Consider the following 576,716-nt stretch of genomic DNA (forward strand, 5'->3'; position numbering starts at 1 on the left):
GGCTTGACAGCACACTGAAATCATAAAGCTTTCTTACAAGGATTTATTTCAAGTATTAGAAAATATAACATCCAATCCTTATTTCTATCCTCCTGAGACATCATATTAATAGAGCATCAAATGTACCTCAAGTATTCAATTTACTGCTAGCTATGGATGTATGCTGGCATTTCTTTAACTAGATCATTGTTTTCTAAGGGCAACAGAGAGAGACATTATTGGACATGTATTAATTTCATTTTCCTAATGGCATAAAAATAAGCAATGCTGGAACACAGCTATCCTAAAGTGTCTGGCACCATAATACTAAACCAAGAATGAATACAGCAGTTACTAGCAAAATTTCCATTGACATCCACAGAATTAGTATAGAGATAAGCATGGGGATGTTTTTTTCACCAAAATGAAGTTTTCTCTGCTTTCTCTTCAGTGCCTAGTGATTCATTCCTAACACTAAGATTTATGTTGTTTCTATATCTGAACCAAAAAAAAAAAAAAAAAGATTAAAAAAAGTAATTTTGCTTCTTGCTACCACAAAAACAATGCTGAAAAGTATTTTGATAGAAGAATAAAGAATTGCACAGTGACATTTGAAATTTGCATAGGCATAATAAAGGGCTGCATGCTTACATATACTTTTTTATTAAATGAGCCAAAGCTGTTGAGTCACTATGGCTTATGAATTGTCATGCATCAGTTGAGCCTCAAGGCATACCTGCCTCAATTACACCACCTCTGAAGTGAGGAAAAACCACACAATTTAAGGCTCAGCATAGGCTTACTTGCATTGTGCCTGTGGCAACATGATTCTGCTTTACACCTGCCATGCTTGGATGTGTCAAAGACAGTAATTTGAGACTGGTTTTGAGGACACTGTCTTTGAAAATGCAAACTTTCAACAAGAGTTCATTTGAAGATTCTACCCAGAGTCTGATATTGTCCGTAAGGATATTTTAGAATTCATTCACCCATTTACTGAGAACTTCCTTCCTTCCTTCCTTCCTTCCTTCCTTCCTTCCTTCCTTCCTTCCTTCCTTCCTTCCTTCCTTCCTTCCTTCCTTCCTTCCTTCCTTCCTTCCTTCCTTCCTTCCTTCCTTCCTTCCTCCCTCCCTCCCTCCCTCCCTCCCTCCCTCCCTTCCTCCCTTCCTCTCTTTCTAACACTCAAGTTTTGCTGTTTAGCTATTCATGAGGTTTGTTGTTGAAATTATGAGTACGACATACTTTCAGGAATATGGGTCTTTCATTTACTGGTATGAGAAAATGGCCTGAAATTGTGCCAGGGGAGGTTGAGATGGGATATAAGGAAAAATTTCTTTACTAAAAGAATTGTCAGGCATTGGAATAGGTTTCCCATGGACGTGGAGGAGTCTCTGTCCCTGGAGGCATTCAAGAAATGTGTGGACATGTTACTTTAGGACATGGTTTAATGGCTATGGTGATCTTAGGCTGAAGGTTGGACTCAATGATCCATCCAAAACAGTCCTATGATTTTATGTTGCTATGTCTTGTTGGATAAGCCTGAAAAAAAATGGTTATTTTTTGTTAATGATATATCAGTTTGTAGAAGGAAATAAGAAAGCTGTATAGAACATATTTCACAATTAAGTGCATTTTAAAATATCAATTTTAAATTATTGATATTGTAACTCTCATCTGAGAATAAATGCTGCCAAATGTAACGTGTGTGATATACAGAACAGTGACTTCAAGCTGACAAAAGCTAAGTAGATTTCCTACTGTGCTTGAAGCCAGCAAGGCACTCTCTTTGAGCTGGCTTTGCAGTGTTTCTGCCTGGGGTGGATTGGCATTCAAATCAAAAGGATGGTGTGGCATATTCACTTTTTGACACAAGGGCAGGGATTACTTCTGCCTCATCAACAGGCAACATTATAATTATCTGATTCCTAATGTACTTTTTTCCAAGTTAGCATCACAAATACTTTCTTCTAAAACCAGAGATTAGTTTTCCCAACTGCTACATCTCAGGAAAATATTTTTTCACCCTTTCCTCTTTCTACTTTGCATACAAATCTTTACATACAGGTCACATAGTCCCTTAAAGAAGAAGGACTGATTCTGATCCTCAAGTATACTTTACTGATTTTTTTGGCTGCTGATATCATTGGCTCAGGAAGGGAAAATTATAAAGTCATTAGGAAAATAAAAAGTTTTTTTCATAAATTATCTGTTTTCATTATTACATTATACTGTGTTTCAATTTTTTCCTGTACTTTGCCTAATGTGACTAACCAGACAAGGCTTGAGAATAAACTACACAGCAAACAAAGAAGAGACATTCTTGTTTAACAGTTGTTGCAATGATAACCTCCCTCTACTCCTTCAAAGTATGGAAGCTTAAAAGGATATTTTAAGCCAAATTGGCTGTTTAACTTGAAGCAGAGTAAGTTCTTCTGTCTTCTTTTGTTCTGGCAGAACTGAAAATTGGGACACTTCCAGTATACAGCAGTAGCCAAGCAGCTAGAGAAGCTCAGTCTTGTCTTTGATCACTCCTACTGAATTTATATGAAGACATAAAGTCATGAATTTTGAAAAGATACTTATGTAGAAAAAAAAAGATGTCTTTTGTACTCTTCCTAAGTATATTCAGCATGTTGCTTGTTCTTCATTAAGGTATGTTGTCTGGGTATGATTTGCAAAAGGTGGTGGTTACTTAATCCAGTAGCCCAATGGAGGTGAGGCTGTTGAAGCTCAGTGCTCCTAGGTCCAGCTGGAAGTGAAGCAGAGAAAGTTAATACCAATATGCATACACAAACACACATACACTCACACCATACCATACACGTAGGAACACTTTATAATCTTTTAAAATAGAAAACACAGATTAAAATTAAATAGTTGACCTTAGAATTGTAAAAGGATCCTTGATGTTAGAGTCTGAAAGTTGCATGTACAAAATTTGGCCAGCTGAAGATGTAATCTTCCAGATTGCAGTGTAGAACGTAGCTTATATTATTTTGACCTGAATTTTGAGGGAATAGCTTCTACATTCTGTCCTGGTAATTCTTTTTAAGGGCTATCTGGAAAAGCTACTTAGTGAAATAAGTCTTCCCCCCACCTGCTGCTGGGAAACCTATATGAAAGTTTTATATTTCCAGGAAGAAATTAGTACTTAATTGTTCTGAAGTATGTAACTCTACTGTGACTTGACGCAGTGTGAAACACCACCTAAACATGTAAAAGTATACAGAATGATTTCCAAAGGTAAAAATAAAACCATTATTACTTTAAGGCAGCAGATGTTCTGACAGAAGTGTGTATTTTTAAATGGCTGCTAAGTGCTAGCACATAATTTCCCCCTTGGTGTGGACATCAAACAGCCCTTGTCTCTGGCTCTTCTTTTTTATTGTTGCATATTCAGTCATATATGGAGTACAGCAACATTTTGGAAGCTGGGATACTATAGTCAAAGTAGTATTATTTTGTCATGATTAATTCTATCATAAAAATCAATAAACTCTTAGACTTGCAGGGAAAAAATAATGACTAGCAAACTATTATAGTGCTGAAATAAAAAGAAATTAATTTTCCCTTCAGTAATTCAAGGAAAGGACCACTTCCGTTATATTTTCTTCACTACCTGGTCTTCATCATGGCATAATCTCATATTTCATGTTCTCAATTTCCTTCTTGTCCTTCAACATTCCTTATTCCTTCTTCCTTCTTCCTTTAACATTCTGCCGATCACAATTAGTAGCTACACCTCCTCTTTGCTTTTGCATTCTTACCTCACAGTGACCCATACTAAATGTCCTGCAATAGAAGACAGTTCAACAACAGAAGCTAAGACAGTTAGTACCAGAATAGCATTTAGATAGTCCAGGTTAAATTGCATATTTGGGATAAGAACCAAAGCATGCAATATTTTGAGATTACAGTGTGAAAAACATTGCAGCCTCACAGATACCACAAAAGTGTGTACATAGGTTTCATGTGATTGAAAGGTAGAATTTTCCTTTCCTGAATGTCATTCTTCCCTTCCACACATTCTTCCCTTCCAACTGTGCAAGTATCATCTACAGTTTGATACATAACATTCCTACAGGATTTAGGTATCCCATCCACCTATTACACACTGGATTACTTCAGAGGAATTTGTAACAAGGATAATTCAGTACTTTTTAAAATAATTGAGTATCTCACTGTGTATGTCAAAAGATTTTACATTTCAGTATAAGACCATTATGAAGAAATGCAATAAAAGAATAGATTCTCAGAGGTGCCCAGCTATTTGTGTGTGTGTGTGTAATTGATTTGTACAATTTTCTTTAAAGTCTGGTGGTTTTGAGATAAATAAGAAGCACTAGATACCAATTTTCACAGATCTGAATTTCTTGCAGAACAATCACAATAATTTTATCAAGTATTTATCTTAAGAAATAAAGTGGAATAAAATGATGAGGCAATTTCTACATCAGCTTGTTCCATTTTATTATTTAAAAGGTATCCTGAGTTGAGTTACACAACAAAAAGGATGGAAAATATAAAAGTAACCTAAATAATTGAGTTCACTGTTAATACTATCACTCTTCTATCTATCCTCAACAACCCTTATTCCAGTGTTTTGCTGCTCAGTTTATTATGTCCTTTTTGGGATGACTTAGGAAATGTTTATCCTGCAAAAAGATTCTTCTGAATACTCTCGTAAGTCATAATCATTGCTTCTTAAAGTAAAGAAGTAAACTTATTAAGTTGTGCTATTCTTACAACAAAGATATTTTTTCCCCTATATCATAGAATTAACCTTAAAGGTTTGTCTGTTCTCTTTCATAAATTTCAAATCTTTGTTGAAGATTTCCAACCTATGAGAATATTTCCATTAACACCATGAAGAGCTGACTGCAACCCTGAAACTGTGAAGGTAATTACTTTAAAAAGCCTTTGACCCCAGGACTCTAGTCACGAACAGCTAGTTTGCATTCACTTCTCTTTCCTCATTCCACACATTTTCTCCACAGAGAGCAGTCTATTTGCATAGAAATTGCCAAAATAACCTTTTATGAATGTAGCACTTAGTGTCTGCTTTATTTGTGCCATTCTCCCTCACAGGTCTTGTGAAGGATGAACATTACAACAATGCATACATATTCATAGAGCAATATTGTAGGCTAATTCTCACAAGCTTGTTATTGTTCACAACTTATAAATGATTTATTAATAGCCACCCAAATCTATAAATAATCATCATGTAGTAGGCTTAGTTGCTGCAATTTAGTAACTTAACTGCAATGCAATGAAGAATACGAAGAACTTAATATAAAAGGTACTTCAACACAGAATTGAAAGAAAATTATAGCATCAGCCAAAACTTTTACTTGATGTGGGACAATGTAACAGTATCTTATGTGTTAAATATCGTCCATAAACTTACATCTTACTACCACATTGTAGTGGACATGGTATGTTGCTCCTGAGCAATAAAGGACTTGGCTGACCAAATCCAGAGCTCAGGGTAAAACAGCTACAACACATCATGGTTTGTATTCATTGTGATCTCAGTAAGAAAGATATTCAGACTGTATTTATTTAAATTTCAGGGCTATATTGAGCAAACACTATAAAGAAAAAGAAGATGGATAATCTTACATAATCTTACTCTGGTGCTAAAGGGGAGCTATTTACTACTATATTAAAATTAGCCAGCTAGGTTTAGTCAGGGCTCAAGACAGGATGATTACAGTTAGTCATTCGAAGTTCCTTAAAACATAGGAGAGAAATTGTCAGCTTTACACAGTGCTTCATTTTATAATGAAGCAGAAGTCTTAAACAGGTCAGATTAACTCTGGTCAGAATTACTTTTCTTTTAAAAGGGAGCCCAGAATCCGCACCTTTGTCCATGACAGGGACAGTAGGATTGAATGCACCTTCAGCACGTTTGCCTGTGACAGATGACAAGTGTGTGGTGGTGTTGATGTGCTGGAATGGGCCCCAAAGATGATCAGGGATCTGGAGTACCTTCTCTGTCAAGAGGAGAAATTTGGAGCTGTTTAGCCTAGAAAAGACAAGACTCCAGGGACACCTTATAGCAGCTTTCCAATAGTTAAAGGGGGACAACAGAAAAGATGAGAAGGGACTCACTATCGGGTAGCATAGTAACAAAACAAGGGGAAATGGTTTCAAAATGGAAGAGTAGATTTAGATTAGATATAGACAAGAAATTCATTACTGTAAGGCACTAGAGCAATTTGCCCAGCAAAATTGTGGATGTACCTTTCCTGGAAGTGTTCAGTACCAGGTTGGATGGTGCTCTGAGCAACATGGTCCCTACCCATGACATGATCTTTAAGGTCACTTCCAACTCAAATCATTCTATGATTCTGTTATTAATGGAGGTGCTTGATTGCCTCCTTTAATCATGAGCATTACATGTCACAGTATACAAAATCACCAGGTGTAGTACTGAATAAGATTGTCGTAAGGACTAAACTCTACAGGTTTGTGGATTTAAAAAAATGGACAAACACAGTATAAACATTTAACAAGATAAATATCATGAGGGGGAAATATGCATTATATGTAGAGTGATTGTAAGCTTTAGTTTGTTTGATTTAAAAAAAAAAAAAAGGTAAAAATTCTAGTAGACATATGCTATAACTCCTGGAAAAAACAGTCTTAGACCTAATCCTGCTACAGAAGCAGTGCCTCAGGCTAAGCCTACGCTTAGGGTTAAGGTTTGGGTTGAAAGGAAAACTTTTTTACTGCAGATTTACTGCAGAGCCAGGAAGGCACTACAAAAGAGAAAAATAACCTTCAAGGACCCCTGGACTGTGTGAGTTTCTTCCCTGGCATCATGGCTGAGGTCCTTTCTCTAAGGCTCAAGGGAAATTTTGAGGTTAGAGTTAGGGTTGAGAGAAAGAGAAAACCTCTCTTTTTTTCTCTTACAAAATCTGTAAGTAACTTGGTGACTCGTTAGTGGTCTACTATCTTCAGTTCTGTGACCTTTCTTTGTTCTTATTTAGGTAGCATTTTCCAGCAGAGCCCACTTTTGCTTTTGAGTGCTCATGCTGCTAGTCTCAAGAGTTCTTTTTTTCCCCTCAGCCTCACGCACCCATTTACTTAGATTTTGTTATTTTGATGTGTTTGTGTGGGAAATACATAGTAGTGTCAGAGTCACTTTCCTCACTTCCTTTCTGTCTTTTTTTTTTTTTCCCTTTTTTTGAACTTTGGCTTATATTAAAGAAATTAAATAATAATTCTCAAGATTTGATACTACAATTGGTATTCTATTACATAATGGTATTGTTAACAGAAAGTCAGCAGCCAATCACCATACTGTATTTCAGTTAGCACCATATTTCAGTTAGTGCTAAGAAGATCATTAATATTCACAACCAATAGGGAAATTATGCTACTCTTTATGGAAAGTCTATAGAACTAGAGTTAAAGCACAACACCAGCAACAACAAAGCAAACAACAAACCTCCTTATTTGCTATTCCTTTCATAATGAATAGTCCTCAAGCAGATAATTAGAATAGAATAGAATAGACCAGACCAGGTTGGAAGAGACCTTCGAGATCATTGTGTCCAACCCATCATCCAACACTATCTAATCAACTAAACCATGGCACCAAGCACCCCATCAAGTCTCCTCCTGAACACCTCCAGTGATGGTGACTCCAAACAAATGTGCTTCTATTCCACATGAGCTTCCACCTTTGCTGGGAAGTTCTGCTAAAATTAAGTACATCTGAGTGCCCACAATTAAAAACAACAACAACAACAATAAAACAACCAAGAGAGAGAGAGAAAAAAATCCAAATTTAAAGCTCTTTTTATTTTTAACAATATGTGTGTTAAAACATTTAACCAACCTGGAGTCCATTCCATTTCCCTAAGTTAAAAGGAAATGTTAAATTACCTTTTTGTAGGCTTCATCTTTCTGATCTACAATGGCCTGATCAAAGGTCATTTGAAAACCATTAGAAATGCTGTGTTGATGTTACAGGTGCATGTACAATTTTGCATGCAAGCTACTATTTCTCAGATGCCAAAAAAAAAGGAAGTCCATATTAAAATTCACTTTATAATTTCTCTATATTTTTCATATAGACAGCAATACAGGGTATACTGATTTGCAGTTTGCTTGATGGGTTCTATTTGCTCATTTCTTTTTCTATTGCAGATCTGCAATTACAGTATACCTTCTTGAAGGCCTTGGTAAATCTGACATGATGTGTTTGTGAAATTTCCCAGTGATACATTCTCAATAGAGAAAAAAAAAAAAGTAAAATTACTTCAATTATGTTCAGACCCTTGAATATTGTCTGCTACTTAAAAGAAGTTCAGTACAGTGTAAGGATCTGAAGGTTTTTATTGCTTGTCTTCATGGACAGGGTGTTTTAGTTTTTCCTTCTGTAATTAGAATCTTACAGGAGCTCTCTAAAGTGAAACACAGCAGTAAAATAAAGATCATAATAATGTTCTCAATGGAGATTTTTAACATCCTGTACTTTTCTGTGTATATCAAGAATGACTCAGAATGTCTGCTTATTTTTAGGGTCAAGGCCAACTTTTTCACACAGCAGTATAGATGTCCACTGAAATAAGTCAAGACAATTACATCTATTTAAATCAAGAGGTATTCATAATCAGAATTAAGTTCTTCTGCGTACATAATAAAGATTAACTAAGGGAAAGTCAATTTGGCAGCATTTAGGAGAAGAATGACACCCTGAAAAATGTATCAGACCTCTATCAGGATTTTATCAGGAGCTTTAGACCTTTGAATGAAAAAAACAAAACCCAGCAGAGGGGTGAAAAATGTTGGTTTTGTAAATGCTCCGTGGAAAAGTTTCATCAAAAGGCAATTTGTTTCATACAAGTGAAAAAATGCCAACTCTGAATAAAGAATTTTCAGCTTTGTGGTTGCAAGTTTTTAATTCAACTGCATTGCAGTTCTTGGGATTGCTACATACCATAATATGTAACAGCCTGTTGGTTGGGTTTTTTTAATTCCTTGTTAACATTCTCTGAAAGTTGTTGAGAATCATACACTTTTAAAAAGCTCTACTTAATTTTACCTGTGTAATAGTATAAACACCTTCAAAAATTACTGGTTTCCTATTTCTTGGGGGTGAGGAGGGAAATATTAAATAATCATCATTTAGCTTTTAACCTCATAATTGGATACAATTTAACCAAAACTTTTGAGACTGACATCCCCCTGAGACTTTCCTATTTTCCATAATTTCATTTATTTGGATCACCATTTTATTCTAAACTAAAAAAAAAAAACAACAAACACACAGTTTGTTAAATGCTAAATTATTTTTTAAAAGAGTTTACTTCATTTACTTGCTAATAAACTGCTTGGCTTACAAATGTGTCTTGCAACTTAGACCTTGATTAAGTATTAGAGCTATTAAATTAGTTAATTTATTCATTATGTCTGAGTAGACATAGTAACAAAGTAATGAGTACTCAAAGTAAGATGAGGATAATTATTGACCATTTTGCTGCAAGGTAAAGCATTTTCTTTTTAATTTCTTTATTAAAACATGCAGGGTGTGTTCTCTAATAAAACATGCATTAGTCAGAGTACCTAATAGAAGCAAGTGAAGCTGCTTTCAAAAATGCAGAATAATTTTCTTATGGTTTAGCTATGCAGCAACTTCAAAAATTTTGATACATGGTTTGGATGCCCTTAGTCACATAGATCAATTCATTCACCAAACAATTAATACTATTTAAAAGAGCATTTGACTTTGTCATATATCAAGGGTTTGTGAGCTTTCAGGAAGGTATAGGGAAAGTTTCCAGGAAAGCCTTTGTCACCATGCCATCTGCCCAACAGCCATGGGATTTGACTGCAAGGACTGATATTTATTCTCCATCTGCATTACAAGTAAGGTATACATGGGCTTTCCCCACTGAGATATATCAGGGACTCATGGCTTCTACCTGCTGACTCTTCAGCTGTTCTACAGTGATAAGATCTGCCAAGAGGTGCATTTGTTTTGGAGCATGATCAAGCACTCAAAAAAGCCATCTAAACCCAGGATGTATGTTTTCTAAAGTGATCTATATGTGGGCTGCTAGTCAAAGGGCAATCAGTGATCAGCTTTTTGTCAGGGACAAGGAACTTGAATGCAAGATAATCCAAACAGAAAAATAAGAAAAACCAACATCTCTAGTGAATAATACTTGGAGTTTGACATTTTGACCTGTAAATTAGTACTTCATGAGACAGTTTAATTGCATGTATTTAGTTTCTAATTTCTTTCGGCATACCTCTAGTAAAACTCATACAGTTCAAATATACTTCCTCAACACTCTTTCCTAATTCATATGCTCTAAAAAGCAAGAAAATAAAAATTTGTTTTATTTTTCTTGTGGTTGGCTTATGTTTCTGATGGCAACACATTAGACAACCAGTTTAGAGACACTCAAGAAAGAAATTGATAAAGTGGTTCAACTGCCAAGATGGTTGGGAACTGCAAAATTTGCTGGTTTTATTTAGCCTGGAGAAAAGACAACTTTGTCATCATGTCATTCTCTCAGTACCTGTGAGGAAGGTCTCAAGAAGGTAAGAGTAAAAATCTTTGTAGTGATACATGACAGAAAGGTAATAAATAACACACAAAATCCGTAAGGCAGTGGCTCCAAATTAACACAGAGAAAAACATTTCCCCCATGAAGACATTCAGATAATGAAGTTACTACGGAAGGTTGCTCAGTTTCCATTCATGGAGATACTTCTGACCCAATTGGATAAATCCCTGAGCTCCTGTAAATCTAAGCTTGAGAATGAATTACTTCAGTGCTTACTTTGAAACTTTTTTCCTACACCATTGTCATATTCCTGGCTATGATAACTGCAAGTTTCTGTTACTGCAAAACAGTCAAGAAGAGTTTAAGCTAGAAGCTGAGAAAATGGACTAGAAGGAAAGACTGTTTAAAATGCATATTTCAGTTCTGAGAACATATAATTTTGTTTCTATGTCTAACATGAGTTATATAGCCCTTTCTCCTCAACAGAGAAATGACTGGTAGAGATAGTAAAAACACTTTTACAAACCATTTTTTTTCCCCCAGACTTTGTTGCTCTGTCAAAATAGAATTATTTCATGAAGATAGTTTAAATGGCAGCACAGTACTTCCAGAAACCTGTTGTCCTTCATTTATTGCTTAGAGTCTCAGCTAGCACATTCTAGAAGTCAAGGGTGAAGGTATTTGTGAACAAGTGTTCTCAGGAGAGTGTAATTGTTCTCACACAGTGTAATTCTAGCTGGAGACATCTCTTCACTTGTAAACACTACACAAGCCGCTGAACTTTCAAAACTCTTCACAGAATGGAGCAAAGTGTTTTCTTTGTGACTTTGATGGTCCTTTCTATGACCAGTCAATCTGCTTCCCTTTTGGATCCTTATCACTTATAAATATTACATGGAACTCCCAGAACTCTTCCATTTTACTCTTGTTACATATCAGCATAGAATCATAGACTCATAGAATCATTTAGGTTGGAAAACACCTTTAAGATCATAAAGTTCAACAGAAGATGTATTTCTATTCATTCTTTAAGAATCTCAGCTAGGGAAAGATTACATTGTTGTTAACTGTTGTCAAAAATCCTTTAATCTTTTAGTTCTTCAGCTTTTGTGCTCACTAAGGAAGCAGCAGTTAAAAGAACTGTAAAGAGACTAAACTGTAAAGAGACTAATGCCTTCTCATTAAGAACTATATTCTGCCATCTCTGTACATGAAGAGGAAAATGATCTAGTTTTCTCTTCTGATAACTGTTGAAAGTTGGAAAAGAACAGACAAAAGAAGGCATGTAGTACATTACTTTCTGTTGCATCACGCTTCTGCACTTCATGAGAGTGAGGTTCAGATCTCTTGTATCTTTCTTAGATGTAATACTAATTGACAAGATAAAGTTAGCTATGCCATGTTCATGATATCCCACCTAGGCAGGTACCCAGGTCTTACACAGAGGTAATGAGAACCATGATAAAGGACAGAGTTACATGTAACTGATTATTATTACTGTCTCATAATGAAAGTATTTTACAGCTTGATCCGGTTGGAGGTGTCCCTGCTCACTGCAGGGGAATTGGACAAGATGACATTTGAGGGTCCCTTCCCAGTGCAATCTGTGAATCTCTGAATTAAGGCATGAAGCATAGAATTTTGTTACTGGACTGAAGAGTTCTTTAAAATTATATAAAGGTTTTTGTTTCTGTTTTTAAATATGAGGATAATAATGACGAAGTGTCTATTAACATCAGGGAACTTGATGCAGTACTGTTTTCTACTATTTATGGTGTATTTACAAAATTTCCCTGAACATTGCATGAGATCACAGCTTTAGTTTTCAGTCTTTAACACTGCTTAATTCCACTTCAGCCTCAAGTGTTAGTTACACTGCATTGGTTCCTAATTCTGCCAATAATGGAGGAAAGTTACTACCACATTTTCTAATTCTACCACCTCTCTCTCTGTGTGTATATATATATATATATAAAATCTTGCCCTATTTTTATGATAAAGTTTATAATCCCTATATTTTTAAAAATTAGTTGAGTCTTCTCAGTATAGCAAAACTCTTTTTCTTTTTTTTTTTTTTCCTAGACAACTACAGCTTACCTTCCATATAAGTTAAGGCACAAGTCATACTTTATATTTGTAGACCTTTAACAACAAAAATATCCAGCGTGTTACAACAGATATTAGATACTCCTATTTTGCAGGTTTTTCTGCAGTTATGGTTCAATAGGTAGTAAATATACTTCAGTCTGAAACCATAAACACTTTATGAGGATCTATTACTTGCAAAATTGATAACCACGTAAGGAAATGAATATATGAGTGTGTATATATATGTATCACGGAATTGTCAGGGTTGGAAGTGACCTCAAGCATCATCTAGTTCCAGCCCCACTGCCATGGTTGCTCAGAGTCACATCCAGCCTGGCCTTAAAAACATCCAGGAATGGGGCTTCTACCACCTCACTGGGCAAGTTGTTGTCTCACCACCATTACATTGAAGATCTTCTTTCTAACATCTAATTTAAATATACCATCCTCTAGTCCCATCACTACTTGACACCCTAGAAGTCCCTCACCAGCTGTCTTGTAGCCCTCCATCAGATACAATAAGCATACAATAAGGACTCTTCAGAGCGTTCTATTCTCCAAACTGAAAAACACCAACTCTCTCAGCCTGTCCTCAGAGGAGAAGTGCTTCAGCCCTCTGATCATCCTCATGGCCCTTCTCTGGACCTGTTCCAGCACGTCCAGACCTTTCCTGTAACAGGGGCTCTAGAACTGGACACAGTACTCCAGGTGGGTCTCATATATACATACCTCTACATATTATAAATATATATTATACTACACACAACATACAACCTCTGTATTATATACATACATAATGTTATACATAGTAGTATGGCATTTATACATAGTGTGTGTGTATAGTACATATTTTACATATTTTGTTTTTCTATTCAAAATACAAGGAAACTTTTACCATCACTGGCTTGATTTTACATTAGATGTGTGCATGGATATATAGTAGTTCTTTATTTATTGCATAGTATATATACACTCTCAGTGTATATGTATGTATGTATATATATATATATATATACACACACACACAGAGAATCACCAATGTTGGAAGAGACTTCAAAGATCACCAAGTCCAACCTGTCACCACAGACCTCATGACTAAACATGTGTGTGTGTGTATATATTTATATGTATATATGTGTGTGTGTGTGTGTGTGTGTGTATCCTCTGGGCATGCTTAAAAATTATATGAGACATCTGTCTTAACTGTGCCAGCTATCAGCTCCTTAGCTTCCTTAATTGATTTTGTCACTTTGCATTATTTTCTGGAGCCTGTGGCACTGGTGAGGACAGCTGCCTATTCTCCTGAATTTTTCTTGTGCTATATAATCTCTTTCTCGAAGAAAAATTGACAGCTCATCTTAGCTCATTAAGATCCAGTAACCATCAGTTTCTTCATTTACAGGAAAGGTCTGTACTCCAGGCCAAATATATTATTTTTGCTTTTCATTGTAGACAAAGTCCATCATCATCTTATTTTAGAATCACAGACATGACTGATACTGCACAATTAGCCAATTTTAGATTTGGTTAGAGGCAATCTATATCACATTGACATAATTTCAGCATCCAGAGATGAGCAGTGAGAGGTTTTCATTCATTTTCTCATGGTCCACCACCTTAGAGATTAGTATTGTATTCTACACAACACTGACAGCAGCAGATTGTCATAACTCTATATATGCCACATAAAACTAACTTTCACAGATAAAATCCAAAGTATGAATTTACAAGTCTCAAAATATTTTTAATATTTGAGGTTATTTTAAGAGCTATAATATTTCTATTTCAATAAAAAAATAATCCCCAGAAGCGATAACCAAAAGCATGTTAATTGTACATTTCAGTAGGTCCTCAAAATAAGATGGATGCTGTTCACAACAGCTCCCTATGAGGAGAGGCTGAGGGAGCTGGGGTTGTTTACCGTGGAGAAGAGGAGGTTCAGGGGAGACCTTATTGCTCTCTACAACTACCTGAAGGGAGGTTGTAGCCAGGTGGGGCTTGGCCTCTTCTCTCAGGCAACCAGCAACAGAAGAAGAGGACACAGTCTCAAGCTGCACCAGGGGAAGTTTAGGCTCAAGGTGAGGAGAAAGTTCTTCCCGGAAAGAGTAATTGGCCATTGGAATGCACTGCCCAGGGAGGTGGTGGAGTCACCGTCCCTGGAGGTGTTCGTGGCACTTGAAGCCATGGTTTAGCTGTCATGAGGTGTTAGGTATTAGGTAATAAGTTGATGATCTCTGAGGTCTTTTCCAACCTGGCTGATTCTGTGATTCTGTAATTATGACCCTGATAAACATTATGTATATTCTTAGAAATGTAGACATGTAGCTAAAGCATAAAAGTCCAGATATTAGTTAACATAGTTCAAGATCTTACCTTAATACGGATGTGCAGCTCATTTGAAGGAAGTCACCATCTCCAGTTTGTTTGGTAGCTAGAGCACTTTCTACAAATGTGTTTTCAATATACTTCAGACATAAAAGTGTTTTGAACTAATTAATCTAATCTGTTTGATTTGGCATGATTCTGCATACTGCAAAGTATGGACTGTGGCAGATATTTACTGGATACCTGACTAATGGCTAAAGAATGATACATGTCTTCAATGCTCATAATTTTTCACAGAGTGATGGGACCTACTTTTCAGAACTACTACTACCCTTTCCCCTGGTTGAGCAAGTCAGGAGACTATGTTGCCATAGTTTCAGCATCAAGAAGATAATAAATGGGGACCATAGATACCTTGATGGAATATTTTTTTGTGTGATAAAATTTTCACTTTATATTAATCCTGCTTAATATTTGACACTACAAAATCTTATTCAAAATTACTTGCCCAAGCTATTAATCACTGTACTTATTTTGCTATATAAGGAAATCAAATTATGAATAATTTTTCCATTGTCCTAGCTGTCACTTAGGACAGCAGTACAAAGCAGATGAACAAAATGATCAAACAGTGGGAGGTTTAGTCTGGAACTAAAGATAAATCCAACATAGTGCAGAAATGACAGGCCTTCATTTGTTTAAAAAATGCCAGCTGGGATAACACAAAGATTTTGGGAAATAAATGGATAGATATATAGTGCAGAACTACCACATCCAAATTAATTCCTAAATGTTATATCATCCTCCCCTCATACAAATATTCTCTTCCATGGCAATTAATTATTTCACAGAAAATGATATAAAAGGAGCAAAGAATAACATGTTTAATTGCTAACCAGTAAGACAGCTTTTGATAACTTTCAAACTAACCCACTACATATGAGGGGAGCTCTGGATTTTGGTTGCTGAATTTACCATTGCTTGGATGACTCTCTCAGAGTTCCTCCTCTCCAGTCCAATGTCATTAAAAGGCATGGGGGTCTTTAATGCCACAAACCACTGTGTGCAGTGGCAATACTTCTTAATACATATATCCTGTACAGTTCTGCAGAAAGGTAGCAAAATTAATGTGCAAAGTAGGAACACTAAGGTGTGGGTTTTTTTTTTTTTGGGGGGGGTTGTTTTGTTTTGTTTTTTAAAGTAAGAAAATGAAGTTTTTCTGTGCTTTGCAGTGACTTGACCAGTATAGGCCTTTTTTTTGAGTGTAACTCTGCTACTTCAGTGTAAACAGAAAACACACTTTAGTAAATAGCAAAAGTAAAACCCTTACATATTGTGTCCATTAGTTCTTTTTGAAAATAATTTGTATCCTGGTACATCACCTAAGGCTCACAGGAAGACTCAGATAAAACAACATGATTTGAAGACCCTCCCCAAAAGCCCAAATTTGAATTGTTAATTGGGTTATTTTCCTGCCTTCACAAGTGAAATGGATTTAAAGCCCATCTTCCAAAGAAGAAACGTGGTTAAAAAAAGCAATTGTCCATTTTTATTTTGTTTACATTGCACTGAAAATTTACATCATACTTTTACAAATCCTTTTTTCATAAAAATATACTTCTTTACAAAAGTGTATGCATTAATATAAGAGGAGTAGCCAGTTGCAGAAGAAACATTTTAAACGATCTCAAATGTATTAACCTTAACATTAATGAATGAATCATAGTTATTGCAGTCATTGGAATAAACAAGAATAAATAACAACCAATGGTATAAAATATAAAACAGCATCCTTTTAGTAGAATACAGTTTGACAGAGTTGTATGAATCTTCAAAACAAAGTGTTGTAAAATGGTTTATAAGAAATTCATCAAACATTGTAGAAATCCAAGCAGCAGTCCTGGGTACAATGATTTTTGGTAGGCACTCTCTATTACGGTAATAAAAAGTTCAGATTTTCACAGAATTATTAATGTCAGAAAGGGATAATAACAGATAATTCACACTGGCTAACACACAGAATTTGTGAGTCATGCTATGAATGGAAGACAATGACCTATGGCAAATAAATTACTGCGTTGCCATTGAATACTTCTGATGTGAGTTCTGAAACTGTGAAACTCAAAGCTCTGTGTCTTTAGAAGTGATTCTGGAACATCTAAAACTTGGATCTGAGGACTGTAGAATCTGAATTGTCCCTAAAATGAATGGATTGTCCTTATTCAGATAATGGCTTTATATATATTTATTTTTAATAATTTTGTTTTCATTGCACTACGGTAATATACGCAGTTTTAAATCATTAGCTGTAAGGATTTATTTCCCTAACAATATATAGATAAAAAGGATGTGAAAAGACAGTATTTCCAAATTTTACCTCCTTTTTGCCTTGCAGGTCTGATTAAGAGTTCATTGAAGTTTGTTGGAATGCATCAACTTGCAATGGGATTTTGTCAGGCTTTCTGCATGCATTTTAAAATCATAGTAAAGGAATAAACTGATGTGATATGGCCTAGCTTCAACTAGCATGGATTGAAAAATGGACTCTTAAATTTTAATTATATGGATCTGATTACTAATGTTACTGTAAACTTCACTTTTTAATTGGAAATATCTTTATATTTTCACATCTGAAGAAAATGTAAGATGGTCACTCTTCTGAATGATCATCAACAGTAAGGAACACAGCCACATGACAAAGCTCAGTTCATACTAAATTCTTGATTGCAAAGTTTGTCTGGTTGTATGATGGACAAAGGAAACGTAGAAACATTACCATTTGTGATATTATTAGTGGAAACAGACAAAGGAGCTTGACCAGGAAATTGGAAAGGAAGAAGATATCAAGGAAGGAAGGAAATTCAGTAAATAAGAACATAGCATTGTAATTTTTCTTCTGTGATTTGAAAAGGGTAGGTTGCACTTGCTGATTTCTAGATACTACATCCTGGACTTTAAAAAAATAAAACAAAACAAAGAAAACCAAACCAAAAATGAACAACAAACAAACAAAACCTAAACTGATTGAACAAATGAAAAAAAAAAAGGTACAAACTCATGAGAAAGATGTAGCATGTGACTGTTAAGGAGATGTCAGTGACCTATTGTCTCCTGTAAGTATAGCTCTTATTTTCTACCTATATCTTCTTTTTAACCCAGTCCCTCTATTATAATTTTTATAAAGCACAGAAACACTGATAGTGGATGCTCCTCCAATATATGCAAATATGTTTTATGTTTTAGAATAACCTCCTTTTTTAAAAAAGCAAATAAACTGTGAGTAGCACTCATGGAGTGCAGCAAATGTTTTTAAAATGCTCCGTGGCGTACACGAAGAAGAATTCTGATCCAGTTTATGAAAACCAAAATCAAAACAAAATAACCATTATCCATTCTTGTCTATCATCCTCAGGAAAAGGTGACCCAGTATATCCTGAAAAGTGTGCTTTAATTTTTTTTTTCATTGTTTTTTTCTTTTAATCAGTGAACTGTGTGTGCACTGTGTGGTGTGTCAATTGCCAGACTTTCAAGATATATCTGTACCGCATTATACCATTGTGCAAACGGTGTTCAGGTTGGGGTCAAATCGTACGGCTTTCCCTTCCACGGACTTTGCATTTGTGTCATACATGGGGTTTTCAAAAGCAGCTTGTCCATTATTATTTTCATGTACAGAGCATCCTGTATACTGTGTTTTAGGTGCAGTCCTGTAGAAGAAAGAAAGTATTTGTAACTGCAGTTTTCCTCATTCCCCATGACTTGGATGTCATTTAAGAATCCAAAAAGAATTTAGCTTCCAGGTCCAGTTGTGGGAGCTAAATGCAACATCTCAATTTCATATATAATTCTTCTATTCTCAGTTTTTCTTTCTGTGCTAAGAATTGATATTCTATCACAATTTAAGGGATTTACAATTCATTTAAAATGTTGTTCAATTAAAAGCTTAGTTAAAAATCTGAGAAAAGGTAGGTATTTCCACCTGGATGATCAGATGATAAATAGTTAAGAGCACAACAAAACCTTATAAAGACGCAATCATTCCCCAGCCAGATGACTGAGATTTTCTGTTCCCTTTGGAGACTCAACAAGTTTGTTAAGACTGAATTTATAGGTGAAAGATCTTCATTTATAGTAAATAATTCAAAATACCAAAGTTCAATCCCTTGCAAATATTTAATCTATACTGTTATGCAAAATGAATATTGTATTGTACAGCAACAATATAAAGTGCAAAGACAAGTGCTTACAGAATGCACTTAATAACAAATGTCTAATAAATTATAAGAGTATATTTTCACCTTCTGAAGCAGTTTAAAAATGATGGCACATGTTTTAAACTAATGTTAACCTGCAGGATATATTGCTGTCTATTATTGTCAGGTAGATACCACCATTTTGATAGGCAGTAGGCAAAGAATTGCCTACAAAGAATTGTCATAGAAGTGATTAAATTTTCTTTAGTCATTGAATGATTTAAAGCTATAGGAAGACTACTTGACACTAAATCCAAAGAAGGAATACCAGCCTTGCTAACATGAACAAAATTCTTGAACTTAAACTAATGAAACTGAGAAGACTGGTGGGTATGTAAAGTAATTGCATATGAACTAATTATTTCAGATGTAGAAACAGTTTCATAATGAAATCTCTCAATGACATAATAGTTGTACAAGCTAATAAACAGAGCAGGCATTAAAATACATTTCTCCAGATATGCCTCATAATTCTGTCACATAAAAAAACCCAACTACAATGCAAGCAATCTACAGCAAGTGCACACTAACTCTATCCATTATATTATTCCCTATAGGCCAATCATTTATAGTACCCATTTTGTTATCATAAAGAGTGAAATTTATAACCTTTTAAATAGGTAGGAATAGGTAGTAGAGCATACTACAATAAACTGATCTCTCAGTTGTTGTGCCAGATCTTAATGGAGGTAGGAAAAACTGCCTGCATGCATATTTTGCAAACATCTTGTGGTTTTACAGAATATTTTCTTCACTCTAGCAAAGTCTGAAGGCAATAGAAACACCAAATGATTTGTACTTACCTTTGTTTATAAAGATAAAAGCCAAAACCAGCAAATATAAGGGCAAAGAAAGGCACAAGGATAGCAATGGCCACTGAACTACTATTTGTACCATGTGGTTGATTAGAAGAATTTGAACCTTCAGACATGTTAAGACCTAAAAAGAATAATAAGACAAAATAAATATCGTATTTATTATCCTGTGCACATACTACTCAGTAACTTCAGAATTCAGTAACACTTTGTCATCATTGGTGAGGGACTTTTCAGGGTGTCAGGACTAGGGGGAATGGAGCAAAAATAGAAATGGGTAGATTCAGACTTGATGTTAAGAAGTTCTTCACCATGAGGGTGGTGAGACACTGGAACAGCTTGCCCAGGGAGGTGGTAGAAGCCCCATCCCTGGAGGTTTTTAAGGCCAGGCTGGATGTGGATCTGAGCAACCTGATCTAGTGTGAGGTGTTCTTGGCCATGGCACAGGGCTTGGAACTAGATGATGTTTGAGGTCCCTTTCAACCCTAACGATTCTGTGATTCTATGATTATAAAATGTTCAGCTGTATACATAAAGCTGTAAGCTGAGATCTGGAAAGTAAATGTAGATATCATATTGTGGTTAGTAAGCGGATGCAACATGTTGGGAGAACAATACCTACACTCTTATGTAACAAATATCTTATTGCACAATTCTGTATGTGATTGAAGTTTTGAACATTATTAACCCACGTTAATGTAATACATTACCAAAGAAAAAATATAATAATGTGCATGTTAGATTGATAATATTACTAATATTTGTATTATTTCAGAAAACAAACATGATTTCAAGGAAAGGGCAAATCACCTGAACAGACAAACTGAAATTTCACCATGTTGATTTCATTAGGCACTGCTATTGATAAGCAGAGTGAAAGAGGTAGGAACTATTGTGAAGAGCTAAAGCCAGTTAGAGGTGAAAATTAAAAGTATGATGTGCTGCATGTTTGAAGAAAACAAGATATACACCTTTATCAGAAAAGGAATAGCAATACAGCTTCAAAGTTAATTGTTAGAGCTTTGATCTCATAGAATCATAGAATCAACCAGGTTGGAAAAGACCTCAGAGGTCACCAAGACCAACCTATTACCTTATACCCAACACCTCCTGACAACTAAACCATGGCTTCAATTGCCACATCCAATCCTTTTATGAACACCTCCAGGGATGGTGACTCCACCACCTCCCTGGCAGCACATTCCAATGGCAAATCACTCTGAGTTTCTTGATCTTACAAGGCAATACATAGAAATTAAAACAAACAAGCAAATAGAAATAAATATTAACATAACCATGTGCTAAAGTAAGGAAAAATAAGTATTCACAAAATTAAATGTTGTGAGGAAAACTGTATGGGAATTTCACCTGAAGATAAGAACTCTAAGGAGTAAATTAGAAATAAATTAAGTAAAAGTAAATTAAAGTATTTTTATTAAATAGTGCAACAGAATGATATTACAAAGCTCTGTTACCAAAGCTGTCTTCTCCAAGAAAGAATAAAAATTAGTAGTTTGGTGCAAAATAGAACCAAGAAGTCAATTTTTAAGAAATAAATGTTTATCAAGCATTTTTTTTCTTCTTAAGAGGAATATAAAGATTTAATTGGAAAGTTAGCCTTTTCACTCTTCTAGAAAATATTTAGGTGAAATGTGTTTCAGCAACACGAGTAAGAGATAAGGTTTGCAAAACATTCTGTGGCATGGGTTTTCTAAATAGTGACTAAATGCATTTTACACATATTCATAGAAAATCTTTGCTCAAAAGATTGCAGATGTATAGCTGTACTAAGTAGTATCTTGTTAGGCATCAATAACTGCTGACAACTTCTGGCAAAACACTCTTTCTAACTATTACTTAAATATATTGATATCTCAGTATTCCATGAAAGGCCAATACTAAGCATCCTGTAGATATCCTAATACCACTGGGCATAATAAAACAGGATATGGAACAATGAACAGGCAAAAGCTTAGAATTTGCTGAATACCTAATCTTTGAAGTCCAAATTGTCCATAATCTTTACCCTGGATGAATCCTTGAAAAACATATGTTGCTCCATCAGGTTCAGCAGACACCTGCAGACAAAAAGTACTCTGAACTAAATGGGGAAAAGTTTGTTGCAAGTAGGTATTTGGAAGAGAGATATCCTAAAATGTTTGACTGTCAGTTTTATTCTGTATTAAAAAACATCAAAGCATCCTTTTTTTTTTTCCCCTTTCCCTAGGCAATTCAATATTAAAGACAGAACTTAATATTAAAGCAACAACTTATTTATGGTGGTTTAAGGTCACATAGTATTACTTTTCACTACATTATCTATTAAAACCAAGAGAACTTGAAAGTTTCTGGTAATTGAAGATGTCAGTATGTCAAAGGATCTTACATACTTCCTAATTACATGATTTGTTTGGGAAGTAAATGACAAAAGTCATATTGCTGGTAATCCTAAGCATGAGAGTATTGAGGTTTTAATGATTACTTAAAAAGTAAATAAAAAAAGACTGCATTCAATTGATCTTTCACTGTTCTTATCCCAATAATTACTTAATTATACCACTGCAGACCAGAAGAATATTGAATGAGAACTTGCTACAAGAGCAAAATATGCTTTAATAAGCTAAAAGACTTGTGGGAGGGAGGAAAGGGTGGAAATTCTATTAATAACTCCTTTATAGGGTAAGTACATTCTAAACTAACATCTCTTATTCAAATTTACAGGTACTTGCTTCCCAAGATAATTATTAGGTTTAAATTCAGGGTGCTCAGACAGTTGTTTTTTTTCCAAGTTTTCCCTTAAGCTTCCCTTTCTCAAGGCAACAGTACATCTTCAGAAATGACCTGAAGCTACTTTTTTTTCCTGAAGAAAGGGGGTGTTTCTCAGATTAATATCTTACTTTGGGCTAAAGTAGCCTGACTTATTCCAAGATTAAAAAATAAATTAAATTAAAAAGAAAAAAGAAGTTAAAAAGAACAATATGTAAATAGCCTATGGAATGCCAGGACTCTTCTGTATACTTTTACACATTTAGAAGTGTGAAAGTAAATTTCTTGCTTTTACCATATCCTTTTCACCTGAGGAGCATACTCATGAAGCCTAAAGTTTGCACAAACCAAGGAAGTTTAGACCTTTTACAAGTATATATAGCATTTAAGCGGGTTAGGGTTTTTTCCTCTGGTTTTGGTTTTACACCTTTTTAAGAATTATTATGGAAGTAGTGCCACAAGTTATACATTTATGCATACACTTCACTGTACACCTCTGCTCTTCTATTGGCATGTGCACCCATACTGGTTTCCCTGTAGTGCTTTACCAGTATGTGAAACGTAAGAAAACAGACTCCTTGAAAAATAAGACAGTGTAATAGGGATGTATGAGTGTTCATCATAATCCAAATTATGATAAGCTCTTTCTTCTCTGAAAAAAAAAATATTTTCTTCTCTGCTAAATAAAGTGTCTGAGACCCCTAACATACTCAGCTTTTTACAGGCTTAAGCACTATCTTGGGCATTGTTTGTTTTTCCTGCCTGTTCTCTGGAGGGATTTCCTTCTCATGTTTTAAACACATCCCAGCCATCTGGGCTGTTACTTCTTTTTACTCCTTGCATTCACCTCTCCTCTTCTCCTCTCTTTCAAAGAATAGGCTCAGACCCAGAACCTCTAAGGAATTTAATGCTTAATTGGAGCATTTTATTTGGTTTTCCCTGTACACATAACATTTCAGCTTTCTCATGGCATTTCTTAAAATATCACCAAAAAAATAAAATATTACTTCTGGTCTAATGAGAAACATTTGTATTATATTATTGTCACATATATTGTGTCATTATAAATTGATAAAATGTCTCAATATATTGAAATGAAATTCAAAGAGAAGGAAAAGAAAGGCTTCTGTGTTAACATGCAATATAATTGTGCCTATCAGTCCCTCAGACTGATCTCCTGTATCTTGTAAGGAAATTTTCATTTCATTTAACAAATCAGCATTCAGAAACAAGACTCTTTTTGGTCTGTCTCAGCATTTTTTGGGGTGTAGAACAACAGCATGTTTACAAATAAAACCAATCTTTCTCTTTTGTAGCAGAAAGATACTCACAAAACCATCCATAGCCCATTTTTCCTCTTTCAACTTGCTCACGGATGTATGGGAAGGGGCTTTAATGAGATATATGTGGAGCATTAGCCGAGCTTCCTGGCTTTTATACACTCCTGTAGAAGACGGTGTTAAAAATTTTTATTTATGTTAACCAGAGGAACAATTTCATCTTTAAGCATTTAATCTATTGCTTTAGAAAGGGAAAGTGGTAAAAATAGGCAGCCCTGTTACCAACACTGCAATTTAGTAAGATGCATTCTTTTGTGAAATTATTTCAGTTATCACAGGATCTCAATAGAAATGGTTTTTAGCTTAGCCTGTAGAGAGGACAGAAGGGAAACCATATACACACAGCTGTTACTTAACAGTTATGGTAGCAAGTCTTAGACAGAAAAAATATTGACAACATTTATAACCATTGATAAAATGCCATCTCAGCCTTCTCCAGGATAAGCAGCCCCAGGTCTGTCAGCCTTTCCTTGTAAGATGGATGTTCTCTGCATATTTTCATAGCCCTTCACTGGACACTCTCAAATTCTTCCTAGTCACTCTAGAACTGGGGAGTCCAGAACTGGACACAGTATTCCAGATGTGGCCTTATTAAGACAGAGCACAGAGGGAAGAGAACCTCCCTCGACCTCTTCTTAATGCACCACAGGATACCATCAGCCTTCTTGCTCACAGGGGCACCATTACTGACACATCACTGGCCCATGATTGTTATCCACCAGAATTCCAAGGTCCTTCTCTGCAGAAATGCTTTTCAGCAGGTCAACCCCTAACATGTACTGGAGCATTCCTCTCTAGGGGAGGAATAACCTCTTAGAGATTACATAGCTGAAACCAGATGGACACCACATGATAGAATAAATTCACTCAGACAGTCAGAATGAAAACAGTTACAAGACAGAAAGTATTTTATGTATCATTCAGTCCATCTATGGTTTGGCTCTTCAAAGGACACCTACAAAAATCTCTTCAACAGACAAATCTATTGACAAAACCTGACCATTCTGCTAGAAACTAGAAACTAAGAGCACTTCTTTGTCCCATCACATTCTTCCTGCAGACCACCTCTCCCAGAAATACATGGGTTGAACGTTTCCTCCTTTTTTCCCCAACAATTTAATGTTCTGTCACTTCTGTCCTTGCTAACAACTCTGGGATAAAACGTGGTGTTAAACTACTTCAGAGAAAAAAGTCCTTAAATGATGAACAAGATTAAAACCAGCAGTGTTCAGTCAGCATATAACTGTGATTTTTAGGCTTCTTCAGTCCTTGTAAAAATATTGTAGTTTTAATAAGCTAAATTTTGAGTGATAATATGCTTATTCATACCCTTGTGCCATAACCTGCCACTCCTCTGGTATGACTGGCCTGTGTGGCTGTGATCTCTCAATATTAAGAATGAAACAGTTTGAAAAATCAACAAAAACTATAAACTCAAATATTTTTTTAATTGTATTTTTGGTTTGCTTGCCTGTAAAGCCTCATCTGCAGTTTCTGCTAATGGTTCACAGCATAGAAAACTGTGCATATTGTGCCAACGTAATTATAGCAACAGTGCTCGGTGTGGCAGGAACTGGAATATCACAAACCAAGAGCGCATGAAAAGGCTTCCTCTGAAAACACAGCATGAGAATCAGGGCAGTTCTTTCACTCCTTATTGACTATTAACTCAAAATATAATAGAAATGGTGAGAGAAAGAAAAGGTGGAAGAATCCCTACCTTTGAAAACAAACTGAAATAGAATGAAAATTTATTTGATAAGGTAAGGAAGTTTCCAGATGTTAGCAACTTTAGTGCTATGCAGGGAACCAATGCATATAAGGCATAAAAAAAATAAATAGAAATGAATTTTTCTTATTGCATACCTGATAGTAGCAATTCCATATTGCTGTTTGTAAGTGTTGCATTTACTCTTCCTGAAGTTGCATTGAAACTGGTGACTGTCAAAGTCATGGGCTGCTTCTTGTTTTTATAATTGTAAGATCCTTTCCATATATAATTTTGGGCAAATACATCATCAGGAACTATACAGACATCAAACATATTTCAAAGCATATTATAATATTTCATATTTATGAAGTCAAGCATCCAACATGATATATGACAAATATTAGCATTTTCTCTACTTCACCATTTCTATTTTAAAGTCTATTAGGCGTAATCTTCATCTATAAAGCACAGAAACCTGGCATGAATATTTATGAAAGAGATGTATTTGTTCTGAAGTACACAACCACAACTCCACCCTCATTTGCTCCTTTAGGCAAATACAGACATGTCCTACACTTAAACCAACTTCACAAAATCTAATTTAACAGCTGTAAACAGCTGCAGAATATTTTGTATGCCAGCACAGACAGTCAGGGACATTCAGCTAGGATTAAATTTTGCAGAAAGCTCTCATCACATAACAGTTAGAAATTGTGTGTATGGATATAAAAAAATACCATATAGTTTAGATGGATTTAAGCATTGAGGAATAATTTAATTAATTAGGGGGTTGCTCTGTTAATGTAATACCTAATCTAACACCCTTTTATTTGTTCTAATCCATTCAGTGCAGTCTCATAGATTCTCATCTTTTCTACAGAGATTCTTCAAAACAACATATACCTCAAAGTACTTACCACTTAGTTTGGGACTTGGTGTTCCCAAAGCTGGCCTGGGATCTTTCACTAATATTTTGGAACCAGCTGTTAGAAAGAATGCATGACAAAAAGACAAATTAATAGCAAATATATTACATGGAAACCAAGAAATTAATTTCTATAATGAATTTTATTTGTTATAAAGGATATAAGATAAAGTTTCAAACTCAGATATGAATGAGATTTCAGTCATTATCAAGCCTTAGAATCATAGGTGCACATGCCCACCAATTTATTCCATTAACATGTTTTCCTCTAAGTTAGTCACCTGGATGCTACCAAATTTATTTACAATACTTAAGCAACTTACACTTCAGAATCTGTGTTTCAGAATTCACAGCCTTGGTACTTAATATGTGAGGTGTCCTCTAACACAGCTAAGGCAAGTTAGATCATTTAAACTGACATCCACATGAAACAGCACTGAGATTAGTGTTTTGAACCTAAGTAATGTAACACCAAACAGTGAAGAGGTACATTACAAGGGTGTTTAAAAATACGTTACTCTCTAAGACTTAATAATCTTCAACAGTAGTGAGTGAGACATCTTGTGTTCAAGATTGAAAACCCAAAGATACATGCTTAATCCCTTAACAGCGGGGGAGGGGGAAAGTCCCTGTTTCTTTAAAGAATAACAACAGAAAGAAAGAAACAAATGAGACTGTCCACAGTACCTCCAACTACTCAGGTGATTTGAGCACTGGAATTTGGAGAATTTAATTTCTTCTCTGCTTAGCAGGAACTCTCCCAACACTGAAGATGAAGAACTAAATGCAATGGGACAGTGTCATTTCCTGCAGCTGAAGCTATTTTATTTTGCAGAAACTAATTTGGATTCACCAGACTATAAAGAGGACATATAATTCTGTCTCCTAATGTAGAATACTCTCATGCAGCACTGCACTCCATTCCTTGCTTCAGTAGTTACTTCAGTATTTTGGATCTTGGCTTTGAACCCAGACCTTTTCTCTCTGATCTATCCTCTAGAGAAAAATACACAAGAAAAGGAACTTCTTTCTCCCTGAGTGAAGCACTTTCTGCATTGAAAGGAAACTTTATCAAGATGTACTGAGAATATATTTTTTTTTAAATTGAGAATAACTTTTAGGTTATTACAGAAGACTTGCTCTTGTTATATAGATTTTAACTGGTGAGAAACAAGGGCAGAGGTTGGAATTCAGTCTGAAGTTCTCATGCTTGTTACTACTGAATGATTAATCTCCATTTTCTCTCTATTTTGAAAGAAACCTACTGAACTTCACTGAACATGGTTGACCTGGAGGGCTTGCTTCAATAGCATATGCTTTCTGACTACATCAAGCTCAGGTTGGAAATATCTGGATCATATTTTCCAAAGGATTTTAGTATAAAAAGTTGCTGAGTCAATCAGTCACTTCTCAAAGTGAACACATTTCTAGACAAGTTCCACACTAAAAAAAAAATAAATATAATTCTTAACCTGTTTAAGTTGTGGGTTTGTGTTTAGGGAGTTCAGGTTTGTAGATCCATGTATTTTCTCAATATGACTTACAAGATTGCAGGTTTTTTAAAGGACCACGTTCCAGTTTAATTTCCCTACAAATTCTTTCAGAGCACTCAGCTCCAAATACTTTATTCCTTTTCATACATGTTTTGCAGTTCACAATCACAGATGAACAACCTAACCTGGTTCTCTTCTCCCTTGCATAGAAGAGCGCTGTTTCATCCATTTGTGATAGGCAAATTTAAATATATTTAAGAGATATTTTACTTCACCTAATTAGACTTAATACTTTACAATATATTGCTCACTTTTCACTTTCTGCACTGCTAAACAGACCTCTGATGCTAATCTTTTTTTGTATTTCTGTAACATTGCTTCAGGACATTGGGAAACTAAGTTATATGATGAGATAGATACACTCATAATTGCCATCTAATACTTTAAAAAAAATTCCAATAAAAGTTTCTCATAATCAGATAGGACAGCTAATACTACTGGTTTCTATATCATCAGCAAAAAATTATTGGATCAAAATACAACCCATGAATTACACTTGGCCCTGCCAAAACAACTCCTTAGCGCTGAACAAGTCATAAGCTTCCTGGCAGCTTGCTTTCTAACACTTTCCCAAAGCTCTGTTCAGTTCTCCCCCAGCACTTGCCTGGCATGTAATGCCAGGACATCTGGGTTTTTTTTAGTAATACAAAATATTCATTTCCTATTTCCCTTTCAAGTAACAGTGTTCAGCTATATAGCCTTTGAAAGAGCCCTGGGGATAACCATCTGAAACATTAGGTATCAGTGATCTGAAGGTGCTTTAATTATTCAGGGAATAAAATTCCAAACAGTTTTTATACTTGAGGATGTTTCTGATTTCACATGAAAAACACCAGTTTTGCTAGGAGATTCTTCATGCTCTGCCATGACAACGTGCATCACTACATCACTGACAAAATAGAGACATTTGTCTGCAAGTATATTGTTGCTTACACACAAATAAAAAATTATATTCAATCCTATGGATTAATTCCATGCAATGATTCAGATGTCTACTTGGACTTTACATACCTTCTCAAGTACTAGAACAGAGTAATATTTAGGTTGGAAAAGAACTTTGAGATCATTGAGTCCAAACATAACCTAACACTGCCAAGTCCAGCACTATACCACATCCCTAAGCATCACATCTCCAGGGATGGTAACTGAACTGCTTTCCCGGATAGCCTGTTTCAATGCTTGACAGCCCTTTTGGTAAAGACATTTTTTTCTAATATCCAGTCTAAACCTGCCCTAGGGCAATTTGACTTCATTTCTTCTCATCTTTTGATTTGTTACTTTGGGAGAACAGACCAACCCCAGACTTGCTATGGCCTCCTTTCACACAGTTAGAGTGATAAGGTCTCCCTTTATTCTCTTTAGACCTTTTACCAGCTTTATTGCTCTTCTCTGGACACAGAGCTCATCAGTATACTTGTAATGAGGGGCCCAAAACTGAACTCAGTATTCAAAATGCATCTTCATCAGTGCTGAGTACAGGGGGAAAATTATTTCCCTAGCTCTGCTGGCCAAACTCTTTCTGATATGAGCCAGGATGTTATTTGCCTTCTTATCCCATGGGCACACAGCTGGCTCACATTCAGCTGACTGACAACCAACACTTCTAGGTCTTGTTCTATCAGGCAGCTTTCCAGTGACTCTTCCAGCACTCTGTAGTGCTGCACAGGGTTGTAGTGACCTAAATGAATTACCTGTCACTTGGCCTTGTTGAATCTCACACAACTGACCTCAGTTGAAGCAGATTGGTACCTGCACCTGAGCTGATGTCACCTTCCCAAGCACTAAGGGCAGACTGACAAGTCTGTAGTTCCCCAGATCCTTCTTCTGTCCCTTCTTATAAATGGCCATAACATTTGTTAACTTCCATTCAGTTGGCACCGCCTCAGTTAACTAGGACTGCTGGTAAATGATTGGTGAACACTAATGCCAGCTCCCTCAGTACCGTTAGGTGGATGCCATCCCATACTGTCTTTAAAGGCAACTATCCAAATTAATTTCTCCCTATATAACCTCATCCTTTTAGTCCTCCTGAGTTGCCTGCCCTTTTTTCCAATGGTCATAAACTACCCTCCCTCTTTTTTTTTTTTTTTTCTCCTCCTTCTCCTGTACCTTTTTGATTTCCTTCTTGAGGAATGCTCAGCCTTCTTGAACTACTTTGCCCTTCAGGGCTGCCCCTCAAAGGACTCTTTCAACTGGTCTCCTAAACATGCCAAAGCCCTTCAGAAGCCCAAGGTAGCAGTTCAGCTTGCCCTCCTCCTTACTTATCCAAGAATCAAAAACCATATCATTTTAGACTAGACTAGACTAGACTAGAATTAACCAGGTTGGAAGAGACCTTTGAGATCATCGAGTCCAACCTATCATCCAACACTATCTAATTTTGTGATCTTTATGGTCAAGATATCCTCCAACTATTTTACCATCCACAAGTCCTTCTCTGTTCACAATAAACAGGTCCAGAAGGACACCTTCTCTAGCTGGTACACTCACCAGCTATGTCAGGAAGTCATGATCCACACATCCAGAAACCTCCTGAACTGTTTCATTCTGTTGTATTGTATTTCTAACAGACATCTGGTGAGTTGAAGGCCTTCATGAGGACAAGGGACAGCAATTGTAAGACTACATGAAAGTACATGTCCCATTAAACACAACTGGCAATTAGTTACCCTCTCAGGTGTTCTCTTTGACATTCTGTCTTATGTTGATTAGATGGTGTTGGATGATAGGTTGGACTTGATGATCTTGAAGGTCTTTTCCAACCTGGTTAGTTTCATATTCTGTATTCCATATTCCATGTTATTAGACTGCAAGTAAAGAAAATCACTGAAATACAAGAGATGCAGTGGGAAACAGAAGAGCTTACCTTCACAAACTGGAACTTTCCCAGTCCATGTGCCATCAGACCTACAGGCTCTATGTTCTGATCCTCCTGCCAGGAAGAAGCCTGGCTGACAAGTATAAATCAATGTGTAACCAAGTGAGGGAAGGTCCATTCCTGCAACATTGGCGTGGATTGGAGTTTCTGGTTGTTTACAGCTGTGAGCTGCAAAGAAAAGAGAAAATATCCTTTAATCAAAATAGGGAAAACATTTCTTAAAAAAATAATCAATACTTGTTCCAACAGATAATTAACAAAAATAACATATTACTATGTTTTAAATTCACATTCAAAATGACTATATAGTCTATAAATTATTGATCAGAGCATTTTAGAATATCCCCTTTGATTTCAAGGGATCAAGAACCAACTTAAATACACATGCACAACAAAAATTACTTATCTGCATATGTGAACATAAACAGCACAAAGCTTACAACAGTTAAAAGCAAGCCTGGCTTGTGACTTTCATGACTTATGATATCTATGTGGCATTGAATAACAGTAAATAAACAGATCATTTGGAAAACTCTGTGGAAGGTGAACAGTAGGTGAGGCCAGCATAAACATCAGGCAAAAATATTAATTACCTAATCTCATGCGTAGTGTCTTGTATCAGACTCTGTCTTATGTTGTCCCAAAACCATTACACCCTCAAGAGCAGAGCTCATCTTTCAACATACTGATTTGCTGTTTGCTTAGGGGGAATGCTAGCACCAACTGAAACACTAATGCATTTTTGTTTCTTTTTTTTCCTGTGGATATGCTTTCCATACATTCAAGTGATTCTATAATATCAGACTTCATGAGGTGAGAATATTTCCAGAAAAATTCAGCTGGATAGCTGGAAAACTAGAAAGATTAACCATGATGCTATGGCTTCAGTAAATCAGCACTGTTTGTTGAAATGAAAAAGATCTGAGAAATTAAGTGCTACTTCCTGCATGCAAATAAGATTCTCCCCATTTCAAAATCTAAAAAAAAAAATCCAATTACAATCCCTTTTAATCTGTCTTAACATACCCTAAAAACACTACTAAGTTGGGAAAAAGATCAAACTCTTTTAACTCATTGTAACAATCCGCTCTGGTACAAGTTGGAGTTGTCCTCACCACCTCCTCTCTTCATTGGAAGGACTGCATTTTCATAGGTAGAAATTTGCTATTTTCAGGATCTCTCTAGATAAGAAGCTGTTATTCTCAACATTTTTTTTTTTTTTCAATGTATAAACTGTTGTAGAAAAATGTAAGCACAAATGATAAACCAAGAATCTAACACTGACTTACGTATACACTCTGGCTGGACTCCACTCCATGTAAGATCAGGAAGGCAAGTTCGTGTTGTTGAGCCGTGGAGCAGGTGTCCTTTTTTACACTGAAATTGCACGATATTTCCTACCTGTTGAAAGGTAGACAACACAATAATATTGTTCTGAGGAAGTACTAGTTGGGATTTTTTTTTTCTCCAAAATTCTATAGGAAACTCCTTCACATAACACAGGCTTGATAAACTGTGATGGTCTTTCTGTAGAAAATAAATTAATTTAATGAAACATTTTCATATGGAATAAATATTTGCTTCATTGCCATCTTTCCCCAAACTGAAATCCTCCATGGAATAGAATTGAAAGAATAGAATGGAATAGAATAGAATAGAATAGAATAGAATAGAATAGAATAGAATTAACCAGGTTGGAAAAGGTCATTGAGATCATCGAGCCCAACCTATCATCCAACAATACCTAATCAACTAAACCATGGCACCAAGAGCCCCTGGTACCAAGGAAGACAATACTTCAACACTGTCTTCAACACTGTCTTTAAAACCAGGACCCATTCAATCTTGCTCACACAAAAAATCCAACCAAAACCAAACTTCCCCTTAAGTGTTAAATGCAGTTTCTTAATATACATGTGATTAGGAACTTCATTTTTCTTCCCATTTTATTCTTTCAAAATTGACTCCTGCTCATTTAAAGGGGAAAAAAAATTACAAGCAACGTGTGAATGTGTGATTATCGCAAATAAAAATTTCAGCAAATTAATTAAAAAAATGACTTTGGGGGAAGCCCATTCTGCAGTGCTGTTACGGCAAGGGCAGCAGGTGGCGCTCCAATACAGCCGTCGCCGGGCTTTAAAATTCGCTGCCTCGAGATGTTCTGATTTGTTGGAATCTTTGGTTATATAGCGTGCATACAGGCACTAGTGGGGATAGCTGATCAAACAGATGAAATATCTTTGTTCACCGTACTGGGTTTAGGGAAGAACTGTTCTATGTGCAACAGTGTTTGCATCCATCCAGAAAGAAAAAAAGGTTTCCATGTATACTGCTTAAGCATCTCTGTTCCATGGCTACCTTTTTGACACTGTCATTTGTGGTTTAGATATTCCCCAAATCACTACCACTTACTTTTCCTTTGGCTAAGAACCAAAGGTCATATGTTTGCTATTCTCTAAGAGGAGAAAGAACAATCTCAGGAAAAAAGAAAAAGGAAAAGGGAAAGGGGAAAAGGGAAAGGGGAAAAGGGAAAGGGAAAAAGGGAAAGGGGAAAGGGGAAAAGGGAAAGGGAAAAAAGGAAAGTGAAAGGGAAAGGGAAAGGGAAAAAAGGAAAGTGAAAGGGAAAGGGAAAGGGAAAAAATGAAAGGGAAAGGGAAAGAAGAAAAAGAAAAAGAAAAAGAAAAAGAAAAAGAAAAAGAAAAAGAAAAAGAAAAAGAGAAAAAGAAAAAGAGAAAAAGAAAAAACAACACCCAACCCCCCCAAAAAACACAACCTGAATCCATTTATAAAGTGTAAGTATTATAGATATTTTTCCACTAAAATAATGTAATAATAATATATAATATCAATAAAGAATAAATCATTATCCTTTTAATTTCCTAAGTTGCTTAGAAGAATATATTTATAGCTGTCATGAGTTATTCCACAATGAATTTTTTTAGACTTCAGTTCCCCAGAGAACACAAAGATAAACTAACAAGCTTCTCTATCCCTTGCAATTCATGACAAAGGATCAAAAGGTCAGCAGAGTATCAGTTATTTTTTCATACTAATTTTAGAATCATGGTTTAGGTGAATGACAATGCAACTCATTAAGTCTTTGCTGGATCTATAGCTTGGTAGCCCAATAATACAGTAACAGGCTGAGGAGTTTGCAAGACCTATGGGCAGAGGCTTGCCAAGCTTCCTTTGTCTTGAGCTATCTAGAGTTTTATTGGTCTTTTTTAAAAACATGTTTTAACTGTAACATCCAACTGTCTTGTGTTCAAGTGGCTATGACTAACAGCTTTATATCCATAGCAGAAACAAAAAGCTATTATGTGCAGAAGAAACTATGTGATCACCAGTGTGATGCAGGAATACAGGCCTGGCACTGCAATGATAGCGAAGGCCCTGAAAAGTGAGATACAGGATACCATGAAGAGGACCACAGTGTGGGTATGATAAGAGACATAACACAGGCTCAGCACTAGACATCTCACTGCTGTGAACAACCCACCCATTCATGGTCAGTTAAAGAAATGCAGACTTGGACAGAATGGAGTTTCAGGGGTAAAAAAGAATAAATATTTAATACAGGTGAAATGTGCCTTACAGAGTAGATTGGAATATAATGTGAAGTTGCAGTGGGATAAAAGTATATCAGAAACAGTATAAATAACCCCAGGTAAATCAAGAGTGACAAAGACAAAAAGATACCCAAACCCGCTCTGAAAAAAACGATGGTAACACAAACAAGCATACACCCCAAACCAAAACAACAACAACCAACCCAACCAAACTAAACCATAATTCCAACAAGAAACCACAAACCAACCAAACCAACAACCCCCAAACCCAGGACACCAAAGTAAGCAAGTAGAATAGACTCAACATAGTAGAATAGACTAGACCAGGTTGAAAGAGACCTTCAAGATCATCACGTTCAACCTATCACCACCTAATCAACTAAAAAAGTAAACAAACCCTGTCCCCTCCCCTCCCCACAAAAAAGAGAGAGAAGGAAAAATCAGTCACATTAACATTCCTGTCAGTTACGCACTCCAGATTCTGACACTAAGATGTCCTGCTGACCTGGCTGAAGACACAGACCTCAGGATTCTGAGAAGCAGGAGGAACCAGGAAAATTACATGGTGTCTGACAAGGCTTAAATTACATTTCCATTGATGCAGTGATGGTGCTAGCTGGGTCAATGGAGACAGCTATACTGTGATAGTGAAGCATTACTATTGGAATTTCCTCCTACAATCCAATCAACACTAAAGTTTCTATAATCATTATATTCACAGGAGGAGTTTATTTGCAATACCATTCCACATCTGCAGATCAAGTTTGATATGGCATTTCATAAAATGAAACCCAAGAGCTAACACAGTACAACCACTACTGCAATGTGGCTATTTTCCTTCCAAAATTCAGACTGCCCTTTGGTTCCCTTCAGGCTTTGATGTAGGGGAAAATAGCTGAATTTCTACAAAAACATGTGTTGGAAAAGTATGAGAAGTAATAAATCTTACATGGATGACTGATTGGTCTAAGGAGTCCTAAAATGTTCCTTTGATTCAGGAGTATCTTGTGTTACAACTGCTTACAGTGAAAGTGCTATAAGCAATTTTCTATGTTCCTAGCAATATATCTGAAGAAACATTTCAAAACCACCATTTCTTTCCAAGGAGTAATGTATTTTCCAGATTACAGATGAAGTCAGTAGTGACTAAGTTCTGTTTTGTCTTCATTGTAACACACTGTTAAGGTGGATCTGTCAAACCCAAAATACTCAGATGAAAAGCAAATATCCTGGAAGTACATATTCGTAACAATTAAAGCAAGTGATGCTACTTATTTGGATGCTATGTCTGGTATCTAAGCAGAACTAAACTGGCATTTTTATGTTATTAGAATGAAGAACCTGAACTGCTTCTGCCTGATGAATTCAATACCAAACAACAAAACCTACACAAAATTATGTTACCTCTTCATTACAAAGCTCCTATTTAACTGTTGCATAAGCTCTATTTGCCTGTTGTTTAAAATAGTAGATAAGGGATCTATCAGACAAAAGAAAATGAAGACCGTGTAATCTTCAGTGTTTTGCTATGGATGGAAGCAAAATCAAAGAATCATAGACACACAGACTTATCTCAGATGGAAAACACCTTTAAGGTCATCAAGTCTAGACATTAACTAACTCTACCAAGTTTGTTGCTAAACCATGTCCCATAGCACAACATCCATGCATCTTTTAAACACCTGCAGGGACAGAGCTTCAACCACCTCTCTGGGGAGCCTACTCCAGTGAAGATGTTTCTTCTAATACCTGATTTAAACCTCTTAGCGCAACTGGAGGCCACTTCCTCTTGTCCTACCACTTGTTACTTGGGGGACTGACACCCACCTTGCTACAACCTCCTTTCAGTTGTAGAGAGTGAGAAGGTCTCCCCTGAACCTTCTTTTCTCCAGAATCCTAGTTCCTTCAGCCACTCCTTACAAAACCTCTTCTCCAGACCCTCCACCAGCTTCATCACCTTTCTATGGATCCCCTCCAGCATCTCCAAGTCTTTCTTGTAATGAAAGCCCCAAAACTGAATGCAGTACTTATTATCCCATTTATATAGGAAGTTAATTATAGTATAATAGAAGTTAATTTATAATATGTTGGTGGTTTAAATTAGTCATAGCATTATTGAATATATGGTAATGTAATATTTCTTTCCAGGATCTACAGAGAATAACTTGTTTAAAACTGATAATTTTCACAGTTGTTTCCACTCAATAAAGAGCTAAACTCAGCTTCATCTGTACTATTAATACTCCTACCCTGTTCTGTACTAACTAAGCAACCATACTTAAAGTAACCAGAAACTGCAAGCAGACATTTGGTTACAATATAAAGCCAAATTTAGTGCATAGGTGTAAGTGTAAGTTGCTGGCTAGGAAACTATAGCTTATACAGTTTAAATCTGGTAGACACTAACCTTACAACTGTGGGATCAAGGTTATAAATCCTGCCAGCAGTTACAATCCTTTTAGAAATTATTTATCAGCTGACATTATGCCTGGTTATTTTGACAGTTCCTTGTTAGCTGTGAGTGATGCTTTCATCCACAACTACAACAACTACATCACAAATGAGAAATTCTGCATTGGCCTCTTCAGTGATAGAAAAGCCATTAATATGCCAGAGAAACTGTGAAAATAAAATTGTAGAAAATGGTCATTGCAATGATTCATTTCTTACACAGTTGAATAAAGAGTTGCCCTCTAGCATAACACTGTATTGCACCAAAAGGAAGCTAGCGCAAAGACTGCCTGTGGCCGTTTGACGCTGTGCCTTTAAGAAAGGCACAAACCACCACACTGCCCCTGTAAATTCTCTCTTGGCATGAGACAGTACACCATCCTCTGGAGAAAATGGAGAGAATTATATTACCACTTGCCTATGATTGTTACCTAGCACAATCTGAAAACCTGAAGACTGCTAAAACAACTACTAAGCAGGAATAATGCCAGCAAATGGCAACTCAAAGAAATTTTTGGCCGTGAAACTATACAAATTCTTTGCTTTCAAAAACTAACTTCACTTTGTAAACCTACTCAAACTTCAATCAACCTTTCATCACATTTCTGGCAATCAGCAATTTTCATTTAACTCCTTGTACTAGTCAGGCACCACATAAAATTTGGGAGCTGCTAGTTACTGTTATGCCTGGTTGTCTTCTTGTGTCTGGAGCTTTCAACCCAGACACAAAACATAGATGTAGTATGATAGTTTAGACTCTCTCTCGGTTTGTAGCTGCCTTATCAAATTATCTCCTAGAAAATTACAGGACACACTTTTGCATGTGCATACCCTGCACCCATGAAAACATCTCACAGATGTCACTGCCTTTTGTGATGCAGAAAATCAGAAATTCAGAAACATTTTCGCTTTCATAATTGTACGAGAAGCGTATACAAACGCCATTTGTCACAACACATTTTTGTAGAAAGGCAGCCAACAGCCTCCTGGGCTGCATCAGGCAGATCATACCCCTCAGACAGAGAGAGGTGATTCTTTCCCTCTTTTCAGCATCTCTGAGGCATAAATGGGTGCCAAGTCCACCCAGGCTTCCAGTGCAAGAGAGACAGGGATACTGAGACAAATGATGGCCATAAAGGTGACAAAGAGACTACAGCATCTGAAATACAAAGAGTGGCTCAAAGAGCTCGGATTATCCAGTCTTCAAAGGAAAAGATCCAAGGGGAATCTTATCAGTGTATATTAAAACTTACTGAGTGCAGGAAAGGCTACAGAGATGGACTTTTTCAGTGATGCTTAGTGACAGAGTAAGAGGAAAAAGATATAAATTGAAACAGGAAATTCTGTTTATGAAAAATAGGTTTCCCTGCAACAGTGATCAACTTGAAACAGGTTTCCAAGAATGTCTCCATCTCTCGAATTATTCAAAGCCACCTGGACACAGACCTGATCAACCTGCTCTAGCTGACCCTGCTTTGAGAAGGAGAGTTGAAGTTCTCCTGAGATGCCTGACACTCTCTGTTAGGCCATATAATTTCCAAATGTAGCAACAGAATTGCTCTCAGTAAAAAAAAAAAAAAAGAAAAGTAAATTTTAAAATCCACTGGTTTTTAGTGTGTGTCCACACTAGCAGTTTGGCACACAGAAAAAAGAAAGTCCATGTGATAAAAAGTATGTATCATAGAAACACAGAATTAACAAGGTTGGAAAAGACCTCAGAGATCATCAAGTCCAACCTGTCACCCAACACCTCAGGAATACTAAACCATGGCACCAAGTGTCACGCCCAATCCCCTCTTGAACACCTCCAGGGATGGTGGCTCCACCACCTCCCTGGGCAGCACATTCCAACAGCTAACAACTCTCTCTATGAAGAACTTTCTCCTCACCTTGAGCCTAAACTTCCCCTGGTGCAGTTTGAGACCGTGTCCTCTTGTTCTGGTGTTGGGAGAAGAGACCAACCCCCTCCTGGCTACAACCTCCCTTCAGGTAGTTATAGACAGCAATAAGGTTTCCCCTGAGCCTCCTCTTCTCCATGCTAGGGGTGATGAGATGCTAAACTCCTTCAACTTGTTCACCAGTGTTTCACAGAGTATATTGCTAATAGGGCCACAAGGTCAATGCAATCCAACCACCAGAAATAAGGAAACAGAGCAACACTGCATGCAAGCAACCAGGTCTTGAGCAATTTATGGACCTCTAATCAGAAGCTTGTAGACTTTGAGGTATTCTGAAAAAAATTTAATATGCAAGTTAATTAAAAATAGCATACTTTACCTGGTAGCCAAATGTGTTGTTTTGCGACCCATGCCTTGGGACCCCCGGATTTTCACATGCTGTGCGAGTAGGTTCTTAAAAACAAATGACAACAAGTTAAAGGCAAACCAAATTACAGTATCTTACTGAAACACAGGAATGTATCACAACACTGAGCATATTCAACAACAGGCAGTAAGTCAACATGAAAAATAAAAATAAAGTTACTTGATTCTTCCAGGGTATAGAGTAACACCAGGATAATTCAAAAGGGCTGAAAACTCCTGGATTGCTTTAGCAAGAAAATTAATGATGAGTATTTCAATAATATGAGTGTGTGGTGGTTTGGCCCAGGCTGGGGGCCAGATGCCTTACCTATACATCGAGGAGAAGAACCACTCCACATGCCATCTGCTTGGCAAATCCTGGTGCTGGAGCCAACCAAAATAAAAGGAAGATTGCAGCTGAAAGAGACTTCTGACTGATAGATGAAGCTTTTTCCTTCTCTTTTCCCTTGAGCAGGTACTCCAGGGTCACCACAAAACTTCGCTGTGGGAAAAGAGTCATAGAAACAGAATGTAAACAAAAATACCACCTGAACTCAGTCAAGCAGTTAGTCCAAATTCCTTTATACACAAGTCAAGTGTGAAAATATTTAATAGGAACTAAAAGAGAGAGTAGACAGCCAATCTTTGGACTGCTTCGGTTTGCAGTAGTTTTGCTAGCTATTCAAAATGCCTACACAGTACCTCGTAGTTGACTCTCAAGTTTACACAACACATTTTAATAAGGTCCAAATATTCACAGCTCACTGCTTCCCAAATTACACAGCTCTGCAAATCCTCCTAAAGAGAGTAATCAGAGAGTGTACCCGACCTTCATGTCAATTTCTTCTCCTCTCTGCCACCTACCCGGTGCTCAATATTTTTGTATGACTAAAGAATTTGTCAGATATATTTTATGGATCCTAAATTCTTAATTACTTCCTCATCCTAAGAAGATCTATGAATTTTGGACAGTGTCACACAGTGAACCTCACTATGTGGTTGACAGATTATGGTTGCAATCTAGATTTTCATTAGAAAATTCTGTGGAAGTCTTAATTTGGAAATACATGAAACTTACAAACTTTCAACACAGAGGTTTGAAATTGTCTCCTGAACAGTTTGTTGTTTTTTGTGGGTGTTTTGTTGTGTTGTTTTTTTAATACCAACAAAGTAGTAACCACTACTTTGGTTTGGGGTGGGGGGGTGGGGGGGTGGAATCTTCACATTAAAAAAGGAGGTTTTAGAAAATTAGTTATTACTTTATAAAACAAGGTAAACTCCACTGTGTAGTTGTCATTCAACTTTACCCAACTGTTGAATAGTTACTGAATATCTGCACTCTATATAGGTAACCATGGAAACCAGGGAGCATGGCAAAATACAACAGCTTTCCTCTGCTGTGAGAACAAGGGAGTATAGAACAAACTACAGCTGCAGTAAACTGGAATCTCTGGGAGTACTCCCACTCCATGGAAATATTTTCCTAAGGACTCTGAAAGCCTTTAACACAGAGAGGACTATGGAGCTCCAGCACTAAGTCTATGATGCTAATCTCATTGTTTAAAGACATTTGATTGCTAAACTGCAAGTTTTATCCATATAGGAATTTTCAGGCATAGGTCTATGTATTTTTTTGCCATTTCTTGCCAAGCTTATAAAACCAGCAGTCCTTTACTCAAATTACTGCATGAGTAATTCAGCAGACAAATCTATTAGGTCGAGGATGACAAATACTCAACCAAAGACATGATCATATTCCATTCTGAATACTTATTTCATATTATAACTATATCTTGCTTATCTTCAGCTACAGGCTCCGTGGAACCAAGCTGGGAACTAAATATCTGATGTCAAGAACTGCTTAAAGATTGCTCATTGAAAATGACTTTCACCAGCTCCCTTCCATTTATGCCAGATGGCAGCCAGTTTAAGCATTTTGACAAGCACTGGCTGCCTGTTGATTTCTCTTGCAAGCCAATGGATAACCACTGCATAATAACATTCAGGTAATGTAATCCCTGCATGCAACAAACTTTAATTTCTAGGCAGCTGCATTCCATGTTAACTATGACTTCTAAACAGCTTTAAGGTGAGCCCTTCTTTTCAGACTACATTGCAGTATTGACTATTTCAACCTCTAAGGTGACAAATAGCTTGTGGTATCCAAAAATTAATATCTCAACAATATATCAACCAAGAACAATTAAAAGTGGTTTTATATGGTCTTTGATATCCATAATATACTGGACTGTAGAAGAGCTACATCAGATAACTTAAACAACAAATGGTAGGGATTTTTCCTTCCAGAAACAATGCCTTCCACCATGTTCCAGCTCTGGCACATACAGGTTCGGCAGCACTATGCAACTCTGCTGAAAATACGAGACTATCATTGAGGAAAAGAAAATAAAAGGAAAAGACATCTATATGATATGTTTTCATAGTAATAGGTTAAACCTGAAACAGAGAATGTTTTTCGTAGGGAGAGATGAAGAATGCAAAAAAATAGTAAAAGAATTGAGAACTGCATTTTGCAACATTCAACAAGCTCAACTTCTTGGCAAGCTTGAATTAAACTTCAGAAACTGTAAAGCCAACAGGATTAAATTATCCTCTTCCAGTTAGACTCCTTGCTTAAGACCATTATGGAGTTCCAGTGGTATAGATTATTCTAAAACTAACTACAGAGCCTCCTTCTTCAGTGAAATCACTTGAGTATCTCTTGGAAGCATCACAGTCACTTATTTAAAAAGATTTTGTAAATAATGAGTGGAATGACACTAACCTAAAGACAAAGCCATATTTACTAGTGTAATGACATTTGCAGCAATATAACCGGTTATAACTTTCAGGTTAACAAAATTTCCTGCACCGAGCATATAACTTCATTTAGTGTAGGGGGAAAAAATAGCCAACTGTCAAGGAACTACCCTGGGGTCCAGCCAGCATTAAAAACAGAATGAAATCTCTGTTTAGGATGAGTAATGAAAAGAGATTAAAATGAAGCCTCCCATAGTCTATATGTAGCTGTATTTGAAAACAAGATAGCACATCTTCATCTTGTTTTGTCTTGGATCATTTGGTACACATTGCCTGTAATATTTTGTGTGTGTATTTGTATTCGAAGCTTCCTATATGTTCCCATAGGAGAGGTTTTTGTGTCCTCTTCAATGTATAAATTATGTTACAGTTTAGAAAATACAGAAGGATTGTATTTGTCCCAGGTTTGAGATGAACTGAGCCACTGCTAAAAAAAAAGAAAATAAGAAAGGGGGGGAAAAAAAGGGGTGTAGGGATGGGGAGAGGGGAGGGGAGAGGGGACAAAAAATTAAAGAGGGAAAAACCAGTATAGGTGAACAAAGAAGAGGACTCTAAGGTAAATACATACGCAAGCACTGAGGTACTTCACCACTCCATGTTCCATTACCAACGCAAGTCAAAACAGCAGGAAAAGAGAGTTCATATCCTGGTGAGCACACATAGCTAACGCTAAATCCCCAGTCCAAGTTTGTTCCTTCCAACCTTCCATTAGAGATCAGCGGAGGAGTTGGGCAGGTAACAGCTGCAATAATATTCAAAATAATTAGGCCCAGCTGCTGTAAATATTCCCCATGTCCATAATTACTAGAAGAACCATATGTGGTAATTTCACCTTTTTTAGAGGACAATACAGTCAGGACATGCTATCTTCCTCACTGTATTCTTGCCACATTTCCTGAAGTTAGTACTTCTGGTTTCCTCCATTTAGGAGAAAATGGCTGATTGAAGAAGTGTCTTAAATAAAACAAGATGCTGCATCAAACCAAATAGGAAGACTACCTAAAAATCAGTATGGAGGCTAAGATGCCTATAACATTTAAAATAAGTCTGGTACTATACAAATCTTGTTTGTCTATTTAGACATCATAGAGTACAACATAGAGTCAGATACTTTCTTCCTGTTAACCATCTTAGACATTAATTAGATACTAATGCCCAGAGATAAAATTCCAGGACAGTTATTCCAAAATATGTCTTGAAAACCTGTTTCTAAGAACCATAATTTGGATAGCATTTGATTAAAGAATAGCTCCTTGATGAAAAACGTGTAGCTTCTCCTAGAGGGAGAAAATCTAAGGGTTTGAAATCTCTTGAAATTGTTAGTGTTGTTACTTCTAAAAAGACCAACAAGAAATATTTCAGTATAGTTTCTCATTTCCAGGCATCCTATGAAAGTACAGAAACATCTACTCAGCTGTGAGAAAGAGGACTGAAAAACACTGCAGGCGGACATGCAGAGAGAACTGTGGTGATTAAAATAAAAGTGTTGCTCACTGGATAACATGGTAGTAAAAGGCAACTGCTAATTGAGATTTGAAGGAAAAAGGGTATAAAAGACATGAAAGAGAAAGGTCTGAATCAAAAAGAGAAAAAGGGAGAAAAACTATGGTAGCAAAAGAGAAAGAAACAGTAAATGAAAATAAATGCTGACTAAAAATTAAGCAGATAACATGTTACAAGAATGGAGAGAATTAAATGCTGCTGCACTCATAACCTTTACACTTATGTTTAGACAGCTGTCATCTTGCAAGCTCAGAAGAATCAGAGGCAGTAGATCAGTTGTACTGTATATTTGAATGTGATATGCAGAATGTTCACCATGTACCATTTCTTCATTCTTATTATACTCTTGAGTGAGAGAATCTCAAGTATTTACACACAAAGATGTTCTTTAGTCATCACTCATAGCTGTTTGAGAATGCTGGATGAAAGTAGTACTATTATCAAACAATCCTTTGCCAACCAGCAAACCAAATCTACATTTGCAGCCCCTCTTTTTAATGTTTCTCTTGCTGATTTGTATTATAAAAAATAAAATAAAATAAAGCCACACACACACAAAAAAAAAACCACAAAAGCAAAGCAAACCAAAACAATAACAACACAACCAACCAGACCAGACAGTGTTATTGTCACACTTTCATGATGCTTTAACAAGAGTAAATTAAATAAATGCTCCAAGCAACAAATCTGTGCCCATTCTTAAGAGCTTCAAGACTAGTCCTTTTGAAAAAGATCTTTGTTGTAGTTTCTCAGCTGAGTAACAAAGGAAGACATACCCAACAATAATTAGGAAATGAGATAGAAGAAGTGACATGAAAATAGCTGCAATATCAGAATTTTGGGGGGAACACAAAAAGCAAACCAATGCCCAGCAGCAAGGCCAAATGTCTGTCTAAATATTTTGTAAAGAGTTTTAACCATAAACTTGTGTAACAACATTTCTCAATTTAAGAGCTGAAAGTATATTACACACACAAGTCTGCAGTCCTTGCATAGTTGAGTGTTTAGTTGCAGATGAACATGCATCCTTTTCCAACTAGGCAGAGCCAGAGAACTATTTATATCTTCTGTTTGAATGGCACGGTGACAATTACACATACATTTTCTGCCCAGTTAATTTTTCAATTATTTTAAGTAAATGGTACCAGAGGATCCTGGCAGTTCTTCCTGACAGTAAGCACTAATTGTCATACATTTCAAATACAATATGGCATATTGTATATTACTCCTAATTACACAAAGAAGTGGGGGTTAGTAACTTACCCAGTGCACTCACACAAACCTGTGTGGAGTAGAACAAAATCTTGAAAACACTAGAGATTCTGCACATGAGTCTTATTATTTAGGATTTATACAAGTCATAAATATGTATGACCTCAACCCAGAAACACTCAAAAATTCAAAGCCAAACTTGATAGTCTAAATCCTTCATTGTGTGATTCTGCTTGAATCAAATCAGAGTTATATCTCTGATTAGGTGCCCTGTAGTCCTTAAGGACTTCAAGATGGAAGGTTATATCACAAATGCTTGTTATATGTTATGCTTACAGCCATTCTTGGGAGACAGACAGTGTCTTGGTATGACCCTTCTTCTGTTCTTAAAATCAGTTTTGTAATTGAAGCTGAGGCTGGCTAAGAGCACAATACAAACGGGGGGTGGGGGGGGGATATTGAAAAAAAATTACTTGTTAAGAGGACCTTGAAGTTTGACATCCTCATGAAAATGCAGGGAGAATAACTTTAAAAATTCACTGTCAAAGGTGAATTACAATTAAACTGGACTTGGAAAGATATTGAGCAAATTGTATTCAGAGAGGAAAGTAATTACAACTGAGGTAGACATTTGAAATCTTTTGGATCTGTTCTCTTGAATAAATTCAAGGGAGGAAGATGAGAACTGTTGAGCAGGTATGTAACCATAATGTCTAAAGTCAAAGCAGAAGGAAGATTTATTATTTTTTTTTATGAGGGTAGTGAACCACTGGAACAGATTGCCTAGAGAGGGGGTGGAAGCTCCATTCAAAGTTAGACTGGGTACGGCTTTGAGCAACCTGACCTAGTTAAAGATGTCCCTGCTTATTGTTGGATTAGATGACCTTTAAAGGCTGCTTCCAACATACAGCATTCTATGATTCTATGATTTTATGGGTGAGAACAAAGTAAATATGAACTTACCTGACTACATTTTAAAATAACAGAGAACAAACACAGGTAGTGTGAACTCAAGAAAACCCTACCAAAATAGTAATGCTGCTTCTCTACAGTTGTGGTATCAGGAAGAATGAGAAAAATTACTCTAGATAGAATAGAATTTCGGGTTTAGCAAGCTAGAAAGTCAGTTTTTCACAGAAAACTGTTTTGATGGCATAGATAAGGTGGTCTTTCGGTAACAGATTTTTGCTGTTTAAATTTAAACAAAGAACATAAAAATATTCCAACAAACCAGAAAATCAGGAATGCAATTAGTAAAAGAGAGAAAAGGAAGGTCAATGCATCACAGTGACCTCTGATGAAGGAGGGATCAGAGAAAAATCTTAGTATTATGGATAAGATAACCCAGAACAATTTGCCTTTGAAAAAGCTGAGTTATATATACACAGACCTTTGCCAGAGTTGTCTATCATGTGCTTGAGTGTTTTTTTTTCATAAAGACAAGGACATACATAAGGTAATTTTTGGTATGACATGTTAAGCTCAACAAATATACAAACAAATCTAAACCATCAGTTCATATTGGCTAATTCAGTTTAGCAGCAAAGTAGTTAACATGTTCTATAAAGCTACAAAAAAATGTTGAACATACTGTGCTGATGTGAAAAATAAAAGGGGAAAGAATTGAAGGATGAAATCACCATTCATGCAGCCAAAAAATCAGCTCAATGCAGTCACACTAAGTTTTGATTTATGTGGAAATATTTGGCTGACTCATTGTAATAAACAGTAAATGTAAGTGCCATAGGAGAAACAGTTGACAAATAAATGCTGTACCTTTGCATGTTGGTATTACTCCGCTCCACGTGCCATTACTGGTACAAGTGCGAGTTAAGGAGCCATTTGATTCCATTGTATAACCAGGTTGGCACATATAAGTGACGTTTTGGCCAACAACATAGTCATCACCATATCTCATGCCATTGGCTGGAACTCCTGGATCTCCACAACTGATAACTGCAATTAAATAGTTGAGGAACAGATTTTAAAACCTAAATGTGATTTACTTATATGTGAGGGGAAAACACGTAAGGCAAAACTAGGAATTCACAGGGGGTGGGGGGAGGGAAGGAGAAGGAATTTCATCTCCATCAAGAGAAAATAAACATCTATGTCACCTGAATTAGCTGCCAAACACAACATGGAGAGCTGTGTACCAGTTGTATTTGGAGAACATCAATAGATCAAAGTATAATTAATGGACAGTACAATTTTATTCAGTAAAATTTCAAGATTACGAAATGAAAGAAAGCAGCAAGAAATAACCCATACATCACTAGCACCCTTTCATATCCTCAGTTTTTCCTGACAGTTCAGATTTTCATTATTAAAGAAGCAGACACCTATTGTTTAGCTTTCCTTAGGTGCATTCCAAACAGAAACAATCTGGAAAATTTAATAGATACATCTGAATACAGCACTCACTTTGTAAATGCACGCAAGTTTATTATGTACATAAACAGATGAGAATACTCAGGTATACCCCAAACATGGTCCGTGGTTTATATCAAAAATAGGCCTATATTATTTTAATAAGAGTGATTGTAAAACCTCTTGTGACTGCTATTGCCAGGAGACAATTTGATCTCCATATGAGATTAAATATTCATCAAGTGTTAATAAAGAGTTATATCAATATAATCCTAGAGTTTCTCTCAGATATGATCAACTGAATCTGTCAATTTATGGAACAGTTTTCAGACTAAAAAATCTTCAGTGGCTATGATAAAAAGTTTTGTTCAGAAATCAAACAAACACTGGGGGAAAAAATCTAGTTCATACAAAATATAGCACTCATGTCTTAGTTTATCTTAAACTTGAAAATCCCTCTACAGCATATTATTCCTGCTGAAAATTTGTAGGAGGCAGTTTCTTAGGCAGAAAGTACATCCTGGCCACTTCAAAATCAATACCAAAGCATGATCAATGTGAATGGAGCCCTTTCTGTGTCCTGGTTTACAAACAAACAAAAACAACACAAGAAAAGTACATGTTGGTAGGTTATTCTGGCCAGGTCCCTCGACCTATATAATTAGGGAACTCAGAATCCAAGATATATGCTATGCCTACTCTAGAATTTATCACAGTCCAGTGAGCAAACACTAATCAAGCTGCATGATTAAAATAGTTAAAAAAAAAAAAAAAGCTTAAAAAAGTCTCACTTAATTGTTGCATATTATCTCACTTAATCTAGAGGTATCTGGTGCGGTGATAAACAAAATTGGGTATCAGCCTATTTTATTTTACCTGGTAGCATGGTTCGGGTTTGTCTCTGGGTGTTGTTTTTTTTTTAGCTTAACAAGTCACAGATTTTTCTTTGTCATTCTTTAAAAATTATAAGGCTGTGAAAGACAGAAGTGTTTCTCTGGGTCTCTCTTACATGAGTAAGAGTATTTACTCTACACATTCTACAATTTTTTATTTGACATATTCCATTTACTATCCTTAATACTGCAAATTCAACTAAAATTATCCATGACTTTTTTTCCAGGTACAGTCTGGTTTTGACTGGTTACAGCACAATGCTTATATCCTTATGTTTTTTTCCTAATCTTTATTTAATCTCTTTAGATTTTCCTGCGTGAAGAATATTTTAAGCCATTGCCTTACACATCTAGGAACGTGTAAATACTATACACTACACATGATCAAACAGATCCACAAACCATCCATTTATTTTATACTGAAAACTATTTTCATTGCTTGTGTAAATCCAACCAAAACTGTATGTAATTATTGTTACTAACATTTTTAACATTGTTTTAGTAGATCTCTAGAGTGTCCTTCTCAAAATTCCCACCTTTCTACCACTGACTTTTCAAGACATATTTCAAACAAAACATGCAAACAAAACAAACAACAAAAACATCCTAATCCAGACCTGATTTTCTATGTTTTTGCTGTCCTGTACTTAGTAGTCTTGATCTTACTCAAGGAAAGAGTTTCATGAAAGAAAAGACTTAGGGGATAAAAAAAGTCAGTCCTCATATTGTAACATTAGAACAGCTCATAGATGTGATTAGAAGCAGCATTTGACTTTCAAAGAAAGCAAAAATAGTTATAAGGTGACCTAGATTTCACTGTGTTTTGTCATAAACATAGGAATAAAGCTTTAACTAAAAGAAGCAGTTAGTAGCTACTTAGAAAACTCAGTGGCATTTTCTGAAGTTCATAGATTCAGACAACAAATCATAAAATGGGGAGGTTTGAAGGGACCTCTGGAATTTGTCTTGTCCAACTCCCCAGCTCAGGCAGCCCACACAATGACCACCTACACTTCAATCGCTATGGTAGGCAAAACCATCCTAAATTGTTGTAGTGATCCTGACCAGAAGATCACTGTACATTGAGCAGTCAGTGATCCATGATACAGTTAACCTGAGGGACACAAGACATGTGCTGCATTGTGCTGCACACCCAGCATAACCTTAAGAATTATGCTGAGCCACAGAGATCCCTCGGCCAGGGCACAACCTCAAGCAGTTTATTGCAACAGAGGAACTGCAGACAGCTCTACTCAGTAAGCTATTCCATGTCCTTGCTTTGTGCCTTGCAGTGCAGCAAGAAACTCTCAGGATAACATTGTTTCTGTTTGACTTGATAAACGATAGAGGTGTTTCCTGGTAAGAATATCCTGTAATAGCTTGAACAACGGGAAGAGGACAATCTTTGCTGTGGACAAGGCCTACATGACATGCTGCATGTGAGTCAGAGTCCAGTTATGAAAAATATGGCTTAAAACCTGACCTGTCAGCAAAGTCTGTTGACACTGCCTATTCTACTGATTTGGATACACTTTGAAATCATAATGAGAAAATTGTTCCCGCACAACAGATAATCTTCTTCAAGCATATTTTACAGACCTAGAGATAAAACTACCCTGATCTGCTAACTAGCTTTTTAATTAATATTATCCATTAGCTCTTCATAGCTATCTGTTAGTCATTTAAAATGTATGTATTGTCATAAGAAAGAATAAAGCAAGTATGATAAAGCTTAATATGTATTTAATATTTAGATGTGCTAGAGCAATGGAAAATTAAAGATCTGTAGAAGGGACACAGACTGGACACACCTCTGAGCAACTGGCTCTAGCTGATCCTGCCACAAGCAGAGACGTTGAACTAGACAACTTCCAAAGGGAACTTCTGACCTCAGCTATTCTGCAGTGCTGTAAAATGCCTCTCCATTTACAGGTACTTTAGAGCTGCTGTTAGTACCAGCATCAGCTTAGATCCAAATTGTAGCACGCAGTAGCAGTTTGCTGTATGGATGATGATGATATGTTTCCTTAAAATGATAGGTAGTCTCCTGTCATATAAATGTAACATTTTCATAAATGTTACCAGAAGATGAACCAGGGCATGAAATAAAGCAGAAAAGATGGGCTTGAAAATAATCTGTTGCAAAATGCTTATTATGAATGTGAGAGAAGCTGAAATAGCTTCTTTTAGCTGAGTAACCAAAGCAAGTATAAGGTTAGTGATAGGAGTTAAGGCCAGATGGAAGATATAAAGTGACAGCAGGACAACGTTTTTGAACTGACAGTCACCAGAAAAAAAAAAAAATTCTCAAGCAAGGTTTTTATTTTCTGCACTCTGGAAGGCCAGAAAATTATGCTGCTAAGTTTTCATGATGGAAAAAAAACCCAAAATAAAACAAAACAACAATTACATGAATAATGTCTGAATATACCACAAAACATAAACAACACTAAAACTATATACTAGGGAAGAATTAAAGCAGGTAGATCATGTAACCATATAATTCTTTTTAAACTGTAGCAGTCTATATAGTTTACTACGCTGTATCTGTCTTTCAAAAAAAATATTCTTGCTTCTCACATAGCACTACACAATTTTAAAGGATTTTATGTCAAAATTATCATGAACTAGTGTTGACAATTTATTTGCCTCCTACTTCTATAGTTGTTTTATTGTCTTTCAGAGGAGAGCAAAACAAAGACTTTTCATTACAGAAGTGTCTTACTTGTGCAGTTTGGCAAAGATCCAGACCATGTTCCATTGGCAGTGCATTGTCTTACAGATGATCCAGAAAGTATGTATCCTTCCATACATGAATATATAACTGAATTGGAGAATGTAGTTCCATCAATACGAAACACTTTTCCATTAGCAGTTGTTCCTGGATTACCACACTGCACAGCTATAAAATAAAATGTTAAAATACCTTTAAAATGTAGTAAAGATAATTTTGGAAATAGTAATGTCTAAGTACGTTCCTGCTGCCAGCACTGCCAGCAGCGTTATGTGGTAGAAATCCATGCTTTTGTCCTGAAAAACGTAAGTTTCACCATCTACTTAATGCATTTTGCACAATAAACACCTGTTTACATTAGTTATTTGGTCTTACCCATTTGTATGTAGTGAAACACAGCCTATGAATTTAATTGTAAAATCCAAGTTAAAGGAAAACTACTTTAGCAACAAGATGAACTCCCAATTTTAAGAAAATGCCTGATCCACAGCAAGGATAAGATAAACGAACAGCAGAAAGTTCAGCTGGGTTAAGCATATCCCTTCACATAAAATAAAACAAAAAAATCACATAAACCTATTCATATATACAAATATGTATTTACATTGTGCAAGGGTGGCAATCATTCATCATAAAGGGCATCATGAAACAAGCTTGTGAAATAAATTGTTTAAATGATGAGACTGTTTCATACAGATAACACAGGCAACAGTGATGAAGTAGAAAACAAGAGTACAGGTCCTAAAATTATTTCCTATTATTTAGGAAGCTTTACTTTGAAGAAGAATCCTTTGGGAATTAGTTCCTATTTTTGAGTCAAGATAATTAAGGCCATAAATGATTCTCTGTATCCATCCTGTTAAAACTTCTTTTTATGACACTGCATCTAACTTGAAATGGCAATTTATTTTTTTTTTTAATAAACTTATTTCAGCATTTTATTTGCTGTTGAAAATTAATAATGAGGCCAACAGTATTAGTAAATAAAAATTTTAAGCCAATCATTTATGACAAAGAACTATCTAATGAAATCCTGACATAGATAATTTCCAAAACCTCAGTTGTTTGTTCTGGAATTCAGATGTATAAGCATTTTAATTGAAGTCCAGGTGATGGTGAGAGATGTTTAAGAGAAAAAAGAGTTCCTGAAGCCTTTTATTCCCCACTTTTTTATTTTCTTTACTTTTAGTACCACATAGCACACACAGTTACACTGATGTGACATTGAGAAGAAATAATCAGATTAATATACTCTTCTTCTCAACACTCATGTTGTTTCAAGTGTACCAGGAAATGATTTCAAATTTGTCGCCTGATGCCAAGTTATTGCTGTACTGTAACAATTTCTTTGAGGAAATGCAATGGTCAATCCAAAATCAACTGTATACCATTCACAATGCAAAACTGGCAGTGCATAATGGCTTTTCTGATTGGCATTTTAAACAAGACTATTTTAAACCGGAGTGATTACTGCGATTTACCTTTGCACTCAGGTTGTCTTCCTGTCCAACTTCCATTTGCCAAACATGTCCTTTCTTCTGATCCATGGAGGATATAGCCAACATCACAGCTGAAATGGACTGTGCTTTTAATTTTAAAATTGTTTTCTTCTCTAGACCCATGACCTGGGATACCTGGATCACCACAGGAGCCAGCTGTATCACCTAGAATTTAGAGTGTAAAACTTGAAATAAATGTGAAATATTGTTATGCTACTGCATTTTAAGTATATGCTTCTATGTATTTACAAATATTTTTGTATTTTTAGAAAAAAAAACCCAACCAAACACAAATATCTTAATGGATGTGAGTAAAGAAAAGGTGTAATTTATTTTCAAATAATTTCTTTTTACTTATTTTGAGTAAGTGTAGAACAGCAGTTATAATTGTGTAAAAAATCCTGTTAGACCATAAAATTTTGGTGACAGAATCATCAAACAACATTAGGGAAAAAGAAGAAAGCCAGAACACCTTTGTAATTTCTCAATTAAAATCAGGAATTCAGAGAAAAAAACAACTAAGGTCCTGATTGTAAAAAAATCATTTTGTCTGCCTGTAAGAAGCATTCATAAAATGCTTCCTTGTTTTTTTTTTGATATTGTTGCAGTTGTAAGAGTTTTACCATTCAACAAAAGCTCTAGTCAACAATTTTGCATATATCCGACAGGAAGCTTTTCCCTCAGTTAGAAATGTTTGAGGAAATTATAGCATAGAGGAGGATGAAGGGGGAGGGAGAAGGAGAGAGGAAGAGAAGGGAGAAGTAGGAGGGATGAGGAGTAGGAAGGATGAAGAGGAATATACTTTCTGTATTAAAACCATACTATCCTGATATATATCAAAGTTTAAATAGTAGTAACAAGAGAAGATCTTACACAGTAGTAGTAAGTTAGTCGGCTACTCCAAATGCCCAGAATACCAAAATTGATAAACTCATTTATTTAGGGATTCTACGAGAAGTTAGGACCCAGGAGTTGAAGATGAAAACAGAGCTTCCCTTGTCTTAGTTGGCACTGTATGTATGTAAACTATACTACTGGAGTGACTGGTCAAACATACCTCTTTACTAAGAGAAGCATATACAGAACTGAATAATGGAAGGAAGAAAAGAAATTGTGAACAGTAAGTAAAATAATTTCAAAATACATCATGTTCAAGCTACTTAGGTGACATAACATCCCTCTAGTTTGCAAATAGCCTGCTACAAATTTTTATTAATTAAAAAAATCCCCAGGATCAATATTTTTTTTGCTATTTTTGGGATCTGCATCTTACATTTGCCAGTATAATTCATTTGGACTGTGAGGAATTTGGGACAGGGTCTTACCATTATTCTGCACTTGTAAATTTTCTACATTGAGAACTCTGTTTTCAGCAGGTTGCTTGACATTATGCCTCAAATAATATTATAATTAAAAAATGAAAATATTTTTTTTTCCTATGCAGAGTATAAACTACATATTCCTCTTGTAAATGAAATCATGTGGTCTTTCCTAATGCCTAATTATTAATGTGAATTATTACTCCTTTAATCTTAGAGAAGTTAACCTCCAGCTCATTTGATTGAAGGTTACAGAAATAATTTTTCTAAATGACTAATCACATCAGGAAGTGACAGTGATATAATCAATGATATCATAACATAATGTATTTTTATTACCTCATGCAGAGATTCAACTAAGTGATTTTCGCAGTCAGCTATGAGCCATCCTTCACCTACACGTGTAACAAATTCTCAACTGACATTTAATCTTAATGAAAAAAGAGGGTATTTAGACCACTTAAGTAAGTACACAGCCATTGGTGCACTTATGAAGAGTTCTGAGTTGCTGTACATTTCTGACTCCAGGTGATAGCCGTGTGATGACTGAAATCTATTTCTGAATGCCAATAGATAAAAATGACATAATAGATAAAATTATCCTTGTTTGCAACCACTTCTTAAAAGTTTGCTGTGGAAAGTTCAGACACTAAAAATTTCTTCCAATCCTTTTGAATTTAGTACAAGATTTTAACCAAGAAGAACTATTTTAATATTTCTTATTAATTTTTAATCATTGTTGTGCCATGAGCTGTAAAAAAAAGAAAGCATATTCTGAAACTCTAGCTGATATAATCAGTTTATAGCTGAATACACTAGGGAGATGAATACAGGAGGAAAAAAGAAAAATTATTGGAATGTGTGAGACTACAAGTGAAATACTGTATCTAGTTCTGCAGTCCCCAGTACAAAAAGCACATGAGTCTGCTAGAGCAGGTCCAGAGAAAAGTCACAATAATTATCAGTGATGGAACACCTCTTCTATGCAAAAAAGCTGAGAGTTAGGGTTGTTCAACCTGGAGAGGCTTCCAGGAGACATTACTGCAGCCTTTCAACATCTAAAGAATAGAAGATACAGAGACACTTTTATCAAGTCCTGCAGTGACAGGACAAGGGGCAATGGTTTTAATCTCAGAGGGTACCTTAAGAACTCATTTCCAAACCAAAATGTTCTGTGATTCTATAGCTCTAGTGGAAGTTGTTCCTGCCTACGGCTGTAGGAATGGCCTAGGTAACTTTTTTAAGTCCCTTCTGACGCAAGTCATTCTGTCATTCTTTGATTTACTATTTTGCAGCGTTAAACTGGTATAGTAGTACTGTCAGATTTGAGTATCAATTATTTTTCACCTCTTCATTTTGCCCTAGCTGTAACCCAACAACAACAACAAAAATATGTCTCTTGTTCTTTTCCTATTTTCTGCCTTTGGAGATTTCTAAGTGATCTGAATTACATAGGTTTGAATAAATTCCCAAACCACAATAATTTCTTAAAAACCATGCAATGAAAACATGAGGGTGGCAAGAAAGAGTCTCCCCACCCCCCAGTATTTAGTGAGAATTAAAACTGATAAAACTCTGCCACAATCTGTGTTTACATACTCTAAGATAAGAAATGGGATACAGCCAAATCCCAAATTAGTGTGTGATTCATACTTTTGGTTTTCACTTAATCACTACTATTAAAATGAATCAAACTGAAGCTGTGAAACAGAGCATTCCTATGCAGTAAGCTGTTGTGAAAACATATCTGAGCTTCAGTGAGGGCTAATCTATTACAGGGATTAGATGGTGTTGCCTCAAAACCGGAGTGTCCTATTATGAAATTATGTGAAACCCTCTTGGCCTTATTATAATGATGTATGAATTATGCAATTAAGACATATATGAGATGACATTTTGCAAGTAAAAAAAAAACTAAATTAAAAAAAAACATTCATTTGAAGAAATAGTGATGCAAGATCTTCCTGTGGAAATTAATACTCTTACCAGAATTCACAAAGAAAACATTTCCAAAGCAAACTGGTTCCTTTAACACTGTATTGAATGCACAATTTCCCATTCATATTAAGGTGGCATTCTTCTTACATTTTTTTTTTTTCTCGTCAATAGAATCATAGAATTGTTAGGTTTGGAAGGCACCTCGAGGATCATCTAGTTCCAACCCACCTGCCGTGGGCAGGGACCCCTCACACTAGATCAGGTTGCTCAGAGCCACATCCAGCCTGGCCTTAAAAACCTCCAGGGATGGGGCTTCTACCTTTCTATTTATTTTGCTTTGACTTTGTCACTTCTCCCTAGACAGTACTTCAGTTGCATGCACGATTTTCCAGATACTAAAATGGCTTTCTGATAAAATAAAAAAACAATATCAGGATATTTATGTTAGTTAAAAAAAAAAAATATTACCTGAGCAATGAGGAAGAGATCCACTCCAGTGTCCATTTAACTGACAGGTCCGAGATGACTGCCCTAACAGCGATCGTCTACCTGTGCAAGAGTAATGCACGGTTGACCCAAACGTATATTTATCTCCGGACAGGACCGCGTTAGGAGGAACGCCAGGATGGCCACAGTCAACCACTACAATGCATAATTATTGGAGATAAAAAAAGGTTATTATCACTGATCAAACACACTGTAGCTACCACTTTTCATAACTCCACACATAAATTTGGTGAAAATGCTGGCCTTTTCAGGCTCTGGATCTTTAGGGATTGTGATTAGAACTGTACCTTATAATTGAGTTATGCCACCAAGGAAAGTAACAAGTTCCAGAAGCAAAGAGTTTAACAGTAATATGAAATAAAATTTCAGATGTAATTTACTGTGTCCAGTTCTGGGCCTCTCAATTTAAGAAGGACATTGAGACTCTTGAATGTGTCCAGAGAAGGGCAACAGGGCTGGGGAGAGGCCTCGAGCACAAGCCCTATGAGGAGAAGATGAGGGAGCTGGGATTGTTTAGCCTGGGGAAGAGGAGGCTCAGGAGAGACCTTATTGCTCTCTACAACTACCTGAAGGGAGGTTGCAGCCAGGAGGGGGTTGGTCTCTTCCCCCAGGCAACCAGCACCAGAACAAGAGAACACAGTCTTAAGCTGCACCAGGGGAAGTTTAGGCTTGGGGTGAGGAGAAAGTTCTTCCCAGAGAGAGTTGTTAGCCATTGGAATGTGCTGCCCAGGGAGGTGGTGGAGTCACTGTCCCTGGAGGTGTTCAAGAGGGGACTGGACGTGGCACTTGGTGCCACGGTTTAGTAGCCATGAGGTGTTGGGTGACAGGCTGGACTTGATGATCTTTGAGGTCTTTTCCAACCTATGATTCTTTTTAAGAGAGAGAATAGCAGAACTGGAGTAACCTTAGTTAAGGAAAACTAATAAAGGTGGAGCTGAGAACTACTATCTACAATATTGCAAATATTGGTTCATGACTCCTCAATAAGGACTAACTTGATCCACTCGCCTTTGTGGATAGGTTGCATATTACTATGACTTCAGGTACATCTGGTAGTTTGCTAAGTTGGCAGCATGACCCAGAGGACACTTTTGGTGCTCTACAGTGCCATTGCTATTTGCTTACTGCCTTCATAGATAGTCTGAACTTACTGCTGTCCCAAGAGAAGTCTAGAAAGTACTATAGTGGCATAAATCAATAACTAGGTACTATAGTTTTTAACTTTTGGTGTGATTATATCTTTTGTGGACATTGGAGGCCAAGCATCGACAGATTCAATCGATATGTTTTCACCTTCTGTCACTACTATCAGAGAACACTGTGTTGAAGCACTCAAGAGAGGCTTGTTTCAGTTATTGCATTTCCCAAGGATTCTGTTATTTGCTACATACAATGACAACAAAAACTACACTACTTCAGCTACTTTGGAGACCTTCCATCATTACTGCAGACACACAAATGTTATACAAATATGTTTATTCTAATTATTGTCATGAGACTGATGGAAATGTTATGTAAAATAGTACCTACTCTAGTCTGCATTCTTTGTAGAAACATACACATTATCTACTTACTAATGCATTCAGGTAGAGGTTTGTCCCAGTGGCCATTTGGTTGACAAATTAAAACTGAAGAGCCAAATAAAAAATATCCAGGATTACAGTCATAAAACACCACTGTGCCATAGGTGAAATTTCCATGTTCAATTTTACTTTCTCTTATAGAATTTGCAGGAATTCCAGGATCAGAACAATTGACCACTGAAAAGAAAAAAAATGCATAGATTCGAGTCATATAAATACAGCCTAATGAAAATGCCTTTAAATGATCTCTTATCCTTTGTATGAAAAAATTCCAGTGTGTTGCCACCCCAATTTTACATACTCTGCTTCTATATATAATATAGAGTTTACACCTCTGGTCGATTCAACATGTTCTTCACCTACTTAAAGTTACCTTAGAAAGATACAGTTCATGTAAAAATTACTGTTTCCATATCCTCAAAATCAATTGCATGTTTATATCCATACATGTGTATATACACCTGTGTGCAATTATGTAATAAATCTCTGTGTGTATGTGCATCATGCTGCATACATAAAAATATCAAAATATGCTGGAAAGCTTTCTAATCTAGAATGAAAAAAGCTATGGCCACAGGTAATTTAAGATATTTTTTTTTCTACATACATCACTCAGTGTAGTTATTTTACAGCTCTCCTGCTTCTTTCTAATCATTACCCTAAATCTTGGTGTCTGCTTGTGTGAACAGTGAACACTTGAAAGAACATACAAGAAGCTTTGATCATTTAGGTAGTTCTCCAGTATTACTATAGTTGATTAGGAAACTAGCTGTTTAGCAAAGTTGTAGACAGTATAACAGCAGCTACATTGCTGAATTTATATGATTATTGCAAATTCAGCCTTCACAAGGGAGTCAGCCCTTCCTATTATATTGCACTTTAGGCAGTTTCCAAATATGCAAAAGAATTTTTTTTTTCTTTTTTAATTTAACTTCAAAGCAGATAGAATAATTTCTCACATTAAAGAGAATTTATTTCAATGCATGTTACAGACAACACTAATAATATTCTACACAAAGCTGATACTTCTTATTTTTAAAGTCTGTTCTAAAACCAACAGAAGATTTCAGGACTGTAAAAATCTCAAAGAAGAACCTGATCAACTTATTGATTGATCCCTACAGGCCAATAAAATACCAGAGTTTTGCACATCACTCTGCAACACCAGAACACTGAGGTGATTTATAGCAACTGTACTGAAAATAAGATTGATTTATAGTAACTGTACTGAAAATAAGATTGTATTTAGTATTGTAAGTTTTAAAAATAAAAATAGTATCTTCTCATCAACACGAAATTCCATGGAAATTCAAGTTCAGTAAACATTTGGCAGTATTGTTTAAGGTAAAGTGATTAAAGAAATGTGAAGAACACATGTGGAAGGAAAACAGAGCCAATAAATTTATTATAAATGCATAACCTGACTTAGGCTGTCAGATAATCCACAGAAGCTGCCTGGAAGATACTGAAAAAGAATCAATACAGTTTCTGCATATGTACAAGCAGGCTACAGAAAACAAAAGTACATATTTCTAAATGAGAAAAATTAAAACATTCTAAAAGCGCACAACAACAGACTTAAAAAGGACAGAGGTAATAAAATGGTCCTAGAAGTGCCTATGAAAACTTGGACAGAACCAAAATAATAATCTTTTATTTTAAATATAATGCCCAGAAGTGTTGAGAACCAATCCAAAAGGATTATACTAATCAAATTAGAGTGAAAATTTTAAATTCAAAATGAGCAGTCAGATCGATAGACATATAAAAAGGAGGGGGGAAAGCATGTTATCTTATGCATCTATTAGAACTATATTGGCTAAAAACGGGGAGAATATTGTTGTAACTTGTAGAAAACATTTTTAAAAATCAATTCTACCTACACATAAAAACATTTCTCTGTAACAGTTATCCTGGCAACCAGAATATAGAACAGGTCGAACAGAAAAATCAGAGGATCACAAAACTATGAATCTTGCTGTTTAATAAAATGATGCCTATTAGTAACAGAGGCATTGTTTTGTCTTAGAGGGTGCTTGGGTGCTTTTAGCTTCAGTTTATTTTTCAACTTTAATTAGAAATCTGTAAATGTTTCCCTTCTTACCTTTGCATATTGGCGGTGGGTGGCTCCACTGCCTGTTAGCCTGACACTGCGCTTTGGTTGGTCCTTGCATAACATATCCAGTATTACAAGAGAATGTCACAACATCATTGAAGTTGAAACCATTTCCACTTGTTCTTCCATAAATAGGACTACCAGGGTGACCACAGCTAACGGCTAGTATAGTACAAAGTAAAGAAACAAAAAAGCAAGTTCCATATTCATATGTAAATGAGAGGTATCTAGTAACCAAAGATGCAATGGACAATAGGTATCTAGTAACCAAAGATGCAATGGAAATATTGAGTGACAACAAATTTAAGGCGGGCACAACATTTTCATAAACTGCTTTAAATCTTTTTATTTGGTTGTTGGGTTTTTTTGATCATGAATACTAAGTTCCAAAGGCACTGCTCATCTTGTATGTCAGACATCCCTGCAGTATAAATCAGTATGTGTTGCCATGCTTACTTACGCACACAGGATGGAAGCTGACCAGACCAGTTGTGATCCTGTTGACATATTCGTACAGAAGAGCCAATCAACCGAAACCCAGGACTACACTGGTATACAACTGTGTCTCTATATCCATAATTTTCTCCAATTACTTGACCATTGACTATAAGATCTGGAATACCACAATGACCAGCTACATTTATCAAAGTAAATACAAAAAAAAAAGGGAAAAAAGAGGGAAAAAAGAGATCAGTAACTATACAAGAAAAAAAAATTAAATAAACCTCCTATATTTAACAAAAAATATTTAAAAAAATATGTGCAGATGTGGTGCTTAGAGGCATCTTTTATCAGCAGACTTGCTAGTGTTAGGCTAAGAGATTCATTATCTTAGTCTTTTCCAACCTAATTGATTCCATGTTTGGGTTAAAGGTAGTCAGTGCAAATACATCCAAATGTCCTGCAGACAAAAACCTTTCCATATCTTGATCTAATCTTCTACTCTGTATTCTCAAAATGCAACAAATATTTTATTTACACTATGAAGTCACAAACAGACATTTAATCTAGAGAGAGGTTGGGAAAAAGAATGAATCAGTAAATAATATTGCAGTGGAAAATTCTCTGAGAGTTGTTGACCTCGTGGAAACTGTGACATATAGCAGGGAACTCACTGCAGAAACAAGTAAGGCAAGCAAGAAAAATGAACAGTGATTCTGCTAGTACCTTAGTGACAAAAAAACCCCAACAAACAAACAAACAACTCAGCCACCCAAGCCATTCTGCTCTCCTTTTATAATCTATTTTTGTTAAAAAAAAATCCAAAACCAAAACAACAACCCCCAAACCCCCAAAACATGAGGCTCCTAATAAGCACCAATATTTAGAAGCAATATACTTTGCTTTGTTTTTCTTTTTTCTTAGAACTATCAAGTTTTCATAATATAGATGATAATAATGAATTAAAAAGAAACCCTGAAATTGTGTCACTGAAATCACATGTTCATTGTAATCATAAAAGATTCAGGGACTGGTGTTTGAATATTTTAAGTAAGTGAAGATGCCTAAACATGCACAACCAAAGGCTATCAAATTCTAGAAATTGTGTGAGGATAGTGATTTTCTGTCAGAAGTAAGGGTGCAGTGCTCCTTTCAAAGTTTCCACAATCAATGATTATTATTTTCTTTGTATGCTTACTTTTGTCTGCTAAGGAGAGAGAATAGGCAAGCCATGTCAGTAGTATTCATACCTAAACATCTGGTCTCAATTCCACTCCAGAGTCCCGAAGACAGACATTCCCTCACTGCCGACCCAACTAGCATGTATCCTGAATCACAAGTAAATATAGCTGTAGATCCATAAGTAATTTGAGTTCCAATCTTATTCCCATTTGGAGGTGTAGGAAGCTCTCCACAAGAAATAACTTTATGGCAAAACCAAAACAGAATAGAAAGGTACAGCTAATTACCACTGACACACAATAACATAAATACTTATCAACTAGTGATAATTGTCAACCAGAAAAACAAATTTCACAGCTAGAAGTATTTTACTCCTTAAAATAATTAAATCAAAAGTACAGCATATGAAGGCTCTTCCTTCCCCAGAAATAACACTTTAAGAAGGAGGTGGGAAAAAATAACCTTTATATTTTTTTAGGAAGATACAATTTTTTTGTTTCCTAGTTCATAATGAAATGGTTGCCGTAGCACTCACACAATGTATTCTCATAACGAGTGAGCAATGTACATGGAATTCCTCAATATTTCTTTACAAATGAAAACATCTTTTGACTCAAAATCATAACTATTCTTTAGTAATTTCATTTTAAGAATTATCAGAATCAACTTTATTAGTGTTTTAAAGTGTAAATACAGAATAAAAAGATTTTGCATTTTTATAGACTATACAACATTCTTGACCTAGAAAGATATATAGGATAATGATTTCTGTCATTTACTTGTGCATTTATAGATTTAAGGACCTTTAAAATCCAAAAGAATGCTGAAAGACATTTCCTTGACACTAAATATAATGGACTATATTTGTAAATAATGGCCTTTAGGATACTTAGAATTTCCAGCCAGGAAACTTTTTTGTTGTTGTTGTTTTTTAATTGGCTAACACCAATATTTAATTAGTTAATTTCTAAGTAAGCCAAATGAAATAATTTTATCTGAAGTTTGTACAGCAGATGCAGAGGCAACATATACTCACTTTGACAGTAGGGTCGCTCATTTCTCCAACTCCAGGTGCCATTAGCAAGGCACTCAATTGATGCTGGTCCCAAACCATAATACCCTGGATCACAGTTGAAAACTACTTTTGTTTTGTACTCATAATGTGAACCGTTCACTATTCTCCATCTTCCATGCTCCAGTGTAAAAGAATTGATGCTTGGACACGTAACAACTTCCAAAATAACAAAAGCACATAGTTATTTGTGGTTTAGTACAGACAAATTAGGAAAGTCTGTACCATTATTAATTCAGAGATGTATTTTAAACATAGTGACATAATATTTGAAGAGCAAGTCTGTACTTGAAATTGCCTATGGCTAGCAGGTACAGGTTCTCTCATTTAATTAATAACAATCAATGGTCCAGTCAGAAAAGTGACTGCATGCAGAGCTACACAGTTGATGTATATAGAATCAATGTACCACAGTTGAATTCACTGTAGATTCGTTATCCTAGAACTCTTGTGACACTTTAGCTCAGACACCAGAATCTTTACTGAAATGTTAGCTACATTTCAGTGTAGGAATTATTTTTCTACACATGTAAATTCTATGAGTTATTAAAGACTCATAGACTTTGGAGAGGCTGCACACTGGCAACAGATAACATAATATCCATGTCCAAGACGTTTTTTTCAGCAGCTATGCATTTCTAGCTAATGTCTTAATTTTACATGTTCTTCCTACAAATACCCTCTAGAACCATCATGTAATAGAAAAAGATTAACAAACATAACACTTCTCTTTTTTTTTTTTCCATAATTGAAAAGCAGAGAGGAAAATCTTTGCTGGATACTACATTCCTTCCATTTATAATTCTTTTGATAGAGCAAAATATGTGAGAGAATACAATTCACAAGAAAATAGGTGGAGGGGAGGAAAAGAAAACAAAACTCCTGAAAGTTATTCTAGGATATATTTTCTATTCTTTCTAAAATTAATTGATTGGAGCAATCCAACTGATATCATGCATACAACACTGACATTTCTGTAACAGTCTTGCAATCACCTGGGATTGCATACCCCATTTATAACTTCTCTTGGGGACTGAGCATGCATTTTCTCTTCAGTGATGTTCCCCCAAGTTTAGATGGTGTTAGTTTATAACAACAGAATGAATATAAACAATAAGCAGCAGTTATGAATATGTAACCCAGAGCACCAGAGACTTACTGCGAATAGGATTTGTTAACAGTATATGAACTGTGCAACTCTCACTGAAGGATGTCTTTTGTGTAAATCTCTGCAAACATTGACTTTAATTTAGCTGTAAATTAATTATTAGTCTGAATGTATTCTATCATGAATTCTCTAGTGTTATTTCTTCTGTTGTCAAAGAATGTTTCAATATATATATCTCACCTATATACATCTCAAATACCTATTTCACAATAATGTAATGCCAGCAATAATTCACAGAATCAAATAATCTGAGGATGAAAGTTTAAGTAATGTGACAATTTGCGTCCTGGAGAAATAAATAAAATGTACAGCCTGGTTCTTACTCACTGGAGAGGCTTCTCAGGTTACTTACCTACACAGCGAGGTGTTTTATTGTGATTGCTCCAGGTACCATCTGGCTGGCAGACTGCAGTAGTAAGTTCCTTGGCTGATAGTCTATATCCATCATTGCAAAAATATGTAACTCGGGTGCCAACTAAGTAATCTGTAGTTAATATCCCACCATTTAATGGAGCTTTAGGAATTCCACAAGATATTGCTGAGTAAAGTGAAAGACAGAGTTGTTTTGTATCTTCTTCATTATAAGATTCCACTCATCAACTCATATATGCATTGTAATATTAAGAGTTTTTAATTCAGAAAAATAAACTTTTAACATATTAATGTGCATTTTAAGCTTACAAATAAATGCCCTTAAAATTTTAGGGAAATAAGTCTCAGGAATTTTTTTATCTTTTTGATGGAGAAGGTTAAAAACAAGAACAATGGTTTGTAACTCTGGAGATACGCAATCAAAACACAGAAGATAATCGAAGAAGAAAGAATGGAGAATATCTGGGGGGAAAAAATATGACCAAAAGGAATAAAATATTAAGACAAGATCTGACTCTAAATAATGCTGTCTGGGGAATAAAATCAAAAAGGCTTAGCACTTAACTCTTAAGTATCTGACTTTGAAGTGGAATCTCAAACCCTACGAAATCACCTCTCCTGCCTACACAGAGATATGGTAAGTTAACCCTCTCAAACTATGCATAAACAGTTGATACAAAAAAACCCCCCAAAACTGGTAATTTATTTTTTTTCCTATTGTGAGCTGATCTAACATGAGACAGATAAGGTTCATGAGCAATATAACAACAATGTGGCACAGTACCAAAGCTAATAATCACAGCAGAGACACAGGTAATGTACTAATGCTGTCACGACTTGCAGAAAAGAGGCAGTAGGATCAATGTTAAAATATACATCCATCACCATAAAAAGAACGTGAACATGACATGTAATTTTTCAAATTTTGTTTTTTAAAGGATAAGATCACAGAAAATGATTAATTTGATTGCGTCATCTGGGTAACCATAAAAAAGCATGTATGTTAGGGCTATCGTAGTATCTGCTGGCAACTAGAGACAAACACACACTTTGAAGAAAATAAGAAAACAGTGATTAGGAGACAGTGAAGACCTCAAAAGAGTTATTGAATTCTGTCTTCCAGAGGTATGATCCTAGAGGGATAAAAAGTGACAGGTTAACTGAACCAGAATGTCCATCTTCCACTTCTTACTAAATCTTGGACAAAGGTGTACTGTCACCTCATACGACCAAAGAAGCTGACACTAAAATGAAAACATGTGAGCAAACTGGTGTTTACTACATCTGAAACAACCCAGGTATTTATTTTCCATCACATTTAATTTTTATTATTTTTTTTTTACTGTCAGTGAATTCCATTGAAATACTCTTTTTAAATAATACATTAGCTTCTGTACATTTTACCAGGCAGAAAAAAACAAAACCACCTGCTATTCAGACAAATGGTAGCTTACATTGGAAAAAGAAAGTTTTTTATGGTGCATTATTTTATAATGAAAGAATTTACCTTGACAAGCTGGTACTGGAACGTCCCATGAGTAATAACCATGTGGAGACTTTCTGCATACAGCAGTACTTTTCCCAACGAGACGAAAACCTCGATCACAAGCCCAGCGAACCATACTGTTGAGCTGTCCGCCTGTCTGACTGACAATGAAACCATGTGGAGGGGACTCTGGAGTACTACAGTAGAGAGCTTTAAACATGAATATTGAATAAACAAAAGATGTATTTAGAATCCAGATGACAACTCTTGACAAATTCTTGTTGATTTCAGCAGAAAGTTAACCGATAACAAGCTGAGAAAATGTCACTAAATGTTGTTTTATTTTTGTGCATGAATCAAGCAATTTAGCTAAGTATAAATGTGAAAGAATAGGGATTTATAGATGCTTCAGATTTTAGTAGTCTCAAAGCAAATGCAGTGATCACTTGTGTAACAGGTTTTCTTAATAATTTTCTTTCTTTTTCCCACCAAGTAAGCTAGAGAATTTTAGTTCATGATGAAATGTATTGCAATCTTATACATTTCAGCAGTATACACCCAAAAAAAAACCCCAAACACAACAAAATAACCCAAACAAACAACAAAATAACCCTACCACACTTCAGAAGTCTTTCTGAGAGAAAAATGATCTTCAATAGCTGTAGCTGTTACAGTCTAAAGGATTTAGATACATTGCCTCTGACACTAAAGATTGCTTACCTGTTATACTGTCATTACACTTGCTTTTCTTTTAACTTACTTGTTCAATGTGTCTATGAGTACAGAGTCACTTGATTTTAACTACCTTACCAGAGGACTGGTGCAGAAGTGACTTACAACCTGGCAACCAGGTTAGGATACATATTGTTTGTTTATGAATTTCCTTTGAATGGGCCATTAATGTTAGAAATTATAGTGCCCTTTTCACATAAATAAATGTTTCATATTGAAATTGTATACACATTAAAGAAAGTTAGATTTACATACCTATGTATCTTATCCTGAAACCTTTTTTATTGGTGCCATGGTCTGCTGACCAGCGGAGAAATACTTCATGGCCATTGCTGGTTATATTTAGAGAAGACGAATAGTCCCCACTGAGAGAAATGAGCAATGGGCTGTGACTATTTGGTCCTTGATGTAAGAAAGAAGAAAACCAAACCAAACCAAAACAAAAACAACCAAACAAACAAAAAAACAAAGGGAGTTACAAAGTTTTTAAAAAAGCATACCATAAATTTTACAAATATAATTAATATTCGTAAAAAACATCAAACAAGCAAATGGTAAATTATTCTGAATTAAAGAAAGAAGTGGATACTGCATGGTGAACACTAGAGTACATATTTTTTTCAGACAAAAATTATTTCTAAACATAATTATTGCAGTGCAATCTTGGAACACAGTAACACAACAGTTCTTTTTAACTCAAAAAATGCAAAGACTTTCTTATTCAATGTTTGTTGTTTTTATGCTGACAAATTACGGTTTAGAGAAGCAATACTGATTACGCAGATGCACTATAAAAATGCACACATAGAGAGAAAATGCATAATCCAAATTTGTGCATCCTATAGTTACCATCAAACACCTCAAGTATATCAAATTCCTTTTCTGTCTGGAAGAATTCGAAGAACATGCTGATATTATAACCCTTTTCCACTGTAATGGTCCATGCACACATCTGGAGATTTGGATAGCTGTCAGGATATCCAGGACTGAGTATTACTCCTGTTGAATCCAGACGCATTTCATTGGCTGGACAGAGCACTGGGAAACAGAAAGACTGGTAAAAAAAAAATAAATCTAAAGCTCACTATTTCTATTTGATGTGATTGAAAGATTTTCCTGAGTTGCAAAGAAAACCAACCAACCAAAAATCCTAAAGTAATCTTTATCTTGCAAATAAACCCTGTAACCTTCAGAACTTATCCCTTCATGACACTTTTTAAAATGTTCTTGTGGGCTGTGCACTGAATTGCTTCATTGTTTAAAAAGTGAAACATAGAACTTTTATTTTTCCTCAGATTACTATTACTGTTAGCAGTCATTCCAGGTGAATTTTCACACTAAAAGAAGAACTTGAAAATACTATGGTTTTTCGCCTGCCAGATTCTAAATAATGAATAATGTACCCCTGCCACAATCGGTGGAAGTTTTGAGATCCTCAATCAACTTCCAAGAATATTGATGTGCCTACACACAATGTAAGCACTTTTCAGACATTGTGCTTTGGTATAGAAAATAAAAGACATGCTTCAGGCCAATATTTTGTTGCTTGGCAGGAATAATTAGACAAGATATCATTTGTTGTTTAGATTCATAGAAACATAAGAAAATGATAGCTTATTACCTTCACATGGAAACAAATCCACCTGAAATCCTACTTTTCCTTCAGCACATGTAAATATAGTCCTATTTCTTTTCTCTCCCTTACCAAAAGAAACAGCAAAGAGTCCTTAAAATGAAAGCCTATGACTAGCACTCAAGATGCTAATGTAACAATCCTAAATGAGCCAAAGAATCTCAGGCTGACTTTTGGCAATTCATCTAACAGCTCCTCCTTTTAAAAGGCACAACAGTTCACTGTAATACAAGCATTTTCTCAGGAAACAAAGATCAAATTAGGAGAAAGAAAAAATACAGGTGATTCCACCCCACATAAAAGGAAAGATCCAACTATCACACTGGTATATCTGCATATTTTACATTCATATTGGACCTGTATCTACACAGAACTTTATTTTAATTAAATCTGCATATGAGAAGTTTATGATTATACATTCACATTTGTAGTGAACTCTTGAGTTCAGACAATTGGATCATCTCTTCTTTCTAACACACAGACATATTAGCATTCTGATGAGCAGATATAAGTTAGCTGAAGAAGAAATTATAAAAATCTGAAGTTCTTAATTGCTGACAGTCTTTTCCCTAGATTTAATGCTGGAAAATAAGAAAGGGAATGTGCTTTTACTCTTTCTCAAAAATATTGCTGGGAGAGGCTAGACCACACAACATGAAAGTGTTTTCTGCGGGGATAAAAGATGACACCTGCTGCATCCCTGATGACTTATTCATCAGGTATTACTTACCACATCTTCACCCCACTGTAAAGAATTTTTTTATATATATATCCCATATCATATTCTGAAGTTAGTAATTTTCCCCTTACAGTTGTACTGGGAAAAACCAACAGCTCTAGATATTCCTAATTGTCATCGTTTCAGGAGAGGGAGTGAATGCTAGCAGTGCAGCCTGCACAATTAAAGTATGGAAGTTTATACATGAACTAGTATAGTACACTAAGATCATGAAAAACATACATTTTAGCAATATAATTTTGCTGCCTCTAGATTTCACAAATCTCTACTAATCTGGGTTTCAATACATATTGCTGTTTCCAAACATACAGATTATATGAATACATACAAAAGAAAATTCTATTGATGCTTACTCTAGTGGTCAGTTTGAAAGGTCATTTTAAACATGTTTTAACTAAGTGCTTTGAATTTTTTGTTCTATTTCTTTTTCCCAAATCTGCTAACTAAAGATTTTGTTAATATCATTCAGCTTTAGACTGCAACAATAAGAGCACTGATTTGATATTTAGCATTTCTATGTGACAAAGAAAAGATTATCTATGCTAACTGAAATTATATTCCCTGAGTTTTTGTCTTGTGTCTTGAAATTAATAGAAATATGCCTTCAGCAACACGTCCGCAGAGGGAATGCCTCAGGATCAACACATATGTCTGTGTTTGTCCTGTCTATTACTAAATCATTTTAATCTTTAAACAAGTGGCCAGAAGTTACTATGGTTTCCCAGCCATTAAATGCAGTAAGTCTGCTAAATTAGGATTCTAATTTAAACTGGAGTATTGGAAGCTATTCCTAGACACATTCATACCTAAATTAAGGCATGAATTTTCAGAAACTATCAGTGTTAAAGTTCTTTTACAACACAATTCGAGATCACTTTGCATTTTTAAGAGCTAGACCGATAGGTATTATTTTGCATAGTTTTGTACATAGAACCAGGGGAAAATGGGATATTCAGCAGTGGTAGCTGACCCTTCTGGATTTCCAGGAATGCAAGAAAAAAGGTACAAGGCAGCAATTTTTCAACTCAGCTAAAAACTGGGTTGAACATTACAGTCATAATTAAGTTCTAAGTATTACTGTACTGATGTTTAAATGCATAACAAGCAAATTGTGCACCAGGGTGACTCTTTAGAATTTACGAAGAAATGGTTAAATACTAAAGCTTTACTTGTAAAAGTAGTAGATTTATTCAGAATTAATTTACTATTTGCAAATAAATCTTTCATCATGAGTGTTTTATAGATATGCTAATTAATTAAAATTGCTGGGGAAAAAAACAACAACGAACATCTGATTGGTGGAAACCCAGATGGCAGTATTTTTCATTTAATATAAATGTAAATCAGCTGTGTTATTATGACTGATCTGGGAAAGTATTTTAATCTTGCCGTTGATGTTAGAATATTAAGCTCAGGAGTAGATGGATCATGAAGGAGTATCACAACTGTCAGGGTTCAAAGTCGCTTTTGTTTCCAAAAATTATACTTTTATGCAGTCATGATTCTTTTGTGTGGGTTTGTTTGTTTGATTGATTGATTGTTTTTGGTTTGGGATTTTTTGTTTGGTTGGGTTTTTTTCCTTGAAATGTCTTATCATACATGATATAGGTAAGAAGTTAGAACTGTATTTTCATATTTGTTCTTCTCAAAATAAATGGAAAAATTAGTAAGAAAACATAAACATAAGGTGTCAGAACTGTATTTTCATATTTATCTTTCTGGAAATATATGGAAAAACTAGAAGGAAAACATAAACTTGGGCCTTTCCTTTAAATCCCTCAAATTAATTAAAACATTGCTAATCATTTTGCATTAATATTTGACAGATAGTCACCATAACAGCATGAAAATATTGGGAATAGCATCAAAAAGACCAAAATATTTTAAATGTGCCATCTTATGTAAAGAGACAGCAGTGGGGATTTAAGGAATCGGAATTCAGCTGGTCTGGCAGAAGGAAAAGGAAAAAAATAGAGAAAAAAAAACCTTGACAGGTAGGTGGTGCTCCATCCATCTGAAGCCTTTCGCCTAGTCGACATGTCAGAATCTCATTACCAACTAATGTAAAGCCTGGTTGACACTGGTATCTTATTATGTCTCCTGTTTGGGAAAAAGAAAGAAGACAAAACACAAATAAACAAAAGAGACATTAAAAAACAATTAACCAGGACTTTTAGCTTTGAAAACATTATTGATTAATGAAGTTTCTTGCAGCCATATATAATGGCTTAAATGACCTCTGGCATCAACAACTTTGATTAGTCTAAGAAATGCAGTAAATGAGCATTGTGTTACACACTATGCTTCATCTATCACTGCTTTACACCACACTATTAGCTGGAGAGTTCACTAATTTGTCTGAGTTTGATGCTGTGTGAACCACGTGCTCACAAAGTCTTAAGCAATATAATTTTTTGGATAATGACTATGAAATTAAATAAAGACATAAGATCAAGGTAGTAACCCATACAATCCTGTGTGTAGAAAAAAATAAAAAATAAAATAAAGAAGGAAAAACCCAAACCAAACAAACCAAAAAAAAAGGCAAACAAACAAAACAAAACCAAGCAGCAATTGGATTATCTAAATGTGGCATGCTGGGAACAAGAAACAGACATTTTTAAAGTAAGAGATTAAAAATTCATATGGTTTTATGTGCCAATAAAATTGAAAATTCATGTATCCCATCAGTTCTTCTGTTCTTCTTGGCCCAGGTTTGGGGTGGGTTTTTTGCTAAAATGTGAGGAAAATTAGCTGATCAGATGTCTGACATAGGACAGGTTTATAGGACAGGTGGCTAAGTAATATTATTATCAAGTATTAGAGCATCAGGATGTCATCCTCTTCTCAGAACCTCTTAATTTTTACAAACTTGATTTTACTGTTCAGGCCACAGAATATGCCATTGGCTACGTGGGCAGCTCTGTGGGTTTTGTGTGTTTCAGTATAAGACTATGTTTTATATCAAATATTATGAAAAACAAATTAAATTGAAGATAATTAAAATATTACATGTAGGATTTGCCTCCTGAAAAGCACTCAATTTCTATTCAGAGCAGTCATTTTGTTTGAAACACTGCATTTATTTTCTGTCACATTACCTATTTCAAATTCATCATCCTCAGTTAGAATTTCAGCATTTGGTATATTTGTTGGAGGCTGGCAGACTCGGAGCTGGTAGGCTACAAACAGGGAAAAAACACAGTTGACATTCCCATACTTAGTTAACACAACAGGAAGCATAAGAACATCAATATTCATAAAAAATTGGAAGTTGCATCTGTGTTCTTTATTAGTAATTTGAAGCCCTCTTCAAAAATACAATTTTGCTGCTGAACTCCTCCACTTTGAAACTGTAAGGAGTTTTAGAATCCAAAAGATTCTTCCCAGAGGCAGCACAACTGATGGACAGAAACATTTTGAATGTGAAATTTCCCAGTAGATGGGAACACCTCTCACCTGCAGATAGGGTCAGAGAAAATTTTACTTTCAAACTTCTCATTTAAAGTCTTACATGAAATAACTTTTTGAGTTTTAACATATGTATACAACAGCCAGGCAAAATAGGTGAAAAAAAATGATAAAAAAGACAAGTATGTGGAGTGTGCAAAAGCTATACAGCTTTATGATTTTATGGAGATCCAGTGGAGGTGGGCTTGTGTTTGGACACATTAAAAAAATTCCCTTTGGTCTGAATGCAAATAGGACAAGAATCCAGCCAAAGGAATTACACTGAGGAATTATACTGGCAGCATAGTCTTCCCCATTTTTCAGGTGTACACTCAGGTTGATCAATGAGTCATGTATGTCTGCTTTTCACTGATAATTACATTTTCATACAGCACTGTTTTATAACATCTCACATTAGCTAGGAAACATGATGTACTTATGGCACTTGATGATTCAGTGTCAGTTATACTTCCTCTGCTTGGATACTTTAATAATCAAATTAGTCAAAATTTTGTCATTTGCAAAATTTCTATTTTATCCAGCTACGAATTTTTGTTGCTACTGAGTTACCTATATTTGACATCTTCCTGCTCCACTGCTTTTCTGTTGATCACATACTGAAGAGCCAATTAAATCAGTGAGTCAGCAAGCTAACATCTTTCCTTAGGATAAAGTAATTTAAAAGAAACCATACCAATTAAACAAAGAATAGTTGTACTATTTGCATTTTTTTTCAGATCACCAAAGTAATTTAAAAATCGATTCAATAAATTAACCTCAAATGTCTCACTGCCTTGCCTTTATTGCTATGAATTATACACAGCTGATATGAGGAACCACAGACATAAGGATACTGTGAGATTCATTTATCTTGCAACATCAAACAAAAAAGTGATTTAAGTTCCTTCATGAATAATCATTTGTGCTACTCAGTTTCCAGCTTTGTTGCACATTGGACCCCACACTTGAGGAATGACAATTTCCATAACAACAAAAGAAGGGCTTTGAGTTATTTAGAGACACTCTATTACTAGATATGACCATTTTGCATGACCCTAGTGGTGGCCAGTCAGTAATAGCAACTCTTCTTATGAAAGGTAATTTATTTAATGAGGTTTTTTCCCTCAACAATCAGTATAGACAGTGAAATGGTGTAATTTGCCACACTTACCATGGTAACTAAGTACAAAGAAGCCACTGGTAGTAAAGTCACTGTGGAACTTGATCAGAACCTGATTGGAAGTGCTGTAGACTGATTCTAGTGCAGTGTTGCCACTAAATTGACCAATTTGAGGAGAAGTTTGATCTGGTCCATCCCTAAGAAGAAACATACCAAAATATTTTTTTATCCCAAATAAATAATTCATTTCCTCCCAGTTTAAATACATTGTAGTAAAATTTATCTAGATTTGTCTAAAGTAATGAATTATCTAAAATCAGATAAAATAGACATTAAGGGCTGAAAGTCTTTTGAAATTCTATATGTGGATCAAAGAATAATAAGCAGTAGCCTAGAGGTTCATCAAAATTTACTTTTCAAAGCAATATTCTTATTTTTAAATAAGAATAGCCACAAGCTCAAAATGATTGAATTTGTAATAGTGCTTCATCTTCCTGACACAAATTGTTTACTTTTTATAACCTATGCTTTCAAGTGTGTCTATTGGAAAATTGATGAATCTAATACTGATCATCTCCCACATTTGCTGGAATTTGGGCATTTCTAGGAAAAAAAAAAAAAGAGATGAATAGTATTTTTTTTTTTAAGAGTGAATATTGTCTTCAATAAAACCAAAATGCTTATACTCTACTGAATACACTGTTGAAATGTCAGAAGACTGTTAACAGTTTCAAGATTACAGTTGGTTACAGCCTCCTGCCTTTATCAGCTTTGCCTCAGGTATGTAGAGGATGGAATTTGTTTGCAGCTATGATTAGCTCTATTTTGTTGTTGTTGTTGTTCTTCAGAGTCAAATACACATATAGTCTCTCCTTTTATATACCCTTAACAGTTCAAAAGAAGACAGCTTGGAAGAAATAAAGCATTGCTGTAGTGTCTTGTATTAACACTGTAAAACATGATAATACAAATAAACTTCTTATCATCACTTCTTTGTAAGTACTGGTTCTCTTAGTTGCTGTTAAGCTGTCATACTATACTTTCAAATTGTCTTCATTGAGAAATGAAACCACACTACTATTGTGTTTGAATTCTTAAGACAAAGACTATGAAACTTCATGTCCAGTGCTACCCAGAGAGAAAGGTGCGTTGGAAAACATGGGTTACTGCAAATCACTCATTTCCCCTGAGGAGAATACCAGTGTCAAGGGAGAAAATCACAAATACACACTTTAATATATGCTTTGTTGCACTGTTTCACATGAAGGTTACAAAAAATGTTGAAAGTGTCTCCTTACCAGACAGTAATGAAATCATATATTGGCTCTGTTTGGAGAACTGTGAAATTGATATAGATTCCATTACCAGGTGGTACTCTTACAAGCCAGAAGCAGTCTTGGAAATTTGGATATTCATCAGGGTATCCTGGAGAGTATATGGTGCCATTCATTGCAGTTATATTTCCTCCACATAGGGCTATAAGAAGAGATTTGTTTTTAAAAGATTTTACATGTTTCTTGCACACTTAAACATGTTTGGTACACTATAACTAGATAATGTAAAACCATTGCTGAATATAGAAAATAGATTTTACTGATGTTTTTGTGGAGTCAGAAATCTGTTTGATACTATTGGTCAAATAAGAAAACAGAAAAAACAGAAAAAAATAGTATTTTAGATGTCATAAATACTAACAGAATTGGAATTAAAGAAATACTTAGACCTTAGGTTAAATTATTCCCAGCACAACCGAAACCCAATTATTACAGCTTTATGTAAACACCAGCCACAAATTTGCAGCAAAACACTTTAATCACTTCAATTCATTGACTCAAGAAAGTAGAAAAACAAAATTAGCAGGTTAGAGAAGAGATAGGTTAAGTTGATGGAGGATGGATGGGGGTGGAAATTAAAGGGGAATTTTTTAAAATTAAATATTCTATGCATGAACTTCAACTTTGAATTTCCTGAGGTAACTTCTCCTAGACAAAGTAAGTCCTGTCTATAATTCTTGTTAAAGTGCACAAATTTTAGACATCAGTACAATGCAAGACTGACTACACAGCTTTCTAACTATGCATTTTAGTCCAAAATACATGATTTTCTCCACAGACATTCGGAGGCATGTTGAATATTACACCACTTTGTTATCACAGAAAAGAATTTATGCTACAGAACACTAGTTCTGAAAAACTGAGCAAAAGCTAAAATGCTTTCATTTGGTTTATTTTTATTGCATTCCTCCCCCCTCCACCCAAAATGGGCAACCCATGGTCCCCAAAATAGACTTCAGAACCTCTAACCAGAAAACAAGTTACTGGAAATACAAGTTTGGCATACAGAGATTGTGTATTGCTTGTATTAAGGTAAGGCACATGTTATAGTTTATATATAGATATACTTTGGTGCTGAACTGTAGAGTAAGGAGACTTTCAGAGTCACACCTCACCCATTCTGACTCAACAGCAGCTATATTGTTTTTCTTCAGCTTTTAGCTTCATAGTCTCAAGGGGTTTTGAGCAGTGCAGACAGAATTGATTTTGCAGCAGGGTCTTAGGGGAGTGAGGACATGGTCTGATAACTGTCAGGTAATGAGATTTCCTTGAAAAGGATAGGGAATAGATTCCAAAAGGATGAAGCTGAGGGATATGAGTAAAGAAGGGTCAGAAAGGTTAGATGGTGCTGAGCACAGGTTAGAGGAATTTTAGGTGCATAAGGACTCAAGGATAAGAAAATAAAACTGTTTAAAGAGCAACCACATTTAGTGATATTTAATTCAGACTGCCTGCTTCAAGAAGTCTGCAGTGTTAAACAAGCCTTAGTCTGTGCTGCCTTACAATACAGGTATTTAAACAAATATAGATGTAGGCATATCTATTTCAGGTGCTAGCCATATACAAAGAAAACCCAATTCCTTTCAGTGCTTTTGAACGCAAGGTCTTTATCTCAAATGAAGCACAACTAGAAGATACCCAATTAGCTTTTTTACTTCAACAGTAAGGAATACCAACCAAACAAAACAAACTCAAAAATATCAGTAATACATAAAAAAGTCAAAATCTCTTTACTGAAAATACTGTGGAAAATATTTTCACCAAATCCCATGTAATATTTTTTTTTCCCCTGGGATTTGAGTAATGTTGGCAGTCTGTAGTCATGCAGCACAGCTTACACACTAGATCTCCATTACAAATCAGGTTGAATTTTATCTGCATCTTTACATATCACATGAAGGAGGAAACAAAGAACTTCCATTCACTGTTCAGGAACTTTATCAAAAGCAATATTTGGAACAGGAACACACTTTGGACATCTTAGAATTTACTAATTAAATTATTAATTCTAATAATGTAATTCAATGAAACAGTATCACTCTGTTCAGTAAATTAGTTGTCTTGATTCTGAGGCACAAAATATTCAGCTAGAAGTAAGTAGCAGGGGAAAACTAAGCTGTCTGGCAGTTAAGACACGAACTTTTACTATTCCCTCAGGATCCAGAAAATGCATGATGAATTCAGTTGTGATGAATTAACTTCTTCCACTTTCAAAAGACAGTGTAGCTGTCATCTCTCTTTCACAAGATATGGCTTCTCCTTATGAATTCAGTATCAGATGTGTCTTAATTCAGCTGCCACATCCCCCAGAAATGCCTGTGGCTCACTGACCCCAGAAGGAATTTTGGGTAAGCATCTTAATTTAGGTAGATAATTCAGAGTATAATGCAAAAATCCAGGTGTTTTGCTTTTTTAATTTTTTTTTTCCACCTCAGCATGTTCAGTATTGTGGTTTGCATTCTTTATGCTGAGCTTTTAGCATTCAATACAGAGAAATCAGACTTTTAACTCAGGTCTTGAATATACCTCCTGAAACTGTGGAGAGTCTTTATGGTATATGAAGGTGAGCATTCAAAACCTTATACAGATCTCATACTTGTGGAAATCTATGTTTAGGCACATAGAGAACTTGTCAGTAACTTAATTGCTAACTGTGTATAGATCTTTTGGTCTCAATAGTACAGGACTCGGAGATGGCAGTTCTGAATATGAAGTAGTGTCACTGTATCTGTACTTCTAGGAACCTACCTTTGCTGCCTCAATGTTGACACAGTCGCAACAAACATAGATGTTCCAGGAACAAGCAACTATTTCATATGGAAGAAAATCCAGCCCTCAGTTCCACAAACAGATTTTGCTGTGCACAGACATTCTTCAAAGAGATTTCTATGTTACCACCATTTTCTGTTTCATAGTCTGATGACACTGGATGACAGACCTTTGGCCTGCTGCTTAAGTACAAGCTCATTTCAGCATAGTTAAGGCTAAGATAAATACCTCTGCAGGATCACCATACACATTCATTCCATCTTGTTAAAATTTCAGCTATGTAGAAGTCACAGTTCCTTGTATCTCCTTGCTTGTTGCAAGTGTAGAAATATGCAAAAGGTTAAAAAATACCTTTTTTTAAAATTCACATTCAAATTAATATATGTAGTAATGACTGATTGGAGGACAACTGCACTTTGTGCCATGTTAGACATTTCTTTTTGACTGGTAAGACACAACATGAGTGGTTAAATTTGGAAAGTCAGTTTTTGAACACTTTTTTTCTTGATGCAGTGCATAGCCTTTACTCTGTAGTGCCAGATAGATTAAAAAGGAATACAGATGCCCATACTCCAGACCTTAAGCCTAACCTTCCAAAATTAAACTTATTCACATTCCCATGAAACATTCCAGCTTCTCTGCAAACATTTTGACATGGAAAATTGAAGACTTGATCTGCAAGACCATAATGTAGAAAGACAGGTCTCTACAAACTGAAAAGCTGAAATAATCTTAGTTAACAGTCCTTAGGAAAACTCACAAATAATGAAGGGTTCCAGTGTCACCAAGAACATACCTTCACATCTGGGCAGAGGATGGTTCCAGTTACGGCTGATGCCATGAAGACAAGTGAGAGCTGAATTTCCAATTAATGTGTAGCCAGGAAAACATTCAAAAGAAATTGTTTGTCCTACAGTAAAATCATTCCCAATAACGAAACCATTGCGAAAAGGTCGAGGATCAGGACAGCTTTGCAGCTGATATGCTAAAATAAATAAATAAGTAAACACAATGGAACAAAATAAGTAAAATACAGATTCTCATTACTTCACAAATAAAAGCTTTTCATTAGAATAACATTTTTAAAAAATCAAACACCCCATATGTCTTAAATTTCATCAAGGTAACAATCAAAATCATTCCACACCAGGAGGACTTTCTGGAAAAGAAATTATACAAAACCTAAGTTATGCAGATTGGAATCTGCTAATTGACACTACTTTAAAAGACTAAGTGAAACAACTACTATTCAGAATTAAAAAAAAAAAAAACACCACAAAATGGGTTCAGAAAATCTGTGTGACTCGGCAGGAAAGTTAAAGCAGCTACTAGAGGAAGGACTGACATTTAAATAATCAAACTGTCTTTCCAAAAATGTCATAAAAAATAACAGGTTAAATTTAAATTTAAAAAATAAAAAAGAGCAAAAATAATTTGAAAACAGGAACACATTGTTTTCACCCAGAAGAGATGTTGAACCAAGATGTGTATTGTATAATTTCAAGATCTGATCTAGAGGTAGGGTGTTGTCCCAGTGAAAATCTATCATATCAGTGAATCTGACTTCTATACGAAGTAATAAGATACAGCCTGTGATGATGAATTACATTACTGAGCACATGGTTCATTGGGAAAGGGATTGGGAGTGATACAACTGAAGTTCACAAAAACCATGAAGACAGTGGAGAGACTGAATAATGATATGGCATAAAATCCCACCGTAATTTAATTATGAATTTTCAGGGATAAATCTGAAAGAAACTAGTTAGGTTTCTGTGCTGCTAAGTAGCTTCAATTTTCCTATTAGGGAACACCATAGTGGTTTTCTGTTTCTACATTCTTATGCTTAAAGGAGAGAAAAATGTATCCATCTAGAATTTTACTTGGTTTTCTCAGAAGAATTAAAGGACACTATGATGAATTATGAAATATTATTTTATACTAGACAAATGAGATCTGAAAATAAACTTCTCTCCCATTTTTGTGGCCTTTTCAAAGATTTGAAGCATTGGCTTTTTATTACAGAACTGAGAAAAAAATATGCTGAGACAACAGTTCAAAAGAAATTTTTTTCTCTCTTATGTGGTTAAAAAATACAGGACCTTTTTAAAAATTCCTGGACATATACATCACCAAATTGATTGCAATTACTGCTATTAATAGTATACACTCTTCAGTCTTTCACTGCCCTCTTAGCAGCAGATTTTAAAGTTCTGTTACTACTACAAATTGTGACATATACCAAATGAGAAGCAAGTAAAATCTTACTAGGCAATTTAAAGGTCATTAAGTGACTTATCCTTTAAATGCTAGCACTTTTTACAGAGGTTTAATTCCAGAATGTTACATAGAGTTCAAGTCAATTTGGAATTAATACTATTGAAAGAGTAAGAGGAGATTTCTCTGAAGAAAAATTCCTTAAATCATCCTTTGAGGTTATTCATATCAGGAAAATATGTTTAAAATATATATTTGACTTTTTTTTTCTTCTGGTGACCAGAGAGCACCTAATCCCTTTTAAATGAATCTGCAATTATGTAAATAGAACTATGATCTTGCAGTCTTCAACTGCTCAGCATGACCTATTTGGGTACAACAGAACAAGAATCTTCCATTGATATAGGCAACTATAAAACGGATTCAGAGATTTCTGAGCTGGTATTAGTCTTTACTAGCCTATAAGGACACAGTACTCTAAAACAATATTTAGATCTTCCCTTTCCAGAACCCAAGACACAAAATCAAGATTCCTATGCTTATACAAGTCAACCAATAGAGGTGCTTACTTTGTAAGCCATATAATGTAAAGTAATATTCCAGCCAAATTCAGATATGGGAAATTATCTGTTTGCATACATTTGAACTGCCTTTTAGAGAGAATAGACAATTATCTTTCCTTTTTCATTTTAAATTTCTGCATTCTTCTGTTTGAACATGATGCATAACAGTTTGGTTTGGAATAAACAAAATCTTTTATTTCATGTGTACCTTTTAGGAATGCTAAAAGAGGAAATAACCTTCAACAACCACCTTGTTGTCACATAAGAATGTCAAAGTCTCACCTTGGTATACAATATGAAATCCTTGTTTGTTCTGTGAATAGTCACTGTGAAAGTATAAACTGGTTTCATGAGTTGTGCTGAACAGCGAGGCTGGTAGTTGAGGGCCACTTAGTCTCCCAATAACACTGCTAGTTTCTGTAGATCCACTTCTAACTTCTAAATAATCATGTATGGTTTCCGTTGAGAAATTCACAAATTGCAAATGGACACCTGAAAAACATCATCAGTCAATAAAAGCCACCAGCATCAATACCAGGAGGGAAAATCACATATGTACATCTTACACTGATGATATCAGAAAATAATGTGACCAATGGAAATGTATGTGTTACTCTCCCAGATGCAATTCATAGAATTCAATTTAAAGCACTCTTTGTCCTCATGCATTACTAATCCTGAATGTCTCTCAAGGTAAGAAATACTGACACTGAAATATCAATAAGATCTAAGACACTGATCTGTTGTAGGTTACATACATGCCACTTTTGGCAAGGTTTGTTCTTTGTGCATTTAGGGCAAATTTCAGTTCTAAGGATTGAACATGTTTAATATAATTAAATCTTTCTTGCTTTCAGTTGCAGAAAATAGTCCCCAGTTCTATTAAAAACTGCTTTTTTTGTGCCACACTTGGGAAAAAACCCAACGAAACAAACAAAAAACAGGGACACAAACCTGGGGAAGGCAGTGGTGAGTACCAAACCTGGTCAGTCCCACTAACTGATCAGGTTGAGTGAGAGTGTGAGAATGTTTATTCCAGTGACACTATCTGACCAGGGATGTCCTATCAATGTGAAAAAACAATGTGAATGGGGAGAACCAGAAACCAAAATATCCAAAGAGACAGACCTGACAAAACAAACATGGAGTCAATGGAGCCAATGACAGGATATAAAACTTGTCAGTCACATTAACTGATGGGCTGTCAGGAAAATACATCTACAACTTCCAGGAGCATCACTAAACATGCAGTTCAATTACTTAATTAACATACATACACTGTCATGTAATGATCTTCCTGGCAGAAACTTCTGACTATTCAATTCTTTAAGGTACAGATGGGTATCTTACTATCCATTAAAAAGTTATCTTTTCTAACCAGATGTAGAAGGACAAGAAGAAAATGCCCAGCAGCTCAGTAGTTATAAGGCTCTTTAAATATTTTCCTGTTTATATGTTGTTGGTTTTTTATATGTTAAAGTAAAATTTGTGTTTTGTCTGGAGTTACTGCAACTGTGGAATGATAACAGAGTACTTTCACTATGGAGATGATTTGAGTCCCATTGGTGTTTCTGGCAAAGACAATCAACATCATTTCACATAAAATTGAAAAGAAAAGATATAATGTTAGATTAATTATTGAAAAGTCATGAATAATTTTTTAACTGTAATAGTTAAATACTGCTTGTCATCGTTTTTGAGAGCTTTCTCCCTAGATATCATGTAAAGTTTATGAATGGTCTTCTGAAGCATGTAACATGTTATGCGCTACAGGAAAAAAAGGTTAATGCATAATTAAATCACTTTTATCTTGATTTTTGTCTCTCTTTATCTGAAGATAGTCTGTATGTGATAAGAAAGCTTCTGCTTTATATGTCATTCTTTTCTTTTGCCAGGCTTCCAAATATCTCCTACACAGAGAATCCACATAGATCCAAGATTTTCTCTATGTCTGATATTTGTGAGCTTGGCCTTTTATTTCATCTTGTGAAACAAATACTCATCCAAAATTCCAGCTGTCATTAATAACTGCCAGCTCATGCTATTTTACTGTTTGTTGGTTGTTTTTTTTTTTTCTCTTTCATTCACTTTGTTCAATATACAATCTGCTCTGCTTTAATTTTGCCCATCATTCTATCTCTATTCTCTACCATCTTTCACTACAAGTTCCTGAACCCTATGAATTTTCCAAAGTATTAAACCTTTTCTCAGCCTGTGCACTTGCCTTTGTTTCTCTGTGACTTCTGCTTTTTAGACCTTTTGTTTGGTTTTGTATCTTCCATATTTTTTGCAGTCTGGACACCCCTCCTGAAGGAGTATTTCATATATTTACATATAAAATCTAACCATAAATACCAGAAATATCAGCAAATCTTACGAAGTAGCCTTGCAAGTTGATTGCAATCATCATATTGCCATTGGTTTATTTCATGCCATTAGCTAACATGACATGGAAAATCTTATGATGCATTACTTATAATCAAGAAAAAAAATCTTATTAAAAATACTTAAACAAGTTAAATAAGTGAAAATCTGCAGAAGGTTCATATGATGATGTTTTTGAGTCTTTCTATTTACTACTTAGATGACCTAGATATGCATGCCTCCACTGGGCTAGAACCACAGCATCACTAAGATTAGTTTTAGCTAACATTTTATCAAGTAATATTTTTCACTTTTTAAATGAAATTTTACTTTATTTTTAAATTTGGGGTTAATCATGTCCTGTTTAGAAATGCTCAAAAATGTCAAGCACGTTTCTGTTTGCTTCAATTGTAGTTTTCCCATACATTAACTGAAAAAAACTAGTAGGGATCTGCATAGGATATACAGTCTAGAAAACATGATTACAAAAAGAAAAAAAAAAAAATCAAGATAAAACACTTGAAGCTATCATATCAAGCTGTCTAAAGTATAATTTCTATGACTTGATACAGGAGCTTGCAGTGTTCACTGTCTTCATGAGGAACCTGAATAATGAAAACACATTCTCAACAAATGGCACAACTTCTGTCCACAGAAACACTGTTTTTGTAAACAAACCCTCCTTAATGGTCTGCGTAAGAAATTGTGGTAGCGAGAAAGTTCAATTCTCCCCGCCCCCCACAAACCACAGCTAACTCAGTCGGAGAAGCCATGAAAAACGCTTTTTTACAAGCAGAATGAAATGCAATGAATATATACAAAATATACAATATTTACAGCATATACAAAAATATACAGGAAAGAATGTAACACAGAAACTCCCTCTGGAGAAGAATCCCCTTTCGGGTCCTCCCCAAAACCCCTTTTCTCCCTTCCTCCCTTTTTCCCAAAAAAGATTAGAGAGAAAATGGATATTAAGAGAATTTTTTTTAGTTCAAGGCAGCTGTTAAGGAAAAAAAAAAAAGTTAGTTTTCTTATCTTATTAGTCCAAGGTCTGCACTGCCAGGAACAGAAGAAAGAAAACAGCTTCCCAGCACAGAAACAGACGAGCAGACCGAACTGAAACTAAAATCCTTAAAAGTTACATTTCTACTGATCTGCCAATGAAATTAGTTTAGAATTATCTTTGTTTTCCTTTTCTTACACCAAAACATTCAGCTAGAGAATTCTGTAGCTGTCTTTTCTTAAAGGCACAGCCTAAAACTGTCACAGAAGTGCAAAGTTCTGTATCTGGAGCACAACATCCTTATCTTGATTCTGTGATCATCTGGTGCAGATTGGGAACTGAAGTGAGTAGCAGTCCTGCTGAGCATCTGTCAGTTGTAGTGGTCGCGACCTAACGTTACTGGCAAATTTACTAGAGTGGGAAGTTTGACAGCTCTTAAGTGGGAAGTTTCTAGAGGTTACTCCCAATTTTCTCCTAGGATATGCTAAGAAGTTTAATGATAAAATAATTAATTGAAATGCAGCCTTAGCAGCTTCTAAACTGATACTGATGGTTTAAAATATTTGTGATAACTATTTATTTTCCTGAGTTTATGATGTCACAAAGAGAAATTATATCTGTTCAGTTAGAAAATCATACTTAATTCTAATTAAACAACTATGTCTTTATCAGAAAACTGTAATAAATATTAAATGAAAAAATCAAGAACCTTGTAGCTTTTCTATTCTACACTTTTCTTTTAAAGCTTTGGTAATTTTTAAAAATAAACTACAATTTCTACCTTATTTTTTTTCCTCCAGGATAAATATAATGATATTTTAAATCTATTCAGTGTTTTGAATCCATAAAAACCTCAACAATTTTAATATATGAACATACCAAACCCAATAGGCAGCTTTATTGTCCATGTACAATCCAGACTGCTAGGATAATTGCCAGGAAACCCGGGGCTGAGGATCACTCCACTGAAGTCTGACATGGCACCACCACATTGTGCTAAAAAACCAAACGAAACCAGAACAAAGAAAAAACATTTTATTAAAGGAGCACAATGATACCAAAATTAATCCAGAACAATGAAGATATTTCCAACATTAATAATACAATAACAACTAAGTTTATTTAAAAAATAAAGAAATACACAGACCATTATATAGATGCACTTTATCTATAAATACATGCAACAAAGTAATTTAGAAGTAGGTGTTTTAAACATAAATATTTACTTTGCATTGACTAGACTTTAGTTTTGGGGACAAACATGCACCTGGAAGGAGAAAACAGGTGTCTACTCTGCACTCTATCTGCATGAACTACCCTTGTGAACAAAGAAGTGGCTCACATCAGCTCTGAGCAAAATTGACAATTCCACATTGGTTTGTAAAGGAGCATCTGAATAATACTGTATTTTTAAAGCATTTTAAAAGGCTTTTTAAAAACTGCATTTGTATCCTGCTGTTCTAAAAATGAGATAAAATAAACAGACTTATAAAATGGATGCACACACCTATTTCCAGAAATTGAACTAAATCCATATTTGAACCTAATTTTATTTTTGTTCAAGCATGTCATCAGTGAATAAAGTAACTTATACTTCAATATTAGATTTTAAGGTCTTATTTCTTGTAAATAAAGTTTTGTTTAACAGTTTTGCCCAATGAACAGTTGCTGCATTCTTTGAAACAGTTAAAAATCCTTACCAGCAAAAAAGAAAGGAAAAGAAAGGAAAATAACCTTCCAAAATTTCAGTGAGCGTCGTTGTCGTCAGAATTTACCACAGAGCATTGTGATTATCATAGCATGTATGTTAATCCATAATGATAGAAACTGAAGACTAACACTTAAAAAATGGATATCTGAATCTTGCTGAATATTTATAAATTCTAAGCTGAGGGAGCTCAGTACCTCACGGGAGGTTTTTAATGCCTCACAGGATTAGGAACAGGATTACGTGAAGCAGCTCAAGAGGATATATAATCTGTCTTGAAGAAAAGCAAAGTATAAAATCTTTAATGAGATCTGCAGCATCCTGCTTTCCCTACATTTAAGATTACAAAGATAGATAATTTTTACTGTTAGGGAACCCAAACAAAAAGGCATTTCTATTCATGGAAAGAGACTTTAGACAGCAAGTGGTTTATATCCTCCACATTTATTCATTATACAAGAATAATATATTTAAATTCTCTGCAGATGTTTCATTTGGGCTTCTGGCAGGATTCTAGTGCTTCTTCCAATAATATTAACATGGTTATATATGCAGTTTAATTTGAAAAAAAAAAAAAAAAGTATCTTCTTAAATTGAGCCAACATGCCTTATGTTGATCTTATTAGAGATGAAAATGTAATGCTATTTCTATTTTAGTATTTTCTATAATAGTCATCTCTCTGCTGTAGAAATGATTCATAAATAACTATGTTTGTAAGGGTCTCTGGAGGTCTCATCACTGGTAGTGAATTGATAGTATATTCTGACTACAACGTATTTCATTCCTTCTCCTTTGAAAACTTTGCCAAAATAAGTGTGAAGTGTACTTTGAAAGTTTTCTGTCTGACTATTTTCACTTTGAAGTTCTTCAGTTCTAGTTCTCCCTATTCTTTCCCCTATATGCATCACTTATTTTTGAGTCTTCTGGCTTTTTTGTTCTGCAATATTTAAGAAAGTTCACTTTGAACATACCTAAACATATTGGGATTGGATAATTCCATCTTCTTACTGGTCCAGGCATACAGGTGATATGTGAATGACCCTAGAATGACAAAATATTTGCTAAATAATATTAATAGAATAAAAAATACAATATATGACACATGATTAGAATCTCAACAAAAAGAATAATTGAAAGCATCATCAAAATATATAAAACTGATAATGTGAATTGTATCATGCTGCCATTATAACAGAGAAGACTGTGTGACTGGCAGCCAACAAGAGAATTGTGTCTATACCCTCAACTTTATTTCTATCAATATAACAGTATTCAGTTGAATTCTATAATATTAGCATTAGTGTAAGCCAAGGGTCTAGAAACTTAAGGTCTAATTTAAGTACCGTTTACATAGTATGGATTTGCATCATTTGTGGAACATGAGAAAGTTGCAAACTCTACACACTGTACACTAATGACTTCACATCTTAAATCCACAGTACCTATTCTAAATGCAGTCCTTACTCTTGGCTTAAGCTGCAAAAACCTGAGATATTTAAGGAATATCTCTTCTACAACAGATGAGGTGTTATGGTTTCAAAGCAATCTCTTACAGACACGTGAAAGTGACCCTCTATGTTGTTCATCAGCCTCTTACAATTGTAATTGCCATATGAAAAAGAAAAATCTTAAGAGAGATTTGTGCTTGGGATATCTTGCAAAACCCTATAGTATGCATTTTAAGATGACCTAGTGGGGGAAAAAAAAAATCATGTCTCTTTTAACCTTCAACATGAAAAGTTAGCTTTTCATGTTAAATCTCCTTATCGATTCAGAGCCTTGAAGGACACTTGACACTTGAAGGAAGCAAGTATCTCTATATAAAGCATCCAGAGTAACTCTGAACAGTTCATTCATCAGTGTACCACCCATTCTCTTTCAGAAAAAAATAAGCACACTTTTTCCATAGTGCAAGTTGGCCTATCTCCTCATTGCTAGAAGAAATAAAATCTAAAGTGGCAAAGTCAGCCAGAAAAGTAAGCCAGAAAAACAACAGAGAGGGAAAAGGTTTTATATGTGTTTGCAGTCCACGCTCCAGTATTGTTAAGTTTTAATTATTTTTTTTTACTTCAGTTATTTGTTGATTCTTATCTGCTCAAATATTTGTATTCAAATCTGAAATTAAAAGAAAGAAGAAAAAAAAAGAATGTCAGATTGCTCCCAAGAATTGCCAACTAAAATCAGGCAGCCTCAATAGTCATTGTCAGAGCTGCAATCACAGAACATTTCAGTTATTCCTGAAATGCTAGAAGGCTGCAGACATAACTAGGAACTCAGTTTTCAAGACAAAACTGGGATATGGGTCCCAAATCCAAAGGGCAGTCAAGATCTGGAAGCAGACAAGTTTAGTTTCTATCACAATACATAAACTGCAACTTCTAAAGATGCAATTTTTAGTTAAAAAAAATAAATCTATTATTGATGCAGTACACATAATGCCATGATTTGAGTCTTCACAGAATTAAATAAAAAACAAATTTTGAAATTATTAGCATTTTTAAAACTCCACTTCAGGAAGTTAGTCCTGATACTCATCAGTGTGTTACAGGCCAGACTGATTTTACTTAAGAAAGAGTGGTAGCCAAGCTATCTTTTTGCTATTTTACTCCAAAGGTGTCAATAACTCCATTAGTGGTTAATCATTAGAGAACCTTTTCTTTCTTTAAGACTTTCCTTTTTACTGTGGACAGATACTGTGATTGTTTCTGCTCTTTTTGCACTCTCAAATAGCTAGATAAAGTGGATAGTGCAGCCTGCAGAGTCACAAATAAGAAAAATAAACCAAAAAATACTTGATGAAAACAGTAACTCCTCAGTTGGAAACTGAGTCCTTTCAGGGGGTGTCTCAAGAGGACAGAATCCTTAGTTTTGGATTTGATTCTATAATATAACTGCACAAATTTAAAAAAAAAATCATTTCAAGACCTTTCAGATAGATTCCTACTGATTATATACACTAAGAACTGAAAGTGGCTAATTAGTCACAGTTTACAATCACTGCACTGCTCCCAGCTACACTTTTTGCTGATGCAAGAGCATAGCAAATTTGTGTGGTAAAAATACACACAGATATCAAAAACCTTTTTTTGGTAGAACCCTGAGAAATTACTGAAACTAAATAACAGACTGTCAGATTCACTAAGAAAAAAAGCATTTATTTCCCTCATCGTTGTTCTTATTATCCCTCTTCACTTTCTTTTCCCTCTGGTACATAAAGAACTATTAATAATTACTAATTGAGTGATTTAATTTGTCAACATTGCATAGCTTAGTTATGAATAACAAAGATGGTATCAATAGTAGATTATCACTAATACAGAGGAAGCACATAGCCATATATGTCTGATGGAATAGTTGGATAGTTGCTAATTTAATATTAGGCAGAAAAGCCTACCAGTCCTGCAAACTTATCATGTGTTCCCAACATTCAGGGTCCATTTCATACTGATAAACTCAAACATAACTCTGTTAAAAAATTGAACATGATGGTGAATGGAGATAAATCCAGTTGGCAGCTAGTCACAAGTCCTGTTCTTCCTCAGGGCTCTCTGTATTTGGGCCAGTTCTCATTAATATCTTTATCAATGATCTGGATGAGGGGATTGAGTACACCCTTCAATATCTTGGCCAATGACAGTAAGCCAGGAAGAAGTGTTGATCTGCTTGAAGATAGGAAGGAGGGTAGGTCACAACCACCATGCAACTCTCTAGTCTTGGGGAAGAGTGACTGGAAAGCTGCTCAGCAGGGAAAGACCTGGGGGTGTAGAATGTCATCTGGCTGAGTATGAGCCATCAGTGTGGACAGGTGGCCAAGAAGGCCAACAGCATCCTGGCCTGTATGAGGAATGGTGTGACAAGAGGCAAAAAGGAAGCGATTGTCCCCAGCACTGTGAAACTGTACTCAGCCCCGGTGAGGCCACACTGGGGGCTGGGTTCAGTTTTGGGCCTTTCACTGCAACAAAGACACTATGGTGATGGAGTGGGTCCAGGGAAAGGCAAAAAAGCTGGTGAAGGATCCAGAGAACAGGTCTTGTGAGGAGCAGGTGAGAGAGCTGAAATTGTCTAGCCTGAAGAAAAAAGAGGCTGAGGGAAGACCTTATTGCTGTCTGGAATGATCTGAAAGGAGGCTGGAGTGAGGTAGGTGTTGGTCTCCTCTCCCTAGGACAAGAGGAAATGACCTCAGGTTGCACCAGGGAAGGTGTAGATTGGGCATTAGAAGAAATTCTCACTGAAAGGGTATGCAAATGCTAGAATAGTATCCCCAGGGAGGTGGTTGAAGCCCCATACCTGGAGGGTATGGGGCTGTGTTAGAGGACACAGACTTGGTACAGTTATATAAAGGTTGCACTCGATGACCTTAAAGCTCTTTTCCAACCAAATGATTCTACAATTCTGAAAGGCACCATTTGAAATTGGAAATTTAGCTCACCTGAAGAGAATAACCCTGATCACACTGAAAAGACACCACATCTCCAACCATGTATCTGTCTCCAATTTTGATCCCATTGCTCGGCGTCTGTGGTTCAGGACAAGAGTCCAAACCTATAGCTGTGAAAATTGAGAAGTTTAGATTTTCTAAGGAGCATAAAATCTGGTTTTAGATTCACATGAAAATTCTGTGTACACTGCACATAAGCACACTGTATTGATATGTTTTAGGGAGATCCTGGATACAAGTAGTTTGTCTGTGTATAAGCAAGTGACATATTGGTTTTGAATAGCTGCTACAAACTACTTTCCCCAGTAAAGGAAAAGGAGACAAATAACCAGTGGCAACAAACACTTCCAAATAATCTGCAACCTCAACTCAATGCCTCCCCTAAATTTCCATTATATCATTGCTCAGACTCATTGATTTCCACCTACAGTGTCACTGTCAAGTTATAGCTCACCTAATTCAAATGGGATAATCCCTATTTTCCTTTCCCATCATTTGATCCAGGAGATGCCGAGAAATACCACATCAAGTGCAAAACACAGGAGAAACAGTGCAAAGTACTGTTCAACTGCATTCCCAGCTCAGACTCTACTCTTCCATTCATGTAAGTAAATCTTTAAATCAAGTTTCACCTAATCTGCTATTTTTAATTAAGTATCCACAGAGTTACAAGACTAATATTTCAAATTTCTGATTATTCTATAAGCTAGTTTGCAAAGAGACTCTATGCTTTTTTCCATGATAAACAAAATAGAGAAACAAACAAAGAACCCATAAATCAAATCATAAAACTTTCCTCTAAGCCACAGGTAACAGACACTATGTAATTCTTAGTGAATATTGAGGCGTTATAGTCATGAATCTATGAACTGCAACAGCTGGTGCCTCAAGATCCACAGAAAGTACCAAACTAAAGTTTTTATTATTATCAGATATAGGTAGTCTGGTCCATTTGTGCCTGAAGGCATTAGCTGAGATGTCAAAATACACACTCCCATTTAGTTTTGCATGACAGGAATCCAGACTGCATGATCTGAAACTATGCTTTAATTCTGAGCTGTGAGCCAGAGAGTGGTAAATAAACAAGGATGCCTAATGTTTTATATTTTTCCATATTTATTCTACAAAATCATGTCATTATTTTTCCATTTGCAGTATAGAAATTTAGTTACAATGTACCTCTGTTTTAACTTTCAAAATAATCTTGTTGGCATTTTCTATTATATTTTTTCTTATATATTACCAATTTATAGCTTGTGTATTCAACAGCTTTTATGGAATTATTATAGTCACTTAATCCTATTCTCTACTTTGACTATCATCAATTTTACTTCATTAACTTCAACAAAAGCACACTAATTTAAGTTTACTTTAGAGCATGTATTTATAAAATACATCACAAACCACACAAAATCTTCATTCAGAACCCACATTGTACTCCCCAACTGTAATCCCTTACTTGCTACAAGATTTTTGCCCTTAAGGTTCACATTTGTTTCCAATAAAGATATAGGTTTAGACATTGCTTTGCCTGGTCTAGTGGAAGATGTCTCTCCCCATGGACAGAAGGTTGGAACTAGGTGATCTCTAAGGTTGCTCCCTATTCAAAACATTCAATAAAATACAAATGCATTTGCACTGGATTTAATCTCATTTTACCTTCTCCCCCTCCCTAATTCCTGCAGTTTTCCTCCTCCAAAGTTGTAAGCATCTGAGACAATATCCGCATTTCCAGGAATCATTCTAACCTATAATTAATGTTTAGTTATAGACAAGCGATCAAGCAGCAATTTTGCAAGGCCATGTTCTCTGACTGGGTAATCAGACAAGCAGAGCATGAGATTTGCATACTGTAAAACTGACAAGAAACAACCATGACACAATCATGCAGATCAGACACCAGAATCAATATGAGCATAGGAAACTGCACAGCTGGAAAGAAAATAAATAAATAAAACCTGCAACAAAATATTAGTGATTGCCAGAATTCCTGTCAGTCAGCTAAGGCAATCTTATTGAGACAGAAAGTATGCTTATAATTATAGCCTTTTCTGCTGATGAGGTACTCAGCAACAAGAAAAACATTTGAAATCATTCTGCTGTGTTCTTACTAACCTATGAGTATTTGACACTTAGCTAAGAGCACAGCTACCATTTCCAATTTATTTATTCTCTCATTTTCACTGAGTGATTAATTTTCTGTCTTACACATATAGATAGAACACATACTACACAGTACACATATTATTGCATTGGCCATATTTTGAAGGTAATGGCAGCAGGTAATAGGGTGTGGGGCTGCAGGGGTGACATATGTGAGAAGAGACAAATGGCTTGCACTGGAAACAGATGATTCCATCTGGTTTCAGCCAGCTTCAACAACCCAGCACAGAACACAGTTGCAAGTCAGATATGCTTCTGTTAATATATCCTGAAGAAAAGGCAGTAAGCACCAAAAGAATGAACAGAAAGGCCAGATGAGGAGGAGGAATGGGACTTCACCACAGGAGGGTGGAAAGAAAAACCTTACTAGGCAGATTCTGCAGCACCTGGTTAAGATGAGGCTGGAGTCCAACTGCCAACTAAGGCAGGCACTGACAGGTGAGACCATAAAGGAACCACAGGAAGCACAGAATACTGACCCAATTCGCTGAAGTGCCTTTGTCTTACCAAAGGGATAAAGTGTAGTGTTTGACAAGAACAAAAAAGTGTGTGCAGGTGTCCAGTGGGAAATAAAGGAATTTTTCCTGAGGGTTTGTTTGTAATCACTTTTCTTCAATCAGTAATTGTTAATTGTCAAAAAGTTACATTTAAATCCCCCACATCAGTACACTTACTGTGTCTGCAACAGTTATATAAATATGTTATATTCTGGGATTAGCATTGTCACATGAGCATCTCTGCAAGAGGAACTAAATGTTCCAGACCATACATTAGAGGTTGAAAGCCTGATCTTGCTCGCTTGGAATTTAATGAGGAATTTACCACTGTCTTTAAAGTAAACTTGTGTGGCTCATTATGTGCAATGAGACTGATTATTCCTCTTCCATATATCTTAGGTAGACCTCATGTCTGGAACCAGCAAGAACTCTTAATTAATTGAACATTTCTGCATTACCTGTATACTCAAGATGAAATCCAGCAGCTGAAACACTGATATCAGACTGAAAATTTAGGTACAGATTGTTTGATGTGCTGTTGAGAAGTGGAGGTATGGTTGTTCCTGAAAAGAGAAATAAAAATATTATTGAAATGCATAGAAACTGAACTAGATACATACATAAAAATACAGGTATACATAAAAAGATAGAAAGATAAAGAGGAAGAGAGAGGAGAGGGAGAAAGGTTGCATAACCAATTCCGCCATGCTGTGCCATCATAGGTGCTATCAAATATCTGTCCCTATAAAAGTTGGTTACATTTTCAGTGCATCACAGTATCAGAGACATGAACTGTAGAGTGAAGCAAGGTCTAGTATGAATTTATTCTACATGCTTTCATACACAGAGAAATGCCCAGTAGAATCTTAACAAAAGCACGAACAAATCCTTTAACTGGAATAACTTAAAATACGATAGTCACATATATCAAATGGCAGTGAACAGAAATGTGATGATTTGTGTTTCAGCACAAGACAAGGCAACAATCTTATTGTCTGTGATCTCATTCCACACACAAGAATAAATGAAAAGAAAACTAGAAAATGTAAGGCAAACACAACTGTGTCATTTATTTAACATAAAGATAATGAACAGATTCTTCAGTCATGTACAGCTTCAGAAGGCATCTCTTTTAGAGTTTTGTATTACTGGACCCTCCTATAAGAGGGGGCAAAAAATGACATTAGTAGATATCTAGTGTGAGAGCCTCTGAATGTTATTTTTTTTCTAACATTTTCAAATATTCAACTTTATTAAATTCTTCTAATAAATTACTGATTGAAAGAGAAATTAATTTATAAGAGAAATTAATTATAGGGAAAGAAACATACACACACATGAACACATGCAAAGAACTAGAAAGAGCTGTGTCTTTCCAATAGACCTGAAACTGTGAAACACTTACTGTAAAATCTTATCAATTACCTGAATAACTTCCAAGCCTTGGAGCATTGTTGTCAGCACCATCATAAAAGTCTAAGGAATCCCAGTTGTGTTCTGTGGCAAAACTCACCACTTGCACCTATGAACAAAAACGTGTGGTAAAGAATGTAAACTTCTTCCTTTCTGTACTCGAGGACAACGTAAACTGTAGCCCATGCTGCTTTCAATCATGAAAAGTTGTGTCTTTCTGTCATTGTCAAATGATTTTAATTGGAAAAATGGCATTAATTGAATAAAATTGCATTGCAACATTTTTCTTTTATTTAATTGCCAATTCAGACTTCTATAACCTCTAGGGACAACCACATACTACCTCTGACAAGTCACACAGCTGCGAAAATCAGCTGGATATAGAACATGATCCTTTTGATTGGTGGACAGAGAGGGGAAGACAGACGTGGTATGGTCAATTACCACAGTGTCTTTGTGACTCTCTAGTTTATCCAGGGCTAAATACAGTCCCAGAGCAATGCATGCTGCTTCATCTGTCTTGCTGTGTTCAATTCTGCCTTCAGGTTAAAAGCAACTTCCTGTGTTTGGTTACCTTTATCACCAACTCATAGCCAGAGGAGAGGAAATCACTAGCATGCTACAAATAAAAGGCAGAATATTCCCTTCAGTCCTTCTAGAGGTGACCACGCTCAAAAGGACACACAAGCTGGTAAGCAGACTGCAAGAGGGAGGATGTATCTGCTTTCATACAGTGAAAGTGCTCCCCAAGGAGTACAGAAATGCCAGGTTCCTTGTTTCTATTTTGGAGGGGAGAGGGTCTAGTGTGTTTTTTGTTTTGTTTTGTTTTACTGAGATAACTGTTTAATGAAACACATTTAAAGAGGGACAGAAGAAGAGTTTCTTCTCATGCACATGGGTTTCTTGATATACATTTTGCTAGGAAGTTATTCAGATAATGCATAAAAATCCAATCTTTTAAACTCAACTGCCTTTCCAACAACCAGACTTCTGTCAGTTCCTTTAGTGAACTACAAAGAGTGAGGTAAGTGTGACTTAGCTTAATGGGCACATTTCTGCTGTGTGTTCCATGAAGTTCTTAATCTAAATCTTAGTAAATGAGAATTCTGATAATATCTAAAAGGATCAATTCCCATCTTATGTTGAAACATACTGAAGTGTTATTATAAATAACAGTTTCTAGAAAAATATACTATATATCTAGTTTGTGGAAGCAACTCACTCTACTTCACTCTGTTAGGGGAGATCCATACATTTTGGGACAAAAAGTTACAATCATATCTTTTAAGATCTAATTCTCATAACTTTTACCACCTTTGTAAATAAAAAGTTGTGCAATAAATTCCATTGTGAGAATCATTACTGAGATAGAAAAATATATCAATAAATTATATTTTTTCATGCTCTTCAATCAGGAAGAGTCTTAAACACAATAACAAGCACACAGCAAGTATACTTACTTGAATCCCAGCTCCCTCAGGTACTGTAATCTTCCATACACAATTCAGATTGTTGTCATAAGGCTCAGGGTAGCCAGGAGACAAAATGGTCCCTTTGCGCTTTGTTAAAATTCCACCACAGGGCACTGAAGGGGAAATGCATAAGGCAAGAAAGAAATACAGAGCTTCAGAAGTGAGAAAAGTTGCCACAAAAACTTAAACAATGTTCAGCACATGACTGAAAACTTTTGTAAATTTGTGCTACATGAAAAAATTCATATTAATCTCATGTGAATAAAATTTTGTGCCTCAAGAACCATTTATAAATCACCAAAAAATAAAGGAAAATTAGAATTATGTCATTTTTCTACCTGACAGAATCATGCTTATATTACTCTAGTTTATTTGCCCTTTAGCAAAGTGAAACCCATTCCACTGTGTTCTAGTAATCTTACAAAAATAAGCATTCTTTTTAGAACTTAGGAATGAAATTTGAACAGTTATGTATTGTTTTAGTGCAAAAGATAAAAGCATGTCATAAAAAGGATATATTATTATTAATATTGCTACTTTGTTGTTGTCTAAATAATTAATCGTGCCAGTTCCCTGACTGTTCTCTTTGCCTATGTGATTTATCCCATTACAGACTATGGATCTATCACATTAGTAAAGAAATTGATAAATGGTTGCAAGTCTGCACTCATCATAACCATGCCCATGGTTTAATAAAAGTGCTATTCATTAAATAGGACAGCGGCATTCAGTGTCACCAAGTTTCTCTTTCGAATGTCCAACTTGGATGTATCTCATCTAGATCACTAGGAGTTCTAACAGGGACACAGAATATTACATCTTAATTTAGATACAGACATTCTGGTGGTATTTATGAGGCTGGAGAAAAAGATTGATGAGATGGCTTATCAAAACCATTAGAAGCAAATATATCACTTCTTTACAACACTACAAAGTTCTGAACAGATTTCATTAGATATGAAAAAGAGGATTTAGAAAGATAATTTGGAGAATTTGGAGAATGCAACTTATCTTAATTATGAATGTTGTAGCTACATTTTGTGTGGCATATAATTTATAGAATCTATTGGGAACTACATGGATAAACCAAAGGACAGTGTCACTTAGTGTGTTTAAATAATTACTCATAAAAGGATGAACAGGCAGAATGATTGATGTTGACTATGTGTAGGGAAAGATTCAGGCATTCACTAGAGTTGAGTTAAGTTAATACAATATGTTCCTGTCTACCACTTCAATTATTAAACTGATTTAGTTTTAGCAATTTTCACCTTATGTATTTTACCAGCTTTATTATCACAATGATTTTCATACATAAGGTGGTCTATAACCCTTTCTTAGTTCAACTTGGCTAGAGATAGATAGCTTTCTCTTCCACAGACTAGATCATAAGTAAGATATTATAATCAATGGCCCAAATAATGATTTCAAGATTTTGTTGTTATATCTGAAACACAAGGGAATACCTTTCAAGGAGCTAAATAGTACAATTACACTGATGAAATTGTAATCACTGAGAATAAATGAAATACAGCTTATATATTTCAGGTTCTTATTAATATATAAATTGTTGCTACATTCCCATAATGGAAACAGTCTAAATAAATGTTATTTTTGTATAACAGATGGTTAATCATATTTTGTTTTACTGAAAACAACTCAAATTCTACTATACATCATCATCTGATTAGCACAGAAGACTCAAAATTAAACAAATTAGAAATGTCTCCTGTTTTGCTTTCATCCATGTACATTGCTTATGCACTTCTCAGTAACAGAGGCAATATCATGATGTGGGTTTTGCAAGAGGTTAAGAGATTTTTTATGAAAAAGCTATTCTCTCTTAAGTAACTTCAACTCATACATATACTGACTGTTTTGGTTGAAGATTGAGTTCTTCAGATGTTTTCATCCCCAAAATGACTATTTTTCAAGGTATGCAACTTTACAAAACACTAATGTATAATACAGTCTGTACTGCAGCAGATGTTACATGTGGAAAACCTTGATGGCATTGCAAAAACAGTTGTGCAACTGATAACAATTTTTATTTACAAACAACTATTTTTTTCCCCACATAAATAATCAAGCAAAACTGTGATAAAACATAGTATGTAAATGTCATATTTGTCCTTGACATAAACCTATGGAACAATGTACTGTTAGAATTTTAACTCTTTACTGGGGGGCTTTTCAGCACAATCGCTAGATTTCTAATTGGTGCAATTCAGCTTTATAAATGGCAATGGATGCACATCAATGTAAGAATTTAATTCCTATAGTTTATTTTTGTATGGCTACAGCTTGATAAAATATATTTTTTGACCTGATTTTTTTAGTTGGTTTTTTTTTTCCCCTGACAAGTATTGAGATATTAGCACACAAATTGCTAAATCTTTAATGTAGTAGTGTTCTTTCCAATAGCTTGCAATAGCTTGTTAGAGATGTGCAAGTGGAGAGCACAGTCTCACAAGGAGTCAGGACACAAAATGGTATTTCTGAGTCTTGATTAATGGACAGACAGGGATGTAAAATTTATAGCAGCACTGTATGTTCATGAAACTCATGAAATGTCACAGCAAGGTTAGAACAGAAAGGGGAAAAAAATCTTAACACTGAATGAAGAAGAAAGTGAATAAAAGTAAGTAAGAATAAAATACTGTACAGTTGACAAAGAAGGAACATATTCAGCTAAAGAGAATGGTTACATTTTAGACAGTAATTAGTTCTATTACAAAGCCTTAAGAACTCACCAACACATGTAGGGAGTGAATCATTCCACTGTGCCAATGCATTTGGTACTGTATCACATCTAATTGCTGTTGACCCATGGAGGATATAGCCTGGATTACACTCAAAGAGAACCAATGACCCAACTGCAAATTCATTTCCAATCCTTTTTCCAAATCTTGGTTCAGGCACAGAGCTACACTGTGTTGCACTTGTTCTTGGAACAGCTGCAAGGATACAAACAATTGTGGATTCTTACTTTTAGATTTGGTGAATACAAATTTTAAACCAGAAATATGCAGAAAGAAGAAACATTCAGTTATTAGCTGGTGAAGAACATTTTCATAATCCCCAAATACATGTTCAGAATACAGGCTGCACATTTTTGATCTCTGGGTTACCACACAGAAAAGCAGAGCACTGGCATCAGTGGCAATATTAAAAGTAACTCATAAAAATCAAACTAAAATCTCTCAAAAATAGCACTGAAAAAGAGTATTACTATGAAATATTCAGCTAATATATAGTTTCAAAATAACATATCTGTGTCAGAGAGATATTTACATTTATTTCTGGGGGTTTCTAAATATTTATGCTGTCAGTCAGATCAGGATTTAAATTTAAGGAAAGAACAAATTGTAGTTGCAAGTACTGATGTATAATCATTTCTGTGTCTTACCCATAATAAGGTAAATACTGCAAACCTAGAGAAGCATCTTAATAACACAAATAATGACACTTTGAGTTATCAATTTTTAAATTGAGAAATAAACCAGTTAGAGCAAGCAGATGGATCTAACATTAGTCAATCAGATTAGCAAATAGAAATAGCTGGTTCCTCCTTAAATTTGGAACCTCTCTTATTAAATATTTGAGTTAAGCTTTAAAATACACATAAATGAGGAAAAAAATACTAAACACTTTTCAAAGCATACAGAAATAATGAACCATTATACTGCTAACAGGCTACTACTTTCCTCCATACTGTCAGTATGTTCCCCTCTGGTGATTTACATTTTGTGATAAAAAGAATAAATGCTCACATTTTTACCAGGTTGTCTCACCTTGATAAACAAAATGAAATCCTTTAGCTGTTATTGGTCCAACTGAAGTAAATCTGACTGTGATCTGGTTACCTGAGCTCAATGGAAGGGATTCACCTACTCAAAGAAAACACACAGCTATCATAACCACTTTTTACTACAAAAGTACTTAAAAGAACTGTCTACATCTTTGTAACTAGAAACAACCCTCCCCAAACCCTGTTCTGCTTCAGTAAATTTTTCAAGACACTTGCAATTCTGACATTTTACATTGATAGTATTATGTTGGTCTAGAAAAGAAGGACTAAAACTAGTTATTAGGAATACTTGTTGGTTTACTCCCTTTAACCAAAATAAACTCAACCCCCCACCTCTCTTTTGAGTCAATGTACACACAATATATACAATCTATACAAATTACTTTTGATACAAATGTATCCTGCTTTCCCTTCAAAAAAATGTAATACCCATTTCAGATTGTCACTAGATAAATATCATTAAGGCACAGAGTAAGAGACCTAAAACATTTTTATGTTTGTTTATGTAATGGACTATGGTATCTTCCTAGATTCATACCAAATAAGCAACAGCTTAATTCTGTTAAGTTAGTTCTGTTAAAGGATACCTGAATGAGATCCTGAGAGAGAGGATAATAAAGATGACTGCAGAGTTGGGCCATCATATACTTCAACTACATCATGTAGTGATGTCTGGAAAAACACAAACTGGCCAAAAACAACTGACCAAAGAGGAAGGAGAAAAAGGAAAAGGGGGACATGATAAATTTTAACAAAAAGCAAAGGAAAGAGAAAGAGAAAGACAAAAAATACATTAATTTTTAAAAAAATATTTAAATAAACAAAATGTTTGTTCATTGATTTTTATTTTTTTTTTATCACTTAATTAGCATTTCTGGCTTTTAAAGCTTGTTCACACCGTTACAGCAGTAAATGGATGCACATGTCATTCTCTGCATATAAAAGAGACAAAGAATGTACACAAGCCATACACACACTTGTCAAAAGATTGCAGTAATGAGGGAACAAAATAATATTTTTGCTTTTAACAGGCTTTAAAATTTTCTGTTCTCCCCCACCCAACACATCTACATTCTCAGTGCTGTACCTTCTTCTATAATTCTTGGCATATTGCTATAGTATTGTGATTTATTATTTTTATTGATAAGGCTCTGAAAGCTTTACTTACTTTGGAATGCATTGTTTTTCTTAAGAAGGTTAACATTCAATGCATATTTGCCTTTGTGTATTAAATAACTGATTCAAAGCAACAAACACTTTTCAGAATATCTATACAGAATCACAAAAATAACTATATTTCCAAGCCATGCTAGTAGAATACCTCAAGTAAAGACTAATACTTTTGTACTGAATTCAAAAGTCACTGCAGCACACTCAAGTCACAGGTGTTTGCACTTTCCATATTAGTAAGCAGTGAAAAGAAAACAGAGTTTCTGGGATTAATTCTAGCCCACGTAACTACAAAACAATTACATCCTAATTTTATCACCGTTACTAGCAATGGAGAGGGAAACATCTTAAGGACTAGGAAAGTAAAAATGTGGAAATATTAAATATTTGTAGGTACTGTAGAACGAAACAGAACTGATTCTGGTTCATTATCCAGGTTAGACATTTTGGGATAAATATTCCAAAGTGTTGTTACTAAATAATATTTGTTTGCCATATGTTATATAATATCTTTATTTGGCATATTTTGGTAGAAAAAGTTATCCAAAGAAGCCTTTCTCTTGGAATTTTTATAGTTACAACAAGAATTTTGTTATTATAAACAAAATTGCAGCAACAACAAAATTCTAAGATTTTATACTTTTCTACTTCCATGTTTTAAATTATTTTTTTCCTGTCAAAATGCCAGGCAAAACATGTCCAGAGAATGGCAACAAAGTTGGTGAGGGGTTTGGAGCACAAGCCCTATGAGGAGAGGCTGAGGGAGCTGGGGTTGCTTAGCCTGGAGAGGAGGCAGCTCAAAGGAGACCTTATTGCAGTCTACAGCTACCTGAAGGGAGGTTGCAGCCAGGTGGGGCTTGGTCTCTTCTCCCAGGCAACCAGCACCAGAACAAGAGGACACAGTCTCAAGCTGCACCAGGGGAGGTTTAGGCTGGATGTTAGGAAGAAGTTCTTCATAGAAAGAATGATTGGCCATTGGAATGGGCTGCCCAGGGAGGTGGTGGAGTTGCCAACACTGGTGGTGTTTAGGAAGAGACTGGATGGGGTGCTTGGTGCCATGGTTTAGTTGATTAGATGGTGTTGGGTGATAGGTTGGAATCCATGATCTCAAAGGTCTCTTCCAACCTGGTTAATTCTATTCTATTCATTTGGAAAATTGAGGAAATCCATTAATTCAAAATACATTGATACCTGCATGGTCCCTTTTAACCAGGCTAGAGAACAGAACTTTCCATGCCTCTCAACATCTAGATGTTTCCATGGTTTTCATTACTATAACATCTGGATACCCATAGTGAGTTTGGAAAGCATCTAGCAACAGATGGAACTGGCACAATATAGTTGACTGGTTAAAAATGTTGTCAAAGAGATTTTTGGGTTAATTTTTGAAAGTGAGAAATAAACATGTACAGAATGAAAAAAACAACAACAACAACAACAAAACAACAACAACAACAAAAACAAACCCAAACACAAAACACTAAGAAAAAATACCGGTATAATTCAAATATTGTTAGGTTAATTAGCAATATTCTCAGTATCATTTAAATCACAAAACCAGATCATAATTGAGGCTAGAATTCCCTTGATATCATCTAGTCTAGTCCTCCTGCTCAGAGAATGGTCATTTAGAGTAGATTGATCAGGCTATGTTTCTGGTGTTGGAAACATCAGCACTGAATGTGCCACCCTAAATGCATGTCAGCAGTGCTGAATAGAAGGATCACATCCCTTAAGCTCTTGACAATGGCTTTGTTTTATGCATCCTAGGGCACATTGCTGGCTCATGTTCAACTTGGTACCTACAAGGAGCCACAAAGACCTTTTCTGCAAACCTGATTTTCAGCTAGAAGGCCCCAGTATGTCTCAGTGCACAGGGTCATTCCTTGGCAGCAGAATCTGTACTTCCTTTTGTTCAACTTCACCAGCATTGTATCTCTCATTTCTCTTCGTTTTTGAAGTCCTTGTGAATGGCAGCACAACCATATGGTGTATCAAACACTCATCCAGTTTTTTATCATCTACACACTTAATAAGAGTGCACTCTGTCCCATCATGTAGGTAATTTATGAAGTACTGGCTGCAATATTGATCCCTGGGATATAGCATTACTGACTGACTGCCAGCTGTCCTTCATGCTGTTGACCATAACCCTTTCATGTTGGCAGTTCATCCAGTTTTCAATTCATCTCACTGTCTGCTTTTCTAGTTGGTACTTCATCGATTTTCAATAAGGATGTTATGAGAGAGTGTTGAAAGGCTTGCTAAAGCTAAACAACATCCAGTTCTCTCCACTCAGCCACAAAGCTAGTCATATTGTAGAGAGCTATTATGTCTGTCAGGACTGACTTACCTTTTGTAAGTCAGTGGTGACTACTTTCAATGCTCTTCTTGTCAATATATTTGGAGAAGGTGACCAGCACTATTTGGTCTATCATATTTCCAAGTACAGAGGTGAGGCCAACTAGTGTATAGTTCCCCTGATCCTTCTTTTTCTCTTGAAGATATGAGTGATACCTGTCTTCTTCCAGCCCTTGGAAACCATTCAAAGCTATCTGACCTCCTTCAGCACTCATGGATACATCCCATCAAGTCCCATGGGTTTGTGTTATGTCCAATTTCTTCAAGCGTTCCCTCACATGGTCCTGTTCTAAGTCATACTTATTCTGTACCTTTATCCTGATATCAGGGGTCTGGGATTGCTTTAAGGCTAGCTTACCAGTAAAGACTGAAGCAAAGAAGTAATTTAGTAACAGTCTTCTTTGCATCCATTTTCACCAGCATTCAAAAAAATGGACCCATATATTTCCTTCAGTTTGCTTCAAGTATTTAGCTGAATGATGGTATTTTAAAGCGATATTCTTACAGCACTCATTCATATAGAAATGCTGCTTTCAGAAAGGAAACTTAATAAAAAGAAATAAAATTGACCAGCTCACATTAAAAAAACAACAATAACCCAAACCCAACAACAACAAAAACACCCAGAAGATGATCTATTCTTGTACTGTTAGTGGAATACTTCAGTTTGAAATAGCAATAAATGAGTTAACATCTGGGTTAGCATTTAGTTTTAATATGAAAATAGTAACAGAGGTGACATTTATTCAAATGTTTCTCCTCTTACATTTCCAAACATTTGGTTCTGTGCCAGTTACAGTTAAAACTTTCAGTCTACTCTGTGTCTGTAGCAATAATCTTTAGTGATACCTGTTAGATTTCTCTGTAATGGTTGACACTTTTTAACATATGTTATAACAGGAAAAAATATTGTTTGTGAATACAAAGTAGAGTCCTTATGAGTGGTATCCTGTTGGGTAAATCTCATTTCATTTCAAAGCAAGTTCCAGAATAAAAGAGCTGTCTGGTGTTCTTGAACTTGGAAGCAGTAAAAATTAATTCTAACAGTGTAAGCCTCTTAGGAGCACTGCAGACTAGACATCAAAATAAGGCTAGTGATGAGTTTATATGTAAACCACTAGAAGAGGTATTCTTGCTGACGTGTCAGGGTAGAGAACCGCTTCTTTGAAACAGATAATTATTAATAAGAATGACTAAGCAAATGAAACTGAATGGAGATGATACAAGAGTGTTACAAAAAATAATCACAGACAAAAAAAAAAAAAAAAAGGGGGAAAATGATAAAAAACCTGGGAGATACTAGTGCTGTCAAAATGTAACAGGAGTGCATATATATACACACACACATAATGATAAATACAATTACATAATTATAAACATTTTCTATAGCTACTGAAAATACAGATTGTCCTTACACAAATATCTCAGTGCATACAGATATACCTCTAAACCACAGAACTACACTATACACAAACCTACAGATCTACTCTCAAATAGAAAGGAATTTTGCTTCAATATCATCTTATATGTAGCACAAATTTACTGCTATCAGAAAATTAAATACAACTGAATAAGATTGCACTTAATATCAATGGTCAATATAAATGTCATGGAGATTTGTGTGCTAACAGTATTGGACAGGGCAGATTTATGTGAATTTATATTAGTTCTTCACATTCACAACTGTCCAACTTTTTAGTGTGTGGAAAAAAATCTTTGCTGAACTATCTGTCTTTCATTGCAATGTATCAGTGTTCTATGGGTAGTCTCAACTGTTAACTCAGGTGGCATCCTCTGTTTCCTGGCAGGACGTACAGAAGATTGGAGAGATGAAGCTAGAATAAAAGATTCTCACTGCAAACAAGGAACAGGTAAGGAAGGCAGAAAGAGTTCCATTTTTTAAAACTCTGAGGTGTTCTTTTCCTTCCCCACATGAAAAAGAAGAGATTATCTGTTCTATCATCTGAAAGACACAAAAAGCAGGATTGCACAGATCCAGGTCTGAGCTGTAAACTATCCTCTGCTCTTCCTGTGTTGTTTTTCCTGTATAAAGAAAGTGTTGACTGAAAACATGCTCCTCTTCTTTCTCGTTACTATATCCTGAACTTCCAGACTAGGAGAGAAAGAAGGAGATAGGAAGTGCTGCATATGGTCACGTTTGAGAAAAGTAACTGTTTATCTGATTATATGAAAAGACAATGATAATGTGTTTAGGAAGAGAGACGGGTGGTAGAAACACTAGAAGAATGAGGAAGCCAAGTTGCTCTCCAATGTTTATGTAGGGACCACAGGGACACTAACCTCTTAATGCATATAATAGAAAAAATAAACAATTTTAATTCTGGAATAACAATGACACCAACACCAACACCACCACCACCACAATAATAATGAATCAATAATAATACAATATTACTTTATTTGAGGCACAATTAAGGGGAAAATCTTATTAAGATACCACATTTCATTTAAGGGATCTTATTATTCAAGTAATAAAGATTCTAAATTTAATGGAAAAGTCATTTTGAAAAAGCTGTTTGGTTCTTCAATCACCTATCAGCTAATTTAGAGTTACTAATTAGAAGAACATCTTTCTGAATATAATAATTATCTTTTATTATCCTACTAGTAAATGTTATTCTTTAAATCAGATGATTCATCAGTTCATTCATCTGAAACAAATTATCACTTCAGCTTACTGAATCATATGGATGAAATTAATACTCAAACAATTAATATTTTTTTCCACTACTAGGCAAAACCAAAACAACTCTCAGTGCAAAATAATAGAATAAAATTATGAAAGATTAAAAAAAAAATCCTTCATATCAATTATCAAAAGGTAAAAATCTGTAAAAGAAAGAAAAATAAAATCCAGCCATTCAACTGCTGTAAATAGGGGCAACAGCACTTCAATATGATTCCCAAAGTAAAGGAAACCATTTATCTGTTTCCAGCCTGGCAACAGATGCGTTGCCAGTTTGTCTGTGTGTATAGCTGAAATGTGAAATCAAAACTCAGGGAATTTTTCGAAGTTAAATATTTCAAGACCTAAATGGGAATATTTTGTTTGAGGGGAAATCCAGTCTTGCAGAACTGTAAGCTCGCCATTTTATTTTTAGAAGAACCTCAGCAGAGAAATGATAGAGAACGCATTTTAAACATAAGAATGTTATTACTGAGTCTTTTATTTTCTTGAAATTATCATCATTTTCTTCCTCTTAATTAGTAAGTGTTATAACAATGCATTGAAATAATATTACAAAGCTGTAGAATTCCTTTACTTAATCCATGTTAGTTGTTCTGCTTTATCAAAGTGGTGTGAGTGAAAATTGTTTATAATCCTGAGTGACTAGTGGAAATTGCCTTCATCTACAGCCAATACATTAATGAAAGTTGGCTTTCAGCTGAGGATTTTACCCTAAATTTCAGTACATGCATTAATTATTCAAAATTTCAATATAAACATTTTCCCTTGTGAACAAAATAGGTAATATATATTTTTCAGGCTCAGTATCACAGCACTCCTTTAGTCTGTATTTTCTAGTGCACTTCCTATTTCAGTTCAGAGTCTGATCTTTTAAACTATCATCGAAGTCCTTAAGTGCTAAAATTTAGACACCTCCTTCACCCATGAAATCAAAAGAAAACTTTCTGTCTTTAGATACAATTTAAAGATGTTAAATCTTAGCATGAGCTAAGAGTTTTCAGATGTAGTTTTGGACAGTATGACAGAAACAACCAGAGGAATAAGACTCAAAATCTCTCCGATACTATGACATAACATTATGCTGCAATTATACCAAAGCTTTCAGTTGTACACACTCAAAAATAAAAAGCCAACTAAAAAACCCAAAAAAACTCAATCAACCAATAAAAACCCCCAAACCAACCAACCAGTTCAACTCTATTTCAAGTTTTAACTAGACTATTATGTTTTAAATTACTATAAATAAATACAAACAGCAAACAGCTGAAAAACCCAGCCTTTCTTCAATAATACAGATTGCTCAGAGATTCTGTTTTACTAGTATGGAATAATCACCCATTTCTGCAGTCAGGACTGCAATTGGAAGGAGCACAAAACAAAGTTCAGTGAGGATTGCAAACACTTTTTAATTTGTTTTCTAAACAAGAGTCGTGACAGGGAAATCACTGAGAGAAATCCTGACTCTTTCTGAAGACTGTATCTGGGTAAACAGCAGTAAACACAAACAGCTGAGTCAATACAGATAAGATTGCTTTAGAGAGGAATGGTTTATATGTAGAATAATATAATGAAGAGGCAAAGTGAGATCACAGAATCAACAAGGTTGGAAAAGACCTCAGAGATCATCAGGTCCAACCTATTACCTAACACCACATGACAACTAAACCACAGCTCCAAGTGCCACATCCAATCCCTTTTTGAACACCTCCATGGACAGGGACTCCACCACCTCCCTGGGCAGCACATTCCAATGGCAAATTACTCTTTCTGTGAAGAACTTTCTCCTCACCTCCAGCCTAAACTTTCCCTGGTGCAGCTTGAGACTATGTCCTCTTGTTCTGGCACTGGTTGCTTGGGAGAAGAGACCAACCCCCACCTGTTTACAATCTCTTTTCAGGTAGTTGTAGAGAGCAATAACGTCTCCCCTGAGCCGCCTCTTCTCCAGGCATGGAGATGTATGGATATCAACTACAGGAGCAGATCCTAATACTAAAAAGTTTTATAAGTAAAACATTTTATTTAAACTTTTTTTTTTTTTTTAAATTTCCTTGATTCCAGCCTGATTCTAGCAAACCCCTTCCTGAAACACACCAGAATACTTCAAGAAACTTAACAATGGTCACTCATGAATTCCCAGGCCAGTTTTCTCTGCCTCTTACTGATAACCAGTGAAGATTCTGTTCTGATATTTCTGACAGCTAAGTAATGATGATTAATGATTCCTTTTATGAAGCCAGGAAAAATTATATCCAGAACTTAGTGTCTGAGTCTACCAATATCCCTAGTAGAACATAACTTGCTTAGATGAAGTTGACTGGTTTGTGTTGCTGGTGTGATTTGCATTTTTCATAACTTTGAATAGCCCATAATTAAGGAACTAGATGATTAGATGAATAGAGTTATAGATTTTCTTTAGCCAGAAGGAAAGTGAAGCCTCATTTATTTCTGAGAAGCATACTATATCAGACAAATTATATCTTGTTCTAGATAGAAGCAGTATTAGTCTTTCCAGTTGTCTGGGATTTTAAGTAGGCATATAAGCAAAACCAATGTTTCTAGAAGACTCATCAGGAAAAACTGATGTAACCACTTCCTTTTGAGTATTTTGTTATCTGTCACAAAATACTCTGTTCCTTGGTCTGAAGAACAGAACTATAAATTTCCACAGCCTGGCCAATCCTTGAAGAAGCAGGCTTTCCAGAGAGCTTATCTGCTCTCTTCCTGGCTTCATATGTAGGCAGGTGAATTCTGAGGTAGACCATGGCCTTGTCCCAGTAGGAGGAAAGAGAAGTGCTCCCATATATTGCAGATGTTTGTTGGCAGGGACAGGCTGGATAGTCCTAAGTTTCAGAAGTCTGCTGATCAGAATTAAGCAATTTTGCACCACCTAATCAACCTCATGCTGGTCAGACTTAAGAGAGAGCAAGCAGGTTTTTCTCACTCATATAGAGGCTGTGAATAAAAATTATACCTTTTTTTTATTAATGCAACTTTATGTTCAAAGGGCCTAATCAATGGTGATGCAAGCTTTTGTTATTGTGATGCTAAAGTACTTCAATCCTGTCCTAAGAAGTGACTCTAACAAAAAAACCAGAGTTGTTTAGAAAATCTGCCACCACTTAATCTTCTCCTCAGGATAGTAACATCTATTGGAAAGCATTTAAGTGACAAATGTAATGTAGTCTGTCCTCTGTCATTTGGAACCAGGAACTCAGACTAATTTCAGCTGTTTAAGTAACAGCCTTTTCTGTGAACAAGGTTTGATAATTAAATATCTGGAACAGCCTGAGTTGTGCTACTCAGGAAAATAAAACCACAAAACTTCTTTAGAAATCTTTCATCAATTCATTGGCATTATAGTCAAATTATTATACTTATTATGAAGCCATTAATTTCTTCAAAGACCACAGATGTGGTCTTATCACCATTCCACTTTTTTATAAGGCTATTAAAAAGACAGACATACTGTTGCCATATCTTCATTGCCAAACTCAATAGCTTACGCTATTTAGTGATTTGTATTAAATAGGTCATTAAATTGGTCATATTGTAAAGCATCATTAATGTTTGAGCCAAAATTAATCATTTTTGTTGAAAGAATCTAAAAGCAGTGTTGAAAATTGATTTCAAAGCATATTAAGCAACTAAAATAGTAAGCATCTTCAAATTTCATCTCAAGAATGTGTTAAATAGTTTGAACTCCTTTAAAAGTCCCCCAGTGGTTACTCGTATTGGCATCTGCTCACTTGGCAAGCACATTAAGCACTGAACCTGTGAATGAAATACTCCCCAGCTGTGAGTCTGTATGTATAAAACCCACCAGTCCTTTCTCTCATATACCTAGAGATTCATAGGTAAGTGGAAAGTGATGACCCTCTAATACTTCTTTAAATTACATAGATAGCATTTGAATGACACAAACGTTGCCTTCCACTGGAAAAGCAAACCAGAAAAAGTTATACAAATGAAGTTCACGTCTGTTCCTCCAAAACCTTAGACTGAAAGCTCCAGGTATTCTATGGAGAGCCAGTAGCAGAGTAATTCATACATACTTCAAACTACAATAAAAAAAGGTATTCACTATCTACCAGGTATTTTCAATGTACAATATATTGTTACTAGCCTATCCATATCTGAATTAAGTAGCTGTCTTGGGCTAATACAGCCTGCTCTCACAAGCCCCTCTCCCACAACAACAGCGAAAATACCACAAAAAAAAAAAAACACCTCAGTATTGAGGTACAGAATTTTACTGGAATTATCCAAAATTACCTTAGCCTCTTTGTAGAAAACATGCAGCAAAATGCAGAAGCAGCAGCTGAAACCAGCAATAAAATGGTTGCCCCAATCCAAGCATGCAGCACACACCCAGTGCCAAAGACTAACATAACAAAACTGGAAACAAAAAGCAGCAGCTGGAACAGGAAGCTTCTCATGTTACAGTCTGAACTTCAAGTCTCATGATACCTTGCTCCAGAGAGCAGTTTGTTTTGAAGCGGCTGTAACAACTCCATGGTATTGAGTATCAGCAGCAAATTCAACTAAACCTATGACTCTGTGCTTGCTTTATAACAAAAAATAAAGATCTTTGACACAACCTTTTTAAAACTTGCCAAATATTCTTCAGAGAAATCATCTTTAACGTCAATGGGAAAATATTTTTCTAGTTTGCACATGTAACCTAAATTTTTGCATTAAAATGCATTTCTTAGCAAACTCTAGAAAAAATTATGTAACATTTTAAGGTACATTTAGTATACATTCTGAAGACTAAAATATTTAATAGTTACATTAAAAAAAACAATGCAAAACAAATCAAAATTACTACTACTAATAAAAACCCAACCAAAAAAACAACCCAAAACTAAATAAAACCAAAACCAACTAGTAAAATTAACATAAAGGAGCATTTACACCACTGTTGCAAATATTTCCTTTCACTACTAATAACACCTCATTAAAAAAAAAAAAAACAACAAAACTTAACCAACCAACCAACCAAAACCCCCAGCTCTGCCAGTTGTATGTCTGATTGCATATGACCTTAGTTAGGCTTGTCTCTGGGATGAAAACCACTTCTGTGTCTGCTTGACATCCTTTGCACAATGATGTCTCAGTTCAATTCTAGCACAGATATCAGTGCTGGTTATGTACTTTTGAATGAATCTTTGTTAGCTGACTGAAGAAAACTGAAGAAAAGGATTTACATACACAAATACTGAGCTCTCCAAGCTCAGTCTGAAGAATTCGCTAAACTCCAATATTTTCAGATGCTAGCACAAGATCCTTTGAAAATTTTGCATAAATAGAGTGGTGTTAAAAAGAGAGATGACAATAGGGCAACAAAGTTGAAAGAATGACAAGTTAAAAAAAAGAGATGTGAACTTTCTATCTGCTATTTGTTCTAGTCATACAAGAAATAGATCTTCCTATTGTTATATTTTTAAGTACATCCTCGGTACTGTATGATGTTCACTCTGTACTTCAGAACACTGAGGAAATAAATCAGATAACTGAAATACTATACTCATTATCAAATTAGTTGTCATGTTCAATTAGAATTTCATTCCATTTTTAGATTAAGTGATTCTTTTTAAAATACTTTCACCTTACATATGAAGTCCTGTCTTTATGACAAATCTTGCAAGCACATGCAAAAGCAGAAAATGCTATCTCACAAAATAGGTTTATGATTAAATGGGGGGAAAAAATCATGTAAATAATGGTCAATTTTCTTGGAAGTCATATGATTTTGAAGTCATATTCTTTTAGGAAAGGAAAGGTGAGCTGATTGACTTGTTAAAAAAACACATGGTAGAGGCTTGTCTCCTGAAATTAATGTCATGACCTGGTCACTCAAATATTTGGAGCAGGTAATTTTGCTTACAAGTAATCATTGCTTGGGTGATGCAGTCCCACTGACTTTGAATTAGTTGCATGTATGAAATAGGAGTAAGATTCTTGCCTCCAATAGCAGTTTAATATTCCAGATAATCCTGTATCATCTCTACCTCCCATTCACTGTATTACCAATTTAATAATTACTTCATGGTTAAAAATATCAAAACTAGATATTCAGTGAATCAAATTTCACCCATTTTAATTTAAGATGGAGAGTTCAGTCCTCCACATTTAAAAAATGACAGTCCAAACACGTCTGTCACATTTCTTAAAAGAGGGTAAGATGTACAACAGTAATGATGGATTCAAGCTATTAAAATCAAAAGCTTTATTTTAATGCAGCTAAGTAATATCATAATACCATTTGGTTCTTATTTCCTCTAGATGTTCTCTTTCAGGACATTCTGGAATTTATAATCTGTCCTTTCCTATTTTTTTGTTTGGTTGGGGTTTTTTTGTTATTTGTTTGTCTGGGTTTTTTTTTTTCCAAATGTAAATGGAGTTTGAAAACAAATCAAACCACTGAAATAACTCTAATGTGACACTGCTTTTAAGCTGTCTAAGAATTCTGTATGCTGCAAGCTGTTTAACAAAAAACACGCTGACAATATTGCTTGCTGTGTGCTTTCACTGGCAGAATTAAAGTTGTATAAGTGTCTTCCAGTATCTGCAAAACCCCCTATTCTTTGAAAGATATAATAATATGAAGGGTATTATTATTTGTAGTAGTAGTAGTGCTAGTAGTAGCAGTAATATTAGTAGTACTGTGGCAGTTGTTATTATTATTTTTACTATTTTTATTGCTATTACTATTAATTCCAAAGCTCTGCTGCTTGGTTTTGTTTGTTTCTTCTCTCTGATGCTTATTCAGAATAATTCAGGGCTATCTCACAACACAGAAATTCAACACAAGGCTCAGAGAAAAGCTGAAAATGGTATAACTCTATGATAAAAAAGTGTCTGTGAATACACGCCAGTTATTCAAGAATTAAAAAGAATGAATTTTAATTTCTCTATTTATAGTGCGGAAACTAGTCCTACTTCCATTGCCAAAATTCTAAGAAATCTCATCCCCAAATGTCATGCTTATCAATAAAGCTCTTGTCTATTTTTTTTTCTGTTTAAATATTGTGGTTTGCTGTAAATGCAAAACAAATGTACAGTCTCCATGGAAACTAGACATTTTCCCAATTATATACATGAGGTTTAGCTTCTTTATAAGAAAAAAAAAAAAAAAAAGAAAAGGAAGAAAGAAAAAGCTCTGATTTGAATTTCATATTTTTGATGGCCACTGAGAATCAGTACTTAATTTTCTGATGTCATGGTTCATAAACCACACTTACATACCTTACTGTATATGTTCAAGCTATCTGTTTGCTCTAACAGTAAGGCAAGTCATTTACTGAGGCAAGATCATGCAAAATTTATTTTACTGCTAAAAATATTAATTTAACCAGAAGTATTGACAGCACTGTGATGCAGAATATGGCATGCAAACTAATTCATGGGCATTAGGAAAATGAAATGGGATCTGCCTCTCTATCTTAATTGCAGCTACTGCTGGATTTCAGAGCCGAACGATTAACAATCATTACACCATTTGAAAATATCAGTGGGAGAGTGTCAAAGAAGATGAGACTTCCATGTTTACAAGAGTTTTTGCCTGTGGCATACTGTGTGCCTTTGTGAATCATTTATCTTCTAGCTTAAACCTGTCATGGTATGAAATATTGCAACTGTGATTCTGCATGACAGAATAATAAAACAGTGAAAAAAGTCCATATTTCAATGACCTTTCCACAGAATTTTGGACTTCAGAACCTGAAAATCTGCACATGAAATAGTTTTTCTTTTTTTTCCCTCCATCAAAAACTAATCAAAGCCAATAAATTCTCCTCTACACACTGAATATGCTATTTCATTGTTTGTGTTTTGTTTTGTTTTTTCTGTACCAACCTGGTTTAACTTTTGTTAAAACTGTGATCTATTATGGAATGGAATGGAATGGAATGGAATGGAATGGAATGGAATGGAATGGAATGGAATGGAATGGAATGGAATGGAATGGAATGGAATGGAATGGAATGGAATAGACCAGACCAGGTTGGAAGAGAACTTCGAGATCATTGTGTCCAACATATCATCCAACTCTATCTGATAAGTCTAAGCTAGTTGGTTTAGTTGATTAGGTGGTGTTGGATGATAGGTTGAACACGATGATCTTGAAGGTCTCTTCCAACCTGGTTTATTCTATTTTATAAAGAAAACACTAAACCATGGCACCAAGCACCCCATCTAGTCTCCTCCTAAACACCTCCAGTGACGGTAACTCCACCACCTCCCTGGGCAGCCCATTCCAATGGGCAATCACTCTTTCTATGAAGAACTTCCAGCCTAAACCTCCCCTGGCACATCTTGAGACTGTGTCCTCTTGTCCTGGTGCTGGTTGCCTGGGAGAAGAGACCTGCCCCCACCTGGCTACAACCTTCCATCAGGTAGGTGTAGACAGCAATAAGGTCTCCCCTGAGCCTCCTCTTCTCCAGGCTAAGCAACCCCTGCTCCCTCAGCCTCTCCTCATAGGGCTTGTGCTCCAAACCCCTCACCAACTTTGTTGCCCTTCTCTGGACACGTTCCAGCAACTCAACATCTTTCCTAAATGGAGGGGCCCAGAACTGGACACAGGACTCAAGGTGTGATCTAACCAGTGCTGAGTACAGGGGCAGAATGACCTCCCTGCTCCTGCTAGTCACACTATTCCTGATGGAGGCCAGGATGCCATTGACCTTCTTGGCCACCTGGGCACACTCCTGGCTCATGTTCAGCCTACCATCAACCAGTAACCCCAGGTCCCTTTCTGCCTGGCCTCATGTACAGTATTGGATGCCATCACAGTTCCATTCAGCAAATACCCAAATGTTATTTCTAACTGAAAACTGAAGGGAAGATGGAAGACTTTTGAAGGAAAGAAGGAATTTTCTGAAGGAAAATCTTATGCACTGCTGGAGTACCCCTTCATTCTTCAAAATGTTTGCTTTGACTCTGTTGTTGCGAGCAATCTCCAAGAAATCTGTATGTCATGATGCAAATTAACAAATGAATTCAAGGTCACAAAGGCCAGAATTTTTGGGGCACCATCTTGTCAGAGAATGATCCCTACACAATCAATATCAAGTATGTTTCTTAGTGCATTTTCTTCTATCAGGACCAAACACAAAACTTATATGTAGCAATTTCCTAAAATTTATCTTATGAAGTTCAGTATAAAAATGGATGGCTATCCTTCTGTACAGCAGTACTAGAACATATTGTGAAGAGACAGAGAAGAAAGCTGTCAGCTAAAACACATTTTTTACATAAATATATGAAACTTCAGACCAAGACAAAGAATTATCTGGAGTGTAGAAAACTTAGGTTAAAAATACTTTGACTTTCTTAATGGTTGTTCCTGGAAATACTGAGGTGACAGATGAGAGAAGTGTGAGTCAGAAAAAAATACATTAATAGGTTATCAAAAACATACATGACTTTATAATTCAGGCAAAATTTCATGTACTTTTGTGTGCAAGGAATTCTGCTTTCTATTACTGTAGGAGTGTCACTGAAAAAGGAAGCTAAAAGGAAATTTTTTTTTTGGCCTGCTTGAAGTGTCATGTCATCCTTATTTTTTCATGGCTACTGCCAGGTATATTTTCTAATATTTCTTTCAACACACAAACATTTATATCATTTATATTCACACAAGTGTGGTAAGCATTTCTGTGATATATTCCACAGGTAGCTCAAGAGAAATTATAGATATTCTATCACAATCATGTCCTTGATACATCATTGAATTCTTGAATGCCAGGATAAGTCTATCTATGCCATGATTTTCCTTCTTTGTATCAGCATCTTTTTAAATAGGCATTGTGAAAGGATCAGACAGAATTAATTGATACTGTTCTTAGCATGATCAGTGTGCAAAGAAAATCCATATTTGCCAAACTGTTCCATGAAACTATGAAGAACAGTAGGATTTTCCCCCACAATCATGTCTTTTTGGGGGGGAATTCTGTCTTTATTTCCAGAAATCACAAATCACATTTTCATCCACAATTTCAGAGGTACAAGGTGCAGAGCATTAATATTTCAAATCTTTTATCATAGCAATTTTAACTCTTTACATGTTGACAGTTCTATCATAAAGTAAGTATCAGACCTGATGGAAATGGGAGGATATAATCTTCTGGTTCCTCTCAAACAAATTAGCTAGGTCAAAAGCATGTGCTTGTAACAGCTAGAAATAAACCAAGACTTCTGCAAATGTGTACAATTTTAGATGAATGTTCTAGAGGAATAAATAGAGATTCCCCAGGCGTAGGAGACGATACTTCAAAAAATCTATTTTGTACTATCCTATGCACCACTATGCTATACATAAGATCAAATTAAGTGGATGTGAAAAGAATTCAGTCATCGTGAGTATGGCAGATGGATACACAGCAGTTCAAATATTAAGGACAATTTGGAAAAAATGATTACAGAATCACCATGGAGGTTAATAAATGCCCATCCCTGCTAATTGACAGACTGAAATATGAGCAGTGGGTGAGGATAAAGTCTTACTTATCCAAGTATAAATCTGAAGCATGAATATTTAAAGAATTATATTCAATATGTTGGCATACTGCTTACAGAGGATTCAAAATGAACAAACTGTCAGCTGTCACCATAGGCATTGTTTAATAAAGTGAGATAAATTAATTCATAATCCCAGAGAGATAAAACAACACTGTAAAAGTCATGTCTTGTTGTGGGAGAGAAAACATCTTTAAAACATTCATCAGAAAAAAAGTTTGGATGGGTGTGAAGCTTTGAGGGAAGAACTGGGAATCTACAAACACCAAATGGATGCTGCTGTAATTTCATTCATCAGGAAGGACTATGCTATTGCCTCATGATGTAGAGAAGCCAAGGAAAGCAATATTAGTTTCTTTCCCTGCCTACATGGAATTACTGAAGCTACAGTTTCTAGAAGGTAGGCACGTGATCTTGGGTGGAAAGAAACTTTAACTGGTACCACACAGCATCACAGCAATATTCTAAGTTACACATTGATTGTCACAGTGAGACAAAAATAAATGAAAGATAATGGTAAATACAAGCATTTTGAGAAAACAGTGCACTACAAACATGATGAAAAGTATAAACAAAATATCAGTCAAAACAACTTTGTTTAATCTAAAAGCAATCATACAAGTCACCCAAAATTTTTGAACGTACCCAGGCAACAAAAAGATATGAAAGCGATCAGATCTACTCACCAAATTCCTTAGGAACAGTGATAGAATAAACACAGTTGTGACCAACACTATAGTTCTTGGGGTAGTTTGGTGATAATACAGTGCCTTCAGAGCCAGTTGACCGACTTCCACAGGGTGCTAAAAAATAAGTATAATGAGTATTTAAGAATATAATCTAAGAAGAAAAAAATAAAAGTGATTTGTTATGTGTTGATATATGCTATTAAAATAAATTTTATTACACTTCTAGACTGGATTAAATGTGTGTAACCTGTGAAGTATTGAGTTTGCAGAACTTTCTCATATATCAAAAGAGAATTGATTGGACTCTGGAGTTTCCTAGATCAGTTCTTGTTTTTGTCTACCATTTATGAACCATCCTAATAAAACAATAATGTGCTTTGTACACAGTAAACTATAATTCACAGCATCCAAAACTATTATTCATTTCTATGATGCTTTATACTCCGATAAAACCATAGATTATGCAGCCCTTCTGCATACTAGTAAATTCTTGCTCATGCCAATAGATTCATAATTCAAAATAACATATATTACAACTAAACCAAGAAAGTCAGGATTCCTTGACCAAACACTTATTTATTTCTCAATTATTTATAACATTATATATAAAAAAATACTGAGCACACACTTTATCACACAAAGACCATGTTTATTCTACCATTAACAGCTATAATACTTGATAAAATGGCAGATAAATAAGAATGCTATTTACTCCAACAATGTATTTTTCTAAGGTTAACAATATAAGTAAACATTTGGCATTATTCAAAATTGTCAAGCAAGAAACAGTGGGTTGTTTTTTTCCTTACTTTTCTTCATCATTTATATGAAACAGTCAAAAGTGTTAATGATTTCCTGTGTCTACTACCTGCTTCTCATACACACTTTACAACTAAGTGATTTAATCTATTGTCAAGATTATGGTATCTGTTTGAAATAACTCTTCCCGTTTTGGACTATAAAACATTTTTACTGAGTTTAATCTTAATAGTTATTTAACAAATTTGTTTCCTCTGTTAAGTATTTATTTCTAAAATAAATACTACACAATGTTTCATTTACTAAACACACACACACAGAAAACCATCAGGCTTTTATGATATAGTCTCCAGTTTGAAGCCATCAACCCTCATCCTGTCACTCTCTGCCACTACCAAAAGTCCCACTCCAAGATTGTGGAATGAACAGAATATTCTGGAAATATGAGCTCAGCAAAGCTCTCTCTAGTCAAAGGCATAGGGTTGGGTGGGGAAAGACCAAACCAAATATGGGTCTTCACCTCCTGTTGAGGGGTCAGATCCTGCAGCATGCCTATTCCTCCTCCACCTAAGAGGGACTGCAGCCACCTGGGAAACCACAGCTTTCACCCCATACCTGTGTCTGACAGAGCTGCTGTTCAGCCTGGAGAAGACTCTGGTCTAGTGGAAGGGGTCCCTTCCCATGGCAGAGGGCTTGAGATGATTCTTAACGTCCCTTCCAAAGTAAACCATTCTATGAATCTACAAATCTTAATTTCTTCTTTTCCCAGGTTTCTATTTTTAATACTGAACATGGCCTGGGAGCAGTTGTGGTGAGAGAGATTGAATTTTGGGTGTCTGAGGAGTACAAGACTTGGAAGTTCACTCATTTAAACCTGTATCAGAATTTTCCAGAGCAGGTTTTTCTTGTTCAAATGGAACCAGCTGTGATTTTTACTTGGCTTAGAGCAGAACTCAGGGAAAAAGTCCTTAGAAGTGGCCAAAGCTCCTTTCAGGTAGCAGGAGGGGGGTAGATTAAGGAACCCAGAGCTCAGTGCTGCAGACCTACACCTTCAGCTTGACTCTTTTGAAGCTATTTTGCTTCCTTCTGCCTTTGTTCTTCATTTCCGAGTCAAGCACAGCCCCACTGTGGGACACAGAGTGGAGGGAACACAGCCTGGTCACCTCCTCAAAGGTTACAAAGGGCCAAGCCAGCTGGACTGTGTGCTTCATGCTGCCACCACTGTGCCTTGAGGAGGGAGGGGAAAAGGCTGAGATGTGATGAGCGTCAGCAGGGTGAAGCACAAGACCTAGCCATCTCGGGCCTTTGCTACCCCTGGGGAGTTGCAAAAATAAGGCTCAAAAAATATATATATCAAAGTTTATGTAGCTTAAACTATTTCTCCTTCTTTCTAACATACCCTTCACTAAACTATACATTTAAAAAATTGGCAGCAGATTTAGTTCAACAGAAGATGAAATACCTGGTTTTATGGTGCACTCTATTTAACTAATCCCTTAAATACCTTGGAAATTTGGATTCTCTGGCAGTCGATTTTAATGAGGTCATTGTAATTAACTGCTATTCTTCATTTCTTATGCTTTATTTACCATTATATTACATGAGTACTTCTTAAATGAAAGCTTAGAATAATTACACACATCATTTATTATTCAATGGATATTGTAAAACCATATAATGAATTCCAAATGTATATGCAAAAGGTCAGACACTCCAAGTAATACTTGGTGTGGGTATATGCATATGGCTGTATTTGCTGTATTTATTTTTAATTGTTTTCTGGACTTTCTAGAACTATTAACCTTCATAGGTCATCACAATAGCGTTCTCAAAATCTCTCTGATATTAAGAGAAGAACAACTGCAGGAAAAGTTGAGATTTAACTTAATCACATTTTTCAAAAGCTGGGGGGTTTTCAGCAAAATACCTGTTCTCTGCATAGTCACATAGAAAGATTTTATTTTGCTCCCTATTCCCAAAAGCACTTATGTATTCTACACTAAACAGTCAGTGGTCGGTCATAGGAAAAATAATCCCAGAATCTCCAAGAAGTATATACTGCTAACCAACTCTCTGCTTAATTATGAAAAATCCAATAGTTGAATGCTAATATTTTTTGTTTGTTTGTTTGTTTTGTGGCTTGATAATTTTTGGTGTACAATGGTCTGCTTTCCATGGAGGAGGAATAAGAGTGTTCATATAGGAAAATCAGTGTAGTGTGAGGGTTGTAGTTTAAGGTATACTGAGACCAAGATACCAACTCTTTTACTTTCTCAGGAATCTTCCAAGTGCTGAATTTCTACACACACACACACACAAAATAACCCTACAATTGTTCAAAAATAGTGTTTGTTGTATGCTTTAATATCAAGAGGCATTGCTTCCCCAGAGTTTATTCAGATATCTCACTATCTCTGGTATTTCCTACGTTGCAGCTCTAAGTCATGCTCTGCTGAGCATGCAAGCACAGTAAATCCTGTGCATGCAGTCTAGATGCAAATGGAAGAATATACAATCCTAACAAGCTCTTTCAATCCCCTTTGGTGACCTTTAAAGAAAACAATCTTTCTCCACAAACTGTTTTGGGAAGAAGGCTCAAAATGGTACAGTAACAGGAATATATTTGTAAAATATGGGCAGTGGTAGCTTGGGAACAAAAATCTCATACTGAGGAGATTCAGTCACAATAAAATAAAATCCTTATTTTTTCCAAATATGCTTCAACTTTCTTTTCAAATCTAGCTAGTAAGAACTAAACTTTCATAGTACATACCATCTGAGTAGTATTTTACATATTTGAAACACATTCCTAATGGATTTAAATTCTACCTTGAACTACTGAGGTCATGGCCTGTGTGATTCTATAAAAGAGGTTATTGTGAGCAAAAAGTAATCAACATATGACAACTTTAAATGGAGCATGCTGCTTAAGCAGTTCGATGAACATTACTTTGGAACTATAAAAAAAAGTACAGTCTGATTCACAGTACCATTCAGCTTCATTAGCCGCAAGAATACTCTGTGCCTTCTGCAACTGTCTCTTTTATTACATGTTTTCAAACCCTGAAATAGATTAAAGTGACCCTTCATACTGTGACTTCAAAATTACACACCTTTTTATCACTGGTGGATCAAAACAAAACCACTGATGCCCTTGTAGTATAAAAAATAACTGCTGAAGAATTTCCAAGCATAGCCTCACCTGCATGACAGCCTTAATTTTGTAACTTGTCACTGTTTGGGTTTTCAGTCTTAACACATCCAAGTGCTGGGTTTTACACATTGGCCACAACAACCCCATGCAGTGCTAGAGGCTGGGGTCAAAGTGGGTGGAGAGCAGCCAGGCAGAAAGGGACCTGGGGATACTGGTCAATAGTAGGCTGAACATGAGCCAGTAGTGTGCCCAGGTGGCCAAGAAAGCCAATGGCATCCTGGCCTGCATCAGGAATGGTGTGGCAAGCAGGATCAGAGAAGTCATTCTGCCCCTGTACTCAGCACTGGTTAGACCACACCTTGAGTCCTGTGTCCAGTTCTGGGCCCCTCAGTTTAGGAAAGATGTTGGAACGTGTCCAGAGAAGGGCAACAAAGCTGGTAAGGGGTTTGGAGCACAAGCCCTATGAGGAGAGGCTGAGGGAGCAGGGGTTGCTTAGTCTGGAGAAAAAGAGGCTCAGGGGAGACCTTATTGCTCTCTACAACAACCTGAAGGAAGGTTGTGGACAGGTGGGGGCAGGTCTCTTCTCCCGGGTGGCCAGCACCACAACAAGAGAATACAGTCTCAAGCTGCACCAGGGGAGGTTTAGGCTGGATGTTAGGAAGAAGTTCTCCATGGAAAGAGTAATTGCCCATTGGAATGTGCTGCCCAGGGAGGTGGTGGAGTCACCGTCACTGGAGGTGTTTAGGAAGAGACTGGATGGGGTGCTTGGTGCCATGGTTTAGTAGATTAGGTGGTGTTGGATGGCAGGTTGGACTCGATGATCTTGAAGGGCTTTTTCAACCTGGTTAATTCTATTCTATTCTACTCTATTTCCTCCTTTTTAAAAAAAAAAAAACACCACCACAAATATCACATCAGTTTATTGCTTGTAATAGCTTAATACTTTTCCATACATAATTATTAATATTTTAAACTACATCCATGCTATACTGTACTCTCTAATAATTTTTTTTTTTTTTTGTTAAAGGATACATTTTCCCTGACTACACACTTCATCACCTCTCATCTCATTTCTTTCTGCAATACGTGAAACACAAATATAGGCATTTAATTGGTGACATTTCACAGCATGATAAACACAGTCACCCCAGGAACCAATACTGGTTTTACAGATTTTATAAAGAAAGATTTAAGGGAACTATGGAGTAGTTTTAAAATAAAAGCACCAGCCTTGTCTTCTTGTTTGGTTGTGTAAATGTCATGAAGTTGAATTCTTTGTCTACTCAAAGAGGTTGTGCAACCACGATAGTGCACGTTAAAAGACAAAAGATGAGAAAAATCACGATTACGCTCTGTACAAATGAGCAGCCTGATCTAGTGGAAGGTATCCCTGGCCATGCATGGCACAGGGGCTGGAACTAGATGATATTTAAGGTCCCTTTCAACTTGAATAATTCTATGATTCCATGTTTTGATCACCTTATTTAATTTCCTTTTAAACAAAAGACAAACAGTACATAGGAATATTCTGAATAGGGATGCTTTTATTAAAAATAAAAAGTGAATTAGTCATAGGAAATTCATTACAATATTGGGGATTGTTAGATAAATCATATGGAGAGATTTTGTTGCCTCAATTCAAACCTTTTGAAGGATAAAGCGTCAGACTATAATGAAATGTAACAATATTTTTGAGTTATCAATAAATTGTTTTCTCTGCTAGGAACAAGGTTTTGACACTCAGTCTTAAACATGATTTTCCACTATAGGACTTTTGGTTCTTCTTTGCTACCAATAATTTAACATTAACTATACTTGGTGAAGCAAAGAGTAACCATTAATCATAATTTCTGTCATAGTAATATTGCATCTGCATGTGTTAATTACATCCTGTTCTTAACATCCACCATGAAATGCCAAATAATTTAGCATATTAGTCTGCATAGACTTTGCATGTGTTCAAAAAAGAATGAAGCCAATGATTTGGTTCACTTCCCACACTTATTAGAGAGGCTCAAAGTCATATTTAATAATTATTTCAACCAAATGCAAGTCCTGCCTAATGCACATAGGACTAGGTCATAAAAAATATTTGGTGCATAAAGGTAAACTGCAAAGCCAGGAGCTTCATAGACTGAATATATTGTTGAAAATTAGTCCACTATGATCCTTAAAGCCTCTGTTCAGCTTTTATCTAACTCCAAAATCATCAGTTATTAACTTTCAGGGTCTGTAGACACCAGCTTTGTACATTGCCAGGAAAGTAGGGTTTGACAAACTGAACAATTCGGCAGCCAGTTCACAATGTGTTCCTCAACAAAGATTGCCCATGGCGTTTGAAGTACCAGACATTTTCAGAAGAAGCTTAAATCTATCCCAAATAGTTGTCCTTCCAACATAATGCATCCATAGACTTCATTTTCTTTTTAATTCCAAACTGAGAATGCTTTTATCCCATATGTTATCTAAAAGGCTAGACTTTAGAACAAGTAAAACCCCATGAGTCTTTTCTAAATGTGGACCATTCAAATCTATCTTTCAGGACTATATTTTAAGTTAAGTCAAATTATTCAGAGTGAGTATAGAGACGCTGTTCTTCTGAGATTCTACTATTCAGTGGAAATATCCATATTTATTGCAACAAAAAGTTTTTTTACTTAATGGGGTCTGACTCTGGACTACAGTATCATTTCCACCCTATGCTATTCATACTATTTATCTGATCATTTTCTTCATGGAAATAATCAGATATTGCTGACATAAACTCTCTTAGAAGAGAAAAAGCTTTTCTGTGTCGTTTGACTTACATGGTTTACAAATACAATTTTATACATTGTAAAAGCATGTTCTCAAAAGCAAGAGAGCCATCTGTAGTGTTGAAACTTCTCCCTTCCTCTTCTATGGCTTATTTAGATCCAAACACGACCAAAATGAGAACACTAATTTGTAATATTTTTCTTTGGCACATTCTGAGATGCCTCACTCTTCCTATAAAAGTATAAGACTATTCCCCTGAAGCCTGTAATGGTTTTGGTGGATATTGAAAATATTGAAGGTCTTCAAATGTTATAAAAATAGCATTTCTTTATAGTTGGCAATTTTAATTTTTAAAATTTTTCTCTCTTGGTTTGCCATCTACTTTGCAAAATAAATTTAAGTACACACCAAAGAAAATTCATATTCTATTTAAATTAATTATATTCAAATTAGACATGCATTTAACAGCTTTTTTTTTAATCTTCTGATCATTAAAATTAATTGAAATTACCATAATGAAGGGATTTTATTGTAACGTGACATTTTGTTGCTGTTTGTTGCTATGCTGTTGGATACATGGGAGAAGCTTTTTTCTCAATCTTATTAAAGTGAAAAGATTTTGGCATTAGAATAGCATAGAAGAGAATAAACCAGGTTGGAAGATACCTTCAAGATCATTGCATCCAACCCACCAACCAATCCAACCCACCTAAACAACTAAACCATGGCACCAAGCACCCCATCCAGTCTCCTCCTGAACACCTCCAATGACGGTGACTCCACCACCTCCCTGGGCAGCCCATTCCAATGGGCAATCATTCTCTCTGTATAGAACTTCTTCCTAACATCCAACCTAAATCTCCCCTGGCACAGCCTGAGACTGTGTCCTCTTGTTCTGGTGCTGGCTGCCTGGGAGAAGAGACCAACATCCGCCTGTCTTACAACCTCCCTTCAGGTAGTTGTAGAGAGCAATAAGGTCATCCCTGAGTCTCCTCTTCTCCAGGCTAAGCAACCCCAGCTCCCTCATATTGTAGATATCTCTATGCTGTAAATTTGCTAATTCAAGAATATAGGTTGACATTAAGGATGACATTACAATAAACCTCCATTCATAGTAATAACTTGTAGTACTATTAAAGCAAAGTTATTATAAACTTGAAACAATATTTATCTGTAGTTATTAAATATGTAATTAAAAAGCAAAAAATCTATCATCAAAAAGGGCTTTGACCTAAAAGGGTAAGTTCATTGGAATTACATCCTCTGATTTTGTACCTGTTTCTTCCATATGACAAAGCAAGACTAAGAACATGAATTACAATACATTAAAAAATTCTCTTACCATGACAACTGGGCAGGGCTCTGTTCCATCCAGGTCTTCCATCATCTCCCATGATACATGTCAGTGTAGAATATCCTTGAAGAACATAACCCGCGTCGCAGTAATATGTGACCGTTGACCCCAGTTTATAATCGGTTCCAAGTCTTGTTCCATTCATTATATTTCCAGGATCAAAACAAGACTCACGAAGTTTTGCTATAGAGGAAAAAAATGCAAAGACAATTTTGAATAGAATCTAAAACATTATATATATTTTCTTGATACTCTTAAGGTCATCTTGAGTGCCCTCTAGACACATGATGTAGTTTTGTTTGGTTTTATGATCCATTCTACATTAAATATGCTCTCTTCATTTTAAAGACTACACAGATTGCTGTACAATAACAACTCTGTTCCAGAGTTCATTGTGACCAATGATATAATTAATAATCCCCATACAAATATCTATATCTGTGAATATGATAGGCTGATATCTTTTCATACAGCTGCTCCCCCCACACACTCCCCCACCCTTACAGGAGTACAAAAGATTTAAACATTCTTTGAATTTATCTTGCTGTTGTTATTTATTTCTAGGTATATGTTTCAAAAACTTGAAATAAATTCAAATATATGCATATACTCTTATCTTTGCTTCCATCTTCCTTCTATAAGATGAATACCAGTGTTTTTAATATCCAAGACATAACACAGTGCACAAAAATAACCACTTGATACTTGTAATTAATAACATTATCATGCAGTGGGGGCAAAAAGGTTTAGGGAAGATTTTGGGGAAAAAATTGCAAACCAAGAAGACAGAAATTTCAACATTTCTCCTTTATCATTTAAAGGTGTTGTGGAGAAGATGAATAGGGAACTCTTATTCACTTTCCACAAGGTCAGTGGCAGCTTTCTAATGCATCAAAAGAAGTGGTTTTGTACCAGGCACATTTGCACTGTGGAACTTTCTACTACAGGTAGGAAGAGTTTCTAAAAGACTCCACAAGCTTTAAAATTCCTGGAAAGCTACTTAAGAGCTTCAAATACAAAGACACCTTATCTGATTCTGGCAGTACCCAAGTGAAGTTTCTGAAAACTAAGAGATAACAAGGAGAAATTAATATATGTTTGACTTTTCTATACTTTAGCTACATATCAGCCATTAGTCACTACCAGAGACAAGCTAATGAATTAAGTAGGTTGTTGGTTTGATCTCATTTTCATAGTGCAAAACCATGAAAGTACATTTACAATTGAAGCTGGAAACACAGCATATTTCTTTTGAAATTTCAACTTCACATCTTCCAAAAGAACATGAGCACCTCCTAATGTGATTAATAATTTACTAGGATTTACATGTCTAATCTGCAGAGCATGCTTCTGATTTGAGAAACAGTACAATAACAAGTAATAGTTACATCACAGTTAATTACTAATGACAAGTATTTGATATCCACACTGATATATTTAGGTAGTTGCAGTGCTGTGTGTATTACATCTGTCTCTGTTCTGACTGCTGAGGATTCAAAATACAATGCAACTTTACAAAAAGAAAGGCTAAAACTTTTCCTACACTCATTAAAAAATCAGGATAGACAATCAAAAGTTAAAAGATACAATTCACTAGAAAAAAACTGTAAGATATCACATAGATATTAATAATTATTATTAAGCCTACTACACTGTCACTTGAGAAGTCTGGCAGATCTTAGGGGAAACTGAAAATTCTTTAAAGTCCAAATGATGAAATTATAAACAAACTAAAAAGCCTAACAAACCAACAAAATCAAACAAAACAGCAGCAAAACCAGTATAATTTAAGATTACTACTAACATTTTGACAACAATGAGACAACAGTAGATTTTCCTCTTACTGAACCAATGTTGATATATTTGTACTGATATACAGCTGATACTCTGAGATCACTATTCTTGAGTTTATAGTTTATGATGAGAAATTCATGTTTCATAATTCTAGCAGATCCTTGGATATAGATTAATATCATATGAGAAGATTAAAAAAATGAAAAAGATGATAAAACAGTCTATTATGTCTGGTGCATAAATCAAAAAAAGAAACGACATGATCTGTCACAGCAAAAATTTTCGCTAGGGAAATACTGCAGCCCTGTAATTTTCTTTTCCCCAAAGTTACAGTTGTGACAGACTCCTGAAGTTGCTGACTAAACAATAACAATGTCACTATTGAAACACAATTTCTTAATAACTGTTCTGGAAATTAAACCTGAAATACTTAGCACCTTCAAGCTACTTTTGCAAATTGGAAGCATTTATTAAATGATATGTAAAGAGAGTATACTATGCTACCATAGATGAAGAATGAAGTCAAATGTGGCAGAGGATTCACCATGTGTTACTGAGAACCAGAGATCGTTTACAAAACCAAAATGGTGCTCCCAAGAGAATGGGGAAAAGTCCTTCAGCATCAATATCATATTGCTCCAATTTAAGAATTCAAGACATTGACTTCTCCTGTACCCATTCCCCTTTCTTTCCCACAAATTCTTAGTCTCTTCTCCCAGGCAACCAGCACCACAACAAGAGGACACAGTCCCAAGCTGCACCAGGGGAGGTTTAGGCTGGAGGTGAGGAGAAAGTTCTTCACAGAGAGAGTTGTTAGCTGTTGGAATGGGCTGCCCAGGGAGGTGGTGGAGTGACCATCCCTGGAGGTGTTCAAGAGGGGATTGGACGTGGCACTTGGTGCCATGGTTGAGTAGTCATGAGGTCTGTGGTGACAGGTTGGTCTTGATGATCTTTGAGGTCTTTTCCAACCTTATTGATTCTATGATTCTAAATACTAGTATCAGTAAGCTGAAAACAGAAGGGCATTTGCAGGTTCAGTAGAACGCCAGAAAAAGTGCTGGAGAGTAATTGTGTTACATTTTCAGTTGTATTATTATGAAGACATTTTTCTGGAGTTGTAAAATTGTTTTCTGTTATAATCAGATATGGACTGAAAATAATTGTTTCATTATACAGTTAAGTTTTGAGTTGCATTAACATTATATTCTTGGCTGTGCATACCATGTGTAAATTTTTTTTTGCCCTTAACAAAATTTTGCAGCAAGCTTCAAGTAAAACAGCAATTACATCTCCGCTAACTTTGGCATACCACTGGATCAATTAAGGCTTCTGAAATACAGGCTGGAAACAGGTAGTAATATGTGCTGCAGCATTCTCAAGTTCAATAAGGAAGTCTCTGTTGACTAACGTATGGTAATGATGCCAAAACCCTCTACAAAGCTAGTATCTGAGAGCATGGAAAAACAGCATCAAAAGCCAAGAGAAGCAGGTGTTTTGTCCAGAACTTGATGAGTTACTACTCCATCCCTAAGTCTCAAAGAAAACAAAGCCATAATAAGCTTCTTAGAAAGAATATTACAGACTTAACTATAGCAAACATTCCATAATTATTCTCCAGAGCACTTAGTAGAACTAATAAGCTGCTCCTCCATTATACAACAGAAATGAAGAGAAGAAGGAATAAAAGAACAAAACTCCATTAGGAAGAGGATTACGGACCAGACCTGAGACACAGGTTGTGACTGAGATTTGTATCTGAAAGATATGGCCAGACAATGAAGCACAACTTGAGTACTACTGCCACACAAAATACACAATGTACACACGGGACACAAATGCAGCTACTACAATTTGTGTGAAAAACTGTCATCTAATGCAAACAATTTTGGTGAGAGGAGGTGTAGCACAAACCCCATGCAAAGCAGGGCCAATTTGATTAGATTGCTTTTGTCCAGTCCAGTTATGATTTCATTAGTTAGTTGAAGAAAACCCAGTTCCTTCAGACTCTCTTTCTGTGCTATATGCTTCACCCTCCTAATCATCGTGGTTACTCACCATTGGCCTGGACTTCTGTATGTAAATTTTTTTCAGTATCAGTGAACTCTCAGAAGAATCAGAGAGAAGAATCACTTGCCTGGAGCTGTTGATTCCACCCTTGCTTCAGGTGTTCCACTTTCAGCCCAGAAGGCCAATGGCCTTCTTGACCACAAGAATAGAATTCTGGCTCATGGTCAATTTGTACACAAGGCCCTCCAGATCCTTTACCGCAGAATTTTACCCTATCCCACCAGCTCTCAGCCTTTACTGTTGAATGGGGTTATTCTATCGAAGATGCAGGTCTTTACACCAGGCTTTGTGTCCTGCTTTCAGATGGGACAGTTATTTTCTTCCTAGTAGCTGTTAGAATGCTGTGGTTTGGATACAAGATGAGATTATGTCGATAACTCATTTTGAAGCTGGCATGATGGCAGCATGGTATTGAATATCAGCAGCAGATTTAACTCAACCCATTCTATTACAGGTATTGTGCTCCACATCCTAAAGGCTCTAATTGCTTGGCTTGCTTAATTGCAGCACATATTTCTCATCTTTGGATAACCCATGCACAAGTGTCCATGGTCAAGTCCACTCCTCAGTCATGGACCTATCTGCATGTTCCATCTCTTCCTTGGTGGGCTGAGGTATCAAGGGCCCTCTGAGGTATAAATAAACCACCCATATATTGCCAATCCAGATCCACCTGGCCCACTTCAGTTTTAGCACCCTGATCAACCTGCTGGTTGATACTCCAAAATCTTTGCCTTCTGGTCAGTCCATGGTTACTTCCAAGATTTCTGGGCAACTGTTTGAGCCTGTTCTGTGATTAGTGTGACTCACTTATTCCACACAGAATCAGTTGCATAATGTGCAAAGGAGACCCTTTCTTTGAACATCCACTTTATCATGATCGGTCAGAGAGCCAGGAGGAACTGTGCATCACTACCAACCACTCCTAATGCACCTTGAACCCCTTCATACACTGCCAATATATCTTTTTCAGTTGAAGTATACTGGGCCTTGGATGCTCTGTATCCTTGACTCCAAAGCTCTAGGAGTTAACATCAAATCCAGACATGTGCTCTATACCAGAAGCTCCAAGTATGACTGTTTTTACCAGTTGCAGTATATACCATATTTTGTACATCTGTCTGGACTGGCCTGAGGGTTATTGTTCAAAGGGTTCAGGGCCCCATTTAAAATGGTTCTTCTTCATAGTCAATTGATAAAAAGGGCTTACAATCAACTGTAGTTTGGAAAATCCACTCTCCAAAAATCCACATCATCTAAGAAAGCCTATGTTTGCTATTTACGACTCAATGGGTACACAGCTGCTCTCTTGTTAATCACATCTATCAGGATCCAGAAAAAAAACATCTTTCCATTTTATTCCTGAAAATTGGATCTTCTGTGCAGGTCCTTTGACCTTACTTTGGTTTATGGCAAAACTGGTTTTCAGAAAGATTTGGACTATTTTCTTATTTTTCTCAAAACCACTTTCTGCTGTGTCATGACAAACAATTATGTCATCAATATATTGCAGGTGTTCCAGAGTTCCACCCTGTTCCAGTGCAGTCTGGATCTGTTCATGGCAGATGATAAGGCTGTACTGGATGCCGTTCCAACTGCAGGCAAATTCTGGCCTGCTGTCTGCTGCCAATGGGAACCAGAAAAATGTAATGGCAATATCAGTTATGGCATACTACTTGGCTGCCTTTGACTCCGGTTCATACTGAATTTCTGTCATTGTAACTCTCATCAGTGACATGACTTCGCTCAGGCCACAACAGTCTACCATCAGTCTCCACTCTCCACTAGACTTTCTAACTGGCCATAAGCAACTATTAAAAGGTAAGTAAGTCTTACTGATTACTCCCCTTGGGAGTATTAGTTGGTGCAATATTGTCACCAGTACAACACTGTGGAAGTTATTAGCACCCACTGGTCTTCAGCCCTCAGCAACACCACCACAGAAGGGTCTTCTGAGAGACCAGGCAAGGTAAACTTGTTTCATTTCCTCTGTCTTCAAGGCAGCTATACCAAAGGCTCACTGGTATCCTTTTGGATCCTTGAAATACCCTATCCTGAAGAAGTCTATGCCAAGGGTGCATGAAGCTTCTGAGCCAGCCTCAATTGTGTGTCTATGTCACTCATTCCCTCTTAGGCACACTTTGCCTTCCAATACAATTAGATGTTGAGATGCCTTTGCCACTCAAGAAATAAAGACAGGTTCTGTCCCTTCATAGTTTGATGGCATTGGTACTCATTGTGCACTGGTGTCCACCAATTTCTTATAGTTCTGTGAGTCTGATGTATCAAGCATCAGAGACATGCAGGCCAATAAACTGTGTGATCCCCTTTTTCCACCTGCCTGGAGGCAGGGCACCTCTAGTACTGGTCATGGTGCTCATTACTGACTTCTTGTAAAGAAGAATCACAAGTCCCTGATTTGGTGATATTCTACAGTGAGGATACAGCATTGGTGAATGAGGGAAGAGCAACTGATATCATCTACCTGGGTTTGAGAAAAGCATTTGACATTGATCTGCATGACAGCTTTGCCTCTAAAATGAAGAGACATGGATTTGATGGATGGAGCACTTAGAGGATGAGGAAGAAGAAAGAATGAAGAAAAAATTGCAAGTATGTATTTTGGTCTTTGGTGTGTTATGACCTCAATCAGATCTGACTGAGACAGGTAGACAAATCTACCATGGCCTATCATACTAGTCAAAATATTTTTACTTTTCATTATGATCTCCTAGATTCTGGAACATTATTTCACCTTACAGGATCTCAAATACACATATGCCAACATACCTTATTGTGGTAAAGGAAAACAAAAATTAAATTGTATTCTGGGAAAAAAAATTAAACCATGTGTATATGCTGTTAACTTTTGTCACTGTATCATTATTTTTGAAGCCTACAAGATGCTATGTGCAATTATTTTCATTGGACTCATGCATCTAACATTATCATTTATCAACTAGAAGCTTGGTTTTACATTAGTAAACTTGTAACATAGCTTGCACGTATAGATAATGTATGTTATCATACTCATGGACAACCCCAAAACTTTACCAGAAAGAAAACTACAAGAAATTAAATCAGATTAAAATTTACAGTCATGCACTGGACATTTTTACTAGAAAAGAAAAATAATTTTATTTACCTTTGTACTCCAGATGGAATCCAGTAAAACTAACAGATCCATCACTCCGAAAAGCCAGATGCATGGTGTTTGAACTGCTTTCTATCCTCTCTGGCAGCTTGCTATCTTGAAAGCTCCCAATCAGTGGGCTATTACCATCTGGCCCATCGTAGATATAAAGAAAATCATAATTTGGTTCTATACTGAAACTGTAGAACAAAAAAAGGGAGAAATTTTAGATGGAATATGTTTTGTGCAACACTTTCACTCATATTAAATAAAAGTTTACTATCACTGCCTTCATGAAAGCAGAAAAAAACCTCCAATGTCAGAATAATGATTTGTAGAAGCATTTTATTAGAAAGAAACAGAAATACTAGAATTTTTTTTCTCTGCTTAATAGCAGTACTTTGATGTGATGCAGGGAAAAAAAAGGATAAAGGAAAAAGAACACCATTTCTAAAGCTGTAGAGAAATAAACAACATAGATTCACTGAAATCCTTGGCAGAAATGCTTTATGATATAATGCAGTCAGCTGCAAAGAACAGTGCATACAGATTCCAGTCAGAATGAATAGTTTCAGACCACCAGGAGATGATCTTCCAGGAACTTCAAGAGCGAGAAGCATTTTGCCTATAATCAGTTTAAATTAAAAGATATAGTATTGAAACCTCATCTTTTCTTCTGAACTTAGATTGCTAATTAGAATAATAATAATAATTAATTTAGTAAATTATTCAGCTACATTTAATTAACTAACATAATCAGTCATTTCTGAATTTTAGTTAGGGGCAGAGAGTTAATCAAAATTGTTTATAAGACTGCCTCTGTACAAAAAAAAAGTTTTTAAAAAACATTGATAGTAAAAGAATCAAAAATCTAACCACTAGAATTATTTTGTCTTTACTTGACACTAGCTCCCAGTTAAAATAAATGTAGGCATTGAAGACATGATACAGATTCTTCAGGGCAAAACAGCTTCAATTTTTAAAGTAACAGTTTGCCCTGCATTTAAAAGGGTTAGCTGGAGTAGGTCCCACACAAAAGCATATTTAACAACACTTAGTGGAGTATCCAGTATTTAGTTTATGCAGGAAGGGGTTATTTCTCACTCTGGAACAGGCTGTGTGTCATTAGGGAAGCAAGTATCAGTAAGTATGCAGTCAGACCAAGAGTGAGATTGACAGGTTCTGTCAAAAATCATAGTAATTGCCTGAATTTTAAGAACAGCTATCTATAAACTGTACAGTGTAAAAAGTCACACCGTAAAATATCAATTTTATTGTAAAATGAAGGATCCCATATATCTAAATGTACAATTAGAGAGTAGAATATCATTAAATATTTTGATCCCATGATGTTTCACCAAACCAGAAGAAGTGCTACTGCACAGTATAAAGTTCCTTACCAACTTACAGCATTCTGAAATCACCAAATTAATTATTAAATTATTAATTATGGATACATAGTTGAGCGATTAATTTTCTTGGAAAGAATTCTTCAAAACACACACTGCATCACCAAGCACCAAGAATGGACAACTACATTGTCTGCATCACTAAACAAGTCATTTTATCACTGATCAAAACCACCATAGAATGGTAGGAGTTGGAAGTGACCTCTGAAGATCACCGAGTCCAACCCTCTTGCCAAAGCAGGATCACCCAGGGCAGGTCAAAGAGGATTGAATTGAGATGGGACTTGTAATAAAACCATTATTGTAGAACAACCAGCATAAGAAAGACTTAAATTGGACGTGATAGTACAAGTAAAACCTTTAATTTTTCTGTGACATCATGATATACCCCAGAGGGAGGTTTATTTTTCACACATAATATGCATATGAATTTACTTTATGGATTGTATACAATGCAGACAGGAAAAGCTCCTCTGTGGATTCCATTCGGCTTAATTTATTCTTACACAGTGATAAGAGAGAGTGCTAAAATAATTCATTTTAATAATCAGAATAACAAGACATATTTTGGTGCAGTATTCTGAAATAATGCACACTAATAAAACTAAATGTAAGGACTACTTTTGAAACTTTGCTTAAATAGCAGGTGGCTGTCTCATATAAAGTATGATGAATAAGTAAGCTTCGTCATTTAAGAAAATCCTTCTGGGCTGGGGTCAGTTCAGTAAGTTATACCATGCTGCTTTCTCAGGCCGAGCATCTTGGCAAATAGAGCACCATCCACTTCCACACTAGATAGTGTAAACTGAGATTGCAGTGAAAAACAGAAGTAATGAGCTCCCAAGCTCCATCTCTGTGTGTACTGAGTAACACACTGGATATGACTGCTACCAGAACACCCAATTATTAATCACTTTGACAGTTATGTTAAGTATACATGCAGAGCTACATATAGTATACATACATCAGTATACACACAGACCTTCAAAGCTCTGAACCCATAAAAAAAAAAAGTTACAAACATAACTTTAAAAATGATAAGCAAATAGCAGTTTACCTGATGAATGCCAATGATATAACGTAATCATTATTAACAGTGATAGTCCAATCACAGTCTCTGCTGTGGGGATAAGGATGAGGGAAATTTGGTGAAAGTATAAAACCTGATGAGCCAGTCAAGTTTCCTCCACAGGGAGCTGTGAATAAAAATAAATTGGAATTAAAGAAAGAAGGCAAGAGAAAAAGAATCAAACACCAGCAATCTGTTCAGTGGCATTTAATGTCCTCCAAAATTTAAACAAGAAACAAGTCAAGTATTTACAAAGCTTTAATCAAAATAAAAAATGTATCCACACTTCTCCTTAAACAAATAGTAATACTACTAAGTGAAGGACTTGTTTCTGAACTCTCTGTCCTTTTATTTGCTTGCATAATATTATGTCAAGTCTTTTCTGAAAATACTCTGAATTTGAAAAATGCTCTGGTGCAGACATAAAAAAAACTTGACTGGATAAGCTTTCCACTTTCTACCTCTTGTTAAAAGAAAGTCTTAGGCTATGAAGTATGGTTCTTACATTATGAAATATGATTTACTTATACCAATAATGCAATTACTACATTATCACCAGAAAACACTGATTAGGATCTCAGATCAGGATAGTAATACTATAAATTAAATTCAACAAAAACATACTAGTAATTGCAGTTTTCAGACAAAGAAATAAAGAAAATATCTTCCAAGCACACATAGAATAGAAAAAAATCTTAGTTCTCCCTGTGATTTTGAGGTTCCTACACATGGTGTGTTTGTGGTCTAGAAATGCATATAGTTAATATGAAGAATGAAAGTATCACTATTTTCAAGACATTTTATAGCTCAACATTCCTCAACCGAGGTTTCATTGATGAACAAGAGAACAAGAATGTTTTGCAAAGATCATTTTTGGACAGGCTGCCCAGAGAGGTTGTGGAGTCTCCTTCACTGGAGACATTCAAAACCTGCCTGGTTGAGTTCCCGTGTAACCTACACTAGGTGATCCTGCTCTAGCAGGAGGGTTGGACTAGATGATTTTTTGAGGTCCATTCCAACCCCTAACATTCTGTGATTCTGTTATCTCAAATATAGAATCATAGAACAGGTTGGGTTGAAGGGCACCTCTAAAGGTCAACTAGTCCAACCTCCTTGCAATAAGCAGGGACATTTTCAACCAGATTAAGTTTCTCAAAGCTCTGTGGAGTCTGACGTTGACTGTTTCCAGACAAGGGACACCTAAACCATCTCTGGGAAAACTTTCCAGTGTTTAACCATACTTACTGAAAAAAACAAAACAAAACAAAACAAAAACCCCCCAACCTTTCTTGCATCTATTCTGAAGACACATTTAAAGAATTGTAATTCAGTATGAACTAAATGATGACATTTTTCTTTGCATTAGCATTATACATATCCCATTTTGAGGAAAACCCTGCTTCGATTCATTGTTTACAAAACTTTTCCATTGACATAAAATGGAAACTAAGAACCTTGCTTAAAACAGAACAGTAGAACAAAACAAAAAAAAACCAAAATTACAATTAAAGAAAAAAAAAAACCACACATTTTTTCCTGTTGCACCCTGCTTAAGCCCTTACATAATTGCACCTCATGTATAATTTACTAGGTCACCTGCCTGCTATTTTATGCATGTATTATGTACACACAGGCATATCAACTTCAACCAAAATCTCCAGGTGTATTACTCTTTTTAAAATTTTAAGGTAAAGTTAATAGTGCCATTGACATTGACTTTCTCGTTATCTCTGTCACAGATATCAAACTATAAATTATACAGCCTTGAGAGGGAAACAATGAGAAGTGTTAGAATAGAATTAACCAGGTTGGAAAAGACCTTCCAGATCATCGAGTCCATCCTATCACCCAACACCATCTAATTAACTAAACCATGGCACCAAGCACCCCATCCAGTCTATTCTTAAACACCTTCAGTGATGGTGACTCCACCACCTCCCTGGGCAGCACATTCCAATGGCCAGTCACTCTTTCTATGAAGAACTTCTTCCTAACATCCAGCCTAAACCTCCCCTGGTGTAGCTTGAGACTGTGTCCTCTTGTTCTGGTGCTGGTTGCCTGAGAGAAGAGACCAACCCCCACCTGGCTACAACCTCCCTTCAGGTAGCTGTAGACAGCAATAAGGTCTGCCCTGAGCCTCCTCTTCTCCAGGCTAAGCAACCCCAGGTCCCTCAGCTTCTCCTTATAGGGCTGTGCTCCAAACCTCTCCCCAGCTTTGCTGCCCTTCTCTGGACATGTTCCAGCAACTCAACATCTTTCCTAAACTAACAACTGCAGAATTTAATACAGAATAATGTATCAGATGGGCAGTACTTGTATGTATTTATTCTTCAACAAGAGTTCCTAGAGCAGTGTGGTTCATTACACTAGAATTTCAAAATGTTAGGAAACCATTCTCTATATTTTTTTCTGCATACCTATACAGACTGGTGGGTTGGGTTGCCAGAAGTACCGATTTTCTACCTGAATGCAGGTTATTCTCTCATCTCCTTGCAATTCATAGCCAGGGTCACACTGAAAAATGACAGTGTCTCCAGGTTCTCTTCCATCCCCATTTCTCGTTCCATTCATGGGGACACCAGGATCACGGCAAGCAGTGGCTACAGAGCCTGGCAGAGAAGGGGAAAACAAATAAAATTGAATTAAAAGTCAGATTTTCAATGAAGTTTTGCTTCACTACACTTTTCCAATCATGAAACTCTGTATATCCAAAATATTCCTACTGACTTTTAAAATATTAAGAAATCACCCAACAATCTGCTGTTTTTTTACATTTTGTTATCTACTTTAATTATTAAAAGTACCTTTTTTGTTTTTAATTTTATTTTAATCTGTGGACTGTTGCAATTAAAAAGAAAAAAAGTAGAGCATTTCATAGTACCCAGAAAACCCAGCACATCTTGACTTCATGAAAATTTTAATATAAGCCATATTTGGACACATCTTCAGTCATTAAATGTATGTATGCTGTAATGTTTAGTAGTGAATTTGGAAGTGAATTTCTTTGATTGCTCCTATCTATATCCTTGCACACAACATATATGATGTGCTAGGTTTTTCTATTAACATTAAAGACATCACCTACACAAAAAGGGGCACATTCATTCAATCTGAGAGAATATACAACTACTGAGAGAATAGACAACAATAAATAACACATAAGTATAGATTATTGCTAAGATGACACAAAAGTGCAATGACTGCAAGAGAAACATGAGAGATTTAGAAGTATTTTTTCCCCAGATTTAACACATTATGAGTAACTATTATGACCCCAAGTGTGTAGGGCTATGTGCAAAATAACCAGATCAATGTTTCTGTAAGTAAAATTTATTTTCTATTTATATTGTAGAACTGTAGCATGTTATATGTATTACAAATAAATAACAAATGTCAAGAGCTGCCTGTGGAACTAGTCCCACTGAGCTCAGTAATCTGTGTAACATAAACACAAAGTGGCAGTAGTAAGATTTAATTCAGATGCCCTCTTTCTGGGGAGCTAATACCAGCAGACAGTAATGTATTCAGATGAAATGTGTATAGCTTGTATATTTACTATGTTTATGAGGAAGAAATCTTGGTTTAAAAAAGGTTATTTCCCTAAAAATACAAGCATCTTGCTTTTCAGGGCATAATAAAAGAAGTAAAAGAATTAGGTCTATAAAGTTATGGGGTGTTTTATAGGGCTGTTTTTCCATATAAGAAGTCCTGATCAATTAACTCTGATCAGAATTTTTTTTACTGATTATTCCTTGAAGATTGAATAAATATTTATTTGAACTTTAAAGTGTTGCAGAATAAATGAAAGACAGTTACTTTTTATATGTAATCATAGAAGTTTATAAAAATGCTGCTTGAGGCACAATGATCAGGACTCTATATCTTCAAGCTGCTGCATTCTAATTTAGGAAATATAGGATTACTAAATTTCAGTGCTCTATACTAGTAGATCTTGTAAATGTTTCATACAAAAGAATAAGATGTTGGAGGATACAGGAACAGAATTCCATCAGATATGAAAAGGTTCATGTATTAACCCAGGTCAGAAACAATAAAGAAGTCTTTAAGGTACACTTAGGCTGAAGCAAGGGAAAAATCAGGCATATATTATTTTTCATCTTCTGAGAAGCCAGAATATACTGTATCCTTTGGTTGGTATTGGAGAGAAATTGTGTTCTGCCCACTTAAATGCTACCCGCCTTGAATCCTGTCATAAACAAGAGAAACACTTCCGTGCCTTATCTGAAACACGATGAAATCAATTCTTGAAGAAAAGAGACTGATAGCCACCAAGTCATTTTGCTGCCCAAAGCCATAGATCAGTACTTATCTTGCACACAGCAAGGACCATGCCCCCATATCTCTCTAACTTTCTGAATCTTTCCCCCTTACACTAAGTACTGATGAAATGCATCCTAGCCCCAGGCCTGGTACTGCATATCAGAACAGGAAATGAATGACTGAAATAGTTTTTACATTATCCCCAATAGCCCTCCATGGGGACTTTCCTTGTTGCCTCTGAATTCGCAGAATCCACAGCATCTGCTAAGCACAAAAAAGGGTGTGTAACAGAGTTTGAAGGTCCCCATACCCCAACTGTCCTGTGTACTTTCCTTTGCAAGCATGAAATTGTCAAACATTAGTTGCATGCATGCTATTCTCAGAAGAAAGCTTAATTAAGTAGATTGTTCTGTCCTGAAAAAGAAGTTCATTAAGTGAGTTATAGACTCGCATTTGTTTATCTGTGTAGTTCCTTAGTGGGGATTTCACTGGCTGTCCCCGGGCTCATAGAAACAGGCAAGGCACAACTTGTAGAATTGCATGAAAAATTGCACATGGGCAAGTTCTGCAAAGTCCTGTTCAAGGTATGGTTCTTTTAATTTTTTTTCTTTCCCTGTTTCCCAGTGTCTAACAAATAAAATTCATTTTTGGTAATATTACCTTGATAACAAACAACCAGTAAGGTTTTTCTGTCATATTGTTCTCTAAACTTCTACTGAATTATATGCGCACACCCATGTATAAATAAAGCTTTTATGTGAGCTTTCTGAGAGATCCCAACCCAGAAAAAAAGCATCAAAGGAGACCCTGACTAGCCATCTGTGAGAACAATTATTGCCAAAAATGCAGAGAGTAAAGCCATGCCTTGTATACCTAGAGCATGGCATGCTCTAGGTATACATTTGACAAGATGAGAACTGGATGAGTTTTGGGGAAAAACATCTACTGCCTGAAAAATTACTACCAAACCAGGCAAAATAGTCCAGAGATATGACTGACTAGCTTCCAGTCTATCCAGGAGCCATGGTCTGTGTAGTAGCCAAGCTCCTCACAGTGGAGGTACAAGGAGCTGGAGACCAGCATTCCTACACCATTGCTTGGGAGATTTGTGCTGAGCTGAAATGGGGCTTCTAAGCAGGGGCTAAGTGTCACTGTGGGGTGCAGGGTGGCACCCACAGCAACGAAGATAGAATTCAAGCAGTGTATAGCAAGAGCCCAGATTGAGAGCTCCTGCCCAATGCAGCAAGCCCATGAGACTCACAACTGCCCTCATGCAGCTTGCATTCGTAGCTCTCCTCCTGGTGTGGCTGCAGGGGATTGGTTAATGACCTTTTCTTCTGCTAGGTAGTGATACTTATTAAGGTAGCACAGCTGGCTCTTATCTATTGGAGTTACTTGTTAAGCTGCTGCAGGTAGTTCCCATTTCATCTCCTCTTGCAGTTTATTATCTTCAACCATTCAGTCCGGGGGACACAATCCCCCACAGGCAAGTGTATTCAAAGATAAGGCAACTCAGGACCAGTAACACCAGTTTAGTTCACTCAGGACCCTAACACAAGAAGAAATTAATCATTTTGGAAAAACCACCTATCAAACAAAATCAACCTAGAAACACCCCAAATGAAAAAAAATAATAAAAAATTGGCATGGGGCTAGTCCATGCCTATTGAGCCCTTCTCATCACTGTTCAGAGTGCAAAGGGACAACTGAAGGTTTCTGGGCCAACAGACCAACAGGCATAACAGCTTAACCAGAGAACCAGCCTGTGCCAGCATCAGCTGCCCCTATATGGAAAAAGAAGCATACAAGGAAAGCAGCTCATCTAGTAAAGGATGAGGATCAATCAAGGTCATCACTGGAACAGGAGGAAGAGCTAAGAGTGGTCACTTGGTCTTTACCTCTGGCCTTGGAATATAGCCAAGGACAAACAGTGGATTGAACAACTAGCAGGCTCCAGCAATGCACCCACATACTTGTGAATGACAAGAAAACTCTGCCCAAGTTTCCAGTGCAAAATCACCCAAAATGAGCAGAAGAACGAATACTGATTCCGGTCCTGTTGGAGGGACTGGTATGACCAGTAATGATAAATTTTAGAATGCCTACCTGATAATTCAAGTCAGAAAACACAGACTTCCTCACCAGCTGTATTCTTCAATATTATTTTGGTGCTATTATATTTGGGATCTGTATTCAGACTATTTTATGCACTGTACTGATTATCAATGAAAATTATTTAGTAGCAATTGCTCAGTGAACTTGTTTTTAAAGTCTTGTTTACATTTTAGCCTGGTATAGTCTCATACATTTTTTTGTGGGGGAAACAGTGGAGATCATGTTTGTTCTTAATGGCCCTTAGCAGGTTTTACTGTCAGATACACTTCTTAGGGAGACACAGGTTTAATAGTATAAGCTAACTTTCTTTTTTTCTTACTGGTTTTGTTGTTGTCAATTTATATTAGTTGTTAAAATGCATTTTGTTAAAGCCATTTGAAGTACTACATTGCTTTTACCACATTTTACTGGAGAAAGTTAGGAGCTTTTTTTCACAGTTTGTAAGTAGATTTTTCCCCCCCCACCATAAATAAGAACTCTTCAGATCTGAACATCTATTATCCCTTAAGCATTTGCTCATAGTTTTGGCAGTGAGTATAAAACCCAGCCCCAAAAAATTAATTGACATATGGTTTCAGATAATTGCTGGAACTCGGCATAAAATGGATACTGTGACAATATGTAATCATGCTGGCAACACATTCCAGCTGGGGAAAAGTGTTTTGAAAATCTTGATTTCATTTGGATTGCATGTTTTGGGGGTTGAGGGGTTTTTGGGAACTACAGGGATTTTTAAGCTTTTTATACCAGATTTATCCCTATTTCATATGACATATTTCATTATGCATGCATATGAATACAGGGAGATAGAAATAGCTTCTCAGAAATAAGCAATCACCAGATCTTGGACTACACACATGAACTGAAAAATCTTACCAATAATCACTCCTGTTTTAATACCATTCCTACTGAAAAGATTACTAAGATAATCTGAATGAAAATACATATATTTCATTTTATTCTTTATAGAACGGTGTGCAACCTGTTCTGTTGCACATGTTAAGGATACAGTTGTGGAAGAGAGAACATCACTGCTGATTTGCTTTGCCCTTACCTTTGCACTGTGGGTGAACTGAAATCCTCCAAAGAGAGGAATGATTGTTCCTGTCTTAAAAGTTAAATTTTCTCTTTTGTCTGAGGTATTAGCTTTTGATTACTTCTTCCTTTTTTTTTTTTTTTTTTTGGTACTATAATTGCAGTTTGGAACAGATACAGAACTGTCATCATTAATTGGTAACACTTTGTCCATACACTTGAGTATCATTGCTCTTACCTTTGTCAAGGTAACTAAAATTTATTACATAGGAAAGCATTATACTATGGTAACAAATTACAGAACACTCTCATGAAACAGCTTCTGGTTTGTTTGGTGGTTGTTGTTTGGTTTTTTCCTAGTCTCATGTAGATTAACTTTCCAAAAACAACAATGGGAATATAAAGAAGTAAAAAGATCTGATTCTTATTTTCATCTTCTTTTGAAACATTTTAAAATTCCTGTAAGTAAATGAATTATATGTCAGACTGTGGGACTGAATATGTCCAGCCAGCAACTGAAGTCACCAGTCCATAAATAATTTTTTCACAGTCACATAGAGAAGACTGAAAGATGAGCATTCCTTCAGTGAAATGCTTTCATATGTAATCTGGCATCTTACTGGAATGCTTTTAAGGAAAAAAATCTATGGCAATAAAATAGCAGCACAAATCTCCCTTAAAATGCACTATGTTACAAAATATGCAGTCCTAGACATGAATGGGGAAACAGGGAAAGTAGGAACAGACAATGAGTTGACAAACTTGAAGTAACTGCCATGTTATCTCTTCTCAAACCTGAAGAAGATGCAGATGGGATTCAAAAAATCCATATAGAGAGTGTGAAAAAATTGCAGCTTGAGAAAAAGGATGTGTGTGTGTAAACAGAAGATAAATCTCAAGACAGCTCTCCTTCCTCTACATTTATGCATTCTGTTGTAATTAGAGCATAGAAAAAAATGGTAACGCACCTGAAGATGTATCTGTACTTGCAGGAAAGAATCCCATCACATGTGTGTGTATGTATGTGTGCATGCATGTATGCCTGTGCTTGTGTATATATGTAAAGGATAGCACATGAATCATAAATAAAGACAATTAGTGATGCTGGAAACACCATCCAGAAAATTCATCTGCAAAGTATCATTAATACAATATCAGAATTTGTCAGTGAAAAAAGACAGCAGAAAAATTATGACATCTTATTTGTTTGCCATGGAAAAATGCTTTTCCCAGTCAGATGATTGTATGTCAGTTCCATATTTACTTTCTTCTGTGTTTTGTATCAAATATTTGATACCTTTTCAGAGAATATCGAAACAAAACAGGTCAAAACTACTCTCCTACATGAAAAACATATTGCAAGAGGTATTTCAATGAGGCAAGATGAAGTTGCATTTAAAGGTACAAAACTTTTACATGGTTTCACCAAAATAATTCATGTAAATATCAGCAAATATACCAATCACACTGCAGTTTGCTTGTAGTTTTGCATAAGACTGCAAGAAGAGGACTGCTGAATAATTAATGTAGATACTAATTTTCAGGGTGAAAACACCATGGGAGATGCTTCTTCATACTCTTCTTCATTCTCTTCTCCCAGGCAACCAGCACCAGAACAAGGGGACACAGTCTCAAGCTGTGCCAGGGGAGGTTTAGACTCGAGGTGAGGAAAAAGTTCTTCACTGAGCGAGTCATTCGTCATTGGAATGGGCTGCCCAGGGAGGTGGTGGAGTCGCCGTCCCTGGAGGTGTTCAAGGGGAGATTGGACGTGGCACTTGGTGCCATGATCTAGTTGTGAGGTCTGTTGGAACAGGTTGGACTTGATGATCCTTGGGGTCTCTTCCAACCTTAGTTACTGTGATACTGTGATACTGTGATACATAGAAGACAAAAAGTAGCAAGCCCTGGACTCATGCAGTTTTGCTCACTTTTTGATAATTATGGAAGTGCAAGGAAGGGAAAAGCTTCATTGAAATTATATTCCTCATGTGGTCAATCAGGGCTCATAATTCTGGTCCCAAAGGAGCCTCAAGAGGCAAATAGTATCATTAAGTATAGGATATTAATGATCAGGCCTCTTTATCCTCTCATTCCAAGATTTGCTACTGTGACTAAATCATACAATTGTGTATCAAACTGTAATGCTCTTCTATTGGTATATTAGGAAGACAGCTGTTACACAAAATAGTGTAAGCCATATACATTTCACTATATTTTTACTGACTAACACACACACAATGTAATGGGAAATAAAACACATGCCTCTAATTATCTTCAAATTACCTTAGCCAGAAGAGTTTCAAACATTTGTACAAATATACTGCTACAGAAACATTTTGCTGTCTTGTGCACTATTTCAACCACAGAATCACAGAATTGTCAGGCTTGGAAGGGACTTAAAAAATCGTCCAGTTCCAAACCCCCTGCTACAAGCAGGGTTCCCTCACACTAGATATCAATCAATAGTTAACTTTAAAGAATGTAAACTAAAGGGAAAAAAATGGTTAGGAAGTTAGAGAATCTTTTCTGAAATAGAAAAGTGTTTTTCTTTGTAACACGTGATTCTACATAAAGACATCTTTGCACTTCCAAATGTATTTTGTTTATACAGACAGTCACAAAGGTCTGTATTAGATTTTGTTTGCAAGTAAAATGACATACCACCAGAATGACAACTTTATCTGAGAAACCTAAAGTATAGTGTCAAATTTTGCTGTGCTTTAATAGGAAACACATCAGCAGGTTTCTCAGATTCAAAGAATAGACTTCACACATATGAAATTGAAATATGAACATAAAACATTAATCTGAAACGCATGACATTCCCAAATTGGAACTAAATCAGCTTGAGTTCTCTGTAATGCCATATCATAAGTCAGACAAAGTCTATTTTAAACTCTAAATCTGTAAATTTAGGGCAAGTAGGCTTTGCAGTGATGTAAGTCACAAGTGTTTGGCCAAGCTGTGTTGCACGCGATTCAAAGCAAGGGAGTTCAAACCTTGATATGATTAAGAGAAGGGAATTTTTTGGTGACATGACAAAGAGGAGCACTTACTCATCATTTCAAAAGTACTTCTAAATTAATCTATTACATTCAATACTTCTTTTCTGCTTTCAGCTAGCCATACCATAACTTCAGGTCATCCTAGGTACAACCCATTACTAAGGCACTTTACATGGAAACATTAACTGGTAACATTTGCTTACAGAAAATACACGTGTACTATTGAACTAAGAAATACCAGCTACTGTGCAGTTAAGGTAATTTAGAAACCTGCATTAGGAATGATGTTTTTGTCATTGAAAAGTCTCCTAAGTTAGGAAGTTAATCTTTCACTAACATCTGTTACTTAGAAGAAAGGCAACAGCTGATAGAAGAAAAACAACTTGTTTAACAGTTTCTCTCTCTTAAGCTTCTTGATGATAAAAGCAAACAATGGCAAAAAACCCCAAGCAAATATAAAACAAACATACCCACACACATACACAAAGAAAAGGAAAAGAATTAAAAAAAAAAAGAAAAGAAGGAAGACACACCATGCCAACACTACCTTCGGCAATACCACAACAGAAACATTGGGCTAAATTTAGAAGTGTAAGCATTCGCAGTTATTTGTGATAGGAAAATAGTCATCCTGAAACCTCTAAATCCAAAGGACTCCTCTCAGACTTGAAAGAAGTCAGCAAACCAGGGTATGAAAACATTTAAGATGAAAAGCTGGTTCTGCTATGGAACAACTGACATGAGGAAGAATAAATCCTATCACACATCAGAAAAATGAAGAAGTTATGTCAGAGAGCGATCCCTATACAAGGTGTAAACAATACTGTGAGAAAGAAGAGAGATGAATTCCATAAATCCATTCTCAAAATACCTGTCTTTGAACAAAACTAAATTCCAAATAAATTAACAACACCTCAACAAAAACAAACAAAAGACCAAACAAAGGAAATTTAGAAGACAGTGTGATGATAAAACATAAATACAGAAAGCTGACTTGTATTCATTTAATCACTAAATATAACCAAAATAAACAATGTCATAGAATCATAGAAACATTCAGGTTGGAAAAGACCCTCAGGATCACCAAGTCCAATCAAGAACCCTCTTCTACAAAGTTCACCCCTTAAAACATATCCCCAAGCAACCACATCCAAACGAACTGTAAACACATCCAGGGTTGGGGACTCAACCACCTCCCTGGACAGTTGATTCCTATTCCTGAAATATCATACATTATAATTCAAGATTAGAAATTAATATTGTCAAACTTAAGTTACCCAGGTAGGCATTTGGCACAAGTTTTCTAGGCCTTTTCAGAGGCAAGTAACTCCAAAGGACTGTTCACCCAATCTCAAAATACGGAGGGATAATTGTATTTTGATGACAGGGTAATTTCAAACACTTTAAGGTATATCCTGTTATATATGAAATTGCTGTCACATGATATGGAGTACTACTACAGTATCTATTTCCAAAACCCCTCTCAAATACTCAAAACACATTTACAGGTTAGTTGTGCACTGGCTGCCTTGTAATTCTTCATATTGTGTGCTGTTTGATTAGTCAGAAATGTGACTGCACACTTAGGTCCAAGCAGAATGCAGCCTGTAATGCTGAATGACTCAGTAGAGCAGCTATTAATGATGAAATAATGGCCTATGAGAGAGGAATACAGATCCTTTCTTTCTGCATAAATGAGAGATGGCACTTGAACTGTAAAGCCAGACGAGAGGAAGCTTTTTTGAAATACCAGATTCAAAGGCCCTTGAAATCTAGGGAAATAATCTCATCAACTTCAGTAGGATCTGATCTGATATTATACACTTCATGCATATTAAAGAGATAAAAAGAAAGATTATTTTAAGCACAGATGATTATTATCACCCATTTTCTACCCTTTATTGCAGACACTTAACTCTTTTTCAGTAATCTTTGTCTTTTCCTCTTTCAGCTACTACTTTCAGCTTGGTGACATGAAGCAGTATCAACTGAAGAAAATGTATTAATAAGCTTATCACTTCTGTGTGACCCTAAAACATACAGTTCATGTCACTGGCATACGCACATTTGTTCCCTTTTCTTCCTTGTTCACCTTTCTTGAAAGCTTCATTTCCCACTTTATGCAGAATTTACTGACCAAATGAAGTTGCTGCTGCTTTCATTGGTGTTTTTCCAGTATGTATTTGATTCTTTATTCTTTGGCTCTGACAGTTCAGAGAAAATGTGCAGCAACAGGTCCTTCCTGTTCATGTATTGCTTGTGGCCTGTTGTCAACCTTTCACTCTTCTCTTAAGGGAAGACAGATGCCACTTGTTTCTAGTTACACTGCTCAATCTGTTCATCCCATTCAGACATTTTTCCAAAATCATGACACTGGTAGCACAGAAGCCTGAGCAGGCTGAGCTCCTTTATTTCATCCTAAATCACTCATTTTCACTTCTGCCTCTCAGAGTAACACACAGTTCTATTAACACAGAAAGTTTATCTTAGACAATAATAAAAATTTCTGCAATATTCCTCAGAAATTTAGCATTAAAAAAATTAGTTTCCTTCTTATTAACTATATACAGAAAGAGTCTAAAAATGCAGCAACCATGGAAATAATTCTACCATTTCAGATAACGGCATCTCGCCTTTTTTCTTCAAAGAAAGCCAGGCAAACAAAAAGAAACAGAACACACTAATTGAGGCAAAGGACAAGAAAATTTTATGTTGTTTCTCTTCTCCTTCCCATTCTCCTAATGTTGCAAAATTATTTGCAATTTCAATGCCATGTAAAAGATTCTTTTGAGCAGCCCTAGATAGAGACAATTTTAATAGTACCACCTGTAATACATAACACTGATTAAATTATAATGTTCTTTCTACTATTTATATAACATTTCAGCTTCTCTAGGTTTTCTGTCTACCACTCCTTCACTCCCCTTTAATATGGTGAGGAACCTGTTCTTTATGAGATACAAATTAATTTTCTGTATATACTTGATTATTTGTAAAGGAGTAGCATTCAAATTCTACTACGCTATCAATGGTGAACATGTTATCTCATTAAATAAATGATAGATGCAAAACTGTGTATAAGCAGTTGACAAAATGAGATTTAAAAAGCTATAAGAAAATTATAAGACCTTTAATCCACAAGAAACTTATAAGACCTTTGATCCACTTTTTAGAGACATTTTTAGTTTAAAGCTGAAGAAAATAATAATAATAAACAACACATAAAGCATTCAGAGTCTTATAAAGGTTTGAACATAAAATATCTGATATCATTGAATAACATTCCTCTTGAAGTAAAAGATCTAAATAACCTAGTTAAATAATCATATCCAATTTCATGAAGTGGCAAGGGAAAGGAAAAGCAGATACCTCCCTTGTGAGAGCTTTCTGTTTGTTAATTACATTGTAGGTAAAGTATGCAGATACCATCTGTTTCACTCAGGTTATATACTCAAAGAAAGTATATGAAAGCTTGAAACAAAGTCTAACAGAATTATATTTCTCTTTCTCCCGTCCCCTCAAATATATTTATTTTCTAGTTAGTAAAATACTATGTCCATCAGCAATAGTATAATTCAAGTTGTGTAGCTATTTATGTCTTTAAAAAAAATTATCTTAATTTAGGGGGGAAAGAAACAACAACCACCGAACACCAGCTCCTCCCCAAAATAACCCCCCCCCCACACACACACAAACAAACCAAACCAAACCAACAAAACAGAGAAAAAACCCAACCCAACAGGAAAAACAAACAAAGAAAAAAAACCACAAACAAAACAAAAAAAAAAACAAACCAACGAAACACTCTGTCACTCTAATTAGGATTATATACCCAAACAGTGCAATATCAAGTATTTGAGAAGAATCACAGTGATTCTGGACAGAAGACTAAAAGAAATGCTGAAATGCAGTAACACTCCATGGATCCCTTAAATTGTTATTAGATCTCAATGGACTGCAAGAGCATGGAGAATTAAATAAAATATCTCTCCTTTCAGATAAAATTCTAAAACCTCTTTTCAGATACCACACTGGAAGTACATCAGTAGCTGCTTTATGATTTTACTCCCACGTTCCATCCATTTTTCCTTGCAACTTCATTCTTAAGCTACATCAATCTCTTTTTCCACTCACCCTAAATAACTACCTGAATAAGTTCAGTGGATAATGCTCTCCCCATGTTCTTTTTGGCCTCAGCATTAAAAAAAGGAGATATGTGAGACTGCCAAACAGGCTCTGAAGGGTTTGACACTGATAAAAGGTAAAAATATCTTAGAGCTAAGGAATGAATAACATGAATAGCATTATTTTGGTACACATTAAACACCTTTTTACTTTGTCTTCACATTCGCATACTTCATTCTCCATTCAAATTACTGTGTGCCCACAGTATGTGTCATACACATAGAAAGAATGCAGGTAGGGAAAAACAAGGGCTGAATACAGTCACCAAAAAAAAGTAAAGAATCATAAAATCATAGAATTGTTAGGGTTGGAAGGGACCTCGAGGATCATCTAGTTCCAACCCCCCAGCCATGGGCAGGGATACCTCACACTAGATCAGGATGCTCAGTGGCACATCCAGCCTGGCCTTAAAAACCTCTAGGGATGGAGCTTCTACCACAAATATTATCAATATTAGGAATGTCTGTGTCAACTAATGTTAGAAACGTCGCTACTTCTAGACAAAATGATGATATTAGAACAGGTCTTGCTAATCTTGAACAAATACATATAAATTTCACTGACCAGAAAAAAAAAATCAAAACAGACCTTACCCAATAATTTATTCTGTATCAGCTCTAAAAATGTCTAAAGAGATTTAATAGCAGTTAAGTCACTGTTTAGACTTGTCATCATGCTGCCCGTAACAAGATGAAATAGCGCTAGAAGGCAAAAGGGAGGACACTGCTGTTCTCATTGTGCTATTTCCTGTTTCATCCTATATGAGAACAGCAGGAAAGAAAACTGCACAGATGTCTGTGAAGGCAGAAACTTTAGAAAGGGATGAAGCCTTCAACACGCCTACATCACCACCTTTGGAAAAAAACACTAGTCATAATTATGAGCATTCTGTCAACGCCAAAACTGCCCTTGAAACAAAGACAAATTAGCAAAGGACATGAATTTCCAATTTAGTTTTATTTTTAATATTATTTGAAATAAAAATATAATTTCACAACAAAGATATATCCATGAAGATATATCCATGAAGGCTGGGCCAGTTCTTTCCCTAAAACCATCAGAAGTGTTTTCACTGATTACAAGTGTTTCCAGCACTGCAATTATCTGTGAGTGAAGTACGTTATTAAATAAATAAATAAATAAATACATTTATCAACTTACTTGAAAACTGTATGGCAAATCCAGATTTGCTGATATAAAAATCTGTGTCAAACTGGATAGTTACTATGTTGAGTGTACTGTGAATGCCTTCAGGAACAAGTGAGCCGCTAATTTCTTTGAGTAACATCTCATTTTCAGGTGGACCATCCCAAACTCGTAGAATGTCATGGGATGCCTCAGTATCAAATGCAAGAAATTGGAGGCTGTAAGAACACCAACAAGCACATAAACTTTGATTTACAAGAGCAATTTTCTATATTTTGCAGCTTTACTTTTGTATACATAAAAGCCCAATACAGAAGTATATTTGAAAGAAAGAAATTTTATGATGTTTGATGTCTACCATGAAATAATGTGTTACCTCAATCATTCAAATAATCTGCAAGTACCCACAGAATCTTCTCAGAAAATAGGTTTGGATCACATTCTCATCAAAACAAATTAAATGGAACTGCAAACATGCAATTAGTGATATAGTGTGAATAACTATCTAACTGAAGTATCTATCAAAATACAGGGGTTTTAAAAAAACATGTAGAATATTCTACTAAACAATTCTGCTATCTTCAGTACTTTTTATTTATAGAATGGGTGAGGTTGGAAGGACCTTAGAAACTATCTTGTTCCAACCCTCTGACATGGGCAGGGACACCTTCTACAAAGATCAGACTGCTCAAAGCCTCATCTAACCTGGCTTTGAACACTTACTTCCAGGAAGGGGGAATCCACAGCTTCTCTGAACAATCTGTTCCTGTTCCTAGCCACCCTCACAGCAAAGCATTTCTATTCTAGATCTACCCTCTTTCACTTTAAAGCCATTACTCCTTGTTCTATCACTACGCTCTCTGCTGAAGAGTCCCTCACCATCTTTACTATAGGCACCCTTTAACTACTGGAAAGCTACTGTAAGGTGTCTCTTGAGCCTTCTCTAAGCTGAAAAACTTCCACTCTCTCAGCCTGTCCTCAAGGGGAGGTGTTCCAGATCTCTGATTATTTTCATGCCCTTTGTGGAAAGGACTGATCAAGCAAGTCCATGTCTTTCTTGTTCTGGGGGCCTCAGAGCTAAATGCAGTACTCCAGGTGGGGTCTCATGAGAATAGACTAGAGGGGAAGCATCACCTCTCTTGACCTGCTGGCCATGTTTCTTTTATCGCAGCTCAGGATGTGTTTGCTTTCTGGGCTGCAAGCAGACATTGCTAACTTATTTGGTTTTTCATCTACTCACAGCTCCAAGTCCATCTCCACATGGCTGCTCTCAATAACTTTGGCATTAAAATAGTGTTCACATTAGATATTTTTTAATCAGACTTCTAGTTAACAGTTCTACTCTATAAATATGATGGCATACATATCCTTAATTAACAATTGTTTTAAGTTTCATCAATATTTCACAAAAATATAACTAACTATAAATCTTGATCTTCACCAAGCAATGTTCATTGTCAAATAGACAAGTTTCAACACAAACCTACATATTCAAACTTAGCATGTCAAAACTACTGGCCTTGAGCTGCTCATTTTAAATCCTACAATCCTTTTATTTATTTATTTTTTAATCTAATATACAGGTATTGATTTGGTTATTATATAAGGAAAAAATTATAATATTTGTTTCCATTACCTGACAATATTTCCTGGGTCTACTTCAATTACCCACATGCAACGAAGATTGTTGTCATAGGGAAAAGGATAGCCAGGAGACAAGATTCTTCCTGATGATTCTCCTTTAAAACGGCCTCCACATTCAGCTAACAAAAAACCCATTACATAATAGATTACTTTTAATTCATTACAGATGGTCTTCCAGCTAATTATCTGAGTAATCCATTTATACATCTACTTTCTTGCTGAATAAGTAACACAACTAAACTGACGATGCCTTAAGATTGCAAGACAGCACCATAAGGACTTGAAGTACCTTGGCAAAGGAATTTGTAATTGTGGTTCTCTTTGAACCTGATTGCATTTAACTTTGACATCTATATTTTTCTAATCATCAGACAACATCCCATTATATAATGAAAGGAGCATGGATTGTTATTTAAATAAAACCAAACCACTGTCACCCCAAAGTAGGAGAATTAAATTAGCTGAATGATTACATTTTTCTTTTTTTGTCTTTGTTTGCTTGTTCTTAAGAAAAAGAGAATGAAATATATCAAATAAGATCAGGTTATTCAGAGAGAGTATCAGCCTTTCAGCCTAGGGGAAAAAAAAACCCATGTTACATGACTTATTACCCAAAACTTGTCCTCACAGTGAAGTTACAGTATTTCTCAGAGGATGACAGATGGTAAGTAGCTCCCTCTTAGATGGTCTCAGCCAGCCATTAGGCAAAACTAGGTATTTAATATCTTAATACCTAATCTTTGAGAAAACCTCATTTTTTTAATGTAGATCCCAGAGGCCTTTAAAGCCTTCCTATTTCGCTTGCCTTCCTTTAAAAGTCCCTCTAATGCTTTCTCTTTTATGAAGTGCAAAGCCAAAATAATACTTTGATTAGATCCCTTGGTATAGTTAAGATGAAGTTTTATTTTGATTTAACATCACATAAAATATTTAGTTGTGAGATTTATGGCCTTATGATCTGTGAGTTCCGTGATAAAATATAATTGAAATGCTACTCTTGATGGATTGTCTGACATAATAAAAGCAAATTTGCAGAGACAGGTGGCCTTTCATTTATTTTTTTTTAAGCACTCTGCCAATCTGTTAATTCCTAAATACTCTTTGAATAAAAAATATTTCATAATTGTTCAATTCAGAGGACAGCATAGTCTACTATTCTTCAAAGTGATTAAGGATATAAAGAAAAAAATGCTGACAAACTGAATGGAATATAAAACAAATTACATTTCATCCAGGACCACTGAATTAACTACAATTTAAAAATTACTGATTTTCAGAGAGGATAATAGGTTTGGGTTTTTATTCTGATTTTTGAAGTTAGCCTTTCTCTCCTTAGGGGCTTATTTCTGTGTCTTCAGGAAGGTTCCAGCTCCTCGGTTTTGCTGGCTGCTGAATCAGCTATGCAAGTGGTGATATCCCAGAAAGCAGCATTCTCTCAGGTTGCAGTCAAGAGTAACACAGCAAAGCCCTTTTTATCTTACATCTCCAGATTGCTTACTATGAAGATCTTAATTAAGAATCTTAATTTTGCCTCCAACTGTCAACACTATGGATTCTTCTAAGGATGTCAAGTTAAAGGAAATACACAATACACTACATTTATTCCTGCAATTTCCACAGATAGTATGCTGAATTGAAATACTAACTATATGTTTAAGATTTATGATTACTACAACTGCTTGGAAATAGTTTCACTGTTCTCTTGTCAGAACAGTGGTAGTTTTAAGCCAATTTCTGATAATAGCAGCAAATTAAAGTGTCTCTTGACTTACATTGCTCATAAATATCCAGAGAAATAATTTTATTTGTATATGACAACCTGAAATATTCCATGCAAAGCATCACTGTTTTCAGAGAGTCTCAAGATTTGCCTGAGCAACCTGTAAGCCTTAAACGATCTTGTTCTTGTTAAAGACAAACCTTGAGTGCATACGGCTACCTGACTCGTACACAAGTACTCTGGAAATACAGAGCATCAGTGTTGCAAAAGCAATATTTTTCAAGTATTTGTAATTTAGTACCCATGAATATCTAAAAATTATTATCCTTTTTTTTAACCTTAAAAAGCCAACCCCACTCACTCTATGTGTAAACAGCTCTCCATACATACAGATAAGATTTCACATAGATCTAGCAATTCTTAACAGTTTTTTTCCCCTTTCTTATACTCAGAAAATAGTTTAAGTAAATAAAAATTAAAAGTGTCTATTACCAATACACGATGGCAGAGGATAGTCCCATGCCCTTCTTTCTCCAGTCATACACTTTAGAAGGCTACTTCCATGGAGTGTGTAGCCTGGATTACATCCATAGATTATAGTGCTTCCAGCAAAATGGCCTTGGTCACTGATTTTGTATCCAAACTGTGGCACACCAGGGTCCTCACAATGTGAAAGCTCAAAACCTGTGGTAGGAGTAAAACATTGCAATTGCAAAATCAAACAGGTATATACATTAATGGAATTAATACTTCCTATTTCCCAGTAGAAATTAAACCTTTTCAGAACTCATGTAATGACATATTTAAGACTGCTTCTCTGTTTTCAAATGGTCTAAGTAGGATAACTGTCTATATCCCTCACTTAGAGCATGCAAATTGAACTGTCATAACACCATTTTTCTTAAGAACCCAATTAAAGACTGAGAAGGAAATCCATTATCATTATCAATCACTTCTAAAATGATATGATAAGTTACAGAATGGCAGTTAAAGTGACTGTCCATTTACTTTTATGACAGTCTAGTTTGTGAATAGACTTTTAAAGGCTCAGAAACAAAACAGCACAGCAGATTTTTTTTGTTGTTGTTGCTGTTATTGTGCAGTTACACCAATGGCACAACAGCCGCTATGGCACCAAAGCAATAATGTTATATTCATCAATCCCTACCATAATCCCGCATTCAGTAGTTTGTAAATTAAAAGTCTACAAGCAGGAATCAATAATAATGATGATACAGAGAATTCAATCCAATCAGCTTGTTTATTTTGAAAATTAAGAGACATGCAGCAAGAAGGAAACAAGATGACCTAGGTATTAGAGAAAAACAGGGAATCATATTAACATTTTGGGGAAAAAATAAACTCTAACTTGGTGAAAAGATTTTCTTCCAAATAAGGGTTTCTATTACTATCTGTGAAACAACTTTAAATCTCCCTTTGTTCAAAACTAAATGTATTCACTCGATATCACACAGCTCAAATGCTTCATGGGTAAAAAAGGCAGTTTGTGTCAGATTGCTACTCCTGTATGTAGGTGACATAGGAGCAAATGAAGGAGTGAGAAGGAACATCCTCCACTAGATCAGGTTGCTCAGAGCCTTGTAGCTCCAGACCTTGAATATTTCCAGGGATGGGGCCTCAAGTACCTCCCTACAAATTTATCTGCTTGAGGTTAGTTAAGGTTTTTTGCTCATATAAGAAGAAGAAAAAAAAAAGAATAGGTCAAATGCTGTCGTGCCAGTTATTCCTTCAGCTATTTTAATGTGTCACTGAAAATGGCTCATCTCCTCAAATGCCTCTACAACCTCTGAGATGAATTTTTTTCATTCCTAGCTAAACTATTTTTTTCTCAACACACTGCATTACATAAGCTCTAAAGAAGGCTAATATGAATAGGAAATGAAGACAAATTTTTGGAGTGTTTTTTGTTTTCATTTGTTTTGGGGTTTTTGGGTTGGTTTTTTTTGTTGTTGTTGTTTTTGTTTTTTGGGTTTTTTTTTTGTTAAATATATATTCCCAGTCTGGATACTTTATTGTTTAATTTTGTCAGTCTACATAAAAGTACAATGTTTTTTATTAGGAATTTTTGTTTATCACTCTGGATCTCAATTGGATTATCCTAAGCTGGTGAGGGGTTTGGAGCACAAACCATATGAGGAGAGGCTGAGGGAGCTGGGGTTGCTTAGCCTGGAGAAGAGAAGGCTCAGGGGAGACCTTATTGCTGTCTACAACTACCTGAAGGGAGGTTGTAGATAGGCAGGGGCTGGTCTCTTCTCCCATACAATCAGCACTAGAACAAGATGACACAGTCTCAAGCTGCACCAGGGGAGGCTCAGACTGGATGTTAGGAGGAAATTCTACACAGTGTGATGGGCCATTGGAATGTGCTGCCCAGGGAGGTGGTGGAGTCACCATCATTGGAGGTGTTTGGGAGGAGACTGGATGGGGTGCTTGGTTGCATGGTTTAGTCGATTAGGTGGTGTTGGATGATAGGTTGGATGCGATGATTTTGAAGGTCTCTTCCAACCTGGTGTGGTGTGGTGTGGTGTGGTGTGGTGTGGTCTATTCTATTCTATTCTATTCTATTCTATTCTATTCTATTCTATTCTATTCTATTCTAACTCAAAAGTTACTGGTCTAACACAAAGTATTGAACATGAGTCTTAAGATGGAGGACATCTTTTTTTTTTTCTTTCACTTACAAATCATCACTTTGATCATTAGGTTACGATAAAGAAATGTGAACTGTTTAAAATTTAATGCATTTAAAACTACTCATATACTTAGATATTTTTATGTGCCACAATTAACTGCATTTTTTAATATCCTTTTCAAGACTGAAAAAAAGTGCAAAATAACTCTCAAAAAAAAAAGACAATATTTTAAGTGTCAGATTACAAAAACTGCTAGATGTTTTGGGGGGTTGGTGGTAAAAATTATGAAACTACATTATTTTGATTAGCAATGAGTGATCTGATATTGATTTTATTGTTTATATTTTGATTGCATTTTCATTATATGAGCAAAGAATATTCATTCATTTAAAATCATAAATCTCTTACTGCTGTTTTCACAAATACTTACTGGTATACACAAGCTGAAAGCCTTCATCAGTTCCCTCCATGTCTGAGTTAAATTCCAGCCACAAATGATTTGAAGTACTACTTAACGTCAGTCCTCTTAGTGATGCTCCAGTATATGCACCCAGCAGGTGAGCAGTGTTATCTTTGCCATCATAGATCTGTAAAATATATGTGAGTTTTAAAATTATCTAAACAAAAAATTAAAAAACAATGTACTATTATAAATAATATATAAATAATGGACTATTTAATTTACAACATAGTTCTGTAAATTTCCATTAAGAGGAAGGACAGCTCTGTCAAGGGGTATATATTGCCAATCTGAAGTACTATTTGGGTGTGCTGTTTGCCTCTCTTAATTTGACTAAACTGTGTAGTCTTTTCAAATGGACAATTTAAAATACATCAGTTCCTTTTTGAAGAGGGAATAGGTTTCTCATATATTTAAACCTCTATGTTTTCCCTTTCACTGACAGCAGTGTAGTGCTGGTCACTGGCTATTAGTAAACACCCATTTCCTGTAGCTGTGTTCGCCTCAAGTCACTGAGGTGGAATAACAGAAATGCTCACATGCTCCTAACTCAAACTTTTTAAATAAACCTCTGATTTTTTGATTTATTTTTCTAGGCAAATAAAGGTTCATATATAGAACTGCTTCTGTAAGTTGAAAGGGTAATGTAATCTATATGTAAATTGGAGTACAAGGCTTTTATTATTTATTTTTCTTCAAGAGCTGTTTTTTTCCCCATATTTGAAACAGAAACTTATATCAGACTACTAAATATATTTTAAAAAAATCTCTTAGTAATTCTGCAAAGTTGCTTGCAAGCTTGATTGCTTTAAAACATCACAGGTTGCTGTTGTACTCCTATTATTAATAAAAATGATTACATTATAACTTCACAGTAGTTGTTAACCCATCCGCTACACCCTATGTGATTTATTTAGTGATTTGTATCATAATGGAATCTTTGATAAATGGGGTTTAAGAAAAATTTCACTTGCAAATCAGCCAATTCAGCTATAAATAATTTTCAAACTGCAATATAGGGAAATTCCAAAGGTTTAATAAAAAACAGGGAATTATCTCCAGTTGTAAGAAAGATCTAAACAAGTACATCAATAGTAATAAATGTAAGCAACAAAGTTCTGAAATAATGCTGTGAAACTTTATGATGCCTGTTCCCCATATGTGAGATTTTGCAGAAATGTCTCCTGTAATAACAAAACTGCTGAAATAAAACATGTAATTTTGATCCATAGCTAATGAATAAATAATTAATAGTACAGCAGTTTAAGAAGCACAGCGATAGGACTCAATATATTTCCCCGGTTTTTACTGGAAAAAAAAAACAAATAAAATCCAAGCAAACTTAACATTTAAATAGCAATGTCATTAAATAGAGTGAAAATAAGAAAGACAGAAAGTACAATTAATATTTATCAACAAAAAAGTAATTAAAAATGTAATAGTATTTAAATAGATTAATTACTTTTATACAAGACTTTAAGACCTTAAAGCTATATTGACATCAGTAAACAAGTCAGAAAAATAACTGAAAATTAATTATGAAATATATTTAATTTTATTCTGGTAACTGAAAGAAAAAACATACATTCCAGGTGAAGTAATACTATTGAAATCATGACAGACTTAAACAAAACCTATCTTGAATTTGATGCAATTTCTCCTCATCTCTCCAAGCTACTTAGAACCAATAATGCCTAAGGATATAAATCTAACACAAATCTAACTCCTGTGATGTGTATATCACCAATAATCTACCAAAGAGAGCTATTAATAAGTTTTATCAGCTGCTCACAAACCACTTCATGATACAAATTTTCCCCAGGTTACACTTCTCCATACACATACTTTGTAACTGTCTACTGCATTAAACCTTTCACACTGGTACACTGATATCTCTCTAGAGCTGACACTAATTCTACTTTACAGCCTAACTATCACTCTGACTACATAATGCTTCTAAGCCTATATAATTTCCTTGAAGCAAGAAAATTTAAAGGACCCTAATACTTCTAAAATTCTGATGCTTTGAGTAGGAGAACTGTGTTTGTGCAAAGCAAGGGTGTGATTACTTTGAGCATGAAATTGAAATACATTTTTTTCTTTTGCTTACCAACTTTCAAATATTCAAAATAATATACATCCCCTTTCTAGAGATAGTGGAGTCTCCCTTAGGACAATAAATGGATGTATATTTTGCAATATAATTCTCAATTTAAGTCACTTTAGCTCATTTTGTGCTTCATCCAAGTTAAACATAAATTCATAGATTTCAATGACACAGAGTAAATTGCAAAGAAAGTGGAAACATCCTACAATCTCTTGCAAGATTTTCAGAAGTAGCATTTTATTTCTACGCTTCCTAAAATAGGTGGAAATGTTGGCGAAAGACTTTGAATGAGTTAGCAATTCATCTTCAGAATTTGATCTAGAAGATGAGATTTTATGTGAATTAAGGTAGCATCACGATTTTTAATATAGGAATATGCTTTCTTATTGGCCTTGCCAGCATATCTGTATTTATATCATTAGGATGCTAAGTGTATGGCCAAGAACGAGCATTGTGAACATATTATTTGGTTGCATTCATCTTTCTTAAAGTCATCCTGTAGCATTAATGCAAAGATAATTGATTCATGACTGTATAATGCTTGAATATGCCAGTGATAAGCTAGTTGGAAAACAGATCCATCTTTATCAGCTATTTAAAAGCCTGATATGTTAAATGATTAATTCATTAAAAGGAGAAACGGCACTGAAAATTACATTCACGTTCTTCTTATCACAGTGATACTGTGAGGAGCTATCGGGAAGGATGCTAATAGTGAATACTGTTTAAATAAATATATTGTTAATCAACAAATATAGTGTTTAAACTGGGGGGGGGGGAAGGGTTATATTTATAATTACAGTGTAAAAACCCCCAACTTCCTAAGTGTCATGGATGAGAGCTTTAAATGATGTAAATCACTTGTGGAATCCTGATTTCAGATCCTGCCAACTACATCAGTTTGTCAGGAAGAGAGCAGAGAACTTAAAGTCACTTAAGAATCAATGTCAAAAATATTAGGGGGAAAAAAAGTGATTTTAATATAAATTTATAGAAAGCATTACTTAAGTTCACTCTATTGCTATATGGAAGGAAAATCTAACGATTGAATTTGAGTTGTGATTTACAGAAGGGTTGGGAAAAATTATTTATACAGAGTTAGGGGAGATCAAGTCAGGATCGAGTTGTAATGATTCTTGTGTTATTTTGGAATAACAGCAAGTTGAGATTCACTAACACTATTATAACAAATCACAAAATTAGATATATGATTTTCTAGCAACATTTAATTAGTCAATAAACATCAATTTGTTACAAGAGAAAACAACCATTTAATTAAAGATTCAACAAAGTTTGCAAATAAAATGGTGCACACACACAGAGGGGTTAATTTATGATTAAGATGTTTCATCCTCTGCAGAATATAGTAAAATGCTGTACTTGATAATGCTTGAATGTCATGAGATCAAACTATGGTGAAGCTCACCCTTCCAACTGAATGTTGCAAAATCAAATTATACTAAATTACTCAAATTATACTAAATTACTCTGTTCCTTCACTGCTGTGAATCTATGTTTTGAAATACAGGTTAACAGCCTGCTGCAATCCCAGAGATCTAAAGGGCCTCCCTTTGATATTTACTTTGATAGTTTGGTCAGTATTTTGCCACTGTGGCTGCAATTCTTGTCAGGTGATCTTAATAACTTTCAGAGTGGGCTTATGATCCAGGCAAGAAGCTTAGGCAGTGGAAGTTCCAGGTGTGGAATTTAGGAATTAGGGAGGGCCTAATCATCCCAACTCACAATATTTTCTTCAGGACAAGGAGGTATCAGATTGTCTCAACACACTGGCCCAGTAGGCAAGGTCAGACAACGCCTGACTGCCCCAGCCTACTACACTCACAACTGAAACAAGAATAAAGTAACTAAAGCAAGAACAATGACAGCTGGTGTTGACACAGCAAAGCTGCCTTGGGGTAGGGGCTTGGACTTCCACACTAAGCTCTCAAAGGTGTCTATTTAAAAAAAAAAAAAAATAGAGCAGAAAAAAAAAATAGGGGAAAAAAAAAAGGAAATGAATGGCCTTTTTTCTTCTAATTGATTTAACTCCACAACATTTTAGCAAGGAATTAGTATAAAGTGAATGTATTTAATTCATGCATTTCAATCAAACTATTTTTAAGAATTGCCTTTGGAACATAAAAGGCATATGGATATGAAGATCTGTGCCTTTATATAAAGAAGAAATAACATAAAATCAGCAGCTCAGAGCTGAGACTGTCAACACCCTGTCAAATGTATCATTTATATCACATACAAATAGAAACACTAATATAAAGACAGAAAAGGACCCATATGTTTGGGGTTTTTTTCTGTCCCCCTACATTTATTGCCTATTTCTCACTTATGTTTTCAGGAAGCGATTCCTAAAAGGATTATGATAGCAGATGTTGAGACTCTTAAGACAAAGATTAGCCAAAGGTCCCAAAGGGCACCTCCTTTCTAATTCTTTGCACAAAATCCCTCAAAAGCTGAGTCACATCCACACATTTTAATCTGTCTCACAGGTGAGAGTAAACAAATGAAGTAAAATTTACTCCTTCATATTTTGAAGGAGCATAGAGTAGTGAGCCAAGCACAGAGGAAGAAACCCTTGATGTCATTTCTTCTATTTGCTTTGCTGACTGATTTTGTAGGATAGAGCAAGACTGCTTCACTACAGTATAAAAATAATAGTTTATTTTGTTTTTCTGCATAGGTGCAATCTCATCTGTTACATCAGCTTTCACTCCGCATACTGCCAAGCACATAACCAACTACAAATACAATACTACAAATCATCCCCATAAGAAATGGACATTCTGTTTCTACCTTGGTCTTTTTCATACTTAGTATTCCTTTCTCCTTTGGTTTAGGTTCACATTTGCCTGTAGGACTTTTTTGGGGTAGGGGGTTAGGCTTTTTGAAGCTTAAAGGAAATTATTCATTAATTAGCACCATGTATAGGTACGTTTTATTCATGTTAAAATCTACTTAGAGAATTTGTTTAAGCTTCAATTTTAGTAAAGGCTACCTTTCCTCCACTAAATCATGAAAGTGTATGAAAAAATCTTTTACATAAATGAATACATATATACTCAGCTGATTTCAGTACAAAGTGTTCATACAAAGTGTAGTTGATATGGTTATCATTTTGCAGATGTTTCATACCACACACGAGTAGAATTATTAAAAGGGTAGATCTCATGCTCAAAATATAGTATGTAGACAGTGCATTAAATTAAGCTTCTGGGCGTAATGTTTATTATGTTTATATCACAGATCAAGCTATGAAGATACTGAGGAAGAAAACAAAATTTACAAAAGATGCAGCAGACTAAAATTCAACACTAAGAACAGAACATAAACACAGATTAAGGAAACATTTGGTAAGAAATACACATGTTTTAAGAAACAGATTATGGAAGCTTCTCAAGTTGCCTTATTTTTAACACATTAGAAATGGAACTGGTTTACATACATATATTTCTAGGAGATGGTTAATATAAAATTTAACATGTTGCAATTCAAATTTAGAAATAGCAGATACTTTTTTTTGTGCTTACATACCTTAAGAACATCTCCTTGGGCTAAGTGAAATGTTCTGGCAGAAATATTTATTCCTTTCCCTGCTTGTACCTGAATGCTATAAATGCATTCATGATTGTTTTCATAGTTAAGAGGATAATTGGGGGACAGTAAGATGCCTTCGTTATTTGTTGTGGATGCTCCACATTCAGCTGCAATTAAAAGAAAATATTAAGGTATATTTTAATAGAAAACATAAACACGTTCAGTAATGGTAATAATGGGAATGTTAATGCAACCTAGTTCAACACCATTAACATTTATTGGTATCTAAGATTTATATCTAAATATATGTTAATGAGAGTGAATGAAGGCTACAGGAATATCTCTAAAGAGCAATACTTTAATAAAAGTATGTTATATGATATGAAGAGTTATAATCATAATAATGATACATTCCATGATTATAATGCCTTAAAGGATCCTTATCGAACTTTGTTTTGAAGGAAACATATTTGTTTTTATTTTTCCAGTACAGAAATCCACAAAGAATTTCAAAGAAAGTCAATATAATCTAGGAGTTTATATGCTTATGAATTTATTTATACATGCAAATGCACAGATTTTAATACGGACCAATGAAAAAAGGTAATTTTCCTACAATATTCATTCACTAAAATAAACAACAGGGTCAATTGGATGAATTATAGTAGAGAACTGTGTTATAACTAAAATCTAAACAATAGAAAATATATTCCCTAAAGAGGCAGCAAAATTTCCAAGGGGGAAACAAACAAACAGAAAAAGTAATAAAACAGATTTATGATTAAGAGTTAAAACTAACAAATGGGAAAGTATTTCCAAGTAATACTGTTATTATTCCTAAAAAGAAGCCTTATAATTAAGGACTTTAATTACAAAAAAATTCCAAAAGCATAAAACCTTGTGGCAATCCTACATTAGCTATTCATCACTAACTCTCATTTACTAGCATATTTTGGACTTCTTACATAGTTTTAATTAAGACATTTTCAGCATGGTGTTTTACCAGACATTTTACCAGGACACTGAAAAACTGCTACAATTCTTTCCCCCTATTTTTATTTAGTCTTGACATTATAGCCTTGCATTATAGTGCAAAGAAAAGAGCATTTCCTCTGTCTTCAACAGATTTGTACTAAGTGTTACACTGGGTTTTCTGGGTTTATGTTTGTTTTCAGGATCACTTCAATATTCTTGGTCTCACAAGAATGTGCCTCGGTTACTTCGGCATGAGAAATTAGTTTATGTCATAGAATAAGAATTTGTACTGTGAAGAGCTCTGTGGTGCATTTAATGGCTTGAAAAGATATTTAAATAACCAATGGTACTTGAGAGCTCTCGCTGATTGTTAACATCATTGTAATTCCTACGCCAGGCTTGTTTGTGCAAAATATAGAATATTGAAATATACATTTTGAATACAAAGTTTATAAACAAACAAACAAAAAATCTTTATATGATTAAAAAAAAAAAGGTTAGTAATTCTCTCTGCATGTAGCTAAACCAAACATTGTTCAGAAAGCTAATCAGATACAGATAAAAGCAGACAAAATGTTTGATGGTTATCTTTAACTCAACAGCAATACAGAACAAATACCCAAATAATTCAGATATCATCACTTTTCTCAGAACAGTTGGATACACAATCTAGACAGAAGGGAAAGACCTTGTAGTCCACATGATCATGTTTATCCTTTTATTTCATTCCAAAATAAGTAGTTACTTGCAGTCTGAAGATGCACAGGTCAGTTTTTACAACACATAGGAGTAAGATAATTGTAATTTCAAGTTTGTGGGATACCCATTCCCAATCCAGAGAAAAAGGAAAGTCAAAAGGCACAAAGTAATTGTGGTATTAATTTAATCCAAAGACTCTGTTTTTGTTCAAGCTATAATTCAAAACAAATTTTTAAATCTGAACACAACAGTGAGCCAACTGTTAGGACACTTTTAACGAATAGTTGAGAACCATGCCACATTGTGGATGCCTTGCTTGGAAAGGTTCAAGGTGAGGTAGAATTGGGAACTGAGCAACCTGTTCTCGTGGAAGTTTTCCCTGCCTGTGGTAGGTCTCTTCCAGCCCAAACTTATTCCAGCAAGTGACAGAAAAAAGAGACTGAAGAGACACGCGAGGGTAAAATTTAGTGAAAGTTTGCAGAGGGACATATAGAAGAGACAAAATAAAGGACAAAACACTATTTTTTGCGTAAAATGAAAATCATAAAGGAACTGAAAGCCTGTGATGATCCTTTAAAAACATACTTAGAGCTGTTACAAACATTTCTGCAGTCTTAATATTTCATTTTAATAACGTTCCCTACACAATAGAAATGAAGCTCAGGTTAGTTTGATGCAAGGGTTTTAAACAGTAAATCCACTTATTTCAGCTGAAACTATGTTTCCACAAACACTTTAATTCAGCTTTCTATAAATTACAAGGATGTAACACACAGAGTGAAGTAAATCACTGTTTCTGGATTTATAAGCTCACCAGAGGTTTTCCAAGCGGTTTGGGTAACCTGAAAGACTTAAGTACAATGAACCCTATGCTGACTGAGAAAATGAAAGGCACACTGTCTCCTTCAACCAGCAAGAATAATGCTTTTTAGCTTTTATTTTATATTTCCTGTCATAATGCTCCAAAAGATCAGACACACAAACATGATTTTCTGTATCATGTAAACTAAATAGCAATATTTTTTTCCTCATTTATGTTTCTGCACGAGTTCTTCTTTACTGGTAATTTACTAATTCATTTTCAGTATACTACTGCTTGCAGAAATTTATTACTAAAATTTAACCTCTCTTCACAACTGCATGCATTCGTTATTATTCTTATGGTTAAAAATTCATCAGCCACAGCACAAAAATATTTTTTATTCATGCATTACACTAACTCAGCTTCTAAACCATAATGCTCCTTCTGCATATGTGAAATTCAGAACATTTGTTATACCAAGAGAAGCATAGGAATAGTTTGGAAATTAAAATCATCATAAACCAACTAACGTTAGGTAGGAGGAAGCAGATAATCAATCAAGAGCTATTATACAATCAAATTATGAAAGAAACTTGTGTTTTAATATGCAACTCCATATAAAAAATTGAAATATTTCAATTGCATCTTGATAGAGGTATTTTCATACAGAAGCTTTTCCATATACCATATATTCTTGAATAATTAAAAGGAAAAAAATGCAGGCAGCTAAGTAACTATTTCAATTTTTTAGGGCTTTTGTTAATAGTTTCAAAAGAACAGAAAATCAAGGTGATAAGGAAGAATTCAGCTCAGACAAGGTTAGCATTAAAAGTTCAATTTCTAGTCAATGCTACCTCTACCAGAAAATGGTTCCTGTTGGTTATCTTAGCTATCATTCTAAAAACTGGACAACAATATTGAGGATGTTTGGAGGATATGGTTCTCTAACTTTCAGAGGAAGCCTGGGTTGAACTTAGTTTAAGTGCTCTAACTACATTTACAAAATTTTGTAATACTAATATCCATCAGAAGATTGTATGGCGGAGGAGGAAGGCAATTATTAGGCATTTGAACTGCTAAATGCTGATTTAAGTTTATACACAATTTTCCTAACATATTAATCAAAATAAGAGGAGTTAACATTGTGCCCTCAATGTGAAATGTCTTCAGGTGTAAGCTACGAAGTCCACTACTAGTTCCAATACTAAATATCTTTTGAAAAGATTGAATAAAATGGCTAAGGAGATATGGAGAATGTGAGTACACTAATAAGTATAAGGTGAATTACCATGCTTTTCCATGCTGTAAATCTGCAAATCCATGGACAATGACTACACATACAAGCAAATGAAAGCAGCTGACCACGTACCCACACACCTTGGCAGAGGTGCACTCCATACTCGTCGGCCACCACCAAGACAAATAACTTCTGAAGCTCCTTCTAAACGATATCCAGCTGAACAGGAGAATGTCAGAATATCTCCCACTCCAAAATTAAATCCTGCTCTGTTACCAAATTGAGGGATCCCCGGATCTTCACAAGGTTCAAGATTATACTCTGGGAACAAGAGAGCAAGTCAGTTTGCATGAGTGAAAAGATCATTTTTGCTATCAGTCACATTTCTAATCTCACAGTTCAGTAATTTCCACTTGACCAACAATGCAGATTTTAGATTTAAAACCAAAATGAACATGTGAATGTTAAAGTGGTAATTATACTACATTAAAAAGTAAGAGTAATGAATGCATTCACAGCATTTTAAAGATGCATAACATAACATGCTTTATCATTCTTGTAAGAGGCATAAATGTACCAGGTACATAAAACAATGGCACAGCATAAAAGCCTAAATAATTGACACTTGGACTGAAATTTCACTAAAAAAAATTAGATTAGTTTTGTTTCTTCCCCCTCGATTTTACAGCTTACTGCCATCTTATTTATCATGTAGCAGAAATGTCTCTACAGAGGCATGGAGGTTTGCTTGCTTTGATATTATTGTGCTTAGGAAATAACTTATGTAATTTTATGATTCAGTATATACATTCATCAAAATCACTTCAATTTAATTATTTTTTTTTCTCTTTATACAAAATGCTTAAAAAAAACCATTTTTTTTTCTTTTTTTTTTTTTTTTTTTTTTCCCCCAGGAGTCAGGTATTACAGGTATTTCCTTACCAGAGAAAGAAATATTAAATCCTTCATATGATATTGAAAAATCTGAAATAAAGCGCAGCTGAGCCCTGAAATTTCCATAGAGGCCAGCATTGATTGGTGAAGGAAGCTCTGAGCCTGTAAGACGTGCTAATGGCTGTGTGAAACTGCCATTCTCTGTTATTAGTAAGTAGTCATGATGATCCTCCAAATGAAATGTGTAGAAGGTGAACTGTACTCCTGTTAGAAAAAGTAGAATTAGATTTACATATCACACCATTAACATCAATTTAATTAAGTCAAGTATTAATTAATTTCAATATAAAAAATCATGGTTCAGGAAATGAAGATACTCTATTAAAAAAAATGTATCCTGATTTTTAGTATTAAAATATCTTTTTGGCAGGTCTTTGAGGTTTGACAGTACCTTTCACTTTTGCCTTTGTCTGCAAAATGTGGATCACAGTATCACAGTATCACTAAGGCTGGAAGAGATCTCAAAGATCATCGAGTCCAACCTGTCACCACAGACCTCATGACTAGACCACGGCACCAAGTGCCATGTCCAATCCCCTCTTGAACACCTCCAGGGATGGTGACTCCACCACCTCCCTGGGCAGCCTGTTCCAATGACAAATTACTCTCTCGGTGAAGAACTTTCTCCTCATGATGCTTGATTTGTGGAATTAAAAAACATATACTACCAATTTTATGTAAAATCCAGTGATGGACTACAGGTATAGAAAATGAAAAAACATTTTATGGCAGAATGGGAAAGGTAAACATTCTGTGCGTCCTGTGCCAAATTCTATGGTCCTGCTCTGTCAGGGGGGTTGGACTCGATGATCTTGGGATGTCCCTTCCAATCCCTAACATCCTGTGATCCTGTGATTATTTCTTACAGTTACCAGTATCTTCATATAGCAGCAGTAAAGGACAGGTTATAAAATGTATGACATATTTTAATGGCACACAGAGTAACAACAGCACTTCCTCTCCATAACATGTGGCATACATCAACAGCATGGATTTTTGCAAACCATGAGACATTTAGAAAAGAAGATATGTTCTGAAACACATTAACAATAAAAAGACTTAAAGGTCAAGACTGGCAATTAAATTATTCTTTTTCTGCATTTCTGTAATTAAGAGTCAGACCATGATGTTTGGGTAGAATGCACAGAAAAGTCAACAAAAAGAAGCAGGAGAAGACATTAGCTAATTCATGGGATTATTGAGACCTTTAGTGTAATAACATTTTCAGGGTTATCATCTATTAGAAGCCAATGATTCAGATTCTGTAAAATATAGCCAATGATGTAATGCTTAGAAAGATCCATTCATGTGATTGAAGGTTAACATAGTATATGAAGATTAATGATCTTACTGTCACAGACAACAGACTTTTAATAGCAGACATAATTTAATAAAGAAGCAAATAAATACCTCCCCTCCCTAGTTCCTCTGCCTCCCCCCAACAACATCATAAACAGGGCATCAAAATCCAACACTGAAGCTACTGTGCTTGACCCAGCTGTCTAAACATAGGAACCATGAGCCCCTTTAGGTGTTGGGGATTATCTTTTCCAGAGTTCACATGCAGCTTTAGAAGGTATTGTAAGGGTATCTGTAATGTAATGACAGTTTATAACAGTGCCTAGTCAAGGACCTTTCAGTATAGAAAGCAAAACCAATAAACAAGAGAAGGAATAAATTATATACATATAAGCTTTAATGAACAGGATTTAGTGGAGACACTAAAACCAGAACTCTTATGTTTCTGACTGATGGGCCACTGAATATATCAGTGTAATCTTGTAGCAGTTCAACGGGAACTTAGTAACTGATTAGAATAGAGGAAAGAAGATTATCTTAGGTCTCATGGAAATTAGAAATTTACAGTGGAGCATTTAAGGGAATTCATGAGATTATGTAAAATCTAATATGAGATTTTTAAATAGTATTTGAAGGCTTCAAAAGTTTGTGGGGGGATGTTTAGAGTCAAAGACAGGTAAGGGGAGAGATCATAGTGGATAAGGGAGAAAAAAAGTGCAGGAAGATGAAAAGTGTTAAGCTTCTCTTACTAATCCATGCACCTAACCACTGGATCCTCTTTAATATTTTTAAAACTCCATTCCTAACTATTTAGTATTAAGGTGTGTCCTCTACCCAGACTGTGAGCACACATGTGACCACTAGTGAAATTTATTATGGATTACCTGGTAGTCAGGATGAGTTCAGGGGCCAACAACTGGAAAAAGGGCCACTGGTCACACAGGGGCAGCACCTGGAGGGAGTGGGATCAGGGGGTCAGCCCCTGGGCCAGAACTTGGAATGTTGTGGAAGCATCTGCATGTGCAAGTCTGTGTTACTCCTAGCAAACTCCTGCTCCCAACAGCCCAGCTACAGAAAAATGATTTGGCTGCCTGTTGTTGCTTATGGTATTTCAGTGCTGCTGGTGCTTGCATGCAGAGAAAACACGTGTCATTGTCCACATTAGTTTGTGTGACCAGCTCGCTCTGTTAGTTGGACAAAAGTGGGAGCAACAAGAGAAATCCTTTGTATCTTAGACAACTCTAGAATGTGCTTCCTTTTAAAGAAGCCACAGAAATAGATAATCCAGTGAATCTATTCTGCATTTTTAAACACCTGAGAAAAGCTAATAATCTGCTTTAACATGCCTATTTATTTTTCTAGATGATGTGACAATAAAGCAGTAAAAATTACATACTGAATTTTGGTATCAAAGTCAGTTTACATGTCCTTTGAGCTAATTCAGCTTTGGGATTGATAAACTCTTCAGTGTGTTTTTGTTTGGTTGGTTTTTGTTGTTGTTGTTTTTGTTGGTTTTTTTTTAATTGTAGTTTTACATAGAAGACAGTGTTGATGACAAGAAAAAGAAAGCTCTTAAAAGAAAAATGTGGTATTAGCAGAATGAGGCTGACATTCATGCTATAGTTGCTGCATTTGCTTCACTCCAAATTAATTTTTGCCATTTTTATGCATGCATATATACAGCAACACCAAAATCAGAAATGCCAAAGAAATTTGTGGTAGTGACCCAAAATAATGTGATTGCAGCAAAATCAAAGCTGGGATTCACTGAGTATTGTTCAAACACCGAACTCAAGGTTTAATTCAAATGAATGTTTCAATCAATTTTCCTGAGTACCAATTTTACCAAATTACCCCACAGAATTCTGCCGCTACAAATGGGTTTTTTGTTAGTCTCACACTGAACTATCAAACTTTGTCTGAAAAAAAAGTTTAAAGAAAACTGGTTTTTAAAAGTCATATTGCTAGTTAACAGCCAGTAGAAGCCATCTCTTGAAGACTCCAAATACGATTTCAAGAACAAAACAGAAAAAAGGAATCACAGGTCAGCACAATTGTTTGTGAGGGGAAGTCTTTTTCATGTTATCAACAAGTGTCATCAGTATACTTTGTCACATTTTTCACACCTTCACAGAGGCAACTGATGAAATTCACAATTGAACATGTCCTCCTTCTCCCTCTCATTCTTTCTCCATATTCTTTCCAGTGTTACAGATGCTTTTTTTTTTAATTCATATCTTATCCTACTTATATTCAATTTATGACACCTATCTCTATTTCTCTCATTCAGTTAATGTTTAATTCTTATGCTTCTCTAGCTTTTTGACTCATTGTACTATGCAATCACTCCCACATTTAAAATAAAATATCAACAATCTTTTAAACAACTCATTAACTTCATTCTTTTTGTATGCCATAATTTGAATATCTTCACTTAGGTTTTCACTGCAGATTCTTCTGTTGATACAAAGTCTAAATATGAATTATTGCTTCAAGCTAACAGCTCTCTGTCATTTCCTCAGTAACAGAGAAAGTATGAACCTTCTTTCACATGTGTGAATTAATGTGCATGTATCCAACTGCCTGTTACTTGGACTGTAAACAACCTAAGGATTTTCTGTTCTGTGGAAAGCATTAGGGTCTGGTGCACTTCTGGAATTCTAGGAATTACTGCAACAAAAAGAATCACAAAATCAGCAGTCCAGTTCCTATTTTATTGATGATAACTTAGATCCAGAACACTGGACTTACATGTTTATTCATCTAGAAGGGGGGGGGAGGGCGTTATTTTTTTACCTTTTCCATGGGTGACATCCACAGTCCATGTACAATTGAGTGAATTTGGATACAGATCAGGATAACCAGGTGACAAAATTGTTCCACTGGGTCCTCTAACGTCTCCACCACATAAGGCTGGAAATAATACAGAAAATTAATAATTAACTAAGAGATAAGAGAAAACAAGAACCTTGTATAAGCTTTTGAAATACTAAGTTGAGCAACATTTAGTAATAAAAAGGCTCTCATACCTTAGAATTATCTGGATTAAAACTCAGTACCAAGTAGAGTTATTGAATCATAGTTCTCTGAATACAGGTTATCTCAGAAAGGCATAAATTATAAAGCAAATCTTAATTTTTACTCCCCCCCCCCATTGTTTCAAGATTAAAAACATCAATTCTTTTTATTGTACATTTTCTTTTCTAGTTACCTGCATTACCAAAAATTTCAGTCGTGCTCCAGGGTTCAAAACCAACACAGTGAACTGTTACTGCCACCAGATTGAAATGCTTTAGGAAGATTGATTGCAGTTCTTCATATGAGAAGCTTTTCCAAAGTAATTAGCACAAACTCTCCCTTTTCAGCCTTAAGCAGTCAAGCTCTCAATCAGTGTCCTTTCAGAACTTTCATTGGTATCAGCAGTAGTTTGAGCCCACAGCTTAATCTAAGCCAATATTCAGCAAATCCATTTTTAACAATAAGGTTTTCTGTTTAGCAAACACTAATGCTGTTGGTATGGATATGGAGAAGGCAGAGGATTTCAGTGACTACTTTGCCTCCTTGTTCACCAACAAGGGCTCTAGCTGTATCCTCCAAGCTCCAGAGAACACAGATGGGGAGTGGGAAAGGAAGATCTACCCACTGTAAGCACAGAGCAGGTTCGAGACTATCTAAAGAACCTGAAGGTGCACAAGTCCATGAGACCCAACCACATCTACCCACAGGTCCTGAGGGAAATGGCTGATGAAGTTGCTAAACCACTGTCCATCATATTCGAAAGGTCACGGCAGGACAAGCCATGCAGCAAATCGAGAGAATAACTAGACTGTACCTTCTGTCTTACCCTGTACCTAAGCAGACATTTGGCTCAAAGAAAAACATGCATTTTTCAGACATTTCAGCAGCACTGTGGAATATTTTCATAAACATCACAAAGTTTTGACAGTGATGTTACTGCATTGCTTGCCATCACTATCTTTAAGGCACTGAATGAAGAGAAATGTACATTTAATTACATTTTTCTTATAAATCAGAAATAGAAATTCATCCTATATCCTACAATTAAGATCACTTTATTTTGCTCATATACATTTGTTTGATTGTTTGAGCTAACCGTATTTCTGCTTTAAATGTAGATATATCAGGGTAACCTAATGATTTCTCTCTGTGTGCTATTTCCTTTGCCAACTTTAGACTTTTTGGTCTAGTGGAAATTCACAGACTTGGTATCATAGGTTGAGACAAGACATTCTAGGACCATGCTTGCCCAATCTCATAACTGTTGCCACAGAGCAATAATCTCCCAACATAATAAATGTCCTCCTCACTTCTCTGATTGATAGACAATGAAGGTAAGTACTGTTCACTTATCAGCAGATCTTGCTGTATTTAGACATTAGTAAAATAGAATTAGGGTCATAACATGTTATTGGAGCTATGGTAACTAGCTACTTTGTCTATACCTTAGATCAATTTTGTTGCAAAGAAGATGCAATCAGTTTTTATCATCACAGGAAACAACTCAGATAAATAATGCATTTTAGAATGGGTATTTGGAAAACTTTTCAGGAATGCAAATGGTGACAAAACATCTATGGCATGCCATCAGGCACTTGGTGCAGCTCTGTGAAGGCTAACAGATGGCAAAAAAAAAAAAAAAAAGAAAAGGCAGCAAGGGCCCAGCATTTTATAAAACTGAGCCAAGTTGACAGATCTGAAATATAAAATGTGCACTGGTCCTGATAAGATGGCAAACAGCCCAAGCATATAATATCACTACTAGTATATACCATTTTTTACACAGTGCAAAAGAAAACAGAAACACATGAAAATAAAACCAGTCAAATAGAATCTTCACACATTTTTCCACATACTCCCTCCCTTAACTCTCTCCTCCTTTGTACTGAATGTGATGCTCATGGCATGGGATACACCTGTGAGCCAACTCAAGTCATTTGTTCTGGCTGACTCAGAACTGCAAATGGCCTGCAGCCCGTGGCTGGCCTGTGATTCTGTCCCAGCAAAACCAGGACAGTATTACAAATAGTTTCAAGCACTAACAACATATGCAAGTTCAGAAAGAACCATGGAGTGAAAAGAAGGTAAATCTATTAATACATAGAATACATAGAATAGAATACATAGAATAAACCAGGTTGGAAGAGACCTTCAAGATCACCACGTCCAACCCATCAACCAATCAAACACCACCCAAACAACTAACCCACGGCACCAAGCACCCCATATACTACACAGATGTGCTTGTGTATATATAAATCTAAATAAAATACACGTGAACAAGCACACAGAGGCTAAACTACTTTCATTTGCTCAATTAACTCTAGCTTCCAAGTAATAAAAGGAGACTTGTACTTACTGTGAAATTTGATAATAAAAAAGAAATATAAATATAGTTAGCAACTACTGAAACAATGAATTAGAATTTGTGCTTCACAGAAAAAGAAATTTTGGCATCTCTCTTCCCTAATTACAGAAGACATAATATGTCTTAAAATGGGATACAGTTAAGTAGTAACAACCAAATAACAATACAGAATCATAGAATTGTTAGGGTTGGAAAGGACCTGAAGGATCATCTAGTTCCAACACCCCTGTCATGGGCAGGGACACCTCACACTAGATCAGGTTGCTCAGAGCCACATCCAGCCTGGCCTTTAAAACCTCCAGGGATGAGGCTTCCACCACCTCCCTGGGCAACCTGTTCCAATGTCTCACCACCCTCATGGGGAAGAACTTCTTCCTAACATCCAATCTAAACCTACCCATTTCTATTATTTTTTAACATTCCCCTTAGCCCTATCACTCCCTGACACCCTAAAAAGTCCCTCACCAGGTTTCTTACACGCCCCTTAAGATATTGGAAGGCCACAATTAGATCAAATTATTATAATCATCAGGAGTTGAGGTATATCACACAAGCAACTAACTTAATAGAAACTAGGATACTGTAGATTACTCATAACATAAACTTTTATTTTTACCATCTTATTTAAAACTTAAAGGGAAATACTACCTATTTCCAGCTCTGGCATCCACCACGGTGAATATTTGCATCAGGATTTTAACTGTTTTATTTTTATAAATGCATGGACTTTAGCTTAGAGATAACATTTCTGCTGTGTGTCCTGGATGTGGCACAAGTCATGTTTGGCAATTCATTTGGACAGCTAGGTGTTTTCAATATAAATATGGAATATTTTCCATCTTTCTTGAACATTTTACTTGCTTTTTGTTAACTTTCTTAAGCAAATTAATTCAAGTGGAATGACAATATTTATTTTTAATTCAAATCATGAATATGAGTTGTTATGTATTAACATACAATTTCGTGTTATAATGAAGGAAAGAAAAATCACTTTGTAGTCTTAATTAGGTATCTAACTTTTACATTCATTTTCCTACCATTTTAATGGAATGAATATAACATTTCATGTATTGGGTAGAATAGGTTTTCTAACACATATTCAAAGCTTAAAAGCAAAATTTTATCATAATATTCATATAGAAAGGACATGATGGAGCAACATTTTGCCTTATTTGTTAAGAATTGAGAGATTACAGTCAAAAAGTTCAAGGCTGTCCAGACAGATAAGTGCACAGTAAATCACACGGTACAGTTAGATAGGAACGGTGTAAATGTAATATAAGTAATATCTTCTAAGCAAAGCTCAAAATAACCTTTTCTATCTCTCTTAAATTTGGCTGTTTTCCAAAAGCTTGTGTAACATTCTCATTTGAAAAGAATGATTGTTGTTTACTGCATGTCTATTTGTGTGTTTATGGTGTATGAACCAAATCACCTCCTCAGATGAACTATTGCAAAACTAATAAAGGTACACAGTAACATAAGTTGCTTTTCCCTGTGGATTAAAAAAAACCTGTTAACCCATGAACCAAAGTAGTAACAAAAATAATTAAAAAATCAAAAGTCTAGGCCCTGATCAGTGCCATCCCTTTTGAAAAGAAAAAAACCCTAGTATTTTGTAAGACAGAAATTGGTCATATGTAACAACTCTACAGCATGCTTAACTGTATCTTTCTAACAATCTACAGACTAATTAATTTCTTCAAAGGAGAATGACAGTTTGATAAAGCTCATAGGTTTTACTTCTCATTCTTTGAAGCAGCTTTACTGTTATGGTTGTATATTTTTTTTAACAAAGTACAGTTGGTACCCTAAAAATCATAAAGCAGTTCAAGTACTGTATAAATTCAAGTAACTTTTCAACAAAGTGAAAGGTTGAGAGGTAATGAATGTAATTGGAATATTGGAAGGTCTCAGTGGACATTAAGACTATCTATTGTGTGTCCAAACAATAGCACAAGTAACTCAGAGAAGAAATGGCATTTTCATCCCTGGAGATAAAACAGTTGCATACAGTCCTGAGCAACCTGATCTAACATCCAAAGTGGACCTGATTTGTAGGATACAGGTTTGAACGAGATGATATTCTGACATTCCTTTCAACTGCAACTGTTCTATGATGCTGCTGAAAATATTTTTCTTAAAATGTTTATCGTTACAGAGGAAAATTAGACTCTACTCAAAGGCCAGAGAGCTCTAAAATTATTGGGGGTATTTTTGTTGTTTCTTTGCTTGTTTGTTTTTCAGAAATATTTTGCTGTAGTTCTGTATATGTAAGACTATGGTCACATATGTTTGTGTACAGACATACACAGAGAATATATGTGCTAAGAAATCACAAGTGAAGAAAATATGAAATTGTTCATGCCTATCAATTATTCAAATATGAATGAGTTATACAACCTGTCATAATCACTCCCCCTCAGGCCATTCTTCAGGGAAGGAGATGGTTTGCTCACTTTTGAACCATCACTCTCAGCATTATCTAAATGTTCCTGTAAATAATGAATTGTGTCTTCCCTGATGAGCTTTTGGTGATACTTATCTGTTTTAACAGTCAAACACGTAATGAAAGTATTATATTCCTTCAAAGAACAGAATTTCAGTCAACACAATCTTCTACTCTGAGGAAGAACTGCTTCTAAGAAGTTTTTGTTTGGTTGGTTTTCTTTTCCTACACTCTTCTCTTCCCAAACATTCGTATTCGTGATTCTTCTGCACAATTATCATGGCCTGTCTACATCTCAAAAAGTTGTGCAATTATAAAAAAGAACAATTAAGAAAGGATGTTGCTCCTCTGAAAATGTCAGTGTTGAATGACCAGGAATGGTGACCAATGTGTTTATTAGTGGTGCAATTAAGATAAACCCATACTTGCAGTTCATGTAAAGAACAGTCCATTTAGAAAATGCCTTTTTTTGCCCCTGGGGATGCAAGGACTCTAGACTCCTGTTTAAAAATATTTCACCAGAGAAGAAAGTCAGCAATGAAATTAAAATTAGTTCAACCATGAATTGATTAAATTTACTAGAATAAATGTACTTAATCCTGCCTCTAGAGCATATTTATTTAATGGACAATTGCCATTTAGCAGTGTGCTCTGGAGAAAAAAAAAACACAAAATCTCATTTACTTAATGAAATGCATGCTAGCTCAGCATCTTGAGGAAGACATTTCTCACAGCAGAGCACAGTATTCATAGGGAGTGTGTTAATACTGTTTGTTTTACATGGTTACCATCTAGTGCCTATCACCATAAGAAAACAGATTGCATGTTTATGGCCTACTCGATAAAATATTGTCCCCTTGTCTGTGAGCTGTGGGAACCCCACAATTCTTCATTCCAAGAACCTAACCAAAAGGAGAATCCTTTAGGAAATGAGCTTGCTGAACCAGAGAGTGTTGTTTTCAGGAAAGTGCTGATTCACATCCCTTTCTCCAACCACAAATATACTGACATGTTTATCCTACTTAAACACAAAGCCATTTGTTTGTATTTGCTACCCAAACAAGCAAAAAGCCAAGAAAGGCCCCTGAAATTTTTTAAAGAAAGAAGTACACTGAAAATTAATATATTTCCATATAGTAAATCACATGACTCAGAAAGCTTTTTGCTCAAATTTAGTTTTTTTCTAAGTGTGCTGAAACACTGAGAACTGTTTTAGATAAATATATTGTGTGAATTATGTTGCTCATTAAAGTTCAGTAGATAACTTTTTTTTGTTAAATACTACTCTAGAATTAAGTAGACACATTATTTCTGATAGCATTTGTATCATCAGACAGGCATGTAACATGTCAAAGGAAAAATAGCTATTCTGAGAGGACATATATCTCAACACAACTGGGAAACCATTAAGCTATGTATAATATATATATATATAAAAATATATATATTCAATATAATTGATATTACTGTAACTGAGAAAATGGATTACAATGAACAATTCAGATAACAAGAGATGACTGAAACTGTTTGATATTTTTTGCCTTTTTAGTGGTATACTGGAGAGTTCAAAATGTACACCCCTGGTACTCATTACAATTTTTGTCTGGTTTAACAGTCATATGCTTAATCATCAGGTATGATGTGGCATTAATCATTTCCTACTGTGATTTTGTCAAGATCTGCTAACAAGCTAGGAACATGATGATCAACAGGAAATGGGAGAAAATGCAGATTTTGTGTCAAGTATAAATAAATCTCACCTCAGGTTTTGTATGTCAGTACACCTGTGTTGATAAAAGAATATCCAATCACAAATATACGTAGCCAGCAATAAGAGCTTTACAAGCTGATATACATTAACCTTGCGTGCCATGAACTAATTGGTAATCAGTTAGTCCATGGTATCACATGTTCAGATATACATACTTTCAATAATCTGCTAATTTAAAGAATATACTACACTCTACACTCTTATGATTAAATATCTCATCACTCTCTAAATCTAGAGTTTTTATAAGCTTACTTAACTTATTTTGACTAACAGTTTGGCAAAAAGTTTATAAGTTAAGGTACTTTGTATTTTATCCATTCATCCTTACCATCACAAGTTGGGAGTGGGTGACTCCACCAGTGATTTTTTTCACATAGCAAAGGCTCCTCATGACTCAGCCTATAACCTGGATCACAACCAAATGAGACAGTGGAACCTATAGAGAAGTCATGTCCATAACGACGTCCATGCACTGGTATGCCAGGATCCAAGCAAGAGTAAGTATTAACAGTTACACCTGGATAAATAAATAAATAAATAGTTAAATAAACATCTCCTACATATATTTTTTGTCAATTAATACACTTTACTGTGAGTGAGAATAAGGGGGAAAGAACACTTCTATATGTCAGAACAAATGACACATGCAGGTATTTAAATCCCTGAAAATCCACAGTCAAAAAATTCCATATGTTGATTTTCAGCCTGTTATTGCAAATTGCATTTGCCATTACCTTCAGCAAGAGCTGCAGGGCAACAATTCAGATATTTGTTTTTATTTTCATAATCTTCATGATCTCATGCATCTTATATACACAAAACCACACTGTATGAAAGATAAGACTAGCAAGACACAGACACAACACACATTCCCATCTCCTGATTCTTAAAGCATGAAGCAGAAAAGCAATAACATCAAATTAACTGAAATTACTGATAATTCCTCTTGCAGTTTAACTCACTAAATCTTTCCCTGTTTGAGAAATAACAGGAATTTAACAAAGGTAATATCTGTGCACCTTTATATATTTCTGACTAGGATAAGCATTGAGTGGGGAATTGAATGGGAAATTCAGAATGACTTACTTTCATAATGAATTTTGAATCCATTGTTAGAGCGACTGTTGTCCGTTGTAAAGAGAAGGTAAATGAAATTGCTACTGCTGAATAGGAATTGTGGGACCTGTGTACCATTGTAAGAGCCCAGAAGTGGAGATAACAAATTGGGTCCATCATGAACTTCCAAAACATCATAATTGAGTTCTGTCTGAAATCTGGAGTCGAGGAAACATGCAGAGGCACAAATATAAGAAGCAGTTAAATTACATTCAATAAACCCACACAAAGTAAGCCATATTTAAACACTCTGCTCCTTTCCTCATAAGATGATTTTTTTTCACCAAAAATCTACTTTGCAATATCAATATAATAGTATTAATTTTCCTATGTGATTAATAAAATAATCAGATTTCAAGTTAGTGCCTTAGTAAGTTGAGAAATAAGTTTAAATTCCTTGTATGGCAGGAAAGAAGAGTCAGAAACAGTGTTTTTTAGTAAAAATTAATCTTATTTGCATACACGATTTTATAGTACAAAATAGTTGTGTTTTTTTTAAGGCAAATTGTATAGAGGGTATGCTGATTCACTCTTTTATTGTACCCATTTCATTTGGCACAAATATCATGAAGGTACTTTATATTATCAAATAATCATACTCTGAGTTTCTACCCTACAAATTGGCTACAAGCAGATATAGAATTGTTTGCTTGCTGTGAGACTCCACTGTCTTTGTGCTAGTTGAGGCTCAGTTCAAGTTGTGGCTTAAGTTATGGCAAAAAAACATTTTGAAAAACCCTATTAGAAAGCACTATAAAGCAAAATGCCTGTTTAGAGACAGTGTGTGTTCTTTCTCTGTCAAGGAAAAGCTGGTTGTGACAGTGCTGCTAGGCATCTTGCTTTAGAGGCCTAGATGGTATTGGCGGTACTAAACACCTGTTTGGTATTTTGACAGTGATTTCTTTCTTGCTATGACAGACTTTACATCAATCACACTGCTTTAATGGATTTTCTGATTGGATTATTGAAAAACCCTTTCAGAATTAAAAGGAAACAATTAACAGCAGGATCCTACAAAGACCCCTCAGATATTCCTAATTCTCTCTCTGATTCTTAGATGCTTAATTCAGCTTTGTGAAATCCATTCAGGGAACAGCATGACTAATACCAATGTACTGAGGAACTCTGTACTTCAGTATTTATGTCCCATGGGTTTGAGCCTAAAGATCTAAAGGAGTCTGGTGAAAGACAAGAAGACAAATTAAACCTTCAAAACATGTTCTCTTTTATCCATGTCCTACTCCTAGGAAATAACATAGAAAAGAGTACAGGAAATAAAGTGCTAGAGAATTATAGAAATTAAATAGGATAAGCCTAGAAGGATGAGAACTGAAATTATTTTTTTTTTTATAGTTCCCACATGAACTCACAATATGTTACTAAAAAGCTACTGAGCAATAACTTCCTTTTTCCAGTGTTTACTTTTTCCTATTTATCTGTGTAAAACAGCAGAAATCTTGGAAAGAGATCATTTAGTCTTGCTCTGCTTTCGTAGTTTCTTTATCAAAAGCATGCTTGAGACAGAAAGTGTAAAAAGGCATTGCTCTCAGAAATGCAAAGCAACTCTCAGGCCAGAAAAGATATGAGGAAATTGAGTCTCTGAAGACATGACAGAAATCCTCTCATAAATACTTGTTGCTGAAGGATTACATACAACACTACAAACAGCAGAAAAATAAAGAGATGGAAAAAAAAAAAAAATTGGTAGGCACCAAAGGAGAAAAAAAAAACAAACAACAAACCCAAAAGAAACATCAAAACAAAACCAAAAAAAAAAAAAGGAACAGTATTTAGTGAGGTGAGCTGAAAGAAATTTGAAGGACCAATTGTGTACAATACCTTTACTTGATCTTTTGGCTCACAACGGTGATCAATTTAAATTTAATTGATATGGGTAGTGTTTATATAATTTTTCCTTGAATACTTTTCCTCTTCATGCTCAACTTATCTGATGTATTTACCTACAACCTCATTATTCTCTGGTGTGAAAAAAGAACTAAGGGATTCATAGAAGAATAAAGGAAAAGTACTTTGGGCATGTGTAAGACAACTACAGTGTTCTTTCCTACTTAACTAGTCACTATCCTTAAATTAACCTGGATGGTTTTCTTGTTATGTGAGGTCTGTTCTTAGAGAGGACTCCCAAAAATTCATTCAAAGAGGCTGCAGCAAAACAAACTTTAATACAGCAGGTGACACACATGTATCTTATTTGAACAGATGAAGCTGTTTAATATTTACAATATGCATCTTTGTTTTTAAGAGACACCCTATCAACCTAATGCAGTTCCAGGATATAAGCAAACTGCCCTGTTGCACAGTGTATACTCATTAGTCAAGTGTGACTAGTATGTCAATCAGCAGTTTGCCAATTAACATTCCTAGCATTTAAATACTTATAATTAGGCTTAATGATAAACACCTCATTACAATGAAGAATGGTACTCATATTTCTCACTTCTGTAATTTCAACTCAGTCTAAAAAGGTACTGATTTCTAACAAAAATCCAACAGATTACATACAGTGGCTGTGCTTGTGCAATGGGAATAAACTTTATACACACAACCTCTGAAATAGCAAAAGTTAATTCTTATTATTTACTTTGCCTGTAGATGTCTTTTCACTTCTGTCTCTGGCTGCATGATGCAGGAACACTTTAGCACAGTCATAGAATGCAGTACCTCACACATGGGCAATGACATAAGAGAGAAGTCATAGGAAGATGGGAGATTAAAAGGAAATCACTGGGCAGGTGATGAACTGGTGTAATGTTAAGGTTTCATTCTGCAGGCAGTATCTATTAGCAAGAAATGTTCCTTCCCTCTTAGGAAACCAAAATGAAAGGATATAATGATCCTGGACATACTATAAATATATTATCCTGAGTGAAAAAATTTAAAATATTTCAAATAATGAATAGAATAGAATAGAATCAAGTCTTACTACTTGCACCAAGAAAGGCTATAAAGAGTTGGGCTTTTTTCAAGACAAAGTTGAAATGTAAAGAACTAGGCAATTTTTATTATTTATTTTTTTTTTTAATCATATAGGGAATCCACTTGACTATAGTTTTGAAAGTATGTATTTCAGCAAAGTTAACTTTCTCTGTTAAGAAAGTCCAGCTGGAGAAGCAGAAGCAGCACAACAAAAGCAGGCAGAATAGAGTAAGCTTGTGAAAAGAAGCCACTGTGTGACCGCCTCAGAATTTAAATACACATTATGTGAAAAATACTGTAGAAGAAAACAAACTTCACAAAAAATGTTTTCCTTCAGAACACCCTAAAAATTTAGTTCATTATGTCTTCTTTAAATCCAACATGTAATTATGCAGCTAAGAGCATTTGCATGAGTATATCTCAACGTATTTTTCAAATGTGATCCTTCACAGAAACATAAGCACAAACAAACCTGTTGCCTCTCTGCATGGCTGCATCTGAGCAACATGCCAATTTACGGCAAGCAACAAGAGTGTCAGAAATGAGCAGCAATGAAGTGTCCTAATGTCATTATGGCATTAAGTTATAAGAGGGGAGGAGCTCTCTGTGAACTGAAAGGATCACATCTTCCTGTTATTGCTCTTACCTACAAGAGTAGTAGAGGTTGTGCAATTTTATGACACGGTGTTTAGACATTACAAAGCAAAAGTGTACACAAGAACTGTCAGATTTAATGAAACCCATGTGCAGAGTAAGAAAATTCAGCTGGCCTAGAATTTTGCAAATAAAAAGATAAAATTATTTGGCTTTGACATTACTGTTCAGATCAGATGTGTAGTTGAAAATTAAATGTTGAATTAAAAATAAATTATTTGAAACTATATTTATTTTCCTTAAAAGAAAAGGAAAAAAAACCAAAACAACCAACAAGTAATGGACTTTTATTTTTCATTTTGTTTTACAAGACAATAAAGAAAACTAATAATTTGCTTTTAATTTTGAACTAATATCAGTCTTACTAATTTCTACAAGACGGAGTTACTTCTCTTTGGCATTTTAATTAGAAACAAAAATGGTAAAGCTACATTTTTGAGTTGAAGTACAGCACTAGTGATTTTGGAAGACTAGCTTTCATTTACTAGTAAGATTTGGAAATACCTTTGAAGTGTTCATGTTACCTCATCCCTGATTATGTATAGTGATCACGTGGAAGCTTTATTGTAGCATATGGTATAGTGCTCAAAAAAAAAAACCCCTTTAAAATAACTTTGTCACAGGGAGAAATTTTGGTAAGATGAAATGATAATTTTAACACCTTGCTAAATAGAAGTTTTGAATTGCATTATAATGAAGCTTCTAAGCTGAGTGTGACCAGAAGTAGTCAAAATATGCTGCATTGACAGCAACTGAAAAGTACTTGCATGGTATTTGTGCACTTCAGCTTTCATTGTCAAAGGCCCCCTTTTACCCTGGATCATCATCTAACTGTATTAGTATATACAATATCTTTGAAAATATGGAGAATGTAGCTTTTTTTTTCTTTACATTTTCTAGTTTGCTTTCTTGTAATGAGCTTAAATGAAATGTCCACGTCTTGCTACCATGAGAAATTTAAGGTCCTCAGTACATTTCTGGCCTGAATCAGGAAGGGACCCAAGTAACTGAGAGTAATGTGCAATGCTGCAATACTTTGGAGAAACTGTAATTCCATCATGAGAGCATACAGCCCTTTCACAAAAATGGATCATCTGATTTGATTGTTAAATATCAAAGATGGATTAAAATAGGAATGCATTTTCACAATTGTTTCAGATTTTAACAGTTGAAATTTAATGAGTTTGAGAGAGAAAAACAAATTCATAGGTATAATTCCTTGGTATTATTCATCATACCAACACAGTTAATGAGCAAGTGAAACATACTAATGTTTAAAAACAGGCAACATTTATAACTGGGACAGAAAGGTTTAAACATATGCAAGAGGGTAGGAATTTCAAAAGCTTTCAGTGCACCAAAGTAGAAATTATACTGAAGAGAAAACTTCTATCTGAAGGTACTACGGTGCTTTGGAAAATCCTACCTGGTAACACAATTGGTTGATTTTAGTGTATATTAATATTATGACAAAGATAATAAACTTCTGCTTCTGGGTAAACAGCTGGAAAATAATAAGTAAGAAAAACATTAGCCAAGACCTTTCAAATGTAATTTTGATAGAGTGTCCTGGTTCAGCTTCTATCACCCACTCACAATTCAAGGAATCTTTATAATACCCTGGCCAGCCTGGAGAGAGGATCACTCCACTGGGAGATGAGAAATGCCCACCACATGGAGCTAGAAATGAAACAAAGAGAAAGGTATGATAACACAGACTTACATGTAATTCACAGTTATCAGTTTCAACATTGAACATCCATAATGAATATATTAAAAAAAAAACTTGTTGCAGAAGACATAATTAGGCTTTGAAGCTGACAGACTCTTTGGGCTTCATAATTAGATGGAGACAACTGAACTAATACCTTAAAGAGATAAAATGAACTGTTGAATAACTTCTGACAAAGCTTTTTATACCAAATTCTTACAGATGCAATCTGTTTTCCTGTAATAAATCATAGAATGCACTGGGATAGAAGGGACTTGTAGAGGTCATCTAGCCCAAAATCTCTGCAGAAAGGAGGGACGTCCCCAAGTAAATCAGATTGCTCAGATGCCCATCAAGCCTATTCTTGAATGTCTCCAGGGATGGGGCCTCCACCATCTTCCATGGCAACCTGTTCCAGTGTTCCACCACCCTTGTAGTAAAGAGCTTCTTCCTAATGTCCAATCTAAATCTACGCTTCTCCAATTTAAAACCATTGTCCCTTGTCCCAGTGCTACATGCCTTTGTAAATAGTCTCTCTCCAGCTTTCTTGTAGGCCTTCTTGAGGTATTGGAAGGCTGCTATAAGGTCTCACCAGACTTTTCTGAACATCATGAGGTTCGCCTGGGCCCACTTCTCCATCTTATCCAGGTCTTTCTGGATGATATCCAGTACCTCTGGCATACCAACCACACCACTTAGATTGGTATAATCTGCAAAATTGCTGAGGGTGTACTCAGTTCCACTGTCTATGTAACTGACAAGGATATTGAACAGCATTAGTCTCCGTATGGACCCCTGAGGGACATCCTTTGTCACCGGTCTCTAGCTGGCTATCGAGGCATGGATTTTCTGGATGCAACCATCCAGCCAATTCATTATCCACTGAAAAGTCCAATGATTGAATCCATATCAAACGTTGTTGTGGGACACTGTGTCAAGGGCAGACAGAGAGCATGCATTGCCCTTCCCTTGTCCACTGATGAAGTCACTCCATTGTAGAAAGCCACTAGACAGGTTAGGAAAGACTTGTCCTTAGTAAAACCATGTTGGCTGTCTGAAATCACCTCCATGTCTTCCACATGCCTTATCAAGTCTTCTAGGGGGTATCTCTTCCGTGATCTTCCTAGGCATAAAGGTGAAGCTGACAGGTCAGTAGTTCCTAGAATCCTCATTTCTACCCTTCTTAAAAAAGGGGTTTCCCTTCTTCCAGTCACCAGGAACTGCCATGACTTTTCAAATATCATGGAGAGTGGGCATGGCAACCACACTGGTCAATTCCCTCAGGACTCTGGGCTACATCTTATCAGATCCCATATCCAGGTTCCTCACAAACCTTTTCTGCCCTTACAGTGGAAGAGACATTGTCCCCCAGGTCCTCATCTTGTGGTCCTTCAGTTCAGAAGGTGTGAAGAGAGAGGTTGCTAGGGAAGGCCGAGGGGAAAAAAAAGAGTTGTTGAGAGCCTCAGCCTCCTCCTCATCTGTTGTTACAAATTGGCAATTCTTGCTCATCACAGTGGGGGTACACTTTCTTTAACTTTCCTTTTCCCATTGACATCCACTATAATATCACAGATATTTTGCTTATGATAGCAGTTCAAATTCCTCATTCATGAAGAAGACATACTCACCATTCTCACAGAAGGTTTGTTGTTGTTGTTTTATTTGTTTGGGGGTTTTGTTTATGTTTTTAAGGAGATACTAGCTCATCTTTCTCTTACTGTACCAGGAAAAAAAAAAAAAGCGTTTCTAAAAGCCATATAAGTTGAGCATTGAATGTGTTGCAACCATTCCTAAATATGAAGATTGTGAGTTCCGCTCTCCCCCTCTCCCCAATATTACAGTCAGCAAACAGTAACAGACAAACAATAAGATATTTAAATTCATATTACCATCAGGAACTAGAAGGTTAACACTTCAGCATTCATCACCCCTACATTTTATTGTGTATAACCACTTGCAAGTATTCATAATACATATGGAGCCTATTAACTGCAAGAACAGGAATACCATATGGCCTTGTTCTGAGCCAGTATACTACGATAGTTGGAATATAGTACTGCTAAACTTGTGCAAAGCTTCATTTTCTCACAAACTGTACATGAAATGTTTAAAGACTATCTCTGGAATACCAAAAAAAAAAAAAAAAAAAAAAAGCAACTTTCTTACAAAAATACTCCTAGGGATATTACATTCAAAATAATGCCCAAAGAGGACTGCCTAAATTCAGAGTATTTTCTGTTTCTATTTGGGATCGGACAATAGCAGACTGTTTTGAGTTTGGGTTTTTGTGTTGCCTTGTTTTGTTTTTTTAAAAGATAATCTTTCTTGCTCTTCCCCTGGCTATAGTTCTTCCTGGTGACTTCAGTGCAAGATACAGTACAATTTTTTATTTGACTTTCACCATCACATGCTGATTTCTTAGTCCTTTCCTTCAGTGACTGGGATTATCCTGAAGAGCCTTGAAATAAAACTCTCCAGTCATCTTCCCAAAAGACCTGTTGTTTTTGGTTTGGTATGTTTTTAATACTCATTTTCAGCCCCTATTCTTTCTTTTTTTTCTCTTTGCTGGTTATCTGGCAGATTCTACTTACTGTCAGTGTGTTAAAGACAAAACACTAGAAATATCACTGGAAGTCATCATCAGCCAAAATCTCACTGCTGAACACTGAAAGCTTGATCTGAGAAATCTCACAAAGTTTTTCTTTTTTATTTCTTTGTGTCATGGGGTACAGGGGTTGAGGAAAGAAATAAAACAAGCTTGGAGGATGACAGGCTTATTACTGAACACCTTGCAGATTCATAGTTTTAGATTCTGTTTTTGTCAAGAACTTATCACCTATGCTACAGAACAGTAGGGTACTAAGCATCACAGAATTATGCAGGAACACCAGGGTTAGAACTGCAGCATAGGTACAACAGGTAGTACTACAAGAGACTGTGGAATAAATCCTCCATTTAGCCCTCATACAGGAAGGTTAGAAAGCACAGGAACAGGAATCCCAGTTTCAAATGCATCAGGGAACAGCAAAAGCAGGGCTGCTTCTCTAGAGAAAAGAAGACAGGAGCCAAGGATGATCACACATAGAGGCAGAGTTAGTGCCTCTATAGAGAGAACATCATCAAACTCCACCTGAGCAAGGTAAACAGGATTAGATTGCAGCACTCAAGTGATCATCAGATGAATGAAATTTGATGGCATAAGTCTGAGGTCAAACCAGGATGTCCCATGAGAATGTTGAAGTCAATAGAGGATAAGGCTTTAGAACAGTGTCACTGGCTCAGGGACTGACAGCTCCAGATTGAGCTGAAATGGGATCCTGGGCCATGGTCAGGCCTGTGTTGGTAGATTGCTAGCACTGAAGATTGTTGCTTTAAACATTTTCTCAACTGAATAAATGCATGCTTTAGAAGTAATAAAAAAGAGAAAAAGGCAGGAGCGATCTTTTCAAGCGTAAAATGCCTTTGTGAAATTGCAGTTCAACCAGTGCCAAATGAGAGCTATCTGAGAGTATGAATAGTGTAAACTACTCCCATTCCAGTCCTAATAAGTTTCTCAGATGAGCATTCATTGTTAGAGGTTATATAGCAGTGCTTACATCACTGATGTTTATGCCTATTTTTTCTTATAGCAGTTATGAGAAAAATTCACTCCTGCAGACAGGTTCATAATAAAAGATCATGCCTCACTAGACTCCTTTATTAAAGACTAGGTTTACAGGAGCTCTGTGCTATCTGTTTGCAAAAGCTGAACTTCATTTGGTGACAACTTAAAAGACATCACACCAAGCTCTCCTGAAGAAAAAAGAAATATTTTACATACCTCCACACTTTGGAATAGGGCCACTCCACATCACTTTCCCATCCATTAACATGCAAGTAATTGTTTCAGTCCCTTGTGTTTTAATAAATCCTTCCTCACATATAACAGATATTGAGCTCCCCAGCTGAAAGTTGTCACCAAAACGTCGTGCGTTGATGGGCACTCCAGGATCAGGGCATTCGTTATGTCCAAATGCTTTTCAAAAGAAAGAGGAAATAGTGTGACAACTCTTGCAAGTAAGATGACAAGTAAGATGTAAGGAAACAATAAGAAATAAGAGCCTGAACAAAAGTAGAAAATGCATACTAAAAAAATTACAAAAAATATGATAAGTTATACCAATGGGAATCTTAATTTGGCCAGATGGGCATTGGTAGGTTTCAATGATGGTTAAGTTTTCCTCTCCACCAGCTCATCCTACCCAATGCTACAGTGGGCCAAAAGCATTCATTAGAAAGGCAGGGCAAGCAACTATGATATAATATCTTTAGTCACCTTTTGTATTTTCAATTCATCATCACAACCATTCAAGCCATACTGATAGCAGTGTGTCTGATCTTGCCATAGTCTATTTTGTCTCTATTGAGAGCCCGTGAACAGCTGAAAAAAGGGTGATGTTGGCAACAGAAAGAAAACCTCAAACTTTGACTGTACTATTACATTTAAAATGAAAGAAATTTCTAGTATGTACAAATCCTGAAATTTTAAGTTTGTGGGCAAATGAAAAAATAGTAATTTACCTGCAAATATCTACACATTGTAAGAATGGTCATGTATATCAGTACAGAATGCAACTTAGAATGGGAGAGCAAACTCATCTTCCTAGCAGTACTGCATAACATTATCTATAGTAATATTATTAAAAGTCATTAAATGTTTTATATATTAAGAATAGAATCATAGAATCGAATCATAGAATCAACCAGGTTGGAAAAGACCTCAGAGATCATCAAGTCCAACCTATTACCTATTACCTAACACCTCATGACTAACTAACCATGACTTCAAGTGCCACATCCAATCCCTTTTTGAACACCTCCATGAACAGGGACTCCACCAGCTCCCTGGGCAGTATGTTCCAATAGCCAATTACTCTTTCTGTGAAGAACTTTCTCCTCACCTCAAGCCTAAACTTCCCCTGGCACAGCCAGAGACAGTGTCCTCTTGTTCTGGTGCTGGTTGCCTGGGAGAAGAGAGCAACCCCCACCTGTCTACAACCTCCTGTTGTCATCTACAACTACCTGAAGAGCATATTCTCTATGAATTTTTTTCCAAAGGTATATTTTATTAACTTAACAGAAAAGTTTCTCAGATACTGCATTACAGAAGTATTAAGAATCATAGCACCAGAAAAGAGAAAACAATGTATTGACAATGTGAATTAGGAAATGCTACATATATTGGAATGAAATTAGTGCTTTCATTGAATAGCTGTTTACTATTTGAGTATGGGGTTTATAAATGATGTAATCCCATACTTTTTCATAGGGATTACCAAAAAAAAAAAAAAAAAAAAAAAGTGTTCAATACTTTGTGCACAATTGTCACTTTTAGTGAAGGAATTGATTGTCCAGCTTTAGACAACACAGAGATAGATTTTCAACACAGTTATCTGTAAATGTAGATAAATGTTGACCTCAGGTATAGCTTGCTTGGTGTACGACACCAGTTTATTAAGGCAGCAAAACTGGTTTATTGCTCTGTATTTCAGCTCAGAGTCTGAGTGGCGGCTGCTTACTGCTGCTTCTATGAAATTGCATACAACAGCTATGGAAGGCAAGAGAAGGAAAAGCAACCTTTCCCTACAATGGTAGTCACTTTCTTAACCTAGACCGCAATTACGTTACTTGAAGAGTAAAGTTCAGTCTGCCTGTAACTCTGAAAAGCTTCGTGCTGGAGCTGTAATAGTACATACAAACATTACCCATCATCAATAAATCAAAGAACTTTGGAAAAGATATTTATGTAATATTATACATAAGGAGGCTGTGTAGTCATCAACTATCATGGTTACACTGGTATTTGAAGTCGTATGTAGAAAAAAGGTTGGGACAATGATAGCACAGGGTGATAGTGAAGTTATTTCAGTTCTCAGAAGGATGTGAAAACCATTCAGCATCAGAAAAACGTGAAAAGAAGGAACTGGAGACATCTCAAGAGATAGGAAGGCAAGTATGAAATTAACCATAATTCATCTGCCCTGCTCTGAAAGGTCCTAGGAAATAGGACCACAGTGGTCCACTGGTGTGATAAATTGTTTTGGTAGATTGCCCTACTGTCATGGGTTTAGCCAATTAAATCTACTGATGAGTATTTAGTATCATGCTGTTGCCATGCCAGCTTTAAAATGAAAGTGCTGGCTGGAGCAAAGTATCATGGGGCTTGAAGTTCAGACTATAACATGAGAGGCTTTCATGTTTCTGGTTGCTGCGTCTGGTTTGGGGTGCTGGTCTTTTTCGACTGTGTTGGCTGCAGATCGGGTAGTGAGGGAGGTTTTTTTATTTTTAATCTTTCCTCACCATTAGATTTAGGCTTGACACCGAGGAGCACACTAGAGTGAAGACTAAGTAGAACTCTTATAAATGTTAAAACAATTAAAAAAAAAAAAAAAAAAAAAAAAAAGAGAGAGAGAAACCAAATGTTGCAATTTCATTTTCATCATAACTGATTTTATAGAAGTGACCAAGCCCAAACTTTCCAATATTTAGTTACAGCACCTAGCTACAGCTCAAAACTTTACTTTGCAATGATGGCTGGTAACTATAGAGACAAATAAGAAGAAACCCCATTTTCTTCATGCTTACATTCTGCCTTTGTGAGAAATGACCTGAGGATGAAGCAGCTAAAATAGAGGGCTGAGAGCTGAAACAGAATACAATATCAGAAAAAGAATGTTCACACAGTAATCTGATGTCATCTTATCTTTTCTGTTCAGACAGCAATGTTCAAGGTAATTCTTAAGAGATACTTCTCTGAAAGATGGACAACCTAAACCAAACCAAAACAAAGAAATAGCGAAAAAAAAAATATGGAGACGTGTACTGTGATGCAAGTAGAGAAAGTAGAGAGACACAGGAGAATTCAATCCTTGCAATGCTATGAAAATGTTACTAATTATTAACAATCCTTGGAGCAAAATGTGGAATCTGAGTCTCTCAAAAACCAAGCTCACTTTATCTCATTTCCTCTTTGTTTTAAGGGATCTTTTTTTTTGTTTTATTCAGAATAAAATATCGTCAGCCAGCATTTTTTCTGTGAAGGCAGAAGATTCACTTACATTCCATGTAAACCTCTGGAATTATCATACTCTTAAGATATCAGGAAGAAAGACAGGAATGGGAACAGTTAGTCCTGACATTGGACTTTTGGGAATATAAAAATGTCCTTTGTCTTTTGCCTATTTTGTCCACCTGTTGGCATGCAAAACTGCTCTGTTACCTCTACCTTCAGAAAGGAAAACAACAAACCAAACACCACAATCAAATAAAAACAAGCAAACCAACCAACCCAAACAAAACCCCCAAAACCCCCAAATACATGAGGTAGGGCAGCTCTGAGTGGAAGATACAACAATCCACAGAACATCCACTATATTATCTCCACCGTCCTCTTTAGTTATTTCCTCTTCCAATTTTCTTCTAACTCAACAAAAGGAACGTCCTGGCTAAACACAGTCCTTCTCACTTCATTGCTGGGGTAATGAAATTTAATTTTACATATGAGGAAAGCCTCATGCTATACTTTAGTGTCAGTTATGCTATGAGCTTACATCATTCCCCAGGAATGACAATGCAGCTGGTAATATATCCTGTCTGGATTTTGATGTGGGATAAATGCCAAATTGTTTGACAGCAATACAACATAGCCAGTTCTTCATATGTCCTTCAGAAGAAATGTAATGATTTTGGCAGCAAAAAGTGAAGTGTTAATTGCATTTAGTACTGGAAAAGATATTAAAAGTCACCTTCAACCATTATGTTTTCAGTAAAATCAGTGCCAAGTAGTAAATGTGGAGCTATTTATGGGTTTTGGGTGGTTTCAGTATTACCTCAGAAAGGACAGAAGCAAGCAAAATACAGAGATCTCCATTTTCATGTGAAACTCTGTTTCTGTGCAGCTCATAAACTCAATACAAAAGGTGACAGAAGATGCTAGTTTGCCTTCCAAAAACTACAAATATGCACAATTCAGAGCACTTGAGAGGAGGCTGAGTAGAATTTACTCCAGTTGCTCTGAATAGCAATCTAGCAATTTGTCTCTCCATGGTTGTTACATCTGTTAGATAAAAGTGTATATATTTAATATGAACTTACCTTCAGCCTATATATAAGCACATCAAAATAGAATAAATAAGAACAGTATATAAGTGTTGTTTTTAACTCTAAAGGTGTAGTCAGGCACAACATACAAGTCTTTTATATAAGAATGTGAGTAACTTGTTCACCAAAACAGCAAAGATAAAGGGATGTAGTTGCACACAGAAGGCATCTAAGTAGAAGACAAATTATAAACAAAAGACAAGATAAGCACAAGGGACTGCAAACAGGCCAGACATCCTCCTGAACACACAAGGATGACTGGCAAGACAGAAAAGAACAAGGTAAGTGGTACCAGAAGAACTGGAGTCCTTTGCTGGGAGTGAGAAAAGTAGTTTTAAATCATCAGCCATAAGAAAGGCAAAACAGAAGACAAGATACCTATTGTGGTTTGACTTCTCTTACAAAGAGATCCTATGGCTACCACATTGAATGCAGTAACTGGAAGCTAGCATGGATTGGGGTTATCATATGGACTCCAGGTTATCATATGCATTCACCATTAAACCAACACATGACTGTAGAAGAGTGAAAGTTTTGTATATGCAGTGATGGTGATTGACATTATAGGATTTAATCAGCAACACAAAATGTGCTGCTAACAAATGTATTAAAGTTCTATTTTACAATTTGAAATTTACTTGATTTGTTAGTTTTCTAAGCACTCCCTTCACAATGATCTCTAAGGCTGTAAAACACAAACATATGCACATTTTCAGCCCCAACACTGTATTTGAAAGACAATCTAAACACCTAAATGAGGTGTCTGTACCTATCTAGGATACATTTGAATACGTATTACCCTAATGTCATTTTTACATACTTACACATATCTCATAAAGCGCGTGGTGAAAACAAACCACATAAACATACCTAAAAAAATACTGTTACTTACTGTTGTAACTGATGTTAAATCCACGCCCCGACATTGAATGATCAGCTTGGAATTCCAGACGCAATATATGACCATTACTGGTAAGGTGGGAAGGAACTTCAGCACCAGTAAATGTTCCTATTATGGGGGAATCTGGAGAGTCACCATCTTTAACTGCAAGGAAGTCAAACTGAGATTCTAAGTCAAAGTCATTAAAAGAGAGATGGATGCGACTTCCAGGTTCTGAAATTATTGTCCAGATACAGTTTAAATTATTCCCATATCCCTCCGGATAATCGGGTGAAAGAACTGTTCCCATTGGTGCAGTGAAATTGGAAAGGCAAGGAACTGTCAAAAGAGAAGGAAATTAGGTAATAGAATAAAACATATCAATAAGGATTTATTTTATTACTGAGTTAGTGTAAGAGATCATTAAACTTGTTGATTAACGCAAATGAATAATTATTTGTAATGACCTGTGAAGTCACAAAGAGGGGTCTTTATTTTAAAATCTTCTACTTCTCTTCCCCTCAGTAAAACTACATCCTAAGTAGAGCCCTCGGGTAGTAAACATCCTATGGCATTGGTAGTCTACAGCAGTCCCTACAACGAACCCATGTTCAACAAAATCATTTGGTATCACTTATTTTCTCCTTCAGGAAATTGTTTGGATGAGCAGACCTCTCACTGAGCACATTAAAGCAGCAGAAAGTCAATAACACCCTTATCATTTGTTCACACAGAAGCACAAGAAATTAACTAGCCTCAAAGAGACAACAGAGTTATTTTGCTGTTATCAGGATAATATTTTATATTAAGCCAATTCAGTTAAGCCATATTAAATTGAGTTGCAGGGATGAAAGCAATTGATTGCATTCTGAATAAATTTGACCTGTATTATTTCAGTGGAAAAGTTAAGAAAGGTGTTACCACAAGTATGTATCACAACATTGGGTTTACTTACTTTGGATAATAAAACTGGAAGTAAGCTATATATGTCTACATCGAAAAGATACTGATATATAATACATGGGGGGAAATGTAAATAATTTAAACCATTAATTACAATTCAGCAACCTCTAGTCTAAGGTAATACATTAACTAAGGAGAATAGGTATAAAAAGCCTATCGTACATATCGAAATCTACAAAATCCCACAAAAAAATACCACCACCCCCCAAAAGAAAAAATTCCCAACAAATCCAAACATATCAAATCACAGAAAGACAATTGTTTTAATAGCTGCTGGGAAAAGAAACTAAATATTTTAGCATTTCTAGAAACACAATCGGACACAATCATTAGGCAAACTACTGATCAAAAGTAAATTCATCCTGTCAGAAGTATTTCAGTGTGCTAATTCTGTAACTAATCACATAATCTTCTACATATAAGAAAAAAATATATATCATATAATCATAAAATTACATATTAAAATAATGAGATAAAAAATACTTGATACATACAAATACAGATTGGTATGTTTGCAGACCACTGGTTGTTTTCTTGGCAAATGATAGATTTCTCTCCAATTAATTCAAATCCAAACTGACATTCAAACCTTAAAACGTCCCGGTTAGAAAATCCATCCCCTTCTCTGATACCATACAGTGGTGTGCCAGGATCCCCACAGCTTTCCTTTTCAATTTCTGTTGAAATAAATAAGAAAAATATTTCTAAAATAATTTTTTCAAAATCAAATTAAACAAAAATAAATCCCTGTGGCTATATCCTCATGCCTAGAAAATAACTATAGGTTATTATAAGCAAATGAACATAATCCACATAATAACAGTTGCTGAAACACACCACTGAGTCTGATTCTGTACTCCAGCCTTTTAAGGAGTCTTAAGAATCTGTGTAAGATTCTTATAAAAATCAGAGCTCATTGTGTTAATAGAAGATGTCAAATGGAAAGGATATAAGGAAAAGTATTCATACTTTATTTTGCCTTGTAGAATTTTAGGCATTAGTAGTTTTAAGTAAAACATCACTCATAGTACATGAGCACTTAAATATAGCAACAGAGACCTGCATCCCATAGTGTTCACGCTGTCCATTTTCCAATACAGCTTAAATTGATAAACTAAACACATGGAGAAAATGAAAATGCAGTAGGTGTATTATTTATACAATAAATATCTTGAAAAAGTCAAAAGTAATCTTACTGATTAAGCACAGTTTTGTATATACTTTGGTTACTTTGTAGTTTTACTTTTCAATTTCCGTTCTTTTTTTATGATTTATTCTGTTTCTGCAGATGTCAAGTTCATGTTAGTTACAATGAGAGATGGCTAGGATTAAATTTTTCTTTTCCTATGGTCACTACCACTGACTTATAAATCTGTGATCCAAAAGATGATGTTATTTGTGCCTAAGGAAAAAAAAAGGGGGGAGTGGGCATTTATGCTAATATTATGTCCATTAGGTAGTCCTTTCATTCTTTGTAGTCTCATTAAAATAAACAAACAAACCAACCACCTGTAAGCATACACAGTTTGCTAGAATCAGGCATGATCTCTTGAGGTTTAAGGCTTTTGAGAAGGAAACTACTTTAGAAATTATTTCATATAGAAGAACACGGACACTAAAAGGAGACATGATTTCTGTTGATTTTAGAGATCTAACTTTTTTTAAAGACTAAATTCTTTGGAGACAGGATATTAATTACTTTCGAAGCATGGTCAAACAAAACAGACAATTTTGTGGTCACAGTGCACTGAATAAAACTTATAAATGCCAACATGTTTTCTGACAAGAAATTTCTAGAAAACCTTATACAGGAAACCTTATACAGCAAAATAGAAAATTAAGATCAGAATTTCATTCTTTTAAATTATACTTTTGTTATTTTTATGCATCATACTGAAGGGTTCTGTAGATTTACAATCAGTGGTGCACTGCAGTGAAAGCCCACAGTTACAGGATCTACCAGTATAGGGGCTACCAGGATATGACTGTTCTTTGTCTCTTATCCTCTGTCTTTGTGAAGGACAGGCATATTCTGGAGGTGACTAAATGGGCCTTGGGGAAAAGAAATGGTCACTTACTACATAAATGCATTTTGACAGAGTTTCACTGGATTTAGGGCTTGAAGAGGTAACTTGTCTATCTTTTCCCTCCTGTAACTCAAGGGAAAACAAAAGATAAGAATGTGATTCTTAGGAGGGAAAACATCATTGAAAGAAAAGAGATCACTGTGGAAAACTACAATAATGAAGACTTGCCATCATTTCAGCAGTTTCAAATTCTATAGCACTTCAGAGAGATACCAGGAAAATACTAATCACTCTTTAAGAGCATTTTAGAGTAATACCAATTTGTTTGTTTGTTTGTTTCCTGACCACATCAATAGAAAGATGAGAAATAACTAGGTTTTTCAGGTTTTTGTTTAGTTTGCTTTGGGTTTTTTTTCTTTGTAAAATCACATTTGAATTTATTACACACTATTTGTTACAATGAAGCATACTGGATTAACTAAATTCTAGTTTGTGAAAAGAAATGAAGTTTCAGTGTGTAACTCAAAGAGAATGGAGTTGGCTCTTTTATGTTTGAATTTGCTGTGCCAAAAACTACAAGAATTCACTATCTTATATTGGCACATTGACATTTTGTAAGATAATACAGAGAGAAAAAAAAAATCATCTGTATAATCCCACTTCAAAACATGAAAGTATGTGCAATTTATATATACATTACTGACTTCACATTTCATATCTAATTTGGTTGCTAATTTGCCGTGCCAGTGTTTCCAATGCAGGACTTTGCTCATTGATCAAGAGCTAGGAAAAGATACCATTATATATTTGTACAACTTTTGTACACAAAGCACAAGGAACCAGCAGCAGTACAATCATTTGTCTTGTCTCAGAAAGCAATAAGCAGGAAAATAAAAACTAATAACTTATGAATCAAGCACATATATTTCTTTGTGTCAATTAGGATGAAACAAACAAACGAACAACAAACCCCACACAACTGGTTAACTATGCCATAGGTCTTCACAGTATAGTCAAGAAAAAGTATCTTAAAGATACATACCAGACAAATATTTATGGACCAATTTCAGCAAGATCTTAGGTTAGGTTTACCAGCTTGCTCAGAAAATTGGAGGTTTGGTCACATTTGCATGCAATAGGGTTTAGGTATTGCTATGATCAGTTACCAAAACAGAAAGCAATTTGAATATCCTAACAGATGATACCATATCCTAAACATAACTATTTCATATGTATCTTCAAATAAAGGAAATGGGTTTGCCTATTAAATTTTACTGTTATAGCATGAGGGTTTTTACAAACAAAATATGGGATTTCATTTTCAAAAGAACAGAGTCCAGTGTTATTTGCTTCATTTTCATCTGCAGATTCCATATCTTGAGAATTCCTGGTACATGAACAAATTTTTACCTTAACCACTATTCTTACTCAGAACAACTGTTGTGATTTATTTAGCCTCAGTTCTGATCACAATACATTTTAGGTTTTGTTTATCTGCTTGCTTTCCTAGAAGAACAGAAAAAAATCCCTCCTGTGTGACATGGCTATTTTTCTAGCAAATATTAAGTGTGAAAATAAGGAGAGAATCTTGCATTGAGTGCAGATGCAAACAGGCTGGAACAATGTCTCTATCAAACACATGTGAAGGTGCACTTCATAGGACCTCCAGCTGCTCCTGACTGCACCAGGTGAGAGATCCATCAGAGTGTGTTGCATCAACTTCTTTGTGCTCCTAAGTCCCCTTACCCAAGAAACAGGTGAGGAAAGGAGGCTGACTTATGCGTACAGTCAAGTCTTGTCCCTGTATGAATTTGCAAGATATTTAGTGTATAATGTGTTATACATCCAAGGGTATAGAGTCAGTGAGTGAATTTCTAGAGGGAAAAAAAAAAAAAAAACTATAAAGAAGCAGCTGTTCCTTCCCTGCTATGTAGGCAGTGATAACCTTCCACATCCTTGCTGAATTGTGCCGATTGTCATGGTATTTCTGATCACATAAATTGACAAGCCAGAATGTGAACATGTCACAAAGAATAAAAGCATAATTAATTGAGGGAAAGCAATGGGGCTAAGGTCACTTATGGGAAAGTCAGATGAGGTTCTTCTGAGAATGCAGTGAGAAATAATAGCAGCTACTATTGAAAGTAATATTTTATGTATACCAGAAGTTCCCAACTTTTCCACTATAAGGAAAAAGTAGTCACAGACATTAGCCATGATAACAGATTTTTCAGAGGGACCACAGTTACATCCACAGGACTTCTATTCTGCAATTAATCTAATTATTTTTACTGTAAGTATAAAATATTTCATAAGCTCCACTACATGTTGCAGGTACTTACAGACTTCATGGATATACATACATTCTGCTTTTCCTATTCAGTGCCAAGTTCTGTCTTTTAAAGTTGAGTTATTTACTGCTCAGTCAGCAATAAACTGGCCCAGCTAATGAATGAATGAGCCCTGTGGGGCTCTAAATAATAATTGCACCTCCAGTTACATAAGTTACTCTCTTAATTTAGTTTTAGAAAATTAACTCTTCTGTGGAACTCTATGCTCACAAAGAGTTTAATGGCACCATGAGACTTCCCATTCATGTAAACATTCACAACAGCTTGGGTTCAAGCACATATATTTTGAAAAAGAAATAGCAAATAGCTGTACATGCAAACTTAAATAGAAGCACTGGTTCAAAAAAGTAAATTACACAGTATCACAGTATCACAGTAACTAAGGTTGGAAGAGACCCCAAGGATCATCAAGTCCAACCTGTTCCAACAGACCTCACAACTAGATCATGGCACCAAGTGCCACGTCCAATCTCCCCTTGAACACCTCCAGGGACGGCGACTCCACCACCTCCCTGGGCAGCCCATTCCAATGACGAATGACTCGCTCAGTGAAGAACTTTTTCCTCACCTCGAGTCTAAACCTCCCCTGGCACAACTTGAGACTGTGTCCCCTTGTTCTGGTGCTGGTTGCCTGGGAGAAGAGACCAACCCCCTCCTGTCTACAACCACCTTTCAGGTAGTTGTAGAGGGCAATGAGGTCGCCTCTGATCCTTCTCTTCTCCAGGCTAAACAATCCCAGCTCCCTCAGCCTCTCCTCATAGGGCTTGTGCTCAAGGCGTCTCACCAGCCTTGTTGCCCTTCTCTGGACACGTTCAAGTGTCTCGATGTCCTTCTTAAACTGAGGGGCCCAGAACTGGACACAGTACTCAAATGCTTTCAATTTTAAGTGGTATCTTTCTTCCCTTTATGGAATTGTTTATATAATTTTATTCAGGATGATATTTTTTTCCCCACAACTCTATAAAAAGTATTAAAATTTACAGACACCAGTCTTTAGGATAATTTAAAAATTCTGGCAGCATAATATTATTCATTAAGGTTTTAATGTCTTTTTTATAGCATTCTAACATGTATTACCTTGCTGGCATCACCTATTATTCACTTTGATTAAAAGCCATTTAGAATGTTCAAAAGTCCACTGAGTTAAACAGCTGGGGCATTAAGTCTAATTTCAACCAAAAGCATGAACAGAATAATTTAAACTATAAAAGAAGGATAGAAGAAATATTAGTTTATATGTTGAGATTCAGAAGCATGCTTAGCAGCCTCCAGAACTCCAGAATACCAGAATACTCTTAACAATTTTGAGTCCTATTTTACAGGAGCATGTAAGAATACTTTTATCTTTGAGTATGTGCTTTGGGACTGTACATTTAAAGTACCACCCATAACAGAAACACTATCTGATTTTATGCCTGAACTAATGAGACAAAAAAAAAATTAAATAGGCCCAGAACTCCCAAGATGACTCTCATCTAATCTGTTACCCTACATAGCATAGTCTGTCAAATATATTTTACCTAATCAACACTATTTTCAAGTTCTTCATATAAAATTCAGCCACCTTTACTGCCTCAAAAACCAAAACATAAGGAAATAATTAGCAGCTCCAGGACAATATTTATTTAGTAGAGTATCTGGCTGCATTAAAGCAATTTAGTTTTAGAGCATTGTGTAATTTATTCAAACATAAAGTTAATGCAAAACTTTATCACTTTTTTGGTTTACTGATTTTGTTCATGAATTTTACAGATTATGACACTTCCCAAATTTCAATGGAATTAATATGAATGGATTCAATTCAACAAATATTCAAGACACCTCAGTCTGTCTTTATGTTCAAAGCTACCTTTGTGTTTGAGGATGAGCCTATTCATTCACCTTAGGGAATCATAGACTCCTACAGAACTCTCCTGTATACTTTTGTTTGTTCTTTTTCATTGCATTAGCCATTTTGTCATAAATATAGTTGCAAGATGTTCTTAAGGTTATACAGGGCAGCTGGAACATATTTAGCACAGAAATTTCAACACACAAAGGTTGTAAAACAAAGAGCAAAACTTTCAATGTGCAAAGCTTGTGAAATAAAGACCACATTGTAGGCTTAATACTTAAATACTCTGAAGTCAATGGCAAAGCCATCACTGACATGGGAAGATTCATTTTCACTTCTTAAGTTTATGCTCGAATAAAAAAAAGAACATACAAAAAAGAAAGAGGTAATCATTATAATATATAGAATGGAATAGAATTAAGCAGGTTGGAAAAGACCTTTGAGATCAAGTCCAACCTATCATCCAACACTATCTAATCAACTAAACCATGGCACCAAGCGCCCCATCCAGTCTCTTCCTAAACACCTCCAGTGATGTACATATATAAGTATTAAAATGAACATTAATTCTGTAATTTCTGTGTCTGAATCCTCTTTATTTAAGTGGATAGGGGTTTTCTCATTTTAAGGTAAGAATTATTTTCTTCCATAGACTAAATAATTTGATTTCAACAAGAAAAATATATGCATGGTGTTAATCACCATAAAGAGACTGAAGCTGCTGAGAATGTCATCCTCTAATGTTTATAAAAATATTAAAAGATGATGAAAACATGCAATATACTATTATACTAATAAAAGCAGCAGGAAACTCATTTGTGTCATTGCTGATTTGACTAAGGTATTTAACTCCTATCTTTAGAAAATCTTCAGGAAAATAGAACGTTTCAGTAAGTTTAATGGTGTCAATTCTATCTCTCAGTATGCGTTTGAAGATCATGCAAATGAAAATGAACTATTTCAGGGGATTTTTTTTGACTGTGAGTCAGCATATAAGAACAAAAAGGACATCACTATTCAGAACCTAAGGGTCAAAAGGCTTTTTTCTTTTTATATGCTTAATGTGTCCAGATATAAGTCCAAATCCAAGATCATGAAGGCTATCATCCACAGTTTATCTCTTGACACATCCAGAGTTTGTGTTGACAACTGTGAATTTATTTGCATCTAGTATTTCATCTGTAGAACTTTTCAAATCTGTTGATGTTGTTTTTACTGACAATACCAAGGTAATGTTTTCACTTGCAAGCACTCTGCAACTCATCTTTAATGACAATCAGCAGCTATGGGAAATTATGTGACAAGAGACTGACAATTACCATTTATTGTTCCTGTGGTGGGTTAAGTTTCTCAGTAGCAACTTTCATTTTAGTTGCATCTGTCTATTGTCTGTTGACATTTTCCCAAGAGACTAAGGATATTGATGCAAAATATTTGCTTATTTGGGGGTTTATACCAGCAAAATCCTGTGACTTGTGTTACACACTCTAGCTGCTATTACTCTATTATATGATAAATGCTACTATAATATTAATATGTTGTATCACCACTGCTGCTCATGTCATATTCTTTATATGGGGATATGTCACTTATCATAGTGGTAAAACCCTTCCTCTCCACTGCTATTTCAGAAAGGCTTCTATTTGTACATAGAGCTTTGTCTTCAGATGGCTTTAGACTGTGTGTGCAGCTTGCTTTTTTACTCAGGGTTCTGTTCTTATATTTCCTCATTCTGCTCCTTCCTAGTCTAGTCATTCATTCCCTTCTGGAAAGAGGAAACTAAGGCAGACTAAAAAGAAAACCAAAATCTCATAAAAACCCATTCTCAAAACACTGCCTTTCCCCCAAGGGAGTGGAGGGATGCTTTTTGTTTTATTTCTCACCATCATACTTCATTTTTACTTGGCAATACATCAAATTAATATTTCCCCAGTTGAGTCTGTTTTGCCTGTGACAATAACCACTGAGAGCTCCCTCTATCCCTATCTCAGTTCATGGATTTTCTTCATTGTATTTTGTTACCCTGTCCTGCTGAGGAGCAGGAATGAGTGCAGCTTGATGCACATCTGAGAGCCAACCGAGGTTAACCACCAGACATCTACATCTAAATTTCATCTAAAGGTAGTTGTTGAACGTAGATTTATTTCAAGTAACCAATGGAGTGCTTTCACCCTCCCACCCCTCTCCCCAAAAAGAAGGGAAAGAAGCATTGCTAGAAGCTCTGATTAGACTACAGCTTGGACTAAGCTCTTGGGGATTTTAGTTTCTATAATCTAATCCTCTTAAACAAGTGAGTAAGCCTATGCAAATTGGAATTTCACAAACTGAATCTAGTTAGATATTCATCCCCTTGCCAAATTTTGGGTCACTGATCCAATATGCAAGAACGCTGGAACTTATTAATAAGGTTGCCAGATTATTTATTTTTTTTTTTTTAAAAAAGGCTACAAAACAGTGTAGTTTCCTAAAGCTGCTGAGGTGTTCTACTTCAATTTGCTCATGAGTACTTTCAGTGAGACAGTCATTCACATCACAGATAATTTCAGACCAAACAGCTAAAGTTCTGAATTTCTAAATGGTAAAATAAAGAATAATTAAACTGTTTCTTATCTCACTTAGGAAATGATTATTCAATGTCAAAGTAGTGCATCAGCTTTGCCAATAACATGCTTTATTGTTTCACTCTCTATTATGGTTAAAATATACAAATTAGAGATAAAAGATCATTTGCATATGGATGGGAGAAGATTAAGTAAAATAATTAAAACCCCCCTTCCTCAGTATGTCTAATACTTTGCAAGATCACTACTTACTTTGACTGTGTCTGAGCTGTTGGTAAGACATTTTAAATATTAGAGATATGTCAATGCGATGATGGGAGCAAATTTTCCAATCCATGTATTGAAGTAAATATCAGTCTATAAAATGCATAATTGATCTGATTTTACTGTACAGCTGAACATGAGAAACACTTAAAAATATCTAGAGCGTGAAACAAAGATATAAAATTCCAAATTATATCTACATCCAATCTCATATTAAATGTTTTAAAAACTAAAATGCATAATTGACTGGAACAAAAAGTGTGCCTTCTAAATTACAAAGATATTTCACTGATAATTGAATGCCATTTAAAGGAATCTGTTCTAGATTAACTACAGGCCTCTGAAGGTAAACATCTAAAATGTACAGAAGCACATGAGTTTTCCCCATCATTTTCCTTCTCATTCACTGCCTTATTCCCTCTCTGTACTGAACTGTACAAACAATTAATAAAATTTATAAGTTAATAAAACTTATAAGCAATTATTTTATGTATTAAGGTAGAAATATATATAAAAAAATTAAGATCACTGGAAACAAGAGCATTATATCTAGGTCACAACAAATCAACACTCTTAGACCATAACAGCAGGTCTGCAGCAATAACCTTCAATGCCAGAGCTAGACATTCAACAAGATAACAAAAATTGCTGTTTACTTTCCAATCTCAGTGACTGCATTGCTTTTGCAGTCTGCTGCCCTTACCCTATTAATATTTTTAGACAGCTTTTAACTGGTATTGTGGAACCACTTGATTATGCAACACGCTTTTTGCCTTGCCATAAATGGTTCTAAGTGGCATTCTACTGCTTCTTCATCTGCTACTCTGGTTCCTAGCACTATTCCACCAACCCCACAAAAAGCCCATTAGATAGCTAGCAATGATTCAAATGTCACCTCCTTAGAATCTGGAAGCTTTCTGAAAAGGAGAGCTGTTCCAGCAGAACGTCACTACATTACAATCAAGATAATACAGAAACTTAAAACCTCACAGGAAATGTGAAACAAAGCTTACAAAATGGTACTCAGAAGGAACAGCTTGAAAGACATTCACTACAATTTTTCGTTGGTGTTCTACTTTGTCATAGGCTGCCTGTTAAATTACATGTAGGAATTCCTTCTACCACTAGGAAAAAAATATTTTAGTCAAGAAATATTTCTGTGTTAGCAGAGATAATTTAAAAAATGTACTAAATGATTAATAAAGGTGAATAATATTTTCTTCCATCCTTAAAATTCAATCACAGAGGAGTAAAGGAGTTAGACTGCCAAAGGCCAGCATATCCATCTTAGGTAAAGCAGTAAAAGAGCAGTAATACAAAGGCAAAATTAAAGGTGTGCATATCAGGGTAAATTTAGTGCAGGTATCCACAGCAAAATGTTATTCTGACATAATACAAAGACTGTCAAGTAAGTTTTAGGATGGGCTTCTGTTCATTAAGTGCTAGAAGACGATAAAGGACACTTTAAAATTCCTTAGGTTTTTGTTTGGTTTTGGGAGGGGAGGTTTGCTGATTTATTTATTTTTTTTGTGCTGCTTTTTGGTTGTTCTGTTTGTTTGATGCTTTTTGTTTGCTTGTTTTTAATAAAGCATAATTGCATGATTTACTTTATTTTGCTCTTCTGTAAGACACACATCAGAAGATGATTTGTTTCTCCCAAGACTTGCACTTCCCAGAGTGATGAAAATTTTGCCTGTACATCTCTATTCTAGGAAGAAATTAAATCCTCTCTTAACTATCACTTTGATGCACATACTCCAAAGAGAATGTAACTTGGGACAACTGCTATTTTTCAGTGCATCAGAATAAAGTATTCCCAGTTTTGGCATGGGAAAATCTCACAAGAAAACCATGCAAGATAGACATTCTATGCAAAAAATAAGTGATATAATAAAGTGTATTGGGTCTGGCTTGGAGAGAGTCAGCTTTCCCCATAGCAGCCCTCAAAATGCTGTGCTTTGTGTTTGTAGCTAGAACATTGTTGATAACACACAAATGTTCTGGCTGCTGCAGTGCAGCGCTTGCACAGTTTGATGTCCCTCCAACCTCTCCTCTGCAGTGAAGGACAGGAGGCTCAGGGTGGACCAGAGAACAATCTTCAACAGCTTGGTGAGGACCAACCAGAGGTCCAGACCTGAGATGGTCTAATAACAGTAATGAAATTTGTATGAGCCTTTCTTACTCTGAAGTGGTGAACTTATTAACATAAATTGTAACCACAGACAGCTTAGAGTCAGATACTAATGACAATATCTAGGATAAGATGCTGAATAAATTTTTCTTCTTTGAGACTTTTTGTTTCCTTAAGAAAATTGACTGAATATTAAGTGCATTTTTATCACATTATGTTTCCCCACTAATCTGATGTGTGACTAATCAACATGCTATTAAGTGTATGGAAATAAGTTTAAGATGATGTGCTACTTTCAGATGTAGCTTTAAGGTCATTTTGAGAAGTGAGCATGCAGGCAAATTAACACACTAAAAAGCAGAAAACATAACTCCTTAAGAGATAATGCTAGGCAGGGAGAATAGTATATTTACAATTAAAAGTTAAATCTGCTAAACAAAACAACTCACAAAGCATTACTGTAGAGAAAAATGTTGATGGACTACTTTATTAGCAGCAGTTGCTCAAACACTGGTTTTATGGGTGACATTAGTTCTAATTGTCAGCTACTCTAGCTCAAAAAGTTGGACTTTGTTTACAAATAATCTTGAGATGTCAATTATTGAAATCAACAGAGAAGAGAAAGGAATAAGAGTAAACTATCAGCTGAAATACTGAAGACAAGAATATGCTTTGCAGTTAGATATATGATAAGAGAAATCTAAAATGTTGCAGTTGTGACATGTTATATATTGTAGTCTCATTAGATGGATGATTACAATTAATGTATATGCCCAGAGAGAATGAAAACCTACAGTTTTAGCATCTGTCCACTTCCCATATGAGTTTCATTTCTGGACTGTCTATGTGGAGATCTTGGCATCTAACAAGTCAAAAATGTGAGCAGAAATATCAGGAAAATAAATGAGACATGCAATACATCAGCTCAGCCATCACCTGAGACTGATACCTCATTAGTAATCATAAAGTCCCAGTTGTGTATCATGATGTAAGAAGTTCCAGGAGCAGTTTTGCCACTTTCACCACATGTAACACTCGGATGATAATGTGTTGTGGGTATTTTTTTTGTGGGTTTTTTTTGTTTTTAATGTTTAAACAAAAGAAAACCCATTACATTCTTTGTTAATGATTAAAAAAATAAGATCATATATATACTAAAACTGAGATATAATAATTGTGTCTTTGTTGTGGGTTTTAATGAGTGTACAGTAAATAGTCAAAGGCCCACTCTTGAATGATGGGGTTAAAAACATTAACCAGCTGCTACATCTCCCAGGCACCATTCATCCAATGCAAGGAACAAGTAGGAAGCCTAAGGGAAATACTGGGTGACTGTGTAATTAAAGACTGTATGATAACAAATGCGTGCACAGAAGCTGAATTATGCTTTCATATGTGGTAAATTACATTCTGAAGCTTTCTTATGTTTTAATAACTGACTTTGCAAAAAGACTACCCTCCAGAAAAAAAAAATCTCACCCCACAGTGCTTGAAATCAATCCATTCCATACAAAAAATTACAACATATTATTTAGATAAACTTTTCACAGCATAATATTATATTTCATTAGTAATTTCTGAAAATGAACTACTTCAACAAAGGCTGAACCACAGATCCAATATTGAAAAGCTTCTGGAGAAATCCTAATTCCAGCACAAGGGAAAAGGACCACTGGGACCTATGCCAGTGCTCCTTCAAACAACATCCATCCACCCAGATGCCAAAATACAATACAAATCTGGAGAGACTGAACAGGTTCCTGATTCATGATTTCCATTCTACATAAACAGCTCTCAGTATGTGAGCTTGCTCTTCTCTACAATTATAAGGTCACCTCAAATACCTCAACCCTGTAACTGTGGACTCAGAACTATTAAAAAAAAAAAAAAAATGAGAGATACACTCCCTTTTCATTTAGAAAAATCTAAATACTGAGAAGGAATACACAGCCAAACCCATTTACTCCCTTACATTTAAAAGTAGATGTTTTCCTTATGACAATTATTTAATGAAGAAATTGTCTTGCTTTCAAACCACTTATTTTTGATTAGGTTTGCTTTTGTTCTTATAATAGGTGCTATACAGTTATTTAATAAGAGCTGCAAAAGAATGATATTCAGATAAAAATCAATCTTTGGGGGTTTTATATGCATTTCATGGTCCAGACCTTATCCAATATTCTTATCAAAACTAAGTATTAAAGATTATAAGTATCTGAGAGAAATTTAAGCAATTGTCATATAAAGTCCACTTAGCTTTCATAGCTACAATTCTGTTATGTGGCAGGCTATTAGCAATTAAGACATTAGTAATTTCAAAGGGTTTGGGGGAGAAAGCAGACATCAAAGCTACTGCCAGAATATTTATTGCTACTTTAACTTGTGCTGCTGAGATGTGGTATTTATGTGCATAATGTGGTACATGAAGTCTCTTCCATCACGTATAAAATGTTTGTTATGACAGAACAGAAACTCCCTTCTGAGAGTGTTTTTTGAATGCAGACTGATTAAAAATAAAGTAACTTGCTTTTAAATGGTAGACAGAATTCAGTTATTCATTCTATTCAGAATTCTCAAATTTTGCCAAAAAGGCTGGCAAGCAAGGCTATTACCATGCCTTCTGCCCTTCTACTCCACATTCTTTAATTTCTCCTTGGTTTCATGGAACTTGGCTAGAGTAATTGATCATTTAGGACATGGGAGGTAATTTGCAGCTTATTCAGCCTACAAATCTTCTTTGTTTGCTAGAAGAATTACATAATCATGGATCATACATTTTTCAAAACAAAAACTAAATCAAAATTGTGTCCTTCATTTGGGAAAAAAAAAAAAAGAAAGAAAAAAGAAGAAGAAGGAGGAGATGCTGTATAACAGAAAAATCAGTTGGAGCTATACTAGGGATGATTTAAAAAAAACAAAAGTAGGTGACATAATTAGCTCTACATCATTCCTACAATTTCAAAGTCAGATTGTTAACATTTACCCCAGTCATGGTGAAGAAAACAGAAGCAGAGAACTGCCTTGATGATAAAGTATGAGAAAGAGTATATCATCTTCCTGGCAAGACTAGTCCCCTTATGACCACCAAGAAACACATTTAAATTTAGATACTCTCACTCTTTTAAATGCTTACTTTCTTTTAAATGCAGTTACAGTTTCTAATGGTAGCCAGCACATGCATGGCAAACATTTAAACCAAAATAACCAGCCAGAAAACAGTGGCATTTATTTAGTGGCAGCTCCTTACAGTTTCTAGGTATACAAGTTAAACTGAGATTCCTAATTCTCATTGAATTCAATTCACTAATTCAAGAGGCTGAATTTAAATTGTGCTTGCTATATGTTGGGAGATTAATAAGATGCATATGTCCACTGTTATCTAAAGGAAGCCAGGAAATCAACTAAAAAAAAAAAATAAGAAATGAATGAGTTGTGAGATAGAAGACATAATATTATCATAAATTGCTCTTCAATATCACTTACAAATTTTGTCAAGACATAATTCCACTCCCTATGCAAAGGAAAAAAAGATATCTAACAAGACATGTGTTTTAAGGATGTTGTCAAAGGAAATATCCTTTGTTCAAGGGAACGTGTAGACAAAGAAGAATCAAAGCTGGGAGTCTGAGTTCTACAACTTGAAACTGTTTTGTCTGCTAGAAAACTGACAGGTATTAGAAAAAAAGGTAATAATCAGGTAAATAATGACAAATGCTGGTTACTCAAAAGCATATTCAAGAAAACTTGCAGGCAAAAGTAGTGAGTGTTAAAGGCAAACTCACGATGGCAGTAATGAAAAGGCTAAGCTTTTACCTTAAAACACTGTCTAATGTAAATGACAATGGAAGCTCCAACAAGATCTTGAACTACTTTGCAAGAAAAATAAAGGTTTGCTTCATCAATAACCAGCTCATTGCCACTACTGAAAGTGGTGGTGTAAGTGGTGCTTTAAAGTAGGAAAGTGATGAAAATGATATAACAGTAGAAAGCATGAAAAATGAGACCTCTGAAGAGTGACATTTATTCTTGGTTAATTTCAGATGAGATCTCATGGGACATTAACTACACAATTTATTTCACTTAAAACACCCAGTAAATTGTTTCAGTTACGCAAGACAGGTGGACATGAAACACTGTACAACATGTGTTGTGATCTGCTTTTCACTGATAATTCACCTTGTGTCTAACAATTTCCCTTTCACAAACTCAGCACGATTTGGAGAGGGGAAAAAAAAACACCAAAATTCCAGGTATCAGTCAGCTGAGTAATATGGTCATATCAGAGCCAATTAATTTTATAAACTTCAATAAATTGTTGAAGAGATCAAAACTGGCAAACTTCCAGCCTTCACAGTACATCGTTGCAAGACTATTTCTAACCTACAACAGCATTTTGGATAAATAAATAGAGTAAAAAAATAATAAAAATAATAAGGACCAAACCAAACAAAAACAAACTCCAAACCAACCAAACAAACAAAACCAATCAACCAAACCAACCAAACAAGCAAACAAAACCCCAAACAAACATAAAAACCCCCAATCAACAACAACAAAAAAAGACCCAAACCAAACCCACAATAAACTCCAAGCAAACAATCAAAAGCTTGTAGTAGCAAATCCACAAAAAACCCCCAACAAACAACCAACCCCCTCAGCTTTAAGAATTCAATTTAAAAAAAAAAAAAAGGGTGAGGCAGTGAGGAGAAGGGGCAAAGGGTCAGTGGGATGGAGACAGACTCCTTTCAGTGATGAACAGTGCCAGGGAAAGGGGGCAAAACAGGCAAGCTGGAACACAGGAGGTTCCACATAAACAGAAGGAAAAGAATCTTCAATTTGAAGGTGGCAGAGCATTGGAACAGGCTGTCTAAAGAGGCTGAGGAGTCTCCATCTCTGGAGGGGTTCAAAATTCACCTGGACAGGTTCCTGTGTGGTTTACTCTACATGATCCTGCTCTAGCAGGGTGTTGGACCAGATAAGCTTGAGAGATCCCTTCCACCCCGTACCATCCTGTGACTCTGAGTCTGAAAAAATACATTGATGATATTTTTAAACTCCCCATTGGCTAGTAAAAGCATACAAAAAAAAATAAATAAAAAATCTGTGGGACCTAAAACTGTTGAAAGTGAATAAAATTTGACCTGCCATCTGTTTTGACCTGCCATCTGTTTTTCTCAAAACTAGACAATTAACAATATCATTGACTTGGCACACTATATATTACAGTACATATGTCACACTAGATTAAGTGATTTGGTTTCTACAGAGTGGTAGAAAGGGTGCCTTGAAGTTTGTGGAATATTCTTATTTCTTGGTTGGTGCATTTTAGAGACCTTTTTTTTATTTTGACAGAAACTACTCCCTGGCCTTAAATTCTCCCATGTAGAGCTTTTAATTTTACCTAAATGTAGTGCTAAAGTAGGAAACAATGAACCATACTGCTATGCCAAATGTTACACATTAGTTATTACACTTTTATTTTATGAAGCCTGAAGCTGGAATGCCAGATTTCAAGTATGCTTTAAGCCGATACAAAAAGTTACCAGTAGGGATAGTTATGTTAACAGAATACATAGTAAGTTCCTACTGCCCAAGTCTAAGAATAATTGCTTGAGAAGACCCAAAGGAGAAGGAAACCCTACTGTGAACACCATACTCTTCCAGTACTGACCTCAGGATGCTGATAAGTTGTAGTACATTCATCTCCACTCCCCTCTCCATGAGGAAGGCAGGTGTTAATGTCAGGACACAAAGAGACACTAGAAAGGTGAGCAGAGCTCCCAGAACAAGGAATAGATACTAGAAAGGGCATGTACCAACTTATCTGCATTGTTACTAAGCTTTCTCTGTGTTAATTAAATAATCTGAACATTAGGCTTAAAACATGAATTGGATAAGAAGAAATATTTAATTATTTTTTACATTTTGTTCCCTTTTGCTTGTAACTAACCTGAATGTAACAACTGATTTGCAAGTTACATCTCTTTCTTTAGCTATGTCTTTGGCAACGAACTCAATATCCTAATCTCTTCAGACCACCTCTCTGAAATGCCTTCTCAAAGAGTAAGAAGTTCATGCACAACTTTCTGGATTTTCAGAAGATTTTAGGGATCAGGTGCTCAAAATTCCATGAAGGATACATTTTCAAAATTCCTACTTTAATTTTTGAATAAGCTTGCCTTCCAAGAATTGAGATCACTCTGATGCAACATCATCAATAGATCTTATACTAATTCTATTTATTATTATTAGCATAAAAGTTCACCTCCTAGGCTTTATTCTGTATGGCTTGTGAACTCATTTGTTTAATGTCATCTAATTAATTCCATCAGGTTAACTTCTGTATTTGCTCAGTAACTTACATTAATATTCAGATAAGGTTGTCATAATCTCCCTTTAATTATCATTTAATAAGGTTATTGGCTATGGTACTTATTTAGTAAAGATCATTTTCCTCACAAATTGGTCTCTGTAACATCCAAACAACTCAAGTGAAAATTCCTAAGCGGCTAACAAAAGCAATCATCAAGAATAGTTACTTTGCAGACATATGCTCACATCTCTTCATTTTCTCAAGTCATTTAAAATGCAGACTAAATTGATATTCTACCTTCTGATTCCATAAAATCATTTAAAATCAATACCAAAGGACAAACAACTAAACAAAAAATACTCCCCAAAATAAAAACCTACTATCTAATGCCTCTCCAGTTTCATTTGAAAAGAAAAGAAAAAGTACAAATGGCAGAAATTAAAAAAGCAACCTTTCTGTCACACTGAAGTTTCTTGAAACGACTTTAAATTTCCAGGACACTAATCTTAAAGGCTTCTCTTCTAAGGCCCTGTTAAAAATAGTTTTTCCACAGTCAGCTTAGCTGACAAGTCAGCTGTGGACTTCTTTTATTAACTGTCTATATCACTTGTCAATCAATGTTATAAAGTATTGGCTATAGAATCAGCAACTTCATGCAGCTGTACTGTCATGATGCAGTTGTACCTTCATGTAAGTACATTCCAGGAAATGGCTCCAAAGCACTCAACCCAGGAAAAAAGTCACATTCAATCTGCCAAACAAGTGAACTGAGACATTTAATTGAAAACATATAGATGTAATTCTTCCAGACTATTCAGCTGAAAAAGATGTCTGCTTATGACATTTTATACTTTTTCTTTTTTTCTCTCTCTTTTTTTTTTTTTTTTAATATTGAAAGGTGTTCTAAATTGAGAGAATTTAGTTAGGTGTCAGGCTATTGGCAATAAAGATATTAATCCTTTTAATGGTTTATGGGGAGAAGGAAGCAATTGCATTTAGTGTTATTATGTATAATTTTCTATGAAATGCAATGTTTAATTTCCAGACTGTCAGTCAGGGTTCGTTTTTATTTTTTAAATATAAAGTCACAATTGTTCAGATTCTTATGATCTTACAAAAATGGGTTTCTAATCTTTGAAGATTATGCTGTATTTGTATTAGCTTATCTTGTATTTTGTGCAGCTCTTCCTCCCGCCAGCTGTAGATGAACCGCATAAGACCCTCAATGGGAAGATCATGAGTTCAAGCCTGCAGTGGGCAGTAGTGTCCTCCCTACTCTAGTCATGAGGTCTGTGGTGACAGGTTGGACTTGATGATCTTTGAGGTCTCTTCCAACCTTAGTGATACTGATACTGACTACTGAATATCCAATTTCAGTGTTTAAATATGTTGGAAATTGTTTCTCCACAACTGTTTGAATAGAACTTCTCTCCTCTTTTCCATGGCTTTGGGATATACTGTGACAGTATGGCACCATTTCCTGAAATACCAAATGGTGCAAAGTACTCATGCAGCTTGTGATCAGTAATAACTATTAATTTCTATCTTCCTATATTAAATTTTATTAGTAAAAGATGTGCCTTCTATCTCACACCTTGAGCAAGTAGCCCATTTTGTAGGACAGTGGGTAAAGAGCACTAGGTAATGACATCCCACAGCCTTCTGTTCCTCTCATCATATTCCATGTAGCATTCAGAAAAATCTGTATTCTTGAAAATGCCTGCCAGACTCAGACTTAAATGTCAAGTAAATTGAAGAAGAATCTTGATGGGACAAGGCACACATATCTCCACTACCTCTGCAGTTAGGGAGAGTATCAGGATGCACAGAAGCAGATATTTAGGCATCAAAAACATTTTAGTGGGAAATTATTTTAGCTATTACCAAATACTTTTATCAAGTACAAGTACTGTTACCAAGTAATTAACTCTGACATAAGCAAGTCTGTAAAGTGAACCAATAGAAGATACAGTATCCCCGCTATCTGTAAGGAATTCATCATGCTTTAGTGGTTTTACTTTGGACAGGATTTATCAGGTCCTAATAAATATGCATTAGGAGTTAAAGTACACGAAGTATGCTATTCCCAATGCTATTCAAGTGTATCTTATGAATTACCTTAAAGGAATAGAACTTGTGCCTTTCAAGACTGCTCTGTGATGAAAACTATAGCAGGGGAAGCGGGAGTGATCAGAAGACGATTCAGTTCAAAAACCACATTACTGGATCTGATCTAATCTAAAATGCAATGTAGTTGTATCTTTTATGTAAGCAGAAGCTTGCAAGCTAAATATATGAGACATATAAATAGATACAATTCCAGCCAAGTCAGGTGTCTAGTTGGATAATAGGAGATTGTGATGTGAAAAGGAACAAGTTATAGGAATAGAACCTGATCCAGTCCATTAAAGAGAAATATAAGTTGGGCATACATTCTTTATAATTCAGATAATCACTTAAAATAAAATGGCCTCTGATCCTGAGTCCTAGAAATCACAATACTCTCAAGCAATTCCAAATATTTTGCAGAGAAAAGTTGGAAATATTTGCTTATATTAAAGAAGTCAGTGAGAAGTTAAAGCCTTGAATGCATTTTCTAATTCAATTACTCAGTTTACCTCATTGGACTTTCTCTCAACTTCCAATTTGTAAGTTCCAAAACTTTAATTACAAAATAGCTGCTTAACCAAAATATTGTATAATTAGATTCCTCTTCTCAGAGCCTACCATCATTAACACAAAGGTTTTAAACACAAAGAAACACCCTCCCCCCCAAAAAAACAAAAAACAAACCACAACCAAAACACAACCCTTCCCCAACCTAATTCCTCCTCCCTTCCCTTCCCACTGGATTTAAAGGAACATTGCCTCATTTCTGGAATCTCTAATGAATGCATATTCTTAGAGATCAAATCAAAAGCAAGAGATATACAAAATTTAACCCATGCTCTAGATTGGGGAGCAAAATGAAAAACAAAATAAAGTGCCACACAATGGCTATCCATTGAATGCTTGACACATTCAAATGCTAGTTAGTAAGCTACAGTAAAGTACCAATGTAAGGCAAGAGAGAAATACATATTCACTATCTAGGTGTGCAATCACAAAGCTGATTATATGGAGATGAGACTGTGAATGTTCACCCTTTTTATCCTCTTCTACCTATTCATATTCGATTAATTTTATTCTTGTAGAACTATAGCTTCTAAGAATAAATGTAACTCATGAATAAAACAAGATATAGTGGCACATTATAAGACACAGATGATAATCCTCTGCCTTCTGCAAGCTAAAATTGTTGTAAGCAAAAATTAATTATATCACTAAAGGATCCTGTAAATAATGGAAACCACCTGATGAACTGTGGACATTGAGATCCAATCTAAAAATCTTCCTTTTCCTCTGAACTATGGTTCAAGTTTTGCCACATTAACAAATTATTTAAATAAACCAGGTTGGAAAAGATCTTTGAGATCATCGAGTCCAACCTATCACCCAACACTAATCGACTAAACCAAGGCACCAAGTGCCCCATCCAGTCACTTCCTAAACACCTCCAGTGATGGTGACTCCACCACCCCCCTGGGCAGTCCATTCCAATGGCCAATCACTCTTTCTAAGAAGAACTTCTTTCTTACACCCAGTCTAAACCTCCCCTGGCACAGCTTGAGACTGTGTCCTCATGTTCTGGTGCCCTATTCAACAGCTGGAATGCCAAAATCCTGAGCCATAATAAGTACCAAACAACAGAGTAAGATCTTTCTTAGTCTCCATACAACTACCAAGAGCGCACAAGGACACTCCTTCCATACCACTACAGACCTCAATACACATCAGCAGCCAGAAGAGAGTTATGAACAGAAATAAACAGCAAGTCAAAATTGTGTTTACTCTCAGAATGGTTATTTGCTCCATCTGCCCATCCTCAGCAACATCAGTTCCATGTCTAATATACATGGATGTTGGTTTAACTTTTGCCTTTCCTCTCTCCTCTTGATGAATAATTTTGATGAATAATCATACTTTCTGGTTTTACTAAAAGTCATGAAAAATGCAACTTAGAAATTTATGGCAAGAAACACACGCAGCTGTGTTAAATCTAATATAAAAATAAGATCTATAATTCTGTAATAATACAACAGTGCAAATACGTTGTTCCTAAGGTTTTGGTTGATTCTGCTGTTTGTGCTATATGAAAACTCTATGTTCTCCAGTAGCATCAAAGAGCAACAGCATTTTTTGTTAGGCATTACAGATCATGCACATTTTTAATACCATAAATAAGGTATGTTTTTCTTTGCCTTAGTATATAATTCATCAGTAATTCAAATTCTTTGCTTAGGATGGTTTCTTTCTGTTACAGTAGGTGTGATTGATTTTCAAAAGAATGCAGGAAGTATTCGTTTTCTTTTTTGCATTTGGGTTTAAAAAAATCATACAATTCTTTCATTTTAATATTTTCCAATATGAAATAATGGCAAATAAATGTAAAACTATAGGCCAAAAGTCCACTGCTATAAAAAAAACCCAAAAAAAACAAAAAAAAAAAAAACCCAAATAACAACAACAACAAAAAGTATCCAGTTTTAACATAAGACCTTTAAAGAGAATTAATTTATACTTTTATTATGTTTTTCAGCTCAGCTTACTTTTTTTTTTATTTTATATCTGACAGAACTCAAAATAGAAATCATCTCCTAATATGAAAGCAAAAAAGATTTTGGTACACCATTAAATTCACTTCCAATAATATGTTGTTACCTTTGTAGTTAACCTTGAAACCAATTGAGCCAACACTTTCATCTGTTTGAAGGTGCAACCACATCTGATTGCTCATGCTCACAATTAAGTCTGGTACAAAGCTCCCAGTTAACCTATAGATACAAAAATAAAATTAAAAAAAAAAATCATAAAGCCATTTAATATTAAGTAATTAGATTACTTTTTGTTTTGTTTTACTGAGAATTCTAAATTTTTTTTTTATTCATTGCATTCAACACACAGCAAACTGATTACCTCCTGGCTGCTTGACCTTTATAGCTCTCAAAGTTCCAATGACTGCAGATTGGATAGCAGTCTAGAAACACAAGCAACTACTGTTTGTGTTGTACTGAAATAGCTCACCTCACTTTCAGTTGCTGGTCCAGAAAGACATACATCTCACCTAGTCATGAACCTTACCTGGAAGCCCTGTGTGCATGATCCAGGTGCATGCAGGCATATCAAATGACACTAAAAGGCCCTAATGAGGCACTACATTTAGTCTTCAAAAAAAGTATTTCTCTGGTATAAAGTCACCACCCCTCCAACCTTCCAACTGTCCTTATTCTTAAACAATAACACTATTATGAAGGTCCATGTGTTCTCTGACCTTTCTCATCTCCTGTCATCAACCTTTACACAATGGAAGAAAGTGACACAGCTCTTGATAGACTCAGCTGATATTCATTCCTTCATTAGCAAAACCACTACATGTCAGAAATGTAAAAAGTTTTGGTTTGTTTTAATTTTCATGTTGCTTGCAGAAAACCTTAAGTCAATGAAAAACTCAATGATTGTTCTGTTTGCTGAATGAAATATTGTGAAAGTAGTAAGGCACTACAAGAGCAGCAGCTCTATGTTATATTGCACTTTTCCCCTAACAATTGTCTCTCAAATTTGGTAAGAATTTGTCAGGTAAAAAGGAGTGGTGGAAAGTGCCAAAACATTTTCCATTCTTGTATAATGGATCATAAGCATAAGACTGTGTAAGAGCAAAAACTGTTGTTTTTAGGTTTTGGTTTTTGTTTTTTTTTCAGTTGTAACCATTCTTTAAAGCTAGCTGAAGCTTCAAGTAGACTATTTTGAATATATTTTGCAGCTAATTTTAGTTCTCCCTTCTGGTCTTTTTTAGCTTATTTCTGTATGAAATACTCTGCTGTGGGAGAAATTCATGTCTATTTCCCACATCTGTGTTCACAGATGGAGCTACTACAAAGACTCCTGCCAGAATAGAACAAGTAAACGCCTGGCTAACATAGTGTACGAACTGCACATTCCCACACTAAGAGAAAGTGTTTTCAGTGAGTTCAGTCCTTGCCAAATTAGTGGATTAACAGGATGTTTCTCAGAAACAACAGTGATGTAATGGCTAACAGAGTTTTCTAATTATCAGTGGTGACTGACAGTACCTTTTGAGAATATTAAAACCATTGGGAATATTAATCTCTTTGTTTTGTGAGAGAGAATTATTCCTGTGATAAACAGCAATTAGTTTTTTTACTGCTTCTGTTTTCTGAAATCTGTTATAAATACATTTTTAAAGTACATACAGTTTTCAGAGATAATATTTCTTAATTAAATAGTGGGGGGAAGTGCCATTAAAAAATGCACATTCTCAGGGACTGAAGTGAAAACCAGAGGGTCTTATAATTTCCTGGGTCCTCTGTTAAACCCTTTTTGTAGATAGGGGTGAAAGGAGCCTTCTTCCAGTGTTTTGGGATTTCCTCTGATCTCCACAACATCTCAAAGATTATGGAAAGCAATCTTGCAATGATATCAGCCAGTTCTCATAACAGTCTTGGGTAAATAACTTCTGAATCCATGGATTTGTAAGAGTCAAGCTCCTGTAAGTGTTTACATACCAACTCTTCCTTCACTGACAGTGGTGGTTCTGTGCTTGCATACACACACACACACACATATATATATATATATATATATAAAAATATTTAAGAGTTCACATGTCCTAAAAGAATACTAACAGATTATAAAATCCTATTAAATATCCAGTGCTGTCTGATTTGTACTCATACATGGTTTAGGTAATATTCTACCCAGGTATTCTGTGTAGTAAGTTTTTCACTATGCTAACTCATTTTTTGAGTCACCTACAACAGTCACTAAGCGCTTAAAGATCAAGATCTAATAGTACATCTTTTGTTGTAATAAGCTTGCTAGGAGATTGTCAAAGTTTATGCATAAGTCATCCATTTATGTATTTTCAATTGTGTTCTTACATATTTAATTTGAGAACACATGTCTAAAAGAACAATACACCCTAAAAATGTATGTTTACACAGGAATATAGACTGTCTTTCAAGATTTCTGACTTTAGTTTATGTTTCTATTCTGATGTCTAGATCATCTCTTTCTGACTTTAGAAAAGATATAGTCATGTATTTAAACTGTCACCTTCAATAATTATAGACAAATCAGTAAGATTAATTTCCTTTTGTTGAGATTTATCAGATTCTAATCACTGCGTGCTTTCATAAAAAAACACATTAAAGGTATTCTGTAATGCATACAAACTGTTAGTGCAAAAGACTTACACTTGAAGCACAGTTTTAGGATCACCCACTTCTCCTCCATCACCAATTGTCAGTGTGTCATAGCCAATCTCCAGATCAAATTCTTCAAAATTGATCTGAATAACCTAGAAAATAAAATAAGTAAATAAATTTTTTTCAATAAGGAAATGTACTTGAAAGAGGAGTCTGAAAATAAAAGATATTTTCCAATTAATAATTACTTGTAACTTCAGCCTAATTACAATAAATTACTGTAATTAACCCAACAAATTTTGTTTATTAAATATGAATTACAATAAGCTATCCTTACTCTGCTGACCTCCTCAAAGCACCATCATTTCTATTAGTTATGGGGTTGTTACATGTTTCAAACATTCCAGATAAATGCTTTACATTTTGATTAAGATATACCCAAACCCTGACACAACTAATTACACTTTCTGCAGTGCAATTGTCTTCACATAAAAACTGAATAACTGTACTTCATTGAGCAAACGCAGTCAATGTAATTTGCTCCTGACATCTATTATGTGGCTCAAGGAAGATAAAGCTAGATCAAAGCCAAAAGTAATTTTCTTATTTCACAAGCAAAACACAGCTATCAGGAGCATGGGAATTTTTTATATCCTGTCATTTAAACCCTAATACCCATATTTAGTACTGAAGGGTAAAAAATTCACTTCCATTTTATGAATACAATGTAATTTTTACATAGAGCAAAATTTAACGATATTAGAAAATAAAGCATACTGTTCCCACCTATGTATCAATCATGTTAACTCTGGCTTTATGAAAACAATAGAAGTTCCTCAATCTTCATATAGAAAAAAAAAATGACAGATTACTCATGTGTAGGAATTGTTAATACTTATGTCTGTAATGAATGGTCTTCATTTATTGTTATAATTGAGACCTGAGAATGTTTGTGTTTAAAAGCTGTGGAAGTCATGCTGACGGATGAATATCATGTCCTTGAAAGCTCTTATTACTTTGTTACACTGAGCTTGTCTGTTTGAAGAAGAGGTTCTATCAACAAAAGCCAGTACAGGCAAATTGGAGAAACTGATGTATGTTCTGAGGATTGTAATCCTACAATCAGTTATTTATAAAGGTCATTTAGAATTATTCACTTTGGTGCCACAATAATTCAAACAAAATATATAGTCCTTCCTTAGACTGAGAACAAATACTAAGGGAAAGCCTTAAAATGGAAGGATAACACATTAAAATAACAGCATGAAGAGATTCTGTTTTGATTTTTCAAGTTATGGTTTTCTGTTTGCATGGAAGTATGACCTATATTGTGTTGGCTTGTAATTACAAGAAGGGTCTCCAAAGTTGATTAATCAGAGGAATACAGTATCAACATTACTAAACCTATGAAGGCCCAATAAATGTAGTACTCTAAAAAAGTAAATAAAACTTGTAAGTAGGACCTTCTACAAAGCAACAAAAAGAAATAATAATGAAACATTTTAATTAAACTACCAAATCACAAAAGGAAATAAAGGAGGGCAAAATAAATCATTAAACAAACACATTGTCTCAAATTAGTATCTTTTCCAACTATACAAATTATTATGTAACTTCTACCTTGTGAAACAGAATATTGTCTTGTGGGTTTGGGTATTTTAGTTTTTTTTTACCTCTAAGTCATTATTTCACTTTTTGTTTTTTTTTTTTTTTAGTCATATTTTATTATATCAAATACCTCAACATTTGCAAATGCTGTCCCATTTTATTTCTAAGAATTGCTAGTGAGTGTATGGAAAATTAGATTCATTTCACTCATTTTTATTAAGCTACTAGAAAAGAAGACATCAACACTGAAGGAAATGCTTGGTAGCAGCTTCTTTGATATGGCACACCTGAGAACAGAGTAAGTAAATTATGTACATTTATATCTGGTGGTAGAAGTTAATGAAATGCTGCTGTCTGATTGGTAGGTTTACCTCCACAATTTTCCATAGAATCACATGTCCTTTCATCAAAATAATTGTGTTATCATATATTTAATTATAGAAGAATAATTTTAGTAGGAAAATATACTGATCTATCACTTATTATAAGAGTGAGGCATAATTTTATTTAAATTATTCATGCTGAGGTATAATTTTATTTAACATTAATACTACCATGGAACAGTTAATCCTGGAAACCATTTCCAGGAACATTAAAGGCAAGAAAATCAGCAGCAGCACTCAATATGTCTTTACCAAAGGAAAGTCAAGGCTGGCCAACTTCAATAAGATTCTACAATGAAATTACTCTTGTGGTAGATGGGTAGAGTGTCTGCCTAGAGTTTACACAAGCCTTTGGCGTTATTTCCCATAAGATATTTAAAGACAATCTGTTGGCTGTGTTAACAAACAGAGACGCAGATTCAAAACTGGATGAAAGTCTGGGCCCAGGGAGTGGTGATCAGCAGCACAAAGTCCAGTTGGAAGCCAGCAAGTGTCTCCAAAGGAGTCAGTAATGGGACAAGTCCTGTTTAACATATTAATTGGCAGTGTGGGTGATGGGGCACAAGTTTGCGACAATATTAAAGTGGGAGCATTGGCTAATATGCCAGAGGGTCATGCTGCCATCAAGAGGAACCTCAACAAGCTGGAGAAATGGACCAACAGGATGCTCAACAAGTTCAGCAAGGGGTAATGCAAGTACATACACATACCTTCTAACTCCCATTTATCACATTCAAGAGTCGATTCTTTTCCCTCACAGTTGAACTCATTAACTCCTACTCTTAGAAACAAACAGATTGCTTCCGATGTTCTCACTCTGCTGAGACAATCTTCCCTCCCTCCATTTATATATATATATATATATATATATATAATTACAGTATACATATAGGACTGGGTCAAAATGTTCATGATCAATATGGAAGAATAGTGCAGTTAACTCTAGAAAGAAACTGAATGTGTCCTGAACAGAACTGAAGTACTTTTGACACTTCCTAGTTTTATATAGAACAAAACTGTATCTGCCATTGATAAATACATTATTAGGTTTTTTTAACCTGTATGGATGAAAATCAGGATTGTGATTAAAACATACATTTAAGAGTGAGCTCATATTTTCAAGTCATTTAGCTGACTGTAACATAGACAGTATATCTTCAAAACTGGCATAGGAGGAGTCATGCTGCAGACATTAGCTTGTAAACAGAGCTGCAGTGTGGTTTATTTCAACAGGCCTGACCAAAACAGACATCATGTAAAAGAGTGTTTGAATTCATGCTGAAGTACCCAGCTTGCTTGAGATTTATACTGTTAATGTGAATAAATATGTTTAGGCTTGACAGCAAGTTTAGGAAATGTTCCACTGACAGTTTTGACATGGTTAACAAAATAACACAGCTGTGGAACACTGAATGTAAACAGTCAGCTTTTTGCTGAATTTGTTTGGCTTATTTTTGGCTAAGCCTAAAATTCACAAAAACTCAGAAACAAAAGATAAAAGATTTGCAAGAGGAAAACAGCAACATCATGACATAATGAAGGCAGAAATGAAGAAAAGTATATAAGATTTTTTTTTTTTTTTAAAGAATAAGAACTAAAATTTAAAACATATTAATATCAAGGACAAGGAGCAATGGATATCAGCTGCAGCACAGGGAGTTCCACCTCAACACATGGAGGAGCTTCTTTATTGTAAGGATCACAGACCACTGGATCAGGCTCCCCAGAGAGGTTGTGGAGTCTCCTTCTCTGGGGGCTTTCAAGGCCCATATGGAAGCATTCCTGTGTGACCTGAGCTAGATTGTACACTCCTGCTTTGGCAGGGGGTTTGGACTCGATGATCTTTTTGGGTCCCTTCCAACTCCTGACATCCTGTGATCAGTTCAGTAATAGCTGCAAGTTACTGTTTCCATAAACTTCTTCAGACTTGCAGAATAACATGGAAGGATTTTTCCTGATATTTTGAACGATTGCAAGTTTCTCAGAAAGTTAAGGACTAGAGGAGTTGAAGACAGATGTCATAAATTTTCAGTAGGCTCTACTACTGTGACAAAATTCAGATTACAGATTTCCTACAAATATTTTGCATCCTCAAAAAAAAAAAACATATCCTTAGTAAGAGTAGTAATTTTACATGAAGTTCCTTAGCACTGGGGTAAATTTACTCTCTTAACTAAACAAGAGAGACACTACAAAATAGTATTATTGAAAACAATATGGAAAATTTGTAATATTTTCATTAAGAATGAAATAATTAAATTCACCATTCTTCTTTGGCAAAATGATTAGGGCATTTGAAGTACCATCATTTAAGAATGCCTACACAAAGAACTGCCATATCATTTTACTCAACTCCTCTAGTAGGTCATTTGCAGATTTATAATCTACAAATTGACATGCTTTTCAGTTTAATTATCATTGGGGTTTGTTTTGTTTGTTTTGTTCTGGGGTTGGTTGGTTTGGTTTGGGGTTTTTTTGTTCTTATGATGTGCATACAGTGTAACAGACTTCTTTCCCTAACTCTTAGGGAACCATTAGTTCCCCAAGTTATCAAGTGTTATGATTCATTCAGTGACTTAAAATTAACAACAAAGATTTTCTGAGAAAGGTCAAGGAACAACTGCAGAATTTGTCACCTATGGGACAAAGACAAAGACTCAGCATATTTTTGATGATGTATAAATTGGATTAGCAGTTCTTGGAACAAGGATAAAAGAACCAGCCCTCCCTCAGACTGCCTTCTCTCTCCCCTATCTCCCCTATCTACTGTTTTCATACTGTTTTAACCACTTGATTATGTATCTTTTTTCCTTCTTCCAAATTTAAAAAAAAAAAAAAAGAGAGAAAGAGAGAGAGAAGGAGAGAAAGAGAGAGAGAAGGAGAGAAAGAAAGAGAGAAAGAGAGAGAGAAAAGAAGAGAGAGAGAGAAAAGAAAGGAAAGAGAGAGAGGAAAGAAAGGAAAGAAAGGAAGGAAAGGAAGGAAAGGAAAGAAAGGAAAGAAAGGAAAGAAAGGAAAGAAAGGAAAGAAAGGAAAGAAAGGAAAGAAAGGAAAGAAAGGAAAGAAAGGAAGGAAAGGAAGGAAAGGAAGGAAAGGAAGGAAAGGAAGGAAAGGAAGGAAAGGAAGGAAAGGAAGGAAAGGAAGGAAAGGAAGGAAAGAAAGAAAGAAAGAAAGAAAGAAAGAAAGAAAGAAAGAAAGAAAGAAAGAAAGAAAGAAAGAAAGAAAGAAAGAAAGAAAGAAAGAAAGAAAGAAAGAAAGAAAGAAAGATGAATTCCACACTGAATTTTGTAAGATTAGAAGGAAAAATGCATCAATTCATCTGAGATATAATCAAGTTTTAACTGAATCTTCTGATTAACTCAGGTGTTAAGTCTTCTAGGTCTCTCTGATCAGTTAATGAGGCATGATGCAGATGGCAATATAAAACAGAAATTAGGAGATAGAATATATCCCCCTACCAGAAAACACAGATGTTGATAGCCCTTTATAAAAAATTCCTGAGCTGCACAGTTATTTTTTATTACATCTAAATAAGTTTATTATGCTCAGTTCAGATAAAATGACACACCTGGAAACAGAATATAGCCATTGCTGCCATGTGCCTAGCTCCTGAATTTAAAGACAACTGGTGCCATTACTTAGCTTTATTGCTCTACTTTGACTCATCTGGCATTATCAGGATTCCTAGTACTTTTACTCTACAGTGCAAGCATAAATTATATGAGTTTTAATATAGTTGTTCAGGCAATGAAATAAATGACACAACTTCAGAACAATCCTTCATGAACTAAAAGTGAACTGATGAACTTCAGTGATTTTTCAAGTAGTCTAAGACAAAGCATGATACATACAAAAAAGTCCTTTACTGATTATAGGACAGTATTAGTGGACCCATGACATAGCTTCATACTATTGGGTAGTTGCTTCTGGGAATTCATTTAGACAATGACATAAAAACAGGATAGCATTTACTTTTCATGGGGAAAAGCAAAACACTCTTGGGGGAAACAACAGGTTTTAACACCTGTCCATACCCATTTAATATCAGCCATTTCTTAAAAATGTCTGCAATGCACCAAATGCAGCAGCTAGACTGTAGAGGCAAACTGTGCTAGTGGAAAATGTCATGGTCCACATGTCGATCATTTGCTGTTTTTAAATAAAATAAAGCCAGAGTTTTGAATGTACCTTGTTAGCATTGATAGCTGTGATGACCCACACACACTGAGCATTACTGTCATACTGGAATGGAAAATTGGGTGATGTGAAACTGCCTCCAGGTCCCTGAAGATTGGATCCACAAGTCTTGACTGCAAAAAGAAAGTTGACTTTTTAATACATGTGCAAAATACATATAGCAGATTCATAAATCAACCCCTAACATATTAATCAAGATGTGAAAGATTAAAATACTATTGACAAAAAGTAGAACTACTTCTTACAAGATAATGGAAAATTCATCTTTAGTTATTCTGACAAAGAAAAGTGATCAAAATATGAGGCTTCATTCATTGAAAAAGATAAATATGAGAAGCTGAAAAGGTGAAGCTGTTAGCTACACTTATTTACAATTTATGAAGGCTTCTGATCTGACAACATAAAATACTGAAATGTTACAGGTTAATATTGAACTTCTTTCTGATAGAAGGGAGAAAAACATAGAGCTTTAGGGTTTTAATGGCTATATTTGATCTCACTGCATTTGTGACTGACAAAGAAAACACATCTGTGGGGTTTGGAGAGTGGCAGGGCACTTATTCTTTGGGAATACATACAGTGAAAGCAACATTTTGCTGTATTATGGATATCATGTTCTAATGTACAAATATTTTACATTCAAGACTATAACCTGCGTTTTTCCAATAAAACACAATCAAAAATATTATGTAATGTCTTTTCCCAGTAATTTAGATTTGCCTCTGAACCTCAATACTGTGTTTTTTTCCTTCATTATCCTATGGTCCCATATTATTTATCTGAGTATCACAGGTTCCCTGTCTCTTCCTCAGATTTTGTGTGAATCAGATGAAGATTTGTTCTCAGTCACTGCAACCTTCAAAGTGCTAAGATTTTTTTTTTTATTATTGATTATTAGAAATATTTCTCAGACACATAAGAAGTGGTCCACATAATCTTTTTGCTTTATTTAAAGTAACAAAGTATATAGAATTTACATTGACTTAAGACATTCTTTAATAATCTTTCTGAATTCAAGTGTTTTAAAAAAATAAATCATTCTAGTCAGTGTAATAAACTGACAAAAATAGTAATATGAAGCAAAAAAAAATTTGTATTCTAAATTTATCAGAACTCAATTGAAATATACAACATCATTTGTTTCTTGTTCTACAAATAATGCATATTACTTTGTAGCTTGCTTATCAACTGGGTGATCATGATTTAAATGATAAATCATATCGCTCCTTTAGTTTTCTCAGATACAAAGAATTATTTAAAACATACTTTTTTCTTTCTGCAGATTATATGAGCTATTTCAAAATATAGTACTGTTTGTAGAACTTGTTGCTCACTTGCCAAAGGACTTATAAAAGACAGCATTCATAAATGTTTCACAGGGTCTGAGAAACAACCAAGCAGAAAACAGGAGCAGCAGGCATGAAACTAAAAAGGCTAATCGACCAACCATGAATAGATCTATCTGTTTCGTTTCCTGAAACATAAATGAGAGGAAGAGATTTATCAACCTAAAATAGTTGCACAGAGTAGATAATTGTTTTTGCTTAAGCAAGTTGGCTTTGTAATAATGACAAGGTCCTGTAAGGGAATACAGAATCCCATGGCAGATAGATAAGTAGGGTCTCAATCCTGACATGTTTAAACTTTCTCCCTAGAATGAAGTCACAGAGAAGTCAATGGAAGCAGTCATGTTACTACAGTTATATGTATTAAGCATTTATTGGGATATAAGAAATAACTAACTCCAGAAATCTTAATCTTTCCAGTAAAAGACTTCAAATATTGATCAAAGATTCTCATGTCACGTTTTCAGACATTCTCTTTTTCTTTTTCATGAAGGATTGGAAGGCATTGCTTTTTTTTCATTCTGAGGTCCCATGACAATGGTATGCTACAAGAGCTGCATGAGGCCTATTAAGTTACAACATATTTTTGAATCTCTAGCTGAATGTTAGGCTTTTATGATATACTGATCTTGAACAAGCCCAACAAGTGTCCGAGAGGATGAATTCACTCTTAATTGTTAATAAAATGCAGAAAGAGACTGTTTAATTTTCAGTTACTGCTTATGTTAATTTCTTTGCTTACCTACAATGTAAAGTAATACTTTCCTTATAGGTCCAAATTCTTTTCACTATAGCTTGATGTAAATCACAATGGAGCAAACACCTTGATTTTATGCTTTATTTCTTCCCAAGTTCCATCTACCTGACCAATTGCTATTTCACTGGGGTGATACAAGCCCCTGGCACAGCTTGAGACTGTGTCCTATAGTTGTGATGGAACAAGAGGACACAGCTTCACACAGTATCACAGTAACTAAGGTTGGAAGAGACCCCAAGGATCATCAAGTCCAACCTGTTCCAACAGACCTCACAACTAGACCATGGCACCAAGTGCCACGTCCAATCACCCCTTGAACACCTCCAGGGACGGCGACTCCACCACCTCCCTGGGCAGCCCATTCCAATGACGAATGACTCGCTCAGTGAAGAACTTTTTCCTCACCTCGAGTCTAAACCTCCCCTGGCACAACTTGCACCAGGGGAGGTTTAGGCTGGATGTTAGGAAGAAATTCTTCATAGAGAGAGTGATTGGCCACTGGAATGGGCTGCCCAGGGAGGTGGTGGAGTCACCATCACTGGAGGTGTTTAGGAAGAGACTGGATGGGGTGCTTGGTGCCATGGTTTAGTTGATGAGATGGTGTTGGGTGACAGGTTGGACTCGATGATCTCAAAGATCTTTTCCAACCTGGTTAATTCTATTCTCTTCTATTCTAAATTAATATATATTGTTTGGTTTCTTTCTTTTTTTTTTTTCTTTTTTTGTTTTTTAAGATTAAAAAGGAAAGATAACTGTTGGAAATTTACACAATATTTCAGCTGCAATTAAATCCAGCCAGGATACCTGGTATAACTTCCCAGCTTGCTCATAGCCTCTTCTAGAAGTCAGGTTCAGAAAAAGCCAAATCTCCAGAGGGTCTAAAAGCTGTTAATATTACACATTTTTTGGAAGAGACATATCAGTTTACTTTCTCAATTTTTTATTATATTTCTCCTGTAGAAATTCTTCAGACTTATTCCAGATTCACTTTCATGAATATGATCTTATGCCAGTTCCACCTGGAATTGCATGATAACTCCTTAAGAGACTTAATCTTTCATTTTTGGCAGGCAGTTATGCTCAACCACTCATATGCCCTATGAGAACAACTCCTTAGGATTTATGATGACAAATCTAACGTATCTAACATAATTGGAAAGTTCCTGTTTAGAGCTCTACCCAATTGCAGTACACAGATGTAACTAATTACTGATATCCACATGCCATTTTTTGAAAAATGTATCATTACTGTGGGATTTTTGGTGTGTACACAATATCATTTATATAAGGGAAAGAAAACAATAGCAAGTGGTACTGCTCAAATAAGAAGCATTACATGATAAAAAGCTGCACTGTCAGTGATATTTTGAAGAATAACAGGTGAAGTAGCTAATAGACCACCTGTTTCCTCACTATCTGTAAAGCTGTTATCAGTTCACAAGAAAACACTAATTTCTTGCACAAAATAACATTTATGCATGATTTTCCAATTTGTCTTCCAAATTATTTGCATACAAACACACAAATTCAGCAAGCAGATGTGCATATATTTTTGTAGCTCTTTTCTTCACATTACTATGTGATACTTATGCAAAGTTCTTTCAAAATGTTTATTGTATGTTCTGTGAATGAAACTTAGAGAAAACATGATTATTAGCCTAGAAGAAATGCTTGTATTCCTGCTTTAGTATATCTAAGAGTCTAATTGAAATATCTTGTTAATCAAAAGATCGGTAACTTTAATGCAACTGATGACACTCTAAAGCACTTAGTATGTGACATCTGTCTGTCAGCCATTCAGAGTGACCCAGAGAGACTTTGCCAGTCATTAGAATAGAATAGAATAGAATAGAATGGAATAGAATGGAATGGAATAGAATGGAACGGAATAGAACGGAATAGAATGGAATGGAATAGAATAGACCAGGTTGGAAAAGACCTTTGAGATCATCGAGTCCAACCTAACATCCAACATTATCTCATCAACTAAACCATGGCACCAAGCACCCCATCCAGTCTCTTCCTAAACACCCCCAGTGATGGTGACTCCACCACCTCCCTGGGCAGCCCATTCCAATGGCCACTCTCTCTTTCTATGAAGAACTTCTTCCTAACATCTAGCCTAAGCCTCCCTTGGTGCAGCTTGAGACTGTGTCCTCTTGTTCTGTTGCTCGCCGCCCAGGAGAAGAGACCAACCCCCACCTGGCTACAATCTTCCTTCAGGTAGTTTTAGACAGCAATGAGGTCTCCCCTGAGCCTTCCCTTCTCCAGGCTAAACAACCTCAGCTCCCTCAGCCTCTCCTCACAGGGCTTGTGCTCCAAACCCCTCACCAGCTTCATTGCCCTTCCCTGGACAAGTTCCAGCAAGGGCCAGGGGGCAGGGGAGGGAAAGTTAATTAAATCAAACAGAGACTGAAGAATGTGACTACCCATTCATACTTAACATACTTTGATACCTATTTAGAATTCAAAACTTACACAAAAGTAAGTAACCTAGTTAAATATTCCTTATAAATCCTAAATTCAGCTCCTTCTCATCTTAGCAAATACACCATGATGATGTTTCAAGAACTACTGATTGTATATTGAAGCACTGAAATGTTGAAATCCAAATTAGTGAGTCTTAATATTTAGTGTATCATAATTTTTCATGAGCTTATTATGAGTCAAATTTCATAATGTAAGTTTCTAGTTAAAAGAAACATACTGAAATACAGACAAATAGCATACTAAACAAGACAACATAGGTGGGACCTTCTTTGCAAACAAAATAGAGATACTAGGACTAAAACTTTGGGTATTTAATTTAATAGGATTGGCTATCAAACAATAGCTAGATGTAAAATGAACAAATGACTGCAAGGCTAACAATCCTCTTTACCTTTACACACAGGTCTATGATCACTCCATGCAGCAAAAACTTCAGCTATCCTCTGACAGGTGATACTTTTTGAACCTTGTAGCACATAATCTTCATCACAGGAGAATTGTACTGTTGCTCCCAAGCTAAAGTAATAAACAAACAAACATACAAACAAATACATAAAAAGACGTAAAAAGAATAAACCATCCTTTATAAATAAATGTCAGTTCTTTTAGGTATGATGATCCTGACAAACACCACAAATGTAATTCAGTAATTTTTGCTCTTAGTGGTAAAAGTCTGCAGGCTATGTACTACACTGACAGAGCACAACATTCAGACCTCTCTGGACTCACTTTGGCCAGAGCTGGTTTATATCTCCTTAACAGTTGCCTGAAGGTCAAGTGGTTATTTCCTGACCTAACTTCTTACTTTCATACACTAAGGGTTTGAGAAATTAGGGTACTGTGTGACAAACAGTAGCTATTTATGTTAATTGAAGCTAGAGATATAAGAGAATTATCAGCATTATTTACCAAATTAACTTATTCTGTAAAGATGCTTTCACTCACATGACCAAGACTAACATTTTACAATAAGAAATGCAAACCACAGTATTTTGAAAAGGCTTTCAAAATTAAAATATCATAGAAGATGAACATATTTCCTATGAAAATATCATAGGAAATGAAGAAATTCTTTTTCCTGCACTATCCTTATTTTTAAATGGCCTAATATTAAATATATTTATTTTATATGTAATAGCTATCATAAGTTACTTGATCAATGGCATTCCCTGATCTAGACACAGCTAATACTACTGATGTTAACACCTCTAAAGCCCTCGCGCACAAAGACCCACTCATAACCTAAGACCAAGTGTGCTGATATTCTGTAAAAACAGATAGTAAGCTTTGTTCAAAAGGGGGTAAAGAAGTGCTGATATAAAGGCAAACAGAATGAAGTAAAAAATGTTTAATAACATTTGTACTTTTTTTTGTCATTTCCCATTGATTCTGCGTACATATATAACTGTAGATGAGGCTTTTAAAAAATCAATTTGGACATCTGAATATCTCAGGTTTTAGATAGGCTAACACTATATGGATTTTTAGGATAGGCAAAGAGAAGATAGGAACCTCATAAGAATCCACAGAAAGAACATGTCCTCTAGGAAATCACAGAGAAAACAAAGAGCACTTGCACAGATCTACCAAAGGTGAATCATACGTCATCAGCTACAAGTTATAGTTACTACACAAATTTATGCAAAATTCCATGTTATTTCTTACTGAGTTCAGTTTTGAAAGAGTATACTTCAACAACAGCAATACAATTTTAGGTATGCATTTTCTAAGTTCAATATTAATGATACAGCAGTAGGATCTATATTTTACCTAAAATCTGAGCCTATCCGTTTTCCATTTTCTGGTTCTCCAGGATCTGGACACAAATTGGATGCCTGTTTAATACCTCCCTCATTCACTGCAAAACAAAACAAAATAAACAACAACCAAAAAATTTTTAGGTATTATAGAGTCAAGCAAAGAACAAATACAAAAAAGTGCATTATCTCCAGTTTATGTCCTTTAAAGCAGATATTTCTACAGAATATGATCACAAATAAAATCTGCAGTTTCAATAGATAAGTTTCTTTTCCTGATAATAATTTAAAAAAAAATTATTTTCATCTTTTTGTTTCCTTTTAAAAAAATTCTACTAATCAGCTATTTTGTTTACTTGTAATGTTATTGAACCCATGCTATTACTATTCCTTTAAAAGCATTAACATTTAAAGGAGCGTTCATCAAGTTTAAGGTTGTAAGATTTTACTTTGAACATAAGCTAATAAATGTCATCTCCTCTAAGTGCTGACCTTTTCTCCTTCAATTATAATAAAACCTGAATGCACAGGCTCATGATGAGAGAATTGTCCTTAATCAGTATCGGAAATGCAGATACCCCCAAAATATGAAGGTAAACTCAAAATGCCAGTTCAATCTGCATATATTTATTACACAATAAACTAAAATGGATTTTCAGAGACAAACTTTCTCTAAACCTTAAGGTGAGTTTTTCTGGAAATTTACATGTAGCAATCTAGCCCTCAAAATATTCAACTACCTTTTCGCTTGTATTTTTCAATGCATTATATACTCTGTTACAGTTTTTACAGCCTGTAGATCACACAAACAATAATTTTAAGCCAAAATAATTCTATTGCTTTTGTATTTAATATTTGAATTTCATTGAACCTAGAAGTAGTAGTTTCCCAGAAGAGGTTGGTCCTCTATTACTTGGTAAATTCATAGACTGATAGAAGAAATTCTTTTCTAACCACAAGTTGACCTAGCCAGCAGATTAAGGGAGGTGATTCCTCCCCTGCACAACGCTCTGGTGAGACCCCACCTGGAGTACTGTGTCCAGTTCTGGAGCCCCTATTACAGGAAGGATCTGGAGGTGCTGGAACGCATCCAGAGAAGGGCCACAAGGATGATCAGAAGGCTTGAGAACCTCTCCTATGAGGACAGACTGAGGCAGTTGGGGCTGTTCAGTCTGGAGAAGAGAAGGCTCTGAGAAGACCTAATTGTGGCCTTCCAGTATCTTAAGGGGGCCTACAAGAAAGCTGGGGAGGGACTTTTTAGGGTGTCAGGGAGTGACAGGACTAGGGGGAATGGAACAAAAGTAGAAATGAGTAGATTCAGATTGGAAGTTAGGAAGAATTTCTTCCCCGTGAGGGTGGTGAGACCCTGGAACAGCTTGCCCAGGGAGGTGGTAGAAGCCCCATCCCTGGCGGGTTTTGAGGCCAGGCTGGATGTGGCTCTGAGCAACCTGATCTAGTGTGAGGTGTCCCTGCCTGCGGGGGTGGGGAGGGCATTGGAACTCACTGATCCTTGAGGTCCCTTCCAACCCTAACAATTCCATGATACTATGATTCTGTGACACTAAGAGATTTGTACCAAGCAGAAGAGACTTTTGTCTTCAGTAAATTTTATTCCTGAGGAGCTAGTCCAATGGATTTACAGTATTAGATTTTAAATTTCTGTTAAAGTCTGCTTATAATTAGGCAAATCATATTATGTTGTAAATTGAATGTACCTAAATTGAAAAGAAAAGTACTTTCTAACTCTACTTCCAAAGGATGGTCATTACATTTCAGCTTTTAATGAAGGACAATAATACTCAAAATATTTGAGGGCTTTTCCTTGCTTGAAATTTGTCTTCTATGAACACAAAAAGAGAGGAACTGGTTTGGTATCTCTGAGGAAGTCCAAGAAAATGTTGCAGAGGGTTAAAAGGAAAACAACTTGGCATGCCGCTTAAAAAACTTTCCTGCTCAGCCCTTGACAGCTGTATCCACAGTATTTAATCTTTCTCTGCCCTAAAGGACCTTCAACATGTTCACGGTTGTTCTAATAGCAAACCGAAACAACCTCTGTTTATCTGCATCTCTATTCTCAGAGGACTTCTGGGTCAGCAGAGCTCTTCCGTAGAGCCATCCATATTGCCACGCTTCAGTGTTTTCCTCGCCTAGTACTTGTAGTGTGGTATTAACTGTATTTCTTTGAGATACATATATTCATATACATATTCATATACAGATCTCAAAGAAATACAGCTCCATAAACTGAATTTCACAAGGCCATCTATCTGGAACTTGTTGGATGAGCATTTAAAATGAACTCTCTTAGGCATATCTGGATGATTTTCTATAGTTCAAAAAGAAAACTATGAGTGGATAGTTATGATACCCCTCCAGCAATGCAGGAGGGGAAAGGAAGTATACCTGAGAAAAAGTAGGGGAAAAAAACACCTCATTTTTCTGACAGCCCTTTAACTTTTCTGCCATTGAACATATGTTAAAACTATTGTGAGGAAATGATTCATGATGCCTGATAATAATATTAAAGGAATTAAAATAAAATGGTTCCATCCTGAGTCTGTATCATACATTTATGCACACAGAAGAAAATCTTTACTATTAAAGCTGAACTATTTCCATGTATTGCAAGTCATGTTATAATATTTCAAATAATTATTTTGGTGTCGTACACTTTATTTCCCCATAGTTGGATAACAAAGTGAATATTCAAATAAAGGAAGATTATTCTGTTGCACTTCAAAGCACAAGAACTATTATGCAATTTAATTTCTACCAAAAATTGAAACCTGAAAATTCTGACACCTGAGTAAACTTCCATTCTTAAAAAGTACTTTATGAAATGGATTTTTAAAATAATAAAATTATGGATGCATTAATATTCATGACTAAAAATGAAAAGGCTTATGCTAAAGAAAATTAATAAAATAATTACAGTGACAAAATTAAGACAGACCACAGTAAAAATGCAGCATTAAAAGTTATAAACAGAAGTCATCAAACTGATTTCTAATTTGATCCCAAATCAGAAATGCATTTAAACATAAACTTATGTCCATTGGGGCCTCTGCTGTTAAGCACTTAGCAAAAAATGAATGTCTTCTTTTTATTTTTAATTGATGCTATTTTTCACAACACAATGTTTGATTTCTCAATCTACTGAAATACATCTTTATGTAGATCCATAGGTATCTATCCATGTTTGCTAGTTTTACACTTTAGATAGTCCTGCAATGAAAGGTTTTCCTGTAGTAAAGTAAATTAAAGGCTTCTCGGGGAATGGATCTCATCATGAAACTGGGAGCATGAAATTCCAGAGTTCTAATTCAGATTTAATTATGTCCCACAATGATATTTTCATTAATCTGAACACTTGCAAAATGAAGTTGATGCATACTTAATTCAAAGTGTGTCCCCATACCAAATATTATCATTCTGGCTTTAGCATGTGTAAATTGCCTATGCATTAGTATTGAAAGTTACACAACTGATAAACTAGAAAAAGTAAAATAGGAAAAGAAACATACATGAAGAAATGTTAGATGTTAATTTCTAAAGACATACTTCTACTACAAGGAATAATACAAAATAGATCTTCACTTATTCTTATTTCCCCTAACAGTTGATTGAATGATGGTCATTCTGTTTTTTGAAAGACCCTATCTGTCATTGTAATGTAGGTACATATCCAGATGAGGCCATAACAGGAAATTTATCTAAAGTCAGTGGATAAATACATTGGCTTTTCATGAAATATTTCCTCTTCAGGTTCCTCAGCTGCCAAAATGACTAGCTAACCAAATGCTACATCACAATATAAAATCGTAGTTATATTTTGGTGACAAGATTATGGTAACTAAAGGTACAAATTTTGCCTCCGCTTGCTCTTGACTCATATGGATAACCTATTCTGCACGACCAATAAAACAAGATACAGAAGTTTCCAGCTTTACACAGAATATCACAACATATAAAATTAAAGGACTTCAAAAATAGATTGAAAAAATTCATCATGAATTTCATGAAAATCACCTTGAGATATCACAAATGTCTAGTGCTCTATAATCTGCAGTTACTATTAATGTTTATATGGTGGGATAATTACAATTTGTGCAAAATAGTGTCTAAATAAATGATATGTTCTGTTCTCATTTGTAACTTATAAAATCACAGATGGACCATGAGACAGACTCCTCGGTGATGGACTTTATAAACACTACCATAATTACCTTACTCTTTGTTGTATTCTAGTTCCAGTCACCCAATGTGCATAATCAGAATGATTATTTTTTAACATCTCGATACAATTTTTCGAATGAAACAGAAATGTTTTAAGGAGTTACTTAGGTGTGATACTTGGTTTACAGAACAGTTGAATATGGCAATGTGCCATTTTAAGACTGAACAGAAATACGTTCTGCTTTAGTTTTCTGACTGGGTAAATGTTAAAAGGCCTTGCTGCTTGAAGACACCTTCTTGCAAAATAAGCATGTTTTATAGGTTGGCAGTTAAAAATCTGAAACCGAAAAATTCCCTAAAAGCTAGGCCAATGAGCCCTGATGAATTCTGTAAATTGAATTAATCAATGGCACTTTAAATAAATAATTTTTAAAAGGGCAAATATGTCCAGCCTAAGGAGCTTCAATAGCAAGTCCTTTCACTCCTGTGAGGAATAATGAAACATGATACGAGCAGACACAGGCTAAACATTGAGTCCATCTTTATTTTAACCAATTATTTTGCATTTTTATGACGTGGTTCTTGTCCAAAAAGTAATTCTATAAACATGGCATGTTCTTTTGCAGAAGATAGCCTCTTTAATGGATTTAGAGTCACACCTTTTTAATTTGTATTGGGATGTTGCCTGATTCCTCCTTACGAGTTAATCAGGACTGGTCCCCCAAAATGCCAAGCACTTTCAGTTTCTATTTTCTGTAATTGAAATTGAAGGCACTAAGCATCTCCAGAATTTTTAAAACTGCAGTTAATTAGCCAGTTCAAAATGTCAAAGTTAGAGAAGGAAAAAAAATTTCAGAAAGTGACCTTGTGTGTCACATGACAAATGACACTTTTACCCTTGTAAATGAATATAGTCTTCCATTTGCACCACCTTTTGCTGCTAGTACTAATTTCCAATTAAAATATATCTCCTGTTCACAGCTAAGATTTCATCTGACACCTGAGAGGCTGAATATTTCTTTCTTTGCAAATACTGCAATTTTGTTGAGTAATTACTGACAAAATACCATGTCTTTCTACAATGCCAGATTTATAGAAACCTGCCTTTAGAGTAGAACAATATTTAAAAATTCACCATGCAAACAGAAAAAAAAAACAGATTTCAGTCAGTTATATCATCATAAATACATAAATGATTTTGAAAACACACAAACAACACAGCACAAACATCACTCTTGCACTAGAAAAAAGTAACAAAAAAGGAGTACACTCACAGATAGAAAACTTGTTGCTGTTGTCTTTGCCTGGAAACAATTTAAATCCTCTAGATTTAAAATCTATGGCCTTTTTCACTAGTTAAAAAAACAAACAAAAACATGTATCAGGCAATACATTCTAAAATATATGACAAATTTTATCATGGAAGTATATTCAAATTAGAGTAGAAACTACCTAATAAGCTGTGTACCTTTGATGGCAAACCGTGTACAAAACCAAGTACTGAGACCAATTTATACACCTGACAAAAGAAATAAGTAAGATCTGTATCCTAATTTTTCTTTTGTACAACAAAAAAAAATATGGACAGAACTGTTTATTTCCACATATCACATAGTTGTGTCAAATGTTGTCCCACACTCATTGAACCTGGAAAGTTAAAAGAACCATTGTCATGTTTACTCTAAAACTGTTGAACAGTTGAATCTGATCCAGTGTTTCTTTTGTATTAAGAAACAGTAGTGCTTATCCCTTTCTTTGTTCACTAATACAAAGAAAACCAAAAGAAAAAGAAAAAAAAAAAACAACAAAAGAAAAAAACCCTGCAGAATAATATAGCTGTCTACAATGACATTTTTTGAAGAGCTGGGGCTTTTTTGATTCCATTATTCTTTCTAGTGATAAAGAATTTAAAAGAGGAGGGGGGAAAAAAGAGTTGTCCATGATATATCAATAACAGCACACTGAAATCCAATATGCTCAGATCTGAATTCCATAAGAATCTAGAATAACAATTCAGAATAATCCATAATCAATAAGAATGTCCACTGTTGCTTGTAGGACATATTAATCCACACACATTCTGGCAAGGTTTAATCCCTACTAGAAATGCACACACATATTTGGTCTACGTATCTTGTCTGTTACTTAAGATTTGTAAAATTACATTAAAAGCCAGTATTATTTAGCAAAAGACAAAACAGAGGTAACAGTTCAAAAAATTGTATTGTTTTCTTAGACAATCCCTTTCTAAAAGGAAATATCCTCTCAAGATCTGTAGGCATTCAGATTACCTCCCTCTCCCTAAAGTATCTGCACTAGCTGTTTTCAAAATATACCTTAGCTGTGTCCCTAGGATGAGTATGGAATATTTTCTATTTAGGGAAAGTTGGGATTTTTTCATCTCTGTTTAGAGCACAGAGACAAAAAGAAAAAAAAAAATATCTGGATTTTAGAACTAGATTATTAAATTAAGCATATAGGGCTAATTTTCTATTTTAACTAGAGATTTAAATGCAAAAAATTAAACTACTAATAATAATCTACTGTTCTAGTGTTAGTTCTGCAGCTGCTCTTCTTTCTAATTTATGAAGATTTATTTGCAAAGTGTGATATGGAAGGTAGATGGGTCCCACCTCCATCCTTAAGGTCTCAGCTGGCTTATTTCTGTAAAGTCCTTATTTTGGGCTGGCTTTATGCTAAAGGCATGCCATGTGGCCTCAACATCTTTTAGAATTAAAACAACTAATAAAAAAGAGTTTTAAAAACCAAAAGCAAAAAAAAAACCAAAACACCGAAACCCAACTTAACAAAAGGTAAGAGAAAAAAGTAAGAACAGAACAAACCAGAACAAGAAACTTTTTCTTTCAGTCATTATACTCAAGTGCCTTTATAGATTAGAATATTTAAAAAGGATATGGAAGAAGATGTTTTATGTTGGCTACAACCAAACACTGCTGATAAACACAGCAGAGATTAAAGGAACTAGATCTAAGAGAACTTACAGCGAGAAGTTAGACAGTATACCATTAAAGAACTTGTCAACATCTGTTAACTTCTTACAAAATCAATTAATAGAAACCCTTCCAAGAGACATAAATACTGAAGTAGCAAAATACTATTGATTTTATTTTTTTTTTTAATAAAGTAATCATCACCATGCAGAATAGCAGACCAAGATTCAGGATAAAAAAAGCACACTACTAAGAAAGAAAATTTATTGGCTATACATAGGCCATGATGATAAATATTTCTACACTTCCAGTGGAATAGACCATAGTTTCTTCTAAATACATAAAGGCAAAATGTCAGTTTTCTTGTGTATCATAGCTAGTGGTTCAGGGAAATACATTATTTGCAGCACAAAGGACCAATTGCCACCAAATGCTACACTCTTAATTTTTACTATTTTTTTTTAACTCCATACCAGAAGCTTTTCCCTCACAACATATTAATTGAAATTCATAAGCAGCTCTGTTCTCAGTGGAAGACATGGACTCAAGAACTATTACAGCCATACTGGAATAAGAATAATGTCCTCTCATGTGTGAGGTTTCTATGATGCTATTTCTACATTAGTATGAATATAGTAGTATAAATGTAAGCTTTTTCTGGTGTTCTCTGAGCATCAGCATGAAACTGTAGAATCACAGAAGATAGACCTAGCTATTCTTCCAGAACCTTAGTAAAAGATGAGTGGGCTTGAATACATGATCTCAGGTGCTGGGATGGGTGTAAATAACTTGTGTCACTAAAATTGGGACACCTAACCCTAACTTAAGGTAAGATTTCATTAGGGAGATATTGGTCCTTTATTTTCAGAAATCATAACAAATTAAAGAAGGAAGACTGTTTTGGGTTTATTCCCTGCCATGTTTCTACTCATCTTTAAACACCTAAAAGTACTACCTATAGTTTGTATACACAAGAAACTCAATTAGCAAGGTCTAAGATGGAACTGAAAGCAGTTACAAGAGTGTCTTGATGAATACATTAAAGACAATAAGAGATTTTTATAACAAGTTGCATCATTTTGCTAAGGATATTAAATACCACTAGGAAAGCATGAAACCTAAGATCTGTAAAGAATCTTTATCCTATTTTTACTTTTAACTGGGTTTGTATGCTGATTTTTTGAACAGTATCTTCTGAGTACCCTCTGGAACAGTTATAGAAATGTACTTGGTCTAAACATGCCACTAAACTGTCTGCCAGGCTGCATATACATGCACATCTATATGTAAATTAGGCATTATTTTGCACATGTTCAAAACCAGTTTTAACATACACGGGACAGTAAATATTGAAAGTGGATTTCACTTCTCAGTTTCACCTCAGAAAACAGTGAAGTTGTACACATCTGAGCTAGTCCACAATGAGAAACACACACTGTAAGTGCTCAAGCCACCTAATTCACCTTGGATACCTATTTTCTCAGGAGACAAGTTTAAACTTTTATACACTCATTTATCTCAAGAACAATAGTTCAGATGTGATAATGCTACAAGCAGTTAAATATGATCAGACTAGTATGTTCACATATATCTGAACAGTCAAGATCCAGGGAGATAGATTAGTCCAAGAAAAAGTAAGGTACTCCTAAGAAAACATACTGGTGTAGATGGAAGGTAATGGTAAGATTCTTCAGTGCTTTGGTGAATAATATTGCATAAATTAAAACTGATGTGAGCCCAAAGCTTCCTTTATTCCTTACCCTTCAACTCATTTCAGAATCAATCAAAAGAAAACAACTGAAAAGTTAGAAGAAATAAATCAGACTGTTCAGAGACCAAATTTTATCAGTTAAATCTACAATAGAATAAATGGTCAATAGAACACTCATATCATTAATTATGTAGTTGGGCAGACTACAGAAATCTAACTTAAAGATAGGATTTTATAGATTTTGACTATCTGACAAAACCACCTGCCTATTAATATAACGCAGGGAGAGGCTTAAAACTTTCTTTAATATCACCTCAACACATATTGCTTGTAAGTTGATTAACTGTTTTTAATTTATAGATTTAAAAGTGAGCAAGTATGTTTAAATTTTTAATTTTAGGGGGCAGAAATGCTGGTGCACATCTATAAAAATAAATCTGGGATAATCTTGAATGTATTTTTGGTAACATGACCTGATGAAATGGAAACGGTAGCAGTAGAACTGTGTGACAGCAAGATTATGTCCAAAAAACCTGAAAATTGTTTAGATATTTATGTTCAATGTTGCTGAGTTTTTGACTCTTCAAATATATTTTTTTATATATTCATATAAATATACATATATACACATACATATTAATATAAAACATAAGATTACAATCTTATTTTTATTTTAAAGGCCAAATGTTTTCTGCAAATATGCAAGATGGAACTGAACACATTATTGAGGAGGGAAGGATACAAAGTCCTGGTATGGAAGGGTTTCACATAGGTTTTTCTGGACATATGAGTGACTTAACTGTGCACAGTAATAAGACAAGGATCAACAGGTTCAAACTTGAACATAGAAGATTTCACCTCAACATGAGGAGAAACTTCTTTACAGTAACGGTGACGGAGCACTGGAACAGGCTGCCCAGGGAGGTTGTGGAGTCTCTTCCTCCAGAGACTTTCAAAACCCACCTGGATAACATTCCTGTGCAGACTATCCTAAGTGATCCTGCTTTGGCAGGGGGGTTGGACCTGATGATGTCTTGAGGTCTCTTCCAACCTCAGATATACTGTGATATGGAAAACTCAATAGACAGACCAGACTCAGGTACACTTTTCAAGTGGTAAATTTATATGTAAATTGCAACATGCTCAGAAACTTTTGACCAAAATGGTCTGTCTCATGTAGGATAAAGAAAATTCAAACATTTACAGGGAAAGTTTTAGATGTGCAGGGAAAGTAATAAAATATATTCTTAATTCATTTTGATAAAAAGTTTGTATATTTATGTACATTCACATGCACCAAGGCTATGTACACTCATGTACTAATCTAGACAATTGCTACATTTTAATGTCCAGACTAGGTGATACTTTTAAAGAGGCCCTCAGATAAAAGAAGAATCTATGTACATATGTTTTAAGCATGTATATTATAAACAAAACACAGATGTGTGATTTCCCTATTGACCTTAAACTCAATAAGCTCTCAGACACTAGAAACTAGTTTTGAATGTAGAAAAGACTGTTCAGATGACATAATTCTGGCTTCAGAAAAAAAGTATATCCTGATATCTACATGAGACACAAATTTCAAGTTGAAAAATTAACTTCTAAGAGATGGATCATCAATGTATATAGCCATGTGAACAATATCTACTTAAAACACCAAAACCCCACAAACTCAGATGTTTAATTAGGCAACAGCATTTATGTAGAATCTGTCCTGCTTGTCCTGTCCATGTTTTATAAATTTCCAAATGAAGTCTAGGATACATTCAAAATGCTCACAACTAAAACAGCACAATGCTACACAGAACAGGCACTCGGGTTGCATTACTACAACTATACAGAATATTAATCATGGAAATTTGGGCCACTCCGACCTTGTATACTTGGGTGTAGCTCAATGCTGAAACAGCCTCTCTCCTCAGCTGAACCTTTCTCACATTATACCCACTACTACTCAGTTAATGCTGATGGAGAAAAAGATCATAACATCACAGCCATTATTCCAACATTGCACATACAACTTTCCTTACATCACATCTGCAGAGATAGAAGATCATCTGAACAAGCAGATTGCATACTTGACGGTACCTAAATGATTGTATGGGATTGTATAGCATATACATAAAATCCCATGTAACATGCTTTAAAAAAATGTGCAATATCTCTAGAAATAAAAGGGTTTGTGCCCCTTCACAATCTTTGTATTCTCCTGTTCTGACATTTCTTCATGTGCTTCTCATCTTTGACATTTATTTAAAGTCAACTGCAAAGGATTCTCTTTGAAAATGTCTGAAATAAAAATAACTGTTAAAAGAAGTTCTAGAGTGAAAGTTTTTGTCTCAAGATATTTTTTTCTGTCTCAAGCTTGTGAGAACAATGAAAAGTCACTCTTTCCTTTGAATTTGCATTCTCAACATCCTTCTCACCACATTACTATTATTTAGAAATGAAAATCAGTACCATTTGTTTACTTTTCACTGGATCCAGATCTTAAAGAACACAAGGTGACATTAAAAATAGTTGTAGACTCAGAATTACATGATCTTATGCAATAGTTGTATTTGCTGGATTTATGTTATCCTAGAAACAATAACACATTAACTGCTTTCTGAAGAGTCAGAATACATTTGTTTGCAATACAGTCTAGAACTAATTCTAACTTGTGCAGAACAAGCATTTCACTGATTATTCAAGAACTGAGCACCTCCCAATGGAAGATCTTAACTTGCAGCAACTGCCATTTCTAAAGAATGAAATAGGATTCTGATATGCTCTGGGCTTCCATTATTGGGTGTTTATGTGCACATAAATGATGTATGATACTTCCACATCATCTTGGGCATATGCCTGATTATCTTTCCTCTGGAAGCTGATCTATGTGCACACCACAACCACAGCCAAATGCATGGAACTTACTATTCATATACAGATCATTGCCATTTTTTTAAATATACTTCATGTTCATGTGATGCACCTAATTATCCAGAATTTCCAGTGTCTGACAACACAAATGCTCAATATCCAGATATCTTGGGGATCAGGATTTCAAGGGACTGAACAGATTGCCAGCGAGATGTGGTGGTGAGTAAGATAGTGACCAACTCAATTTTTAGCTGATGGCATTTAGGGTACCGAAATTTACATTAAAATTCTCTAAACCTAGTGATTACCCACAAAAAACTTCACTGTGACCAAACACAGTGAATGATGCAGAACTGTCTTCCTGAGCCTTTCTGCACCTTGAAAGCTGGCTTTAGAAGAGATGAATTTTCATCATTTTTTTGGGTAGTACAGCATCAGCTGTAGGTTAAGGACTTCTTAAATAGTCAGAGAATAACAATCAGACTATAGCATGGTGAACCATCTATTTTTCATGCTATTCCATTTTCTGCTTTTCACATGAGCTGATCATACTTTCTCTATCCCACTCCAGCCCCTTTCAATCCTAAATTCTATGGAAGATTAATACTTCACATTACAGATATTGCATTATTGTACTGAATTACTGCACTGTCTTACTAATTACTGCACTAATATACTGCATTATTAGAACACGTAATAAATCTGTGCTTCTTGATATTCCAGTATTTTAAACATAATGTGATGGTAGACAACAAAAAAACAAAAGTGCTTAATGCATTTTGATAGAGTAAAAATGTACAGATGTTTTGAAAAGCCAAAATGCTGCTGAAGATTTAAGCAGATGGAAAGTTATTATAATCACATCACTGATTCTTTTAGAACAAAGTAGCTATTTATAAAGTGTATTTTTAATGCATGTAGCTAAGCACACATACAGAACAAATAAATATTTTAATTACAACTCTCTAAATTTTCATCAGATCTTATTTACTCTATCTTGGCTGTGAATATAAAGACATAAGCTGTAAAGTAACATTAAAAAAAAATACTTATCTTTCTCTTTTGTCTTTTTGTAAATCAAATTAATTTAAATTACTACGACAATGTCATTATTCATTTCATTTTTTCCATTTGCCTGTCCCCCTAGAACTCAATTTAAACCAAATTTTTAATCCCTTTCCCATTTGGTTCAATCACATTTCTAAATTTCCTTGACCTTTCACTACTAATTTATACAAAATATTTATTTATTTTTTTTCTGTAACTACATGGGCACAAGTAAAATAATATCCAATACCTCTATGAGTAACAACTGCAAGTTCTTTAGTTCTTTCTATCTGCTCATCATTTCCTGGTCGTCTTCTTGTGCTTTGTAAATTTTCTTGCTGAAGGGAGAGTGCTTCCTTGGAAGTGGCCGACTCCCAAATGGATTTTCTTACATTCATAGCTTGCACTTGTTGCTCTTCAGGAGGTTGTCTATAGGTGGTCACTGCACTGGATACAGCAACATCAGCAGATGTACTAGCAACAGTAATAGCACCAGTAGTGTCCGCAATACGCTCCTCTAACTCACCAGTGGAGGCAGTTTTGATCAAAGTGGAAGAACCTGTGGGACACACAGTAGCACTGGATGCTAACTTTTTCTTTGGAATTGTGTTTTCCTGGTCAACCTAAGAGATTAAATTTCCCTCTGTTTAACACAGTAAAGACAGCTGGCATAAAATAGGAAAGTTGATAGGCTTTATTTAAAAACTGGAAGTAATCAGAACATGTTTTAATGCTAGCAAACACTTTGCAATTGTAGTGACAGTACACATTTAGTTTTAAATGTCCTCAAAAACTTTTGTGCCAGTCAGAACAAGCAGCACATAATTTCCACCCCAGTAAATTCAGTCCTGAAATCAGCATGGCTAAAGCAAAATATACAGCTATATCATTAAAAGGACCTCATGTGCAGAAAAGTGATAACCACCCTTTTGAGGAGTGAAACAGCAGCAATGTATAGCAACCCAGGCAGTAGATGAAGCTTCTGTACTCCAACTGCCAATAACACTGCCAAACACATTCATACATTTTATTCTTTTCCTCAGAGCTTGAGAGGGCACTAAGTGTCTTTTAGAGCTGATACAAAGCCAAGGGTAGATGGGACGTAAAATATATGCATTTAAATAAAATATCTAAGCATAATTATCTATGCTTGATATTGGATAAATACTGCATCCATAATTCTTTTTTGTTCACTGATTACTGTAATAGGCCACATTATTTTACTCAAAAGACCTACCCACAATTTTTTTTTGCTGAGTAAAGTTCATGAAAGGAAAAAAAGAAAAATCACTTGCTTTAAAGATTATATAGTGAAAAGCAATGTACTGCTTTGACACAGAGACAACTTTAAAGCAAAACACCTAACTTCTTAGGCCTCCATATCCAATTACACTGGAAAAAAAAAAAAAGATGATGAGTAAAAGGTAAACAACTTGGTGTGATTTACATAGAAGATGTTAATACAAAATTCATTTTGTATAAACAATCTGGTATTAGCTACTGCACAGAATACATGCATTCATTTTTGCCTAAATATCATTTGTAACCTGTAAAAGTATGTAATTTCTAGTCTTAGTGTTCTATTAAAACAGACTGAGACCAAGTGGAGTGCCTATGTTTTATGGACAATCTAACATACTCTCCCTTTCAGCCATCTGCAGTCAAAGCTGACCTTTCAACTTGTCAGAGATATACTCTTAAAAATGTTAATTTTATGCCTGATACAAAAAATCCCCCCAAACCCTCAGATAATCATTTTCCATAACCTTTTTTTAGAAAAAGATGAACTTGCAACAACAACAAAAAAATGGTACAGGAAGAAAGGGAGGTTGATTTCTGCTATTTAGATAAAGGTTAAACCAACAATTTACAGTCAACTGAACCAACTCAGCAGGAGGTAATCACTCGAACTCACAATCAGAACTGAAAAAAAAAATAAAAATTGAAACTTGTGGAATTGCCAGGATGTACTATGGGAGGAAGCAATAAGGATGTGGAGTCAAGGACAAGTAATTTTTGCTTGGGCACAGATTCACCAAGAAAGTGAACCTGACCAGCCCATGTTAAAGCAATCTGAGACCTATTGGACTGGACAACCATTTCTCTAAGTGTGTCCTGGTGGATATAGAATAAATTAAAGTCAATAAAACTGATGACCTTTCACATGTGAAATTAGATTGCTTAGGTGAGGTAAGGTTTTGACTGATATTTACATGGAAAAATTTTCAAGTATGTAGAAAGTAGAAGGACATTGAGCTAATAATCTAGGGAGCTATTCAGTTTGGAAAACAGATCTGAATGAACCAGTACTCAAAACTGTCGTGACTACTAAGACCTTGTGTAATGCAAACATATGGAAGACCCATAAGCCTTTCTATTTATACGGGAGTGGAGGTTGCTCCTGATTCTAAGATCATTTTTAGTAAAGGAAAAAGGCAAGAGCCTTTGACATTTGCCTGAGACAAAACTCCAAAAATAGATTATGAATCTGTTCTAGATGCATACACTTTGCATATGCAATATGCTACAAGCACACAGAGGGTTCCTGTTGTAAATATGATAGCAAAGGAAATTTACCCCGATAAACTTGTAGTGAAAGTTCCTATTTAATTTAATCTCGTGGACTTACTTTCAACAAATAATCCCTGAGGGAATAAAATAAAATAAAATAAAATAAAATAAAATAAAATAAAATAAAATAAGTTAGAAAAAGGTATCTAGTACAGTGAAAGTTGCTTTTATTGATTTATTTTAAGTGATTTTTTTTTTCTTTCTTCCTATTTAGAAGACTATGACTTGGGAAAACATCCCTTCCTATCAGGGCATGCTAGAAAAAAGTATCTTCTCTCTACAATCAGTACAGAAATCTAAAATGTATTCATGGAACTTGCAAGTAATGTGCACTACTAAATTTAAATTTAATGGCTTTTAGAAACTACAAGCCTGAAAAAAAAATATATTCAGAGTAATTTGTATGTGTTGGGAAGCAGAATCAGAAAAGTACAATTCTTGTTATAGTTCTTAATTTGAATCTCTACACACTTTAGAAAGAAATTGTTTTGTTGACACAAATTAATTGCAGACAAGACAACCTGAGGTTCATGTTCATTTTAGAAACCTGAGCTTTGTGCTATGCTATCAGGTTATGTTCAGTCCCAGATTAAGATGCCTCCTATTAAACCAGAATTGTTTTTGTCTTCCAGCTCCATGAGCTTCCATCCAGAATACCAGTGATTAGTCAACATTCATTAACATATGATTTAAGATTTATTAGGTTTTTTTTCTTTTTTTCATAAAATAAGCATGACCAATATTTAATTGTCATAACTGAGAAATATGGTTTTCAGATAGTAACCACTGATTGGATTGAAGCAAACTATTCCCAGTGCAATGCCATTTTAAAATAAACATTCGACATGAAGTATCTTACTCTAATTTCTGTTACTGCAAGACAGACACTATAATTCCACAGAAAAAGCACAGTCAGTAAAATTTGATTGGCCACTAGTAAAGGTCTGAAATGCAGCTAAAGATGGTCAGTTTCCCTAAGCAATTTCTTTAAATGCATGAGAGTTGCTCTTTACATCTTGTTTCAAAATTGTCATTTGTTTCTCATCCCCACACCATGCCCCACTATAAAAAGTTTTTCTGTCTTTTCAGTAACACCCAGGCAGTTGAAAACTGCTATCAGCTTTTCTCTCTTCTCCAGGATGAAAAAGCCTTGATGCCTCAGCATCTAGGACAAGTTTTTCATCCCCCCAGCCATCTTAGTTGCCCTCCATTGAACTTGTGTCTGAAAAGAAACCACCTTTACTGGCCTGGAGCCTAAAACTTTCATTCTTCCAGACACAGTCACAGGAACATTGAATAAAGGACAATAATCCTCTCCTTTGATCTATGGGCTCTCTCTACTTCTTACTGGGCTCTAGGTAGAGTATGGCCCATTTATGACTATCCTCTAAATTTGCATTTTTTAAACTTGGGCAGTAGAAGAAGAGAAGAAAACTGGCAAAGTGTGCAGGAGACCAAATAAATGGGATCTCAGGCTACTCTTCAAAGTTATTCTAATTCATCATAATTAATTTTGCTTTCTTCTGTTTTTACATTGTCCACAATTATTAGAGAATCACAGAATCAACAATGTTGATCATCAAGTCCAACCAATTACCTAGTACCTAACACCTCATGACTAACTAAACCATGGCTTTGAGTGCCATGTCAAATCCCCTCTTGAACATCTCCAGGGATGGTGACTCCACCACCACCCTGGGCAGCACATTCCAATGGCTAACAACTCTCTCTGGAAAGAACTTTCTCCTCACCTCGAGCCTAAAGTTCCCCTGGCACAGCCTGAGACTGTGTCATCTTGTTCTTTTGCTGGCTGCCTGGGAGAAGTGACTAACCCCCACCTGGCTACAACCTTCTTTCAGGTAGTTGTAGACAGCAATAAGGTCTCCCCTGAGCCTCCTCTTTTCCAGGCTAAAAAAACCCATTTCCCTTAGGCTCTCCTCACAGGGCTTGTGCTGAAGACCTCTCCCCAGCCTTGTTGTCCTTCTCTGGACATGTTCATGTGTCACAATGTCCTTCTTAAATTGAGGAGCCCAGAAATGGACATAACACTTAAGGTCTGGTCTAACCAGTGCTGAGTACAGGGACAGAATGACTTCCCTGCCTGTGCTGGCCACATTATTTCTGATACAGGCTAGAACTTAATTCTTTTTTTCCTTTTTGGAACTAGAAGGCAACTCTTTCCATTAGTCATCTTCTTTCAAAAGTTTTTTTCCTCTCTTTTTCAAACTCTCCTTTGTTATTTCTTCTCTTTTCATATTTTCTATTAATTTTAAATATAAACCTACTCCAGCAGTAAAGCATACCAGAACAATCTGAAAGTAACAATTTGGCATTGGCCAGAAATTTTTAGGGATGCAGGAGATAAAGACATATGTTATCTTTAATTAAATGCAAATTAATGTATCTCTGGTTTCCCAGATGTTCCTCTCAGTGAACTTATAATCAACTGATTTTTTGGTTTGTTTTTTTTTTTAAGTAGATACTGAAAATATGGTAAACTTATGTATCTTAATTTTTTGAAACTGATTAACATCTGAATCTCTATCTAGACAGAAGCAGTCTTCTAGTTTTCGATACCACAGAAATGCCAAATACCTTAGCAAGATATCTCACCTCTACTGAACTCAAAACATAGGGAATAAAGTGGTAGATTTCTTTTCCATATATCTATCCAAATAACAGATTTCATTCCAGTGACACATGTTTAACAACATGAAAATGAGCAACACAGGCACACATGTGGATGCTCTTTTCCTCTGGTTTAACTTCAATTAAAAAATATTTTGAAAGACCTATTACTTTTAATTAAAACAAAACACACAAAAAACCCAGAAACAAACCCAAACTTTTACACAAATGAATGCTTGTAAATGAGAAAGTAGTGACCTGAAACACGTAAGAATTGTTTTCATATGATCATTGATTACATCGATGAAGTCACACTTTTCTTTCCAAAGAGATGTGCATCGGTGCAAGATGTATCTGTGGAATTCACCATAAGCATATAAAAAAACCCACCCACTTTTAATCAGAATAATAAGAGATTATTAACTTTATATAAATTGTGTTCCCTTAGGTCATAAAAAGATTCTGTATCCAACATGTTACTGTACAAGTGCTTTGCAACCCAGAAAATTTCAGATCTGAATTAGTATTTCTATGTATCTTATATCACTATGCAAGTTCTGATCAAAGACAGTTGGGACTCTGAGGGTTCTAATGGGTCTAAGCAGCACTGGCCAGTATCCCCTGGGCCTCCCCTCACCCTTGTCTATGGGTGCAGGTCCTGCAGTTTGGAGTCATCAGTTGCTGCTTCAGCAACAACACAGAAGTGTTGAACTGCAGCCTCCCACAACTCTGCCCTGCCCATCCATGGGGCTAATGTGTCTGCCTGGACTTGTTCTGTTCCTGTTCCCTTTGAGGTGTCTGATGGGTATGCCTCCAGTTGCCCCCCAGCTTTCCCTGCTCCATGAGGCAGTGGCACCAGCACTGGCTGTGATGCACTGCACTGGAAGTATAGATCCCTTTTGGCCTCCAACTCACCCAGGAGCCCTGAGCCCTTGCTGCACTCTGACAATTACTATCTTAATCACTGTGAAAAATACAATGACTATGAACAAAGAAAGCATTACATTTAATAAGATATTCTCTTCTCACTCAGAATAAATAAGTGAAGTTAATGTCTAAACAGAGTAAATGTTAATTATAAATAATGCAAAGGTGAACAATTTATAAATTAAACTTCACCACCTTTCACTGCTGTTTTTATCTGAAAGGTCAAGACAGGCTAAAAAAATACTTTTAAAGAAAGGTCAGATCCTAAGTGAGATGAAAACAAATCTCTGGGAAGGAAGATTCTTCTTTCAGTATAAAATCTGATTCAAAGTCCACTTAGAATTTACCAAGAAAAAGCTATTCCTGCAAATTACATGTTGACAGCATAAAGTAGGCAGTAAGTGAACTTTTAAGCTACAAAGCAGGCATCCAGTGCTAAACAAGAGCTTTGCCTCAAGAAAAGCTTCCCAGTGAGATGCGCCCAGTGATTCATGAGTCAACAGTTTCAAGATGCCTTAAAAATAAATGTGTAAGCATTTAGTTCATGGCAAAAGTATTCTTAAGAGTTACATAGGTATTGCCTTAATGAGGATTTCAGGGAGTTTTTTTCCACAATACAATGACAATAACAAAATACTACTCTTTCAACAGCCAAAATGGTTACTAATATCCAAGTCAGTTACTGCAAGTTTCTTTCCTCAGCAGTATACACTGTATTATATTGTACAAGTGCTCACACAGACATCTTCTATAAGACAAAGTAATACTGACATATCAAATATGACAATTTGATTTACAAAAAGGGCAAATGGGTTTGGATACTTCTTACATTCCTTATCTGACAGAATCTAAAGAGGTCAAACCTGAGACTACTGGTTTCTTAGCATATATGTACACTTCAGACCTTCACAAAGTTGGAATACACCCCTGAAGACTCTCTACTCTAACCTTCACCTACTAAAAGCTGTGTCAACTAAAGCAGGTTGCTCAAAACAGTGCCCACTTCATGTCCAGTTTATATCTCTACAGGAATAGAGACTCCCGCAACTCTCCTGGTAAGCAAAACTAGCATGTAGACTTCAGACAAAAATAAGGAATAAAAGCCAGAAATTGAGATTGAAAAAAACACAAATAGTAGCCCACAGAATCAAGAGGTTGAAATGCAGAAAGTAGAGAGTGCAAGCTCTCTACTTGAGACATTGATATTAATTTGTTGCAACATATTGTGGGATGCTTTCCAGTTCAAACAGTGAGAGTAGAATGACTTAAAGACATTGTGCAGAATTCTTTATATATTTTCATTATTCTAGAAAACTATGAATTAAAGGCTAAGACTGCACTGAACTTAGGTTGTGTCTGAATTTATTTTTCTTTAAAGACTGCATATGAGGAATAGATGTTTTTAAACTCAAACAATGAGTCATGCTACATTTCAAATGAAGATACTTATTCAAGCATACTGATATTAAAGCCAGGATCAGAGATTCAACAAAAAGATACTGCAGAGAACATGAGGTATTTACACATCCTTTCCTCTGAATCTTGCTGAGATTGCAGACATAAGAAAATGACAGGTTAAGAAAATACCTGAAACCAAAATCAATAGACTAAATTTACAGTACTTTAAAGTTCCATCACTGACACAATAAGAAAGAAACGAAAGCAGGAGGCACTGTACAGGCATTAAGAGCTCTTTGAGCCATCATAAAGACTAAAATACAATTATTCTACTGGCTGAATGGCAGCAATGCCCAATTTTGCATCAAGAGCTTATGCAATAATTTATGGGTTTCTGAGGTAAAGAATTTTATTGGGGATAAGAGTCACTAAACTGTCTGTGGTTTTGTTTTGTTTAAATGTTTGTTTGGTTTGGTTTTTTTTTTTCTGGTGGTTTTGTTTGCTTGCTTTTCTTGTTGGGATTCTTATTTATTTACATTATATTTAAAAGTTTAAAATGAATAATATTCCTTTCTTAATATCCCTGAAGAAAAATTAAACAGTAAATGTAAACAAGAACAGTTTCTTTGTGGTTTTGTCCCTGGAAGATTGTTTTTCCACAGTCATGCAACATTCTTTGCAGTATATAAAACTACATAACCACTAAGGATGTTGAATTCTAACAAGCTGAAATAACTATCACTAAAATTTTGCTGGGATTAATACCAGTTTAAAAAAAAAAATAAAATATGCATAAAACAAATTTCATATCTTCTCCTATATAAAGTAATTCACATAGTGCTATGATTTATGTAAGGTTATCTTCAGAAAATTCTTTAAATCCATGCTTGGAGCAGAGTCCTTCATAATTACTTATGAAAACTCATTAGAAAGTACATTATTTGGTTCTGTACATCTGGCTATTGTTTTCTTATGAAAATGACCTATTAAATATTTAGTACATTTTTCTCTTCTACAGAGGAGATAGAATTACCTACAGTCAGTAGTACATAAAACTTTTCTAAACAACAACAAACATGTAGAATAGTAAAGGAAAGAAGTACATTAAAATGCCTAATGTACCTAAAATATAAGAGATTTTTCTTTAGGATAATTGTTAAATTAAGAAGCCTTACCAATAAAATCATTAAAAAATGGTAAAGATCCATATTTATTTCAAAAGCAATTTAAATCTCTCAATTTAAATATTAGCACAGTCTGCCACCTTTTCAATATTTAACATTAGTTCAGTTACAGAATACAGAATTAACCAGGTTGGAAAAGACCTTTGAGATCCTCAAGTCCAACCTAGCATCCAACACCATCTAATCAACTAAACCATGGCACCAAGTGCCTACTGACTTAAAAAAATAAATCATATTTGAAGTGGAAAAAAGTGAATTAAAAGTTTAGAAACAGATCTTTCTGGGTCTGTATACAATATCAGAACTGATTAACTCATTTCCAAAAGCGTTATTAAAACCTAAACTGGGAGAATTCTAAAAAATAAGTTCTTTAAAATGAAGGAGGTTCAATAAAATGCAGCAATTTCTCTCCTCTCTGACTTGACTATGTCATTCTGAGCACTGTCATTGTGTAGGTGTATTGTTGTTAATAAAAGACATCTCAAGAGTGTAAAGGTGAAAAATCATCTTTTCAGAAAGTATAGCTCAGTATAAGATAAAAGAGAGCTAAAAGAACCATGAGTGTGAAAATACACACACACACACAAAATCCTTATGTTATCACACAAGTAAATTTCTTGTTAAGCCTGGAGGGAAAAAACCCAAAAACCTTCTGGGAAGCTCTGGTAATTTTCTTGCATTTTCTGAAAAGAAGATTCCTATTTACTCTATTCATTGCAAAATCAGGGCTGTTTGGACAATATAAGTTCAGGGAGTGAAAAGTCACAAATTTATAATTCTCAGAACTAAATATCTGTCTGAAAAAAAAAATAATCCAAAATAAAATCTATCATCTGTCAAATAAATTACCAATGTAACCAGTAATCTATTTAGTCTGTCCTAAGCAGAAGTAGACACAGCCTTTATTGAAGTAGCAGACTTTTACACAGGTGATCAAGTAATGCAGCACCTTAATTTCTCCCAGGGACTCTCCAGATCATGAGTGTATTGGTAGTAAAAAGTTCTTTCAACAAGCAGTCACATTATGTGGATTAAGACATCTACATTGCTATATCTATAGTTGCACTACCCGTATAAACTACTATATGTATTGCATGTTACATATATATTCTAATAAATGGAAATCTAGTCAGCTTAGTCAGAGAGAGGTGTTGCAATTCATCTTAAAGTACACACCTTGGACGGGATATAAGAGCTGCTTATATGCTGTTTGCTGTCATTTTGGTTGTTCTTCCCTGTCATCTGGTTTCTGTGCCAGAATGGTATGGTCTCGTGTAAATTCTTGTTTGACAACACCATACAGATGGCTTATTTATCTACTCAATCCCTATCATGTGATCAGCTGAAACACCACGACTTGCAGTGACAGTGACTTGCTATGTATGGAGAAGATGAAGTTGAGCATACATAGTTTGGGTGGGTGCAGTTTTGCTCCTTCATAGCATACTGCTTTGCAACACCTTGGCTAGTCTGCCAGAAGAGCCTCTGCACTTCTGCTACTGTCATTACAATATCCTGGATAGCTTAGGCGATTTCATACATCGATGCACATATATTCATGTATAAGTGAACTGTGTCCCACAGCTCCCCAACTTTAAATGGATATTTAGATAGCTATAGGTGTCTAAACTATAGGTTACAATATAGAGATATCTACACTTTGGTGTCTTGGAGCAAAATCTCACTCAGGACTTCATTATGATGGCTGAGAGTTCTGGCAATATACTGCATACTGTTGGCTGCAACAGCTTTTAAGATAAGAATGAATGACAAACTGTTTAAACTGTTAGATGTTTTGGAAAAGTGCTAAAGACAGATTTCCCCCTATGGAAACTCTAGCCGTGATATCCTGAGGCAGCTCAGTACTGTTTACTTTTGTTCTTTACCCGATTGCTAATAGCTTAACACTCTCAAAGCAAAACAAATTTAAAAAAAAAAAATCCAAGAAAAGTCTAAATCCATAAATCATTTCTGAATGAAGATATATTTCTAGTCATATACAAAATGACAGAAGTAATAAGAAAAGAACAATGGAAAAAATCAAGCAGAGAAAAAAACTTTTTAACATCTCTTTTATTCACATTGCATCACACATTGGAAGTGCTGGCATTTATGTAATTTCACCTCTACATAGCTGGCTGTCAAGTATTAAGCAGAGTAACCTCTTTCATGCTTTTCAACATGAGCTTGACAACTAAATTTTATTCTGTTCTGAAAAGCTCGTGGATATATTTCATCTCTTCATCTGTATTTCACTATGAGCAAAGATTCTCAATGGAAGGCAGATCCAATTGTGCAATCAATACATTTGATACAATTCTGTTCATAACTGAAGCATTAGTTTCTACATAGCTTAAACAGAGGTAAAGGAAAGGTGCAAGGAAGCAAAAGCAGTTAAGGAATTCATCTCACAAGTGAAATAAATAGGAAGCACAGCGCTACTCCTGAAACCTTTCAGAGCTTTAAAGGAGGGAGGGAGGAAGAGAGAGAGAAAGGATGTTGGATCTCAAAAGATACCAAAGTTATAGGTTCTTAAAGTAGTTTTTAAGTATCAAAAAATGAAGAATTATTTTCTAAAAGCCCTTTCATAGTCTGGATATGCTTGACAAAGAATACTGAAGTTTGAGTACAGCAGCCTGTAAGACTGGAAGCTGTGAAGCTAACTTAATTCCTTCTGTCCACTTACATAATACGGATTGGTACGTAACTGACGGAGTGCAAAGAGCAACTAACAGAAAGCAAAAGGAAATTTTACAGGAGCTGCAAATGGAGTAATAAAGCACAACCAATTTTAGAAACAGCAAAAAAGGACCATCACTGCCAAGAAACACTGAAGCAGCAGCTTCACAAAGATCCAAAGAAGCTTTGGTTCTACTTCAGCCAACAGTTTCTAATTCAAAAGGAGCATTAACAAAGCAGTAAAGATAGAAAATATCAAAGCAAAGAACTCTGAGTGAACAGAAAAGTGCGGAAACATGGGTGATTGGATAAGCAAGGATAAATGTCTTGGTTATGACACCACAACCTCGATAGGGAAGCATTTTGATTATCTTCTACTTGACATGCATCATTGATTATCATTTACCAATGTGTTTTAAATAATGCATACTTCAACATTTTTTCATTAAAACACCTATTATAGTTTCATGTACCTTGGAAAATGTAATTTCTTCTGTATAAGTGAATTTAAACATTTTCATAGGTGCTTGCAAGGCAAAATGATAATTAATGAAATTAAAAGGATATTTATGGATAGTTATGTAACTCTAGGTCCTTTGTTGATTTTTTTTTCTATCATATGCATCTAGACTTCACATCACATCATTTTTAGTCTTCTCAAATGTCTAGGCCACAGTAGCTTTAAATATTACATTGAAGCTATACTATGTGAGGCTGCTTTGTGAAAAAATAATATTAAAAAAGCCATTTTCATAAATTTAGGAAGACAGCAGGGAGTAAAACTTGGTTATTTCATACCCTAGCTAAGAGTAGCCCCAAAATAGCCTAAAAGTAGTATTTTTCTTTTATTTGAATGCCACAATGAACAAGTTCGTTGGGGTTTTTTGTGGGGTTTTGTTTGTTTGTTTTGTTTTGTTTTTCCCAGATTGTAATTGCCATAAATGGTAGAGGCTTGATAGAGGGGAATGAAGAGGGCACATGTGATTGATGAGAGGTCAGGAGGCTCTGTAATGGACCCACCACAACAGAGCCCATCAGCAGATCTTGTGACATCTCTTTGAGAGAAAGGAACAATGCCAGAGGAGAAGTGTTCCATCCCAGACCTAGTAATAACGTCAAAGGGATCAGAGTCATGGATGAGCCACACTACAGCAGCTTACTCCTCTGAGAGATTGTAGCCCATGATCAACACAAATCAGAGTGGAGGAAACAAGTAAGAAGGAAAGAATAGAAGTGTGGGAAATGAGCATTAAAAGGCATTTCTACACCTTGACTTGAATCTCCTGCACTGTCTGCCACATCACCCAGAGACAAAATGCAATCTGTAGTGGAGTAGAGGAAGGGGAAGAAGAGGCTTCTGAAATGAAATTAGCTCTGTGAAAGGGAAGAAGAAAAGTGTTTTCCCTTAGTGTTTAACTATTTGTCTTTGCTTCCTAAATAAATAATTGCATGTTTTATATTAAGATTGTTTTGCCCAGGGCAATAGTTGAGTGAATTTCTCCATCTTCATTTCAACCCACAAGTTTCCTTAGTCTTGTTCTTCCAGTTTGCAGTCTTGTTCCACTGTGAGGATGAGAGAGTGAGGGGCTGTAGGGGTAATTTGCTTGGGTCAACCACTACCCAAATATAGTAGTACAAAAAGTGTGGATGTGCAAACAAAACCAGCAAGCCAAGGGAATGATTAGGTAAAAACAGTACTGAAGTGCCAAGCAGTGATGAAGTAAGAATGATGCGGTGTTCTGAAGTTCAGAATTAAAAGTCTGTGTTCTTTTAAAGATACAACAGCAGAATAAAGCTAAAGTAGATGAAGTGGTAAGAAATTGCTAATTCTGGTTATAGTACTACTACATACACTCTTCATTAGCCTACCACAGGCAGAAATCACTGCTCCTTATTACCTGACAATGCCGTTTCAATTTTCTACTGTCAAGGTTAATTTCTGATCATACCTGCCTTAGTACCATAGATCATATGCCAGAATTATATACATTCAGCAATATGTCATTAAAAACTGAAGAAGCAAATCACAGTAATAGTAAAACCTTCATAATGTAATTACTATAAACTTAGCTGGTAAAGAGAAAAGATATATAGTAAATTCAATCTCCCATACTTTCCAACTCGCATGTTTTATCTGAGTTACAGGTGAGTTACAATTTGAAACTAAAAACTGTTTTTTCATTAACTATTGCCTCACACTTTCAGCAGGAATGTACATGTGTCACCTGAGACACTTTGTTCTTCTTCTCAGCAGTTCAAAATGAACATCTCAACAATCCCAACTATTTAACATATACTACCAAACTACTTATCACATAGCTTCAGTTGTGAAGGATGTATTCAAGAGTTCCTACTTATATCTTTAAACGACCCCATAAGCTAGCAATTTCACAGTAAACAGTGTGGTTTGCTATACTTGGGATGAAGGATACTATGCAAAAAATTAGTGCTTTTCATAAATAGTTATAGCAGCCCTAGAGCTAAAGTAGGAAGACTCCTTTTACATAAATTAACTAAGAATACACATTCCAGAACATCAGTGGACTCAGGAAATACAAGTAGAAATACACAGTATTTGCCAAAGTAGTAATCAAATCTGTTCTGGCTTTGTATGGAGTATGTTATCTGAAGCAGTTACACAGAGTTGTAAAACGTTTGCTATTACAAAATATCAGTTACATTTAAAACTTAGTCTTAGTCTTTTGTTAGTTGCAATTTTTACATTAGTGGATTAGTTTTACCAGAGCCTGGGAAAATTTATGGAGCTAATATCTTCTATGCTAAATTTCCTATAGAGAATTGTAAAAGAAATTCCTGAGCTAATCTTACTTGGAATACTATGAGTTTTCTTTTCCATCAAATAAGTGGAAAAGCACAAAAACATACAACAGGTAACTGAACCCTGAAGATCCACTGATATATTGTAGATACTGAAAAATACTCTTTACAGTAATGCTTGTGAAAAATACACAGTATTACCATCCACTAATGAAGTTTGGTTTATTAGCACTTCAGCATTAGAATGACCTTATTCAAATTGGTGATTTTCCAAAGCTAATGCTTCAGAAGCTTTCACACATACTCAGTAATGTTAGTTCATAAAAACAGGCGATAAGAATCTTCCAGGTTAATTAAACCCTCAATAGTTCAACGCATTCAGAAATAGGTAATAATTAAATACCACATTAGTAAATAGGAACCCACTCACTGTTTTATAAACATGAGTTAAACAACCATAGGGGCAAACGTGTTTTAATGATGAAAACATGATTTCTGTATCAGTAACTTAATCTCTTTCAGACCATTAGGAATATTTTAGATACTGAGTACTTGCACTGAATAAAGTGGGTCTCCATTGTAATTAATTTTATAACTGTATTTAGATGCATTAAATGAACTAGCCAGGTAACAGGTGCACAACTGAATTTATCATCTATGTAAGTACAAACTATAGTTTTAGGAGGATTTTTTTGTTTTTTTAATGGCCCTTCCCTTTTACTGTACAACTTCAGACACTTTAATAGCAAAAAAAAAAAAAAAAAAAAAAGAAAGAAAGAAATAAAAAAAAAATTCAAAAACCACCACCACCATAAAAAAAAAATTCTTGGAATGTACCTTGGTAGTGAGTACTAAATCCACGATATCGGTGATTGCTGTCTGTTACAAAATGTAGTCTGAGCCAGTTTTTGTTGCTGATAACTGGAGGAGGTATATTCATTCCAGAGAGCCTGAATTAAAACAAACAAAAATTATTAGAAGAATTCAGTAATCATCAGAGCTGAAGATCAGTAGATTTTCATAAAAGTTTAGGAAGTTCTTGTATGAAAACCTATTTTTTACAATTGATTTGTTGGCACATTCTCTGTGTGACTTTTGATTTATCAATGAATAGTATGTTATGACAAGTATTAACAGACAAGGTTGTCCACTCTGCACAGCCATGTCATGGGATACAAAGCAACACTAACCCAGAAACCATACAGTCAGGTAACTGATAAGGCATACCACTATCATGACAAAAGTTCATGACACTCAGGCTAGAAAGCATTTGTTTATCCAGGCCACATCCAGTTTTCAACAGTTTAATCGCTTCACAGTTTGGTGGCCAAATGGCACAAGAACATTTGCAGATGCTGAAAAGGGTTGATGAGCTTATTTTAAAAATCAGTTTATTCATTCTTTCAAAGGCAAAACTCAGGACATCTTATTCAGGTGTCAACTTATGCAAGACTGACCAAAATATCAATCTCAGGGTAGCGATGCTGTTGTGCTCAACAAGCATGCTCAAAATACTGTAACAAACAATAGTTTGTTTTTTTTCTTCCTATGCTTTAAATTACAGATGAGATTAAAAATCAAGAAAAAAAAAAAAATCAGCATGGAAAAAGTTCATGTTAAAAGTCAGAGGTTCCCTTGCCTTGGAAGGCAGCTATTTCTTGTTCATCCTGTACTCACCACTCATTTTTCTCATTATTTCATTAGTGTGTAAACAGTTCCAAGATCAGGATGTAGCTCTGATTGCCTAACATTATTATAGCCTTACCTTGAAATTGTGCCAGAAGTGGATGGGCAAGGGACCTTCATAACAACAAAAAAAATTGCTTCCATTCTAAGGGTAAACCAATTTCTTTTGGGGGTCAGCCCCAAGGAATGTGCCACACTCCACCAATCACATTTTCAGTTGCTTTAATGTTGTTGGCAAAAAAGGTTGAGGAACCTCTAATGTCAGCTTTATTCATAGAGTCACTTTACCTTATTAAAAGCAAACCACCTCATTGCTAAAATAAGTTGCTAATAAGCCCATGTAGGTGTTAATTTGTGAGGAAAACTTTTGAAAGAATAACAATTCAGAGAGCATTATTTTCCAACCACACCACCTGGAAACTGAATATTTAAGACCACTTTCCACATTTCTGAGTGCTACCACCATTTTTCCCTGAGGCAATGAAAGCATTCTTGACTGGCACCACAGGATGTTAAAGCTCCTGAACGTACTTGCTTTAGAATGTTTTTATACTATGGAAACACAATAGCTTATTTTATTCAGTTGGAGAACGTGAATTCTAACTTTAAGGGTAAGAAATATGCTCAAAATCCTAGATCCACAGAATTTGAACAGCACTGATAAAAAGAAAAAAATAGATTATAATGATACTACGATATTGCAAAAGGATATGGTGATTGGATAATAAAGTTCTTGTACTACTATTAGCAATGTACTAGTTAGCATTAGTATTAGTATCTCTTTTAATGTCTCTCCCACATCCCTGCCCCATAGAATTGCCAGTCATTTCTTCATGAGTCTGTAAATATAATACTCTAGGGAATAATGGTTTCACACTAGTCGCTACATAAAATGTTGGCATTCCATGGAGTTCTGACAGGTTCAATCCAGTGATGCTATTCATAATACAGTGTGAAAAACATTCACAAACACTACTTATGATGTGCCTTGTTTATATATATACTGCCAATTAAGAGGTTACAGAGCTTACCCTAGAAACTGAACATTAGTTTAATCTTTGTTACAGAAGAGTAAGAATCCAAAAATGCCACTTAACTTCAGCTTTACACAAGGTAGCATATATAGAGAGTAGTTTTGATACCAATATGCATATTCATTTATATGCACCATCTACCACCCATATTACTAACATGCCATTCTGCAAAAGAATCAAAGCATTCATCAAGACAGAAGGAAAATGAAAAGTTCTTGCTTGCAGAGGTTAGTGTGTAGGCAGAAGGCACAATGAACTCTCTTTCAAGGTTATTAATAACTTTTGACTCCCCAAATCCCCCATGAATGTGCATTTTAGTTGTACACAAACTTTGGCAAAGAAATTCTAGTTCAAATGACCCACAGTAATCATTTGTCTGAGCAGAGCATCCTTCTTGGTTTGGTTAATAGGGGAAATACTCATTATATCAATGAATTGTTCTCATTAATCATTTTATTACCCAATAATTCTATTATGAAATTGGTATTTGTCATATGAGATCATGACAGTCAGTAAGATCCACAGAAACTTTCATTCCAGTGAAACCTTTAATTGAAGTTAAAGCAGCAGACTGCTTGTATCATATATTGGTCTGTCAGCTGCTTAACTGTTTTGCCATCTGGTTAGTTTGGTGCTAATTTGCTGCATGGCTCTCAGTCTAGCAATGGGCCTGTTAACTGCCTGGCTATTCAGCTATTGAACTTGGTGGGCCTTTTAGCTCTCTTTCCAACTTGTCACTCACTCAGTATAAAAATGTTTTCTTTCAAACCACTGTAAATTTCATAAATGTGTATAATACTGTTATCTGTCATTTCATGTAAAAACCCCTCCAAAACAGACTAATTCCCTTTTTCTGGTTAGCTTTACTGTATGGTACACTGCTCTGGTTAGCTATTAAATTCAATTTGCACATTGCTCTGTAGTGATTCAAATAACGATTGCACTGTAAAATGTATTCAGCATAAAAGGCAAAAGCTTCCACTTTAATTAGAAAACAATAAATCTTTCTGTATTGTCACAAAATTTCAGCATGAAACACTTTTTAACAGCCATTAAGTAACTTTGGTTGTTATAAATATCTTGTTTCAAGTGTAAGAAGCATACTTTAGTTTGATATTTGGTGTTTGGAAGGTAGAGGTTTAATTAGCTATTCTTTCTGGTACAGCTATTTCTCTGCACAGTACTATTGCCTAACAATGCAAGACAAAATAGTTCTTTTATTTAAATTCTCACTATAATTGTTAAGCAATACAGAGACAACACCCTTCCACTTCTTACGTATAAGACTAAATCTATTACTGGAAGAGGCCTTACCAAACAATTGAAATAAAAATAAGGCTGTAAAACACATTTTCTAGCACCTATTTTGACTAGTTTGCATTTTGCCTAAAAGGCTGCTTCTTCATAACCACAAAACATGTAAAATAAATTGCAAGTGTATTGGGCAAAGTGCAAGAAAACATCACCCTAGCCATTTACATATGCTTAAAGCAAAATACCAGCTTTATTTTTAAAACAGCTAATATCCAGTTAAGTTTACCTATGAAATCAATAATTCATTAATACTTCTATCCTTGACAGGTATAGGTTATACTTAAGACAAATCTAACAACACACGGGCTGTTATTGTCCAAGCTGTAACTAAATTCATGGCTGCTGATCTTTGCAGCTCATGACTTCTATGGGATTATTCCCAGAAAGCAGATCTGCAAGCTGACAGAATTTATAAAGGCAACTGGCAGAACATGATTGCTTATTCTGCTCATATCACTCCCTTTTCTCACGTCAATTTATCTTCTCATCAAATGATAAAGCTGTTCACTATTACCATAATGCACTGGCAGCCCAACCTACTTGTGTGCCAGTTACTATTCCAAGAGTAGCAACGCTGCATCGTCTACAATATTTTCCTAAAATTAAATAAAATTTTTTTAAAAGTATCTACCATAAAGCAAATGCAGCTGTCTTGTCTTTTTTTTTTTTTTTTAATAGTTCAAAAGATGTAGCTCCCCTCTGAACTACACAGATTCCTGCACAGCAAATTTCAGTCAGACAGTAGGCTTCCTTTCTGCAGCTGACTTTCATAAACTCTTAGAAATATTCATGGGAAACCTTCAGATCATTCATTGTGAATCAGAGATTAAAGAATTTCACCACCATGCATAGTCAACATTTACATTAGTCTGTTATCTGATGCAAGATCTATTTGAAAAAAAAAAAGGTGTTTACTGAAAAAAATGAACCTTTGTTGCTAATCAAGGAATTAGTAAAAGTGTAAGACTATGCATGTAGATGTCTCAGTGAAGTTCTTATCTTTGCATCTTATTTGGTTTGTGACTGTTGGTAAATTAGTTTACAGAAGAATTAGGCAGTAACATTCTTCAGAATTAAAATGTTATTCTTCTTGCACTTCATTACATTATCATGCCTCCATTCCCTTCTTTTCTGTTCTACTTACAAGGTAATTTTTCAAGAATCACTCTGCTTTAGGCTAACTCCCATCCTGAAATCCACTTCTACTTTATTCTCCCTCAGAAAACTCTAACATGCAATACTCACCATGTGTTGAAAAGTAGAATTCAGGGTTGGTTTGTCTGAGTATTTTAATAGCACAGTTCACATCCCCCATTTCTTCCAGAGTCATAATGACAAAATATTATACAATAACATTTGAAATGCACATTACCAGCTAGCTATGATCTTGACATATAGCTTTAAAATCCTTGTTTCATTCATGCATAAAACTATATTTAGTTACTAAAAACTACACAGTTTAAAACTATAGAATCAACAAGACTGGAAAAGACCTCAGAGATCAAGTCCAACCTATCACCCAACACCTCATGACTAACTAAACCATGTCTTCAAGTGCCATGTCCAATCCCCTCTTGAACACCTCCAGGGACAGTGACTCCACCACCTCCCTGGAAGGCACATTCCAATGGCCAATAACTCTCTCTATGAAGAACCTCAAGCCTAAACCTCCCTGGTGCAGCTTGTGACTGTGTCCTCTTGTTCTGCTGCCTGGGAGAAGAAACCAACTCCCACCTGTCTACAACCTCCCTTCAGGTGGTTGTAGAGAGCAATAAGGTATAGTTTATAGAAAGAAATTAAAACAGAAAGAATTCTTGTTTTCTTCAAAGACAGGAGACAAATGGTTGATAAGACACAAATAAGACAAAAATACTTGATGTTGTACAAATTTCTCATTCTTTCAGAAATGACAGCCATACTGTTCAACAGCTACTTCCATTCACACTGTTGCTTTCTTTTATATATATTGTTTATGTGCATTGACTAGTCGTCTGTCATCTTAAATGGCCCATTTGTGGATACAAGGCAAAATTTAAGGTCTCTGATTTAACAACTCTGTTAACAATTCCCTAGAAAGAATTAGACTCATGTTAAGAAAAGGAAACCTAAAACTAACCAACTATTTCAGACAATGCTTGATTTGAAATGTCCTGAAGGATAAAGTTACTATATCACTCATTTCATCAATCCAGTAAGAGCTTACCTTGAGAATCAGAGACTAACATAACCATTAAAATTGGGGTCAAGTACTAACAAGTAAGTTTTTTGTATGACTAGGCCTATCAATATCCTTTGTTTCTAATTCTGGTGGTGAGAATAATGAGTCTAAATGGCAGTCATTAGAGATGTGAATGATTATTACACAACTGGCTTTTGTCCTCACTTTTTTTTTCCTGGAAATGTTCTATCCACATTACATCAAATCATTTCAGCAAAGACACAGTGACATATGTTGTCAAACAGTCAAAAAAAAAAAAAGTCCTCTATTTCTTACCTTGTTATCTAAACTAAGAACTCAAGATTTGAATCTTTTGAAGATATCAAATAAATATGACACGTTCATCAATATTTCCAGTTATCTTTGGATAACAAGGAAGATCAACAAGGTGGGGAGTTGCCTGCACATTGTTCTTCTGTGAAAGGATTTCTAACAAGAATTCCGTTAGCATGAAAGTGTTGTAAGAGCTGTGGATTCCCTAGAATTTTAGTTGCAGCATACATTTATGCAGCTTTAACATATAATGCAGATATAAAGACTTAGAGTTGTCTCTGTGGCAGAAGCCATAGAACTTAGGTAAGAGGAATTTTTCGTTTAATTGTATATGTGCAACTCAAGCTGCAGGTGGGTGTCAGGGTTGCTTTGGTGTGCGCATCCAGTATGCTCAATTCATTAAATACCTGGGTGATTCAGGAATTGACAATCCAGTGAAAATACAGACTGGCTTGAGTAAACAGACTAATTTGAAAGGTAATTATAATACCAAAATAGGTGAAATTTCCCAGCTGACTCTTCAATTAATTAAAAAATAAAAAAAAAAACAACAGAAAGAAAGCAAAAAAACAACACAGCAAGAAAAAAAATAATAATTAGTTATATGTTTGCTGTATTTCCAAGCTAAATTAAAAAGACGAAAGAAGTTGAGTTAACCTTCTGCATTGCCATCTTTCAATGCCCAGTTCTAAGGCATAACACAACACATCTTTCAGAGGAGAAAGTAAACAGTACTAATTCTGTCTTGGAGGAAAGGAGACAAAAATTCTCCCTAAAGTCAGACCGTTCAGAAAGCTACATATGCAGGGGGAAGGGGTAAAAACAAAACTAAAACAAAAGTAAAGCATCCAAAACAAAAGTGTCTAAAATATACCATTCTATTAACAGTTTGAAGGTAACACATCAGCTAAGTTTCAAGTGGCTAAAGGCACAAATCAGTGAAAGATGTGTAGATAAGGTCGGTTTGTGCAAAATTGTCTGTAGTAGGCCTAAACATTATTTAACTGAGAAACATGATACTGACAAGCCTGAATCTAGATAAAGCCTTGATTGCTGTTTCCAAATCTCAGACCTGCAGCCAACTGACAGACAAAAAGCCTTTTATTTTTAGAGCAAGAAATTACTACTCTTCAAATTTAACCTAATGAGCTATTTAGAACAAATTAAGGTTTTAGGTAGAAACTCCACTGTAATCATTTATTTATGATATATATAACAAATGAAAACTTAAATAAGCCAATACTTGGGGAAAAGGGTGGAAAACTTCTACATTATGTCACTTGTTCTAGAAAGTACTTTAACAATCTATTGATTAATTTCATTCAGCTAGACGGATAAAAATTGTTCACCCTGTGACTCTTTGTCAAGTTCCTTATGATGCTTGGAAGATAAAAATTGTTTGCTTTAAAAATGTCATTGTTGAAATATGTGAGAGCCTTGTCATGCCTTTGCAATATTGAAAAAAGTTCAATTTTCAAGTTACTGTCTAAGAGAAACCATTGTACAATCATTAAGAACTGAATGCAGATCCAACTTATGATTAATGGAAGTTTGTGGTACTGTGGATATGAAATGCTGGAAAGTGCCAAGATTAAGAAATACTTCCATTTCAGAAGTAGGTTGCATCTTATAATGCCAGATATTCACATATCAAAGATTCTCCAATTAATCTGTTGGCAGAATAATGAAGTATGATGAAAGGTAAAAGGAAACTTCCAAGCACATACTGAAATGTTAGCTTATGATACAAGCAATGTGTTGTTTGTGACAGAAGTAATAAACTGATGGTCAGTGTTGTGTCCTGATTGCCTAGAAGACTATTAGAAGTTTCTGATTTTCATGTAGATGTTAGAGATTTGGAAGAAGACACTAAATTATTCATAAATGTGATACAAATACCTCATATACAGTATGACTTCATGCTTACAAGTCATTGTTTCTGGGCAAATAGATCATAGAATCAATAGAAGACATGTAACAGACAGTTTAAAATCAAAAAGCCACATAGTAGTATATTCTTTAATCTTCTGAATATCAATTCTTTCTCTCTAATTATACAGTGATCCTTTCAGTGTCTTGAGATCAGTACTTCATTCTTTCTAAAACAGAAGGGGAAAATGTTTACTGTGGGTCATAGAATCATAGAATGCCAGGGATTGCAAGGGACTTCAGAGATCGAGTCCAACCCTCCTGCAAAAGAGGACCACTTAGTAGAGAATCCATTCAGCAGTATCCTGAAGCCATAACATTCCCCTTCCAAAATACTGAATTATATTTGGGCTATTTGATGTTTTCTTAAAACAGCCTGCTTTTATCTCATTGATTTTCAGTCGTCCTCAAACCCAACTAACACAGAAGATCAAGGCGTTACACAGCAACTGCCTAGGGTTGTCAGAGTGTGGTCTGACAGTTGTTTCTTGACCAGTAGGCAACTGTCAGAGCTCAGACAAGCTAAAACTACCTCAGGTCAAGACACCTCAGGAGAATCCTATGACAGATCCCTGTCAGATCAATAGAAAGCCTGTGGCCACTTCTTAGTAATAAGACAAAAGTCATGTTTACTGGAGTACCAGTGTTGCTAGATTCCCATTAAAGAAACTTGGAGACATCGGAAATAGTAATGAAAGAGTACTTCTCCCTGCAGCTAATTCTCATTTAACTTCTCTCCCTAATCTTTAGTACTTCATGCAACTGCAGTAGTTAAAATGAAAAACACATATAGGTATGCAATCTTCAAACTGGTGAAAGACTCCAATTATATTTTCTGCACAACATAAAGGAAAATTGGCATGCAACTCTGGCTGGAGATAGTTTAAATTATAAGTCAAATTACTCCCACTCTGCAGCAAAATTAGGGACCCCATGGGTCTTGTTAGAAAAAGTACTTTTATAATCTGAAAGTTTTCCTGAGTATCTGCCACTCTAGTTACTCATAGCTAGGTATTAAATCCAAACTTAAAAGTATCTTAAAAGAGCTGTTGCTTAACATTAGAATGAAAATTCGAAATGCTGTCATGTTAGGCCTGAGTCAGATACTTTATTTCATCTTTTTAAAGGTGATGAGACACTGAAAGTCCTGAAATGCCTTTAAAGAACAACTCAATACAAACTAAGAGGATAAAAATTGTGCAGCTCCATTCAAACTACAGGAGAACTTTTGAGTTCACTCCTATTTTCTGCCTCTGAAAATGTGTCAAGGTAGAAATTGAAATCTGCCATAAAAGGCTACTCTTATTGCATAATTAAATATAATTGCTGACATGAAATCCATGCAGATTACTCACAGAACCATTCATCTCAGTTTCCATCTTTTTTTGTGTGTGTGTGTGAATTAGTATCTTGCTCAGTCACATTTTGTGCAACTGGTCTAGTTCTACAGAATTCATCACATAGTACATTTACATTTTAAAATTGCTTACATTTATCCACAGAGACCTTTCCCTCTTCTGCAATACCTGCAAGCTAATAAATATCTTACTCCATAATTTTATAGAGCTTTCATCTCAGAGGTCTCAACAAATGTCAGAAACCGTACCATCCTTCATTGCATTTAAAAAAATTCTAAAGCATAAGGAGACATTATGTTGTTCACCACAAAAATCTAAGACAAAACTGGGGGGTAAAAAATAAAACAAACAAAAAAGAAAAGCTGTGCAAGAGCTGCAAGAGAAGTGAGAATGCAAAACAACTCTGTACATACCAAGGTCAGCAAAGGAGGAGGAGTAAGTGCTCCAGGCATGAGAACTCATGTTGAGGCAGCATGTCCCCTTGTAGCCCATGGAGGTTAAAAATGGAGAAGTAATCCATCCGCAGCCCATCAAGGGCCACATGTTAAAGTAGGTAGATGCGCCTGATAGAGACTGTGACCCTGTGGGAAACCTGCGATGGAATGGGCTCCTGGCAGGACCTGGGGACTGTAGGGTGCAGCTGATGCTGGAGTAGGTTTGCTGGCAGAACTCACAACCCCGTGGAGGACCAATTCTGGATCAGCCTGTTCCTGAAGGACTGCACCCTACAGAAGGAACCCGTGCTGGAGTAGTCTGTGAAGAACTGAAGCCCACAGCACGGGCTCATGTAGGAGAAGTTCATGGATGACTGTCTCCCACAGGTGGTGCCCATGCTGGAGCGGGGGAAGAGTGTGAGGAAGAAAGAGCAGCAAAGACAAGTGTTGAAATACCACAACCCTCATTTTATGTCCACCTCTACAACTCAGGACGGGAAAGGTAGAGAAAATCTGGAATTAAGTTGATCTTAAGGAGTTTTAAGATTTTGGGTTCTTTTTCATCCTATTTTGACTTGATTTGCAATAAATTAATTTCACCAAGTCTATTTTGCCTATGATAGCAATTGGCAAGTGATCTCCCTGTCCTTATCTAAACCCCAAAGCCTTTCATATATTTTCCTTGTCTAGCTGAGAAGGGACAATGACAGAGCAGCTTGATGGGCCACTGTTGTCCAGCCAAGGCCAACTTGCCACACTCACGGACTGACAATAAATGAACAGAAACAGTATGGCCATCACACCAGGTGACCCAAACTGATTTTAGCTAATCACTTTTCTTCTTCCTTTGATATAGCTAAATGATGCAGTGGAATCAAGTAATATGTAGAAGCACAAGTTTATTTCTGGTTGCAATAGGCATGAAATGATTGCTGCAGCTTTCCCTTGTTGACTTTTTTTACAACATAAGAAATTGCTGAGAAACTAAAAGAAGTGCTATATCTTCATAAATGCCTCACTCAAAAATGGATGCACAATATTTCTTTAATGTATCAAGAAATGTAAAAAACCCCCCAAAGATCTATTACCCAAGGACAAAAAAAAAGACAATGAAAAAAGCATTAAAAACAGTTGATGTTTGTAGCACTTAGCATTTTTAAGTGAAGACTCTAGAAGTCTGGCTAATTTTGAAATTAGCACAGAAAAACACATGAAATACAGACTGCCATTTACAGGAGGGAGCACTAAATTATTCATTAGTTCTTTCTGGCACTAAACTCTGTATCTATAAAAAGTATTTTGAATCTTTGAAAGTTACAGGAGTTGCTTTTCTCATCCAAAACACTGACTTTTTTACTGACCCCAGAGACTAGTTCTTAAAAATGTCTGAATTTATCTCTTCTGTTCTTTACAAACAGCCGCAGGAGGTGAGCCGTTCCTACAGCAGTTCAGCAGAGTGGCAGAGATTGGTGGACTTTGTCTTTTTTTCCCCAAAGCCAGGTTACACCTGGAGAGAGAAGCAAGCCCCCTCACCAAGCTGGCCAGTCTAATGAGAGGCGGGCAAGGCATGGGCAGAGCTGCATCCAGAAGGCTATTTAAACACCCCAGGAGTACAGGGATCTTTGATCCTTGCACCCTGAGCAAGGTCAAGGTAAAGGCTGTGGTGATTCATCTGGGCAGTTTGTGCAGAAGGTCATGTGGGCAGGACCAGCCATGGTTCCTACAAGGGTAAAATCTGTGGTGAAAAGAAATGTGACATCCCAGATAGAAGTCCTATGCAAATATGCAGTTATCCAGGTCACAGGCTGCAAGGAGTGCCACAGCCTTGTGCTGGCAACAAGTGGCAGCTATGAGAACTGCTGCCTCTGCTGTGAAGAGGTGGTCAATCTGCTTAGCCTCATGGCAAAGCTGTGCAGGGAGGTTGAAATGTTGAGGAGTATCAGGGAGACTGAACAGATCCTTCTCATAGGGAAGTTTGCTGTCTCCCTGGAGCTTGGATTATGAACATCACTAGGAAGCTTCCTAGCCTAGTGCAGTCATTGGACTATTACCCGTTACTGATCTTCCATGCAGGTGGAAAGGAAGTAATGACTGTTAGTCCAAGAGCAATTAAAAGAGATCTTAGGGCCTTGGGATGAGTGGTCAAAGATTCTAGAGCACAGGTCATCTTTTCTTCTGATTTTCCAATCACAGAAAATGACACTGGAATGAACAATCCAATGCAGTCCATTAATACATGGCTCCGTGGCTGGTATCACCACCACAAATTTGGGTTCTTCAACTATGTGGCCTACATGGCACCAGGGTTATTGACACCAAACAGAAGACACCTTCCTCAAAATGGGAAGAAGTTCCTCACTCAGGAGGTTGCGGGGCTGACTGACAGGGCTTTAAACCAGGTGTGAAAATTTAGTACTTTATGAAGAATTCCATGCCTTGTCTCCTGGATAACCCTAGACTAGCTACTGGATGTATATTGTAGATCCTTGTTTTACTAAGAACAAAAAAAGTAGTTACAGAGCAAATGTGCTGAAGAAGAAAACTTTTGATTTGTTTTTAACAAATCAGGACAAGTAACAGTCACATAAAGCAACAAAATAACTATGAAATAATTTTTCAATACTGAATATCCAGATCAACCAACATGTTTTAAGTAATTCCACACACTGTGTACTATATGTTTTCCAGAATGAAAGATCAAAAACATGGTTTCAGTTTTAGAACTATACTGTGTGACTAGAAACTAACCTATCTTGAGTTACACCTCAAGCTACAGTCCAGGGGGCTTTAAAGTATTACCACTGTAAATCTAATAAACAAATTGTTGTTAATTAAGCTTCCCAAATAATTTTTTTTTTCTAACATATAGGGGGAATACTTTTGCATAACTGCATACATCAGTCTAATTTAAGGAATATAAATGACAAACTGAACAAAAATAAGAATACTGTCTCAATCTGTTCTAAGCATGAGCAATTATTAAATTAAGGTTATAAGATTTTATGTTTAGTAAACTGATGAGAATGTCCATATATTAAAAAACATTATTAAAAAATGTAAATTTAAATAGAACTAATGATTTTAACAGGCAAAAAAAATAAATCATTGTTTTAAGCTCATGACTGAATACATAAAATACATTCAAGAGGAATAGAATGCCCATTTAACTATTCGAGAGAGTCATTTTTTCTGTGTGTCATTGGTATTACCACACTAATTACTGTTATAAATTGTTTAAAAATTATTTTAACTGACAGCTAGTTCAAAAGATCTCAGTTTAACAGCTTGAAAAACTCAACAGCAATTAAGTAATATTCTAATACAGGTAATTAACTATGTAGGTGGTAGTACAGATTAACTGAAATGATGAAATGCTCTTTATAAAGCTGAGACTTATTAGATAGGCTTTTACTATACCTGTAAGTAGTAATGAGTATTACATAGAAACTGATGTTTCAAAAAATACAGTTTTCTGATTTGGGATATTTTCTTCTTAAAAAATTTATAATAATTTCATTTTTTTAGCCTATGCTGTATTCGATTTTTGTACTGATAACAAGAAAACAAGACTGACTTTAATGTGCTAGCAAGTTGTTGTATCACTTCCTGTTCACAAGCTCTTTGCTGTTGTGCAGAATCCTGATAATGCTTTATGAACCTGTTCAGAGCTTAAGATTTTACTGGGGAGCACCGCTGTTATTTATGGTTTTATATACATACTCTCCTTCTTTTTTGTGAACCTATAGTATATTTAAACCAATATAACAAACACACATATGTGTAATATTCACATGTTTCTTGAGTATTGTGATGATACGTTATGATAAACTACCAGGCTGAAAACCTACAAAATGCATCATTCATTTTTTCTTCTTAACTGAACCTAATCTGAACAGAGGTTGTTTAAAATTTTATTTCTTCTACTTGCTTTGCAAAGTGCATCTACATTGAGATCAAGAATTGCAGATGCCAGCTTATCAAAAATACTGTTACTACCACTACCTTAAATAGATTAAGAAAGACAAAGGTAGTGTATTTGAAATAAAATCCAAACCATAAAGTGCTGTGGCTACTCACAGAATCATGGAATGTTATGGGCTGCAAGGGACCTTGAAAGATTTCATAGAATAGAATTAACCGGGTTGGAAAAGACCTTTGAGATCATCAAGTCCAACCCATAATCCAACACAATCCAATCAACCAAACCATGGCACCAAGCACCCCATCCAGTCTCCTCCTGAACACCTCCAGCAATGGCGACCCCACCACCTCCCCGGGCAGCCCACTCCAATGGCCAATCACTCCCTCTATGAAGAACTTCCTCCCAACACCCAGCCCAAACCTCCCCCGGCGCAGCCCGAGGGAGGGATCATCCAGTCTAACCCTCCTGCCAGAGAAGGATCACCTATACTAGATCACACAGGAACACATCCAGGCAGGTTTTGAATATCTCCAGAGAGGGAGACTCCACAACCTCCCTGGGCAGCCTGTTCCAGTGTTCTGTCACCCTCACAGTGAAGAAATTTTTCCTTATGCTTACATGGAACTTCCCATATCTCAATTTCCACCCATAGCCCCTTGTCATTGGACAACACCAAGAAAAGCCTGGCTCCCTCCTCTTGGCACTCACCCTTTACATATTTATAAACACTAGTGAGGTCACCCATTAGTCTTCTCCTCTCCAAAGTGTCCCAGCTCCTTCAGTCTCTCATCATAAGGGAGATGTTCCACTCCCTTAATAATTTTTGTGGCTCTGAGCTGGACTCTTTCAAGAAGTTCCCTGTCTTTCCTGAACTGAAGGACCCAGAACTGGACATTAAGTTAAGGGTGTTACATTTCACAGATTAAGACGGAAATTTCTATGTAAGTGTAACAGTAGTCATACCCCCAGCACAGGATATAGTGAGACCACATATACAGTCCTCTGCATAGAAATTCTTTTAGAGACAATCTGTGATCAACAGCTGTGATCAACACTGCTTCCTCAAGCTCTCTGCTGAGAGGACTCCATGCCATTCACTTTCTGACACTATGAAACTACCTGAAGGCTCTCCCAGTCCTTACTAGCACAGCAGTCCATTCCATTCTGTTGCTAAATATATACATTTGTGACACAATAACGGCTAAAACAGACCTACAGACAAAGATATGAATGAGCCTACAACTGTCATCTCGATGTCACACCCTTGCAATATAATTGGAAATCATTTTACAGCTGCAATTAGAATATCAACATTTATACCACACAAAGAGCCATTACTGCTTGGATTGTTTTTTTGGTTTTTCAGCAAGACTATCTATTGACAAAACAAAAAGCAATGGAAATTATGCTTCCACATATCATTTTTTAAAAATTATTTTACCATATTCAAGTTGCAATAGTTGACTTACCATATTGTAGGTGGTTCAGAACCTTCTACTTCTAAATAGTCATATTTTTCTTCCATTTGGAAATCTGTAAATATGAGTGAAATAGTATCCCCAGGCTCTGCCACAATTGTCCACGTGCAATCTGCATTATTGTGATATTCATTAGGAAAGTTGGGGCTTGAGATGATGCCGCTAGATCCTCTCATAGTACCTCCACATGCATCCTCAGCTGTTAAAACATAAATTATAATCAACATTAAAATCACCCCTTAGAAATGTATACTTTCTTGTTGAGAATAGATGTTTAACATGTTAGACTTGGAATCTGCGGCAAAGTGAAGATGTTAACAAGTAACTCTTTCAAATTTCAGTTATATAGACATTAAAACACTAATGCCAGCACATATTTTTGTGAGCTAAAAAATATTGATTGTGAATGCAGAGCTACAACTTTCAGAAACCACAGGATCGTAGAGTTGTTCATGCTGAAAAAGATATTTAAAATCATCAAGTCCAGCTACTGACCTAACACTACAAAGTCCACTGCTAAACCATCTCTCTAAGCACCACATACACACATCTTTTAAATCCCCCCAGGGTTGATAATTCAACCAATTTCCCAGACAACTCTTCAAATAACACATATATATACACACACCATGTTACTAGATGGGAACAATGTATTGCATTTCTTATTCAGTTTATTTTCCAAATGTTTGAAACACACTTGAAAAGTAAGTCTCTTTTCTGCTTTATTTGAGTGCTAACATGAACAAAATTTGCCCTAGAGCCTGGGAAAAAAAGTCAATACTGCTGTAAAATTAATGACAAGTTAAAAAAAAATAAAGGAGTATAGCATCACAGAACAATAGCTTTTAAGAATTCTGGCACACATAATGACTCACCTCTAATGGAAAGAAAAAATTTAATGATTGTAAGAAACTTTTTAATTATAGTAGTTTAAGAGTTCAAAATACCAGGTTTTGTCTCTTAAAAATTCTACTAAATTATTATATGTCGAGATAGAAAAACTGAAGTAAAAACATATCTTGGATTTAATCTTACTAATTAACCACTGCATTTAACAATCACCAAATACAACAAGGCTTTCAAGTTTCATACTTTCAAGTCCTTTGTTGAGAAAGGAATAAAAAAAAAAAAAAAGATAAGTAATACTTTGATTTTCATGCATTAAGGACAATGAGGAGAATACTTTGTACTTCCTAGTTCAGAGATGTAAAATGTTCCTTAAAACAATGAGTAACATACTGATGGGATGATTCTGAATGATTGGTATATGGACCTTAAAAACTTATTGAAATATATTTTATCCAGTACTGATCTGAGAAGATTTTTATAGGCAAAATTTCATAATAACTGAAGCTTATGCAATGGGCAAAGACAAATAGTATGTGAAATGTAATAAGTTTAAAGCAGAAAACTAGAAGTAGCTTACAAGAATAACAAATTTGGAATAGCTTTCTCTCAGATTCAAAAATACTGAACAATATTACATAGAATACATAGAATAAACCAGGTTGGACGAGACCTTCAAGATCATCGCGTCCAACCCATCAACCAATCCAACCCACCTAAACAACTAACCCATGGCACCAAGCACCCCATCAAGACTTCTCCTGAAAACCTCCAATGACGGTGACTCCATTTTTGCAAATGAGTTATAAAGAAACCTATCCTAGTTCTTTGCAATATAAAACCCCTTTTCACTAAAAATGTTGCCACTTTCACCAATATCTAAAATATGTAGAGTGAGTGTATTCAAAACTACAACTTGTGTCAATGTGCATGTCCACTATTTCTGAGCCACATTGGTTCAGAGATTTTTGCCAAAATGTAATTTTTTTACCATCAGCAAAATGGCCCAGACAAATCATCATGTATTTTGTTCTGATTCTTGTAGCAAATTTGTTACAAATAAAATTAATACTAGCTACATTTAACTGCTGCAAATATAACCGAGAGCATATCAGACATAATCTGAGCCTCTGTAATGCAAGCATTAGTCCAATAAATAACAGAATTACTGTGCTGTGTTCTTATATTCCTCCACCTACAATTCCATTAACTTGTGATTTATTCGATTACACTCTTGCAGTCATATCCTCATAAGTAAAAGCTCACATCCAGGAGGAGGCAAACAACCATTAACTCCCACAAAAATGTTTAGCATCTTCAGTTGTGAAGCCACTTGAAAAAAGAATTGATACACAAGTAAGCTGACAAACACTGAAGTTGACTGCAGCAGTTCTACTGCTGACTTCATGCTGCACGACTCCAACAAATAAAAGAAAATGTAATAATTACTTCTATGCAATCCACCTTTAGTACCTGTGCTTCTATCACATTGAAATAGCATAACTGCTTAGATGTCAGCAATGAAACGTTGCAGAAAAAAGAAAACTGGTAAGAACACTTATGAAGACTAATAATGGCCCATCGTCATCAATGCACAACAAATCCAATAATAATACATCAACAATGAAGAAAGAAAGGAAAGATAATCTTTGCAGAGATTACCATTCAGAGCACTGAGAATCTCTTTCATTGCATTTCCACAACTTTCTTAATCACCTCTGCCAAGCGATTGAGGGAGGAGTCATCAAAGATACGTAAGTGCCTAACGCTACAGTCATTTTAAGCAAAATATGATCCCTACACAGCAGTTAAGTAGCTACATGCCTTGAAAGAACTGTGTAGCACTTCCTGTTCTTTTATATTCCAGTTACCACATACAGAAAAAAACACAACATTCACAGGCATGGTGAGAAGACAGCACTTCTTCTTCAGTGTAGACTTGATAGACATCATGCAATTACAATTATGTATCTAACACTGATGACATGTAAACAAATACAACAACAACAACAAATCTACTTTTAAAATCCATTCCTCACATTTTCAATATTTTTTGTACATACTGTAAAAATTTATCTAATCCACAAACTTACAATAGTGATATGAAGGCATAAATGCAAAAACCACACCTATTGCTGAGATGTCATTTTTCCAAACACAGTTCTCAGACCTCAATCATATGCTGGAAGGGGAAGATTTTTCAGAGAGATATGCAAGTGGAGACTTGGCTTAGAAAAGCTCTTTGAGGTATTATGAATGCAAATTAAGATCTATGTTTGAATATGCATAAGGGCTCTTATGCAGAGGGAGTATCACTGATATTATGATGTGAATGATGATTATGGGAGTACAAAGGTCTTGAGGGTTTGGGATACACATGCTGATAATTTTGTTTGTGTGTGTGGTTTTTTGTTGGTTTTGTTTGGTTGGTTTTGGTTGGGTATTTTAAATCACAAATATCCACAAATACATTTAAAAATTACTGATGGAAACTGATTTAATAACATTGTTTTCTAACCATTTTCCTGGCCTGCTGTTCACTGTTCCTTTTGCATAATAAATTTTCTAAGTGTATTTCTGTAGTCAACCTTGTTTCATTTTAATGTTATCATGGTATGCTTCATCATTCACAACAATGTTACATAAATATTGAACTATAATTTTCAAGAAGACAAATGATCAAAGACAGACAATGTTATCAGTGATTTATAGACCATGCAAATTCATGGATTTCAATGGGAATTCAATGAGATTGCACGGTAGATCAAGCTTTCATCTGGCGCACAACGTACTGCATCGTGTTATCTGCCTAGATATTTATAGCGTACTGAACATTTAATCTGTGGTACATAACTCATCACAGAGTAAGAGACATGTTATCTAGTCTTGAAAATAATGGAAGACAAAACAAGCATAGTAGCGTTCCAAGTTCAAACACTGATCTTTTCAATAGTCAAAAGAGTTTCTGAGTAAGCTGAGCCACTTTTGAAGAAACCCATTAAGAAAAGCTGAGAGGACCTGCAGTAATACCTGTATACCTTGATCTTAGCTACACTCTATGAAATTCAAGACATACCCTTTATGGTGTAGTTCAGGTGCAACCATGGACATACTGTTGCCTGTTCTGTCAAATTTTAGACAGCCTTATTTCAGAAAATTAGCTAAGCAATCTATCAGATTCAGCACTCTATCAGCCCTTTTAAAAGCATTTTACAGTCATTAATTATTGCTCTTACATATACACTTTAAAAACAACCTTTTAACTAAAGAGTATAATAGATCTTTACATTAGAAAACAATCCATTCTTTGTGAAATTCCAGGGCTGGTCAAAAGAATTTAATATAGGCAAATAGATAGCATTAACTACTGATAAATTTAGTGTGGTGAAAAACTAATTTACCTGGTTCTGCATAGCAAACACACACATACACTTGTGTCTATGGAAACTCTAACCTTCCATGTAAACAAGGAAAAGCTTTTTCACTGTGGGTGACACAGCACTGGAGCAGGCTGCCTGGTAAGGTTGTGGAGTCTCCTTCTCTAGAGACATTCAAAACCCACCAGGATGTGTTCCTGTGTGACCCTCTCTGGGTGACCTCCGCTGGCAGAGGAGTTGGATTAGATGATCTTTCGAGGTCCTTTCCAAGCCCTAATATTCTGTGATTATACAGAATTTTGAGTCTCCTCTCCTGCCTTAACTAATGACATCCAACTGTTCAGATTTTGTGGGCAACTGAAGAAAATGAGGACCTTGAAAAATGTTGTTCTCTATTACAACATATTTATCATATATCAAAAATAAATTAACAACCTCCATGCATAAAATAATTATGTGGAAAGTGAAGTATAATTCTAAGAATTTTCATGTTTAAAGCATTGCTTTTTATGTCCTTCTGAGATAGCTGAGTTATTTGATGCAACAAAATAGAATGGAAATTCTTTATGCAGGCAATAAGTTTAAAGATTTTCCAAAATCAGAATACTTTAGCTGTAATTGGAATTTTAAAAGAAAGGGGGGAAAAGTAGCTTTGTTTTAAAATTCTACCAGTGTTTCCTAAATAAGATTTTTTAATCAATTACTTCCATATTCAAAGTAAAAGGTAAAGAAAATGAGTTTATCCCCTCCAGGCAGTAACCTGGTATGAGAAAGGAAACATCCTTGTCTATTAAAAAGGCAGCACACTATCTTAGCTATAACTTTATACCAACAATTCTCAGTCTGAAGGTAGGTTCTTTCCCAAGGACATTGTGTCTGGTTTTTGTTTCTGAGAAGTTGTCAGAGGATAAACCTAAATAATATTTTTTAGAAAAATTAAAATCATCTAATCTAGATATCAGCCCCACTGCTCATTGTTTGTTATGTTTTCAGTAGGTGCTGTTAATTATAGTTTCAAAGTATATCTATAACAATTATGTAGAATTAGTTGCTGACAAGCTCAGAATTATCTCAACCTGAATATTATTATTGTAAAAGCATTTTATGCTTAGAATTGTCCCCTTTATAAGTATTTATTTTTATATACTCTGATTTTTTTTTTTTTCAGAGTACAGTACTGAGAAGCAGCTTCATAACACATTTGGAACTTAATTTTCCACAAGTCTGAATTTGCTGGTTATCCATCAGCAACTTTCACAAATTTCCAATGTCACACTTGGCCGGTGTTTAATGCAATGGTCTTATATACACTCCAGCTTTGCAATTTTCTGCACATCCTATACACTGCTTTCGTTAAAAAACAAACAAGCAAACAAAAAATCCAAGCAAACAAAAATGCCCTAAACCAAACAACTCCAAAACCAGAAATAAACAAAAACCCCAAACCACAAACACACAGACTTCCAAACAAAACAAAAAAACCCACCACAACTTAGAATGTGTTTCCACTTCACTGTCTGCAGTGGAAATGCCTTTAAACCAGAATGTTCAGTTTTAAAAGTCTCCAGCGTGATAATCTGATCATGAAATTTACAAATAAATACAGTACCAGATTACAGGAGCACAACTTTTTCTTTAAGAAGCTCCATAAGGAATGGCATTTTCTAGTGGAGTTCCTTTTGCTCCCTCCGTGTACAGGCACTTGAGATGTGTCTCTGATCACCTCACTTCCTGAGAAAGCAGTCAATAAAATCCCTTATCACTCTGTTCCATGTGTGCCTCTCCCCCACCAAGCCTGATAAACCCAGTTTAAATAACTCCTCATTTGGGTTAGCAAGACTCTTGGCAGTGATGCTTTTACCCCACTAGTTACCCAAATATTTTTACTTAGTCTCAGTAATAAAACACCCAGAGTCAGAGAATAAAATAATGGACCTTTAAAGAACAGAGAACACCACATGCAGTATAATGCATATTACATCTATTTTAATTTAATATTCTGATAAGATTCTAAAACATTGAAAAATATCCTTAAGGATAGGTATATAATTTCTGAGAAACTCTTGTATATTGGCTTTTTCTACAAACCTGTAATAATTAAATATGCCAGCCTCTCCTCATAATTTATCTGTAGATTAACCTTCCAGCTTTCAGAATGTAAATTAAATGATTGCAGAGCACACACCAACCAAAAACCTTCAAAGATAGGTTTGCAGCAGATTTGTCATTAATGACTTAAAATTCATCCAGCTTTTGAGGGGAGGGACATAAAACATTTCTCAAGGACATATGGAAGTCTCTTCTGTGCCTTTGTGTTTCAATTTGTAAAATTCAGAGACTTGAAATTCAAAATAAACCCAAGGATGATTATAAATTGACATGATTGACATCCTCAAATCCTTCAGTTTGCACTTCTATGCTCAGTAGAGCTGCAAAATTTGTACAGATTTGACAGCCAGAAAAAAAAATAAAAATCAAATAATAGCATCTGTAGCTAAAATGGTGAGGAAGCTTAAAAGGTGCTCCAGCAACAGTTAAATGGAATAAATTGACTCCTAACCTGCCTTTTGGTTTTTTGTTTTTGGGTTTGTTTTTTTTTGAGAGAACCACCAAAATTATCTGTGCAGTGGAGAAGATACCACCACTGTCTACAAAGACTGTGTCCACCTGGAGCCCTGTATTGGGTGAAATTGGCAGGAGTGCAGCAGGGGTGACCTGTGTGAAAGGAGATGGTGAACTGCCTCAGGCTAGTCACACCTGGGAATCATAGACTAGACTAGACTAGAAGAAATCCCAAGGGGGAACACAGGAAGGAATATACAGGTGCCTTTAAGAAGACTGAAACTAAACTAGCAATAAATTCTTGGCTGTAGTTATATACAAAGTATGCTCCCTCTTCATAATGATTTCAACTGTAACGATGAGTCTTCAAAGAAATGTTTATACCTACAAAAGATGCTATAAAGTATGTTTATTATACTTCCAAGAAAACGTCTTTATTTTAGATCTCATTCATAAGAATTACTTGGGAATCAAATTCAGGAAGAAAAATGTGTTTAAATCTACAGTAAAGAAAATATAGCTTACAATGTTTCCTTAAATTTGATTTATTCGGGGAGAATATTCAATCTTTGACTAAAAAGAGGCTGTGGGGGGGAAAATGGAGTAATTTTTCCAAGGTGTACAACAAAAAGACTAGAGGCAAGGTCAGAAATTGTAAAATAACATATTCCATTTACATATCAGGAGTGAAATAAACTGCTGATTGAGATTGTCATGGTTTAACCCCAACCAGCACTATACATCCTGCAGATACTCACTCATTACTCCCTGCCAAAGTTGATGGGGAAGGAAACTGGGGTGGGGGGGTGGGGGAATGGGGGGGTGGGGCTTGGGCAGTTAGACTCATGGGTTGATACAAGGACAGTTTAATAATTGAGTGGGTGATTTTGATCAGGTTATCTGGAAAGACTGTGGAACTTCCATCCTTGAAGACTTTCAAAAGTGAGCTGAACAATACCCTAAAGCAAATACATCTGCCTTCGAAGCCAGATTTGAGAAGTACGTTCCATTTGATAACCTCTTCATGTCCCAAAATAAGTTCTCATATAATTTCTGTGGTAGCTTTAAGACAGGGAAGAACAACAACACACAAACAAATTGAAAAAAAGAAAAGAGGAATGCACATAATCTAGAGCAAGATGGTGGGGGGGGAGGGGAATATTTCAATTTGTGTTACTTTCAGCTCTCTTGGCCTTATTTGAAGTTTTACTTTTTCCTTAGAACACGATACTCAGTTTTAAGTTTTACACCATCTGATGGAGAAAGCATCTTCAATCATTTTTATCTTGACTATAAAACTTGTGGAATGAGACCACTTGAATCTGTTTTTATGTAAACCTCCATGGAATTAACTCTTAAATTCTCTATATTACATTCAGTAGACAAGTGTGCAACTTGAAATAATTTACTTTTATGAACTGAAGAAAAATATAAATGTTCATCAAAACAGCTTTTTTTTCTTAAATGCACTCAGGCTTAGAAAACAGCTAAACAACGTGATGCAAGCCATGCAAAGCAGGAAGCACAATTTCTGCAACACATTTGTGACCTCTTTACTTCTGCAATGTTGCACATCTACACGAATCTGCCTTTTATCCCACCACTAAATGCCTAAGGATAATAAAATGCTTTCAAGATTTCAAAGTCAAGATTTCTCAGCTGCTTAATTATGCAGAGACCTTAAAATTCAGCACTCCTGAATATGATCTGTGACTACAGCATCACCAGAAGAAACAGGACTTAACCTCCTCTGAAGACATTTTCTCAGCCAATTTACGATGTCTGCTTTGGCAGCTCTGTTATCTTCTTTGCCAAAATTTATCAAACTTAAATTAAGTCTGGTTGCATTTGAAAAGTTCACAGATACGTTCAAAATTGAAAAAATCCCTAAAATTGGAACTTGACGGAAAAGATTTTTACACCACAGAAGCATTTAGAAATAAGAATTTTGGTGTTCTGCTAGAAGGATGTGGAAAGTTTTTCAAGTAGAACTTTGTCCTGGTTTGAGTTAGGAGAGAACTAATTCTGTTTGATGATTTTAGTTTTCAGCTCAGTCTCCTCTAAGTACCTGCACTTTCTGAAATTAACAGCATGTGTTTGCAGACAAGGTCTGATTCTAGTAGTAATTAGTGATTTAATAGTAGGTAATAGTCAAAATCACCTAAGGAATGTAGGGTAGCCTCATTAACTTTGCTGCTGCCATTATTTTTTTAGTACCACAGGAAATCCAGACTCCATGATGATGAGCATTAGAAGTGTATGAATTCCAACACCAGCAGGGCAACTTTTGCTCCTCCTGCAGCTGTGCAGCCTCAAGTAAGTGGCCTAGTAGCAGATAAGAGGCTGGGAACTGTGTCCAGCAAAGTAGTTGAACCAGCTGAGCCTGAGCTCTGAAACAGAACCAGGAATTGGCAAATGACAGTACTGGGAGATTCCTCATTGCAGGGCATGGTGGCCTCCACCTGTTGACCTATTATCTAGGGAGGTTTGGTGCATGTCAGGGGCTCACATCCAAGACACTACTGAGGTTTCTCCAGCCTGCAGACATCTATTGCTCTTCCATGTGGGCACTAATACTGCAAGGGATGATCTGGAAAATATCAAGCACAGATATACAACTCTGGGGTAGAAGTTAAGGGTCCTGCCAGTAAGGGCAAGGTGTGTCAGAGGGAGTGCAGTGCTTGCAGTTCTGTATTGAAGCCCAGCCATTGCTCATGAGCACCAGCACTGAGACTGGCTGGAATGAGCATTGCCTTCCCATGGCTTAACTGACATCTTCTCTGAAGTGATGATCACAGTGCATGTCAGTGTGGGTAAGATAAAAGCTTTACCTTGACACATCGATCACTCTTGTTCTGCTTAAAAGACTGAGCTCTGGCAAGTTATATTTTTTATTATTTTTCCCCCCAATGACAAATTACACAGTGAATGTACACACATATCCTGTAGATCTGTGCATTTTTGTCCTTTTATCATAATTACAAACAGGTATACCTAGCACTCCTTTAGAGCCACTGAGGTCTACATATACATCCCTCTTCACACAGTTTGCAGGTGTGTCAGCCACCCCTCACAGTTTTGTGTCACCAGCTGAGGGTACACCCTATGCCTTCATCCAGATTGTTGGAGAATATACCGAACAGGACCAGATCCCATAGTGACCCCTGGGGAGCACCACTTGTTACTGACTTCCAACTAGATTCTGTGCAGTTAACCACAACCCTCTGAGCTCTTCCTTCAGCCAGTTTTCAATCCACCTCACTGCCCATTCTTCTAACCCACACTTCTCAACTTGCTTATGCTATGGGACATGGTGCTGAAAGCATTGATGATCTTTGAGGTCTTTTCCAATCTTACTGATTCTATGATTCTATTCTATGATTCTAAAGTAGACTCATGAGGTGTTTTTGCATACTCTCTCCCCTGTCTAGCTAAGGACTGGGAGTGACAGAGCAGCCATGTCCAGCCATGGTCAACCTACCACAATGGGAAAAACGTAAGCGCACTAGATTGAGTCAAACAGAGGTCTGACAAGGTGATTTGGGTTCTGGAGCATATGACGTGAGGAGAAGCTGACAGAACTGTGTCTGTTCAGGATGGGTATGTAGAAGATTTGGGAGAGATCTTACTGTTCTCTTCAACCATCTAACAGGAAAATACAGAGAAAATGGAGTCAGTTTCTTCTAAAAGGTACACAGTGAAAGGACAAGAGAGAAGGAACTCAAGCCGGAATGTGGGCAATTATGACTGAAGGAAATATATATATATATATATATTAAAAAAAATAAATCAGTAAGTGAGGACAGACACTGTAACAATATGGAGTCTCCATCCTTGGAGATATTCAAAGCTCATCTGGACATGGCCCTGAGTAACTTCTTGTTGACCTTTCTTTAAGCAGAAGATTGAGTTGGACTGGAGGCCTCCAGGGATCCCTTCCAACTTACGTGATGTCATGACTCTACACATTATTTTAACAATGAACATTGTCCAGACCATCAGTGCTTTTTTTTTTCTCCCTTGTGGACTTCAATATAGTCTAAACAACTAAGTAACATGCAGACTTCTATACAAAAAATGACTGAAAGAATCTCAGTCTTCAGTCATTAGACAGCCTTTCTAACTTCTAAACATTTTGAGAACTACCATAACATGAACAAAAAAATGTTAAGTGGTGGTTTTACAAACTAGTCACAAAATATGGAGATGAATTATCATGAGAAGAAAGGTACATCTGAGAAATAACTTCTTTGAAAAGGCAGATTTCCTTAAATTCTTATTTTTCATAAATCCTGATAAGATGCCTGTATTACTAGGTTGATACAGCTTCATTTCCATTACAAAGGTAGATTTAACAATGTATTTATTGCTATCCTGTTGGAATTAATCTTTCATTAAAATATTTGCTCAGCCAATTATTCTCAGCAATATCTTTTTTGCGAGTATGCTTTCTCTGCAGTTGCCCTCAAGCATCTCTGTTTCATACATATAGTTAAGAGCCCAGCAAAAATATTTAAATGCAAACATTTCAGTTCAAGAAAACCCCCCATGCTCTGACTGTTAATATAACATAAGAAATATGGAAATTCACAAATGGATTAAATAAGTTAGTAAGTTGCTGAAAGTCAAATGGAAGTTGACTTCTATTCCTTTCTCTTTTTTTCTTTTTGTCTTTTTGTCTTTTTTTATCCAATAGAAAAAGTAAATATGACAGAAAAATAGCAGTCTTGGTAATTTTCCCTCCTTCACCCTTGGTAAACAAATTTCAATATTCTCTCCTGATGTAAAACTGCCTAAAATTAGGGCAGCAGCAGAAGGACAGAACATTTGGTCCACAGAATTTCAGAGCTTATTATAGAAAGCAATATATTCTATTTAATGAGAGGATGAAATTATTCTATTTACTGCATCATTTGAAATGAAATGCCTATGCACAATACAAACTAGTGAAAAAGACCTGGAAAAAGACAGGACTTCTTGGGTTGTTGTTTCCATGGAAACACTGTCAATGGGCTGAATAGAATCCTCTAAGGAACTGGTCATCAAATAATGCAAGAATTCCTAATTGTCTAGCAACAGCTTGGTTTATGTGTTTAAGTACAACTCTTCACTTAATACCAAACTTATATTGCCACAGAAGTATATAGGATATGTTTCATAAAGAACAGGAAAAAAAAGTAACATTCAACCACCCTAGACAGAAGGATAAAGTAATTCTTTAGGGTTGACCCACACCAATTCTACAGTTGCACAAAGTTTGAATATATAAATTTATATTAAAAAAGAAAAATTAAATAGATAAATAAGAAACTAAGCAATACAGACAGATAGAAAAAAAAACAACCGAACAACAAAGTAATATACTACACAATGGTCCTGCAGAAAACCTCCTAAATCTATTTAAACTGAACTGAAGTCAGCCATCTCACACATTTGGTATCAAGATAAGCTACAACAACACAACATTTCTTCTGATACAGAAGCTCAGTAAGAGTACTCTTATGTTTTATGCATTTATGTGTGTACATGTTCATGTACAAAATGTTAGACTTCAAATATGAAAACCACCTCATCACAGAAATTATATATAGAATAACTGTCAGCAGAGTTTACTCCTGAAACACAACACAAAGCTCTTCAGGCATTTGCAAAGAGTTGCCTGACATCCATGCCTTAAGACAAGACTGTCCTGAGTTCTTTACTTTCTTTGGGGAGTCCTGTACTTCAGCCTTATTCTTAGAGGGACTTTCATACTCATCCTCATTAGTCAGCTCTGCAAAGCGTTCTTTGTGTGATCCTCATCTCCAGATTTAGCAAGAGACTTCATCTTGCACAGTTCTACTTTGTTTAGTAAATATCTGTTCATATTAAATGCTGTCAATTGTCTTCTGAATTTTTAATCTATAGTGTAACAAAATAAATTGCACACAGATTTGGAGCCTATGGGGAGGCTGTTACAAGACCTTGAAAATTATATGTTGACTGTTTACCAACCTGCTAGATGTATCTGTGACTTAATCAGTTCATTTATCTTCATATGCTATTTTGGTTTGCCTTAGCTTTTCATATGAAGCTGAAATCGTGGTGTAACAACATGAAATCTTTGGAAGTAGTTATGATAAATGTTCTACTTAGATAGGAACAGTTTGTCTTTGGAATTCCTTAAATAAATAGACAAAGTGAGGTGACATAACTCAAAAGAAAAATGCATTTTTGTTCCAGAATTCCATTTTCTTTCCTCAATTTACAAGTTATATGACAGGTACCAACTTAAGGAAGTTTCTTTATTTGTTTTAAATGCTTATATTTATATCTTCACTTTTTACATATTTTTCTATAAATTCCTGTAATATTGATCCACTAACTGAAAGCTTCTATCTCACAGAAGAACCTGGACATTGTCTATAAATAAACTTGTTCTGCTATGACTCCAGGAGATGCTGATAAGTTTCAAGATATTGTTCATAATGTATCTACATATTGATGGCAAAGTCTTTAGTAGCAACTTCTTGATGTGGACCATAGATCTTTCAGACTGTTATGCAAAAGATGGTGCAACAAATAAGAAGAAAGACTGATCTTTAGGAATACCGGAGGAGTGAAATATTGGGGATGACAGAAAAGGGAGCTTTTAGTGTAATTATTTGTGCACATTTAAAATATCTCTCAATTTCCATGTGCTAGCCTAGCCAGAAAACAGCTGAAGTGCAGCAGTCTGCCAAGCCTGCCAGCTCCTGAGCTGACAATGTGCAGATGATACATTAATTTATTCTGGGACTAGAGGACTACAGAATCACTAATGCCTGTAAACCATCTCCATAGTGCTGGCACAAAACAGATGATATGCAGTGTTGGAATTTATGTCTGAGAGAATATTATTTGGCTAATAGCAAGATCATTATAGCATCCTTGTTCAAAATGGCAGGTAGTCCTGCAAATAGCAGGGTAGACACAAGACACAAATTTAATCCTAAAATAATTGAAATTAGGATGGTTGCAAGTATATATGCAACAGCACAAACCAAGCAGAATTAACATGCAGCACCATGCTTAGCACTTCAGAATGCATGACCCTTTTTGTAAGGCTCTTCTATGCACCTATGACCCTTAGGCCAAGCAATGTATCTAAGAATCTAGGTGGTTAGAGAAAATAGCCACATGAACACTTCCAGTTATGAGAGGCAGAAAATTTAAAAGAGCAAATCTCTCAAAACCACATTTCTGAAAGGCAGATTTATGTGGAAATGCACATTATCCTGGCTTTACATATGCTTTTCCAGAATCATCTTGGGAGTGAAAGGTTAAGGGCAGGATGAGAAAAAAAGGACTATGGATCCAACACAAAATTAATTCAATTTTATATTAAAAGGGAAGTCACATTATGGGCTTCCTAGACAAAATCTTAGCTTTCTGGAATTCTTATATTCTTATACAATACTTTTCTTCATATAGTATAGTATCTCTGTTGCAGCATCATCCTTTGAAATAAGTCTTGCCTGCTTCCCCTGTCTTTTTTTTTTTTTTTTTGTCTCTTACCATTACCACTAAGTTCATTGGAAGAATTCTCCTTTAGCAATGTATTATTTTCAACATTCCAGTTCCCTGACTTTTCTACTCATACAGCTTTTGCAGTTTTATAAGTACTGCCACCAGTTATCTACGTTTAAAATGAATGTATTTTCTGTTGGTCTAGCACTATTAAATTGTTTCACCCATATCGCTCTATTCCCTGCCCTTATTTTTGAATATGGTTTCTGTACAGCCTTTCAAAAGGTGTTACTCTGCCAGACAAGCAACCATATAGATTTCCTGGCTTTCCTGGTCCATGACAAATTCTAATCCAAATCAATGCATTTGCACAATAGAAGGTGACTTCCTCCCCCCTCACCTACACAACACCTACAGCTGAATTTGACTTACCTGGAGGACAGTTAGGGTCATGACTGGGAACAAACTGTATGCACTACCTGAGAAAGTTTCTTGAAGGATATATTAGAATGATAAACTCTTGTTCCAAATGCTGTGACAATTCACTGAGACAAAGAAAAAAAATCTCCTGATTTCTCTCTCCTTTCAATCTCAACACATCTGTGTTATACAGCCATTCACATTAACTGTTTTTAACTGATATGCTGCAGATTTTTGCATTTTTATAAAGTCCTTTTAGCATATGTACCATTTAAAATATATTTCATAAACAGTCATACAGAAGTCTTGGCAGTCAAAATTAAAAGAAATCAGGAAGCAGCTCTTTCAGGCAGCTCCTGACAAAACAGGGTCAGAAAGGGAGGCTCTTGTTCTATTGATATATGGTTGACAGAAGGAAGGATAAGCAAAAGGGACAATGCACAGGTCTACCATATGCCACATTTATGTTTTTTTTTTTTTCATTAGAGTTGAATGTAATAAATAAAATGTTATACCTGTAATAACATGAAAAATCCTATTCGAAAGAGCCATAAAAACATATCGGAATGTGAGAAATGGAAAACCTGACCTTAGTTTAAGGCAAGTTTACAGTGAGGAAAAATTGCAAGGTGAAGGATTGGAGTCCCTTTTAGGAGGTCTTTTTTAATACTAGGGATTTTTGTAAGAACATATATATATCTGTTACATATACTTGCTTTTCTTAACATAGTTTAAGCTTACTTGAAGTGCTACAGTGACCAACAAAAGTTGATAATGAAGCAACCATACACCTAGAGATAGTAGAATAACTAGAGCAATCGTGGCTGCTTGGAACACCTAAAAAGAGCAAATGGTTTACAAGGAATTTTGCTGAGTTAGCTGCATTTTAAATGAGGCTGTGCAATTAAACAAGGAAGATGAGAGCACCCTGGAATTATTAATCATGTACTGTGAGTGACACATAACTGCTTGTAACATGAAAAGAACCAGCTATCAGTTGCATCATCAGGGGATAAGAGAACTATCATTATTATACTTCAAGTATCCAGAGCAGCTAGTTATTGATTACTCTGCTGTTCATTCTTTTGCCTTCTCCCTTCAGAGAAATAGTACTCTTAATCCATTTGCTGTACCATTTATTAGCAATGAAGCTTAGCTTAGTGGGTATCAGACATCTTAAATTTATTTTCCCAGGTTCCTGCTGTGGTAGTGTTTGTTAATGATTATAAAATTTTACCTCAGGCACTGGTGTTCCTACTAATGATAGAAATTGAACACTTTATAAAATCCTTTTTCTCCTGTACAGGAAAAAAACAAACAAACCAAAAACAACCAAACAACAACGCCACAAACAGCAGAAAGCCAAAACCAGCAGCAACAATTAGTTGTTCTCTTGAAGTAATATTTGAAAGGCTTTAAAGACTTCAGAGAAAAATAATTTGTTATGACTTCTACCTTCCAGATGTAATTACAACTGAGTTATATACATCAGAGTTTACAAAGTACTTAAATACTAAATAATATTCAACAATTTCCATTTATACTCAGGTATATTATGATTTTAGAAAGACACTGAGATGTACAAAAAGTTTTATCAAAACAGAATTTCAATAATCTCAGGAAAATATTCTTGTCTAGTTTAAAGCCCATGGGAGCAAAAGCTTTTTGGATTAAGTAGTTTAGTAAATTGAATTAATGAACCTGGGATTTACCAGTAATTACTTTCTAAGTATCTCAAATTATTTTACAAATATTATTTATGCTAATTGATAAGTAGAAAGGATTTATTCACTAATACCACAAGAAAATGAATCTAGCATAAGCAGAATTTACTAGGTGAAAACGGAACTGAGCTACAGTTACACATTTAACACCTCTCCTCTTGAAATAGTCTATGAGGCTGTCTAATGAAGAAACTTGATTAGAAGTTAGTTTTAAATCACATGTGAAAGACTAGAGCTTTGCTGGAATGAACACTTGTAGTATTGTGCTATAATGACTGCACTGTACGCATTACTGTTCAAAATGTCAATCAGCAGCCTGAACTGGCATTTTAGTTTACCAAGTTCCTCCTTTCCATTTACTCATCTTGATTCTTCAGAGTGATCTTCTCCCCTTTAAACTGCAGATACAATTCTCACTGTTATATTGCTCCCAGTGGCAATTTCACAGCACAATTTCAATAGTATATTGAAATATACTATATATTTATAGTATATTGAAATATCCTATATTTATATATGCTATTTCCTATATATGGCCAATATATTACTTACTTCTGTGTGTCCTTCGTCCTTGCTTAAGAAATTTCTTCTGGAAACAGGATGTAAAACTTATTTCATATTTTTCATTAACCACGTCCACTAACTTCTATGCACTTGTAAGAAGTTGTAATCCTTAGCCATGAACACAACTGTGGGATCAAACACTTTGGTAGTTTGGAAGTTTTATTTTATTAAGTATTGGGTTAGATTTCTTGAATTTATAATCTGTTTTTTTTCTTTTCCTCTTTGTTCCCTGTATCAACTGCAGTAACAAATTTTTGTTATTAAATTTTATCTTATTGGTACAATTACATGAGAAGCATCAAGATGATATATTGCTATGTCTGTGTTTTCCTTATTTTTGTGTGAATTGCAACTGTCTGCAAAAGTTCCTTTTCTGGAATAATTACATACACTTCCTTTCTCCTAACTGTAATTTAATTTATTTATAACGGTTCTGTTCTGCTGCTTTCTCCAGTGCTTTATATACTGCTTGGAGATGTAATTCCAGAGGCCTGTTTTTCAAATTAAGACAGTTGCTGCACTGATGGATGTTGATTTCTTTAATCCAAGTATCTTTTTTTAATTCTGGACTGTATCAGAGCAGATGAGGGTTTGGCCATCGTTAATTAAGTTTCCAACAGATTCTTAGGACAGCTCTCCTTCCTACTGACAAGAATTCCTCAAATCTCATGATGATATGCAAAGCCAGATTATGTAAACCAAATGAAAGTGTGATTCTGGTGAATATTCTGACCTGGATATATACATTTCTAATGAAAGGATAAATAAGGAAAAATATTTTAAGATATTTAGTATTGCTTCATAAGCTGTCAACTGTATCTTAATCTTTTAGAAATCTCTTAGTCACCTGTTGAACATTACAGTAGTACATCCTTGAACACTAAATTTTTACATCTGAGCACAATGAGTACTTCCAGTTCTTCTCTCATCGTAAGAGCTTAGTGATGTGGCCTTCGCTGTCATAAATGAACAAATACAGGTTTTGGACATGAATTTAATGTACATAAAGCAATTTGAACTCTCACAAATAACATTGTTTGGTTTAGGAATGCATACTATGTTAGACAATTATTATTGCTTACATATCTTCAGTGAGTTCCATTTCACAGAGACTACATGTAGTAATAATGCTAACATTGCTGCTATGATATTGTATGTTTGGCCTGGTCACAAGGTATAAAGAGAAGGCTGAGGTACCCAAAGACCCACTCATAACATATCAATAATGACCTAGAGTAGCTTCAAATAACTCATCAGTTTCACCACTACCTTGAATAATAGGTAATCCATGGATTTGATCATATGTTAAAATTCACATAGGGATTTCCTGCTCTTCAGGATCAGATACAGTTGTTCACACAAGTAAAATGCAGCTATGTGAAATGTCCCTGATAATGAGAATCAGATATTATCCTGAGAATAACACTGAGATAATGAGAAAATACAAGTATTGCAGGGTGTACTAGAGAGCAATTTCAATGTTTCTAATAGAAGTAAAAGCTTGCTTCTATTGGTCTTCAAAATTAAACATTTTGAAGATAATTAAATTTAGGAACTCAAATCTTTTTTAATGCAAAAATTCAAAGTAACAAAAGGTAATGTAACTTTCTTCATTAAAGAACTCATTCAAGTTATTATTTTTCAGAGCTTCTGGGCTCTGTTTGAAAGTACACAGCATTCTACTTGAAAACACACAAGATTTATATTATACTACTATTTCAATAAAATGGCAGACCTTTTTCCTCATTTCTCCCCTTTCCCCCAGAATCTTAATTAACTTTTCTAATTTTATGAGAACATCATTTGCATTTGTAGACCATTTACACTTTTTAATGCACCAACCATAAGACTGTTAGCTTTCTAAGTCACTGACCTGCAATGTCCGAAAAAGGATGTGTGGAACAGTCTCTGAGATATTCCTCATATGTTAGTGTCAATTCATCTTCAATACTGTTTATTTTCCTTCTAAAGTTAAATAATCCAATATATTTTTAATCCAGTCTCTTCACAGCTATACTGAGGCTTTTCCCACAGATAAGCAGTAACACTATATAAGCACCAGCTTCAGACAAAAAACTGCTTGTTCCCCATGAGATGTGGTGGGTTGAAGCTACAGATGTAATTTATCCCTGGTTTTAAGTTAGTGCACTTTATTTTCCTCTGTATATTGTCAGTTCCTCAGGTTAATGCACTGTATGGCATCAAGCACAGAACTTTATCTCTTGTTTTTTTCTCTTCATAGCCTGCAAAGACCAGCTTACAGCAAAGACACAAAGGCGGAATCAGTTTATTTACCACGTATAGTACTAGGTTCTATTTGCCACACTGTCATAAAATCATTTACCTGCCTTCAACCAAATATATGTGTCTCTGAAATGTTTATATTGTTACATGAATATTTTTGGTAGTTATGTGCAGTTTAATTCTTTTTTTTTTCCACAATTCTGTTCTATTTAAGGTTGTATATAAACAGGTATACTCCTTCAAGAAAGTGTACTGGAGTGTTTACAATACTTTCAGGCATATTTTTGTTTCATTTGAAGATGCTCTATTTTTTTCTGACCTAAAACTTACCTTATGCAGTTGAAATATACTCATGTATCTACAAAGTCACCAAATTATACCAGTGACTTGCAATTAATTTTCCTCTTCAGTGGGTTCTGCACACAGGAAATATCAAAACACTTCAGTAGTGAGATAAGTATTCTAATATGAATATTTGATGTCTGTTAAAATATGAGCTTATAAAAATTATTTGGAGTAAATCCACTGAAGAAGTATATGTCTGCACAAGTAGGTATGGATTAGAATAGAATAGAATAGACCAGACTAGGTTGGAAGAGACCTTAAAGATCATCATGTCCAACCTATAATCCAACACCACCTAATCAACTAAACCATGGCACCAAGCACACTATCAAGTCTTCTCCTAAACACCTCCAATGATGGTGACTCCACCACCTCCCTGGGCAGCCCATTCCAATGGGCAACCACTTTCTCTATGAAGAATTTCTTCCTAACATCCAGTCTAAACTCCCTCTGGTGCAGCTTGAGACTGTGTGCTCTTGTTCTGGTTGCCCGGGAGAAGAGACCAACCCCCGCCTGTCTACAACCTCCCTTCAGGTAGTTGTAGACAGCAATAAGGTCTCCCCTGAGCCTCCTCTTCTCCAGGCTAAAATACATACATTGCAGGGGAATTACAGAATTCCCAGAGTTTAATTTTGTAACAACCTCTTTAATCTTTTAACTTGACATGACAATACATGGAAAAATAACTCAATATCCTTCCATATGAATAACTGAAAAAGCAGAAATAGCAAAAAAAAAAAAGAAAAAAAAAATAAAAGCACCTACTGCACCTACTGTCAGTGAGTTGTGCACTTGTCTGATCAAAAATGCATGTTAATTCAAACCAGTGGAAAAAACAAAGACTCTTGTTAAAAGTATTAATGGAAGTTTCATAGTGGGAAATATTTTGTAAACATGTACGAGCAACAACAAAAAATATCTTAATAGAACTTCCAGGAATACAAATAAAACTGTGTTCTGAAAATAAACATAAAAAAGCTTTAGAATGAAGATTCCTTGATTTCATGCTAGAGTAGGACAAACTTTTAAAAATAAATTTTAAAAGATCAGAATATTTCCTTGATTATGATTTTGTCTTTTTCATTCTAACTTCCATAAAATGGCAATATTATACATAAATGCAACTTTACTTATTATCCTCAGTAAACTATTCCTTTCTTGATGCATTATAGAGAGACGGCAAGCTGCAACATTATCTTAGGAACAGGTGATATGATAAAGCTGCTGTCATGTTTCACTGTTGAAAACAACCTTATCAAAATTAATTTGTCAGGGAAGAAGACTGTATTTTAAAACCAGTCATGGGTTGTGCACAGTATAATTGACCAAAACACAATAAATTCTATTTAGTTTTCTTTTAATTAAGGTGGGTTTTCACTTCTAGTAAATCTAATAATAATCACAGTATTTAACGAATGTCAGAACATGCAAATGACAGGTGGAAAAAAAACTGTGCATTTGAACTATGTTCAGTGAGAAAGAGGATATGAAATAAAGCTAATGCTAGGTATGTGCAAAGCTTTGGCAAAACAATAGAATAGGTTGGAAAAGACCTTTGAGAACACCAAGTCCAACCTATCACCCAGCACTATCTAATCAACTAAACCATGGCACCAAGCACCCCATCCAGTCTCTTTCTAAACACCTCCAGTGATCCTATAAAGAGTAATACATAAAAAGGAAATACTTGAGAAATAACTCTTTTATTCATTAATAAAATGTGTACCAAAATTGCATACCTTAAAAGAGTACAAACATCAGTGTTGCACACCAAATTGCATCACACACATTCAATAGGATCTCATGTATGGATTCTTGTGGCAATATGGAGCACTGTTGATTCTAATTAAATTCTCATCATTGAAATAACAACATGTAAGAATGACATTGTTAGATTATCAATGTCACAAGTACAATCACCTCCTGATTTCTTGGTTCAGAGTGAAGGCAATATAAATGGCATGCACTAAAGTAAAATTACACCTTGAATTCTGCTGTTCTGGATTACAGGAGGCAGATGATCTAAAGACTTGACTTCACTGACATTCAAAGATTCACAGATTCTTAGAATGGTTTGGGTTGGAAGAGACATTAAAGATCATGCAGTTCTAACCTCCCTGCCATGGGCAGGGACACCTTCCACTAGACCATGTTGCTCAACGCCTTATTCAATCTGGCCTTGAACACCTCCATGCAGTGGGGAGGGGACATCCACAACCTTCCTGGGCAACTTGTTCCAGTGTCTCACCACCTTTACTGTAAAGAATTTATTTCTAATATCCAGTCTCAATCTACCTTCTCAAGCTTCAATCTATTCCCTCTCATCCTAACACTAAAAGTCTTTGTAAAAGGTCCCTTCCTGGCATGTAAGTATGTTTTAAGTTCAGACCTTTGTTCAATTTATTTCCTATGTAAAAAAAAAAAAAACAACTAACCAAAGAACAAAACCAAACCAAATCAAGAACACAAAAACCAACCAACAGCAAACAAAAAACCCCCAAACAACTACACACACAAAAAGGAAAGATAATTCCCACACACATATTCTCAAAAGTACAGACAACTTCACTTAACTGTCTCAGGATTCTCTGTTTTAGACCATTGATTTGGAAGAACAAGATATATCAGAGGAACTCTTTAAAGCAGATCAAGAATTTCAACAATGTTCAAGTCCACTAGCTTTCTACCTTATCGCAAATGTAAGTTTTGTGCAAGTTAAAATATTCTCATCAGATTCCTGATATGATCATCACCACAAACAGAATTTGAATTTATGCCTTGATTGTGTATCTTCTTCATATGGGCTAGCATTAATCTGTGAAGCATGGGGGAACATTCAGGAGTTATATATAATTTTACTAGAAAATAGTATTAAGAGGATGACAGCATGTTAGGGGTTGAAAGAGACCTCCGAAGATCAGAGTCCAACCCCCGGCCAGAGCAGGACCATAGAATCTAGCACAGGTCACACAGGAACACATCCAGATGGGTCTTGAAAGTCTCCAGAAAAGCAGACTCCACAGCCTCTCTCAGGAGCCTGTTCCAGTGCTCTGTGACCCTCACAGTGAGGAAGTTCCTCCTCTCGTTGAGGTGGAACCTCCTGTGCTGTAGTTTATCTCCATTACCCCTTGTCCTATCACAGGGTGCAGTAACAATAACTTCATATTTCCTTCAGCATCACAGAAAAACAAGCCAAGCACAGCAGACAAGAGAATGGTCTTTTCAATGGCAAACATTTCCTGCATATAAGTAATTTTTTGTGGTACTGGACAACCATGTTTTAACTCAACTATTTTTTTTTTTCTATTTAATCAGACATTTATCAGAATAGTAAGTTAAGTTGGATTTATTTTTGTTTGTAGTCCCTCTGAGAATGAATATTTCTTTTAGACAAATATAAATGCTACATTCTGTAAAGTTAACCTGTGAATCCAGAAAAGAATCTTAACCTTGCCTGGCATAAGGTGTTTCATGAAAATACTAACTTTATTGTATTTGGTTCTGTATAGTAGTGATGTTTTCTCCATTTTATCAGGTTAGCTCCTTTTATTGCTCTGCAAATATTATTTCTCCATAATAATCTCAGAAAATAAGATTTCCCCATAAAACAGAATTCTCTAAGTGATGCTATATTTCTAACACGAGCAAGAGAAAAAGATTTGATCTATATTTGTTACAATACAGGTTATATAATATATAGAAATATCTGAGAATGAGTGGAAGTCCCTCTAACTCAATTGTTTTGGTAGTTTCAGACTTCTATCTGCTCAATATCCAAGTTAATACTTGACAAAATATCAGTCCTTAGAAAATATTAATGGGTCTCAAATTTACAGTCTCATAGTTTAAACATGTTGAACAGAGATATTTATATCCTACATATTATTGGCTTTCTAGATTTTTGTTTCATTGAATATATTTCAAAATAAATGAGATATGAAAGTGTAACAGGATGTGAACTTAAAAATTGGTAGATGCATATACTGAGATTAAAATATCCATAAAAGCTTTTTTTTTTCCCCTTTACCACAATCTAAAACTTAATAATTGAAACACATTTCATACTAACAAATATAATGCATATATTTGAGAACATCACTGTAATGTTTCTCTTACCTCTGCAGATAGGAACAGGGAAGTCCCACGATGCTGTATTCACAGAGTTGGCTATGCAAGTAAGCTGAGGGTGGCCATCCAAAATATATCCAGTTACACAGCTGTATCGGATTTTGTCACCAACATCAAATCTTGTGCCATACAAGATACCCTTTGGTGGAACTCCTGGATTGCCACAGGAACTACTCTGTAATTCTGGAGAAGACATATTTTTATTACTTATACTGTTTTTATAAATCAGTACTGGGTTTTGCTGAAGACAAATGCTGCAGTTGACTCCTGCATATTTCTTCAAAGGGATTTCTCTTAAGTCCTTCACAGGTTTCAAGGCCATTAAAATTATTATTTATCATCACAGCATGTCAAAATAGAGGGAAGAATATATCCTGTAGACTTAGGTTATCTGATAAATCATAGTATATTAATATAAAAATTCTACCTTTACACAGTGTTTTTATTTTCAGCTTTACCAAGAAAATGAAATCTTTCAGAGGCCTGTATTTCTTAAGGCTTATATAAAGGTCATGCAAAGATTCCCTGTCCTTTGAAATGAAGAATATAAAGCTTAGTGATGCCTTTAACAGTCACTGCCTAAAAGCACTTGCTTTACTCTTACTGCTGTCTCATCAAGAACTGCCCACATAAGGCAACATATTCTTATGAAATTATATTACATCTTAAAGCACTAATTAAAAATCAACCTCCTTCTAAAATAAAACTCAATTTCCAGTTGAATACCATATGACTCATCTGAAAACATTACTTGACATTATTTTTTAAATATTATTAAGTTAGCTAGCACGTTACTATTTGTATCCCTTCAAGTAATTCTGTTGCTAATTTTAGATAAAAAAGTAGAAAATAATTTGTGCTGTATAAAATGTATTAGTTTCTTCTGTGAGTATTCTCATTTTGAACATACACAAGTGCACTGTTCTTACAGGGTGAGGAGGGAGTGTATGCCACCAAATAACTGCGTTAGCCTCCTTTGATAGGTGGCATCTATTTTCAAATGGAAAGTGACATTCTAATACCAACTCTCTGCCATTTAAAGCTGCAGATTGTTACCTTGAGATTGTCATTTGTCAGGGTACACAGGGATTGGCAAACTAGATTGTAATTTTTGTTAAGCTCTTCACAGATTCTTGACTATGGTGACATTCAGATATTCAGTGAAGATATGAAGCACACAAAAGTGTTTCCTTTTCAATTTGCCACATTGTAATTTGATTGAATTTCTATTTGTTCACAGACTCTGAAAATAAGCATAACCACAGTTTTTTCTACACCATCCTGGTTTTACATTTTTATTGTGTATTGTCACTCATGCCGTTTTCAGAGGAAGCTATGGCAACAGTTTTAGTCTCTTTTCAAGTAAGATCTTTCATTGTCTGAAATATAATTGTTAGTTATCTCATAAATTATGTGTATTTTATGCTTCCATAAAAACAAAATGTTATTTTTTTAAATCAGTGTTCCATTGGAAAGACAGGTACACATGAACTTCTTAATAAAGAGGAAAAAAAAAAGAGAGGATAAATAATAAAATATAAAGATCAAATCATCCTTCAATACTTGTCATTAATTTCTATTTCAATTAATTGTTATTAATGTCAACGGAAACTCTGTTCAAAGACTCTGGGTAGAATATGCCTCAGAGAGTTCTGCTTAGCAGGAATGGACACGCTCCTTTAAAGAGTTTAATTAGTAGAAATTCATCCACTTATAAATACTAATTAAGAAGCTATTCCAATTAAATCGCACTACACAAAATTTCTTTCTGACAATACTTTCAAAAACAAGGCTGTCAGAAGTTCAACCTCTCTCTTTCTCAGCAGTCACTCAAGGAGAAACAAGTAATAACCAGCTATGTAAATTTCAAATTTTCTTTCATTTATAGAATCAAGAATAGCACCTCTCTTCACTAAATTTCAGATGCATTTAATTTATTACAGCTTTTCCAAAAATTGGGAAAAAAATATTTGTAAATATTCCAGTAATAAAATGCATTTGTCGTCTCATTGCATTGCATTCACTTCAGTGAAGAATAATTACATTTTGTCTACTAAAAATTAATGTTCTTCACAGAGTAAATCTGATAAGAGAAATTTAGAAACTTGAAGTACCCCTTTTTTAAAGCCTTGTTCCATCTTTTTATCACAGTTGTTCACAGCCATTACAAATCATTATGATCCCATTATTTTCCAAACTAAAGCAAGAAACTCTGTCAATACCAGCCCCAGACTACTTGGTCACTCATATGTGCTATTCCAAACAGGAATCCCTTTGCCATATAAAGCCCAGTATCATCCAGGGACTATGCCATTCTAGGGCCACCCCAGTTGTCCTTTGGGACAGAACTTGGCATAACTGGAAATACCAGACCACTGCTGTATGCATTTCAAGGGTCTCAAAGATTAGGAAAGATAGTACATTTGCAACACTATGCAGTAACTCGAGATAGTGTCCAAAATTTACCTATATCAAATAGAATAGAATAGAATAGAATAGAATTAACCAGGTTGGAAGAGACCTTCGAGATCATCGTGTCCAACCTATCATCCGACACCACCTAATCAACTAAACCATACAACCAAGCATCCTGTCAAGCCTCGCCCTGAACACCCCCAGCGTCGGCGACCCCACCACCTCCTCAGGCAGCCCATTCCAATAGGCAATCACTCTCTCTGTGTAAAACTTCCTCCTAACCTCCAGCCTAAACCTCCCCTGACGCAGCCTGAGACGGTTTCTTTTGGTTACACATACTTTTGGTTACACATAGTTTTGGTTACACATAGTTTTGGTTACACATAGTTTTCCAAAGGTTTCATAAATTGAAAAAGTAACTTAGATACAGAGTTTAAACCTCATACTATTTTGTTTTCTTTCTCAAAATGTCTGTTATGCTTGCTTTCTTTTCTATTCTGCATGCATTCACGTTGCTTTGAATATATGAACAAGTGTGGTCTAGATTTAGATCTAAAAGGGGCTAGAAGAATCAACTGATCAGCATAGAAATAACCTCATGCATATTGGAATATACATATACTTGCCTGTCCCACTTGAATTTACATAGTGAAAGAAATCACAGGAAAAATTTGGAGTAGGCAGTATCAGTGCAGTGAAGGAAAAATTTTAAAACTTAATGTCTAACTGGCAATTTAACTACAGAAACATACATAATAGAGAAAGCAAAGAGAGAGACACTATAAATAAATGCATTGTATGATTTAGCATGAGAAAGACAGATTTATTAAAATAGAGATTAAATGAAAAAGATCCCCTTCCCCCAAATCCAGGTCTCTTCTTTGTAGTAATGGGTTCCAACAAATATCTTACCTCAAGATACAAGTGCCACTATTCTGAAATTCACAGTTGTTAAGAGCTATAATAGAAATATCAGTTTTGCTAACAGACATAGTGAAGTTTTCCCCTTGCTTTCTGCATTTTATGTGGGACAGTTAGGAGAGAATGTCATATTCTGGTATCTAACTATAAACAGGTGCACAAAAGGAAGTGTGAGATAGATTTTTAGTTAGTTCTTTTTCCTGAAGGAAAAGAAAAGGTGAAACATGCATTTTCTTCTCACGTTCTTAGTAATTCTTTCTTGATAGACAGATATCCTTGTAACAGTAACCTCACTCAGGGTCTCTACTGTTTATTAAAGATAATACAGCTAATTACATTGCATAGTTTCTTACCTATTTTGTAATGAATCATGTAGTTTTGCTTTTTTCTTCCTTTTGAAATTATTTTCATGCCAAAAAATGACAGAGGAACTTGATTATTTGAAGCAAAGCCACTGATTAGTATAAGGATGTCTTTTAAAATTGTGTCATGAGGGAACTTTAAATAGAGATTTTTATACTCAGTTTGGGTTTGGTTCCTAATACATTGAAATAGTCACTGCATTTTCTGTCCTTGTTACTAACACAAGAATGTTTCTATTTATAGAATTGAAGCAATATGTTATTTTAACAGGAACAAAATTGGTTTAGCATCAGTTAGAACAACATTAATACAATTCTTCTATAAATAATAGAGCAACAGCAACAAGTACAGCAAAAAAAAAAGCCCTTCAGGATATGTGAAGGGAACAAATGATAATTGTAATCTCAGGATACAAACAGATACCCATGGCAAATCAGCCATGCCTTATGTCTGACTTTTTAGCCAAGGTTTCCCCACCACAAGCCTTCTTCACAAATTGTGTCTTAACTTTCAAGGCTGAGAACTTGTTTTAAAAGCTTGTTTTAAGATGAGAATTTAAAGTATAATATATGGATATGCAATGTGTTGTGGAACATGATCGGATAGTGCCATAAAAGGGCACAAAGAAAACTAGTTTTCTCCTCATGAAAGCTGGTGAGGGACTTTTTAGGGTGTTGGGTAGTGATAGGAGTAGGGGGAATGGATCTAAGCTAGAAAAGGGTAGATATAGATTAGACATTATGAAGTTCTTCACCAATGAGGGTGGTGAGACACTGAAACAAGTTGCCCAGGGAGGTGGTGGAAGCCCCATCCCTGACTGTCTTTAAGGCCAGGCCGGATGTGGCTCTGGGCAACCTGATCTAGTGGAAAGTGTCCCTGCCCATGAGAGGGGGATTGGAACTAGATGATCCTTTGGGTCATGTCCAACCCTGACAGTTCTGTGATTCTATCAAAAGGACTTCGACACATGAGAACTGGGCACTAGGTGGCACCTGAAACATTCAGAGTTGCTATATGACCTGGCAGCCTTACAAACATTTCCTTCCATATATATCAGTGGTAACATGAAATTCCAGTTTTTAAAATATATTTTACATAAGTCTGGCATGTTAGGATATATATTTATATGTACAATTACTTTTAGGAGAGCTGTAGTTCCCTGTTTGAAGTACAAATGCGTGATACAATTGAATTACTGCATTGTCTGCCTGCTTCTTTTTCTCAAAGGATATGCTGTCTCTCACAGTGAAATTCCAGTCTAGTTTTCACCATTCTTGCTGGCATGAGTGAGTCCTTAACCTTTACTTTTACAAAATTAGAGCTATTATGCCTTTACTTATTGTCTAAATGTTTCTGGTTTAGCCATGTTGATAAAAGAATGATGTGCTTTAATTCTTGAATTTAATTTCTACTTGGAAATGTTATAGAACTCTCCTTAGAAAATCGAATTCTCTCAAAAATCCAGATCACAGTTGCTCTTCAAGCAATACATTTGCCTGCTATGATTAATGTCCTTACTGTACTTGATGGAAAAAGGTCAAAATCAGCCTCCTGGATGTCATGAGGACATTACTAAACTCTTCAGAAGTCTTTTCATTTTTATATCTCATAATGGATCTCAACTGGCAGGTTGAGAATGCTGCTCAATAAGTAGGATATGTGGTGGTCAGGCAGTGCTTTTGTTTAGTCAAGAATAGATTGCTGCAACTACTTTTCTGAATGTTCTTATACCTTTTCAACTGAACATCTTTAGAAAACACAAACTCTTTATCCTTTTATGTGTCTCAAGGTCTCAGCACAACAGGTAAAAGTTAAAACCCTTAATCCAAACTTCCTTTCAAAGAATTGTCGTGAATGCTTCATGATGCACCAGCATATCTTTGAGTCTATGTATCAATATAATACAGCTTATTCAGTTAGTGATGTTTTATTATATTGCATAAAAGTCATTACTAGATATTCATACTGTGAAGAGTGCAAATTTGTGGTATTGTATAATTAAATGTAAAGTAAAAATACTACATTCTGAAATTTATCATATCTTAAGGTACGTGTCCCTATTTCATATCAAGGTGGAAGCTTAATCTCATTACACCAAACTGTACTTGCTGATATCCTGCTTTCAGAATATACATTAAATACTAAGCAAGAGAAAGTTTATAAATAAAATTATACCACCAACATTAATAAAACTTGTATTTTGTTCAGTTTCTCACCATTATGATATTACTCACAAATATATTTAAAAAGAAAAAAAAGGCAAACAGATCTTGCATAATGAAGTTCTATTCTCAATCATTTTTCTAACCACAATCATGCTTTTAAGGTCCAAAGCAGATGGCTACCTAGTAAAGTTCTTTTTATTAGAAAAGATCTCTGGTAAATTTTCATCTCAGTTATAATATGAATTAGTTTCATTAAAATTGTTCAGACACAAGAACATTTAAAAATACTGGGTCAAGGATATATGCATGATTCTGCTTTTAATGGTACTTAATCCTGATAATTTCAGGGTGCTGAAGTGTATTATGGGCTAATAACTCTACTGCACAAGGTGAAATCATATAGCATCACTGATCTTGTCCAAATTACTTACATGATGATTCATTAAGTAGAAAAGCCAGTGTGATCAAATTAATGGATAATAATGTCAATAAATAAACATCTGTAACAGGCCATTCATCAAGAGCAAACACAAAAACTTCAAGTGAATTACTTTCCATAAAATATTCTTTTAGAAGCTGGTGCTGACTAATGCACCCACAATACTGTAATGCATCCACAATACTGTAATTCACCCATAATATTGTACCTTCCAAAACATTCAGCCCTCCACATTGGAGGAAAAGCCACATTCTATTCCAACCACAACAGCACAGTCTGTTTTTTTCCCCATCTACTCCAATTTTCCATGTCCTTCACTTCAGAAGAAGGTATCTCTAATAGCTATTTTATTTCAGCATTATGCTATTGTTTTCCTTTTGCAAAAAAAAAAAAAAAAAAAAAGAAAAAATTAACATTACTGTTTGGTATTCAGAATTCTATTATCACCTTCATTGCATGGGCTTGGGCATTTGTGAAAGAACATGTCTCAAGCCTCAAAATTTGTATGCTTTGCCTTATGCTGAAGGCAAGCTCCCTGGAAAATTTGGAAAACCGTTTTCATAGCTCTCAAGCATGGGAGAATTGAAGTAGCATATTTTTCCATGAAACATATGATATCCCTATGCAAGGATGATTTAAATTGTCTGGAAAAAAAAAAAAAAGGAAGAGATTTTGAGTTGAATATGGATCAACATTATACTATAAGCTTGGCATAGGGGGAATTTCTTTATATAAGCTGTCTTTTGAGGGGCTTGGTAAAAAGTGCTTAATAAGTATATTTTTCTTTCTAATAGTAAAAAACAAAACAAAACAAACAAAAAAACCCCACCCACAACTAATGCAGTATACTATTTCCTCTGGACTGTGGACAATAAGAAGAGTTTAAGAAGGACATTGAAACACTTGAACGTGTCCAGAGAAGGGCAACAAGGCTGGTGAGAGGCCTTGAGCACAAGCCCTATGAGGAGAGGCTGAGGGATGTGGGATTGTTTAGCCTGGAGAAGAGAAGGATCAGGGGTGACCTCATTGCCCTCTACAACTACCTGAAAGGTGGTTGTAGACAGTAAGGGGCTGGTCTCTTCTTCCAGGCAACCAGTGCTAGAACAAGGGGACACAGTCTCAAGCTGTGCCAGGGAAGGTTTAGACTCGAGGTGAGGAGGAAGTTCTTCACTGAGCGAGTCATTCGTCATTGGAATGGGCTTCCCAGGGAGGTGGTGGAGTCGCCGTCCCTGGAGGTGTTCAAGGGGAGATTGGACGTGGCACTTGGTGCCATGGTCTAGTCGTGAGGTCGGTTGGGACAGGTTGGACTTGATGATCCTTGGGGTCTCTTCCAACCTTAGTTATACTGTGATAATGAGTATCTTTCCCCCACACCCCCCAGGATTTTAAAATCAGAAAGGGTTATTTCTAATTTCTAGTCTGTGTCCTGCAAGAGCAGAATTCACAGCTTCCTTTGCTAGTCCTGCACCAAAATAATTGGGTTTGAGACAAACAGTAAAAGGCACTTTATCTTACTTTGTGGATAGTGATGGAAAGCATCTGCAAAGTAATTCATGTGACACAGACACATTAACTGCCTTCCTTCAAAGTCTTCTATTTTAATCAGTGCAAACTTGAACTCAACTAGTCAGCCTTCCCTCAAATCATGTTAGCTGCCAGAGTAATAGCTACTTTACTCCCATCCCTTCAGGTTATCTGCTGTGGGTTATCCCTCTCCTGACTGAGCTGCTACTTGAATCAGTAGAAATGATCATAATCTGTAGGGAGAGAAACGTTTGCCATTAAAAAGAACTCAAGATTTTAATTTACTTCTCATTAAACATCTGTGTCGATCACTGTTTCCTTAGCTATCTTTACTCGGCAGGTTGATCCTGAAACAGGTATGCCAGTCATGTCTCTGAACAAACTGGTATTTCTGTATGGAGAAAGTACTTGAACAACACCCCTCTGGCTTATACTTTTAAATATTTTCAATATTCTCTGCTTCTATTGAGAAAAAGAAAAATGTTGTAGGAAAAAGCAAATTTAATAGTTTGCTACAGCCCTGCACAAATCACTGTGACAGAGCTTATGAAGTGTTTGTTGTGGTGCTAACTCACTGAACGATCATACATCTTACAGAGATCTATGCAAAACTTCTTTAAAGAGTGACAGATTGATATGTTAGAAGAGCTAAACAGTGTCAAAGAAATATATGCTATACAAGTAGGCTGTTAGCACAGTGTGAAATGGTAAGGAATACTTAGAAATGTATCCTCAAGTCTATATCTGACATGTTCAATCCTGTGATATAGAATATTACTTTACTATCTAAGGAGAAAAAAAAGAAGTTATAAATGCCAACTGACATACAAACCCCCTATATTCAGCATTAGTTTTCTGGTTTTGGTGGAAAGGCTTTAATGAACTGATGAATATTTCAGTTTGATATCCTCTCCATTTTCTCCTGCAAAATAAAGGTGAACAAGAAAAACAAGGAGAAAGATGTTTTTCACTTTGTTTCTCAACAAGTTTACAAAGATGTGTTGGCATTCAAGGGAAAAGTCTGTTTTCATTAGGCATGTTTGTGACTGTTGCCACACCATTAAATTTAATGTTGACCCAATTATCAGATGCTCACTGAATTTATATATTGGCTAAATGTAAGTAGAAGACTGTAAGGGTTAAAAAAAGATGGAGTAGGGGGCAAGTAGATCTACAGAAGTCCAGACTTCTTAGTTTGTGTCTCAGCACACTGAATGCACAACTTAGTATTCAGCTGTGAAGATTCTGGCACTGAGCCTTCTGGATATTAATGATGGCTCAACACGTAGTCATACATGAGCATCTGGAAATCCTGAAAATCTTTTCTTCTCCATCAATTATACCTACTCAAATATTTACTAACAGACATATGACACTAGCTAGCTAGGACTACAGAGTTAATGTGAGGACTGTAGTGTTTACCTTATTTGAAGGAAAATCAAGCAAGTCTTCATGATGACATTTTTCCCCCTCTAAATATTTGTTACATTTTAAAAAATGAAAGTTGTGTGAGCTTAGTTCTATTAGAACAGTAGGTTTATACAAGCTCAAACTTTTTAGTATATTTTTATGTCTCTGTTTCTGCAGTAGTCTTTTCAATTTCATCAAAAGCCATTGCTAATTCCAGGATTACAGTCCCCTGGCTCATGGCTGCAACTCAAATTCCAAGTATTAACAATGTCCAGAAATTACAGCAATTGCTTAGAACTGCAACTATTTTCAGTTTGTGCATTTCAAGATCATGAAATGACACTGCAATGTTGTTTTTCACCTCAGAATGGGCCTGAAGGGCAAGGGATTAGAAATGAGTTCAAGGAAACCTCAAATATGTAGAAAAAATCAAGTTCAAGAAATCAAACTTTGATCATTTCAGTTCCTAGTAAAATCCTTTCCTGAGTAACACTCACTCCTGACTGATGATGGATCCATTCTATAAATCTTAGACCTTGCTAATACTGAATATGTTTGAATGCCCTGGTGATAATTACATCATCTTCATTTGGCAGCACAACTTAAAATTCCTTAATTCATGAGATCCTGATTGCTTCCCATTTAAGACAGAATGCTTTCACTCACATATCTCCCTGTCTTTAACAACTGGAATATGCTTGAACAATATTTGGAGTATTTAACAGATATGTTTCACAATACAAGCTTTCCTTTTGAACATTAACCAGCTGGATTTTTTTTCCCCAGTAAGGTATTCTCTGTAGAAAGAACAATAAAAATTTTATTTTATAAAGCAAATCTATGCATCAATATGTTCCTATCAGCTCTTTCTCATGTTATTATTCTTGGTTACTGGTTAGGCCACACCTTGACTACTTTGTCCAGTTCTGGGCCCCTCAATTTAAGAACATTGAGACTCTTGAACATGTCCAGAGAAGGGCAACGAGGCTGGTGAGAGGCCTTGAGCACAAGCCCTACGAGGAAAGGCTGAGGGAGATGGGATTGTTTAGCCTGGAGAAGAGGAGGCTCAGGGGAGACCTTTTTGCTCTCTACAACTACCTGAAGGGACGTTGTAGACAGGAGAGGTTTGGTTTCTTCTCCCAGGCCATCAGCACCAGAACAAGAGGACACAGTTTCAAACTGTGCAGGGGAAGTTTAGGCTTGAGGTGAGGAGAAAGTTCTTCACAGAAAGAGTTGTTGGCCATTGGAGTGTGCTGCCCAGGGAGGTGGTGGAGTCACCATCCCTGGAGATGTTCAAAAAGGGATTGGACATGGCACTTGAAGCCATGGTTTAGTAAGTCATGAGGTGTTGGGTGACAGGTTGGACTTGATGATCTTTTAGGTCTTTTCCAACCTTATTGATTGCATGATTCTATGAAAATCACAGGTGACTTTACATTATTTTAAATATCTGAGCCAATAGTTTCCAAGATCATAGTATCAGTCAGGGTTGAAGGGACCACAAGAATCATCTAGTTCCTACCCCCCTGCCATGGGCAGGGACACCCCACACTAGATCAGGCTGGCCAGAGCCTCGTCCAGCCTGGTCTTGAACACCTCCAGGGACGGCGCCCCAGCCATCTCCCTGGACAACCCATTCCAGGGCTTCACCACTCTCATGGTGAAGAACTTCCTCCTTACGTCCAGCCTGAATCTCGCCACCTCCAGCTTCATTTGGTTCCAAGATATACAGCCAAGGAGAGAGACACAATTACTGGCATGTCTGGAGTGCTCACAGAGTGGATTTTTTTCTTTTTTATAGAAGACCTTTGATATCCCAATTTCTCAAGGAGGGTGCTGCTTATTTAATGACTGGTTACGATCTCCAATGCTATTTGTACAATAAGTAGATGACAATCATTACCCACCTCCCTTTGAAACAGAGGCAGATATTTTCGCATCAAATGTTTTATAGGCGGTAACTAAAATTACTGAATGAAAAGTAACATTTGTATTCAGTTACAAATTTTACATGAGGTATGAATTTCATATTTTTCAAGAATAGAAAAATAGGCTTATGAAAGAAGAAATATTTTTTGTGTTACATGAAGCACAAAGAAGTTGTAATTGGCAAGAGGGAAAACATATTTCTCTGAAAAAAAAGAAGACAAAAGAAGCTTATTATTCTACTTCTCATTTTTACAAAAGCTGGAAGATGACTGGTAAAGGCAAGAATTAATTTCTCCAGCTGCAACCTCATTTACTCCCAAAGTATTACCTCATGGTATAGCTCTTGCTCTGAGTAATGACTGCTCTGGAAAATTGTATCCATCACATAGCAGCAGCAGAATTCCTGGCACTAAAGGAGGGACAGGTTCCCTCAGGTAAGTTCCAGTGTCTGGTCTAACTCAGCCTGGGGAAGCAGTGAGAAGCTTTTATCATAAAGTACAGAAATTTCACTCTAATTTTTTGGGGAAAAAAAATAAAAATAAAATTGCAGTCCTTGTCAGGTAACAGCAGGAGATGACATAAGTCTTTTTATAACCACATTCTCTGAGAGGTTAAAGTATTTCTCTCTGAGAGGTTAAAGCATTTCCCTATATCCTAAGTGGGACAGATTTTCAGTATGACAGCCGTAGTAGACAAGGTAATAAAAGGCACAAACATTACCATGCCAAATTTTCAAGATCATCTCTGCAAATGTATAAAGTGTATCAAACATTTCAAAGCTTTCAGATAGGACAAAAAATTTCTCAAGGGAAAAATAAAATAAATTTTAAAAAGTGGAAAAGGGGAAAAAAAAATCAGTTCAAACCTAAAGCTAACATTCTAAACAAGGGAAGCATCATCATTAAATACATCTAAATAATGATAAGGAATGCACTGGGTAATATTCTGAAGGAAAGATGCTCCTCAAGTTTACCATTAAAAAAATAGAATAGAATAGAATTAACCAGGTTGGAAAAGACCTTTGAGATCATCGAGTCCAACCTATCACCCAGCACCATCAACTGATCAACTAAACCATGGCACCAACCACCCCATCCAGTCTCTTCCTAAACACCTCTAGTAATAGTGACTCCACCACCTCCCTGGGCAGCACATTCCAATGACCAATCAGTCTTTCTATAAGAACTTCTTCCTAACATCCAGCCTAAACCTCCCCTGGTGCAGCTTGACACTGTGTGCTCTTGTTCTGGTGCTGGCTGCCCGGGAGAAGAGACCAACCCCCTCCTGGCTACAACCTCCCTTCAGGTCATTGTAGACAGCTATAAGGTCTCCTCTGAGCCTCCTCTTCTCCAGGCTAAGCAACCCTCAGCTCCCAGGCAGCTCCCTCAGCCTCTCCTCACAGGGCACATTCCAGCAACTCAACATCTTTCCTAAACTGAGAGGCCCAGAACTGGACACAGTACTCAAGGTGTGGCCTAACCAGTGCTGAGTACAGGGGCAGAATGACCTCCCTGCTCCTGCTGGCCACACTGTTCCTGATACAGGCAGCATCTAAATATAGATACTGCAAATAACCTGAACAACTGTATTTAAAAAATAAATAAAAAATCACCTGCAAATCAGTTCTTATGAAATATTTGTGATGGAATAAGTAATGATGTAATCATGGCACACAATGACAAGCACATTCAGTTCATCATTTAAATATATCATGTGTATGAAATGTATTCAAGGAAGAGACTCCATTGATAAATTAACTTCATCAATATATGCTTCACGCACTAACGTAATATTATCTCAAATATTTTCATTTGATAAAATATTTCTTATCTACAACTTGGCTTATTTCTTAAAGTGATTGCTCTTTTGATTAAAATCAAACTATTCTAAGGTGATTTTCATTTGAAGAATGTTTATCTGGTAAAAATAATTGGCGTTCAGTTTGTTAAAGGTGCTTTGGTATTTGTATTGATAATTGCATCTTCCTGGGGTTTAGCCTCATTCTGCATTTTGGCATTCAGTAATACTGCCTTCAAAAATATTTCTTTCAGTCAAAATCTATTGCTTTTTCATTCTGGAAATGTCAGTTAATTGTTTGAAAACGCTTTATATTACATGGCCCAGTAGTTATACACTGCTTTGAATTAAGCAATTATTTGTCATGAAGCTGATACAAACCCCATTTATTTCCAGACTTATTTCCAAAATATTTTATCTTGTGCTAACATTCTGAAATAATTGATAAAACACAGTATGTAAAATGAAGTGTACTATCAGGGCATTGCATCTTGGGTCAGGAAATTAATATCTTTCATTTCAAAATAGGTCAGGAGAGTGAATCACTCATACTCTAATTGGTCAGGATATTGGATTTAACATTAGTATTGGCATGAAGCTATCATGACATTTTTAATGGTTTCTTTGGAATCTGATTTTTTTTTTTCCCCCTAATAAAAGACTGTCATTGTTAGATTGTGACAATAGTTTAGTAATCCCATAATTCAGTGCTATCTCTAAGGAAAAATTACTGAGAAGAATTATGTCAAATGTCTTCTCACAACAGTCTGTGAGACTAGATTTTTGCATATAAATTAAGGCTTACAAAGGCTTGATGTTAGCTCTTTCACCATCATCAGCTCACTTTTTTCACTGCAACTTGCTATCCATCCTGATGCCACAGAAACAAATGCTTCTACAGGCAACAGCAAGAGATCGTGAGGGCACGGCATATTCTTCCCCATGTAGAGACTATTTCTACTATTACATGTAAATATTTCCATGGTCTAAGCATGCTTAATAGGATGCAAAACAGGCTCACATGATATTAATTAGGGCTAGTCTTTGTCTTTAATTAAAAGTTATTTCTATTATGCAGAAAGGTTCTAAATCACTTCAAGAGGCAGGAAAGGGGCAGTCAGGGTCTGCTGCCTCTAAATGGAGGTGTTAAAAGGAATAGCAATGTCCTCTTCCTAGCAAGAAGCAACGGTAAGATGGTTTGTCAGTATTTTCTGATGTTGTCATTATGCAAAGTAATTTAGTGATGGGAGATGTAACACTACAGTGTCCTAATGTGGAAATCATATCTTTCTTTAACTTTATTGTCTGCTGTGCCAGAGGTTTGTAATATTGGTGAGGATGCAAATCTTTACATATTTTATGAAACAATTTGCAGTGTGCTGCATAATATTTGTATTATTCATAATGTTAAACAGTTAAGAGCTCATCAATGCTGCAGTAAATTTGAAATTATATAGATCAATTGATTTCAAATTGGGGCAACTGTTCCTGGGCATAGGTTAAATTATTATCAACTGCATCTCAGACTTGTGCGATATTTTACATTTATATCCATTGAAAACTAAGTCAGATTTTGCCTGATATATTTTATAGATTAAAAGGACATAGTAGTTTAATATAATATTCAGTTATTTTTCCGCAGTTTGCATCTAATTTGACCTCATCCCATTCATTTGCCTCTTTCTGTTTTCACTTTGCTTCTTTTTATATGTCTGCCAGAACAGTCATCTCTTGAATGAGCTGAGAAATCAGAGTCTAAGGTTAGAAGTGACATGTCATGAGAATCCTAGAACTTGGGTTTTTTAAACCTCAGATCAACAGAGTCAGATGTATTTTAAGATGCCATCTGGTAGCTTTATACAAAACAACACAAATTTTGAAATTTAAAGTATTATTGATTAAACATTGGTAATTATCTCAAAGCATTATTCATTCAGTAGTTGCAGTGATTTGTATGAAATGAAGATTAAGAAACACTCAACTGATTTGTGACACATCAGTAATTGTTTGCTCTTTTATGTTTAATGGATATCATGTGAAACTTAACAGACAAAGCAAAGCTTTCTAATGACCTAGAAATATATTAATGAACTTAAACTATGAATCAGAAAGCCCTTTCAAACATACTAAACTGCCATATGCTTCATGATTTAAACCTCTCTATGCTCTTTTTCTCTTTGCTCCCTTTTCCCAGGATAAGGATGAACCTTTCCTAACTCCTTGAGAATTGATCCTGAATCATGAAACTAATTCTTAAAAGCCCTTCATCCTTAACTAAATGATACTTTATCTCCTCTGCAAGACTGTGCCTTGAAACAATTGTTTTTCCAATGTTTCCAAACCATCATGAAAGTGATTTTTTTCCCCTTTTCCATTCTTGTTTTGAAATTGTTAACTAGATGTCTTCAGAATGATTTTGAAGATAAACCCAGTGATGAGTTAGGAGTTGAAAAGCTGCTAAATTCTGTGTTGCCATATCTAATTTTTAAATGCACATTTCCCAAGGTAAAATCTAAAAATCTACATTCCTTGTCTCAGCTTCATGTATTATACAAAGGAAAAGCTAAGTGACAAGGAAAGATGCCATAGATAAGGATAATGGGCAAGGCAATGTGTAGAACTAGCTAGCAAAACTTTGTACAGGGTGTGGCTTTTCAATCTATGTCCCTTAGGAAGTTGAGGTTATACATGATAGTAAAGAAATAAGTCACCATTGCTAAATTCCTTATGTCCTAGTATTTTTCCCAACCCATTATGGCCCCATCCATATATGCAAACCCCCACATCCTGCCTTGGAATTGTGTCAAGGCATTAATTTATACCAACAAAAATATGCCAGGTGATAAATATTCTGACAATTAAATGGTAGAGGTGATTGCCTACTAGAGTCTACACCCATTCTGTAGACCTATTTGATTTACTAGTATACACAAAGCTGAACTGATTCAGTCACTGGTGCATAAATGCCTTTCCATTTGCTCAAATCAGGATCTTTGTTAATTAAAAATCCTGGAACTATTCTCACAAAACTGAGGTGCAGTTACAAAAGGAAAATGTGATGCGGATAGAGAAAAGACTTTCTCTGAGAGAGGACTCTGCAGGAGACTCTGGGAATCACTGCTAATAGCATAAGCAGAAGGCAGGCCCCTATTGCAAACATTTGGAATGGATTTCCAGAATAATTGATTTTTATTTTTTTTTAAATTACTCCATATGGAAGGAAGAGACACATATGTTTTATGTGTACTGACAACATTTGGATAGAACATAAAATCTGTGTGGCACTGAGAATGTTGGAAGGGATGATGAAAGACAGTAGGGTAGGACTTTGCCTTCATAATGTAAATGGCTAACAGAGAGCAGATAAATTGCACTCTTAAAGAATTCATTTTCCCCCTATGATTAAAAAAGGAATCTTACAGTGTCTATGTCACATAATAGATACATGCACTGTGGATGCCTATAGTTAGCTGACACGAGTCCCAGATGCTTTATCATATAGATATGCTTATGCTATTAGAGATTTATTGGTTTCAGTAGTATCCAATCAGGCTATTTAAATTTCAACATCACTATAACATTTTCTGACTTGGTATTTGTGGGGTTTTAAAATGTGAATTAAAATATGCGACTGCTTTGCAACTCTTTATTCAACAGCTAACCAACTTCCAGTCACTTTCCTGACTTTTAATTTGCTAAATTATATTAACATTAATATTGATGTCCTCTATTAAGAAACAAACAAACAAAAAACCCAGCAGCATTACAAAAATAATTGTACTAATGAAAACTATAAAACTGAAGTGTCTTTAATTTCATATCCCGTCACATGTAAGTTCAGAACTTCAAAAGCCTCAGAGTAGCCAGAATGCTTTCAGAACCAGCTTCCTTCAGACTAAGAAATAAAAATACCAGGGCTGCTAATCAACAAGTTTTCACATGACCAGTTCCACAAACAGCAACTGATTTAAAATTAACAGAGCTGTTGGGTTTTTGTGGTTTTGTTTTTTTTCTCTCCAAGTATCATACTACACAGCCTTTGAAGTCTCAGAAAGCGTAAGAGTGAGAAGAAACACAAAAGAATGCAATAGATTTGGAAAAACCACGATGAAATATAGGCTGACACACAGTACATACCATTTGCTGGAGAAGTTTGAACTATTTATAATGATTACTATCTCCACTGATCACTCAAATTGAGCCCTAGTTTAAACCTTCAGAAAATCTCAGATGAAATCTCTGCTGATAACTTTTATTTCTTCCACTGAGGAAATGTTGGTTCCCTTTTACTTCCCAGTCTCATGACCTGAGATACAGAAATGACAAAAAAGGCACCTGAGGAACATTACTAGTCCCAAAGAACCTGTTAGACATGTGAGCAGATACAATACTTTTATCCTAGTCAGAGGTGAACATGCCATAACAGCTCCTCTTAAAGCTGTTTCCCAGGTCATGATTAATAAAGCTGATAGCAGTGCTGCCAGAGATAGACACAGCACAACAGCTGAAAAAATACTCCAGCTCCACAGAAGTAGGTCATATGTATCAGTCACAATCATTTTGCAAGATCAAGTGCTTAAACATTGCCTTTGTGCAAAAGCAAACAAAAAATCACAAACAAAATACAGCATTAGGTAGCAAAAAACCACTTTCCAGGACAGGAGAGTCTGAGGGAGCTGGGCCTCTTCAGCTTGGAGGAGACTAAGGGGTTACTACATAAATGTTTATAAATATGTAAAGAGTGAGTGCTGAGAGGATGGAGTCAGGCTCTTCTCAGAGATGCCCAATGACAGGACAAGGAGCAATGAGTGGAAGTTGAGGCATAGGAAGTTACATGGTAACAGGAGGAAATTTTTTTTCCCTGAGAAGGTGATGGAACACTGGAACAGGCTGCCCAGGGCGGTTGTGGAGTCTCCCTCTCTGGAGATATTCAAAACCTGCCGGGATGTATTCCTGAGTGACCTGGTATAGGTGATCCTGCTCTGGTTGGGGGGTTGGTCTGGATGATCTTTTGAGGTCCCTTCCAGGCCCTAACTTTCTGTGATTCTGACAGCATATAAACCAAGTTCCCCTACAGTAAAACAGAAGTAATTAGCTCATCTTTAAACACCAATATTCTAAACAACTGTGATTAAAGTTAAACCATAGTCAATTCTGTAATAATAATCACAGAATCACACAGAATCACAGACTCACCAAGGTTGGAAGAGATCTGAATGATCATCCTTAATATCATTTACCTAAGAGAATATAAGAAAGTAGGTCTTGCCCATGTTAGTTTGTCCTTTATTTCCATGAGTAAAACTTCTGATTCACACATTCTTTTTTTCTGCATATAATGCAGGACTTAATTGTTCAAACATGAAATCGAGGAAACTGCTCTAGATACACACAGAGATTAGAAGTCTTCCTCTTTAAATGATTCCATCTATGAGAATACTAGATAGGATTTTCTATTTAATCTGCGTTAAATTGAAAGTGGCTGTACCGTATCCTATATAATTATACAGTCTCAGTCTTCATCAGATATGCCTGTCAGAACTTGATTTTATTACTTTGCCATGCATCAAAATTCATCCTGACCTCTGTAAGATTTGACAAAGAGGTGAATGCTGGACATCTAGAAATAAGAATATGCTTAATGAATTTATAAACACTACAAGATATGCAGAAACATGACATGAGTAGGGACTTCAGAGGCCAAAATAAAGACACTTCCTTTTAATAAAGTTGGAATGGAACTTTCCGTTTCAGTGCACAAGCACTGAATTTTTGACCTAAACATGAAAAAGAAATTATTTCTTCACTATGGAAAAATAGTAAAGTAACAAAATAATTAAAATACAATAATAAAACTGGTACTGAGAGCATTCGTGAAAAGGTACTAAATGCAATAGATATGACCTAGATATTTTTTTAGTCTCCTTTCCTGTAACAAGCTGATTTACATACCAAAAGTTGTTGTCTTTTTATGTAATTTATTACTATTAACATGCATTTAACTTACTATATTATTGATGTTATTTCTGTGCAGCAGAAGTTATAAACAGTGCAAGTGTCAGGATCATTAAGCTATAATTATGTCTTCAATTCACCCATAAAATTCACATTAAAGTAATTGTGAGCTGTACAAACCAACCAAGGGCAAGAAGTTACTTTAAGACTTGCAGGCCTCTGAAGCACTGGGAAGCTGCCAACTTGCATTAGGGGTATTTTCTTGCTTTTGGTATTCTGTGATAAGACTCATAATTTGAGGTGTAAAAGAAAAGATTTTTTACCATGATGTTGATTGCTGAATATTCTGATGTACTTTTCTGTTCAAACAAAAGGTACCATTTGGTCATCCTAACTTGTGTCAGTGACTCCAAATCACAGGGTAGATTTTTCTCCTGCCTTCAGCTGCACTTTGTAGGCAGCCATGCTAGAACCTACAGGCAGAACTGATGGTTCCAGATAAAACATAAAACCCCTGCAATTCAGAAGCAGGACAAACAGAAAATAGACTGCATGCAGCATATGTTTATTTACTTTTCATTACATCTTCTTTTGTTTCACAGAATCAACCAGGTTGAAAGACACTTCCAAGATAATCAAGTCCAACCATAACTAATCAACTAGGCCATGACATCAAGTGCCTCATCTAGGCTTTTCTTAAACACTTCCAGGGACATCGACCCTACCACCTCCCTGGGCAACCCATTCCAATGGGCAATCTCTCTTTCTGTGAAGAACTTCTTTCTAAGATCAAGCCTAAACTTCCCCCTCCACAGCTTGAGACTGTGTCCTCCTGTTTTTCTGCTAAAATATCACTTCCACAGCTTGCTTTAAGTTTATTGTACTAATGCTGTTCTGTCACCATAACTGATGAATATAAGTAGAATTCCTTCCTACTCACCTTTAAAAAGAGCTTATTCCAGCCAAGTATATTCTAAATGAACCACTAAGACTGAAAAGGAGATTGCTGTGCACACAGGCTATATTTACATTTCTACCTTGCTACTATATTAGAAAGCTTTATATGATGCATCTCAATTACCACCTCAAGTTCTTCACACAATCTCAACCACACTGTGCTAGTGGAAATGATAGGAAGGACATATCAGCTGAAAGCCTGCTTTTCATTGAAACAGAGGTTAGGGCAAAAGTAATATGAACAAGAGGTTGTCATAAACCTTGCACATCAATAGTGTTCTCCTCACTTTAGTTAAAGAAGTTAAATGGGGCAGATTTTATAGACTACTCATAGCTCATTATTCAACCCCTTTTAGAAATCCATTTCTATCAGAATTTGTCAGCTTGAGTAAGTGTTCCCAGTTATAACAGCTCCTCTGCCATCCATACAAACATATGATAGAAAATAAAAATACCAGTCTGCCCTAAAGCCAAAGGCCTGAGACTCTTGAAAACTGGAAGGACCTGCACAGTTCCTCCTTCACAATTTATGTAGTGTCTTACCAGCTTGGCTGCTGTTATTATGTTGCAGGCAGCAGAAATGATGACAAGAAGCATTTCTAATTCAAAGCTTCTGTTCAACAGTTCACAGCAGAGAAGTGACCTAGAATCCTCTAGATTGTCTATGGCAGCCAAGCTGGCAGTTACAGACAGTGTAGAGGTTATTTAAAAAGTATCACTGTTTCCAAAATTAAATTCCAAAAGTGTCTTGGGTCCCACCTGGTCTATACAGACTTGGGATGGGAGGTTCTGTGTAGATACAGAGCCCCTCATTTTTCTAGTATTGCCCTTTTTTTAGCCACAGTAGTGAGTTCCCCATGAAGGTTTTAATGTCTGTTGCATTTTTTTCATTTTTATCATTTCATAGAATAATAGAATTGTTAGGGTTGGATGGGACCTCAAGGATCATCCAGTTCCAACCCCTCCTCCATGGGCAGGGACTCCTCACACTAGATGGTTGCCCAGAGCCACATTCAGCCTGGCCTTAAAATCCTCCAGGGATGAGACTTCCACCACCTCCCTGAGCAACCTGTGCCAGTATTTCACCACCCTCATGGTGAAAAACTTTTTCCTAGCTTCCAATCTGAATCTATCCATTTCTAGTTATGTTCCATTCCCCCTAGTTCTATGATTACCTGACACACCAAGTCCCTCCCCAGCTTTCTTGTAGCCCCCTTCAGATACTGGAAGGCCACAAGAAGGTCTTCGCAGAGCCTTCTCTTGACTCCAGACTGAATAGCCCCAACTTCCTCAGTCTGTCCTCATAGGACAGCAGCTCCAGCCCTCTGATCATCCTCATGGCCCTTCTCTGGACATGTTCCAGCACCTCCAGCTTCTACTTATTACATTTATTCACTAAATTCCAGGCAGGGAAAAATTAGACTAAAATTCATCTATTATAAAGACAACACATGGAGGGTTATTAGAATTCACAGAGAATTTAATGAATGTAGTAAACATCTACTTTGGAAAAATAAATGTTAAAATATATCTGAATACAGTCAATTCATGTGTGTTATGCTGCTTATGAAAAATATTTAAATGCTACATTTATAGCAGAGTTAAAACACTTTAAAGGGGAAAATAAATTAAAACAACTTAATATGTTATGGTAGCATTTAGTATTTTTTCCACAACTGGCATCCATCATTTGTCTAGCAGCCAGCCCAGACCCAACCTTTTACAGAGCACCATGCAGGAAAGAACTGTAACCAATTAGCATAGACTCAAAACCCACCTTGCTCTAAAAATTCATATTCTTTACACCAGATTTGTGAATGTCAAAATACTCTGCATTTTAAACTGAAGTTGAAAGAAAAGAAGAAAAAAAAAGATATGTAAAATAATACCCAAGTGGTAAAAGTTTGCTGAGAAAGGGAAGTAAACCTCATAGCTTCTTTGAATAATTACATGGAAAAGAGTATATTGAAATCCCTAATGACATAAATATCTAATTGTCCATACATGCAAACAGCTTCAACACCTAGGTTGTGAGATATCCACTACAGAGTATCTGGTACCAAGCTAATAAGTTCCCATAGTCTGGACTTTGAATAAGTGCCTGGTTTGAATTTAGCTAAATTTGAAAGCAGAGTGCCAGTTCAAATTTTAGTCTTTTTTCCACAGGTGTTTTCTAATCAGTCCAAGGAATTCCCCTATTCAGCTATTGCATCTGGTTCTTCTATATGAGAAATCAGTTTTACATTTCCATAGATGACTCTGAGTCTCATTTGGAAGATGAGTTAATCATCTAAGACTTAAATTCCTCTCTTCTATTTTAAAATTTAAACAAATCAATTGGAGAGTTCTTTTTAATTATTTTTTCCCCCTACAATCTGCAGACTTCTTCCATTCTAATTATCTATAGAGCACTCTTTCAAGATCAGAGTAATCCAATTATCTTTTTTGGAGTTTCAGTTCAATGACAACTCTCTCACTAGTCAAGACTCTTTGATAAGACTAGATATTATATCCTTTTGTCATCTTTCAATCTCTCTGAGAACCTCTTTACTTTCCTGATTCAGACGGTGAAGTCATGCTTTCACAATTTACATCTCTCTAATATTACAGCAGATTTTAGAGTGACAGTACTATGAGTTTCAGAGATTTTCTTGCTTGAAATATAGCAATGACAACATAAGTTTGCCATCTGGTAAGTCACAGAATGGTTGACCATTCTTAAATAAACAAATAAAGTAAGCAAACAAACACAATAAAGCAATATTCAATTTGAGGTTTACTTTAGACTATATACTAGATTTCCCACCCTTCCCCCCACTTTTTTCTGTTAAAAATACTGTTTACCAAACAGGGAAGTTCTGCTAATAAGCTTTTAATGATTTGTTAAAGTAGATGAACACTTACTAGAAAAAATGATGTTCACACAGAGCAAGGCACAAGTCTTTTATTGATAGTAATAACCACTTAACTACCTTATGTTTTTCAGAATTGGTAGTTGGCCATTAAAATTAGCAGAAAATATGCAAATAGTTTTCTGTATTGAGTTTATGCAGCTTTAGTTAATGGAAATTTAATTAATTTAATTGCTAATGCTAATTCTGCTCCAGGAGAAATGAGCGTTCAAGAAGGTATTTTGTAGCAGCAATGTAATTTAGGCACTTAATCAAGGTTTACAAACTTGAAGTAGAAATAGACTCTCTTGGCCCTTTGTCTTGTGTATGGTCTGTAACACATTTAACTTGCAAACCTTTCAGGAGTAGGAAATATGTTTTGCACATCTTTGAAAAGTGACATGCAATTTGATGACATTTTTAAATATCTGAAATACAATTCACTAAATTTCATTTCACCAGATGACAAAATGGCATAATTACATTTACCAAAAAAAAAAGAAAATGAATGTCACTGTCAGTATCAATGACAAGTTTTGCTTGCACTTGATGGCAATTGCATCAAATTTAGAAGATGCTTTAATAACCAGAAATTACCATAATGCAATATTCTCACTGGCTGAAATGCCACATAGCCTCTATATGTACATTTCTGTGCCTAAGATCATGTCACAGAACCACAGAATCACCAAGGCTGGAAGAGACCTCAAAGATCATCAAGTCCACCCTGTCACCACAGACCTCATGACTAAACCATGGCACCAAGTGCCACATCCAATCCCCTCTGGAACACCTCCAGGGATGGTGACTCCACCACCTCCCTAGGCAGCCCATTCCAATGGCTAACAACAGTGAAGAACTTTCTCAGTGAAGAACTTTCTCCTCACCTCGAGCCTCAACTTCCCCTGAATGTCACGCAATGAAAAAAACAAACTAAACAATTACATAAGCTTTTAAGTCTCAGAGTGGAGCACATGCAGACAAAGGGATTTTTCAATTGGTTTTCTGAGGACCACTCTGACAGCAAAGATAAATACTGAAGTCTTTAGACAAATTTTCTACTAAAATGAAAACATAACTGTGAGGTCTACAGCCAGGGTATCTGTTTTGACTACTGTCAAAAGGGGAGGGGAGGGAGGGAGTGGAGGAGAAGGTGGACAGTCCCCCTGTATCTGTTCATGGGCATCTGAGGAGTTTCTGTGTGGTTTATAAATTGCAAAAATAAATAAATAAATAAAGTATATTTTGCACATTTTCATTGCATTGACTAAAGGACTGCATGCTGAGCATAATGAACCTGTTCTGATAATATTGATACAGAAGTTCTATCAAAGCTACCACAAAACAAAGCCAAAATTCCATCAAATATCAAATGCAGGTTGAACAACTCAGCCATGTAGTTCAAGGGGTATAAGTGTCACGTAGTAGTAGCTCCATTGTTACGAACCTTATGGATATATCATTCTGCCAATGTGTATTACTGCATAAAAATTTAATTGAGCTGTAACCCAGGAAAAGAATGAAGGAAGCAACTGCTTATAAACACAGAGCTGCATTTAATTTGGTGTTTTAATGACCAGTGTATTAGTTCCTCCTCAATACTGTTTTTCACCTATATTGGATTACAGTTATCACTGCTTGTCTAGACAAGGGATCAAAATGTCAATCTTAAATTAAATTGCCTTAAGATTTGCTTTTGTCAGGGTATTGCACTTGTCTTAATAATATGACAGTCCACATTGTCACAAAGAAAACCTCAGAACCTCTCGGGGAATTTCTTTCAAAATTTGCAGTGTATATTAATTTTTTTTCATGAAAAATGACATTGGAAGTATAAGAAAAGTACTGAAGTAAGGCTGACATATAATTAAGATCTCAAATTAATCACTGTCTTAATTAAACTTCAATGTGAGACACATCTCAAAATGATAAATTACAGTACAACAGGTTGACAAATATGGCTTATTTAATAACATTATTCTGTAAGACAAAAATTAAACAGAACATTGAAATAGTAAGTGGATTTTGTCCAAACTAAGGAAGAGATACTTTTTTTCTTCCAATAGTTATATATTTCTTAAGGCAGAAGAAATGATAATTTTCAGATAATGACTTTTTTTTGCACATGTTAAAACAGATGAATGTATTTCCATTTATTTTGCCTGGAACAAAATCGTGCATGATTCTGTGGCTGTCTAATCAATTAGCTTTATTATTTAAGATTCATCAAGGAAAACTTCACATCTAGCAGACAACAACTGAAGTCCAGCTGGTAGTTATGATAGAATAAAACACTAAGTCTATAATCAAGCACCTGTGCATGAGGTTTTTTCCTACAAATATGTTATTTTGCAAATGAATGAACAAGGCAGAAAAGTGTATCTAGATGATTTCAACACATATATCACTAAAATAAGTTGGTGAATCCTTGGGAGTAGGAATAATCTTTAATTGTACTCTGAATACTGTTAATGAAGTGACACAGAAATATAAACTGAGCCTTGGAGAGGTACTACTGGTTAGATGCTCCCTCCTGCACAGGACAGTCCTCTGTCTGTAAGCCAGACCTGTAATCTTAGATATCATACTTTTTCCCTTGAGCCCAGATCCATCATTTCAAAGAACAACTGGTGTTTGTTCAGCTCCACACCTGCTACTTCATGCTATTCACCCATGTGAGTGGTAGTAATGTGGCTAAGGGAAACCTTAAACACAGCAAAGGTTGGTATGGGATCCTGAAGGGAAGAGTGAAGGGGATATGATCTGATATGGTGTTGACTGGACATGGCACTTGGTGCCATGGTTTAGTCATGGGGTCTGTGGTGACAGGTTGGACTTGATGATCTTTGAGGTCTCTTCCAACCTTGGTGATTCTGTGTGATTCTGTGATATCCTTCTCAGTCCTTCTGCTTAGGAAATAAACTATGAGCAAACTAATGCCTAGCTGCACAGTTGTCTGCTATGTTTTGGCTTCCTTAATCATGGCACTTCATCTGAAGATGAAGTAGGACTGCTGGGAAGAAATAAAAGCACCTAATCAAGGCAAAGAAGAACATAATCACAAATAGACTTTCTTACCCCAAAAGAAGGGCCTTTAAAAATAGTCTTCTCAGAGGATAGGTACCTAACTACAGAGTAGAACAGAAGGAAATCAAGCCCAAGATTATAAAGAAGGCTGAGAAGCAAGTAGAAAAATTAGAACGCTAAACTTTAAGACCTCACATCTGGATTTATTTGGGGAATTGTTAGGCAGAATCTCCTGGGAAGCAATTATGGGGAGAAAGGGGAGGCAGAGAGACAGATGATTTTATTTCTTTTTTAAGACAACCAACTCTTTTAAGGGAAAGAGAACTTTGGCAAATGACTCATGAGGCTAACAAGGGAGCTTCTTAATGAACTAAAATGCAAAGTATTAACAGAAAAACAAAAATAGAAGAAAAGGATAGACAAGAGGAAAAGAGTATAAAAGTGTTGCTTAAGTACTTAGGGACAAAATGTAGAAGTCCAAAGTCCAAGGGGGACTAGCACTACTGAGAGATGTTATGGCTTATAAAAAGAGTTTGTACAAGCATGTTAGCAGCAAAAAAACGACTGGGAAAAATGCAGATATACTGGTGAGTGGCGAAAACAACAATGGACAACATAGAAAAAAAGCTGCTGTCTGTAACTGATGAAAAATTGTGAAAATCAGTGGTAGTCCTTCCTGACTAGACAGACCACCACAGGCACTATATACTTAGCAAGCCTTTCCTCAGTTCCTGTTAAGTAGCCTGAGAAGCACACTTTTATAATCCATTTTCCAGCACCAAAAAGATAAAGGCAATTGGGAATAATCAGCACAGACTTTCCAAGGGCAAATTTTGCTTGATAAATCCATATGACACAAAAGGGATGTGAGGCAATGTTATTTATAAGTGGCTCTGGAAGCTGGAAGTTTCTCTTGCTTGGCTACAGAAGCCCAGCCTCAAGACTTGTGGATGTGTGACTAAGGCCAGTGAAAGCTGCTGATGTATTCCCATTTGCAGGTTTAACCAGTTGCATAGTTGAGAGTATTTTCCTGAGAAACTCAGACACATACACATAACTGGCTATAGACTGCCACAGATAAGGCACTGCCTTAAACGATATCTATGTACAAGACTCACTCAAAACAAAACCACCAGAAGCCAAGTCTTCACTTCAGCTTGCAGACACAGGAAGTCATTAGTGCAGACATGTACAGGAAACTGTCCAAGTTCACTAGCACAAAAACATTCAAAGTTTTCACAAGCACCAGCACAACCTGTCTGTCTGCCTGGAACATCTGCCCAGATCCCAGACCTTCTTACCTACCCCACAGGTCCCCTATGCACTAGCTGGTCCAGTCTGATGCTTTCTAGCAAATACACAGCACACACACACTTGCCCAGCATGGATCCTCCAACTACCTGATAACTGATGCCTATTCCTGGAGCTTTGACCCACTGGAAAAAACAGCTGGAAGTCTGCTTATGAATGATACATGCATACCTGGTTCAGAGAAGATTCAGAGAGTTGCCCTCCACATCCACCCAGCTCTAAGCACATGGCCTGCTCCAGCTGCCAGCACTAAGTTCCTCACTTGCTTCACTCAATCAGGCTTTTACAACTCAAACCTGCCAAACACTTTTTGAGTGGACCTTTTACAGAGACCTAAAACTGTCACAGTAGTAGTATTAGTTTCATACAGCTAGTACTTCATTAATTTTATCTAAATTCAAGATTTAGGTTATGTGTAGCCACATTTTTGAATTCTAGTATGAAAAAGAGCTAAAAATAGATTATCCTATTTGTTCATATTTTCTTGCTCTATAACAACTGCCCAGATTATTTTTAGCATCACATCTTGGTGCATTTAAATCCTGCTAGTATTTCTGATCTACATGCTTCAATAATCCTGTAGCTCAGCTACCCATTTTTCTTAATATTGTTGAAAGAAATGCATTATAGGTCCCTAGAAGTCACTAGATGGAAACTCTATTCTCTTAATAAACACCATCTGCTCCCTTCTTTCCTGCCCACCTCCCATTATCCATAATGATGAGATTAGTCTTAAATTTTTTAACATTGCTCTCAAAAGCATTTCAGCAGAATTGTTGAATTCCTATAGCACTACTCCATTGCAAACATGAAGATCATTTCATTATTATGCAGTCTAATAATTCAGGTTTGTAATCAATCTTTTAAAAAAGGTGTGTAGCAGTATAAAACAGATACATTTTTATTTCATGACACCGTCGTAAATAACTTCAATTCATCTCCAGGACATTCAGAGTGATCTATATATTAACTCTTTCTTACTTCTCCATGATCAGTAGGATAGCACAAGAAAAATATCTGTCATATTTACCTTAAGTAAAGATTGTCATAGACTTTCCAGCAGTAAATTTGTTAACAAAGTCAAAGTCAATGATTTTAACAGTGCCAACTACCTGTTTGATATATTGTAAAATAACCCAACAAGAGCAAAAGCAAGCACTGTTAGCTAGCCTAGGTCACTGAAGCCTGGCCTAGGGTCACTGAAGCCCCTTGCTTTTATGGGCCAGGATGCTACTTTCCTTTACAGCAGCTCTATTTCCACTCTTGTGCTCTCAATGAATAAAGCTGCTTATGAACCTCAGGACAGCAAATGGAAAAATGCATTAAATGCTTCTATTCTGAATCCAAAATAATCTTATCCAAAATAAAATAAAAAGGACACAACTACATTGTGTCTTGGCCTAAATGACCTAATAAGGGATTAAGCATAACATTTTTTCTCCATACATTAATACCTATACACATTACACAGACCCTGAAAGCTACTAAAAAACAAGAGAGAGAAAAGATGCCAGAAACCAGTCAAAAACCAAACCAAACCAAACCAGAACAAACTAATCAAAAATAAACAAGCAAACAAAAAAATTAAAGAAAACACACCCAGGCATAGAATCTTCAGGCTTTTAACTTTCCCATTCCTCACTCAAGCCAAGATAGCTGTGTCACTGGATAGTGATGAAATGATAAATTGCTGCTTGTAATATTGTAGCTCAAGGGTTTCGTTCTTAAAATCCTTCCTTACTTTTTAATGCATCTCATTTATTTTTTTTTTTGGCCACTGTAAGTGAAGTTATTTTTGAGTAGTTTATTTCCATTTTCTCTCCAGAAATCTTTTATCTCCAGGGGCATTGTGCTATGTTGCAAGGTATATCTCCCTGTTTCTCAGATATGTTCTTTCCCAAATAACAGAGAAACTGAATATAATGAGGTATATGCACAGCAGTACCAAAGCTAACCCAAATACTCTATTTGACATTGAGGAAAGAGAGTGAGAAGGAGAGAAAGAAGAAGAGAAAGAGAGAAGGACTTGAGGACAGAGGATGCAGACTGAGGCTTATGATGTTGATGGCAGGAGGCCAGAATAGGTGTTTCAGTGGTCTGTTGTGCACTAAGTTCGACTGGATGCAATTGCAAGGGGTTACCTATGATGGCCACATACAGAAGTTCTAGTGATGATATAATTTTATAACTTTTCATGTACATTTTAATCTTAGGAGGCCAGAAAATTAATCTATTCCTCTATGCTATGATCGAGAAAGTTGACAGTCGATTTGTAGTTCCACAGATTCTGTCAGGTACTCTCGACTTCCTTGTTAACTTTCAGCTCAACTGCAAATATGTCAAGGAGGATGGGAGGTCAAAGAAACAGATGTTGGTGGACATTTTGTATTTGGGGGCTGGGATTTTGTTGGCTTTAGGGTTTTTTTTAAAAGCTGGTGGACAGTAATGCCTCCAATATAACCACCTCTTTGTAACCTGGGTCTAAACATTTCAAAGGATGGTATTTCAAATTATCATTATGAAGGGCATGTTTCTTCTTTTTTAAATCACACCTGGATCAAGTCCTTACATCTCCACTGCTTATCCAGCCCTCTCATGCTATCCCTGTCTAAGGTTTAGTGTTATGGCAATGATAGATTGCTAATCATATCTACCTTAGGTTTCACGGTACAAATCCATAATGAAGCCCTTAAGTATATGGTCTGATATTTAGGGGTAATAAGTATGCAGATGTTTAATCAGGAAGCTGAAAAAGAGCTACTGGGCAATCAAAATTTTTGAAAATTGGATGCTAGGTAGAACAAGATCTGAAAATGTTGATTGCAGGGTTGTATACATTCACAAAGAGTACAAGAACTGAAATGGAGATTGCCCTGATATGATTATCATTGAAATACATCTATTCCCTCATGTCAAGGAATGATCCATGAAATGAATGTAACAAAATGAGTTTTCATTTCTTTGCTAGCTTGAAAAAAGATATGTACTTTCATAGGAAGTAAGAAAAACAGGAATTGAAAGAAACATTTTCTCACTGAACAAAGCTGCTTTGATGCAGCTGTTAAAAAAGTAGATCTAGCCATGAGGAGACACCAGTGAAGGATAACTATGGGGTCAAGCATACCTTCTTTCAATATTCCTGATTACACAAAATAAAGCTTCACATTCATAAAAAGATGAATATCAAATTCAGGGTTACAGGTTTATATTTTGTCTTCTAAAATGCTGATTTCTGTAGTTGAAGATACATTTTCCCCATGGCTGCCAGCAATTCAGAGGTTTGAGTTCTGTTAATCAGGCTGTTATTTCAGCCAAGAAAGGAACTATGTGACAGGTCAGTCATACGTACAAACTGAATTCTATTGGTGGTCTTCTGTTTTAGCTTTAATCATTCTCTGTAACAAGTGAAATGCATAGTACACTATCTATTAGCATTAGTGGTTGTCCTGGGTTAACACATCCTGCTTTCACAAGCACCCCTCCCCTCACACAGATGGGAGGGAAAGTAGCATTAAAAAATCCCCCACAATTCTGGGGTGAGAATTTTAATGGAAATTATACAATGCACAATTAGCCTCTTTGCTGAAAAATGCAGCGAAATGCAGAAGCAGCAGCAGAAGCCAAAGATAAAATGGTTCCCCCAACCCAAGCATGCATAAGCCAGCACAGCAGAAAACAAAGTCACAATAGAAACCAGAAGCAGGTTCCTTCCTAGAACATGAATTAAATACTATGAACTTCTGGATTTACAGAATACGTGTGTCCACTCACATCAGTGCCTGTGTGAAAACTGCAAGAGGGAACTAGCTTTTCACTACTGCAGAGAACTGAATCAGCATTTCACCTATGCAAAAGTATGAGAAGGAATCCATCCATAAAACTTCCAGCTATAAATTCAACCACCTATTAAATTCAAGAGTAACAAATCACTCCTTGGCACTAATTTGAATAAGCACATGTTAGAAGGACTGGAAAGATTATGATTATGTTTTCAGAATTTAAAGAACTTGGAATTATTGAAGTAAAAGTCATAAAACATTTTTCTGTAGAGGGAGTATAGACGATAGAGTTTAAAATATTTTGGCTTCAGATATAAGTCTCTGTATCCTAATGCATAGAATGCAAACATTCTAACTTAGGTAAAGTTATAAATGTGACTTTGAACACATTTTTTGTTATGTTACTTACAGAGATCAGAGAACAAAAAGTATTCAGAATCTTACCTTCATAGTAAACTTTAAACCCATGAGCACTAACTGCAAAGTCACTTGTCAAGCGCAGTGAAAATACAGATTTTGTACTGGTCACAGGTGGAGGAAGATGAAATCCTGTTAACCTAAAAACCAAAAAAGCATAGGCGTGGTTAATTCTGTGGAAAATAAAGTGTGACAGGTTACTTTTCCAAACAACATTTCAATATGGAAAGGGCAACTTTATATATACTTTATATTACTTGAGAAAACGATTTTTAAATGATCACTTAGGGAAACAATTGCATCATTTTAGTGGCTTTCATGAGCACTGAATCAGGCAAGGTTACACTGGTTTAAAAAAAAAAACAAAAACCTGTTCTTAGTAGAGATGGTATTAAGATGTGGAAACTGGACTTTAGAAATTATTCAAAAAGCCAGGCACAAACCACCAGCCAAATTTGGCTTATGTTCAGACATCTATTATATGATATAGTTTACACAGACTTCTGTTAAAATGTCTAGTGGATTAGTAGTAATGCAATGAAAGAAAGGGGGACCATGATTCACTTCAGTGAAGGAATTTAGGATTATCTAAACTATGCATTATAGCCTAAGAGAAGACATTTCTGTTTTCAACTCAGAAAGGAACTCCTAAGAGCATCATTGTAAAATCATACATCCATAAAGAAAGCTCTCTCACAGGGAATTACAGGGTTGTTACTAGGATGTTTTGTTGTTGGGGGTTTTCTTTGATTGGTTGGTTGGTTTTTGTTTTCCCTTGGCTGATTTGTTTTGTTTTGTTTTATTAAAACCACTATAGTTGAGATAACTAGATGAAACCACAGTTTTTGTGTACTCAGCACTGCTGATATGCTCTACTGACACTCAGCTTTACATCTTGTTTTAATCTGGCATACACATATCATAACACTTCCTCTGTTCTAGGAGAATAACCTGATCAAGATTCATGACAGACCAACAAAACTGATAGTATTTACCTATCAGAAGTACTCAAAGAACAAGTGGAATAATTTAGCTGTGTATACTTACCAGTGAAGTCTAGATATACATTTGGAAACCTGTTAGCTGTGTGTGACAAACTGTGTAGCAAATTAGGATGATCTATTTTAGTAATGATCATAATTAAATTATTTTCCTGTGTTTGCAGCTGAGTTCTGGTTTTTATTAATTACTTTGAATTTAGGATCATAGAAAAAAACAGGGTCAGAAGTGACTTGCAGAGGTCAGGCAGTCCAACCTCTTGCTCAGAGTATGTTTAACGCAAGTTAGTCCAGATTGCTCATGATTTACATTTTCCCATTCCATTCGTAGAATAAACACACTATTTCCTTTTTTTTTTTCTTTTTCAGTGCATAATTCATTATTTTTTTTTATTTACTGCTATATGTGAAAGATAAACTTTAGCATACACACACGCCCAAACAACCTACAAAACTGTTCATTATTTTGCTAAACATCCACTGTAAAACATCTATGTATCAAACAAAATTCACAGAGAGATTTGATTTTGTAATACATCCTTATCAGATTCCAGAAGGCTCAATTCCTAGGTTGGTCTTTTGGGTACTAAAAAAAAAAAAGATGTAAAATCAGATTTTTTTTTTACTGCATGGAAAGATAGCATTTTTAATTTTGCTTGATGCAAGTACTGCAAACCCCAATGGTGTTTAATATTGCTTTAATACATTTTCTGCTGCTTGTTGTGAAATCCAGTTTCAATCATCTTCTGAAATTTGCTGATAAATTATGTCCTCTCATTATCAGTATTTTTAATCTCACCAGAAGGAAGGAAAGAGACTGATAAGAAGGCCAGATTTCGAAAGGTCAGGAAATTATTCCCTGAAAAAATTATTGCAATTGCAATATTGCCCATTTTTTTTATTTATTTATTTATTTATTTATTTACATCTAGATAGTGTATAGTGTATTCTATATAATGTAGTAGTAATTTACCATGAGAGTCACTTGCTGTGGAATTAAAAAAAAAAAATGTTCTATATCTTCTTTGAAGGCTATTTGGTGTTCTTAACAGATACTAAATTAATGGGTGTTCTCTTGTTTTTTCAAGTGATCTTGGGAGGGGGGGAGCAAACAAACAAAATACATTTTATAAAAGCTCACAACAACAACAAATAAAAAAGAAATGACACCAAACCCACCACAGTATCCTGACTCTTTTTTCCAAGAAATATCCATTCATTACCTTATGCTCTTACTGAAACCATTGTTAAAAGCACTGCAGTAGCCACTGTATGGTACTGATTACAATCATGACAGGTATGAAAGCCAGATGATGAGATAATATTGCTCACAGCATAATGACCATACATTTGAATAACAGAGAAAAGTAGCGATGACACAAAGAGGTAAATATATAGACCTCCATATACGCAGCGAGTCATTTATGTGTGCACCCAGCAACATACTGTAGTGGTTAATGCTGGGGGGGCGGAAATCTAACCCACCCCACATTATTCATTTTCTCATTGGCATTATAATGAATAATTTCATTAAAACAAGACTAAAGAATTTATGTGAGTATAGAAAGATGAAGAATTATTTGCAGTGTATTTTGCAAATGCATTGGAATATATTTTTGTTCTAATGATGAAAAAAATTAATAAAATGCTTACCTTTCCCAAATGGACATATGTGTAATTCTTTGACAAATAAATACTAGGACAATTTTCTCATTAGCCTATTCATAGAACAATAAATATATTAATTCCTTGTTAGGAATTAATTGGAAAGTAAACTGACCCAACCAAAATGCAAGCCAATAATTTGAATAAAACTTTAACCTTCAACACACAGCAGATCTAACTGCCATCTATTTAGTTACTCAATGATTTGAGGGAATTGTTAGTATAAATACTCATCCAGCAAAAAAGAAATACACATTTAGCTTTCAGAAGTGTGCCTTTTATCAACACCATTATACTGCATTTACTCAGAAAGGTTCAGCTTATTTCTTTAACTTGGTTGCTACACTTAAATATATATATGAAAAACACAGAGTTTTCATTTCAAAGAATAGAATCATAGAATCGATATGGTTGGAAAAGATCATCAAAGATCATCAAGTCCAACCTGTCACCCAACACCTCATGACTACTAGACCATGGCACCAAGTGCCATGTCCAATCCCCTCTTGACCACCTCCAGGGACAGTGACTCCACCACCTCCCTGGGCAGCACATTCCAATGCCTAACTACTCTCTCTGTGAAGAACTTTCTCTTCACCTCGAGTCTAAACCTCCCCTGGCACAGCTTGAGACTGTATCCTCTCATTCTGGTGCTGATTGCCTGAGAGAAGAGACCAACCCACTCCTGGCCACAATCACCCTTCAGGTAGTTGTAGACAGCAATAAGGTCTCCCTTGAGCCTCCTCTTCACTAGGCTAAACAATCCCAGCTCCCTCAGCCCCTCCTCACAGGGCTTGTGCTTGAGGCCTCTTCCCAGCCTTGTTGCCCATCTCTGGACATATTCAAGAGTCTCAATATTCTTCTTAAATTGAGGGACCCAGAGCTGGACACAGTACTCAAGGTGTGACCTAACCAGTGCTGACTACAAGGGCACAGTGACTTCCCTGCTCCTGCTGGCCACACTATTCTTGATGCACACCAGGATGCTATTGGCCTGTGGTTTAGTGGATGCAAAAGTAATTGAAATGTCTAATAAGTAAAAAGCCAACAGCAAATAGATATTACTCAGTAAAAAACATCTACATTTTCACACAGGAATGTTATGTACTTTGCTCAGAATAATAGAGATGACCTAATACTTGAATATTATTCATTGGGTGCTACAGTACATTAATCTCAGAGCTTATGTCTCATTTGCCTCTAGAACTCTGCAAAAAAAGTCATACGTGTCATTTCAAATGAAACACAGCAAGCATATAATAACAGAAGGAGATAGATGTCAGGTAAGCAGCAACATGCCTCTAAGATAAGGTATGTGCACAGGTCAAATTGTCAGATCAGTCAACACTAAATGGGTAATCCAAAGAGAATACCCTGGTTAAAGCAAAAGTATAGGTTGGACACTTATGTAAAACAAGTAATCCTCTCCATAAGCTGGTATCATCTGCATATTAAACATATCTAAAATTCAAATTTCCTGTAGAAGCTCAGGAGATTTTTTTTTATCTACAGCATTTTTCTCTCATACATGACATCTGTATATTTCATTCCATTTGCATTTTATTTTTTTCAAATTAAAACACTTAAGGGAGTGACTAAGATGTCCCTTTAATGCTGTTCTAGATGGTGTGAGATATTTGAGACATCAGCACAAAGCTGGCAGGTATGACATTGAGCCAGTATGAGATCCATGCTTTTTCTGGAGAGCTGGAGGCCAGGCAGGATCCCTTACAGATTCTACATTTGCCTACATGTCATGTTAGGCACTTTGATCATCCCTTGACAGGGCTGCAGGATAGAAAATTTCCTAATACACAAATGAAGTGAATAAAGGATGTCTGTTCCCAGTTGAGAGAGTAGTTTTAAGGGAATCTGTGTTTTATGTGGGGAAGTTTGACTCCTTCCTTACACATTTTTTTCCAATAACTTGAAAGAACCAAATGGAGTCTGGAACACAACATTGCCTTCTGTCTGCAGGAATGTCTAAATATTTTGTCACCATTTATCAAAATACAGCAAACCATGTCTAAGAAATGTTGACTATGTTTCCATCTATATGAAAACCAGTAGTAATAATTTTGGGGTTCATAATTGAATATTACATCATTAATTTATTTGAAAGACTCTGTTTACACTCTGTGACAGTGTCTTTTCTTCCTATGGGCTAGGGGGAATGGGAAAAAAATAGATTCAGAGTGGAGGTTAGGAAGAAATTTTTCACCATGAGGGTTGTTAGACACTAGAACAGGTTGCCCAGGGAGGTAGTGGAAGCCCCATTCCTAGAGTTTTTAAGGCTAGACTGGATGTGGCTCTGAGCAACCTGATGTAGTGTGAGGTGTCCCTGCCCATGGCAGAGAGGTTGGAACTAGAAGATGCTTGAGGTCCCTTCCAACCCTAACAATTCTATGATTCTATGAGTTACTGTATTTTGGTACATGTTGTAGCATAACAAATGTGTGCATCCAACAGCAAACAGTTAAATCTGTTGGGTCTTGTTTTAAGTGGATTTTAAAAGACTGTTATTCCAAGAGTAATGATAATCTTTCTCACACTTTTTGTTGTTGTTGTAATGTTAATCATCTATGCAATAATTTTTAAATGACAAATCATGTTAGATTTATGGTTTCAAGCTTTTAGAGGTTCTGACTGGAAATTTCTACAGTTTTACCAATCACCTGTTTTCTTCTTCTACTGTGATCCTTGGGGTAAACCTTTAGCCATGTCTAGAGTGAACTTTTAGCTATATGCTGGACTTTAAACTCACAAGCCCTTAAAGAAAGACAAACTCTGAACTGCAGGATCAAATTAGAGCAATCAAATTAGAGCATAACTACAAAGTTAAAATGATGGAAAGCAATCTTGATTACTCATACAAATGTGCTCGTAGACAAATTGTTTACTTGAGATTGTAGAGTGATAAATAAGATTACCACATTTGTTCATTGCCTGTACGTCTCAGATAATTGTTGTTTGACAAAGCATTGATTACCCTTTTATATATGTGATTTTTAAAAGTATTTTTAAAACTTTACCCCTCCCCCTAGTAAGGTTCCTCAGAATCCTAGCTTTTCCTGGCCTGTTATAGATTTCCAAAGAAAACACAGTTCATCAAGAATATTTTCATTTTCCAAAAGACCTTCTTAAGTAGTCTTTCACTTCTGATTACCTTATCCTTGAGGAGAAAGTTCTTGAAAGAAAGAGTTGTTGGCCATTGGAATGGGCTGCCCAGGGAGGTGGTGGAGTCACCATCCCTGGAGGTGTTCAAAAAAGGATTGGATGTGGCACCTGAAGCCATGGTGTAGTAGTCATAAGGTCTTGGGTGACAGGTTAGACTTGATGATCTTTGAGGTCTTTTCCAACCTTATTGATTCTATGATTCAAGTTTTACAACAGGAAAATGCCTTGGCTAACCCAAAATACATAAGGAATGTTTCCATGCTTAGTTTTTCCAGGAAATTTAAATATCTGATATAGTCAAATCACAGATAAAATATTTCCAATTACATATTTGCTTTGATAGCATCAAACTTTTTTTTTTGATAGCATCAGCTTTTCTTTTTCTTCCACTGTGAAATTTGGTCTCAGATTTACACACACAACTTGATAGTCTTCAGAGGATATTATTCTTAGAACCTATAATACACAAACAAAGGAACCTGCACAGCCAGTGGGTTTTTCACTAAACCAAACACAATGCTCCTACTAATTTTGTTATTTGCTGATATATCCAGTAACTTATTTATGCAGACACTAGGGATTGGACACAAAACTTAGAAGTAAATTCAGAGTATAGCAGTAAATCACTGAAAGCATTGCTAGAGTTTTAAGAGGGATATGAAAATCTCAGGATGTAAGAAATCAATCCACTTCTAGGCAAGGAGTTAAAAGAAGATCTGTAATGTGTGTACTTCATTTGTGCATTGAGTCCAGGTGTCATGGTTTTGGTAATGGAGAAGCTCTGTAAGGAGAGGCTGAGGGCTGCCCCTTGCTGGGCACAGTTGGTTCCAAACTGCTCCACAACAGACCCACTGCAGGACGCAGCTGAGCCCATCAGCAAAGCTGGTGGCACCTGTGTGAAAATACATTTAAGAAGGGGCAAAATGCTGCACAAGCCACAAAGAGGGAGGAAAGTGTGAAAAACAGACCTGTGAACGTCAAGGTCAGAGAAAGAGGAGGTGCAATGTAGCACTGATCGCTCTGCAACCCATGGAGGACCATGCTAGAGTGTGTATCTACACTGTAGCCCATAGAGGAGTTCACATAAGGATAACCCTCAAGAAACTGAAGCTCACCAAGAGGACTTACACTGTAGCAGTCCAGACTTCCAGGCTGGATCATGGGAAAATGTGAGAAGGACCAGTAGAGAGGAACTGTTATGTATCAGCCACAACTCTACACTCTCCATCTCCCCTGGGCTGCTCAGGAAGGAGAAAGGTAGAGGATCTAATAATGGAGGGAAATTCAGCCTGTGACACAAAGGGTAGAGATGGGCAGAAGCTGTTTTTGGTTTTGTCTTTGTTTCTCATCATTCAGATCTCTTTTTAATTGGCAATTAATTAATTTTCCCCAATTTGAGTCTGTCTCACCTGTCACAGTAAATGATAAATGATCTCCCTGTCTATGCCTTGACCTAGGAAGATTTTTTTTTTCCATGTTATTTTCTCTTGTTGTTCCATTGTTGGAGGGGAGGAGTGATGGAATGTCGGGCATGAGCATCTGGTAGCCAGTCAAGGTCATCCCACTACAATCTGTAATGTTTCCCCTTTCAAAACAGTTCAAAACAAAGATCTTTGAAATCTTAACACTGCACTGGAAAGGGAAAGCCCTTTCCTACTGAATTAGAGACTTTAAGTTCTCAGGTGCGCACGTGCATGTACATGTTGAGAAGTTATTAAAAGTGTTGAATCACAGCTGAGTATTGCAAGCTTGATCTAAAACATCCTGACAAAACTCCTACACTTTTCATATGTCTATTCAATCAATTTAAAATAAGTAAATACAATTTGTCTTAATATCCTTGAGAACAAAGCAAACAAAATTGAGCACAAGTGGCTGACTGGGTTCAAGTGTTCCTAACAAAAATATCTTATTCTTTATTCCAAAATTCAGTAACAAATCAACATGTGAGTCATAAACCAATTTATTATTCTTGAAATGATTTTTTTTTTCCATGTCAGAATGTAAAACTGCTCATGCAAACTATTATATTAAAATTATGATCATAGGTCAAGGCTGAACATTTTTAATTGAACAGCTGCTTTGAACTAAACAATAAATTACTCATCAGATTCTGGCATAATCATTATGTTCTTTGCAAAGCATGGTTCTAAAGCTTCTACCATCCATTTTCAGCATGAAACTTTTATTATACAACTCTCCACTTTTTTTTCTTTTCATCAGAAGTGAAACAACCTTTAGAAATAATTATCTTTCCCATATCAGTTAATTTATTTTAATACACAAAAAAAACCCATCAAAAATGTCAAATGCTAAGTAGGAAGAAGCAGGTATCTCACTACGACACAAGTAGTTCTTAAAAATATCTAGGGTCAGGATGTACTTGTTTCTTGGAGAGAAAATCTTATCAGAGCACAACATATCAAATCCATTACTTTTACACCACTTCAAAGTATCCTTAAACGTCCTTAAACAGTAAAAATTTTAAAAATTATGAAGCAGTACTTATTTTCAGCCTCTAGGAGCCTAAACATTATGACATTATCTTTCATTTCCCTCATCTTCTTACAGCTGGGTAATAATGGATAGTGCATTTTAGTAGATATTGAAGCAGATCTTGAAGCTTTCTTGCACAAAGCCTGTTCCTTCCCATTTTCCTACAGTTCTGACACTGACTTCTCTCTGGTTCAAATGATCGACACACTTCCCTGTGAACAATTTCATTTAACCACTCCAATGAAGAACTAATCCATTAAAAATAAACCAAGTCAATTCAGTTAGCAAAGGGAAGCATATCTACAAAGGAATATGCCTAACAAGTGCCAGAGCCAGGGAACTGAAGGGAAAGAACACACAGCCAAAGTCAGAGGAATATGGGAGCTGAATTTGCTTCTGTAATTGACAACAACCTTTTAGACGAGCTTAACTATCTTTTGTAACTTTGGTTTAATGTGTGAACATAGCACAATATGGAACAGAGAAATGCCATATTTTGCTTATCACTACTGTAGGTGCCAGGAACTTCCAGAAGAGCTTCAACTTATACTAAATATTCTGTGAAGTGTTGGACTTTGTCCATGAGCAAAATGCTTGTAACATTATCATCACACATGTTATTTCTCTTCTTATAACAAAGAAAGTTATAGTAGCAGGGAGTGTGAAGGAGGGAAAACTATCTCCATATATTTCAGAATCTATGCTTTTAATATGAAAAACTCACTGTCTTGGAATATAAAATGCATATCCCTAAACAGATACAGGCCTGCAGGTCTACATTTAGCATGAATAGTCTGATAAATAGGGGGAGATTTAATAAAAATAAATGTATGCTACAATATGTGTCCTCCTATATGAGTAATTTTGACTGACATCAGCAAAAGGGTTCTCAGTAAACAGAATCGTGGTGGGGTAAACAAGATTTTTAAAGGGAGGACTCATTACTGCAAACAGGGTAACTCACCAAAAAGAGCACGAGTGAGTGAGCAACCTACACTCATGAGAACATAAGCAGTTACAGTTGTTACTATTTATGATCAACCAATAGAGATAGTTAAATAAAACACGATGAAGGAGCTTTCAAACATTTTCATTGTCCCTGCATTGTTCAGATATATATCTTCTAGGCTCAAGGTGAAGAGAAAGCTCTTCACAGAAAGAGTGCTGCCCAGGCAGGTGGTAGAGTCCCCATCCCTGGAGGTGTTTAAAAAAGGATTGGACGTGGCACCTGAAGCCATAGTTTAGTTGTCATGAGGTGTTAGGTATTAGGTAACAGGTTGGACTTGGTGATATCTGAGGTTTTTTTCCAACCTGGTTGATTCTAGGATTCTATAATTCTATAATAATGCTAAATATAACTGTTTCAAACCACTGAGATACAAGAAGGCAAAATGTGAAACCAATACAAAATAACTCTCAAGACACAATCCATTTATTGGGGTACACAGCAAACAGTGGGGTTTATGACACTGAAAGCTGGTCTTGCTCTGTAGCTTTCTTGAAAGTTTAACTTTTAATTCAATACCAGGAATAACTGACCACTTCTCTAAATACCAATCTGAAAAAAAAACACTTTGTTTAAACAGATATATTTTTCCTGTGTAAAAACAAGCAAACAAACACACAATGCACAATAAATAAACTTGTTCATATGTTGAGAGTTATAATTATTAAAAAAACCCCAAGCAAACAAACAACCCCCCAGTAAACCCTCTGGTTTTGAAAAGGATTTTTCCATGACTTAATATCAGTAAAAAATTTCTTTCAGCTGCACCACATAAATCAGTGTTAAAAAACACTGCCATATAAATCTGGATCACATTAGCATAATAATGAAACCTGGCATTACAGCATACTCGGGTTCTAAACAACAAGAAAACAATGTGCAATAATATTCTGAGAAAATATTAGGATTAATTTCCCTAGAGAACCATGTGGAAATCTTAGTCACAGAAAGATTAAACCTACTTCACCCAAAACACAGGGATGAAGAAGTTTACATCCTCCACAACAGAATGAACAACCATGTCAAATGTAAGTCCAACATTCAATATACCCAAAGCTGAAAATGTATCAGAACCTTCCTTGTTACAGATACAAATATGATGATACAAATAGAAAGTTGTCTAGATTTTTCTCACTTGAGGGCTTTTATGTAATTTCAGCTAAGGCCACTGTGAGATCTTAAAAAGAGCAATCTTCAAAGTGGTAATTTCACAGACAACAGTAAAAAACAGGAAACACTACGTTTTAAAAAGAGGAAAAAAAATCTGTGCGGGAGTCATTAATTAGAGCGGGCCTACTAAGGTTTTACACAGATGGATAAAACAATTTCACTGAGGAATATGGAATGAAATAGACAAATACAGACAACAGTTTGATAGCAAGGTGAAAAAAACATTCAGACCTTATTTTTCAATTGAACCATTTGATTGTTTTAACTTTCTGAGCTGTGTCAGAGCAAGCGTTTACTGAGGCACCAAAAAGTGGAGGCAAAAGTTAATTTGTGCCAAGTAATGAGTTCTGGGCTCTGGGAGAGCCAAACATCGGGATCATTTATCTTAACATGACACCACCTTTGAGACATCTTTTTTTTGCTCACACAGTGAAAATGTTCTTTTTAGATTCCTTCAGTTCTGTTTTTTGTCTCATATTTTTTCCACTGTGATTGCTGGTTTGCTGCACTTTCTTTTGTGGTTTTGGGTTTTTTTTGGGGTTGGTTGTTTTGGGGTATTTTTGTCATTGTTTAATCCTTCAGCCTGCATGTCTCCATTCTGCCCCCCTCCCCATCTTTCTTTATCTCTTTATTGGTCTTTGACTAGCACTTACACCTTTTTACTTTCTCTTTCTCTGTAAAGGGAGAGTGTCACCCCATTTGATTTTGTTCAGTGGTCCCTAAGTTCCCTAAAGAGAATCTTCTTCTCCACTTTCCATGCAAATAATGGTGAAAGTTAGAGAACTGTGGATGAGCGGAAAGAAAAATCAATGACTCCGTGATTATCGTTTTGAAGGTGTTTCCAAAGTGCTGAATCCTTAATTTAATTCTAATCAGCTCAGTTTCTGCTCTGGTTGCCAATTTAGACAGAAAGTGAACAGTGATGAGAGCAGAAAAGTACATATACTTGGGCATAATAAAAAGTCTGAGTGGAAAAAAAAAAATCAAAGCTTGCTCTGATGATAATGGAAAGTTTTTGAGGTTCAGTAAATGGTCCATTGCCTCCCTATCAACAAGTCTTGGTCTCCATCAATATCCAAAAAAGACTTGAGCAGGAAAGCAAAAAAGAAAACTTAGTTCATTTTCATTTGCCAAGGTTAGTCAAAAATGAGGCCTGAATGACTGCAACTAATACCACTCTGACATGTTTTAGAGGCTTAATAACCAGTCAAAGAGATTTTGTCTCTGTAAGATTTAATCTAGAAACAGAGTTGCCACATTTTTCTTTATTGCATTGAGTCTGCTAAATAGAGTAACTGTTATGATAGTGAAATGAAAGTTAAAGATCTAACTTGAAGGTTAATTCAGATAACAGGATTTGAAACGGGAACAACAAACTAACAATACTCAGAAAGGGGGTTCACAGACTTTGAGTGATTGTTTATGTGAGAAAGAACTTACAAAGAACAAAAGGATACACATGAATGGAATAAAGTGGAGCTACATACAAAAAAGGCTTGGACTGAGCAAAGAGAATCAACACACCATTGTGGCATTTTGCCCAGACAAAACATTGGCACTAGCTCTGAGCATCCTGTACTACATCTTGTAGTACTATAGATTACCAGAAGACCAAGGAAGAGCACATAAAACAAGTGTTAGATTTGGGAAATTCTCTCTAAGTGGAAACCCTAATATAAACAGAAGTGAAGGAAGAAGGAGGTGAAAGCAAGGAAAACGTGAAGCTCTTTTATTTCTTCTGGTTTTGATGAGTGTTCAAGGGGAGATTGGACGTGGCACTTGGTGCCATGATCTAGTTGTGAGGTCTGTTGGAACAGGTTGGACTTGATGATCCTTGGGGTCTCTTCCAACCTTAGTTACTGTGATACTGTGATACTGTGAGAATTAATATGAGAAAGATTGGAGAAGCTGCTATCAAAGAACAACACAATAGATTACTGGAGGGAAAATGTAACTCATTTCTCTTGGCGTTAGTAAAGGATGTAACATAGATATAAACCTTCACAAAGAATAAAGATTAACATTCTAAGGACCAGAAAAGAAAGAGCTTGGGTCAGAAGAAAAAGATTACAGTAGCTATCAGGGTGGCTTAGATGACATGTAACAAGCTGGAGGTTGCATTCATGTCAGCATCACAGCCTAATTGCTGTCTGTTTGACCCAGACTTCTATCTATTGAAAGAAGAAATACATAATCAATGTAGTTAGAAAAAGAAATGGAAAAACAAGCAGAGATATTAAATGAGGGCACCGGAATTTTCTGTTGTTGCTAACATTCATTCTTTTGCTGCCTGCCTTTTTTTTTTTGGTAAATTTCTATCAGAAAATCTTGACAATTTAGCACATAAAAGATGTAAATTACAATTTTTCCACTCAAAAGAGTTTTATAGGCAAAATTACATCTTCCAGAAAGACACTTTCCCCTTTTAAATTTGAGAAATGTTAGTGTTTTACTTAGTGCTACTTAAGTGAAGAACATAAACTTACTAGAGTATCCTTGATTTTACTCTGGGGGTTCATACAGATTTGTTTTAATTTATCTCATTCTGTGAATGCTTTTCAATAAAACTTTAGATGTAGAAAAACATTTGGATGATGCTAGCATTTTGACGTGGCAAAATCAAAATTATATATGTTATTCAAAGACAGTATGCCTTAAATTTGTGACCATTTTTGTGCTATGACATGATGTTTCGGCAATATCTGGCATATTTATGATGGAGAGAGGTACCTGACAGTGCTATCAGGCCAGAAGGAGACACTGATGGGGTGACAACAGGGTGCTCAACTCATCCGTGCAAGTGTTTCCCTACTAGCCAGGGAAAACACTCATCCTGCTCCCACTGTGGCCCTCCAAAACACTGTAGGAGGTTCATCTTCTCTGACATAGTGAGAGCAGCATGTTTGGCATCTTGTCCTGGCATATCTGATAGTTCCCCATGCCATTTCATTTAGTGTTACCTCAGCAGACGGACAAGTAAGCATCCATCTCACCCACCTGCAACTCTAAAAATATTTAATGTGAATTAATGTTAAGGATTCATTGTAAATTTTTGTATTTCTAATCCCTTTTTTTCCCCTCTCTGCTCCTTATTAGTTGACCCAAATTAATTAATTTACTTTAATTTCATAATCTATATCACCCATTCTAAGTGGAGCAATAGCTGATATTCCATATACTATGGAATTAAAAATAACCAACCAACAACAACAAAAAAACCCACATTTGTGTTTAGTTTTGAGCTTATTCTTTTCTTATATGCTAATGATTACTTTTTTGAGTAGACTGCAGTATCATCAAATTATGGCTTTGTTTACTACCAAATTCAAACCTTTGAAAGTCCTAGGGTAAAGAAAGTATATCTAATTGCATTTAATACTAGGAGCATACTGAAATTTGAAAGATCTACTCACTAATCTTCTGAAGAGAGGCTTCCTTTTCAAGTGCTTGGGGATTAAATGTTAAAAACGTAGGCCTACTCAGGGAATTAGATGTTTTAGGGATAAGCTAATCATGAATAGAGAAAAGGAAGTTGGATATCTCCATTAATTTCAGTGAATTCCTCCTATGCAGCTCAGAAGCACTCATCAGGTAACCTGTTCATTTGATTCTTGTTTGCCTCAGCAGGGAACATAGATGAAAGAATGATTCATCTTGCTTATAAACAAGGGATTAGAAAAGATGAGTATTAGCTCACCTTTTGAGCACAGAGAACGTTAAAATTTCCCTCCATTCAAATTTCCTAAGAGGAAATTAACCATGAGTAGGTAGAGGGAAGTTTTTAATTCACCCAATTCAATTTTCTGACACAATGATCATATTAGCATTAAAACATATCTCTGCAGACACATGCTGCTCTTGCAGACCCTCAAATACAAGCAATATTATGTGTTTATTAAGCATTCCAACATTGCAGTTTGTGCCAGTGTGTCATACCTTCATTTCTCATGTTTTATAGATACAAATGAGTTAATAGCTGTCACGAAATTATTATACCTTTTTGTTAGTAGGGAAGTTTTCCATACTATGTCCTTTTGAAGATCACAATAGTCAAACTTTCTGATGCTTCAGACCAGAACATTCTGGTAGACTTGTCATATTCTATTAGTTTTCTTTTAAACTTTGGCAACTATATATTTTTGGCTACTATAAAATGGCTCTCCAAACATAAATGTATGAAAGTTTATTTTAGTCAATACGATGAGACAAAAGCAGACTGGCTTGAATTATTCAATTTATCCCAGCATAATTGCAGCAGGTGTGCATTTATTTTCCTCTATTTAAAATGGATCTATATTTGTTTCACTGATTCCAATGCAATCTTAAATTTGTGATGAATATTTAAATGTAAAATCAATTACCAGGCTAGGTACTAGAAGTAGGGATTGGCAATTTTGGAAAATACATTCCCTTATGTTGTATGTAAGTGCAAGTTGTTAAGTACTTAAAGCTATTTCTAATATAGCATTGCAAGTTGGGCTAACTAATTAGAATAAAACATATTTTTGAAAATTATTCAGTGAAAGTAATGTTCAATTCTAAGCACTTTACACTTTTTTTTCTTTTTTTTCTTTTTTTTTTTTTTAAATTAAAAAAAAAAGGACAAAGTTACTGTTGGGTATTTACTGATAGGCATTTTGCTCAGAAATTTCCTTACAAATAAGAGGAAAACTGAATATTATTTCAGTTGCAAAGTAAAATACTTGCACAGCAATGTCAAGTGAGGTTTCCAACCTCTCCTCTACCTAGTTATGTACCACACCACTGCCACTAATACCACAGTTCAAAATTAATTGCCATTTCTGCACAAATATATCCCTGTCTGTGCCTCTTCCACAAGCCTCTCAGCCCTGCTCTGTGGGAAGCAACATTTCCTTCTCCTCACAGCCGGACTCACTGGAGGGACCCTGGATCTGGTTCATCACATACAGTGCTGTTGATAGATGTGATTATCAGTCCCAATCTCTGCCTCCTGGGATCAACCCCTGCAGGACTGTGCCCTGTTGATGAGACCACAACTTGAGTGGAGTCTCTCTTGGCTCCCAACAGCATCTCTCATGGAGCAGCTGCTTCTGTCACCTCCTAATATATGTAGTGGCTACTGCAGTGAATTATTCATACAATAAAAATTTTCCATTACATGCAAGTTGACTTTAACTCGCTTTTGCAAAGCTGTTGATTTATGTGATGTTTTATCAGTTCAAACTCTACCTTCTGTTAAATTAATTTAAAAGTGGGATTTCTTATCACTAATGCAAGCAAAACTCTTGTTTCTCAAAATGGTCACCCAGAAAATTGAAAAGATGCTATGACAGGCATCTACAAAAAGCTTAGCTGAAATGATTCATCTAGAAACCCACCAAAAAAAATGGAAGAGGAGCTCTATCTGCAAATGCAAGTCATTCACTCGGAATAGCAGTCAAAAGTATTAGCTGCTTTCCCAAATAAGGTGAACACATGGTTAAAATATAAAATTAATCATTAAAAAAAAACCCAAACCATGATTTTTTAAAAAAAGTCTTCTTTTTAAAGAGAAGCTAGATGCATAAAGGTGAAAGAAAGTGTACACAGAAGTCCCGAAGATTCACAGAGAGGACAACAAGAAAGCCCTAAAAATAGTTTCTATAACATGACCCAGAAAGACTCCCCAGTATGACATTCTGCTCAAAGTTTGGTTTAAATATAGAAAGTAATAATATTGTTCTGTAAACAGATGTTTTTGTAGGTGATTACAAATATTATTTTGTTTAGGTTTTGGGGGGGGGGGTTTTATTGGCTTGGTTTGGTTTTGGCATTTAGTTCACAGATTTAAGCTGTTCTAAATTTTCTCTATAATTTGAGGAAAAGTTCTAGCATATTAAGTGGAGAGGACCAATGTCTTTTTGCTGATGTGCAATAGTAAGACAAGAAACAATGAGTTCAAACTTGAACATAGAAGATTTCACCTCAACATGAGGAGAAATTTCTTTACAGTGAGGCTGACAAAGCACTGGAACAGGCTGCCCGGGGAGGTTGTGGAGTCATCTTCCCTGGAGACTTTCAAAAGCCACCTGGATGCATTCCTGTGTGGACTACCCTAGGCAAACCTGCTTTGGCAGAGGGGTTGGACCTGATGATCTCTTCAGGTCCCTTCCAGCCTCTAATGCACTGTGATACTCTGAAGTATGCTAAACCAAGCACATACAGTAATACAAAGATGAAGGTATAATATTTACTATAGTCTTTCCATAATCACCATATCTGACATCTCTTGCATTTGTTACTGTTTAGCTACCATTTAAGTCCATCTAAATCACTTAAGGTTGTTATGCATTCACTGAAGACCACTGATGACTGTAAATGTCAACAAGATTGAATTCTGAGGAGAACAACTAAACAAAGAAGCATGAAAACTCGATGAGGGTGAAGTCAAAGATCACAAGCTTCACAAATAACTGCAAAATCTTTTACAGACATAGAGAAGCTAGAAAGGTAGAAAAAGAAGTGGTGATCTTGTGTATCTGAGACAGTCACACATTTTATAAACATATCTGCGTAGTCTCCTGAAAACATTTTGTCTACTACAAAATGAAAGGGAGGGTCACTAGTGTAACCTGATTACACTTTTATTAATGTTAAAAGTAAAATCATAGAATCCACTTCCATGTTAGAAAGAAACATAAACTTTTCACAAGTAACTCTACCTTCATAAAACTTTACTTATGTAAAAATCTTATGCAAAAAGAAAGCTCTAGGAAACATCACCTTACTACTTGCTACAACAAGCTGAGAAAATAAACGTCACCATGAAAGATTTAGTAAAGCTGGTGTAATTTTACTATCACACTTTCTTAATTTAAAACCCAATTCTCCACTCAATTTTCTACAGCACCCACACACTGGCACAATCTTTTAAGTCTTGCAAAAGTAGTCTATTTCCAGATATATGGAGGCTTAATCATCTTTTCCTTTTTAAGAGCTGATTTATTCTATTCTCTATTCTACAGAACTCCTCATCCTATTCCTCTCTAGAATGTAGTGGCATCCAAAATATACAATATCAAATCTCTTGAGCATGCCAGGCTTCCTTGGCTTTCTTTTCAAGATACTGACATTTAAAATAAAAAATCAAAAATCCCAAAGCATCAGCTTTAAAGGCTTAGTTCAATACAAAAGGAATCCTGCACAAATGCGTGCATCTATAAATGTAGATAGGTACCTATATATTTTTGCACGGAGATACCCATACATAGATACAAACTCACATGTGCACACAAATATATATAAATCTTCTTGGTAGCTTGAACAAGACATGCAAAGAAAAAATTCTCTCTCTGCAAGATATTATTTTTCTTTCCCTTCCATCTTCCTAGCTCCTAATGCTAATGATTGTTTTCCTCTTTTGCACTTGTGCAGAACATTGCTCACGTATTCTTTGAGATTATGATTTACAGTGGATTCACCAAAAGAAGATTGACATTGAGAGCTTTGTTAGACTACTACAAGTAATTAAGTCTACATGTAAATTTTATTTTTTGAGGAGTGGACAGAATGGAAGAAAACCACATGTTCTTGGTTTTTCTTGTGAATGACAGCTCTCAACTCTTATGGGTTACCTCTCCTTATGGATAGCATTCCTTCCTTCAAGGGCATTCCTTCCTTCAAGGGAATCAGCTGCACCACTCAACTTGGTATCATTTGCAAACTTGCTGAGGCTGCACTCAATCCTACTGTCCATGTCATTAACAAAGATATTGAACAATAGTGGTCCCTATAAAGACCCCTGAGGAACACCACTTTTTACTGATCTCCATTTGGATTTTTAACCATTGACTGAAACTCTACTAATGTGGCCATCCAGCCAATGCCTTCAAATAGTCCACCCATCAAATCCATCTCTCTCCTATATAGCAACAAGGATATTGCACAGGACCACGTCAAAGGCCTTACAGAAGTCTATGTAGATGATGACCTGATTTACAGAAGTCAAGACAGTTGATAATAAAGATAATTATTAAATGTATGGATAATACATCTGTTGTTATTACAGAATTATTACAAATCTCTCAAGGTACAACCTCCCAGAACTGGACATATGGACCTTGATTCTGAAGCAGACACTGATAAAAAATATTATGTGACCTATCACTCTCATGACTTCTGAAACTGTGTTTTTTTCAGTGTTGTAATCCCTTTGTGTTAGAATATGCTCATACTCAACTGGGAAACAAACAAACAAGCAAACAAACAAACCACCACCAAAACCAACCTATACTTCCTGTCTTAAATACATAGTGGGTTTTGATTTCTAAGAAAGCTTCCCATTGCAAAGATTATAAAAGATCCATCACTAGTAAATCACACCAACTGAGACTCCCACAATCCCATATTCATTTTGCATTCATTTATTCATGCTCTTATGCTTCTTAATTATGTTTTGTTGAGAATTTTTAAGGCTGGATTAATTTTAGCCTGTGCTTTAAAGCTAAAAGGCATCACAGTTTTTAAGACATTTGTGATGAGCTAAGGAAAGTGCACCTTCAAGCCTGAATAAGAAATAATCTGTAATTTAAAAATATTAGCTTTAACTATTTTCTCAACTATTTTTAATATACAAAAGCAAGTTGTGTTTTCACAATATTTATTCTTTACCTTGTTCTAAAGTTTGCAGGATGAGGATGCCCATCATACAATGACAAATAATCATATTCTTCTTCTAGAGCAAAAGACTGAAAGACGATCTGTATTCTGTTTCTTTCTTCTGCTATGATAACCCATGTACAGTTTGCACCATTTGGATATCCATATGGAAAGCCAGGGCTTTCTATAGTGCCATTAAGTCCTTTTAAAGTTCCACCACAGGTATAAATAAATCCTAAAAAGCACAAGAAAACAACAGTTAGCAATCCAAATTTTATCAGCTTTCAACAAAATGTATCATTAGAATCCATGATTTTAAAAAAAAAAAAAAAAGGAATAAAAATATCAAAATACTTGTTTGGAAGTACTGCATTTAGAAAGGTAAATCCCATGTTTTATAACAAATGAAAAACAACTCCACCCACCTAACAAATGTGTTTTCCACACTGTTTATGTGAAGACATATGGTAGCATCTTTGAAGATAAATACATGTAAACAACATCTATGACTAAATTTGGTTACCTATGAAGCAAAGTATTTACATCGATTCCCTTTTTTTTTGTAAAGAGGAAGAGAAGCAGCCAGAGCAAAGTAAGTGAGTCTATTTTGGTGCAGGTCTGATACAGATCAGCTCTATTAACCTTTCTTCTCAGATTTTGGAACTAGAAGAGGCTGGAAGGATATTTACAGCGAACAAGTCTTCTTCAATCAACAGTTTTGGATTATAGAAGTGGTGTACTTAAAGACTCAATGCAAAATAGCCATCTGTTACTTCATTATATTATCCCATTTAAATAACTGCATTGTGCATTTGCCACCAGAAAGAACTTAGTAATTTTTTCTAAGTTTTCCAAATAAAATATTAACAGCTCACATATTTTGATTGACCCTAAGTGAGTGTTGCTGTTTAACCAAGCCAAGCCTCACCCAGCCGCTTGCTCCCTCCTCCCCAGTGGGGTGAGGGAGAGAATCGGAAAGGTTAAAAGTGCAAACATTTCTGGGTTGAGATAAAGACAGTTTAATAGTTAGGGCAAAAGCTACACACATAAGAAAAGCAGAGTAAGAAAATCATTGGGTAATTTGGTAGGCAAAATTTTAGCCATTTCCAGGAAAGCAATCATACCTAAGTTACCTTGGAAGGCAAACACCATAACCCTGAAAATCCCCCCCTTCCTCCTTTCATTCAACTTCTGTCACTGAGCATAACATCATGTGGTAAGGGATAACCCTTTGGGTATTTGAGGTGGGCTCTCCCAGATGCGCCCCATCCCAGCTTCTTGCCCCTCCCTGGCCTATTTGCTGGTGAGGGGCAGTATGAGAAACAAGGAAGGTCCTGACACTGAGTAAGCACTAATCAACAATAACTGAAATGCTCTTCTGTTATCAACACTGTTTTAGTCACAAATCCAAAATGTAACACCATGAGATCTACTATGAAGAAAATGAATCCTTTTTAACATGAATATCCCCAGTTGCAAATGGCCCATACATTCAAAATCCAAATTTTCTTAGACTATAAACAACTTTCTGTATAGAAAAAACAGTTCCTGAGGAAAAGAAAAACAACCAAACAATAGAAAACAAGAATAATTGTAAAAGGATCTTTCCCAAGTCACTGTTTCCTGGCAGGGCAGTTCTTTGTACTCTTTACTCTCAGTTCTAATGCATAGTTACAGCAGTTCCTAAGTCCTCTATGTCCTTATGACACTTTTTTCTCTCCACCAGCTTTGCACTCTCACTGTATGTCTACAGTCCCTCTCCAGGCTTTCTGCTTTCTTATCTCTTCCATTCTACACCAATCTTTCTGCTTTTTTCCTTTGCACCCCCAAAGCTTTTCTTCCTCGAGCATGCTCAGAGCAAGCCCTCTCGGCTAGTGGAGGGATTTCATGAGCCAAGAGAAAGCACAAAGCACTCAGTTGCTCAGCATGCTCTTTCAGAGAAACATGATATACCTTTCATAACAAACTACAAACAAAGCAGATGCTGTCTCTTTAATTATACACATGTATAGATTTGAGCTCATTAAATCATCTTCTTTATTGCATATTCACATGCATGTCTTTGTATATAGCATTTAATTTGCAGAGACATATTTCTCTGAAGTACTAAGCAGAAATTTCTTAAGGCTTTATGTTTAGCATTGCTACACTATAAAGTAACTTTTCTTGACAACAGAAGAGGGGCACATGCAATGTATTTATCTTAGCTTTTTCATATTTATCTTGAAATATGAGAAAAGATGCCTCTTATGAAGTGTGATTGCTTTTGTACTACAAATATTAATATATCATAGATATATAGTATAGAAAGAGAATGGAAGATCCTCCTGAAAGCAATTAGGGCTTTGTTTGCCTCATTGGGCATGTATAACAAATTTTACCTTCTACTGCAAATTAGCTTGGGGAATTAATTTTCATATCAGTGCCTACATACTTTCATTTGTTATCAAGCGTCATTGTTAGGAGTCTGGTTTATTTATGCCTTTCTGCATCTCCCTTGTATACTCAAACTATTTTTAAATCTCCTTTATGTGTTATTATTTATTATTTAAGTTCAGCTGGTTTATTTAACACTTCAAAAATCATTTGGAATAAGATTTGTGCACAAGCCACTTTACAAAACTCAACTATTTATTCATCATGAGACCTTTATCTTAGGAATCTGGCACCTCCCACCAAATATATTGGCTCTGTCATTCAGGACCAGAGTCACTATTGCTGTATCTAAGTCAGGATAATTATCAATTATCCACATACATATTATTCTCTTAATTCACTGCAATCTACAAAGAAAATCATAGAATAAATCAGGTTGGGAAAGACCTCAGAGATCATCAAGTCCAACCTATTACCTAATACCTAACACCTCCTGACAACTAAACCATGGCTTCAGGTATCACAACCAATCCCTTTTGAACACCTTCCAGAATGGTGACTCCACCACCTCCCTGGGCAGCCCAGTGTATTTAAGGCCATGCCTGTGGTTGCTTTACTTAAACACTCTGATAATGGTGGTGGTGACCTAAGTGTTATTACACATTTGCTTTCTGTTGTGTAGACCTTGAAGAAAAGTGCAACAGACCAGGAGAAGAGTGAATTCTTGAAGGTAGGGACAGCAGTGCCATGGGGCACCCTTTAAAGCTAGTGTCATTCAAATAATCTTCTGTGATCAAAACTAAATTTAAAAAACAAACAAACAAACAAAACCAAAGACCCTTAGTAAGTGCCTTGTGAGACAACACAACACTTCATTATGGAACCCAATGTGTTTCATATTGAATCCACTAACTATTCCTGTCCATACACATATATGAAATCAAAACTTTCATGACATATAAAAATTCCACTTACTCCCTTTATTGCATATCCAAATTGTAAAAAAAGAGAGATATTCATATGCTGGAAGATATAACTTGATAATTTTCAACAATGACTATCAGAAAGTACCACAACTATACAGATGTCAGAAGATATATATTTAATTGCAAGAGAAGGGGAAAAAAAAACACCCAACCACAAAACAATGAAGTTTGATTTTGATAGGTAAACCCTTTTAATCTGTAAAATCATGCCACCAGAATTCATAAAACATGCACTTTAATCTCTGCTTTTATATGTAAATCCATTCTGTAACACTCTTCACCTTGGCAGACCAACTTGGTTACCTTCAAATTATACAACATGCATTAAGTGACGGGTCTGATCAAATGTTGAAAACGTGACATTTATTTTCACTAGGCAAAATTCATGATGAAATAACTGGTAACGTACTGTGATCTTTTTTTTCATCTACATTTCAGAGCTAGCATTCAAAATAAAATTTCCTTGCAAACTTTTACATTACAGAGAAGATTTGATTCAAAGCCTGAGATAAAGAATTGTGAAAAGCTTGAAGTAAGACCAGAAAAGAAAAACACTTGAAGTTTTAAGATGAACAGCACCGAAAACGTTCTTTAAACAAGTAGTATGATTCAAAGTTTCCATTTTATTGTTTTCTACCAGATTTTAAAATTCAGATGTTTAATTCTCATCAATTTTACATAGAAAAATATTTCTTGAAATCAGAAAACACTTCTGGTCTTTGATCCATTGTGGGATTAGAGCTGCATCAGTAACATCAGTTCTATCTATGTATACAACTTTAATTGCCTTCTAACAAAGTGAACTAAAACACCATATCCACACCCTTTGCCCTTGTATGTCCCATAACTACATTCACACACTACATTACAGGATTGTCTTATTTTTCTTTTCTTCCTCACAATTCAGCTATGCTGTAAATAACATGTTTCCTCACCTCTCACCTTCCAAGTACTCCACATCTTTTGTTTCATATTCTTTGTTTAATGTATTATTTAATAGTAGTCACCACTGTAAGATAATTATACTGTCTACATTGATTAACATACTCACACATTTTGAAGTTGCTCATGTATATCCTTTCAAAGAGACATTTAATATTTGCTGTCATTTACATCAAGAACAAACTGAGAAAATCGAAGATGACTTGCTCACATGCTGCTTTCTTTTCCTCCTGTATCTTTTCTGATATCTTGATCCTCTTTCATCTCTTTCTTTTGCATCCACCTTAAAGCACAGTCAATTGTATAAATAGTCCTTAGCCATGCCATCCATGTTCATCTCCTTTTTTTGTGTGCAATCTGTTTGCAAAATTGTTCTTTTCTCCCTAGTTAGTGGTTGTCCTTCATTCAGGATCCATCAACTTGACCCACTTATCTCTCCCACTCTTTGCACATTTCTGCAACAGCTTTTTCCATTTGTTATATTTGATCACTTGACTATCTTTGGCTGCAAGAAGCAGCTCATTTTCACTATGACCAGACACTAGGAAGACTAATTCTAATGGTTCTACTAGTTCTAATTCTCTTCCATTCTGCTGGATTCTCTTTCTGTTGTCTTGCATTATCATTATGTTAGGTTTTATGGTGACTGCCTTTTTATCCTTCTTAGTTCCTTATTCTCACTTATAGTCCTTTTTGTCCTTCCCTACCTCTTGCTTTGTAGTTTCATGTTATACTCATATATGTGTTTTTCCAGACTTCAAAGAATATAGTGGAATGCTACAGTAACAGATTTTATGGTGACGAACACTTTTCTCCCTCCTAGCAATCCTTCCCAGTTTTGGAAAAATATACAAAATCTTTATTTCTAAACTGTCTCAGCTTCTCCATTATTTAAATTGTTCTGACATGCCTTAAAACAAGATCTTTGAGCCCATTTACAAAATGGAAATGAGGATGTGCTCATCAGATGTAATGAGTGCATTTTACTTTGGACTGCATTTTTAAATTTACCTTTTTGTTTTTTGTTATCATATTGTAGTTCTCTTCCATGAATGCTTTTCCTTTATCCAATAGGCCTCTTTTCTGCACAAACCTGGTATTCCATCTTTAACCTTAACTTCCAGCACTTGACTTTTTTCCATATTGGTACAAACATGCAAGGTAATTATCTCCTTTAATGCACTGGATTTATTTTCTTCATATTCTCCATCTTTTCTGTTGTCTCCTTCAACTGTCCAGTACCTTGTGTACTTCTTTCTTTCTCTGCAATGTTTTCATAACAGATGTGACTGGTGACTTTTACACTAAGGACACTCACTGGTGTCCATCCCTAACAGAAGATTACAACACCCTGATTCTTTCTGAGTCTTACTTTCCTTCTATGCTTGGCATGGCAAGTGTACATACCAGCAGCAAGCCCCCATTGCAGAACATCAGAACTGAAGTATGCTGTACCTGTGTATTGCTCTGCAGAGGCATGGATATCCATACCAGCTACAATGCATTAAATGTGCTCATTCAGAAATCTCTACCTTGTATTCATATAGACCTCTATACCTGCTTAACACAATACTCAGTACTTCAGGGAATCCTTCTCACTTCCTTCTCAGCTCCAATAGCAGCTTTTACACTGAACTTTCTATCAGTTCAGCAAAGTCTATGTTTATGTTTAACATCTTGCCTGACCATTTAGAAAATAACCCACCATTGATTTAGTGATATTTTTATTAAGTCACAAAGTAATACTAACTTCCTTTGTTGTGGTTATATCTATCTGTGTTGCTTTTTTGATTTTCTGTCTTTATTAGTCACCCTTTCTTTTACATATAATGTTTATTTCTCTTTTCTTTAGAGAAATGCCAGGCGTGCCTAATAAAGCCTTGTGTAAACCATAGAAATCTTGTGTTTGTGAAGAGCACAATGCAAGAACACCATTGTAAACATCTTTGTGATTATGAGCTATTATGAAGTCCAAGAAATTCAGAATTTCTTAACTAAATTGCCTTTTCATTTCTGTTTCTTCTTAAAAGCACTTGCTTTCACAAACAAAATAATTGAATGCTTACTCTCTGCAGAGTTTACTTGAACTGTGCCAACATGTAGACATTACAGAATGTTCAAAAGAAGCTTGTTTTAAGGCTTTTTTTCTTCATCTATGATTTCCATCATTTTAAGGTTATGAAAAAAAATAAATAGATATACTTCTTTGGAAATAATTGAGTAAGATAGATTGCCTTGCCATTGCATGAGCTACAACAAGATGCCAAAATGGCTTTTCTAATAATTTCATATGGTTGGCTGGAAACCCTGTAACAAGCTCAGAGGAACTAGTACAGAATACCACCCCCAAAAAAGGCTATCACTGTAAAGTAATTGCATTTCAAGGACTTTATGGAGGTGCTGGTTTTCTTCCAAAGTATAATTTCTTATTTCTGTTTCAGCCACCTCTCTGAAGGAGGTTCAGAAGTATTTTAGTGCTGTCTGCCACTTGTCTCAGCTGTGGAAACTGGAAGAGGAACAAAAGATTCTGCCTTTTCATGTCAACATTGAGCATGTTTCTTTTAAGAAACATAAGGTCTAAAACTTAAAAAAAGCAGAGCTGCTCATATTCACATGGAATCAATCCCAAAGGTTTAAAATGGCAAGGTGCTAAAAGAAAACAATTGGATTTCACTTCACAAAACCATTTTTGTTACGTGTGTGGAAATAAACATTTATTGCCATTGTGTGCTCCACAATAGAAAACTGCTATTTCTTTAAACTGAAAACAAAAAAAGGCTTTAACATGAATAGTGTCACCAGTCTTTGAGGAATTTTAAATGAGATGTAACATAAACCTACAACCTGTAAGTCATTCAACAGAAGAAGATCAACAATTTCACAGTTTTGTGGGTTTGGTTTTGTGGTTTGGTTGGTTTTTTTATCCCCTTTACCCTTAGGACTTAATTACTTTGGGTTCTACATAACTCTTTGACAGGAAATAGTCTTCTGTTTCTGTTTTAAAAAGCACTGCTATCACTGCCACAGGTGAAAGTCTGGTTTCAACAGTCAACTGAAATGCACTCAGGTTTCAATCTCTACTATGTAATTAACTTTTCCTGCAAGGATATTTCAATACTTCTGTTCTTCACGAAATATCCCAAATGCTTTATAGAGGAAGAATCATCTGTTCCATTATAACTGTCTCCATGCTCATGCAGCAAGAGAAGGGTAATCTCTCAAATGAGACAAACATCGGGGAAATTTAACTAGACATAAAAACAAGGGAGGACATTTGGAATCTCATCACAGAACAAATTAAAAATCTTCTCTGGGATTGAAAGCCTGCCGTAATTAATGCCCCTCGCACACACTGGCACAGTCAAACTTGCAGGGGAATCAGATTTCTGATGTTTGGGGAGGCTGTAGATATGTATTAATGGTGTAAGTGTTGTTTTAACTTTGATTTCGAATAATAGAATTTCTGCTCTTGGTGGCATTTGGCCACGCTGCTTCTCCTTCCTGTGTTTAAGAATAATCATTTTGAGCTATAACTTCCACATTTTAGAAAAACTAGCTGTGAAAAGCACCCTCGTTAGTACCATAACCCTGTGCTCTTTTCTCTTTTTCTACCCACTCTTTTTGCAGTTCTTCCTCTTGAAGAGTGGGAAGTAACCAGCATGCAACCAGAAACTGATCCAGGAATCTTCCCTGCAGCCTTAAAGAGAACACTGCATCGAAAGCATGTCAGAAAATGAATTTGTGCAGATTTTGTCTTTGATCACATGGGAAATTTACTCTGTGGAAAAGATATGAACAGAGATTCCACTATAAAAATAGGTTGTTGAAAGAATTACCTGTATTTTACATTTCCTTTCCACTATTCCCTTTACTACAAAGCTAACCACATATCCAAAGGTCTTGTACTGTGTTTTATTTGTTGGGTTATTTAAAATGTGTGATCTGAGAAAGTGTTAGTTTTATAACCAAATTGGGATATTTTTGAAAGGTTATTTTTTGAGCCAACACTTAACAAGTCAAAATGTGGTCATTTAGAGTGGAAGACCACTTCCAGAACACTGTAGACTGACAATAGCATTTTGAAGCATTTATGTTGTGTTACAAATGACAAATCTTAATTTGCACAGACTTCCTAATTGATTTTTTAATAACATACCTTATAGTTTTTTGTTGTTTTTTTCCCTTAACATGTACTGTTAAGTAGTCAGCCTTTTCTATGTGAACTGCATGAAAAATAGTGGCAAGATATAACCACTGCAGTAGCAGGTCAAACTAAATCTTCTGAAGTAGGTTGGCATTTAGTTCAAAACTTGCAATATATTGCTTCTAAAGCTTCATTACTGTTGTATTTATTTCTTTTTCTCTATATTGACAAAGATTTTTCTGCAAAGAACAGCTCTCTGGGTCTCTAAGTAGATAACAAAGCTTGAAAAAGTTACATTTGGGGAAAAAAAAATCAGAGTAAATTAAGTTGCTCATAGTAGAATAATTAATTAACAATACTGTGAAGTTGGTAAATATCAGAATTCTTAAATAAGGAAAACAGTCACACAATAAGAGTCTTTGCTCTTGGCGATAGTGGAATATAACCAAATTCCTTCTTTAAATATAGAGGTTAAAACAAAAGTAACTTCCAAAGAAATTAAGATATATTTAGAGCTACACTTTTAAACTAAAAGTTCAAAAGTCCAAAAAGCCTTCATTACAGTGTTCACACTAATTGTAACCTAACGGCAGAACAGTCATTACAATGATGACTTGAACTCCTTAAATTTAAAGCCCGTTGGAATACACAGTGAATCTGTTGTTATATAGCTGGTTCATTAAAACCTAGGTTCTGGGATATGGACCTCTTTAACAAGATTTATGTAAACACATAATCTAGTGAAGGAAAAAAAAAAAAATAAGTAAAGACAAACACAATTACATCTGGGAGTTTGAAATCTTGCAGTAGTTTCAGGTAAGTGACCAAGAGCAGATTATTGCAAATCTAAAACACCTGTTAAAATTAGTATATTTAAAGAAAGAAAAACAAAAATCTATACTCCTTCTAAAACACCATAGATCTAGTCAACCTAAAAAAGGGAGGGGAAGAAGCAGGAAGAAAACTCAGAAGGATGAAAAAAGTCTCAGTAAGCGTTCAGATAGGAACTAAACATTATCAAATAAATATGACGCTGGTTTGAAGTGACTTCAACAAGATTAGAAAAGACTTTGAAGACTCAGTGTTTGGAAAATCAGGGCAAAATTAAGGTTCTGTTTTAAGTTTCTGCCAAAAGAAATTGAAATAGGAATGGCACAGTATTTACTGTACACTGCCACAGACAGTCTTCCTATATTTTGTTCATTCTTTCGCTAAATAACAGACAAGTCCTCCAGCAGCTCAGATTGCTTTAGATGTAAACAACCTAGAAAGTTCTTTTCATTCTCACAAGGATTACCTTCAGAAGCAATGTATTTTTTTTAAGAAAAACAACAAACAAAATCCTTCTTGCTTTAAACCACATGGAAATTCTGATTTTTGAAACTGCTATAAACTTTAGAAGAAAAACAGATCTAACTAGTGCTTCTCACTTCTGAAACACGGCCATTCTCATTTATTGCTACCACTAAACCAACAACTCCAGTATTATCAATAATGTTTATATTACATGAAGTCCCAATTACTATTTACATTTATAAAAAGCAAACACCACCACTGAAGCATTTGACTCTAAAATATGTTTTAGTAAACAAACAGCATAATTATCAAAAAAGAAAAATGGAAGTGATTTATTTCTCTGTATGGTGGAAAACACTGTAAGGTCATGAAAAACTTTTCCAAACTTTTGATAATACTTTACCGCAGGAGGAGTTTAGATGTATTCAACTCTCTGGCAATCTTGAGTTGACCTCATCTTTAGAATATTTAATAGTGATAACAATGTGAAAAAGTTAGCATTTGATTATATTTCTCAAAATGATATTTCAGAGTGAATTTTGGTTCAATGGTCCTAAGACCACTGAAGCTGTTGCTTTTATTCTATGTATTTATTCTGGCCCTTTTCAGACACACACACTGCTTCCTTGTAGAGACAGCCAGCTGAACTTCATACCACAAGCTGTCAAGAAGGAGCCCAGCATATTTCAGTAAAATGTTGGGAGCTCATGTGATTCACTAGGTTTTAAATTTCAGCTGATAAGAAGTTTCCCTAAGTAGCTGTTCTTACTATGACGGTGAATTACAGAGAGAGAGAGAGGCAAGGGAGTGCACATTAACTGATTCATCCACCCCTGTCTACCAAGTGAGATAAAATCACCATGTAGAATCATCACCATCAAGAAAAGCTGCATTATCTCTTTGTCTAGCTAGTTAAAACCTGAAGCCACACTGTGACCATTTCAAGAAATGAGAAAGAGGAATAAATATGTAATGGCATCACTGGTCTTTTTTTCCTCTCCTCCCTTGAAAATAACAGTGTCAAACAAAAACCCACCCACTCCATCCCAGCATCAAAATAAAAACTATTTGGTCTCCTAACAGACTAGTTATCTTTTTCCATAGTCCTGCCAACTACATCTTCCAAACAACAATGCTGGATCACCCAAACTTGGGTTGCAAAAGAAAATGAAGCAAAAACATTACAAGAAAAGCCAGACTGAAGAATTTCTGTAGAATAGCATTAATTTCCTGCCTCCTAGAAGGAGGAACCTGTGCCTTTTCTTATCAAGTAAATAAACCATGTAATTTGCTATTAAATTAAGTGACTTTACATCTTGAATTGACATGTTCCTTGATTTTAGCTTCTATCACTTGGTGGCAACTGTTTCTCCAAGTGTCACATTCATCCTGCAGGACTAATGCCTGCTTTCAGGAGCCAATATTTCTGGAATTAATCAGTACCTTCCATTTCTAAATAATTGCTGGTAATAGGGCCACTGGCTTGTGAATAGTCATACCTTCTGACATGACAAACTACCTCTAACAGGAAAGCTATTACTTGGAAACAAATTCTACTGCATTGAAAAAATCCTTGTAAAGGATCTCTGCAGACTATTAAAGCTTGTTCAGTTCTGAACAGGGAAAAGGGAGACCTCTGTGTCTTTCTCAGACTGAATCAGTCATACCCTCCCTATTAAATATTAGATAATAGCAGTGTCTTACCTAACAGCATGTTCAGACAGGAGGTGCTTTTTTGTAAGTCTTTTAAAACTGTGTTCTTTATTTTGTCATTAAAATAGTAAAGCACCTTAGTATACATATTAAGGAGCTTTTTGCCCCCCTAAATCAGAGACATGTTATTGTAATGTTAGCTACCGTTTCCCTACTTCGAGTAATTGAAAATGTCTGCTTATAAGAGAACAAAGACTGTACAGTCTTTTTTATGGGAAGCATTATGAAAATCCTTTATAGAAGTATATATCCATGTATGTGAATGCACCATGGCAAATAGACTGATAGATGCTAAGGCAGGCAAAGCACATACAGTATAGTATTCACCAGGAAATAAAAACATGCCTTCTAATACTCCACATTGTCCACTGTTATAAGAAAAAAGCTCAGTTTTATCCTGCATAAGGTATATGAGTTGTTGTTCATAAGAGGGAAGACTTTCCTAGTAGTTCAGGAAATCACAGTGTGGCTTTGCTTCATATATAAAGATTGAAATATTTACTTCTTACAGAAAGTGGGACTCAGGAAGCCCAAAAAAAGGACTGCAATACAAGTCCTTCCAACAGAACCTGGAGAGACTTCCTTCAAAGCTTGTGACTAATTTATTAGAGCATTTTTGAAGACCTGAGTGTACTGAATACATCAGCCACAGTACCACTAGAAACCTGAAGGACGTGAGTGAAAACTTTGTTACCGGGGACTATATTTTAAGGTCTGCTCTAGCTCCCTAGATTACACCAGAAACACAGTTTGACCCCTTTAGCTGGCAAGCAGGATCATACTACAAATATTGTTTCTTTGTGCTCAGTCTGAGGCAAGAACATGGAATTTGGACTGTTTGGGGAAGAAAATAGCAGAAAAGTGGTGCACAGTAGAAGACTGCATCAGTGTCAAAAAAAGTTTTAACTACACTGAAGAAGGTGGAGTGATGACCTTGTGTGGCACTATCTGTTCAGTCATGGTTTGTGCACTTGGAAGCAAAATTTTTTTGAATACTTGGATATAGCTTTCCATTTTTGTTTTTGCCATATAAAGTAATTTTATTACATCAAATCTTTCTTGACTATATATCCAAGTATATTTTTATTAATGTTTCTTAGTGCCAACATGAACTTCTGGTCTAACTAAAACTGACATCCCAGATAGTAGTTAGCTGTTCACAGTAATTACTGGGGTATACACAACTTTGTTTCAAGGTCTTGCCCTCCGTGTTGTCCCAGTTTGTGCCCTGCAAAGTATTGGACATAGGATACTTGCAAGTCAGTTTCATGTATGTGTCTTCTAGACCATCTTAGGTGTCACTGAGGCTGTTACCTAGCATCAAAGCCAAATTTGCAAACCTCTATATTTTGTTTCTGTAAAAGTATATTTGTTTTCCCAGCCTTAATTGTATGCCCAGTGACTCCTCTGCCAGTCTATCCAGAATTGTCTAATTGCTAAATGCAGTCCAAGGGTTTAAGTCATCTTTATAATCCAATACTGACATTTATTCGTCTTTCATCTGCTTGCAAATGAGATGCAAAGAGCAGAATTTGATTAAACGTGGGTGTTTGCAATACCCTAACAGCAAGGCTCCTGTTACTATCAGTGGAGTGTCGGGCAATAGATTTGGGAGTGCTTAGTCACACACATCAGACTGCAATGGAACAAGCTTATTTCCTATAGTCTCTATTGATTGTAACACGGGACAGAGTGTCAGATTCTAAAATCAGACCTTTATGTGCATATGTGGAGTTGATGGAGAGATGGCAGTGAGAAGGCAGAGAATAGTGTATACAGCAGTACTGCTTAACCAATGATTTTTGGGAAAGGGTAGTAGAAGAGGCATCAGAATTTTGCAGTGATTTCATCATTTGAAGACAGACAAGGTCAGAAGAACGTTGGCAAGGAACACACAGCTTTTGAGAAAACAATGGGTAAAAAGGAACATAACTGTATTTGATTTAACAGACTTCTTAGTGAAAAGTAACTGCTTTAGAATTAATGGAGAAAAAAAACTCTAGAAGGCAACCTGGACAACTTCTGCTCTGAATAAAATGTCAGCAATACCAAAGCAATAATCTAAGATGAGGAGAAAAACCAACCAAACACACACAGAACCAAACACAAACAAACAAAAAACCAACCAAATGAAAAAACACCAAAACAAAAAACAGCCACCAAAAAACCAGTGATCCCACAAAATTCTTGTAATGCTGTTATTTTGAATCAATGTACATGACAATTCTTCCTCTGAAGTACTAAATCACATCTCTCTGGCATTCATTGGAATAAATCAAATGAAGACAAGCAAGTTACAATATTATATTCAACTGCATTCATAAATAAAAAAGAACACAGGAAGAACCAGGGGGGAAAAAAGCAGAGACAATGTGAGACTGAATGAAAGGAGGTAATTTAGGTAAGAATAGGTTATATAAAAAGAAGTGATTAAATGATAGGTCAGGCAGTTCAGCAAAGATGCTCTGGAATTATTGTTTTGCCAAATCCTTAAATATTAGAAGAAGATAATTATACATTGCAGAATTACAAAAAACACATTCAATTCAACAAATGCGCTCTCAAAAAAGTTGTTCACACAGAGTAATACTCAGCACATAAATTTACTAAAAATTCAATCTCACTAGAGAGAATTCCCATAATTGCATAACACAGACACAGAAGCAGACATGTTCTAGATGCTAATACCTGTAACTACATTATGTGATTGTCTCACTATAATTCCTCTAGTTCTATTGCTTATAAGATTAAAGCAGATACCAAAACCCTTTCTTTGGAAATCTCTTACTTTCTTAAACCTACAGCATCCTACAAAAAACTTTGAGATGAACCAACAGCTGAAGCTGCAATTGAACAGGCAGAATTTACCTCCATCAAAAAGTGCTCTAGAGACAGCACTTCTGTGTTTCATTCTTTCCTTTGCCAATTACACAATGATAATTATTATGAAATTGTACTGTACAAAAATAATTGGAACATACCTACTGTAACTACATCAAAGCCTCTGAATCTCTGTATATTTTCTTGATAATCGACTTAAAAGAAAAATGGTGGAATAAACTATCAGTTTCTATACATTTCTTCTGTATTACTTCCCTAGCTATATCAGATTACACACTCACTTTGGTAGATGTCACTGCCATTTTAAGACCTGCAGCATTCATTTCTTCCAGAATTACATTTTCTTAGTAACCACATTGCTGGGTTTGTTTTTTTTTTTTTTTTGTGTTGTCGTTTCTTCTTTGTTAAGCAAATACACTAATTCTTTTTCTAGATTACCTTGTTAAATACATACACATGCTTTTCCTTAGTATTGCAAACAAAATGTTCCAATCAAACATTCAGATTCTCACTTGTGGCCTTTCATGCAAGAAAGGAAATAAAGAACAAGGGAAAGAACTTCTGGTATAGGATGAAAAAAATAGGAAACCTTGTACTAATCTCAGAAACACATGGAAAAAATAAAATATGATGCTGTAACAACATTTTCCCTTCATTTAACATCTTGGTGAGGTCTAATACATGTTCTTCACAAACACTAATTTTCAAAAATGGGCAAGATTTGACCTTTTCAGTATGACCGCCTTTGAAGTAGATCTGAACCTGCTGTGAGTATTACCTTTCTACAAGCCTTCCTCCAGTTTGAAAGACAGAGAAAAAAAAATTATCTTGAAGCTCTTGGAGAATAGAACTGCATGTGTTTTGCTTTTTCTCTCTGAATCATGACAAAGACATCCAGTTCAGATATTCCTACACAAAACCAAAAGACATCAACACTGCTATTTATCATATTTCTTCTTATGCTATTACTGTGACTTTCTATTCTTTTTTCCTATACTGAGGAGGAGATGAAGCACTTTAATTCAAAGCTCAATGTGAAAAATCTTTTTAGAGAGCTCAGTGGAATTAAGCTTGACATACTGTTTATACTATTTTCTTATCACTATTAATTTTCAAAATACTTAGAGATGAAACAGCATAATTGTATTTATGAATTAAAATGGTGAATGCAGTAAATTAAAAATAATAATAATTTTAAAAAGTATCTGACGTGTTAGAAAACTGCAAAACTATTTCTGCTTAGTGTTCCACACAAGGCTTATTTCCAGAAGCATTCCTCCAGAAAAAAATTACTTTTACTCAGATAAGGAAAATCACACACCACCATAATTCTGTCACTTTAAGATTGGAAGGGACTTTTTTGCTTTCATAGTCCTACTCCCTTAAAAATATTCAGTCTTTATTTATGTGATTTATTGTTTTCTGTGAGTTGGCGAGGGGTTAACGCCACCAAGCATTTGCATTTTTTCCTGGGTATTTCCTAAGTCTAGACAAGTTTTAGCACAGTGGCTAAACCCAAACAAAACCAGCAAACAAACCACAAAAAAGCCTGATAGTTGTAATTGGTTTTAAATAAATAAATTACATTTTCCTCCCAAACTTAACACCACACACAAGCACTTGGCTGCTTGAAAAGCAAAGTGTAACAGCTGTGATGCATGGGTTGGCTATCAGCTGCTCCATGAAGTTTGGAATGGTAACTGGATTCATCTGCGTAACTGAAACACGCCATCTGCTGGCTTTAAGATGCATTGCAAAAAAGCAGTGCCATACTAATTCCCGGTGAAGCGTTCTCACATTTCCTTCAGCCTGCATAAACTGAGCAATAGCATCAGTAATATTCTTCACAGCTCACAGTCACACTCTGAGATGACATCAATAACTTGCTTCATATGATCACATATTAACCAAATAATTTGTAATTATCCATAATTGGCTAATCTGTAAATCTTCTAGATGTTTTGGTAAATACAGAAATGCCATGAATCATACTCGCATGAAAAAGTTATCAGGGTCAAAAGTGCCAGAATTACTTTTAGTTCGCCTTTTGCCTTGATCCTATCATAGTATCTTTCCTCATCAGGACTCTATATGTATGTATTCTATGTATAAGCTCTTACATCTTTAAAACTACAACTCTCACTGTGTAACAAAATATTTCAGAATAGATTTGTTCCCTCAAGTCTTCTATTGATGAGGGCCCTCATCTCTTTCCTCCTCTGTCTTATCTGCTAAGAAAAAAATAAATGTTATTGAATGATCTCATCTCTGGAAAAAAAAAATCATTTAGATGGCAATAAGGAGCTGAATTGGTCAGTCAAGCAATAAGACACATCAAAGGTCAGGATATCTCTGAAGTTTCCATGTGTAGAGTCTACTTTTTAGGTCTAGGCAAGTGCAGAGGACAAACTGATGACATGTAGCAAAGGACAAGAGAGAGAGCACTTCAGAGATAAGAAGCAGTTAAGGAACAAAGAAAGATGCTGCAGCTGTGCAGTTGCAAGGATTATTATCTATACACTCAATCCCCTCATCCAGGTAATTGATGAAGATATTGAACAAAATGGACCCAGTACTGATCCCTGTGGCAATGTGGGCACAGCTTCCAAGCCAAGATGCTTCAAGCAAAGGCAAAAGCATGTATTACATTACACAGTTAACATATATGTTTCTACACAAACCTAAGGCAGTGTTGTCACACTCTAATTGGTTAACATTTCTACTGACGTGCAGTTAAGCAAAGTGTACAATAGGTTAATGCTATCAAACATGCTTCTTAACATATCCAGCCAAACCCTGCCTGGTCTCTCTCTCAGTTACTGATAAGGTTGTACATTTCTAGACTCAAGACAAAACATGGCTATCCCAAAGCTATCCGAAAACAATCCTTCTCCTACAGATCCCCGAGGAACACCACTGGCCACAGGCTTCCAGCAGGTATCTCTGCCACAGCTCTATGAATTCTGTTGTGGAGCCAGTTACCAATCCACCTCATGGCTCAATCATCTAACTTACTTTTCTTGAGTTAATCTATGAGGATGTTAAGATAGGAACAAATGGAGAGTTATGACTAGAAGGAAGGATTAGACAGGTAAAACACTAAGCATAGGGGAAATTATGTATGAATGGAAGAATTCAGAAATATGGGAACCAGAGAATCCTTTAAGATTTCCTTTCAGTTCCTTTCTACCACTTTTTATGTAACATTCTGATCCTAATTAACTTTTTGTGACTCAATATCACCCTTACAGAAATGGAACAATCCTAAATTATCTTTCTTCCAGGATTACATATTTAAATTGTCAGTTCCACAAAGCACAGGCTATGTCTTTCATTTCCTGCTACTACTTGGGAAAAAAAAAGTATTAAAGTCAAATATTAAAAGCCACTGCCACTAAATGTTGGGTAAGGATATAATGAAAACTTTAAAAAAATCCAAGTCCAGAAACATGTATGCAACTTAGTTTTCATAGATAATTTTTTGAGGCCTCAACTTTAATATTGAAAATTCAACAGGCCTCAAAACTAACATTAGAATATTAAGAAATCTTTTTACTTGAGAACCACCAAGGTGTGAATTTATTTGCTACCATATACATATTGTGAGATTTCTTTTTTCAGTCTGAAGAGATTCCTGTATTAGACATTAGTAAAGACACTGTACAGCAGATTCTCTGTGACGCACACACAGAATCACACAGTATCACCAAGGCTGGAAGAGACTTCAGAGATCATCAAGTCCAACCTGTCACCACAGACCTCATGACTAAACCATGGCACCAAGTGCCACATCCAATACCCTCTTGAACACCTCCAGGGATGATGACTCCACCACCTCCCTGGGCAGCCCATTCCAATGGCTAACAGCTCTCTCTGGGAAGAACTTTCTCCTCACCTCGAGCCTAAACTTCCCCTGGCACAGCTTGAGACCATGTCCTCTTGTTCTGGTGCTGGTTGCCTGGGAGAAGAGTCCAACCCCCTCCTGGCTACAACCACCCTTCAGGTAGTTGTAGCCAGCAATATGGTCTCCCCTATTGTCACATAAAGTTCCTTGTTATAGAATTTAATTTTCTTCTTATTTTACATTGTTTCAACACAGATCAATTGTTCATCTTTACCAAACATTTTTATATTTAAGCTAATACAGTTAGTTTTGTATTCAATGACATACCTTACATGTACTCTAAAAGTACATGTACTATACATGTACTTTAAAATGTTAAATAAATGACATTATTTAATAATGTAATTTTGGTTTATTCAATGGATTTTATGGAAACTAGACGTTCCAAATTTGTGTCCCTTTCCAAAATGGAAGCAGATTCTGAAATCACAGTGTTTATGCCAAAACAATTTCTGAATGGCAATGCTAATGTATTTGGCAGAATGCCCCTCTCCTAATTGGATCATTATGTGTGCTATTTAATATAGTTCTTTAAAAATATATAACAACATTATGTGAGTAAGAATGTTACTAATGTATTGAACTACATCTATTCAGCAGACTACTTTCATGCAGTTAATGTAATACATCCTGGACTTTGCTTATCTGTGTAAGCATGCCTTGGAGTCTTTTTGTCTTGGAGTACTTTGAACATTTGGCACTATTTTTGCTCACAGGCATGGAAATGAATTTTCTCATCTAGGGATATGAGGAAACTAATTGTGTCTGCTCAGCAGCAGTTCAAAACCAGTCATTTTCAGCCACTGAGACACCACTCCCAGTTGGGTCAGACTTTGTCTTGTAAGGATCCTAACAAATTGGCCACCTCTTGAATTGCATGCCATTCTTTTTGAGCAAAGATCAAATAGACATCCAGAATTAGTATTTTATACTATGGTAAAACAGTATGAAAATAACAAAAGCAGTGCCTGTATATGAAATGATAGAGACAATTCTGCTATCAAAATAAAATGGATGTGCCTAAGATAGACTAACTCCTCTGCAAGAATCTAGTTAACAAAAAAAAAAAATAAACAGGGCTTCAGCAAATATATTCATGATAGATTAGATAATGCAGTTTACAGGAGAATAACTGAAATACAGACTCTTAAAATCCAAAAGTCACTACAAAAACAGAGTCATATAGTTTTTCATATTACTTAGCACTGTGCAACCTTTTGCAAGTTCATAAGCATGTGTTGTTGGCCTGGAATGGAAATGGAGGTCTTAGTACTCCTGAAATCTTGACTTCTGAGACCTTGGATAGATTACTGACAAACTATTTACTACCTTCAAAGTTTGTTGTAAGCCACTTGTGTAGAATCATTAAGGATTCTGGATCACAGGAAAAGTATGTGGATTTTAGGCACCTAAATCCAGACTTCTGATCCCAAAAATCATCACTCAGCCTAATACAGGAGCTCTCTACATTTCATCGACAAATTAATTTCTCACTTCGAGCTCTTTAGAGGCTTAAAAAAGCAATGCTGCTCTATGATGATTTCCAATCTAAATAGTGTGTGAGCTTGTCCTAATTATTTCTCTCTGGAGCCATATTTGTTTTTGCTTATATCTGGGAAAAATTTGCCACAAAGCTTTGTGTTGTCAAAGGGCTTCGTAATCTTCTAAAGGAACAGTTAAAGAAGTGTGAAATGTTATTGGGATTCACATGTTTTCTTTGTAAAAAAAAATAAAATATGAAAATCCTCTGTAAAATCACACTTCTACTTTGTGGAAGTCTACTTTGGAAAGTAGAAGCCTACTTTCCAAAGTAGAAATAGTCTTGAAATTAAACTATTAGACATTTTAATAATGCCAATTGCCACTCACTCAGTAACTAGTGTTACTTAGCCCAACTGCAAATTTGTTATTGTCATCTTTAGCTGCCAATCCTCCTGGCTTCTAGCTCTTTCTATTCTTTGCATCATGGTATCATGCTGCTCTTACTTGCCTCACTGCACAATGAATCACTGATGCAGAAAAATACAAATTATGTTTATCACTGAAAAAAAAATGTAGCACACTGTTGTCATAGTATCATAGTATCAGTCAGGGTTGGAAGGGACCACAAGGATCATCTAGTTCCAACCCCCCTGCCATGGGCAGGGACACCCCACACCAGATCAGGCTGGCCAGAGCCTCATCCAGCCTGGTCTTAAACACCTCCAGGGACGGCACCCCAACCACCTCCCTGGACAACCCATTCCAGGGCTTCACCACTCTCATGGTGAAGAACTTCCTCCTCACATCCAGCTTGAATCTCCTCACCTCCAGCTTCATTCCATTCCCCCTAGTCCTATCACTACCTGAGATCCTGAGAAGTCCCTCCCCAGCCTTCTAGTAGGCCCCCTTCAGATACTGGAAGGCCACAATTAGGTCACCTCGGAGACTTCTCTCCTCCAGAATGAACAACCCCAACTCCTTCAGTCTGTCCTTGTCAATTAAAAGTACAGTATGCTTTCCTTTCCTAGTTTTCTCTCACACCAAGCTTTATTCTCTGACAGTGCAAGCAAGAAGGAAAAGCATTCAAAGTATCAATACTCCTGTTCAAGTCTCCTTGTCTCAGTAGATCCTGAAACACCATGTATGCTTATTCAGTGCTGCTTACCTTACAGAAAAAATACAAATTCTTTTCAACAGAAAAGGTTAAAGAATCAGAGATCTCTTGAGCTGCAATTCCTGAAATACTTCCTCTGCTGTCCTGGGAGTCTGACAGTCAGCAGAGATGAGATGCTTCTGTTGCTATGCAACCTCTAAGGCATCCCAAGAGCTCAAATGTCTCTGTCCTATACTTTATGCACAAAATGGAGAGAACTGTCAGCTTAGGGGTAGTTCTAATACTTTCAGCTTACTATTTGGTTGAGAGATGTTCCAGAGAGATTTGGTTATAGAAAGATCTAGAATAAATGAAAACTAAAGAAAATATTAAAAGAAAATCTCGAACTGGCAACATGGTCTTGTAAACTATCAATAGCTTATACAAATAGCTAAATAATATTTTATTCAGAAGCTGCTTGGATTCTCTCCTCCATTAAGAAAAAAAAGTATACACAAATGTTCCACTCAAAGACTGTGCACTAAGCCAAGTCAGAAGCAGATTTTCACTTAATCATTTCAGTTGGAGAAGACCTTTAAGATCAAGTCCAACCATTACCTAACTTTACCAAGTCTGGTGCTAAGCCATGTCTCTTAGCACCCCATCTCTGCATCATTTAAACACCTCCAGGGATGGGGATTAAAACACCTCCTTGGGCAGTCTACTCCAGTGTTTGATAACCCCTTCTGTGACAAAGTTTCTTATAGTACCTTACCTAAAACTCCCTTAGTGCAATTTGAGGCCGTTTCCTCCCATTCTATAACTTCTTAGCAGGGAGTAGAGACAGATGCCTACCTGGCTACTACCTTCATTCAGATTGTTGTGGAGAGTAGTAAGACCTCCCTACAGCCTCCTCTTCTCCAGACTAAATAACCCCAGTTCCCTCAGCCACTCCTCATAAGATCTGTTCTCCAGACCCTTTACCAGCTTTCTTGCCACTCTCTCGAAACTCTCCAGCACCTTAATGACTTGTAGTGAAGGACACAAAACTGAATACAATACTCAAAGTGTGGCATCACCAGTGCTGAGTACAATCTGAGTACAATCCGATTCTGCTTGTCATGCTGTTCCTCATACAGGCCAGGATGCTATTGGCTTTCTTGGCCACTTGGGCACACTCCAGGCTCATTTTCAGTTGTCTGTTGATCAAGACCCCTAGGTCTTTCTCTGCCAGGCAGTTTTCCAGCCACTCTGGTACAAGCCTGTAGTATTGCATGGGGTTGTTGTGATCCAAGTGCAGGACCCAGCACTTAGCCTTGTTAAACTTCATACAACTGATCTCATCCCATCAATCCAACCTGCCCAGATCCCTCTGCAGAGCCTTCCTACCTTCAAAAAGATCAACAGTCCCACCCAATTTGGTGTCATCTCCAAACTCACTAAGGGTACACTCAATTCCCTCATCCAGATCATTGATAAAGATATTAAAGAAAACAGGCCCCAGTACAGAGCCCTGGGGAACAATAATCTTATTAAGATCCTATTATACAAGGAAACAAGCTACATTATTTAATCGTAACTTTGGCCCTCAAAGCAGCCTAGTTCTGACTGCTACATTATAATTCCTAATTCAAATAGCAGTACAGACACTGAAATTAGTAAGTCAATGTTTTTGCTTTCATAGAATTTTTAAAAATAAGTTTATCACATAATGATCTCAAATCAGTAATCTGAGTCAGATTTGTAACTATGAAATCTTACAGTGTTCCAAATTTAAGAGCATCTTATTAGGACTTTAAAAAAAAATAAAAAATTAAGAAGAAACCACAGAAAATTCATGTCCTCACTGCCAAATTCTGAAACATGTTGTGACACATAAAGCTTCTAGTTCTTTACAGAAAGAGCTAAGAGTTCAGTAAATATATTCTACCATCTGCTTGGGATTCCATAAATTAAAGATGTCTGGGTATTTTTAACAGCATTCATACAGACTTGGATATCTTTTCTCTGTTTTGCATCTGTTATCTTTATCTCTGTGGCATAAAACTCACAGAGGGAGTCTAAAAGAGACGGAAAATGGTTTTACTTCTAGATTGTGATACCATGCAAAAAAGATACTTACCCACAACTCTGTTGAACATGTATTTACTACAAGGTGTTTACTATTCCTTTATCATCTATTATCTTCCCATATGTTGACAAATTCCAGGACCATTTGCAGGAGGCAAATGTGCAAAGAAACCAATCTTGGAAAATTTTCCCTCAAAAACAAGATGCCTTTAACCGATGCAGGTTTTAAACAAATGAATGATCACTAACACTTTCTATCATTAACTAAGAGAATTTTTTTTGGTGATTTCAGTACATTACTTTTTTTTTTTTTTTTTTTTGGTTTTTAAAGCACTAGCTATAGACATAAGCAGTGGTTTGAACTTCATTCAACATACTCAGCAATTTTATCCCACTGTATTTGCACAGGGAGCTGCATTAATCCAGTGCTGCATTCCACTTATTGTGATCGACATATCCAACTCTGTGTTCATACCTTAATTTGCCAGAATAGGTAATATTAATGACAGACCTTCCCATAATGACACAGTATCGTGATTAGTTGGAGGGTGAGATTTACATATTCAATTATGTTGAGCAACACTCAATTAGAAACTATAAAAATATTCATATTTGCCTAGGTGACACAAGCATCCTTAACCTATTCTCAAAAAAAACCAGGGAAGCTTTAGAATAGAATAGAATAGATCAGACCAGGTTGGAAGAGACCTTCAAGATCATTGCATCCAACCCATCATCCAACACTATCTAACCAACTAAACCATGGCACCAAGCACCCCATCAAGTCTCCTTCTAAACACCTCCAATGATGGCAACTCCACCACCTCCCCGGGCAGCCAATTCCAACGGACAATCTCTCTATGAAGAATTTCTTCCTAACATCCAGTCTAAACCTCCCCTGGCGCAGCTTGAGACTGTGTCCTCTTGTTCTGGTGCTGGTTGCCTGGCAGAAGACACCAGTCCCTCCCTGTCTACAACCTCCCTTCAGGTAGTTGCAGACAGCAATAAGGTCTCCTCTTAGACTGGGGCTGCTCCTTCAGCCTCTCCTCATAGGGCTTGTGCTCCAAACCCCTCCCCAACTTTGTTGCTCTTCTCTGGGCACGTTCCAGCAACTCAACATCTTTCCTAAACTGAGGGGCACAGAACTGGACACAGTCCTCAAGGTGTGGCCTAACCAGTGCAGTGTACTGGGGCAGAATGACCTCCCTGCTCCTGCTGGCCACACTGTTCCTGACACAGGCCAGGATGCCATTGGCCTTCTTGGCCACTTGGGCACACTGCAGCCTCATGTTCAGCCTACTGTCAACCAGTACCCCCAGGTTTAGCTACTTACCAGAAAATGTTTTAATTGTCTTTTGCATTGCTTAGAATAATTTAGAATGAACTAGATTTAGAATTCTCTAAAATATAAATTAACAGTAGCCTACGATAGCCCTATGGGCTGGTCAGATGTGAGCTCCATCTCACATAGTTTCAGAATACGATGCTGCCTTGACTTTACTGGAACATATGTGCAAATATGAATACACAATGTACTAGCATCAGACTGACATCCAGAATCTTAAGGACCAGATGGCCTCTACAGAGTGTCACACATGGGAGATAGAAATATCTATTGTTTCTCTTATGCAAGCAACGACAACATGATAATGCAATACACTCTTGAGTATCTTGAGGTCCTAAAGGAAACAAAACATTCAGATAATTGAAGTCTCACATAATCAAAGGAATTCTCAGTTTAATGATGACACTCTCTTTAGAAAATAGATGTTTTCTGTAATCTAAAGCATGGTGTGATTGCATGAGGAAGAGGCTTGTGGGAAGCAGTTATGTTTTTATGGCAGTGGCAGATGTGCATTTATAAAATCAATTTCATGTGAAGAGCTGATCACCACAACTTATTTTCCCAGCTGGTGACACTGTTTTGGGCCATAAACTTGAAGATTGTGTATTGGAATCAACTGCCTTCATCAGTACCATTTATGGTTACATATCTCTCAAAAAAGGCAAATGGATATCCAAACAAATGTCCTGCCACCACGTGGAAGCTGCATTGAACCAGACATTTACCCCAACTGTTCTAGAAGCATGTATTAACATCAGATTGGCTGAGCTACAGCATCATAAATTAAAATGACACATCAGATCATACAGTCTTGCCTCTCTAGGAAGTCTGAATCTGACTTTTTCCTCCCATGGTAAGAAGATCATAGCTCTACTCCACAGAAAATTAATTACAAGCTACAGTGAAATATAAAACTATGCAGTAACCACTCAGGCAGGCATTATACAGAAGCTCACAACTGAATAACTCAGCATAGTTCATTATTTTATCCATATCAGCACTAATGTTTTGAAAAAAAAAATTCATTTTGCTGTCTTACATGAGGAATTTCTTATCCATGTATCAGATCCCCACAGCTCATTTCAAAGAGTTTGCCATAATCATTAGATGGAAATCAGAAAAACATTTTAGAATTACAAAAAGCAGTTGGTGTTGCTAACAGTTTATATTACAAAAGAATCTATGTATCTCCACGAGAGTTGCTTGAAATCATTAATGTATCTCAGTGCTTTAAAAAAGAAAATTCACGTTGACATATCTCTGACTTACGCTTTCAGTTCTATAGTTACATCATTTCGTGAAAGACACAGGTATAAAGTAAAGGAAGGAAACCTTTGAAAACTGATTAAACATGGGGTTTGGGTTTTTTAAAGAAATGCTAGTAGCAGTGTTACTTGTATCTTCCTTCCTATACAACTCACCAAAACTACAAAAAAAGAAGTGGAAGAACAGATACCTTGCTAATCAAATAAGACTATGAAGGAAATCACACCATGCTCATAGTACTTCCACAGGCATCCTAATGCAAAACAAGACCATGAAGAGCTGTAAATGATCTTTAAAAAAAATAAAATCACATGCAGAGCTGCTGAATGAAACTATTTGTCTTCATTAGCTCTGTCAGGTTACAGTACCAAAGAATGTAAGAGAAGTGCTCATTCCACATATATTCACCTCTTCTCACAAAGAAACAGAAGAAAACACACAGTTTTATTTTATCAGTATGCTTGCACATCAGAGTCTTTGCTGAAGAACAGAAAGAAATTGCCTAAGGACTAAAAGCAGTAACATGAAACTCACCAAATCCAGCACAGAAGACAAAAGGGCTACCAATTATCCAACCATCCTTCCAAGATTTACATATCCTCTGCTGCAACTGATTTAGTAGCACCACGCTGTTCAAAGGCAAACGCTTTGCATAACAAGTTCCCATAAATGCACTCATCCTCTCAGCTGTTCATTGCACAAATATGAGTTAGTTCTTTTAATAGGTCTTGAATTCATTCTTTTACAGTATTTTTTTAAGAGTAATTTTTTTTTCTTTATTTATAATGGGAAAATAATGCAAGTTTTCTTACCCCATAAATATTACATGAATGACATCACTGTGCTTTTGCTGTTGGGAACTCATACAGGTTTGTTCAAAACTGTTATTTTCCTCACATTGCTATTACAGACTTAATAATGAAGCATAGTAAAAAGTTAGACCAACCTACCTCCCACATGCTATGTTAGTCAGTAAACCAGTTCTTGGAGAAAAATATGAAGCAAAGTAATCATGCAATAAAACTTTCTTGATGTATTCTGCAGGACATTTCTGAAGTTAAGGCCTTTTCAGCTTTGTCAAGCTCAACAAGAAACTGAGCATCCTGAGGTAGTGAAGGATGTCCCTGTTCACTGCAGGGAGGTTGCACTAGATGACCTTTGGAGGTCCCTTCCGACCCAAACTATTCTATGACTCTCAATAAATTTTATTTCCTATTATTTTATAAGGGAGCAGACCCAACTTATAGATAAGACAGACATTCAATCAAGATGCAATATATATGAATTCACTACCTTTAATATTATTAAATGTTAATTTAAAAAATCTCTCAAGAGAAAAACTCTAGGTTGGAAAAAAATCTCATATGGGAATCATAGAATCATAAGGGTTGGAAGGGACCTCAAGGATCAGCTAGTTCAAATGCCCCTGCCATGGGGAGGGACATCTCACACTAGATCAGGTTTGGGGTGGGTTTATTTTGTAGACGAACAAGCATCAGCATTTGAGGCGCAGTGCAAGTTTTTGGCATAGGAGGGAAAAATGTTGAAAGTAATGGATCAGAACCAGTGAGGAGAGAGAATCACAGAATTAACCAGGTTGGAAAAGACCCTCAAGATCATCCAGTCCAACCTATAACCCAACACCATCTGAGCAACTAAACCATGGTACTAAGTGCCTCATCCAGTCTTATTTTAAATACTTCCAGGGATGATGACTCCACCACTTCCCTGGGCAGTCCATTCCAATGGCCAATCACTCTTTCTGTGAAGAATTTCTTCCTAACATCCAGCCTAAACTGCAAAATTATTTTAGAAACATAGAATTGTTAGGGTTGGAAGGGACCTCAAGGATCATCCAGTTCCAACCCCCCTGACATGGGCCGGGACACCTCACACTAGATCAGGTTGCCCAAAGACACATCCAACCTGGCCTTTAAAACCTCCAGGGATGAGGCTTCCACCACCTCCCTGGGCAACCTGTTCCAGTGTTTCACCACCCTCACGATGAAGAACTTCTTCAGGGATATATGAATCATATCGATAACATAATATTGTATTTTGCTTTTTAAATGTCCATCTAATTTCCACTTAAATAAGCAATAAACATATAGTAAAAATTTTAGTTGTCTAATTAAGGTTAGATTTCCTTGCCTATATCCAACACCCAATACAGTTGTCAGGACACTCTAGTATAATAAGTGGAACATCTATCCCCAACAGTCCTTCACTACATATGTTAGAGATGGATTATTTTCTGTAGTTTACAGAGCAGTTCTTCCTTCCATGTAACTACAATAAGCGCTTGATGAGGGTGGGAATTAAAATCAGTGGGGTAAATATCTTTGCAGTGGACTGTTGTTCTGAGTTATTACTACACTGAGCTCTACCTTGCCATAGGAACTGAAAAGTTTAACTGTCAAATCCAGTGGTTATGAAAGAAGTAAAGGTATCTTGCACTGTAGTCCTTCTGAACATTGTATTCCTTCTCTGCTGTTAACCTTCTAGTTTAGTTCTCTAGTAATTAAATGTCTAAGTTGTAAATTGCTTCAAGACTGTGTGTGCAATAGATCTGTCACTCATATTTAGGAGATACTCATGGGAAAATCCTTTGTAATGGTACCTGCGGTCTGAGAAGTAGTGTGAAGGGTATTTATCTCTAATCATTGGCCTTGTGGATGAATAATGAAAATGTTTAGTTTAGAACCTTGCTGTGCAAGCAACTCTAAAGAGAAATCTTTTCCACCATAGTCATTCATGACTGCATTACTATTTCTCAGATTTCATCTCAGGGTTTTGTTGCTTCCCAGGTTCAGTGGTAGGTCAAAAATCTACTCTGTTCTAATAGACACATTTTCATGTCCCATTAGATTTCAGTTAAAGGGCTAGTGAGCATATCCAGAATTCATTTTCTTGGTGAATTGCATTGGGAGTGATGACTGATGTGAGATTCTGATATTGCATTACTTCACGTAGAGGACAAAATCAATGCATTATAGAACAGTGCTGTATTTGGTTCCTAAGTTCAGCTGGTAAAAGTTACCAATGAAACTTATGAGGAAGTTAGCGCTCATATGTATATGGTAGCAGCCAATTATTATCAACATACCACCTATAAACTAGTAGAGCAATTAAGTCTTATCTTCATTCAGACCAGAGAACAACATCCAAGGAGTAGGATTCTCCATATAAGAACGCAATCTAATGTCCTGTACTCATTTTTTGTTCCGAGTTTTCATCCCATCCTGATTGAAGAAGCCATTGAAAAAATGTTGGGAATTCAGTTCCCTGTATCCTGCTCACTACACACATACAGAGATGGTAAAAATCTGACAGAGGCAGAGAGGATTATCTTAAACTTCTAAGGGACTTAGCAAACATAAAAGTGTCAATTTGATTAATTTTAATTTGACATGCTTTTATAAGGTCAAAATTTGTAACATCAGGATATGCAGAAAGTATTTCTTCAAGATACCTAGCTCTAAAACTTGAAGCTCTTGTGAATCCATAGAACAGAGTCTGTAAATTAATACCAATGAAAATGCTTATCAGAACCACACAAAAAAAAAAAAATCAGAAAAAGAGGTCAATGATTTTTGGTACCATGAGGCCTGAATAAAAATCCAGTTGTTCAGCCTGGAACTAAGAATCATAGAATTGTTAGGGTTGGAAGGATCAAACGTGAGTTTTCTACCACTCTTTTTTTTAAATGTACTACATAAGATATAGAGATATTTGAAATATGGGCTAAGCACCTGCTGATGCAGATAGAGCCTATAAATCAATTATTTATGCACTGTTGACATTATTACCAGATGCACACCTGTATCTTCTGACACCCCTCTACGTTGAAAAGCTTATGCTGTGTTTACTTTGAAGGGAACTCTCAGAGATATATACATTCATTAGTGGTCATGAAATCATCACCTTATAAAGGAAGAGGTGAAAAGAACAAAAACAACCCAGTATGTCCAGCACAAGTTCATCTCTCCCAATTAGACAGATGTGTGCATGCAAGTGTTCTCTCAGTGCTGGAGAAGGGGATAACTTTACATGCTGAGGTTTTCATGATGACTATGACAGCTGCAATACTCAGTTTTGCAGGAACTTATTTACTGCACAAAAATATTTTTCTTCTGGGACAGTTTCAGCATGGTGTCTGGTTTTAAAGATTAAAGATACCCATCCTTAGGAAACCCTGGAGGAACAAGCCTCTGCAGAGGAGAGGGACCAATTTGCTTCTAAGTTTTCTTTTATCTATTTCTATACAATTTAATTGTGATGACCCAGATAAGTATGTTGTGCTATCTTTTTTATTATGATGATTATTATTTTCTGGACACAGTATACAGTTCAATGGAAGCTATAGTAAATGGGAAGAATATTTGCAACTTAGAGAATTTTTGCAAACATTAAAGCCATATCACATGAAATTATTATTTATGATAGAATCAACCAGGTTGGAACAGACCTCCAAGATCATCCAGTTCAACCTATCACCCAGCCCTATCCAATCAACTAGACCATGGCACTAAGTGTCTCATCCAGGTTTTTCTTGAAGATCTCCAGGGACAGCGACTCCACCACCTCCTTGGGCATCACATTCCAATGGCAAATCACTCTCTCTGTGAAGAAAATCTTCCTAATATCCAGCCTGAACCTCCCCTGGCACAGCCTGAGATTGTGTCCCCTCATTCTGTTACTGGTTGCCTGGGAGAACAGACCAATCCCCACCTGGCTACCATCTCCCTTCAGGTAGTTGTAGACTACCTGGGACAGAATAAAATTCATGTTGAAAGCAAGAAGCATAAAAATAATTTCCATGGAGAATTATGTAGACTTCAAAAAACAACGCCAAAACTTTCCTTTAGTCAGCTGAAACAGTCAAGGTTGAGGTTCAAGGAACATCCAGTAACATTATTTATAGAGCAATCTCAACTACATGGTTCTTTGCAGGCATAAGCAAACACATGGATTCTTTCCCTGGGAAAAAACTTAATATAAGACTAGTTATTATATTCTCATTGGATGTAAAAAAAATTCAAAACACCCTATTTTCAATCCACATAACTGGGTGAAAGCATCAGTTGTGTTCCCACACTGTATTTAGCATATACTCTGAAGCTGCATTTTAACCATCTCTTCGCAATCCCATTTTTCTAGATAACATTTAGGGCTTGGCTCAACCTTTGTTCATCATAAATATCAACCCCCAATGTTAAGAGTAATTGCTTTCCGGCTCAGATGAACTTTCAGTCCCCTAAACCACTACAGGTCTAACAGCTCTGTTTTCAGTAGATACTGGTTTCATAATTACACAATTTAGAACAGCTTTTCCCTGAGACAAAATTGAGAGTAATACATACTGCACCACAGTAAATACAGCTAAATACAATTTATTCTGGTAAGAGATGGGGAAAATTAAAAGCAGAATGCTTTTCAGGGGCAGGAGTGAGGTGATTTCTATAATTTAAACTGGCCTTTCAGTTACTTTTACTAACTTTTACCCTTTCAGGTAACCCTCCACTTAATCAATATGGTCTTTGAATTCTCTAACCAGTTCATTCAAGTAAATGGGAACTGTGCATATTTGTGTCAAGGTGAAATTTATCTGTATAGGGCAAATTATACTCTCAGTTTCATGCCACTGTAAATACCGAGTAACTGAAATCAATGAACCTACTCCTGATTTATACGAGTGTTAAAGGCAGAATTTGATGTCTCCCAGGTCAATTCCAATGGTCTTAGACACAAATGATTACACAAACTTATAATGGCTCTGCAGCTATGTCAAGGATACTGCTGTGCTGTAAAGCTGAAATGTTTTATCCAAACTGAGAATTGACTTCTGGACAAAGTGCTCTTAATGCCATTAATAAGTTTTCATAATGAAGATTATATAATTTACAGCAACAGTTACACATTTCCTAAATCCATATCCCAGTGTTATGGTACACATTGGCAATCAAACATAAATACTACCTGCACTAATGTGAAGCCATTCCAACACTGAAAGGAACCTTTGTTTCCTTTCATGATTTCCAAATGTCAGCAAGTTTCAGGGAAAGAAATCATAGTGAATCGGTAACTGAAAAGACTGCAAAGCTTAGTCAAATTGTTATTTTCAACGTATATTTTAAAAAACATACTGTAAAGCAAGTATCACTTAAAATTAAGTGCAAATAAATATTATAGATCTAATGATTTGCCATGCATTTTGCAAACTTAATTTTAGTGCTTCAGTATGGTACTCAGGGCTTTGAAACTTCCCTTTTAAAAGCAGCCACATGGCTGATACTTTCAAATGAGACAGTTTAAGAAATAAACTGCTTAAATCAATGCCTGATTTTCAGAAATATTTAGACTCTTACTGAATTTTAAGTGCCAATGAGATGACTGTTGGAAACAATGATGTTGCTCTACATTGCAAACAAGAATAACTAGAATAATAAAAAAAAAAGAAGAAAGTAATCAATGAAAAATAAAGTAAGATCTAGCAATTTCATAAGCAGCACATTTATGAAGTCTGGTCTGTGCAGATTATTTTGTAGTTATATTATTTGGCAGATTCTAAGGCCTGACTGGGTGGATTTTCTATTGTCTGGTAGTGGAACTGATACCTCTTGAACCTTTCTACTGGCATAGAATGGAAAAGCACTGCTTAGGTTTCCTTCTTACTTATTTTCAGAAAGCCCATAGAAATTGAAACATCTGTAAACTCCAGCCATATAATGAAGTTTGTTAAAATTACACAAAGAGAAAAAATGATTAAAATGGGACGGGGGGAGGGGGGAAGGCAAAAACACCTGTTCAGAGCTTTTCACAGAACACTGTCCTCAAATGTGAGACCTTGACTGTCAGAACAAAAGAATGCAGAGAACCTGGCACACCTTCCTACTGATCCTTTTGTACAGCTCACAGGCAAATTGAGACACATACTATTCTTCATCTCAGCTCTTAAGGAATACAAGCCATGCTGTTAGGCATAGTAGAGTATCCTCCTTTACAGCTCTTTGGAAAATCCAACATACTGAGAGTAAATATGGATTAAAACTATGACTATGAGTAGGTTTCAAATCCTGCCTGAAAAGTAGCTAGTACAGAAAGCTATGGAGAAACCCTAATACATAGGCTTGAATATGGAATTTATCCTAGCAGATGGATTTCATCTTCCTACAGCATACCTGAATATAGCCTGAAGGCTTAGATCAAGACCAGTGTACTAAATACCATTTTGTGCACAAACGTTTTGTTCAGGGATAATCCCTTTGGTTTTAAACTTCAGTCTTACATACCCTTATCAAAAAAAAAGACCCAAACAAAAAACCCAACAACAACAACCAATCACAACCAACAACAACCACCCCACAAAACTAATCAAGCAAACAAACAAACAAAAATTCTGTATTTAAATAAAGAAATGGGCCACTGAAGTCATGTTTCATGAGTACTGAGTAGCCCTGGGGCAAGTCCTATCTTTGCTTAATAAAATGTCTCATCCAACTTTGCTACTAGAGGCGAAGAGAGCAAAATAGCACATCTAACTTTTAGTGCACTGCCTTCTTTCTCTTGCTGCAGTTTGTGTAACCTTTCAACAGTGTTTGCATAGGAGGAGAATCCAACTTGCATTTAATCACATTGGTCACTGATGGGTTCTCAAGTAAGAAGAAATTAGCAATGTCATTGACCTTAGCAAATAATTTGTGTGCTGCTTAGAGTACCATTGCATACATAAACTAGTAGGACAAATATCTGTTTCTTAAAGAAGAACTGGGGGATTAGTGGAATGTGAAGAACCTTTTTATGTCTAGGACAGAAAGATTAATAACCAGGTTCATCAGAGGAAAGCCTGAATTTAATGCAGAGCATGCTATATTTGACTGCAGCTTTCATGCTTCTTTCTTCCTTTTTCTTGCACCATAACTGGCCTAGATTTTTAACACCTTTTGGGTTTTGATTCATCTCTAATAAAAATTTTAGAAGTTATGTTGAAAGTCCCAAGAAGAAAACTATCCTAGTTTTTCATTCCTGTGATTTAATTTTCTAACTTTATATTGGTAAGCAGAACATATTATATCTATTGTCCTAACCAAATGAAATCTGAGCATATTCTCTTCTTATTTAATCTCCAAATAAGAATAAATAACAGGGCTACATTAGAAAATAAGGGATTTGTCACAGAGCAAATCTGAGAGCTCCATTTCAGGCAACACCAAGGCTTCTCTCCCCATTTCCTGCAGCTTTCCCTTTCTTCCTTTGACAGTTTGCCCTGGCACACACACAAGCAACTCTGCTTACAATTGCTCCACAGCAGTCTTTGGCAGGGTCATTTTTACAACACAGATTTAAGCCAAAGCTAAATATCCTCACCTCTGAGAAACTGTATAAACGCTCTGAAATGAATTAGCCTGCAGTGGGTGGAACTTGTCTAAGAAAGGCAATGAAAAAAAACCACTGGCTACCTTTTGGAAAAAGGAGATAAGAAGCAGCACACAAAAAAAGCAGCACAGGAAAAGTGAAAATTATTGAAAAACAGGAACATTTTGAAAATGAATGCTACAGATTTAAAGAGATTGATGTTTCTGGAAGCTACATGCTTCTGGGCTTTTTTTACACAAAGGCAGCAATTCAAACTCCTTCATACTATCTACATTATTGGGACCTGGAGCAACTGCTTCCCAAGACCATCCTTCCTTATGCTAGATCAGTCAGCAGTAGCAATATTGGCTGCATTAACACATTTGGTGAAGTGAATACCTTAAGTTTGATGTAAGACATAAGTGGGAAGAAAGGACTTAAGATAAAGATTTACTACTAAGAAGAACAAGAGATAATATGGAATTAATTCTACAAGGGTCTTTTCAATAAAGAATTCTGCTCACAGTTTTCAGGAATAGTGAAAACGTAGTAGAACCACACACAGGGAGTTAATCACCATTACCCCTCAGTCCGCTTGCTGCTCAGCATGCTCATTATTGCCTGAACACTTGAAGACTTACTTTCAGGCTCTGTTTTGAGTTAATGACTTAAAAATCTTTCCAAAATCTTGTAAAGGACACAAAATTAGCTGGAGCTCCTCACATGCTCAAATTTCTGTAATAGTGCAAAGTTCTTGTTATGAAAGTCCAATGTACCTGTCATTCATGGCAGGAGAAAGAGGGAAGGAAACCTGACTGATAGGTCAGTAGAGAGCAGTATGAAACTTACGTTAAAGAGACAAATCCAGATAACCTTTGTAAAAATATAACTACCATGCTAATTACTGTTAAAGGAGTTTAAAAATCAAATACTGTTTAATTGACTCATTCAAAATTCAGATGTTAGGACACAACAGAAGAATACATGAGGGGAATGTGATAGACTAGGTCTGATTAAGTTAATCTGAAGTCTTGTATCTTTCATTTAATTCATTGAAATTACAGAATGAAAGGTTTATTAAAAAAAATAAAATCCCAAACTTCCTCCAGACATGACTGGTTATAAAAACAATGATCAACCTAAATCTCTATTTTTGGCAAACAAGCATCTTTTCTGTTTGCCCCTCTCAAAGCCATGCTATTAATCCTCATTCACTATAGGCAATTTTAATTTGAATAGATACACAACACTTTCATGACTATAAAGGTTTGTCTAAAGCCGTTGTTTATGTCACTCCCTGTAGGCACTAATTAAATGCTTAACATTTTTAGTCCAAAGTAATATTTTTTCCCTTAAGTTGTTTATATGAGACTCTGCATTCATAGAACAGCACAAAGTGTTAAGTACTACTAAACAGGATGGATAGGATTTTCAACAGCACTCAGCTCTGCAGAAATCCTGTATTTTGCAGTCACTAGAAATGTCTGAAATGAGACCAACAGTAGATCTATACTAAGAGAATTCAAAAATCTCAGCCCCTATATTTTGACAAGTGAAAATGCATACACGCTAAGACAGAATATTACTTACTTATTCCTCTTACTAAACAGTTAATTCCTCTTATTAAACAGTTAATAACAAACAAAGAAAATAAATAAAAACCCACCAAAATCCCCACAAGTATGTAGTCTATAAACTAGCTTGTTTCCAACAGCAAGTAGACTGCATTTTGCAGTCACCCTTTTTGGCTCAGATTTCAGTGAAATGAATGGTTAGGTTTTACTCTAATTATTCAGTTTGATTTCTAACAATGGAAGACATCGAGATGCTATAAAAGCCAAAGGCATATTTAAATAAAGTATGAGTCAGACGGCAGCAGGTCATGAGTGAAAAACTCCTACACACTATGCCTGAAAATGCACTCTGGTATTCAAAATAATTTGGAAGCATCAATTGTGAGTAGTAATAAATAGTGTTGGAGAATTAATGCATTATGGCTTATAGAATGACAGTTTACAACCAAAAGGTAATAGACCTTCTGGAAAATACGTGGAGCTTTGAAAGGTTAGAGAAAAGGCTGTGTTTCAAACTAAATCAAAGAAATTTCTGGAATAATATGGGGAGAAAAATCTAGCAAATTAAGGAAGTACCTAAATGTAATTGCCTAATTCTAATGTATAATTATGTAATTGATGAATGAAATATATTCTAACTTAGTGCTTATTTCATCTGCACTCTTGCCTACTATGTTGTGCATCTATTTTCCAAAGACAAAAGCCATCCTTCTAAAAACATGCATGTAATTAATGCACATTTCCCTCTCTTTATATAATAAATGATTGGTAAGAGTCAATGTGCAGGTTACAAGTTGATCTCTGAAACCTATATTTCTGAAATTACTTCAGAACTGTAAAAAAAATAAAAAATACAAGAGATGTGCTGGAGGCAATTTAAGCTTTTACCCAAGTTAAACACATGCCATGCAGACAGGAATTAAGCAGCAATACTTGAGCTTAAATTCTCTATATTTAGATGGCCTCTGGAAAGAAGGAAGGGAATACAAGTATACTAAGGGAATAAGTACATGCTGTTTGTTCTATGATATCCATACAATTGAATTTAGTCACACAATTAACTTTACACATGAAGAAATGTGTCTTGTTCTTCAAGTCCCGAGGGAGTTATGTCATTCAGTTCAACAGGAACAGGAAAGAGTTAATAGGATTAGTTCACTGTTAAAATTGTCAAACTTGTGTGTGCAGGATCAGACATTGAAGAACATTCAGATAGGTATTATTATGTTGCAGAAAGTATAGATACTTGATAATTTTCCCCAGTATTTCAGCTCAGGATCATAGAATCCTTTTGTAAATATTAACTGTCCCCTATGATACATCTTTACAGATTATATATGTATATTTTTTTCCACTAAAACTACAGTAATAAATCATTGACTATCACATACAATATTGAGCAACTAGAAAAGCTATGTTTATCTTGTAAAAAAAATGGTTTATATGTGATGAAATTGGTGCAATTCACAATTCATATACTGTATTCATCTCATACAGTTTAGACACACCAAGATTTTTAGAGTTTGCAGCTTCAGGAGCACGAATTAGCAAATGCAAGGTAATGTCAGAAGCCTGCCAAGAGTAGCAGGCTAAAGAGGTGACAGACTGACTTTCCATTATCAAAATGCACCGATAATACAGCAAAGTGACCATCTCCACTACTACTTGAATAGTGAAATATTATTTTAGCATTATTGTGGTGAACATTTCATCTTTAAAATACAAACACCGAAAAAATACCCAAACCCACACCAAAAAGCAAGGTCCAGCTGGTTGAGTGTCAGCAGTTGTGTAGAGTAAATGGAAGTAGCTCTTTCTCTCTCCCTGAAATGTGGATGATAAAGAAGGTTCATGCACATGCCAAGTTTTCCTGCAGACGTTGCAGCACAAAATAGAGAAGGTTTAATCCCTAACAGCACAAAGAATTGCACTGGCTTGAAATCAACTATGAGAAACAGAGCAGTTACTGTTGTTTTTTTCTTTTCCACTGCACAGCCAGTGAATTATTTCTAATGGATTTATACTTTGGGAATGAACAAAAACAGGGAGAAAGAAAGGAGAAACACCTATGTGAGAAGAAGATCCACATGTTTCTTTAAATACGCAGCCAGCAAACTGAAAAAGTCATAAGCAAGAGTAATTCTTGAAACAAACCATATATTATTCAGAAATAGTTGTTTACTCCTGGTTATACAGAAATTCCTAGTGTAAGGAAATGTAGGCTGTTATTTTAATTTAAGTATTTTCCATACTTATCTTAAGATATATCTTTAGTGCACAGTGTTCTGATTCAGTAAAAACCCTAAATAAAACTGTCCAGTTCTGAACCTACACTTTACCCAAATATACAGTGATGGATCATAGAAATATGTAGCAAATCACGTGTCTGTGATGTGTTACAGAATTAACCAGGTTGGAAAAGATCTTTGAGATTGAGTCCAACCTATCACCCAATACCATCTAATCAACTAAATCATGGCACCAAGTGCTTCATCCAGTCTCCTTTTAAACACTTCCAGTGATGGCAACTCCACCACCTCCCTGGGCAGCCCATTCCAATGGCCAACCTCTCTGAATTTCTTCCTAACACCCAGCCTAAGCCTCCCCTGGTGTAGCTTGAGGCTGTGTCCTCTTGTTCTGTCACAGATTGCCTGGGAGAAGAGACCAACTCCCACTTGGCTACAACCTCCCTTCAGGTAGTTGTAGACAGCAATACAACTACCTGAAGGGAGGTCAGGTTCTGTCTACTGGACACGTGTCGATGCTCCCCAAATATTCCTTTCACCTAAACTTATTTAAGAAAGTATTAGCAATACAGAAGTGTTATACCGAGTTGAACATAAAATAAATTACTTGAAAAGCTACTGAAGCAACTAGAATTGAAGTCAAAGTACCTCTGAAAATTTGAACATCTTAAATGTGAAACCTAAATCTTCTTGGCTAACATGAAAAAACCCCAGCATTTCCTGAAATGACCTTGAAAGTCTGGGTTCTTTTAGTCAAGAAGACAAAATGAAAATAGATTTAATGAAATTGCCAAATGATTACCAATGTCTATAGGTTATACTCACCCTAGCAAAAGCACAGCAGTCACAAAATCCAGGAAAGCAGATCTCAAGTGCAGAATACAGGTGAATGGGAACCAAAGCAAGAAACCCACACATAAAACCTCTAAACTCCTTCTCCCCAGCAAACTTCCCCTTTTATACTGAGTGTAGTATACCTGTGATCCAACTCAAGTCAGCTGTGCTGCCTGACTCAAAACTGCTAATAGCCTGCAGCCCACCACTGGCCTGTGGATCTGCACCAGCAAAACCAGGGCAGAGTGTCACAATTTCACTCTAAATACACCAAGTAAATGCAACACTCTGTTCCTCTTTCTGTCTTTAGAAACTTCCCAGAACATAAACCAAGCAGAAACACTACAATGAAGCCTATAATCATAGCACTCTTCCTGGTTCAAAAATACTGCCTGAGGAAATTCAGTTGCCTTGTAGATTTCCCTAAGTGCGTGCACACACACACACAAAAGCAGTATGAGTGCTTTCTAATCAGATTTACCAGATCTTATACAGATCTTGTTATAGAAGTACAGCTATTTGTATATTTTAGTCAATGCTAATGATTCTCACATACATTCATTGTACGTGTGGTCTTTTCCAATTGCTTTTTTCAATGGTATGTATATGCATGTCATTGGTAACTAGCTTCCTTTAATGCTCTAACTTAGTAAAGGGAGGGATTTTAAAGTTTCTCAGGAAAAGTAACACCTAAAAATCAGAGATTTGTGTCCCTTCTGTTTTATGAATTATTGAACTAGTTGTTTATAGGTGGATGGCAGAGTGGTACTAAAAAGTGGTTTGCAACCTAAATACCTTACTAAAAAAGGAAAAGTATTTTACAATAACATAAAAATCCCTCTTGTATATTATTCTTTTATACATATTAAGATGTGTAAGATAGTGTGGTTAGCATTTCACTTTGAGGATTTATCATGGATCCAGGTATCCTGAAGTAAGAAGACATGGCTTCAGCTTTCTCATTGACCAAAAACTTCTGTAACTTTGAGAAGTCACTTGGGACATTTAAAAAAGTCTTTAGGCTATTTAAGAGGTATTTAGGATCTGGAAATTCAGATAGAGTACAGCATGATTTTGAAAAATGTACTACCTAATACCTATTGAAATAATGTGACTTAGACATTTAGGTTTCTGTCAGTTCCACTAGGAATTTGCCTGAGTCATTAGGTACCTAAGTACCCTTAAAAAATCTGGCTCATATCTGACTTGCAGAAAGACATTCTATCTGCAAGCAAGATAATAAGTAATAGTATTTCCTTATGACATTATTAAAAGGAAACATACATTAAGGGTTATAGCACTGCTAGATACTAAAGCAGTGGTGGTACATCAATATGTAAGCTAGATCATTAAGAAATACTATTACATAGTATTGGTAGTGCAGTCATATCTAGAAAAATGCATATGACAGCGTCCAGTCTGTACCACAGAAGACATTGCAGAATTAAAGGTGTTTAAAGGCTGTGACAGAAAGGATTAAGTACTTTGAAAAGAAGGTTTGAGTGGAGGTTGAAAAGAGTTAAATGAATTTCCGGGGCTACAAATCGAAAAAAAAAAAAAAAAAAACCAAACGTCTTTGCAATATCTTATGTGAAATGAGTTGATCTGCTCACTGAACTAGATCCCCCTTTTTTTCAGCTGCTCCTGAATTGGATATCCTCTTTTCTCTCTAGCAGCTGAACAAATTAAATCAACACTTTCTGTGTCTGAAAAATAGTAATAAAATACATTGTACTTGTTCATACAAGTAGAAAGTATCTAAGTATGATACTGATCAAAGAAATAGGTTACAGCTTTATAAGCAGAGTGTTTATCATATAACCAAAAAGCAGCCAGGTCTACCCAAAACACCTAGGACTGGCAGACCAAAAGGTATCTGTAAGTGACACTGAAAGACATTGTGAATTTAATGCGTAGTACCAATGATAACTGAAGATTTTGTATGGGCTTAATATGCCTATAAAATAGCAACTATTAATAAATTGTGATAAAAGATAATGCAAGGTGCAATGCATGCTAGAGTTAGTCTCTGAATCACAGCCTCACTATGTCTGATCAATATAGTCAGTATCAGCTGCCTCTAGAATTTTTTCTAGGAACATGTTTTCTCCTCTTTTTAATTATTACCATTTCTGTTTCACATATAATACATTTGCATTTTACTATCACTGTTAGTGTACTCTGGGATCAGAAATTCCAATAAAAAGCATCTTTGTATCCAGAAAGCATTTTACATCCCACTAATAGCATTAAAATATAAGGGTGAACATATTGCTGGAACTTAAAAGACATGAGCAATTAAAATCCTTAGTCAGCACGAAAGCATACCTTGACATCTGACTAACTAGAAAGGACAATCACATTTTTTTTTAGTCTAAGCAGTATCACAAAAATCTTTTCCCCTAGCTCAGACACAGAACATTTGTGGCTTATTTTGAATGCCATACCATGATCACATGATCATACATTTCAATTTATTATATCAATGAAATTGGAATATTTCTCTGTGTTACAGTTTTAAACTATTAATAGTGGATTTTCCTGTTTCACTACTCTTTATCTGTGAAGTCTCTTTTGCTTATTTTTAGCTACTGCTATGGACTTGAAGCCCTGTGAAGTCTATAGTGGGTCCAGAGAACTTTAGTTTTGTATTTAGCACAAAACTGAAGCATAGTGCTGTTTGCTTCAGTATTTGGCAGTGCAAGAAACTACATGTAATCCAGACACAGTATGACATGTGTAGTAATCTTTGTGAGATACTGTATTTTAAAGACTTACCATAGAATCTTTTATTAAATTAATTATCTTGTTCTGTTTCCTCTCTATGGCAATAGCTGAGCAACTTGCAGCTAAAGCTGATTTTTTTTACCAGTTTCTTTAATGACTCACTTTAGAGTACTTACCTCATGTAGAATATATGAGCCAATTAGCAGCTTAATTAAAAACTATTTCATTTTTTTCTGTACTTATTGCAGATCCTTACTTATATGATATGAAACAATAGACAAAAGAGTCTGCTTCAAAGATCATTTCAACTTTTTCTTACTACTAACACAGGCAGGTTGCAACACTTCCCATTATAAATATTAACAACATTTCCTACTTGAGATATTTTTCAGGTAATAAACTCAAGAATATATAAGTTAAGAAATGTCATCGTTATACATTTCCCTATTTTCAAAAGCTAAAATCAAAGCATCCTTCAGGAAATATTTTCTCTATCAGAGGCATAATGTTAATGTTACATACTGCATGAAAACAGGGTCACTACCTAAAGAAGGTTGGTTGACATAAAGCAGAACTGAAGTAGAATGGAAATCCATTTATTCTGCTGTGAACTTCCTTAGAAAGATTTATTCCAGCTGAAAAGAAAAAAAAGTTAAAATAGACCTCCTTCTGCTTTAACTTTTCTGGGTTCAATGATTTTACCCTGAGATCTACAGATGGCTCCCTGAATCCACAATTCCCCATTATATCTCAGCACGTCTGCAGTTCAGACATTGTCAGTAATGGAGTCACTTATAACTGTACACACTTTAGCTTTCTTTCATTATGTTCATCTTAGAAAAATCACCTCCCATTCCCTTATTATTCACATGCCTCTGAAAGTACAAGTGATTCCATGTAATACAAGCACGATATAGTAACTGGCATGAACCAAAGAGACTCTCAAACATGCCAGAATAAGGAAGCTGCCTGCTGCATTTTCATGTTCTTCTCTAGTGGAGGGGAAAGTGATGGGGCTGTTGTCAAACTTGAGAAATTCAATATAAATTTTAAGCAAAGTGACAATGATAGGCATCAAAACATTTCCTATGCAGTGAGGAAGCGAAGACCTGCATTTTTGTTCAAAGTTTGTGCCACTTTTGTGATAACTTTTCCAACCAGTTTGGTATAAATTGGTAGAACTTAATAGTGAAGTATTGCAGATGTCCCTACCATTGTGCAATTTAGCTCTTCTATTCAGGGAGGGAATAAAAGTAGAAAAGAAAAATAAATCTGTTATGCAACAAAACATTATTAGGAGAATAAAGATCGAATGGGCAATCTTCATACAGGCTGAAGAAAACATCTTAGGGAAATGAGAAGCATAAAGAGGATAATTTGAAAATAATACAATGTTTGTATGCAAATAAGATGCTGATGATCTTTCTTTTCTTACAGTATATTCCACTAATTTGCCACAAGGCAATATAAAAAGCAATAACAGTGAGCTAGTATCGCAGGAAACCTTTGAATGTTCAAAGGGGACATTCAATCACTTGAGGCTCACAAGATAACATAGTGTGAAATTGCTATAATACGGTGGGAAATGGCCTACTTAGCAGAGAGGAAGCTCCACTCTGTGTGGTTGCTTTCTGTGCTGTGGAGGCACATCCTGTATCCCCTGCAGATCCACTTGCTCTGTACAGGTGAACAGCTAGGCTGGCTCACCAATGGGTACACCTCCCACCCGAGGGGAGAAAATCACACAAAGACACCCAAAAGAGTTGTATGGTTTGCTACTGAAGTGGTATTCCCATGGAAGTAGCAACTTTTACCTCAAATGATCATAACAAAATGTATTATGAAACAAAATTCAAACTGTCCTTTATCTGTCTCTATGGAGCAGTGTATCTGGAGTCAGGCCAGAACACGTTGCCCTAAATGCACGCACAAAGATCATTTGGCTCTTTTTCACTCATTTCTCACTCCCAACAGGAAAAGACATCCATTGCTTGTGAAAGCTCAGAATTATGCTGAGATAAAAAGAATCCCCAAATCTCTTCTCGACTAAGAACAACCAACCAAGCAAACAAACAAAAACCTAGCACAAGGATTATAATGAAAACAGTAACAAAAATTTATTTTGATGAGGTTGCATAAGCAGTTTAAATACACAGGTGTTTGAGTTGCATTGAGGAAAAGTAGCAGTATTTCAAATGCAAAACTAAAATCCTTAATTTTGTTATAGTCAGCTGGTGAAGGAGAAACTTCTTTATTGTCAGGGTGAGGGAGCCCTGGAACAGGCTAACCAGAGAGGTTGTGGCGTCTTCTTCTCTTAGAGACTTTCAAAACCCTCCTGGATGCCTTCCATAGTGCATAATGAATTTCAGCTCTTGTCCACTGTCATCTTCTGGATCTATAGCTTTGTATTCAAATTTATGAGAGTAGGTATGAGACAGGCAGAATATTACACCCATCAAATGTCTTTGTTTAAAGCTCTGATGCAGGAAAAGGAAATTCTGGGTACAAATCCATTAATCAGAATAACTAATCTGTCAGCATGCAAGAACATTTTGACAAGGCTCACCATCAAAGGCTATTAAAGGAGATAAGTTACTGCAGGATAGATGCTAAGATCCTTTTATGAATTTAAAGCTAGTTAAGACATGAGATACAGTAGAGTTTAATGGTCACTTGCATGGATGAGGAAGATCAAAAGTGTGGTTGCACTAGCATCAGTGATGAAATCAGTTTTCCTTTACACCTCTATGGAGTAAGAAGCATGCAGTAAAATCTGCAAGATTTTAATAGAAAGATACTGAAAAAAAGCCTCCAAAAAAAACCTAGTGAAGGCTACGCTAAACTTGGCAGGTAACGGAGTTTCTAAATTATGGTGTTCAGATAACTACCCTTCTTTTATTGTTTCTGTTTCTATTCTATTCTATTCTATTCTATTCTATTCTATTCTATTCTATTCTATTCTATTCCATTCTATTCTATTCCATTCTATTCTACTCTATTCTATTCTGTTCCGTTCCATTCTATTCTTAGTACAGGCAGTCAGTCTTAGGGAAGCTAAATGTTAATTTCTGTATTTGTTGTTGCCTGGGATGTTTGCGTTTTTGCCATGTCAAGTCAATGACAAATTTCTTCTATGGTAATTCCTCACTGCCATATTAAAAATGGTTGATTTGATCTGTTTATTCATACCTTACCAGAAAGGTGACTCAAAAAGTCTGAAAAATGATGGTTCAGCCACATTTTTAAGCATCACTGGCTGCTTTTACAGTTCCACAGAAAATGCTGCTAGATGCAGCTAGATTTTCAAATAATTTCATTGTCACTTTTAACTCCATACGTGGATGTCTGGAAGAAAACAGAGCATTGCTACACTTTCGTATTTCTAACATAAAGTTTTTTATTTTCCTTCTTTTGAGAATGTATGTCTTGAACTCCATTGTGAAAGATTTAGACAGATAAAGAAGCTTTCAGCAGAATCACAATACAGGTAATTACGGGTCTGTCAGCATTTCCATTATGAACTCCATTTAGCATTAAGGGCTTAGCATTCTTCCATCATTTTGGAAAATGTCAAACTGAAAGCTGGCATGCAGATTAGCAGCCTGGATGCAAATTTGTTTACACAAAATATTTAAATCTGCTCAGCTGGTTTTGATTTAGAGATCAGCCAGAAACTTTAAACTCTCAGGGTTTCTCATGTGTTTCTGCCAATTTCTAGACCAAATCACAGTTAGAAAAATGTGATTGGTTAATGAAGTGTTGACTCATTGTTGTCTAATGGTTTCAAATTACACTGGGCTTCAAAATGGATTTTAGAATTTCTTCTCATCTTGCCACTTTCTCCTGCCATCTTGATAAATGAATAATAAGCTAGAAAAGGATTTGAAAACTACAGTAAAACTTAGTAGCAAAGTCTGAAACATTAGTTTGGGCGTCACTCAACTACCACCATAAGACAGTGAACAGAAATGGATCAAAGCCTGTAAGGTTTTTAAAGTGTCAATTACTTAGCCCACTAGCTCTAATGGCATTTTAGGGAATGGGCCAAAAAGATTCTGATGGAGTTCAACTGTTATGGTTTTACAGTTTCATTAGTCTCATGCATTATGTGAACAGTTTTGTAGAGCTGTCACATCTGAAACAAACTCCTCTCTGCAGAAAGGAAGCATCCTGTTAGAACAATTTGCTCTTCAAAAATACACTTCTTGTTTGAGGAGTAAGAAGCTCTGAATTGAAAAACTTACAGCTGTCAAACAACGTTCAATAGAAACACACTGAGACATCAACAGAAATGAGACAGCATAAACAGTATTAATTCAGAAAGACAAAAAAAAAATGGAAGGGATATGGTAAAATATGGATGTTCAAGTAGGTAATAGGCATACTTAACATCCTGATAAGAGAAAGGCAAACAGGAAAAATCAATGACACAGCTTATTGGAAAATACAGAGTTGTCCAAGGGTGCCAGACAGAATAGGAACCTAACCCCAAGCAGTCTGTGCATTAAAAACCCAACAAAGTATGGCACAGCAGAGATGGTGCTAATCAATTTTGTACAAATGAAGCATGGAGGAAGTAGATGAGGAGAAAAACTGATCAACTAAATATAGCCAAATTATTCCACCCAGGGGATTTTCGTCTACACAAAACTGTACTGGCTAAATAATGCAAAAAAGACCCCAAGCTTGTAAGAATGAAGAAAATGTTCTTAGAAGGCATCTCAGATAGCATTAAAGTTCATCTATATTTTCAGAAATATGCAAATTATTGAATGATGATTCAGTGCTCATTGGATTGTGTACTAGATTTTTTAATATATGATCCGTTTTCCTTATAGTTACCTCAGATACCCTAAATTCTAGCAGGCAATTCACAACTTCCTAATTACAGAGGTTCTTCAGATCAGATTTTCTCCTTAGCTCATATCTGTGGCATGCTCCAGCTCTTTAGATTAGACATTTGTGTTAACTCAGCTGTCAATGGATTTCAAACAGGTGACCATTACAAGAAGCCCCAAAGGGAGCAATTTGGAACTGTAGTTTTCACAAGTCAGATACATAGCAAACTCTACTGATTTTATTGAAATGCTCGAAGTCAATCAGAATCTCTGCAAATCTAGCCCTGTTTCACCCTATGGGATATTTTTTTTTTCCCTTTTCTATTTAATTTAATTTTCTTTCTATTCATCTATGACATTCTGTATCATCTACAATTCTGACTAGTCTGTTCTGGTCATCCCAGAATCATATCAGTAAAGCATAGAGTAATAGTATTAGAACTGTAAAATTTTCCTTACAATGTCACAAGGACAGTTTTGTTGTATACATTAGAGCTTGAAGAACAGAGACAGAGTTTGGATTTCCAAAATAGATGAAGTATGTTAACCATCTGATTCTGTAGTGTTTATTTCTATGCAAGTAAGGACTTTAAGACACTATAACATTCTGATCTTTTTTCAACGTGTTTTGAAGCTTCTTTGATTGGGGTGAAGGAGCTTTATTTAGGTTACCAAAAAATAATCATAAAGACACAAACAATAGACTGAAGAATGAAAACAAATATAGCTGAAACTGCACTCTTCCAATCTTGCCTTCTTGTAGATGATTTAAAATCAGTTAGTAAATATGATCTATCACTGAAAAGGCTGGGTGGTTATTTAATTTCCTAACAGCTTACCCTTACGTGGTTATTACTTTGGGCTACAAAAATACTTTACAAATGGCATAGAAATGGAAGTCAACTTTCTATATTTTACTGCAGGCTTTATGTTTTTGGGACTTCTCCAGTAGTACTGGTAGAGTGGGAAGAGAGTTTGGGAAGGGAGCCCAGAATTGCAGAGGAGGCTGGATAAACTGGGAAAAATTACAGGAGCTAGCTGATGAGTTAGAGTTTGAGCATAGTAAAAATATATCAATAGATCTTAGGAGAGTGGATTTTTTTTTTCATGGCTATCTTAATTTAAAAGTAGCTAAAATTAGTGTAGAAACTCATACAAATTCCAATGACCTGCAACTGTAAAACTAGAAAGATTTAAGAATTTTGAAAGCATATCCTTAGTAAAGTTGTGGAGGCAGACATGCAGCAGTCACAAATACATTGAATTCATTCTGTATTACACATTGATTATGTTGCTCATTGCTATTTCAAATAAACAGCTATGAGAAGAATAAGTTTGTTAGGACGTTTACCAAAATCACTGTCTTACATGGCTGATTGGTTCAACTTTCCACTGCTGACAATGGAAATGCCAATAAAATCTCTCTCACCTATTTGTCAGGGAAAATTTGTTATTCTTGCATGAGAAGATGTGAGAGGTTCTGTTGACACTGTATCCTCTATGAAAAAAGCACAGAAATGCTATTGTTAGTCTAGTGTCTATGTTATTTTTCTTTCCACAGAAAGGGGCTGAAAATTAAATTTCCTCAAGACTGCTGAAGTACTTGGGTGGAAAATTAGGCCACTGCAGAATTACAATAACATTCACATTCTTACAAGACGTCTAAAGTTAATATAGGTGAATGTGGTTGAATTGATGATATATGAAAGGTCATTAACAGAATCTATAAAAACACCTAAAGAAATATTCTCCCAAATGTCAGAGGTATTTTATTCTCCCAGGAAGGAGTTGTCAAGACTGAAATAAAGGGTAAAAAAGGGACATTATCAAAGTACTTGAAGCTAAGGTCTGTGTGAATTGTGTGAAGGAAATGATTGACCACCTTCAAAAGAGTTTGCAGGACAGAGTTGCTATTGAAGAATTATGAATCAAAGCAGTAGATATGCTGAACAGTAATGTGAAAAGGAGTTGGTTTTAAGTTGAAGATCACACCAAGAAACTGAGGACTGAGCAGACAGTTCACCTCTCTGCATTTTAAGAGGACATTTTTCAAGTCCATTGAATGAAAAATGTTATTTTCTCAGTTCCAGGGTCTTTTATTAAGGGCCTAATTGAAAAGGAAATCTGTGGCAGTTTCATATGAAAAGATTTCATATTCAGTAAGTGACATAAAAAAATCTTATCTGTTTTAGTAATAATCCTAGGAGGGATGAATTGTTGTCATGAATATTGCCTAAACATTCACTTGATAAAGTTCAATTTATACCATACTACTTCAATACATTAGACTGATGAAAATCTTCTAATCAGATAAACAACTTTTGTGAGCACTATATTGATGTAATAATTTTGGAGAAAATTTCTTGCCCCTTCAGTTACACAATATAAATTATGAAATATATTTCTTCTTTGTGGTCATTGAAACTGCCACATCATGCAAGAAGCATTGCTGAAGTCAGTAGCAGTACTCATATGATTAAAGTATAAATGTCAGCAAACACAGCTATATTCAAGGGAAAACACAATATGCACTTAGTCATGAATTAAACATAGGTTTTCCTTCACAGAGCACATGGCTACAGATGCCTGGTACCAGAAGTGCTGGTGTGCACGTATGTGCTTGTCTGTGCTCCCACATGCACCTGCAGGTGCATGAAAAAAAGAATCTGACTGACTTGACTACAGGTCAAAGACCTGTTCTTCTTACCTATGGTAAGCCAGATAGGCTTTCCAAAAGTCAGGATCTGACCCCTTGTTTTTTGAGTATGTTTCAGTTCTTGCAATTTTGGGTCAGTATATTAAATATTTTTAGACTCAGCGATGAAGGCAAACACAAAGAATGTGCCAGTAAAAGATAAATAAGACAAAAGTGGAAAGATCTCTATTTTTGTGCTTTGGTTTTGTTAGCTAATTCAGTATTTTCAAATTAACTACTTATCTGGAATATATGATGGTCCAATAAAAGTAAAAAATTGCATTAATAATTAAATCTGAAAGCATTCTAAACTGAAATCCATTTTCTCAGTTCCTCTGCAGCTATTAGAAGACTTCCATAAATTTCAAAATGTTTTACATGAGAACAAAAATTTAATATGGAATATTAAAGCCAGGTTGTAAATTGGCTGCAATTCAGCATATATGCTGACAAAAAGCCTGAGTACTGTTTGGTTTTAAGGACTAGAGCAGACAATTGTGTTTCAATTACATTGAATCTAGTGGCCAGATCCCTGGAAGTGCTGACATGATCATCAATAAAATGCAGCATTTTCTGACTGTACTCAAATATATAATTTACTTTACATAAGCAGAATCATAAACAATTTACTTTTGCGGTCTTTAGGTTTATAAAGCAATATGAGTTTTCCAAAATAGCTCTTTCTATTAAAAATTTCTAGCATACTATGAAATACAGCTTCTGTTTCCAAGCCAAATGACATGTATGTATGGAATACTGTAATTCAAAACTCAGCATAAAAAAGAAGCAGAAGCAAATCTACTCTCAAAGATGCTATTCTGGATTCTCCTATTGCTTTCAATGGGCTCAACAACAGGCAGTTCAAAAGCTCATTTTATATCCTGTTTTATAATTTCCATTCACCTTTGGATCAAAATTGATACATAGAAGCAAAAGTAGAAATTTTATTATGGACTTTTAGAAGATTAGTTTTAATTAGAGTAAGCTTCAGTTCCCCAAGAAAATTGCACAGCAATCAAGAAAGCTAAATTTAGTGGAAGGTGTAGCTTTCCTTCTGGGTCAAATTAAATAGGGGAGGAAATTCAAGTAGCTCCATCTCAATACTGCATTGAAATGCAAAGAGTATCCATACTCTACACTTAGTAGCTCATTTTAGCTAAGGACTCCATACTACATTTGCAGATATCCATTTGCTGAGTTTTAAAACAATTCTATAATACAGTAATGATCACAGAGGGATCATTTTAACCACCGCTGAAATACAGCCACCTCTGAGATGTGTCAGCATCTTTAAATGATAATGCCAGTACTAAACAGAAGATAGCACAGTTGTTTTTTTTTTCCCATATTTGACAGGAGATTAAAGATTTTGACTCTACTAAAACCAGCTTTACAGAAGGTATATTTGGTAAAAATTCCCTGAATGTGTGTGAATAAATATTGTGTCAGCTAATTCTTAATGTGCTAGGATCAAGTTTTATTGGTATTTTTAGCAACTGGTGCCTTTGTATTTTCATCAAGCTTTCCTCCTAACATTTCCTAGCCATCATTAACTTGTACTTTGGGTTTTTCAATGAAGTTAGTTATATATTATAGTAGAACTTCCTTCAGAAATTTGGAACATACAATAAATTAAGAGGCAATGGATAGTTTAGGAAGTACATGCATTTCAAATCATTACCTGCATATCTGGAAGCTAATAATATAGTCAAATTAATTTATCCATAATATAATCAAATATATGGATATAATTTCTATATGTGCACATCATATATATATATGTGTACACATGAATATATGCAATTCCATGGGAATTAAATCAAACAAGTTACAATGCATAAAGATACAAAACTAACAAGATCTGTAAATCTGGAAAACAGACAACACAGAAGGTCAGGAGCAGTGATTCATCATCTATATAATACAAGTAATTACTCTGTCATTTCTGCCACAAGCCTCCAGATTCTTTTAGCCCTATTGCAAAATTAATCTGTGTAATTTACAGGCCTTGGGAGGTGAAAATTCATCACCCCATGAATCCATCCGCGGTAAAGTTACTTACTATATTCACCTTATTTTTTATATGTGAAGATGATACATGACACTATGATGCATATTGTAGAATACAAGGGGAAATGGGCAGTCTGTCTCTCTATGCCTCTGTTGGTTACCTTCCATCTTGCTCTTTGACAATATGAATGGACCAGTCCTGGCAGAATTCCTTGTATGTCACTTTCCAGTACTTTGAGGCAGTCTGTCTCTATGAGTAACACTGGTCCTAAATCTACCAATTTACCCTGCTAACATTTCAGACACTGGGAAGGTGATGATAAATCTGCATTATTTCTCTCTTTGCAATTTACAGTGGTATTCAAAACGTCTAATACTGGAATTATGATGCCATAGTAAATCTTATGTAATCTATAAAAACAAAGTAGTGAGACCATGAATGCAAATTTGCCCAGAAAAAGTAACCAAACATCTGCAACAACCTTTGTCTGTGTCCAGAGAAGAGCAACAAAGCCGGTGAGAGGTTTGGAACAAATGCTGTGAGGAGAGGCTAAGGGAGCTGGGGTTGCTTAGCCTGGAGAAGAGGAGGCTTTTGGGAGACCTTCTTGCTCTCTACAGCTACCTGAAGGGAGGTTGTAGCCAGGTCTCTTCTCCCAGGCAGCCTGTGACAGAACAAGAGGACATTGTCTCAAGCTATGCCAGGGGAGGTTTAGGCTGGATGTTATGAAGAAATTCTTCACAGTGATTGGACATTGGGATGGGCTACCGGGGGAGGTGGTGGAGTCACTATCACTGGAGGTGTTTAAGAGGAGACTGGAAGAGGCACTTAGTGCCATGGTTTAGTTGATTAGATGGTGTTGGGTGATAGGTTGGACTCGATGATCTCCATGATGCTCCAAAAGCTCCTCCTCTAGCTGGGGAGGCCCCAGACTGCTGGCTTCTGAAGTAGTCTGCCCCTAGATTGCTCCTAATAGTCAGTGTTGGAACTAAAGACCACAAAGCTGGATGGGTTTGTTCCTCAAAACCAAAAAAAATCCCCCAAACAAGAAAAAACAGGAAAAAAAAAACACCAAAAAAAACAAACCCAAAAAAAACAAACCCCAAGCAAACTTCTGTGATTATTACTCAGGAGTCTTGGAAAAGGAGGGCTAGAGGGATAAGCACATCCATGAAATTATTCACACCTCGTGGTCTGGTGCTTCCAAGTCGAGACGTTGGTAACGGAGTTTAAGATACAACTTGACAGCCTTCAGGCGGGTGTGGCTTTCTGATGTACCATCTCGCTCCCGTTGAAATGCGCTCACTGCGCGCAGGGAGTGAGGGACTATTTCTGGACGTTACACGAGCTAACCAACCATCTGAATGCTGCTTCAAACTTGCAAACAGAAGACTTCGGGAGTCACCGAGCTAATGAAAGCAAAATCAAACGATGGAAGAATATATTAAGGGCTCCCTAGAAATGCAGCCGCCTAGCACGGCGGCGGCGCCCAATGCCGGTTCCGCGGCCGGTGCCGGCGCGGGTGGAGCCTGACCGAGGGATGCGCCGCTCCGTGTCGGCTCCGCCTGGTGACCGCGAGGGAGAAGCGATTCCTGCTGCTGTTGAGAGTTGTTGTACAGTTCCTTTATTTCTGCCCTGCTGAAGAAGGGGAGCCGTGCGCTAAGCGGCGCCGTGCTTAGCCTTGTACTAAAGGAGCGCGGGAGAGGGAGCGCAACTTTGTAACCCCGCAGCACTGTGCAGCTTGAACAAATTGCTTAGGTGCTATGTGCAGTCCACGGAACAGAAGCCCTGTGTGATCTGCAGGAGCTTGTGAGAAAGAGGCACCGCAGAAGAGCTGAGCGTATGCGGACGTGGAAAGCACGGCGTCGTCCCTTCTCTAGTCAGAGTCTCTCCGCAGCTTTGCGTGCGTACACATGCACAAACACACAACACCCCACGCACAAACACACGCACACAACTCCACACGCACAAACACACACAAAGAGGCGGCAGCGGGCAGCTGGATGAGAAAACCTGAACCTACTGTTACTCGTCCAACCGTTCCCACTTCGGGGACAGAGCGAACACCTCCCTGCGCCCACGCATGCCCACCGAGGAAAGCCATTTACCAGTAACCCCATAAATCAAGTGACTGGGAAGGACGTGGTGGGGAGGGGGCTGCCAGAGCCTGAAGGGAACGGACTGAGGTGGGAATGGAGAAGGGAGATTGCAGAGGTAACTGAAAGAAATTGGGCAGTCTTTGTCCCTGCTAAATATTCCCACATTCTGGGTACTCATCATTGGAAATGGAAATATTTTCCATTTTCTCATCTCTTCTGTCAATGAGCCATTTAAAATCTTCATGCTTCAGCTCCCTTCAAAAGATGCACTTGTTTTGCTTGTCACAACTGCAACAGGGAACAGAGGAACAACAGCAGAGGCAAAGCTTCATTTTAGGCAGGCAGACAAAGTGCAGACCTTGGTGCTCTCTACTCTGTCTTGGAGCAACGGCTACACAAAAGAGGTGAAGGAGTCTTGGGGTCTCTCGTCCTCTATGATTTGCTTCCAAGGGAGGTGCCAAAACAAAGGCTTCAAGATTTCTCTCCCAAATCCCAGGAGGCAAAGCTCTCTTAGGTGCCTCCTTTCCTCCTTGACTTTTTTTTTTTTCCCTCCATGTCTATCCAAGGAAGATTTTGTTGGAAATGTTCCATACTGTAATTACATACTGCTTAAGCAGTTAAAAGATTTGCATTGAAGAAAGTATGATTCCTCCTTCTTTTACCTCTTCCTCAGAAGTTCTAAAAATTTCCTTTCTCCCATTTTCTTCTTCCTTTTCCAATCTCTCCCAACTATTGTTGCAAGGTTCCAAATAGGCACAATTTGACAAATAAATGAATGTATGTGTTTTTCCACATGGATATATACAAAAAGCACATAACTAATCAGATATGAACATGGCTACATGAGCACGCTGGGATAGCTTGACATTTGTAACAGTGAGATGCATGTGGACCAAGACTTGAGAAATGGTGACAGGATGATGACAGAAGTAAGAAGGCTCTGAGAGGGAGATACTAAGCAAAACTGGAAGCAGGCTGGATGACAGGAACCTCAGCAACAGTTTGGTTGATATGACATGGTACTAGACTATTCAGTAGAGATGATTAAGCAAGAAAAGGCATGGGCTAGAGCTTGCAGAGGTGGGGTGTGGTGAAAACGCCTGGTCAGTCAATGGTAGAGCTGATGTAGGATCTGAGGAGTGACCTTGCTTCCAACATCTGGAATGTTTTAAATGGGCAGGTGTTCATTCATTGGTTACCTCTGTCAGGGTTTCTGGGAGCAGAAGATGGGATGACACAATTGGAATTTAAACCAAGGTAAAATGTATTAATTCATGAGAGTGCAGCTAGAATTAAATATAAATGCCCAAAATTGATGCAGTGCTGCAGTGAGGCTCAGCCTGCTCTGTAGAGCTTGGCTACCTAAAGAAACCAACATCCAAGATGTAAAACCTGACCTACTGAATTTGCAATTGCTAGGAGGACTCTCCAGCCTGAGGGACTCCTATGAAAGCTGCCAGAGAAAGGGTCAGTTTTGCAAAGCCTTTTTGTTTTTTCTTTAGGCTGTTTTAAGTGTTTGATCCCAGCTTTCGCCCGCAGTATCCAGTGTTTTTTCTTTCACAACCTCCCCTTTGCCTCCTCCCATAAAAAGAAGCGAAGCGCGACTTCTCAACAGGTGCTGTGGAAACTTGCGCTGCTCCCGCGGCCATCGCGACGCAGGGAGAACCGCCCGAGTTTTTCATTCTGTGGGATGCTGCCGCCCCGCGACTTCTGCTCACAAAGCAGCTGCTTCGGCAACGGCTCCGGAGCCACCCATTAGCTCCAGCGCCTCCCTACCGCGCCCGCTGAGCGCCGCGGAGCGGGCAGGGAGTCCATGACTTGCAAATGATCGCACCCGGCACAGGATTATGTGTTAATGACAGGGAGCTGAACCAGGGAAAAGAAATGTCCCCAAAGCCCCGGGCTGGTATTGATAGCAGACCTTCTCCAGGACGGGGCAAAGCGCAGCCCGCAGCTCGCTTCGATAGACGAGAACAGAGAGAAGCTATCTGTAATTAAAATGTGCATCAGCATCACAGGCAAGCCCATTCCCCTCGGATCCTCCGTGTCAGGATAACGTGGGATGAGGTAAAAGCCCTCGACACCGCCCCCGCTTCACCCCCCCCCGTCTCCCCCCCTTTCCCCCTTGAACACGAATTATCTTTTTCACGAGATGCAAATTGGGAGGACAAGCAGCTGCAAAGCTCTACAATAAACTGTTTCATCCAAGGCAAGCCAGTTTGGGAAGGCACGCCTTTGAATGCCGCCCTCTCCCCCTCTCTCCCCCCCTCAACACACCTCCCTTCCCATCCGTGCAGGCAACCTCTGTAGGCGATAACCAAGTCTAAAAACTCAGAGAGGATCGATAATGTCTACTAAATATTCTGGGAGTGTACGAGTGTGGCGGGGAGGAGGGATGAGGATGAGGACAGGGATAAAAGGGTGATTAATCAGTTATTAATCACTGGCCACAAACAGGGGGAGATTATTTCGGGCAGGCAGCACTGTGGGGAGTTGCAGAATAGGTCCTTTTACTGAAGGCACGCGTGATGGGATCGGCATTTCAACATTCAGCGATGCCTGCGTAATTTTGATGGTGCACATTATTGAAACCACGTATTTCTTCTTTCCGTGTGCAGCATTTTCCTTAAGTGTCTGCAAGCACAGACTTAGCGGAGATATTTATGCCGCTAACTAGAGGTTTCCTTTTTGCTCTCCCTTCAGCAGGATGAAAGCAAAAGAGACAAACACACCCCCCGCCATCCTCCCCCCACCCCCAAAACCTCTTTTATACATCAGGGGAAAGGGATCAAAGGAAGGCAGAGAAAAGGTGTCGATCTTTGCACCCAGCTGCAGACCATGCCTTCAAGGCTGAATTGCTCAGGTACCTTTTCGAAAGGCAGGGAGCCCTGCATGCATACAAACAGCGGAGCGTGAAGCGCATTTCGGGCTGTGAGACGGCTACACGCACGCTGGGCTCCTCTGTAACTTTCCCCACGCAACGGGTTAAACTAATAAGTGCATCGATACAGGCATTCCCGCAAAAAGCCCGTTGCTCGACCGAAAACCAGAAATGCAGGTAATCCCACACACATACACTACCTTCATCATCACCTTAAAAAAAAAGTCACCCAGTGTGATTTGCTTGAATATATCCTAGTTAGAAGCTATACGAACCAACTCACGTCTCCGTTTGAGCATACTGCAAGAATATTTATTGAGCCCCAGCTCAGTCACTGCATTGAACGCCAAGCCTGGCAAGCAAATACATTTCCCATTTCCGAAGACAGCTCTGAATCAACTCCTTTCCTCCCCGCTTCAGTGATCATTTATATCTTTCCATTGTAAAGTACTTAAGGTAAAATATAAAATAAGAGATAAATATATATATTTTAAATACACCTTGGTATAAGGTGAGAGCTTGCAACGCCCTGACCAAAAGCAAACGGACCCCTAAAAATATACCCCTCAAATACTACCCTACCTTTCACACACGAAACCATCAATAAAAAGACGAGGTTCCAAAATGTAAATCCACTTTTAATCTCCATTTTCTTCACCAGGATGAAGTCCAGCCGGCCACATTTAGTACATTCCCTTTCCCAAAAGTCTGCTAATTTCGATTCCTTTGCACGGATTTCCCCTCTGCAGAACCCTTTCATATTATTCTTGAGAGCTCCTAATTCCTATTCCTTGGCCAGGCGCAGCGGAGTTGTTGCTGTTGATGGTGTGCGGTCACAGCTCGGAGTGAATGGTGTTTCTGGGATACCACAGCAACCTTGACGAGGACTCAACCATCTCTCCAACGGGGGCACAAAGTCTCAGCTACTCTCGATCGTGTCTTTTCCTTCCCCCCATCCCCCAGCTACCCCAACTCCCTGCACAACTGAAACCCAGCACAATTCTGTTTCGTTACAGCATCCACCAGGAGACACGACAGAGCATCTTAAAGCTCCGACACTCTCTCTAATAAACTCCAAACAGTATTTGCAATTGAGATTCTCCCTCCGCCCCCCTGTTCCCCCAACAGGATCAATTCTGCCTAGGAAAATGGCTCGAGAAATAATACAGTGGCGAGGTCTCCACAGGCTCCCAGAGCAGCCTCGGGCAGCGAATACGGCGGGGTTCTGCCATCCTCCGCCACTCGCAAAAACAATCAGTGCCTTGTTATTAGGAATTCACGTGCGATGCTAGGGGGGCTGCCGTCGTCACCACCGGCACACTCACACACACACACGCGCTCTGGGGCACACATATCGCACGGTGGCACAAGCGTCTCCGAGGGGATTTGTAGGCTAATGGCTAATTACATGCCGGTCTCCGCGGGCACGGGGAGGCGGCAGGCAGGAGCACGGCAGGCACAGCTCCGCTCCCCGAGAACGTGGCCACAGCCATGCCCGCGGCTGCGGGGGCTCTTTGTCGCGGCGGACGCGCGGAATACGGTCCCGCGCAGCGCACTGCCGCGCAGCCGGCGGGGCAGGCGGTGCGGCTGCTCCCGGCTGGCCAGGCCAGGCCGGGCTGGGCCAGGAGGGGGCGGTGCAGCGGCGGCTCCGCCAGAAAGAGCGCTGGCGCCACCTAGCGGCCTCGCTGCCGAGCCGCTAGGGCCGCGCTGCTGGGTGGGGGCGTGGGGCGCTGAGCTTTGCTGCGAGGCAGATGCTGGTTGCGGCGAAAAGGGGTCTGCGGAAGCTGGCACCCGCCTTGTCTTCCTGGGCTCGGGAGCTGCGTTTTAGCCTTCCCACCTCTGCCTGTTGCAACTGCGGGGAGGCCGTTGCCTCCCTTGCGAGTAGAGTGCGGAGGGTGCAGGCAAGAAACGCCTGCTGTGCAGGGGCGTGGATGTGTGTGGGTGTGCGGAGGCGTTTTGTTCTCTGAGTGCTTGTGTAAGGGATGTGTGCGCGTACATGCGTGTGCACGTGCCACCATCTCGACGGTGCGAGTGGCGTTGTGGGGGCCAACTTGTGTCCGTAATGGGCGTTTTGGTGGTGGGGGGTGTTTGGCGAGTGTGTGCATTTGTGCCTGTGACTGCGCATATGTACATGTGTGTGGGTGTAAGTTTGTGTGCATGTGTGTGCCGTCATGCTAAGTGTGAGTGCACGTGTACATGAGTGTGAGTGCACGTGTACATGAGTGTGCACCCGTGTGCATGTCCATGTGCACGTGTTCATGTGTGATCATGTGCGATCATGTGATTCTGTGCATATGAGTGCACACACAGCTGTACCTGCATGTATGAGTGCACAGACCTGTTTCTGTGCATCTGTGTGTGTATGCATGTGTTCTTACAGAGGTCAGCCTGTGTGCTCATATTTGCACACACTTTTGTAGAAGTGTGTGTGGTCATTCGTACAGGCTTGCATGTGTATCTTTTTATGTGGACGTGCATATGGTGCATATGCAAACATGCATGCGTGTGAGTGCATGGGTGTAAAGTAAAATCCAGTGCATAGGAGTGTGTGCTGGGAAGTGTTGGCAGGCAGTCATGAACGATCTTAGTGTGTCTGCCTGCACAGAAGTGTATGTTTCGTCATGTTGAACAGTGCATGTGGGTTTTGTATGTGCATAGAGTACACTTGTGGAAAGATGGTTAGGAACTGTTTTCAGCTGGGATGTGATGTGATGAGAGGCTTTATATATGTTTAGGTGCTTACATGAATTTGAATGAACATTTATGTGTATATAAATTTGATTTATATAGATATGTGTATACACATGCACACACACACACACATATATATGTATGTGTCTATATATGTATACCTATCTATCTATCTATCTATACACAACAATACCAAAACATCATAGAAAATGGTACTGAAGGCATCTGGAATGGTAATGCCTCATCCTTCACTCCCAAAGCACAGCACAAAGAGGAGTTTTCTGTGGCCACAAGTCTGCTCCCCTGCAGATGTAGGGGTGAATGGTACAGGCCTTCCACCTTTACTTACAACCATGCCTTATTTTGGTGAGGCCAATAGCATTTAGCAGAGTATGGCCCTGCAGACTACTGGCTGAACTCATCTCTAGATAGATGTAAGACTGCGTGTAGCTGGCACAAGGAAAGAATAGCTGCAGTGCTGATATTAACCACCCCCTTTGGATCCATACGCACTTGTTTACTGTGAAGAAGCAAAGGTATATATTTCACAGCCTTGTGTACTATCTACAGCCTTCTCACAGATGTATAAGTCTTGGAGTGTGAATGTTGTAACTGAAACTTGGTGGGCCTATTTACTTCCTCTGCAGTAGTTTAGGAATGTGATCTTAGAAGTACTACAACCTCTGCACTGGTGTTAAGGGGCAATGCCACATTAGGATCAATATTTGACCAAATTTCACCGGTCCCTGTTTTTAGGTCATGTGAGATGAGTGAAAATCACCGTTCAGAACCTGCCTACTGTATTCATTAAAAGAATTCCAGTGTTTATTTACTGCATACTTAGGCACGTACATATGTATGTAACTGGTCTTTGTTTTTCAAGAGTGATTCATAAGTCTCCCATAGCATCCTGCCTGCCTGCCTTCTGCCTTCCTGCCTCTTTCCCTTCCTCCTTCCTTTTTCTCCTTTCCTTCTTGTGCTCTCTCATTCTAGTCATCTTCCTCCCTTTGTGTTCTGCTCCCTTTCTCTCCCTCATTCTTTGTCTTTCTTACCCTCATTTTTTCCCCCTTGCTCCTTTTTTTTCTCTCATTTTCTCCTCTTTTGGCATAGTCAAGCTTATTGATCATTTTGGGTTCTAGTCAAGGATGAAAGTGACTTGGCAAGGACCATTAAGTCAATCACTATGATTAAGTACCCTCAAGATTTTTAAAATGTGCTGAAATCAGAAATGGGCAGATACTTAAATGTTTGACCTGTCTGACACATGAATATCTGCATTGCTAGCAGAAAACATATTGGAGACATGACAGTTATGGTGATCATCCATGCTATTGTTGAGTGCTTCCTAAGATAAGCTGTGCTGTGATGCCTTAGTTGTAGTATCTCTAAGCAGGCACTCTTTCCTCAGAATACCTCCAAGAAATAAATACACTAAAATAGTTCTATGGAATTATGTATTACTATTGGTATTCACATTTCCGCCTTTCACAGTTCCCTGTTCACTTTGCCAAGGCAGATCAAATCTAAGTTTTGATAATTACATTGCAAATTCCTCCTACATTTTCAAATGCATTTGTTATTCTTCATTCTCTGTCATATACTTTTGGGTAAGGTAGCTGTATTTTGTTAAATAACTCCTACGTTTCACCCCTGGGTAACTTCATTCTAATTGTAGATAGACTAATTTCTTTACTTTAGAAAATGCAGTGGGGTCTTCCGTGACAAGTAACACTGTGAGTAATGTGATACACAATGCTTGCAAGCAGAGACAGCATATGTAGGCATGTGTAAAGCATACAGGCAGTGATATTTTAAAATGTGTATTTGAGTTAGGATGCAAATCTCATTTGCTAATATCACAAAATTATTTTGAAGATTTTGACCTGTTGCAGAGTATAGAATTTTCTGCATTCCCTAGCTTAGTCCATCTGCTTATAAGCCCAAGTATGATCATTAGACCTAAATATGACCCTGAACTGCTTGGCTCTCTGCTAGGGTGAACCCTAACGTTCTTCTCCTACCTTGGAAACAAATGGACTTCCCAAGCTTGTGGTTTCTCACTGGTTAGGCCACACCTCGAGTACTGTGTCCAGTTCTGGGCCCCTCAGTTTTAGGAAAGATGTTGAGTTGCTGGACATGTCCAGAGAAGGGCAACAGAGCTGGTGAGGGATTTGGAGCACAAGCCCTATGAGGAGAGGCTGAGGGAGCTGGGGTTGCTTAGCTTGGAGAAGAGGAGGTTCAGGGGAGACCTTATTGCTGTCTACAACTACCTGAAGGGAGGTTGTAGCCAGGTGGAGGTTGGTCTCTTCTCCCAGACAACCACTGACAGAACAAGAGGGCACAGTCTCAAGCTGCGCAAGGGGAAGTTTAGGCTGGATGTGAGGAAGAAGTTCTTCACAGAAGGAGTAATTTGCCATTGGGATGGGCTGCCAGGGGAGGTGGTGGAGTCTCCATCACTGGAGGTGTTTAAGAAGAGACTGGATGAGGCACCTGGTGTCATGGTTTAGTTGATAAGATAGTGTTGGGTGATAGGTTGGACTTGATGATCTTGAAGGTCTTTTCCAACCTGGTTAATTATTCTATTCTATTCTATTCTAGTCTAGTCTAGTCTAGTCTAGTCCAGTCTAGTCTATTCAACATGGAGTAATTTATCAGAGGTCACAAGGTAAGTGGCACTTCACCCTTACCTCTGTTTATTCACAGTGGAATAGTTTTACTAGTATGAAACAGATACTGAAGTTTGGATGAGAAAGAGCGAGGAGAGAATCATTCCACAAATGTTGGGATGCTGCTGTGCACTGATGTTTTTGCCACACATCCACAGTACAGGATACAGCTGTAGTATGAAGATCAGGTGTGATACAACCCAAACAAAGACACAATAAGAAAATAACATAAATAGCTGGAGGAGAAAGGTGCCATAATACTTGTCTACTTTTCAACTTAGGTTTTCATAAATCAGATTCTAAAGTACTTCTGTCACAAAATATCTCTGTTCAAGGAAACCCTATATCAGCAATGTTCAACAGTACACACACTCCCAAACAAAGAGAAAAGGAATGTTTCTTTCAGGTGCACTGCTCGCAAGGAGGTAGGGATTGTATGCTTCATTATCACAATTGGCTGTCATTTTTTCAATCTCCATATTAAATGTTCCTGGCATTCTGCTAGAGGTGACAAGAGAGAAGGTGATTCTGCTTTATGCAAGATTTATTGTATCAGTCATGATCAGTCAAGATGTAGTTGTGTTTGGGATTTAGACAACTGACATTCTTAGCAAAATGTTCTCTCTCTGGTCAGCAGAGTTGTTTTTTATTAGGAAATCCTATAGGGTGTATGAAAATCAGAAGTGTCTTACTTCCTTACAAAGGCAGAATGACTCTTTATATAGTATGTGTAGTGAAGCCAGGCTCGCTAAGATGTGCTATGCAGTCAAATTGGTAAGAATTTATACCTTGATTCTTCTGTTCTAAGTAATGGAGTGGCATATGTTCGAATAGCTATTTGAACACTTGTATTACCCCTTAGATCTGGCAATTTAGGACCTTTGTTCCGTGACCAGAGATGTCATTGTTTATTCTGCTCAATGCATTGCTATGTTGAGATACATAAGTAGCTCCTAACAAGCTCATTGAATGTGGCAGAGCACAGCATTATCATGTAATCATAGAATGGTTTGGGTTGGAAAGGAAAAATCATCTAGTTTCAACCCCCCTGACATGGGGAGGGATACCTACTAGGCCAGGTTATTTAAGGCTCCATCCAGCCTGACTTTAAACTCTTCCAGGGTTGGAGCCTTCACAACTCTGGAACAGTTGTTTCAGTGTTGCACCACTCTCATGGTGAAGATTTTCTTCCTTATGTTTAATCTAAAGCTAATCTAAAGCTAGCTTCTTTCAGCTTGAAGCCCTTTGAAGGTGGTGAAAGGTTATAAAGGCGTTCAATATGATCCTTACACCAAATACGATTGTTTAGTGTATACTTGAATATAGATTATCACCTAGAGTTCTGCACAGCATGGACTTAAAAAAGGGAAATTCCATAACAGGGAATGGGGTACATGTAATGACAGTAGAAGAAGAGTTGAATACTGGGGGTAAAAAGGCATGTTAGGAAATTACTGTGGTTTAACACTGCAATAATAAACAAACTAGAATTGTCCAAAATTGCATCAAGCACTTTCTGTCATCATAATACTACTGCAGTGTGTAAAGGGGAAGAGAAATCAGGAAAAGATGGTGAGGTACTGAAATAGGAAGAAAAAAAGATTACAGTTTTTTAGGTGATTGTGTAGGCAGAAAAGTGGGTGAGCTGGTGGGGGGAAGATTAAAACATCCTTTCAAATTCCACTTTTATCTTTGCATTAGATTGAGACATAGTGAAGGTATATTAAATGCCAGTTTTATAGCTGTCATTCAGTGATAATCAGATGCAATGCACGTACTACCATTCTTCATTGAGCAAATCTGAAATGCATTCATACTGATGAGTGTAAATTTTCTCAGTAAACTTCTATTTGTTAGCTGGGGGGAACAATACTTTGTAGAAAAAGGTTTTCTACTGCATCTCAGATTTTGTTTTAATTATTTATGTGACTGTTTTTATCTGTATTATCTGTTGCATTGTTTAAAGTTTAATGTTTGTAATGTTTTTTGTCTGGTTCTTGGAATGTTAGGGAAAATAAGCACTGTAGATATAAAATTAATAATTAATTATTCTTGATGATACTTCTAGAAGTTGCAGGAAAGCAAATCCATAATGTCTGCAGGAAAGCAAATCTGGAAGGCCTCTGTTTTGCTGTTATTCTGCATGTTGGATTCTCCTTGGCCTGTACGGGAATTCTGTGTATAGAGCTGTAGAAAATCTAAGCCCGTAAAATATTTGTGACCTTAACTCAAGTTTCAGATTGAAAAATACATGATGAACATAACTAGAAAGAAGACTGGCATTCTGTCTGCCTGCCATATATTCTTTAATATATACTTAACAGAGACTGTTGGCACTGCAGACAGAATTGATAACCTGGTTTAGAGACGTATTTCTGGTTACACATCTAAAGCGTACTGATGGCTTTTAGATGCCATATGCTGAAATTATAAAGGCACAGAGAAGTTAGGAAATTTTGATGGCAAGTGTTTGCAATTTTTAATCTTGTAGGGGAGACAGGCAAAAATGAAACTTAAATGTATCTAATGAAAACAAATATCATAGCTGAAACATTTTAATTTTGATTCATGACTGCATTATTAATTTGTCTCAGAGCACTCAAGGTAGCCTGGTAAAATATTTCAAACTTGTGTTTTTATATTATTTAATGTTAGACATTGATTGGAAACTGGAGGTGGTTAAAGAAAGTGGGTGGAAGATTATTGAACTAGTTGCAGGCTATTTTGTTCAGCTGGATATTTGGTATGCATGAACACTTCTAGACCCTTTTGCTATCTGTTTTGCTCTGTACACCACTTTCAAATGATTTATAATGTTTGAATCCCTTTCTCTGTTTAGCCAAGTGCAGTATTACAGCAAAAAGTATATTGGTGCTGATTTCCAATAGCATTTCACAACCACCTCTGTCACTTGCTTCTTTTTCTGTATGAGCTCCACGTATCGCTTGGAGAATGGTGAGCTAAAAGGAGTGAGTGATGGGTTGGCAATGCTATAATTTTTTTATGCAGCTTGAAATTCATATCTGAGCTGACCTGTATTAGGGTATGTGATAAAAAGCTCACCCCCACACACAGAGGAGCACAGAAATATGAGCTCCTGCCCTGACCTGCCCATGGCAGTCCCAGGAGAACATGAGCATCACAGGCAGGTGAGACACTGCAACTCTAGGGGCAGCTCTCTGGGGCATCACACAGACTGAGGGGGTTCCTGCCCTGGGAGGCAATGCTTATTATGGGATGCAGAGGAAGAGCATGCTGGGATTGTGTGAAACATATTATGAGATGCTTAGGGGAGGAACCAAAGGTGGGGAAATTAGGGGATCAGGGTAGCTCGGAAAGAAACAGTTATGCAAAAATGGAGATAAAGGAGACCAGTCAACAGCTGACAGTTTGCTGGCCAGTACCCTCGTCTGCATTTCAGGTGGTGGGCTACATTTTTCATCACTCTACATCTATAATTGTCTTGTTTTGATGCTCTTGAATGTTCTGGGGTTTTTTTTGTTTGTTTGTTTGGTTTTTTTTCCCAATGGGTTGCAGTATTTACTGGCATAGTATGTACACTAGTTCTGATTCTTGAACTGTTCTGTGAACATACAGAATGTACAACATTGCCCATTCTTATGAATGGACTAGTTTGACTATTGTTTTTAAGTTCTCTGATTTCAGGTCTTAAGAATAAAATAATTATAAATATGAAATAGAACATTAATATCCATGCTGTACCTATTTACCATCTATAAACATTTTTAATCATCAAGTTCCTGTGATATTTTTTTTTCTTATGAATTTTTATATTTTAGGATCTCCAGCTTCCTAGGAAGGTGTTAGCTACATTTTTTGAAGCAGAAATCAGTTATAGTATAGTGTCTACCCATAGATGTATTTGTCTTTATAAAAACAAAGAAAAATGGACCACAGTTTATTGTCTTACTGAATGTATGACTGTATGCAACTCAGTCTATTTGTCTTTTAAAGAAAATTGTTTCATTTATAAGCGAGCAGTTTCTTGTCTGAAATCCTAATAGCCTCTGGCAAAAGTATTTTAGAGATACAGTAAGTGACATCAAAATATTTTATACTAAATGAGAAATAAGATTTGCAATGGAAACATTGAAGGGATAGAAGTAAAGAAAATGAGATCCTTGAATATTGAATATGTTGAGAAATTGACAGTGAACTTGGGTGAGTGTAATAGAATCTTCAGTAGCTCTACAATCATTAAATGAAGCAAGTTCAATTGCAGATGTTTCAGAGTTATTTCAAGAAAATATGTTGGAAATAATGCCATATATTTGAAAGGCTACTCAAAATAATTTATTTGGATTCATCACAGTAAAATGTCTGGATATGTCCAGAATAAGATGGAAAATAAATAGCAAAATACAATAAATATTCAATGATTTCTCTGTATAATTCAATATGTTTAATGCATAGTATAATAAAGCAAGCAGTGGGTTAGAACACCAGAGTGGCTAAATGGGAACTCCTCTTGGAGCTTAAGAGGAAAAAGAAATTGTATGATCCCCAGAAGCAATCACAGCATCATTTTGGTGGAAGAGACCTTTAAGACCATTGAGTCTAACCATTATCTAACTTTACCAAGTCTGGTGCTAAACCATGTCCCTTTAGCACATCTCTGCATCTTCTAAACACCTCCAGGGATGGGGATTCAGCCACTTCCCTGGGGACCCTGTTCTGATGTTTGAGAACCCTTTCAGTGAAGAACTTTCTTTTAATATTCGATATAATCCTCCCCTGGTGCATCTTGAGGCCATTTCCTAGCCCTAGCCTTAACCCTAGCCCTAATCCACTTGTTACTATGGAGAAAGGACCAACACCCACCTCGCTGCAATCACTTTAATACTCGCATTGTTACATATAGAATTTAGAGGAAACAGGGTGAATCCAGCATGGAAAAAATACTAGATATGAGGGAATATTTCTGAATACAACACAGAAGTTAGAACTTACTAAATTTTACTTTTTGTAATGACTTTTAAGTACGAGAGTAGATATATATTTCTATTCTCCTAAGATAATGTAATAATCATTAAATGCTTATTTGTGAGCCTTTCCCAAGGGGATGCAGCCTTTGATCAGTGTCCATAATTCCAGGTAGTATGTCTCCTATACTAAGCATCTAGTTTGACTCAAATCCTGGCAAGCCATGTGCTGAGATTTTTTGCTAAACACAATTCCTTTCAGGTATCCTTTGGAATAAACGACTCAGCTGTGTTTCTTTAAAAAATTATTTAAGAATCAAGATGCAAGAGAGAAGTAAAGGCTGATAATCCTTATAACATTATTTTCCTGTGGCTGAGAATCAGATGTGTAATCTCCTGACACATTTATTTCTCATTATTTGTTAATTCAGGAAACTGTATTTGGAGGGCTGGCTGCTTTCCATCTGATTACTGAATGCCCAGATTTCTTTGTGCATTTTGCTTGGAGCTAAGACTTTGAACTTAGGGCTTAAATAACTTCTCTTGGTTCCAAGTACCTTGTAGCCAAAATGGAGGCCTATGTCAAGTAAAACTTACAATTGCTCTTAATCAATATTAACTTGCTTTGAACCCAAATACAAAGATGATAAAATAAGGTAACTAACATCAATATTTACATCTTGAAATTCTGTGATACAAAGATGCTAAAATAAGGTAACTAACATCAATATTTACATATTGAAATTCTGTGATTGCAGAACTACACATAGTGCATAAGCACTTCACAAAGTATGTGAGGAATGTGCTCATCAAAGGGACCAAGATGTGTCTAGTTGCATACAGGGCAATTTGGGGAATACACCAGAAGCATGGCTTGACAGACGGGAAAAAAAGTACTATAAGCAGTATTGGAAGAAGGTGAGATCCCCCTGCTCCTCTTGGGAGAACAAAATAGCATAAAAATACCAAGCACAGCAGAAATATGGAAAAGAAAGAAAATTAACCTCCTTCAGTTCTGAATTCTCTCATCAAAAAATCTCCTGAGCCTACTAATCCCGTTAGCCTCAGCAGCTGAGAACCACTGAGGACCATAGCCAATGGTGTCATCATGAGCTCCAGGATGTTGTATACTCACCATTAATGTAGCACATTAGTGTTACTGACTGACAGGTTTGTACATGTGATGAATTTCCTAAATATTTTACCACAGCAAATTCTTAACTGATACATACCTATATGTGTGTATATATATACACACACACAAATATAGTCAGTTGCAATCGTCTAGAAGTTGAAGGTTAAAGCACCATTGGAGAAGGAGCACTATGTTTTATCCCTTCAGCCACCTCATCTTTTGCAGACATTCTTTCCATGTTTGGATCCTTTCAGGTCTGAGTATGCCCCCTTTCTCTTATTCAGCCTAGCAGACTCCTCATGGTTGTTATTACCTCTTCCCCATGCTGTCAGCAAGGATCTGGAAACTCTCTTTTCTGCTGGCAACATTCATTAAAGCAGCAGCTTCTTTTCTTCCAGAAAAGGCTGAAGGTGAGGCTTACTTCCAGAAGAGAGGTTTGGTTATTACTGATTTCTTAATCTGATTTGATCCTCCTTTGCCTTTGAGCAAGGAATTAACTTTTGTAAGAGGTTATGTGAGGAATGCAGTCTGGAGTATATCTATCCTCTGTCTCAACCTTAGGGCCACAGGTAGTAGTCGTGGACTGACCATGTATCACTTTGTAGAATGAGGAATAATTACTTCACTTCTCTGTTCTTTCCACAATTATTTCTTGCCTTCCACTTTGGAACTGGAATGCCTTTTTGTCCCTTAATGAATCTATACAAAGCCTTTTGTGTCTGATTGTGATGCAAGAAAAATGCAGAATTTGCTCATCTGGGTTAGGATGGTAAAGAAAACCCCAAACCATGCATTTTCATGATGTTTTGGATTGATTGTAAATATTATCAGTATTTACGAAGCTTCTACTGGTGTGAATCTAGTAAGTGTTGTGATTGGTTTAGCAGAAACCAAATGTCAAATTTATAGGGACCATAAATTCCTCAGTGGATTTGAAGCAGATGTCATTAGATGCATAAATGGTAGCATAAATGGTGGAGTATAAGGATTCTTTTTACTTCTGCACTTGGGAAAAACAGCAAAAAAAGAAAAAAGAGGAAATTTTAAGTAAGCATAATTTGTCATTAATTACTGACATATCAAATGAGTTTAATGGATAAATTCACTGCTTTAAATTTTACATCATTTGTAATGTTTTTGTATACTTAATTTAAGTGTAGAAGAAACTTGCTTTCCATGACTGTCACAATGAATCTTTTCGTAAGTGCTAAATTCTCTTCAAACGGTTTAAAGGAAAAGAGCTGGGAAAGGGGGAAAGGGGAAAAAAGGAAGAAAGTTCCATAATGGATGTAGAAGAAAATTCTTGTGCTTTAAATGCATGAAGCCAACACTGTAAAACTTAGAGTTATGCAACTTTTTTTTTCCCCAAGTGTGAGACTGATGGTCATTAGGGAGAGCTTTCTAAAATCACAAAATAATGAAAACATTTATATATAATAAGAAATCAAATTATCCAATACTTGCAGCTCTTAACTGTAGGATTTAATAAGAGATGGCTATTACTGAATAAATTGCTAGAGCATATGTGTAAGAAATAAAAGCCATAGGAGCAATTATTTCCATGACAGTATTGTTCACTCAAATATATTAGAGACACAGACTCAATTCAGCCAGCAATTCTGGAGCGAGTTGCGATGTTCAGGGGCCTTAAAATGCAGGTAAAAAATTCATACATTTTTCTATAAAGGAACTCAGCTATGGCTAAAAAAGAATGGAAAATGACCTTTCTCTAAAAAAAAAGGGTCACAATGAAAATGTATTGTGCATCAGACAAAAAATCAACAGGTCAAATTGTGTACAGACAATTAAAAATGCTTCCTAAGGGTTAGTAAGTTATATACTCAAACTTTTGATGTCATAGCTTTTCTACAATGTGTGGGGCACAAGTAAGTATTTCTTATATAAAGGATTTATTTATTGTTTGCATGTGTGATTTCATTGCTCAGTTGTTCAAAACAAAGTTATCCTTCAATAACCAATAGAAGATGCTACTAACCTGGGTTTTTTTATTCTGTTCCATGATTGACACTGCAGTCTTTGGCGACACACAGAAGATTTCTCTTACCTTGAGAATGTTTCTCTTCTAGCATCCTCATATTGAGTATAAAAAAAAACCTGGATTTTCAGTATTCAAGTGTTAGTTACTGCAAGATTTCAAAACATACAAGGAAATGGCACCCTTGAATTACAATGGTATCATACCAACTTAGCTAAGACACCTAGTTTTACTGGATAACTACTATAAATCAATATGCTCCCAGGAGAATCAAAGCAGCTTGACCCTAACTAGCTGGTTTTTCCATATTCTATAAAATCACACTCAAAAACCCACACCAAACAAACCACCAAAAAACCCCAAACAATCAACCAAACAACAAACACAAAAACAAAACTGAAAAAGTTTTTGCTCTACTAAATATTTTAAAGGACTTTCAAACTGATTAGTATCTGTCATTGTAACTGATGATAGCATCACTATAATATATAAATTTAAAGTATGTAATGTGTGCTAAATTAATTAATCTTGAAGTACAAGCCCAAAATGAACGTCCTCTGTTAAAAAAAAGACATATTCTTGAATAAAGCAATAGTCAGGCATGTGCTACTGTTTTTTAACACTATTATATATATATGGTAGTTATAGACCTTATTACTGCATTTTAATTGAGTGCAATGTCTATTGTTATGGCTAACTACACATCTAATGAAAAATGTAGAAGGACTGCCAGCCTTACTACTAGAATCTCAGTCTGAACAGTGTTTATAAACTCATTGAACCATTTCATACTTTATTCTGTTTACCAAACATCAATCATAAACTCATTTTGCCAGCGAGAGTACAACCATTTTGAAGTTCTCAAAAATGTAGTATCGAACACATCAGAAAGGTGAACACTTAATTGAAACTTTTCTGTCACGTTACACTGATGCAACTTGATTATGACAATCCATTTTTCTTACTTGCTTTCTACAACAATTTGGTAGACACATGTAGTGAAGTAATAGTTTTACACCCACATTGTATAACAGCCTTATCTGTATTGAAAGGTCACTCAGTTCTCATTTTAAATTGAAGAATCAATGAGACAGATTTTCAGTGGGAAATGTTTTCTGTAACAAACATTTATTGGGAAAGAATTCTTAGGAAGTTCTAATGAACACAAGAGAAACAAAATAATCCAACAATGAATAATACCGTTTTCTTGACTTTCCTAGAGAAGATGTGAGGTTTGAGTCTGTTGCCTTTCACGCTGGGCTGGCTTTTGAACCTGTGTTTATCCCACCAGCTTCTTAATCTCTGGGGTACTGGATGCCACAGAGTTCATTTCCTACTGTAGTTTCTCATTGCCATGGACATTTTTGAACTATGGGAGTTTTATTTCATGTGGAGTGTGAATTTTTAAATCTCCTAACACCTCTATTCAGTACAAAGAGAGCATGTGCCAAAAAAGAGCAACTGTTGCTGAATCATTAAGTTTTCTGTATATGGAAATCTAGAGGGGACAGTGAATGCACATTTTTCCTTCCACAACACAAAGACAGCACTAGCACTCAAATAAAATGGTTAAAAGTGTATTTTCACCTTTTCTTTCTCTGTCTTGATGATAGGTTTATTTCTCACTAGTTTTGTCCTCAGAGACTGCCACAGACAACAGAATTTCAGCATGATTTATAATGGCTTGACAAAGCACTGAAAAACTGATGAAGGAAGACACAAGTATCAATGCCATTTGTCTCTCAAAGTTCTTACTATAAATACTGTTAATGCTAGTAGAATTCATTAGAAGAAGTACTCTGAACACTTTCAGTACAGCATGAAGGTAAGGAGCTACACTTTCAAGGGGGTATCATGGCTCTGTTGGTTTGTAATTAAAAGCAAACATAATATTTTATCAGGTAAACAGTGTAAGGTTAGAGCTTTTGCAGAGATTATAAACAGCATCTAAAATAAGGAAGATGCTCAAATCCACTGATCATATCAATTTATAAGATAAACTAGGGCACAATGTAATATTAACAGAGTGGAGACTTATTCGTTACTGAGACCTAACTGTGCAGCAATTAAGAAACATTAAAGGGGATACAGGTAAAATATTACCAAGCTAATGGTGAAATATTTGTTGTTTTCAATAGTTGAGATTTTTAGAGGGCCTGCAGTTGCAGCACTAATCTAATGAAATATATGAATTTCTATGCAGAAATGGAGCAATGTTGAGAATCTCTCACAGAATGTTGCAGAAACCGACAAATAAATTAATACTTGTTATCTTTGTGAGACAAGCTGTACCTGCTGATGCTAATGTGATAATAATAACTAGGCATTTTAGAGCTCCTTTCATCAATAATACCCTGAGGGAAGAATCATCCTCACTCCTTTCCTAAAAAAAACCCTACTCACTAAACAGAGCAGTGTTATTGTTAGAATGGAACCAGAATTCCGTTCTGAAGTCTTCAGAATACTAATGTAGGCTTTTTAATGAGATTTAACAGCTAATTACTTAAATTCATTTAACTATGCCTACAGAACTTTATAGCCTGGAATAGTAAAAAGGCTGATACCACAAGCAAGTGTGTATGCAGAAGTTGACCTATTATGGTTTCTCTGTGTGTATATAGATAAATACCTAGCTGTAGAAAAATAAATACCTGTCTTATCCATGAGAGAAGATATTTATTTAAGATCTGTTTAGTCATTCATAATAAATTACTACTTTCATAATAAATTACTGCTTAATCCAAGAGTTTTGTTTTTCTATTTATTTGTGTCTACTTCGTTTTAGAACACTGGAAAAAGATACCTGTGATTTGTTTGGGTTTTTTAATTGTAATACTCCAAACCATGCCATCTAAACTGTAGAGCAATGGCTCTTATCAGTTATGCTTTTGACTGAAGTAGTTTACTTTGCTATCATCTTACTGTAAGGAAATGGATTATCTTTGTCTTGCAGCATGTAGTTTGAATTTTCCTTCACACAGTGCATGAACCTCATAAACTTAGAGCACAGGAAAATGTATTGAGTGTTTAAGGTTATATTCTTGCTATCTTTTGATAGTGTGAATTATATTATTTATCTCACTATTACATAAAGGTCTTATCAAAATCATACTTTTTTTTCTATTAAAAAACATGGGGAGAAAAATTGTTTCTCATAAAATGCACCGGGCAGTTGGAGAAGATAAACCAAAGAAATGGGTGCAGGACTCAAAAAGTAATCAATACATCAGCTGATAAATAGTTAATTTAACTCTCAGAAGTTCAGTAAGGAGGTAGGGACATCATAGAACTCTTCAGGGTTCATTAACAGGATCAAATTAAGCTAAAGAATAGTGAAACGGAGAATGAAAACATAGGAAAGGGTGGGTTGGGGTGGAAGGCAGAATATTGAAAAATAAGAAGCATTTCTTCATCTGCTCTTATTTTTAGGATGAATTTACCTTACAAAGTGAATTAATTTCAGGTCCATCTGCTGGTAAGCACACTGTGAGTTCTGAGCTAATATGCAATATTAATATCTTCAGTTATGTTTGCAGTTTCTTCAGGTTTTATTTGAAGACTGGGGAACTGGATTTCTCTTGTAAAACATCATCTGTACCTTCAGTAACCCCCCATGGCTTGCCAAATCCAGGAGATTTAGAAAATTTTTCTTAGTTTTCATAAATTTCTGACATGAAAATGTTTTCATGTAAGCAGGTGCTACAAAGCCTGTACTTTCGTCTTTGGAAAGTGTTTAAAAAGGAGAAACATCTAAGTTCTCAAGTTCTTTAACTGCAAAGTAAGTCTTCAATGAGAAATTTCAGCTAGGAGCTCAAAGACTTCCTTTTGCAAAGACGAGGGATTTTTGTTGCTCAGCGTAAAAATATGAATCACTCATCAAAAATTTGGAATATAAAATGGTCCTTTAAAATAGTTTGAAGGTGTCTTTTTGAATATTTCTGACATACACTTGATCTATTTTTCTGACTCAGATCAAATGGTAGCTGACCTTTTTTTTTCTTTATCTGGAAAGTACAAACACAGGGATTCACAAAGTTAGGGGAAAGAAACTATTAATTAGCATACTGAATATGGCCAACTCAGTCAACTGTGTATTTTCCAGAGGTACATCTTTGATGGATCAATATGTTTTATATGGAAATAATTCTAGATGGGTAACTAATAAAGTTATTCTGTGGGCTCATAATATTGTTAGCTGAAGCATAACAGAATAATTGTAAGGGAAGCATAGATTACATTATTCGATGTTACCAGACATATATCATAGAACTACTAATACGATGACTCTTTATCAAAAGTACATTTCATTTTATTAAATTTTGCTTACCTTGTGTTACCTTGTGGGTTTTTTTTTAATCAAAAGTTAGTAAATATGATAGAAATTTCACCAAAATAAATATTTTGGGTATTTAGATGAAACTGAGATACATCTCGTTTCCTTGCACTCATTAAACATGTGAAACTAATAAACTGATGACTTATTTTTCTTTTTGTATCTGTAAATGTTGTTTCATATCAGATACACTACGTTTTACACAAGTATATGCATACATGCATTCTAGTAAAAAGAGAGATCCACTTCATAAAAAGTCAAGAGGAAGACGAAATTTTCTTTCTTGAGAAGCAAGAAACTCGTTGAATGGGGATCTCTAGTCAAGCATTACATTATCTCCTTTACTGCTGGAACATGCTTATTTCGACAGCCCTCTTAAAGGCTCTGAGGAAATAAACCTCCTTCCTCCTTTCTTGAAGATTTACTCAGCCAGGTTTTAGTGAGTAGTTTATAAAATCAATAGGCCAACCAGCATAAAAATAAAATCATAGATTATTATTTGTTTAAAGGACTTTCAAACTAGTCAATAAATTTTAAATTAAAAGGAGAGCTTCCACTGTGTGAGGAAATGATCCATACAGCTAGTGTCTGATGCAAGTCAGTATAATTGTAGGGACAACTGTTTAATAAATAACTGCTTTTTCAGAAATCTAGGCAGAAGTACTATAATTAAAGGTCACAGCTGGTAACCTCTAGTAGCTGTAAGGACATTAAAAAACATAAGCGTGGAACCAGGTACCTTTGGAGTGCCTTGTTTGCTGGCAGCATGTTCTGTGAATAGAATTGATATACAGTCTTTATATAAAGACTTTTCACTATCTCCATAGTTTTCTCTTTTAAAAGGTTAATAGTTCTGTTAAGAAAAGGTTTGTTGAGTAAACCAGGATGAATTGTTAATTGCAGAGTTAAAAATACCCTGTAATCTGTTTGTGGATTGTTTACTTAAATAGGCTGATGTCCCTGAGTATCTTTTCTTGTCTATGCTGAGCAGTTCAGATAACAAACTGATACTTCATATACCATTGATGAATTACTCCCCTATTTATTGTTATTACTTAATCTCTGAGCAGTTTGGCTAATCAATTTATGTGAGGAAGGACTGTGTGAATGGTTGAGTGAATCTTTTAAGAAAGCTTATTAATTCATGCAAATAATCTAATGTGCATCTTTCATGCAAAAGAACCAAATACCATGTTCTTACAGTTATCAAGACATTGTTTTGTCTCATCAGGCCCCACTCAACTGATAACATATTTAAATATTAATAAATAACATACACAGAAATTTATCAAATATTTGTGCTTAGAAAATACTGTCTATGTTGGTTTATTTTCATTTTTGTTTCTCAGTGATTTCTTCTGAACAAAAACCTTGATACTGTTGCAGGGCTTGTTGTTCTATTGATGCTACTTTGCTTATATATGATGACTTTTTTCCTGAAGCATGTATTTTGTTTGCAAAAACCTGAAGCAAGGTGTCTTTTTATCTGACAGAGAAAGGTAGAAGGCAAATCATAGCTTGAAATTACAAAATCTAGTGAAATTAGAAATGAAAGACACTTTTTTTAATAAAGGAAGGATTAAATTAATTAAATAAGTTAGAAAATTATGAAACTTTATCATCATGACTGTTTGAATAAGGAGTGGATATTTTAGAAAACATTTGATTATTCATTTTCAATCACTGAGATTAATAAAAATTAGCTTTTACAGAAGTAATATCTGTTTGTCTAGGAACTTTGTCTGAGTCAGTCCAGACTGAGTTCCAGCAAGACAGCAGACACCTGCAATGGACTACACGTCATTTTAACCTTGCCATAAGGAAAGGTAAATTTTATGCCCTCATGAATTTAAACTAATGCATTTCACCTAACAAGTTAGGGTGAGCTGAGGGTGCACATATGGTCTGTTGTAACTCACCTGATGAACAGTGGCTTGTAAAGCTGCCATAAGTTGATTGCTTTTGATTGTGTGCCTCTATGAAGAAGAACTATTCCATACTTTAAGCTTTTACAGCTTAGCCCTCCATGTGTAGTAGCACTTTTATAGAATGTAGTGGATCTATAATTCTGATGGCAATAAGTACTTTTAAAAAGCAGAGCACAAATGAGCAAGTACAAATGAATGTAGGTACTTAATTAATTTCAGGATTTGCTTGTGTGAAACATCATGATTTGTGGATGATAATATTTGATATACTACTGTACACTTAGAAATCTTTCCCAGCATAATTAATTTAAATCCACTCTTGTACTTCTTGAGAGCTTCTGGAAGTTGCTTTGTTTTTCAAGGTGACTTTAAGGATGAAAAAAAATAATAATCAAAATGCTTGATCAAAAAAGGGTCAAAATTCCAGAATCTGGGTATAACAATGAAAGTATCTTTCAATAGTGCAAAATGTTAGTTCAAAACTGCAAGCTGTGGCAGCAATTTATATTACCAGAGACAGATGATTGGAAATTCAGGCTGAACAGATGAGCTGTTAAAAAGTAAAGATCCCATTTACATTTAAGGTGGTTGATAGCAGTGTGTGAAGGAAGATGAAAAGTATTTTTTGAAAATGATATTAAATGAAACATTTATATTGTTTATGAGCAAAGCATTCTTTAAAGGGTGCTAAGATGCCTCTGTACTGTAGCAAATTAGAATATCTAAATGAAAATGTTTTGCTGTATCTCTCCTGATATCAGGTTTTCTTTTCTCAATCCATACAGTGATTCATCAAATGTTTTTCAGAAGAAGCTATGTCATTCTCCTACAATAACTGGCCTCCATGTCACCCTTTCTTGGTGAACAAAGGAAATCAAGGACCTTCTCACTCTGTCTCAGGTGTGCTTCTTCCAAAACAAGGCTGAAACTCCTACTGGTATGTCTGTGTTTGAGAAGCTAAAAGCAATGACACAAGCTCTGCAGATAAACATCAGTCTTCAGTGTTCTCAATGCAGTATCCAATCATACTGTGAAGTTTTATATAACCCATTTTCTTAGATTCTATATGGCCAAGAACCTTGAATAAAAACAAGATCTTAACAGCTCATCAACTCTACTTGAATTAATAATCTTCTGTTTGTGATATCACAAATGATTGCTGTGAAAATCATTATGATTTCACAGAAGGCAGTGTTAAAAAATAAGCAGTAAATGCTACTAATCAAAGAGCCTATTTTCATGTAAATTAAAATCTAATTAGAAGAGGAAACAATCTCTTTTCACAGACCACCATGAAAAGAGCTGCTCTGCATTAAATATAGTTTGATAAAGATGTTAACCTGAAAAAAAGCTACTGGAGTAAGTAAAATGTATTGAATATTTAAGCTGGCTTTTAGGATATAATCCTAAAATATTCAGCTCATGGAATTTCTGCTGAAGTCAGAATAACTTTTGCTGTTGGAGTCTTTGCAAAAGTAAATGTTTCAGTTTCTTTGAAAGTGTTGAAAGCTGCTTCATTGGAGTAGGGAACCCATGTTAGATAGACTATCAGAGTTAAGTCCATTTGCACACAGAATTCTATCATATAGTCTAATAAGATTGTCTTGAAATGTTGAAGGCTGTTACAGTAAGATTCCAAGAATAGCTGCAATACTCTACATAAACAAATATTTATATTAGATTTTATTTTATTTTACCCTAAATAGTAGTTATTTCTTTCAACTCTGTTCCTTCAGGGCTCTACTCCCTAACAATAATATCATCCTGATTTCAAGCAGAAGCAGGCAGATATGCATTTAGAATTAGTTAGAAGACAAATGTTTATTTAGAGAAGTAGACTGATTTTAAACAATATGTAATTAAGACCTTTATCATTTCGGAGTGAAACATTTTAAGCTTATGAAACAGTGAACCTGAAGAAAACTTTGGCATAACTGAAAACATTTAGATCAGGTCTTCCCATTATTTTGCTTTCTCATATTATCAAAATCTTGAAGATTAGTTCATTAAATACTTTTTGATTTCTTTGATCCTTTGTATACTGGGGTTGGTTTGTTGGTTTGTTTGGTTTTTTGTTTGTTTTCTCAAGTCTTTTCTTCCTGGTCAGTAGAATACAATCACTAAATGAAGGAGAGAAACCCATAGCTTACTAGTTGTAAGACATGATTGACTTATGGGATTTAGGTATATTGAATGGGGCAATATAAGTATTTGAAATTGTGCCTGCTATTTCCAGTGCTGATTTGAGAATGCACCTGAACCAAAATCATGGTCCAAGATACCTTACACACTCTGGAGATAAAAGAGTTAAACTCTAGTGTTTTCATTTGTTTGTTTTAAACTTTATCCCATCATCTTCTGTAGCCCAATAAATATGGTTATTGACATAAAAAGTAGAGGGTCCCAGAGTTTAGTAGACTTCAGACTTGTTTGAGCTTTTCTTGACCTGAATTATTTTATCTTGTTTTAGGTATGTTAGCAATTCTCTAAAGATCAGTTAACTTCAAAAATTTTTTGCTTTAGATTATAGTGATGCAAGTACTTCTCTGTGCAGATTAAATTGTCTCTGAATAAAAAGTGGTATGGATGAGTAGACACAGAATGATACCAGAGGCTATTTCCTTGTCTTGAATCTTATTATGGACAGACACTTTACATGTACAGTCAACAATTTTTGGTTCATACAGCTCAAATCTTAACAGCTCAAATCACAATTTTTTGTTAGTCCAGATTTAATTAGCAAAACCAAATCAAAACAAACCAATCAATAAAACAAACAAACAAAACCCCAAACAAACACATCCTAGTAGCTAGCCCTTTTTCTGGATTTACGTCCGTCTTTTCACACTCCTCTCTATCCTGAAGTAAATGGCTTCAATATGGAGTAGAATATGGCAAGTCATCAGCATAATAAATCCTTCATCTGGATGAATATGATGTTAAGGATGATGGTTTCTTCCTCTTCATCTCTCCAGGATTTACCTAGGGCTATTATGCACTTTTTAAACCTAATCTGCAGCTTGGTATTTCTACATTGATCTGCAACCATATTATACATATGGTGTGGTTCATATGTATTGTTTTATTGTACTTTGTTCTCCTATGGACAAACCCTAAAAGCAGTTCTTATGTCTGCATTTCTATGAGTTGTTTATAGCTCTAAGGTCTGGAGCTTGTGTTCTGTCTCTGATCATCCCATGCTTGCACTTCTATCTATAGATAAACTGCAGTTACATGATACAAACATAAGTATAGGAAATTTGGCATAGACCCAGTCATTGGAAAAGCTGCTGTTTACAGACAAAGTTCAAGGCAGGCTGAAGCAAATTCAAAGTAAACTTTGCAAATCCTGAGGCTTCACAAAATCAGTACACAGACTATTGCCAATGGCAGTCATGTATTTATGGGGCTACAGGGCTAAAAAGCCCTTGTCTGCAAAGAGAAATCACAAACTGCAAATCACACCTAGTAGTGTTCAAAGTAAAATTGATTTTAAAGTTAACAAATGGGATAGAAAACCTGAATAATTGAGAATTACTGAACAAAAGGGCACATAGACCAGCCTAGATGACTCTCATCAACAGAGTCAAGCTGCTGGCAGACAGCTTTGGACTCTGACAACTTGCTGTGATGCTCTGTTGTATATTTCTAACTGTCAAATTTTAATTAGACTGTTAGAATTATTGTAATCGATTGAGGATGAATTCTTGGTTCCTCAAATGAAGTGTGTTCTTTTCATGCCCATAACAAGATTTTTAATGCAACACTTGTTATTTTTTTTCAAGCAAGAGCAAGGCAGTACTGATCAATTATCTGACTGGAACTTTTAAGAAATTATTCTGTTTTTCTCTCAATGCTTAATATATCAAAAAGCTTTATCAGTGTCTTTCTAAAATCTACAACAATAAGGAAGACTTAGTCTTAATTTTCTACTTCTCAGTGAAGTAACTAGTATCCATCAGCTTTTGGGACCTAGGTTTTAATGTTCTGAGTTTAAATCTCTAGAGAATTGAACTAATCTCTGAATTTGTTTGCCTTATTCTAAACTAAATTCCTTTGCCTTATTCTAGACTAAAGTTGAATTATTCTTATTTCTATTGTATTGTAAGCTGTGAAAGTCATAAATTACTCCTTTTTAAGGAGTTTGTTTTGTAATATTTCTCTCCTTATGAAATATAATAAGCAAATTAGTTAGGAAAAGTACCAATTAATACTAAAAAAATCCTGTAAGTTTCCTCCAGAAAGATGGAGGGGAACATCTATGTTTCACTGAGAGCTGATGGGTGGAGAATGTGGAGACAGCAGGAAACGTTTCATAGCAGCCCTGAAAAATCTGGATTAATGTTGGGGGAGGGGGTGTTGTTTGGTTAGGATTTTAATTATTATTATTTGGGTTTCTTTCTTTCTTTCCTTTTTTTTTTTTTCCTTCTTTTTTTTCTATGTCTGTTTGGTGGCTCTCTTTTGATGCGTTCCTGATACATAAATTCACTTTGAATCTCTGAAAGTCTTCACACAGAAATAAACATCATCCATTAAAAAAAAAAATTAGCAGAGGCACAAGCATAAACTCAGCATAGAGGAACTCAGACTGGTGATAAAATTCTGACCAGAAGTACAGTGTTTAAAATTTCAGACTTAAGTGACAGGTTTCTATATCACCAACAGTAAGTGCAAGGAGTTTCAGTCAACAAAATATAGCAAGTAAATAAGTAAATAGTCTTAATTATAGTCACTTTATAAAAGTACAATCAATTATTGAATAATAGCTCACCAGAAACTTCATATCTCCAATTCCCAGAAAGGCTTGATTTGATGGTGTTAAGGACCAAGCAAATCTATACTGAAAATGGCACTGCTTTGTAATCAATTAGTGTGAACTTCATATATATATTAATAGGAATATACATATCAACGAGTTGTAACATTTTTAAAAGCAAAGAAAAAAATATGGGAAGTGATGAGTCATTTGGACCAACCAGCTCATTTTGTTCATTCCATAATTTTACTGTAGTATATTCAAACAGAAAATACTTTAAGGTTCAGAAAGAGTATCTGTCTCACCACGCTTGTCTTTTTTCAGTTATATGTTAATCATATCTCTCTATTTTATCACTTGCTGCCCATAAACAAACTAAAATATCTCTTGCAGTCACTTGGAATCTCTATTTTAATCTCTTTCTAAGGAAATTTATTTATGGTTGTTAGAAACATATTGTTTCCATTTCTGAAGCCTTGTCTTCATTTCCCTGGTAACTATTGATAAGAACTTATTTAATTTCAGCTGTCAATTTTTTCTTATGATGCTTCAGAGAGAGAGAAGTATCCTAGATTGATCTTAACTGTTTTCTGAATTAATTTCTCTTTTCATTTCAGCTAACAGTTAATTTCTGTAACTAAAGAGTAGGTTTTATACTGTTCATCCAGAATAAATCTGAGATGTGTAGATAGAGAGGAACTGCACTGAATGTGAAGTTTCTTGTCATAGCACCATAGCAAGCACCCTGAGAAGTGGGGAGACTGAGGATAATAAAGGGAAATAAGTGAGTTATAGATTACTATCCTTTGCATCCTGTGATGAAAAGGTGATAAAGACTTCGTCTTATTGTAGAATTGAGTAGGAGCACTGCTGAGAGGTCTTTGTGAGGCACCACTGGCAGTGCAGCACATACTACACGACCAGAGAGCAGCAAACTTCCCTCCCTTCTTCCTGTCCTGGAGGATTCCTGTGTTGGAGTGTGAGATTGATATGGCTCAAATGCAAGGTTTTAGTGAAATCTTAGAACTTTAATTAGTTGGTGCCTCTGTGATCTAGGCTGGTTTTATTTCTCTGCCTTTCTCACACTTGTTTCTCATCTCTGCCATTTAGCTCAGTTTCAGCTATATTGTAGCCTTTTGATACTTAAAGGAGAATGCAAGCACCCATGTGGCAAGTGGGGTGTTTTAAGTGACTCCCTGCCCTTTGACTTCAGAGTCGGTTCCACCGGGAGGGAAGCTATTCTATCATTGGTGCCCTGAGGTGTATGCTGCAGGACTGCAAGTATGGATACAAGCAAATTCTCACCAAACACACCTCTGCAACACACTAAATTTCTAATGTAAATGCACCCATTTATGCCTCTAGATTTTGTGTTGGGCCATTGTTCTATCAGAATAAAATGATTTCTGCTTTCTTTTTTTCCTCATGCTGTAAAGAAAACAACATCTTCAGAAAAGCTTTTCCTCCACAGAAGGATCAAAACTGGGTTCAATATTATTCAAAATCTTTTCAAATGATTCAGATGACAAGACCTAATGCCTCCTCATCAAGCCTGAAAACATCAGCAGAATGGGAGAGGAGGTAGATACACTGGAAAGAAGAGCCACTTTATGGGGACTGGGTTGGCAAGAATTTTCTGAGTTTTAGCAAGGATGGGTGGAAAGCATGGCACAGGAGATGGAATAATCACAGTGGAAAAATTGGCCATGCAGAGCTACAGGCTGGGGTCAGAGTGGCTGGAGAGTGGCCAGGAGGTACTGGAGGTACTGGATGATAGTAGGCTGAATATGAGCCAGCAGTGTGCCCAGGTGGCCAAGAAGGCCAATGGCATCCTGGCCTGTATCAGGAATAGTATGGCCAGCAGGAACAGGGAAGTCATTCTGCCCCTGTACTCAGCACTGGTTAGGCCACATCTTGAGTCCTGTGTCCAGTTCTGGGTTCCTCAGTTTAGGAAAGATGTTGAGTTGCTGGAACGTATCCAGAGAAGGGCAACAAAGCTGGTGAGGGGTTTGGAGCACAAGCCCTATGGGGAGAGGCTGAGGGATCTAGGGTTGATTAGCCTGGAGAAGAGGAGGCTCAGGGGAGACCTTATTGCTGTCTACAACTACCTGAAGGGAGGTTGTACCCAGGTGAGGGCTGGTCTCTTGTGATGGAACAAGAGGACATAGTCTCTAGCTGCACCAGGGGAGGTTTAGGCTGGGTGTTAGGAAGGAGTTCTTCACAGAATGAGTAATTGGCCATTGGAATGGGCTGCCAAGGGAGGAAGAGACGGGATGGGGCACTTGGTGCCATGGTTTAGTTGATTAGATAGTGTTGGATGATAGGTTGGACTGGGCAATCTCAAAGGTGTTTTCCAACCTGGTTAATTCTATTCTATTCTAATACAGGCTGAGTTGTAGCTCTGCTGAAAAGCTTCTGTGGGTCCTGGTGGACAGGAAGATATTAGCAGTGTGGTAGGCCAGCAAGGGAGGCAAATGTTAATTTTAATAAATAAATGCAGGATTTTTAACATAATTTTGAAATTATATCTGAAAAAACAAACAAACAAACAAACCAATCAGAGAACAATGCAACTATTAATAATAATGTATTAGCAATTGTGAGCAGTTCTAATTTTATAGGCACTGGTGAAAATGCCGTGAATCATAGGAGTTGAAATTTTTAGAAGCTCTTTGTTGAAAGAAATGGGAAGAGGGAAGAGAAATTATTTTAATACTGTCTGCTTTAAAAACAGATGACCAACAAAAGATTAGTCCTGTTCAGTGTAGCTGTCTGTGAATGTAAGGATAGCTCAAGGCGCTGTCCAGCATGTGAATTAAAAGACCATCCTTAGAAATGCACTTTTTCAGCATGTACAACATCTATGATGACAGTGCACAACTTCCTAAAGAGACTCGGAATTTTGGAATGCACATGTTGGGGATCTGGATTTGTAACTTCTAGATATGCTGAAGACCTTAAAAGAGACAGATTTGGATACACTTGTCAAAAGTCTAGCAACGTACAGAATACAGATTTAACCAGGTTGGAAAAGACCTTCAAGATCATCAAGTCTAACCTATCAGCCAACACAGTCTAATCAAGTAAACTGTGGCACTGAGTGTCTCATCCTGTCTTATTTTAAACACTTCAGGGATGGTGACTCCACCACCTCCCTGGGCAGCACATTCCAATGGTAAAATACTCTTTCTGTGAAGAATTTCCTCCTAACATCCAGCCTAAACCTCCCCTGGAGCAGCTTGAGACTGTGTCCTCTTGTTCTGTCACAAGTTGTGTGGGAGAAGAGACCAACCCCCACCTCGCTACAACCTCCCTTCTGGTAGTTGTAGATGGCCATAAGGTCTCCCCTGAATCTTCTGCAGGCTAAGCAACCCCAGCTCCCTCAGCCTCTCCTCATAGGGCTTGTGCTCCAGACGCCTCACCAGCCTTGGTGCCCTTCTCTGGATACTTCTGAGGAAGATGATGAGAATACAGTATGACTTCAACCTCTTTCTGCTAGTAACAGGAATATTGCATTTCATATTACAACTTTCTTCTGCCAGTTTATGGGCAGAGTTAAGGTTAAAAAAAAAAAAGAAAGAAAAAAATAAGAGAAAGAAAGGTAACTCTCCTGAAGAGCAGGTGACACAGAAAAAGAAAATTAATCAGGAAGCTGACTGGCTTTTCTGGTAAGTGGGAGTATGACAGAGCTTGTTCTGGTGAAAGTAATACAGGATTGGAAATACATCTAGCTGAACTCCAAACATATACCTATCTAGGCTTTACCAGTATTTGGTGGCAAAAAAATAAGTACTTCTAATCATTCTGTGATATGTATCCCAGAGAGATGTCTTAATTGACTATGGAGGCACCCTAAATACCTAACACTTTTAAAGGCTGGTGTTAACTGAAATTGATTGTGTTCTGAAGTGTAAACTGGACATATAAAGTGGGACCAAAATTTGCAATGTTAGAAATAATTGATTTTGAGCCTGATCCAAAATCACTAAGGAAAATGAGAGCTCTTCATTGATTTCAGGTTATTTCAATGTATCTATTAAAGATACTCACTTGCAGAATGATGATGGCTCAGTGTTATTAGAGTGTAGAATATTTTATTTGAAAATGCACCTTCAATAACTGAAGAGAGTAGGAGGATAAATTCCTATTGCATTCACATCCTGCAGATATTTATAGGAAAAAAAAAAAAAGTTTTTTTTTTTTTTTGTAAGAAAATGGCTTTATTTTTTCCCTTCAAACTACAAACAAAACTAAACCAAACAAACAAAGGTATGTTGTTGACTTTGCACAGTTTTCCATAAGGCTGATTTCCATTATAAAAGCTCTGTAGTTTGTGTCGTTAACATAGAATCAGCCTTTAGTGCAGAGGATATGGAAGTATTTTAATAAAGACATAAAAAATGTATCCATGTTTTTCATGACCATAGAAAAGCCAAGTAAAAAAGTGTGCACATTTGTGGGGTTTTTTTAAGACATCAGAAAACTACTGCAATTATCAACTATTGCATTTAAATACAACTCTCTCTGTTGCATGTGAATAATAACTGTTACAAGACCTAAAAATCTCTATGTTGTTTTGTTTTCATAAGATAAAAATTTCTAAAGAGATCTGGTATAAACCCACTTTTCTGTTTAAAGAATGATAATAATTCAGTAATGAGGTAATACTGAGGAATCTTTATTCTGGAGGATACTACACAGAGCAAGAATAACTTCATTCTGCTAGTGTTTCTCTCTGTAATACAGAGAGAAGGGATAGAGAACAATGACAGTAAAATTAGTACTTAATAGCAGTCTAGTCTGTTTCCTATTAAATTTGTGCCTGATGCCTATAACGTGACCACACAATGACTACAAAATAGAAAGGAGAATAGCTATAAAATTGTTTTTTTTTTTTTAAATGGGATACATCAGTGTGAAAAAAAAATAAGAAAAAAAATTATGCTTCATTTTCCACTGACAGCTGAGACCCTCCATAGCTATGCTAAGTCCAGAAGACTGCATTTCATTACTTGATAGTACTGTTGATAGTGTACTAATGTGTGGAAACTCACTGGACCAGCTCCTGGACTTGGGTCATTTCAGCCAGCAATAGACAGCAATACACAAGTGAACAACTGTATTGAATTTAACATATTTCCTCTAAAACATTTGCCATATATTCTGTTGCAACCATGTTATGTTGGAAATGACATTTGAAATTTTTTTACTGGAAGGGACCTTTTTTCTTCTGAACCATTTTTGTTTATACACACTCATTTGCACTTTTCCAAGTGGGTTGGGATAGTGTTTTGCCAAAATGTCTTTAAACTTTCTTTACCCTCTATTTATTTTTCCTCTCACTGAATTTCAGAAGACTTTACATCTGCACATTAGAAACTTCCTGCCAATATGATTTGTCATTGCAATGATTTGATTACCTTTCAGTCAGGTTTTAGGATTTGTTTAATTATTCATATCAAAATCCCAATGCCCAAGAGGTATCTTCATTTCTGTAGCAATTACTATTTTCCCTCTCTTTGGCAAACAAATGTTTTGTAATCCCAAAAGAAGACTGACTGGTTTCTAAATCTGCAGTCTTATTCCTTTTCTCATTTTTCTTTGTAATGGAGGAACCTTTCTGGGGAACTACTTGACCTCTGAACTTGTCAGAGTTCCAGACATGAGGTGCTATTAGTGTTCACTGGGACTGAAAACAGATGGGACATCTATTTAGCAGTAAACGTTGTCTAACAAAAAATGAGTGTAGTGATTAATCTATAAGCATTGTTATGAATTTGATAGATGAAGCAATTGTGCAGTCTTCTCAAGGTGGACTTGCATTGGTGCATGCTATTCTTTGATTTAAATAATTAATAGTAAATTAAAATGTAAAGCAAGAAGCAATATCTTCTAACCAAATTAACTCATCATTAAACCTCTAGAGGTTCCAGCTGTGTATGATTTCTATCTCAGATTTTCTGAATTCAGTAAACATTTCTTTAGTCGTGCCTTGAAGAGCTGCACCAGTAGCCTTCTTGGATTAGCATAGTTCGCATTGCAGATCACCTTCTAGAGGGAATAATGAATTCCTCTGGCTTGAAGCAGAGATAATTAAATAACATGCCTAAGAATCCTTATGTTTTATTTCATTCGGTCTTCCAGATTTTATTCTGAAGGGTTTTTTTTAATATAAAATGTTTCTCTTAGGAATGAGCAACACACACAAGGGTTATGTTTCTATGTTCTGTGCTCTGAGGATTATTTCTGCTGATTTTTAAAGTAATGAAACAGCCAAAGACCCAACCACTTGTCCTGAATTTAGAGTCTGGTCAGATTTATGTTTGCAATTTATTTGTGAAAACTGAATCAGGATTCTGCTCTAACTTCAAGTGCAGTACATTAAGGCCAACTGAGCAGACATTGATCCAGTGAAAATCTGCACTTCTAATTTAATGTATTATTCTTTTGTACATACATACACATACCTTTCATGGAAAATACAGCCTCAAAATATCCATGTAAGACCCTCTCAAAAGTAAATGTCTTCACCCTGGAGAGAATGTGATAATTTCTGTAATCATGATAAATTAATCCTTTTTCTTTGTTCAGTGCCAGTGAGTGCAGTGTGAACTCAAGCCTCTCTTAAAAAAAAAAAAAAGAAAGAATTACTGCAGACAGGGCTTTATGAATATGTCATATTTCAGACTCAGATTCTGGGGATTGTGTATGACTAATTATAGAAGACTCATGGTATTGTACCTGTTTCTTGATTTGACTAATTTTGCTATGGATATTTCAGTGCATAAGTTTGTGAATTAATCATATCTATATTCTCAGGTTTTAAAGAACAAGTAAGATTATTCCCGTCTGTAGGTCCAGTGAAACAATGGCCCAGATGGCTTTGTTTGCCTAATTAATTTAGCAAAGAACACAGACGGACAGAGCTTCAGAGAGAAAGAAATCCCTGTTCTGTGTTGGTGTGAGAAGAGCATAAAATAGGACTATCAAGCAAGCTTTAGCTGTGCAGGCTTTCAACCAGGAATTCCCCTAATTTTTTGAAGCATTACTGCTTTTTTGCAAACTCTGATTTTTTCAGTGTAGACACACTGTTTCCTCTGTTAAAGACAGCCTTGATAACAATGATACAGCTAGATTAATGTATCACAGAAATTCAGCTTCTGGGTGCTTAGATAGGTCAGTGAAATTAAGCAAACTCTCAATATACCTTCTCTTTCAAGCCTTGAAATTCTAACACATTGAAGACAGAGGATGATGATGGTAGTAGGTAACATTTCCCAAGACAGCTGAGACAGATTGGCTGAATATATCCCTCGTTTGGGAACTGAACACCAAACAAATACGAGGACAATTTTCTGGATGGGAGAGAGGTAAATGATCTGGTACTGGACTGTTTATCTACTGCATATTCATGTCAGCTGCTGGAGAACCAAACTAATATTTTCCTGGTCTACTCCCTTTCCAAGATATTGCAACTGCTTTATTTATGATGGATCCACATTCAATAATGATGTGTTTCATTTTATAATAACGTTTTCTTTGTTTCACCTCACTTGGCTATAACAGCAAAGTTAAGAATCTAAGGAAATATTCCCAAAGGTTAGCTGTAGCCTAGTGATTTTAATCTCTGTGTAATTCATCTGTAATTGATGGAGACAATTAAGCATTTATCCCAAGGGAGAGAGGTGGGGAGGGTCAACTACTGATGATACCAGGAGAATACGGTTAATGATTTGAAAAATTCTGGCTGGGGATTAGAGTGAATAATGTTAGTTCTAAGTGGAAAATCTAGTTATTTGTACTTAGTCCTTACTTCCACTGACCATCTGGCAAAACTGTGGGAGTAATGTTGTAGGATAATGAATTTAGAAAGAACAAAATCTAAAACTTTACATTTATCACGTAAAACCTGATAAAAGTGTTTTGGTTTATTTTTTTTTTCTGTATCCAGAGTTTAGCTTTTTTTTTTTTTTTTTTTTTTTAATGAAAAACTATTAGCCACAGAACTGAAGAACTTCACTTAGCATTCATGTATTGTATTGCTCTCTCACTTTTTTATGGTTTCTGCAGGCATTTTTACTTTTTTTTTTTTTTTTAATTGGACAAATTTCTTTTGGTTCTTAATCCTTCTCTTCCTCCTTTCATATTGGAAGACATGGCTTTGAGCACATTTTTGGGGGTCAGATTGAAATGATGTGCACTTAGTTAACACTCATTACTTCCCAGCAATTTTTCAATTTTCATTTTAAGATTTGCTTCCTGAATTAGTCACTTTGAAAAACAAAAGTTGCCAAGTGAATGATGAGAATACTGAGGAGTACTCTTTTAGCAAAGGAACTACTAAGTAAAAATGACTTATATGTTCCTCATAATATCAATATTATTTGCCACAATAAGAGGTATAATAGGTGAGATTTTATGAGAATATAAAAGAGATAATGTTGGATTATTGCCATTATTAAGCCTACTCTAGCATTCTGCTTTCATAAGCAGCTACCTGTACTTGATGCTTCAAATAACAGCAAAAGCCACCATAAAGCACGTGCCCGTTATTTAATGTCATAATGGGAGAAGAAATGTTCTTTCCTGACTTCCACAGATTATCATTTTATGCCCTGAAGCATATGACTTTATTGCAATTATGTTAGCTTCCATATTGGTAACTGTTGTTAATGGTCATAAAGTTATAGCTTTATCATGTAAATGTATTGGAGAAAGAAATAGGACAATGTGAAATGTAACTAACCTTGACTTCAGTAGTCGCTGTGTGAGCCCAATAACCAGGCCATCTACTGAAGTGTTCAAAATCCAGTTTTGGGACTGAAAAATTGATGTCTAATGTGAGGGGGAGGAGAAAGGATTCCACATTCTTAGGAATCATTCCAATTTTATGGATTGCAAGTAGCTCCTCTAAAGGTTTGCACAGAAAATGTGCACTGGCTGACATACTTTCAAATTGCCAGAAGGTTTAGGTGAGGGCAATTTAAATGAAGAGGGACTGGATATTTTAGCTGAAAAAAGAAACAATACCTCTTCTTTTTTTTAGTTTTGTCTTGTTTATGAGTTTGTTTTGGTTTTGTGTTTTCATTGTGTTTGTGTTTGGGTTTGCTTTGTTTTAGTTTTCTTCTTTCTAGCATTATGTTTAGTCATAGTTTTGGTTCAAGATGAGAGAGACTCTGTTGCCTCGAAAGATCATTTTGGAAGAAAAATATATAGTGGCATGCAGAAAAATTTGAAAGTAAAGCTGAAAATTATATTGGAGCCTAGGCAGGAAAGAACCCTTTAAGCAGCTGGAAAAGGGCTAAAGTGCCTGTCCAAAAGTTGCAATAAAAGGCAGAGGGTGAATTAAGGCCTAGCATAATAATGGAATAAATTTAGAGATTAATCTAGGCATGTGTAAATGTCTACTGCAACCTATGTAGCTAAAGAGACTGTGACCAGCAAAAGATTTAATCCATAAATTACATCCTGAAAGGATTAAAAGAATAAAGGATTTTTGACATTACTTTATTAAAGCAATTTCTATTTCTTACTTTTTATATTCATATATCCCAGTATAGTTCATTACTCTTATTTTCCATGTGTTTCTATATGCGGATGTGCCATGTTGCAAAGACTGAGCACATCACACAATTTAGGAATTAAAAACATAGCTTTTAACACTGAAGGGGGAAAGAAAAGGAATAGAAAAAAAGAAACCCAAACAAAACAACTGTGGATTGTTAATAGGTGAAAACGTCTGTTACTCTTTGTCTTTTCATGATAAGTTATGTTAGCACGGTTACAATTTTCCTGCAGTGTAATTGTGATGAAATGAATAAAATGTCAGTAGGGATAATGAAGTAAGTGTAGCAAGATGTTATCTAAAATTCATTGCTGAACTAGTGCCTTCATTAACATATTTATTTTTGCTTCAGTCTTTGAATTTAACAGGTTTGAAAAATAGCAAAGAAAAGCACTCTGTACCTTTTTGTTCCTAGGTGGACCCTTCAGGAGGAGTCTACCAGTGCCTGCTTGGGGTAGGCATTTATGATTGAGGTATCAAGTTTCTGAATATAAGGTATTTCAAGAAAGTTTGCATGTTTTGCTTGGGAAAATATCTTCAAATCCTGGAAGACCAAGCAAGTTTTTACACCAAGGAAACAGAAGCATACTGTTTCTTCTTTGAGAACGCTTACCCCACTGCTCAAGACTATCAGCAAAGAAGTAATACAAAAATAATTTCTTCTGTGTCTCAGTAACTGAATATATGACATTTCAGACATATACAATTTGTTTTTCTTTTAAAATGAGTGGCTGTTACTGTTGCTGACTTTTTGTGGAATATGGATTTGTTTTTGCAAGATATATGCAACACTTTTACATCTGGAAAACAACTAAATCACAACTCATATCAATATGTATACATATAGATGGAGAGATGATATAGATTCCAATATCACAGTTAAAAATACTGTACACATATGGTACATGCCATTTATGTCACATATATATATGCACACACTAAGACAATTGTGAAATCTTACCAATAAATTTGGAATAAGTATGTGCATAACCAAAGCCTCACAAGACTGTAGCAGTCATGCTTGACCTTGCTTGCACTTCTCCAACAACAAAAGTATTAGCAGAGATGTTGAAAATTCAGGAGGCTCTAGAGCACATCTTGTAAATCATTTTACTGATATAAATTCTGTGTCAGCCCCTAAGGAAAGAATGTATACAAGGCAGTATAGGCAGAACTGTCCAACAGAAAATAGATGGGTGATTAGCAACATTCTTGATGAGCTCGTATGGAGATTGATCACTCACGTCTCATCCAGTTGTGCTCTGTGTTTGCACTGCCATTAAGGGGAACTGTAGCTTAGCATTTGCTCTACAGTTTTGTTTACTCTGTTCCTGCAGCCAGTCTGACTGATAAATATGAATGGAAAAGCTCACCACAACTTTGTAAATGGTTTACTCCTGCCCATTCCTGCCCATTTCAGGAGAAGCTGGTGAAGACAGATAGAGGGGGAGGGGAGAGAAGGTATCTATATCATCTTCCATTCATTCCATCAAATTTTTCCAAGAATTTCCAAGAAATTTTTAAGCATTAGATTAGAAAATCTGAATGTCTATGTCATTTTTGTGGTGTAAATTAATTCATTTTTTTAATACTCTTTGCTTTCTGTATGTGGAGACCTGTTCTACACACCGGAGAAAAGTAGATCTGTCAAAAGAATTTCATAAACAGCGACATATGCAGTGCATCAAGATGCTTAGCTACTTTTATTCACATGGTATTTTTCTACTGAGAAGATGTTGAAATAATACCAAAAAAAAGTATCAAATTATGTGAAACATCTCAGCTCTCACCAGAAAGAATAATCTGCTGCAAAAGTTAAAGCATTCTTATGTAAGGTCCTTGTATGATTGTTCTTGTAGAAACATACTAAACACATGCCTAATGATCATTTTAAGATGAAATGTGAAGAACTACTTAGGAATTATCTCTTGAGTCCTGTTAGGTTTACATTACTAGCAGAGATCTCAAACACTGTTAGGTGTACATTACTAACAGAGATCCCTATGAGGAGAGGCTGAGGGAGCTAGGGTTGTTTAGCCTGGAGAAGAGGAGGCTCAGGGGAGACCTTATTACTCTCTACAGCTACCTGAAAGGAGGTTGTAGCCAGGTGAGTGTTGATCTCTTCTCCCAGGCAACCAGCACTAGGACAAGAGGACACAGTCTCAAGCTGCACCAGAGGAAGTTTAGGCTTGAGATGAGGAGAAAGTCCTTCACAGAAAGAGTAATTGTCTATTGGAATATGTTGCCCAGGGAGGTGGTGGAGTCACCGTCCCTGGAGGTGTTCAAAAAAGGATTGGGCGTGGCACTTGAAGCCATGATTTAGTTACTCATGAAGTGTTAGGTATTAGGTCTTGATGATCTCTGAGGTCTTTTTCAACATTGTTGATTCTGATTCTGTGAAAGGTATTTAGAAAGAGTCATGCACTTTTATCTCCCTACAGAAACATAACACAGTGTACCACGCACAATAAACAAAAGAAATGCATGTGACACTGACTGAAGAGATGTATATGATGAACATTTTTGTTGGTAGTTCTTAGCAACAGATGATTTCAAAAGGAAATACAATGCCTGCAAATGCTTTTTAAAGTTACATTTTAAAGATTTGGGATAAAACAAAACAAAAACCCATGAGTTTTCTGTTATTTCACAGAATTATGAACCCTATGTAAAATTACTTTCCATATGTGTCATCTCAGTTATTTCATTTAACTCTAATCTATTATTTCATTTATTTAACTCCAGTAGGATTGTGAAGGGAAGAAACTCTTTGCCTAAATTTGGGTTGACTGGAAAAGAACAAGAACTTGGGTTAGCACTTGTTTGTTCAGAGCAAACATTATTTATGATACTTAGAGTTCATAGATTTTAGGTATAGAATACATTAAATTATCTGTGTGATTTGAATAAAGATGAATGCGATATTTAATGGAGCATGGATGATGAATGAATTAGAACCCAAGCCTGAGTCACGCACCCTTTCCTACTTGAATGCATATGAAAACAGTTATATGGGAGAAATTCAGCACTCTTACTTTCTTGAAATCACAGACTAATTTGTACCTTTCCTCATGGACTCTTTTTGTTGTTGTTTGTTTTGCTTTGATTGGTTGTTGCTGGGGTTTTTTAGTTAGTTTGTTCATTCGTTTGTTTTTACTGGATCAAAGGAATTACTATTTTGCACCAATTATCCAATTATAGAAACTTTTTGCCAAAGTCACAAGTGTCAGAAAGAGATATGAATAATTAAAAAAAAAAAAAAAAAACCAAAACCAAATATAACATTTCCCAGAAGCTTTAGGAATAAAACTGGTAAGATTTTGTGCAGACAGTGAAAAAAAAATTATTAGTTTTGTTAGAAATAACAAAATAATATGCTTTCCCCCTGTAGCTTCCCTTTTCTCCAGAGCCTGAGGGTAAGTCCTTATGAATGTATTCCTCATTTCTATGACAACTAGCCACTGACAAACACTTTATGTCACTAATCATTTAGTAACCATTCACAGATTATGAATGAGAAGTATCAGAGGGCTGATACTGTTACAAAGCGATATAAGAGGCTGAGGGTATTAATTTCCGGTCTTTCATTGTTTTACCACAAACTTTATTTCAAAAAGATTATTCACATAGGAGCAGTAGAGGTTATTGTGCAGTGCTCATGCATGTTGGCAAAGGCTTTACTTGCTGGAATAATCACTCTGAGATTAAAGAGTCTCCTCACACCAAAGATCACTCAGCAATGAAGCCAAGAGAGCTTAAGGTTCAGTTGTCATTTGCATTTGTAGAAACAATTAATCTACAGACCTAGATTACTTCTCAAAAACCACATGCACTTTGAGACAACGTTTCAAGCCTTTGCTTGTATTTGATTTATGCAGGTAAAATTTAGTTGTAGCATGCTACATGGAAACAATTTCATAAATTGCTTCTGAATTGTTTGAGGTTTTGTTTCTTTGAGCAGTTTGGGTTTTGTGCCTTTAAAAAAAGAAAAAAAAGGGAAGGGAAGGGAAGGGAAGGGAAGGGAAGGGAAGGGAAGGGAAGGGAAGGGAAGGGAAGGGAAGGGAAGGGAAGGGAAGGGAAGGGAAGGGAAGGGAAGGGAAGGGAAGGGAAGGGAAGGGAAGGGAAGGGAAGGGAAGGGAAGGGAAGGGAAGGGAAGGGAAGGGAAGGGAAGGGAAGGGAAGGGAAGGGAAGGGAAGGGAAGGGAAGGGAAGGGAAGGGAAGGGAAGGGAAGGGAAGGGAAGGGAAGGGAAGGGAAGGGAAGGGAAGGGAAGGGAAGGGCGATGCATTCCTTCTGGCCTCCTCCATTCAGTTCATGTACTGAGCATGATCTTTGGAATGGAATATCTAATCGACTAGTTTTGGTCAGCTGTCCTGACTATTTTCCCTCCTATCCTCTCATGCGTCTCCTCACTGTCAGAGCATGGGAAACTTAAAAATGCTTGACATGATTAGTGATACTTAGCAACAGCTAAAACACCAGTGTGTGATCAAAATTATTCTCATAACAAATCCAAAACATAGCACCATACCTGATACTAGGAAGAAAATTAACTCTGTACCGGCCAAACCCAGGATAGACATAAATTAAGAAGCAGCCATCTACTCTTTCCATGAACAACTGTATTTATTGAGATCAGAAAAAGATGTATATTTTTACTGAGAAGCTGAAGCTTTAATGCTGGATTGCATTGTGAGGAGCTTTTAGGATTACATGTACATTATATAGCATTGACTGAATTAAAAAGTTAGATTTGAATTTTAACACTACAAAGTGTTTGATGTCTAATTCTAGGGTAGGTTCAAATGATTCTCTGTGTCTCTAACTGCACCATATGGTCTAAATGCTGAGTATTTTATAAACATGCATGAGACAGCTCTAAATTAGGTCAGGGCTAAAACAGCAAAATGAAAGTCAAATTTGGGTCAAAAGGGCCTGCTTGTCCTTTCTGTGTTACACAGAAATAATTAAATGCATAAGTAATGTACATCTGCATAGATGTCTAAATTGTGAATCATATTTTCATCATTAAAATTTCATATGTTCAGTAAAGCCACAGTGTTCCATCAGTATTGTTATGCTTTACACAGACAAAAAAATGTCCTACTTAGAAAAATATATTATGTAGGCATAAGTAATAAATCCATAGTTAATAGGTACTTAAAGTTTTTTTTGAGATCTTTCAGCTGAAGCTGGATTAAAATTCCCATGTTCTGCACTTCAGTGACTAAATTTATTCTCTGCATCTGTTGTTATTACTTCTCGCTGAGTACTTGAGTTTTCTGAAATATTGTATATTAATCCAGAATAGTCATATATTACATTATACATATGTAATAGCTGTTAGCATTGTAAAACACGTTAGTTTATTTCCTCAGAGCCTCTTAATCCTTTGATGACTATTTTCAGTAAGATATAGTATTGATGGATCTCTGCAGACCCAGAAACTTGGGACAATCAAAGAACTCCTAACATGTCAATAATATATCTGCATAAAGCACAGTTTCTTAAGAAAGCTTGTCTTAAAATATTTTGAAGTAGCTTAGCTTAAAGGTGTTATGCAGCTCACCCAGAAGTTAGATTATGTAAAAGTAATGAAACCATAAGCCTGTGACGGATGGAAGGAGATAGGTACTACTGGGCAGATAAACATTGCTTTCTAAAATGGATATCTAGACCAGGGCACTATCCAAAGCACCTGGCTGTATTGGTTCCCTAACACTTCCCTTAGGGGATGTACCTGCTCCTTTATTGTCCACATGCCCAGACACAGATTTTTATATTTTCAGGGAAAGGGTAACTCAAGCAGACCCTGGCATGGCCAGAGAGCACTGAGGTGCTAATAAAATACTGTTCAATAAAACTGAGGCGTACTAGGATAGCTGTATTAAACTGGTCTCTGTAGGTTCCCAGCTCTTTCCCATTCCTGTAGATGGAGGCTCAAACAAGTCACCAAATCATATAAGAAACAGTTGTGCTTATTGATTCTTTCCCATCTTAGATATATTTCCCAATCTGATCATGTCCTAACAATATACTGGGCTAACGTATTAAGGAAAATATGTGTATCATGACGTCTGTCAAGCACTCAGTTCTGTTTCAGTTCTAATTTCGCTTAGTTTTTCATAAAAATGAGAAAACATCAAATGTGTCATTCACCTCCATACAAATGAAACCTTTGATGACTTGAGAAGATGATCTGGAAGATTCCTATGTTTTTGTAGTGCTTTAGGTCACTCTTGTTCTAGGAAAGCTGTTTCATAAAGAAATGACTCATCAGTCTTGAGTGCACTTAGTGATTTCGTAAGAAGCTAATAAGATATTTATTTCACACTTAAATCAAAATACAGTACTGTTCAAACTGATTAAAGATATGTCTATATTCTAATTTGTAAACTACTCTTTCCTACAGAAATTGACAATAATAATTTTAATACATAGGATTTTTTCTATTATGATCAGTTTATTTATTAGACTTATCCTTTAAAGAGTAAAAAGTAATTTAACATGATGTGATATATATGCTAATATATAAATGTAATTAAAATTGATATATGATGGAAAAAATGATGGAAACCAAACATATAATACAAATATTTTTTCAAGGTAAAAATTTTAACATTGCAAACACTTTGGGTTTTTTACACTTTTTACTAATGTTTTCAAGCTGTTCTTAGTGAAATTTTTAAGAGCATTATCTGACATTTGTTTAGTAAAACTTTTGATTAATTTTTGCAAATGACAATTCAGTAAAATACTTCTGAGCCTCCTCTTTTCCAGGGAGAAAAGACCTAACATCCTTGGTTGTTCCTCATAGGACAGATTCTCTAGGCCTTTGATCATCTTTGTAGTCCTCTTTAGGACCCTCCCCAGTCTGCCCACATGTATTTTGAATTGTGGGGACCAGAAATGGACATGGTATTTCAGATATGGACAAACAAGTTTCAAGTAAAGCAGAATAACCACATTTTATCTCTGCTAGTAATGCTCTCGAAGATGCAAGAAGGCTGGGGAGGGACTTCTCAGGATATCAGGTAGCGATAGGATTAGGGGGAATGGAATGAAGCTGGAGGTGGGGAGATTCAAGCTGGATGTGAGGAGGAAGTTCTTCACCATGAGAGTGGTGAAGCCCTGGAATGGGTTGTCCAGGGAGGTGGTTGGGGCGCCGTCCCTGGAGGTGTTTAAGCCCAGGCTGGATGAGGCTCTGGCCAGCCTGATCTAGTGTGGGGTGTCCCTGCCCATGGCAGGGAGGTTGGAACTAAATGATCCTTGTGGTCCCTTCCAACCCTGACTGATTCTATGATTCTATGTGGCCCAAGATCCATTTTGCCTTCATTGCTCAGCTTGCTGCCCACCAGGACCCTGAAGTCCCTGTCAGCAAGGCTACTTCCCTGCCACACAGACATTAGCCTGTACAGGGCTCTTTGGTTATGCTGTCCCAGGTGCAGGACCTTGCAGTTGTCTTTGTTAAACTTCATACAGTTCTTCCTAGACTATTCTTCTAGCCTGTCCAGGTTTCTCTGGGAGATGGCTGTCCCTTCTGAGGTAGAAAGAGAGGAAGTAATGTAGCTTGATGGAAGGACAGCCTCTGAAAATTAAACAGCCTCTCAGTGCTTGGTATTAAAATTGCTATATGAATGAGTAAAATGTAATGTAATACAATTAGGGCAAAGCTGAGGTCAAGTATCCTTTAAATTGAGATTAAGTGTATTATTCATGACAGTGTAGACATCATTAGACATGGATAATGTCTATGAAGAGCAATCTATGTGAGAGGATATCAGTAATTGAGCTTGACATCACCAGCCAGCCAATTCAGACTTCCCTTGTGATGCATAAGCTATATAAATCCTCCAAAATGTCATTTTGTGCTAGAACTGGAAACATAAACCTATGCGATAGCAAGTCAGGGACACAAATCTTTATACTAACACAATAATACATCTGTTATTATTTTGCAATTCATAAATGACAGAAAACCCAAACAGGAAAGTGGGAGGTAAAAGTTGATGTTAGAGAAATAAAGGTGAGAAAGAAAAAGGTGGGAGGAAAGAAAATGAAATGAATGCATTCCCCAGAGATCATAAAACTCTAATCAATAATGAGAATGAAGGTGTAAAAATATGATGACATTCAGTACAGTTAATTGATGTAAATTATAGTCAGGTCCTGTTATACTATACAATTTGCTGTGAAAATTTAATATTTTTATGTAAAATGGTAAATATACCTTTGAGAAAAAAAATGCATCTAAGATTTCTTTTCCCACAAGAAACTAGGCTCAAACATTTTTTATTTTTACTTTGATAGTGTCATCTTGATTGTAGGCAAATTTTGCCATAGAAGTCTTGTTAATTTGTTGACGGGGTGCTTACAAATGTGTAACTGGAACAAGTTGCCCAGAGCAGTTGTGGATGTCCCATCACTGGAAGTGTTCAGAATGCATGGGCCTTTGAGCAGCCTGATCAAGTGAAAGTGTCCCTTCCCATGGCAGGGAGAATTGAACAAGAGAGAAATTAAATCTGTGTCTCTCTTCTCCACTTGTAAAATATACATATTTAAGTAGTATGATGCTTATAAAAATAAAAGACACAATTTTAAAGATTAACAACCTAAAACAGAAAAAGAAAGAAAAGAATATAAAGGAAATCAAGGAAAATGGTGTGGGATGTAAGCATGTGGCTGGCATTTCAAATAAAAATACCAATAGCAAACGAGAAGAGGGTGAAAGTGTAGATAAAGGGCATACTGTCTCAAGCACTGCATTGATGATCTGGTAGAACCATATTTCATACCATTTCACTGGCTTGCTTAACAAATGAATTATCAGTCATCAAATCATAATGAAGCTGTTGAGCTGGGAAAACAGCTCTGGAGATTGTCTAGTTACGACATGAAGATCATTTAAGAAAAACTTTTCCAAACCTTTTAACATTATATTAGAAATATGTGTTTCCATCTTTTTCCTAGACTTATGGAATCCTGGAATGTTGGTCTGAAATGCTAACTTTGACTGAATCACAGAACTCCTTTGGCAAAAACAAGGTAAAGTTGGAATTCTCTTTTCTAGGGATCTAACTAAATACATCCCACAGACTTGTTTTAGAGGTCTTCCTTAATCGAATGCTTAGAACTTCAATTGTCAAACCAGAAACATAATGTGATGTCATATTTGATATTAAATAAGTGCTATGACTTCAGATTTCTGCTTATAGCCTGACTTGTGTGCAAGGATGCAAGAAGTTTTAGCTTGTCATGCTGAACTGCCTGACATTTTCTATTAATTTCCAGCACAGTACATCCTGGTTGCCTGCAGTTCCTTATTACAGAAATATAAGGATTGTTTTTCAATTATTTAAAGGACATCTGTGCAAACTAAGACCATGCTTAAAAGAAACAGTACTGACTTCCAGTTTAATGGAGCTGCTGGTTTATTGTCTAAAGTGCTCATCTTGCTAAGTTGCCTTCAGGTGCCTTCAGTTGTCTCCCTGATAAATCTTTTTTCTAGTCATATTACACTCTTGTCCAACTAGTTCTTCTCATTTCCAGTTCACTTTAATGTATCATCTCTCTCAATATTATATCCTAGTATTCCTTAATCAGTTCTAGAAATAGAATAGTTAGATCTATAAAGTTGGGTTAGTTGACAGTAACACTTAGACACCATATGTCTAGAAGGCAAATAAGACTTATGGAACAAGTCATATGCCTTTCTCTAGGATTGAAAGTGTGTCAGTGCCTTCTTTCTTTCTTTCTTTCTTTCCTTCTTTCTTTCTTTCTTTCTTTCTTTCTTTCTTTCTTTCTTTCTTTCTTTTTTACTTTTTTTTTTTTTAAATCAGAGTGAAAAAGAGAAAGAGACACTCTGATACACAAGCCATAAGTTTTAAAGCTTACATGGAACTTCATAAGAACTCCACAGTTTCTTTGTAATTACATGCTACCTAAGGAAGAATATGAATGAAAAATCAGTACCTCTTCTATCTTATTTGCCTTCTAGCAATAGGGTAAATATTTAAGTAAATGTTAACTAAACCAACTTTATAGATCTAACTTACTATTTCAAGGAATACTTACTCATCAAGGAACACTAGAAGGATATGATATTGAGAGAGGTGATATATGAAAGTGAACTGGAAATGAGAAGAAGTGGTTGGACAAGAGTGTAATATGTGTGAATGTACTTTATTTCTGATATCCAAAGCTCCTCTTCTGTTCATCCAGCCTAGTAAAACTCCTTGCAAGGCAGCTTTCTCTATAGCAGAGTAGTGAATATAACAAAGGCCATTTAGAGAAGTTAAATTTAGGAAAATGTTTTAGTTAGGGAAGAGGCTGTTTCATGTTTGAGTTTGATTTTCCATGGTATTCTTTTCTCTGCATCCTTCTGGGTGTGACCTACAAAATTTTGACTGCAAAATGGCCAAAGTATTTAATGTGTGTGTCAGGATAAATATTAATAATGACAGGTTAGAATAAAATGTGAGAGCAGTCATTAGACTCTTAAGTCAGTCGAAAACCAAGAATGATGACCCAGTTAATATTTTAAGGTAAGATCAAGAACTTCCTGCATAACGTGTCCACAGTCATAACAATGACACTCATTTATCTGGGACTTCTTTGGAACAAAAGATTCTCTATTATGCTTATAAATTTAAATCATATAGGTATTTTTTTTCTTTAAACAAAGATTGATTTGACTTTTTGACTTCTTTTGCAAATAACACAATATAAATCAACCTTAAACTAGAGACAAGGGAATATTGACGACAACTGAATTCACAGAAAAGAAATGTAGGATTTTGGTTGGTTGGCTGGTTTTGGTTTGTTTGTTAGTTTTTTTTTTTTTTGGTTTTTTTTTTTGTAGGTTTTGTTTGGTTTGGTTGTTTGTAAATCTGTGGAACATGAATTACAAAAGCTATCATTTCTTTTAAAACTTTGAAAATCTTGACATAAAATGCTGGATTAATAGAACTTGCATAAAACTAGATGAATCTCAGAGTCATCAGAGATGTGAACTAAAAAGTTGACTTAATCAGCAAATTAATATTGAAAACCTTGAAGGTAGTTTCCATCCAGTAAATGTAAAGTATTAACAGTTTGGGAAGGGACTGCTTCAATGTTTAAGTTATAACTTGTTGGCACTGTGCAACATCAGCCTTGTACCTAACATAGTGTCCAATTTCAGCTGACTCCCATAAAGGCTCATAGGTTATATATCTTCCAGTAGGAAAAAAGGGGTTCAAGCACTGTTTGCTTGTTAGAGAGCAAGTGATCCAGTTTAATTCTCCTTCATATAACTATACTCTTTTCCAAAGTAAAAGAAGGTAACTTGATTCATGTTTCCTGCACTTTGGCCCATTATTCTCCTGAGCCATGCTGAGGCATTGACAGGGAGATGGAGATTTTGCACTGATTAAATGGTGAATAATAGCTCTAAAAATTCAACCATGAGAGCAGTTGTTCACCAGTCTTTGAGTTAGTACCACACGTTGCTCTATTTATTTCATTAGTATGAATGTCAGGTTGCAAGTCCCTTTAAATCAAGGAGGAAATTAATCGTGAAATGTGTTTGACATAATCCTCATTATATAAATAAAAAGCACAAAATTCAGTTCATGAGAATATGTAGCATGAAGGAAGTAAAAGTCATCTTTCTAGAGGTGCAAACCAAATCTGTGTTGTGTTTGTTGTTGTTGTTTTCCAGAACACCAGGGACTTCCTTATTTTCCTTCTCTTCTTCCCTCTGTACTTCTGCAGCTGTTTTTAAAATTAGTTCCACATTCAGACATAGCCATATACATTTTCTTAATATCACATTCTACTGAATTTTCTTTTCCTTCCATATACTTAATTTGTGGCCATATTTGCACCCTGTTCACTTTTAGTGTAGTTGTAGCCATTGTTTCATCTGCCTTTTTATACAAAGAAGCATAACCACTTCTTAAACATGTCTCTAGCAAAGGATGTATTACATATTCTCCAGTCTCAAAGAACATTGTGATTGCTCATAGCTCACAGGTACTCATGCTGCTAGAAACCAAATTCTTTGTCATAATACATAGCTAAATGTAGGTATCTCCTATGCTTGATATCTTTGAAAATTGTATTTCCCACTGAGAGAAGTCACTCTTTTTACTACAAATTTCTCTTATGTGATGATCTTGCATAAAAGCATCCAAGCACTTCCCAGAACCAAGTGTTTAAAGACAGAATGCAATAAAAAATGGGAATTTCAGCTGGCAACTTCCACTACTGGAAAAAAGTATATATCTAAGCTATGGGACCCCACTTCCTAGAATATTAAAAAGATTTCAGGGAAACCAGCTGTAAATCACAGCTGCAATTCTGCAGGAACAGGGAGACAGTAAAATAAAACAAAGCAAAGGAATCATAGACAAAATATTGCCTTTTGTTTAAAAACTTGTCCTAGAGTAGATGTATATAAAACTAGATTATACAGGAATAGCCTGAAAATGAAACTAAAAAACATGATCCAAAAAATGTCATATGAGACAGTAACAAAAACAGTAAGGAAAGGTAGGCATCCTAAAACTGCAGAACAATGAAGAACAGTCAAGCACATTCTGGTAATCTCAATCTATCAACTGTGAAGAGAAGACTCCCAAGCTAGTATTGATACTAAATATCAATTCACCTACTTTTATACACAGTAAATGTAACTAATTTTATGTGAAGGTAAGGATAAAAACATCCTAATGGCAAGAAACAGCAGAAATGAATTTTGAAGGAAAACATATCAAAATAGTTCATGACAATTTTGGTGAAACCCCTAAAGCGCTTTCTGAACTGACTCTGTTACTATTCTTTATTTTCTCTTACTTAGGGTCACCAAGTTTCCCAGGCAACCAGCACCAGAACAAGAAGACACAGTCTCAAGCTGCACCAGGGGAAGTTTAGGCTTGAGGTGAGGAGAAAGTTCTTTACAGAGAGAGCTATTAGCCGTTGGAATGTGCTGCCCAGGGCAGTGGTGGAGTCACCATCACTGGAAGTATTCAAGAGGGGATTGGACGTGGCACTTGGTGCCATGGTTTAGTAGTCATGAGGTCTTGGGTGACAGGTTAGACTTGATGATCTTTGAGGTCTCTTCCAACCTTATTGATTCTATGGTTCTACAATTCTATGATTCTAAGTTCTTTACAATACAATGCTGGGAAAGTTTGTTTCTTTGCAAAATAAAACCATGGATGTATCCTCACTGTTTTCAACTCCATACATTAAATCAACATTGGCTCTTCTGTGTTGCATGTATAACTCACATAATGCAGTGAGTAACAAAGGCATTTTTGTTGATAGTTTATAAACGAAAGAAAAAAAAAGAGTGCTTTTTCACAATGTGAAAGGATACCAGATTTAATAAAACTTGCTATTTTCTAGAGCAAAAGAAGAAACAAAATTATAAACATGATGGACTTTGAATAAACCCTCAATAATAATGCTACATAATTCCCTTCCATCAGCAGTGAAACTACAAAACATTGATTAGAGATGATGACTAACACATAATGCTTGGGCTGCAGCACAATTTTACAGTTCCTTCCCCTCATAATGACTGTAGCATGAGCCAACATAAAGTTGAGAGGTTTTTTTTCTTAAATGGTTTGTCAATCCACATAGACAGGATTAAATGAGTCTGACGGGGACAAACAGTATTAGAACATTGGTGTCAATAGACATATCATGGGCAGTTGTCTGATAAGGAGAAGAATATTCTGAACATTTTGTGTTGCTACACAATGTAAAAGCATTACTCACTGTCAAACTGCTGCTCCACAGGGGATCCATGTAAAGCATCAACAGACAAATTGTAAACTGGAGTTATTTGAAATTGAATGTGTTAGCTGATGATATAATGTACCTTATCTGCTGTGATTTAATATGATTTCCCATTAATGGTGTTAAATTTGAATGGTGCTGTTGAGAAAAAAGTTGGTTAAGAATTTTAAAAATATTTTTTCAAGGGTGGATTCCTCAGAACCACAGCCATGGGAGTGTGTGATATGATTAATGTACTGTGCAAACAGATACAAATAAGAGAAATATGATTAAGGAATAAAGATTATGAGTTTTCCTATGAATTGATGTTCTACACTTGTAAATATGAGTTTACATTTTATCTGGAAGCATTAACACTCAAAAAACCCCAAAATTAAAATTAAAAAGCCCCTTGAGCTACAATTTATGGACAATGTAAAGTAATTATTTGGAGAATGATTGCTTGGAAGTTTATAAATGATCTATTCACATAACTTATGAAAAACAATTTCTAATTATGTCTATTTAAACTTCACAGTGATTTCTAATTAATTTACAGATCAAATTGGGTTCATTTAAACCTGTGAAATTAAATTATTATTATTATTATTTTCCTTCAGGTTCAGTTGTTAACAGCTAATTATAATGCAGTATGCTATTAAGAGATTCTCATTAAATTTCTGGGGAATGTTATGAATTCTATTTATAAAAATAATGGGGATATATGACTTGCAAGAAATTTAAGGTATGAGCCAATAAATCATAAAATATACCACAACTTATTTTCTAAAGAATCTAGAATGTATAGGAGTGTAAGGACTCTTTAATTGTTTTGGTTACACAGTGAGTGCATTGGGGGGGAGAAAATAATTAATAACCCCTAACTCAAATAACTCACTCTATTTTAGCATAGATACATCAGTTGTTTTCCAGAATTCAGAAAAAAAAATATATATATAAAATAAATTTCAAGTAGCTTAACAATAACCTAACAGTTAAAGCATTTTGGGCAAAGTAATATATCAATCTTCTGTGACCCTGCTGCTTCATACCTAAAAACACAGACATTGAACACATTCTGATCAACTCTATCTTTTCCAGATATAAAGCAGCTTGTTGAATATACATGACTACTTTGTTCTCTAACCACATTCAGTATTTCTAACTCTGGAAGACCTCAGAAATCTCCCAAGAGTCATGTCTCAGACAAAGGTCCTGACATTTATGTTCTCTTTTTCTTCTTCTCTTTCAGTCATAAAATAGCACAGAATGCAGTCAAGAATACAAGATAAAGAAATCTGAAATTTGCTCATAAGTGATTTTCCTGAGAGCAAGTACTTTTTTATGCCACAAGAGTGATAAAGTTCAAAGGTTTATCTGAATATCATGTGTGATCTAAGGCAATTCCACCTGTACCTAGGATATGTGTGGCCTATGTAACAGTAGAAGAGATTCAATGTACCAAAAAGTACATTGTTTTTTTCATGACACACATTTTAGTTTTCTTTTATTTGCCTGTGTTCCTATACGAAGAAAGCTAACATTTCATTTCAGCCTCCAGGCTGAATCACATTGACAAAGAGCAGAAGGCTGCTGCCCTTACTTTGACCATCCACAAATATCTGTCTCAACATATTAGTGCCATTTACAGTAGTTAGTTAGGGGCATTTGTCAAGTGCAATTCAATCTCAATGTAGAGCAAAGATAGATGGCATGTTGTGCTTCTTGTAAAGGAGCTGACTTTAATCACTGTCTGGAATGTTGTATCATAGAATATTAGAATCATAGAATAGTTTCAGTTGGAAAAGACCCCTAATATCCAACCTAGACTTCCCCTGGCACAGTTTCAGGCCATTTCCTCTCATCTTACCCCCTGATACTAAGGAGAAGAGACTGGTTCCAACCTCACTGCAACCTCCTTTCAGGGAGTTGTAGAGAGCAATGAGGTCTTCCCTCAGCCTTGTCTTCTGCAGAGTAAACAACCCCAGCTCCCTCAGCCACTCCTTATAAGGCAGAAAACAGCTACATAAATTTTGTGTTAAGTGCATTCAATTTTGTTTGGTTTTGTTTTTTCATTTTTGTGATTTTTCCTGAAATAATATTATTTATTATTCACAAAAGAAGACCCAGCAGAAAGAAATGCAACATGGAAAGTTGGATTAACACAGACATGAAAGCATTTTATTTGGGGAAGCAGCTAAACACCCACATAAACTACTCGCTTGCTTCTGCCCTTGCTGGCGGACTGGGGAGCAAATAGGAAGGCCAAAATGAAGAAAACTCAAGTTGAGAGAAAGACAGTTTAATAACTGAAGGAAAAAAAACTGAAAGAAACTGCATCCCTTCCCACCACCCTGCCCCACCCCCACCAAAAAAAGAGACCAAAAGAAAAAAAAAAGCTGCTAAGAAGTGATGCACAGGCAATAACTGACTACCTCCCACAAGCAGACTGCTGCACAGCCAGTCTCTGAACAACAACTACTGTGAACAACCTCCTCCCTCATTTGTTTTGTTGCCAAGCATAACATCATATGGGCTGGAATATCCCTTTGATTGTTTTGGGTCAGCTATCCCTGCTGTGTCCCCTCCTAGTTTCTTGCCCACTCCTATTCACTTGGTGCAGAAGCAGCATGAGAAACACAGAAAGTCTTGACATTGCAAGTAGTACTCAGGAACAGTGAAAAAATAGATGTGTTATCAACACTGTTTTAGTTACAAATCCAAAACACATCACCATACGGGCTGCTATGAAGAAAATTACCTCCACCCCAGCCATATCCAGTATGAGCCTAACATAAGCTACAGAGGTCATATGAGCACATAGAATAAATAATTAAAAAAAGGTTATATTTAATTTTTTCAAGCCTTTATGAACTTGCTATTAGAAAAGTTACACTTAGGGAAAAAATAAGCCTTTAGGAAAAGACTATTTTGAAACTTATGTTAAGACTAAATTGTTCAAAGGCTGCTGTCTGGCTGTCACTATGAAGTTATGATTCATGGTTTTTTCCCTCTACAACTATAAAAGTAGGACTGAAAAACTGACTCATCTAAGAGAACTTAAAAACATTATTATTATTATTATTAGTGACTATTTATTGAAAAACAACTGTGGTTTGAAACTGATGGGTTCTCTTATACTGATGCTACTGTAAGAATGTTAGGTGGATGAATGTAAATCCTTTAAATGTTTTTTAATTATTGGTATGATGCCATTTTGTAACACCTGAAAAGTATTTAAGCAGGCAACTCTTTTGAAATTACAGCTGCAATGAAAAAGAAAGCCAGATTCCTCTGAAGTCCGCTGCCACGGTTGTTTGTCTATGGAAGTTATACACAATATACTGTGATGCATAGACCTATATTTAGTATGGCTCAAAGGAACATCTTTGACGAGCATTTAGTTTCCCTATTTTGTATAAAAGACTTCTAAGAGCTCTGTAACTTGCAGCCATTATTCGCTCACAGCTTGGACCCTTTAATATTTTACAGTAACAATAGTTCTTTGAATGCTTACAACTGAATTGGGCATCTTACAGCTCACACTTCACTCCATTAATTGTAAAGAATAATATGCTTCCATGCAGCGCTGTTTTAGAAGAAGGATATTTTGTCAAGGTTTAATCACTTGCTACTAAAGCCTGGACTATAAATTGACAGTGCTATTCCATGAAATATTTCTGAAGTCTAAAGAACAGCCCTGTTTTTGTATGCTGACCACAGACTGACCAAATTATTGTGAATACTTTTTAAAAAAGAGGAAGATTTGACTTACCAGGTGTCATGCTTTCTGAAACAATGTGCTAACTATTTGGATCTTTTCCTACTTAATATATTTAAGAAGGAAGAAGATTAATTAGACTGATTGGTAAAACAACTACGGCAATACCTATGGTCTGATCATGTTGTGTGTCCAGCTTCATGTCTTCCCTCTTGGTGATTTGGCCTTGATATATGTGTAGAAAAGTGAATTGTCATATAATCATCAGAACTGTGACTAAATTCTTATTGGAGTATTTATTGTTGATTGATGCACTGAACAGAATTCAGCTTGACTTTCAGATTCCAGTTTACACTCATCAGACAAATATTTATAAAGAGATGAGATAGCCTTTGCATATGATCACTGCATCATTCCAGTTTTGTTGCCTGTGTCACTTAATTTCCGAGGGTGAGTGTCTGGCATACTTTAAGTTTTCTAGAAGGACTTTATTAGGTATTTGACTGACTAGATTCAGGACTGCAGGATCACTAAAATATCTTAATGCCATTTCCCCTCCCTTTATTTATTTATTTCAATGTGCACTTAGCTCAATCAAAGCTCAGAATATAGGCCTATATTTATTGTAAACCAAACAGATTGTTTCTGGGAATCACTGTGAGGCAATAAATACTGGAACCCACAGTGTAATTTTTGTACTCACTTTCAGACCACATCTATATTTTAATTTGAGAAACTGAGATGCAATGAGCAAACTAATCCTTGAAGTAGTTCCACTTACTTCTGGACAGTTGTGTCAGATGTGTATTTCATGAGCAGCTTTCAAGAAGCAGCAGTTATTTGAAACTGTCACAGTATGAAATATATAGTAAGATAACAGAATGGGTACTGGGCTAATGGAGAGCTTTACTAACATCTACTAGCATCTCAATAATGAAATTATCATTTCATGAACAGAAAGGAATATTTATAGAATAGAACAGAACAGAACAGAACAGAATAGAATAGAATAGAATAGAATAGAATAGAATAGAATAGAATAGAATAGAATAGAATAAACCAGGTTGGAAGAGACCTTTGAGATCATCGAGTCCAACCTATCATCCAACACTATCTCATCAACTAAACCATGGCACCAAGCACCCCATCCAGTCTCTTCCTAAACACCTCCAGTGATGGTGACTCCACCACCTCCCCGGGCAGCACATTCCAATGGCTAATCTCTCTTTCTATGAAGCACTTCTTCCTAACATTCAGCCTAAACCTCCCCTGGCACAGCTTGAGACTGTGTCCTCTTGTTCTGGTGCTGGTTGCCTGGGAGAAGAGACCAACCTCCACCTGTCCACAACCTCCTTTCCGGTAGCTGTAGACAGCAGTAAGGTCTGCCCTGAGCCTTCTCTTATCCAGGCTAAGCAGCCCCAGCTTCCTCAGCCTCTCCTCATAGGGCTTGTGCTCCAAAACCCTCACCAGCCTTGTATAAAACTCCAGAAATCAGTGTCCTGCAATGTTATAATTCTTATAACCTGTCATTGAGCCAACACTGAAAGCATTGACATTTTCATGCCTTTTATTTTTTTTCCAATTTCTAAAAGAATTCAATAAAATATTAGCTCACAGCAACAGTTCTACATTTAAGGTTGTTTTAATTTAAATTCTTGGTCTCTCTTTCTGTTCTCCTGTTATAGAAAGAAATAACTATAATATTTAATCACAAAGTTTAATCATAAATTGGATAAAAACATAGTTATATACCACATCTAATAGTTATTTGAAATGTTACCTCAAAAAAATTACTGTCACACATATACTATAGGAGAAAATAATAAAGAAAAGAAGGAGTTGTAGAAGCAGTAGAAGTTTATCTGAATTAGAGAATTTTAAATTAAGATAGAAGTAATATGAATTAAAGTATGACGATTCCATCTATACTATTACAGGTCACTTGTACAGAATTATTAATTCAGTGTGTACAAACTGATAACAATTCTTTGTCTTGATATATTGCCCTGATTTACACTGAGACATAACATTTCAAACTGTCATCCCATCCTCTTAGCTGCCACATCTAACCTGGGCAGCATAAGGTCAGAGCTAGAATTTGCTTAATCACTGCATCCAGGAGACAAAAAAAAAAAAAGGAAAAGTGGAAGTGGATATTCCCCCTCTCCTTCCCTCAAAATCCTGTGTGGTGTTAAGCATTGCTGAGACAGTATTTCACATTGTTCAGAGCTAGTAGCAAACTGGCAATGTTTGGGAATAATGAGAGAACAGGGAAGAAGGAAATCATTCCTATGTGATAGAATAGTATCTTTTCCTGGTGCTTGCTGAGGCAATACAGCTGTATGAGTCTTTTTAAATAGGACTACAGAGAAACAGACAGAAGAAGAAACAAAATGACTGGTTTGATCAGTCTTTTCCATCCTTCTTTCTTGGTATCACATAAATTTAATAAAGACTTCCTTAATATTTGAATAGATTTATGCAATGTACTTCTTAGTGTGCTGTAAACTTCTGAAACTATCAGAATTATATTGATGCTAATAATATTGTCACTAACACTGCTACAGTCCTAAATCCTAATATGATGGAAACCTGGAACTATAATGTTGATTATAAAGCAGATAAATCAGATTTTGCTTACTATTTGCATATGACTTACATGAAATGTGGATATGGCTCCCAGTTCATAGTTATGTTGTACTGACATAAGGGACATGCTTGTTTATGTGTTGTGTAATTATGTCCCCAGAAAAAAGAATTGATCAGCAAGCACTTCTGGATAATATCTTCAACTATAAAGTTTTGCTTGACACAGTGATATATCATGTCCCAATCTTTTCCTTCCTGTAAACAGAAGAATTGCAGTTATTTACATGCCTTAATTACTCTCCTTACCTATGGCTATCTAAAAGATTTCTCCTGTGTCCTTTTTAAGTAGCACTTTTAATTACTAGAGCATGAGACAGCTTGATTTGCCTGCCTCAGGCACATGTTAAGACAACATCTTACATTCAGCAAATCCCTTATGCTAGATTTGACACTCATGGCTTTCAAGAGCCACCCATAGAATGTCTTAGGAGGGTCACATACTAGGCCACACTTATTGCATGTGGGATGAGGAAAGGAAGCCTGTAACATCTTGAGCCATTTTGGAAATGTCAATGTTTCAAGAAAAAATGAGTAGAATTTTATATTGTATAACAGTATCCTTTACTCTTGTCATCTTAGATACTACTGAGTGTCATGGGTGCTGTTTCATCTAGTATACTCAGTATGAAAAATGCTGTTGGTTGATGAAACAAGCAGCTGTCTGTGGGATCATGATATACCCTACATCTTAAATGGCTTATGGTAGGTTCAGCAGACTAAGAATCTCACATTTATTAATATCTTTTCTGTCTCATCTTCATGTCAAAGTTGGCCATGATCATAGTTATGAGCTTGGGCTATCCAAACGCATGATGATCATTGGAAAAGCAGCTTCTGCCACAAGCAGACTCACTGACACCTTCAATGTACTGCAGATATGGGAGTGCGAGGCCATCCTCTAAATATTCCATTCCTTGCTGTTTCAAAGCTCATCAGAAGAAGTTGGGGAAGAGAGGGAAGAGAGGATCAGGAAATGTCGCCTGGTACATGTCCTGAAACTGTGAATCTATTTATGGCATACATATCCCTATGCAGTATTTGCTGCAGAAATATTATGGCTCCATTATTTGGAAAGAGTCTAATTCACTCTCTGTAGAAGCTTGTCAGCCAGAGATACAGTAGTAGTTGTAATAATGCCTGTTGAATTATAAATTTTCCTTTGTTCCCTCTTCTCTTGCAAGAACCCATATCTAGCAGATGGTATATATCCTGCCTGAAATTCTGGGAATGATGAGGAAAGGTGCTTCATCAATATGTTATTCCTGAAACTGTTTATGGCAGGAGGAAGAGGAGTATGTCCCAGGTGTAATTTTGCTGGAACATAGGATACTAATTTCAAGCTTGACCTCAAAGCTGTGTGCCATATCATATGCATGATGGCCTAGCCCTCTGCACATATCTGATGACCTGTAGTCATAGAGCCACACCATACAACTAGAGAAGATGGAACTGCCTGACCTAACTTCAGCTATAGAATTATTTGGACTCATCAGTGCTATGATGTTCTTTGCTGCAACAGGTAGTCACTGGCAGAGACTGCAATGTGTTGGGGATGCTGCTTTGTACAGGACAAACTGCCTTTCATACTTCCTCTATGAGAGCAGAGCAGAGAAGGGAAAAGTGCAGTGCTTCTGGCAGATACCTCCTGAGTTAAAACAATGGAGAATTAGGTCCCACACACATCCTAGCAATGCAGATTTCCTGGTGTTGGCCATGATAAACAAACTATGTGATTGTCCTTTTCTGTTGGACCCATCCCCAGTCTGGCTGTCCACAAAAGATACAGAACTAGTTTCATGGAGTATGCCTGAAGTCAGCTCAGGTAATTGCCCTTAGTATCTTCTGGATAATTCACCTGAAAGGACTCAGCATTTTAGAAGGACTACAGTTGTCTTATGTTTTCCCTAGCTACAATAAGGAAAAATCTGTAGCCAAATACATTTCAAAGTTACTGAGTATGGCTCGAGTGATGGCAAAAGCTTTGAATCCACTTTTAATTTAACCAGAATGGTTTGCTCATCTCTAACAGAAATCCTTTTAAGTACTGATTAATAAAAAGCTTAGGAGAGTTATAATTTTCAGAAGCAAAGTACTGTAGATTCATGTAGGCAAAGAATTTATTTTCCTTCCTTTAGTGTGTTTACAACTTCAATTAATTCTAAGAACTCAAACCAAGTACCTTGCATTTGGACTTTTCCTACATTATAATAGCTCTTGAGCTTTTCTTTCTAATGTATGACAGAGCAGTGCTTTTAGTATGCAGTTACAGTAAATGGAGACATGCATTTAGCATTTTAAGCCTCTGGCAGTTCTTTCTTTCTACACAGCACCTCACCAATTGAATATTAATATCATGCTTGGTAATTCAGAAACACATGGTAAATTTCCTTTGTCTGTAAATGTCTGTTTAACAAGTATTTTATATTCAGACAAAGAGCTTGGATTCTATACCTACACTTACCCTTAGAGTCTGAACGACTTATTAGCAAGGTGCAGTAACATTTGAAACCTTTACATCCATTTTTGAAGAATGTTGCAAGTTCCTGCTATGAGATTTTCCATTATTTATACTGTGTTATATTTCAAAAAAGTAAAACAGCCTGTAGCTCATACATTTGCATGATTGTCCTATTGAACCCTAAAACATGTTAAAGAAAAAGAAAATAATTTCAGTTTTTGTTTTGTACTGGCATTACCAACTATTTTTCAGTATTTCTGAATGCAGTTTTAGCAGCTGCACAGTTTCTACATTTACCATTCCTTAAATCAAAACTCCTATCGGGTAAATATATTCAGTTAAGTGACAGCCTGTATCAACAACTAAATAGTTCTTCAAAGCTGGGATGCACTCACAGTCCTGTTTTGGATTGGTTTGGTTTGGGTTTTTTGTTTGATTCCTCTTGTCATTGTTGTGTGGGTTTGGTTTTTTTTTTGATTCCTTTTGTCATTGTTGTGTGGAGGTTTTGTTATTATTTTGCTTGGTTTGGGTTTTTTTCTTTTTGTTTTGATTTGGTTTGTGGGTTTTTTGTTTAGTTTAGGGGTTTTGTTTAATTTGGGGGTTTTGCTTGGGTTTTTTGTTTAGTTTAGGGTTTTTATATTCTTCTCTCTTACCCATTCTAGTCCTTTCTTTTTCTTTTCCTTAAAACTCCAAATGAGATGAGGGGGTGATATATTTGCCTGCCTGAATTAGAACAGGTACAGGATTGTTTCAAACTATGCTTATTAAAAATTTCTTCTCTGTTTAAAGAAGTATTCCCTGTACTTTTTACTAGATTTGCCTTTTAGTCAAAGCCAATGACTTCAAAGCTTTATGAATGCAATGGGTATAATCCCCGATCACCATGCCTAATACTGTGTCTTCATTTCAGCCTGATCCTTCAAAAGTTGTCCATCTTCTTTATTCTTCTTCCTCCTCTTCTCCTTTATTGCAATCTCTTACTTTCTTACCTCGTGCATCTAGCATGTAACTGAATCATGCACTCATCTCCATTAACAAAAAAAAAAAAAAAGAAAAAAGAAAAAAGACAGAAAGACAAAACCAGCTGGAGAAGCACCATAGCAGTTCCTTGCTGGTAATTCTTTCTGTTGTATAAATCATCCTCTGTTTTATGTTTCTGGCCCGTCAATGTGAAAAACGGAGTAGGGGTAGTTAAATATTTCCATGCTGTGTTTTTATACCCTGTTGTACAGTTACTTTTCATTGTCAGATGCTTATATGAAGTTTGGTGATGAGATTTAAGAGGGGAATACCACATCAAATTTGCTGGAATGTAATAGAACCATAGAAATGTAGAACTGTTGAGGTTGGAAGAGACCTTTGGGAGAGACCTCTAAAACATGTCTCTAAGCATCACATCCACACATCTTTTAAATACCTACAGGGATTCCACCACTTCCCTGGGCAAACTGTTCCAGCTGGATAATGCTTTCTGTGAAGAAATTTTTCCTATTATCCAACCTGAACCTCCCCTTACACAACTAGAGGCCTTTTCCTTTTGTCCTGTCACTTATGTATGAGAAGAACTGATCCCCCCCACACTCAAAACCTCCTTTCCAGTAATTGCAGAGTGCAATTCCCTCAGCCTCCTCTTCTTCAGACTAAACAACCCCAGTTTCCTCAGTTGCTCATCATAAGACTTGTGTTCAAGGTCCTTCATCAGCTTAGTTGCTCCTTTTTGGACATACTCCAGCACCTCAGTGGCCTTGTTGTAGTGAGTGGCCCAAAACTGAACACAGCGCTTGAGATGTGGCCCTACTGGTGCTGAGTAGAGGCAGACAATCACATCCCTAGACATGATACAAGCCAGGATGCCATTGGTCTTCTTGACCACCTGAGCACGCTGCTGGCCCATATTCAGCCAGCTGTCAATCAACACTCCAGGTCCTTTTTCACCAGGTAGTTTTCCAGCCACTCTTCCCCAAGCCTGCAACCCTGCATGGGGTAGTTATGACACAAATGCAGGACCCAGTACTTGAACTTTTTGAATTTCATTGACCTCAGCCCATCTCTCCAGCCTGTCCAAATCTCTCCTCAGAGCATTCTTTCCCTCCAGCAGATTGACATGCCCACCTAACTGGGTGGTGTCTACAAACTTACTTAGGGTGCACTTGATTCCCCTCATTCAAATCATGTTAAACAGAACTTACATTTTTACTTTGCAATTTCCAGTTAACTTTAAAAGAAGCATGTGGCACTGGCAGAGCTATTGGAAAGATACAGTCATATTTACTGCTATTTGAAACAGTAAACAGACTTTATCTATATTTTGACATTATTTATTTTTGCTCCTTGGTGCAAAATATTGCAATGAACTAAAAGGATTTATTTAGAAAAAAAACACCCAACAACTATTTTATCTATGATGTCTCTTTTTTTTTGGGGTAAATATTCAAAATTTTAATAACTCTTTAAAAGGAGAGATTATATATGCCTGTATTTGTTTTTAAAAAGACCTCTTTTCCTACATTTGAGAGAAACTTTAGATCTTGCCTTTAATTTCTTATAATGAATTATTATCCTTGAGGAATTCATTCTATTTCTTTTCCAAAATATATATTATAATTTGATAAAGTTTTAATCAGCTTTTCCTGAAGCTTCCATTCAGGTGAATGGCATTAGAGTATAAGAATAAGGAAAAAAGAAAATGAAATAGAACTGAATGTGAGCTTACAAACCCATACTTATACTTTATGACACCAGAAATGCATTGAATGTGATTTTAGCAGCCTAAACATCTCCCTTTTGACAAAAATGGAACTGAAGTCTACTTTTTCTTTAACCTATTTCCATTCTAAGCAAAATTCCATGGGGTAAGTTGTTTCTTTCTGTCATGTTACTGTGCAAAGAGAACCCTATTTTTCTCTCAGAAATCTCCATGACATAATCAATCTCATGATAATTCAAAATGTAGTAGGCAGAAGCTACCTGGTACGCTGTAGGGGAGCTGGATAATGTATCATTTCTGCTATTGATGTCCAATTCAATAAAAATAGACAGTCTGTGAAAACTTTCCACATCATCTTCAAGTAGCTAAAAATTATCATAAGGAAAACAATGCTTGTGTGAGAAGGCACTGGAACAGGCTGGTTCCAGTACCTATATTTGGCAAGTTTTTTAATACTGTTGCAAATAGAGAAAACTGCAAGGTCATGTGTTTGGATTGTGAAAACACTCTTACTAGTACAAATACATTTATTTCATTGAACAGAAATTCATGCAACAACCCAAGCAGATAATACAGAATACAGAATTAAGCAGGTTGGAAAAGACTTGCAAGATCATCAAGTCCAACCTATCACCCAACACCATCTGATCAACTAAACCATGGCATTGAGTGCCTCATCCAGTGTCTTTTTGAACACTTCCAGGAATGGTGACTCCACCACCTCCCTGGCCAGCCCATTCCAATGGCAAATCTCTCTTTCTGTGAAGAATTTCTTCCTAACATCCAGCCTAAACCTTCCCTGACACAGCTTGAGACTGTGTCCTCTTGTTCTGTCGCAGGTTGTGTGGGAGAAGAGACCAACCCCCACCTGGCTACAACCACCCTTCAGGTAGTTGTAGATGGCAATAAGGTCTCCCCAGAGCCGCCTCTTCTCCAGGCTAAAGAACCCCAGCTCCCTCAGCCTCTCCTTATAGGGCTTGTGCTCCAGGTTAAGCTAGCAAAACAGCCCAAAATTAGAAAAATCAAAACTGGAAATACATATGTATTTATAAACCTGATAATAGTTAATAACTGAAATGCTAAAGGTAGTGCTGAGGAGTGAATGACGGTTTACATGGAATGGCCAATCTGTTCCAATACATTGTGAATCTGAAGTAAAATGAGATTTGATGCAGCTAAGTTTTGAGCTAATGAATCCTGAATCCTTGATTTACAATCATGTGTCATACTTTTTGACTTTTATGATATAGTTTTAAATGAACTAGCAGTGCTGAAAGCATGTTCAAACACAAAACTGAGGACCTGAGTGGTATTGTGCTCTCTGTGTTACAGCTTCTATAAGATTTTCTCCTATAGAGAAGAGTTATTAGATCTTTAGCTGCTCTTGGACTATGGCAGTTTCAGCTCAGATTGCTTTTTTGCTTCTCCCCCCCAATCTTTCTCTGGTACAAGGAATGCAGAATTTTATTTCAAAAATGAACCTTGATACATCTCACCATGTTTTCTTTTCACCTGAAATTGCATTTCTGCAATCTCTGTAAGACCACTGAGCAGACAAAACTAAATCAGAATGGACCTGGCCCTTATTAAAATCTCTCAGACGGAGTACAACGGTGACACCATGTAACGTACTTTGACACCTTACAAGTTGGTGGATAGTATGCCCATGTGATTCCATTTCCTAGCATAGTTTTAGAAGTTCAGAATGAGGCTATTCAAGACTCTGCCTCCACAGAAATTAAAATACAAGGTCACAGTTAACATCTCACTTCTTAAAAATGTAGGGAAGGGGCTCCAGATATATTAATGAACGTTACGTATAATTTCAGGGTCTCGTCTTTCCTCCTTCAGGTTGTGAGAAAATGTTTAGTTTCTGCTCATTAACCTTATGTACATTTCCAAGACACACTGTAAAACACTTTAGCCTACAACTTTCCTTATCTGAACCTACCAGCAGAATATAAGCTCCTTGCATTATCCTACATCGCAAATTAACACAAGTGTTCATGAATGGACATTAGCATTAGCCTTTGTAATGGCTACTATTTATGTATTTAATATGTCTGCTTGGTTTTTTTCTTGGAGATGCTAGGAGCAAAACTAGAGCTCCCCACCATTCACTATAAGCTACAAAGCTGTTTAAAAAATGGTACATCTACTTTTTAGCCAATACTGCTAGGACTAGTGTAACTGTCAGCAATTCCACTGGAACTTGTTGCCTTTCCTGAGACTTAGAACATGGTTGTAAAATTATGTCTGTTTCAGAACTTGGTGAATCTCTTATTAAATACAGAATCATCTTTAGTTTGGTATACTTATACGCTTGTTAGGAGCTCACACTACTTTAACCACTTCAGTTGAAATGGTAAAAAGTATTCTGTCAAAAAACCACTGCAGAAGGAATATCACTTTTGCAAGGAAGTACTTAGAAGGTAGAGCATGCATACCACTCAATTATATATACCTTAACTGTTGCCATCTCACACTGATAGGCAAAAATGACATAATATTGTTCTACAGTCTTGCATAAGTACAAGTCTAATTGATACATAGGTGTTAAATCTGATATTGATTGCTGATTAAAATAAATATACTGTTTAAAAGAGCCATTTTATCTAGATTAAGTACTGTGCTTCTGAAAGACTATTGAACTACAGAAAATAATTGATTTAGACATATAGAATCTTGGAATCATTTCAGTTGGAAAAAACCTTTAAGATCATTGAACCCAACCATTATCTAACTCTACCAAGTTTGGTGCTAAATCATGTATCAGCACCACATCTGTGTACCTCCAGAGATGCTGATTCAAGCACCACCCTGGGGAGCCTATTGCAGTGCTTCAGTACCCTTTCAGTGACAAAGCTTCTTCCAATGTCCAATCTTAACCTCCCCTGGTGCAACTTGAGGCCATTTCCTCTTGTCCTATCACTTCTTGCTTAGGAGAAAAGACCAACACCTACCTCACTGCAATTTCCTTACTATTGTTTAACTGTCGTAAGTAAAATATCACCATTTCACATTAGCAGTTTATAATGGCCCTTATGTCCACATCTTCTCACATCATTATACATTGAATTTAGGAGCAACAGGTCCAGGGAGCTATCCTATCATGTTTCTCTGATGGCCACTGTGTTACAGTTTGCCCGATGCACAGTGTCTTCCACCTCCTCTTGTTTGTTGCCCATGCTGTATGCATTAGTGTAAATACATTTCATGTGGTCTAATTGTTCTGGTACATTTTTGCAGGGAGAAGTTCTAATTCCTACCTGGCTGTTCTCAGGTGCTGCCTGGTTACTAATTCATCCATAACCCTTGCATATTTTCTGCTGCATATCACTGATCAATTGTACTTTCATAAAATCATAGATTGGTTTGAGTTGGAAGGGAACTTTACAGGGGATACAATCCAACCTTCCTGCATTGAGCAGGGGCATTTTTCAGTGGATCAGGCTGCTCAGAGCCCTGCCCAACCTGACCTTGTATGTTTCCAGGGATGGGGCTTTTACCATCTCTATGAGCAGAGTGTTCCAGTGTCTTGCCACCTTAATAGTAAAAAATACCTTCCATGTATCTAGTCTGAATATACCATTCTTTTTCACCCTTATCTTATCATCTGCAGGCCCTATTACAAAGTCTGTGCCCAAGTGGATAGGGCCAGTCTCTTTTTTCGGTGGTGCCCAGTGATAGGGCAAGGGACAATAGGGACAAAATAGAGCACAGTAAGTTCCACATAAATGTAAAGAAAATCTTTTTTACTTTGAGGGTGCTGAAGCACTGACACAGGCTGCCACCAGCTTCTCTGGAGACTTTTAAAACCTGCCTGGATGTCTTCCTGAGCAATCTGATGTAGGCAAAATTACTTTAGCAGGGGTCTTGGACTGGATGATCTCCAGAGATCCATTCCAACCCCAATCATTTTGTGATTCTGTGATTCTGTGGTCTGATTTGACAGTGAAAAACAGAGAAGCACAAAAGAAATCTCACAGGGACAATATTTGTCCTGAAGCACTGGCGAAAGTGAGTTATAGGCAATTTGAAACAATTAATAGAACACTTTCAAATCCCTTTGCTATAAACAGACAAATAATATGTTGGTCATGAAACTTCTCAGTGGCCTGTGCATCAAAACCACATTGATTATCTTATGTAGCAGGTCTGGGTAAAGCAGGGAAAATGGCACATTTTGTATGATTGTCTACATCTATTGACAGTGTAATGATATAGTCAGTAATTCATCAATAAATATTAAGGAGATACTGACTTTTGATGAAATGCAGAGTTATTTATTTTTTAACAAAATATCATTAAATCCTCATTAACTTGGCATAGATATTTTAAAAAATTACCCTAAATACTGGAAATCACCAGGAGTTGTGATTAGACTGTAGGTTGTCAGGTCTGCAAATGAGAATTGTGCAGGACTGAAGTCCTTTAGTCAGGGCAAATTATCATCAGGAACACAGAAACCATGAGACAAAGACACAATAAAGTTCACTTGCACATGAGAATACAGAGATGAAATATATCATCTTGACTCAGCTAACATAGAATAGAGCCCTCCATGCAGTTTGGCATTGTGGGACTTGGGAAGCACTTTGGCTGCAGCTTGTTGGGCATATGGGAGCAAACAGATGCTGAAGGTCTTTTGATGCAGCATCAGTGCCAGAAGGAACTGCTCTGTTCCTCCTTGCAGCTGTGGGCAGACTGAGAGTAATGTGGTTACAGGAATGTGGTAGTTAACACATAAGGACAATATGGAGTGCGGAAAGTTTGGTTTGGAGCACACATGGATCATCAGCTTCAGGTTTCCCCTGCTCCAAGAAGGCAGCTGTAGAAAATATTCTGCTGCAAACATTCCCATAACAAAAAGAGGAGGAATACACTAATATCAAAATCTACAGCAGCCCTCAGTTTGAAAAAATTCTACTGATTAGCCAGGAATGTCACAAATAAGATTTTGTTGCATGGTTTGGGTTATTTATCAATATTTTTGAGATAGATCACATGATTAGGTTGTTTAATTCTCAATAGCATTTAATCATCAGCCACTGTAACACTGACTCTATGGAACATGTTACAATCAAAACAGTGACTTATTAAAGATTCAAGAATGGCAAGAGTCACTCAAAACTTCCAGCAAGGTGTCATGGAGAGATACTGGGTCACACAGCATGCTGTGGACTCAGAGGCTTCAAAAGGTCTCATTTTTGGATTCTCATTTATAGGATCTCTATGTGGTTGGCTTTGGTCTATATTCTCAATTCTAACCACAATTTGTGCTGAGTAATTCTGGTATACAATTCAGTCCCCAAGTCACTGCACTTGTAGCCATGATAACAACACAATGGAGATCTTAGAGTGACCTGAGTGACTTCACCACCACATGGGGCATAAGGCAAATTTGGACTACACAAAAGTAGTATGGCTAAAGGATCCATGATTTGGATCATGCTCTGGACAGTAATGAGGAATACCTTTATGAGTATTTCATTAACATACAGATGCCAAAGTTCATAATGGGAGAGACTGCAGAAGAATGTGATACCTTGTTCTAGAAAATGATGTTCAAAAGAAAGATCTGAAGGATAAAGCACAACTGTCTGCACAAAAACCCACTAAGTAGAAAAAAATCTATAGGAGTGGCAAGAGAGTGGGGCACATGTACTGAAAAAGTTACAGGCTGGATGCCCTTTCCTTCCTTTAACATCTTTACTTTCCTCACTCATTGGTAGTGTTTTTGCTTTATTTTGTACCATTGCTGTAAAGATAAGTCATACTCCTTCTTATTCACCAAGTACCACTTGTATAACACAGACACACTACTCTTGGTATGCAACTGCAAACAAGACTTAGATCTCTGAACTGAGCTTGAGGCTTACACAGTGTAAAAGAGAAACGAGAGTCTGAACAAGGCTAAGGGACTGTCTGCATAAAGAAAAAATGGGAAATTGGAATAGTAACTGGAAATCATGACACTGCTTTACTCGACGTCAGTACGGAGTGCCTAGTAAACTACACATTTACAGGAAATTGTCACATCTAATTGGTTACTGAATTAGTTTATTTCAAGAAATGTTTCTTATGTATTTTTTTGCCTTTTAAAATTATTCCCTGCTAATGAAACAAATGTAATTCTGCCAGCCTTGAAATAGTTCCCACTCACACCATTATTAGTTTCACTTTCACACCAAGTCTGCCAATTTTATAAAACAGTCTTTTCATTAATAATACTGCCTAGTACGGGCTGCCAAATACTATTTAATATCTGATATGACAAATTTTTGCTTCTGTAGGTTCTTAGTGAGAGCCACTAGTGCAAATTTTTTATATGTCCTCCACAGGATTTGTCTGAAATTAACTCTGTACATTCTCACTGTGCATTCTCTGGTAAATTAAAATTCCTGATTTTCATTGTTCAATTTGCACATTTATGAAGTCAGAGTGCTATAATTAGGATTCTCTTAATCCTATTTTTATGGATGCTATGCACATGCAAAGGGTAATTTCTTTGATTTCAGTGCCAACACTTGCAAATATATTAGTTTTTTATTTCTATTGAGCCTTAGCCAATACCCTTTTTTATCACAAGCAGATTAACATTGTCATTTTCCTAGACTACACATCATCCCCATTTTCTAACCCTTTCCCCTTATTCTGCTGCCTTTGCCAGGTATTTCCATCTCATTCTGCATTCCTCCCCCTGATGCCAACTCCATACCCCACATCAGCTTACCTGTTTTTGCCACTGGACACCTTTTCTGCTGACTCACTCCAATCGTATGACTTATTTTGTTACTCCTTCTCTCTCTTCTCTAAAATTAGATGGTAAGCTCTTCATTTCATGGACCATGGCTTTTTATCTGTTCCATAAAGCTTACATGACATTTATGGGAGCAATGTAAATTAATAATAATAAACATTTTATACTCTACTGATAAATGTTTAGGTTTTTGAAGGGTGAAATACTGCCTTTGGTCTAAATGGATATCAATGTATGATTGCCTTAGGGCACAACATTGATCATGGTCTCCCCTAGGGAAGAGTGGCTGGGTCTGCCAGCCAGGCCTGCCCTGCTGACCCAGAGAGAGATCAAAGTAGATCAGGAGGCAGCCAGGGCAACCCCAGCTCTGGACATCTGGCACATTCCTGATGCAGAGATGGGCCAAGGATGGGATATCAGCCTGTGGGTGGGCCTGGTTTGGTGAGGTCTATCACTGGTCTTGGCAGGGCTGTGGTGAGCTGGAGCAGCACTGCTGTGATACTACAAGAAAGACATTCAGGTGCTGGAATGGATCCAGAGAAGCACAACGAAGCTGTTGAAGGGTCTGGAGAAGAGGTCTGAGGAGCAGCTGAGAGAACTGGGGTTGTTTAGTCTGGAGTAAAGGAGGCTGAGGGGAAGCCCTCTCACAATCTGCAGTTACCTGAAAGGAGTTTGTAATGAGGGCTGTGTCCATCTCTTCTCCCAAGCAAGAAGTGATAGGACAAGAGGAAATGGCCTTAACCACCAGGGGAGGTTTAGATTGGACATTAGAAGAAGCTTTGTCACTGAAAGGATACTCAAAGACTAGAACAGGCTCCCCAGGGGGGTGTTTAAAACACCAGCCCTGGAGGCATTTGAAAGATGCATAGAATAGGTGCTAAGAGAAGTGATTCAGCACCAGACTTAGTAGAGTTAGATAATGGTTGCACTCAATGATCTTAAAGAAAAATTTCAGCCAAAATGATTCTATTATTTTATCATTCTTTCATTACTGGGACAGAGCCTGATGATCCTGTGGGGCTGAAGTGAAGTCCTAGGTCCAGCTTCAGCTGCTGGGAAGCCTGAAGAAAGCAGTGCAGGGACAGTCAGAGCTGTCAGTGACCTCACTGTTCTCCCAGATAGACTGAGACAACAATTTATTTATTAAAAATATATCTGTAGAGATGTTTTTTTGTTGTAGGTCTCATAAAAATTTAAAAGACAAGCCAGCTCTGGAAAAAAATTAATACAGACTTTACAGTAATGGTCTCCATTGTGATTCTCAGAACAAATGAACAGGCATACAAAACTATTTGCAGCTGGAACTTGCTGCACATGTACATACACGTGACTGTCTTTAATTATGTTGCCCAGAATGAAAAATATAAAGCCTTGTAAATCATCAAATACAAGCAAGTATATTTAGAATTTATTCCCAGTCTTCTTATCATATATCTTATTTACTATCAAATGATGCTAAGCCACACTGAAATACAAAGTGTGATATCACTTTTAATTTTGCCTTAATATTAATTCCCAGAAATGTATTCAGCAAAGCACAGAATCTATGTTTATCAAAAAAAGAAAAGGAAAAAAAAGTACAATTAAATCAAGAGTGATAGCTAAGTGCATTAATACAATGGAAGGACCTATGGTCAAGTTGAGTGAGTCAGGTAAGATGCCTGTTTCTTCAGAGCCACGAAGGAACAATATGAATTCATGACACACACAGATTTGTTTCCTGCTGTCAATTTTTAATTATAATTTGAATTAGAGCTGCAAACAAAAATAAATTCTTTAGGTCTGGAAGATAATTGCCTTTGTATACGCATGTCCACAGGCACCCACTTCCACAGACACACACTGGGAAAGCGATAGTTGTGGTGAATTTTTAGTTTGCATCTAGACATCTTTTACAACGACATAATCACCCTGGCTTTTTTTTGCCTTAATATACATCAGGATTTTATTCTGTCAGTATAGACACACACTTGTGTAATTCTACCTTAAATAATCTTGCCTTATTTTAAGGATTAAATCTGCAACATTAAATATTCAGCATTTTCTCAGGTAATACATGCATATAAAAAAAAAAATCAGGTGTCAGAGTCGGGTGTTGTTCCTGCTGAGCGCAATTTCACAGCTCTCTTTCACAGGCAGCACACAGACAGGAAAGATAAAAGGTTGGGAGGGATGTGCATATGTGCATCAGTAATCTCAAGATTTTGTTCTTGGTGATATGTCAATGGTTGACTGAGTTTTCATGCTAGAAGGACAGTTTTAACAAATTATTTTTTTTTTTAATTTCTACATCCACACCACTTTTGACAAAACAAAAAAATACAACAGCTTCTACTAGCTACAGAAAGTGCTGTAAAATTTGTTGGTATGAGGCTATCTATTGAGCTGAAATATTTAACTCCTTGATCAAGAGTCCCCTGGCATCTGCCCTGTAGGCCTCTTTTAAGTACTGGAAGGCCGCTGTAATATTTCTCTGGAGCCTTCCCTTCTCTAGGCTGAACAAATGCAACTCTTTCTGCCTTTTTCATAGAAGAGGTGCTCCAGCCCTCTGATAATCTTCATGGCTCTCCTCTGTAGCTCAAGCTTTCTTATGCTAGGGGCCTCAGAGCTGAATGCAGTTCAGCAGGTGGAGTCTTACGTGAGCAGAGCAGAGAGGGAGAATCACCTCCCTTGACCTGCTGATCACACTCTTTTTGATGCAGGCCAGGATGAAATTGCTCATCCTGGGCGAGTGAACATTGCTGCCTCATATTCAGTTTTTCATCCATCAGTTCATCCAAGTCCTTCTCAGCAAGGCTGCTTTAAGTCCACTCATTGCTCAGCCTGTATTTGTGTTTGGGATTTCCTCCACCCACATGCAGAAGGACCTTTCACTTGGCCTTGTTCAAACTTATGAAATTTTCATGGGCCCATCTCTCGAGCCTACCAAGTTCTCTCTGGATATTATTTTGTTCTTTTGGTGTGTTTGACTGCACCTTACAGGTTGGTGTGGTTGGCAAACTTTCTGAAGGTGCACTCAACCCCAGGGTCCATGTCCCTAATGAAGATGTAAAATATTGCTTATCCCAACACCAGCCCTTGAGGAATGCCACTCCTTACTGGTCTCCACTTGGATGTCAAATTGTTGACCATAAATCTTTGAGTGCCACCATCCAGCACACTCTGTTATGAATATCTCTGATGGAACTGAAATGAAAAGTCTTTTGGCTCAATCCAAACAATATAACCAAGAATAAAACATAATTATGTTTGTATAGCAGATGATTCTATTCCTAAGAATTAGAATGAACTTCATTGCTGAATTCTCAGTTGTATGCAATTAAACAATGAACTTGAAAAAATTCTGTATATTAAAAATAAATAAATTAAAATTGTAGGGGACTTCATTGTTCCCTTTGCTGGATACTTACACAACATCACTTTTGTGAGTTCTGATCATGTTATGACCTTCAGTGCTCAAGGAAATGGGTGAGTGAAGCATTGCCTGTGTGAGCAATAGTTAGTCCTCTACTTCTGACTAACACAAGAGAGACATGAGGGGCAATATATTACCTTGAAAAGAAATTTCATTATTCTGTAGAGTGTGGTAGGAACATGAACTGTATTTCAAAATTACCTTGAATGAACAAGCTGGATTGCAGCTACAATGAAAAATTCAGGTATCTAGTCATTTATAATATATGACTCAGGTGTCTTGTATGAGGAAGTGTCTTGTTTCTCCAGACACTCACTCACTTTTATGCAGCCACTTCTGTAGTAGCATTTTATTCTTTCTATTAAGCTTCTGAGTTCATTTTCATTGGTAATTGCCTTGAGATAGTGAAGGTTAATATTATCTTTCATAGATTTTAGTGGCCACCAGTAACTGGTTTGTTTTGTTTTCAAAACTATTCTCTGATGAGTACTCTTACCCACTCCTCCACCCCAGCACTAATCTGTCACCTATTTCATTGGTCCATAAATTTATAATTAATCTATTTTATTTTCTTTTGTTCATTAAAATGAAATTACAAGAAAGATCAACATAATTTAGCCATTGTAGTGATACAACTCTTATTGAATCATTGTTTTACTCCCAAATTCCTTCTTGGAATCTAAATATTTTCACATATTTACAAATGTTATTGAACTCTGGCATTTCAAAATGTTGCAGCCATTAAAAGACTAATAATCAGTCAGTCCCTCTACTTCAAGCTGTGTAAGAGATTCATAGCTCTGCATCATTTTCTATCAACATTTTGGCACCTGAGTAAAACAGGATCCTTTACAATTTTACAGTAGAAGGTGATTCACCTAACTAAACTTAATTTGTTCCAATCAGTATGTAAAACATTATATGATCTAGAGGCAAACAAACAACATTCCAACAGTGAGTAAGAATGGAAACCTTTAATACAGTGAATGAATATTTGAAAAAAAACCAAACCAACCAACCAAATAAAACCAAACAACAAATCAGACAGACTTGTTAGTTCCTCCTTTGTCTTGTAATTTTGGACAGTGTGTGCTGTTCTAACTACTGAAAGGAGAACTCACTTCACAGAGGAGTTTGCTAAGCCCTCACAAACTGCAAACCAGCCAGTAATACTTCTGACAGACCATATGCACACCTGATGTTGATGTCTTCATTGGATTTACTTTACATTTGTAACTGAATGATTTCCAAAGTTAACTTTTCACAAAAGTTACAGTCAAAGACTGAATGTAAAAATAATGAAGCAGAAGGGGCTTTGGGTTTGGGGGTGGTCACTTTTAAAAATTTTCTTGAGTTGATTCAGAAATTGTAAACCATTATCATTATCCACTGCAGATCCACATAAAGATCTGATCATATGGTGCAATTGCTCAGTCAGCTCACACAAGAATACAAATTCAGTTACACAAGAATCACAATAAAGAAGTTAAAAATTTGAAGGAATATTTCACAGACACAAGAAAAAAAAAATCCTTTTTAGAGAGAATTGTAATTTCAAACCAGTGCCCCTAATCCTATCACTACAGGCCTTTCTAAACAGCCCCTCTCCAACCCTCTTGTAGGCCCACTTCAAGTGCTGGAAAGCCACTATTAGGTATCCCCAGAGCCTCCTCTTCTCCAGGCTGAGCAACCTCAGTTCCCTCAGCCTGTCCTCCTCCAGACTTCCTTGTCTCTTGTGCTGCTATTAAAAATGAGCAATTGCTAAGGTATTCTAGAACTTCAAATAACCTTACTTTAAAAGCTGTTTTTCAGGTAAAACAGATATCAGAATATTGGTACAATAAAGGATCAGATGTGAGCAATGAAAAAATTCATTTAGTTCACCAGCACACTCATTTTCAGAGTCCCAGAAGATTCTTTACCAAAGAAGAATGAAATCTGCCACTGTAAGCCTCTTCTTGGTAACAAATTCTCTATCATTTGAAAGGGATGTTTGACCTCTGTTTATTTAGGCCCTCATGATTAAAATTTGATATAAGGACCCTTAGAGATACTGTGACCCTTTTGCGAATCAAGGTGTTGAGTAATGAGTATCTGAAGAGTAATTCTCTCTCTTAGCTATTTTGTAATAGAAGATGGACCTTTCCAAGCTGTAGTCTGGAATACCCTGCATCATTATAGCTAGGCTGGGCTTTTGTGAGATGTTGGATGTTGCTTTCATTTCATCAGGGAGTTGTTGGCACCTGAATCCAGGTCTTGAGTGAGTGTTCAGATACTGGATAGAAGGGCATGTCAAAAGCAATAGTGCATGTCAAAAGCAATAGTGCCAATTTTGCCATCTGTCTGTTGTAAAATAAGGTGGTCTATGCCTGCTTCCAAGAAGGCATGAACCAAAATGAGAAAAGGGATATTTATACGTCATACAATCTGAAGAGTAGGAGAACTTAAGATATGGCTCTGTTATAACCAGTTTTTCTATCTACTTCTGCTGTTTGCCATCCAGTATGTGCCTTTCTGGGACTTCAGTTTTTCTAATGCATTTATGTGTTTCTGGCTAATATTTAAAGATTTTGGTGTAGTAAAATGTAAACTATTTAAATCTCTTTCCAGAATCCAGAAGAACCTTGTTAGCTCTACCTTCTAAACCTACACTGGAAATGGCAATGAAGCTAGAACATGAGAGGTCAGTTTCCTCAGTAGTTTACCATTACTGCAATTAGAAATTGTAGTGGTTTGAACCTGTCTGAATACTAGGTGCTCACCAAAGTTGCTCTCTCAATGCCTCTGCTCAGCTGGACAGAGAATTAAAAATATAATGCAAGGGTCTTTGGTTAAGGATGAGGAGAGATCACTTGCTGCTAATTACTGTCACAGGATAAATAGATTGGACTTGGTAAAAATTAATTTATTAATCATATCAGAAAAAAAAAAGGCATGTATATTTTAATACTCTCATCATCTCCAATTTGCTTTGTTTGTGATATATATAATTATTATGGGGTTTTTTAACTTCTCCCTGCACTTAAAAATAACGTTAAATATTGACAATGGACTATTTCCAAAGGCTAGAAAGAAGAGCATTGCATCTGATAAATGCAAACTTCAGCTGAGATCCACAGAGGCTAATTGAACATTCTTATCTGAATGATGTCCTTTTCTGGGGTGCAGGTCAGGGTTGGACCTCTGCTCCCCACACAATGAGTTAGAAGCATCCATCGCTTCCAAACTTCAATACAAAAAAGATGAGCATACAGTGCAAAGTCTGACCTAGTGTTAATCAATAGGAAAGGCTAAGTGCAGAACTATCTATATTAATGCTGTTGAATCCAATTTTGGAACTTAAAGGTTACTTTTTTGAAAGCTTATGGTGCTTTCAGGATAAATATGCTCATCTCCTTGGAATATAGTGCTGAAGTAATTTAAGTATGGTTTCCACAAAGTATCACATCTGTAGTGCTCAATTGCCATTTAATGAAGACTTACTTACAGGCCTGTCTCAGTTTGAGAGGAAACAAAGCATTTTTCTAGAGCATTTCCTAAATAATAGGTTATCAAGTAGACTTTGAGAGTTCATTTATCATAGAGACAGAAGAGCTGTATCTAGACAAAGGCTGAAATCCATTTAAAAAAATCAAAAAAGGACATATTTGAGCTCTGTTCCCAAGTTTCTTTCTGCATTTGTATTTTTTTTTCATTTAGTCAGTATTTTATTGGAAAACATAAGACCATCCAAGGAAGAAGAAATGCTGATACGATTCACTGTGGGTTGAAAAGGTCAAGAGACCAGATCTCCTCATTTCCTGGGTGATTACCATAAACTCCAGACTGTAATGCATAAATCAGCTCTTTTCCTGGGAGGCTTGTTCTTACCCCTCATAACATCTTTTAATACAGTGGAACTTCTGTATGCTAGGATCACTACTACTGTTGGTTTATGTTAGAGCTCAGTGCTTCTGCATGCAAACAAAAGCATGGAATAAGATGAAAACAATAGAATTTTAACCACTGGAACATTGATTTTTTTTTTGTTACCTTGGATTCAGAGTCCTAAAGCTTGTCTATCCTCCAGATTAGTCTTGGAGATGTCGCCCTTAAATCCTAGGGATGTAAATAGTGAGATCAGCTCTGTGTATAAGTACTGATACACCAAAGGATTGTGTTGCCATTCAGATGGACCCAGACAGGCTGGAGAATCAGGAACCTCATGAAATTCCACAAAGAGAACAGTAAAAACCTGCCTTTGGCAAACAATAAACCTATGCACCAAGATGCACTGGGCTGGCTGGCTGGAAAGAAGCTCTGTAGAGAAGAAACTTGAGGTCTTGTTGGACAACAAGGTGACCTTGAGCCGGCAATGTTCCCTTTCAGCAAAGAAGGCTGACAGCCACTTGGGCATTTGTGATCCTGTGATTTCAAAGTTGTTTTCACAAATATCAGTAATTTAGTAAATCAGCAGATATAAGAACTGAGGCATGTTAAATAGCTTTCTGAAGAACATGCACCCACATACACCACAGCATAGATTAAATTCACGCCTGATTCACAGTATAGTGGCACTGACTAAATTCAGTTTCAGAATGTTCATTTGGTATGCACAAGTTTATAAAACCTTAATGTATTACTTAATAAAAATCAGAATATTTTTTTTTAATCTGCTGTGTGCACAGTGCAGTTATCTTTATGTATTTAAATAAACTTTATTTTTCCTTACACTTCTCCCCAAATCCCACAGTAACAATTCTTTTTTATTTAAATGGACATTCATTAAATAGAAAGTAATGCACATAATGGAAATGTTTGGTGGAGTTTATATAGGAAAATAATAAATGGAATTCTTAGAAAATGAACTTTATTACTGCTTTGGGATTCAAAGAAGTGGCACCAAAAATCCAACATGTAATTCTTTAAAACACTCAGTGAAAAAAAAAATAATCTATGATCTATGCACAGTTCTTTTTATAGTCTTTGATTAATTTCCTATAAGATTTATTCCTAATTAAAACTGTGAATAATGTTATATGGTGGGTGGACAATATTTCTTCATTTAAATCAGTGGTTATTTCAAATTAGTGATCTATAGTCCCTGGTATTTCATGTCCTGCTTCTCAGTGGTTTGTCATACATGACTAAGAAAAACAAGGTCAAATATGCTCTTAGGCAAGCCACATTCAAAATTCCTTAAGTTGTATTTGCATATCTGTTAAACCTGCTAAAGATCCAAAGCGAAAGCACTGGCTTAAATAATTACTGTAACAGTGCTTGCAATGTAGCCGATACTGAAAGCTGAAAACTGTGACACGTTCCCAGTATAGCATCTAAACATCTGGACGTGTTTAAATGTGTGGATATACCCACCAGAGAGTGATTTTTCTGTCTGTCAGAAAAGGTCAGCATGTTTTCTAGTGATTTCCTTCACAACGAAATATAAGCCATTTACTAGCAGTTGAAAGGTATTGTAGAGCATCTGTATCTGCAGTATGCTGTGTGATTAGACTTTGTGTGACAAATTAACATATGAGGTACCCTTGGCATTTTCATACCTGTGCAGATGTGCTGTATACCTGCATACCTTGCTGTCTGCAGAACTGAGGAAACAGTTTTGTGCTTTACAGGTTGGATTCCTCATATTGTGACTGGAAAGAATGAATACAGCAGAAAATAAAATAGTCTTATTCAATTGCAGCCTTCCATATGTAAATATATATGAAATAGTATTCTTAATTTTGTTTTTACAAAAGTAAGCCTGCACAGAGGAATGGAAACAGATGGAAAAAAGCTCCTCATAATTGTTTCTCTTCCAAATGCTGTTGAGATAGTAAATTACAGAAGCTGCTAGTCACAGTTCATGCTTGTGGACTTGCCTTGTTTTTTCTTTTTTTCTCCTTCCTTTAACAGAATTTATTGAAAACCTACTGAAAATTCATTTAAAATTTGTAAGATGCTGGAATCAGAGAGCACAATGAGTAAAAAGATTTATCTGGGATGACTGATGTAATCAAAGGAGCCTTTGAATCCTTGAGCAGTACTGAAGTACTAGAATAGAAGCTGTTAGATAATGTTGCTCCAGACTAGTAAACAGAACAGTGACTACTGTTGCTTATCTTTAAAAAACAGCTCTAGACTGGCTTAGCCTTAAAATGCACAGTAGGGGACATCCACTGCAGGAGAAATCTCCATTGCTACAGCTGTGCTTGGAAATCCTGCAATCTGTATGAGTTTCATTAATAAATCTGGTGTCAAATAAATAATGGCTGCACTAATTTACTGGATGCTTTCATGAGCTGAGATTTGGAAGCACCCTGACACAAATTATTGCTCCTATGAAGACTGTTCTTTTGTATTACAGAATAGAATAGAATAGAATAGAATAGAATAGAATAGAATAGAATAGAATAGAATAGAATAGAGCAGGTTAGAAGAGACCTTCGAGATCATCAAGTCCATCTGATCATCCAACACTATCTAATCAACTAAACCATGGCACCAAGCACCCCATCCAGTCTCTTCCTAAAGACTTCCAGGGATGGTAACTCCACCACCTCCCTGGGCAGCCCATTCCAATGGGCAATCACTCTTTCTATGAACAACTTCTTCCTAACATCCAGCCTGAACCTCCCCTGGTGCAGCTTGAGACTGTGTCCTCTTGTTCTGGTGCTGGCCGCCTGGGAGAAGAGACCAACTCCCACTTGGATACAACCTCCCTTCAGGTAGTTGTAGACAGCAATAAGGTCTTCCCTGAGCCTCCTCTTCTCCAGGCTAAGCAACCCCAGCTCCCTCAGCCTCACCTCACAGGGCTTGTGGTCCAAACCCCTCACCAGCTTTGTTGCCCTTCTCTGGACACGTTCCAGCAACTCAACATCTTTCCTAAACTGAGGAACCCAGAAGTGGACACAGGACTCAAGGTGTGGCCTAACCAGTGCTGAGTACAGGAGCAGAACGACCTCCCTGCTCCTGCTTGCCACACTATTCCTGATACAGGCCAGGATAGCAAGAAAAAGTTCAGGCCATGGTTCAGATATGCTGAACCATGGAAAATGTATGGGATGAAGCAGTTCCCACAAGATACTGGCAATCTGTGTTTGTATTCTCAAACACAGAGAGAATTTAACAAATAAACTCAACTGAAAACTGGATTTCCAGTAGCCAGGATATTCAACCAGACAAATCAACTTTTGAAACTGAATTTGTGGAACAATTGTGAAAACAATTCTTAAAACTGAGAATTTACCAGATTATTCAAATGCCAGATAAACATGCTGAAATAACTTTGAGTGTTAAACTGAACTGATGCAGCTGTAGTGATTTTCAACAACAAAAAAATATGATTTGCTTTCTCAAAAATATGCATTTATAATTTTCAGATCTTCATAGAAATGTGAGACATGGAGTGCTATGGACACAGGTGTCTGTTACTCTAGATGTCCTATACAGGGGTCTTGAGAGCATCAACTTAGTGTATTTCAGCTGTCCAGGGATACCTATTCTTCAGGATTTCTGGAGGGAATATTGCTACTGCGTGGGAGTGGGCATGTGTAAGAGATGCTGTACACTGAGCAAGCAACACATCTTGAGTGCAAAGGAAGCCCTGGAGGCAGGAGAAATGCTGAAATGGATGAATATCCCAGTTGTCCCAGTATGTCACCTCTCATCTGGGCTATGTTGAAACAGGATGCAACTGAGGGTTTACAACTAGTTTTGAATACTCACACAATGAAAACAATATCTTCTAGAGGGACCTAGATTTATGTTGAATTATTTCTGACCATTGTGACAGGAGCAAAAGCAAAGTATGATACATATCACAAATTTTAGTTCTGCCATAATGCTTAATAAAAGAAAATTTGTTGTTTTAGAAGAGGTCCCCCCTCTGACCTTACTCTCAGAAACAAACAAACCAACAAAAAGCACCAACCCCCCACCCCCAAAACTTTCATTCAAAGCATTTGATTAAAAATATCACTTGAAAAAACAGGTCTAGAAATGAGAATGTTGCTATGAATACCACCAATAAAAGAGCATGGATAATCTTCTTTATATTATTTTCATTTCACTGCTGAATTATTAAACAGCAATTTTTCTCCTGCTTTGAACTCTGAAATATCATTTTCTGCAATACTTACGCTTTCTGGTACACTGCATCAATCAAATCTGGCTGCCATAGATTTCGAATAGCTTGTTGGGAAAATGTGGTGATTTAACATGCTGCTTGCACTAAACCACTTGACAAAACTGTAAAGCAGTAAGAACATTTCCATTAAAAATAATTATCCATTATTGGCTTCCTAATGGAGTTTTGGTTAATTGACAATTATTTACATGTGAAATATTAAAGCAGTTTAAACCAGTACTTAACCCTCTTCTATCTTCATTTTCTTTACTGTAAAGTCAAATGAAAACCTGTAAATGCAGCTATTGCTGAATCAAGGATTTTAAAGGTTTCTCTGCTCAGTAATGAGAGGATAGTTGTCAAAGTGATCAGTGCAGTTACATTGGCATCAGAACATACTCAGAAGAATGCTTCAAGGTACCATCAATCATGCTCAGATTTGTCAACTTGTAGAGGGGGTCTCCAGCCTTCATTCAAGTTAATGTTATGTTCTTCTGTATCATATGACATATCAGCACACATGTGGCTGGTGTCTGTGTCTCTATAATCAATTTCCTCCTTCACAGGAATAGCAAAAAAAAAATAATAATCAGTTATAGGTAGGCTATTTGGTTTTGCTTCATTGGTAAGAAGTTTTGCATCTTAATTTTGTGTCATCATGGAGAAGTGATCATTAAAAGGTTAAATACAGTTCCCATTGTTCTACCACACAGCAAAAGAATGATTTCTCCTGAAATTAAATACATAGTATTTTGGATTGCACACTCTCTAAGAATACTAGTTAAGATAAGAGTAAGCAAAGAAATCATGACATCTAAAAATCAGAAATCAAGTACATACAAAACCTCTCTGTTCAGAAACATGGCAACCCAAATAAAAAATAACAGACTAATGGTAAATTGCTGTTGAAAACACATTAGGAACTGAGCTGTTGCATGGCTGTTTTCACAGAATAAAACTTGTGACTGATGTGAACCTCACAACAAGGCTGAGCATCTTGTACATACACTACTACTTCAGCATGCTTGCTCTTTGGATCAGGTGAACTGGAAGCTGGGGCGGGGGAACAGAAAGAAAAGGGGTTGACAGGGCTGCTGCGAGGCTGGCTAGCTGATATCTAACCTTCTGCCTGGGAACAAGGTGGTGGCAGTGGTATTGAGAGCTTGACAGCCTTAAACACACTCTGATCCTGGGTGGGGACTGCAGGAAGGGGTTGGGGGACGATGGGAAAGGAGGTCAGATGGCTGCAGGCTGAGCAGGTGCCACAGAGGCCCCTGGCAATCAGCGGCCGCAATTGCTGTTCTGCCAGCAGGACATGCGATACCTCGGCTGGGCAGAAGGATGCACGACAGAACTGCCAGATGAATGAGGCTGAGGCTTGGCAAGCCTGAAGGTGGGAATGGAAATCTGGAGCCTTCGGCTAAAAGTGGGGAATTAGTCAGGTCCAGTCTGGATGCAGAACATTACAAACAGAACTGGAATTCATTCAACTTTCCTAACTAATCTTAAAGTTTATAGAATTTCATTTACAAAAAATTTGCATGCATTGCTGTTTCCTTTTATGTGTTTTATTATTTTTAATTATACAAAACACAGTAATTTTAACTAGCTGTGGAGATTGTTTAATTTGCTATTAGAATTGTGTAGAAGGAAACACAGCTGTAAATTTCCAAGATGCCCTTATATTGCACAGGAAACAAACTTTTCAATAAGAAAAACATAGTGGTTTCCTGTATAAACATCCACATAAAGAAATTAAAATGAGCGACTGAACTTTTACAATGTAGTATGCTTAAAATTAAGTTTCTAATTGCTTGTGAATAGTTAATATGAACTGGGTTAAACAGAACCTGAAAACAGATATCTAAGCAAAAAATCCCCAGCTAGCTTTGGAAATTTTGGCTTAAGAAGGACACAACATATGCATTCATACACCATTAGTGCTTCTGGCTTACTGAATTGGCTGGACACAGTGACAGATTCCTGCCTTGTCAGCACTTGCATTTGGAGGAGGCATTGCCAGAGATGATTATACATAGCCAAGAAACAAAAAGATGCTTGAACTGGACCTCATATCTTTTTTTGGATATGAATCCATCCTTTTAGGCTGGATGTTAGGAAGAAATTCTTCATAGAGAGAGTGATTGTGCATTGGAATGGGCTGCCCAGGGAGGTAGTGGAGTCACCATAACTGGGGGTGTTTAGGGGAAGACTTGATGGGGTGCTTGGTGCCATGGTTTAGTTGATTAGATAGTGTTGGATGATGGATTGGACATGATGATCTTGAAGGTCTCTTCCAACCTGGTCTATTCTATTCTATTCTATTCTATTCTATTCTATTCTATTCTATTCTATTCTATTCTATTCTATTCTAAACAAATTTTCAGACTTGCTTGACTAATGATAATCAGTCTGTGGAACTATTTCATCTGACAATTTTCTCTGATAACCACATAAATATCACGTTTTGCAGACCATTAGAGCGTTTGGGATTTGATTCTCAAAGTTTGAATATACTATCCAGAAACGCATCAGTATTTTCATGAAGGTATGATCTATTATAGTCACACTATATTGGATTGGTTGATGGGTTGGACACGATGATCTTGAAGGTCTCTTCCAACCTGGTTTTTTCTATGTATTCTATGTATTCTATGTATTCTATGTATATAGGATATTAACTACAGAGGTATGTAGCTGTCTTCAGAAGATGAGCTCCCTTCAGACTTGAATTTTCAAAATTATAAAAAACAGTCATTATAGTACTGTAAATTCAAGGGCAAAGCTGCTCACTGAATAAGAATGACCAGACTACTTTGAAATACAATGAAAGATGTTCAGTGCAGCATTTTCCTTTTCTTTTTCTTTTTCATTAGTCTTTTTTTTTTTCATCATGAAAAGGTATTAAATACTTATTGTAGTGATGTTAATTGACTATCTTCAGATTCCATTGGTTTTGCATTTCTACATACTTTGCCAAAAAATAAGAAAAAACCCTCAACTTTTCCTTAAAACTTAATATTCATATGATGCCTTTTGGCTAATTTGCACATTATTAAACAGTGGCTTTCTCTCAGAGCTAGTGAATGTAGAATATTTGGGAGACAACATCTTGTGTCTGCTACAGATATTTTCTGTGCTTCAAGTGAATCAGTTAATCTACTTCAAGCTACATTCCTTTCTGTAAAATGGAGATAATATTTTTCAGTCCCAGAGTTCTTTGTACAAGAATAGTTGCTCAACAAAAGCAAGGGACTCAAATATTATGATGTTGAGAGAACTGTAAATAAATTATTATTATGTATGAAAAAGTCATGTTAATAAGTCTTTTTGAAAAAGACTGCTGTTTGCTGCATAGCTGTCACTTTGTGAACTAGTTTGAATGCTGACAGTGTCCACTCCATAGATGTACACATGAATAACTGAAATATAAATAGTTTGAAGTTCATAACTAAGCAAGTAGGAAGAACGTTTTCAGTATGGATTCCTCTTACAAAACACTAGGGTGGGGAAGCTAGTTAAGTATGGACCAAAAAAACACCAACCAACCAACAAACCAAAATAATCCAAAACCAACCAACCAAACACCAAAAAAACCCTATCAAAAAACCAAAGGGGGGAAAGGGGAGATAATTATTGTCCTTTATCTAACTATGTTTTGTACAGAATCCAGCCCACCAACCTGATTGGTGTCTGTTCATACTGTTGTAATAATAAGCAACAATTGTAATGGTAATAGTATCTGTTCCAGGAGGTTATTTTCTTAGTAAGCGTCAGTTTCTGCAACCAAACACATAGTCCATCTGTGAGCAGCTTAATAACATATGTTCATAGATTAGTGGCAAAGAAATTGGAATATATATGTAAACACAAAGGTCACAAACCTGCTTTATCTATTTAGGAGGCCTAAGTAATTTATTTTTAAAGTTTCATTGTCTCATCTGTCTTTACCTTTCATTGCAAAGCAGTACAGGAATTTTGCCTACTTCTAGATGCTGGTGAAGCATCTAGAGCACAAGACATATGAGGAGCCACTGCAGGAAATAGGATTCTTTACATTGGAGAAGGGGAGGCCGAAAAGAGACTTTACTGCCCTTTACAAATACCTGAGAGGAGGTCGTATTGTGCTGCTTCTGCAGCACTGATGCATATAAGGGTCTTTGCTAAGATCCTAACCTCATGACACTTACCTCTGTCCATGGCAGGGGGTGTTGTAATGGTTAGATGGTCTTTAAGGTCCCTTCCAACACAAGCCATTTTATAATTCTATAGTGCAAGCTTTTCATTGCGAGTGGCAATCCTCATAGAGTTTACCTTGCTGGGAGTTCCTGCAAAAGCATCTGCTTCTCTTTCCTTGCCTTCATCACTGCAGCTCCTTATCAAGAAACAGGTCAGGAAATAAAAACAATGAAAAGAAGAATCTGTAATATATTCTTTATTGTTAATTACTAATTAGGCAGGTTTGTTTGTTTCATTTACAGTAATAATTTTTTCTGAATACTTTTTTCTGTATCTCTGATAACATCTAAAAAAAAAAAAAGTCAAGAAAGGCTCTGTAAGTTATATATGGTGAAAATTCATATTCATCTGCCTAAAACAGACAAATTCCTTTAGTAGTGACTTTAAAGAAGAAGTAGGAAAACTTGCTGTAGTACTCTACTGATCAAACAGGCAGTCTTTCCTCTAGAAGCTGCACTTTTGAAATGTTCAATTCTCTTTTCTTTGATACCCAGTGTGTTAAATCTGCTCTTGCTTTGAGATCCAGACTTCAGATGTCTCTTATTCTGTCTCCAGATTCTGTCTTTTTCATTCCTTTCCAAGAAGGTTTCATGATTTGAAGTTACCATATGTAGTAACTAAGTCCTGTGTAGATAAAGCTTAATACACTTGAGCATGGCAAACTGTTTAGTAAATGTGTTAAAGTAACCAGCTGAGTGTAAATTAAACATAGTATATCCTTGCTATGCTATGTTTATAAACCAAACTTGCTAAGGTATTATATGGTACATTTCATATCTAAATCCTAGGCAATTCTTTGTATCCTGCTGGCACCTATTTCCCTTTTATCTTCTGAAATTATATATAAAAAAGCTATATGCTTTTATTATTCATCTTTCCCCTTTTCCTTCTGTCTTCCCTGATTTTTTTCTCTTCTCACTCTCCCTTTGTTTCTTTTTCCTTCCTTTCTCCTCTCCTCACCACCCATCCCTTCCCTGTAACTTTTTTTTTTTTTTTCCCCTGGTGGTCAAGTATACACAGGTTCCACACTGATACTTGGTTCTGTCTATCAGTCTTCAGTGGGAATCCTCCTCAGCTTTGTGACATGTTGGTCGTGGAATCCCTGTTCAGATTAGTAGTTTGCCATAGGTCTGGATGATTCAGTACAAGTCACTTGGTAGGGATACACTCACTTGAATTCCTTTAGAGCCTCACTGGCAATTCTGCAGTGATTTACTCACCAGTTCATGCTCAAGGATACATAAAAGGCAAGACAGAGCTCAAGTCATGAACTGTAACTGAAGTTAGATGTGAAATAGCCACTGCATTATTTACAAGCAACAAAGACTTTTGGGGAATATGTGTAAGCAGTGTTTATCTGGAGAACTGCAGAATATAACAGTAGTAGCAGTAGGTCATGTCACTGCTGTTTAATCAGCTTCCCACACAAGCTTTGCTGGCAGTAACCTGCTCTGGTTACATCATTCTTGGTAATCAAATTCCTAGGTAAAAGCCAAGACAGATATGTTGGCAAAAGCTGTAACAAACTCAGATAACCTCTTTCTGTCATAGTCCTTGAAATGCAATGACTTAACTTTTTTTCCACAGATGGTAGTGCAGACCATGTGCATATCATATGTCCTGACTTTCTCTGCTATTCTGCTTTGTATTGGCAGTATCAATCTGACAGTTTCTACGTGAAATAGTAATGAGGAAATTTAGCCACTAACAATAGAAACATTTGGTAAAGATTTTAATTTCCTGATTTTTTTAAAGTTATCTCTGATTTAGAGGTAGAAACTACTCTTATGTTTGTATTATTGTTATTCAATATGACAGACTTCACTAAATCACTTTTCTTCTATTTTCTTCTCTCTTTTTTAAATGGGAGAACACTCTCAGTATCCTCACCATTCTAACAGTCACATCTGTATTTATCTCTGCTCTTACCATCTCTTCTATTGGGAACACTGCCTTGCCTGCTGGATGGAAAGAAAAGATAAGAAAATAATAAAAAACCTCAGTCAGGAAATAAAAACAGTTATTTAGGACTCAATATTTCAAGGGGATTGCCTGTGGCTCCACAGGAGCTTGTGTTTGACAAGTTTGAATTCTGCATTATGAAACATTTGCTCAGGGGTGAATGTTTTTCAGCTCTGTAGTAGAGGAGAGAGAAACGTAATGGACCTTATAAACTTTGGCATAGCTCATTCTCACCCTAATACAGACATACCACAAATTTAACCTTGCATAATTCCTTCCCTAATACTTCTGTGGGCATCCAGAGCTTTCAGCATTTGTGGTGGGGTTTTTTTGTGAATCACTCTAGGGATTTGGCTGAGTCTCAGATCTATGTAGAGTAATGACTGAGTTACATGAGATGATCTAAGAAAATTGCTAAGCTTTCATCTATTTAAGGACCAGAGTATAAAAACATAAGAACATACATATGATTTTTGTAGGAAAGACTTCTATGGATTCATCTGGAGTAGGTTCTGGACATCATTGCCCTCCATCTCCCTGTGTGGATCCACTTATTCTATTTCTTGTACAGGATGCTTGCTCTGCTAAGAATACACTAACACATCTAAGGCAAATGGTTTCTTGCACCCCTCTGTGCCTCTGTGGCTAATAAAAAACATTCCTGTAGTAAAGTTTTTCTGAAGACCAATAGAGGAACAGCATGAAGTGTAGATGACACTGTGTTAAATCCTACTCCTCTGCCATAACCAAAACTGTTCACATACGTGTTGTCTCACTAGTGCTTAAAAGTAACAAACTCAATTTATGATGGCCATGTTTACCTCAGTCATTGAAATGACATCTTTGAAAAGGTCTGCTGGACTTTGCAAGAGTTTCCTTTACTGATCCATGTTCATCAGTAAACCTTAGAATCATAGAATTGTTGGGGTTGGAAGGGACCTCCAGGATTATCTAGTTCCAACACCCCTGGCATGGGCAGGGACTTCTCACACCAGATCACGTTGCTCAGAGCCACATCCAGACTGGCCTTAGAAACCTCCAGGGATGAGGCTTCCACCAGCCCCCTGTGCAACCTGTGCCAGTGCCTCACCACCCTCATGGGGAAGAACTTCCTAACATCCAATCTGAATCTACCTGTTTCTACTTTTTTTTTCCATTCCCCCTAATCCTATCACTACCTGACACCCTAAAAAGTCTCTCACCAGCTTTCTTGTAGACCCCCTTAAGATACTGGAAGGCCACAATTAGGTCTCCTTGGAGCCTTCTCTTCATTAGTCATATTTATTCACTGAAGTCAAAACAGCTAAGCCAGTTTACACCAGGTCTCTGATCTTAATATTTTACTCTGAAATTTTGCTTTGCCCCCATAGAAGTTTTGATGACTGGTATGAACAGACTGTTTTTATGGCATATCTTTCTGGTTTATTTGTTTGCATTCTACACTTATTAAAACTCCTACTTCAAGTGGAAAATGATAATATTCAAGCATATGTACATATATTCCCACATCTGCAGACTATTTTTTTAATACTAGAGTACTCGGTCATGCATTAAGTACTTTTAAAGTATTCTTTCAATGGTTAAGATATACATTTTGCATTTGTCTTTTGTAGTCTTATCCCTCTGAAGCCTCACATAAAGCATTTCTGTTAACATCTCCAGCAGACCTTGAGGGTGAAATTTCTAAGCATTACATTAGACATGCAAGATTATTTTTTGATGGATTTTACTTGCTTTTCTTCAGTATTATATTTTAAACATTTGTGAGACTGAATTTATTTGCTAAATAAACCACATGCAAGAGAATATGCTTATTAAGTTGATATTAATATTCTTTGCAACATGTTAATATTGTGAAACAAAAGACCAAAAAAAAAAAGTGTCAGAAATTCCATTGTAAGGTTTTGTTTCTGTTTTAACTCCGTAAACCACAGCACGGCAAACACATGACTACATATGTCTCAAATTCAGAAGGAATTGATTCAACCTGAATTAACTCCAAGATGAGATGTTATCTTGAAGTTGGTCTCTCCTAATATGAAATATTTCCACAGTTACTATCAAAATTTGGCTGAGTTGTTACATTAAGACAATTAGGTGATAGAAAACAGCTAATCTGCAGGTGATCATTTGTTTGTCACAGAAGTAGGAACAGTAGTGTCATCATGGATGAAAAAGGGTGTGCTGCATTCAGTAGTCCACAGGGGCCACACTTCTGTACTACAGAACAGGCAGCACAAGTTTTTGTGTGTTTCACACTATCTGCAATTTTTCCTGCTACTTAGACAGGAATCATTTTCATCATCACTCTCTGATACGTGATGCTGGAAAACCATATGCTTTCCACAGTTCTGAATGACACTTGAATAATATTGGTTCTTCTCAGGAAAGGAAGTGATTCTAGTATCCCAGAGGGAATGTTCAGTGACCACATTCACATTGAAATGGAATGTGTTGACTCTGAAGAACAAACAGATATAACAGGACTTGAATTATGCTTTGAAAATGCACCAAGTTTTTGGGAAAAAAACTGGGACTCAATCTGCAATAAAGTGGATTGTTCATCTTCCAGATATTACTATCTTAAATTTCTACAGTTGATGAAGTTATTTTATAGCTACTTATTTATTTTATGTGAATTCTGCTGAAATATAAATCTACTAAATAACAATTTCATGTTTTGTTTCATCAACATCCTAAGTCACAAATACATATGAGAGTACTGACAACTCAGTGGGTGCCTCTCACTTCCTCTGTGAACTTATTTGTGCCACACTGTCCTTAAAACCAATAAAACCAATATATGACAGTGTGGATCTCTTTGGAAGGCCAAGAACACAACTGGTTTTATAATTTGGAAGAAAAGGAGAGCTTTAAAATTGAAAGGAATAATGTGTGAAGAGAATAATTTTGGCAAGTATACAATATTGGGGGTTTTTTGTAATTTTATTTTTTATTTTTGTTTAGGATGCAAACAGATTTGTTAGTTCAGAACAAATGTCTATATAAAGTCTGAAGAGGTATTTGAACTTTGCTAACTGTATACTAAGAATAAATAATTTGAAGCTGAAGATTAAGCTATAGAACATTTCCTTGGCACACTTGCACTTAAATGAGGGTCTATAATTTACACTAGGCATAACTACATTTTTAATAGGTAAAAGGCACATTAATCATTCAAGTGCTAGAGTATACTTAGAAGAGTCACATTGCTATGCATCAATGCAAGGACTATTTATAGGCACACTGATTGTTTTAATTTCGGAGTAAACAAATTCTACCAATTTAAGCAAGTATTTAATAATTTAGACAATCACACCAATGAAAAACATTAGGTTTTTATTCCCTGATAAACAGGCTGACCTTTAAAATGAGAAACAATCTCTCTTTATAGCCTCTGAATGAAATTTTAACATTTCATTCTGTCTCGAGCATGTTAATGTAATTATTTTTCCTGTGTTCTTGAAGAACCTTACTGTGTTCCTGCCACCCTATATGTGAATCCTACAACACATTCAAATTCACCTCCTATGTTTCTTGAAAGGATATAGATAACAATCCTGCACTAATTTTAACACGCTTAAAGTAACATATCAGCTTATAACTGTTACCACAGATCTGAGTTGGGTAAAGAAGTGGACAGTTTCATGACAGAACACTGTATGCATTCTGCTATACAAGCAGAAGCTTACTTTGGGGATTTCTGCAGAACCTTCATTTCGGTTTGTTATCTGCACAATGCAAATAGCTCCTAGTTTATGTTTCCCATGAGGAGCTATAGGGTGGAGGTAACCTCAAGAACAGAAGCATAGGACACATTAGCAAAGGAAAAAAGAATGATAGGGTTGTTTTGTTTTTTGGTTTTTTTTCCTTAATTAAATAGGTTGTGATTTCTGTTCTACAAAACATGCATGTGTGGCACACACACACAATCACAGAGAAAAAATTTACACCAGTCATGGCTTGCGGTCCAGCTGTGACCAGTACCATGGACTCAAGGGAACAGGATAATCCCTTCAGGTTGTCAAGGTACCTGAGGCTCAGCTGGTCATCTTTTGGCATGATTTTCAATGTGTCTACCCCAAGGAGGTGGCAGACCAATATCTGAATATATAAATGTTGTAAAGCTGGGCATATAGAGCCAAAATCTCACCAATCTGAGTAATGATTTTGGGTAGACTTCACCCAGTGGTATATATTTTAAGGTAAGAACTATCCAAGACACAAAACTGTCCAACAGGAACTGATTTAAAGATGTTCACAGGTTCTTTTAGGTTGTCTGTTGGAATCAAAATGCAAGAATATTCTGCATTTCAAAGCTAAAAATGAATGTGCAAAGGTACAATGTCATCAATTCTGATTTAGTAACCTAAACCAAATATAACACAAAAATGTGGGTGTTATTTTGTTTGTTTGGTTGGTTTGTTTATGTTTTAAAAAAGGAACTATGCTAAAGAGACATAGATTGGTTCATATTCTTACTAAACACTTTTGAAATAACTTTACTGTAATAGTATCAATTCTACCTCCTTTGAGAGTCACCTTGCTTCTTGCCTGAAACTTGAAAAGAATTAGGTGTTTCCTGTTAACAGTTTAGATTTTAGCAGGTTGTTGTAGAAAGATTTGGTTTTGCAATAGGTTGTTATATACTCACTTTTTGCCATAGAGAGCTCTAGCTACTGTAGTGCTAGGAAAAGGGTTTGAGTTGACCTTTGTGTTCCTGCTAATGGATCACACTCCAGAGAAAAGACCTAAAATGACTGTTAAAGAATTTAATGTTGAGAGTTTCTCTGATTAGTCCCAACTTGCAGTTTAATATATGAAAGTGTTTGTTCACTCAGGTAACAACTCTATCAGGTAATAATGAATTTTTTGGTAATTGTTTGTGTCAAGCCTCATTAGCATGAATATTGAAATTAATTTAAAATATGGGAAAGCTTTTTCAGAGTGTTCTCAGTTGTTGAAACTTCCACTTATTTCAGAAATGTATGCTTCAGAGCATCACTGTTACAAATGCTCTGTGATTGATGAGTAGATTGCAAAAGTACAACTGAAGTATCTCAGCTAAATGTAAATTGAAATATTAGCATTTAAAAAGAAAGTATTGACAGTAAAAGTAGGTAAGAATTTTACATTTAAATGAAAATTCATTTTCTATAAAATGAAGGTAATTTTTAAAAATGGAATTATTTTTTCTTCTCCCCCCCCCCCCCCTTCTTTTTAAGAAGTTCAAATGCAGCAGAAATACTGTTGAATAAAAAGTCTACTTCTTTTCCTGTGTCCTAGGAATAAAAGTGAAGGTCTTAATTTATTTTAGAGTAAAACTTTTTTAAAAAAGGAAATGCACACATCTCTTTATTTTTTCTGGTATCAGTTTTATAGGCTGTGTGGTACTTGCTCTAACCACAGGCTGAAATGTACTCAAATTTGTTTTGAAGTGCTTCTTTTTTTTGACAATTCAATAATAATAATAGAAAGGACAAAAAAATCCTTTAAAGGGAAGAGAAACCATTTTCTAGACACACCCCATTGTTCTTTTCTACTATTTGCTGGAAACATCTATCTGGTAGTGCCAGTATTTAGCTCCTTACTAACTACTGCTTTTCATTTGGCAGTGGCAATTTCATAACTCTTTTCCTTTTTTTTTTTTTTTTTTCTTTTTCCTTTATTTTTCCTTTTTTTTTTCCTTTTTTTTTCCTTTTTTTTTCTTTCTTTTTTTCCCCTTTTTTTCCCTTCCCCCCCCCCCTTTTTTTTTTCTTTTTTCTTTTTTTCTTTTTTCTTTCTTTTTTCTCTAGACAGCAAGGTCAGATTAATGTATCCAGTCCACACCTCTACCTCAATCATGCATTCTTCTTAGCCACCACCTCCCTTGTTAGTGGAAATACATAACTCTTGCTTTGGAAGATCTATGGATAAAAAAAGGAAGGGATGGAAAGCAGAGTAACCCTAGTGATGCATGAAGCAGCAAATTCATTGCAGCCTCTTCAACTGATGTGTTGATTCTTAACAGGCTGAAGACTGGAATGATCCCATATACATAAGTTCAAACTTTGCTCTAAGAATAAGTTTAAAGAGGAAGAATTGTTACCAGCTTTTGATTTTTAAAAGCAGATAAACAAACACACCTCCAAAAAGAATTGCTAGGTTTAGATCCACAGTTTTAGTTTGCATACTGAGGGGAGTAAGCTGCCACGCGATGATCATTTAGCGTTTGTATGATACATTCTGATATGCAGAGTCAAGGGAAAAAGTTTGTTATCAAAACCACATCCTGTTGCAACAGATGTGCAAATATTGCATGAGTGAGGCAGTAATTTTGTCTCCTTATAGTCTAGCTTTGTGACTATTGAGATTAAAAAGAGTATTATATACCCGGTAAAGTTTGTTGACTAGTTCTTAGTTAAGAAGGTAGCATCTTGGATGCTGTGACTGACCAGATGTTCTCAACCTGATATTTGAGATGAAGCCATCAAACATAGTCATGAGTACAAATGTATAATACAAACAAAACATCAAAGTAATGCAGAAAATAAATGGAATATTAACATGTCTTTGAATATATATGACAGTAGAACAATATGAATGAATAGAAATGGAAATGAAACAAATTCAGTTGAGACACACAATGTAACCATGTAACAAAAACATAATTAACCTTTGTGCAACCTACCTGGAGAGCTAGAGCACTTTTCATTATGTGAAATTTTAAAACTGAAATTGATTGAAGATTAGTTCCATTCTTAAGTACCATAGGATAGCCATACTAGAAATCAGGGTCATGGTGAAAGAATTAAGGAAGGTAATTATTTTTTTCTGTAGATCAGAATAGGGAGCACACTTCTGCATGATCCTGACTAAACTTTAGATAACTGATGATTATTTCATAAGTATCTAGACAATTTGAGTTTTCTGATTTTTTGGGGGCAAGATTTTTCATTTGAATTCAAGTTACTTGGGTTCTACAGAAATTTGTCAGTACCTTGAGCATCAACATACCACGGTTTCAGTTTGACATTTAAAAATAACATTAGTTTAATGAAGTAAATCTAATTTTTTATATAAATTTGGCCTAGGAAATCTATCAGCATTTCAATGTATAGTGTATTTGCCAAGGAATTTTATTTTTTGGTGAGAGGATCTTTGGTCCTAGCCTAAGATTTTCTTCTGCTGCTTCTTTCAACCTTGAGAACTTCTCAGGGCTGTGATAGTTTTAGGCTATGCCTTTAAAATTTGTTACAGATTTTGAGCAGAAAAGTAGAATAATATGAATAAATCACTATTGGGTGTAAAAAGGAAAACTAAAGATAATTCTAAACAGTTTCTCTGGAAAAAATATCTAGTATAAGACTGGCAGTACCAAAATAATTCTTTCTCCTTTCTGATCTCTTCTCTGCTTGATTCACTGGGGAGAGATTAACCTGCTTCTGGATGACCTTGGCTGCATTATTTTGGTTAAGTCTAACCACTGCTCTCTCTTGGCTTCTTTCTCCTTTTGGACAAGGTGGGGGGTGGTGGAATGGCTTCCCTGGTCTTTTTGACCGGGGTGGGGTTTCATGTTGTTTGTTAATTGTAAATATCTGTAAAATATTGTAAGTCCTGTATATTTTGCACATATTCATTGCATTCCATTGTAGAGTGTAGTTTTGCCTGTAAATACAGCTTCTATTTGCTTCATACTCAGCTGGTCTGATAAATTTAATATTGCTGGGGAGGGGGGAATTTCAACCCACCACAGACTACTACCTTGATCACATTGCCATACACAAGACTGCAGTAAGAACAGCTAGATCATTCACCCAGTATTTTGAAAATCAAACACAGAAGTAGCTGGTGCTGTGCCATCTTCTATGATTTTATTATTTTTTTTCCACAATATGATCTTTAATTCATAAGATTTCTTTAAAATAAAGTGAAACTCCAGGTGTCAGCTTTGGCATATCTTCTATTTTTTTTTTTTTTTTTTTATTGAGGGGAAAGAAGGGATCAGGGATGAAAACCAGAATGCCTTTAATATCATCTGCATTGAAAAGTGCATACAGCTTTTGTTAGCATAAGAAAGTACTTGTTTAGTAAGTATTCCAATTATTCTGTCCTAGTGCACAAAGGTACCTCATTCTAGATGCCTTATTCAGTAAATTATACTCACCAGTAAACAGATAAAGAATTTGTTATAAAGTTACATGTCTGAAGCCATTAGATGAAAATTACAAGGAAATATTTCATCTATTATTTATTTATCTCTAGACTAAGAAACTATACTTTGTACTGCATTCCTAAGACTAGTTTTGTGACTTGAACATTAATGCTGCTGATATGCTGATCATGGCTGTTGCAGGTCAGTAATTGCAGTCTTATCAGGTAAACCAGTCTTTTCTCCAAGTAGCTGGAGCTGTAATAACCCATCTGTTGTTGGACTCTTCCTAGGCTTAGCCTTAGCAGTATAGAAATCTGTTGACAAAGATAAAAGGAAAAGCTATTATACAGTAACATACAATAAATGCTTCCTAAAAACAAAGTTACTGGGCTATATAAAAAGCCAGAGGACTGAGAGAGGCGATTCTGCTCTGCTCCTGATGAGACTTCACTTGGAGTACTGTGTCCAGAACTGAATCCCTCAGCACAAGAAAGATCTGAAACTGATGGAGGGTGTCCAGAGGAGGGCCACAAGAAAAAATGATGGCAGGGTTGGAGCACCTCTGTTACAAAGACAGGCTGGAAGGGTTGAAGTTGTTTTACCTGGAGAAGTGAAGCCTCTTTGGAGAACTTATAGTAGCCTTCCAGTACCTAAAGAGGGCCTACAAGAAAGCAGGGGGTCTGGACTAGACAAACTTTAAAGGTCCCTTCTGAGACAGTGCATTCTATGATTCTTTTCTGTGATTTCTAGAGAATGGAACAAAATACATTTAAATTGTTCTGACATAATACAACAGCAATTGTATGAATTGCAAAGGGGAAGGAATATTGTCAATGTGTTCTTCTGAAGGCCAGCAGTGCAAATTTTTCAGCTACTCTATTTATTTACAAGCAGTTCCTAAGTATTAGGCTAAAAGGCTTTGTTCTTTTCAGCAGGGAAAAAAAATTATCACTTTTGGTTTAAAATGTTGTTTGAATATATATTTAGGCTTCATTTTCTGTTCAAGTGTATCTTTTTTCTTTTCCTTTGTGTCAGGACCAGGCTAATGCCAGGACGTTCAAAAGGATGAACAGAATGGTTTTTTATGACATTTAATGTTAGCTTTTGGTGTAAGAAGATCAAGAAGAAAATTTCTTTTACTACCATTAAAAAAAAACACCCATATAAATTAAAAAATCATGATTTTCCAGTGTATTCTAAGGAAAGATTTTGTTTCACATTTTGTTTGACAGTTGCTATGGAGATTGCAGGATGCAAAGATATAACAATCTTCTCAAAACCAGTTAGTTTTCCACCCCCCCCAATCCATTACTCCTAGCAACCTGTTTTAGAATCCAGACCTTTCATAAAACTGCTTGTAGCTTTGCCAGTCTGTAATCATTTGACTGAGGATTTTACATGGTGAATCTTTTCCTCAGGCTATTTTTGGAGATGTTTCTGTTAAAATAGTTCAGCTATTTCCAGGAAGGGCCAGTGAAAAATATATTGCTTTGCCCATACATATTCTAAGAGGTAGTAATGATTACTTCTTTCCTAGTTCTGAAATGGAAGAATGAAACCATTCAGATCATCCCATCCACTATTTCTAAAAAAGTAAAGTAGCAAGAAAACACCATTCCATACAAACCAGTAAAACCAATTTTCCTTCCTTTCCCTTTCCCCCTAGCAGCAAAACCAGACAATTTCCCTTCCCTTCCTTTTCCCCAAACAGGCTAAGGGTTGACCTCTGTTTTTAATCAAAAATGCACCTTATTGCAGAAAAATATGTCGAACATAAACAGTTTGTGTCTAGACTCAGAACTGAAGATCCTCTTTTGTAAAAATATCAGTCAGTCAACACATAGATGGTGGTACTGGGAATCAACAGACTGAAGAATGGGGTTGCCTTCTTTCAAAGGGCTGATAACAAGACTGTTGTACAAATTAACCTGGAGCTTTTCAGTTTGTTTTGTCTTGTTATCTTTTCTTGTTGCCTATACATTGAACTAAAAACAACTGTGTCAGCTGTGGTTGAATTAGGAATTTCACCTTGACTTGATCAGTCCTGGGGGTGCAATTTACTAGAAAGGCAGTAAAATTGATGTACATTATACATGACAAACCTAATTATACATTATGGCTTCAAAGTTTCCCTTGAATAACCAGAAAAGGAAAGTATTACTGTAATATTCTTTTATGATGGCTATTATAGTCTGTCATCTGGTATGGGGACATTTATTTGCCTCCCAAACATGAGTTCAAATGGTATAAGGAGCTTGCTCCAAAAAAGATAAGCTTAAATACAACCATTTACCAAAAAAGAGAAGTTTAAATAGAACACTTTATCAAAACCTTCAGATGGAACTCTTTGGTTTAATTAAAAGAACACAGAAATTAACTGAAGGGAATATACAAATAACATATTTTTTACAAATGTCACAGAAATAAAATGTTCTTAATCCTTATTTTTTTTTGGTGCCAGTGTCTCACCACCCTTATGGTGAAGAACTTTACAAGTCTGATGTTTTGAGCTTTCAACCTGCATGGAGCTGAGAATCTCAATTTGTATTTATTCTTTGAAAACACCGGATATGAGCTTCAGGAATCTTTTTGGATGAAAAGTGCTTTATCAATTTGAGGAACAGTAATTTCTTCTCTGCATTTTGCTACTAATTTACTTAGGTGACTATACATTGGTAAAAACTGTGAAGTACTGACCAGTAGTATAAAACCATTACTAAAATCAGGATGCTATTAGTTAGCTTTTTATATTGTGTTCTTCTGAGCTTCCCTGAGTTCGTTGTCAAATGTAGTGAGAATTCAGTGTTAGTTTTATAATAGAATACTGATGTCTTACCAAACTACCACATAAATTTTACCATGTTTCATAAAGGGGCTTATATGATTATATGCCTTATTTATCAAGAGATCAGTCTGAAGTGTTCTTGACAACAATGTGAATTATCTGAAGTAGAACCGTTCCTCACAACTATTGTCTTCAAGACTTCTCAGAGGGAGTTTTTTTTCTCTTTCTGAATGCATTGCTAATTTGGTAGAAAATGGAGACATTTTCCCATCAAATATTGAAAGATTCTAAATGGCTTCTGAAAGCCATTGACTCAAACATAATAATTTGCAAATCACTATTACCAAATTGTCCTGTGATACAAAAAATATTTAACTCTTATCTTCTCAAGGGTAAGTCCTCTGAAGACAAGCATTCAAAGTTCAAAGCAGTTGTTAATACATCCATCCCTTTGCCTAAACCACAGCTGCAGCAACTTCAGAAATGAAGATAGATAACTTCCCTGTGTTCATCAATTATCTCATGAACACACAATTTTTTGTATCTGGAGTCATTGCCTAGCAGCTAAACATTAATTCAAGAGAGGTTTTATACATCCTGAGAACAGATTTGCAACTGCTGGTGAATTTGCTGATAGTCAAGCTACTTTCAATGGAAGATGTTTATCTTGTCTAGTAGAAGACACAAACTTCTGTGTAGCTTGGTTAAGATTTCTGCAACAAGACTTTTTTAAAAAGTGACTAATTATTTTGAATGTCTTCATTTTTTTTATGGGAACCTGCAATAAACCCTTCCCCTCCACCTTTCCCCCCCCCCCCCCCCCCCCCATTTGTATTTCAGAAACTAGTGAGCAATCTTTCTCTTGAAGGCCAGGTGAGAGCTCCAGATCAGTCTAAACCTAAGTCACAGGACATGGAGGGAAACAGATTCATGGAGAAAACAGCTTACAGAAGGGTCTGATCTTGGTCTGATTTTCTTCCTAAGCACTTTGAGCAATTGTAGGTGAAAGGGGAACAAATATTTTGCAACATTTACTCTCTCAGCTCATAAAAATTCAAGAGGAAAAAAAAACATAGATGCAAAAATATTTCAGCAGTTGCAATATTCAGTGATTTTCTTCCAGAGCTGGGGTCAGGATGTCCACAGGAGCTATTTTCAGCCTAAAAGAATTGAACTGCTAGACAATACAGACTGATAGAATCTGTTATTTAAGACAGTGATTCAACATGGGAAACTAGAGTTTTTCTCTGAGGGAATGTCTCTATGGAGTATAGAAAGACTTGGAAGACTTATCTCCCTGAACTAAATCGAGTTTTTGATTTCTTTCCACTGGAAATGTTCTTAACATCAGCAAATGTATGAATTATTGATTAATCTTCCATCATTATCAGTATATTCCAATACCTGTCCTCTGAACTTCAGCATTCTGCTAAATAATTTATTGAGAGCATTATCTTATGAGGAGCTAAAGGTTCAGTTCAGTGTGGCAATTCACATAAATATAACCCCTATTTTAAATCAGCACTACTCATATATAAGGATTAGAAAAATATTGATTTGTACATCACACATTTTCTTAAATTAAGGGGGAAAGCATTTAGAAACTCCAGGGAATGAGTTTTATAAACTGATAACAGAGGAATATTCAAATGTTTACTCAAGAAATATGTTTTTCTTTCAGCAAAGAATTCAATTTTGGACTGGCTTGATTATTGCCTTGTTCAGTAAAGCTTTGAAATCTGTTATAAATGTAAGAAGTAAATAGAATTTCATATGCTATAGCACTTATTATCCAATGACATAAAAAAAACACCCAGATATAAGGCTTGTTAGTCGGCTTGAATACACCAAATTTATCCAACTAACTGCTCTTAACTCACTTGATTTTATCAGACTCAGGTCTTCTCTTTCTGCCTCAGATAATTGCATCATAACTGACTTCAGTTAACTTTTAAAATAAAAATTCATGTGAAAACTGTGCTCATGTCTTTGGCATAACTGTCCTCCTCCACTGAGTGGCATATCATCCCAACTCTAGCTTTCCCTTCTGCTGTTAATTGGCTTCTGGTTATTGTTACATCATCATGCCTCATTATATTTTGTCTCTCAAAGCTTGTAGTAAACATTTACATTCATCTTTTCAATCTTTGTGATTGAATTGATGCATACTGAGCTCATCATTTGGCCTGAATACTCCTTTATTATACTTTTAAAATTCCTTCCAGATTTGCTTTCTTAGACTGATCCATTATTACAATTTTCAAATAAACGAGCTAAGTTTACTGATGTTACCCATTACTCTCAAACTCTCAACAATGCCCTCTGAATTGGTGCATTTGCTTTGTACAAGCAAAATTTCCATTTAGTTGTCCTAACCACAGTGCAGGGGATTATTTCAAAAGTGCATTCCTGAGGCTTGCGGGACAGTCTGTTTTCTTCGCAGTTTTTTTCTCTTTCCATCACCCTCTACCTTCAACAACTTCTGCCTGCAAGTTTAGAACTCATAAAGCTGGACATTACAGTTGTTTGGCTGACTGCCTTTTTTTAGAGAGGTTTGATATATGACATACTAGATGTTTGGAATAAAATTTATGTTATATTTCCATCAAAGTTGTCAGATCTCATCTCTGAGATGTATGGATCTGTAATATACAGGGCATGCCAACTAAAGATTGAAATGCCTAGACAGTCACGCTGGAGTATTGGAAAGTTTTTCATTTGGGAGAGCTTACACTTTGTCCAGCTGCAATGTAATCACTTTCATGGGTGCTAACAACACTGTCATTTTATCAAATGTATTTAAAATGACAGGTCTTGTGTGGTTTAAATTTTGTATGTTTTTTCAGCTATACTGCCAACTGGTCCAACTATATATATATATATATATATATATATATATATATATATATATGTTTATATATATATTAACATAGAATAGAATAAACCAGGTTGGAAAAGACCTTCGAGATCATCAAGTCCAACCTATCACCCAACACTATCTAATCAACTAAACCATGGCACCAAGTGCCTCATCCAGTCTCCTCTTTAAACACCTCCAGTGATGGCAACTCCACCACCTCCCTGGGCAGCACATTCCAATGGCCAATAACTCATTCTGTGAAGAACTTCTTCCTAACATCCAGCCTAAACCTCCCCTTGCGCAGCTTGAGACTGTGTCCTCTTGTTCTGGTGCTGCCTGCCTGCCAACCCCCACCTGTCTACAACCTCCCTTCAGGTAGTTGCAGAGAACAATAAGGTCTCCCCTGAGCTTCCTCTTCTCCAGGCTAAGCAACCCCAGCTCCCTCAGCCTCTCCTCACATGGCTTGTGCTCCAAACCCCTCACCAACTTTGTTGCCCTTCTCTGGACATGTTCCAGCATCTCAACATCTTCCCTAATCTGAGGGGCCCAGAACCTGTTTTGTAAAACTCTTATTAATACTACTATTATTATTATTATTATTATTTTAACTAGGTATTTTAGGAAAAAGGTGTTAGAGGTAAATATGCATTTTATACTATTACCATCTTAGCTAGCTGAGGCTTTTGTACTGCACATTTTTCTTGAGTAGCGATCACTACACAGTCACAATAACAGAAACCCTAACAAAGGGGAAAAGGAAAGAATATTAGCGAACAATCACTTAACTGTAGGGGTTTCCAAAGAGATTGTAAGGCTTATCTTCATTAGAGCTGCTAGTAATCTGCAGATCCTGATTAACTTCTAAATAAAATTGTGAATAAAATCTTGCAGCCAAGAGAATAGAAAAATCTGTCAGCAAAGCTGGGAGAAATATATTTCCTATGGATAGAAAAGCTACTTTATCATGGCCAGCTAATCTATGTGCCAAACTGTTCACAACACCAGGTTTAGCTTTTCCTTCTAAATTTCCTGGTTTGGAGATGGGTACTTGAATTCCTGGTGTATTATTCTATGTCGAAGTGTCTTCAAAGAAAATGGCTGTTCTAGAAGTGGGGTCTGACCTTTTTTGACAGTGTATTTGCCAGACATTTATCTGTTGTCATGCATCCTCTGCCTTGGCAGAAGGAATTGGTAAAGCAGTTAAAATTAAAGTAGAACCAGTATTCCTTTTTATAGCCAAAGGAGACAAATCAGTTTTATTGGGAAATGGATCTAGTACAAGAGACTGTTTCTTATTTCTCCTTATGTAGGAAGAGACAAAGATAACCTGTGACAGGACAATGTTTCCATTGCTCAATATTCCTCTCAGAAAAGGTAAAGAAAAAAATACTTCACTGAGAAGTAAGAGATTAAAATTCAAATCTCTATTACAATTAAATTCATAAATCAAAATTCATTTGTAGAAAGTGTTGGGCTTCTTGGTATACCAAATTGATTTGCTGCTGTGCTGCTGTGTACTCTTTGCACTTTATTTTTAATTTCTTTTACCCTGGTTGAAAAGGATAAATGTCTCTGTTTTATTCCAAATGATATAAAACCAAATTTCTGTACTTCAGATTTGTTTATGAAATAGGATTATCATCCTCTGATCAACTGGTTAGGTTTCTCAAGTGGATTGCTTTATTTGTTAGCATCTTGGCTCCCTCACCATATTTCTTTAAAATGAATAAAAAGGTTTATTTTCCACATGACTTTTCTAGGATGAAAATAATAGAAAATTGAAATAAAGAAAATCAAAAAAAGGGCATGGAGTGCTCCCTGGAAAATTGATACAGCACTAAATTTTTTTAAGAAGGCTTGACAAGTGGCATTCTCCACTACAGTAACTAATGCCAAGTCCTATCTCTTCTCACATCCATGGCTGCAGTAGGAATAAAGCTTTGGCAAGCTGACAAATAAAAATTAAAGTAGTAGCAGAACAAATTCCTTTCTTAGACTGTTATCACTTCCAACTGGCAAGGAGTTGTAGTCTTAATGAGAAAACAGGATTTAAAAGTAATGAAGCTTCTGGGTTTCAGTTGTTTACTTTAAAAGGGTCTCATTCTGCAGAGTGCTTGTTTTCTGTTCCAAGTCTTAACAAGAGCTGTATGTGTCACTGCAGGGACAGTGTCATTATTACACAAAAAAAAAAAGCAACACCAAAAAATCCAAAACAAAACAAAAAGATAAAATTTAAATGGTATTAGCTTTATAAAGGAAGATTATCTCATTTACTAAATTATCTCTATTCAGAAATGGTTATATTAGATAACAGTAAGGAGGGAAATAATCAAGAATATGGCCTGTATCAAGAATAGCACGGCCAGCAGGAGCAGGGAAGTCATTGTACACCTGTACTCAGCACTGGTTAGGGCACACCTGGAGTATTGTGTCCAGTTCTGGGCCCCTCAATTTAAGAAGGACACTAAGACACTTGAACGTGTCCAGAGAAGGGCAATGAGGCTGGGGAGAGGCCTCGAGCCCAAACGCTATGAGAAGAGGCTTAGGGAGCTGGGATTGTTTAGGCTGGAGAAGAGGAGGCTCAGGGAAGACCTTATTGCTGTCTGCAACTACCTGAAGGGAGGTTGTAGCCAAGTGGGGGTTGGATTCTTCTCCCAGGCAACCAGCACCAGAACAAGAGGACACAGTCTCAAGCTGCGCCAGGGGAAGTTTAGACTCAAGGTGAGGAGAAAGCTCTTCACAGAGAGAGTTGTTAGCCTTTGAATTGGGCTGCCCAGGGAGGTGGCGGAGTCACCATCCCTGGAGGTGTTCAAGAGAGGATTGGACGTGGCACTTGGTGCCATGGTTTAGTAGGCATGAAGTGTTGGGTGACAGGTTGGACTTGATGATCTTTGAGGTATTTTCCAACCTTATTGATTCTATGATTCTGTGATTCTATGTTTCAAGCCCATCCTTTTCTACCTTTAAAGGAGTAAAAGTGTTTACTTCTGTGGAAATGTTAATATGCTGTCAGTAATAGGGACATATTATATAATTAATATAATGCCCTAAAACTAGTAAAACAAAAAAAATCTTTAAGCCCTCAAAAGGATTTATTTTGATTTCATCAGTATATTTAAAGATTGTTGACATTTTGTCATCCTTTATATGGAAATGAGTTAAAATTCAAACTAGGGGGAAAAAAAAAATCTTTGTTGTTTTTTGTTGCTGTTTTGGGTTTTTTCCTCATTCCTCTTGTCTTTAATCATCTGGTCTTTTATAAATCTTAGCATTTCAGTGACAGAATACTGAAAGATAAACATGAGAACTAAAATAAGGTTATGATTTTTAAAGCCATGTCTCAATTTTACAATTTTATGTTAATTAGAATGGATATTGTTTATCTTGACTTTGCCAAGGCTTTTTACACTGCCTCCTATAACATCCTTATGGACCTACCAACAAAATAAAATGGGCTAATTGAACAGTATGGTGTAAGGAAAACTGTTTGACTTGCTAGACTTTGGAGCCCAGCAGTTGCTTTGAGTCCAGGTTGCAATCAGCAGCATAAAGCCCAGCTGTAAACTAGACACTAGTAGGATATACCAGAGATCAGGCCAGTGCTTTTGATATCTTCATTAATGACCTCCATGGTATGACCAAGTGGTCCTCAATAAGTTTGGAGATAAGAGAACTGAGAGGAGTGGCAGATACATTGGAGGGTTGTACAACCACTTAGAGCAACCTGAATAGGCTGTAACACTAGGCCAAGAGCAACCTCCTGAAAATGAGAAGAATAACCTTGTGCACCTATGCACATTGTGGCTAATCATCATGCTGCTGGACAAAATGTTGACCATGAGCCAGCAATGTGCACTAGCAAAAAGAAAGCCAGCAGTGTTCTGAACTGCAATAGGTGGAGAGTTGCCAGCAGGTTGATCGAAGTGATCCTTCCCTCGTCACACATGTCTAGATGCTGTGTCTAGTGCTGGGATCTCCAGTATAAGAGAGACATAGACACACAGGAGCACATCCAGTGCTGATTAAGGGACAGGAACTTCTGCCCTATAAGGAGAGGCTGAGAGCACTGGGGCTGTTGAGCCTGGGAAGGACAGATCTCAGGGGGAATCTTCTCTATGTATATAAGTACCTGATGGTTTAGCAAATAAAGTGGTGCCCAATGACAGGATCAGAGGCAATGGGAATAAACAGAACCACAACTTAAACACTTGAAAACTTTAAAAAATGTTCCATGTGAAGGTGGTTAAACACTGAAACATGTTGCCTAGAAAGGTGGTGGGTCTCAACTTCATCCTTGAAGAAATTAAAAACAATGGGATTCAGTTTGGAGCCATGGCTTCTAACTGACTCTTCTTTAAGCAGGAGGGTTGAACTAGACAAATTCTAGAGCTGCCTTCTAGCCTCAATGGTTCTGTGACTCTGGGAGTCACAAGAATTAAAACAGTTGGGTTTTTTTTTGTCTATGTAAAATAAAATAATAAATAATTATGTTAAATATGTATGTTTTTTCTTCATTAGCAACATTTCTCTACTGGTTGAAGCTACACAGTGCAATTCACTTGCATACATACAAATAAGGGCTAATGCACACCAACTATTCAAATCACCAATTATTCCTAAAAAAAGCACAAGCTTCTTTCACTAATACATTCTAAAAAAGATATGTTTCAGAAAAAAAAAAAAAAAAATCATATCTATCCAGTATATCTAATATTATGAAGAGATATATAGCAAATATATGTGATTGCAGAGCCGATCATGACATAATTGTAAATGCGATTTCAGAGTTCATAATAAAGAAATGGATCAAATAACTTCTTATCAGAATGGGTCCTTTCTGATATGAAAGCTCCTGTACAAAAATACCTACTGGCAGTAGGCATTGAACCTATCTGTAGATAGGTACAAAGAATTATGAAGAGAGCTGTGCAGAAACTCTTGCTGTGCCTATGCATTTGAAAATGGGGATTGTGGATGGGTGAAGATGTTTTGAGTGGTAGAGGAGAAAAAGGTTTTAAAAAAATCCTTTCTTTTAAAACTTTTTTTTAAAAAAAGCTATGTTTAGATATTGGCTGAGGTACCTTTTAATTGTGAAGCGTGTGAATATATGTGAATGATTACCACATTCTTTGTGTTTGTTTTTTTTTCCCCCTGTTTACCAATTATTTCTGAGTTGGGCTTCCTCAAACTTTTCAAATACATGTGAGAGCAAAGCAAATTAAGTACAATGTGGTTTATATTTTAATTTTATAATTAAAAGAAAGTAAGCAAAGCCTTGACTGACAGTTTCCTACCTTTATTTTGCTTATACTCTAGAGTGCAAGTCTTAGAGATGCTATTTGCAGTTAATTGCATGTGTATACAATAGGTAGAAGAAAATGTATTATTTTCTGTATGTTTCATACATAGTGGGAAGGATAAAGGAAGCAAACATTAGTGACAAAATTACTTTTATTTCCCAAATTTTTGACCTCTGATAAGGTTTTGTTTCAGTCTTATCCCTTTGGGGTTCATATATATATGCTAGTCAAAGACAAAATGTTTTGTTCTTATTTTTTTCATGTTACGGGGGCTTACTAATTAAAAAGGCAATTGTCTGCCACTAAAGCTAATAAATACTTTATTGCACCTAGTGGATTTCTCAGTAGATGAAATTACTAAAGTGGAAGAAATTCTGAAAATCTTGGATTATCGAAGTACAATTGATTCAATAATAATAAAAAAAGTCAACATAGATCACAACTAGAAAATGACTGAGTTTCCAAAGGTACTACATACTCAAAGAGGCAGCCTCATAGATCACCCACTTCTTAAACACCAGTTTTCAGAAAGCCACTTCCATGTACTCAGATGCCCCTTTGGAGTGATCAAGTAAATTACTTGGCCAATCATTAGTGAAAATTGGTGCCACAATAGTTTTACACAACTTTGCAAGTCATCTGATCAAATTGCCTCTTTTCAACTCCCAAGGCATCGTTTTGCAGGTATGTTTTCAGAGAAAGAGCACAATATAAGTTAGTGCTCAGAAAAGTTGCCAAGCAATTTTAGCTATAAATGAATTTCAGCTATTACTGAAAATTGGTGCTTTAATAGTTTTACAGAACATTTTAAGGTATATGATCAAATTGCCTCCTTTCAACTCCCAATGCATCTTTTTGCAGGTATGTTTTCAGAGCAAGAGTATAATATAAGTTAGTGCTTAGAATAGTTACCAAGTAATTTTACCTATAAATGGAAAAAAAACCCCAAAGCAAACAAAAAAACCCAACAAACAAAAAACCACAACAAAACCACAAATGAAAGAAAAAAAATATAATGAATTAAATGTGTCATCAGACAATCATAGAATTGTTAGGGTTGGAAGGGACCTCAAGGATCATCCAGTTCCAACCCCCCTGCCAGGGGCAGGGACAACTCACCTTGATCAGGTTGCTCAAAGCCACTTCCAGCCTGGCCTTAAAAACCTCCAGGGATGAGGCTTCCACCACCTCCCTGGGCAGCCTGTTCCAGTGTCTTACCACGCTCATGGGGAAGAACTTCTTCCTAACATCCAATCTGAATCTACCCATTTCTAGTTTTTATTCCATTCCCCCTAGTCCTATCACTCCCTGACACCCTAAAAGGTCCCTCACCAGCTTTCTTGTAGGCCCCTTTAAAATACTGTAAGGCCACAATTATGTCTCCTCAGAGCCTTCTCTTCTCCAAACTGAACAGCCCCAACTCCCTCAGTCTGTCCTTATAGGAGAGGTGCTCCAGCCCTGTGATGATCCTCGTGGCCCTTCTCTGGCCAGATCCTTCCAGTAATAGGGGCTCCAGAGCTGGACACAGTATTCCAGGTGGGGTCTCACCAGAGTGGAGTAGTGGGGTGAATCACTTCCCTTGACCTGTTGGTGGTTATGCTTCTCTTGATGCAGCCCAGGATGTAATTGGCTTCCTGGGCTGCAATCACTATGAAGCTTTTTAACCCAAAATATTTCACTAATGAATTTTTCAAAGGCACATCACAAATTTAATCAGAGTATCTGAAAGAATGAGGAACTGCAAAATGAAACTAGAAAGGAAAGGCAGAAGAGAAGAGGTTCAGGAATTCATGCATGAGTTTAGCCATCCAAGAAAATATACAACAGCTGCATCTTAAACCTGCTTTGTACTAAGGGATTAAGGGTGTTCTTAAGATCAGTTACTACAACGGAGTTGTGGGTGTGGTAATGAACAGTGAGAAAGAGGTTACAGTTTAAGCCAATATTGTGCTTTTCAAAATGATCACATAAATTCACCTAAACACTCTGGAAATAAATACCATGCATATTAGAGAGAGGTTTCAAAAGAACTTGTAAGCTGTAGAAATCCTTTTAAGAAATTCAGTTCTGGTAAAAATGAGGCTGATGCTGCTGTGCAAGCCTGCTTTCTTCAGTCTTTTTGAAGATTTTTAGCTTCCAGTGTATTTCACACTGTCCTTTTTTGTGGCTCCCCTTTCCTAAGATATCCTTCTGAAAATATATGATGAGAACCTCTGGGGCCATGCTCCGAGTCACATCACCTCACACATCATTTGAATGCTACAAGATTTTCTGTAATTTGCATACATCAAAGTGATCAGTCCTAACTCTACACACGTGAATCATGTGAGAAGAGCTAATGTTGTGTTGTTTATTAATCAACCCAATAGCTATCCATAATAAAAATATTAGGTTTGGACTTTGAATGGTTTAAGACATGAAATGGATTTAAGCTGCTATGTGCCTCTCTTTGATAATCTAGAAATTGAACTGCTATCAGCTGGTGAGTCATTTTAGGGCTTTTCAAGTACTAACAATAGAAAAGTAAAATTTTCTTATATAGACATGAAATCTGAGATAGGAAATACCTCTAACCAAGGTTATATATGATGAGAAGTGTGAACAAAGCTGAATAGAATTTTCAAATAAAATAATTTTATTTTTCCAATTAATTTTTGACTCCATTTCAATCTCAGCTCATGTTATTTGCATTCATCATTAGAACTGTGACTTTACTCTTCCCTGTTTATTGTGCTAGACTTCCACTGCACCTGCTATTTTAAAACACTTTTTAGCAAAGAAAGAGGGCACATGCCAAGCTTAACAAGCCTAGCCTTGTTTCACTATCAAGTACAAAATGAATTCATAAGACAAAGGCAACACAAATTCAATGTCTACTGTACCATAAACATGCTCCTAACTTCTCAATCAATCCCAACCAGCAAAATCCTGTTAACCTCTAGTGTTTGCCCTTCCTGTGGCAGGCTGCTGTTAATCAGAAATATTTCTGTTGAGCCACTGCTTCTTCTTATTTTTGCAAAGATTTAATCAAAAGACATATGTACAGTTAAAACTTGGTAAAGACTTAAAAGTAATGTGAATCATGCTCTGTAATGAATGACTCATGCATTTCCAATATTAATTACACATTTCAACAGGACAAAGTAGATGTGCTTGACTGTGCACAGGCAGACACTAACCATGGAAAGCAGTTACATTGAAAAAAAATAAAGAAAAGGTGAATTTGAATTTGGAACAAGAGTTAGCTTTAAATCTACTGCAAACAGAGTGGTAAATTAGACACCCTGTCCTCAGATTCCAATGCACATCAAAAGCAGTAGTAGAGAAATTGTCTGAGAGGATATTAACTACTTGGAAAAATGGGGGGGGGGGGGGGGGAAAGAAAAAAGAAAGTTGGGGCAGATCTGAAGGCAACAACCTCTTGACATAAACAGGCAGTAACAGTTCGCTTTGCATTGTTAGAGAAAGGGTCTGTTAACATTTGCCCAGATGCATATTAGTATCTCAGAAGGGTGAAGTCATGGGTAGCACAAAGGGTAATCAGTTGCTGGTACCATAGCTAACCAAGATGGCTTAGCTAAAGGATCTCAGAAAGGATGTGAGACCTCACCTTGGGAACTTTTGGCAATGGTGAAATAAGGCAGCAGCTACAGCATTTTCTCTGGGTTGAGATTAGGTATTATGGAGTCAACATCCCTGGAGTGGCTTAAGGGGGGATTGGACGTGGCACTTGGGGCCATAGTTTAGTCATGAGGTCTATGGTGACAGGTTGGACTTGATGATCTTTGAGGTCTCTTCCAACCTTGGTGATTCTGTGATGCACATAAATCTAACTTAAACTGAGTGTTTCTTGGTTGCACTTTGTAAACTGAATCACCATCAACATAGACAACATCACAGAAAAAATATGCAGACCACTTAAAAATTTAACCATGGTAAATCATATTATTTTCCAGCCTCTTTTTTTTTCTTTTTTTCTGGTAGATCATGTTATGGTAGTTAACTACATTCCCTTCTTTCACAGAGCTTTTGCAGTTGTTAAGGAAACACAGAGAACTTGAACATTGCTCCTAGTATATAAAGATTGATGTACTGCAAGTATTTTATTATACAAAAATAGTAAGTGTCAGGAAAGGATAAAAATCCACAGTGATAATAATTACCAGGGGGGAAAAAAAAAAAAAGCCAACAAAACATATTAAATCACAATTGTACTAAAATTCTGTATGATCATAAACCAGATTAAAAATAAAATACAGTATTCATAAGTCAGATTCTACAGGTTACTTCAGCCTTGAGCCCTCCAGATTCAACTTTTAATCTTTATCACAGTTGACATTCTCCAGAAAATCACACAGCCCTTTGTAGGCACCATACAAATTTCAATGAGATTTTAAAATGTAATAAATATGCTGCAAGAGGACTGGTTCCTCTTGTCCCATCTTTACTCCTGGGAGGGCCTGGAGGTCATCAGAGAATGACTTTGTAGGTTCCACTTGAACTCACAGTTCTGAGATTTTTTTTTTTTTATCCTGGGAGGTATGATATACTTTCTGTGGTACAGAAGTGTTAAACATCAGCATGCTGTGCATAACTTCAGGTGATGTGTGCGTAACTTCTTGCTAGTGTTGTTCATCACAGATGCATCAGGAAAATTTTTCATGTGAGGTAATGAACATTTCTACTTTGAACTAATGATTCAACAACCCTTTGCCTGAAATACTGATTATCTCCCATTCCTTATGCATTGTAATTGCCACTTCATCTATAAAATAACTTCTTTTCTTTAAATCCAAATTGTTACTCATACCAAATATGCCATCATCTAACGAGTCTGCTGCATCTTTTTAAGGCTTAGAAAATATACAACATAATAACTTTCAAAACCAATAAAAGACAGAAAATATTCCTTCTGAACAATGGACATGGAGGGGAGGGGGAGAAGTAAGATAGTAGTTCATAATCTTATTTAGAATGGAATTTTCACCTTTTTTTGCTTTGGTGTTAATACTATTCCTACTGCCACATAACAAATGACTGCATACTGAGAGCAGAGAAAACCACATCATTGTTTTCTGGTCTTCATTCATTGGAAAAAAATTGTTGTCTTCTGTCAGGTTGTAAAAGCCAAGTCTTGGAGAAGGATATGGATTTCTTTCAGCCTCCTTTTAGGCTGATGTGAGAAAAAACGTTTTGGGAATGTTTCCATTCAAAATTCAGACACTACCTTCTCAAAGCAGCAATATTGTACCTACCTGTGAAAAGCAAAGTGAAAATTGTAATTTGAGACGACTGTAATTGCTTACAGCAAATGCATCCCCTGAAGTGGCAGGGCAACTTGAAACCTCCAGTGTAATGGCTGCCTTATTCAATTATTGACCTACTTTTGAAGTGAAGAAGACAGAAAGCCCTCTTGGCTAACATGCTACATTGCAGGAACTCTTCAGTTTCTGCAATGAAGCATTACAGCACTTGGAGAACTTTACATACATGAAATAAATAACTGCACTCTAGACGACAACTTCCAGAAAAAGTTTAATGTGGCCAGCAGGAGAAGGGAGGTCATTCTGCCCCTGTACACTGTACTGCTTAGGACATGCCTTGAGTACTGTGTCCAGTTCTGGGCCCCTCAGTTTAGGAAGGATGTTGGCTTGCTGGAACGTGGCCAGGAAAGGACAACAAAGTTGGTGAGGGGTTTGGAACACATGCCCTATGAGGAGAGACTGAGGGAACTGGGGTTGCTTAGCCTGGGCTCAGTGGAGACCTTATTGCTCTCTAAAACTACCTGAAGGGAGGCTGTAGACAGGCGGAGGTTGGTCTCTTCTCCCAGGCAACCAGCACCAGAACAAGAGGACACAGTCTCAAGCTGTCCCAGGGGAGGTTTCGGCTGGAGGGTAGGAAGACATTCTATACAGAGAGAGAGTGATTGCCCATTGGAATGGGCTGCCAGGGGAGGCGGTGGGGTCACCATCATTGGAGGTGTTTAGGAGGAGGCTTGATAGCGTGCTTGGTTACATGGTTTATTTGATTAGGTGGTGTTGGATGATAGGTTGGATGCAATGATCTCGAAGGTCTCTTATAACCTGGTCTATTCTATTCTGTTCTATCCAGCACCCAGCATTAACTTGGAAGTTATAGTACAGTGCTATAGTTCTACAGCACTAGCAGTTACTCTATTGTTACTAGCAGATACTAACTAAATACAATATCTAAATATACAATATTCACCATGGATCACTTCTTACATCATTCTGTACCTTATATCTTTGAATTTTTGGGAAGAATGTATGCTTGTAGAGGTGCCATTATTAATAACTTTCTTTTTTTAAACACTCAAAGGAGTACAGTTAAACTCTATTCAGTAGCTGCTGGGAACGTGTGGACTATGATTTTTATGAATATACAGAATGAAGAAATGAGAACTCTGGAACAAGGATGACTTTGGGTGGTGTTTCAATACGGCTTTACAGAGACCAGTCAATCTTTACCGTAAAAGTAGGCAAGCTTCTTTTTCTGCTGTTATATTGAAAGACTGTTTCAGAATGCCACTGATTAGAAATCTCTTTTCTTTATTTTCTAGCTAAAGCTACTGATTACCACTTAGCTTTTCTTTTTTTTTGCCTTTTTTTTTTTTTTTTTTTTGTCATGGCAACACAGTCCTGTTGCTTATTACTTGCCTACAAATCAGGACATTGCTAGCCAGCTAAATAAATGAACTTGTGATGAAATTCATTCATTTATTAAGTGATTTATTAAGTAATAAGGAGAATGTTCAGATGACCCAACTGACCTAACTAGCATAGCACTAATAATTCAGTGCTTTTTACAGAAAGAGAACATTATCATAGAATCACAGAATAAACCAGACTGGAAAAGACCTCAGAGATCATCAAGTCCAACCTATTACCTAATACCTAACACCCCATGACAACTAAACCATGGCTTCAAGTGCCATGTCCAATCCTTTTTTGAACACCTCCAGGGACAGGGACTCCACCACCTCCCTGGGCAGCCTGTTGGACTCTGCCCATCTGTCCAGCCTGTCAAGGTCCCTCTGGAGAGCCCTCCTACCCTCTAACAGATCAACACCTTCCCCAAACTTGGTATCATCTGCAAACTTCCTAATGATGGACTCTATCTCCTCATCTAGATCATTAATAAAGATATTAAACAGGATTGGGCCCAACACTTATCCCTGGGGGACACCACTAGTGACTGGCCTCCAGCTGGAAGTGGCACCATTCACCATCACTCTCTGGGCTCGTCCCTCCAGCCACTTCCTAACCCAGCTCAGAGTGCTGCTGTCCAAGCCACAGGCTGACAGCTTGTCCAGGAGTTTGCTGTGGGGGAATGGTGTCAAAGGCCTTACTGAAGTCCAGATAGAAATGTAGGCATGAAATGTGAGGCATAAATTCCATTTTTTGCCAATCTCCTTGGTTTTTTCCTGTGGTGTCACTGAACTGAGTTCAACACATTTGTCTCTTACCAAATGATATTTTTTAGATGTAATCTTATTTAGCCACTGCTTCTAGGAAAAACATGTATGCATTTAACTTTTTAATTTTTCTTCCAGAGGATGAGACTACAGTTTTCCTTTTCTCCTTTTTTTTTTTTTTTTTTTAACTTGGAGTTGAATTCAATAAATATTTAGTGGTCTAGACACAATCAAAGTCAATAGATCCAGTCCTTTTATCGAGGCTAGCATTTGACAGCCATATGCAATTAACTTAATCAAAGTTCAGTCAAATATCATTAGACTTTGGAACTCTCGTGCCTGCATCAAGGACAGAGCAAAAGATTTATTTGGGAAAAGTTTGATCAAGGGCTCTAACTATAAACATATCGATATACCACACACAATTTAATGAAATTTGATATGCTAAAAAAAGTCTTTCTAAGAAAAAAAAAGGATTGTCATGGTCTTTCATCAGTAAGTTTGAATAGCTGTTTTCTTTCACAGGTGTACAGTCATGACGCATTTTCTTAACTCTATACATCTGTCAAACATTCACAAAGAGTTCACAGACAAAAAAAATGATAGCTGTAATTCAAGTTAATTTTTAAAATTTTTCTCTCTTTTTTGGGAGTTAAAGTAAGGAGATTAGCTCTTTCAAAATGAGTAAGTAAACTATTCCCACCAACATCTGTCCATAAGGCTTCCTAGCATCTATTTCAACTCCTGAAAATAACTTGTAGGTCTGGCCAGTTTTGCCATTCATCTCCTAAAATGTTTTCTGCACAAGTGTAGAATAGATGTAAAAAATGTTTGCCTATCTTGGAGGTTTTCTTCATGCTTTGTGATGGAAGCTGGGGGAGGGACATGATTCTAAATGATTCTGATCTACTTCATCTGAGTTACCTCCTCTATACCTGGATAATACCTGGATATTTATGTAGACTGGAAAAATCCAAGCTCTAAATCCAAAGTTCAGTCCCTCTCAGAAAAATTAGTGGGGGTACTGAGCAGGTTTGTTCATGTGCTGATTTGGAAATGCATACTTTGAACCCTAAAGATAAAATCATGGAGATGAGGAATGGAACTGTAGATACTGGCAATGTACTCTGATGCATGTACTCTGACTCTATAATTCACAGTTCTGACAGATTGATAGATATTATTACTAAAATATGGGATGTTAAAACACTGTATGTTCCCTGTGAATGCTTCTTAGCAAAACTGTGCTGCTCTTATGAGAAAAGCTGAATGCATCTCATTACTGTAGCACTAAGTGCAGAGAAACTGTTACACTGTACACAAATTTGGTTAAAGTATTAGTAAATGTTATAAAACATATTTACCATGGATTATTCATAGCATCTAAATTATTAGGCATTTTTTATTGTCTGTAAAATATTTAATCAAAGAACCTACTCTTTCTCAGATATGGAGTATTATGGAGCTACACAGGTGGCATGCTATGGAAAAAAGGCTGGTCTAATAATTGCCACACCATTTAAGAAAATTTGCAGCTGGATCTTGCTTTGGCACAGACTTTCGCTGCAACTCACTGAAAACTTTCACAAGTGTCTGATTAGAAAAGGATTCACATCCTTGTTCATCTGAGCTTCCTACAATTCCAATACAAATCAGTATCTCTTGAAATTTCAATGACTGAAGCAAGAAATAGAATTCTTATGGCTTCTCACTCTTTGTTCTTCTCTTTATTAGTACTTCATACTGCCTCCCATTTTGTTGTTTATTCAGTATTTCCAGTAAATCCAATGCTGATTGTCACATCATAGAATCATGGAATGGCTTGAGCTGGAAGGGACCTCAAAGATCATCTAGTTTCAACCCCTTGATAGAGCTGACTTATGCAGTATTATTCTGACTTATTCTGAGTTCTTCAAGTCCACACTGATGTTATTGAGAGTTCTGCATTTAAACCAATAGTCAACTATTCAAGAGATAACAGTAATATCTTTCTTTTAATGCAGGAAACCAATCTATATGTCTAGTTTCAAGGGATACTTCAAAGAATAGTACCTGTTTACATGCATTTCATGGATTTTATGTAATCCTGCCCAATGTGCTTCTCATCACTCTATCACCATAATTAGCTTTTCATTTAGCAGGTTTGTGTTTGTGCAAGATTAGCAGCAGATGAATCAAACTGACTTTGCTCATGGTGGCAACCTTAGCAATGACTATTCATGTTAAACAACACAAATACAATCAACAAAAATTCTGCTTTTGACATTCCCACTCAACTTCAAGGTAATGCAATCTTTTTTGTTGTTGTTTTGTTCACATTAAGCCTACATATGTTGAACAAGAGTGTCCTCAGGAAAAGCCTTATACATTCCAGCAAAATAGCTTTTCAATGTTAATTAAAATTAGCATATAAATAGAAACTGCCAAAGTTTGGTGTTTTTTTGTGTTTTTTTTTAGGTAGAATCTTAAATAAGTAGAATCAAAATCTATGAATTATTTAGTCTATAGACTTGTAGTATTATTAGAACATAGGTATCCTAAATTAATCTCCCTGCTAAATATTACTGAAGAAATTATCAGAAATGTAATGTAATAAGCAAGATGATTTCAGTAATTTCAATTAAATTCTACATTTATCCTCTGTGAATTTTACTATTATTAGCTTTCTACCTGCTAGATTTTGCTACTGAACAAACATAGGTGAGAAGCAGATAATATAGACTACACTACACTTGATCTTAGCTGAAAGACCAAGAAGCAATTTTCACCATGAGGGTGGTGAGACACTGGAACAGGTTGCCCAGGGAGCTGGTGGAAACCTCATCCCAGGAGGTTCTTAAGGCCAGGCTGGATGTGGCTCTGAGCAACCTGATCACACAGTATCACAGTATCACTAAGGCTGGAAGAGACCTCAAAGATCATTGAGTCCAACCTGTCACCACAGACCTCATGAGTAGACATGGCACCAAGTGCCACATCGAATCCCCTCTTGAACACCTCCAGGGATGGTGACTCCACCACCTCCCTGGGCAGCCCATTTCAGTGATGAATGACTCTCTCTGTGAAGAACTTTCTCCTCACCTCGAGCCTAAACTTCCTCTGGCACAGCTTGAGACTGTGTCCCCTTGTTCTGGTGCTGGTGCTAGAGAGAAGAGAGTGTGAGTTGTCCCTGCCCATGGCAGGGGGGTTGGAACTAGATGATCCTTGAGGTCCTTTCCAACCCTAACAATTCTATGATTCTATAATATAGACATTTGCTAATGGGTATACAGTTTTTCCTTGATTAAATCAATGGGAGTTTTAAAAGAATTTTAAGGCCTAGGCTGTGTGCAAGGGAATGACCACACTGAAGTAATACAGCAAGTTTAGAGGGTATCTGCATATCCTTCACATTACTCCATGCATCATGAAGAAACAAATGGTGGTGATCCTCCAGCAATATTTCATTCACTCTTTTCATAAGCTGGATCTTTGAAGCAAGAACTAGATTTTTATCACCTACAGGTTTCTTAGAAATAGATTTTTCCTTTTACGATTAAGATAATTTTTAATAGGTTTACCTTAAAATAAAATGTTTCCATTTGTTCTTACTGAGATCCTAAATATTCACTGATATTCAATGCACTGTATATTCAAAGCCTACAAGCACTCAACAAAACAGAGAACGAAGAATCAGCAATCCCTACATTGTGTGTTTACAATTTGTTTGTGGAGTTCAAAGCAAATCTACCTTTTGTTCCCAGACATTGGATTTCAGATTGTATTACAGTGCAGCCTTGGAGCTCACAAACTAGATTCCTTTTAGGTGAAACTAAAAAGGATGATGCACCCCAAAAGCATATCTAATGCATTCTTGGTATTAAAGACCATTCATCAGACAATAGAAATCAAAGAGCTCCTGTGAAAAGCAGATGTTGAATATTGAATCTTCAGCACCATCTGTTTTGTTCTCTGGATCTTTTTGTCAAAAGCCAAACTAAATTCTAATATAGACATATCCTAAGATTTTTGTTTGCTTCTCCCTCTGCTAGTCTGGTTCAATCCCTTAACATCTGTTTCCATCATTCCATATATTAAAAAGCGAAACAGTCCCTGTGTTACAGAGATTGCAACCTGCATTCATGCATAAAGTACTTTCTGGGCCCACTGATGGCTAAGAGACCATTTATGTTGTTTGGACTATTTAGCATCTTGGACACAGCTAGTCCATTAACCTATGTATTACTGTTAGTTATTCATCTAAGTTATATGCAAGTCTTTGTTGACTACTAAACAAACAAAATAAATATTCTTCTCAGATGGTTGGCTAATCAACTTACTGAAACTATTTTGAGGTGAGGTAGCAGTTGTAGAGAGCTGCATCTGCACTTTTTTGCAATAACACTATTATTAAACTTGTGTCACTGTTACCATCCCTGTAACTTTTTCTGTTTATGGCAACAAAGGAAAATGAAAGGGGCAAGATATATTGCAGGAGTTAGATGAGAAGCTCTCACATGGTAAACAACACCAGCAGCTGTCCAGTACATCATTTGAGTGTGTATTAATTCCTCAGACTTTTTGTTTAGTTGGTTTAAACTTTGGTATTTTTCTTGGGTTTTGTCATTTTGTTTGTTTGTTTGTGATACAAAATGAAAAGACATTCAAAATCTTGGTTTTTCCTGGGGAATAAAATTCGTGCTTTCAAGGAAGTCTATTCACAGGTACCACAGAAATATTGTAATGATACCTATGGTTATGTAATATACCCCAATATTTAATAATAATTATGATGATGATAACTATCCCACTTGTCTAAGAAAGAATTGTTAAGCAGTAAATGTCCATACAACTGTCAATTGAGTATTTAATTGAGTGTTATGAGAAAGACAATGATACATATTTTGCTTTAACAAATACTGATAATTCATTGTTATATTCACTAGCTTTAGAAGTAGACAGTAAAAAGCTACAGTATTTGAATTCCTGTGCAGTGTAGGTGTATAGATTTATGACATCTCCAGACAGTTTGTCAGTTTGCAGTTCACTTCATATTATTAGATATATATAAAAAAAGTTGCCCTTTATTTGTAGATTCTGGAGGAGATTGTTTAATGCAATGACTTCCTGTAATATGTCCATCAGCATGCGGAAACAATAAAATTTAAAAGAGGGAGAAAAAAGAGGTTTGAGCTAAAAAAAAATGAAGAAATGTTTGTTTGGTTGGTTTTTTTTTAAGCATCCATCAGTACCTAGACTATATACTGCAAACTGCTGTGCTGTGCATTGTCAACTATAGAATCATAGAATGGCAGGTGTTGGAAGGGAACTCTGGAGAGCATCTAGTCCAACAGCTCTGCTAACCAAGTAGCCTAGACCAGGTTGCACAGGAATGCAATCCAGCAGGTTTTAGAAGTCTCCAGAGATGACTTCCCAATCTTTCTTGGCAGTCCGTTCCAGTGCTCTGTCACCTGTCAGCCTCAAAGTAAAGAAGCTTTTCTAGCTGTATACCCTGATCACAAAGACAGCTGGTTCCTGTAAGCCATTTTAAACTCTTCCTAACTGGAGTTAGCTAGGAACTGCATATTCATTTATGCAAAGTATTAAGAACCTCCAACTGGCCTTTGTAGCAATATACATTTAGGGGTTTCTAAAGAAGCATTCTTAATATAATTGGTGATGTGCTAAGTGAGTTGCAGGAGGTGATGCAAAAGAGCTAAGGGAACTGGAAGATCTTCCTCTAGATCTTCCTGCATGGCCATTTATATGTTTCCTCCTTGTTCTACATAAGTGCAAGGACAAGGAAAATGGAAAATTATGAACATAATGACACCACAGTATTATTTGGCCTCTAAAGACAGATGGATCTGCAGTTGTATCAAATGTAGTATTTTGAGATTACAGTTCCTATTGCGAAGAAAATTTCATATATAATTTCAAATCAAAAGATCTTCAAGGATCGGTTGCTGAAATGTTAACTAAAGTGACACCATTAGTTTAGTATAATTAATTGAATAAACAATTAAAAAAAAAAGACAAAATAAACAATATGTAGAAAAACGAAACAAACAGCTGAATTAAAATTAAGCAAATCTTTCAGTCTTGATAACAGTCAAGGACAAGATAAGAGGTTTGTACAGAAGATATCAAAGAGACTACTGCATAGGATGAAGAAATAATTAGACTCTGATAAGATATACTTTACTATATTATAACTAAAAGGTATAAAATAATTCTGTGAAGGGAATGAAAATTCCCCAGTTTTAACATCTTTCTTCTTGATTTTTTTTTTCCAGTTTCATTGCTTTACTACCTAACTTTCTTAACACAGACTTACAGAGTGAATAGCAGCACTACCAGGACTCAGCTAGATCACTTCTGAATGACTTCCCCCCAAGTACAGGTGATTTGTGAAGGCTGCAGAGAGAAGGAAAGGCAGTGTTAAGCCTATGGCTGAATAGCAAACAAGACCATTCCTACAGAATAGGAGTTCCAGTAAAACAAGATATAAAATGTAGGGCCCAGTTGTGAAATCTTGATTAATGTTCTGGTACTATGACCTGCTAGTGTTATCTATTATGTTGTGAGTGAATACTAACACTATATTCAAGCTAAATTTTTTGTTGTCTTATGTTTTGGAGACAGCATCACTTTCCTGTCATCAGTTACCAAATATTTCCTAAGGAACACCTCAGAATGCAAAATCCCACATAACGTACATTATTTAACACCTCAAAAAAATTGGAAGGGCCTCCAAATTATGATTTTCTAGTAATTTAGCTTCATATGGTTGAAGCAGGAGAAGAATACTGAGAATTTTTTATTCCCCAGATGCATATTGGAGGACATTTACAGCCCTTTAACTTTCATTTGCTCTTTTTCACATCATGGAGCAGAGTGAAGCACATTAGCTAGTGTTCATGACAAAAAGCCTAATTTAGAATTCACAGCATTCACTTGCAATATGTTTGATGCTTTAGTTGGGATAGAGGTGTCTAGAGATTAAATCTACAGCTGTTGGAGCATTTTAGAATACTGGGTGAAAACAAGTTATTAAGTAAGCTTGAAAGTAGAATTAAACCTCTGAAGTGTAAGGTTTTCTTACTGTGGCAATCTAAATTTGCATATGAAACAAGTCAGGTAATAATTTAATTATTGAGGTCTTCACCCAGCTCTGCATCAATGTACCTTTGCAGCCACACAGGCTTCCACTGGCTTCATGGTTTCTTGATTTTAGATGAGCATAATTTAGGAGTCAAAGGACAATATTTTAGAGATTTATTTTGTGTATCATTATGTAAATATTCTATTGGGTTTTTCTCCATTAAGATGCAAGATGACTGTAGTGGTAGACAGACATGAAAAGCCAGACTGGGCTGAAAGTTCTAGGAGGAATTTCCATCCCCCCCGCTTAAATAATTGACTGCTTTGAGTTCTATAATTTTTGGCTTGCTACTTTTTCACATGGAGACTTCCTCTGTCAAGAAAAAAGTGTCCTGGAACATGCTTTCAAAAATTTGTTTTACTTACACTCCAATAGTTACACATACAGAGTAGAGGAAAGTCAAACTTGATATTACTAAAAAATTCGTTTAGGCTTTCAAATTTCAGATAATATGTATGTGAGATGATCACACATGTCTAACAGGATATTTTTTTAAAGCCAATAAATAATACTGTCAGTAGTTCATGTTGTGAAGCACTCATCTTACATCATTACATATTGACATTCTCTGCTTTGCCTTTAATATCTTCTATATAAAGCCGAAATCAAGTAAAAACCCTAGGGGTTTGTGGGGTTTTTTTTGTGTAGGGATTCATTACCTGTTATCTAAAGATTAAATAAATAAATGTTGTGAAATGTTGCTCTCACATGTAACAGCTAAAATAGTTTTGGACATACACTATAGACTGCTAAAAGTATAAACAATATGAATATCTTTTCATTTGATGCCACATTTACTATTTTCTCTTTTACTATGCTTCAATTAAACACTTGATTTGCAACAGCCTTACAAAGTAATTTTTCAACTTTACCCAGACTGCCATCTAATGGTATTGTTGTCTCAAATTAGGAAAAAAAATAATAAATAAAAGAGTGTGGGTAATACCTAAGATTTCATTTTAAGATAAAGATGAATTACATCACTGCATGTTGGAATGCAGTCACTGATTTGTTCTCCTGCTACAGCAGGGTATAGAAGAAGTGATCTAATCCTTGTACTGTTTTCTCTTTGGATTACTTAGTCATCAACACAAACTCTGTTGTTTTAGTGAAAAAATAAGACTACAGTATCTAGGAAGAGATGAAAATGAAGCAAGCACAGTAGTAGGATAATGTTGCCTTTTCCTTCATTCCCCTTTTCTCTTCTGTTGTAGGTTGCTCTCATTTTCTACAGTTCTGAATGTTCCTTGATTCTAATGCAGCAAAGTGTTTTAATAGTAAGCACCAACTTAAACTCCAGGGATCCATATTCTTGAAGCTGCCAAATAATCTTAGAATTTAAACTTTCCTAGCTTAGTTTGTTCTGTAAAACACCTTTCATATGTGTAGCACCTTTAAAACCTACTATTAATACCGATACAGTTTTACACACATTCTTTTGCTTTGACCTCCAATCTCATTAGGGTTTGTACCAACTGCAAATCTTACAAATACTAATGCCCGTGGTAACGTCTTGACTCCTTTGAGTTTTACTTGACTGTGAGACAAAATTTAGCTTGAGAAACCATATACTGTATAACACCGTGGCCCATTATACACCATTTGCTTTTACTGCAGTCAAGGAGACCTGAATTCATCTCGCAATTGTTGCTGGCTTCAAAGGAAAAACTCACTGATAATAATGCACTTTATGTTGGTCCCCAGATAATGGTTTAAAAATTGAATTGACTTTTTTTTTTTATCACATGCAATTTTATTCTTCTCAATATAAGAAGCACATTGTTGGGATTGAAAAGGTACATCAGAGGCTAAACAAAACGATTCAGGTTCTGCAAATCTCAATTACAAATGAAAAATTGCCTGTATAATTTAGAAAATAGAAGTCTAACACAGACCAGGTAGACAGGGAATTCACATTTTGAAAGAAAGGAGCATGTTAGCACAGATATTTATGAAGTATTTGATAAACAAAAGAAAACTAAACATGCAAACAAAACAAAATAAAACAAAAAAAAATGCAAAATATAACCCCAAACCAGTAAAAAGCAACAAAACCAAACAACAAAACAAACAGAGAGTAATTGGTCTGAATGAAAGAAGATGGCAAGGAAAATATGCAGTCCACAAATTGTACTAAATGTTTGCACTCATTCAGTAAAATAGATCAATCATTAAAGTTAACAGCCATACAGGAAGAATAAGAAATGAAAGATGCTTCTCTGATCAAGTAATAGGGAAATATCCCACACTGCTGCATATCATAGAATCATAGAATGGTAGGGATTGGAACGGACCTCCAGAGATCAGAGTCCAATCCCCCTGTCAAAGCAGGATCACCTAGGACAGGTCAAACAGGAACACATCCAAATGGGTCTTGAATGTCCTTAGCAAAGGACATTCCACAATCTCTCTGGGCAGCCTGTTCCAGTGCTCCTTCACCCTACAGTAAAGAAATTTTTCTTCATCAAGTTTACCTTATCAATCAGGTTACAGCTGGACAAGAAGTTGTATGCATGTGGCAAAGATAAGCTCCTTTGATTAGCATATCACGCCTTTGATACATACTTAGAAAACAAAACAGAGGATGAATAGTTCACGTGTGAATCACAAAGTCTGAATGTGACTGTAAGTTTCTGCTTGTCACCTGTGTGCATATTCAAACATATTTAATCCCTGAAAAATTCCCATTCATTTTACAATGAGTATGTTGAACTGAAACACACCCCTCCAGCTCACTCCCTAAAACTCATTTGTAACCAGTATTTAAGTTTGAGACTCCATATCTTCTTTCTTTTGCTCTCTCTCCTTTTGATATAAAGATAAAACCATTACAAACCACACAAGTTTTGGGTCCTCTTCACACAGCTGTCTTCACAAAATGGAAAGTGAATTTCATATTCAACACAGAAAGTTTAGGACAAAATGCTTGACAGCTATAAGCTTTTTCCTTAGGATTACTGTACCGGGACCAAAAAATTCAAGCCATCCTGCGAGAACAAAATAGTCTAAGCTTTATTTTGGACTGTTTTTCAGACTGACATTTTCCTACAGGAAAAGAGACATTTTATAGCATTTGGACTGCATGTCTAAAACTTTAACCTATGACAGATAAGGTCAAGTTACAAACTTACTGAATCCATTCAATTAGCTTTATTGGGATTTTCCCAGTGGAAAATAATAATAACACAAACTAGCATATATCAAAAAAAAAAAAAAAGGTGAGGGGAGGGATTATGAAATACTACAAACAAATACTACAAATACTAATTTTAATTCATGTTTGTGTACCTTTAGGGTTTTACAAAGGAAACTAGTGGATAGTCTTGTGAAACAGTGATTTTATCAGACTGTTTCTTGAAGAAAGATATCCTTGATGAATAAGACTCTGGCATGATTTTGCTACTTCACATCGAAGTGTGACTAGATCTTGAATAAAGGATGTGAGTTATTCCAGAAATTTATGGATAATTTTCCTGTACTTCTATTTTACTGATCTTCTGTTTGAAACAGATCCTACAGAAGACTGTACAAATTGCCTTACCTTGATATATGCTGAATTTTTCATCTGTATTATCTTTCTAAAGGAGTCATCAAAGTACCTGTGTGACATCTAGTCTGCTGAAAAAATCTGCTAATTCCAATGCACAGGTTTTTTTCCCTCATAAAAGTAAGGAATAAAAGAGAAACACATAACTTGTTTTCTTAAGACAATGTTAAGCCTTATGCATTAAAGATGGCTGAGTTTATTTCACACTTTTTTCCATCTGTTATCCACTGTTTGCTATTTACATTAACAGTAGTTACTTTTTTTTGAGTACAGGTGGGAAGTGAGGTAATGTTAGAAAAGGTTGTACAAGAATTTCCATGTCTTTGTTGCAAGAGTCCTTACAACAACATTCAGTGACCTGTTCATTTATTATATCCAGCTGGACTGTGGTCCCACATGACTACCTCAGCACATGCATGGTTCATGTATATTAATTGTAACGAGGTACAAAATATCTCTAAATGATCTCATCTATTTGCAAAAGATTGTCCTATGTTACTATTTCTGCCAACAATTTACAAGATTCTTTTTCATGTAAAGATTCCATCAGTTTTACATCAGGAACTGTCTCTGGAAACCTCTGGTCATATTCTCCACCCAGGGTGTTAACACAATAAACACACAGATAGTGTCCATTGTCCTAGGTGCAGCAGAAGCTGTCTGGGGCGTCTCCAGGACTTTCTAAATTTCATGTTGTTGCAGGTTAGTCCTTTGTCTCATCCCAGTTTGTTGGCTTTTCTATGCAAAGTGGGGAGTTCCTAGATCATTCAGGTAATTAATAACTAAGTGGATGTACACACAGGCAGAATACTGACACACTGCTATACTGCAGTTGTAGCTTAAATTCTGTAGGTTTCATTGCAAGACTGCCCAGAAAGGGAAATATATCTTCCTCCATGTAAATAGTTAGAAATATGATCTAAAGGCAAAGTTTCCATAAAGAAGAAAATATCATTTCTGTTTCCATACTACATGAAAGGATTTATTTATACTTTAATTCTGTAGGATATAAGATTAATTATGATGAGAAACATCTCTACAAAATCTCTTCCACTACTATCTGCAGAGAAGAGAAATCTTATGTGTGTCTTCTCCTTTCAACATACACTATCTGAACATTCAGTCCGTCAACAGCAAGCAACAGAGATATTTGGGTACAGATCCCATTGATAATAAGCTTCAGAAAGCTTCAAGGGTACTACTATGTACATGTATTTATTCATCTGAGGTCACAAAAATAGATGTCCACAGCAATAAATAAATAAATAAATAAATAAATAGAGAAAGGATTGAAGGTCTATAAATTCCAATACCTTTTATGCTTGCAGTCTGACTTACATTGATGCCATAAGCAGCTCTATTTCATATTTTATAGTTCCTCTAAATCACAGTATATTGTAAATGCACATTTAAGGGACTTGGAAGCAAAAAGCTCTAAAGACTTTTCTAAAAAGGCAAAGCTGGAAATCTACCTGATTCCCAAGTTATATCTGAGGTCAGAAAGACAGCTGCATAAAGTGCTTGCAGCTTTAAGCTCTGAAGCCAGGACCTGAGATGAAAATTGTGATCTCTGCCCAACGATGAGCTCTGTTGTGGTGACTGCCTCAAAATAAATGTATCAAGTTGCTAGTAATCACAAACATAATGCTTATTTCCACACATTCTACTGAGAAGTTGGCAACATTTTTTGTCAATGACCTCCATTCTATGAATTCTCTGTACTTTCACAGCATGTATTTAAGAGTGTGTTCAATAAGAAAAAAAAAAAAGGAAGATGTTATTCTGGCTGAATGAGTTCAGATCAGTTCTGATTTAGCTCCAATGTCCTGTTCATATTTGGTACCAGATTGCTTCTAAGTGTCTCCCTGGTAACATCTATTAATCATTTACAGATTGAATCAAAAAGCAGGTATTATTTATCCACTAGTCCAGGCCTAATATCCTTATCCTTTGCAGGCGGCTGATGGGTTTTTCCTTACCTTAAATATCTTGTTATCATCTCCTATCAATCCCCTATCCTCACTCAGAATAACGATTTTCATCTCAGACAACTAAAACAATGTAAAATGTAAGTTGCATGATTATTTAGCATCTCTTTGAAAATGTTTTCTGCTAAACCATGATCAAATGTCCAATTGCATGAGCATTTGGAGACATGTTCTGGTATACTTTTGTTGTATATCTTACTCCTCAAGATGTCCAGCTCAATGAAAGTAAAGGGACTTTATAGTGTGTCAGGTAATGATAGGACTAAGGGGGAATGGAACTCAAATAGAAATGGGTAGATTCAGATTGGATGTGAGGAATAAATTCTTCACCATGAGGGTGGTGAGACACTGGAAAAGGTTGCCCAGGGAGGCAGTGGAAGCTTCATCCCTGGAGGTTTTTAAGGCCGGGTTGGATGTGGCTCTGAGAAACCTGATCTAGTGTGAGGGGTCCCTGCCCATGGCAGGGAGGTTGGAACTAGATGATCCTTGAGGTCCCTTCCAACCCTAACAATTCTATGATTCTATGATTCTATGCAAGTACATCTGGAGAATATATCCAGTAACTTCAAATAAAGGAGTCAGAATATGGCCTCAGTAGAATACAGTGCAAATCATCAAAGAAAATATTTGATAAATATTTGTTTGAGTCGCTAAAAACTGAAAATATTGAAAATTACTAATAATATAATTTACACTTGCAGACTGATCTAAGAAAAAATCTTTTTTTTTTTCCTCATAAAGTAGTTGGACATCTGTGTTTAATGTCAAGAATATTTATCTTGTTGCAGTTGCTCTGTAAAACTGCTTTGAAATTTATTATTACTTTAATTCATGACTGGGTAAAATCTTTAGCTGTTCATGCATATAACTATCCAACCAAAATTTGTGCTCTCCTACCTGTTTTACTTTAATATACCCCAAGTGATTTAAATATTACATTACCCAGATATGTCTAAGCAGACTACTATCACCAGTAAGGTGAAATATATGTGGTATCATATATGCTATACTAACTAAAAACCTTTAAAAAATTGATTACTCTGATAAGAGAGGCAAGTATATTTTTTGGCAACATTACCATTGAGTTCATTGGGAATTTGTACAGATGAAGGGCTTCAGATTTCTATCTGTTTTGTTAAAAATTCCACTTTCTTCTTAAGGAGGGATCAGAATTATACACTCTTACAATGTAAAGGATTTTGTAACCACTCCATCCCTCATGTAACATTGACAGAATATATGTAATAAATCAGGTTTATAGCTCATTTTGAAATGAAGATACTTGAGCTGTGCTACATTTTTTACTTGTATTTGTATGGTGCAGAGCTCTGTAATGTACTTCAGTGTTTGACAGTTATAAGATGTCAATAAAGGTTAGATAACAATGGCGCTTAAACCATGTGCTTTAAAAATGTGTGGGAATAACAAAATTTAAATCACCAGTCTCTGACAAGCTGCCTCACAGCAGTATGTGGTCTTCTGATATCATATGTGTGTAAGACCAATAATTCTGCAATAAACTGTTTACAATTATGTTTAGTGCTGCAAAGCATGTTGAGATAAAGCAAAAGTTGTTATTTAGCTTCAATTACTCCAAAAACTGCTTTGAAAACAAACATTTTTGTGGTTGTAGCACAGCTCAAGAATTAAACTGCTAGCATCCATGTCAGTGAGGACTGACCTAGGAACAAAGCTGAAGTAAAGCTATGCTTGACAGTTGTGACCTGTCTTTGGTAACTAAGCTAAAGACTAAGAGGTATGTGACATTCACAATACAGACTAGGAGAGGGACTGCCTACTGCCTTTCATTCACAGGGACCTTAATGTTGTCTTCTTTATTAAACAGTCTTCATGGACTAGGAAATAAACAGGAGCAGGTAAAACACACACACACACACACACACTTGTTTTCTTTAATAAATTTAGGGAGGTTGCCTTTTCTTGGAGCAATGCAAGTGCACACTATGCAGTCATTTGTTAACCACTAACACAGGTACCTAATTTTAGGCACTTAACTCTGAATTTATTTATTTGCTTGAAGTCTTATGTATTTAGGAAATGAACAACAGCAGACAACACTTCCTTCTCATTCTGCACGAAACATGATGGATGCTATGAATCCCATTGGCAAACACTCAACTATCATTGTTCACAAGGCCAATCTGATGATGAATATCTTATTAAAGTTGAAATGATGTCTGCTATAAAAGGGATATCAGCAGTACTGTGCTCTCCACACTGCTGTGCCAGTACATCTCAATCCTGACATTGCTCCGTGATGGAGCACTGAAATTCCTCTTACAGTGTTTAAATCTATTCTGATTAGAGAGACAGTGGGACCTTCAGCAAGATTTTACACTGTTACAGACTTTTATTGCTCATATCTCATTGACTACACAATAGGCTGCCAAGCACTAGCAGCGTTTAATGTTGCCCTGATACAGTTTTAGATAAAATCACATTTATTATCATAAGTAGAAAACAGGACATACAGAAGGTAGAATCCAAGTGTCAGGTATTCAACAATGATTTGTCACTTCACAAGAAAATGTCAGCAACAGTGTTTTTTCTTGCGATTAAAAACCTGTTTATAAAGAAAAATCATGCCCACTAAGGACTTTCAGATTGTGCACATTATTTAGACACTTTTTTGCTACCTGCAATTGTCTGTTTTGAAATAGTAGGTGGTTTAGAGTGTTCTGATCCCTCACGATTTCTTTTCAATTTATTTCCCCAGAGAGTACGGGTTAGGCACAGCAGCTGGCTGTCACCGTGACTCGCTTTTTATTCAGCTGTGCAGCTGAGCTGAATAAGTAACAAGGAGAAAAAGTCAGCAAAGTTGTCCAGAATCAATCAGTGCCATGGCTTAAACCTGGATCATGGAATTGTCTTGACTTTCAGCCCAAATGCTGTGGGAGTTGCCTGCTTTTAATTAAGTACTGTACTTTCTGGAAACTTTCTTGCCATTCTGTTACATTTTGCTTAAGTGGTTCCTTGGAAAAAAGTCTTGGTAGGAATATATATAAAAAAAAAAGGGACCCTGAGCTCTGAGGTAGATATCTTGAATTACTGCATACAGCAATTTCACTTGTACATGACTCTGTTTATTGTTTCAATTCAGCATTCAAGATCTGTGAATTCATTTGAAAACAGTTAAATGGTTCTAACATGAGAATGAAGGCATATTTTCATGTCTCAGTGTTGCAAGTACCCTGTGAGTTTCATTAAGATGATAGGAAAATTCAAATTGGAAGGGGCCTCAGAAGGCTGTCTTCTGTCTTCTTGATATTATTATGGAAAGGCTTCCTTAAATTCAACTCTCTCCCAGGCTGAACAAGTGCTACTTCCTCCCTCTCTTTCCTCAAAGGACAAGACCTGTAGTTCCCCACCATCTCACCGCCTCTATGTTGAATTTGCTGCAGTCTTTCCCACAGAATAGGTCCAGAACTGGATGTAGTATTCCAGAGCTGATCTAATGTTGAGTAAAGGGATATAATCTACAGGGAATGCTCCTGTCAATAGACTCATAGAACCATTTTGGTTGGAAAAGATCTTTAAAATCTTTGAGTCCAACCATTATCTAACTCTACCGAGTCTGCTGCTAAACCTTGTTCCTGAGCACCACAGGATGGCTCTGGTGAACCTATGACAGAGTTTGATAATCCTTTCAGAGAAGAAATTTCTTCTAATGTTCAACCTAAACCTCCCCTGGTGCAATCTGAGGCCATTTCCTCTTGTTCTATCATTTGTTACTAGTGAGAAGAGATTAAAATTCACTTCACAACCTACTTTCAGGTGGCTATAGAGAGCAAGAACATCTCCCCCTCAGCCTCCTTCTCTCTAGAATAAATAAATCAAATTCTCTCAGCTGCTCCTTAGAAGACCTGTTCTGCAGATCCTTCACCAGTTTTGTTGTCCTTCTCTGAACCTGATCCAACACCTCAATGCCTTTCTTGTAGTGTGGTCCCCAAAACTGAACCCAGTGTTCAAGGTGTGGACTCATGAGTGCTGAGTACAGAGGGACAATAACATCCCTGGTCCTGCTGGCCATAGAAGGAGATTAGATTCATCATGGAGGCCTTGCTCTTCATGAACCCATGATGACTGGGCCTGGTCACCCTAACAAGCATGGCCTTGTGGCAAGGTGTAGGACTTAGCATTTTGCTTTGTTGAATTTGTTAAATGTTGCTGTCACTTTGGTGTCATCTATAAAACTGATGACAGTGTCTCCTCTTGGATGTCAAACAAGATGTGGTCAGGAATAGACCCCTGTGTTACCTGCCTTGAGACAAGCTAGGACCCAGTAAAAGTTAACTTCTGATCCTGAAACATAAAACTATGTTTTTACACATCTAGCTGTCCACCCATCCAGACCATAGTGTCCCAGCCTGGATTCAAGAATATTGTGGGAATCATGTTGAAAGCCTTAGTGGTCCAAGTAGATGACATCCAGTGCTCTCCCTCCATCTGCAGTCTTGGCTGTTTTATCATAGGAGGCAATTGGCTTGGTCAGTGTGGTAGTTTTAGGCTATGCCTTTAAATTTTTTTTCACAGATCTTGAACAGAAAGTAGTAAAATGTCAATAAATCACTATTGGGTATGATTCAGCCTTTAAAAATTCATACTGACTACTCCTAATGATCTTCTTCATACTGCTACAAATTTGTTCCAACATGACTTGCTCTATAATTCCATAGGAAACAAACTGCAATTCCCTAGATTGTTTGTTTAGCCTTTTTGGAAGATGTGTGAAATATTAGAATTTATTCACAATTCTCACTTCAGTTCTGTGACGTGTCAAAGATGAGAGAAACCAGGTGTCCCAGCACCACTGGACACAGGTTTCCAGATACTTATATAGGTTGGGATGTCTTAAATAACCCCCGACTCAGCCCTTTTTCACTGCTGGTAGTTCTCAACCTTGAACCCTTTCACTGACCACAGGGGCCTTAGAGCCCACATTGGTGAAAACTGATGCAAAGAAGGTATTTGATGACCTTATCTGTGTCCACTGTCACCAAATCATCTGCAGTCCAAGTGTGGCCTGAACAAATCCAGAGCTCTAATGGAGAAGAGATCATAGCCTATAATGAGCTTGTCCACAGATCCTTAATGAACACTAAATGACTACTGAAAAATCACATTTGTAGCCAGGCTATCAGATTGGTGGCTAATTCAGTTATACCTCTAATCCAAGCAATGTTGCAAAATGACAATATAAATTTGAACCAAATGGAAGGAAAATGTCTGTGATGTCTCATAATGACTCTAATAGTGAGGACTGTGTGAAAATATAAGTTGCCCAATAAGAAACACACATAAGAATGTCTTACACTGAGATATAGTTGCTGGGCAACAAAGCAGTGCAACATATAGATATGACCAGAGAGTAATTTAAAGGTATCCACAGAATAGGAAAGAAAGGGAAACACTCATTAGGCATTGTAAATGGAATAATAGCAAAATAATGTATATACATGTATAGTGGCATATCCAAAATGAAGATTTTTATTGTGTAAAAGGAACTGAAAAATACCTCAAGAATGCTACTGCAACTAGTATAGATAAAACCCAAAATATAGTACTGTGAGAAAATGTTCAGATTAATCCATCCCAAACCACTCAACAAAACAATGGGAAAAAAACTTACTAATCTTTGCCAGCAATTGAGGACACTTTACATGATTTACCAGATTAAACTGCTGATTGTATGTATTACTACATGCAAAGAATTAGTGTTGCTGGAACAACCTGGCTATGTTTTACACGCTTATTGGCAAGTATGGTTGAGTGCAAATTGCTTTGGGTATGAAAAGAGCCTGCAAGTCATTACTGATGTAGAGTAAACTAGACTTTGAAGGGAAGTAGAAGTATCATGATCACAACAGATTATGTTCTTAATTGAAGAAATTAGAGAGGAGGCAATCCACAAGAATAGTATGTAGATGCATATGCATGAATTAAGCAGCTCTCTAGAAAGCATTTTAGGTCAAATTGAAGCTGAAATGATCTATGGTGTTGTTTTTCAGATGTTTTTTGATAATGAAAAGCTCTCTTAAAGTACTGTGAGCCAGAAAGCCATTACGGATCTATCCAGGTCATAGGATATGAGAGGAGTCCAGCAATTTACTTCACAAAAATCAATCAAAAGCATGAGAATATTCAAGTAACACACAAAAAAAGATGCAACATAGAAACAAATGGAAATCAGGAACCAATATTTAATGAAGTAATGAAATACATATGCCAGTCACTAATCCTGAAGTCCTATAATACAGGGCAGTAGCCTACAGTGTAATCATACTATACTGCTTTTTAAGGTCTTTGAAAAGCAGCATTTAGAAAATTAGAGACTGCACCATTTTCTAGACATAAACAAGGAGAGCTAACATTCAGAAAAATAGCTCCTGACTGAATTCTTCAAAATTGAACAATTTTGCTTTCCTTTCCTTTGGAAGTAAGATATTTGTACAGGTGGGTCACAGGCCATTAAAAGGCACCATGAAGAAACTGCAGCCAAGTGCACCCAAGTGTATACAGCAGATGTTACTGTATACAGACTGCTATGATGTGAAAAGAAACTGCTGCTCCAGAAAGCCACTCATGGTTTAGAAGTGCTGTGCAGTGCATACTTCCCTGAATGTTGAAAAAACGACAGTCTCTGTCAAAAAGGAGATAAAGTCTGCCAATACATGAAAAATACCAGCTAAGAAATACTAGGAATGGAAATGAAAACAAACCAGAAAGATAATTAGGCCCTTACATAAATCCACAGTGTCACATGAACACTGTTCATAGTTCAGGTCAAACTGACTCATGAAGCAATGTGAAATTAAAAGGATTCCTAGAGTAGGCTACAAGAGATCAGAGGGATAAAAGACCAAGTCACATACATATAAAATAGACTAGACTAGACTAGGCTAGGCTAGAATAGAATAGAGTAAGCAGGTTGGAAGAGACCTTCAAGATCATCGTGTCCAGCTCATCATCCAACACCACCTAATCAACAAAACCGTGCAACCAAGCACGCTATCAAGTCTCCTCCTAAACATCTCCAATGATGGTGACTCCACCACCTCCCCGGGCAGCATATTCCAATGGGCAATCACTCTCTCTGTGTAGAATTTCATGCAGATACAAGTAGAAAATGATCCCTTTGCTTATGAAAATTAAGGGGAAAAAATTGAATTAGCAAATAGAAATTAAACAACAACAAAAAAGAATAAGGGTAATTGTTTTTTTCACATTTGAAACTTTGTAGAGCTTATTCCAACAACATTTGGATAGCATATAAGTTAAGAATTTGAATAATAGAAACAGGCTTTTACTCATAGTGAATTCTCAGTCACTTCATTCTGGAAACTTTTACCCCTGCATGGACTTATTTTCATAGTCTCACCGTTGCAGATATTTTTCTATTTAGTTTTTGCAACCATCACTTTCAGCCACTTTGGATTCAACTGACTCTCATTACCATACACAAAATGACTGTAAGGTATAAATACCCTGAACCAACCAGAACTAAGATACAACAGAGGGTTCACTTATTTATATTTTAAATTTTATTGTTCTGAAAGGAACAAATGCCATAGGAACTTATCCTTATCATCACAGGGAAAATAAATTGTGATAAACATAGATATGACCTCAGCTGGTTACAAGCTTGACCTGAAAATGCCCCTAAAAAGGCACAACAAATGATATTAATTTACTAGTCTTTAAAGTGTCTAACACAATATGAAAATATGAACTAATGTAATGGCACTATTTAGAAATGATGATAACTCTAATGTGCAGAGTAATCTGCATTTCTTTCAAAGTATCCTCTATCAGTATTGCAAAACTTTTTTATTGTTTGCTTCTCATTTACATCTTTACAAAGACCAGCTGACTCAAAAATTACTCTCACTCAAAAATTACTCTGACTGCAATATTTGTGTGTTTGTAAAACAGGGTACATGAACAAGAAGAGGATGCAGAAACACATTTTATGTAACTATTGTTGCCAGCGAGAGTGATGCACTGGGATCCCTCGCTAAGCTGTTTTGATTCACCCAGCCTGAGATTTCCAGTGACAGCTCAGTGACATAGTGGAAATTCAGTGATCCAGGTTTTTCTGTTTGGGTTTGGGATTTTTTGTTTTTTCCATTTTTTTTTTCATCATCTTTAATTTGGTAACTCTGGAATTTCTATGCAATATGTCAAATCCTAGTGTTAGTAAATAATTCTGGAGGTTTTTGAAAGATATGCAACCATAGTTAACTTCACAGTCCAAGGCTGGCAACCTCTTAACTGCTTACAGAGAAAGAAGAAATCTTGGTGAACTCAGAACCAGTCAGTTACTTGGTTCTCTGACTCACTTGAGGATAGGTAGAATCTGTCCAAAAAATTATTCACAGTCTATGATATAAATTTTATAAAATACAGTAATCTGAGGAGATGTCACTGTATAAAAGGATCCCAGAAATTTTTTTGAATCTTGCTTTCCTTTTCCAAATCAGCTGTTGGTTTTTACAGTCGATGATATCCAGGAAAAATTTGTAGCTATCAAGGGGGGTGTTCATCCTGCAAGACACTTTCCCATTTGACCCAGACCTTGAAATGTTACCTGAATTAATTTTGTTTACAGCTGAACTACAGATTGGGGTTTTTTCCTAATATTTTTATATTTCCAGTGAAATTACTTTATTTTTTTTTTATATAGTCACCATCTAATTATGTCTGTAGAAAACAACATGAAACAAATAATTTTGAAGTTGTTCCTAAACCGGTGTCATAATCCCTTTTTTAAAACAAAACTAACAAAACAATGAAAATGGTTTGTTTATGATATTCTCCTGGAGCTAGAATAGCATTAGTATGTCAAACACTGAGGTTTTTCAAGGATCAAAGAATGAATTCAAATGGCTTCAGTAGGTAAAGGGCCCTCAACTAATGGAGAGGTCTTAGTGCCAGTGAGAAGTGCAGATATTCTGACATGAAGATGTATGATGACTCCATTCATAACACTACACCTCCGTTACAAAAGATTTTTCATCTCCTGTTGCATTCTACAGCAGTGTGATCTTGCAGCCATTTCCCTCTAGAAAATGATTTAAAAGAAAGGGGTCTTGCTCTCAGTATTGAAATATGTAGATAGCACAGAAGAAATAAACTGATTTTAAAATAAATGTCACTTTACTAGTTATAAGTAAAAGCTGACAAGTACATTTAACTGGTAGCCTAACAAACATCTTCTGTGTAATTGGAAATGAGGCCAAGAAGAGAAAAGAGTCTTAACTACTTAATTACAGAACGACAGATAAATACAAATTATAATCTAACAGCTATCAGACATCTCACATAATACAGCATTTCCTACGCTTGAATATCAACACCTTGTCCCTGATTAGCAAAGAAAAATGGGGTTTGGCTTTTTTCTTCCTTGAGAAGGTATCCAGTATTCTGAGGTTTACAAGTTTTTTCCAATTACTGACAGAGCTTAGTTAATTGAGGTTCAGTACTGTTGATTTTCATAAGCAAGTCAAATGGCCTTATCAAGAAAGAGGAAACTATTTGTGCCTTCTCAGTTTTCCATTAGCACATACACTACTCCATAGATGTTTTGGCCTCCATAAGTCTTTCATTTCTTCTGACTTTTTGTTGCCTTTTGCACCCTTTCACATATAAGGACATACCATTGCACAGGTAGCATACAAGTAACACAGCTCCCACATATTTTATACAGCTCCAAGCAACTTATCCTGGTGAGGGTGAGAGAGGAACTAAGTGGATCATCTGGCAGCCAAAGTCAGCCTGCCCTGCTGACAGATAAATATCTAAGCTTTTGCTAGTCACTCTAGCCATCATTTTGTAATCAGTGGACAGAAATAGATAACTTAGAAAGAAATGCAACTGCCTTGTCTAAGGATGAGCTGAACTGAATGTTACCCTGATTTGGAGGAGACAAGACAATGACTAGCTCAGGCTCAGATGTCAAGTTTCCAGACATCTAGATTTCTTTCCTCTTTTCATTATTTTAAGTTCTAGATACAAACTTTGATGTGCTGTCAAAGAACATAAAGTCTTTAGACTTTATACTTTACTCTGTTTCCTGTAATAATCAATAGCTACTTTCCTTTCTTTCATGAGTCATTTTCACACACCCTTTTTTCCTTTATTTTTTTTCTTCCTTTGTTTTTGCTTTCCTTTTATGACAGGGGGAAAAAAAGGATCAAAATGTCAGTAAAGGACTTGGAGGAAGTATTTATAAAATGCCAAGGATTACATTGTGTTATATATCTCTTTTTTATTCAATATGGACATTACTACATTCTCTTTATTGAACCTATTGATATAATCCTTTCCATCAGCATCTAAAGGGAAAAAAAAAAGACAGTATTTTTGACTTGGTTTTTTTTTTTAGAAAAAGTGAATTGCTAATTGCTTGGTTCTTTTGGCTGTTTATCAACATTGTTATCATACAATAATTGACTGGTGACAAGAATTTCATTTCTCAGTGGCATCTAATGCAATCTGTAAATTATATTACCCAGCCTTACTCATTGCATCTGACATACTTTGCATTTTGACTGGCTGGCCATACAGCCTCTCTTTGGAGACTTAGATTGCCAGAAATGTAACAGAGAACACGAATGGCTTCCTGCCAATCAAATTATAGAACACTGAAAAGGTCAGGGTTACACAGTATATTGCTGTCTTTCAGAGATTGTACTGGGTATTAAAATTCTCTGATGTCTCATTTCAGTGACAACGATCATAATGAGAACAGGAACCAATTCCATTAAACGAATATAAAATTTTGTGCAACAGATTTGAGAATTCAGACCAGATACTTTTAGTTCATTACATCAATAAATAAATACTGTGATTACATTTTAAACTAAGCTGACGAGTTCTAACAAGTAGCAAATGCTGTAATCTACTTCCACTATGCTAACACTCATTGCCACTAAAATTGACATCATTCCCACCTCTGACTTTAGAGTAATTTTAAAATTCATTTTATTCCTTTACAGCTAAACTTTTCACTGTTGAATACAGAAAGATTGCTACCAATGCACAGGCAAAACATTGGCCACACAGAGAAGAATCTACTGCAAAGTGGTATTTTGTAAAGTTTCCTGTGTCATTAACTTTCTTCCTCCCTCTCAGTTTTAGAAAATATATTGGAACATAACCTAATTACAAAACTTTGCATACATTTCTTTAAACAACTTGAGCAAGGAAAGTATTATGGTGACTAAATATAAAAACAGTGCTCAGACTTAGATAAATATTTCCCCCTAAGAGTACTTAGTAGTCAAACGGAGATACAAAGCAACGGACTGTGGTCCGATGTATGCACATAGGTCAAACAATTAATGCATTCTATAATGTTCTGTGTTTGGAGTCTTTTAGTCCTCAGCCAGGGAACCAATCTTTTGGATATTAGATGTGGTAGTTATTGACATTCCATAGCTGACCTGATGGCTCCTAGTGAGCTTTTCACAAAATTTTCTCTGTAGAGCATGCATGAACTAACATGTAGAGCTAACATAAAAATCAGTCTTCGAGTATGTACAAGGAAAGAGGGAGAACAAAATTTCAATGGTGTTATCACATACTGAACTTAATTATCATTTCCCCCTAAATAATTGTGTGGTTCCTCACTTGTCTGTAGCTAGGGGGATATGAAGGCTTTATTATTCTCTTTCATCTTGTGGATGGAGTTGTTTAGCCTGGAGAAGAGGAGGTTCAGGGGAGACCTTATTACCATCTACAACTACCTGAAGGGTGTCTGTAGCCAGGTGGGGGTTGGTCTCTTCTTTCATACAGCCTGTGACAGAACAAGAGGACACAGTCTCAAGCTGAGCCAGGGGAAGTTTAGGCTGGATGTTAGGAAGAAATTCTTCACAGAAAGAGAGACTGGCCATTGGAATGGGCTTCCCAGGGAGGTGATGGAGTCACCATCATTGGAAGTGTATAAAAAGAGACTGGATGAGACACTTCATAGCACCCTTGAAGCCATAGGTGGAAGCTGTTGAAAGGTTGCAACCTATTCAGTGAAGGACCACCAAATTGATGCAGCTGGAGCACATGCCACAAAAGAAAACAAACAAACAAACAAACAAACAAAAAATTCCATGCCTATCCTCCTTTATAAAGCATGTAAAAGAAAGAAAGAAAAAAGCAGCAAGATGTAGTAAGTATTTCTACTGTCAATAACTTTCAGACAATAAAATCTTCTGGCTGAATACAATATACCAAAATACGTGGAATTTGGGTTTTTAAAAATTATTTATGTTATTTTATTTGGCTATAGTGTTGTGGTGTCAAAACCCATCTTCTAGTTGCAACCACACAGAAATTATGACATCTTTAAAACACCATAGAACTCAACCAAAAGGCATTCGGGCATCCTGTGAAGTTTGTGTACTTTAGTATTTCCTTTAAAATCCATGTGACAACTTGAGTGCTGAAAGTTAAGCAGGTGGTTAAGTTCTCTGCTGGGCTACGGTCATTGCTTGTACTCCAGAGTGTGTGTGGATTTACAATAAAATGGGTTGGCCTGCCCACAGCATCTGGTCTGCTGCTTCTGTCTTGTATAGAGGTCTGAAATATGCCTGCAAATAAGCTTCCACACATTAGCTGATTAGCACATAGAAGTTCAGGAACCTTTTAAAAGAGTCACAAAATAGTTGTGAAGTTCAAAGCTAACACTAATTAATGACCTAAAACTCTAATTGTGTTGTTTCCTGTCTCCTAAGTATTTTTTATGATAATATCTTTCATTTCCCTGATTGAGGAAAAGAAGTGGGGGTTAGAAGCGACTACAAGGTCAGGAAGGAAAATGAGGAAGAGGGTTTTTTTGTTTGTTGTTTTAATTTAGAAATCAATTTGTGGTTGTTGTTTTTTTTCTTGATGGTTGTGATGCAATCAGACTGCATTTAAGAGGGGAAAGAACTGGTGCCAAGTTCCTGCTTTATTACAACCTGTATTCTATATACGGATGAAAGCCAGACTCTCCTTACACATGAAATAGTGCCAAGGATAGAGGCAAAACCAATTCTCTTCTCTCTATTTGTTGTTGATGTAGAGCAAAAAGGAGTTTCACACTGCTTTCAGTAATTGCCATATTTGAAAAAGGAGACCAGAAACTCCTCAGGTCACTATGGCTAAACAACAGTTTATCTAGATTTAAACAGAGGTAAATGATTGTATATTTCAACACTGATGCAGCAATGGGATTATCTCCATAGCTCCTATGTAAATATACATATATATGTATATATATGTAAATTTAATTATGGAATTTTTGCTCTCTACAACTACCTGAAGCGAGGTTGTAGTCAGGCTGGGGCTGGTCTCTACTTCCAGGCAACCAGCACCAGAACAAGAGGACACAGTCTCAAGTTGTGCCAGGGGAGGTTCAGACTGGATGTTAGGAAGAAGTTCTTGACAGAGAAAGTGATTGCCCATTGGAATGTGCTGCGCAGGGAGGTGGTGGAGTCACCATCATTGGAGGTGTTTAGGAGGAGACTTGATAAGGTGCTTGGTTGCATGGTTTAATTGATTAGGTGGTGTTGGATGATGGGTTGGATGTGATGATCTTGAAGGTCTCTTCCAACCTGGTTTATTCTATTCTAATCTATTCTAAATAATACAATAAAAAAATCATATGATAGATCTGTTAAATTCTCAAAGAACAATTGTAAATAGGGAATTATCATTTACTAAGGTTATTCCTGGTGAGAGCATGTAATTTCTTTTGATTCTAGAGATTCCCTTTATATAAATGTTATAATCACTGGTAAAGTATTCTGATAGCATAGTGTGTGGAGACTGATAAATAATAAACATCACAGTTCACCAATACAACACCAATACCAATCATGCACTGATTTATAGAACAACAAAGAATAAGTATTTTATTGTGGGCACATATGATTTACTTATCTAAGAACAAATTATATGTGACATTTCACAAGGTTAAGGTTTTCAAAGGATGTCTGGATAATGGTGGCTAATGGTGGATAATCACTTCAATGTTGCTTTCTAAACTCTGTTTTTTGGCTAATAGAGAGACATCTTCCAGTGAGTGAAAAATCAGAGTGTCATAGGATTGGGAACAGAATTTTAGTAAAGGCAGAGGTAAAGGGGTCACCACATGCATTCAGTCATGTATTCAGTAGATATGTTGCTGTTGGTGCAGCTTTCAAACAGGAAGCCTTATTTTTGTGTGTCTGTGGAAGAAGCTGGTAAAAAGAGAGGTAGCACCAGGATAACAGGGAATTCTAGAGGGAAAAGACCTCCAAAGCAAGAGAACCTGAGGCCTCAAATACCTTTTTTTACGTGTGAGGAACTGGTTTTACAACCTATGAACTCTTCATTTTATTAAATTCTCACATCTAGTATGGCTTAAATTACTCAGGATGCCTTGAGTATCCCCTATGACAAGATCTTCAAATTGTATACATTGAATAAACTTCTCTGGAATTCCTCAGATTTCTGAAATACAGGAAATTACACTTACACGTCACTGCTGCCACCTTCTGTATATTTTATTTCCATGTTTGAATTTGGCCAGGAGATCTCTGGTTATCCATGGAGATCTCCAGGAATTTTTGTCTGGCTTCCTACTTGGTGAGGTGGACTGTTCTTGAACTTGAAGGAGGTGATCCTTGTATATTATTCAGTTTTCTTCCCCACAGACCCTCTTTCCATGGCACTCTTCCAAGCAGATCTTTGATGTGGACAAAGTCTGCTTCTTTGAAGTCCAGTGTTGTGGTCCTGCATTTTGCCCTACTTCCTCATCTTAACATTCTGAGCTCCTGACTCTCATGGTCATTGCATCCAAGGCTGCCTTCAACTTTCACACCCCTTCCTTGTTTGTGAGTGCATTATCTCCTCTATCATCTGTATAAGGAAGTTGTCATCAGTGCTCTCCAGTTCCTCCTAATTGCTAATGTCCTTCTGTGCTGTCCCCCTGACAGATATTGGAGTGGTTGAAGTCCCCTTTGAGGACTAGAGCCTGCAAATACAAGACTGCTCCTATCTGTCTGTATTAGTCTACCAGACTGCATGCATTTGATTTTCTTATTCTGCTTTGAATTAATTTTGATGTATTTAAAATGAACTCTAACTTAATGAAGTGTTTCTGACAAGGATGGGGTGGGGGAGGAGGGGAGAAGCCAGCACTAGTTTGAAAATGATGAATGTCAACAAAGAAAAATTTTTTAATGTCCTTATTCAACATTGCATTGAGCCTGAATATTTCCACCTGGACTTATTAATCTCATTTACATCAATGACAGTAGATGCATATTTTAATGAGTTTAATAAAGGCCTTGTTTCATTACCACATCACTTTTCTGTTACACTCTTATGCTGAGAAATGTCAGTAAGTAATTGGAGCATGCTGGGGAATGTATACAAGGAATACATTCTGGGCCCATATCACAAAATGTGATTTCTCCTGCATGTCAGAGCTACTTACAGAGAAGGAACAAGTAATGTGTAGTGCTGTGTCAGAGCTTCCATGCTAATTACTATTAGTATATTTTGTTTCCTAGTATCTTAACTCTTCCCAAAGGTTGTCCACTAGTGCATTGCATCTGCATGTGCCTTCAAGACTATAAAAAAAACTTTCTCCTTTTGTCTTCTTACTGCTACCTGAATTTATTGTTCACTAAGATGACCTTAAATCTTATTCAGTCAGAATCACAGAATGTCAGGGTCTGGAAGGGACTTTGAGAGATCATCTAGTCCAACCCCCCCAGCCAAATCAGGATCCCCTATAACAGGTCACAGAGGAACTCATCCTTAAGAAATGCTGTCCTTGATACTGATCAAGGGCAACTTTTTGTGGATAAGTGATTGTGGATTTTAACCACTCTGATGCCTTTTAATTCATTAGGAACTCTTTATCATAAAATTATCATAATCAATAATTGTTAGGAATATATCTCAAGCAAAGGGCACTTTAAATCAATTATTGCCTTTTTTTTTAAGTACTGAAAATGATAGAATGCCTTTTAATGGTTTAAAACATGGAAAGAAAAGAGAAAATTGGCAACCAACTGGCTTCTATGCCTTCCTGTGTTGCGACTCTCAGCCCACATTCAGAAGCAGTTCTCCTTAAGTTCAGCTCCATAAACTCTACAAACCACAATATTTCAAATCCATCAGTGACCCTGGGAGAAGAATGGATCTTTTTTCTTTCAATTAAAAAGAAAAAATATTAAATAGATAAATAAAGAAATCCCCAGGTGTATTTGACTAAAAATTGAATCAGTTTCTGCCCATGAGCTGATCATTAACGTAGCCATAAAAAGCATACTTTTCCATCATGGTTTTAGAAGCTTTAAATTGGAAATTCCTACTGGGGCAAGTAACTGCCCATACTACAGTCTTTGGTTTCTTTACTTTTTCCCACTACACAAATATTTAAATATTACAGACCAAATTAATCTCTCTGTCAGGAGGAATTAAGAGAATCACTTCTCAGAACAAAATTAGCCAGATGTACAACATTTCTAAGTCCCATGCATTTCTTTGAATCCTTTCAGACATAAGAGAAAAGCAACATTTTTCCACAACCCAGATGTGGATGAAAAACATAAATATCTGAGAGCTGGGTGTCAGGAGGGAGGCGACAGGCTCTTCTCACCTGTTCCCTGTGATAAGACAAGGAGCAATGGATATAAGCTGCCGCACAGGAGGTTCCACCTCAACACAAGGAGGAACTTCTTTACTGTAAGGGTCACAGAGCACTGGAACAGGCTCATCAGAGACGTTGTGGAGTCTCCTTCTCTGGAGACTTTCAAGGCCTGTCTGAATGCATTCCTCTGTGACCTGAACTAGATTGTACAGTCCTGCTCTGGCAGAGGGTTTGGACTTGATGATCTGAGTCCCTTTCAACCCCTGGCATCCTGTGATCCTGCAATGAATCAAGAGGAAACTATGGTGTCCTTAGTATTATTTTTTTTCCAGATTAGTATCTTGGAGGTTTTTTCTGGATTAATGAAACTAACTAAAAAAAATAAAAAATTCTCTGCAATTACACAGTGTAACTATTTGAATTTGTCAGAGACCTTTTGCTAAATAGTAATGATCTAAATCTAAAGAAAACTCCTTAGAATTGTCTCAAGCAGGAAGATAAGAACACATGAAAGAAATCAACCAGAGCTGAGAGTTTTGGGTTGAATTTTTTTCTGACCATAAAAATCATTGTCAACTGAACAACAAAATAATGAAGGAATTTCACCTTGTCTTATCTACTGCTGAATCTTTGGAGATGAAAGTTGACTTATTTAAACCCAAGGCTTTCACTAATTTGAAAACAGATAAAACAGCAAGTTATTAATCACCATTCTAGGGTCATGGTTAAGGTGCAGCTAGTGTAGCCTCATTTCTCCTGTTTCTGACGCTTCATATCTTCAGACAGATTTTTCTATTCTCACCTCCTGTCCCACGTTGCAGTTTATAATTACTAATTATTATATCTTGTGGCTTTGGGTTTTTTTTTCCATTAGTGGGGTTATTAATAAGAGTCTGAGTTGTTTCTTTTCTACTGGGTAGGTTTTTTATTGAGGGGGAGAGGGGGAATCCTGAATATTATTAACTATTAAGAAAAATTAGATATTCCTAAATTGAATGTAATTAATTAGAATATAACAACATCTCTCATGAATTTCTGACCTACTGAGGATTGACTGACATTAGAGATGAACTATGCCCTAAGAATCTCATAAGTCATGATCACACAGATTTCTTTTTCCACTAGTACTTGGACATGTGTTTGGGGGTTTTTGCTGTTACTTGGACTTTTGCATACCTTGACGCTGGATCATACACTTTAATAAAGAAAGAATGATACTAAGAACAGCTGATAAAAAGAAGCCTGTTAATAAGGAAATTAATACAAATCACATCAGAATTATTTGGACTAAAGCATACAGAACACAGAATCTAGACTACAGTTGTTCTCCAGATTGTGATCATTGAGGGAATGAAAAAATGGGAAAAAAGTATCAAGGAGTATAACTAAAGTGGGTAACACTTCTGTTCTTTAGAAAGCATACTGAAAATAGTGTTTATTTCCATTCCAGGTGGGTTGTGAAGATAGAACTTAATACCATCAAAATGGATAAGAGAATTTACTTAAATACTAATTCATCTAAGTGGTGCACAATGCAGTCCAGTGATATGGTCAACCTGATTATAGTGGAGGTCAGCATGTCTGTTGTCTTCTTGATTTATTATGTAATTAGAACCTTATTCAGCTGCCAGACATGATGAGTCCTTTGGTTGATTGCAATGGGAGTAGAACAGAAACCTAAATATTTTGACTTTTAAAAGATGTAATTTCCCAAATCTAATGTCACATTTAGGAAGATATTGCAGAGGCTTTAGAGAAACCAAAGCAAATCAGAAAAAAAAACCCTGCAACTTACATATTATATTAAGAGAAGTGTTCATTGTCTGAATCAGTTTTAAATGCTTTCTTTTTTTTCAAACATTTCCCAATATATTCTGAGCACAGATAAATATTCTATTGACCACAGACATAGTAAGACCTACAGTCAGTTTTACAATGATATTTCAAAATACATCATCTACTTGCTGTTTTATACAGACTGAGGCTGCTTATTCTAGTATGTCATTGTATAAATTGCCTAGATTAAGAAAAAGAAATGCTTATTATTCAAATTTCCTACAGAAAGATTGATCTTTTACTACTAATACAATTCTGTAACAAGAAAGAAATTTAATATTTTGTCTGATATGAAATGGTAAATACCTTTTAGACTCGTGATTTGATAACAGGCTGATAATTGCAATGCACCTACAGTTGATTCAATACATAGTTATTATTTTGAGAATCTCATATAGATGTAATTTTCTATCTGTAAAAGCTAAATAACTTTTTCTCCCCCTTCCCCCTCCCCCCCCCCCCCCCTACATAGTACTATCAAAACTGAGTTACAGATACTGTAGTCAGGCTAATGTGCTCATAGTAAGCAAGGTCCCCTTCCTGGACATGCTTCATCATGGTACAAAATTCAAAATATCCTTCTTTAATCTGCAGAGATTCATGTGTCAATTGTTATTAAATTTGCTTAGCAGAAGCCAAGTGTTTGATACTCATAAAAGTTTTAAAAGATATGCAATATAATTTAGGTTCCATGTAGTCATTAGACTTAATATAGTCACTGTTACCTCCATTTATTATTGCCTAATGAGATTACATTTATAAACTGATTCTGAATTTGTTTTATCCTATACTTAAGCAGGAGCAGGGAGGTCATTCTGCCCTTGTACTCAGCACTAGTTAGGCCATACCTTGAGTCCTGTGTCCAGTTCTGGGCCCCTCAATTTAGGAAAGATGTTGAGTTGCTGGAACGTGTCCAGAGAGGGGCAACAAAGTTGGGGAGGGGTTTGGAGCACAAGCCGTATGAGGAGAGGCTGAGGGAGCTGGGTTTACTGAGCCTGGAGAAGAGGAGGCACAGAGGAGACCTTATTGCTGTCTACAACTACCTGAGGGTGGGTTGTAGCCAGGTGGGGGTTGGTCTCTTCTCCCAGGCAACCAGCACCAGAACAAGAGGACACAGTCTCAAGCTGCACCAGGGGAGGTTTAGGCTAGATGTTAGGAAGAAATTCTTCATAGAAAGAGTGATTGCCTATTGGAATGGGCTGCCCAGGGAGGTGGTGGAGTCACTGTCGCTGGAGGTGTTTAGAAAGAGACTGGATGGGGTGCTTGGTTGTATGGTTTAGTTGCTAGATAGTACTGGATGTTAGGTTGGGTTTGATGATCTTAAGGATCTCTTCCAACCTGGTTAATTCTATTCTGTTCTATCAACCTGAAGATCTCATTTGTGATTTGCTTTGCAATTAATGAGAAGTTGTCTTTTTATTCCAGTAGAGTGGAGGATCAAACCCTTCATTTCTTTCCATTGACATGTTTTGCTTGTTTTTTTTTCCCCCTGGTGCTTCTGAAAATAATGCTGTAAAAAATTTCTCTTTATGACTGAGTCAGCAGCTGTCATCACCTTTTGGTTTCCATCACTGCAAATTTAGTAGTGTTAGCAGTACTTGGGTATAAGCTCTTACTTGATTCATAAATTCTTCTGTCAGTAGTGCCCAATGTGCCCACACCGCTATGGTAATTTGAGGCAGGGATGATTTTCTTGTCAAATCAAAGTCATAGGGACAGTAGCAGGCAAGATTTGAGAGGAAATCAACAGTAAAAATTAATATCACTATATAATTTTTGCAAGGTCTCTTGCAGATATTTCCTTTCTTCATTCTTCCCAATACCATTTTTTATTCTGCCATGTAGCTGTGTTGGCATAGGCAGAGATATTTCTCTCTACAAAGGTACTCCAGGTATCTCCTGATATTTGAATGTCTTAACAACTCCTAGGGCAGTGTAATGCTGTGAAAAATCCACTAGGCATCATGTAATGCTATTCATTTAATAAACTCCTAGCACCAAGCCCATCAGTTTCACGGCATAAGAATTTCTCTGGTCTGAGAATGGTAAAATCTGTTTGTAGTTTTTTCCTTGAGATACTCTTAAGTCACACAATTCATGTTTGTAAGGTGAATTAGTTTTCTTGCTGTGATTTAAACAAATGATAATAGGTTACTCCTCTGTGAAATACATTTTAATCTGGCATAGTCAGGCTAAGTGATGTAAGATGAATAACAAGAGAGTCTCAAATACTCATTCAATTCAATGTTGCACTTCATCTCTTAATAAAGGAAAAGAGGTTAGCACTTCATGTTAGGACTCAAGCCTCTATAGATCTTTTAAGATAAAAAGACTAAATAATTGTTCTATGCACAAAGATCCATGAGGGTAGTGGTGGCTGGAGTGAGGGATTAAGAATGAGTCTGACAGATCTTTTTCACTGGGTGATACGAATTTTTCTCATGAGAAGGCTTTAAAAGGTGACAGTTCAGAGGAGTTTCCCCATTGTATTTTTCTGTTTTACTCTGTTACACACAAAATATGAAAATATGGATGAAGATGAGTTGCTGAGTTAGATTTCATCAGCAGTTGTACTCAATTGCCATACTATAAAGACCAAAAAATCATATTGTAAAGGGATTCTTCTTAATTGTCTTGATAGCAAGCAAATACAACACATATTACTATGTCACGAAGCCACCACACTATTTGCAACACTAGAACTATATGTAATAAAGACATTTAATATAATTCAAATTCCCATCCTGATGGTGAGATTGGTTTCTTTCCATAGTTGCTTGCATAACTTTGTGGATAACTTGCAGTAAAAACTACTTAAAGATGCTTGAGAAAGATTGAAAGGTATAATCATTCTGTTTTCCTTTGTTTTAGTTTGAGAATTGTTTCATGGTCATGTTGAAAGAACAATGTTATGAATTTTACCTGAGGTGTTTTTCTATTTTGCTTTTGAACAGCATGTTTGTGGAAGGTAAGAGTGTTTGAAGTCAGAAAACAGTGGAGGTAGCAGAGAGCACATGAACCTTGTGTGGTTTTGTTTTTTCTTCTTCTTTTTTTTTTTTTTTTTTTTCAGGAGGGATTATTTGGGTTTGTTTTGCTGTACATGGGTTTAAGGTCATGATTAATCAATATAGTTTAATCAGTTTGAGCAAAGGTATATTGTTACACAGCACTAAGATGAGTTCAAACTGTTAAAAAGACAAATGCACAATGAACAACAAAAATGAGTCTTCTGTGCTGCGACCAAAATCAATTTCAATAGCAATCACTTACATTACAGCAGTCTGCTTGTAATACAATGAAAAGGTCAGTACAATTTCTTGCCTAGTTAGCAATGTAACTTTCAAGCTTCCTTGGGCAGGAGTTGTGATCACAGTGTCTGGCAAAGTCATTTTTCTACAGACCTTGTGCTTGTCACATTATTCTCCAGAGCTCAACAGTTTATCTGTAGTATTCTTAACTTCACAGCCTGCTCTCTCTTCTTTCTTGATTTCCTTTAGCAAAACTGTCAATACTTACACACTTCCTGGCATTGAGAACTAATGCCACAGGCCACTAACAAACAATGGTTGATTTTCACATTGCTAGCCTTAAACTTTTCATCCGTAAATCCTCTGCAGCTTTGTGTCTTCAAGCTATGACTCTCTGGCTGCAGCACACCAGAAAAACAAAATGTGATTTGAGCAGTCAAAAAAAGAAATCTCAGATAAAATTAGGTAACGTGCTAGTTGCTTATGATCCAATTTCTCTGTTGTGCTATAAAAGTCTGGGTAGAAGTGGACTAAGAACTCCCAAATAATCATTTGCTCTACAAATCAAAAGGATCATCAGTATGAGTCTGAATGCTTGCTTTAGGTGTTCAAAAAGGGATTGGATGTGGCACTTGAAGCCATGGTTTAGTAGTCATGAGGTCCTGGGTGACAGGTTGGACTTGATGATCTTTGAGGTCTTTAACAACCTTATTGATTGCATTCTAATGCAAATATATTCTTCCTCTTTACCCTGAGATATCTGATTAAGAGCAGCTATGAACCTACAGTACAAAAGCAATTAATTTATTAACATTTCTTCTAGGAAAGCCTGGGAATCTTCTTGTGACTTAATTTTTATTATCACTACAAATGTTCACCCAGCTAACAACATTTTCGGTCAAGCACTTGAAGAATGTCTGATCCACATGAGACTTTTTGTTGCCTATTAAAACAAGTTCTCCACTTATTCCGGAGAACACAGATTAGGTCTCTAATTAAAATAATAGCTAGAATTAATGATGATTAAATTGAAAATTCATTTGGAAAATACTTCTTTATGGCTAAATTTCACATTTTATGAAGATGTTTCAGAATAAAAATGGGAAAGAGTGCTGCTCTTTTTTTTTTTTGAGCCATTTTTTGTATTCAGCTATATTAAGTCCTTTAAAATTCATGCCACATTTTGTGTACAAAATCTGTATCCTTTCCAAAGTATAGCAGGTAACAAGCAGAGACTACAGACACAGTAATCGATGTTTTGTTATGAAACTGACACAGACTCCAAGAAAAGCAACATTTTCATCCTGAAAGAACATGAAGCATTTCAAAAGAACATCTAAAATAAGTATTATTTCTATTTTTTTTTTTTTTGCTGAGTAGGCTGAACATGAACCTGCAGTGTGCCCAGGCAGACAAGAGGGCCAATGGCATCCTGGCCTCCATCAGGAACAGTGTGGCCAGCAGGAGCAGGGAGGTCATTCTCCCTCTGTACACTGCACTGGTTAGGCCACACCTTGAGTACTGTGTCCAGTTCTGGGCCCCTCAATTTAAGAAGGGCACTGAGACACTTGAACGTGTCCAGAGAAGGGCAACAAAGTTGTTGAGGGGTTTGGAACACAAGCTGTATGAGGAGAGGCTGAGGGAGCTGGGGTTGCTTAGCCTGGAGAGGAGATGACTCAGGGGGGACCTTATTGCTCTCGAGAACTACCTGAAGGGAAGTTGTAGACAGGCAGATGTTGGTCTCTTCTCCCAGGCAGCCAGCACCAGAACAAGAGGACACAGTCTCAGGCTGTGCCAGGGGAGGTTTAAGCTGGATGTTAGGAAGAAGTTCTATGCAGAGAGAGGAATGGGCTGCTTGGGGAGGTGGTGGAGTCACTGTCACTGGAGATGTTTAGGAGGAGACTTGATGGGGTACTTGGTGCCATGGTTTAGTTGATTAGATAGTGTTGGATGATAGGTTGGACGCAATGATCTAAAAGGTCTCTCCCAACCTGGTTAATTCTATTCTAAAGTATGAGAGAAAAACAATGAAAAGAAAACCATTAAAAGGAGACTGGTAAAAGGGGGGGGAAAGAATTAAAAGGAATTAAATGAGAAATGGCAGCAGTGGCTCAGTTGGTAGCATATAAGACCCTTAATGGGAAGGTTGTGAGTTCAAGCCTGCAGTGGGCAGTAGTGACAGGTTGGACTCGATGATCTTTGAGGTCTCTTCCAACCTTAGTGATACTGAATACTGAATCTCATTCATATAATTGTAGAACAAGAAATGAAGGAAAAGGAACAGCCATTGAAAAAAAAAAAACAAACAAGAAAAAAAGTCCATCAGTCTGAGCATCAAAAACACTTGAATTTACAATACCACAGTATCATCAAGATTGGAAGAGACCTCAAAGATCAAGTCCAACCCATCACCACTTTCCATCTTAACCGGTTTGATAGCATATGTCACAGTAACTTGCAACAGAAAGCATGATCTCAAATAAGGTATAAAGTTAAAAGCACACCACTCAATTTAATTCTTTTTCTCCATATTTTATTTATGAAAAATAATGTTGCCAAATCACAAAACACAAAAGGAAAAATAGTTTCATCTCTCAGTGTCTGGAAAATTGGTCTTTGATTTTTGTCCCACTGGTCTATGATTTGCAATTACAAGCTGTGCCACTAGATTCAGTACTTTTTATTACATCTCTGTTTCACTTTTTTCTTGCTTTCCTGTAATCTTTTACCATTTCCTGCTGTTTTGGAAGGAAAACTATCAGTTCTCCCACCTATTTGCCTTTACACTGCATCTATTTGGTTCTGTTATTTTCCCTTCAATTGCTTTTGCCTCTTGGGGGCTTAAGAGAGGAAACCTGTCTCCAAGATGATATTTCAAAAACAATTTAGCCAGTCTTCATGTGTTGCTTTTTGAAGTAGCAGCACAATCAGTGGGTGATATAACAAGACCAGTGGGTTCTCAGATGTGACCATGCCAACAACTTGCTAACAACTGTTCTTAAAATCATTCCGTGTTCCTTAAATATGTAACTTTCTTAGACTTCTCTGATGCTTTTTAATCTGAAGAAAAAAGTGATTTTTTTCGCCCCTTTTTCATTCTACCCAGTAGCCAGTTCCTGTCTATGTTCATATAACTCATGTACAGTGAGGCCCCAGTGTGAGGAAGAAAGTCTACAGCTATGCACAAATTAAGTGGCCCTCATTATCACAACTTTTTAGGTACAATATTCCTGGATTTTTTCTCTAGATACTGTTTTACATAAATGTTAATCCTGCATCATTTAAGCAAGTGAATGAAGCAGGCTGTTCTACTTCACAAACTAAAGTGGCAAACTTTCTGACCAAATCCTAGCTCTTTGAAAATAAAGCCAGGTTTCTGTGCTGTGTACTCAGACACAAGTTCCAGGTTCCCAAGAAACTGCCTTAGTGGCTTCGAGATAGGTTCAGATGGAGAAGCCCCCGATAAGGAGCAGGAGCAGCCCGAGTCCTCCGCACCTAAGTGACACGAGGGCTAGTTTTCTAGCTCCACCTAGTGGCCTTTCGAGAGGTCTTCCCAGCAAGTTTGGGTCATCCCACTACGACTGCGTGTATCTATCAGGCTATTTACCTAGCGCTAGATGTTCTTCAACCACTTACTTCAGCGGCTTCAGCCATGTGCTGACGACAGTGGCATACCAGTCTCCCAGAGGGATCGCTCAGTGCTTTCATTGTGAAGGTTGTGTGGTGCTTCCAAAACCATACATGTATTCAGTTTGTTTTGGAAATTAAAAGTGCATAAATTCAATAATGTTAAATCTAAGTTAAAGGTTCCTAAAATGCAGAAATCTGGGAAGAGAAAAATCAGTAGATTATTCCTCAAGTCTAAAGCTAATGCTGTTTGAGATAAGCCATGATTAGTGATGTTCCTCAGGGATCAGTACTGGGTCCAGGAATCTTCAAACTATTCAATGACCTGGACAAAGGGACAGAGAGCACACTCAGCAGGGAGAGACTGAATTACATAAATATTTTTTAACAGCCAAAAATTATACTGCTTGGCAATATTAGGTGCCTTCAGGAGGTATGCCTTTTTACTTTCTCTGTGTCTAGTATAAGTCAAATCTGATAATGCTTAAGAATTCAATAGATGTGGTTTTCCTGCAATCTGCCTCCAAAATGATATCACAGCATCACAGTACATTAGAGGTTGGAAGAGACCTCAAGAGATCATTAAGCCCAACACCCCCCACCAAAGCAGGATCACTTAGGGCAGTCTGCACAGGAATGCATCTAGGTGGGTTTAAAAGTCTCCAGAGCCCCTGCTCCCCCTACACCAGCCTCCACCCTGCCTGCCTAGACAGCCCCTGCTCCCCCCTACACCAGCCTCCACCCTGCCTGCCTAGACAGCCCCTGCTCCCCCCTACACCAGCCTCCACCCTGCCTGCCTAGACAGCCCCTGCTCCCCCCTACACCAGCCTCCACCCTGCCTGCCTAGACAGCCCCTGCTCCCCGCTAAACCAGCCTCCACCCTGCCTGCCTAGACAGCCCCTGGTCCCCCCTACACCAGCCTCCACCCTGCCTGCCTAGACAGCCCCTGCTCCCCGCTAAACCAGCCTCCACCCTGCCTGCCTAGACAGCCCCTGGTCCCCCCTACACCAGCCTCCACCCTGCCTGCCTAGACAGCCCCTGCTCCCCCCTACACCAGCCTCCACCCTGCCTGCCTAGACAGCACCTGCTCCACCACCATTTTTGTACCTATCCCAGAGCCAGGGTCAAGACCCTCAACCAGCCAAGATGCCACCCAGAGGAGCTCAGCCCCAGTAAGGAAGCCCAGCCAGCACCCGTGGATAATAGTGGAGTAGTCATCAATTCTGGCCCTAACAACCGGGGGGCCACCAGGCCCCCCGGCCTTTGTTGTCACCACCACCATCACCCAGTGTGCAGCATGGACACTCACCAGTGATGAGAGGAGGATCCTCCAGCCCAAATGGGCTCAGCTTAGGGCTTCTACCTTTCCTGGTGGGGACTAAATAGGGGAGTGGGTGGGGAGGGCAAAGTGGCCACACCTGGGGTGGGAGGAGACTCCAACAGAGTTTCAAGCCCCCTGCCACAGGTGCAGACACTTTCCACCAGACCAGGCTGCTCAAGACCTCATCCAACCTGGCGCTGAACACCTCCAGGAGGCTTTTTCCTATAGATGGGGAGAATGCAGCAGGACAAGGGAAACTGGAAGATATATCAGCCCTTTGGAAAGTGTGTTTCTTTTCAATATTTATTTATGTTAGAGTTCTGAACTTCAAGCAGGACCACCTAGAGTCAGTTGCCCAGGGTTGTATCTAGACAGAGTTTTAACATCTGCAAGGTGGAAATACTCCACAGCCTCTCCAGGCAACCTGTGCCAGTGCTTGATCACCCTCACAGCACAAAACCCGTTTTTCACATTCAAATGGAACATTCCATGTTTCAGACTGTCTGTGACCTCTTGTCCTGTTATTGAGCACCACTGAAAAGAGCTCAGCTCCAGCTTTGCATCTTCCCTTTAGGAGCAGCCTTCCCTATCCTAAGCTCAACAGTAACAGCTCTTTCAGCTTTTTCTCATAGGAGAGATGCTCTGCAGCTTTAATCATCTTCACTGCCCTTTGCTGGACTCACTCCAACATGTTCATGTTTGTCTTGCACTGAAGGGCCCAGAACTGGACACAGTACTCCAAGTATGGCCTGACTAGTGCTGAGTAGAAGGGAAGGATCACCTCTCTCAGCCTGTTGACAATACTTTGTTGAATGCAGGCATTAGTCTTCTTTGTGGCAAGGGCCCATTGCTGTCTCATTTCTGTCACAAGCATAACATATTCTTTTATACCCACATGTTCAAGTTAGGGGAAAAATATTTAGTAGTCATATTACATTCAGAATCTTTACCTAGCTATGGCTGCATCTCAACTTCAACCTAGCTAATAACATTAACTCTGTGAAAAACTATTGTCTCCTACAAGAAAAATGTCTCAATTAAATGAAAAACAACCCCAAACAGATAAAAATCCCTTAAGAAATTAGCTGAAAATTAAAACCTCAGTCCTTGTTAATATGGAGTTGTGGTTTCTAGGTAATACCTTGCAATGTGCCACAAAAGTTCAGTTCATTAATATGTAGGTATCTGAGAATAAGCAAAATCAAATCTGAGAAGTACTGCTACCTACTTTTGTCCTTTTCAGTAAAAAATCCCAACACCACAAGCAGTATATACACAACTTCTGTATTTGGAGGGGACTGAAAGAGAAGGTACCTACAAGTGCCCTGCAGTCAAACACTCAGGGTAAATTTAGACTACATTTTAGATTATATACTACAGCACAGTGCAGGGTTTCCAAGGCTTGCAGAGATGAGAACTGGTGTAGCTGCATAACCACTGCAGTACAGAAAGATTTATTATTTTGGTGCATGGTTGCATGAATGAAGCTATATTTCTTCCAGCCTGAATCAGGCTTGTATCCAGACATTTCAAGCCCACTGTACCCTCCAGGACTTTCTATGGCCACATTAGAGAGTGTAAATGTCCCAAAGACATCCCCTTAGTTTAGTCCAAAAATACATGAACTCCTGACTAAATTACTTCTATTTCTTATTTCTCCTTCTCATTGTAGTCTGAAACTTTTCTTTCAGCTGAACTAGGTATAGTGGAAAAGCTCAATATACCATCCACTAAACTTAATCTGAATTAAAGATACTGTTTCTTTGAAATTAAAACAAATGAACCCTACAGAAATATCTCATATGTATTGCGTTAGGTATGACAACTTCATGCAGAGAGCAAACATAACACCTTCTTGATCAAATTCCTTGGACAGCCATCAAAATATGTGGTTGATTTTCTCAAAATGATGCATTCTGACTTAAGTAAAGGCATCAGAAATCCGGACTAGGGGTCCAGTGGTAACTAATTTGTGTATATTGCAGTTGTCACTGGGTATAGTGTGCTCCCTATGAAATCATGAGTTTAATACAATTTAAAACAAAAACATGGCTAATAATATCTGGACTTTATTTTGTAACATTTTATATAAAGGTGTGTAACTCTGGGAAGGTTTTTTTGGTATGTGACACTGAGCAAACTAGCAATGGTCTGCTATAAATCCAGTCAAATGTCTGCATATTTACACAAATCGTTGTCATGTTTTACAAACAGTGAAGAATTCAGTGTTATTCATGCTGGTGTTTCAATTTGACTATTATTTATGACAGATGTGAGCATTTAATGCAGCTTCAGCAATCTATACAATCTTTTAATTAAGAATTCTCAATTAGACTTTACTGAAGACTTATTGCAGTAAGCAAACAGAACAAACATTTAGGTTTTGGACCATTAATGATACAGGATTAGGTTTTGTTGGTGGTATTTGGTTTTTTTTGTCAAACAAAAGAAGCACTTATGAATGTATATGTATAACACACAACATTATTTCTATGTACAAGAAAACATTCCCTCAGGAAACAACTGAAAACAAACAAAATCTTGGATGATAGGTTGGACTCAATGATCTCAAAGGTCTTTTCCAACCTGGTTAATTGTATTGTATTGTATTGTATTGTATTCTATTCTATTCTATTCTATTCTATTCTATTCTATTCTATTCTATTCTATTCTATTCTAACATTCTATTCTATTCTAAAGCAAACCAACCAAACAAAAAACACAACAAAACCCAAGCCATCCATGTTCAACAATCAAATAGGGACTTCAGTTGTGTTGAATAGGTAAAGGGACAACATAGGGTAATGACTGAACAAACCACAGATATAGCTGGGAAGGTCTGGTTGAAGCAGAGGTATCTGAAGACTGTCTAAAACCATACTTTATTTGTTAGGAAGGTTACCTCTTGCTGCAGGGAAAAAAATAAAAAGGAAAAGTTTAAAAAAGTCCTGTATTACATTTCCTGAAGCCTGTGACATCATTTCCAGAGCTTTTGATTCATCAGTTCTAAAGGTTGGCTGAAACACTCTCCTTCAGGCAGTTCCCTAAGCAGGGACTACTCAAGGAGTATGTGCTTCTCAAGCCTCTGCAGAGGGAAGGACAATATTGACCTTCCTACCTCTGTCCAAATCCTTACAGAGCATGAAGCATACATGCAAAGGAAAAATCAATGGTGTACCCATTTCCTGCACAAACTGTAGCTGACTGAGGAATCATTATCTGTCTCTGCATGCTTTGCACATCTCCAATTACCTTATCTTACTTACTTTCAAGAATAAATTACACAGGGCAGGGCAGGCCTGACACATCACTGCTGAACCCATATATCATATTAAGTGTTCTGAAGGAACCTGGAGATCTCAGTCACTTCACTGGAAGAGACATCATTAGCGATGAATCCCAAAATTTTGGATCATAAAGGCTAAGAGGTATGGCCATGACAACCTGTGACTGCTCTTGCCTATTTGTTAGTCTTCTGTGGTTCATAGTTTTGTACTCTAATAAATTGAATTTCATTGAGACAATTGGTACTTCTTTCTGTCATGAGTGTTCTGAGCTCTAAGTTAGATAGAATTATTCTTTGAGTCTTGACTTGGATAGCTAAACTGCTCATGCCTATTTTATCTACAAGATCCGTACTGTTCTCCATTGAATTAATCACTATGCTGAAAAGCAGGGAAGCACAGGAGTTAATAGAAATCTCAAGAGATTCTAATCGATTTTGTATGACAATTAGACAAATAACGTGACCTATGCTTTCTTTCTTACTTATTCAGCTAAAAAAAAAAAAAAAAAAAAGGAAAAAACCCAACTATTACTTTGCATAATTATTTTTTTCTTTCACTTCAGATTGTTTTTTTCCTGCTGTTGTTAAGTTATAAGAAATTATGGTTTAAGTAGAGTTCTCAAGATTCACTCCTGGAACTGAAATCCTAGAATCATAGAATGATGTGTGATGGAACATACCTTAAAGAACATGGAGTTCTAAGCTCTCTGCCATGGGCAGGGACACTTTACAGTAAATCACTTTGCTCTAAGTCCCATCCATGTTGCTCTAAGTCCCATCCACTTTGGCCAGGGACACTTCCAAGGACAGAGCATCTATAACTTCTCTGGGAAACCTCTTCCAGTGTCTCGTCACCTTCACAGTGCAGAACTTCTTACATCTAATCTAAATCTCCCCTGTTTCAGTTAAAATCACCTCTTGACCTATCACTTCATATCCCTGTAAAAAATTCCACTCCAGCTTTTTTGTAGGCCCTCTTTAGGTATGGAAATACCTAATATAAGATCTTCCTGGAGCCTTCTCCACACTGAACAACTCTAACCCTCTCAGCCTCTCTTCATATTGGAGGTGCTCCAGCCCCGGCTCTCCTCCTGGTCCTCCTCTGCAGGCCTCTCTTTTAGGCTCTGTAGTTAAACATCTATGACACATCAACATTTTCAAAATTACCACTTGGTTGCAGCCTAACCTCATGGACTCTAAAGAATCTCTCAGATACCTAAAATCCTCATGCTGTCTTTCATAAAAGTACCTACATTGAGATGTTTCCTGCAGCAAAACAGGTACTATTAGCTCATGGAAAAGACCTAGGAACTCATACAGTTCTCCAGACTAAATGCCAACAAGTGTGAATTGAATCAGGTTTGGATTAATCTCTCTGAACTATTAATCTCTGCAACAGGAGGGCTGAAGGATGGCTATCAAACACTGGAATAGCAATGTGTGTGTAAAAATTAAGGTGGGGAGGCGCTCTGTGTGTGTGTGTGTCTGTGAAATAAAACATAATGGGCAAAAGAAAAGTAAGTACCAAATGTAGGAGGTGGAAGCAATTTTTTTCTTACAAGATTGAGTATTCCTAACGGACTAAATGAGACCTATACCAAGTCAAGACAAAGGGAAGTGAATAGAGAAAAGTAACAACAGCCTGAAATAAGTTTTGGGTTAAATTCTCAGAAAACTGAACTATTTTCCATTTTGTCTTTCACCTGTGTTAGCAGCACAGCAAAAACATTGAAATATTTCAGAAGACACAGGATATTTTATGGTTGCTTCAAAATCTGGGATGTCTTTATTGTCTTAAATGTAGCGTAGTATAAATAATCAGAACCGGACAATAAACTGCAGTGAAAAGTTCTACTAACTTTGCAGGGAAATATTTTGATTTTGTTCATATGATCTATGAACTTTATATAATGTAAATTTTTTTTCTATGTAGATTGTGTTGTCAAAATTTGGCATATGCCTTCAGAAAAGAAAGTTTTAGACAAAATAGCTGTTCCTGATGGACAGCTGCTTCATCAAAAACAAAATCCAATTTAATTTACCTGTTCTGCACCCAGGAGTTGTGAACCCAGATCATCTCAAAACTAGGAATAAGAACACGTTACCTGTGCTTAAATATTGATGAAACCAGAGCAGAAACCCATTTCAAAATAAAAAGTAAATTATTGTGGGAAAACGTTGAACAGTTACTCTTGCTTGTGATTTAGATTGCATGTCTCAAGCTGCGCCATGGGGAGGTTTAGGCTGGATGTGAGGAAGAAGTTCTGCGTAGAAAGAGTTGTGGGCCATTGGCATGGGCTGCCCAAGGAGGTGCTGGAGTCACCATCACTGGAGGTGTTTGGGAAGAGACTGGATGGGGTGCTTGGTGCCATGGTTTAGTTGATCAGATAGTGCTGGATGATAGGTTGGACTTGATGATCTCAAAGGTCTCTTCTTCTTAAGACTTTTGTTTTTTAGGTATTCTTTCTTATCCTTCATCTATAGTAACTGCCACTTAAGTTAGACAGTTTCAGCCAAGTACCAGGTGAGTGTTGTGATTTTCTTTCCCTGTGTAGCCCTCAAGAAAAACATACTTTCATAGGCTTCTTTAAGTTGTCCCATACTGAGTGACTCAACTGTATAGAGAAGCTCAGCTATCTAGAATAAGAAACCAAAGAAATTGTAATTCATATTCTTAAGGCAGAACATACAGTTCTTGTGTTGCTTTCCACACACAACATGTCCTAGCTGCATAAGTAAATAGATTGATTGGTTGATGGGTTGGACGCGATGATCTTGAAGGTCTCTTCCAACCTGGTTTATTCTATGTATTCTACGTAAACTAGGAAATAAACACAGTTTGTATTTTATTTTTCTCTGTTGAAAACTTGATTTGTCCTTTGATATCCCTTTGCACCAGGGGAGGTTTAGACTCGAAGTGAGAAGAAAGTTCTTCACTGAGCAAGTCGTTCATCATTGGAATGGGCTGCCCAGGGAGGTGGTGGAGTCGCCGTCCCTGGAGGTGTTCAAGAGGAGGTTGGACATGGCACTTGGTGCCATGGTCTAGTCATGAGGTCTGTGGAGACAGGTTGGACTCGATGATCCTTGGGGTCTCTTCCAACCTCAGTTATACTGTGATACTGTGATACTGTGATATCTTGCCTAGTGGCTAAAATATATCTAATGGAAGGACACAGAATAACTTTACCCTTTGTAAGCCTGAGATGTACCCCAAATGCTTGCTTCCATTTTGTTGTATTTAAGGGGCTGTATTTATTAACCTCCTAATTTATACATGTCATTAAAAAATAACACTTTAAAAAGGAAAGTATTTTGGCTTTGTTTTAAATATATGGGGTCTGCAAATCTTACTTTTCTATGAGATCTTCATATTGTGTAATATTGGGGTATCCAGTATCTCTTATGATTGTTGTTAGCAGAAAGATTAACAGTTTGAATAGAATAAAATCTGTTCTGATGTTTCACCCACCTGTAAATATAACTCACGTACTAACTAAAGGAAACCATACAACAAAATATAGTGGCAAATCACCTACGCAGTGGAAAATCAATAGCTCCTTGAAAATTGCAGCTGCTTCATTTGTTTTCTGTTCCAGCCTGTTTTTCAGTACTGTAGCATGTTAGGACTTCACTCCTTGACACTCCAAACATGGTACATTATCTGTTGGAAACCTCAGAGAATGCAAAACCTGAATCCAGGAGTAGAGAAGCACTGAGCAATCTGTGCTGATTGCCAGAGAACTGCTGTTCTGAAATACAGGTCATGAACTAGCCTTCCCAGAGAAATCTTTCCAGGTGTGAATCATTTTACAAGAAGGCCAAACACAAAGAGTGGAAGAGAGAATAAGATGACTTTAAAGTCAAGTGAAGTTTTAGATAAGCATACCAACATAATTCATAGCTTGAGGGAATGAAAAGTATAATGTTAGAAAAGAATCATGATTCTAATTTTTTGTTTTTCCATTTTCTGAAGCTAATTCTGTATTTAGCTAAATCAAATAAATGATATATTTAGTCTGTGAGACTGTGGATAAATATGATTACAATAAATTTATCTTATCTAATTTGCATAGGTTAAAAGGTAAGCATTTATGCTCCAAGTAGGAATTCATATAAAGCTGATAAAATGATATGTGGGACCAGGCCAACAGAACCTGTATGCCATATCCCTAGGTTTAAATGATTTTACTATACTGAATTACAATGCAATTCACTTCTCTCTGACATTCCACATCAGCGGAACTCAGCAACTGCAAGATTTTCTTTTCCTTGTCTATAATTCTCTTTTAGGAACCAAACTCCACTGCAATCATGTCAGTTAAGAGCTCACATGTGTTTAGGAAGAGACTGGATGGGGCGCTTGGTGCCAAGGTTTAGTTGATTCAGTGGTGTTGGATGATAGGTTGGACTTGATGATCTCAAAAGTCTTTTCCAACATGGTCCTATTCTATTCTATTCTATTCTATTCTATTCTATTCTATTCTATTCTATTCTATTCTATTCTATTCCATTCCACTCCATTCCACTCCACTCCATTCCACTCCACTCCATTCCATTCCACTCCATTCCATTCTATTCTATTCTATACATGCATGTTTACTCAGGATAGTAACTGAAGGCTACTCACACACTGCAGATCCGTGCAGGTTACAGGCTACGGGCGTCTACACTTCATGGCTAAATGCAGATGGGAATGTAAGTAAGGGAAAAATAAAGGTGCTCTCAAATGTTACTTTACCTCAAGCTCTGAAAAACTAAGATTGCCATGAAAATTTTAAAGATCTCACTTGGTAATATCACTGGAAAAAACAAACAAACAAACAAACAAACATTTACCAATAGACTAGCTTGAGCAGTTATTATTATCCATAGCTTTAGATAATTCTTACACTGCAGAAGTACAATACTTGACACCAGCACAGAAAGTAACATTGCTAGCAGTAAAAGGTTGAGCCATAAACATATTTTTTATAAAATAAAATAATTATTTTTAATACAATGATTAAAATATTTGGTTTATAAGTATATTTTTTTATATATATTTTAGAATGTTGTTTCATTTACAAGTAAGACAAGAAATGTAAACTTCCCATTCACTCGCTAGAAATTATGACAGTGCCATTGTTTAAACATCAGTGTTTTGCCAGGTCAAGTATTCTACATAATTACTCAGGCCAAGACACAGAAATTTATTATTTCTAAAACTGTCAAGAAAGCATGCCTGATAGTGAAATAGGCAAGTTGGAAGATGAAGGACAGCCTGCATCAGTGTCTTCCCTTGTATTTGTACAAGGACAAATATTGCATATGAATTTGCCTCTTGCTGCCATAAAGAAGAAACAAAACCCCTGAAACTGAAAGCATAAATTAATATAACTGAAGAACACCAATCTAGTAAAAGTAGACAATACTAAGCATGTTTTTCTGCTATGGCAGCAGATATTTGCATATCATCATTTTTGCAGATCAGACTTGCTCCTGCAATCTTTTCATTCTTTCTCTTTCTATTAGAATGCTTCTCTAAAGTTTCACCTTAGTGGTGAAACACTCCCATACTCCATCTTGCATTTTATCCTAATCACTTCATACACATTTGTCTCATGAGATTTCTTATTTGTTGTGGTTTTATCCCTGGAGAATTCCCAAAGAATTTCACTGTACCCATTCTTAATCTTTTCTTAAGCTAGATGAATAAATTTCTTTTAGTGCTCTTCAAAAGATTAAGTTGTCCATTTTCTCATTTTATTAGCCATGCTTTCACTGAATTCCAGCCTGAATTAATCTTTGGTACAGAAGAACGAGGGTACATCAGACTTCTTACCTCTTTCAGTTCCAGTGGTCAAAACCACCAGAAAGCTGAAGCAAGAATAAAACCAGAAGGTAGCACCAACTATAGAGGTGAATATCCACCCTGAACTCACAGACACTGACAAAAAGCCCCTGCTTTTACTGTTAGCTACATTCAGAGCGTGGATGCTGAGGATGTGCACAAGCCAGTCCTCAAAAACTAAATTTCACTAGGAACTAGGAGTGACAAGTATTCAAAACAGTTTGGAATAATTAAAAAATCCTCCAGCAAAAGTCTACCTTCCCTTTTGTGAAAATAGTGTCATACATTCTTTATCATGAAATGGTCTGCTTTAATAGTTAATTATTTTCCTCAGGCACTTAGACATAAAGCTGTATGTTTTAATCCTGAGATAAACCTTTCTATTAAGGTGCTAAAGATAAAGATTGTTATGTTGAAGTATATTCGTTGAAATTGCTTTGAGTAATCTCAGTTCTGCTCTGCAATGTAATTGATAATAATGTAATATAAAAATATAGTAATAATGTAATTAGCATGAGTATTCTGAATTGCAAAGTTGATTCTTCTATCAGTAGTTATAATTAACATTAATTTTCTCTATGCTCAAGGAATATGAAAGACATTGAAATGTCAGGTAAGTTATGAAGAACTGAAATCCAAACTAGTTTGTAGCTAGTTCAAATTGAAGTGATATATATGTGCATATGTGTGTACATAGATGTTCTTGGAAATATAAATACATGCTTAACTATTGGCACAGCATTTCAGTGTAGATGGCTACATACATGAACACACATATGTGTATTTCCCAATTAATTGGTATCAGCATAATGCTCAGTTTCTGTAGATCTCAGAGACATTACTTTTCCTGTGTTTCCTTCTCACAGTAAAAAGCAAAACTTGTGAGGTTAATTTATAATTAACTGCACTACTGTGATTAGTTTTCTTAATCTCATTATAGCTGTAATTGAGCACAAGGAGATACCTGGGCTTCCAGAAAAACACACAGCTTCATCAGACCTTCTTACAAAAGTGGTTATTAAAGAACTATCCCTCCCAGTAATATGTTTGCTAACAATGAATAATATAAAATTTATGGAATTTTTCCCTGAGGGAGGAGAGAGTGTCATTTTACATAGAATAGGAGAATTAATTCCCGTATTAGACTTCTCTTGCTGTGTGAAGAAACATTGTTATGTAGCCCTATGAGGAGAGGCTGAGGGAGCTGGGGTTGCTTAGCCTGGAGAAGAGGAGGCTCAGGGGAGACCTTATTGCTGTCTACAACTGCCTGAAGGGAGGTTGTAGCCAGGTGGCTCTCCCAGGCAACCAGCAACAGAACGAGGGGACACAGACTCAAGATGTGCCAGGGGAGGATTATACTGGATGTTAGGTAGAAATTCTACACAGAGTGAGTGATTGCCCATTGGAATGGGCTGCCCAGGGAGGTGCTGGAGTCACCATCATTGGAGGTGTTTAGGAGGAGTCTTGATAGGGTGCTTGGTGCCATGGTTTAATTGATTAGGTGGTGTTGGATGATAGGTTGGATGTGATGATCTCGAAGGTCTCTTCCAACCTGGTCTATTCTATTCTATTCTATTCTATTCTATTCTATTCTATTCTATTCTATTCTATTCTATTCTATTCTATTCTATTCTATTCTATTCTATATATATAACCTAGAATCATAGAATCAACCAGGTTGGAAAAGACCTCTGAGATCATCAATATTACCTAACACTCAGGACAACTAAACCATAGCTTCAAGTGCCATGTCCAATCCTTTTTTGAATGCTTGCAGGTCCAGGGCCTTCTTTTGAAAAAGAAGAAAGAAAATAAGAATATGGTAAAAAAGTTACTGAAAGGAAGACAGATTCTTGTGAGACAGCATGAGTGGTAGGTAGGTTACTTGAAACTGCTTGTACAGAAATGTATTTTCTGGTGACAAAGAGTATGAATGGAATTGATGTCGTCCTGTTCGAATTATACAGGATGATGTTTTTTTTTAATCTTAGTATGGTGTATATAGTACCACAGGATGTTTAGTATGATGCATACAGTACCACAAGATGAGACTCATCTCATCCAATTTATCTATTTAAAATGTAGACAACGAAGTACCATCTCCCTCAGCAGTGTGAGAAACTCCAGTGTGATTACTCTGGTTTTATTCAGAGTAGATCCAGATACGTCTGTGTAACAAGAATCAGCTTGCATAAATTACAATTCAAACAATTTACAGCAAAGATAGGAGAGAAAAAGAAAGTTTTTGTGTTCCCATTGTTAAGAAACATCTGATTGTGTCTACATCTTGTACATACAGTGCTCTGTCAGTGACACATTAGTTAAAAGTTAGCTATGAATTAACTGATGAGGAAGGATGCTCCTTAAATAAGGAACAGAGGTAAAATGAGGAAGAAGAAAGATATGTAGTGATGTAACTGCTGCTGTAAAAGTGGTGCAAGAGATGCATATGGAGAATGGCTTTAGTCATGGTAAATTTATTGCAGGATGCATTCACATAACACAAACTACTGCTGTGTAGAGAGTTAGCTAATATAGCTATAAGGTGCAGCACTGTGTTAAAGCCAATTAGCAATATGTCCCTAACTGCTCTGTCAATTTTGATTTTCAAGTTAGCTCAATTATGACTTGGTCGTCCTTAGTGTGCATGTACTTTAAGTGACTCATACAAGATTTTATCACCTCAATGTGATCCTTCAATCATAAGACCTTTGTTTCTTTGAAAGGTGCTGGCATAGTAAGATGCTAGTGAAGCTCAGGAATGCCTTTTTTATTTGTTTTTGGTTGTTTGGTTGGCTGGATGGTTGTTCTTTTTTTTAAATTATTTTTTAATTGACTACACAGAAAATGCAGAGGATTTGCAGAACAGAACTGCTTCTAAGCAGCTCTTTGTGCTATTTTAAGCTATCTATGCAAGCACAAGTTCAGGAGGGGTCTATCTAGATGAAGCCTTTTCCAAATTAATTAAAAAAAAATAAAATAAAGTTGAACAACCACTAAAAATTTTATGAACATTTTGCTGATATTACCACTTCAATTTCCCAGCAACCTTCTTCACCCATGTGACGTAAGTTAAGTTCACATTTTTAAGGTTTTAACTGCTCATTAAAAAAATAAATAAACAAAGGGGGGAAAAAACCTATAAACCATAAATTGTCTATTGTTCAGTTTTCTTTTTCTTACCATTTTTTATCTCTTCAATATGGAAAGCCTCAGATACATTTTTAGTATACAGAAGTAGGATTTGTATTTTTTTACAGAATCAGGGTCATAGCTGTTCTTAATTTGCTTGCACAAGCCATCTTCTACAATGACATGCAGGTATGATTATTAATATTTGTAAAGACTCTCTGGTTTCTATGGTAAATGTCAGACTGATAACTGCCCATTTTGTCTCTTTCCTCTTATCTGTTCCTTCTTTCTCAAATACCATTTTGAGAAAAAAAAAATAATAAATAAAAGAATAAAGCCTGGACATGGGAATGTAAATCAGCTACATTGAATTTCTTAATCTTATTAAAGCCATGATATGGTAAATAATTTTTTGAAAGATAACGTTGGCTAAGTCAAGACTTTATTTGGCAGACTCTCAAATTGCTCATCAGAGGACTGTCTATCAACCGTAGAACAGCTTATGCTGAAAACAACTAAAATAAATTTGAGAACAGCCAGAATAGATATCAAAGACTGAGTAATACACCTGCAAACATCTAATTCTAATGGAAAAGTTTTGAAATGGCTGTTTTTCTGTTCACAAATACTGATAAAACATCTTAACTGCCTATCATCAGATTGGTAAATTGATTTTAAAATGTCTTTCATTTTCTTGTTTTGATTTTTCCACTATTAATTTGCCAACATTTATAAATTACTTGATGTGGGAAGCCTAAAAGTAGCTGCAAACAAGTCTCCTGTAATTATACTTTACATTAACATTTGTATATATTTGCACATGCATGCATATGTAAACCGTTGAGCTCATTTCAAAAGCCATCTCTCAGGTAGAACATATACAAATATCAGCTTAATTTATTTATTGTAATATTAAAAAATTATATTTAAGTGAGTCACTGAACAACTTCAGTGTGAAGTGAGAGCAGTGTGGAGACAGCAGAATCATAGAATCATAGAATCAACCAGGTTGGAAAAGACCTCAGAGATTACCAAATCCAACTCATTACCAAATACCTAACTAAACCATGGCTTCAAGTGCCATGTCCAATCCATTCTTGAACACCTCCAGTGATGGTGACTCCATCACCTCCCTGGGCAGCACATTCCAATGCCCAATTATTCATTCTATGTAGAACTTTCTCCTCACCTTGAGCCTAAACTTCCCCTGGCACAGCTTGTGACTGTGTCCTCTTGTTCTGGTGCTTGTTGCCTGGGAGAAGAGACCAACTCCCACCTGTCTACAACCTCCTTTCAGGTAGGTGTAGAGATCAATAAGGTCTGCCTTGAGCCTCCTCTTCTCCAGGCTAAACAACCCCAGCTCCCTCAGCCTCTTCTCATAGGGCTTGTGCTCCAGACCTCTCACCAGGCTCGTTGCAGTTATGAGTTTTTACTTTCTCTAGCAATGAACTAATTCAATGAGTGGTAGAAGGGTATATTCATACTCAGTTAAATAGCGTAGCATGATGCAAGAAAACTTGAAGGGACAACTCACTGATTGGACAGTATTATTCTCCTTAGTGTGATTACAAAGATTGTCAAAGTGGTTGATCCAGTGGGGCTACTCAATAAAACTGCAGTTGGGTGGGAACAAGAATGTGGATAGCAGTACCTCTTATGGTCAGCAGCCACAAGACACCATCTATTGTAACCTTCTGGACTGTTCGATTAGTTTAGCAAAGAAAAATGTAGGTAAGTGTGTAGTGTATCTGGTCGAGATGGAGTTAATGTTCTTCATAACAACCTGCAGAGAGTGCCTTTTAGATTTGTGACCTGTTTCTCACTCTGCTTCCACAGTGACTAGACCACAGGTGTGAAAGATGCTGGGAGGGGACACAGAGAGGACAGTTTTTCTGAAGTATCTGTTGCTCAAGGAGAGACTGGATGTCAATTTGCTGGTGAGAGGTGATGAGTGATTGCCTTTGCATCCATCACTTGGGAGTTTTTCTTCCTTTCTTTCCCTTCAGTTATTAAACTGTCATGATCTCAGCTTTATCACAATTGGTGGGGAGTGAGCAAGGGACTGGATGGGGGCTCAGCTGCCAGCCAGGAGCAATACACCACAGGCAACAAGGAGAAATTACTTTTCTTTAATATCATGATGAAAGAAAAGAGGGTTTATAAATTAGCTAGAAGGTGAAGTTGGGATGAAAAATAAAAAAAAAGACCAAACCCAGACATTCCTCATGAGAAGTGAGACAAAGAGTCTTGGGGTTTCCAGAATCAGTGCTGTTAACTAATGAAATGTTTTTTTTCAGGATTACGCTGGCTTTCTCATAGTACTCATTTACTGAGTCCAGATGTAATGTCTGTGTATTGTATCACCTATGGAACTGATGTTAGAATCACCTGTCAAGATGTAGCCTGTAGTAAGAAAGAAATTAAAATAAGATATTTGTTGTGTTAATAATCACTGATCCTAGGCTTTCTCAAGTGTGTCCCAAGACTAGATGTTGAATGGTGTTGAGACAATTCAGGCTGCTCAATTATCCCCTTAATCACTATGACATCGATTGAGTATTTCTGCAGCTGTTAACAAAAGATTATTTATCTTTTAGTGGGATATTTTGTGTAAACCACTCTATTTATGAATCTCACAAATTTTATGGATCATACACATTTTATGTATCATACAAATTTGCATCCTCATCAGCTAAAGAGCATGCTATTGATCTAAATCATCCAGTGGTGTCTCTAATGCTGTTTAACTAGGGAGAATCACAGTTTGACACATTGCAGTGAACTTGCATGCATGCACAAGTGTGTATGATGCAATGAAAGTTTAAAAGAACAGCAGCATACATAAAAACATCATTTTCAGTCATTATTGGTTATTCAATGTCAAAACAACACTAAGGATAAAATGAAATTTCTTAGTTATACACTGGAAAACAGAAAACAAAACCAACAACAACAAAACCAGAAAAGACAAAGAAACACACAAAAATACCCAACCAACCCACAAACAAACAAGAAAAGAAAAAATTGCAAGACTTTGGAACTTGCCCCTGTGTAAATCTTTTTTATCTCAGTATAAGATGACAAAACTTATCCATGCAAGCATGGGGACAGACCTCAGAATCTTTACTAAAAGCTACTCACAGACACATAAGTCCTCTAATACATTATCTGAATTTGCTTTTCAACAAAAACCTAATTGTGGCTTTCCAATATCTTAAGGGGGCTACAAGAAAGCTGGGGAGGGATTTTTTAGGGTGTCAGGGAATTATAGGACTAGGGGGGATGGAGCAAAACTAGAAGTGAGTAGATTCAGATTGGATGTTAGGAAGTTCTTCCCCGTGAGGGTGGTGAGACACTGGAACAGGTTGCCCAGGTTGCCTCATGATTACACTAATGTCATCATGACATGTAACACAACTGCACCTTAACTTTTCACAATTCTCCTCACAAATAAAATAAAGGAACAGGCAGAGTGCCACAGCCATCCAACAGCCTCTGAGCATAATCCCCATTCCTCATCTTCCCTGTTCTGTTCAGAGTGGGAACTGGGAATGAAGGAGTTAAGATAAGGTTGGGTGGATGGGGTGGGAAAAAGAAAAGAAAAAGGGAGCGGAGGGAAGGTGTATTAGTTTTTGCCCTTGTTTCTCAACATACCACTCTTTTTGCAATTTAAAATAAACTAATGTTCTGTATTGCTTACAACACCAATCTTTGTGTCTTTATCTTGCCCAACAAACATTTTCGTTATTTTCTCCTCCTGTTGTGTTCAGCAGGGAAGTCAGAGAGAAGCTGAGTGGAAGTCTAGCAGCCAGCTGATGTTAACCCACCACAATGAGTGAATTGGATGACAGACTGCAAACTCAAACTTAATAGTATCTTCTCCCTCAAAAGAATGATGTCATTAATCATGGAAGTTTTTCATACCGATTGAAAACCTAATGCCAGAAAAACAAACAAACCAATCCCCTCCCCTCTATTTTGTGTTTTTCTCTTAAAAAAAACCAACCCAAAACTGGAATATTCTTTCCTGTAAGAAATTCAATGTGTCTCCTTTTCAGAGCAAGGATAAAAAAAATAATACAAAGGATAATGTAGGTTATTATGTAAAGAAAATTAGTCTCCTCTTTGGCTTTAACCTCTCATCATCCTCATTATCTCCCTGGATTACACTATAGGTTTCCATTGAATTATTATTATGAAAATTTTATCCTATAACCTTTCTTAAATATCAAGTGTTTCTGCATGATCTCATAATATTATAACTGCTTGTTTCCCATGCCTACCAGATGTGGCAGATTCAAAAGTTTAATTCAGCCAACTTCTGAGAAAGATATAATTTTTTAATTTGCACAGTTTCTCATTAAAAAAAGAAAAAAAGGAAAAAAAAACCCCAAACATTTAGTGAGAAACATATACTGATTTCCTATCCTAATGATATGTGAGAGCATATTTGGCATGAGTCCGTACGCTTCCTTTACATTCAACACGACCAAATGCAAGGTCCTGCATCTGGGTCAGGGCAATCCCAAGCACTCATACAGGCTGGGCAGTGACTGGCTTGAGAGCAGCCCTGAAGATAAGGAGTTGGGTGTGCTGGTGGATGAGAAGCTCAACATGAGCCACCAGTGTGCACTTGCAGCCCAGAAAGCCAATCACATCCTGAGCTGCAGCAAGAGAAGCATAGCAAGCAGGCAGAGGGAGGTGATTCTCCCCCTCTACTATGGTGAGACCCCACCTGGAGTACTGCATCCAGTTCTGGAGCCCCTATTACAGGAAGCATTTGGATGTACTGGAGTGTGTCCAGAGAAGGGACACAAGGATGATCACAGGGCTGGAGCACCTATCCTATGAGGACAGACTGAGGGAGTTGGGGCTGTTCAGTCTGGAGAAAAGGCTCTGAGTAGACCTAATTGTGGCCTTCCAGTATCTTAAGGGGGTCTACAAGAAAGCTAGTGAGGGACTTTTTGGATTTCAGGGAATGATAGCACTAGGGGGAATGGAACAAAACTAGAAATGGGTAGATTCAGATTGGATGTTAGGAAGAAGTTCTTCCCCATGAGGGTGGTGAGACACTGGCACAGGTTGTTCAGGGACGTGGTAGAAGCCTCATGCCTGGAGGTTTTTAAGGTCAGGCTGGATGTGGATCTGAGCAACCTGATCTAGTGTGAGGAGTCCCTGCCCATGGCGGGGGTGTGGAACTACAGGATCCTTGAGGTCCCTTCCAACCCTAACAATTCTATGATCCTGTGATTCTATAAAACCACCTATGAGGCATGAAGCACATTTTGACACAATATAAATGACAGAACAATGTTTTCTTTGTAAATGTCAGATTAGTCATTTTAATCTTCTGCAAAATAATTACTTATGGTATTATAGTACTTCCCTCTCTCTACCAGGTGTGATCTTATGGTCTTTTTACTGGGTGTCAGCCTTCCTACACATTCTTGAAAGGGTTCTTTTTTCTCAAAATTGTTTTTTTTTTTTTCTGCTCTTTAATTGTCAGGAAACAGAATCAGAATCTTTTGACTTCAAAAAAGTTTTAGAAATCCAGGAGAGATGAGGTAGATGAAAACATTTGAATGAAGCAGTGAAAAAGATGTTTTGAATTGAGGGAAACTTTTACTAGATTAACCCCTTTGACTGGGAAAGAAAAGCAGAGAAATATTAATTCTTTCTAGGTAGTGTGAACAAAGGACTTTGCAGAGGCACGTACCTGATAGCAGTGCATTTTTGGTTTGAGTAGATTTTTCCACACTACTTTTCTCTGAGTTGTAACATATCTTTGATTCCCTTCTTTTCCTTCACATTTTTCGTGCAGGTAAAAATGATAAGCCTTGTTCTTTGGAAATAAGTTTGTTTTGTTGGTTGTTGGTTTTTGTGTGTGTGTGTCCTTGTTATTTACTTTTAGATAAATAAGGAAAACAATAAAAGGTGGACATCTTTCTAATGGATGCTTAATGACAGCAGAATAAGTGGAAGAAGCTCAGAATTAGAGATTCAGTGTTTGTCCATTTGTTATGCTTCCTCTCTGAGATGAATAAACTGTCAGAAGATGAAAAGGAACTAACAGACTCCCTAAATCCCAGGCCTTAGCAGGTTTCAGAAAGAAAAATAATAACAGAAATGGACTGATAGTGAATAAAGAATAGACTGGATCAAACGCGATGATCTTGAAGGTCTCTTCCAACCTGGTTTATTCTATGTATTCTATGTAAAAAGAGATCATGATGCTAACAAGAATAATTTGCACAGAACAGTGGCAGCAAGAAATTGAGAGAACTCTAACCAATATTAATAATGAGAATTTTAATGATACAATAAATGACTATTTCTTGTGACAAGGATGATATTAGAAGGAAAATCTCACATCTGTACTATACCCCTTCTGGAATATAAATCAGACTATCCAAGGGGCCCTGCAGAAAGACTGGACAGTTACCCCAGTTGTTGATGATCTGAGGGGAAGTGTGAAGTGTTTTGTCTTCAGGATTTGAGCTGCCTTCAGAAATATTTTAAGATCTTCATGAACTTTATCAACATTTACAGCAAATGGGGTTTTTAGTTCCATTATCTACAGAGATTAGATTTGAGCTTTAATTAACCTTTTGACTTGTAAATTGCCATATTTGGACTTAATCCTTATCACACTTTGGATTTTGTCCTGGGATTAATATATTCATTGCTGTTTATTTGCTTTATTTTAATGCTTTTTTAAGAAGATATATATTTCTTTTGCAAATCAGATGTAGAGCAAGGAGGGGACTTTTTGCACAATTCTTGATCCTTCCATAAAAGATCATCCATGTCACTGATGACCTATGTAGTATATAAATATATGCATGCATTTTCATGAATATATGCTGTATTGATGCAACCAGTATAATGAAAAATGTTATAAGAAAAAATGCTATAAAAAAAAAATGCTCAGTTCCTGTTCTTTTAAACCAAATCAGGAACAAAATGTTTTATTGATTTATTAATTTGATACCTGTCTAGCAGTCAGTCAGTGATTTTTGCAGTATCAATATCAGCAATAGCATATAAATCTTCATATTAGAATTTTATAAGAAACACCTTCCTACGACCTACTCCAGAATGCTGTACCCTCACACCCATACACATACAGACACAGAATTAAGTTGAGTCACTCTCACAGGCAGTGCAGGCTGTAATCACACCCATCCACTTTCCTGGCTGCGTGGATTCTACTGCATGCATGTGGGAGATGTGGGTGCTCCAGCTTTATATGCACATGTGCTAACCCAAACAATGTCACATTTACCCACAGATGCCAGGATTCAAGTCTGGCACAGCGTCTAACAGCTCTGATTGGCCAAGACAGATATCCTGTTGCCTTTGGACCATTTCTAGCAGTGATTACTGCTGTTTGCATTTGTATATCACTCCTTCACAAATTATGCAACTCTAAAATGTGAAAATTCTCATACCTCTTTTATATGCCTTTTCCAGCTGAGTTCCTCTTCAATTTTAAAGTCTCAGTGTCATTCCCAGGTTATGCTTTAAACTGGGTTATGCTCATCTTCATCTGTAAATTGATCAGTTTATGCAAAGGCTCTCTCAGGCAGTTTAAGGTGTCCCTTTCACAACCACTCTTCACGTACCTATGTTAACAACTGCTATTAGCCAGGCCAAGGGAGGGCAATGCAAGTATCCCACAGTAGTGACTACCATTAAATGTATGAAATTGCTTTAATATACCTTGCAGGGAAAAGACACTGAAAATTTAAAGACTTAGTTATGGCCAATGTCAACTAGAGATTTATTTTAGCTTGTACTATTCAATCAACTAATCCAGAAAACCTGAAAAAATTCCAGTATGGAAGATCAGCTCCTGAAAATCAATCTCAAACCATCAGATTTGTTTACACACTGAACTGAGTCAAAGAGGAAGGAATGACAAGGACATCCACATGACTTCTTCCCATGCTAATTTTTCAGACAGTCCATTAACTTATCACCACTTCCAAATTTTCTGTGGACTTCTTTAGCCTTCATGTTAATCTTCAGTCACATAGTAACAGCCAATTTGGATAAATTCCATGTGCTTTATCCTAAATCCAGATTGTCTCAAAGTTCTTTTACTGAATTTAATCATCGGCAGGCCTGGAAACAACACTTTAGGTTTATTCATTAGATAAAAAGATTACATTACATAAACCCCAAACCCCTTCATAATTCAAGTGTTCATACTGCTTGAGAATGAATAAAGGAAAAATGACCAAAAGTTTTTGTTTGTTCATTGATTTTACTGAAAAAATTAAAAACCTTTCAACCCTGTAGAAAATTACTGGTGTAGACAAATCATCAGGCACACAGATAAAGCATTTATTCTGCCTGACATGCACTGCTACCAGCAATAATTTAGGACAGCCCAGAGGTCACACTGAGAATCTATAGGCAGCTAAATAAGAACTATTAATCACATAGGAGTATATTTGTTGACTAAACCTTCTTTACTTTTTCTTGTTAGATCTGGTTTCAAGTACCCTTCACTCATTCAAATTGTGAAAATATGCTAATAAATTATATGGCATGTAATAACAACTACCTAGCTTTAAAAAAGAAAGAAAAGATGTTGAGTTGCTGGAACATGTCCAGAAGGGCAATAAAGCTGGTGAGGGGTTTGGAGCACAAGCCCTATAAGGAGAGGCTGAGGGAGCTAGGGTTTCTTGGTCTGGAGAAGAGGAGGCTCAGAGGAGACCTCATTGGTCTCTACAACTACCTGAAGGGAGGCTGCAGACAGGTGGGGGCTGGTATCTTCTCCCAGGCAAACAGCACCAGAACAAGAGGACACAGTCTCAACCTGTGCCAGAGGAGGTTTAGACTGGATGTTAGGAAGAAATTCTTCATAGAGAGAGTGATTTGCCATTGAAATGTTCTGCCCGGGGAGGTGGTGGAGTTACCATCACTGGTGGTGTTTAGGAGGAGATTTGATGGGTGCTTGGTGCCATGGTTTAGTTGATTAGATGGTGTTGGATGATAGGTTGGTTGCGATGATCTTGAAGGTCTCTTCCAACCTGGTCTATTCTATTCTATTCTATTCTATTCTATTCTATTCTATTCTATTCTATTCTATTCTATTCTAAGAGGGAGATATTGGGAGAAAACAGGGACTAACAATTGGATATGGAACCTTTATGAATGCTTAGATACACTAGTAGCTAGATCTATAGTGAAATGAAGTAACAGCAAGAATGAAAGAAAGCTTCATTTTCAGAGTTATAATCTAATATAACAAAAATTAAAAGGCATAGATAGGCACAGAGAACAGAAAATGTTAAAAGAAAATATACAAAGTTAATTCAGGTACTGGGTGTGGCAAAAATATTTGAAATAAAGCTGAAATTAAATACATAGAAAAGATTCATCTTTATTCCAAATGTCTGTGAAAATGTCTCTTAAAACAGGAAGATGACTGAATGCATTTGGTAGAAGACAAATATTTCAAAATTTCTATGCAATTTAGCTGCCTAAATGTAGAACTTTAGAACCACCTCTCCAAAACAATGCCTATTATACTTTTCAGATAAAGAGTTATTTCTTAGTCTTCCAGTATTAAGATCAACAAAGATTAAGTTAACAGTAAATTAAAGTTCCATAAGCTGTGACCTTATGCTGAGATTTCTGTGAGAAGTTCTATGGCTGTGGCAATGTTCATTTACAACTCTACAAATCTCACTGCAGTTGTCAGTTTTATCTAATGAAAGTTCTGTGATATATTAGAGCCTAGATTGCAGTGCTTACAGCAACACTGGTATTACAAGTTTATTTCCTTTATATCTGTCTAGGTGTAATTTCTAACGGGGTGAATAAATAGATAATGGGAGAATGTTCTGATAAAACAAAACAACAACAACAACAACAACAAAAAAAGCATGAGGTGCTCCTTTTCTTCAAGCAAACCTGATCAAAGTAAAACCACTGATATAACTATATTACATACATGCACAGATTTGGCAGCAGCCACAAAATTCTGAAGCAATTTTCATGAAAGAAACTCATAACTTTCAGCCACTTCCTTCAGGATATTGTCTGACATCAAATTGGTCAGTAGCATATGCTAAGTGCTGTTTACCTATAACACTTTATCATCCTGACTGCAGACAATAAAATATGATCCAATATGCTGTGACTGACATAAGGAATTTTCTGGTTAACAGCTACTCCAAATGTCAACTGAATATGATGCAATTTCTTTTGTATTGCAAACTGTAAGACAGTTTCAGTTTCACACACATAATGTATTTTAGAGTTGTGGCTTGCTAATGTTTGAAAAATATGCTTACAGTGGTACAGTGTGATGTATTGTGGTTTCAAATGCTATGTAACCTTAGTTAACCCAACATGTTCTTCTATCATGTATGGCAATAAATCACGGGTAGTGTCCCTGTAAGCTGCTTCTCTTTCCCAGAGTAATCCTACTCTTGCTGTGATGTCCTTTGTGGCCTCTCACCTTGCACCTCTTTGCTCTTTTTCTTTCATCTTCTCTTCTAGTAAGGGCAATATATTTTTAAGATTTGGGAATTTCTTTTTGTTTCTCATTCTCCTACTCTGGTTTGATTGACAATTAAACTGATTTACCTGAGTTGAGTCTATTTTGCCCATAGTAGCAATTTCTGAGTGATCTCCTTGTCTTCATCTTAACCCATGAACCTTTTATTATATCTTCTCTCTCCTGTCCAGCTGAGGGGGAGTGATGGAGAGGCTTGGTGGACACCTGGTATGTAATTAAGGTCAATCTATCACAGCATCAAAGGGTAAACTGAGATCCTGCAGACAAGAACTGAATACAATAATAACTATGCACATATCGAAAGTCTAAATCACGTAGAGTGCAAGTTGTATGAAGGTATTACAGAATCAAGATCTCAGAAAACACAGAGATAATTGAATGAAAATATAGGCAGAATTGGAACTTAGTGTCTCAGTAAGTAATCTGAGTTGGGTCAGAAATATATATATATATATATATGCAAATATATATACATGCAATAAGAGGACAAACTGCAAACTAAATAACAGAATCTACAAGGTAGATACAAACACATTGTTAATAGTGATAAAGGAAAGACATGGTTAAAAGTCAAGAATTAAACAAGTTACCAAAGAATTAACCAGTTATTTAAAGAATATGTG

General features: G+C 36.2%; 1 protein-coding gene across 1 annotated transcript; it reads right to left on the reverse strand.

Annotated features, from left to right (window-relative positions):
• Positions 1-18,381: 18,381 nt before the first annotated feature.
• CSMD3 (CUB and Sushi multiple domains 3) lies at positions 18,382-404,579 on the reverse strand. The gene is made up of 71 exons (XM_009905784.2): positions 404,222-404,579; positions 347,937-348,159; positions 328,821-328,933; positions 297,482-297,676; positions 273,787-273,994; positions 258,987-259,099; positions 244,235-244,543; positions 236,685-236,762; positions 231,248-231,335; positions 229,869-229,993; positions 224,876-224,997; positions 218,748-218,851; positions 216,196-216,308; positions 194,448-194,630; positions 193,003-193,329; positions 187,792-187,986; positions 183,802-183,940; positions 178,640-178,827; positions 177,882-178,070; positions 170,744-170,860; positions 166,637-166,852; positions 165,827-166,015; positions 161,979-162,148; positions 156,293-156,449; positions 153,701-153,892; positions 151,481-151,607; positions 149,860-150,062; positions 136,495-136,686; positions 134,066-134,204; positions 131,612-131,799; positions 124,594-124,788; positions 116,579-116,695; positions 99,721-99,834; positions 99,117-99,212; positions 98,076-98,279; positions 95,311-95,435; positions 93,863-93,959; positions 92,896-93,000; positions 89,769-89,887; positions 86,311-86,380; positions 84,510-84,626; positions 80,543-80,752; positions 78,277-78,465; positions 74,676-74,853; positions 73,429-73,574; positions 71,909-71,989; positions 70,794-70,907; positions 67,285-67,473; positions 66,691-66,837; positions 65,725-65,913; positions 64,198-64,383; positions 62,642-62,836; positions 61,674-61,847; positions 60,443-60,616; positions 59,971-60,144; positions 57,858-58,043; positions 56,245-56,418; positions 52,502-52,684; positions 51,012-51,188; positions 46,800-46,979; positions 42,877-43,050; positions 39,817-39,990; positions 39,463-39,536; positions 32,455-32,566; positions 31,154-31,333; positions 26,727-26,792; positions 25,965-26,123; positions 24,090-24,202; positions 21,983-22,070; positions 19,981-20,116; positions 18,382-18,631 (listed from the first exon to the last, which is right to left on the reverse strand). Exons 1-71 carry the CDS (start codon positions 404,397-404,399, stop codon positions 18,472-18,474), a joined length of 11,121 nt encoding a protein of 3,706 aa, XP_009904086.2. The 5' UTR covers positions 404,400-404,579; the 3' UTR covers positions 18,382-18,471.
• Between the last annotated feature and the right edge of the window lie 172,137 nt (positions 404,580-576,716).

This window comes from Dryobates pubescens, chromosome 14, assembly GCF_014839835.1.
Source record: "Dryobates pubescens isolate bDryPub1 chromosome 14, bDryPub1.pri, whole genome shotgun sequence".
NCBI classification, from domain to species: domain Eukaryota; kingdom Metazoa; phylum Chordata; class Aves; order Piciformes; family Picidae; genus Dryobates; species Dryobates pubescens.

Coding starts and splice junctions, on each gene's coding strand:
- CSMD3 (XM_009905784.2), bottom strand. CDS start 404,399: ATGAAAGGGTTCTGCAGAGGGGAAATCCGTGCAAAGGAATCGAAATTA. Junction 162,149..165,826: donor ACCTCTGCCAAGGTGTGTGG/GTACGTGGTCAG, acceptor TTTTAATTGCAG/CTGAATGTGGAGCATCCACA. Junction 62,837..64,197: donor TAAAACACCTCGCTGTGTAG/GTAAGTAACCTG, acceptor TTATTTTGGAAG/TTGTTACGTGTCCAAGCATC.